Raw genomic sequence first — 576716 nt, 5'->3', positions numbered from 1 at the left:
AAAATTATGTTTAACCAAATGGAAAAGTGTAAGGAATGTGTGAAGTAGGATATGTGGGTTAACAGACATGTACTAAGACATATGAAATATATAATCACAAAATACCTATGGAATACCAAGAGAGGTCTATGCAACACTCTGTAATAACTTACATGGTAAAGAATCCAGAGATAAATGACAGATACATTGATATAATGAACCAGATTCTGTACACCTAGGAGAAACAAAATATTTTTTATCAAGTTTGCTCTGATAATTAATAAAAATTAAATTTATAAAACAAACAAGAAGTAAGGAGATATAAGCTCTTGGGGATGTGCCCTGGCACATTCCACTCTAATTTGCAGCCTACTAACACGATTTCCAGGAAGGCTCTGCTGCCCAAAAACCCAGAGTTGGAAATGAAGAAATTCTGCTGCCTTGTGGCCATTTTCCACAAGAGCAGCTTTAAGCCCACAGCTAATGGTCTCTTAACATTTACAAGGACTCAGGGCTGCAAAGGACACCTGTCCTAAACAACTGTGCTGAGGTAGGGAATGGACAATAAAATTCAAAACTGGCAAATTTTTCAAGACGATAGTATGAAGAGGTAAGTTTGACTCACTCTCTTTTTTTAAAAAAAGGAAAATGGGTGAAAGCTCAACCTCAGGAATTATTAGACTCATGCAAATCTAATCAACAAAAAGGTTTCAACTCACACCAGTCAACTGACCATCAGCAAAAGGTCTACGACCAATAAATTCTGAAGGGGTTTTAGAGAACTGTGTACCCTCTAGCTGCTGGTGAGATGTAAAGTGGTAACAGCCAATAATGAGAACAGAAAGGAGCTACGATTAAAAGTAAACATTGAGGTACCGTTCAATCCAGCAGTCACACCACTGGGCCTCTCACCTGAGAAGACCAGAGTCGAGAAGACCTGGGCTGCAAAAGCTGCACTGCAGCCTTATTCACAATAGCCAAGACAGTGAAGCAACCAAAATGTCCATCAACAGATGTATGGATGAAGAAGAAGTGGTCCACGTTCACAATAGAATATTAGCCATGGAAAACAATGAAACACTGCTATCTGAGGCGCCATAGATGAGCTTGGAGATAATCACAGAATATGAGGTAAGTCAGAAAGCAAAAGACCTATATCCTATGATATCACTTATAGGCGTTATCTAATAACTAACACAAATGAACATATTTCCACAGAGAAAGACACTCACAGACTTAGAAATTAAGTATGCTTATCTAAAAGGAAAGGTGGGCAGAATGGATAAATTAAGATTAGCGTTACCATACGTATACAAATACATATTATAAACATATATCAAAAAGATGGACCATAGAGCAAGGGAGGTCTACGGAACACTCTGTAACATTTTACATGGGAAGAGGATCTGAACATGAATAGACACATATATTGTACAAATGAACTAGATTGTGCACATCTGGACAAACAATATCTAATCATTACCCCGATTAAATAAATTTTAAAAACCAAGAAGAAGTAATGAGACATAAACTTATGGGCATTCCTCCTGGCACATTCCATTCTAACTTACAACCGAGGACCACGACTTCCAGAAAGGCTCTGCTGCCCTAGTACCCAGATTTGGGAAAGGACAAATGCTGCCTCCTTGTGGCCGTTTCCCACAACAGCAGCTTTAAACCCAGTGCTAATGGTCACTAAATATTCACCGAACTTGCAGTTCTGTAATGACATCTGCCCTCCAAAAAAATCCTGGGGTCGAATATCGACCAAAAATTCAAAAGAGGGCAACCTTCCAAGAAGACAGCTTCAAGAGATATATTGTACTCACACTTTATTTTTAACAGAAAGGAAAAAGGCATGGAAAATGATGAATTTTAGGGATTTTTAAAGGCATGCAAACCCAAATTACAAAAATCTATCAGGTCACAGCAGTCTGAATGGCCATTAGCAAAAATGCTGCAAACTATAAATGCTGAAGGGATTGTGGAGAAGTTCGTACCCTCGGTTCTAAGGGAGACACCGTAAGAGCCACTAATGAAAACACAGTGGAGGTGCTTTGAAAAGGTAAACATTGAGCTACTAGTCAATCAGTCACACCCACTGCTGGGCCTATCACCTGAGAAAATGAGAATCAAAATGTCACAGGCTGGCAATCTTGCACTCCAGCAATATTTAATATAGCCAACACTTGGAAGCAACGAAAATGTCCATCAACAGAGGAATGCACCAAGAAGTGGTCCATATACACAATGGAATATTACTCCAATAAAAACATAAATTAAATTAAAAAAACAAACAAAAGTAAGGAGACATCAGCTTTGGGGGGTTTATCCGGGCACATTCCACTCCAATTTACAACCGAGGAAGTCCACTGGCTGGAAGGTCTGTTTCCCTAGTACCAGCATGGGGAACAAAGAAAGGCTGCCGCAATCTGGCCATTACCTGCAAAAGCAGCTTTAAAGCTTGTGCTAATGGTCACTTCATGTGAACAAGTACTGCAGGGCTGTAAATGAAACCTGCCCTCAAAATGTTTTGAGGGAGGTAATGGCCAATAAATTTCAAAATGTAACACATACTTTAAGAAAACACTTTGAAGAGCTAAGCTGTAATCACAGTTTGAAAAATAAAAAGGACATGCCTTAAAGCTCAATTTCAAAGGACTATGAGTCATATGCAATTTCAACCACAAAGAGGTATCAGCTCACACCAGTCAGAATATCCATCAGCAAGAAAACTACAAACAATAAATGCTGAAGCCATAAAAAGAAACGAAATTGAGCTATTTGTAATGAGGTGGATAGACCTAGAGTCTGTCATACAGAGAGAAGTAAGTCAGAAAGAGAGAGACAAATACCGTATGCTAACACATATACATGGAATTTAAGAAAAAGAAAATGTCATGAAGAACCTAGGGGTAAAACAGGAATAAAGACACAGACCTACTAGAGAATGGACTTGAGGATATGGGGAGGGGGAAGGGTAAGCTGTGACAAAGGGAGAGAGAGGCATGGACATATATACACTACCAAACGTAAGGTAGATAGCTATTGGGAAGCAGCAGCATAGCACAGGCAGATCAGCTCGGTGCTTTGTGACCGCCTGGAGGGGTGGGATAGGGAGGGTGGGAGGGAGGGAGATGCAAGAGGGAAGTGATATGGGAACATATGTATATGTATAATTGATTCATTTTGTTGTAAAGCACAAGCTAGCACACCATTGTAAAGCAATTATACTCCAATAAAGATGTTAAAAATAAATAAATAAATGTTGAAGGTGTTGTGGAGAAATGCATACCCTCAACTTTAAGTGGGATGTAACCTGGAAAGAGCCACTAATGAGCACAGAATCATGGTGCATTTAAATGGTAAACCCTGAGATACCATATGATACAGGAGGCCCACTCCTGGGCCTATAACATAAGAAGACAGAATTGGAAAGACACAGGCAGGCAAATGTGCAGTGCAGCAGTATTACAATAGCCAAGACATGGAGGCAACCAAAAAGTCCATCAAGAGGTGAGTGGACAAAGAAGAACTGGTACATGTACAGATGCAATATTAGCTAGGGAAAAAAATGAAACAATGCCATTTGCAGCACCGTAGATGATTCTAGAGGTAATCAGGCAAATTGTACTAAGTCAGACAGCAAAAGACACATATCCTATAATATCACTTATAGGTGTTAGCTAAAAATTGATACCAATGAAGATATTTCCACAGAGAAAGGCATTCACAGACTCATTCAACAAAGTTATGGTTCACCAAATGGAAAGGTGTGAGGACTGGATACATTAGGATATTGGGGTTAACATAGATATAGAAACACGTGTGAAATATATAATCACCAAAGACCTACAGAATACCAAGAGAAGACTACTCAACATTGTGTCATAACCTACATGAGAAAACGATCTGAAGAAGTATAGATACATGTATATGTGTAAAAGAACTACATCTTACACACCTAGAACAAACAAAACATTTAAATCAAATTTGCTCTGATAAAAAATAAAAATTAAAAAAGAACAAGAAGAAAAAAGAGAGGAAAAAAAAGAACAAGAAGTAATGAGATATACACTTAAGGGGCTTTTTGTTGGCACATTGCATTCTAATTTACAACCAGAACACGACTTCCATTAAAGCTCTGTCATCACTAATATAGCAGTTTTATAAGCAATGTTGAATGTAGCTTAAAAGAAGTCTCACTAATTATTAACAGTAACAAGAAAACAAACAAAAGTAAAAATCTCACGGCAAAAAGTATACATAGAGTATTAAACTTCTGTAAAGAATAAAAGGCAACAGTAGTATTTTTTTTTTCCAAAAAAAGAGAGGGCCCAAATAAATCAGAAATGAAAGAGATGATGTTACAAGAGCCACCACAGAAATACAAAGTATCCTAAGATACACACAGGGTAACTCAGGGCTCAAACTGGACAGAGCCCACTCTCCATTCCCGTGTACATGACTTACAGGAGCCTCAGGAACTGAGGAGGGCGTCCCTGAGGAGAGGCACAAGACAGAAGATGTTAGGCATTAACATGACTGCATTCATCTTAAATGTGCCTGAACTACATTCACACGAGATGATTTTGTCCTGTATGTACATCAGCACCTCTAGTCGGAACTGCAGATCTTTGGCTTCACCACCTCTATGACAGCATTAGCTTCACCTGCTGTGGACCGTCTCCTATAGGATTTCTAGAACCACAAAGCATCAAAGCTTCACAGGACCCAGAGACTGTGCGACTCCACTCCGAGTCTCAGAGTCTCAACTGCACTCAGAGACTCAGAGTCTCAACAGAGACTCCACTCTTGGAGGACACACACAAAGTAGTGGGCACATCAGGACCCAGGGGAAGGAGCAGTCACCCCATAGGTGAGTGACCACACCTAACTGCTAGTGTTAGAGGGTCTCCTGCAGAGGCGGGGAGTGGCTGTGGATCACCATGGGGACAACAACACTGGCAGCAGAAGTTCTGGGAAATACTCCTTGGTGTGAACTCTCCCAGAGTCCGCCATTAGCCCCACCAAGAGCAAGGTAGGCTCCAGTGCTGGGTCGCCTCAGGCCAAACAACCAACAGGGAGGGAACTCAGCCCCATGCATCAGCAGACAAGCGGATTAAATTTTTTATTAAACTTTTATTTAATCCACAGACAAGCAGATTAAAGCTCTGCCCACCAGAGCAACACCCAGCTCTACCCACCACCAGTCCCTCCCATAAGGAAGCTTGCACAAGCCTCTAAGATAGACCCAATCACTGGAGAGCAGACAGCAGAAGCAAGAAGAACTACAATTCTGCAGCCTGTGGAAGGAAAACCACATTCACAGAAAGATAGAGAAAATGAAAAGGCAGAGGATTTTATACCAGATCAAGGAACAAGATAAATCCTCAGAAAAACAACGAAATGAGGTGGGGATAGGCAACCTTCCAGTAAAAGAATTCGGAATAATGATAGTGAAGATGATCCAAGACCTTAGAAAAAGAATGGAGGCAAAGATTGAGAAGATGCAAGAAATGCTTAACAAAGACCTAGAAGAATTAAGGAACAAACACCTAGAAGAATTAAAGAACAAACAAACAGAGATGAACAATACAATAACTGAAATGAAAAATACACTAGAAGGAGTCAGTAGCGGAATAAATGTGGCAGAAGAACGGATAAGTGACCTGGAAGACAGAAAGGTGGAAATCACTGCCGTGGAACAGAATAAAGGAAAAGAATGAAAATAAATGAAGACACCCTAAGAGACTTCTGGGACAACATTAAACGCAAGAACATTCGCATTATAGGGGTCCCAGATGGAGAACAGAGAGAGAAAGGACTCGAGAAAATATTTGAAGAGATTATAGTTGAAAACTTCCCTAGCATGGGAAAAGAAATAGCCACCGAAGTCCACGAAGCGCAGAGAGTCCCAGGCAGGATAAACCAAAGGAGAAAAATGCCGAGACACACAGTAATCAAATTGAAAAAATTAAAGACAAAGAAAAATTATTGAAAGCAACAAGGGAAAAGTGACAAATAACATACAACGGAACTCCCATAAGGTTAACAGCTGATTTCTCAGCAGAAAATCTACAAGCCAGAAGGCAGTGGCATGATAAATTTAAAGTGATGAAAGGGAAGAACCTACCACCAAGAGTACTCCACCCAGCAAGTATCTCATTCAGATTTGATGGAGAAATCAAAAGCTTTACAGACAAGCAAAAGCTAAGAGAATTCAGCACCACGAAACCAGCTCTACAACAAATGCTAAAGGAACTTCTCTAAGTGGGAAACACAAGAGAAGAAAAGGACCCACCAAGACAAACCCATAACAATTAAGAAAATAATAATAGGAACATACATATCGATAATTACCTTAAACGTGAATGGATTAAATGCTCCAACCAAATGACACAGGCTCACTGAATGGATACAAAAACAAGACCCATATATATGCTGTCTACAAGAGACCCATTTCAGACCTAGGGACACATACAGACTGAAAGTGAGGGGATGGAAAAATATATTCCATGCAAATGAAAATCAAAAGAAAGCTGGAGTAGCAATACTCATAACAGATAAAATAGATTTAAAATAAAGAATGTTACAAGAGACAAGGAAGGACACTACATAATGATCAAGGGATCAATCCAAGAAGATATAACAATTATAAATATATATGTACCCAACATAGGAACACCTCAATATATAAGGCAACTGCTAACAGCTATAAAAGAGGAAATCAACTGTAACACAATAATAGCAGGGGACATTAGCACCTCACTTACACCAATGGAGATCATCCAGACAGAAAATTAATAAGGAAACACAAGCTTTAAATGACACAATAGACCAGATAGATTTAATGGATATTTATAGGACATTCCATCCAAAAACAGCAGATTACACGTTCTTCTCAATGGCACATGGAACATTCTCTGGGATAGATCACATCTTGGGTCACAAATAAAGCCTCAGTAAATATAAGAAAAATGAAATCACATCAAGCAGCTGTTCCGACCACAATGCTATGAGATTAGAAATCAATTACAGGGAAAATAACGTAAAAAACACAAACACATGGAGGCTAAACAATACGTTTCTAAATAACCAAGAGATCACTGAAGAAATAAAAGAGGAAATCAAAAACTACCTAGAGACAAATGACAACAAGACCACGATGATCCAAAACCTATGGGATGCAGCAAAAACTGTTCTAAGAGGGAAGTTTATAGCAATAAAAGCCTACCTCAAGAAACCAGAAAAATCTCAAATAAACAATCTAACCGTACACCTAAAGGAACTAGAGAAAGAAGAATAAAACCCAAAGTTAATAGAAGGAAAGAAATCATAAAGATCAGAGCAGAAATAAATGAAATAAAAACAATAGCAAAGATCAATAAAACTAAAAGCTGGTTCTTTGAGAAGATAAACAAAAATGATAAACCTTTAGCCAGACTCAAGTAAAAGAGGGAGAGGACTCAAATCAATAAAATTGGAAATGAAAAAGGAGAAGTTGTAACAGACACCAGAGAAATACAAAGCATCCTAAGAGACCTCTACAAGCAACTCCATGCCAATAAAATGGACAACCTGGAAGAAATGGACAAATTCTGAGAAAGGTATAACCTTCCAAGACTGAACCAGGAAGAAATAGAAAATATGAACAGACCAATCACAAGTAACGAAATTGAAACTGTGATTAAAAATCTTCCAACAAACAAAAGTCCAGAACCAGATGGCATCAGACGTGAATTCTATCAAACATTTAGACAAGAGCTAACACCCAATCTTCTCAAACTCTTCAGAAATTTTCAGGGGAAGGAACACTCCCAAACTCATTATATGAGGCCACCATCACCCTGATACCAAAACCAGACAAAGATATTACAGAAAAAGAAAATTAGAGACCAATATCACTGATTAGTATAGATGTAAAAATCCTCAACAAAATACTAGGAAACAGAATTGAACAACACATTAAAAGGATCATGCACCATGATCAGGTGGGGTTTATCCCAGGGATGCAAGAATTCTTCAATATACACAAATCAATCAATGTGATACACCATATTAACAAACTGTAGAATAAAAATATGATCATCCCAATAGATGCAGGAAAAGCTTTCGACAAAATTCCACACCCATTTATGATTAAAAGTCTCCAAAAAGTGGGCATAGAGGGAATCTACCTCAACGTAATAAAGGCAGTATATGACAAACCCACAGCAAACGTCATTCTCAATAGTGAAAAACTAAAACATTTCCTCTAAGATCAGGAAAAAGACAAGGATGTCCATTCTCATCACTATTACTCAACATAGTTTTGGAAATCCTAGACACAGCAATCAGAGAAGAAAAAGAAATAAAAGGAATACAAATTGGAAAAGAAGAAGTAAAATTGTCACTGTTTGCAAATGACACGATACTACAAATAGTGAATCCTAAAGATGCCACCAGAAAACTACTAGAGCTAATCTTTGAATGTGGTAAACTTGCAGGATACAAAATGAATGCACAGAAATCTCTTGCATTCCTATAAACTAATGATGAAAAATGTGAAAGAGAAATTAAGGAAACAATCCCATTCGCCATTGCAACAAAAAGAATAAAATACGTAGGAATGAACCTACCTAAGGAGGTAAAAGACCTGTACTCAGAAAACTATAAGACACTGCTGAAAGAAATCAAAGATGATATAAACAGAGAGAGGTATAAACCATGTCCTTGGATTAGAAGAATCAATATTGTGAAAATGACTATACTACCCAAAGCAAGCTACAGATTCAATGCAATCCCTATCAAATTACCAGTGGCTTTTTCTACAGAACTAGAACAAAAAAATCTTAAAATTTGTTTGGAGACACAAAAGACCCCGAATAGCCAAAGCAGTCTTGAGGGAAATTAAAAGAGCTGGAGGAATCAGACTTCCTGACTTCAGACTATACTACAAAGCTACAGTAATCAAGACTATATGGTACTGGCACAAAAACAGAAATATAGATCAACTGAACAAGATAGAAAGCCCAGAGATAAACCTACATACCTATGGCTAACTCATCTATGACAAAGGAGGCAAAGATATACAATGGAGAAAAGACAGCCTCTTCAGTAAGTGGTGCTGGGAAAACTGGACAACTACACGTAAAAGAATGAAATTAGAACACTCCATAACACCATACACAAAAATAAACTCAAAATGGATTAGAGATCTAAATGTTAGACCAGACACTATAAAACTCTTAGAGGAAAACATAGGCAGAACACTCTATGACATAAATCACAACAACATCCTTTTTGACCCACCTCCTAGAGAAGTGGAAATAAAAACAAAAGTAAACAAATGGGACCTAATGAAACTTCAAAGCTTTTGCACAGCAGAGGAAAACATAAACAAGACGAAAAGACAACCCTCAGAATGGGAGAAACTGTTTTCAAATGAAGCAAATGACAAAGGATTAATCTCCAAAATTTACAAGCAGCTCGTGTAGCTCAATATCACAAACACAAACCCAATCCAAAAATGGGCAGAAGACCTAAATAGACATTTCTCCAAAGAAGATATACAGATTGCCAACAAACACATGAAAGGATGCTGAACATCACTAATCATTAGAAAAATGCAAATCAAAACTACATTGAGGTATCACCTCCCAGCAGTCAGAATGGCAATCATCAAAAAATCTACAAACAATAAATGCTGGAGAGACATTTACTGGAGAAAAGGGAACGCTCTTGCACTTGTTGCTTGGTATAGCCACTAGGGAAAACAGTATAGAGGTTCCTTAAAAAACTAAAAATAGAAGTACCATACGACCCAGCAATCCAACTACTGGGCATTTGCCCTGAGAAAACCATAATTCAAAAAGAGTTATATACAACAATGTTCATTGCAGCTCTACTTACAATAGCCAGGACATGGAAGCAACCTAAGTGTCCATCGACAGATGAATGGATAAAGAAGATCTGGCACATATATACAATGGAATATTACTCAGCCATAAAAAGAAACAAAACTGAGTTATTTGTAGTGAGGTGGATAGACTTAGAGTCTGTCCTACACAGTGAAGTAAGTCAGAAAGAGAAAAATAAATACCGTATGCTAACAGAGATATATGGAATCTAAAGAAAACAAAGTTTAAGAAGAACCTAGGGGCAGGACAGGATTAAGGACACAGACGTAGAGAAAGGACTTGAGGACACGGGGAGGGGGAAGGGTAAGCTGGGACGAAGTGAGAGAGTGCCATGGACATATATACATTACCAAATGTAACATCGATAGCTACTGGGAAGCAGCCACATAGCACAGGGAGATCAGCTCGGTGCTTTGTGACCACGTAAAGGGGTGGGATATGGAGGGTGGGAGGGAGATGCAAGAGGGAGGGGATATGGTGATATATGTATATGTATAATTGATTCCCTTTGTTATACAGCAGAAACTAACACTCCATTGTAAAGCAATTATACTCCAATAAAGGTGTAAAAGGAAAAAAAAAAAAAAGAAAGAAAGCCCAGAGATAAACCTACACACTTATGGTCAACTAATCTATGACAGAGTAGGCAAGACTATACAATGGAGAAAAGACAGTGTCTTCAATCAGTGGTGCTGGGAAAAATGGACAGTTACATGTAAAAGAATTAAATTAGAACACCCCCTAACACCATACAGAAAAATAAATTCAAAATGGATTAGAGACCTTAATGTAAGACCAGACAGTATAAAACTCTTAGAGGAAAACATAGGAAGAATACTCTAACATAAATCACAGCAAGATCTTTTTTGATCCACCTCCTAGAGTAATGCCATAAAAAAGAAAACTAAACAAATGAGACCTAATGAAACGTAAAAGCTTTTGCAAAGCAATGGAAACTACAAACAAGAGGAAAAGACAACCCTCAGAATGGGAGAAAATATTTGCAAACGAATCAATGGACAAAGGATTAATCTCCAATATATATAAGCAGCTCATGCAGCTCAATATTAAAAAAAACAAACAACCCAATACAAAAATGGGCAGAAGTTCTAAATAGACATTTCTTCCAAGAAGACATAGAGATGGCCAAGATGCACAGGAAAAGCTGCTCAACATCATTAATTATTAGAGAAATGCAAATCAAAACTACAATGAGGTATCACCTCACACCTGTTAGAATGGGCATCATCAGAAAATCTACAAACAACAAATGCTGGAGAGGGTGTGGAGAAAAGGAACCCTCTTCCACTATTGGTGGGAATGTAAATTGATACAGTCACTATGGAGAACAGTATGGAGGTTCCTTAAAAAACTAAAAATAGAATTACCATATGATCCAGCAATCCCACTCCTGGGCATATACCCAGAGAAAACCATAAATTAAAAAGACAGGGCTTCCCTGGTGGCGCAGTGGTTGAGAGTCCGTCTGCTAATGCAGGGGACAAGGGTTCGTGCCCCGGTCCGGGAGGATCCCACATGCCGCGGAGTGGCTGGGCCCATGAGCCATGGCCGCTGAGCCTGCGTGTCCAGAGCCTGTGCTCCGCAACAGGAGAGGCCACAACAGTGAGAGGACCGCATACCACACACACACACAAAAAAAAAAAAAAAAAAAAAAAAAAGACACACTCACCACAATGTTCATTGCAGCACTATTTACAATAGCCAGGTCATGGAAGCAACCTAAATGCCCACAGACAGACGAATGGATAAAGATGTGGTACATATATAAAATGGAATATTACTCAGCCATAAAAAGGAATGAAATTGGGTCATTTGTAGAGACGTCAATGGATCTAGAGACTGGCATACAGAGTGAAGTAAGTCAGAAAGAGAAAAACAAATATTGTATATTAATGCATATATGTGGAACCTAGAAAAATGGTACAGATGAACCGGTTTGCAGGGCAGAAATAGAGACACAGATGTAGAGAACAAATGTATGGTCACCAAGAGGGAAAAGCCGTGGGGGGGGGGGGTGGCGGTGGGAGGAGTTGGGAGATTGGGATTGACATGTATACATTTATATGTATAAAATAGATAACCAGTAAGAACCTGCTGTATAGAAAATAAATAAAATTAAGTTAAAAATTAAAAAATAAATAAGATTTTTTAAAAAACGGAAAAAAGTTATTCCCTTCACATACATGTATTTATATGAATGAATTATTTCCATGCTTATATCTATAAGTACAAAAGAGGAATAAAATCTACCTTGAACCAAAAAAGAACAAAAACACAGAACCCACCAGTTATACAGAGGAAAACCCTATCAGGGCACTTGCTCCACTGGTAAACAATTCTAAAGTTGGTCAGAGGTGGGAATCGTCTCGTATGCAGCCAGCAGCCCCCCACCCCGCAAGGAGCGTCCTCATTGCAAAGCTGGGGGACCGTGCCGAGGCGTCTGTGAGTAAACGTGAGCTGAGCCCCAGGCCAGCTGCTGCTAAACTGTTCCCATCCTTCTCAGGTAAAACATCTGAATATGTACAAGGACTTGAAAGCCTAGAGGAAGGGCCGTGGAGCCACACCAGCGACAGCACGCCATCCGACTTGGTGCCTGCAGGCCAGCCAGGATTGTCCTGGCCCCGGGCGCTCTTCTGGAAGCTTTCCATTTCCCTGCCTGAGATACCGCTCCTGTCCAGGCCCCCACTGCTTTTTTCCTTCCTCACCTCTTCCCAGGGAGAAATTCCAGCGTAAGGTATGGGTGACACATCCTCTTCTTTAGCAGGTGGCAGCCCAGCAACTCCTTCAGAAAGTCCAGCAGAGCCCACTCACACCGGGCCACCCACAAAGCCATGGCCCCTCACTCCCACCCACCAGCCCAGCCCCGAGACTGCTGACGGGGCAGAGAATATGGCGTCAGGCAGAGCTGCAGGGGCTCTTGCTGCCTGGAGCGGTGTTTATATTGACTTCAACCCAGGCACACCTGGGGAGGGCTGGCCCGCACGTCAGGCTGCCCAGGTCAGCCAATCGTCACCCCTTAGGGGCTCACAGGTGCAGAAAATGGAACTTGCTGAACCGGCCAGGTCCAAGGAACAGGTGTGGGCTCTTGAGAGTCAGGCTAGACAAGGGGCTGCAGCTCTGGCTTGTTTTCTAATCATTTTATCTGGCCCATGAGTGGGAGACAACTTCAAGAAAACCCTCTCCTAATGAGAGGAACCCAGGAGTCAGGGAGAGGAGGGGTGGTGGGTGGAGACAGAGGCCTGGTGCCCCAGCTGCAGTGGAAGTCTCTGGAAGACCAGGTGGAGGGAAGCCCCACAGAGTGACGCCCAGTGTCACAGACCTGTCGGAGCTGCTGTTTGTTAGCTCAGGTCCTGTTCTTAGGTGCTCTGTGTCAGCTCTGAGTGACAGGTGAGCTGGGGGTGCTCTGCACTGAGGGCTATGTGCCAGTTCCTGTGTGCCAAGCCCTGCCAGGGTACCTGCCCAGCGGAGCTCTGTATCCTGAGAGGGGCCTGACCACAAGAGTCCCATGGGCTGCTGGGTAGCTGCACAGGTGAGCTCCATATCCTCGGAGGGGCCTGACCACGAGAGCCCCGTGGGCTGCTGGGGACCTGGGAAAGGATGTCAGGACAGTCAGTGAAGCCACTGAGGATATACATCCAGTAGTTCCTAATCCCTACACCCTGCTGGTCATTCTACCATCCACCAGGACATGGTATTCTGTATTAGACTTCAATTATGCCTCATTCTGTATTCCATTAGTTCCAGAGTCACAAGAAATTTTGACTTCTGAGTGGCAGGACTCAACATACAACAAAAACAATACTGCTGCGCCGTCCTGCCCCAAGGGTTCAAAAATTCCCACACCATCTTTGGGGAAACGTTAGCTAAACACCTAAAAGTTCTACCTCTGGAAAAGGGAACCCTCCTTCAATATGCAGATGACATTCTGATCGCCAGCCCTACTAAGGAGGCCTCTGAACTACCTAGCCAATAAAGGATTGAAGGTGTCCAAGAAAAAGGCCCAAATATCACAGACTAAGGTGGCCTGCCTGGGCTCCATTCTCACGGAAGGTCGGAGAAGCCCATCCCAGGAAAGGGAAGAAGCCATTTGCAGCCTTACCCCCTTCTAAAACTAGAAGACAGCTTAGGGTTTCCTGGGGAGGCCCGGGGATTGCTGCATCTGGATCCCTAACTACAGTCTACTAGCTGGGCCTCTATATGAAACACTGAAAGGAAAAGATGATGATCCTTTCGAATAGAATCCAGAAGCGGCCTTTCAAGAATGCAAAGAGCAGTCAATTCAGACCCTTGCCCTGGAACTCCCTAATTTAGCTAAACCCTTTGAACTTTACATCCCCATAGAATGTGAATCGCCCTTGGAGTATTAGTGCAAAAACTGGGACCACTTGAAATGGAACAACGCAAGAATGCCCTCCAGGTAGGATAAACTACGGTCACCAATGGCTTGGCCCACCGCCCCATCCGGCCAGGGTACTGGGGGTATCTAAGAACATGGAAATCAGCAACCTGCAAGGCCAGCTCCCTCCTAAGGGAAAAGGACCCCACGTGGTGATCCTAACCACCCACCATGCCCTGAAGTTACAGGGGTCGCTCCGTGGGCACACTGACCTCGAGTGAGGAGGTCCTCCAACTCCAACCTCCAGACAGACAACCGGGGGTAATGGGTCCCCATGACAACTTGTGTGACCATCACTTGACCTGGAGTTTCTCTCAGAAAACAAGAAGAGTGTGCCCCAAAAGAGCAGACTACTGCTTGCAGGACTTACTTCAGCCAGAGGGGAGCTAATAAGCTTGGCGGGGGAACCGTATATCATGCTGTCACCATAGAAAAACCTACAGACACCGCGGTGACGGCGTCCAATAAGACCGGCTGGCCTCCTAGCTACTTCAAAGGCCGTTGACTCAGTGGCCGTCATGGTCCTGGATCACCACCGACCCTGGACTGTCTGGGAGTTGAGCGGGCAGGGCTCTGACACTTGGTGCTGTTTGTACGTTAACTCGGGGGCCTAATTGAAGAAAGCGCAGACTACTGGTCAGAGCATCTAGGCCGGCAGAAACAGTCAGCCTAAGGTGGCCGAACAAATGTGGGGCGGGGTAAAACCAGCCCCCCCAGCGTCTCTGCGCATCTCTTTCCTGGACCCTTAAAGGTCATTAGAATCTATAACACTTCCAATGCTGGTGCTCAGGAGGACGAGCAGTGAGGCAGGAGACCTGGGGACAATCAACCTCACCTGGAGGCTGCTGGGGAGAAGTTCTGCCCCTCCCCCCCGTGTATGAGGACTCCCAACTCAGCACGAAGCAGTTACAGAAGAGGGATCTGCACCCTCAGCGCCCCAAGAATGAGGAATAGGACAAATGGCAGAGGAGTGGTTTGTCACCGGCAAAGACCATGAAAAGTTCCTGGGAGACAAAAATAGAATCTGGGCAATAAAATAAAGTCTAACCTTTTTTTTCCTCTGTGCTTTGTCTAAGTTCACGTGCTCCTAGGGTTCCGCATGCAGAGGTCCCACACCCGGCACTTCAGACCCAATTTCCTAATGCAGAATGGCTGGGTTGACATTTCAGCTCCCGGGGCCCCATGCAGACTCCACGACATAGAGCCTGAGCTGCAGCCAACCCGCGCCTCGAGAGCTCCGCCCCTCCCTCCCACTGATGCTGCTGGGATCCCTACACAGCAGGTAAGCCCACAGCCCACGGGGTAGTGCACGCTCTCATCTCTCCGTTCTCTGAAGAAAATATAAAATTTCCCTTGCTTCTGAACCAAACTCAGTCTCGATCTGTTGGCTCCAATGACACTGGGCAAGGGGAGCCTTGTTGGGGCCCACTCTGGTGGATCAGTAACAGAAATTGACAACATTGTAATGTCAATGAACAGATGTGTGAGCAAAACTGTAATTAACATATAGCAGTGTATAAGCCTCGGGTAAAATAGGATGTTTCTAACACTTCCATTGGATATTTCCATCACTTTATATGGAGCACAGGGGCACTGCAATTCACCTGTTCTGTAACCCTAACCCTAACTCTAACCCTAATCCTAAACTAAACACTTTACCTAACCCTTACACTACACGGTACCCTAATCGTAATCCGTACACTAACAATAAAGCTTCACCTAACACGTACTCTAACCCTAACCCTGAAATGTACCCGATCCCTAACGCTAACCCTAACCCTGACCTTAAACCTAACCCTAACCCTAAACCTAATCCTAACCCGTACACTAACACTAACGCGTACAATAACAATAATGCATACCCTAACACTAACGCATACCCTAACACGTACGCTCACCCTAAACCGTTGTCGTACGCTAACCTGTACCCTAAACCCTCCCCGTTCCCTAAGCCTAACCCTAACACTATCCCTAACCTGAAGCCTTACCCTAAGCCATCACCTAATCCTAACCCATACACTAACACTAACCTGTACCCTAACAAGTACACTAACCCTAAACCGTTGTCGTATCCTAACCTGTAACCTAAACCGTCCCGATTCCCTAACCCTAACGCTCACCTGAAGCCTTACCCTAAACCGTCCCCTAATCCTACCCCGTACACAAACACTAACCCGTACCCTATCACGTACGCTAACCCTAAACTGTTGTCGTACCCTAATCTGTACCCTAAACCACCCCCGTTCCCTAACCCTAACCAGAAGCCTTACCCTAAGATGTCCCCTAATCCTAACCCGTACACTAACACTCATCCATACCATAGCACCTACGCTAAAGCTAAAACGTTGCTGTACCCTAACCTTTACCCTAAACCGTCCCCATACCATAACACTAACCATTACCCGAAGCCTTACCCTAACCTGTCCCTTAATACTAATCCATACACTAACACCAACCCATACCCTAACACATACGTGAAACCTAAACCGTTGCCATAAACTAACCTGTACCCTAAACCATCCCCATTCCCTAACACTAACACTAACCCTCACCTGAAGACTTGCCCTAAACCGTTCCCTAAACCTAACCCGTACACTAACACTAACATGTACCCAAACACGTACGCTCACCCTAAACCGCTGTCGTACCCTAACCTGTACCTTAAACCGTCCCCGTCCCTTAACCCTAACCCTAGCCCTAACCCCAACCCTAACCCTTACCCGGAGCCTTACCCTAACACGTCCCCTAATCCTAACCCGTACGCTAACACTAACCCGTACCCTAATATGTACGCTCACCCTAAACCGTTGTCGTACCCTAACCTGTACCCTAAACCGTCCCCATCCCCTAACCCTAACCCTAGCCCTAACACTAACCCTAACCCTTACCCGAAGCCTTACCCTAACATGTCCCCTAATCCTAACCCGTATGCTAACACCTACCTGTACCCTAACACGTACGCTCAACCTAAACTGTTGTCGTACCCTCAACTTTGTCCTAAACCGTCCCCGTCCCCTAACCCTAACCCTGGCCCTAACCCTAACCCTAACCCTTATCCAAAGACTTACCATAACCCGTCACCTAATCCTAAACCGTACGCTAACACTAACCCATACCCTAACACGTACGCTCACCCTAAACCATTGTCGTACCAAAACCTGTACCCTAAAACGTCCCTGTCCCCTAACCCTAACCCTTACCCGAAGCCTTACCCTAAGCGGTACCCTAATCCTAACCCGTACGCTAACACTAACCCCTACCTTAACATGTACGCTCAGCCTAAACCGTTGTCGTACCCTAACATGTACCCTAAACCGTCCCCGTCCCCTAACCCTAACCCTAGCCCTAACCCTAACCCTAGCCCTTAACCGAAGCTTTACACTAACCAGTCCCATAATCCTAACCCGTACGCTAACACTAAACCATACTCTGTCACGTACGCTCACCCTAAACCGTTGTCGTACCCTAACCTGTACCGTAAACCATCCCCGTCCCCTAAACCTAACCCTGGCCCTAACCCTAACACTTACCCGAAGCCTCAGCCTAACCAGTCCCCTAATCCTAACCCGTACGCTAACACTAACCCGTACCCTAACACGTAAGCTCACCCAAAACCGTTGTTGTACCCTAAGCTGTACCCTAAACCATCCCCGTCCACAAACACAAACCCTAGCCCTAACCCTAACCCTTACCAGAAGCCTTACCCTAACCCGTCCCCTAATCCTAACCCGTACGCGAACAATAACCCGTACCCTAACACATATGCTCACCCTAAACCGTTGTCGTACCGTAAGCTGTACTGTAAACCATCCCCGTTCCCTAACCCTCACACGAGCCCTAACCCTAACACTAACCCTTACCTGAAACCTTACCCTAATCCGTCCCCTAATCCTAACCCGTAAGCTAACACTAACCCATACCCTAACACATGCGCTCACCCTAAACCGCTGTCGTACCCTAAACTGTACCCTAAACTGTCCCCGTCCCCTATCCCTAAACCTAGCCCTAACCCTAACACTTACCTGAAGCCTTATCCTAAACCGTCCCCTGATCCTGACCCGTACGCTTATACTAAACCGTACACTAACACGTCCACTCATCCTAAACTGTTGTCGTACACTAACCTGTACCCTAAACCGTTCCCGTCCCCTAACCCTAAACCTAGACATAACCCTAACGCTAACCCTTACCCGAAGCCTGAGCCTAACCCGTCCCCTACTCCTAACCCGAATGCTAACACAAACCCGTACCCTAACACGTACGCTCACCCTAAAACTTTATCGTACCCTAACCTGTACCCTAAACCGTCCCCATCCCCTAACCCTAACCCTAGCCCTAACCCTAACCCTTACACCAAGCCTTACCCTAACCCGTCCTATAATCCTAACCCGAACGCTAACACAAACCTGTATCCTAACACGTACCATCACCCTAAACCATTGTAGTACCCTAACCTGTACCATAAACCGTCCCCGTCCCGTAACCCTAACCCTAGCCCTATCCATAACCCTTACCCTTACCTGAAGCCTTACCGTAACCCATCCCCTAATCCTAACCCGTACGCTAACACAACCTGTACCTTAACACATAATCTCACCCTAAACCGTTGTCATTCCCTAACCTGTACCCTAAACCGTCCCCGTCCGTTAACCCTAACCCTAGCACTAACCCTAACCCTAACCCTTACCAAAGCCTTGCCCTAACCCGTCCCCTAATCCTAACCCGTACGCTAACACTAAGCCGTACCCTAACACATAAGATCACCCTAAACCGCTGTAGTACACTAACCTGTACCCTGAACCATCCCCGTGCCCTAACCCTAACTATAGTCCTAAACCTAACCCAAAACCTTACCTGAAGCCTTACCCTAGTCCGTCCTCTAATCCTAACCTGTACGCTAACACTAACTCGTACCCTAACACGTACGCTCACCCTAAACCCTTGTCGTACACTAACCTGTACCTTAAACCGTCCCAGTCCCCTAACCCTAACCCTAGCCCTAAACCTAACCTGTACCTGAAGCATTACACTAACCCATCCCCTAATCCTAACCCGTACGCTAACAGTAACCCGTACCCTAACACGTACGCTCACCCTAAACCATTGTCGTACCCTAACCTGTACCCTAAACCGTCCCCATCCCCGTTCCCTAACCCTAACCCTTACCCTAACCCGTCCCCTAATCCTAACCCGTACGCTAACACTAACCCATACCCTAACACGTACACTCACCATAAACCGTGATCGTAACCTAACCTGTAGTCTAAATGGTCCCCGTCCCCTAATCCTAACCCTAGCCCTAACCCTAACCCTTACCCGAAGCCTGACCCTAACCCGACCCTAATCCTAACCCGTACGTTAACACTAACCCGTACCCTAACACGTATGCTCAACGTAAACAGTTGTTGTACCCTAACCAATACCCTAAACCACCCCCATCCCCTAATCCTAACCCTAGCCCTAACCCTAACACTAACCCTTACCCGAAACCTCAGCCTAACCCGTCCCCTAATCCTAACCCGTACGCTAACACTAACACGTACCCTAACACGTACATTCACGCTAAACCGTTGTCGTACCCTAACGTGTACCCTAAACCGTCCCCATCCCCTAATGCTAGCCCTAACCCTAACCCTAACCATTACCCAAAGTCTCAGCCTAACCCGTCCTCTAATCCTAACCCGTACGCTAACACTAACCCGTACCCTAACACGTACATTCACTCTAAAACGTTGTCGTACCCTATCCTGTACCCTAAACTGTCACCGTCACCTAACCCTAACTCTAGCCTTAACCCTAACCCTAATCCTTACCCAAAGCCTTACCCTATCACGTCCCCTAATCCCAACCGGTACGCTAACACTAACCCATACCCTAACACGTACGCTCACCCTAAACCGTTGTCGTACCCTAACCTGTACCCTAAACCGTTCTCGTCCCCTAACCCTAACCCTAACACTAAACCTAACCCTAACACTTACCCAAAGCCTTACCCTAACCCGTCCCCTAATCCTAACCCGTACGTTAACTCTAACCCATGCCCTAACAGGTACGCTCACCCTAAACCATTGTCGTACCCTAACCAGTACCCAAAATCATCCCCGTACCCTAACCCTAACCCTGGCCCTAACCCTAATCGTACCCCTTACCCGAAGCCTTACCCTAACCCGTTCCCTAATCCTAACCCGTACGCTAACACTAACCCATACCTTAACTTATACGCTCAAGCTAAACCGTTGTCGTACCCTAACATGTACCCTAAACTATCCCCATCCCCTAACCCTAACACTAGCCCTAACCCTAACCCTAACCCTTACCCAAAGCCTCAGCCTAACCCGTCTCCTAATCCTAACCCGTACGCTAACACTAACCCGTACCCTAACACGTACGCTCACCGTAAACCGTTGTCGTACCGTAACCTGTACCCTAAACAGTCCCCGATTCCATCCCCTAACCCTGGCCCTAACCCTAACCCGATACCTTACCCGAAGCCTTACCCTAACACGTCCCCTAATTCTAAACCGTACGCTAACACTAACCCGTACCCTAACACGTACGCTCACCCTAAACCGTTGTCGTACCCTAACCTGTACCCTAAAGCGTCCCCGTCCCCTAACCCTAGCCCTAACCCTAACCCTTACCCGAAGCCTTACCCTAACCCGTCCCCTAATCCTAACCCTTAAGCTAACACTAACCCATACCATAATACGTACACTCACCCTAATCCGTTGTCGTACCCTAACCTGTACCCTAAACCGTCCCCGTCCCCTAACCCTAACCCTAGCCCTAACCCTTACCCGAAGCCTTACCCTAACCCATCCCCTAATCCTAACGGGTACGCTAACACTAACCCGTACCCTAACACATACGCTCACCCTAAACCGCTGTCGTACCCTAACCTTTACCCTAAACCGTCCCCGTCCCCTAACCCTAACCCTAACCCTAAACCTAACCCTACCCCTTACCTGAAGCCTTACCCTAACCCGTCCCCTAATCCTAACCCGTACGCGAACACTAACCCGTACTCTAACACGTACGCTCACCCTAAACCGTTGTTGTACCCTAACCTGTACCCTAAACCGTCCCCTTCCCCTAACCCTAACCCTAGTCCTAACCCTAACCCTTACCCGAAGCCTTACCCTAACACGTCCCCTAACCCTAACCCGTACGCTAACACTAACCCGTATCCTAACACGTATGCTCACCCTAAACCGTTTTTTTACGCTAACCTGTACCCTAAACCGTACCCGTCCCTAACCCTAACCCTAGCCCTAACCCTAACCCTTACCCAAAGCCTCAGCTTAACCCGTCCTCTAATCCTAAACCGTACGCTAACACTAACCCGTACCCTAACACGTACATTCACTCTAAACCGTTGTCGTACCCTAACCTGTACCCTAAACCGTCACAGTCCCCTAACCCTAACTCTAGCCCTAAACCTAACCCTAACCCTTACCCGAAGCCTTACCCTAAACCGTCCCCTAATCCCAACCCGTACGCTAACACTAATCCGTACCCTAACATGTACGCTCACCCTAAACCATTGTCGTACCCTAACCTGTACCCCAAACCGTCCCCATCCCCTAACCCTAACCCTAATACTAACCCTAACACTTACCCGAAGCCTTACCCTAACCCGTCCCTTATCCTAACCCGTACGTTAACACTAACCCATGCCCTAACAGGTACGCTCACCCTAAACCATTGTCGAACCCTAACCAGTACCCTAAACCGTCCCTGTCCCCTAACCCTAATCCTAATCATAACCCTTACCCGAAGCCTTACCCTAACTCGTCCCCTAATCCTAACCCATACACTAACACTAATGCATAACCTAACACATACCCTAACTCTAACACGTTGTCGTATCCTAAACTGAACTCTAAACCATACCCGTTCCCTAACCCTAACCAAACCCTAACCCTAACCCTATCACCCAGCCTATAGCTTTCACTAACCTGTAGAATAATCCTAACACATATACTAACATTAACTCATACCCTAACACGTACCCGGACCCTAACCCTTTGTTTTACCCTAAGCTGTACCCTAAATCTTGCCCGAACCCAAACCCTAACACTAATCCTAACCCTAAGGCTTACCCTTAACCGTACCCTGATCCTAACCGGTACACTAGCACTAACCCATACCATAACACTTAATCTAACCCTAAGATGTTGTTGTAAAATAACCTGTACCCTAAACTGTACCTGTTTCCTAACCTAACCCTAACACTAACCCTTACCCAAAGCCTTATCCTATCTCGTACCCTAATCCTAAACCGTGCACTAACACTAACTCGTACGCTAACATGTATGCTAACCCTAAACCGTTGTCATACTGTAACCTGTATCCTATACCGTGTCCGTTTCCTAACCCTAACCCTTAACCTAAGCTTTACCCTAACCCGTCCCCTAATCCTAATCCGTACACTAACCCGTACTCCAACACGTACGGTAAAACTAAACCGTCGAACCCTAACCTGTACCCTAATCCATCCCCATTCCCTATCTCTAACGCTAACCCTTACCCGAAGCCTTACCCTAACCCGTACCCTAATCCTAACCTGTATTCTAACAATAATCCGTACTTTAACACGTACACTAACTGTAAATCGTTGTCGTACCTTAATCTGTACCCTACAACGTCCCCGTTCCCTAACCCGAACCCTAACCCTAAACCTAACCCTAACACTTACCCAAAGCCTTACCCTACCCCGTACCCTATTCCTAACCCATACACTAACACTAACCCGTACCCTAACACGTATGCTAAGCTTAAACTGTTGTTGTACCCTAACCTGTACCCTAAACCATACCCATTCCCTAACCCTAACCCTTAAGCGAAGCCTTACCCTAATCCATACCCTAATCCTAACCCTAACCCTAACACTCTGTCATACCCTAAACTGTACCTTAAGGTGTACGCGTTGCCTATCCCTAACCCTAACCCTTGCCCTAAGCCGTACCCTAATCCTAAACTCTACCTTAATGCTAAGCTGTACACTAACACTAACACATACCTTAACACATACCCTAACCCTAACCCGTTGCTGCACTATAACCTGTGCCCTAAACTGTACCCATTTCCTAACCCTAAGCCTAGCCCTTACCCTAAGCCTTACCCTAAGGTGTATCCTAATCGTAACCCGTACACTAACACTAACCAGTACCGTAACACGTACCCTAAACCTAACCAGTTGTTATACCCTAACCTGTACCATAAAGCGTACTCATTCCCTAACCCCAACCCTAACCCTTATGCTAAGCGTTACTCTAACCCATAACCTAATCCTAATCCATACACTAACACTAACCCATACCCTCACATGTACCCTAACCTCTACCCTATACCGTACACGTTCCCTAACCTTAACCCTAAGCCTAATCCTTACACTAAGACTTACCCTAAGCCGTACCCTAATCCTAACAAGTACCCTAACACTAACCCATACCCTAACACGTACCCTAACCCTAATATATTGTCCTAACCTAACCTGTAACCTAAACCGTACCCGTTCCCTAACCCTATCCCTAACCCTAACCCTTACCCTAAGCCTAACCCTAAGTGGTTCCCTAATCCTAACCTGTACCCTAACACTAACCCATATCCTAAATCGTACCCTAACCCTAACCCGTTGTCGTACCCTAACCTGTACCCTAAACCATACCCATTCCATAACCTTAACCCTAAAGCTATCCCTAATCCTTACCCTAACCCGTACCCTAAGCCTAACCCATACACTAACACTAAGCCGTACCCTAACACAAACCCTAACCCTAACCCGTTGTCTTATACTAACCTGTACCCTAAACCGTACCCGTTCCCTAACCCTAACACTTAGCCTTACCCTATGCTGTACCCTAAGTTATACCATTATCCTAACCCAAACACTAACACTAACACGTACCCTAACACGTACCCTAAACCTAAACTGTTGTTGTACACTATCCAGTACCCGAAACCATACCCATTACCTAACCCTAACCCTAACCCTTACCTTAAGCCTTACCGTAACCCATACCCTAATCCTAACCCATACACTAAAACTAACCCATACCCTAACACATATCCTAACTCTAACCATTTCTCGTACCCTAACCTGTGCCCTAAACCATACCCGTTCCCTAATCCTAACCCTAACCCAATCCCTTACCGTAAGATTTACACTAAATGGTACCATAATCCTAACCCGTACACTAACACTAAACCGTACCCTAACACGTACCCTAATCCTAACACACTGTCGTACCCTAAATTGTACCCTAAACCGTACATGTTCCCTAAACCTAACCCTAATCGTAACCCTTACGCGAAGCCTTACCCTAACCCATACTCTAATCCTAACCCATACACTAACACTAACCCATACCCTAAGACTTACCTTAACCCTAACCTGTTTTCATACAGTAACCTGTACCCTAAATCGTATCCTTTATCTAATCCTAATCCTAACCCTAACCCTTAACCTAACCCGTACCCTAATCCTAACCTGTAAACTAAAACTAAACCTTACCCTATAACATACCCTAACTCTAAGCTCTTGTCGTACCCTAACCTGTACCCTACACCGTACCCATTCCCTTACCCTAACCCTTAGAGGAAGACAGAGGAAGAACACTCTTGGACATAAATCACAGCAAGATCTTTTTGGATTCACCTCCTACAGTAATGGAAATGAAAACAAAACTAAGCAAATGGGGTCTAATGAAACTTCAAAGCTTTTGCACAGCAAAGGAAATCATAAATAAGATGAAAAGACAACCCTCAGAATGGGAGAAAATATTTGCCAATAAATCAACAAAGGATTAATCTCCAATATATATAGACAGCTCATGCAGCTCAATATTAAAGAAACTAACAACCCAATCCAAAAATGTGCAGAAGACCTAAATAGACATTTCTTTAGAGAACACATACAGATGGCCAACAAACACATGAAAGAATGCTCAACATCATTAATCATTAGAGAAATGCAAATCAAAACTACAATGAGCTATCACCTCACACCAGTTACAATGGGAATCATCAGAAAATCTACAAACAACAAATGCTGGAGAGGGTGTGGAGAAAAGGGAACTCTTTTGCACTGTTGGTGAGAATGTAAATTGATACAGCCACTATGGAGAACAGTATGGAGGTTCCTTAAAAGTCTAAAAATAGAATTACCATATGATCCAGCAATCCCACTAGTGGGCATATACCCAGAGGAAACCATAATTCAAACAGACACATGCACCCCAATGTTCATTGCAGCACTATTTACAATAGCCAGGTCATGGAAACAACCTATATGCCCACCAACAGACGAATGGGTAAAGAATATGTCGTATATATATACAATGGAATATTACTTAGCCATACAGAGGAACGAAATTGAGTCATCTGTTGCGACGTGGATGGATCTAGAGACTGTCATACAGGGTGAAGTCAGAAAGGGGAAAACAAATATCGTATATTAACGCAGATATGTGGAACCTGGAAAAATGGTGCAGAGGAACCAGTCTGCACCACCAATATTGACATACAAATGTAGAGAACGAACATATGGACACCAACAGGGAAAGTCACGGGGGGTTAGTTGTAGTGGCGTGCTGAATTGGGCGATTGGGATTGACATGTATACACTGATATGTATAAAACTGATGACTTATCAGAATCTGCTGTATAAAAAAATAAATAAAATTCAAAAAATACCTAATACTAAGCTTTCTTTCGGTTATTTGTATGGAAATATGTTAATATAAATGTTTCAGACATTACATGAAATTCATAAAAGTCTTATATGTTCTGGTATTATGTTTTAAGTCACAATTTTTGTTATTACTTTAAAATGTTTATCTCAAAAACAACTAAATTTCCTTGTCAATTGCATTATTATGAACTTTCATTAAACCTTTAACCATGGTCATTTTAAAATCTTTTGTCATTTATAGACAGTTCTGCGTGTATTCTGATGCTTTTGCAAAAATGTTCCTATATAAGGGTTTCATCTTCACAGAATTCATGGGAAAGACTCTGACAAGTACTGGTAACTGACTATACTGCTGAACTGAATGAATAAGCATTTTCAGAACTCTAATGGAAAACTGTTGAATTTATATAACTGCTATCAATAGATAAAGATAAAAAAATTAATTACATGGGACTGAGTGAACTGACAATGATTATAATTTTTGTGACTTTCAATTAAAAAAAACTGTGATGTAAATTTATGTAAAAAGAACTTAATGTAAAACAATGTCACTCTTCTCACATATTTTCTCTTCTTTGGGAAAATATAGATATTTTCTGTTAAAAACGTGATTTATGCTGACACGTAATAGGTTGATTATTGTTATTATAATTGAATTAATAAATTTTTTTATCAAAAAAAACCCCACAACAACAACAGGAGGCATGAGGGATGCCCAGAAGATGGCGGAGTAGAAGGGACAGAAGGACCTGAATTCTTTTTTTTTTTTAACATCTTTATTCGGGTATAATTGTTTACAATTGTGTGTTAGTTTCTGCTTTATAACAAAGTAAATCAGTTTTACATATACATATGTTCCCATATCTCTTCCCTCTTTCGACTCCCTCCCTCCCACCCTCCTTATCCCACCCCTCCAGGCGGTCACAAAGCACTGAGCTGATCTCCCTGTGCTATGCGGCTGCTTCCCACTAGCTATCTACCTTACGTTTGGTAGTGTATATATGTCCATGCCTCTCTCTCGCTTTGTCACAGCTCACCCTTCCCCCTCCCCATATCCTCAAGTCCGTTCTCTAGTAGGTCTGTGTCTTTATTCCTGTCTTACCTCTAGGTACTTCATGACATTTCTTTTCTTAAATTCCATATATATGTGTTAAAATACGGTATTTGTCTTTCTCTTTCTGACTTACTTCACTCTGTATAACAGATTCTACGTCTATCCACCTCATTACAAATAGCTCAATTTCGTTTCTTTTTATGGCTGAGTAATATTCCATTGTATATATGTGCCACATCTTCTTTATCCATTCATCCGATGATGGACACTTAAGTTGTTTCCATCTCCGGGCTATTGTAAATAGAGCTGCAATGAACATTTTGGTACATGACTCTTTGTGAATTATGGTTTTCTCAGGGTATATGCCTAGTAGTGGGATTGCTGGGTCATATGGTAGTTCTTTTTGTAGTTTTTTAAGGAACCTCCATACTGTTCTCCATAGTGGCTGTACCAATTCACATTCCCACCAGCAGTGCAAGAGGGTTGCATTTTCTCCACACCCTCTCCAGGATTTATTGTTTCTAGATTTTTTGATGATGGTCGTTCTGACTGCTGTGAGATGATATCTCATTGTAGTTTTGATTTGCATTTCTCTAATGATTAATGATGTTGAGCATTCTTTCATGTGTTTGTTGGCAGTCTGTATATCTTCTTTGGAGAAATGTCTATTTAGGTCTTCTGCCCATTTTTGGATTGGGTTTTTGGATTTTTTGTTATTGAGCTGCTTGTAAATTTTGGAAATTAATCCTTTGTCAGTTGCTTCATTTGCAAATATTTTCTCCCATTCTGAGGGTTGTCTTTTGGTCTTGTTTATGGTTTCCTTTGCTGTGCAAAAGCTTTGAAGTTTCATTAGGCCCCATTTCTTTATTTTTGTTTTTATTTCCATTTCTCTAGGAGGTGGGTCAAAAAGGATCTTGCTGTGATTTAGGTCATAGAGTGTTCTGCCTATGTTTTCCTCTAAGAGTTTGATAGTTTCTGGCCTTACATTTAGGTCTTTAATCCATTTTGAGCTTATTTTTGTGTATGGTGTTAGGGAGTGATCTAATCTCATACTTTTACATGTACCTGTCCAGTTTTCCCAGCACCACTTATTGAAGAGGCTGTCCTTTCTCCATTGTACATTCCTGCCTCCTTTATCAAAGGTAAGATGACCGTATGTGGGTGGGTTTATCTCTGGGCTTTCTATCCTGTTCCATTGATCTGTCTTTCTGTTTTTGTGCAGTGCCATATTGTCTTGATTACTGTAGCTTTGTAGTATTGTCTGAAGTCAGGGAGCCTGATTCCTCCAGCTCCGTTTTTCGTTCTCAAGATTGCTTTGGCTATTCGGGGTCTTTTGTGTTTCCATACAAATTGTGAAAGTTTTTGTTCTAGTTCTGTGGAAAATGCCAGTGGTAGTTGGATAGGGATTGCATTGAATCTGTACATTGCTTTGGGTAATAGAGTCATTTTCACAATGTTGATTCTTCCAATCCAAGAACATGGTATAGCTCTCCATCTATTTGTATCATCTTTAATTTCTTTCATCAGTGTCTTATAATTTTCTGCATACAGGTCTTTTGTCTCCTTAGGTAGGTTTATTACTAGATATTTTATTCTTTTTGTTGAAATGGTAAATGGGAGTGTTTTGTTGATTTCACTTTCAGATTTTTCATCATTAGTGTATAGGAATGCAAGAGATTGCTGTGCATTAATTTTGTATCCTGCTACTTTAAGATATTCATTGATTAGCTCTAGTAGTTTTCTGGTAGCATCTTTAGGATTCTCTATGTATATTATCATGTCATCTGCAAACGGTGACAGCTTTACTTCTTCTTTTCCAATGTGGGTCCCTTTTATTTCCTTTTCTTCTCTGATTGCTGTGGTTAAAACTTCCAAAACTATGTTGAATAAGAGTGGTGAGAGTGGGAAACCTTGTCTTGTTCCTGATCTTAGTGGAAATGCTTTCAGTTTTTCACCATTGAGGATGATGTTGGCTGTGAGTTTGTCATATATGGCCTTTATTATGTTGAGGAAAGTTCCCTCCATGCCTACTTTCTGCAGGGTTTTTATCATAAATGGGTGTTGAATTTTGTCAAAAGCTTTCTCTGCATCTATTGAGATGATCATATGGTTTTTCTCCTTCAATTTGTTAATATGGTTTATCACATTGATTGATTTGCGTATATTGAAGAATCTTTGCATTCCTGGAATAAACCCAACTTGATCCTTTTAGTGTGCTGTTGGATTCTGTTTGCTAGTAGTCTGTTGAGGATTTTGGCATCTATGTTCATTAGTGATATTGGCCTGTAGTTTTCTTTCTTTGTGACATCCTAGTCTGGTTTTAGTATCAAGGTGATGGTGGCCTCATAGAATGAATTTGGGAGTGTTCCTCCCTCTGCTATATTTTGGAAGAGTTTGAGAAGGATAGGTGTTAGCTCTTCTCTACATGTTTGACAGAATTTACCTGTGAAGCCATCTGGTCCTGGGCTTTTGTTTGTTGGAAGATTTTTAATCACAGTTTCCATTTCAGTGCTGTGATTGGTCTCTTCATTTTTTCTATTTCTTCCTGATTTAGTCGTTGCAGGTTGTGCATTTCTAAGAATTTGTCCATTTCTTCCAGGTTGTCCACTTTATTGGCATAGAGTTGCTTGTAGTAATCTCTCACGAACCTTTGTATTTCTGCAGTGTCAGTTGTTACTTCTCCTTTTTCATTTCTAATTCTATTGATTTGAGTCTTCCCCCTTTTTTTCTTGATGAGTCTCGCTAGTGGTTTATCTGTTTTGTTTATCTTCTCAAAGAACCAGCTTTTACTTTTACTGATCTTTGGTTTCGTTTCCTTCATTTCTTTTTCATTTATTTCTGACCTGATTTTTATGATTTCTTTCCTTCTACTAACTTTGGGGTTTTTTTGTTCTTCTTTCTCTAATTGCTTTAGGTGCAATGTTGGGTTGTTTATTCGAGATGTTTGCTGTTTTTTAAGGTGGACTTGTATTGGTATAAACTTCCCCCTTAGAACTGCTTTTGCTGCATCCCATAGGTTTGGGGTCATCTTGTCTCCATTGTCATTTGTTTCGAGGTATGTTTTTATTTCCTCTTTGATCTCTTCAGTGATCACTTTGCTTTTAAATAGTGTATTGTTTAGCCTCAATGTGTTTGTATTTTTTACAGATCTTTTCCTGTAATTGATATCTAGTCTCATAGCATTGTGGTTGGAAAAGATACTTGATACAATTTCAATTTTCTTAAATTAACCAAGGCTTGATTTGTGACCCAAGATATAATGTATCCTGGAGAATGTTCCATGAGCACTAGAGAAAAATGTGTATTCTGTTGTTTTTGGATGGAGTGTCCTATACATATCAATTAAGTCCATCTTCTTTAATGTAGCATTTAAAGCTTGTCCCTCCTTATTTATTTTCATTTTGGATGATCTGTCCATTGGTGAAAATGGGGTGTTAAAATTCCGTACTATGAATGTGTTACTGTCGATTTCCCCTTTTATGGCTGTTAGTATTTGCCTTATGTATTGAGGTGCTCCTATGTTGGGTGCATAAATATTTACAATTGTTATATCTTCTTCTTGGATCTATCCCTTTATCATTATGTAGTGTCCTTCTTTGTCTCTTCTAATAGTCTTTATTTTAAAGTCTATTTTGTCTGATATGAGAATTGCTACTCCAGCTTTCTTTTGGTTTCCATTTGCATGAAATATCTTTTTCCATCCCCTTACTTTCAGTCTGTATGTGTCTCTAGGTCTGAAGTGGGCCTCTTGTAGACAGCATATGTATGGGTCTTGTTTTTGTATCCATTCAGCCAATCTGTGTCTTTTGGTGGGAGCATTTAGTCCATTTACATTTAATTATCGATATGTATGTTCCTATTCCCATTTTCTTAATTGTTTTGGGTTCGTTATTGTAGGTCTTTTCCTTCTCTTGTGTTTCTTGCCTAGAGAAGTTCCTTTAGCAGTTGTTGTAAAGCTGGTTTGGTGGTGCTGAACTCTCTCAGCTTTTGCTTGTCTGTAAAGGTTTTAATTTCTCCATCAAATTTGAATGAGATCCTTGCTGGGTAGAGTAACCTTGATTGCAGGTTTTTCTCCTTCATCACTTTAAATATGTCCTGCCAGTCCCTTCTGGCTTGCAGAGTTTCTGCTGAAAGATCAGCTGTTAACCTTATGGGGATTCCCTTGTGTGTTATTTGTTGTTTTTACCTTGCTGCTTTTAATATGCTTTCTTTGTATTTAATTCTTGACAGTTTGATTAATATGTGTCTTGGCGTATTTCTCCTTGGATTTATCCTGTATGGGACTCTCTGTGCTTCCTGGACTTGATTAACTATTTCCTTTCCCATATTAGAGAAGTTTTCAACTATAATCTCTTCAAATATTTTCTCAGTCCCTTTTTTTTTCTCTTCTTCTCGAACCCCTATAATTCGAATGTTGGTGCGTTTAATGTTGTCCCAGAGGTCTCTGAGACTGTCCTCAGTTCTTTTCATTCTTTTTTCTTTATTCTGCCCTGCAGTAGTTATTTGCACTATTTTATCTTCCAGGTCACTTATCCGTTCTTCTGCCTCAGTTATTCTGCTATTGATCCCATCTAGAGTATTTTTCATTTCATTTATTGTGTTGTTCATTGCTGTTTGTTTCATCTTTAGTTCTTCTAGGTCCTTGTTAAATGTTTCTTGCATTTTCTCTATTCCATTTTAAAGATTTTGGATCATCTTTACTATCATTATTCTGAATTCTTTTTCAGGTAGACTGCCTATTTCCTCTTCATTTGTTAGGTCTGGTGGGTTTTTATCTTGCTCCTTCAACTGCTGTGTGTTTTTCTGTCTTCTCATTTTGCTTATCTTACTGTGTTTGGGGTCTCCTATTTGCAGGCTACAGGTTTGTAGTTCCTGTTGTTTTTGGTGTCTGTCTCCAGTGGCTAAGGTTGGTTCAGTGGGTTGTGTAAGCTTCCTGGTGGAGGGGACTAGTGCTTGTGTTCTGATGGATGAGGCTGGATCTTGTCTTTATGGTGGGCAGGTCCACGTCTGGTGGTGTGTTTTGGGGTGCCTGTGGACTTATTATGATTTTAGGCAGCCTCTCTGCTAATGGGTGGGGTTGTGTTCCTGTTTTGCTAGTGTTTTGGGATAGGGTGTCCAGCAGTGTAGCTTGCTGGTCGTTGAGTGAAGCTGGGTGCTGGCGTTGAGATGGATATCTCTGGGAGATTTTCGACATTTGATATTATGTGGAGCTGGGAGGTCTCTTGTTGACCAGTGTCCTGAAGTTGGCTCTCCCACCTCAGAGGCATAGCAGTGACTCCTGGCTCCTCAATTTGGGATGATTCTTTGTCTATTCATGTATTCCACAGATGCAGGGTACATCAAGTTGATTGTGGACCTTTAATCCGCTGCATCTGCGGCTGCTGGGAGAGATTTCCCTTTCTGTTCTTTGTTCTCACAGCTCCCAGGGGCTCAGCTTTGGATTTGGCCCCACCTCTGCGTGTAGGTCCAGAGGGCGTCTGTTTTTCACTCAGACTGGACGGGATTAAAGGAGCCACTGATTCGGGGGCTCTGGCTCACTCAGGCCAGGGGAGGGAGGGGCACTGAGTGCGGGGCGAGCCTCTGGTGGCAGAGGCCGGCATGACATTGCACCAGCCTGAGGCGCACCATGCGTTCTCCCAGGGAAGTTGTCCCTGTATCCCGGGAACCTGGCAGTGGCGGACTGCACAGGCTCCCCGGAAGGGAGGTGTGGATAGTGACCTGTGCTCGCACACTGGCTTCTTGGTGGCGGCAGCAGCAGCCTTAGCGTCTCATGCCCATCTCTGGGGTCCGCGCTTCTAGCCGCGTCTTGTGCCCGTCTCTGGAGCTCCTTTAAGCAGCGCTCTTAATCCCCTCTCCTCGCGCACCAGGAAACAAAGAGGGAAGAAAAAGTCTCTTGCCTCTTCGGCAGGTCCAGACCTTTTCCTGGACTCCCTCCCGGCTAGCCGTGGTGCACTAACCCCTTCAGGCTCTGTTCACGCCACCTACCCCAGTTCTCTCCCGGAGCTCTGGCCAAAGCCCGAGCCTCAGCTTCCAGCCCCGCCCATGCCGGCAGGTGAGCAGACAAGCCTCTCGGGCTGGTGAGTGCCCGTCTGCACCGGTCCTCTGTGTGGGAATCTCCCCACTTTGCCCTCCGCACCCCTGTTGCTGCGCTCTCTTCCGCGGCCCCAAAGCTCCCTCCGTCTGCCACCCACAGTCTCCACCCGCGAAGGGGCTTCTAGTGTGTGGAAACCTTTCCTCCTTCACAGCTCCCTCCCACTGGTGCAGGTCCTGTCCCTATTCTTTTGTCTCTTTTTTCTTTTGCCTTACCCAGGTACATGGGAAGTTTCTTGCCTTTTGGGAGGTCTGAGGACTTCTGCCAGCATTCAGTAGGTGTTCTGTAGGAGTTGTTCTACGTGTAGATGTATTTCTGGTGTATCTGTGGGGAGGAAGGTGATCTCCGTGTCTTACTCTTCCACCTTCTTCCCCTCGTCTGGACCTGTATTCTTGATGATACTGTTGAAAAAATAAACCATTTCTAGCCATTAAAAAAAAAAAGCACATGAAAGACTTTATATGAAAATATAATTTATATCTTTTGTAATCATTTTCTAAAGTAACACTTTCATAAAATAGTTGTGTTCATAGCGTAGGAAAAAAAGGATTTTGGAATCAGGGAAACTGGTTTCCTTGCTAAGCCTTGGTTTTCTCATCTGGAGAATATGGTGATAATGCAAATACACTCCCAAGGTCCTTTCCAAATCTTACTCCACTGCACAGGGCAAACGGAACAAAGGCTTTTGCTGCATGCTGCATATTTATGCACATATATATTTCCTGAATCACTGAACTAGAGATGACTTGCTAGAATTCCGCCCAGGTAGCGACTGTTAAGATGGTTTTCCCTCTTAGCATGGTGGCCATATGCTGCAGACATCAGAATTTCTCACTGGGTCCAAGACTGCCATAAATTGTTATAAGTGGGTATAGACATGACCTTTATTATCAGTGAGATAGAGTTGAGGATTGGGCCTCATTTAACCTAGGATGGAAAAGACGACGCTCTAGATCCAGATGTATAACTTTTATAACTTATTGAATTGCCTGTAAAAGTTGCCTTTATAAGTTCTTTGAAGTCAGGCCAAGTGAGCGACTTGCTGTTTCTCTCATTTGAGGTCCCAAAGCATTCCTCCTTGAGATTCCTGGAGACATTTGTTTCACATTATCAAGAGGTTTCAGTATTTTAAAATAAAATGTATATTTCATTTCAAAAATATATTAGCTAAAAGAGATATTCATATAGAGTGCAAATAAAAGAAATTAACTAAAACTAATGTGTCTTTCAAGATACACAAATGCCTGTGCATGTCTACTAGAAGACATGATGAAATATTCTCAGACGCTTAAACTTAATTAGTAAGTTTGAATTTAAGAGAAGGAAATCAAAAGCTATTCTGTATGTTGAAGAATAGAAGAAATGAAAATACGTGGATACCAGGAGGCATGAAAATAAAAATCTAGTCAAATGAGTTATAACACCAGACTTATTTGTATGTGATAAAAGGACCCAAATAATCTTAACTGAAATAGGAATAAAATGTCAAATCAAGATTACAGGCTGTCAAAGGGGAGAGAATGATCAGGTATGATATTCTTGCATAGAACCATTGGGCCCACGTGAAAGCCCAATGAAATTTTTAAAATCTGTGTGGAGTGCAGGGTTTTTATTTAATGAACAGAACTGTCCCATGCATAGCAAGATATTCCACATCCCTGGCACTCAACACCAGTAGATGTTAGAAGCCCTCGATTATAGAGACAAACTTAAACTCTATCAGATCTAATCTTCCTTTTATATAAGAAGTATTTTATAATGTCCCCATTGTACTCCCAGAACAAAAGTCATAGATTATATACACCTTCTTACACATATGAATTTCAAAAATTCAATATAGTATGAATGTCCAAAGCCTATTGTGAAGGACAAACAAAAGGAAAGTAATTTATAATAAAATATCACATATTTATATATGTGAATGCTTGATCATGGCTATATTGGTAGCCATCATGACGTAGTCTGATATTTTCTCGTGCCAATGTTGAGTAAGTTTGAATCCAAAAGGTCACTTGTAGGGAGAGTACAAAATATGAAAGAGCAAAGATAATGGTAGACACTCAAATAAAAACCTGTATTTGGGACTTCCTGGTGGTGCAGGGGTTAAGAATCCGCCTGCCAATGCAGGGAACACTGGTTCGAGCTGTGGTCCAGGAAGATCCCACATGCTGCGGAGCAATGAAGCCCATGTACCACAACTACTGAGCCTGTGCTCTAGAGCCCGTGAGACACAACTACTGAAGCCCCCGTGCCTAGAGCCCATGCTCCACAACAAGAGAAGAAACTGCAATGAGAAGACCCTGCACTGCAACAAAGAGTAGCCCCTACTCGCAGCAACTAGAGAAAGCCCATGCACAGCAATGAAGACCCAATGCAACAATAAATAAATAAATTTATTTTAAAAAATTCTGTATTAGGGTAAATAATAACAGAGTAGACTTATTTATATAGAAAAGAGAAAGAGGAAAACAATCAAAAAACAAGTCAATACAAACTATAGATTATCAAAGCAGAAAAGATGAGGTAGTATGGTATTCTCGTAGAGAAGCTGTACAACCTTTCTAATGCACTGGAGCATCAGAAAGTCATATAGTGTATATATGTCAACCCCAATATATACACTACTATGTATAAAATAGATAACTAATGAGAACCTGCTGTATAGCACAGGGAACTCTACTCAGTGGTGACCTAAATAGGAAGGAAATCTTAAAAAGAGGGGATATATGTATACATATAACTGATTCACTTGGTTGTACAGCAGAAACTAATACAACATTGTAAAGCAACTATACTCCCATAAAAAAAATTTTTTTAAAGCCATATAGACAAGGAGTTAATTCTTGGTTGTATGGAACCATCTCACACATTGCAATACATCTGTCATTCTTGGACCCAGACACTAAATGCTAGTAGCAATCCCCATTGTTGTGACAACCTAAAACACTCCCACAGATTTCCAAACGTCTGTGGTGAGAACCACTGACATAGTTAATGCCTATTATCCTCAGATTAAACGTCATTACTTGCTTCTTTAAGACTGGCTTAGATCCTGCCCCTTTCCCCACCCCACAGCGGTTAGGCTCACTTGACCTCCAGTCATTCTCACCCACAACACTTACATGAGTTGCAATTGGTTTTTCAAAGTCTTATTCTTAATTATAATGGAAGCTCTATGAGAAAAAGGACTAATTCTGTCTTGTTCACCGTGCCATATCAAACGCCTCGCATTGTATGTGTTTAATAAATTTTCTTGAATTAAATTCAGGTTATTTACTGCAACACTGCAGTTGAATTCCTTCTTGTTCTTCTTCAAGGCAAATTTAGATTATCTAATTAACTGAATATTTTAAATAATGCCAAAACAAGGGAAAACATTTTTTAAAAATGAGACTTACTGGCTGGAAAATATTTTTAAATGGAACACCAAGGATAGCTGGTGTCAGTCTGTTCGAACTTTTATAATAGAATTCCATAGACTGGATGGCTTATTAACAAAATTTATGTCTCACAGTTCTGGATGGTTGGAAGACCAAAATCAAGGTAGCAGCAGATTCAGTGTCTGGTAAGAAGCTGATTCCTTGTTCATAGACTACTGTCATCTCCCTGTGCCCTCACATGGTAGAAGGGGTAAGGGAGTTCTATGGAGTCTCTTTTATAAGGGTACTAATTCCATTCATGAGGCCTCCACCCTTATGACCTAATCTGTTCCCAAAGGCCCCACCTCCAAACACTATCACACTGGGGATTCACTTCCAACATATGAAATTGGGGGAGAACACAAAACATTCAACTTGTGTTTAACTTGCTAAAATATGGAACATAACTATAAAGAAAGCATAGGGTAAGCAAGTTACTAAAATGTTCACAAGTTTTTGAGAAGATCTGCTTTCATCCATTTTGCAAAAATTAAAATTTCATGAAAATGTTATCAAACTAGGAGATCATTATAATTTGTTTTAAATTATTTAGAACCAAAGAGAACAAACAGTCTTTTTTTTTTTTTTTTTTTTTTTGGTGCTGTAAGCACAGCATGTGGGAACTTAGTTCCCTGATCAGGGATTGAACCCCTGTCCCCTGTGGTAGAAGCACAGAGTTTTAACCACTGGACCACCAGGGAAGTCTTTAGGCTCATCTTGTATGTTCCTTTTCCAGCCCTAGAATTAGCCATTTCTCCAAGTAGCTCTTTTATTGGAGAACGGTATTGAAACCAAGGTCTGGGCACTAAGATTGTGCTTAAAACTAATGGGGTGTCATTGCCTCTAGGGCTTCTTAGCTGACTGAACAAGGAAGTAGATGTGGACCAAACCATGTATATACACATACCTATAAATACCTGTCCATATATATCTATAGTAAGCAAGACATGAGTTCACTCCGTGTCTCTAATTCTAACCAATTACCACCTGGATCATTCTAGCCTTTTTCCCATTGATTATCTGAGTTGTCTCCCACTCCAGCAGAGAGAAACCTCATACAGCTCAATATCAAAAAAACAAACAACCCAATCCAAAAATGGTCAGAAGACCTAAATAGACATTTCTCCAAAGAAGATATACAGATTGCTGACAAACACATGAAAGGATGCTCAACATCGCTGATCATTAGAGAAATGCAAATCACAACCACAATGATGTATCACCTCACACCAGTCAGAATGGCCATCATCAAAAAATCAACAAACAACAAATGCTGGAGAGGGCGTGGAGAAAAGGGAACACTCTTGCACTGTTGGTGGGAATGTAAATTGACACAGCCACTACGGATAACAGTATGGACAGTCCTTAAAAAACTAAAAAATAGAACTACCATATGACCCAGCAATCCCATTACTGGGCATATACTCTGAGAAAACCGTAATTCAAAAAGAGTCATGTACCACAATGTTCATTGCAGCACTACTTACAATAGCAAGGACATGGAAGCAACCTAAGTGTCCATCGACAGATGAATGGGTCAAGAAGATGTAGCACATATATACAATGGAATGTTACTCAGCCATAAAAAGAAATGAAATTCAGTTATTTGTTGTGAGTTTGATGGATCTATAGTCTGTCATACAGTGTGAAGTAAGTCAGAAAGAGAAAAACAAATACCATATGCTAACACATATACATGGAATTTTTAAAAAATGGCTCTGATGAACCTAGGGAAAGGACAGCAATGAAGACGCAAATGAAGAAAATGGACTTCAGGACATGGGAGGAGGGGGAGGGGAAGGTGGGATGAAGTGAGAGTAGCAATGATATATATACACTACCAAATGGAAACTAGATAGCTCGTGGGAAGCAGCTGCATAGCACAAGGAGATCAGCTCAGTGCTTTGTGACCACCTAGAGGGGTGGGATAGGGAGGGTGGGAGGGAGGCTCAAGCGGGAGGGTATATGGGGATATATGTACACATTTAGCTGATTCACTTTGTTATACAGCAGAAACTAACACAACATTGTAAAGCAAGTATACTCCAATAAAGATGTTAAAAAATATATTTAAAACTTTAATTTAAAAAAAATGTATTGATCAACAACAACAAAAAAGAATATATACTGTTGGCCACCAGGCACAAGAAAATATGCTCAATATCACTAATCATCAGGGAAATGCAAATCAAAACCACAATGAGATATCACCTAACACCTGTCAAAATGGCTATCATCAAAAAGACAACAAATAACAAGTGTTGGTGAGGATGTGGAGAAAAGGGAACACTTGGACACTGATGGTAGGATTATAAATTGGTACAGCCACTATGGAAAACGGTATGGAGATCTCTCAAAAAATTAAAATAGAACTACCATGATCCAGCATTTCCATTTCAAGGTATTTACCTGAAGAAAACAAAAACACTAATTTGAAAAGATATATGCACCCCTATGTTCATTGGTGCACTATTTACAATAGCCAAGGTATGAGAGCAACCTAAGTGTTCATCAATAGATGAATGGATAAAGAAGATGTGATATATATACATATATATATTTATATATATATGGTTAATTTTATGTGTCAGCTTGGCTGGGCTACCGTGCCCAGATATTTGGTGAAACATTATTTTGGATGTTTCTTTGAAGATACCTTCTGCATGAGATTAACATGTAAATTGGTGGCTTTGAGAAATGATTCCCTCAATGAGGATTGACAGTCATGTGAAATGGTGTCAACATCATCACCACAAATCAGTGTGATGTGTTTGGTGAAAGTTTTTGGTACACCTCAAAGACCAACCAGCTTCTGATTTAACACAAGTAGCAGTCGACAGAATGCTGGAGTATTAGGGTAAGCTAGCTATAAATAAATAAATAGATAGATAAATAATAAGTGGCTTTGAGTAAAGCAGATTACACCTCATAATGTGGGTGGGTCTCACCCAATCAGTTGAAGGTCTTGGTAGAACAAAGATTGATTTCCCCTAAGCAAGAAGAAATTCTGATAGCATATGGCCTTGGGATTTGACCTGCAACTCTTTCTTGGTCTCCAGCCTGCTGGTATTCCCTGCAGATTTTGGACTTAGCAAGCCTCCACAATCACATGAGCCAATTCCTGAAAACAAATCTTTATCTCTCTCTCTCTCTCTCTCCCTCCCTCACTCTGTGTCTCCCTCTCTATTCACATATCCTGTTGGTTCTATTTCTTTGAAGTACCCTGCCTAGTACAACCCAAAAGTGTGTTTCAATCTTTCTTATTTGTAAACACAGTATTATAATTTTTGAAGAAAATAACTTATACTACATATAAAAATTCAAATAATACAAAGAAGTAAAAGGAAAGTGTAAAAACCACCCCAAATATCATGAACCTGTGTGAACCACTGTTACTATTTTGATGAACATCTTTTTGGAGTGTTCTCTCTCTATCCACACTCTTTATAGCCTACTTTTTTTCAGTCAACAATTTGTCATGAGTGCCTTTCTATGACAATACATACAGTTAATTTTAAATAAAGCATAGCATTTCATGGACATGTAAGTTATTTCCAATTTTTGACAGTGTATGCATGTGGGCTGCGAAGAAATCCTACACGCTAAAATTACATTTTCCTCATACTTGGTTATCTCCTTATGCTGAAGTCTCTTAAGTGGGATTTCTGGATAAGTTTATTTTTGAAATGAGAAAACTCAGAGTCAGAAAGATTTTTCAGGTGTCACAAAAAGAGTATAAGTTTGGTTAGAACTCAAAGCCAAGGTCTGTCAAGTCTTTTGTCTAGACTACTAAGTAGTTTTTTCTTAATATATGTCTCACTGGAAAAGTTCCATTCACTGTAGCAAATTTATATCGTCTACTGAGGCCACAGCTTTGACAGGGCCTCAGATTTTATTTACTGTAATCACCTACTAGAAGAGAGAGGTAAATCTGTTGGTGGAGTGATTTCATATAGAATTTTATATTTCTATTAAAAGATGATAGAAATCAGAAGAGTTACTTGGGAGTCTCTTTTAGACTGAATGCATGTGGAGCCACTGGCTGGCTGCTTTTGATCATTTTAATGCAATTCATGTGCAGAAACATAGATCTGATTACGAGTGTTTGCTGTTGGGGAGGTAAAATTTGGGGAAACAATAACATTCATGTGGAGAAAGGCTGTAGTCTGTAAAGAGGACAATTGACATTTGTGGAACTCATGAACAAGTTTTCTGTCTTAATCAGGATTTTGATGATATTGAATAGAATATCTTGCATTTCATTTAACCAGATAACATGTTTTAAAATTTTAATCTTCCTAAGTACTTTTTCTCCTCTAAATAAAATGATCTGGGTACCCAACCATCAACTTACATACTCAGTGCCCAATAATATTAACTGAAAGAAACAAGAAATGAATGAATCTGGTAAGGCTGAGTTATTTATACTCATCTATATTATTAACACAGATATATTGATCTTTCTTGTAATTGAGAATTTGGTAGTAAGCATATGTTTATCTTTACTTTAGGAGATAAAACTAGAGTTAGTTTATAGGCCAGCACTCTTCAGTATGGTAGCCACTAGACACATGTGGCTATTTAAATTTAAGTTAATTAAATTTTAAAATTTAGCTTCTCAGTTACAACAGGTACATTTCAAGGGCTCAGTAACCCGGTAGGACTAGTGGCTACCATATTGGACAGAACAGATATCAGGTATTTCCATTACTGCAGAAAGTTCTATTGCACAAGCCTGTTTTAGGTTATGCTCAACTACTAAAAATTCCCTTATGTAGCAAATGAAAAGGAATCTTAATGAAGATATGGCAGCACAGTTAATCACTGAAAATAAGCTGCTTTTTTTGTACTGAAATATAGTTATATATTAAGTTAGTTTCAGGCATACAACATAGTGACTCCACATTTAAATACATTACAAAATGATCATCACAATAAGTCTAGTAACCATCTATCCCCATACAAAGCTATTAGATACCATTGATGATACTCTTTATGCTATACAATACCTTCCATGATTTATTTCTTTCATATCTGGCAGTTTTTACCTCTTAAATCCCTTCATTTATTTCACTCATTCCCCCACACCCTCCCATCTGGCAATGACACAGTTGTTCTCTGCATCTATGAGTCTTTTTTGGTTTTGTTTTTTAGATTCCTCAAAAAGCAAATCATACAATATTTATCTTTTTAAAGCTTTTAAATTTTAAACCCTACACTGTTACAGTGGGGTATAAATGTCAGAGTGATACAAAAATATTAATTGAAAATTTCACACAATCCCATTAATCATTAGGAGAAAGGTCAGTTTGAATTAGTGAAAAGTCTTATGCAGCCATTTCATTAAAGAAATATAAAACTGAATTTCCTACATCTCCTCTCCTTTCTCTCTTTTAACCTCCAATTCCACCCCCACCCCTAACCCCATCCTCTTTACTTTCAGAGGAAGCTCTTGCCAAATATTTCACAGAGAAAATGAAAATCATCAGACAGTGCACAGGCACACCTCAGAGACTGCTATTACAGACAACCGCAATAAAGAGAATATTGCAATAAAGTGACTCGTACAAATATTTTGGTTTCCCAGTGCATAAATATTTTGGTTTCCCAGTGCATAAAAGTGTGACACAGAGATGCAAAGTGAGCAAAAAATAGCAAAAAAGTCATTGAAAAAATAGCACCAACAGACTTGCTCAATTCAGGGTTGCCACAAACCTTCAATTTGTAAAAAACACAATATCCATGAAGCACAATAAAGTGAAGTACAATAAAACGAGGTATGGCTGTATTAGTTTGCTAGGGCTGCCATACCAATAGACCACAAATTGGCTGGCTTAACAACTGAAATTTATTGCCTCCCAGTTCAGGAGGACAGAGGTCTGTGATCAAGGTGTCAGAAGTCTGACATCAAGTTGGTTCCTTCTGAGGACTGTGAGAAAGTATCTGTTCCATACCTCTCTCCTCGTTTCTGGTGGTTTGCTAGCAATCTTTAGTGTTCCTTGGCTTACAGATATATCAATCCAATTTCTGCTTTTTTTTTTTTTTTTTTGCGGTACGCGGGCCTCTCACTGCTGTGGCCTCTCCCGTTGCGGAGCACAGGCTCCGGACGCGCAGGCTCAGCGGCCATGGCTCACGGGCCCAGCTGCTCCGCGGCATGTGGGATCTTCCCGGACCGGGGCACGAACCCGTGTCCCCTGCATCGGCAGGCCACTGCGCCACCAGGGAAGCCCCCAATTTCTGCTTTTATCATCACATGGCATTCTTCCTTTATGTCTCTGTGTCCAAAGGCCCCCTTTTTATAAGGACACAGTTGTATGAGATTAGGACCCACCCTAATCATTTCATCTTAATCATCTGCAAAGATCCTATGTCCAAATAAAGTCACATTCACAGGTACTGGGGATTAGGAATTCAACGTTTTGTATGGGGGATACAATTCTACCCATAAGAGACAGGCACTCCCTTAACCTAGAGTTATCATCTCCACTAGCATCCCTCTTTCAGCATCTATCCTTCCTTCCTGTCTTCTGTTTCAATGGAGGGTATGCCCAGCCTTCTATTAAAAGCTAATCTATCCAGATGTGCTCTTGATCCCACACCTCATCACTCAATTGATTAAACCTCCACTCTCCTATATTGTCAATACTTGCCTTTTTGTTGGATAATTTTCATCCACCTTCCCATTCATCTTGAGCTTACAAAAAAAGTTCACGCTTCCTGAATCCTACAGCCAGCCTTCCTATCTTTCTCCTACACTTCTCTGCCACCTTTCTTGACAATGTCTTCATACGATGCGCTTTTGCCTTCAAATCACATTTTCTCTTCATCTACTTCAATCTGCATTCTATTCCCATCCTTCCACCACTGAAACTACTCTTGCTAAGGTGATAGATGACAATGTTACTAAATCCAAAGAACAATTTTCTCTCAACTTACTTGATCACTGATAGTCTGTAGGCAGAAAATTTATCACTTGTAACTTTCAAGGCCACTCTCTTTACTTGCCTTCCATCTCTTGGTTCTAATCTTTGTAGATTTTAAAGAATAAACTTTATTTTTATAACAGTTTTAGATTTACAGAAAAGTTTCAAAGACAGTACAGAGATTTCCCATATATCACATAACCAATTTCCCTTACTTTTAATAGGATAGGTTTGTTACAATTAATAAACCAATATTGACACATTATTATTAACTAAAGTACATCCTTAATTCATATTTCCTTAGTTTTCACATAAGGTCTTTCTTCTGTTCCAGAATTTCATCCAGAATACCACATATGTTTAATCATCAAGTCTCCTTAGGCTCCTCTAGCTTGGGACAGTTTATCAGACTTTCCTTTTTCTTTTTTTATTTAATGATCTTGACAGTTTTGAGGAGCACTGATGAATATTTTTCAGAATGTCCCTCTGTTGGGACTTGCCTGATGTTTTCTCATGATCAGACTGAAGTATGTGTTTGGGGGGCAGAATACTACAGAATTAAAGTGACATTTTTATCACATCATATCAAATGTACATACTATCAACATGAATCATCACTGTTGATGTTGACCTTGATCACCTGGCTAAAGTAGTGTTTGTCAAGTTTCTCTATTGTAATATTGTTCTTTTTTCCCTCTTTCTAATCTTCCTTTGGAAGGAAAACACTATGCACAGCCCACACTGATGGGGTGGAGAATTGTGTTCTACATCTTTTATGGCAGAGTACCTACGTAAATTATCTGGAATTCTTCTGCACAAGAAAGTTGTCTCTTCTTCCCCATTTATTTATTCAATCATTTATTTATACTAGTATGGACTCACAGATATTTATTTTATACTTTGGGTTATAATCCAATACCACTGTATTTATTTGTTGTTCAAATTTCCAGCTTTGGCCACTGGGAGTCTTTCAATTGACTCTTGTGTACATTTGACATATTTCCATCATTTGGGTTTCTTTTCTTTTATCATATTCTTAATTTATGGCATTACAAAATACCCCAGATGTCCTTGTATATTTCCTGCATTTCATAGAAGCAGCCACTTCTTCAAGGTACTTCTCATTTTATACTCATTTACTTTTAGGTGCCACTTATCTTCAAATGTTACAGTTTGGGGGAAACTTTTCATAGGCTATCTTAACTTCTCATTCTAAATTCTCTTTCTCATTCTACATTCTCTTCCTCAGATGTCTCAACCACTCCTATGACTTCCACCTAAATGCTGATGAATTCCAATTGTATATCTTTATTTGAGACCTCTCTTCTGAACTCATCTTATGTGTCCAACTTCCTACTTAACTTCTGCATTAAGATATCCCATAGACATCTAGAACTAAACTTATGTCTTCATAACTGCTTCTACTGCCCCATGTCTATTTTTATTTTATTGCTTCCTGTCTTACCACCATCCATCCAGTTATTTCTACCAAAACCTAAAATTAATTTCTGACATATTTCTCATATAGTCACATGTAATCAATCACCCAGTCCTGTTTATTCTCACTCCCTGATTCCATCACTATTACCCAAATCCAAGACACCATCATCGACCTCAGAATACTGAAATGGTTTTCTAACTTTTTTCCAACTTCACTCTTTTATCCCTTTAATTCATTTCCCACATGGAAAACCTGAGTGTTCATTCAAGAACATAAATCAGATCATATGGGTTAGTCAGCTCTTGCTATGTTATGCTGCAGTAATAAACAATACAAAATTTCAGTGGCAACAACAAAGGTTCATTTTCGCTCATATGATATGTCACATGCAAGTCAGCTGCTTCTCTGATTCACGTCGTTTTTTTTTTTACTCTAAACGCTCCTAAACTCACATTCTACAGCTATGGAAAGTCTCACTGAAAAGAACTCAACATCAGTGGCGTGGGAAAGTATACAGCTCCCATAGAAGGTACCGCAAATCTGAGACACTACAAATTTCATGGCAAATGGTGGATATGTAAATTTCAAGGACATCAGCAAATATTTGGAGTCAGTAATACAACCTACAACAATCCATTATCTTACTTATAAATATTTGATGACTTCCTTTCAGCATCTAAAATATCAAGCTTTTCTCTAAGTCAAATATGCAAAAGTCCTAACCAGTCAAGATCTGAGGCATAAAGTTAAGAACTGCATGGTAATCTCAACATCAAATATAAATATAACTCCTCTTGATCCAGAAAAAGAACAAGTTATCTGTTGACCACATAACTAAAATACAATGGTGGGAAAAGGACAGTATAAAGGTAACAAATATTTCTCATCAAAAAAGAGAAGAATGCTAAAAATAGAACTACCATGTGATCTAGCAATTCCACTTCTAGCTATATATCCAAAGGAAATGAAATCACTATCTCAAAATGATATCTACACCCCCATGTTCACTGTAGCACTATTTACAATACTCAAAATACAGAAAAAAATCTAAATGTCTGCTGAAAGAATGGATAAAGAAAAAAAAACATTTTATACACACACACACACACACACAATGGAATATTATTCATCCATAAAGAAGGAGGAAATCCTGCCATTTGCCACAACATGAATGAAAGTTGAAGGCATTATACTTAGCTAAATAAGCCAGACAGAAAAAGACAAATACTGTATGTTCTCACTTATATGTGGAATCTAAAAAACAGAACTCATGGAAACAGAGTACACTGGTGGTTGGTGGGATGCGGGTGTTAAGGAAATAGATGAAGGAGGTCAAAGGGTACAAACTTTCAGTTATATGATGCACAAGTTCTGGAGCTCTTATATACAATATTGCTATAGTTAACAATACTGTACTGTATACTTGAAAGGTGCTAAGAGAGTAGATCTTCAAAGTTCTTACCACAAAGAAAAGGTAACTAAGTGAGGTAATGGGTGTGGTAACAGGTAACATTGTTAACCTTATTGTGATAATCATTTTGCAATAGATACATATATCAAATCATCACGTTGGACACCTTAAACTCATAATTGTATGTCAATTATATCTCAATAAAGCCAGAAAGAAAAATTTTCAAATCAAGTAAGTTTAAAAAAAAAAAAAAGAATGCAAGGCACACAGCAGTCTGTGGCCCACAACATTTCTGAAATCCTAGTGGGAAGATTTTTGTCATCAGGGAGCTTTCTCTGGGAGTAAAAGCCATTCCTATGAGGCCCTGGTTTTGCCACTACAATCTATGGTTCTCCATGTCTCTTAGCTCTATACCCTGATATGTCCTTCCAGTTCCATTTCTTCCTTTGACCACATCTGTAAAGGGCATTGAAAGGCTTCCTGCCTGTATAATGTTGGAGGCTAAAATGTTATTTTAAGCCTAGAATGGTCACACTCCTTCTAATACAAGATTTTCTGGAGGGGGGGCTGGGGGGATATACACATTCTATCAAAACTTAGCTTTTTTCAACTGTTGATTCCAGGTAGCTCAATTTGCCAAAAGACACATCCTCAATTCTTTTTGAAACTTGTTTCTTGCTCATCAGACTTAATTTTAAGTGCTTTGAGCTTATCAACCCTGTGTGGGAGAATTATACTCTTACCCTGTTTTCCTGAGCCATTTAATACACATGAAAGCATTTACTTGAAGTTGCCTTTATTAATTAAGGGTTTTAACAAAGAGCAAGATACCTGTCTTTCAAAGCATTTCTCAGTTTTGGATTTAAGAAATAGTTACATTTTTCAATGACCCAGAAGAAAGCAGAAAAATGAAGCAAAAAAAACAGATCACATATTTTTTAGTCATTTCCTTGTAGACCATGCCTAATATGCCCAAAATAATTTTTTCATTTTTAGACTTAACAAGGACTTACTCTTTCTGCAGGTGATTTTATACCAAACTTAGGCCAGTTTCTAGCTCCTCTCTTCTCTTCCCTGAAGCATTTTAAAGCCTGTCTTTGTTTGCCATGAAGCCTTGCAGCCTTGCAGGAGGGCAGGAACATAAGAGATCACCCACTGGGATTTGAGGTTTCTTTTTTTTTTTTTTTCATTTTTTCTTTTTACTTATAGTTATTTTGAAATTTGGGCATTCTCTGTCTTCAAGTTATTTTGAGTGATTTTCGTGTAGTTTTAGTTTTTTCTTGTTGTTCTGTGTTAGGGATGAAATTTGCAATACAGGAAATTAGGCAGCTGGAATTCTCTTCAGTTGCTCTCCTGTTACATTTAAATTTGTATGTGCATATATATTATTTCATCAAGTCTAAGAATCCAACAAATGTAAGAAGCATAACTATTCTAGGTACCATTGAGAAATAAAACACGTTGTCAATTAAACTACAACATGACATTGTTTGAGAGAAGCAAGCCCAGTTTCAGTAATGTCAAAATTAGGGGGCTGGGGGGAGCATGTCTTAGAATCAATGAACTATTGCATATACATTTTAGAAGTATATATCAATAGAAATTCATGGTAATATGTCAAGTAAATTAATTTCTTATCTATTGCCAAAAACCAAGATCTAAAGGGCATGTTGTCTCTGTTTTCTAATTATTTCTTTATATTCCTTTTGAGTTTCAATACCGCAAGATGGCGGATAACTTAGGTATTAGGTTCAACAGGTATTATGGATGTGGGATTTTTTGCAATTAGACAACAATAACCTGTCTCATCCTGAAATACCCTGAACTACAGACAAGTTTTTTCTGCTAATCTTACTGCTCCAAGTAACATAAAATGAAGATAATACTACAGGTTCACAGAGTCATTGTGAAGATTAAATAAAACAATGTAGAGAGACAGCATGATAATGTGGAAAGAGAATGAAATTTGGGGTTTAAAGTCTAAATTCTGGCTATGTCACTTACTAGCTCTTTGTACATAAAAAATTTACTTAAGCTCTCTGAAACTCAATTTTAATATCTATAAAATGGACTTAATGATTCTTCATTTGGAGGTTCTTTTATTTTTGTTGCGAACATCTTACCTTGTTAGATCAACTAGTTCATGAAACTAAAGTACTATTACTGAAAAAATAAAGGCAGTCTGATGAGTATTATCAAAATTTGTCCTCTTTTGTCATCAATGAGTTGGTCTTCTCGAGACTTTTAGTGTACACTATTGGGTTCTCTGACTACCCTCATTTCTCTGAAAGTTACCAGACCTTTCAAAACAGGGGATTCTCAGTAGACATATTTTTACTTTATGACCTTCCTCCACCCACAGTTGTTTAGGTCAAGGGAAGATATCTGACCCACTCTGGAATAATCTAACTTAAACTCTTTGGGATTTGGACTCTTGAACTGAGATCACTAAGAATTGCTGGCAGCAGTCACCAAAATGGCAAGAATCTGGAATAAAACCCTGAAATTGCCTTAGTTCCGGAGATGTCTTATTCAGATATTCCTTGGATTACATGAGATTCACCACTATTAATAATATAATATTTTTTGGCTTAAGATAGTGGTAATGTTGGTTTGAGTTGCATGCATTAGTCATGAACTTTATTTAATACAATAGGAAAGAAGCCAAGGAGGAGAAATCCCCTGTTTTTTATGTACCAACAGTATGAAAAACTGAACCAGTAAAGAATAAACACTTCATGGTAATGACAGGAGCAAAAAAACAATAAATAAACTATGAAAAGACTGAATCCTCCAACTCACTCAGAAGATCTCAAAAGCAATTTAACCTCATGAGCTTTTTATGAGAATTAAAATATGTACAAAGCATTATATTGAAGAAAAATACAATATTCTGAATATGGTAATTAGTAATTATTTCTTTCATAGTCATATACAATATGTTGAACAAACTTTCTGAAAAATATCTTTTATTTTCTACCATCATATAAAAATGACACGGAAATAGAGTAGCAGAAGAGTATAGATTAAGAATATAAAATTATTCATTAAGTATTTACTAAGTTCTTACTACATGACAGACACTCTGCTGTGCACAAGGGAACAGAGTACAGAGGATGTGGTCCTGGCCTTAGTGTGCTTACAGTCCAGATGAAAACAACATGCAATTTCAACACAGGATAATAGATGACTTGATAGGACACAAGTACAATGGGAGCAAAAAGAAGGGACAAGTAACTCCACATTTGAGGTATCATGGGCAATTTCTCAGAAAAGATGATGCTTCTGCTGAGACATGAAGGTGTTATAGCTGTAAGCCCAACTGCAGGTCAGGAAGAAATCTCTAGGAAAAAACATTCTCATCAGCCCTAAAGTCAATTAACAGTAATGGTGACTCTCCCCACTTTCTCACACAGGATACTGATCTTCCACAAAGTCCTCCCATATTTCTGAGCATATTCTCTTACTTGTGTTCATAAACACATGGAGTCCATTCCTTCACAGATTGTGAAATGAACTCTTTACTTTCAGACTCACACATTTGACTATATCTTTCCCTTTCCTCTACACGCCCCACTCCCGCTCCCACCCCTCTCTCTTTCTCCCACACACATTCACACACAAACACCACCACTCATCAACTACTGAGTCGTGAGTTCATTGTTGGCCAGTATTGAGAAGAATCTAAAGTCATCCCCTCCCCTCTAATGGCTAAAGCTTTCTGACTGTATCAGGTGTCTAGCTGGTAAATGGCTCCTCTGTCCTCTAGTAAGAGTTATCTATTTGCAGTCTTTATAGAGCCTAATAAAAATATAGTACCAGAAATTATTGACTGTCTCTTCTACACCCAACATTGTAAAACATGAGAAAGAGTGTAAGCTCCATGAAGGTAGGAATTTTTTTCTGTTTTGGTCACTGCTTTATTCCAAATGCCTAGGACAGTGTCTGGCACATAATAGGCACTCAGTTAATACTGACAGAATGAATGAATGAGTCAGGCAATCAATTAATCCACCAGTTTCCCAGTTATGCCAAGGTATGATTAAACTTGGCTTGAACTCAAGCTGGAACCTGTACGACACTAAGGCTCAAGTAACTCATAAGAATAAACAAGATATAGCCAATTAAGGTATTTGAAGTTAAAGAAAGACAGTCACTATAAATACAGAATTGCATTGATGTTATTACGTAAGAAATAATTAGGCAAAAATCTTATGTTCAAAAATATGGGTTGGTTGGCACATTTTAGTCTTACAAAGAAAATTACTATTTGTGACTTATCTGTAACAATTTTTAAAGGACACCATACGTGAATACATAATTTCACATTATACTCTCTGGAGAATTAATTTGGTTAAATTGTCGAAAGTGACTAATAAAGGACTGTGAATTAAATTGATCCTGTTGACTTGGTGAATTATTATGGGCGAAGAGACCACTAGCTCTGCTAATAAGGGAACAGGCCCCAAAGGTTCCTTCCAATCCAAGGAATCAAAGTACGTAGTGCATTTAATTGGTACAAAGGAACAGAGGTACTGAAGTCCAGTTTTAAAAAGTAAAACTGAAACATATGAACAAATGCAAAGGAAAAATCAGGACTAGTGTTCCTGAAAGCTATGACACGTTTTATTGAATACTTTTGTTTATATCTGCTGTCCTAGCGCTGCACAGAAGTACTATCCAATAGCTACCAATGCCTGTGAGCTGATCTCCCACATTAGGCTGAGTGCTTCTAGCAACCATGAGCAAAACACCAAGTCAACATGGGTTCCCAGAAAACATGTTTGGTTTTATTTTACAACATTCTGAAGCTCCCTGAAATAACTTTACACACAACTTCCAATTAAATTCTCCCAGTAATCCAGGTGTTCAGACACAAATTTTGTGCTGGCCTCTGCTGTCCTTCTAGTGGGCTTTTTGAATCTGAATGCTACTTCTTGCCACAGCATGTAAGAACTTCCACCATAATACATCTCAACATTGTATAATAGTTAAATCTTTCTGAAATACATCACAAATGGTACTCCTATGTTTCTGTATGTTTTTAATATATTGACAAGGTTCAATAAAAATTGGAAGAGTGTTGAGAGAGCAACCCAGCCTCACATAAAAAGACACAGGCTCTCACTCGTAAAATTGAGAGCAAAAAACATGATAATTCATTTGAAGAACAAAAGCCTAATATACAAAGTCCTGCAATAAGGTATTTCTAAATAAGCCTGAAATTTGAAACTTTTGGGAGGATCTTGATGTGGATCACTTCTTAAGGCTTTCCAGGAAAATCTAAGAGAGAAGGAGATTGCAGATAAGAGATAAGAGATGAGAATGCCTGGTTTAAATGAAGTTAGACTCTCTGTGGGCTTTTGATAAAGTCCTTCACGGACGACAAGTAAATTGGTGTGTTATTTCTGAATTTTCTGAATTTCTGTAACAAATTTAGCATTGGTTTAGAAGATTAAAAAGCACATCAGAAGTAAACTAATAAGTAACAGAAAAACTAAAATTCAGAAATAAGGCAAAATGTGTTAGAAGTTGAAGAATGTTTCTCCAAAAGTAACAAATTCATTTCAGTTAATTAGAGTAGGGGATCAAGATGAATTACTTTATTATGAATAATGGTGAATATTTTGACAAGCTTTCAGATAAATGCATATTCAATAAAAAATTTGAAGGAAGTAGGCACAACCTTTAGAACTGCACATGGTCCCTATCTGTAGGACTTATAGCCTGAAAAGCCAAACTGGGTAAAGTCACAATTGAGTAGCAGGGTCATAGACTAACACCCCAGATTAGAGTCCAGACTGACTAGCAATGTTCAGGACTATAGCAACATTGAGGCTAATGCCAACAGTGGGAAAATCATTCCAACGGGACCCAGGCCTATGCTAAAGCATAAAGGCTGACAGCCAAGAAGCTTCCATCAATGAATGGAAAACTCATTCATGACGGAGCAGGAAAGTTGTCCCCCATTATCCATTCTTCCCTTCTTTCTTTCTTTATAATAATATCATTATTAACAACATTTCTAAGACTCTATTATAGCTAGGTGAGGTCATGGAATTAATTATGACCAGTGGGCTTTCTGTACAGTAAAAAATAAATACTTGCTCGTTGTCCCAAATTCCTGGCACAGAGCTCCTAAAACACTTGAAATTTCCTGAATGATAGGAATGTTTTTTGTTCTTCTTTACAAGCCCCTTTTGACTATGTGAGCTTATGGTAATGGAGTGACTTAGGGTAGGGCCCCTGGAGAGCTTTAGGTTGGGGCTATTCTCCAGGAAACCAAATCTGTGATTAGAGTGTTGGAACTTGCAACATCTTTGAGACCTCCAGGGAGGGGGTGCAGATTGAGCCCTTATAAGACTGGGGAGCTTTGGGGTTTGTTAACCCAACCACTTTGGAAGATGGTGTGCCCCAACTCCATGAGGACAGAGGCTCCTGTATTCAAGACCCTTTCAGAGCTCACCCTATGTACCTCTTCAGATGGCTGATCATTTGTATCCTTTATAATAAACCACTAAATGTAAGTAAAGTGTTTTTCTGAGTCCTGTGAGTCACTCTAGCTAATTATCAAATCTGAGGAGGACTGTGAGAATCCCTGAATTTGTTGTCAGCCAAACAGAAGTGTGGGTAGCCTAGGCACACCATTTGCAGCTGGCCTGTGAAGTGCAGGCAGTCTTATGGGATATGACACTAACTCCAGGTAGATATTGTCAGAATTGAATTAAATTGTAAGACAGTGTCCAGTAATTGTGGAATCAGTATGCAAAGACACCATATATTTAGTGTCAGAAAGAAACTTAGAGGGCTGTAAAAGAAAACGTGTCATTTGAATCCTCCAGAAAGTATCCTGAAAGTGGGGAGGCATACTCTTCTCTCCCCTTTCCTCTTTCCTGATGGCAGGAAAGCAAATGTAATGGTTGGAGCTCCAGGAGTCATCAGGACCCTGTCCTTAGGAATGAAAGTTACACAGGGCAGAGTCACAGGATGAAAGGAACCTGGGTCCATAAACTACAAGCTGCCATACCAGCTCTGGACTGCCTATTTCCACACTCTATGTGAGACAGAAAGAGCTTTCTATTTTGCTTAAGCCAGTATTTGTATAAGATTTATTTCACACATAGAGCCAAATCTAAACCCAAATGATACAAGAAACTCTAGAATGTAAGCTTTGAGATCTCAATATGGGATTTTTTACTACCCATACTGTGTTCAAAGTATTCATAGAGAAAAAAAATACATGACTAAATTGTGTTGAACTAAGAAAATAAGGTCATAGCCCAGCGCGGTACCACATGCATATAATCCCAGATAACAGGATGGTTGAGGCAAGAGGTTCGCTTGAGCCCAAGCGTTCTGGGCTGTAGGGATCTATGCCGATCGGCTGTCCACGCTAAGTTCGGCATCAATACCGTGACCTCCCCAGGAGTGGGGACCACCAGGTTGCCTAAGGAGTGGTGAACCGGCCCAAGTCAGAAAAGTAGGTCATACATAGAATCTGCCTGAAACACTAGAGTAGCCTCAGTTTTTATTTGTGTTTGGCTTGGTTTTTGTTTCTTAATGTATTGACCCATTATTTTCATCTCTCCACTGTATTCTATCAGTTCAAGAGTCCCCAGAGCCTAACTCTCTCTTGGTCCTCAATCTTCTGTTATAGAAATCAAGAGAACAAAATCTAGCTTCAAAAAGGAAACATTGAAAAGCACAGATTTACACATTTTTAACATCTCATCCCCTAAACATGTTGTTCTTAAGGAAATACCCAGTGAGACTCCGGAGCCTAAGTAAATTTATCAATATTAATCATTGTGATTAACATGTATTAAGTGATGTCATGTGCCAAGCACTGTAGCAAATTCTTTATCTCCATTTTCTCATTTATTTCTCAAAACAACCTGGTGAAATCGGATATATTATCTCCAGATAGAGAGGAAGAAAATGAGAAATAGAAAATAGACAAAGGGAGACAGTTGTCCATATGATGTAGCTAGTAAGTGTTAGCACCTGGCTTAGAACTCCAGGCAGTTTACCGCCAGAGACCATGATAACTATTATACAATACTACCTCCCTAATAGGGCTGATATCATATGTTTTGTTTGTTTGTTTGTTTTATAATTTTATTTATTTATTTATGGTTGTGTTGGGTCTTCATTGCTGCACCCGGTTTTTCTCTAGTTGTGGCGAGTGGGGTCGTTGCGGTGTGTGGGCTTCTCATTGCAGTGGCTTCTCCTGTTTAAGAGCACTGACTCTAGGTGTGTGGGTTTCAGTAGTTGTGGCACGCGGCCTCAGTAGCTGTGGTTCCCAGGCTCTAGAGCATAGGCTCAGTAGTTGTGGCACATGGGCTTAGTTGCTCTGCAGCATGTGGGATCTTCCCAGACCAGGGCTTGAACCCGTGTCCCCTGCATTGGCAGGTGGATTCTTAACCACTGCACCACCAGGGAAGTCCCATACTATATGTTTTTAATTAGCACTTGTAATCAGGAGTTTTAGGGGTTTTAAAGATCACCCTCATTTTCTAGACAAATGTTTTCTCAAAATGATCCATGGAGCACTGGTGGTTCCAAGGGTCAAGCAGTCCTCAGGCAATTTATTTCAGAAACGAAAGCAATTGAACAATGTTGTTCACATTCACTTAACAAATTCCACAGTGTGGATAAAAGATGGCCATAACATGTTTGACATTTCTGCCACTGAGAAGAGACAGGATAATTCCTCTGCCCTTGAAGCCAGCCTGGTCTTAGTGATTTACTTCATCAATAGAATGTACAAGTGACTTTCTGGGACCTTCAAGTCTGTGTTACTAAAGACCTTAAATCTTCTAACAGCATTTCTTGAGACAGTCATTCTTGGATCCCTAAACCACTGTGTTGGAAACTCATCAACCCTATTTTACACACCACAGGGAAAGAGCCCTTGATTACCTGGACAGAGGCGGGCCCCAGCTGATCCCAGCCTTCCAGTCATTCACACTAAAGCACCAGGCATGTAAGTGAAGCATCCTGGAGCCCCCAGCAAGCCTAGCCATCATCACTGAACGCCACTGACCCATCCCAGTCAATGCCATGCAGAGCAGAAAAATCAACCAGCCAAGCCCTGACCAAATTCCAACCCACAGAACTGAGATGTAGCATGGTGTTGTTTTAAGGCAAAGAGTTTTGGGGTAGTTTGTTGCATAGCACTAGGTAACCAGAACAATAAAATTAGTAATGATTTTCACAGAATCCCTGTGAGATTCTTACTAATGATTAAGTCTGTAAAGGTCACAAAAGTACTTCAAAGACAACATAGGTCTGTTTACTTTGGCTGATGCTGATGGCATGCAGTCAGTCCAAGCCAATATATTTACACTTCTGTGTGATTGTTTAGAGTTGTTAAATTTATATTTTTGTGAGTATTACACTCTATCGTTATGCTACCAATCCCCCAAAATGGAACGATGGCTCTATTCTTGTACATGGATGAATAAATACATTTGAAAACTATAATGGAAAAAGTATAACCCATAAGAATGTCATAAACATATTTGAACTTAACTCCAGAAAGACCACAGAAAGCGAATCTTTACATGTGTAGTCAAGTGAATCTGTGAGTATGAAAATTTAGCATAAGCAGTCAAAACAGCAGAGTGGGAATACAAAGTACATTGATAATTATCTGAAAATTGGATTTTCCCAGACTGGTGATTTATTCTCCTGTGTGTTGTCTGTAATAAAATGTCAAAGAGTAACATGCAGCCATTTTAGCCATTTTCAAACAAAGCACAACCACCTTTCTGGCAAACCAATGAAGTTTGTCCAGAACAAGGGCTAAATGACTGTACTGATTATAGTGCTTGGTTTAAAGCAACTGAAACTAATTCTAGCTATAATAAGCAAATGGGGATTTATTTGAAGAAAAATTAAGGGCTTAATACAGAATCAGTGCAAGGCTGAAGAACCAGATTTAAAAGTGGGTAGAAACAAAAGCATCTCTGAGAGTTTTCCATTAGCACTAAGGCTGGAACAACACTCTCCTTCCCTACCTGAGTCAAAGACCTGGGGAACAAATTACCAGTTATTACTGGAAAAGCTATGTGTGGATGGTGGCTTTGGACCACGAAGTCTCCCTGAATTAGATTTATCACCCCTCTTATTCCATAGCTGGACAGTCACACGTCTCCCTGGACAGACACAGGAGCACAGCAGAGTGCAGCTCTCCTGTAGACAGGCTGACATAAAGAAGAACAGAAGATAGGGCTGAGCTGAGTATACCTACTTCCTTCTTCTGAGCTCACAAATCACAAGGTCTTCTCCTTCCCAACAGGACTTGGAGTAAGAGCAGCATAATTCAAAAGGTCAGGAAGATTTCTCCACATGGAACCATGAAATGTGGGTCAGAGTATTTCCTGTTACCAAGTTCACACTACAGAAGAGTCTGGGCTCTTGCTGATACTGCCACAGCTATGAATCTTACCATCCACCCAACATCACACCTTATGTCTCTATTTACTTGACTACCACAAGAAGCCCTGACTCCCAGGCCATCCCTCCTCACCTGGACCCTCACCTCCTTACAGCTCTGTACACTGCCTGATACAGACCAGCCACCTACCCCCACACACTAAAAACCCTTGATCTTCAGAGTAATCATCTGTCATTAGCAAAATTCCTTCCATCATAACCCTTCACTCCAAATATTTGCTTCTCCTTCTGGTTCCAAACAAAATCTTGCCGTCTCCTAAAGACCTTATTTAGTAGTTACTATTCTTTTTTTTAATAGATATTTATGGGCATATAATTGCTTCACAACACTGTGTTAGTTTCTGTTGCACAACAAAGCAAATCAGCCATATGCATATGCATGTCCCCATATCCCCTCCCTCTGGAGCCTCCCTCCCACCCTCCCTATCCCACCCCTCTAGGTCATTGCAAAGCACCAGGCAGATCTCCCTGTGCTATGCTGCTACTTCTCACCAGCCAACTCTTTCACATTCGGTTACTATTTTTGTCCAAACTCAAAGACATGGGTCCTCAAAGTTTCCTAAAATCTTCATAAGTCCTCCTAGAACTTCATGCCATCAGATCATAACACCATTGATCCTTCATTACTTCTATTAATGACAGAGCTCAGAGTCATCCTCCTTCATTCCCAGAAGATTTTAGCTCTTGGCTCTCACTCTCTCTACCACTGCTCCTGTCATCTTTCTGGATTATTTCAATATCCACATAAGTTGTCCTAATAATATCCTACCCTCTAAATTCATTGTCCTCCTATTTCAGTAATCTTGTCCACCACTCCACCTCAGTCACCTACTCTGTGAGTGTATCTTGAACCTTGTTATATTCATAACCAAATACCTTCCACAATCTCAATTTCAAAATCCCATATTGCAACTAGCTTCTCCTATCAATCCACTCACTCCCTCAAGGAGTGACTCCTCAAATTATTCACAGTGAGAATGACAATCTATTGATCCTACTATCTTTTCACTGTCCATCACCCCTTCAGGCCCACATTTTCCTCCTAAATTGGCTTAGATTCCATGGCCTATCATTATAATCATTCTTTGTGTATAACTTCGATGCCCATACCCTTCTCTCTGTTCATCCTACAAGACTGGCAAATCCCAGCTCTGGTTAAAGCCATTTCTCTGTATTCTTCATCCCTGTCCAAGGAGTTACACGTTACTTAAGAAAAACACACCACTAGAAAAGGGAACCCTCCCACACTGTTAGTGGGAATGTAAGTTGGCACAGCCACTATGGAGAACAGTATAGCAGTTCCTCAGAAATCTAAAAATAGAATTATCATATGATCCAGCAATCCTGCTCCTGGGAATATACTCTGATAAAACTATAGTTCAAAAAGATACATGCACCCCTATGTTCATAACAGCACTGTTCACAATAGCCAAAACATGGAAACAACCTAAATGTCCATGACAGATGATAAAGAAGATGTGGTACATATATGCAATGGAATACTACTCAGCCATAAAAAAGAATGAAATAATGCCATTTGCAGCACGATGGATGCAACTAGAGATTATCATACTAAGTGAAGTAAGTCAGAAAGAGAAATACAAATACCATATGATATCACTGTGTGGAATCTAAAATATGGCACAAATGAACCTATCTACAAAACAGAAACTGACTTATACACATAGAGAACAGACTTGTGATTGCCAAGGGGGAGAGGGGTAAAGGGATGGACTTGGAGTTAGGGGTTGGTAGATGCAAACTATTATATTTAGAATGGATAAACAACAAGGTCCTAATGTATAGCACAGGGAACTATATTCTATATCCTGTGATAAACTACAGTGGAAAAAAATATTTAAAAAGAAGGTATATATGTGTATAACAGAGTCATTTTGCTGTACAGCAGAGATTGGCAGAACACTGTAAATCAACTATACTTCAATAAAATGTTTTTAATAAATAAATTAATTAAATTTAAAAAGTAAGAAAAACACACCACTAAGTTGAATGGCCTTACCCTGAATTCGTGAACAGAAGCCAACAAGTCTCTGTGCTGCTAGTTTTCCTAGTCATTTCTCTTTCCCATCTTTCCTCCCCCTTCAAACTTTGATGCTCCTTTCCCTCTACTGACAACCTTGTCTCTTCAATAAGAAAAATAGAATTAAAAGAAAAATTCTAAGTTCTCATGACAAAATACGTCATCCTATCTGAATTCAGACCCATATTCTTGGCCTTCTTTCCAGTACAAAGGATGACCTATCCATCAGTCAAATTTGGTGCAGTGTCCCTCATATTTGTGTTCAAGCAAAATGTTACCCTGCTGGCTTTGAAATGAAGGAAAAGGCCACGAGCCAAGTGATGTAGTTCTAGAAGCTGGAAAGGATTCTCCCAGAGCCTCTGGAGGGAGCAAACTTCTTGTCAACACAATGATTTCAATCTGAAACTGATTTTGGAATTCTGTCCACTGTAAGAGAATAAATCTGTGTTGTTTTAATCCACCAAGTTTGTACTGTAGCCATAGGAACTTAATACAATATATATACAATGTGAGAACAAAATTATTATCACATGGGTACCCCATTGGACGTCTGAATTTAGAGCTGAACAAAACCACTGATGTTCAGAGTATGAATGTGCTGTTGACATAGGTGTAATACATACACAAGGGCGATGTGCCAGTAACATTTTGTATTAATGATAAAAATCCATGAGCTGGAATGTAGACTCAAGAAAGATACATTGGGACCAGTACTGATCAGCATTAGTTATGTATACAGCAAGCAAGAACATTAATAAAGGAATAGTTTTTCTTGAATGTCATTTCACACATGGCCTTTTCAAAGAACAGGTTGTGGTCAACAGTTCTTAATTAAGTGTTAAATGAAATAGCACAGAAACACATATGATCTAACTGAAGGCACTGAGCATATGACATTTCAGTGGGCTCTGGGAAAAATATGAGCATCAATACACAGCTCTGCTGATTAACACTGGATTATGCTGACTGTTGAGTGGAAAGACGCTTATATGTATTTTAAAATTAAAGAAAAGATAATATTACTTCATGACATTGATAACTAGATAAAGAATAATTCTATTATTTTATGTGACTTGATTAAGTAGAATACTTCAGTAATATATTCAGAATATTTAGTAGCTTGAATCTAAGAGTTCTAAAATATTAAGATTTTTTAATATGTTGAGAATAAGACACCAGCCTGTTTTAAAAAGACAAAACTGCAATATGAATGACTCAATCTAAGATAATTTTACCCTTTCCTAACATTTGATTTTCTTCACCCATTGAGGAAAGTAGATGATAATGCATTATTGCATATGTTTTTATGTAAAACCAAATATTTCAAAAGAATGTGAAATTTTCCAAAGCTGAAAGAAACCAAAGCTAAATACCATTCACCATTTATTCTAAGAAGCATTCGATTTTTCTGCTTTCAAGGGTGGTATACTCATTTGAGTATTTAACCAAAAGCTGAAATCTTTGCTGAAATATCTTCCCATAATTTCTAGACTTATACTCCATCCAAACACAATATGACAGTTGCCTTTTTCAATTATCTATAATAGTTTGTGCTTTCCAATGTACACACATAAAAGAAGTAAAAGAAGAAACCATCTGGGTATGAGATGTGATCTATGGCTTCAAATAGCTTTAATTTAATAATATATACAATATTCAAAGACTAATGATATCATCCCAGTAAGTGAATAAATCAAAATTATTTTTATTTTATAAATATTATGCTTGTATTTTTATTGCTATAAATCTGTTTTTAAATTTATCTAAAATTGGTAGTTTGGTTGTATATTAAAATGTACATTATGACCATTATATAGTCTGTGGATGGCAAAAATTTTAGAAATATTAGTCTATATTATAAGCCAATTTTATGATTCTGTCCAAACTGGTTAATTCCTTGTAGAATAAATCACTAGCATGACACTTTTCAGCATGGTGTAGTGATTGCTCAAAAAGTAAACTCCTAAAGAACACTGAATGTTTGAAAAAATTACTCCAGAATCTCCCATTTCCCTCACTTTTCTTTACTGTTTTTCATGATTTCCTGCCATACATTCTCACTGAGATATTAGTTCCATAACTTCTCATTCATTTGAAGTGCCAATTGGTTACTTGCACAGCCTCTTACCTTTGTCTTTGCTTTCTGAATTCCATACGGTCTTCTCTCCTGTATTTTTCTAAAATGACTATAGCAATATTTCTTGTCTCATGTGCTTTTGTAGAAGAATCTTGCTACTCCCCATCAAGAGCCATAGCCTATTTCTCCTCTCCTTAAACATGACTGGGACCTTTTTTACTACCTCATTGAATAAAATGTGTCATAAATAATGCTGCATGACTCCCAGGGCTAGGTCATAACAGATAATTTTATTTCTACCTGTCTTTTACATTGGGGATGCTTGCTTTTAGAACCCATGCACCATTCTCTGAGGAAGTCCAAACAAGCTCATGCAGAGATACCACACAAAGAGACCCACATGGGGAGGATCTGACACCCCAAGCAGTAGTTGTCATCCAACACTAGACATGTGACTGAGCAAACCTTTAGATGATTCCAGCCCATAGCTTTTGAGCTTCCCCAGCTAACATAAAGTGAAGCACAAATGAGCTATCTCCATTGAGCCTTGCATAAATTACAGTGGTTTGTTCTGCAGCCATAGTATCTAGAACACAACCAAGAAGTAACTTGAACTAAGAAATAGAGTAAATCCAAGACTTTAACAACCTACCATAGAGCTAACTGTTATTGCTGGTCCTGGAAAAGACAACACCCTGTGTAATAAGCAGAAAAATATATCTAACAACCACGCATAGTTAACATAAGAAAAAATAAGAATCAAAACTTTAAAGGTAATGAAATACTCCATGAATGACGATCAACACTGATCTTAGATTTGGTTTGAAAATAAGATTCACAGGATAAAATAGGTTTAGCCAAGCACTGAGTTTATCATGTAAACCATTGTTATTTTTATCAACAAGTCTTTGACTGGACCCCTGGATGGGCACAGCTGGTTGCAAGAGATAAGGCTGACATGAGTAGACAAGCTCCACATGAAAAATCTGACAACATTGTTCCTGTTTTTTTAAACAACTCTATTCATGTAGCACAGCAGGGTCTATGTGTCAATTCACAGTCTTGTCATTCCAGGTACACTCCATAAATCAGGTGTTTTACATTAAGCAAAAGCAATAACCAGGTAACCATGTCCTGATACTATTAACACTTTAAATATATATTAACTTGGTACAATTCCAGAGACAGTGTTGCAAGAAGTTAACCTAAGGTCTTCTGAGGCATTCCTGGATCTGCGGGAGGGGGGACAAGGGGGGCAGGGAGCAGAAATGATAAGACTAATCTTAACCAACTAACTAACACACACAACCCACAGGAAAACTTTCTCCAATATAAAGTAAATGTCAATAAACTAACTATTACATGTATGAAAAACACCACAATCCCAAATTTAGAAACTCAAAATAGTAGACAAAAACTAGACAGATATTTAAGAAGTGCTGATGAAACACCAGAAACAGATTGAAAAAAAAAAAAGACAAAGTCAGTTCAAAAATAAAAACTAAATTACAAAACTCCTGAGGGAGAATAGATAAACATTGAAGGTATGGTAAGAGACACAAAGGATAAAATGAAAAGAATTCCACAATTTTAAAAATAGCACAGGGCTTCCCTGGTGGCTCAGTGGTTGAGAGTCCGCCTGCCGATGCAGGGAACACAGGTTCGTGCCCCGCTCCGGGAAGATCCCAAGTGCCGCGGAGCGGCTGGGCCCGTGAGCCATGGCTGCTGAGCCTGCATGTCCGGAGCCTGTACTCCGCAACGGGAGAGGTCACAACAGTGAGAGGCCCATGTACCGCAAAAAAAAAAAAAAAGGCACAAAAACAGGGGCACAAATTTGTTCATCACTGCTAATTATTAGAGAAATGCAAATCGTAACTACAGTGAGGTACCACGTCACATTGGTCAGAATGGTTATCATTAAAAAGTCTACAGTACTTCCCTGGTGGCACAGTGGTTAAGAATCTGCCTACTAATCCAGGGGACATGAGTTCAAGCCCTGGTCCGGGAAGATCCCACATGCCACGGAGTAACTAAGCCCCATGTGCCACAACTACAGAGGCTGTGCTCTAGAGCCTGCAAGCCACAACTACTGAGCCCATGTGCAACAGCTACTGAAGCCCACGTGCCTAGAGCCCATGCTCCACAACATGAGAAGCCACCACAACGAGAAGCCCATGCACCGCAACAAAGAGTAGCCCCTGTTCGCTGCAACTAGAAAAAGCCCACACACAGCAATGAAGACTCAATGCAGCCAAAAATAAATGAACAAATAAATAGTTTTTTTAAAAAACGTCTACAAATAACAAATGCTGGAGAGGGTGTGGAGAAAAGGGAACCATCCTACACTGTTGGTGGGAATGTAAATTGGTGCAGTCACTGTGAAAAACACTATGGAGTTTCCTCAAAAAAACTAAGAATAGAGTTGTCATATGATCAAGCAGTCCCACTCCCTGGCATGTATCTGAATAAAACTATAATTCAAAAAGATACATGTACCCTTATGTTCATAGTAGCACTATTTACAATAGCCAAGACATGGAAACAACTTAAATGTGCATCACCAGATGAATGGATAAAGAAGATGTGGTATATATATTCAATGGAATACTACTCACCCATAAAAAAGAATGAAATAATGCCATTTGCAGCAACAAGGATGGACCTAGAGATTGCCATACTAAGTGAAGTAAGTCAGAAAGAGAAAGACAAATAACATATGATATGACTTATATGTGGAATCTAAAATTTGACACAAATAAACTTATCTACAAAACAGAAACAGGCTCACAGACACAGAGAACAGACTTGCAGTTGCCAAGGGAGAGGGGGAGTAGGAGAGAGATGGATTGGGAGTTTGGGACTAGTAGATGCAAACAATTATATATAGAATGGATAAACAACAAGTTCCTACTGTATAGCACAGGGAAATATATTCAATATCCTGTGATAAACCATAATGGAAAAGAATATGAAAAAGAATGTATATACATATATATACACATATATAAAACTGAATCACTTTGCTGTACAGCAGAAATTAACACAACATTGTAAATCAAATATACTTCAATAAAATAATTTTTTTTACAAAACAGAGGCAGAAAAAAAGGATCTGAAAGAGATAAATATTGAAGACAGGCAAGATGATCCAACATACATATAAGCTAGGTCTCAACGAAGAAAAACAAAGCAATAGAAGAGAATTACTATCTAAACCTATAGTCTAAGAAACCATTCCAGAAATAAAAGGTGACCTGAATTAATATAGTAAGAGTTCACTATATACCTGGGAAAATGAACAAGGATGGTCAATCCTAAAACATATCATACAGAAACTATTAGACTTTAAAGATTAATAAAAAATCTTCTGGGCTTCTAAGTACAATGATCATGTCACTTATGAATTTTAAAAATCATGCCACCAGCAACATGTTAAAAAAAGACAATAATGTAACAACATTTCCAAGAAACTCAAGGGATTGTGAGCCAAGGATTTTATATCAAACCAAGCTGTTGTTCAACTGTCAAAATTACAGAAAACTCATTAAACATACAATAACTCAAAGAAAATTGAATTCACAACCCCTCCCTGAAGAAACTTCTTGGAACAAGCTTCACTCAACCACAATATTACTGGGGACCGTTCTGCAAAACAATGGATGGAGAACATTTACAACATTTAATTGTAACTATAAGACCAAAACAAAGGTATGGATACAAGTAACAAAATACCATATAAATGATATAGGTTCAAACAAAGGTGAAATATAAAATCTAAGAGTAAAAGAGAAAAGAAGAATGCGCTAACTGATTGCAAAATGAGTAACAGGAGAAAGTAGAAGGAAATGATTTAAGGAAGCAAACCAATTAGTAGAACCCTAAAGAGAAAAAAGCACTAAAAACAATGTAAAAATATAAATATATAAAGAAAAGTCATATGTGAAAACTAGGTGCCATGTAAATATCAAAAACATACTAAAAAAGAATTAAAATATTTTGAAAAACAATTAAATATTATACAGAATAGTATAACAATTAAGACTCAAAATAGCAGTCATATTAATAAATGTAAATTATTTTCCTACGTAATGAGAAAGATTTTAGAATTTGTTCACAAATCAAAATTCAGCACTGTTCTATACATTAAAACATTCTAAACAATATGATATTGCAAAACTAAAAATAAAGGGATAAGCAAAAACATACCTGACAAACGGGAAAAAAACACAAAAACAGAGGTTGTAAGTTTATATTAAAGCAGAATTCTGTCCCAAAGGCAAGAAATAAGACAAAGAAGGAAACTATAATGCTAAATAACATAAAGGCCACAGTCCACAATGAAAACGTAACATGAATGAATATATAAGTATATATATAAATACACACACACACACACACACACACACACACATACACCAAATAAGGAACCACCTTTATAAAGCAAAAACCAAACTAGGTATAAGAAGACATAGAAACAGACTGATAATCAGACTCTAATACACCACTCATACTACAAGAAGGTCAAATAGAAAAATTATATCAATAACACAGATTCCATGGATATATATACATGAAATCTTACACCCAATAACAAAAATGCGTCCTCTTTTCAAGCATACATAAACATTAACCTCAGCAAATTCCCTATCACAGAAATAAAATAAATAATTTTATCTGATGACAGGGCAATAAAATTAAAAATTAATTAAAAATTTTTAAAAAGAGACCCTTTCATCTGAAATTCTAGAACTCTCTAATTATACAATGCTTGGGTGAAAAAGAAAATTCACTTTATAATTGCAGAATTTCTTTATTCTATGGGAAACAAAGCAATGATCAGATGAATATTCACAGTTTTAGATATTTACATCAATAAAAATCAAAGAATAAAAATACATGAATTAAATTCTCAACTGAAAAAAGACAGAAAAAAAACAAAGTAAATCAAAAACAGATGTTAATGAGGTAGAAAGAAAAATCAAAACAGATATTAATGAGGCAGAGAACAATTTAAAAGAATCAACAAAATAAGTGATCAGAAAACATAAATCAAAAAAAAGCATATATAAAGGACATTTTTAAATTATCGTAAAGGAGGAAATAACCATCAAACACAAAAAAATTATTTTTAATCATTAAATATACTTTGAACAACTCTAATGGAAATTAATCTGAAAACCTAGATGAAACTGATAATTCCTAAAAAATTATACTTTACCTCTTTGGCTCTAGTGGAGATAGAAAGTTTAAACAACAGTACTCTCAAAATATATCAAAAAAGAATATTTAGGGAGTTCCCTGGTTGTCTTAGTGGTTAGGATTCAGCACTTTCACTGCTGTGGCCCAGGTTCAATCCCTGGTGAGGGAACTAAGATTCCACACCGTGACCAAAAGAAAAAAGAAAGAAAATACTTATAGAACTAAAACAATAAATACATAAATCATAAATAGAAGTTTTTAACACATTTCCTAGAGGATTAATAGAACAAGCTGACAAAATATCAGTGAGAATACAGTGTGTTTGAATATTATTGAAATTGAGCTAATGGGCAAATATTGAACATTCCACCCCAAAGATTTCAAACACATTCTTTTCATGTACTTCTTAAAAACTTATAGAAACTAACTACATAATGACCAATAAAGCAATCTCAGAAAACATTAAAGAATTAAAATCTAAAAGAGGTTTTTTTTTACCACAGTGCACAATTTGAAGATAAAATAACAGAGAGATAAATAGAAATCCCTGTGTTTTGAAATAAAAGAAAAATGGGTCAAAGAAGAAAATAAAGAAAATGGAAAATATTCTGAACTGATTGGAACCAGTTCATAGGGGTCCCACCCCACAAAGCACGCTCTAGGCCACATGGGTCCTGGGGGCTCAGGGAGAACAGCAGAGGCAGGCAGGAGGGGCCCTCCAGGACTAGAGGAGCAGGAGAGGAGTGGAGGGTGTTAGCCCCACCCACTCAGGCCCAGGAAGCCTGCTGGGTTCCCAGGTGGGATCCCCCACCCTCTGAGACAAGAGGCACAAGGCATGCCTGGGCCCCAACTGTTTCATTAAGGCTAAACCCAAACCCCACCACCACCCATGGCGTTTCCCAGCCCTGTGGGTTCTAAGCATAGGCTCGCCCACTGCCAAAATCCCGCCCCTGCTTAGGTCCCCCCCTACCTACCAGCTGTTGTTTCATCTATATTTTATTTTAATATTCTTTCTAACATATCTATTAGTTTCCTAGTCTAATTTTACTTTTTACTCTTTGTTATTGTTCTTTTTTTTTCATTTTCTTTTTCTTTTTGCCACCCAGCACAGCTTGCAGGATCTTGATTCACAAGCCGGGGGTCAAGCCAAAGCTCCTGCAGTGGGAGCTCCAAGTCCAAACCACTGGACTAACAGAGAACCTCAGACCCCAGGGAATATTCAGCAGGGTGAAGTCTCCTGGAGGTCCTCATCTTGGCACCAAGACCCAGCTCTACTCAAAAACCTACAAACTGAAGTGTTGGAAGCCTCAGGCCAAACAACCAGTAAGACAGGAACACAATCCCACTCATCAAAAAAAAAAAAGAAAAAAAAATGAGATGGCAAAAAAATATGTCACAGATGAAGGAGCAAGGCAAAAACCTACAAGACCAAATAAATGAAGAGGAAATAGGCAATCTACCTGAAAAAGAATTCAGAGTAATGATAGTAAAGATAATCCAGAATCTCGGGAATAAAACGGAGGCATGGATTAAGAAAATACAAGAATTGTTTAGCAAATCCAGAAGAACTAAACAACAAAGAAACAGAAATGAGCAGCACAGTAACTGAAATGAAAAATACACCAGAAGGAATCAATAACAGAATAACTGAGGTAGAAGAACCAATAAATGAGCTGAAAGACAAAATGTTGGAAATAACTGCCAAGGAGCAGAACAAAGAAAAAAGAATGAAAAGAATTGAAGACAATCTCAGAGACCTCTGGGACAACACTAAATGTACCAACATTCGAATCATAGGGGTCCCAGAAGAAGAAGAGAAAAAGAAAGGGTCTGAGAAAATATTTGAAGAGATTATAGTGGAAAACTTCCCTAACATGGGAAAGGAAAGAGTAACCCAAATCCAGGAAGTGCAGAGAGTCTCATACAGGATAAACCCTAGGAGAAACACACCAACACATATATTAATCAAACTAACAAAAATTAAATTCAAGGAAAAATATTAAAAGCAGCAAGGGAAAAACAAAAAAAATAACATACAAAGGAATCCCCATAAGTTTCAGCTGATTTGCCAGTGGGAACTCTGCAGGCCAGAGGGAGTGGCAGGATATAACTAAAGTGATGAAAGAGAAAAACTCACAACCAAGATTACTCTACCCAGCAAGGATCTCATTCAGATTCAATGGGGACATAAACAGCTTTTCAGACAAGCAAAAGCTAAGAGAATTCAGCACCACCAAACCAGCTTTACAATAAATGCTAAAGAAACTTCTATAGGCGGGAAACACAAGAGAAGAAAAAGACCCACAAAAACAAACCCAGAACAATTAAGAAAATGGCAATAGGAACATACATGTTGATAATAAACTTGAATGTAAATGGATTAAATGTCCCAACCAAAAGATACAGATGGACTGAATGGATACAAAATCAAGACCCATATATATGCTGTCTACAAGAGACCTAGGGACAAATATAGACTGAAAGTGAAGGGATGGAAAGAAATATTCCATGAAAATAGAAATCAAAAGAAAGCTGGAGTAGTAATACTCATATCATATAAAATAGACTCTAAAATAAAGACTGTTACAACAGATAAGGAAGGACACTACAAAATGAAGAAGGGATCAATCCAAGAAGAGGATGAAACAATTGTAAATGTCTATACAGCCAACATAGGAGCACCTCAGTACATAAGGCAAATGCTAACAACCAAGAAAGGGGAAATCAACAATAACACAATAATAGTAGGGGACTTTAACACCCCACTTACACCAAAGGACAGATCATCCAAACAGAAAATAAGTAAGGAAACACAAGCTTTAAATGACACAACAGACCGGAGAGATTGAACTGATATTTATAGAATATTCCACCCAAAAGTGGCAGAATACACTTTCTTCTCAAGTGCACACAGAGCATGCTCCAGGATAGATCACACCCTGGGTGACAAATCAAGTTTCAGAAAATTTAAGAAAAATGAAACCGTATCAAGCATCTTTTCTGACCACTATGAGACTGGAAATCAATTACAGGAAAAAGACTGTAAAAAACCACAAATACATGGAAGCTAAACAGTGTACTACTAAATAACCAAGAGATCACTGAAGAAATCAAAGAAGAAATTTAAAAATACATAGAAAAAAATGACAATGAAAACACAACAACCCAAAACCTATGGGACACAGCAAAAGCAGTTCTAAGAGAGAAGTTTATAGCAACTCAATCTCACCTCAAGAAACAAGAAAAATCTTAAATAAACAATCTAACCCTACACATAAAGCAACTACAGACAGAAGAACAAAGAAAACCCAAAGTCAGTAGAAGGCAAGAAATCATAAACATGAGAGCAGAAATAAATGAAACAGAAATGAAGAAAACAATAGCAAAGATCAATAAAACTAAAAGCTGGCTCTTTGAGAAGATAAACAAAACTGATAAACCCTTACCCGGCTTCATCAAGAAAAAAAGGGAGAGGATGCAAATCAATAGAGTTAGATATGAAAAAGGAGAAATCACAACTGACACCACAGAAATACAAAGGATTATAAGAGACTACTACAAACAACTATATGCCATTAAAACGGACAACCACAAAGAAATGGACAAATTCTTAGAAAGGTACAAGTTTCCAAGACTGAAGCAGGAAGAATTACAAAATATAAACAGACCTATCACAAGTAATGAAATTGAAACTATAATTAAAAATCTTCCAACAAACAAAGTCCAGGACCAGAGGAGTTCACAGGTGAATTCTATCAAACATTTAGAGAAGAGCTCACACTGATGCTTCTCAAACTCTTCCAAAAAATTGCAGAGGAAGGAATACTCCCAAATTCGTTCTATGAAGCCACTGTCACCCTGATACCAAAATCAGAAAAAGATATCACAAAAAAAGAAAATTATAGACCAATATCACTGATGAACACAGATGCAAAAATCCTGAACAAAATACTAGCAAACAGAATCCAGCAACATATTGAAAAAATCATACACCATGATCAAGTGGGATTTATCCCAGGGATGCAAGGATTCTTCAATATGAACAAATCAATCAATGTGATACACCATATTAACAAATTGAAGGAGAAAATATATAGGATCATCTCAATAGATGCAGAGAAAGCTTTTGACAAAATTCAACACTGATTTACGATAAAAGCTCTCCAGGAAATGGGCATAGAGGGAACCTACCTCAACATAATAAAGGCCATATATGACAAACCCACAGCAAACATCATACTCAATGATGAAAACTGAAAGCATTTCCACTAAGATAAGGAACAAGATAAGGATGTCCTCCTCACCACTCGTACTCAACATAGTTTTGGAAGTCCTAGCCCAGCAATCAGAGAAGAAAAAGAAATAAGAGGAATACAAATTGGAAAAGAAGAAGTAACACTGTCACTGTTTGCACATGACATGATATTATACATAGAAAATCCTAAAGATGCCACCAGAAAACTACTAGAACTAATCAATGAATTTGGTAAGGTTGCAAGATACAAAATTGATGCACAGGAATCTCTTGCATTCTTATACACTAACAATGAAAAATCAGAAAGAGAAATTAAGGAAACAGTCCCATTTATACCTAGGAATAAACCTACTTAAGGAGGTGAGAGACTTTTACTCAGAAAACTATAAAACACTGATGAAAGAAATCAAAATTGACATAAACAGATGAAGAAATACACCATGTTCTTGGATTGGAAGAATCAATATTCTGAAAATAACTATACTACCCAAAGGAATCTACAGATTCAGTGCAATCCCTATCAAACTACCAATGGCATTCTTCACAGAATTAGAATGAAAAATTTTACAGTTCGTATGGAAACACAAAAGACCCCGAATAGTCAAATCAATCTTAAGAATAAAAAATGGAGCTGGAGGAATCAGGCTCCCTGACTTCAAACTATACTACAAAGCTACAGTAATCAAGACAGTATGGTACTGGCACAAAAACAGAAATACAGATCAATGGTACAGGATAGAAAACCCAGAGATAAACCCATGCACATATGGTCACCTAATTACAACAAAGGTGGCAAAAACATGCAATGGAGAAAAGACAGCCTCTTCAATAAGTGGTGCTGGGAAAACTGGGCAGCTACATGTAAAAGAATGAAATTAGAACACTTCCTAACACCATACACAAAAATAAACTCAAAACGGATTAAAGACCTAAATGTAAGACTGGACACTATAAAACTCTTAGAGGAAAACATAGGAAAAACACCCTTTGACATAAACCACAGCAAGATCTTTTTTGACCTACCTCCTAGAGTAATTAAAATAAAAACAAAAATAAACAAATGGGACCTAATTAAACTTAAAAGCTTTTGCACAGCAAAGGAAACCATAAACAAGACAAAAAGACAACCCTCAGAATGGGAGAAAATATTTGCAAATGAAACAATGGATGAAGGATTAATCTCCAGAATATACAAACAACTTATGCAGCTCAATATCAAAAAACCAAACAACCCAATCAAAAAATGGGACCTAAATAGACATTTCACCAAAGAAGACATTTCACCAAGAGACACATGAAAAGATGCTCAACATCACTAATTATTAGAGACATGCAAGTCAAATCTACAATGAGACATCACATCACACCAGTCAGAGTGGCCATTATCAAAAAATCTAGAAACAATAAATGTTGGTAAGGGTGTGGTGAAAAGGGAACCCTCTTGTACTGTTGGTGGGAATGTAAATTGATACAGTCACTATGAATAACAGTATGGAGGTTCCCTAAAAAACTAAAAATAGAACTACCATATGACCCAGCAATCCCACTACTGGGCATATACCCTGAGAAAACCATAATTCAAAAACACACATGCACCCCAGTGTTCACTGCAGCACTATTTACAATAGCCAGGACATGAAAGCAACCTAAGTGTCCATCGACAGATGAATGGATAAAGAAGATGTGTCACATATACACAGTGGAATATTACTCAGCCATAAAAAGAAACGAAATTGAGTTATTTGTAGCAAGGCAGATGGACCTAGAGTCTGTCATACAGAGTGAAGTAAGTCAGAAAGAGAAAAACAAATACTGTATGTTAACACATATATATGGAATCTAAAAAAAAAAATAGAAAAATGGTATTGATGAACCTGGTGGCAGAGAAGGAATAAAGGCGCAGACACAGAGAATGGACTTGAGGACACGGTGAGGGGGAGGGGGAAGCTGGGGCAAAATGAGAGTAGCATCAACATATATACACTACCAAATATAAAATAGCTAGTGGGAAGCAGCAGCATAGCACAGAGAGCTCAGCTCGGTGCTTTGTGACAACCTAGCGGGTGGGATAGGGAGGTTGGGAGGAAGGTTCAAGAGGGAGGGGATATGGGGATATATGTATGCATATGGCTGATTCACTTTGTTGTACAACAGAAACTAACACAGTACTGTGAAGCAGTTATACACCAATAAAGGTGTATTTTTAAAAAAAGACATATATTGGTTAAAAAAAGATAGAATTCAATGCGCTAAGCTTTCCCTCTAACAATAGAAGAATAATAGTACACCCGAAAAACTAGAAAGAAATATTGGGCTACAAATGGAAATTAATGAAATAGAACACAAAAATATTATAGAGAAAACAAAGCTGAAAGCTCTGTAAAGAGGCTAATAAAACTGGCAAACAACTGGCCAGATTTATCAAGTTAAAAGAAAAATAATATCAGTAATGAAAAAGGAAGCCTAACTACAGATAATACAAACGGACAAAATGTTATAAAATAACAACCACAGAAATTTCAAATGAAATGAAATAATTCCCATAAAAATTAACTTGTTAAAATTAATAAGGAATAGAAAATCTAAACAGTCAAAATATAAGTATTAAAGAAATTGACAAACCTCAAAACCATTATTGCTCTGTATAGTCCCTTTTATCTCTATTACTTAGTAGTTGGCCGGGGTGGGGGCAGGAGACAGAGAACGACCTAAGACAATAAGTGTTCTAAAATTTAGTATCCTACAGAATTCCCTTGGTAGAGATTAATTTTTTTTCTCTTTAAAAGTACTTATTCCGGGCTTCCCCAGTGGCGCAGTGGTTGGGAGTCCGCCTGCCGATGCAGGGGACACGGGTTCGTGCCCCGGTCCAGGAGGATCCCACGTGCCGCGGAGCGGCTGGGCCCATGAGCCATGGCCGCTGAGCCTGCGCGTCCGGAGCCTGTGCTCCAAAACAGGAGAGGCCACAACAGTGAGAGGCCCGCATACCGCAAAAAAAAAAAAAAGTACTTATTCCCTCCTATTTTAGCAGAAAACATCATCTGTATCCCTACAATAAAAATTCAATTCCAAGATGTCTGGACAAAAATTTTAAAGTTATTACCAAGGTCTCAAAAGAAATTACATTTTCTGACTTCTCTGCCAAATGGCATCCTTCTACTGTTTCCTCCCTTTCAGCTCAGTATATTTTCCTTATAAAAATGAATCTTCCTTTCCCAATACTTCCTTTCATGATACAGAAAATTCACAAGTTACCAAATATAGAAAAGAATAACGTGTGGGAAAAGGAAGGAATTTTTTGTAATACTATAGGATATTTTATTAAGTTGTTTACCAACACTGAAAGGTACAGATTTTAACTGAATAGTTCAGGCAGTTTTGAAAAATGTAAACATCTGTGTAACCCAAATTCTTTCAAAATATAGAATTCTTCAACCATCTGAGAAAACTCCCTAGTATACCCTCTCATTCAGCCCCTGTCCCTCTTCCGATTCCTTTCACCAATAGTTAAATTTGCCTGTCCTAAATGTCATACAGAATCATTAGTATGTAATCCTGTATATGCATTCTTTCAGCATGCTTTGAAATTCATCCACATTGTTGCATATATCAGTAGTACATTTATTTTTATTAGTCAGTAGAATTCATTATATTAATACACCAGATTAATTTACCTATCCTCCTGTTGACACTTTTGTCTCCAGTTTGGGGCTGTTTTTAATAAAGCTTCTAGATGTATTCTTTCTTTTTCAATGGCTTTATTGAGATATAAGTTACATACTAACCAATTCACCTATTTAATAGGAAACTTACACCCAGTATGCAATTCAATGGTTTTCAGTATATTCAGAGCTATGCAATCATCACAAAATCAATTTGGGAACATTTCATCATTCCAAAAAGAAAACCCATAGCCATTAACAGTCACTTCCCATTTCCCCCTCAACTATTCCACTCCCCACCCGACCCCACGCACCTACCTCACTACCTCAGCCCTAGGAAGGCACTAAATTTACTTTCTGTCTTTATAGCTTTACCTATTTTGTACATTTTATTTAAATGTAATCTTTGTGATTGCCTTCTTCCACTTAGATAAAATGTTCTCAAGTTTCATCCATTTTATAGCATACATCAGTACTTCATTCCTTTTTAATGGTCAAGTAATATTCCATTGAATGTATATACCACATTTTTATGTATTCATTCATCAGCTGATAGATATTTCTGGTTCTAATTTTTGGCTATTATGAACAATGCTGCTATGAAATTTATTTACAAGTTTTTGTGTGAACCTGTCTTTTCATTTCTCTTGAGAATATACCTAGTTGTAGAATTACTGGGTTATAGGGTAGCTCTAAGTTTAACATTTTGAGGAACTACTAAACTATTTTCCAAACTGGCTGCACCATTTTACATTCTCATCAGCAATGTATAATGGTTCCTGTTTCTCCACAGACTTGTTTTTTCTTTTTGATTATAGCCATTTTAGTGGGTATGAAGTTTTATTTCATTAAGGTTGTGATATGTACTTCCCTAATGACTAATAATATTGAGCATTTTTTCATGTGTTTGTTAGTCATCATATATGGTCTTTGAAGAAACGTCTATTCAGATCCTTTGCCCATTTTTATTTGGGTTGCGTGTTTTTTTATTATTATGTTGTAATAATTCTTTGTATATATTTTGTATGAAAGTCCCTTATCAGATACATAATTTGAAAATATTTTCTCCTATTCTCTGGGTTGTCTTTTCAGTTTCCTGTTAGCATCTGAATGCAAAAGTTTTTATTTTGATCAAGTCCAATTTATCTATTTTTCTTTTGCTGCTTGTGCCTTTGGTGTCATACCTAAGAAATTATTTCCTAACTGAAAGCCACAAATATTTACTCCTAGCTTTTCTTCTAAAAGTTTTATAGTTTAAACTGTTAAATTTAGGTTAGTGTCCATTTTGAGTTAATTTATATATATAGGATAGGAGGAAGGCAACTACATTATTTTGCATGTAGATATCCAGTTATTCTAGCATCATTTGTTGCAAAGACTATTCTTTCCCCATCAAATAGTCTTGACACCTTTGTTGAAATAACTGACTATAAGTGTAGGATTTATTTCTGGACTCTCAATTCTACTGCATTGCTCTATATGTCTATCTTAGATCATGGCACCACACTGTCTGATAGTACCATACTCATAATATCATACTGTGTTTATCACTTTTCATACCAAACCAAGCCAGCTATCAAATGTGAGCACAGAATAAAAAACATTTTCAATTATGAGAGGTTTTTGAAACTTTTTCTATGAATTATTTCTTGGGAAACTACTGAAGAATACATTCCATTCAAAAAAGTTGAATAAATCAATACAGATAAAAACATAGGGTCCAGGAAACAGGGATTCTAACTCAAGTTCAAGGCGAAGACGATTTCTAGGATAACAAATGACGATGGTGTATAGAAAGCCTAGAGAAAGCTCCAGGAAGAATGTGTACAAGAAAGAAGTTGTAACAGATAGATTTTCCCATGTTTCTGACCATAATAAAGGTGTTTTAGAGTCCTTTCCAGGAATTTATGTTGAAAGTATTGATGACTTTGTAGAAATCTAATCAAATAATTAAAAACTCAAGAAATAGAAATATATTGACTAACATAGGCATGATAAGTAGAGCTATAAAGATGAAACAACTACAATTGTGTAAGTAGTTACTTTTATGAAATTTGCCTTGAGAGAATTAGAATTCTACAATTATTTGAGTTGCAAACTATATACTGTAGTAACTTTTTTTTTCTTAATCCAAAAAAGAATTTATTGAGTCTTGTAACTAGAAATCCAGCATTATTTAGCTGCAGGTATGTCTGCATCTAGGATTTTTTTTTTAAGTCGCTTTTAGTCTCTTGGCTATGCTTTCTTCTTTTCTTTTTTTTTTTTTTTTGGCTTTAAAGTGCTTTTTTTTCACACACATACACACACTGTATTTTATTTTTACAAGAGATAAATAAACTGACACCAAGTATTGTAAATGGATGACCACAACAAAAGCAACAATGATTGCAATTACCAAACATGAAACACACTCATACTATGCCATAATATTGACATTCAGTCCAGTAATCATCTACTATAACAACTCCTTTACTTTGCAGTGAAAATTGATTTGTATATTTTCTGCCTCTTTTAAAAAGGACTATTAATGCATGTAATCTTCAAGGCTCATGTCCACTTCCTGAAATTTATCTTAGGGAAAAAAATCAAAGGCAAACACAAAAGTACACCTACAGCTATGTTCATTATAGCATTGTTTATTATAGTAGGAAACAGAAAATAAACAAAATGCCCAGAAATAGATTAGTTAGATATATGTCCTGATATATGTTATTGAATACCAGTACTAAATATGAAGCTGCAGATACTTTTCAATATTGAACATTTTCACAATATATTAATAAGTAAAAATGGTATGCACATGATCCTATCTTTTATAAATAAGAAAAAGACACATGGAAAAAGTTTGGTAGAAACTTAATGAATGAACAATGACATTAATCATCATGAATTCTGGGTGAAAGTACAGAGACTTCTTTTTTCAAGCCACTTTGTTTCTCTTTAACCTCACACTAAAAATATGGTAGTGGATTAGAAAAAGGGTAACAACGTTTTGCAGTTCCTCTTATCAAAAGATGAAGTCTATTTCCTCATCCCCTGAATCTAAGCTGGCCTTGTGACCTGCTTTCACCAATAGAATGTGGCAAAGGTACACTGTGTCAGTTCTGAATCTAGGCCTTGCTGGGAAGAAAATTCTTCCTCTACCAATTCAGGTGCTTGGGGGCCTGCAAATTAATTGACAACAAACAGATTAACAAGAGAATAATTTAATTCACAGGCATGCGGGATCATCCCATAAGGAACGGATCACCAAACAGCTAGGAGTAAAGGTTTATATACCAGCTTAATAGGGTAAGGAGGGAGAGAGAGCTTCTTTGAAAAAAATATAGGCTTCTAGGAGGAAAAAATGGAAGATATGGAAGCTTCTGATAAAATTTATTTAGGAATTTCTCATCCCGGTGCTAATGGTCAGTCTCCTTCCTGGCTGGAAACTCCCTCAGAGAGGGGATTTATAGCAGTTTCATTCTCAGAAAGCTTTGCCTTTAATCAGATAAGCAAGGCTCAGCAAAGGCTTCCTCCTGTATCTGCTGTATCTCAAACATCTTCAGTTTAAAGTAAAATCTCTATACCATTCTGGTGGATTTGAGTCCTTTCAGCCTCAAGACAATGTGCAGCTTCTGCTCTCCCATTCCTACTCTCTCATGCTTGCAAGCTGGTCCCCATGCAACAAGCCTGGTCGAGAATGACAGCACATGGAGAGAGCCCCTGCCATCCTAGCCATCCAAGCTGAGGTTCCCAAACCAGCTAGTCCCAGCTCCCCAATAGCTGAACTCAGACTCACCAGCCAGGCCAGCTGACCACAAACAAGGCCCAGACAAGAACCACCAGCTGAGTCCAGCCTAAATTGCCAACCTACAGGAACATCATTGCTTTAAGCTACTAAGTTTTGGGGTGGCTTGCTGTGTAGCAATAGACACCTAATAGAGAAATATATTGTTTTCAAGAAAATATGGCAATAAATGATTTACTAAAAACAACGAATGGTTGTTTAACCACAAAAGCTAAATAATTGGTGACATGAAAAAATTCATCTCAAAATGATGGACAAGAAATTTATTAAGATCTTTCCTGGTTGTCTGTCTCTATGAGAAGAATAATAGATGACATTAAAGCCAATAAAAGGAGACCTTTCCCTATATACAAGGCATAATAATTAATGTGAGGGCTTTACTTTACCCACTGGGAATTACAGCGTCAAACAGCTTAGCAGGGATCCCAGAAATACTGAACAGGATTTCAGTACAAATTTGAACAATGTATTTTATAGGTCAAAAGAAGCTAAATCATAAAAGTCCTTAGATACTGAAACAGGAAGCGATAGAGAAGAGATTGCCAACAGCATGCACTGAGTTTGCTCGCAGCTGCTATGACTCAAAGGGGTCATTACCGGGAAGAGCACTGTTTCGCAGCCTCGGGTTTCACACAGAGATTACTATCTTACTCTTTTATTTTTATTATTACCACTACATACCCCAGCCATTATTGTTATGTAGGATTGGACAACTTGGTGTACTGATGGGGTTTTAAGCCTTTCCTAGATACATCTGGCATTAAAAACCTCCAGTTGGGATAGGAAACTAGATGGGAAAGGAAAGCCATTTCTCCTCCCCTGTTGCACTTTGAATCACATTACTACTCAATCAAGATCCTAGGAACCACCTGACTGTTTTAAAAAAAAAAAAAGAGAGATAAAGTGAGTTTTCTTTTTCCTCATTTCTGCAACAGAGATTCCTAGAAGCATATTATGTATGCAAAACACACTGTGTTACAAAGTTGGTACTTCTGTTCCTTGGGAGAGCCATTTAGCATTATTTTGTTTTGTCATTTGTGTGTGTGTGAGAGAGATCCAGTTTTATTTTACAGGGATATATGGGATTAGTCCCAATCATTTCTGTTTCAATGCAGGGCAGTTGTTGAAAATCTAGATGGTCCTTGAAATGGCACAACCATCTTCTGTTGGTGAGGATGAGATACTTTTATTGATAAGGTTTCTTTCTAAGAAACTGTCACATAGTAACCAAAAATTATACTGAGTAACAGTATGAAATACAAAACTGTGTCTACCCTATAATTACATCATCTAAAGATTACATATGGGAGTGTACAAAAGCTGCAAATATTCTTAAAAATATAAATGTTGATCTATTAATGAATAACTTTATTTTAAATTCATTTTTGATAGTGTTGGTACAATACATATTTCCTTCAAAAAAATTTTAAGTAGCCAAATAACAGTGGTATGAAACCTCTCAAATATTTAAACACTTTATTGCAGATTCTGACTTAATGTATCAAATTACTGCTTTGAGGCATATTGAAAGTCTTAGGGCTAGTCTCGTTCTGAAATTCAAATGCTTTTATTCTATCCTGAAGCAAACAGATAAAGAACTCTTGAAAATCCAAGGGGCCTGAATATGTGCTACAATAAGTTTCTTTAAGTACTGCTTCATCTAAGTCTAGGAAAAGTAATGAATATTCAAGATTCAGGGAACAGGTATGTAAATTTTACAAATTAGATTAACAGCTTGATGAGGGCACCATTTTTTAAACTGCAAATTTCTGCTGCCTCAAGTCTATAATATTCCTTCTGGGGGCTGGCAGTAGCCTATAAAGCAATGATCAACAGAAAGGAATGACTTCTTATAAATGCACAGCTTTTATTATAGGAATCAAGAAGTTTTATAATTACTTCTATACATGTACTTTAACTAATGGTACTAATGATAAGCCTCACCTTAAACAGTTTTCATCTTCTTTCTTAATTATGTCATATTAAAGTTCCTGAGTCTTTCGCTCTGCATTACTTGCAAGGTCTGAAAGTATAATGTTGAGTACTGAGTCCCCAAGCTATCTCTTGTAAAAAATTCATGCTTACAGTAATAATAGCTACTATTATTGAGTGTGTAAAGTACTCTATCACACATGTTACATAAGTCTCACTACAACATTGTGAGATAGCTATTACTCCCATATAATAAACATGATGTACATGGAAATTCAACCTTAGAAAAGTTAAATAATTCACCCAAGAGCAAACAAGTAGCAAATGGTAAAATCCAAATTTAAGCCAAGTATAACTCTATATTAATTTTATTTTTTCACCTCCATTGGAAAACCTCTCATCTCTTCAAGCAAATCCACAGATACTGTATTAAACAGTTGAGAAAATCAGTTCACCCATGATCCCATGATTTGACCTCTACCCACAAGTAGAATGATACTTTGTCTTGGTTGCCTAGGACAGTCCCATATTATGCCTGTGGTCTCTCTGTAATTATTAGTTGTGGCTTATTTCACTCTCAGAGGTATCCCAGTTAGGGTAACAAACTTAACAGTCACCCTACTCATGAGAGCTACTTTTTTATATGTCAGTAACTGAGTGCATCTCAATAAAAATTAATTTCACAGTGATGTCGGTAAGGCTATATATGGAGGATTCTGTTTCATGTATCAAGGCAGACCAGATGTCCTGACTCACTTGATGGGGGAAAAAAAGCCAGATTAAAATAGTTTTAAAGTCTTTCTTCATAAAAGTTGGTCTTTGCCTTGAGGATATTAGTCAAACAAGGTGAACTTGGGTTTCCATGTTTCACAGAAAACAAAGGACACTAGACAAGGCCCAAGGTCTGCCAAAATAGAATTTAATGGAGCAAAACCTTCCCTAAAGCTGGGGAAACAAAGGGCTACCATTCAGTATTGAATAGAAATAAACTGCTCTACCAGAGTGTGAGGAAAACTTAAAAGAAACTTGATGCTGAGGATTTTATACCTCAAGGTGGTGTCCGCATGGGTTTCCAGCCTGAATTCATGCTACCTTAATTTAAAGTGGTCACAGAGTAGAGAAATGAGAGAAATCGTATAAATCTTCTTTAGAGAAACCCACCTCCAAAACAAACCTGAAAAGATTTCCACAAAGTTCTAAGAAACGTGAGATCAAAGTAAAAAATCCTAAAACATGCAAGAAAACAAGGCACCATGAGAGAACGTCAACAGAAACGACCACAGAATCAGACACAAAAGTCATCTAATATTATAATTATCAAATATAGAACATGAAATAAATATAGTTTGTTCTTAAAATGAAGAAAAATATAAACAATATCAAAAGACTAAAATAATGACTAGCAAACTTGAGAAAAATTTTTTAAAGAACTTCTAGAAATGATGTAACAGTTGAAATCTAAAAACTCAGACATATTACAAAGCTATAGTGATCAGCATAGTGTAACTGTAGCACAGAGTTTAAAAAATCAATAGGAACAGATTAGAGCACCCAAAATATATGGAATAGAGAGATCACACATATATGGGCACTTGATAAATGAAAAAGATGGCACTGAAAAGCAGTGGGGGAAAAAACAGATTTTTCTCCCAAAAATGATGGTAGGAAAATTAGGTATACACATAGAAAAAAGTAAACCTGACTCCTACTTTATACTATAATAAAAAAAAAATCTATTCCAACTGTTTTAAATACCTAAATGTAAAACGCAAACTGTAAAGATTGTGTAGGATAACATAGAAGACTATCTTTATGACCTCAAGATAAAGAAGGTGTATATACCAGGGATAGGGGAGGGGGTGAGGAGCCTGTGACTTCAAGGGTCCAGCTTACATTTCAACCAGAGGTCATGTCCTCTCAATGACGTCCTCCAACACTCCCATTATGAATGGCTCTTACAATCTTACATGCCTCCCTCTTTCACAATGTGCTGAGTGGTCAGCAAGGGGTTTCACTGTGGCTCTTTTGGCAGTTATCTGGCTGCACTGGAGGCAGATATCACAGCAACAGTATAGGCACATGCAAGAGAAAACACAGATTAAGATATTGATTCCCAAAATAAGTAACAATTTTTTCCACTAAGAGAGAGTCAGATAATTCAAGCCATCCACTCGTGTCCTCAAGTGATTTAATGAAAATGATACATTAGGAGACTCATCAGGTATGAAAATACAGTATCTATACAGGAGTTCATTTGGTAAGAAATTAATAAACAGAAACCTCAATTAAAGACAGTCGGGGCTTCCCTGGTGATGCAGTGGTTGAGAGTCCGCCTGCCGATGCAGGGGACACGGGTTTGTGCGCCAGTCTGGGAAGATCCCACATGCCATGGAGCGGCTGGGCCTGTGAGCCATGCCGCTGAGCCTGTGCTCCACAACGGGAGAGGCCACAGCAGTGAGAGGCCCACGTACCACAAAAAAAAAAAACAAAAATACAGTCAGTCAGGAGACCAAAAGGGGGAGCTCCCATGCCCTACAGTGATAGCAGAGCCCAATAGGAAGAAGAAAGACTTCTCTTCTTTCCTGGCAAGGACTTGGCTAATGAAAGGCCATGGACTCATTGTTTCCTATAGCCCTCCCAATTTCCTTTTCCTCTCTATAAAAACATTCTCCTTCCCTTGCTATGTAGAGGCTTCTGCATGGCTCACCATGGTTGTAGACCTTGAATTGCAATTCTCTGTTGATCCAAATAAACCCATCTTTAACTGGAGAAATACCTGGCAGTCTACATGTTTTAGGTCAACATTTTGATGGCCTTTATGGCATCAGAGATGACTCCTGAAACCTCCAGCGCTGGTGAGCAAGCAGTTGCAGTACCCACAATTGAACTCGAGCTAATACTCTGACCCTGGATTTTGGCGGCATGTCTTTCTCCTGGATACAAGCTCACGTTCTCTTTGCATTTGAAGCTCTCCAGGCTTTATTTGGGATCTATTTTAAGATTTCATCCTTTGTGGTTAAGGCCTTGTTCTGTATGCAAGTACTCATTTGGCACTTTGGCCTGATTCTGGGATCAGACTGTTTCAACGAAAGCTGGCTGAGACACCTTTAGCCCATTCCTTCGGGAAAGAGGGCTGCTTCACTGAAATGACTGGTTTTTCAGCCTTTGGCTCATTCCTTTGGATAGATGCTGTTCTATAGAAACTGGCTGAAAAGTCTCTGGCCTGGCTCCTCAGGGACCAAGCTGTTTCCTTAGAACTGGCTGGTATTAGCTTGCAGGCTATTTGAGTTGCAAGCTGTCTGAATTGATCTATTTGAGCTATAAGCTGTTCAAGCTGATTGAAAATTGTTCTTTTACTCAAGAGAAAAACCTCTGAGACATATTTAGATAACTGAGAACCAGTTATCTAAATATTTTGAGGGATCTCACCTACAGGGACTGGCTGTTTGTGTTTAAAAATCAAGGTCCTTCCTCATGTGCATTTCTAACTAATTGGACCTACTTGACCAAAGGAAATTTAGAATATCAATGGCCATTATGGGGAACTTTTGAAATCCCTAAACTTAATTTTCTTAAAACCAAATGGTTACAATAGCACAAAAATTTCCATAACTGAATGGTATGTCTATTTCAAATGGTGTTTTGAAGCTTAAAAACATTACTGGGAGTTTAAAATTGCCTTTCTGCGAAGTAAGACCTTAAGGTTAACTGAGGCAAACAAATAGGTAAGGAAAAATAAAACGGCTCCTGAAGCCTCATGCTCTTCTTCCTTGGCTTCTTTGTCTCAGGCTCCACCTTCAGTGCCAATTTATTTCTTTCTCTTGGCCCCTTGTAGTCAGGCTCTGCCTCTAGTGCCATCTTCCTCCTCCCCTTCTATACCACCTACACCTCTTCTATACCTTGAGTTCCCAATACTAATTCTCTCATTGAACTTTCCCTTTGCTCTGAAACTCTCCCTACTCCCTTTTCCTCTGAATTTGTCAGAACCTGTCCCTTTAAAATTAAGCCTTCTGAGGATCCAGAGGCTAAATCCTAATTTCTTACATTCCCTGACGTAAAGGTAAACTGTGAGCCATCGTCAAAGATTTCTCCAAATTAGCCAGAGACAGATAGTCATTCAGACTTGTCAACCTGATTTTTCTGACTTATATTAGCTAGTCTATATGCTTGTCAGTGAAGGGCAGGCTCAGCACTGTATAAGAACATCTAGTTGGGAAAATTCTTAAAGTTCTCTAGAATTACAGCTGGGAGATCAGCCAACTAGCTTATTAAATGCTCAGGCTCAAGCAATAACTAGGCAACTTCATCAGGTAATTCCTAGGGCTTCTCCAAAGCCTGCTAATTAAAATTCAGGCTTGTACACAAAAATCTGATGAACCTATTCATAACTACTATCATCAGCTTCTGTCATTGATGAAGTCCTACACAACTGTTTAATGCTGACAGATCACCTCCTGACTCCTCCTAATGATCCACAGGAAATTCCTCTGGGTAAGGCTGACTTCTCATGGCTCACTGACAGTTCTTATTTTAAAAGTGACAATGGCAGGGCTTCCCTGGTTGCTCAGTGGTTAAGAATCTGCCTGCCAATGCAGGGGACACAGGTTCGAGCCCTGGTCTGGGAAGATCCCACATGCAGTGGAGCAACTGAGCCCGTGCGCCACAACTACTGAGCCTGCCCTCTAGAGCCCGCAAGCCACAACTACTGAAGCCCACATGCCTAGAGCCCATACTCTGCAGCAAGAGAAGCCACCGCAGTGAGAAGCTCGCACACTGCAATAAAAAGTAGCCCCCTCTCACCACAGCTAGAGAAAGCCCTCACACAGCAACGAAGACCCAACACAGCCAAAAATAAATAAATTAAATTAAGAAAAAAAAAGTATCATAAAAAAAAGTGACAATGGCAAATATTGTGCTGGGTATGCTATTGCAACTCCTTCTGATGTTGTTGAAGCAGCATCTTTACCTATGGCTACTTTGGCCCAACAGGCTGGATTGAATTATACACTCTTACACTGGTTTGTACTTTAGCCAGGGACAAAACTGCCAATATTTATACTGATATTAAATATGTTTTCAGAGTAGCTCATGATTTTGGAATGCTGTGGAAGCAACGTGGCTTCCTTACTTCCAGTGGAAATAAAATTTTAAATGGTCCCTATGTTTAGAAATATTGGATGCAGTACTTTTACCTGCTACTTTAGATGTTATTAACATTCCAGGGCATTCTAAACTTGACTCTCTGGAAGGTAAGGGAAACCACTTTGCTAACATCTCTGCAAGGAATACTGTACTTAAAAGGCCTAACAGCAGCCAAACCTCTGTCACAGTACATAGGGATATTTCCCCAAATGATAATTTGGAAAAACCAGCTAGAGAAGCCCAACAATTGGCCTCAGAAAAGGAAAAAAAGAAAGATTGGAAATTTAACAGTTGTTGGTTTGATAAAAAGAGAAAGCCCTGGTTGGACCAAATGACAACCCAGTCCTGCTAGAGACTCTGATGTTACCACTCCTCACCACTACACATTCATTAAACCATTGGTCTACTGAAAAAATAATAGCATTCATGAAACAATATTGGTGGAAACATTAACAATGTTGCAAAAAGTGCCTAACTCACTTGTCTCATTTGCCCGAAGTACAACTGAGGGAAGCCTGTTCCTATGGCCCCCAGACATTATAAACTGCCTAATGGAGCATTCAAGTTCTGACAAATGGATTTCATACAACTTCTATCTCACTGATATAAATATGCTTTAGTCATGGTCTATATGTTTTCACACTGGACTGAAGCCTTCCCTTGCAGACAGGCTACTGCCTCTTTCTGTGGCTAACATCCTTTTGAAATAGATTATCCCAACCTAGGGAACTCTTCTTGAACTTCACAGTGATCAAGGAACCCATTTTACTGGCCAGGTACTTTTACAAGTCTGCACTGTTTCGCCGGTTTTACAACACTTCCACTGTACTTACCACCTTCAATCCTCTGGATTAGTAGAACATGCTAACGGCATTATTATTAAGCAAAAATAATATTAATTGGCAAAATTTGTGGAGGCCCTCCAAATGCCTTGGCCTAAAGCATTGTCATTTGTCCTTCTAAATCTTAGATATACCCCCTTTATAACTCATAAATTTTCACCTTTTGAGATAGTCAGAAAATGCCAATACCTTGGCTCCTGCTTCTTTTGAGCTACACCTTATAAAAGGAGAGATACTCCAGTATCGCAAAGGCCTAATAGCTTCTATTTAAAATAATCATGTTTTGAATGATCAATCTTTCCACAGTGCACTATCGGGAGATAAAGAACTTAGACATCACACCTTGCAACCTGGAGATTTTGTCTATTGGAAAAGACACCTCTAGAAGAGCTCTCTTCAACCTCACTGGAAAGGCCCCTATCAGGTACCACAAACCAACCACTGTGTCAACAAACTCCATGGAATAGACTCTTGTATTCACATGACACACCTAAAGAAAGCACCAAACCTGACTGGACCTGTATATCATCTGGTGACTAGAAAGTAAACCTCTTCCAGAATTGAAGCAGACAACATCTGATGAGACATCTTTCTCAAGATACCCAAACCAAGCCTGTTGGAAGTTTTTCACCAAAGCTTTGATGATGACATAATGCTTCAGATGCTCTCCAATAGTCTATGATCTTGACTGCACACAGACTTTAGATTAAAAGTACCTGAGAGTTCTCCTTCCTTCTCTCTTTGTTATTGGAACATGACCTGAATAGGTTTCCAATTTGTGCACTTTCCCTCCAACATGAGACACTACACCCAGGAAAGGTCCTTCCTGGCATTGAGAGACAAAAAACTGCTGAAACCAGAAAACCCAACCCTTGATCAGTGATGCTTTCAGAGAAAGATCCTGATTAAAATGGGGATATGTAAAAAATCAGTAAACAGAAAACTCAGTTAAATAGAGTCAGAAGACCAGAAAAGGGAGCTCTCATGCCCTGTAACAATAACAGGTACCAACAGGAAGAAGAAAGACTCCTCTTTTTTCCTGGCAAGGACTTGGTCAATGAAAAGTCATGGACTCTTTGAGTACTGTAGCCTCGCAACTTCGTTTTCTCCTCTATAAAAGCATTCTCCTTCCCTTGCTGTGGAGGGACTTTTGCGTGGCCTGCCATGGCTGCAGACCCGGAACTGCAATTCTCTGCTGATCCCAAATAAACCCATCTTTGCTGGAGAAATATCTGGCAGTCTATCTGTTTTGGGTCAACAATTTAAAAAACTGTCTGATGATTTTTGAGATTGAAAAATTGTGAAGGAACATAGCTCACATATGGTGCTTATTACAATCTGCCAGTATAACACCTTTCCAAGGAAAGTGATCAAGAAGCACAAGTCAAGAACACTTACTGACTTTATAATTCTATATAATGAAGGCAGAATATCTGACTTGTGCTAACTACCTTGTCTCTAGTGCCAAAGACCTGGACTGGTTATTTTTAACTCACAGTTCAACAGATAATATCATACTTGAGGGTTTGTTCTACTTTATTTTTTTAATTGGAATATAGTTGCTTTACACTGTTGTGGTAGTTTCTGCTGTATAACGAAGTGAATCAGCTATATGTATACTTATATCCCCTACTCTCTTGGACCTCCCTCCTACCCACCCCCCCATCCTAGGTCGTCACAGAGCACTGAGCTGAGCTCCCTGTGCTATACAGCAGGTTCCCACTAGCTATCTATTTTACACGTGGTAGTGTATTTATGTCAATCCTAATCTCCCAGTCCGTCCCACCCTCCCCTTCCCACCCTATGTCCACATGTCCGTTCTCTATGTCTGCATCTCTATTCCTGCCCTGCAAATAGGGTCATCTGTACCATTTTTCCCTCTTGTAATGTAGGTTGTTCTACTTTTGCATCCTGAGGAGTTTAGAGAATATTTTTAGAGTCCTTAACAAAGATGATTTCACTATGGCTCATCAATACACGACTGCAAAAGATAGTATAAACTGCTAAGAACCCTGGGAAACATGTGGTTTAAAGAGAATGAGCAACAAGGTTCACCAAGTCTCTCACTGTTTAACCTAGCAGTGAGTGTTCATCAAGAGAAGTCTGGGACTTCCCTGGTGGCGCAGTGGTTAAGAATCCACCTTCCAATTCAGGGGACACGGGTTCGAGCTCTGGTCCAGGAAGATCCCACATGCCGTGGAGCAACTAAGCCCACGTGCCACATCTACTGAGCCTGTGTTCTAGAGCCTGCAAGCCGCAACTACTGAAGCCCGCATGCTCTGCAACAAGAGAAGCCACCGCAATGAGAAGACCCTGTACCGCAACTAGAGAAAGCCCACGCGCAGCAACAAAGACCTAACACAGCCAAAACTAAGTAAACAAATTTATTTTTTTTAAAAAAGTGAAGTCTAGGGCTTCCCTGGTGGCGCAGCGGTTGAGAGTCTGCCCGCCGATTCAGGAGACACGGGTTCGTGCCCCCGTCCGGGAAGATCCCACATGCCGTGGAGCGGCTGGGCCCGTGAGCCATGGCCGCTGAGCCTGCGCGTCCGGAGCCTGTGCTCCCCAGCGGGAGAGGCCACAACAGTGAGAGGCCCGCGTACCACAAAAAAAAAAAAAAAAAAAAAAAGGGAAGTCTGTCTTGCTGAATTAGAAATAGAATGCTAACACTAGATCAAGAAACCTGAAGTCTCAGTTCACATAGCATTCTTGGTTTTCTCAAAGTCTAGCACAGTGCCTGGGAGGTATTCAATAAATACTTCTTGAATAAGTATATAAATAATGAGTGAATGGAAGACTTTCTTTCTTCCTTTATCATCTCCACTTAGACAATGAAAAGAAATAAAAAACCTGGAATACTTTGTAAAACACACACACACACATACACACACACTTAAAATCTTGAAAGTTCATATAGAAAAAAAAGAAGGGAGGGTCTATCTTTACCAGTTCCTTGATATTATACTACTTTTCCTGCATAATTTAGCACTTTCTAAAGTCCAATATGCTGTCTGATAAAACATTTCCAATCAAGGTCTAGAGTGAAGATAGGTTTGCAGGTTGAAAAGACTGACATTCCTTCTCCTTTGAACTAATTTTCAAACCTTAAGGGATAACTCCTCTATAATTATACAGAAATGATTTTCAACTACATGGCTTTGGGACTCACCAGAGTCTCAAAGAGAAGACAGACATTACTATCCCCTGATTGTCACTGCTGAAATAGAACAACTCCCTAGGTAAAAAACAGAGATAGCCATATATTATTTTTTAATAATTTTGATATATAATTTACATACTAAAAAATTCACCTATTTGAAGTATATGGATAAGTGGTTATTTAGTACACACACAGAGTTGTGCAACCATGGCAACAATCTAAATTTAGATCATTTCATCACCTGAAAAAATATCCCATGCCCATTTGCAATCATTTCCCATATTCCATCCCATCCCACTTCTGACAGACCCAGGCAACCATTAATCTACTTCATATCTCTGTAGGTTTGCCTACTCTGGGCATTTCATACGTGGAATCATACAATATATGGTCATCTGTGACAGACTTCTTTTAATTAACACAATGTTTGCAAGTTTCATCCATTTTGTGGCATGTTCCAAAAAAGGAACTTTCTTCCTTGTTATGGTTGAATAATATTCCACTGTATGAATATATTATGTTTTGTTTATCAATTCATCAGTTGATGGACAATTGGGTTGATTCCACTTTTTAATGACTATGAATAATACTGCTACAGACATTTTTCTACAAGTTTTTGTGTAGACATAAGTTTTCATTTCTCTTGAGAATGTACTTAGGAGTGGAACTGCTGGGACATAGGGTAACTATGTTTAAAATTTTCAAGGGCTGACAGCATGTCTTCCTGAGTGGCTGTACCATTTTATATTTCCAACAGCAATTTCTCCACATGCTTGCCAACACTTGTTATTTTTTTTCCTTTTGATTATAGCCATGCTAATAGATGTGAAGTGACATCTCATTATAGTTTTGATTTGCATTTCCCTAATGGCTAATGATGCTGATCACCTTTCATGTGCTTATTAGTCATTCATATATCTTTTTAAAGAACTGTCTATTCATATCCCTTACCCACTTTTAAGCTGAATTGTCTTTTTATTATTGAGCTATGTGTTCTTTATATATCCTGCATATAATTCTCTTATCAGATACATAATTTACAAGTATTTTCTCCCATTCTATGAATTGTCTTTTCACCTTCTTCATGATATTTTGTAGCACAGAAGTTTAATTTAAGGTACGCAATTTAACTATTTTTCCTTTGTTCCTTGTGCTTTTGGTGTCATATCTGAGAAACCATTGCTTCAACCAAGGTTACAAAGATATATTACTATGTGTTCATCGATAACTGTATTTTTTAGCTCTTATATTTAAGACTTTGATCCATCAGAGTTAATTTCTATATATGATGTAAGGTAGGGATCCAACTTTATCTTTTGCGTATGGATATCCAGTTTCCAGCACATTTTCTTGAGAGGTCTATTCTTTCTCCCACTGAATTATTTTGGCATCTTGTTGAAAATTAATTCACCAAAAATGTAAAGGTTTATTTCTGGACTCTCAATTCTATTTCATTGATCTATATGTCTACCCTTATTCTAGCACCACACTGTCTTAATTAACATAGCTTTGTGGCAAGTTTTGAAATCAGGAACTGTGAGTCCCCCAGCATAGATTTTCTTTTTCAAGATTTTCTTGGCTAGTCTGGGCCTCTTTTATGCCATATGAATTTTATGATCAGCTTGGAAATATCTACAAAAAATACAGCTGATATTTTCATAGAAATTTCATTGGATGTGTAGATCAATTTTATAAGCATTGCCATTTTAACAATACTAACTCTATCAATCCATGAACAAGAGATGTCTTTCCATTTAGATATTTTGAAACTTCTTTCAGCAATGTTTTGTAGCTTTCAGTGTACAAGTATTACCATTATTTTGTTAAATTTCTTCCTATTTTATTATTTTTTATACTATTGTAAATGTAATTACTTAATTTTTTCAGATTGTTCCTTGATAGTGTGTAGAAATAAAATTGATTTTGGTATATTTATTTTGTATTTTGCAAACTCACTGGATTTGTTGATCAGTTCAAACAGTTTTTAGTGGGTCCCTTGTGATTTTTCTATACACAAGATCATGTCACTTGCAAATAGAAGTAGTTTTACTTCTTTCTTTCCAATTTGGATGCTTTTTATTTCCTTTGTTGTAAATTTTCCTGGCTAGAATCCACGGTACAATACTGAATAGAAGCGGTGCAAGCAAATATCTTTGTTTTATTCCTAATCCTCGTGGGAAAGTACTTAGGCTTTCAACATGAAGCATGGTGTTAAATGTGGGTTTATTGTAGATAAGCTTTATAAGGATATACGTTAACTTCTATATCTAGTATAAGTTTTTTATCATGAAAAAATATTGTGTCAGCAAATACTTTTTCTCTGTCTAGTGAGATGACCATGTACTTTCTTTTTTTTTCTATTTATATGTTGATTTTTTTAATGTCAAACCAACCTTGCATTATTGGGATAAATCCCACTTGGTCATGGTGTATAATCCTTTTAAGTTTCCATAAGGATCTTGTTCATTTCAACTGAAACCACAGCCTTAGGCAGCTGTGATACTGCTAGGATATTGTTACTATTTTCAATAATATCCTGGGTGGAGGGCATTTCCACTGAACTGAGCTCTAAGTTAAATAAAACAGCCATATTATCCTGGAAATAGAGATTTTCCAGGAAGCTGCAAATTTGGGGAAAAAAAATTACTGTGCTCTGGAGATAGACTATTTAATAGAGCTCCAAAAGTTGTCAGTCCTCACTGGTCACAAGGCTACCAGCAACTACTATGCCACTGAGCTGGGAAAGGAGAGAGGACAGGAATAGCCCCAAGTTAAAACATTAAAGCCCATCTCATCTTACTTAATTTCAATAGTTTCTCTCAGATAGATGCCTTACAGTTTTTTGTGTTTTTGGTTAATTTCCAGAGTTTTGAAATCGTTGCTTTTGTTGTTTTTGCCATATTTTCTTTGTTTCTGTGGGAGACTGAGTTCACTAAGGTTCCAATTGGTTCACTCTCCACCAGTCCAGAAGATGTACTATTGCCTGGCTTAAGAGGATGGTGTGTGTACAACTAGACACATGATAGTTGTTTTGAGTCACTGCAATGACTTTGCATAATATGTTGCAGAAATTCAGAGTGGATCTGGACAGGGCCATTTTTCTTAACTCATTCAACAAATATTTATAATGTATCTACTAAAATTCAATGAATAAAGACTATCCCACCCTCAGCAAGTCTAGTTGGAGCAGAGAAACTAGCGGTTATTGAGCATGTACTATTTGCCACTACTATTAGTCATATCACTATCTTAGAAAGTGGAAAAAGAAAAAAAATGGTAGAATCTTACCTAAAAGGCAATACCTTAAGTTGAGTCATGAATGATGAATAGAATATTTCCAAGTGAACCCTGTGCTGGAGAACATCCCTTGGTAGAAAGAACATGGACTTCAGAGAATAAAAGATCACACTCAATAGGAGATTTGTGTTGAAGACCTGATGGTTCTTGCCTATTTAGTGTAACCCAACTCAACACAGTGAAAAACAACATTATTTTTTAAACTGAATAACTGAATCTTCACTTGACCAAGTTTTTAATCACTGATAACAAATACTTTAAAGGAAACAAAGATAAGTTTATCATTATTACATAAACCTAAGAATTTCACAGCAATTAGGAGATGACGACTAGCTATATAAGCTATGCTGTATTGCCATAGTCAACTTCAGAGTCTGTAATTAAGTATATGAGTACCTGTTTATTTCTGAGAAATCAAAAACTAAAACATATTAAACTCCTAAAAAATGATTAGATACAATTTTGCTTGAAAAATAATGTGGGAGTAAGAAAATCAGTTTGGTTTTGACCTTCCATCATACACAGTCTGAGCTGCTCTTGTTAATGAAGACATTACCCAATTGGAAAAATAGGTGACAGAAGCTCTTGACTTATTAGAGCTGGAGTGACTTCATGTGGGAGTTTCAAGGAAGATTTTGAAATGCCAAATGTATCCTTGCCATCAGCTCTCATGGCATGGTGTGCAGCTCAGGAAAGATAAGTGGATCCTGCAAACTGGCATTCGGACCAAAGCTGCCTTTGGTAAACATAAATCAGAACACAAGTTTCATAAGACTTGAAATTCATGTGGCAATATTTTCAATTGCTGCCAGTCCTACTACCTTCCCACCTCAAATGCATGAAACCAATTCCAAATGAAAACAACTTTCAAGGCATGCCAATAGCTGGTAGCAAAAAATGCTGTGCTATAATTTTGAATATGATAAATATCCACCTAGCTAAGGGTAAAAGTCCAGAGTCAAACAAAATGCTCACTATGCCAGCTAGAATGTCTATGGTGATAAATGACAAAATATATAACCATATAGGTCTTAAAGGATAAGGGCATTTATTATGTCACATAAAAAGAATCTGGAGAGAGATTGGTCCAGAGTTGGTTAATTTAGTGGCACAATGACATAATCAAAGACCTGAGTGCTCTCTCTCCATTTTGTCAGCCTCAAAGTGTTGCTTTCATCTGCAAGTTTGACACATCAACATAACAAGATGGCTACCATCACTCCAGGCATCAACCCAGCAAACAATCACATCCAAAGTCCAGAAGGTGAAGTTACTTTACACAAGCGTCTATCAGGGAGGGAAGACTAGAACAGCTGTATATGACTACACAGATGGTACCTCAGAACCCCAGAGGGACGGTCACGTAAACAGTAATGAGTATGGAGCCTGTAGAGATGACCATTTTTTTAACAGCCACAAAAATACTGTAAACAGCTCCAATAATATTTAATTATTTGAGGCTAAATTAATTCTGATACAATGTTAAGCCTGTATATATCTTTAAATATTTTAAAGGGACAAAAACTATGTGTGGAAGTTGTAGGTAGAAATATGTAGTAATTGGGACTTCCCTGGCTGTCCAGTGGTTAAGACTTCACCTTCCAGTGCAGCGAGTGCAGTTCAATCCCTGGTCGGGGAGCTAAGATCCCACATGCCTCATGGCCAAAAAACCAAAACATAAAACAGAAGCAATATTTTTGAGATCACTCTGCCTTAGTCTATTTGGGCTGTTTTAACAGAATACCAGACTAGGTGGCTTTTAAACAATAGAAATCTATTTCTCACAGTTTTGGAAGCTGTGAAGTCTGAAGATCATGGTGCTGGCAGATTTGCCATCTGGTGAGAGCCCACTTCCTGGTTTATAGATGGCTGTCTTCTCACTGTGTCCTCAGACAGCTAGATCTCTCTCATATCTCTTTTATAAGGGCACTAAGCTCATTCATGAGGGTTATACCCTTATGACCTCATCACCTCCCTAATACCCCACCTCCTAATACCATCACATTAGGGATTAGATTTCAACATACGAAGTTTAGGGGACACAAACAGTCTGTATACCAACTCTGTCTTGAACTTTGCAGTCAATCAGTTAAACTGGGATGAGACAATCATGAAAATACCTGGGAAAGGAGCACAAGTGAAAGATAAGGAGATTCTGTTAGAGGAAGTTAGAGATCTATTGCCTACCCTGGTTCCAGAGCTGCTCTAGCAGCCATCTTTGAAACTCTAATGCTAGTGTTCAGACCTGCTCATTGGGAATGCCACCCAGCTGGACAGCCTGGGAGACCAGGCCTGCACCCTGATGGCCACACCAAAAGTCTCTGAATGTCAGAAAATCCACTGGAGCAACCAGCCCTTCCCCAGCAATGAGGTTGCTTCTCTGGAAGCAACTATAACTTCAGAGAAGGAAAGTAATCCAACCCTAAAGAAAAAATTTATCATGAAACCTAAACATATGAGTCACAACAAGTATCTGACACAGTTCTGCAGACACAGATTCTTGCCACCACCAAAACCAGTAAACTGACAACGGTCATTTGACACTTAGAAGAAAAATCATTACGCAGCAAAATGCTCCCATTCCCAAAGAGGAATATCCATGCCAAAATAAAGTGCATGAAGAAAAAGTCAACTTACAAAGGACAGAGAGAGGAGGTATGAGAGACAGGCTTACAACCCTGAAAATGAGAGCAACAGCGTGGCCTTGGGGGGAGTTACGTCACATTTCAGGACGTGTTTCCCCTCTGTGCAGCAAGAAAGTCAGACTAGAAGGCCCCTCCTCCCTTCCCAGCTCCAGTACTCAGCAAGGCACAAGGAGAGGAAAGAAATAGGACAATAGGACCAATAAGATTCAGACTGACCAGATATATATTTGTGGCTTAAAAACAAACAAAACACACACACACACACACACACACCAAAAAAAAAAAAAAAAACAACACACCTCAAGACCTACTCTAGCTCAAAGGCAGAGGACAGCCAGATTGAAAGCACAAATGGGACATTGATCCAAAAAAGTCACAGACAAGCCATTCTGGATCTGGGCCCCAGATTCTGAGCCATGCACCAAGAAATTTAAGAAGATGGCTCCAAGAGCCAAATAGCTTTTAAACTAGCACCTCCACTTCAAACGGCAAAATAACTCCACCTGACCATTCCCTTTGTAGTGAGGGGTTATAGCTATAAACCCGCTAACAACCTGGCCTTGCTGGCATTTACACTGCAAGGTCACTGGCCTGTGAAATACATCCTGTAGTATAGGTGAAAACAAGGCAAACTAAAGAGGTCGTTGTGTGGGTCCAAGACACAAGGTCAGATCCCAGGGTCACACTCTCTCCCCGACACTCTGCCACTTCCTGCTCGCAGTTGAAGACAGTAATGTTTCATGGTTTGGAGTATTTTTTCTGCTCTTATTCTGAACGTTTTAAAGAATTAAATGGATTCTCCTTAGAAGGTTCTCAAATGAAAAAATAAGCATTGCTAAAACCTGTAAAGAAATGGTTCTCAAACTCCAGCATGTATCAAAACCACCTAGAGGGCTTTTTGAAGCACAGATTACTGGGCCCCACTTCCAGAGTTTCTAATTCAGTAGGACTGGGGTATAGCCCAAGAATTTTAGTATTGATGCTGCTGGTCTGGGGAACACACTTTGCGAATAACTGCTCTAAATAATTTTCTTTTCTTGGCTTGGATCAATTAAAATTCTTGAACAACCAATAATAATAATAGTTGACATTTAATGAAGGCTTACTCTGTGCTGGACACAAAGTGCTAAGTGATCTACTCACAGGAATCATGTTATTTACTCCTCATACCAACCCTTTGAGGTATTGTTTATTATTCCTATCTCACAAGTAAGGAAACTGAAGTTTAAGGCAATTATGAAGAAAATAGCAGAGGAGTACGCCAAGTGCCATGGTGATCTCTCGGGAAACTGAGGTAGCGAGTAGGATACCAAACGTGTTTGTATTTGCGATCTGAAAACTGCAACCGAGCAAGTGGAAATGAAAGAGACAAGGGAAAAATAGCAGTCCCTGTGAAAAATGCCTGGGTTTTAACAGGAAATGAGACAACAGACTCAACACCAAAAGCCATCACAATCTCTAGCTGCATTCCCAGTACCTAGGACAGAAGTCCCAAAGGCTCAGATAGGTGGTGGTGGGATTGTCATTGCTGCTGTTATTGCTAGAGTCAATAATATTATCATAATTAGACATCTGGTCGTCTCCAGATGATACTACTTCCCTTGAAGATCTCTTAAGTTTGTGCTTTTTTTTATTTCTTTTTTTCTCATACTCCATGTACTTTGGAACCTAGAGTACGTGTATTAGATTAAGTAATGCTAGGAACTTAACACAATAGAAGTTTCTTTCTTGTTCAGGTAAAGTCCAGCCTAGTGACTAAAAGCAGCAAATACTCAGGACCCCAGGATCCTTCCATTTAGTTTCTCATCATCCCCCAGGGTCTGAGAGGCCTCCAGGATCCTCTGCATCCATCAAGCAGACAAGGGAGAGAATGGAGCACTGCACATAGAAGGTTCCTATGGGACAGGCTTGGAAGCGCTGAGCATACTTCCATCCTCATTCTATGGACCAGAACTGTATCACTTAACCACACTTAATTACAGGGAAGGCTAAAAAAATATAGTTTGTATGCTCAGGAATAAGCACTAATGGGATTGGTGCATATCTAGGCAGTGTTTGCCACAGTATTTGCTGCCAGACCATTTGTCATCTTTCTTCCCTTACTCCAAAATACTTCAAGTCCTTAGCTTCAGACTTTCTCACAACCCTACAGACCTCTCAGGAACTCCCCTTCATTTACCAATGGATTTAAGACCTAGTTTACTGTCTTTCTCTCTACTTCTGTATCATTCTCGATGCTTTCAATAACTCCATGGATGAGCCATTCAACATCCTGGCCTCTCTGTTTCTTGACCTCCTCACCTCTAGTAAGTTATTTTTTCCTATTTCACCTCTACCTGCCTCCCCCGCCAATCCCATAATATATAATAGTGGGAATTCGCTTCCAAGAATTTCCAGTTCACGCCCGCTTACCACCATCTCCTATCCTTCCAGTGCACTATTATTATTCCTATTTCAAGACTGCCTGACTTCATCAAAAACACCAAGCTACTAACCCCAACAATGTTCATCACTCTCACCCCCTTACCTCCTCACTCTTTGGGTTACCCAGCTTAACGTCTAAATAATCACTCCTTTAAAAACACCATTAAGTCCCTTACCCTCATCCATTATACCCCATTAATGATCATCACCTTCCAAACTGGCTAACCTGTACCAGCTGCTTCTCCCATGCTTGCTCCCAATCAGCTAAACATGTTCTTCACAAATATCCCAGTTCTTCGCCCAGGAAGATGGTTTAATTACATTTCCCCAACCCCTTAAAGTTAGGCTAGGCCAGGGGGTAGCAAACTACAGCCCATATAAGCCAAATTCAGCTCAATGCCTGTTTATGGAAATAAAGTTTTTTTGAAGCACAGCTGCACTCACTGGTCAACAAAGTTTCTGTGGCTACTTTAGTGTTACAACAGCAGAGTTGAGTAGTTGTGATAGAGACCGTATGTCCCACAAAACATAAAATATTTACTGTCTGGCCCTTTACGGAAAAGCACTTACCAACTCCTTGTTTAGACTCTCATGTTCAGTGTCACCTGAGTTTTAATGGCCATAAAAAGTGCCATGCATTTTGAAAGATCTTTTTTTATTAAAGGGTGATAATTTTTTTATATTCTTTTTTGTTTTTTATTTAATTTTTATTGGAATATAGTTGATTTACAATGCTGTGTTAATTTCTGCTGTACAACAAAGTGAATCAGTTATACATATACATATATCCACTCTTTTTTTAGATTCTATTCCCATACAGGTCATTACAGAGTATTGAGTAGTGTTCCCTGTGCTATACAGTAGGTTAAAGGGTGGTGATTTTTAAAATGCTTGAATTCAAGCTATAATATTCAATTGTCTATAAAAAAAATTGATAAGAGCCCTGATGCCACAATATAATATGACTGTACATGTTTACTTATGCAGATTTAACTTACATTTTTTTGAGTACTTTAAATCATCATCCCATTGGAGCTTAGAATAGTCCTATAACGAGGGTGGAGCAGGTATTACTGGCTCAATTTTAATGATAAGAGGAGAAGCAAACTGAGGCATGGAGATTAAATGACAACCCACCAGATAACTGCACCTGGGCTGAGATGCCAACTCCAGAGTCTGGCTCCTTGCCAACAAGTGCTATCTCATTCAGTGCTGCTGCCTCTTGGAGAAGGTGCCTGCCCTTGTGGAAACACTGGGTCCTCTGTCCCCATTGTCATTCCTATTACAGGGCTCTATATCCAGAAGACGCTGGCCTCCCCCAGCCAGAGGTCAGCATGCTAACTCCTGGCACACTGCTCAGGGCCTGGGGTAAATGCCTACTCAAAACATCAGCGTGCAGACAGCACCACACCCAGGCTCAGCATCATTTTCTTCATGGGAAGGTAAAATGTAATTGTCAAGGAATAAAAAGCACCACCTTCTCTGAATAAAAACCCTGCCAACTACAAAAGTGAAGGGTAAACTGTTCTGTCACTTTCCCTAGATTTCTGAGTCCTCATCACACTTTCACATATACATCTTCCTCCAAAGTGGAATAAAAGCTGAACTTCTGGTGTATATATGGCTCACCTAGAACAACATCAACTTAAGACTTCTAGTTGCTTTGAAAGTGAGCAATGGAACTGGGATTATGTGATTATGTTTAACACATAAATCTTAAATTGAGAGACAAAACAAAAAAAATGACCCTGCATGACTTCCATGGAAGGTCATTTAGCCACAGCTAAATCTGGTTTCAGAGCCAGCCAGCCTCACCAAACACCCACTATGGCTCCTACCTTCTAAAACGAACAGTGCTCATGGTTCTTCCCATCCACAATCCACAGGGATTCATCCAGCCATGTGTGCTGCTCTGCATCTTTCAGCTCACTGATCCCAATCCAGTGTTCATGCACACTGCATGCATTTGAGACACTCCAGGGAGAGTCTCTGCCTGTGTAAATCAATGAACAGATGATTCTTAACCCCATGTCACTTTCCCATTATGACAAATGCACAATCTGAGCACAGCTCCCCACAAAACAGATCTCCCAGCCTGCCTCCCAGCCTTTGTCCCTGTACCTCTTCTTCCTCAAACCCCAATCCCTTCATCACTAACACCAACCTTCCCCTCAGGATGTCACAGAGGAAAGTGCTGGGCTAGATCAACCCTCCAACGTGTTCCTAAAACAACAGGGAGAGGAACTAAATACTCATTTCCTAGGACAAATTGGAATAGATGTGCAGTAAACCCTGACTCCAAACCAAAGTCAAATAAGCTAACTATATGAACATTTACCTCAATTACTTCTCTTATCTGCATCCTTCCATCCATCTTATCTAGGAGTCTAAGCTCTTGAAAGCAGGAACTATGTCTTACGTTTTGTAGTATCTCCAGCCCTAGCACAAGCCCCAACATTTAAGAAACTATACTAGTTTAATTAATATTGTTAAATTGCAGAGGGTTTGGAGTCTGTACTGTCTTTGGAGTCGCAGCTGAAGGTCACGTGCTGTATGACCTAAATGCAGCACTAGACAACGTCGATTCAACCTTGATGGATCATCCTGGCCAAAAGTCCAACTTGAAATAATACTTTTATCCTATCTTAAAGGCTACTAGCAGCAGCAAACATACTTAAAATGTTCCATGAAAAAATGTGTTGACAGCTTTTTAGTACTTTTTTCAGTGTGTGTTTTTTTTTTTTTTTTTTTTTTGAATACAGGACATAGCTGAAAATAGAGCACTTTTTATACTACAGAGCTGGATTCTCAGTCACCTAGACTGGCTGTCCTGTCATCCTATCAGGCAATTCTAATTGTTGTTCTCATGTCAAATCTAAGAGGACACAGTCATCACAAGCTTGACAGTGGCCAACTCAGGTCACAAGGCAGCTCACAGGCCAGTCTGCACATGGAAATGAGAATTCCAGTAGGTTTCCGTACTGAAAGGCAGTCTATTTCTATGATGTTCTTTATAGACTGCATTGCAGGGACACTACCTTTGTCCTTAAAGAAGTGGCTTTTCCCAAAAGCACCACTAGCAGTGCTGAGCTACATGAAAAACCCAAGGTGTCAGCTTCAGTAATACAGATCTTATAAATGTGCACATCTTATAAATGAACATTATGATTCAAACCACAGATTAAGCATTAATAACAATGCATAAATAAGTCCCAGAGGAGGACACACTAGCTAGACTGCCTCTTATAAAAGACAGACACACATTTATATTTTCCATGTATTCATTTTTTCTTTTTTAATAAGATTCCAAATCCCCCTAAGCACAAACACTTAATAGTAAATCAAAAAAAAAAAAAAGAATTACTGCACACAATTTCACATCCTTCATAAGATACAGGAGAGTGTTTCTGTCTGATTTGTCTTTATTATGTTATTCCTGGTCTACTTTAATAATAAAGTTTCAGTCTGATCTAATTCAAAAGCTACTTTGCACCCTCTCTCTCCCTACCTGCATTCATCCCTTTAATGACTAGGAGCTAGAAAACATGATGGAAAAGGGCTCTTTGAATAATCAGGGTTACCTGTTACTTCAAGTAATTAACGGCTTCCTTAAATGAACCTGGGCATATTTAATTCTCGCGACACTCCCAGAAAACTATTGTCTAAGGCAAAAAGTCACCTGTTTTATCATTAACACTAAACATTTCTGTGATGCTGTAGGAAAGAAAAAGCTAGAACTGAAAATGTTTCTGGAAATATCTTGAATCCTTGCAAGCATATGTTACATCCATTATAGATAAAACTCCTCCTGGGTCATGTCTCTGGCGATAAATGAGTGGCTTCTTGTGCATAAGCACATGCATAGAAGGCCAGCTGGTACAATGTCCTCCGTGGAACTTTTTAATAAAATCTTGCACAGAACCAGGGCTCCAGAGGTGATCTTATTTCTTCTCAAAGAAGAGAGGCAGCTCTATTGCAGTTAGTACCTCGAGCTCAGAAAACACTGGCACAAAAATCATATAGGCAAAAGGAAAAAAAATTTTAAGGTCTTTACCAATTCAATAAAAAAATGGAAGTAGGTAATTAAAAATTAAAAATACTCTGAAATCTTAATGTGGCAGTATAAACATGCCTCATGATACCATAGCAACATGCTCTCTTTCCTAATTAAATTGATTAATTAGCCTGTGAGCTTGCAAAATGTCAGAGCGAAAGGATTGAGAATGCCTCTCTCCACAGCTAACAGCTTACCTCACCTCTTCCTTCCTGAGCTTGTCAATTAGAAACACTAGAGGTCGATCTGTGGAAGAAATTTCCAACTACAGCTCTGTTTTAAATGCATGAAGAATGTGAAGGCTTAGATAGCATGCATTCCAAATCAGCTTTGAAAACCCAGAGATGAGAGTGTCTCAGATACATAAACTCAAATGAAGTACCGCACCATTGGACTGGGGCACTGGTGCACAGAGAGAATTAGGGAAGTAATTTTGCAAATTGAACCAGCTAGAAACAAATTTATGTGCGTGTCTGCATGTATGATATAGTTATGAAGTAAAGAGATCATTTCCACAATTCATACGTCAAAATTTCATGTTATAGTTATATTTCATATGTATATATAAATAGATGTAAATATATTAGCATATTTTTACATACACTATAAATTTCTAGGAGTTACTAAGCAGAGAAACAAAATGAAATGCTAGACTTTCCTGCTCCTTCAGGGTAAGGGAGGTCACATTCTTTTTTGGAAGCAGAAATAAGGACTTTCTTTGCTACCAGACCAAGCCTAGTTGGAATAAATATACAGATTGTTGGCCACCTCTTATTTTAGTATTACTGTCCCACTCAGATTAAAAAAAAAAGAAACACCTCTCTACTGCACAGGGGCTAGAAATTTCTGCCATTAGATCAGCACTATTTGCATTTTGGTCCAGATTATTCTTTGTTGCTGGAGATATTCCTGTGCATTGTAGACGTTTAGCCCATTCCTACAATGGCTTCTACCCACTCGATGCCAGTAGTATTCCCCAGTTGTGAAAACCCAAATTGTGTGCAGAGAATGCCAGATGTCCCTCATTCAGGGAGGTGGGTGAGGGGCAAAATCCCCCTCCACTGGAAACTGCTGCATTAGGATAATCAGTGAGTAAAACAAAAAAGAATAGAGTACCATCTCTTGTGGAAATCAACGCAGATCACCCAAATGAGAAAAAACAGAGGTTATTTATTCAGAGCTTGCTATAGCAAGGGAGTCGGGCACCATCCCTTGTGATTGGCAGAGACTCAAAGGCAGGCAGGGCAGTGGAAAGCTTTATAGAGAAAAAAAGAGGGAAGGCTTCAGGAGTGCTCTGGCGGGCAGCTATTGGCTTGGGGAAGATGGAGGCAGGACACCTTATGTGATCGTTTTGGAAGCGCATTTGGCTTTCTCTGTTGGTCCTGAGTTGGACGTGAGGGAAAAAACTAGGGAAGCTGGCAGTCATTGACCAGGTCGGTTTTTACCATAGGGCTCCCAGTACCCATCACTTCCCTGGAGACATTTGTATTAGTTTCCTTTTGCTGCTGTAACAAATTACCACAAACTTAATGGCTTAAAACAATGCATCTGTATTATCTAACAGTCTTGTAAGTTAGAAATCCGACTCGGATTTTAGTAGGCTGCAATCAAGGTGTTAGCAGGCCATGTTCCTTCTGGAGACTCTAGGTGAGAATCTATCTTCTTACCTTTTCCAGCTTCTAGAAGCTGCTCACATTTCTTGACTCACAGCCCCCTTCCTCCATCTTCAAAGCCAGCAACATTGCATCTCTTTGCCCGTTCTACAATAGTCACAACTCCCTCTGATTCTCCTCTTCTGTGTCTCTTACCATTTTAAGCACCCTTGTGATTATATTGGGCCCACCTGGATAATCCAGGCTACTCTCCCTATGTTCAGGTCAGTTCTTTAGCAATCTCACTCTACTGATCTACTGATCTATTAATTAATAAGTTAATTATAAATTAATTCTATTCAAAACCCTAATTCCCATTTTCTATCCAGCATAATATATTCATGGTTCCAAGGATTAGGACATGGACATCTCCGGGGGCCACTCTTCTTCCTACCGCATCATTCAGTGAGCAAAGTGCGGTCCCTGCCAGCAGCATTAGCATCACCTGGGAACTTATTAGAAATGCAAATTCTGAGGACCTGCCCCTGTTCTACTGATGCAAAAGCTCTGTGGGTGGGTCTCAGCAACCTGTTTTTCTATAGAATACTTTATTTTTAATAAATTTATTTATTTATTTATTTTTGGCTGCTTTGGGTCTTCGTTGCTGCACTTGGGCTTTCTCTAGTTGCAGCGACCGGGGGCTACTCTTTGGTGCGGTGCTCGGGCTTCTCATTGCGGTGGCTTCTCTTCTTGCGGAGCACGGGCTGTAGGCACGTGGGCTTCAGTAGTTGTGGCTCACCGGCTCTAGAGCGCAGGCTCAGTAGTTGTGGCACACAGTCTTAGTTGCTCCACGGCATGTGGGATCTTCCCGGACCAGGGCTCGAAGCTGTGTCCTCTGCGTTGGCAGGCGGATTCTTAACCACTGTGCCACCAGGGAAGCCCTCAGCAACCTGTTTTAACAAGCCCTCCAGGTGATGCACATTCAAGTCTGAGAAACACCGATCTATACTCCACATCCTCTTCCCCACTCTAAAATTCTGTGGTCATTATGTGAGACCTTTGGGAACAATTAAATTCCTTAGAAATATGCTATTTACCAGAGTACTCTTTACAAAATGTAAATTCTACTTACATCACTCCTCTACTAATAATCCTTAAATGCATCTCTCCCCAGTTCTCAATGGCTAAAATCCACACTCCTCAGCATGGCATGAGAGCTCCTTCTTCATCTCACCTCTGCACATTTCTCCACCTCCTCTCTCTCCTCTGCACTCCACCACCCTCACTAAGCTTCTTGAAGGTTTGGGATCTTTCCTATTTTTGATGCCTCACACATCCCGTTCCCTTCCCCTGGAAAGTTCAACCTCTTTCCTAGCAAACTCCACCTCCCCCCTACATAATGTCACCTCCTCCAAAAAACTTCCCTGATCTTCACAGGAAGTTAGGGGTTGCATCTTCTGTGGCCCATGGTCTCTTGCATAAACCTCTACATAGCACTTTCATGGAAATGATTTTACATGTTTGTCTCTTACCCCAGACTCTGAAGCTTTCATGTGTCAAGACATGATAACCCAGAAAAAAACAGAGGGCTGGGAATATAAAAGACGCTTTGTGGATGTTTAGGTGTATAATCAAACCATGACATTTAATGAAACATTCTTCCAGCCGAATACCTGGTGCTATGCTAAAAGCAACTATCATTATATAAATTTGTCCAGAAAAGGGTTTCCTGAAGATAGATTAATATTCAAGTGACTCTAGAAATAATCACCTTAATCTTCAATGAGAACAAATCCCTCAAGGGCAAGAAAATATTATTAAAACCCTCCTCCCACAACCCAAACTTATTTCTTCACACCTCCTACTACCTCCCTCTGAATAATCATCTGGAACCTGATCAAAAAGGCATGAAACAAATAACTGGAGCTGGGTTAGCTTGGCAAAGGGGTTCCACGGTTTCCCTTCCTTGTATACTCCATGCAAGCGGCCCCAACCTGGCCTGGTGGGGTGGGGAAGGAAGGGGGAGAAGTTAAGTCCTCAAATTGCAATAGAAGGAACACCTATCCTATGCAGATACCAAGAATTACCCCTAACTAGTCCACTGCAGAGACAGTGATGATTTCATAAGTTTTGTATTATAGGATAGTTTAGAGAGGACAGAAAGGCAGATTACACATGGGAAGTAGTTGGGCTGCACCCCGCAGACCTACAAGGCCTGCACTTGCCCAGCTTTAAGACCAAGGAAAGGGGCCAGAGTCAGCAACAGAGACATCAATGGCTTAATGGATGGGGGAGCTTACACGTCTGAAGCAAGGTCCCGGAGCAACACCCCACGGTGTGTGCAGACGGCAGGCACAACATAGTAGCACTCTTTATTTCCGGGGGCAGGAGGAGGTTGGAAGTTATAAGGGAATTGTTACCAGGTGGGCTCATTAGTTACCAGGGAAACCAGCAGAGGGGCACGCCCCTCACCACACCTTTGATAAGAACAATCACCAGCTGGGGCCTGGGGCAACTTCCCAGGAAGGTCAGTCATGTGACTAGGCTTTAGGTGAAGCAGGCACTTGTCAGGCAGGGGATGTACAGAGAACAAGGGAGTACAGAGAACAAGAGAGCAGCCATCTTGAGTGGCCTGACCACACAGAAGCAGCAGGATTTTCAGTTGGGCCTCTAAAGCAATGTTTTTCAGGTTGTGGTTGGTAACTAATTAGTGGGGCATTTAACAATTTACTGAGATGGCAACCTGCAATGTTTTTCATAAAGTAGAATATTTTTATAGAATAGAGTATTAAAAAATAGAATTGAAAGGCCAAAGTGCACAACACATAGAAAGGGTTAAGTATTATTTAGTGAACCTTCAGTTTCAGTGATTCACACCCATAAATGTGTATGGTTGTGATATCAAGTACTTTACTTACTATGACTCAAAGTCAATACAGTTTGAAAAACACTGCTCAAAGGGATGTCAGAGTGATACTGAACATTTCTTATGGACAACACTTATCTCCTTAGCTGGAAGGGATTCCATCCTAAAATGATTGCCTACTTTTCACAGTATAATTGGCACTCAGCACACATGGCTTGTGAGCCAATGCAAGTTTGCATATGTGTCCTAACTTCTCAATTGCACTCTCCACTCTCCGTGGATCAGGACAGCCTTCATTCCACTTCACAGTTTCCACCCAGCCTGGCCCAGGGTCTCGCACACAAAGTAAATTTTTTAATGAATATTGGTGGGTTGGCTGAATCTTACAAACCATCAACTTTATTAAGAGACTCAGGTGAAATGTTTAGAGGGGGAAAAAAAAAGAATTTCAAAGAAAGAGAAAAAAATCAAAATATGAACCTATTAAATATTCAGCATCCATCCTAATTGTCCAATTATGCTGCTATTTTGGGGTATACCTGACATGAAGCATTACAATAAAACCAGAAACAGGGCATGTGGCCAGGAAGACAGAGTAGGAAGACCCTTATCTCACCTCCCCGCACTGGCACACCCAAATTAAAACTATTTAGAGAACAACTTTCTGTGAGAACAACCTGAGGACCATCAGAAAGGATTTTCCACAGCTAAAGATATAAAGAAGGAACCACAACAAGATGGGTAGGAAGGGCAGAGATGTGGTATAGTCAAGACTCACATCCCTGGGTAGATGACCCACAGATGGGAGAAAAATCACAGTTGCAGAGGTTTTCCCAAGGAGCTAGGGGTCAAAGCTCCAATCAGGCTCCCAGCCCAGGGATCCTGCTCTGAGAAAACAAGCCACTAGAAGGGCTTGTATGGGAGAGCCGGAGGGCTGTAGAAAACAGGGAGTCGTATCTTAAAGAGCACTTGCAAAATCTCACAGGCTCCAAGTCCCAGCACAGAAGTCGTAATTTGAAAAAAGCATGGGTCAGGACCACTTGCTCAACTGGGATCCCCCTAGGGATCTGGCAGCAGCCATTTTTTGGAGCTCATTCTACCACAAGGACACTGGTGCTGGCAAGTGCCATGTTGGAGTGCTCTCTCTAGCCTACTAGCCCTGAGGGCTTACCCACCCACCAGCAGGCTGGCGCCAGCCCTGAGCACCCCTGAGCCCGGCAGCCAGTCACCCCAGAACCTGGACTTGCCTGCCATTGGACCAGCAACCACCGCATCAGGCAGGGCCTGGCAGTCAGCTGCGCTGGGGCCAACTCCACCTACCAGCACACCCACAGTAGGTGGTTCTGCCACAACAAAAGAGCTCACGCAGCTCACATAGGGAGCACCCCTAGAGCATATAAGCTGCTGGGCCCCTTAGGACTTCTCCTACATAAGGCCACTTCTCCGTAACCAACCTACCTAATACACAGAAATAAACACAAAGAATTAGGCAAAGTGAGGAATACACTCCAAATGAAGGAACAAGGCAAAGTCTCAGAAAAAAAAACTAAATGAAGTGGAGATAAGCAATCTGTCTAATAAAGAGTTCAAGGTAATGATCATAAAGATACTCAATGAACTCAGGAGAAGAATGGATGAACAGAGTGAGAATTTTAACAAAAAGTTAGAAAATACAAAGAAGAAGAACCAGACAGAGCTAAATATGATAACTGAAATAAAAATATACTAGAAGTTATCAATAATAGATTAAATGATACAGAGGAATGGATCCATGAATTAGAAGATAGAGTAGTGAAAAACACCCAAGCTGAACAAAAACAAGAAAAGATGAGAGGCAGGATGAAGTTGGCAGAGTAGGAAGACCCTGAGCTCACCTCGTTCTGAGAACACACAAACACTACAACTATATATAGAGCAACTCTCTCTGAGAATGAGCTGAAGACTAGCAGAACAGTTCTACAGCCAAGGATATAAAGAAAACACCACACTGAGTCTGCTCAGCCCCCGATCCAGCTCCTGCCCCATCCTCCACCAAAGCAGCAACCATCATCACACCCCAGAAGCAGTCATGGCTTGCACCAGGCTGTGGGTCCAGCTCATGTGGCTCCACCCCACCCTCTGGCCAAGGCAGCAACTGCCAGTATGCCCTGGGAAAAGCAGTGGCTCACACTGAGCTCTGGTTCTAGACTTCCTGGCTCCATTCTACCCCTGCCAGGGTGGCAGCCGCCTGTGCATCCCAGGAGAAGCCCAGCCAATGCCAAACTCCAGCTCTAGCCCCTTCCCTCTGTCTCAAGTCCACCCCTATAAGGCAATGCCCCAGCGCATCATGGAAAAAGCCAGCCCACATTCGCTTCAGATCCATCTCTCCCATCAAAGCCACTGGGCACACACAGACTACACAGGGACATGCCCATACAAGGACACACCTGCAAGACCAGGATAGGTAACTGTTTCATCTAATTTCATAGAGATAAACAGAGAAAGTCAAAAAAAAAATGAGAAGACAGAGGAATATGTCCCAAATGAAAGAACAAGATGAAACCCCAAGGAAAAACTCCTAATGAAATGGAAATAAGTAATTTACCTGACAAAGAGTTCAAAGCAATGGTCATAAAAATGCTCACTGAACTCAGCAAAAGAATGAAGGAACGCAATGAGAACCACAACAAAGAACTGGAAAATATAGAAAAGAACTACTCAGAACTGAAAAATACAAAAACTGCAATGAAAAATACACTAAAAGGAATTAACAGCAGATTAGAAACATACAATCTCCCAAGTCTGAATCAGGAAGAAATAGAAAATGTCACCAGACCAGTTACCAGTAATAAAATGGAATCAGTAATTTTAAAACTCCTACCCAAAGCAATCTACAGATTCAATGCAATCCCTATCAAATTACCAATGGCATTTTTTACAGAACTACAACAAAAAATCTTAAAATTGTTATGTAGACACAAAAGACCCTGAATAGCCGAAGCAGTCTTGAGGGGAAAAAAACAGAGCTGGAGGAATCAGACACCCTGACTTCAGACTATACTACAAAGCTACAGTAATCAAGACAATATGGTACTGGCACAAAATCAGAAACATAGATCAATGGAACAAGATAGAGAGCCCAGAGATAAACCCATGTACCTATGGTCAACTAATCTATGGCAAATGAGGCAAGGATATACAATGGAGAAAAGACAGTCTCTTCAATAAGTGGTGCTGGGAAAACTGGACAGCTACATGTAAAAGAATGAAATTAGAACACTCCCTAACACCATACACAAAAATAAACTCAAAATGGATTAGAGACCTAAATGTAAGACTGGACACTATAAAACTCAGAGGAAAACATAGGAAGAACACTCTTTGACATAAATCACAGAAAGATCTTTTTTGATCCACCTCCTAGAGTAATGGAAATAAAAACAATAATAAACAAATGGGACCTAATGAAACTTAAAAGCTTTTGCACAGCAAAGGAAACCATAAACAAGACCAAAATACAACCCTCAGAATGGGAGAAAATATTTGCAAATGAATCAATGGACAAAGGATTAATCTCCAAAATATATAAACAGCTCATGCAGCTCAATACTAATAAAACAAACAACCCAATCCAAAAATGGGGAGAAGACCTAAACAGACATTTCTCCGAAGAAAACATACAGATGGCCAAGAAGCACATGAAAAGCTGCTCAACATCACTAATTATTAGAGAAATGCAAATCAAAACTACAATAAGGTATCACCTCACACCAGTTAGAATGGGCTTCATCAGAAAATCTACAAACAACAAATGCCGGAGAGGGTGTGGAGAAAAGGGAACCCTCTTGCACTGTTGGTGGGAATGTAAATTGATACAGCCACTATGGAGAACAGTATGGAGGTTCTTTAAAAAACTAAAAATAGAATTACCGTATGATCCAGCAATCCCACTACTGGGCATATACCCAGAGAAAACCACAATTCAGAAAGACACATGCATCCCAATGTTCACTGCAGCACTATTTCCAATAGCCAGGTCATGGAAGCAACCTAAATGCCCATCGACAGACGAATGGATAAAGATGTGGTACATATATACAATGGAATATTGCTCAGTCATAAAAAGGAATGAAATTGGGTCATTTGTTGAGACGCGGATGGATCTAGAGACTGTGAAACAGAGTGAAGTAAGTCAGAAAGAGAAAAACAAGTATCGTATATTAACGCATATATGTGGAACCTAGAAAAATGGTACAGATGAACTGGTTTGCAGGGCAGAAATTGAGACACAGATGTAGAGAACAAACGTGTGGACACCAGGGGGGAAAGCCACGGGGGCAGTGGGGAAGGTGGTGTGATGAATTGGGCGATTGGGATTGACATGTATACACTGATGTGTATAAAATTGTTAACTAATAAGAACTTGCTGTATAAAAAAAATGGAGAAAACCTATTTATTAGGTTTATAGACATGTGTGCAATTTAAAAAAACAACAACACTACTGTTACCTTGAAAAGAAAAAAAAGACTATACATTTTCCTGTAAGCACAGCTTTAGTCACATCCAAGTTTTGGTATGTAATATTTTTATTATCATTCAGTTCAAATTATTTTCTAACTCCAATTGTGATTTGTTTTTCAGGGAGTTACTTAGAAGTAGTGTTTTTCATAACTTCTAGTTACTTTTTTGTTACTGATTTGCTGCTTAATTACAAGTCAAAAACACACTTTGTATAATTTTAATACTTTGAAATTTGTTGAAATTTGCCTTATAGCACAATACGGTCAGTTTTAAAAATATTCCAAGTGTGCTTGAAAATAATTTGTAATTTAAAGTTTTGGAGTATAGTGACTATATATCTGCTTGTTGAATCAAATTTGCTGCTCACGTTATTTAAGCTTTTTATATCCTTACTAATTTTTTTTTGGTGGGAGTCTACTGGTTCTGAAAGAGGTATCCTCTATCAGTGAATGACAGCAGTATGTTAAATCTCCTATTTTGATAGTGAATTTGTCTATTTTTTCCTTGTAGCTCTGTTGCTCTATAGAATTTGAAGTTCAGTGCATAAAAATTTAAAACTTCCTGGTAAATTGGACTTGTTGATATGAAGTGCCCTTGTGTATTTCTAGTAACGCTTTTGCTTTCAAGTCTACTGTATCTGTTATTATATAATTTCCTTTTGGTTTATATTTGCACAGTATATCTTTTCCAATTCTTTTACTTTCAACCTTTTTGTACCATTATATTTATGTTTTAAAAATAATAATAAATAATAAAAAATTAAATTAAATTAAATTAAAAACTCCTAACAAACAGAAGTCTAGGACCAGATGGCTTCACAGGGAAATCCTACCAAACATTTAAATGAGTTAATACTTATCTTTCTCAAACTATTCCAAAAAGTTGAAGAGGAAAGAACACTTCCAAATTCATACTATAAGGCCACCATTACCCTGATACCAAAACCAAAGACACTACAAAAAAAAGAAAAATACAGGCCAATATCCCTGATGAACATAGATACAAAAATCCTCAAAATATTAGGAAACTGAATTCGACAATACATTAAAAGGATAATATACTATGATCAAATGGGATTTATTCCAGGGATGCAAAGATGGTTCAGTATCTGCAAACCAATCAACATGATATACCACATTAACAAAAAGAAAGATAATCACATGATCATCTCAATAGATGCAGAAAAAACTTTTGACAAAATTCAAAATCTATTATGATTAAAACTTTCAACAAAGTGGGTATAGAGAGAATATAACTCAACGTAAAAGGACTAATGCCAACATCATAATAGTGCAAAGGTAAAAGCATTTTCTCTAAGATAGGGAACAAGACAAGGATGCCCACTCTCACCATTTTTATTCAACACAGCATTGCAAGCCCTAGCCACTGCAATCAAACAAGAAAAAGAAATCCAAATTGGAAAGGAAGTAAAACTGTCACTGCGTAGATGAATGATACTACATACAGAAAATCCTAAAAGCAACACCAAAAATACTATTAGAACTAATAAATGAATTCAGTAAAGTCAAAAGATACAAAATTAATATACAGAAATCTGTTGCATTTCTGTACTTTAACAACAAACTATCAGAAAGAGAAATTAAGAAAAAAAACCCATTTAAAATTGCATCAAAAAAAATACCTACGAATAAATCTAACCAAGGAGGTAAAAGACCTATACTCAGAAAACTATAAGACATCGATGAAAGAAACTAAAGATGGCACAAATAAATGCAAAGATATATCGTGCTCATGGATTGGAAGAATTGATATTGTTAAAATGACCATGCTACCCAAGACAATCTACAGATTCAATGTAATTCCTATCAAAATACCAATGGCATTTTCCACAAAACTAGAATAAATAATTCTAAAATTTGTATGGCAACACAAAAGACCCCAAATATCCAAAACTATCTTAAGAAACAAGAATAGAGCTGTAGGTATCATGCTCCCTGATTTCAAATTATACTACAAAGCTACAGTCATCAAAACAGTATGGTAGGGCCACAAAAACAGACACATGGATCAATGGAACAGAATAAAAAGCCCAAAAATAAAGCCACTCTGATATGGTCAATCTACAGCAAAGGAGGCAAGAATATACAATGGTGAAAAGATAGTCTATTTAATAAATGGTGTCAGGAAAACAGGACAGCTACATGCAAAAGAATCAAACTGGACTACTTTCTCAGACTATATACAAAAATAAACTCAAAGTTGATTAAAGACTTAAAATAAGACCAGAAATCATAAAACTTCTAGAAGAAAACATTGCTCTTAGCAATATTTTCTTGGATCTGTCGGTTCAGGTAAGGGAAACAAAAGTAAAAATAGTCAGGTGGAACTACATCAAACTAATAAGTTTTGCACAGTGAAGGAAACTATCAACAAAATGAAAAGGCCACCTACTGAATGGAAGAAGCTATTTGCAAACAATAATCCAATATGGGGTTAATATCCAACTAATAATAGCAGAGGACCTGAATAGATGTTTTTCCAAAGCAGACATACAGTTGCCTAACAGACACATGAAAAGATGCTTAACATCACTAATCATCACAGAAATGCAAATCAAAACCACAATGAGATATTACCTCGTACCTGTCAGAACGGCTACTATCAAATAGACAAGAAATAACAAGTGTTGCCAAACATGTGGAGAAAAGGGAACTCTTGTGCACTGTTAGTGGGATTGTAAATTTGGTGCAGCCACTATGGAAAACAGTATGGAGGTTCACAAAAAGTTAAAAATATAACTGTCATATGATCCAGCAATTTCACTTCTGAGTATTTACCCAAAGAAAGAATAACACTCATTCAAAAAGATATATGCATCCCAATGTCCACTGCATCATTCTTTATAACAGCCAAGATATGAAAGAAAGTGTCCATCTATACTTGAATGGATAAAGAAGATGTGATACACACACACACACACACACACACACACACACACAAAATGGAATATTACTCAGCCATAAAAAATGAAATCTTGCCAGTTGCAACAGCATGGATGGATCTAGGGATCTAGAGTGTATTTTGCTAAGTGAAGTAAGTCAGGCAGAGAAATACCAGTACCACATGATCTTACTTATATGTGGAATCTAAAATGCATAACAAGCAAGACAAAACAAAAACAGACTCATAGGTACAGAGAACAAATGGTGGTTGCCAGAAGGGAGGGGGGAGAGAGAGGTAGTTGAAACAGGTGAAGGAGATTAAGAGATACAAACCTCCAGTTATATAATAAACAAGCCACAATGATGCAATATACCACATAAAGAATGTTGTCAATAATATCATAATAACTTTGTATAGGGACAGATGGTTACTAGACTTATTATGATGATCATTTCATAATGTATTCAAATGTCAAATCATGTAGTACACCTGAAACTAACATAATATTGTAAATCAACTATATTTTAATTAAAAGAAAAAACAAACAGATGCCACACAGAAAACCACAAAACAAAAAGAACCACCAAAATAAGGCCCTGGTATGGACAGAGTTTCTTGCCTCAATGCATAATTTATATAGTCTGCAAAGCCAACACCTGGGAACTGCTAATTTAACTAGTTTGTACTGAACACGTAACTGTAGTAAGCCAAGACTTTAGACTAGTTTGATAGCTGTTTTCATTACTTCTAATTAATCTATGGCATTTGGTTCTCTTTGCCACCTTGCTTGGACTTCAGAGCCCGCTTAGCTTTATTTGGTCTGGTGAATCTGTTCCATCAGATGATATCATGTCGATGTTATACCCCCTTTATTTTCCCTAATTCTAACAATTTATGTGATAATAGCAGAGAGTGTTGCCTGCTTGAGGACACTCCATCTGCCTGCAATGGTCTCACTGGTCCTGCTCAAAGGACAAACCCCATGTGGGGCCAGTACCTCCCCAACAAGGTTTCCCTGACAGCACCGATTTTCACAAAGGCATTCATTTACTTATTCATTTACTTATTATTTGGCACACATTTGCTAAGTCACTTATGCCAGGCACTGCAGGAGGCAATGGAGTTAGGGGCGAAAAAAACCCAGTCTTTACTCCCAAGGAGTTCCAGCCTAGTGGAAAACACAGAAGGGAAACTAATAGTAAAACTTCACAGCAGGCTCCACCTTAATATTTGCAGGCCTGGGCAGAGGTCACAAATAGAGACCCTCATATCATATATCTGAATGTTGAAATGGTATATATCAAACTAGCAAACAGTTAAATGAAATATGTTCTCTACTGCTATCTTAATAAATTTAGCTTCAAAATGACCCAGAAGGTAAGTTCAAATTTAGAACTAGAAGAACGGAAAATCCAGCCCCCAACCTGTGGCTCACTGTCCTTCTCTTCCTTCCCTCAGCTCCATGCTATCTGGCAAGGGACCTGGTATACATGTATGTGGACACCTTCAAATGTCCATACTCATCCACAGCCGCCAAAAACAACTACTCCTTGATGGACCTGGGGGAGAGACCCACACAAGTTCTGGAAACAGACTCAGGGCAGAGAGTTTTAAAGCCTGGGGATGGAGGCACCCCATCAAGAGGACAGAGCAGAACATTTCAAAGCAGAATTTATCAAACATGAAGACCACCTGGAAAGCACATTAGAACATAGGTTCCCAGGCCCCACTCCAAGAGATGAGGCTTTAGTAAGTCTGGGATGGGGCCCAAGAATTTTTATTTCTAACAATCTCCATAAGATGCTGATGAAACAGAAGAGAACCCTGAGCCATCCCCGCCAAGTACAAAGGCCCCCTCCATGTCCCCTGCCTCTTGTTTGTAGAAAAGCTGAAGTCTCTCAACCCTCCCTGAGTCGCAAAGTATCAGGTTCAAATGGCTAATGATTAGGACAATAGTGTCAGAGACTCAGTGTCTGATGCACTTTCCTTCGTTGTTTTACAGATACTATAACTGCCACCAGAGAGAGAAAAGCTAACTGCATGATGACCAGATTGTAGCCATGACATAAGCTGCTCCATCTATGGCTAACACAGTCCCAAGTACTGGGCTCAAGAGAACGGGATTAACTTTACTACTCATAATAATCTGTATCTTTGGGGGCATCAAAATAATTGTAGCTTGCTCTGCCTGTATATAAGCAGGCAACTAAAATGGTCAGCAAAGAGATGCTACAGACACATGTCAACATCTTCCACTCTAAGAATACGACTCCCTATGTCAGCATGAAGTTACAGAAGACAGACTTTCATCCCTAATCCCATACAAATGGAATGATGTTTGACAAGTAGGAATTTGTCAGCAGCTCTTTTGCCCCTTTCCTGTTTGCCCATTTCTGTTCTGATCAAACCTTATAGAAATGAGATCACCGTGTAACAGTTAACCTAACTCCTGACTTATGCTCAAATAAATGCACACAATAGGGCTTCCGGGAAGATGGCGGAAGAGTGAGACGCGGAGATCACCTTCCTCCCCACAGATACACCAGAAATACATCTACACGTGGAACAACTCCTACAGAACATCTACTGAACGCTGGCAGAAGTCCTCAGACCTCCCAAAAGGCAAGAAACTCCCCACGTACCTGGGTAGGGCAAAAGAAAAAAGAATAAACAGAGACAAAAGAATAGGGACGCGACCTGAACCAGTGGGAGGGAGCTGTGAAGGAGGAAAAGTTTCCACACACTAGGAAGCCCCTTCGCGGGCGGAGACTGCGGGTGGCAGAGGGGGAAAGCTTCGGGGCCGCGGAGGAGAGCACAGCAACAGGGGTGCGGAGGGCAAAGCGGGGAGATTCCCGCACAGAGGGTCAGGGCCGACCGGCACTCACCAGCTCGAGAGGCTTTTCTGCTTACCCGCCATGGCGGGCGGGGTCTGGGAGCTGAGGCTCGGGCTTCGGTCGGAGCTCCGGGAGAGGACTGGGGTTGGCGGCGTGAACACAGCCTGCAGGGAGCTAGTGCGCCACGGCTGGCCGGGAGGGAGTCCGAGGAAAAGTCTGGACCTGCCGAAGAGGCAAGAGACTTTTTCTTCCCTCTTTGTTTCCTGGTGCGCGAGGAGAGGGGATTAAGAGCGCTGCTTAAAGGAGCTCCAGAGACGGGCGCGAGCCGCGGCTAAAAGCGCGGACCCCAGAGACGGGCATGAGACGCTAAGGCTGCTACTGCCGCCACCAAGAAGCCTGTGTGCGAGCACAGGTCACTATCCACACATCCCTTCCGGGGAGCCTGTGCAGCCCGCTACTGCCAGGGTCCCAGGATCCAGGGACAACTCCTCCGGGAGAACACACAGCGCGCCTCAGGCTGGTGCAACGTCACGCAGGCCTCTGTCGCCGCAGGCTCGCCCCGCATTCCATGCCCCTCCCTCCCCCGGCCTGAGTGAGCCAGAGCCCCCGAATCAGCGGCTCCTTTAACCCCGTCCTGTCTGAGCGAAGAACACACGCCCTCAAGCGACCTACACGCAGAGGTGCGGCCAAATCCAAAGCTGAGCCCCTGGGAGCTGTGAGAACAAAGAAGAGAAAGGGAAATCTCTCCCAGCAGCCTCAGAAGCAGTGGATTAAAGCTCCACAATCAACTTGATGTACCCTGCATCCGTGGAATACATGAATAGACAACGAATCATCCCAAAATAAGGAGGTGGACTTTGAGAGCAAGATTTATGATTTTTTCCCCTTTTCCTCTTTTTGTGAGTGTGTATATGTATGCTTCTGTGTGAGATTTTGTCTCTATAGCTTTGCTTCCACCATTTGTCCTACGGTTCAATCTGTCCGTTTTTTTTCTCTTATTTTTTTATTTTAATAACGTTATTATATTTTATCTTATTTTACTTTGTCTTCTTTCTTTCTTCTTTTCCTTCCTTCCCTCCTTCCTTCCTTCCTCCCTCCCTCCTTTCCTTTCTCTCTTTCTTTCTTTCTTTCTACTTTTACTAATTCTTTCTTTCTACTTTTTCTCCCTTTTATTCTGAGCTGTGTGGATGAATGGCTCTTGGTGCTGCAGCCAGGAGTCAGTGCTGTGCATCGGAGAGCCAACTTCAGGACACTGGTCCACAAGAGACCTCACAGCTCCACATAATATCAAACGGTGAAAATCTCCCAGAGATCTCCATATCAATACCAGCACCCAGCTTCACTCAACGACCAGCAAACTACAGTGCTGGACATCCTATGGCAAACAACTAGCAAGACAGGAACAGAACCCCACCCATTAGCAGAGAGGTTACCTAAAATCATAATAAGTCCACAGACACCCCAAAACACACCACCAGACGTGGACCTGCCCACCATAAAGACAAGATCCAGCCTCATCCATCAGAACACAGGCACTAGTCCCCTCCAAAAGCAAGCCTACACAACCCACTGAACTAACCTTAGCCAGTGGGGACAGACACCAAAAACAACAGGAACTACAAACCTGCAGCCTGCAAAAAGGAGACCCCAAACACAGTAAGATAAGCAAAATGAGAAGACAGAAAAACACACAGCAGTTGAAGGAGCAAGATAAAAACCCACCAGACCTAACAAATGAAGAGGAAATAGGCAGTCTACCTGAAAAAGAATTCAGAATAATGATAGTAAAGATGATCCCAAATCTTGGAAATAGAATAGAGAAAATGCAAGAAACATTTAACAAGGACCTAGAAGAACTAAAGATGAAACAAACAATGATGAACAACACAATAAATGAAATGAAAAATACTCTAGATGGGATCAATAGCAGAATAACTGAGGCAGAAGAATGGATAAGTGACCTGGAAGATAAAATAGTAGAAATAACTACTGCAGGGCAGAATAAAGAAAAAAGAATGAAAAGAACTGAGGACAGTCTCAGAGACCTCTGGGACAACATTAAACGCACCAACATTCGAATTTTAGGGGTTCCAGAAGAAGAAGAGAAAAAGAAAAGGACTGAGAAAATACTTGAAAAGATTATAGTTGAAAACATCTCTAATATGGGAAAGGAAATAGTTAATCAAGTCCAGGAAGCACAGAGAGTCCCATACAGGATAAATCCAAGGAGAAATACGCCAAGACACATATTAATCAAACTGTCAAAAATTAAATACAAAGAAAGCATATTAAAAGCAGCAAGGGAAAAACAACAAATAACACACAAGGGAATCCCCATAAGGTTAACAGCTGATCTTTCAGCAGAAACTCTGCAAGCCAGAAGGGACTGGCAGGACATATTTAAAGTGATGAAGGAGAAAAACCTGCAACCAAGGTTACTCTACCCAGCAAGGATCTCATTCAGATTTGATGGAGAAATTAAAACCTTTACAGACAAGCAAAAGCTGAGGGAGTTCAGCACCACCAAACCAGCTCTACAACAACCGCTATAGGAACTTCTCTAGGCAAGAAACACAAGAGAAGGAAAAGACCTACAATAACGAACCCAAAACAATTAAGAAAATGGGAATAAGAACATACATATCGATAATTACCTTAAATGTAAATGGACTAAATGCTCCCACCAAAAGACACAGATTGGCTGAATGGATACAAAAACAAGACCCATATATTTGCTGTCTACAAGAGACCCACTTCAGACTTAGAGACACATACAGACTGAAAGTAAGGGGATGGAAAAAGATATTTCATGCAAATGGAAACCAAAAGAAAGCTAGAGTAGCAATTCTCATATCAGACAAAATAGACTTTAAAATAAAGACTATAGAAGAGACAAAGAAGGACACTACATAATGATCAAGGGATCGATCCAAGAAGAAGATATAACAATTGTAAATATTTATGCACCCAACATAGGAGCACCTCAATACATAAGGCAAATACTAACAGCCATAAAAGGGGAAATCGACAGTAACACATTCATACTGGGGACTTTAAAACCCCACTTTCACCAATGGAGAGATCATCTAAAATGAAAATAAATAAGGAGGCACAAGCTTTAAATGATACATTAAAGAAGATGGACTTAATTGATATGTATAGGACATTCCATCCAAAAACAACTGAATACACATTTTTCTCTAGTGCTCATGGAATATTCTCCATGATAGATCATATCCTGGGTAACAAATCAAGCCTTGGTAAATTTAAGAAAATTGAAATTGTATCAAGTATCTTTTCTGACCACAATGCTATGAGACTAGATATCATTTACAGGAAAAGATCTGTAAAAAATACAAACACATGGAGGCTAAACAATACACTACTTAATAACGAAGTGATCACTGAAGAAATCAAAGAGGAAATAAAAAAATACCTAGAAACAAATGACAATGGAGACACAACAACCCAAAATCTATGGGATGCAGCAAAAGCAGTTCTAAGATGGAAGTTTATAGCAATACAATCCTACCTTATGAAACAGGAAACATCTCGAATAAACAACCTAACCTTGCACCTAAAGCAATTAGAGAGGGAAGAACAAAAAAACCCCCAAAGTTAGCAGAAGAAAAGAAATCATAAAAATCAGATCAGAAATAAATGAAAAACAAATGAAGGAAACGATAGCAAAGATCAATAAAAATAAAAGCTGGTTCTTTGAGAAGATAAACAAAATAGATAAACCATTAGCCAGACTCATCAAGAAAAAAGGGAGAAGACTCAAATCAAGAGAATTAGAAATGAAAAAGAAGTAACAACTGACACTGCAGAAATACAAAGGTTCATGAGAGATTACTACAAGCAACTCTATGCCAATAAAATGGACAACCTGGAAGAAATGGACAAATTCTTAGAAATGCACAACCTGCCTAGAGTGAATCAGGAAGAAATAGAAAATATGAACAGACCAATCAGAAGCACTGAAATTGAAACTGTGATTTAAAATCTTCCAACAAACAAAAGCCCAGGACCAGATGGCTTCACAGGCGAATTCTATCAAACATTTAGAGAAGAGCTAACACCTATCCTTCTCAAACTCTTCCAAAATATAGCAGAGGGAGGAGCACTCCCAAACTCATTCTACGAGGCCACCATCACCCTGATACCAAAACCAGACAAGGATGTCACAAAGAAAGAAAACTACAGGCCAATATCACTGATGAACATAGATGCAAAATTCCTCAACAAAATATTAGCAAACAGAATCCAACAGCACATTAAAAGGATCATACACCATGATCAAGTGGGGTTTATTCCAGGAATGCAAGGATTCTTCAATATATGCAAATCAATCAACGTGATACACCATATTAACAAATTGAAGGAGAAAAACCATATGATCATCTCAATAGATGCAGAGAAAGCTTTCAACGAAATTCAACACCCATTTATGATAAAAACCCTGCAGAAAGTAGGCATGGAGGGAACTTTCCTCATAATAAAGGCCATATATGACAAACCCACAGCCAACATCATCCTCAGTGGTGAAAAACTGAAAGCATTTCCACTAAGATCAGGAACAAGACAAGGTTGCCCACTGTCACCACTCTTATTCAACATAGCTTTGGAAGTTTTAGCCACAGCAATCAGAGAAGAAAAGGAAATAAAAGGAATCCAAATCAGAAAAGAAGATGTAAAGCTCTCACTGTTTGCAGATGACATGATACTATACAAAGAGAATCCTAAAGATGCTACCAGAAAACTACTAGAGCTAATCAATGAATTTCTTAAAGTAGCAGAATACAAAATTAATGCACAGAAATCTCTGGCATTCCTATACACTAATGATGAAAAATCTGAAAGTGAAATCAAGAAAACACTCTCATTTACCATTGCAACAAAAAGAATAAAATATCTAGGAATAACCCTACCTAAGGAGACAAAAAGACCTGTATGCAGAAAATTATAAGACACTGATGAAAGAAATTAAAGATGATACAAATAGATGGAGAGATATACCATGTTCTTGGATTGGAAGAATCAACATTGTGAAAATGACTCTACTACCCAAAGCAATCTACAGATTCAATGCAATCCCTGTCAAACTTCCACTGGCATTTTTCACAGAACTAGAACAAAAAGTTTCACAATTTGTATGGAAACAAAAAAGACCCCGAATAGCCAAAGCAATCTTGAGAATGAAAAATGGAGCTGGAGGAATCAGGCTCCCTGACTTCAGACTATACTACAAAGCTACAGTAATCAAGACAGTATGGTACTGGCACAAAAACAGAAAGATAGATCAATGGAACAGGATAGAAATCCCAGAGATAAACCCACGCACATATGGTCACCTTATCTTTGATAAAAGAGGCAGGAATGTATGTTGGAGAAAGGACAGCTTCTTCAATAAGTGGGGCTGGGAAAACTGGACAGGTACATGTAAAAGTATGAGATTAGATCACTCCCTAACACCATACACAAGAATAAGCTCAAAATGGATTAAAGACCTAAATGTAAGGCCAGAAACTATCAAACTCTTAGAGGAAAACATAGGCAGAACACTCTATGACATAAATCACAGCAAGATCCTTTTTGACCCACCTCCTAGAGAAATGAAAATAAAAACAAAAATAAACAAATGGGACCTAATGAAACTTAAAAGCTTTTGCACAGCAAAGGAAACCATAAACAAGACCAAAAGACAACCCTCAGAATGGGAGAAAATATTTGCAAATGAAGCAACTGACAAAGGATTAATCTCCAAAATTTATAAGCAGCTCATGCAGCTCAATAACAAAAAACCCAATCCAAAAATGGGCAGAAGATCTAAATAGACATTTCTCCAAAGAAGATATACAGACTGCCAACAAACACATGAAAGAATGCTCAACATCATTAATCATTAGAGAAATGCAAATCAAAACTACAATGAGATATCATCTCACACCAGTCAGAATGGCCATCATCAAAAAATCTAGAAACAATAAATGCTGGAGAGGGTGTGGAGAAAAGGGAACCTTCTTGCACTGCTGGTGGGAATGTAAATTGATACAGCCACTGTGAAGAACAGTATGGAGGTTTCTTAAAAAACTACAAATAGAACTACCATATGACCCAGCAATCCCACTACTGGGCATATACCCTGAGAAAACCATAATTCAAAAAGAGTCATGTACCAAAATGTTCATTGCAGCTCTATTTACAATAGCCCGGAGATGGAAACAACTTAAGTGTCCATCATCGGATGAATGGATAAAGAAGATGTGGCACATATATACAATGGAATAAAAAGAAACGAAATTGAGCTATTTGTAATGAGGTGGATAGACCTAGAGTCTGTCATACGGAGTGAAGTACATCAGAAAGAGAAAGACAAATACCGTATGCTAACACATATATATGGAATTTAAGAAAAATAATGTCATGAAGAACCTAGGGGTAAGACAGGAATAAAGACACAGACCTACTAGAGAATGGACTTGAGGATATGGGGTGAGGGAAGGGTGAGCTGTGACAAAGCGAGAGAGAGGCATGGACATATATACACTACCAAACGTAAGGTAGATAGCTAGTGGGACGCAGCCGCATAGCACAGGGAGATCAGCTCAGTGCTTTGTGACCGCCTGGAGGGGTGGGATACGGAGGGTGGGAGGGAGGGAGACGCAAGAGGGAAGAGATATGGGAACATATGTATATGTATAACTGATTCACTTTGTTATGAAGCAGAAACTAACACACCATTGTAAAGCAGTTATACTCCAATAAAGATGTAAAAAAAAAAAAAAAAGGAACGGAAGATGACACAGGTGACATAATAATACGGAAACCTAAAAGAATATATGTGATCTATTAGAATTAATAAGTGAATTTAGCAAAATCATTGAGATACCAAAACAAATTGTATTTTTACATATCATTCAAAAAGAATTTGAAAATGAAACTTTTTAACATGACACTATTTTTAAATGATACTTATACCTAGAAAAGTAATACAAAGAAATAAATCGAATGAAAGATGTTCAAAACTCAATATAGAAAGCACAAAAGCATTACTGAGAGAAACTAAAGATGTAGAGAGAAATTTCCTAATTAAGTAATGGAAGACTCAGTGTTGCAAAGATGTCAGTTTTCCTCCATATTGACCTATAGATCTCATACAATCCCATTCAAAGTTCTCCTGAAATTTTTTAATGAAAAATGACAAGGTGATTCTAAAATTGATATGAAAATTCAAGGGCTCTACAATAGTCACAGCAATCTTGAAGAACAATGACATTGGTAGAGTGATAGGAAAGTATGATCTTTACATTAAATATTTCTTGGGTGAATGAGACATCCATATTTTAAAAAATGAATCTTTATCACATAGGATACACACACACACACACACACACACACACACACACACACGTTAATTCCAGATAGAATAGATCCAAATTAGATCCTCATTCCTTCCCTTTCCACTCAGAAGGTAAAAATATAAGGTAAATAGATGATAGCATAAGGCATATCTTTATAACCTTTCTTTTTTCTTTTTTTTTCTTTGCGGTACACGGGCCTCTCACTGTTGTGGCCTCTCCCATTGCGGAGCACAGGCTCTGGACGTGCAGGCTCAGCGGCCATGGCTCACGGGCCCAGGCGCTCCGCGGCATGTGGGATCTTCCCAGACCGGGGCACGAACCCGTGTCCCCTGCATCGGCAGGCGGACTCTCAACCACTGCGCCACCAGGGAAGCCCTATAACCTTTCTTAAACAGAGCCTAAAGAGCAATAAGCCTAGAGGGAAAGATCATAAAGACTACATTATTCTGTTTATCAGAAGCCAACTTTAGGAGTGAAAAGTAGAAGATGTTTGCAAGCCATATATTAGACAAAGGACTTATATTTCAAATATATAAAGCACCACTGTAAATCAATAGGAAAAAACAGCAACCAGTTGTATTTTTTTATATCTTTATTGGAGTATAATTGCTTTACAATGTTGTGTTAGTTTCTGCTGTACAACAAATTGAATCAGCTATACGTATACATATATCCCCATATCCCCTCCCTCTTGCGTCTCCCTCCCACCCTCCCTATCCCACCCCTCTATGTCATCACAAAGCATCAAGCTGATCTCCCTGTGCTATAGCTTCCCACTAGCCATCCATTTTACATTCAGCAACCAGTTTTAAATAATTGACAAAAGGCATAAAAGAGGACATCCAAATAACTGATAAACTTACGAAATACTGTTGAGCCCTACATCAAGGACACACTGTATCAAGGACACAGGACAAAAATTCCAGAATTAACCAAGCCCCCACTGCAACTGTTGCCGTGGGCTCTCCTAATCTAAACCGGACAGCCCCCCGACTCCGTATTAAGCAAAATAATCACCATGTAGTAACCTCATAGCATCCTGACAAGAATGACCTAATGCCATCTTGCCAGCAGGAATTCTCTTTGTCCTAAGGCTATAAAAGTTGGCTACTAGCTCACAAAGAGGATCGGGAAGTCGGCCCACTGTATTTGCAGCACCCCTCACTAACTCTGTTCTTTGTTCTCAAGAAACTCACTCTTTTCTAAAATACTTCGTGTCTGGAAATTCTTCTTCCAACCCGCACTCAGACCACGATAAATACATTCAACATCATTAGTGATTAGGAAAATTCACTTTAAAATCACAGTGGTATATCATTACACACCATTATATTGGCTATTAGTTGCTGCTGTTCCAAAACAGAGAATAGCACGTATTTGTGGGGATATAGAATAATGAAAACTCTCCAGCATTGCTGGTATGGATGCAAACTGTGCAACCACTTTGGGAAATTTTGTCATTATCCACTCAGTCTGAAGTTATGCACATCCTTTGACCCAGCATTTTCACTTCAAGTTATACAGCTCACAGAAATACGTGCTTGTGAGCACCAGACACTTGCACAGATGCTCATGGCACATTATGTGAAATAGCCAGAAACTGAAAACAGTACATATGTCCCTCAACAGCAAACAGGATAAATAAATTGTGTTATATTCAGACTAAAAATGAATTAACTACAGCTATTCAAAACAACACATAAAAACCTTAAAAGCATAATGTTGAAAGACAGAATCCAGGCACAAAAGATTAAAAGCTCTATGAATCCACTAACATAAATCTTATATAAAGACAGAATAGGTTACCTTTTGGGAAAGGGTAACGACTGGGAGAGAGCAAGGGGGAAGTTTATAGGGTTGTAATAATGTAGTTTTTAACCTGAGTGATAGTAATATTGGTATGTTTATTTGGTAAAAATTCATCAAGCTTATATTATATATATATCTATGTGTGTATACATGTGTATATATGTGTATATATGTGTGTATATATGTTATAGTTCATAAATGATGTTTACAAATGCTGTAGGAAAGAAGATTAAATGTTTACTGAAGAATTTGTAGAGCTAACATTTTGTTGATTGGTTGGTCTGTGTCACAGTGGCCCTTTTACAGGACAGGGTAGAGTCAGTGAGATCGCCCACTGATCTAATTTCTATCAAAGGACGTACTGATAAGAACACTCAGATATGTTCCATTTGAGCACACTGTGCCTCCTTTGCAAAGAGCAGGGCAGGCATTGGCTGTTGTCTTTCCAGTGTTGGAAATGGATTCACACTGATTTATCTCTACTTTCTCATATTCCACCCCCACCCACTACCACCACCAATAATCATGGCCATTTATTTTGTAGTGCTCAGGCAAAGTTGGGGCTTCAGTCTTTGGCCCTGAAAATAACAAAGGTGACTTGTCCTGTGATGACTTGGGAACAGCTTTCCTGATCCCCAGTCCTATTCCACCATGCTTTAAAAGAGCATTCTGGACAAGAGGGAGATACAACCATGAAAGCCATGGACACATGGGTGAAGGATGGTTGTAAAGGCGTTCACACTGAGAGTGTGAGTGGGAAGGGGGGAGGAGATGGCTGAGGCTAGAACCCTGGATAGATAAATGCCAGCATTTAGAATGCGTACACATAGAGGTGCCAGGAAAAAACTACTGCAAAGGGGCAGTCAGAGAGGTGAAAGGACAGCGTGAAACCAGGAGAAGGCTGTTCTAACAGGTCTGCATAGTCTCTCCAGAAATATCCTGATTCTCTGACTACAAGCCCGAAGGAACACGAAGGAGTGGGAGAGAGGAGCAGACTCCACATCCCAGCCAGCCAGCAACAGATACTGAGAGGAGAGTTAAGCGCACTATGTTCCTGGGACCCATTTCAAAAACAAAATGACATTGTCCCCTCCTCCACAGCACAAGTTCAAACTGTCACTGAGCAGATCCTTCCCATGGGTCTCCCTTCAGAAGCCCTGAGGCAGAGAATGCCCCATCCATTATGAGCAGTTCTCAGTGCAACCCTGGGAGTGATAAAGAAGAGCTAGAAGTCAAGGGCTGGTGGCCCATTAGAACTAAATTAGGGTACACTAAATTACTGTACAAACATTTGTTTGTCATATAAAAGCAAGGCTTGATGTACCCACTGGGCACACAGACCCAATGAAATCCTCCCAAAGGGAGGTAGGGAAAGTGGCTCTTCCTACTTTGGCATTCAGGATACCTCTGTTTCTATTTCAGACCTTCCTCTCCCACACTGGTTTAACCTCAGAAAATTCATAACCATGTGACAAAGAGAAAATAAAATGAAATAAAGACAGTTCCAGCATTTCAACCTGCATTCCTATTCTCATGTTTCTAAACTTACATCTTACATTGAACATCTCTTCAAGCAAATGACTTGCTCTCCCAAAACACACCTCCAGACCTTCCCACCAGAGCATCTCCCTTGAACGCCCCTTTCATCTTGACATTAGCACCTTGTGATCTCCAACATCACTTGTGAACTCTCAGCTCTCTCCATGATCCAGCCTCTCCTTACCTGCTCACCTGTTCTCCCTGCTCTTAAGAGAGGTGACCCTTCTCTCACATCCATCTCCCCCATCCCCATTCACCTTTGCTTCATCCTCTCCTCATGCCTCATTCCTTCCCTTTCCACTCAGACACCTCCAGCCAAGTGAAGCTGTCTCTACCTCTCCTGCTGCTGACTTCCTTCTGGGGCCCTACAGCACCACATCTGCAGTACATAATTTTCATTCATTATCTCCCATAGAGCATGTGTGTAGTGTTTTAAAAGATGGCCAACTGTGGGTTCAGGGTTATCTCCAGGGAAACCAGCAGGCTGTCTCCTTAGAAGCCTCACAGGGTGACATTCTTTAGTTTAATGAATATTTCCAGGCCCAGGGTTTGAATACTGGACTTGCAGGCTCAGACACCAAATGTGCCATCACACCATGAGTAGACTGTTCTCTAAAAAGGACTTGCATAACCCAGGTTCGTAACACCCACTCGCTTATAGCCAGTATAGGAGAGTGGTTGTGAGCTGAGACACTGAGGCCAGTCTACCTAGATTCAAACTCCAGCTCCCCTACCTGCTGGCTGTGCTACCTTGGGCCAAGTACTGAACCTCTCTGGGCTATATTTCCTTGTGTGTAAAATGGAGATAGTAATAGTAACATCCTCAAAGATGGTCATGATGACTAAATGAGTCAATACATGCAAAGGGCTCAAAACAAAGCTTGGCACGTACTAAGCACTCAGTAAAGTTCAGCTATCATTTTTTAAAATTAAATCAGAAAAGGAATTTATTAATTTGTAATGACAAATACGTCTCAGCTAGCCTAGTCTGTGCTTGGTAAACAAAGAGCAAGACCAAGTAGAGTTTGTTACAGGACTCAAATAATATAAGCAGTAGAGCATGATGGTTAAGAACTTGGGCTTTCAATCCTGGCTCCAGCATTTATTAACTGTGTAACCTTGAGCGACTTCTCTAACTTCTCTAAGCCTAAATTCCTCCTCTATACAACAGGGATGATAGGATTTTCAACACAGGATTGTTGTTAAGATGAATGGAAAAAGTCTACGTGGGGCTTCACACTGTGCCCAGCACACAGAAACCACTCAATCTATAATAGCTCTTGTGGTTAATATTCAGCCCTAGCCCACTCTTCACTTTGCTCTACTTAACTACCTCTGGAAACAATCAGCCTCTCTTTCTCTCCATTCCTTGTTTTATTTTATTTAACAGCCAGATAGCATCTTCTAACATTATGATCCTTGTGCAAACTCATTTCTTCCATCTGGAGGGATCAACAATCAATATAGAAATGATTTGGAAAGTTTAAAGTACTATACAACGTTAACCACTAATGGTAATAATTTTTAAAAATGTACATGTACCCTAATTTGAAAAGAAACACATAGTTAAGGGAAACATACTAGACCCCAAAATAGAATATCTCAGATTCCCCATCCACAAATTAGGAACACTAATGACTTTTCTGTAGCATGGCCTGAAATGTGAAATGAGGGGTGTAAATCTTCTTAAAAGGATGGGTTCTATAGAAATGGCAAACAGAATGTAATCCTTATGTGGGAGGGATATTGAGGCACCTCACTTCTGGCAGCACAGAATCAAGATGAGCAATGAAGCACAAAATGAAACCAGAATTGGCTCCTTGAATATTACCTTGTCTCTTACCATCCATTACAACTGTCAACTCCTCAACTAAGGAGCGAGGACTGAAGCCCAAGTCTGGCAAGAGCCTCATTCTTATTTCCAATGTATCTGTACTGGGATCCATTAGAGATTTAGGACTGTGTTTTCTTCCATGCCTGTAAAAATATTGCATATGGCAGTTATCTGCAAGAGACGAACAATGAACATCAAGGAAAACAAACCAACTCTCGAAATAGATTCTGTCTACAAAGGGTGATCATAGAATATATGCCTCAGTCTTCAAAATCCAAAACACCTGGAATGTCTTACGGAATCCTAACTAAGCAGGTAGACCTCAGAAAGCCTCATAGTTCCAACAGTTATGCATTTTAGGGACTAGAGCTCCTGTTGCCCTAGGAACACTCATGCTGGCTGATAACCAACATTCTACTACTGATCTTCTGGTATGATGGATGTTAAAATGTAAATTGCCCCATGAAGACTGTTATGTTAAGATGCACAGACATTTGCATCTTAATAAGTATCAGATCATTTTGTGGGCATGAGTTAGCTTTTCAAGGAGGAAAAATACACATTGAATCAAAAAGTAGTGGACACCAGCCACTTTACAATTTTACCTAGGTCGGGTCTCAAGCTGTGGCTACTGATTCAATTGATTGAAAAGGACCACTTCATAAAAGTGGAACCACTTCCCTTATGAAAACCTTCTGTTTTATCTCCAAGAGGAATGGCATTGCAGTTTTGAATGTGACCATCTGGACAGGAGAAAATTGAATACATCAATTTATCTGAAAATCATACTTGGAAGGATAAAGAATTTCAGAGAAACTTTAGTGTTTCTTCAAAATGAAAGAACTTGTTATCTCTCAGAACACTGAGTAGATAAAAGAAAATTAGAAAAACCTAGAAATCTCTATTTATTTCCTTAATTGAAGCAGAATTGTTTTCCACAACCCAAGAAAATGCAGGTGACAATGAAATATAGTCTGAGGTACACAAAGTAGTTCTTTGATCAGGGAAAACAAAAGAGAAGCTATTTAAGGAGCTGAGGTTTTACCAAAGGTGAGAGCAACTGGAAAGTATCTCTAGGTGTAGGGCTGGCTGTGTTCCTCTTTGGAACGGGGCTTGATCTGGGGGCAGCAGAATCGGGCTGCCCAGAACTTTTTTTGAGCACTGGCTGGCCCAGGCCTGGAAGGAGCCTTGGTGATGATAGAGCCACAGCATTAGAAAAAAAAGATAAAACCTAGTTTTACCCACAAGACAGGGGAAACAGGGGCCTTGAGGATTCACATCTTGGGAGGCCACTTCTTAAGAAAACAAATATGACACAGTGTTCTTAGCAGCCTCAAGAGGCATAGAAACTGCTTGAGTCTGTAGCTCCCTCAGTCAGGAGTGTCAGTGACTACTTACCAAAGCTAGAAGGGTCATCTGAGTTTTGCATGGGAAAGAAGACAAACACTCAAGGCATTCCCATTCCTAGCAGGAAGCAAAACAAGTCCCCCTTCCTCCTTATAGCAGACTGGGCCCCCAGAACCCAGATTAGTGCTCTATAATACAGGGCAAAGGGCAAATTGAATTCCACCTCAGAACAACTGGCCAAAGAGCTATCCAAGGCTTGTCATTAAAATAAAATAAAGCCTCTCAGCTTGCACAATCAAATTTTAAGTGGACTTTTGATTTTCAAGATCGTAATTTGATTCCCTGAATTATATTCATGTTTGGCACCTGCCATCTTGGGTGAAACTTCCCAAACCTGACCAATAACCAGAATCGCAAGGGAGAGGGGGCATGGGGAGTGGGGGAGGCTTGAAAGAGAGGCTAAAGAACTACTGAATCACCATCCCTAGGGTGGGACTTGGAAACGAGTGCATATGTCCCCAAAAGATTCACAACCACTGTGTTTATAACGGCTCCATTCCCCATAGTTCCAAAGCAAAAACCACCCAAATTTTCAACTAGAGAATGGATAAACAAATTTCAGCAGAACAAAATAACACATAGCAGTAAAAAAGAAAAAAATCACTGATGCAACAATATGGATGAATTCTGAAAGCATTATATTGAGCAAAAGAAATCAGACTCAGAGCAGCACAAACTGAGTGATTCCATCCTTAAGAAGTTCAAGTAAAGGCGAAATTAATCTATGGTGATAGAAATCAGAATGGGAGTAACTTTTGACTGTAAAGAGGTTTGGACTATAAAAAAAAAAGAAGGAATTTTTTGGGGTGATGAATATATATAATTATTTATTTATGCAAAACATCCATCAAACTATATACTTCACATTAGTGCATTTTCCTATATATAAATTAATTTATTTATTTGTTTTTATTTTTGGCTGTGTTGGGTCTTCGTTGCTGCACGCGGGCTTTCTCTAGTGGCGAGCGTGGGCTACCCTTCGTTGCAGTGTGCAGGCTTCTCATTGCGGTGGCTTCTCTTGTTGTGGAGCATGGGCTCTAGGTGCACGGGCTTCAGTAGATGTGGCACTTGGGCTCAGTAGTTGTGGCTTGCGGGCTCTAGAGCGCAGGCTCAGTAGTTGTGGTGCACGGGCTTAGTTGCTCCATGGCACGTGGGATCGTCCCAGACCAGGGCTTGAACCCGTGTCCCCTGCATTGGCAGGCAGATTCTTAACCACTGTGCCACCAGGGAAGCCCTTTTTATTTATTTTTAAAGAAACTTTTTTAATAAGGTAGGAACTATCTGTTTTTCAAATGTTTGGTAAATCATTTCTGCTATACTAAATATTTTGCTTAAAAAAATGTTCAGCACATACACACACATACCAACTCATTCCCCACTCACTTACTTGTTGTAGTGTTGAATGCTGTTACTCTTGGATAACCTGCATCTTAACAAAATAAACTATGCATTTTTAAATCTGTCAAATTCACTAAATTGTTTTATTGCCTTGTTTTCATAATGTTAAAATTCCTAACAGGTATTTTATTATTTCTAACCTGGCCTTGTAATAAAAACAAGTGTCAGTATGTAACCAAATGCAGGCCAGTTCCAATCAGGAAAGTCATAAACTCCCTTTTAATTCTATTGTGAATTATTATATAAGACGCCATGTTTTAAGCTTTAGGAGTTACTTATTCAAATGTTTTAAAATATAGCTTTTTTTTTTAATTGTGGTGTAGTTTTTTTACAATGTTGTGTTAGTTTCTACTGTATAGAGAAGTGGAGTTCCCGGTGCTATACATCAGGTCTCATTAGTTATCTATTTTATACGTATTAGTTAGTGTATATACATCAATCCCAATTCTTTTAGTCTCCTAGAATTACTGCTAAAAATATTGAATGACCTGAAATTGTAAGTTGGTTGTACAACCAATCATCACAATGTTTCCATTTTATAATTATTAGGGCACTGCTGGTGTTTCTGAGGCTGCAGACTGGCCTCTGCTTATCCCATCAACTGCTCTTGTGTGTGTTCCAATTAGCGTAGACTCCTGTGTCTTCACTTCTCTCCTCCCTGCCCTACCCACCTACCCCAGCAAGGAGAGCTCATCTGAGTTCCCACAAGCTTCCTACATGTTTCTCAATGAACTGGTTTCTGGATCAAATTTTCCTTCCCCTTCCTCTTTCTCTGCTACTCACTCCCATCAATGCTGTTTGATTACAATTTTGAAGCGTTAAAAAAATAATAATAAAATGGCAATTACATAGTCTACAATAAATATTTTACTCCCCCCCAATTGTTACCTGAGGAGTAGGTCAGCGGAAATATGCACTTTCCATCTGTAAGGGGTCCCTTATGCATGTTGTAATTTAGTTTACATCTGGCTTTCAACTCATGCCTGCAATTCCAAATGAAACTCCTGAACAGATTAATGAGTGCTTTTATGAAATAAACAAGAAAGAAAATAACCTAGAAAATCTTCCAGCATCCAATAGAGTCCCGAAATATATAACTTTATTTCAGTGACAACTGTGGCCAAATATTAAATAGGGAATTTGAACACTGTTAAGTACTAAAGAGAAGGTGCTTGTATTTGTTAGAGCTGATGCTCATAGAACATATATGAATCTTCAAGTGTTCTCTTAGTTTCCTGAGACTCCTAGATTCACAAATCTGGAATTTAATGCAACTGGAACTTGCTTGCATCTCTGGTTAAGTAAATTCCTAATTTACTTAATTCCCATGACTCTAAGAGGACACCTGTTCAAGGTGGGACCAAATGCCTGTGTAATTCCTACCAGCCAAAGCCCTGCAATTGAATTTTCAGGCATGACTTTCAGAAGCAAAATGCCCAGGATAGTGGGGACACATCTAACCCTTCCATAATTTTAGATACAGGAGTAGTGGCAAGTAAAGAGTGAAAGAAAACATGTGTGTAAAACTGTCAGCCTATCAACTCTCAACAAATAAAAAGATTCTACTCATCTAAACTCTTGGTCTAATGACTGATAACTTGAACTGATGGTTCCTGTGCTTATCAAAATAGCATCTGTCAATCCTGGCAAGAAGATGTACTGTGTCTGTGTGTCCTCTCACAGTGCTAAAACTAATTATTAGGGTCTTTAAAATCCTTTTGATGGATTAAGAGTTCCTGGTGAGCGCAGTTAAACAAACCATTAGGTTGAGAAAAATTTTTTTCCACGCTGCAATGATCCACTAATGAGCTGACTGCTGCCATATTAATCAATTAGGAACTTGAACAAGAGAAAATCTGAACTATTTTTTTCTTTGTTTTCTTTTCCTCTTTTCAAACTGAGATGATTTCTTTTTTAACATCTTTATTGGGGTAAAATTGCTTTACAATGGTGTGTTAGTTTCTGCTTTATAACAAAGTGAATCAGTTATACATGTACATATGTTCCCATCTCTCTTCCCTCTTGCATCTCCCTCCCTCCCACCCTCCCTATCCCACCCCTCCAGGCGGTCACAAAGCACCGAGCCGATATCCCTGTGCCATGCGGCTGCTTCCCACTAGCTATCTACCTTACGTTTGTTAGTGTGTGTATGTCCATGACACTCGCCCTGTCACAGCTCTGAGGTGATTTTTATATATAACAAAACACAGATTTTTAAGAGTATACTTGATGAGTTTTGATACATGTATATATCCATGTAACCATAATGCTGGTTAAGATATAAAATATTTCCATCACCACAAAAAGGTCCCTCATGCCCTCTCCAGTGAATCCCACCACAAACACCCGGAGGCAACCCTGGTTCTAATTTCTATTACCATAGATTAGTCTTGCTTGTTCTAGAGCTTCATGTAAGTGGAATCAGACAGTATGTACTATTTCGTATCTGGCTTCTTTCACTCAATGTTTTCAAGGTTCATCCATGTCTGTATTTTATTGGTTATTATGTGAGTATATCACAGTTTGTTTTTTCACCCTCTTGGTAACGGACATTTGGGTCGTTTACAGTTTGAGGCCGTGATAAATAAGCTGCTCTGGACATATCTGTACAAGTGTTTTGGTAAACATATGCTTTATTTCTCCTAAGTAAATATCTAGAAGCAGACTTGCTGAGTCGCAGGATAGCTATAGGTTTTAACATTAAAAGAAATTGCTGAGCCTTTTTTTTTCATATGAAAATTTCCACCTCCTCTAATTTCTTCCGCTGATGCCCAGAGGCCAGACCCCAACCTCAGGCCCATTCTAAAGATAATGCATAATTTAAGATTTTTTGTTTCTTTTTTGCTTTCTGCTCTGGCAAGTAACTTTGGTTGTCATTGGCAAGACCAGTTTTAAGAACTCAATCCCAACCACTGAAAGTAAAAAGAATGTGCAAAAGAATTGTACCCAGACCAGGCCTTCAGAGGCTCTGCCAACAAGGGATGTTATGCTTTTTGTTACAAGGGCATCATTCCTGTGTTAGCCTCTGAGCTCAGGCAACTGGAAACTTTTTTTTTTTTCATAATACCACTTGGTTTTAGCAGTGAAGTCGCTGCTAAAAGGGAGGGCATTATGCAAATTAGTATTACAAGTAACTGCATGTTACTAAAGTAATCTTGGACAAGACTTTCCCTTTATTTCTGCTTTGGAGACTTAGGGTTTCCCAAATCCTCTTGGGCAGTGTTCAATGCCTGACATCAGCGTTAGGGGTAGAAAGCAGTTGTTCACATTAAGGCAGATCCAGTTTTGGCATGATCAGCAGCCATGCTCTTCACAGGATTAAGATTCATCCCTTTGATAATATGAAAAACAAGAAAACAAAAGGCACTGCTTGAAAATAATGATTTAGCACAGAACACATTTTGTTTTAGTCAAAACTTTTTTTTTTTTCCCCTAAGGAAAAAGTGTGTGGGCTTATCTGCTGAAAATGCCAGCATGACTGTGAACACTGGGGAAATTAAAAGACTGAATAGAACAGATTTCTTAGGAAAATCAGTGTGGTATGCAGAGGGTTGCATGGTTTATTTATTAAGTTGTGTGCTAGGGGAGGATTATCTGCCTGAGACTTATCTATTACTTTGTGGCAGTGGTTTTTAAATAGAGAGGTTTTCTTGCATTGCACAAAGCCAAGTTCAAGTGGAATCTAAAACTCAGTCACTTTGGCAGCTTTGGTTATGACGTGGAAATCATAAAATCAAAGGTATAAATATTGTCTCTACCACCATCCCTTGCCCAGAAAAAGGAACGGCTTTGAAAAACATTCTGTAGCCTTTTGACATAGCACCAGGTATTCTTTCTTAGAAGCAGAGGTCAGCAGAATGTTAATGAAGGTGTCAGGCTGACAGTCAGTACATCCCCATTTACCACTGTGGCCAAAACCACTGTGGCCAAAAAGGACCAAGATAAAGATGCCTCTGTTATGTGAGGAAGAGATTCATAATCTGGAATACACGTTACAGAAAAGGGAACAACTGGCAGGATTGTAAATATCAGTGCAGCTTCTAGCACGGTGGCTGGGAGCCTTAAGGTTACATGCTGCCAGCTAATAATACTATTCTTTATTAATAATGTTTTTTGTTTTTAAATTGAAAAGTGCTTTATAGTTATTAGTCAATTTTCAGAATATCCTGAAAATAAACGGGCTGAGTCAATCCTTTTATTCTGATTTTATCTGAGAAGGAGAAGACGACTAGGAATAGAAAAGTCACACAAAGAATAAAGACAAATATTGGTCCCCAAGAATGCCTCCGCCCACTCCTAACCAAATTTAGTACTTTTAACCAAAAATATTAGTCTCTACAAAGAGCCTATGAAATGCTCTGTGATAGCTCTTCAAAATGTCATTCTCCAGTGAGTGTCCATGTTGAACAACAAAAATATGGAATATGGAACGTTAAAAACAGGATGGATTTTGTCCTATTCGGGCCCCCACAGTTACTCCTGCATATGCAGCGTGATATCACTATTTCCCCCAAGGCAGCACTTGAAATTTCAGTGTCCTTGAAAGCAAACCTTTTGCCTCTTGGCAACAATCCAATTGGACCAGATATTTAATTAGAATTTCTTCCTAAATGCGTGGGGTACTTGCTTTTAGGAAATACTTGCTAATTAAAGAAAAGTTTGCACTTTCCATCAGAGAGAATGAATGACCTATTATTTCAAAGATGAAGCCTTTCTTCCACAGACACCACAGTCATTTGTTTTCTTTCAAGAATCATAGTTCCAACCTAGCACATTCTTACGAGTATTGTCATGACTGACAGACACAAGGAAGCACAAGTGTAACACGACTCATCCCATAACCAAATTCAGTATGAGGAGAGTGGATCTTAGAACTCAACCAGGTGGTTTGGCTCCTGTGACATAACAGTTTTGTCATCAGGCAGTAAAATGCATCAGAATGGCTCTCTGATGAGACTTGACAAGAAGTGGCTCATCTCCAGGATTCCCTGAGTGGTAGGTACTCTCAGTCACCTTGGGTCCTGGCTTCCATCACTTCTCAGTCATGGAATACAAATCCTGCTTCCTCTGAGATGACCTTGTGTTTCTTGAAAGGAGTTCATCTGGCCAGACTCAGATCATCAGGCTTCCCCTGAAACCATATCTGATTCCTGATTTCCATGATAGACAGGAAACAACAGGTTCATTGGGTAAAAGAGATTTGATTATTTGCTAATCTTCCTGTTTCAGAAGTCTAAAAACAACACACAAATTTTGGCTTTCAACACACAAATCCAATGAAAAGCCAAAGCCAAGAGTAGTTCAGAACCATTCGTTTTAACACACTTTTACTTAAGTTCTTTCCAAATTTAGAGAACCACATTGATTTAGCTACTGTCATTCAGGACTCTCTGACAATCTGCTTTGACAAGCCTCCATCCTGGGGTGAACAATTTGTCCTGGATTTCCTGGGACTTTCCTAAATTTCACACTCACTGAAAGTTCCACGTACCCAAAACTCCCTTAGTCCTGGGAAAACTGATATGGTTGGTCACATTATTTTAATAGCCAACAGCCCAAAATCTCTTTCTGGAATCTCTCTGAGGATCTAACAAATCTTATTAAAATGAATCTCCTTTCAGTATCTTTCCTACAAGTTCATGCCATACTTCTAAATGATGGAGAGCAACAGATATACCGGTTTCCTAGGGCTACCATAACAAATTACCACAAACTAGGTGTCTTAAAACGACAGGAATGTATTGTCTCACAGTTGTGGAGGAGGCCAGAAGTTTGAAATCTTCCCTCCAAAGGCTACAAGGAATAATCCTTTCTTGTGTCTTCTAGCTTCTGGTGTTGGCCGGAAATCCTTGGTATTCCTTGGTTTATGGCAGCATAACTCCAGTTTGTGCCTCTGTCTTCACATGATCATCTTTCCTGTGTGTCTATGTCTCCTTGTGGCTCTCCTCTTCTAATAAGGAAATCAGTCATATTGGATTTAGGGCCAACCCTAATCCAGTCTGACCTCATTTTAACTTAATAATTACATCTGAAGAATGGATAAAGATGTGGTCATGGGAATGTAAATTGATACAGCCACCATGCAGAACAGTATGGAGGTTCCTTAAAAAACTAAAAATAGAACTACCATACAACTCAGCAATCCCACTACTGAGCATATACCCTGAGAAAACCATAATTCAAAAAGAGTCATGTACCACAATGTTCATTGCAGCACTGTTTACAATAGCCAGGACATGGAAGCAACGTAAGTGTCCATCAACAGATGAAATGATAAAGAAGATGTGGCACATATATACAATGGAATATTACTCAGCCATAAAAAGAAATGAAATTGAGTTATTTGTAGTGAGGTGGATGGACCAAGAGTCTGTCATACAGAGTGAAGTCAGAAAGAGAAAAACAAATACCGTATGCTAACACATATATATGTGGAATCTAAAAAAAAAAAAAAAAATGGTTCTAAGGAACCTAGGGGCAGGACAGGAATAAAGACGCAGACATAGAGAATGGACTTGAGGATACGGGGAGGGGGAAGGGTAAGCTGGGACAAAGTGAGAGAGTGGCATGGACATATATACACTACCACATGTAAAATAGATAGCTAGGGGGAAGCAGCCACTTAGTACAGGGAGATCAGCTTGGTGCTTTGTGTCCACCTAGAGGGGTGGGAGGGAGAGGCAAGAGGGAGGGGGTATGGGAACATATGTATATGTATAGCTGATTCACTTTGTTATACAACAGAAACTAACACAACAGTGTAAAGCAATTATATTCCAATAAAGATGTTAAAAAGAAAAAGAAAAGACGTGGTATATATATACAATAGAATAGTACTCAGCCATAAAAAACAATGAAATAAGGCCATTTGCAGCAATATGGATGGACCTAGAGATTATTATAATAAGTGAAGCAAGTCAGAAAAAGACAAATACTATATGATATCACTTATGTGTCGAATCTAAAATATGACACAAATGAATTTATCTATGAAACAGAAACAGACTCGTAGATATAGAGAACAGACTTGTGGTTTCCAAGAGGGAGGGGGAATGGGGGAAGGATGGATTGGAAGTTTGGGAGTAGCAGATGCAACTATCATATATTGAATGGATAAACAACAAGGTCCTACTGTATAGCACAGGAAACTATATTTAATATTTAATAAACCATAATGGAAAAGAATATATATATGTATACATAAAACTGAATCACTTTGCTGTATAGCAGAAATTAATACATTGTAAATCTACTTCAATGAAATATATATATAAAATATATACGTATATATATAAACTACATCTGTAAAGACCCTATTTCCAAACAAGATCATATTCACAAATACCAGGAATTAGGACTTCCACAAATCTTTTGAGGGAACATAGTTTAATCCATAACAGCAGATCATCCCATCTTCATGATTCCAGTGGTTCTCAACTCTGAACACATTAGAATCACTTGGGGGAATGTTAAACATGCAGATACACACACACATACACACACACACACACACACACACACACACACACACACACACACGCTCGAATGCCCCTTCCATTTTCTCCATCACGATCAATTAAATTTGAATATCTGGGGGAAGGCTGGGCATTAGTACAGTTTAAAGTTCCCCAGGGAATTCTCATATGCATCCACTGTCCATAACCCTTCACAGCCTTGAAGAATAATATGTGTAGCTAAATATAAGAACTACTAAAATGGCTTTAAGTATGACCTCCTTTCTCCAAAATGTGTCCCTTCCAAACCAGCCTAAACTAATTTTAAGAGGTAACTCAAATTCTTATGTTTCCCTCAGTAAATTCTGAACCGACAGTAAAAATGTACATTTTAATAATACCAAGAAAGCTCCCAACAATTTATCTCACACAAGAGAAAATGTATCTGGCAATTTAATCTCCCAAAGTCAACATTTTTGATGTAAAGTTAATCTAGATATACATTTGACTCTTTTTACTGACCAGAAACTTTTCTTAGAGCAAAAGATTTCCATACTGTTCATTCCAGAGATACTAATAAATATTTCTAACCCAAGAAAATTGTGACCTTTCCAAGATGAGGGTCAACCAAGAACACAAAATTTTTCACAATAAATGATTTGGGGGAAAAATTCTTGGTTTCAGATATATGGGATTTTTTTTCTTCTGTACCTTCTCATTGCTTTGTGTTTCTTCCCTCTGTTTAAACAAACTGGAGTTAGGAAGCCATCTCTTGCTATTTGTTTTCCCACTCTTACCACCAGTTTTTTTTTTTTTTAATTTACATTTTCAAGAAATAGCATTTTCTGAAGAATACTCATGCAGAGATGACCAGCAGGGAGCCTACTGAGATCCTACTGGATGCTGAACAAGTCAAGAGGACCATGGAGAAATGAAACGAGTGTTCTTAATGTAAGCAAGTCAAAGCTACTCCATTGTGCACTCATCTTACTTCCTTTCTCTGGGCTCTGAACACTCATATGCCCGCAGTACATTCATCAAGGCACTTTTCTTTCCTGCCAGATCTGTAAGGGGAAAGATTCACTTCTCCTTCCCAAGGTGTCAAGCTTCATTGTTATTGATGACTACAAGACGGCAATTACCTGATGAAGCTAATGGGTAAAAGCACTCAAAAGGCTATGTTTTGTGGTTCCACTGTCATAATCCATGTAAAACAAAGCAGACCCAACACAGCCTGACAAGATTTCAGCCTATTATTATTGGGGTCTTATTTAAGGTACAAGTTTGATGAAATTTACAATTTAGCCATTGCACTTAGCATGCTTTCCTTTTCTTTGAAAACTAACCCCAAGAGAGACATTTACAAAATTCCTACCTCCAAGCTGTCAGATGAGAAAAATGTCAAGTGGCATGGGTGGCCAGAGGGAGGGGTTGGAAGTGTACTTAGAATAGTAAACAAATACGAATGGAATTTCACAGCTAACTACTTTTTACTGCTTTGTCAGTGGATACAGCATACATATTCATCCTTGTTTTAACTCTCCTGTTAATCCTGCCATAGCATTGGAGAAAGAATTGTGTAAAAAAAAAAAGTCCCCGTATCATCCCTCCTCCCTTTCTTATCCCTTCTTGATCAGATAAGCTCTTAACAAAGCATGAAGCTATTCCATTAAATTTTAATGTTTTAGCTCCGGAGTAAGGATACCACTTCAGATGTCTTCCTTTGGAAAAGAGCAGTACCACCTTGAGAGGTCAGCAACATATAAATACTCCTAAGACAAGTTAGTTATGTTTTACCCATTCAAAGTGGGCACCGTAAAGTGATAACTAATGTCACACATGCACAAATATTTTATTGCAACAAATGTGAAGGCATCTTGCAAGAAAATTAACTCTAACATAAGTGTAGTGCATAGTGAATTTGTTTATTCATCTATTCACACAGTAGTCACTGAGCACTGACCCTGGGCCAGACACTGTGCTGAGTGCTGGGGACGCATAGGCACAGCCTCAGTGATGAGCAGGGAAGACGAGCATGCACCTGATCATTACAAGAGATTCTGTTAAGTTCTGTAAGAAGACTGTGTACTTTGCTCAGAAAACCCAGAGAAAAGAGACACTGTATCTCTGCCTGGTTGGGAGGTGGCAGGGAGGTTACAAATGACTTGAAACAGGAGATGGTTTTGATGTGGATATGTAAGAATGAACTATTTACAAAATTAATCAGCCAGGGAAGGACAGTCCAACGAACAGCACATGCAAAAGCATGGGGCCAGAAAAGGTGAAAGTACGAAATGTAGCACTGAGCGGCTACAGAATGTCTAGAGAGAGGTAGGAAATGAAGCAAGAGGTGGCACAGGTAGATTCATGAAGAAGTTTATGTGTCAAGCAAAGTGGTCCGAGCTTCATCTTCTGAGCCAAAGGGCAAAATATGGTGGCTCCCAGACATTTTTAATTGACCCACACACTGTTTGTTTTTTAAAACATTGAGATAATATTTAAAATTGAGGAATTTCTCCCTTCCCCCCAAAAATCTGAAATCTGGAGTTTTTTTTTAATGTAGAACTGCTGGTGACAGTAGGCCTGTATACCCACATGGACTTAAATCAGTTGGATATGAGTAGCAGTCAGCTTCCCCACACAGAGCACTCACTTTTCAGTTGCCACAGTCCCTGAAATTCCCTACGGTCTTTCCAAGACCAAGATGAGTCTCAGCCGCCATTTGTCATTGAACCTGACCTTGTTTTTCATGTAGTTGAGAGAAATGTTTCTCTGAACCCATGTGTCTGTCACAGACAGAAGAACAAGAGATAGGGGGGAGACACATGATGGTTTGCTTTGTTCATTCATGTTACCTGCCTGGCTTCCAAAGGCTACAAATTTAGATTTGTAACCCCTTCTCTAGACAGAGAGAATCAAGGTAATAATAAGATGGCATAATAATAATTTGTAATATTAGTTATAATAATAAGCTGTAAGGCTTAGAAGGGCTTTGGAGTATTAGTAACTGTTACTTGACTAGAGGACTCAGGGTACCTGAATCCTGTTTTGGATTCTCTTCCATGGGATGTTCTTGATGGAGATAAACTCCCACGAGACAAGAGAAAATGGGAAACATGACCCATTTGATTAGTATGGGCTGGACTTGTGCTCCTCATTCCACTGCAGAGATTTTTATTAAACTGGGCTAAAGCACACAGTTTAGGCTTAACACAGGGCTGGCCTTTCCAGGTCTCTTCCAGCAAGGTAGGGACCAAGTGACACTGACAGCCCTGCAGAGACTTCAGAGGAAGAGAAACAGTAAGGTGGCTACGCCCAAACAGGGAAGGCAGCCTCCTGCTCAGCTCACCAGCTGGGACAGGACACAGGACCAAGGAGCATATTGGCAGGCATAGTCCTACCTATTGCTAATGTGAGCCAATCCATGTCCAGGAATTTGAGTGCTCCTCTGCCAGATCCTTCAGAAAGGCTACCCTGGTTATAGTAAACAGGATGGCTTGGGAAGGGGGAAATTGGTGACAAGGACATCAGTGAGTAGGCGAACATGACTGTCTATGCAAGAAATGACACCCACCATCAAGGTGGGATGGAAATAATTTGTGTTTAACAAATGATATAAATACAACAGTGGGACACCTAAACCCAGTGTCATCTCCCCAGTACACCTCCTCTGCAGTGTTAGGGTTATCTCGGCTCAACCAGTGCCCCAGGCTACGTAAAACAGAAAAGCTAACCAGGCAGGGTGAAAATGGTTCCCTGAAGGGTTTTAAGTCCTTAGTGAAACCAGACTTGGCAGATGTCTCGGGAAGCCCACCAGGAAGTGAGACCCTGGACAGGACACAGTTTAAGAAACACATACTGCTGTTGGTGAAAGTTCTGTGCTGCCTCTTGGTCATGACAGGGAGGAGAAGTAGGCCCACCTCTGGGAGCTGACTGCATACCACACAAAGAATCAGTTAACAGAGGCCAGACTGCACGTGCCCCCTGGAGATTCCAGTCAAACACTACAAGCAAATCGAGTTAGAATCTGGCACAATTTCCCTGAAACATGTGGCCAGAGGAGAACAAATACAACTGTCCCAGGGCCATTTGCGAATAACTGTGACAAGACTCTAAGTACCCAAACCTCCATCCCAGTAAGGCGCGTGCTCAGCCATAGGTAGCAGAAAATCCTGCTTTTTGGTGGCTTAAACAGAGGGTTTATTTCCCTCCCATCACAGGAAGTCCAGCGCGGGCAGTACAGGGCCAGTTCGGCAGCTGGACCAGGCTGCCAGGGATGCCTGCTCTCTGTTTTCCCTCCTCTGCCCTCCGCTCCTTGGCTTTATCTTCATGCTTGTCACTTCCTGGCTGCCAGCAAGAGCGTCTGGCTCCCACAGCATCCTGAGCCTCAGGTTCACATTCAAAGCAGGAAGCAGTCTACAGAGAGGAGGGAGAATGAAGCAGCTTCTCAAAAGCAAGTCGAGACGAAAGGAGGCACCTCCAGCACAGGCTCTCATCTTCCCAGATCTACCAAGTATTCAGCAACTAAATTCCTATCCATGCATTCCAGACAACAGCCAGTATCCTTATAATAAATGTGGCTCATTTTCTTTTGTCTTGTTTATAGTAGTTCATTTCTGTTACTTGCCAAAGGAAAAAAAAAAAGTCCAATCAAATGCATTCACGAGGTCAGATTCACCAGTTAATCATACAGAGACCTCAGAGTTTATGTGGCCTTTCATAAACTTTCATAAAGTTATGTTGGAGGTCCATTTCTAAACATTACGGTTAGTGGCTTACACAATCATAACTGGAATGGCAGCCACTATTTATCAAGCACATGCTACATTCCAGGCACTGTCTGGGGCATTCTATATGCATTCTTGTCATCCTCACATCCTGACAAGCAAATGTCCTTGTACATAAGAGTACTGATTCTCAGAGAAGTAACTTTCCTGAGACTGTTCAGCTAATAATGATTCAAAGACAGATCCATCTGACTCCAGAGCTCAGTCCACTCTATGGTTTTTTTTTGCTATTTTTTTGTTTGTTTTGCTATGGTTTTTTGAAGTGTGATCTGAGATTGCCAAATATTCAAATTCCTGAGTCCTTTTTAAACAGACTGATTTAGACTCTCTGGGGTTGGGACTGGAGTTTAGAGTTCAGGAATCTGCAGTTTAAACAAGTTTCTTGGCTAATTCGTCTCCAGGCTATTGATTCAAAACCATGGGAGCTTCCTGGTGAAATCTGGAACTGGTCCCTATACACAGAGGGCAAGGAAAGACCGTGGAAAGAGGCAGGCCTCTCCAGATTGGTAGGTAGCATGTTTAATAAGCAAGGGAACTTACAAGCAAGGTGCCACAAGACAAGTAGATCTCTGTACCTGCCTGCCAAAATCTTTTTCTCTCCTATTTTTTTAATTGAAATGTAGTTGATATACAATATTATATGAGTTACGGGTGTACAGTATAGTGATTCACAATTTTTAAAGGTTCTACTCCAGTTATAGTTATTATAAAATACTGGCTATATTCTCCATGTTGTACAATATATACTTATGGCTTATTTTATACCTAGTAGTTTGTACCTCTTAATCCCCTACCTCTTGCCTGTCCCCCCTTCCCTTTCCCCACTGGTAACCACTAGTTTGTTCTCTGTATCTGTGAGTCTGCTTCTTTTTTGTTATATTCACTAGTTTGTTGTATTTTTTAGATTCCACATGTAAGTGATATCATATAGTATTTGTCTTTTGCTAACTTATTTCACTTAGCATAATGCCCTCCAAGTCCATCCATGTTGCTGCAAATAGCAAAATTTTATTATTTTTTACGGCTTAGTATTCCATTGTATATATATATATATCCACATCTTCTTTATCCATTCATCTGTTGATGGACACTTAGGTTGCTTCCGTACCTTGGCTATTGTAAAGAATGCTACTATAAATATTGGGGTGCATTTATCTTTTTGAATTGGTGCTTTTGTTTCTTTCGGATATATACCCAGGAGTGGAATTGCTGGGTCATATTGTAGTTCTATGTTCAGTGTTTTGAGAAACCTCCATACTGTTTTCCACAGTGCTGCACCAATTTACTTTCCCACCAACAGTGTACTAGAGTTCCCTTTTCTCCATATACTCACTAACATTTGTTATTTATGTTCTTTTTGATGATAGCCATTCTGACAGGTGTGAGGTGATATCTCATTGTGGTTTTGATTGGCATTTCCCTGATGATTAGTGATGTTGAGCATCTTTTCATGTGCCCATTGGCCACCTGCATTTCCTTTTTGGAAAAATGTCTATTCAGTTCTTCTGCCCGTTTTTTAATTGGGTATTTGTTTTTTGATGTTGAGTTGCATAAGCTGTTTATCTATGTTGGATATTAAGCCCTTATCAGTCATATTATTTGCAAATATTTTCTCCCATTCAGTAGGTTGTCTTTTCATTTTGTCAATGGTTTGCTTTGTGAAAGCTTTTCAGTTTAATTAGGTCCCATTTATTTATTTTTGCTTTTATTTCCTTTGCTTTAGGAGATGCAATCTTAAAGGTATATATAAAGGCCTTAGGTGGGTTCAGTCACGTGTATAATCCAGGTGGTCTCAACATCACATTGCTCTCTGAAGGCTGCATGCTTGAAATAACTTCAGCTATGGAAATGGTGGGCAGAACATACAGTCCAACGAGGAAGGGGTGAGGAGCCTCCAACTGGCTGGGTCCAACTCACAGGTCCACAGGCAGTCATGCCCTCCTGATGGAGGACCAAGATATGCTAGAGCCTAGAAGGCACAGCTTCTCCTCTTGGAGGCTGTCCTGTGGTTAGTGTGGTCTGTTCTCCTGTGGCTAATGCCTGCTGGCATTTTTCACTGGAGTCAGTAGTAGTGTAAGAAGAAAAAAAATTTTTTAATAAGAGGCTGAATTCTTCCTGTAGAAAATAATAGAAGAGACTTCTCCTACCTCATTTTTCTCAGAGCATTCACTTTAGAAAACTTATAATTGTTAAGTACTTTCTCCTTCTGTGATGCATATAAATCCTTTTGAAAACTAGATAGGACATTTGTCAGCTCTAGGACCCAGGAATGTCTTTCTCAGAGGACCTGGGAGTCATCTCTTTGAAAGGTAAGTATCTAGGAAGGTAGCACCCCTCCCTCCCAGTTTCTGTGGGAAGGTCAGATGGGAAGGTCGGAGCCAAACCCCACTGGGGGACCTTCTCCAACTTGCAAAGCTACTTCCTGTCATAAAGACATGAAGTTTGTTTTCCTCTGGATCAAGCCAAGAAGCTAACACTGATGGTCGGCCCCAATTACCAGATAAAGTTAAGATGAACGACTTGTGACAACTGGCTCCGTCGAGTCCTCTTCCTTGAGGACTAGCTATTGTTTATCTTGGAACATGTATGGAGTGGGTAGTATCTACTTGGCTACGTAAGGGAGTGAAATTCCTTCCTGTCTTTGCAGTCTCTTAGTGGACTACCTGTAATACACATCACATCCTGGTCTAATGTTTATTCAATAATAAAACTGGGGGCTTCCCTGGCGGTGCAGTGGTTGAGAGCCCACCTACCGATGCAGGGGACACAGGTTCGTGCCCCAGTCTGGGAAGATCCCACATGCCACGGAGTGGCTAGGCCCGTGAGCCATGGCTGCTGAGCCTGCGCGTCTGGAGTCTGTGCTCCGCAACGAGAGAGGCCACAACAGTGAGAGGCCCGTATACCGCAAAAAAGAAAAAAAAAAAGAAAATTAAACACAAAGAAAAAACATTAAAAGCAGCAAGGGAAAAGCAATAAATAACATATAAGGGAATCCCCATAAGGTTAACAGCTGATCTTTCAACAGAAACTCTGAAAGCCAGAAGGAAGTGGCAGGACATATTTAAAGTGATGAAAGGGGAAAACCTACAACCAAGATTACCAAGCTAGGATCTCATTCAGATTCGAAGGAGAAATTAAAACCTATACAGACAAGCAAAAGCTAAGAGAATTCAGCACTACCAAACCAGCTTTACAACAAATGCTAAAGGAACTTCTCTAGGAAGGAAACACAAGAGAAGGAAAAGACCTACAATAACAGACCCAAAACAATTAAGAAATGGTAATTACCTTAAATGTAAATGGATTAAATGCTCCAACCAAAAGCCATAGACTGGCTGAATGGATACAAAAACGGGACCTGTATATATGCTGTCTACAAGAGACCCACTTCAGACCTAGGGACACATACAGACTGAAACTGAGGAGGTGGAAAAAGATATTCCATGCAAATGGAAATCAGAACAAAGCTGGACTAGCAATTCTCATATCAGAGAAAACAGACTTTAAAATAAAGACTGTTACAAGAGACAATGAAGAACACTACATAATGATCAAGGGATCAATCCAAGATGAAGATATAACAATTGTAAATATTTATACACCCAACATAGAAGCACCTGAACACATAAGGCAAATGCTAACAGCCATAAAAGGGGAAATCGAAAGTAACACAATCATAGTAGGGGACTTTAACATCCCACTTTCACCAATGGACAGATCATCCAAAATGAAAATAAATAAGGAAACACAAGCTTTAAATGATACATTAAACAAGATGGACATAATTGATATTTATAGAACAATCCATCCAAAAACAACAGAATACACTTTCTTCTCAAGTGCTCATGGAACATTCTCCAAAATAGATCATATCTTGGGTCACAAATCAAGCCTTGGTAAATTAAAAAAATTGAAATCATATCAAGTATCTTTTCTGACCACACTGCTATGAAACTGGATATCAATTACAGGAAAAAAACTGTAAAAAATACAAACACATGGAGGCTAAACAATACACTACTTAATAACCAAGAGATTACCATAGAAATCAAAGAGGAAATCAAAAAATACCTAGAAACAAATGACAATGAAACCATGACAACCCAAAACATATGGGATGCAGCAAAAGCACTTTAAGAGGGATGTTTATAGCAATACAATCCTACCTCAAGAAACAAGAAACATCTCAAATAAAAAACCTAGCCTTACATCTAAAGCAATTAGAGGAAGAAGAACAAAAAAAATCCCGAAGTTAGCAGAAGGAAAGAAATCATGAAGATCAGATCAGAAATAAATGAAACAGAAATAAACAATAGCAAACATCAATAAAACTAAAAGGTGGTTCTTTGAGAAGATAAACAAAATTGATAAACCATTAGCCAGACTCATCAAGAAAAAAAGGGAGAAGACTCAAATCAATAGAATTAGAAATGAAAACGGAGAAGTAACAACTGACACTGCAGAAATACAAAGGATCATGAGAGATTCCTACAAGCAACTAAATGCCAATAGAATGGACAACCTGGAAGAAATGGACAAATTCTTAGAAAAGCACAACCTTCCGAGACTGAACCAGGAACAAATCGAAAATATAAACAGACCAATCACAAGCACTGAAATTGAGGCTGTGATTAAAAATCTTCCAACAAAAAAAAGCCCAGGACCAGATGGCTTCACAGGCGAATTCTATCAATCATTTAGAGAAGAGCTGACACCTATCCTTCTCAAACTCTTCCAAAATATAGCAGAGTGAGGAAACTCTCAAACTTATTCTACGAGGCCACCATCACCCTGATACCAAAACCATGCACAGATGTCACAAAGAAAGAAAACTACAGGCCAGTATCACTGATGCACATACATGTAAGAATCCTCAACGAAATACTAGCAAACAGAATCCAACAGCACATTAAAAGGACCATACACCATGATCAAGTGGGGTTTATCCCAGGAATGCAAGGATTTTTCAGTATATGCAAATCAATCAATGTGATAAAGCATATTAACAAATGGAAGAAAAACCATATGATCATCTCAATAGATGCAGAGAAAGCTTTCGACAAAATTCAACACCCATTTAAGATAAAAACTCTCCAGAAAGTAGGCACAGAGGGAACTTACCTCAACATAATAAAGATCATATATGACAAACTCACAGCCAACTTCATTCTCAATGGTGAAAAACTGAAACCATTTCCACTAAGATCAGGAACAACACAAGGCTGTCCACTCTCACCATTATTATTCAACATAGTTCTGGAAGTTTTAGCCACAGCAATCAGAGACGAAAAAGAAATAAAAGTAATTCCAATCAGAAAAGGAGAAGTAAAGCTGTCACTGTTTGCAGATGACATGATACTATACATAGAGAATCCTAAAGATGCTATCAGAAAACTACTACAGCTAATCAATGAATTTGGTAAAGTAGCAGGATACAAAATTAATGCATAGAAATCTCATGCATTCTTATACTCTAATGATGACAAATCTGAACGAGAATTTAAGGAAACACTCCCATTTACCACTGCAACAAAAAGAATAAAATACCTAGGAATAAACCTACCTAAGGAGACAAAAGACCTGTATGCAGAAAACTATAAGACACTGATGCAAGAAATTAAAGATGATACAAATGGAGAGAGATACCATGTTTTTGGATTGGAAGAATCAACATTGTGAAAATGACTATACTACCCAAAGCAATCTACAGATTCAATGTAATCCCTATCAAACTACCAATGGCATTTTTCACAGAACTCGAACAAAAACTTTCACAATTTGTATGGAAACACAAAAGACCCCGAATAGCCAAAGCAATCTTGAGAAAGAAAAACGGAACTGGAGGAATCAGGCTCCCTGACTTCAGACTATACTACAAAGCTAGAGTAATCAAAACAGTATGGTACTGGCAAAAAACCAGAAATATAGATCAACGGAACAAGATAGAAAGCCCAGAGATAACACACGCACATATGGTCACCTTATCTTTGATAAAGCAGGCAAGAATATACAATGGAGAAAAGACAGCCTCTTCAATGAGTGATGCTGGAAAAACTGGACAGCTACATGTAAAAGAATAAAATTAGGGCTTCCCTGGTGGCGCAGTGGTTGGGAGTCTGCCTGCCGATGCAGGTGACACGGGTTCGTGCCCCGGTCCGGGAGGATCCCACGTGCCGCGGAGTGGCTGGGCCCGTGGGCCGTGGCCGCTGGGCCTGCGTGTCCGGAGCCTGTGCTCCGCGACGGGAGAGGCCACAACGGTGAGAGGCCCGCATACCGCAAAAAAAAAAAAAAAAAAAGAATAAAATTAGAACACTCCCTAACACCATACACAAAAATAAACTCAAAACTGATTGCAGACCTAAATGTAAGGCCAGACACTATAAAACTCTTAGAGGAAAACATAGGCAGAACACTCTATGACATAAATCACAGCAAGATCCTTTTTTACCCACTTCCTAGAGAAAGGGAAATAAAAACAAAAATAAATAAATGGGACCTAAGGAAACTTAAAAGCTTTTGTACAGCAAAGGAAACCATAAAAAAGATGAAAAGACAACCCTCTGAATGGGAAAAAATATTTGCAAACAAAGCAACTTAGTAAGGAATAATCTCTAAAATACACAAGCAGCTCATGCAGCTCAATATCCAAAAATCAAACAACCCAATCTAGAAATGGGCAGAAGACCTAAATAGACATTTCTCCAAAGAAGATATACAGATTGCTAACAAACACATGAAAGGATGCTCAACATCACTAATCATTAGAGAAATGCAAATCAAAACTACAATGAGGTATCACCTCACACCAGTCCGAATGGCCATCATTTAAAAATCTACAAACAATAAATGCTGGGGAGGGTGTAGGGAAAAGGGTACCCTCTTGCACTGTTAATGGTAATGTAAACTGATACCCCACTATGGAAAACTGTATGTAGGTTCCTTAAAAAACTCAAAATAGAACTACCATATGACCCTCTAATTCCACTACTGGGCATATGCCCTGAGACAACCATAATTCAAAAAGAGTCATGTACCACAATGTTCACTGCAGCTCTGTTTACAATAGCCAGGACATGGAAGCAACCTAAGTGTACATCAACAGATGAATGGATAAAGAAGATGTGGCACGTATATATACAATGGAATATTACTCAGCCACAAAAAGAAACTAAATTGAGTTATTTGTAGTGAGGTGGATGGACCTAGCGTCTGTCATACAGAGTGAAGTAAGTCAGAAAGAGTAAAACAAATACCGTATGCTAACACATATATATGGAATCTAAAGGTTCTCAAGACCTTAGAGGCAGGACAGGGATAAAGACGTAGACATAGAGAATGGACTTGAGGACATGGGGAGAGGGAAGGGTAAGCTGATACCAAGTGAGAGAGTGGCATGGACATATATACACCACCAAATGTAAAACAGATAGCTAGTGGGAAGCAGCCTCATAGCACAGGGAGATCAGCTCATGCTTTGTGCCCACCTAGAGGGGTGAGGTAGGGATGGTTGAAGGCAGACACAAGAGGGAGGGGATATATGTATACATATAGAGGATTCACTTTGTTATACAGCAGCAACTAGCACAACAGTGTAAAGCAATTATACTCCGATAAAGATGTTTTAAAAAATAGTAGTATCTCAATAAATAGGGAAAAGATGAATTTTCTAATAAATGTTGTTAGAATAACCTGACAGTTTCACAGAAATCATTAAAACTGGATCCAGGGACTTCCCTCGTGGCGCAGTGGTTAAGAATCCGCCTGCCAATGCAGGGGACACAGGTTCGAGCCCTGGTCCGGGAAGATCCCACATGCTGCCAAGCAACTAAGCCCGTGCGCCACAACTACTGAGCCTGCGCTCTAGAGCCCGCAAGCCACAACTACTGAGCCCGCATGCTGCAACTAGTTAAGCCCACGTGCCTAGAGCCCGTGCTCCACAACAAGAGAAGCCACCGAAGTGAGAAGCTCGAGCACCGCAATGAAGAATAGCCCCTGCTCACTGCAACTAGAGAAAGCCGTGCGTAGCAATGAAGACCCAATGCAGCCAAAACAAAAATTTTAAAAACTGGATCCATTCCTCCAATCAATATGAAAAGATGTTCCATTAGAGAAATGCAAACTGAAACTATACTGATACATATTTCTAACCTATGAGGTTGGCAAATACCCAAATGTTTGACAACTTTCTCTAATGGCAGTCTCATACATTACTGGTATATACTACCTACCTATGAAGGGGAATTTGGCAGTATCTAGCAAACTTGCATGTGCATTTACCTTTTGACACAGCAATTCCACTTCTAGGAATCTTCCAAAGTGAAACAGGCAAAAATACAAAGAGCACGAAGCTGTTCACTGCAGCACCCGTTGTAATAGCAAAAGACTGGAAATAATCCAAATGTCCGTCAATAGGGGGAAAGGCTGAATAAACCATGGTACATCAACATGGTTGCTGTGAAGAGAAATGAGGACTAGCTCTATATACTCTTATAGAATTATCTCCAGGATACATTAAGTGAAAAAGATACAGGAAAACCGTATACACTATTCTTTTATTTATCTAAGGGCGGGCTTTGAAAATATATATGCTTATGTTTAAAACAAACTTTAAAAAACTATTAAAAAAACTTCCCTTCTGAGAGCGAGAAAATAGGATGAACAGGGGACAGAAGCCAGATTTCTCTGAATATTTTTTTTAACATCTAACTTTGAATCATGTAAACACTCTGATAATTATAAAGCAAAATTAAAATTTAAAAATCCTTAGAAGACTGAAAATGAAACATGATCCTGTACATTCAAGTGACTTTAAAACATAGCAACTTGACTGTATAACCCTAGTGAAATAGATACCTAAATATACAAAAAGAACTGAGGGAGGAAAATTTTTAAACGTTTTTACTAATATTATTAATGGTAATGTAGAAATTGTTATTGTGAGACTACTGTGTGTGACTCTTGTATAAAACAAATGCGTTATAGTTAGCATCACTGAGAAGTAGGATTTTCAGCATATAATAAAGGAAATACACAAATGTAAGATCACTGAAGTTGAATTTTAAAAATGTAGTCCTAGATCTGAAGTATCAATTTCCAGAATATGATGAATGCAATTAACATATACTTACTTCTTAGCTCTGTTCACTGAACAAACAATGATCAAACGAGTAGAAATGAACAGCGCTAATGCCAAGATTACTCTCTATGTGTATTATAGTCTATATAATACCACTTCTGAAAAAGTAAACAAAGCTCTTTAGAAAAACGGCTAATTTCGGGTCTGAGGAAGGAAATATACACAATAAACCTGGAATATCTTACCATCAGAAAACCAAAGACTACTTAAATGCTAGTTTAAAATGAGACAATGGGGCTTCCCTGGTGGCGCAGTGGTTGAGAGTCCGCCTGCCGATGCAGGGAACACGGGTTCCTGCCCCGGTCTGGGAAGATCCCATGTGCCGCAGAGCGGCTAGGTCCGTGAGCCATGGCCGCTGAGCCTGCGCGTCCGGAGCCTGTGCTCCGTAACGGGAGAGGCCCGCGTACCACAAAAAAAAAAAAAAAAAAAAAAAAAAAGAGAGAGACAATGAGTATCAATAAGGGTAATAACTACAATGGATTACAATACATAAAAAAATCCATGTTTATGTTAATATTAAAAAAAAAACTTATCAATCATTTTTAAAAGACATTAGAGTGACTTCCCTGGTGGTCAAGTGGTAAAGAATCTGCCTTCCAATGCAGGGGACACGGGTTTGATCCCTGGTCAGGGAACTAAGATCCCACATGCCACGGGGCAACTAAGCCCGTGCTCCACAACTACGGAGCTCACTCGCCTCAACTAGAGAGCCTGCATGCTGCAAAATACAGAGCCCACGTGCCCTGAATCCTGTGCACCAGAACTAGAGAGAGAAAACCTGCATGCCACAACTAGAGAGAAGTCTGCACACCCCAGCAAAGAGCCCATGAGCCACAACAAAAGATCCTGCATGCCGCAACTAAGACCCGACACAGCCACAAATAAATAATAATAAATCAATCTTTAAAATAATAATAAATAAAAGACATTAGAGAATCAATTCATTATCCAAATGAACCAAGCGTTTTACTGTTTTTCCTGTATGTATTAGATGTCAGGGTAACCAAATACTTAAGGTAAGTTCTCTTTTTGAAAGTATTATGGCTAATAGATAAATAAATCTATAATTAATTAATAGATCTAGCTAATGATCACCAATGGCTGCCAACATCACCAGGAGAGATAAAGTACTCAGCATCTATCAAGTAGTACTGTAAGGAGAAAAAAAAGTGTATGAGAATCAAATGTGAATCTGATCAAGCCTCTACATCCAGGGTTGATTTCATCATCTGTGCAATCATCCAGGGCTCTGTACTCAGAAAGACCCCATCTTTGGTTTAATGTTCTGCTGTCCCCATCTTGAAATTTGAACAACGGCCCCATATTCTCATTTTGCACTGGGCTCTGCAAACTATGTAGCCAATCCTTGTCTACATTTGACTACCAATTTATATGAAATAAGTGTAGTGAAGAAAAACATGGCTACACCAAATGTAAGACCGAAAACCATAAAACTCCTAGAAGAAAAAGTCGGCAGAACACTCTTTGGCATACATCATAGCAATATTTTTGGGGATCTGTCTCCTAAGGCATAGGAAACAAAAGCAAAAAATAAACAATTGGGACCTAATTAAAGGAAACCATTGACAAAACAAAAAGACAACCTACTGAATGAGAGAAATTATTCGCAAATGATATGACTGACAAGACATGAGAATCCAAAATATAAAACAGCTCATACAACTCAATATCAAAAAAACAAACAACTCAAATAAAACACGGGCAGAAGACCTGAACAGACATTTTTCCAAAGAAGACTTAGAGATGGCCAACAGGCACATGAAAAGATACTCAACATCACTAATCATGAGAGAAATGTAAATCAAAACTACAATAAAGATATCCTCACACCTGTCAGAATGGCTATCATCAAAATGACCACAAATAACAAATGCTCGAGAGGATGTGGAGAAAGGGGAACCCTAGTACCCTGCTGGAGGAAATGTAAACTGGTTCAGCCAGGACGGAAAATGGTATGGAAATTGCTCAAAAGAACGAAAACAGAACTACCATATGATCAAGCAATTCCACTCCTGGGTACATATCCAAAGAAAATGAAAAGACTAATTCAAAAAGATACATGCACCCCGATGTTCTGCTCAGCATTATTTACAATAGCCAAGATATGGAAGCAGCCTAGGTGTCCATCAACAGATGAATGGATAAAGAAGATCTCACACACACACACACACACACACACACACACACACACACACACAGACTGGAATACTACTCAGCCATAAAAAAGAATGAAATTTTGCCATTTGCAACAACACTGATGGACCTGGAGGGTATTATTCCTAGAGAAATAAGTCAGACAAATATTATATGCTATCACTTATATGTGGAATCTAAAAAATAAATAAATGAATGAATATAACAGAAACAAACTTACACATACAGAGAACAAACTAATGGTTACCAGTGGGAAGAGGGAAGCAGGGGACGGCACAATAGGGGTAGGGGATAAAGAGGTACAAACTACTATGTATAAAATAAGTAAGTTACAATGATATACTGTACAGCACAGGGAATACAGCCAATATTTTATATTAACTTTAAATGTTGTATAAGCTATAAAAATACTATGTAGTACACCTTAAGCGAATATATTATTATAAATAACTTTACTTCAATAAAATAATTAATTAGAAGTTTAACTATTAAAAAAAAAGATGTCTACAAATTCTTTGATACTTCTCCCTTCAACAGGTGGAGACTAATTCCTCCACTGCAGTCCCAGCTTACAGTTTGAATGCAATCTCATGATAGACCCCTAGCCATAACCACTCAACAAGCCACTCTTGAATTCATTACCCACAGAAACTGTGTGAGGTAAAGTTAATTATTATTTTAAGCTGCTAAATTTGAGGCAACTTATTATACAGGAATATATAACTAAGACAAGAAAAAACAGAAGATATGTTAAATGACAGCATGGGTATGCAATCAGCAAAATTTCAACTGTGGGAAACTCTATAAGAAAATAACCTCATACCTTCAACCAAAAAATTTTAAATAAATAAAAGTTCACATCACAGTGATATTTTTGGATCCGGATTTAAGCAAACCATTAAAAAAGCTATAGAACAATTAAAATATGTAGATACTGATTGGATATTTGATATTAAGAAATTATTCATTTTTAAGGTGGTATAATGATGGTATTATCATTATGTTTTTTAAAAGGGAATCTGTGGGCTTCCCTGCTGGCGCAGTGGTTGGGGGTCCGCCTGCCGATGCAGGGGGCGCCTGTTCGTGCCCTGGTCCGGGAGGGTCCCGCGTGCCGCGGGGCGGCTGGGCCCGTGGGCCATGGCCGCTGGGCCTGCGCGTCCCGAGCCTGTGCTCCGCGACGGGGGTGGGGTGGGGGTGGCGCGTACCGCAATTAAAACAACAAAAAAAAGGGAATCTGTGACTTCTAAAGATATATACTAAAATATTTACCAATGTTATGTCTGGAATTCACTTCAAAATGCTATGGAAGAAAGGCAATTGGTGAGGAAAAGGAAATAAGAGTGGCCATGAGTTGATAATTATCAAAGCTGGGTGGTGGGAACATGGAAGTTCATTATAAAATTCTCTATTTTTTATAGGCTTAAAATTTTCCATAATAAAGTGATAAAAAAGTATGCACTTGCATCAACATGCATAAACAAATACCACACTATGACATTTAAGAGTGGGCTAATAAAACCAAATAATTACAAGCAAGATGAAGACCATAAGGATTTGAATGTTTTATTGTCTAAAATAAAGTAAATAATTTTTACGTGTCAAAACTAAAATCCAGACTACACATTACTAACTAATGCATCTATTTATGGAACTACTCTGGCTTGCAATTGATATCTTTGGCACATATTACTTGATCCAATATTCCAAAATAACCTCAAAAGTATTAGGCCTTCTTTTTAATTGTTTGATTCAAATCATAGTCATATTTAAACACCAGATGGACTTTCTTCTTCACCTATTCCATGTTAGAAAAAGAGTGTAAATTAACACCTTATAATGACTCACGATAGACTTTTATCATCCACATAGAAAAGCAGTGAAGAGAAGGTTATGCTAACCATTTGATGGTAAAAGAGACATAAACAGATGCTATTCACAAGTCTCAGTGTGCGAATGGCAATTACCACCTGTTCTGCTTCATCTATTAGTGCTATGCATGAAAAAGAAGCCAAGAGACAGAAAAATCATGCAGACACTAATTTTTTACTGCAACAATGGTATTTTAAATTCTTTCATTAAAAACATACACAATACATAGTTATAACAGGGTAACTACATAACTAACCTGGACTGAGACCAGATGACTAGCACAGTTCACAAAGGTCTCACCTCCATTCTCTTTTTTCCTGTACAAAAAGGAGGAAGGGGTTGTTTGCTTTATGCAGATGCCTTAGGAAAAGAATCAATCCAGAAATGCCTCATTATTTTTCATTCCTACCAACTCAAAATTTGTCATAACTCATGGCTTGAGCCTGGCTGGAGGTATCATTAACATGATAAAGAAAAGGCTTGATCAGGTACAAAATTGTAAAGGTGGGTTTGATTTTAGCTATGATAAAACAAAAACACTCCTCAAAGCTGTATACAGATTTTTAAAAACCTTAAGAGAAAGAAAATATTCCAACATATAACAGAAATACTGGGTCTGGATGATAGGACTATGGCTCCATCTCTCTTCCTCCCTTTTCTTGCTGAGTTTTAAGATCTTTAAAAAGAATTTTTAAAATCTTTAAAAGACAGACCGGGCTTCCCTGGTGGCGCAGTGGTTGAGAGTCCGCCTGCCGATGCAGGGAACACGGGTTCGTGCCCCGGTCCGGGAAGATCCCACATGCCGCGGAGCGGCTGGGCCCGTGAGCCATGGCCTCTGAGCCTGCACATCCGGAGCCTGTGCTCCGCAACGGGAGAGGCCACAACAGTGAGAGGCCCGTGTACCGCAAAAAAAATAAATAAATAAATAAATAAAATCTTTAAAAGACATATATTAGCAAAGGGACAAGTTAACAGATGCCCCTTACTTAAAATGTTTTATTCATTAAATCAACTGCAGAAACTATGTACTTAAAATCTGTGCCTAAAGTATATGTTTCCATAAAAAATATAATTCAGACTGGCCTCCTCTCAGTGTAAACTACTGACATGTTATTACAAATAAGACTATACATTTTTCTACCAATATGTCACAAAAATACTAAGCATAATCAGTTCCCTGTCTCAGGAAAACCACAGGTTTCTATTAACGCTAACAAAAAAAGAAAACAAGTTTACTTACTGCCAGGTATTATGTTTCAATGACCACTTGTCATTTAATAACAATAACAACAACAATAATAATAAATACAGATGAAGATAAACTAAGAGAAAAACAAACAATGGAAGAGAAAGCAAAACAAAAAATCTCAACAGTTGCACACAGGAATATTAAATTTTCCTTAAATGTTTTGTTAAAAAATGAAAAAGGATAAAAATCACCAGGTGTGTTTATAAAACTACTATGATAGTCTCTCAGTCTTCAAACATGGGCCATATTTATTTTACCTGAAGTCATAAACACCACCTTCTCCTAGAGAGACTGTGTAGGTATAAACTCAGAGATCCAGCATTAGCTCTAGATAATGCTCTAGATAGAATATAGCACTCCTTTCCTGATGAGGGGACACCCATCTTTCAGATAAACTACCCAGGTCATATAGAGTCATGAGTAATGAAATCTCTTGGTTTGGGCTCTTACCTACACATAGTCTTGACACCTCAGTTATGTGTGACTAGCTGCTTGGGAAAAGAGAGAAGGGAGGAGCCAAGTGCTCTAGCACAGGAAATTCAGGGGAATTAATAGTACCAAAGGTGTTTCTATTATGTTCCCAGCTCAAAGGTAAAGTTTTAGAGATCCCTTTGGCTTACAGATCCTCTTTATTTTTATTTATTTTATTTTATTTTTTGCGGTAGGTGGGCCTCTCACTGTTGTGGCCTCTCCCGTTGCGGAGCACAGGCCCCAGACACGCAGGCTCAGCGGCCATGGTTCACAGGCCCAGCCGCTCCGCGGCATGTGGGATCTTCCCGGACCAGGGCACGAACCCGTGTCCCCTGCATCGGCAGGCGGACTCTCAACCACTGCGCCACCAGGGAAGCCCCAGATCCTCTTTAAATTGAGTATTTGGATAGGCTAGCAGGCTGCGCTTCCATTTACTTTATACAGAGGATGAACCCATGAAATTGGAAGGCAGTGTGCAGTTTTACTGGTTATTCTCACAAATTGTTAGATCTAAAACACTTGATCATAAAACTGGAAATGGCTACATTACTAGCAACTTCACTAGCCCTTCAACCAACCATTCCCACTATTTAAAACCTTTCCACAATAGTACTAGGGACCTGCTAGCAATAATCGTACTGAGAGTGCTTCTTCAAACATATATTTCTATGACCAAACAAGAAATATAATTAGGGGAATATACCTCCAAGAATATAGAGGAGTATAAAAATGAAGGGCAAAGTTTTAGACAGATTTTCTCAACTTCTTTCTATACCCCTTGCTGATGGAACCAAGTCCACTGTTCCAGAGAAGATACATAATTATTTACATTCTTATCACAGTTTTTATGATAAGTTTTTGAGGACCAACAAAATACAGTAGAATTTTAGAGAGTAACCAATCAAAAATACTCAGAGGTCTTGAAACTGTACCTGGCACGATACTTGAAGATCTATAAAACATGATCTTCATACAGGTTTACAGATAGACAGATGGGAAGAACAGATCTAAAGTTAGAGATATCAACTGATCACGTGACATAAATGTGACACTTGGGCTGCCTCTCAAAGATTATGAATGTCATAGGTGGTCATGGGACAACAGAAGTGTATAACTGATCTGGGAAGTAGGGCCACCAGAAAGCTCTATATCAAGACACTTGCTACTTGGGCAAAAGGGAGAGGGAAATGAAAAAATGAAGTTCAATGACTATAACTATATACAATAACACAAATGAATCTGAAAATGTGCACAAAAGTAACAGGAAACAAAAGACAGCATAGTGGATGATTCCAGGAAAAACTGATTTTTGGTGCTAGAACCCAGAAGAGTAGTTACCCTTCTGGCAAGAGCACAGTGACTAGAAGGGCCACAAAGGGAACTCCTAGGATGTTAATAATTCTGTTTCTTGAACTGCATGCTGATTATGCAACGTTTTCACTTTGTAAAACTACAGTTGACCCTTCAACATGTTTGAACTGGTGCAGGTTTACTTATACACAGATTTTTTTTCAAAAGTAATACTAAAATACTACACAATCTGCAGTTGATTGGCTCCAGCGTTGGATGAATCCATGGATATAGACAGTTGACTATAAGTCATATGGAGATTTTCAACTGTGCAGAGGGTAGGCGCCTATAACTCCCACGTTGTTCAAGGGTCAACTGTAATCTGTCTGTATACTTATGATTTGTGTACTTTTTATATATGTGTTAAATGTCAATAAAAAGTTTACTTAAAAAAAAAAAGAAATGATGTCCAGATTACCACTATTACATCAAATGATCACAGAAAGATGTCCTATGACAGGAAGGATCAGCAGGAAATATACTTAAAGGACAACATCAGATCAAGGAAGGGTAAACTCTTGACAATTGTTATTAAAACCAATTCGCGTCCTGCTCTGGATATGTACCACCATTAGAAAACTACTGTATGGAGTTCTTCCTCAGGTTCACTGTGACCTTAAGAGTATTAAAGCACCATGGTGCATGTAGGTCAGAGCTTAAAGTTCACACTAACTGGATGTATCATTTTGATCAGAGGCTGTGACTATAATTCACCCACTTTCAGGTACTTTTAGATTAGACTTCTCACTGAGTCCTTGTTATTAGTCATAAAAATCATAAATATTATATTATAAAATAGTCTAAAAGAAAGATGCATTTATACAGTAAGTAAAATCATTTATGTTTTAAATACTAAGGGTTTTAATGTATCTGAAATATTTTGAGATTTTTAAGAATAAAAGCTCAGTAAGTTATTAGTTGAATTTATTACATATTTGAACATGAACAAAAACACATGAAAAGATTCACCCTCAAATGTAAACATTCTATGTACAATGGACCCTAACAAAAAACTGGTTATATAAAAATCAGAGACTTAGGGTTTGGAAAAATACAGACATTTAAAAAATATTACATAGTACATACTTTTTTAGAATTTAGTAACTATCAGAATTTCCACCTGTTTTTCCATATCCACCCTTATCTCTGCCTGTATAACTGCAGTCAAACTCCCCACCCCACAGGCAGCAACTACAGCCCTAATCTGTGCTGAATTTAGTCATCCCCCTGGACCCTAATGTCTCCATCATTTGGTACGCCATCATTACTGCTTTTACCAAATAGCAAGCGCCTATCAGAGATGAATCTGGCTAACCCACTCCCATCTATTTTAAGTCACAGCATCCCAATAGGACAGAATATTTGCCCTCCTTTGGATCCCATCTCTAGTTGTCTATCACAACATTAATGCACTCATAACCTTTTTCTCAAGACCATTGCCCACAGTCTCTTAACATAGCTCACCTGTTACGGTGTTCAGTCCTCTCTGACTCTAGATTCATATCGAGCAATTGCAAAACCAATGAGGCAGTGTCTCATTAACCTAGGATGTTAAGGTTTAAATTTCATGGACTATTTGATAATGTATCCAGATAGTAAAAAAGAAACCCACTATAACATTAATAGAACTAGCAATCATTGCTTCACAGGATCAAAGGTGCCCTCTGATTTGGAGGCTGAATGGAGCTTCAGTTTTATTTGATACTGAGCAACTCAGGAATACATACCTTTCTTTAAAGATGGTACCACAGAAATGCCTCTCCCAGTCTCCTAATTAATACTGTGTAAAATGCACATTTATCTCAATACCAACCTAATTCTTTTTTTTCAACTGAGCATATCTTTGAGTTTAGGTCTGTTCTTGCCTTTGCAGAAACAGGAATCTTTTTTAGCCAAAGAGAGTATCAAGGAACTGGAAAAAAAAAACAACAGCAAAATGATTCATTTTCTATAGTCTTTAAAGAAAGAATTCTCCCCTGAGTTTACCTGTGAAAAGCCAATGAATTTCAACTGAATTAAGAGATGAGAATAGAATATAAGATAGTTCTTTTATAAATATGAGAGATTTAACTCCACTGTGTATACACATCCAGTGAAGTTTTATGCATTCCCTTCTAAATACTAGCCCTAGGTAAACAAAGAATCATAGGTGGAAATACACCATGTTTAGCCACAGTTCATTAACAGAATAAAGCAGAAAATTGTTAGGTAATTTACAACATAAAGTGTACTGATGATAAAACTGCAATAAAGTAACACTAGTGAGGTTTATACTTTTTTACCAGGGAGCTTAGTTGTAAACATTTGCATTAAACTACTGCCCTCTAAAATCTAACCAACCACACAAAAATCATCTTTTGTGACAATAAAATCGTGAAGAATTTGTACTCCATGGCTCCTTATCTTGGTGGTTTTCAGAGTAAGACATGACCTGTGTTAAGTAGCTTCACTGATTTCTCCATCTTGAATAACTGCCAGTTCTGGAACTTCATTCATCCTCAAAACCTCTGCATAGAGCAAATAATCATGTAGGCTTCTGGGAAGTGGCAACTGACAGATAAAACTGTTAGATCGTAGGTGCTCTGGTTTTAGACTGGACCGAATTTCCAAACGACAAAGGTGGGTCAGGGATGGAATAGAGGCTGGAGAAACAAACAGAAAAAGGAAGATTAAAATGTTTGAACCAGAAAGATATAACAGTACATTAAGGTAAATGCCCTTTTTTCCCCACGTCTGCGTAGTAGAAGAGAAGTGATATGTTACTTAGACTTACTTTTGAAAATAGATTACTTGGGCCAGGATGACCAAAATAAACTTTATTTATTTATTCTTTTTTACAGCCTTCACTGGGTTCTTCTTCCTCCGATTTCTGGCCACAAATTCCAAAGTCAGTACCCAGGGCCATATAAAACTAAATGTTCAAATTCTAAATTTCTGCCAATACCAGTTCGGACTTAAGAAATGGGTGATCTAACTTTAGAAATGATAGAAGCACACAGTAGCAAACGTTACTTCCCTCTTACTCTCATTGCAAATAGTCTCCAGGCCTACCACATTCAAGTGAATAAAAATGTAGCTTACATAAGTTTTGCTCTTTTTATCCATGATACAGAATGAAATTTAAAAATTGACACAGAGAGAAAAGGACCATCTATCAAATGCCTACTATGCTGTATGCCGATACACATCCTCTTTTTATCTTCATTAACCCCCGTGAGGTAGATATTATCATGCTCTCACAGAGATAAGAAAACAGAGGTTTAAAAAGAGGTTTAGGGCTTCCCTGGTGGCGCAGTGGTTGAGAGTCTGCCTGCCGATGCAGGGGACACGGGTTCGTGCCCCGGTCCGGGAGGATTCCACATGCCGTGGAGCGGCTGGGCCCGTGAGCCATGGCCGCTGGGCCTGTGCATCCGGAGCCTGTGCTCCACAACGGGAGAGGCCACAGCAGTGAGAGGCCCGCGTACCGCAAACAAAACAAACAAACAAACAAAAAAACACACAAAAGAAGAGGTTTAAGTAACTTTCCAAAGGTCATACATCTAGTACGTGGTAGACCAGGATTCAAACTCAAGTGCATATGACCCCAAAATGTGCATGTGTACATACACATGCTAAAACCACTGCTGCCAAAAGCTAATAACCAATTAAAGGATAACCCACATATGCTTGATTAAGAATCGTAAGATACTGGTTTTGTTTTCCAAGATGAAAAGTGTTAACTAAAGAAGTTAATGTCCGTGAAAACCAAGAGCACTAAAAACAGCTAGTGGTTTTATGTGAATCAAATCTAATGCTTTTTATTAGTCCAAGAAATCTTTTGTAAATCCCTGTGAAATGTACCAATGATTAACAGGCCAGGATCAGAGCAGCAGAGACAAGCGCTATCAAGAGCCCAGCTGATATAAGACCAGCTGGTCTGACTCCAAGTCTAGGGTTCTTTAAACTATAATAACCCACAGGGCCTGAGACATGCTAATTCTCTAACATCTTCCAGACCACTGAAGTTAGTCCATCATCTTACATTTTAGTTTCAGCTTATTGGTTTAAGTTTAGTTTAGTTCACTCAGGGTTTGGGAAACTCCTCAATCCATAGTGTTTCAAAATGCCAAATAAGAAAAGCAGCAGAGTTACCTGATTTTGTACATAAAACCTGAGTCAAAGAAGAGTATTTCCTTAAACCATGAGTCACATAGACTCCCCATTATAAATAAGATTACAGCATCTACAATATATAGCACATTTACTTTCACTGTTTCCATATTTATATATTGTTTAAATTTTAACCTTTTCTGTAAACTTAAAGGAAGAATCATCATTCTCCCTTCTAAGATGAGAAAACACAGATAAAGGGAGCACTAGAGAGATTAGCAGGAAACCACATGGAAAGCATGCTCAAACTGCAAACCTCCACAGTTTTCCAAAGGAGTAGTAAGCAGGTTCAATTTCAACAAGTAGGTTGCCCATGTTCAACTATTACACTTAAGGAAACCTTCTCACCCACTGAGATCAGGAACAATAATTGGTCCTAATGTCACTGGGTATGCACAAATGTAATACAAGTTTTGGAAATGAGCATAACTGATTCTTGGTAAGCACACAACTCAGCTGGTAGGGCCAAAGTATGCTGGCATACTGGAAAGTGGTCTATCAGCTGCAAACCCTGAGCATGCCATAAGCATAGTCAAATGGGACTGACAGAGAAAATGACAAGACTAGATTGTGTGGATCACAGTGAGATTGGTGAAGAGAATTTTTACTCCTATTTGGTTAAGAGTTTAATATGCATCCTGTTAAATTGAAATCTCTTCATTCTGCACATTTTTGTTAATGTAGATACTTACCACACACCCAGAAGGAAGACAAAGGATGGCTGTGTAACCTGGAGCAGAGCTGCTCACTCGGAGGTAAGGAATCCTTAACACTTCTCCAGCTTCACCAACTTGACAGACTACACTGACTTACAACTCCTCAGGCTGACTGCGGAGTGTTCCTCTGGCTGTCCCACAGCCTCCTGCAGTGCAGACAAGCCTTTCTAAGAGGCAGTCTGACTACATCACTGCAGCCCTATCTTTTACAACTAAATAAACCATTTGTTTGTTTATGCTGACATGGGTGTGGAAGCTTAATCATCTGTGATCAAGCCAAACTGGACCAATACACATTTGTTATGGAAAGCTTAAGTGACTTGCCTGTGTTGACATCATACAGCAACAGAGCTGACACTAGATCCAAATGATTTGACCCCAAGTCTAGGGTTCTCTAAACTGTGATAAGCCTAAAATATTTCTCTAACAACTTCTAAACCACTGAAACTATCGTAAGTTTTGGAAGATCTTTCCATTTAATAATAAAAAAGGAAAGGGTATAGCTACTTCAGTTACGGGTTCCAATTTCAACTGCACCATTTTGGTTTTCGTCCTGTGAGCAAAATAAATCGCTGGCCTGATGAACAATTAGAGGTAAGAACTGTATTCATTTGAACTTGAGGGAGTCTTTTACCTATGGATTATTAACACAGACAGTAATATACCCATCAGTGCCATCTTAGTTTAATATGCCAGTAAATACTAAGGGAACTGTATAATCGTATATGCAATATTTCAAAGCATGCAAAATTCCTATGAAAGTTTTAGTGATGCATAGTATTTCCAGATGTGTTGTCACCAGGTTGAGAGAAGATCAAGTCATGCCTTGAATTTATAATATGGAAAAGCCCATGGGACCTCCCCTGGTGGCACAGTGGTTAAGAATACGCTTGCCAATGCAGGGGACACAGGCTCGAGCCCTAGTCCAGGAAGATCCCACATGTCGTGGAGCAACTAAGCCCATGTGCCACAACTATTTAGCCTGAGCTCTAGAGCCCATGAGCCACAACTACTGAGCCCGCGTGTCACAACTACTGAAGCCCACGTGCCACAACTACTGAAGCCCGCGCGCCTAGAGCCTGTGCTCTGCAACAAGAGAAGCCACCATAATGAGAAGCTCACACACTGCAGAAGAGTAGCCCCCACTCGCCACAACTAGAGAAAGCCTGCATGTGGCAACGAAGACCCAATGCAGCCAAAAATAAATAAATTAAATAAATTAAAAAAAATAGATTTAAAGAATCATACATTTTATATATATATATATATATATATATATAAAATATGGAATAGCCCAGAAGCTGTATGTAAAACATAACTTTCATGAAAACTTGTTAAAATCAGATTTTAATTTCTTAAATAAATCTCTTTTCCTACATTATGGCACTGATCATAGTCTAGAAAATGATGTCTGAAACCATGCTATACTTTTTTTTTTTCGGTACACGGGCCTCTCACCGTTGCGGCCTCTCCTGTTGCGGAGCACAGGCTCCAGACGCGCAGGCCCAGCGGCCATGGCTCATGGGCCCAGCCGCTCTGCGGCACGCGGGATCCTTGCGGACCGGGGCACAAACCCGTGTCCCCTGCATCGGCAGGCGGACTCTCAACCACTGCGCCACCAGGGAAGCCCATGCTATACTTTTAAGTCACTTTTCTGACCAATCAGTTTCAAATTAGTATGTTAAACCCAGTTATCTCTAGATCTGTTAGATAAGCAACTTTTAACTATTCATTTCTATATATATAAAGTCTTCAATTTTGTTAATTTTGTTGTACATACACAGAACAATCAAAATAGAAGGCCACATGTTTTATGGAATTGTACTAAAATCAAAACAATGATCAGACTAAACCCCACAATTCTTAATTCATTATTCTTGTTAATGCCAAGTTTACTATAGCACAGAACTACATGTACATCATACACACCCATTATCTATATTTCCTACAACCATTCAGCTCTAGCCTGCCCTCATGCCAATATTCAAATGATGTATCTGCCTAGACTTTATTTCTATGGTTCCTCTGCATGGTTTTCTACATCAAAGGTATTTATCTGACTTTTGGGCCATCTACTACAATGTGTATTATCATCATTAATATAATGTCTTTATGGTTCCATCCTTTTCTTCCCAGTCCTTCTTAATTTACTTGTACAGTCTCTCTCTTTCCCACTGACTACAACTAAAAACTTGGACAAAATTTAAAAAGCAACAACCTGAGGACTCTGAAGAACAAATAAGAGACAGATTAGGGCAGGAAATCAAAACTTAAAGAATGACCAGTAGAACAGCAATGAATGGAATGAATGGGAAAAGCACCACCCAGTAATAAGCCTGCAGTTGGAGTTGATGAGCCATTATTAACTAGTTGTGTGACCTGCAGCAAGTCATTTAAATGCTCTGACTTTCAGTTCCTTTTCTATGAAATGGGAATAATACCTCATCTATAAAATGAACATAACTGACACCCCTGTGCATCAAAAGGTTGTTGATAAGTTTCAAGTTAGAACACACTTGCAAAAGCATTTTATAAACTGTAAAATACCATACATATCCTAGGCACCATCTAATCTAGTGATCTCCAAATGTTGTTTGACTGCACACCCAATTAGTGAAAAGTCTTTGAGTACATAACCCCAATGTATGGATATTTACGTACATATAAATTATATATGTATACTACTAAATTAACATTATCTACACTAAGTACAAATAAAATACATAAAATTAGAAGAATAAGCTAAAATGAAATAAGGTACATATTTAAAATAACTTCATTTATCTATTAACGGTATAAAACCCTTTTTACTTTTGCTAAATATGTTAATAATAATATTTTAACAAAAGCAAGGTGACTAAGGTTCACTAATTTAATTTGTAGTGACGTGGCAAGTCCAAGATTTGGTTCTAGGTCCAATCTACTGATGTAGTTAAAAAAATATCTTACAAAAACCATGTAAATTCAAACAGGAGGAGTACCTTGTGGCTTAGCTGAACTAATCAGGATACTAACTTATCTCATCTAGCAATTATGCAAAACTTTTATCAAAATTCAACTGGTAAATTTCTATTTTTCCTGGTATCAATCAGTTTACAAGCTAATTACAAAGTTTCGTTTTTTCACATTTTTATTAAATGCATTCAAAATCTAAGGAAACTGTTTCCAAGTATTTTAAGTGTGTCAATACAAGAGTCTTTCTAGGTGATGCACATGGTTTTTGGCAAGAAAATCACATAACAATAGAAATATTTCCCAGCATCTGTTTTTGAAATCATCTCCCCATAGCAAAGTTTCTTTCAGAAAGTAGTTTGCTTTCTCACTCAGTTAAAATATCATTTTTACCTTAAATCAACAGAATTTTAGAAAATATGTACTAGGTTTCATACTATTCATAGCTATTTATTACCAAGAAAAAAAAAGGTTAAGAAAATTGGAACAGTATTATTTTTGCAAAAGAAAAGTACATAATTCATTGTTAAGTTCAAGGATTCTTTTTTATATTGTCACAAGATAAAGACCAAACCTCTGCATGTATAAACAATAATCATGGTCACTCCCATCTCATCATAAAGTACTACAAAGACTATATATATTTTATTTTCTTCTTTTTTTTGTCCTTCTGTAATGGTTTATTTCACTAAGCATATATATATTTTAAAGGTCATGTTTTTATAAAATTATTCACAACAGTATTACTTCATGCAATTCTGGTTTCAACTCCTTTCCTGTATTAGCCTGACTATTAATGATGCAATAAACTCCTTTCATGTGTGATGTTATCTCCATTTCCTCACATTTACAGAAAAGTAAGCCACTCCATCAGCAGTCTTACACAGCTTTTCCAAAAAACATTTTTCTATTAAATAAGTCATTACTGTTGCAAATATATTCTTTCTGGTGCATATTTCCTTTAGTGGCTCTCAGAAAAGTAACATTATTTATATTTTCTTACTGAAACATAATCTTAAAACAACCCTAAGCTGAAACATGTTATAAATATTATATACCTTCTTCCAATTTAGTATACCATCCTTCCTACTTGCAAGGTTATATTTTTATTCTTTTAACTCTTTAGCGATGTTTTCTATGCTCCTTTCGACAATATTTGCTAATAAGAAATGCATTTTACTTTGTCCCCATATTATTTCAGTCTGTTTTACTGTGGCAGCAAGAACATGCATTTCCCCAACAGTATGTAACTTTTTGTCTTTTCACTATTGAATAAGCAAATTTAAAAGGAGCTCTAAGCATCTGTCATTATGTTTAGTATACTTTATAAAAATAATGGACTGAGCAACATAAGACTTAAATATTGATGAAAAAATCACAGGGTTTGTCTTTATGTTCTGGATGCTTAGAGTGTCTTGCTGATTATGATATTTTCATTACCTAATATCTCAATGCATACTACATACTAACATCAAGGCTCACTGTTAACATTAGTGGAGGTGAACCATATTTTATTTTATTTTTTTAAGGTGAACCATATTTTAAATATTTTTCTTGATACTTTTGAACTTCTCGTCAGCTCAGATTGGGTGGTCAGCTTTTTTATCATATGACGTGACTATCTGATAAAAATAGGAGTGTAGGGCTTCCCTGGTGGTGCAGTGGTTAAGAATCCGCCTGCCAATGCAGGGGACATGGATTTGAGCCCTAGTCTGGGAAGATCCCACTTGCCGCGGAGTAACTAAGCCCATGCGCCACAACTACTGAGCCTGTGCTCTAGAGCACATGAGCCACAACTATTGAGCCCATGTGCCACAACTACTGAAGCCCGTGCACCCTAGAGCCCGTGCTCTGCAACAAGAGAAGCCACTGCAATGAGAAGCCAGTGCACTGTAACGAAGAGTAGCCCCCACTCACCACAGCTAGAGAAAGCGTGCATGCAGCAGTAAAGACCCAATGCAGCCAAAAATAAATAAATTAAATTAAAAAAAAAAAAAAGGGCTTCCCTGGTGGCGCAGTGGTTGAGAGTCTGCCTGCTGAAGCAGGGGACATGGGTTCGTGCCCTGGTCCTGGAAGATCCCCCATGCCGCAGAGTGGCTAGGCCCGTGAGCCATGGACGCTGAGCCTGCGCGTCCAGAGCCTGTGCTCCGCAACGGGAGAGGCCACAACAGTGAGAGGCCCATGTACCACAAAAAAAAAAAAAAAAAAAAAATAGGAGTGTAGCTCTATGATTATTTTGTTGGTTCACTTGTATTGGTACCTTTAGTATCATCCACATAACATGTTATTTTTGCAGAAATCTTTTTAAGCCGCTTGACCAATTTTTGAGAATTGGTTAGGTTAAAACTAGATGATGTAATCACAGGTCCACTGAACAGTCAAACATGAACTACAATTCATTAAGGTACACCAGAAGTATGGGTGCCAGGTCACCCACTTTGGGAAGTGCAAACCTAACCCATATAGCTATGTAGGTACAAGGCACTCGGCCATGTTTGCTAAGTGGAAAAAAAAAGATGAAAGCTCAATTTGTACAACTACCTCACTATTAGAGAAAAGATAAAGTGAAAGGGAACTTAATCAATGATAAGCAATTTCATCTTCCTCTCTCCCACCTTTAGGATGCCTCTCTCTGGAGCCTGGAATACTTGAAAATTAAGTAAAATCATCTAGCCTAAGCATTTTCCTGTGGTAATCAAATGAAAGAATGAATCATGGTCTCAGGATCTCTCAGAAAATAAAAATCCATTCTTCATTTCCCTAACTTGTTTAGGGAACTATAATATAACACAGCAGTCTGAGACAATAAGAAAAAATTAAGTTCAATATTATAAAGTAAATTTTAAGTCCCTCGAATACCTTTCCATAAAGTTCTCAGGAACCCCTATATTCTATCATAAACAAATCTGCCTTCATCTAGAACACTGTCCAGAACACTCTCTTCACCTCTTGTCCTCACAGAAGCCTGATCCTCCCCCCAAAATTACTTCCTTGACCAATTTCTAAGATATAATTTTCTCATTCTTCCACACCTTGTCACACTTATCATAAAGTCTAAGTGGCAATTTTAGCATTCTCACAGTTCTTCTGCACCACCTTCAGACCCACATTTTTCTGTCTTTAAATTCCAACATACACCACTTACTATCCTTCCAGAGTGTGCTCTCTCTTACTACCACTACACCTGATCGTTAATATCATTGAGACCTCGGGTCCCAACTCCTCCTGCCGTCTGGTTTATCAGGTCCCTTTCCTTTCTCATTTCTTTTCTTATTTGGTGTTCATGGGCCCATCACTGATGCTATTTTATTTTATCATCCTCAATTCTTCTGTACCTGCTCTGACAACCCCCAGATCAATCTAACCACTTTCCTTCTTTCCAATACAGAGAAAGTAAAGCAATGCTGGGAAAAAATTACCATATAACCATATGAATGAACTATACCACTTCCAACCTCCACTTGGGCCCTCAGTGTTGCTCAGCAAATCTCTTTCACTGGTTCCCAGTTTGCCACAACAAGCATTCTAAATCAAGTCTCTGCTACCAAACTCTCACTTCAGTTTCCTTTTTAGCAAGATTTTACCTCCTACTCCTAAGTAAAAATAGGAGATCTTCTAGGCTCTCTTTCTCTGAGTTCCTAATACTCAAACTATAAACTTATCTACATCCACCCCACCCTCATCTCTCTTATTCTCAAAAGAAGGGGCCTATTTGAGGCTAATCCTCCCTCCGGCTTATCTGAAATCTTATTATATAAACTATTGCTTTTATCTCCATATCTTTAATGTTTTCCTTAAACAAACTGAGACCCTTTAATTTATAAAACATGTTCAGGCCTCTCTCACCTTAAAAAGAAAAAGAAAATTCTGCCATAACCCTGCATCATTCCTTTTTAGCCATTGCACTAGAGAACTGTTTATTTTTCACTCACAGATTCTAAATCAGTATCTGATACATAGTTGACACATAATTAAAGAACCCACTTACTAAGGAATTAATGAATATAAACAGCTAGATTTGTAAATGCCCACCTACAGAAATATTTACATGATAGATTCTCTTCACTAACGACTTCTGCTTATGGTCCACATTTGGAACTAACTAAAATTACAGATGAGTGCTTAAAAGTTCTCAAATGAACAAGCTATCAAAAATTAAAGCTTCTGTCCTAACTGCCATATCTGTCCTAACTTTCCATATCCCTAAAATATATATCCCTAAAATAAATATTCCAAAGCTTCTGTCCTAACTTTCCATATCCCTAAAATAAATATTTGGGATATGGAAAATAATTTTCTTTTAATTAGGATATAGCTGTCCCAGGGGTCTGCCAGCACACATATCTAATGTACATATATGGGAAGAGTAAAATGGGCTTTCAAATAATATTGGTGACCCAATACCTAAGACACTTAAAAAAATTGTTTTAATTGCTCTAGAGCAACACTTTCTCCTCTCTTAGCTTATCAATAGATTGCTGACAAAATAAAAGTAGTTTTACCAGCAAAATGTCCCAGCAAATGTGGATACAACTCATTGGTACCTAGTTTAGCAAGGATTTCCCCACCACATACACAAACAAAAAATAAAATCCACCACTTGGATTTATAAGAGGCTGTGTGAAGCTAAAATTTTATAAATGGGAAGATGAAACCTTACTAAAATTTTAAGTTAACTATAAATTTCTCTTAAAAAAAAAAAAAGCTTGGCTCTTAAATCCAGTAATAAGGGCAGCCTGCAGAACACTGTTAATCAAGGCATGATTCGCTTAAGCCATAACATGGCTAGTATCTGGGAGGTCAAAGTTTCCTACTCTACAAATAGAAGGTCACATGCTCAATTTTTAAAGATGAAAGGTAATTACTAACGAGGTTCTTTTTTTTTTTTTTTGGCTGCGCTGGGTCTTTGTTGCTGTACGTAGGCATTCTCTAGTTGTGGCGAGCAGGGGCTACTCTTTGTTGCGGTGCACAGGCTTCTCATTGCGGTGGCTTCTCTTGTTGCAGAACACAGGATTTAGGCACGTGGGCTTCAGTAGTTGTGGCACACGGGCTCAGTAGTTGTGGCTCACAGGCTCTAGAGCGCAGGCTCAGTAGTTGTGTGGCACATGGGCTTAGTTGCTCCGCGGCATGAGGGATCTTCCCAGACCAGGGCTCAAACCCGTGTCCCCCGCATTGGCAGGCGGATTCTTAACCACTACACCACCAGGGAGCCCTTTACCTCTGCTTTTAAGATCAACTGTCTCGGGCTTCCCTGGTGGCGCAGTGGTTGGGAGTCCGCCTGCCGATGCAGGGGACACGGGTTCGTGGTCCGGGAGGATCCCACATGCCGCAGAGTGGCTGGGCCCATGAGCCATGGCCGCTGGGCCTGCGTGTCCAGAGCCTGTGCTCGGCAACGGGAGAGGCCACAACAGTGAGAGGCCCGCGTACCACAAAAAAAAAAAAGAGAGAGAGATCAACTGTCTCTTAAAAATGTGTTCTCAACTCAATCTGCAAGACAAAATAGCTACATTCTGATACTTCTTAGGTAGTCTAATTTTGAACTCACTGCTCACCACTGCTTATTAAAAATTGAGTGGAGTGTTACAATATTTAGAGAGAACTGCTCAAAAGTGCACACAGGTCATCCATCCCTCCAGATATTATAAATCTAGCCCTGGTCAAGTCAGAGCAACAGAGACCTGAGAACCAGGGCCCACTTAAGAACTACTTTTACTGAATTATACCTTGGTATGACAGCAACAGTCCACACTGAAGACTGGTAACATAAAATTCCAAGAAGCCATGGCTACCAAGATGTTGCCTAGGAAACTGTCCATCACAACATCCAAGAATATCTGTACTTCTGAGCAATGAGTTTTTTATCTTATGAACTCTGTAACCTAGTGTCAAGAACTAGAGAGTTCAGTCAGAGCCAAATTTGCAGAGTATCCATAGACAAGTTTCAGATTACCACGATAAGCTTTCCCTGACTCCGTATTTTTCTTCTGCTTCCACTTTTTTAAAAAAATATTTAATTAATTAATTATTTTTTTATTTTTGGCTGTGTCAGGTCTTTGTTGTGGCACATATGATCTTTTGTTGCAGCGCTCAGGCTCTTCAATGCAGCGTGCAGGCTTCTCTCTAGTTGTGGCATGCAGGTTTTTTCTCTCTCTAGTTGTTACGCACGGGCTCCAGAGCACGTGGGCTCTGTTGTTTGTGACACAAGGGCTCTCTAGTTGAGGCGTACGGGCTCAGCAGTTGTGGCACGTGGGCTTAGTTGCCCCGCGGCATGTGGGATCTTAGCTCCCCAACCAGGGTTAGAACCAGCGTCCCCTGCATTGGAAGGAGGATTCTTTACCACTGGACCACCAGGGAAGTCCCTGCTTTCACTTTTAACTTCTGTTTTACTGTTTTGTGATAATCTATATGTATAAACTGTTTTAAATCCTGTTTAGAACAAACCAGAGGAACACTGAAATGAATAGATCAAGAGAGTTTCAAGGAGCCATTACAGGATCCTTTGTACGATCCAGATACATGTAATTCTCTGGATAGAATTGTTCATATTTGATCATTAAAGGTTCAGGATAAACTAAAGCCAAGTGCTTTTATCCATAAGAACATAATTAATTACCTAGACTTGATCTTGGTCAGTTGGGCAGGGGCTGGCAAATTTTTTGATTAAGAAGTCTATTGCTATGTGCAGTTAAACTGATGTTTCTAAGAAGTATATATAGGCACGTGATCAAAAAATTGTTAACTGCAACCAGTCAGTAAATTTTACCTGGTATACATTTCCTTCCTAAAGCAAAAGAACTTTTGAAGACAAATCTGACTTAATGATTAAAAGATGAGCAGCAAGACTGGTTGTCTTTTTTATTTATAAGGGCAAGCTGCTATTCCCTTAAGGAGGAAAAGGGAGAGGAAAGCAGAATTTTGAGCGAGTATAAGGCATCTCCAAGACTTGAAAAGGGCTTAGGAAAAGAATGGAGAAAATCTTTCCCTTGGGATAGATAATGGTATACCTAAAGAAGCTAGGGAGCTGAAATTATCTAGGGGCTTACAAATAGTGGCAGAGCCACAAGAAGCATCTTTTCCAAAATATTTAAAGAAATATATTGAGGGCTTCCCTGGTGGCGCAGTGGTTGAGAGTCCGCCTGCCGATGCAGGGGGCGCGGGTTCGTGCCCTGGTCCGGGAGGATCCCACGTGCCGCGGAGCGGCTGGGCCCGTGAGCCATGGCCGCTGGGCCAGCGCGTCCGGAGCCTGTGCTCCGCGGCGGGAGGGGCCACAGCAGTGAGAGGCTCGCGTACCGCAAAAAAAAAAAAAAAAAAAAAAAAAGAAATATATTGATAAGGCAGTTTTTAATACCATGATAAGTTACTGGAGAAAGTGAGGTGAAAGCAAGACTGCCATACATGTAGAGAGGTAATCAAAGAATTGTTTTGCTGTGCTCACTTCCATTGGTATTAAAACCCTGGTCATGCTTCTGCTTACTAGAAATCCTCACCTCAAAATCCAAATAAAGGAGGGGAGAGTACAGATGACCAACACATGGAAACTGAATATCCTAAAAATTGAAGAAAAAAGGGGAGCTGGGTACCATCAAGACAGCCTTGAACTACAGAAAGGAAGAGAATCACAATCCCATTTGAAACTTGGGCAACTGAGTAGATGGGCATATCTTTTCTTTCCAGCCTTACTAAAATCTAGCATTGTAATGGCTCCCATTACCTGCAGAAGAGGAACCACTGAAGAATATTCTGAGAAACCTATATAACTAAGAGGAAGAACACAAGTGTTTCCTAAGTAGTTTGCAATAAGAACAGGGTTAAAAAGTCTTCCTGGTATAGGAATAAAAGGCCTTTGTAACACTGGACAACGCAAGAGTCAAGGTGGATCAGGGTTTCTCAACCTGGGCACTAGTGACATTCGGGCCAGATAACTCTTTGCTTTGGGGGGCTGTCGTGTGCACTGTAGCATATTTAGCAGAACTTCCCTGGCCTCTATCCCCTAGATGGCAATAGCACCCCTACCAATTGTGACAACCAAAATATCCCCTGTGGGGGGGCAAAATCACCCCTGTTGAAACCTCCACTATGGATGAAACAAATAACAAAGAGCTGCCAGGGATAACTCACTTTCTTGGTAAACAGCACTCCCAAACCACCTCACATCCTGAACCAGGAAACAGAAGGAACACCAGGATTTGTAGGAAAAATGATAAATTCAAATTTGGATATGTCAGAATGTGGGACACCAAGTGGAGATGTCCAAAAGTTAGTTGGATATATGGGACTGGAACCAAGAAAAGAGGCCTTGGCAAGAGAAATAGACCAGAAAAGCATTAGCTACATTAACACCTTTGAAAAAGGCTTTTGTCAGCCAAAATAAAATCCTCTTAAGAGATGATGATTATTATCCTACACAAGCTCTACCTAGTGCCTAATTAAACAAGAAGCCCTTGATGGATTTAGTCTACTGCAGAATAATGTACTCATGCACAATTCTTACCTTCATCTGGACAAACTTGCCATATGTTAGAGTCTTTAAGGTAAACTCTCACATATCTTTACTAATTGATAGGTTGCAATAATCTTCCCATTTGGTATATTCTCCTTCTTTCTGATTTTTTGTTCCCAAATCCATTGCCCCATATTCTATCAATTAAGAAATAGATACTTCCTGCCACTGCACATACATAATTAGCAAAAGCAGATGCAATTCTCACATGCATGTGAGTTTTCTAACGTTATCATTAAAGAAATTCTGTTCTGGAAGGCTCAGAGACTTCCAGATTATACTTCTTCTTCAACAAGAAACCTCACTGACAGTTTGAATACACCTCAGTTCAAAAGCATATTTTCCTGAATGTCTTTTTTTGATTGAGAATATTTACTTAAATGTAATCTTCCAAGAAATTAGAAGACATTTCTACATATGTGTAAGTTCACTTGTTAAAAACCTATTCAATATGTTTTACGAAGAGTCACATTTCATGTAAAAATAGCAGTGAAGAAATAATTTTCCCAACTTAAGACATAATTTGGTTAACAAAATAGATTAAAATAAATCTAAATAAGTAAATAGAAACTGTGCATATATTAAGTAAATAGAAACTGTGCATATATTAAGTTTAGTTTAATCTGGTTTCCTTGTGTAAAATCTTCTACTGTACCCTCTTTATTTTTTTTAACTAGCTTAAAAACTTTTCTTTAAAGCGAGGGTAAACTGATAATTTAAAATAGTAATTTAAAATATCAATCAATTCACAGAATTTCCACCCAGCTCACCTCCATAGTTATATCTTACCAACACACTGGCATACATTCAGTAAGAAAAGATAATGATAAAGAATGGTGATACTTCCTTTTAGAGATGATAAATACTATAGAGAACACAAATCAACACACACTCCAAAGAGGAAAATTCATTTAGCATTTTTCTAACCACAAATTAAATATTCACTAACAAGATTTTTAGGACTCAATTTTGTTTGCGTAACCCTTACTAAAAAATAAAAGGATATCATTAATATATCAGTAAACACCTGCTATTCTTTACATGCTCCTTAGGCTAAACTTATAAATCAAGATATGATTTGTGTTGAAGGAAATTACTATGACCTCCCTTACAGTCCCATCCTTTCCCCACATAAAGAAAATGCAGGGGACTTCCCTGGTGGCGCAGTGGTTAAGAATCCGCCTTCCAATGCAGGGGACACGCGTTCGAGCCCTGGTCTGGGAAGGTCCCACATGCCGCAGAGCAACTAAGCCCGTGTGCCACAACTATTGAGCCCGCGTGCCACAACTATTGAGCCCGCGTGCCACAACTACTGAAGCCTGAGCGCCTAGAGCCCATGCTCTGCAACAAGAGAAGCCACCACGATGAGAAGCCCACACACTACAGTGAAGAGTAGCCCCTGGGCTTCCCTGATGGCGCAGTGGTTGAGAGTCCGCCTGCCGATGCAGGGGACACGGGTTTGTGCCCTGGTCCGGGATGATCCCACATGCCGCGGAGCGGCTGGGCCCGTGAACCATGGCCGCTGCGCCTGCGCGTTCGGAGCCTGTGCTCCGCAACGCGAGAGGCCACAGCAGTGAGAGGCCCGCGTACTGCAAAAAAAAAAAAAAAAAAAAAGAGTAGCCCCTGCTCACCGCAACTAGAGAAAGCCTGTGTGTAGCAACGAAGACCCAACGCAGCCAAAAATAAATAGATTTTTTTTAAAAAAAGAAAATGCAAATGATGCCCAATTTAATATATGTTCTCCAATGACTCTTATCACTTAAAATTACAACATAGCTAAGGAAGGAAGAAAAGAAAAGGTAGTGAAGTGTATTTGAAAATAGTGCTTTCTTTTTTTTTTTGCGGTACGCAGGCCTCTCACTGCTGTGGCCTCTCCCGTTGCGGAGCAACAGGCTCCGGACACGCAGGCCCTGCGGCCATGGCTCACGGGCACAGCCGCTCCGCGGCATGTGGGATCTTCCCAGACCGGGGCACGAACCCGTGTCCCCTGCATCGGCAGGCAGACTCTCAACCACTGCGCCACCAGGGAAGCCCGAAAATTGTGCTTTCTTACCAATATGTTGCTGTAGAGTCCAAGAGGAGTTTGAGGCACGAGCAGAGAGCATCTTTTCAACAGCTGGAGGAAGCCTCCTCCAATTAGTAAACTCCAAAGTGAAGATAAGGATGTCATCGCTGATTGAGTCAATCCTATATTGGAAAGATATTAACACAAAATTAGACACAAAATACACCAAGGTTCACCCTGAAAACAAACACCACATAACCTATTCTTACAACATCTTGATATGGAAGGCAGACAAAGAACTGCAGCATAGAAAATATTCATGAAACTAGAGGCAAGTTCAGTGGACATGAAAAATCAGCTATAGTTGCTACAGGAAACTCAAGTGACTGTGCATGTTGTTGTCCAATGGATGACAAAAGGAGTTTCTACTCTTACAGAGGGTAGGAATTTTCCTTCCCATTCCCCAGCAGCAGTGGTAAGAAAAGACAGATTCAGTGTCACTGTCATTAGTGGATTTGCCATTATTTCCTCCCAAATGGACCATCTTGCCAAATCTAGATTGGTCATCCTCACAGACACATAATTTAACAGTTCTGAAAGGATAAAGCCCAAACACCCAAAGCTGTCCCTAAACTGAGTGCATGAGAGAGATGGCTTGTTTCTGACCAGCTCTCAGAGATGTACTACAACTGTTCTCCTGTAAGAACCTTTCCCATTATATTGTAGATACGGCTCTAAAGGACATATCAGAATAAGTTGTCTTTAAGAACTGAAAGAAGTTGTTGAAGACAAGAAGTTCTCCTTCTATTTTTTAAAAATAATGTCATATTTCCTACCAACCCACCCAAAAGAGACTTCCCAAATTTTATAAGCACTTGAATCCTAATAGAAAGAGCACTGACCCAAGAAAAGCTCTGATTTCTAACATCACCTAAGCCCTAGATCCTGGTCTCTAAAATGAGAATAACACTTAACCTACCTATTTTAGGGGACTATTCATGAAAATAATGGAGACAATATAGTAAACAGACTTTTAAAACTATAAAATGTTATATAAATATTTGATATTACTAGAACTGGTTTGAAATTTTCAGTATTACATTTTCAGTGGGCCTTATAACATTGTACACATGAAATTTAGTCAAAGCTTAAAGAGAACTCTAAATTCTAATAAGATACTTATTTTGTACTCAACTAGATACTCCCCTACCATCACATTGTTTGAAGAAAAATAAAATCATTAGGGTCTCTGGTGATTACTTCAAAAACAGAAATTCTTTTCAAGGTCACTTTTTTGGAGACATTACTGAGCAAGGACAAAATAAGGGAAAAATAGAAGTAAAGAAACTGAATAATACTCTAAACCTGTCATCTCAAAGACAACTTATTTCTCGTAATTCAGGGTCAAAGTATCCTTGAAATGACTGATTAGAGAGTATGAAAATTATTTCCTAAAATCTTAATTCTCTAATATGCAAACTTATATAAGGAAGAACTTAAACTGTAGCACAAATGCTTTGGGAAACATTTTACTTCTCAAAAAGCTCTCAGTGAAGTCACGATTTATCAGAAAATACTGAGAATAAGTGAAATGATAAAATATATTCAAATGCAAACAACCTCCTTCACTTTCTAGGAACCCCACACCAAAGGTTACTTGGTTCTGGTTGCTAGTTTCTTTTTTAATGGTTTCATTTTTCTACCTTAATGTGCTGTCTCACTGTGGCCAAAAACAAAGTCATTTTTGTGCAGTTATCTAAACACACACATAAGAAATAAATCTATTTACACAGCTTTAGTTAATATAATGTTGAGTTTATTTTACCAATGCTGATAATGGCACTGAAAATGTATTGTTACTGTACTACATTGACTGTTACGTTGTACAAAGCAGTTGTAAAATCATAAACCTGTGATAGTTAATCAACTAAATGCACAGATGACATTTACTTTCTATCATTCATCTACTGCATTGGGGGTGTGAGGGAAACCTAGTCTTGCATTTAAAGCTGAAAAAATATTTCAACTCTGCAGATTATATTGTGACAGGCAATTATTCAGCCAGATACATCTTTAAAGACTGTTTAAGACAACCAATACCTAGGAAAGACATTTATAATTTACATGACAAAGATTAAGCAACAGACTTATATGTTATATAAATAAGATATAACCAAAATCCACTTTAACAACATATTGACGTTTTTATGGGATAATTATTTTATAACAGCTCTTTGAATGTAAATTTGATCAAAGAAAGCAAAACATTCATCACATTCAGCGTAAACACTTGCGTTATTCATTCAATAAAAGATCAGTAAGCAAAAATTTGACCATGTTAAGCATTTTTATTGCTAAAGTGAAATTTTCCATCGTATTTTTTCTAATGAATATAAAGTGACTAAAGTTACTCCTTCAGAGTAAAACGTATGCAACTGGCGTTCTCAATTCAAATAGCTGAGGTTTTACAATTTACTACAAAATAATTTGTAGTTTACGGTTTATTAACTCTTTTCTATCCTAATACATCCAATAAATATAACACAAACCCAGTGGCTTATTACCACAAAAATTCTCAAATGGGCTAGTCACATGGGGGGAAGGGAACCCTGTATAAGAACTAGGGATGGGAGAGTATATTTTACAAAGCCTTTTGGGAGGATAAAGCAAATTCCCTTTCCTTCCAGCAGTCTATGTAGTTGTCTGAGGAGGAAAGGAAAAGAAGATACATTTAATTTTTTCCCTGAATAGGTTCTTCCTAATTTAGGAGTAGGAAAGAGCAAGAAAAGTTGGCCCAGATCCCCCTAGGTTAGGCAAGGGATTAAGTGAATCCCTAAAATTAAGTGATAAAAACTACCATATCCCTGGGGATACACAGGGCTAAGGCAGCATAGCACAGGGGTTACAAAGACAGACATGAGTTACACTATTAGACAGCCTGAGTCCAAACCTAAGCTCTCGCACTAACTAGCTGTGTGAGCTTGGGCAAGTATGTTAAATACTTTGTGCCTCAATTCCCTCCTCTATAAAATATGGATAATGGTATCTACTATGTTTTATATTAAATGAGCTAATAGTAAAAAATTTAAAATAGGACTTCCCTGGTGGCACAGTGGTTGAGAGTCCGCCTGCTGATGCAGGGGACATGGGTTCGTGCTCTGGTCTGGAAAGATCCCACATGACGCGGAGCAGCTGGGCCTGTGAGCCATGGCCGCTGAGCCTGCGCGTCCAGAGCCTGTGCTCCACAACGGGAGAGGCCACAACAGTGAGAGGCCCGCGTACCGCAAAAAAAAAAAAGAACTTAAAATAGTACCTACTGTGTATCAGGCAATATTTTAAGTGTTGGTTAAAGAAATAAACTAGAAACCAGAATGGAGCATGAAGGCTGAAAGTAATGGGCAAGTAATATGGAGTCGAGTTAGTATCTTCAGTAGAAAAACACAAGAAGCATGGCTGAGAAGAAAGTGGGTGCCTTGGGAATAAGCACTAAGTGAAGTGACAGAGGAAAGGAAGCACACTGTCAGAACTGCCCACAGCTATCTAACGTGTTGGTTGGATTTACAGTAGCATTTTGGGGAGTGAATCCTAGAACGGTGAGGGGTAACTGCTGTTAGCTTTCAGGAGCCCAGACACGACAATAAAATTCACTAAGTAAAAAGTTAAGGGTATTTAAATAGCTTTGTTAATAGCTAGATATAGCATTCATTAGTGAGTGTTTCTATCTCAGTACTGAGTGTATGTGTATGTGTGCACATGTAAAAGGGGATTTGTTAGGACAAGTAAACATGCACAAATAACTTTTAAAAATTAGATTTCTCAATGAATTGTCAATAATTTTTAAATCTCATTCAATTATCTAAAAAATACAATGGATTTTTATAAAATTTTATTGAAATGGTATAGAGGGAATTGCAACAGTGAGTGATTTGACAGATAACTATGTATTAATCAGCTGCTGGAGACAGAAGTAAATACAATCGGGTACTCAAACCACTGGAAACTATAAACAAAAAGTAAAGTGGAGATCAGAACATGTATCTAAACTTTGCTTTACTTCTATATTCCTCAAACCACCTACCAGAAAGCAGTTTTTCCTCACAAGCCACATATCTGAAACATTTAGTATCAGAAAGGGATGATAGTCCTAAGCATAAAACCTCTGCTTAGTGAAAATTCTTGAATTCTATATTATGGCAGACATAATAAAAAGGTGAGATACTGGGATCCTGCCAAACAAAGATATGTTCTTCACTTACAGATGGAGAAGCCACTAGGCAGAAGATGGAGTCCCAGAAATGCAAACAAAATGTACAAGTAGGAACCACTAGTGTTGCCTGCATGAATACCAAAGAGGACCTCTTTTGAAAAGCAAAATTTAAATAACAAAATATCAGAGCACTCTTCTGCTGAAATCCAAAATCTCAGTATTTGTCTAAACATTATTTTGGTAAATGGTAATTTTTGAAGCACAAAAAAGAAATCTTCTAGATGTTTCATTGAAATTTCATAAAATACATTTAATTTTTATGCTCTTTATATTCCTAGAGACTTTTATTCTATTTCCTCATTTGACTCGAATTATCAGGCCAAAAGAGTTCTCTCACCGCTACAATTACCTTCTTGGTCCATCTAGACACATAACTCTTGAAAAGGTTGGTAAAACAGTTTTTATCCTTTTGCCCTAGAAAATTTCTGACTCAACTTTCATATAATCACTCATAGGGGATGCTCTTCTGAGAAACCACTTGAGGTAAAGAGTTATTTACTCAGCTACTTCAGAAATCAGTATTTATTGAGGGAGACTAAGTTCAAGTAGACAAGTTGCTATAGGATAGGAGTATTCAATCTACTTGACTAAGGGATGCTAGAAATCTCCAAAGCAGCTACAACCATTCTGTCACAGACATTTTAAGAGCAGCGTGAAGGATGGCCTAAGTAGAAGAAATAACCCTCTCAGGAGGGTTCACTGGCACCCATTCCTTTCTACTCCCTTCCAGCCACCTCTGACCTTTTTCCAGGACTCTATCCTTACACTCAATCTCACCATTAGCAGCCCCCCCAATTCCTTCACCCCAACCCAACCATCACAGTCAAAACACACACAATAACAACCTCCTCCCAACATACGGATCTCAAGAAATTGGGGGAAATTAAAGGTAGTACACTCACGCAAAAAGAGTAAAGTCCACATGGTAGGATTTCTTACCAAGTACTGCAGAGGAGATTCAGTGGGTCAAATCCAGCAAGCAGCAGAGATGGCAACCATTCTTTATATTTTGTCTGTGCTTTAACTGCATGACTTATAAATTCAGATATGCGGCTCCATGATGTCAATGGGCAACATTTCTTCAAAAAGTAGCGAAATACTGAAAACCTCTCATACTTCAGGCAGTATGCCAAATGAAGTTCATTTAGCTGGGCTCCATATTTCAAAAGAATATTCACAATTCCAAAGAAGTCACAGCTCCACCACAAAAAAGAAAGAAAGGAAGGAAGGAAGGGAGGGAGGGAGGGAGGGAGGGAGGGAGGAAGGAAGGAAAGAGGAAGGGAGGGAGGAAGGTAAAAGAAGGGAAGGGAAGAGAAGAGAAGTTAGATTTTCACATTAAAAAAATAATTCTTACAAAGTTAACAGTAGTTACAACTGGAAAATAAGAATAGCAAATGGGATAGTGGATGATTTTTACATGTCTCGTGGATTGAGACTAGTGGACCAGAGGAAAGGGAGGGTTTTACTTTTTAATTTACACCATTCTGCATGGTTTTTAGTTTCCAACTATGAACAAGTCGTGTCCTTAGAATTTAAAACATTTATCTTAAATAAGTTAAGTTTTAAAATTATCATTGACAAGTAGAAAACTCTTTTCAAATTGTGATTTTTTTGCACAATTAAGTATCCATAGTACAAAATATTTGCTAAACAAAGTTAATAAAACAATGTGACTGGTCCCTAAAGACAGATGATTCAGTCTAGGAATCTCCAAGATACCACTTCTTCAACAATAGCTTAGTCAATCTCCCTCTTACTTTTAAATTTCTAATGGTAAAAAGCAATCATATAGAAAAGCTTTTTTTTAATGAACAAAAATTTAACTTACAGCTTTAGATTTTTTAATTAATCTTCTTTATAAAGTGTTTTACAGAATAAATGTGTTATCATTTTATACCTATTGAATTGGTTACTTTAAAAAAGAAAACATTATCATCCAATACTGCTAAGTTGTGGTTAAAATGATTGAAAATAAGTGTAACCCTTTTATGAGAGAGCTAATTGGCAAAATGCATCAAAAGAGGGCTTCCCTGGTGGCGCAGTGGTTGAGAGTCCACCTGCCGATACAGGGGACACGGGTTCGTGCCCCGGTCCGGGAAGATCCCACATGCCGCGGAGCGGCTGGGCCAGTGAGCTATGGCCCAGCGTCCGGAGCCTGTGCTCCGCAATGGGAGAGGCCACAACAGTGAGAGGCCCACGTACCGCCAAAGAAAAAAAAAAAAAAAAAAAGCATCAAAAGAGGTTTCATAGCAAAGTTATAAGGAGCACACAGACTGGAGCCAGAGTGCTCAGCCACTTACTAGCTGTGTGACTCTGAGCAAGTTATTTAAACTTTCTGGCACACAGAACTAGCATTATGTAAGTATTTGTAAAATAAAATGATATGTAAAGTAAAATACCACACAAATTAAAATACAATATAATGAACATAAATCCTGGGAATTTATCCAAGAGACAAAATAAAAAAGAAATTATATCCTATTTGCACAAATATATTAACCACAGTATTGTCTATAATTTTTTAAAAACAAATTTTTAAAAAACAGAAATTACCTAAATGTTTAACAGAGGAGCAGTAAGTGCAAAATATGAGTCATCAAAAACTACAATTCTGATGGTTGTGTGACCACATTTTAAAAACTGTTTATGATATAATTTTAACTGTAACAAAGCTCAATAAACATGTATGTTCATTACACACACAACTATGAAAGAAAATATGCAAGAATAAAATTAGTCTCCCTCTGAAACTGGCATTAATGCTATTTTAAATAACTAGAAATAAAAAAGAAATATTTCATTAATCATAGTATTATGGAACTCTACATAATGAAGTCATAAAAATAAGAGAAAATGAACATAAAACATTTAAACCATTGTCATGGGAGACCTCCTACTTCTGAGGACTTATGTATAGAACCTGAAATCAAGGTTTTAAGGCAGTTAAAACACTATATACATAAGTAAAATGTCACCTACCCCATGTAAATTTTTGTAAATCTATTTCATTTGTTCTCCAATTTGTGCTCTTTTCTTCAGTTAAAAGATTAAACGGTAATTCTCTTTATTATTAATAATATGCATAGCAATTAGAAAAGAAAAATCTATAATTCTTAAATTTCTTTATAAAAAGTAGTAAATTCATTGTCTGTCTACCATATATTGCTATTTGTTCCAGGAAACTCCCATCATTCATATCAGTGTTCTTGAAAAGAACCCTGTATGCATGTATTTTTTCTTCTGGCTCCTTTCAGATACAGGAAAGCTGAAAGAATTTGTTGCCAACAGTCCTGCACTACAAGAAATGCTAAAGGATATATTGATACTTCTGACCGATGGTTCTAAACAGTTATAACCAATATAATTGGTTTATTTCAACTACTTCGACCTCATTTAACTAGCTTCTCGTTATTACTACAGTTATTACTTGCTGATTCCACTACAGAACAATCAACACATGATATGGACTGTTGAACACATTCCAGTAAACATGTAGGTAAACAGTGGGAAAAGCTCAAGACATTGCCTCATTACAAATGTGATACATAATTCTCAAGAAGACTTAATTTTCAAGGCATCTGTGTTTACATGTACAATTCAGGGACTGGCTAAACTCTTCCCTCAAGCAATTTGAAACCATCAATGGCCTAACCATAGATACTTTAGCTCTTAAAGAGCAGTTTTTCTGCTATAGAATACAAAGGTAAACGGGAGCCCTAAATGCACCCTGTTAGATTAAGTGCTACAGATAGCTAGAGAGCCTTTTTTCTGTTTAGAATAAAACTACAAAACCAAGAGGCTTTCTTATTCAAGTTTCGAATATAGCAACGAGACGTGGCTCATGTTAAGAAAATTTTAAGGACAAGGCCACAGATAAACCAACCATCCATCTCTAAATGTGAGAGGAACATGTGCACATAATTCCCTATAATAACAAACTTTATTGAGTATGTATTCTGTACCAGAATAAATGGTATGTTAAATGTGTTACACCGAAGATTTGCCTTAATCTTCACAATCACCCTAAAAAGTAAGTTTTATTATCATCTCCACTCTAGATGTAAAAACTGGAGCTTAGTCAAGCTAGTAATTGGTAGAATTGGGATAATAATATCAAACCAAAATCTAACAGTGAATATGATAGATACAGCAAATATCTGAAATATCTCTCCTGCATTATAAAAACCAAACACTTCATGAAACAGTCAAATTGAGAATTATTTTAAGGCCAGACCTATGTTTCCCAAAGTATGTTCCATGGAACACTAGTCCCTGAAAAATGATATATGAGAAAAAGCCTCCATAATGAAAATATTTGAGAAACACTTTATAATATACACTAGTCCATGAAAGGACAAATACAGGATGAACTTAAATTTTCAACTTATATGGTCAAGTGTTTTTCTTCAACCTCCAGACACCTTTCAGAAGAAGTACCCTTAGAATTAAAGCAATGGATCCAATAGTTAATCTGAAAACAGCCTAATAAAGAGAGTATAAAATGCCCCAAAAGTCTGTAAACACAGGAACAATAGTGTATTTATTGTAAAGTTCATCCCATTTTTCCAAATTTTTCAAACTTTTGTAGATTCATTCCCCCTTAGGAATTCATAAAACACAACACCATAAGAAAAATTGTTAGAAGCCCTCCAGGAAAGAAATCTAATTACCATTGCTTAACCCTGTGTTTCCCAAACTTAATTAACTAAGGAACCCTTTTAATCCTGTGTATTATCTATTAACAATGTATAGAATGAGTACTCTATAAAACACACTTTGGAAAACCCCACTCTAAATTTCTTCCAATTATCACATTGCCTTGTGTTAGAAAGGACAAGCGCATACTCCTAAAAGGCTTATGAAACTGCCTACTGCTACACTATAAACCCTTTTCCAACAAAACTACCATTTATATGGTGAATAATAAAAAAATAAACTGGAGGATCATAAAACTTTCTCAGCATACCCTGAGCTTCTGCAAAGGATATTAAGAAGGTCTCAGATACATGTACAAGCTCCAGAAACTCAAGCAACTTCGGTGCTCTATGATGACCTTGATTATTATATGTCATTGAGCAAGAAGAGTAGACCCTAAGGCTTAGATAAAACTTTGGTTACAATGTAAACTACATGGACATATGCATGTATTTCTCTTAACACTTAATACAAATTCTCTTTCAAGCCCTGATGGAGAATTGGAAAAACTCATCAAGTCCTAGAGTAGTCCCTCCCATTTAACATAAATATCAAGAACAAATTGTGACACATTAAGAGATTCCACATTATATAACAGTGAAAATCATAAGACACGGAGAAAGAGGAGAAGTTTAAAAACTAAAAATGCGATGTCTAGACCTTATCTGGAGGCATGTACACTTTCCATCATACTGCTCTTTGAAGTTCAAAAATGTGCACAGAAACAGGCCCAGATAAAAAAACACCTTAAAAGGAAATTCAACATGCTAACAAGGTTTCTTTTAAACATATAGAAATGGGCAAATATCTTGAGACTTTTAGTTTCAATTACCCAACAAAATATCCAACTAACTTAACAGCTGAATCATCAAAAGGCCATATAATAAGTTTTACTGAATGACTTTCAGCCGTCAGCTGAAAATAAAATAAAAACATTAGGTTGTGTCAGGTGTATCCATGTGTGATATGATGACAAGAATGGACACAATTATTTTTACAAAACTAATGGGATAACAATGATTAGTATCAATTAGAAAGACAGACAAAATCAGGTCAGTTAAGCCAGGATCTCTTTCTACATTCATATAGAAAAGGCATTAATATTTATTCAAACTGTCCTGAAATTCTCAACTTCCCTCCTCTTCCACCCATTCCAGTTAAAGGAGTCTTTTTCTTCTATTTTCTCATTTGAGTTGAATTACTCAGCTATGCCCTTGAAAGACTGGCTTCATGTCACTAAAGCTGTTAACTTGTTAGCCCCAAAGGACAAAGAATGCTTTTGTATGATGGTGGAGGAGACAAGACATCTTTCTATCATGCTTTGGAGTGTGAGAAGAGCTAAGGGTCACTGCTTCAAATGGAAGCTTATCCTCTCCAAGGGATACCCAGTAAAAATGTTTCAGAATGCTAATCCTGAGCTAAAAAGTTAAATCAGCTGAATAAAATAATAAAGAAGGGAAAACTTAAAACCCAGAGCCATTATTTATATTTATTATTTTCATCACCTTTTGATATTAATTATACTATTTGTAAAAGCAGATATGTTTACTAGAACATAACAGGCCAACAGTGCAAGGAGGGTCACAAGTATTAAATTTCTAGATCTCTGAGAAATACCAGAAAACATACAAATTAAGAAAACAAAAGTTTTTGACTCATTAATACCTGGAGTCAGTTAAGTGCTGATTAAATCTTTCTACAACAATCTTACGCCAAACTAACATTATTGTAACAACACACCATTGCTATAAAAATGAAATTTCAAAACTTATACCACTAAACTTATCTCATTGTCTATTACCAACTCTGAAAATCTGAATATCTAATAATTAATTTTGGAAAATGGAGTCTTCCAAGTTCCCTGGTATCATTACTGTGACTAAAACGCAAATTCTTATTCATAATTGGTAAATGTAATATAGGAAATTCAAACATCATTTGTTAAGGAGAAACAGCACAAAAAAGTTACTTTTAAATGAAAATTTTAGTCCACGGTCCTTTTTTTTAAAATAGTAATTGTAATTAATTTAATTAATTTTAGGTATGCAACCATAGAGAATCCAAATTTTCAGATGCATACTTAATGAAAGAAATTAAAAATTAATGAATTTTTCAACTTCGATATTTTTCCGCAGACACTGGCTATATTACCCTCTGATATACTAAAACAAAACCTACTGGGAGAATGACAGTTTTCTTGCTTGATCAGCTTTACACCGAGTCCCAAAATAATCAAATGATTTTCACATTACATGTACAGTGATGACATGCAAACTAAGAGCCAGACGTTAGCTTAATAATATAGAGACTAAGAATTTAATTGATGCTCTTTTTTAGATAAATGGAGGATGGCAAAATGACTTTCTTCTCCAGAAATGAAGAGAATTAACCTTGATATTTTTCTGTGTGCCAAAAATTGTGCAATGTACTATATTTTTATACACATTAAATGTGAGCATATGTGATTATGATGCTACCATTGCTTAGATTTATTCCTTTGGGAAATGTTTCCCTGTCAATTAAATTCCCCGCAGAGTAGGTAATAACAGCAAAGATATATCAAAATTAAGCCTACTGCCATGGGCCCAGGCAAACAAAAAGTCAGCTGGAAAGACTAGGAGAATGTACCCTCATAAAACAGATATTCTGACATTTTGACTTTTTTCCTTTAGACTAACAAATAGTATTTTCCAGTGACTTTTGTTACTGAAAACCTACCTTACTAATTAAAAATACATTTGGTCCAATTACAAGTTCCCACATGAAAGAAAATATCTGACAAGCCCTTTTAAAGCCACCAAAACAGATTTTAGTTATGCTCTACAGGGCCATTTTACAGAGCAAAATTGCCAAGAGTAGCAAAAAACAAAGTTTGTTACTCATGTCTGTGACCAAAGACCACCATACGCCACACTGTTGCTTCTTTACTTTTAGTTTTCAGCAGTTTGATTATTGGTGAGCATGCTTTTCTTTGGGTTTATCCTATTTTGGTTTGCTGAGCTTCTTAAATCTATAAAACTTACATCTTTATCCAATGTTGGGAAGTTTTCGTCCATTATCAGTTCACAACCTCTTTCTCTTCCCTTCTGGACCCTAATGACATGAATGTCAACCCCAGTCATACTGTCTCTCAGGTCCCTGAGGCTCTGTTCCTTTTTGTCCCCCAAGTCGTCATCTTCTCTGTTCTTCTGTCTGGATAATTTATATTGGTCTATCTTCAAGTTGACTCTTTCCTATCAATTCCATTCTGCTATGGAGCTCATATAGTTAATTTTTCATTTCAGATTTTATATTTCTCAGTTTTAAAAAGTCCATTTGGCTCCAGTTTTTATTTCTCAGCTGAAAATATCTACCTTTCCATTTATTTCAAGTGTTTTTACTTCATTAAGCACCATTATAATAGCTGTTTTCAATTATTTAATATTTCCAACATCTAGATCATCTCAGGGTTGACACCTGTTAATTGTCTTTTCCCTCTAAAACTGGTCATATTTTCTGGTTCTTCATATGTCAAGTCATTTTAGACTGTATCCTGGACATTACAAACAGTAACGCTGTGTGTAAACTCTAGGCCTGGGTCCTGTTATAATCTTTTGAATATAATACTGATTGTGTTTGTTTATTTTAGCAGGCATATAACCTAGTTAGGTTTAGACTACAATTTCTTTTTCACCTCTACAGACTGCTGGTTCAGTTCTCAAGCCTTTGCTATGCTGCTTTGCGTCTGGCCCCATGAAATGTACCATTCAGGGGCCTGAGACTTGGGTGATAGTTCAAATCTTTTCAATGTCTGTCCTGTGCATTCAAAGCTTGGATGGGCTCTGGACATATGCAGGTTTGTACACAGAATTAAGAGAACCCCTTCTCCAGCTCTCTCTTCTCCAGGACTCCCCTCATACGCCCTGTTCCACAGGGTTCTATTTACCTGATTTCTCAGGCCAGAAAAACATTAATTTTAAGGTGTTTCGGGGTTAACAGGGGTACTGCTATGGTTTAATATGTTTAATTTAAATTACACTTATAAGATGATGAGGCATGAGCTTAGGTGCTGTGATCAGGACCAAAAATATTCCTCCAAAAGTAAGATGAACACTAAAACAGATCATTGTTATATTGGACACATAGACATACAACTATACAAAACTATACAAAACCATTACATTCTGATCAAATAAAAAAATGTTCAGGGGCTTCCCTGGTGGCGCAGTGGTTAAGAATCCGCCTGGCAATGCAGGGGACACGGGTTCGATCCCTGGCTGGGGACGATCCCACATGCTGTGGAGCAACTAAGCCCGTGCGCCACAACTACTGAGCCTGCGCTCTAGAGCCTGCGAGCCACAACTACTGAGCCCACGCGCCAAAACCATTGAAGCCTGCGCCACAACCACTGAAGCTCGCGCGCCTAAAGCCTGTGCTCCACAACAAGAGAAGCCATTGCAATGAGAAGCCTGCACACCTCAACGAAGAGTAGCCCCCGCTCGCCACAGCTAGAGAAAGCCCGCACACTTCAACGGAGACCCAAGGCAACCAAAAATAAATAAAATAAATAAATTTATTAAAAAAATATTCAATTCTGATCTAATAATAAAATACAATGGAGATAGATATGTACAGAGAAAGGTAAATGAATCAACTAAAGTCATCAGTACAGCCCCAGTGAGGTAAACTAAAATAATTAGGGCTCCTCTGTTTATAAAGACAAAACCTAAGGAGGTATACCATGAAATCATGAAAGATATGCATAGAGTGGATCCCAGATATTCAGATTAACCAAAACCCCAGATACTCAGATTAACCAAAACCCCAAATACTCAGAGTACAGTGTATACATAGAAGCTTAAATTCAGAACAAATGAAATGAACTACTATTTTACATAGCAAATATTACAAGATGGTAGAGACTGAAAAGCTTAGCAAATAAGTTTTTGATAAATTAAGTCATAGCTAGCAATCCATAATAGTGAATTCAGGAAAGCCAATGAAATTTGAGGTAAGCTTGCAAACTCTTTTGCGTCATTAAAAAACAACAGCAACTACCTGCACAACTTAGTCCATTATTGCATGGACAGATTTTACTCAATATGGCTTTTCTTACACATAGCCTTATTCTTACCGTCTATTTAAAAACCTTAGGAGTCTTATAGACAAGTCATGGCCAGAATCTAATCAATAATCTATCAGTAATTCTTCATTTATTCTACTCACAGCATCATGGCAGATAAGCAAAAGAAATATTTAAAAAAATTTTAGGGCTTCCCTGGTGGCACAGTGGTTGAGAGTCCGCCTGCTGATGCAGGGGACACGGATTCGTGCCCCGGTCCGGGAGGATCCCACATGCCACGGAGCGGCTAGGCCCGTGAGTCATGGCCGCTGAGCCTGCGCGTCCGGAGCCTGTGCTCCGCAACGGGAGAGGCCACAACAATGAGAGGCCCGCGTACCGCAAAAAAAAAAAAAAAAATTTTAAACTGAGTGTGACCTACAGAAATAAACGCTACATACCAAATACATTAAAAATGCAGGAATATCTAGAAAACTAAAGTTTTATTTTAGGTTCATAACAAGTCTTGTAAATATAAATTTCAAATGATAAATAGCCTGACACAGGGTCAATATCATACTTGACAAAGATATTTTTAACTTTTTTATCTTTTTGCCTCCCAGCTTTACTGAGGTATAACTGACAAATAACATTGTAAGATAGTTAAAGTATATAATGTGGTGATTTGACATACACATACATTGTGAAAACATTCATCACCTCAAATATTTACCTCTTTTTTTTAAGAGCATTTAAGTTGTACTCTTAGCAAATTTCAATTATATGATACAGTCACATTATAACTACAGTCACCACATTATACATTAAATCTTCAGCCCTTATTCATTGTGCAACTTAAAGTTTGTTTTAATTCTTAAATTGTTTTGAAGACCAAGGATATCAGAGAATTCCTGCATTTACTTTAATATATTGAAAGTATGCTCTAAAATTGCTACACCAAAAATATAATCCAGAGCCAAAGAAAGAAGGAAAAAAATCTGACATTATCACCTAATTTTTATTATAGTTTGACTTAACAAGGTGCATCACAGAAGGCTTTTGTTTTTGTCTGGTTTTTGTTTTTAAGTTAAAAATTTAGGTCTAAGACATACCGCTTCACAAAAGAAAGTCATTTGGAAATACATCTCCATATAGCAAAAAAGAATAAAAATACAGCAAATATACATACTCCTTTTGGAAAGCCATACACATGGGAGAACTGAATCCGAAGACGAGGCACATCTGGGCATCTGGGCGGTAGCCAGACTGGAGCAACATTTCTAGGCACTCTTCATGCCCTCCAAACACTGCTGAGTACACAGGACTCACTTTGTTTGGCCCAGTGTCACAGACCCGGTTAGTAAGTGGTATTAACAAGTCCAAGATTCTGCAAATACACAAATTCAGGGGTATATAATGCTTTTATATGTACATAAGTGCAGACATTTCTACAGCACATATTTTGAGTCACCCACTGATTGATTTTAAAAAGTCTTTCTGTCTTCAGTGTACTTTCTATCTACAGTAAATTATTACAAGCTACATACTCTGAAATGTTACACTCATTATTGTTGCTTAATAGAAAGATCCTTAAAGGTATCTGAAGCAGAGCTAAATAACATTCCCATAAAAGTAAACAGATAACACACAGTCCTTTATTTTTCACGAATTATTTACCTTCCCACCAACAACCACCTTCCTCCCCAAAATTCAAATTTTATATTAGATATTTTAGGATCTAATAAATTTTTTAAAACTTCATTATACTAAATATAAACTTGTTATCAAGAAAACAAGTTATTTTCCTCCATAGAGTAGCAACCAAAGTTTTATTTTTCTAATCAGTAAGAATTTTTTGGGAGGGAGGGAGACGCAAGAGGGAAGAGATATGGGAACATATGTATAACTGATTCACTTTGTTATAAAGCAGAAACTAACACACCATTGTAAAGCAATTATACCCCAATAAAGATGTTAAAAAAAAAAAAGAATTTTTTAAGATGGTGAGTGACATGAAATGAATAGTATTGTCATGAGGAAGAAGTCAGAAATTCTGCTAAAATATTGTATTCTCAGAAAAGAAGATGAGCTCTTTAAATATTAAGGCAGATTTATTTAAAAATTAAGAATAAATTAAGAATTGATAACATTCTTTCTCTTTGCTACTTTTCCTTAGGTAAGGTAGGACTAAGATAATATTTAAGGAGAACTTATATTTCACCATGAAGGAAATCATCAGTGACAAACAGAATTCTCAAAATTGAGAACAAATGAGGACAAATTCTCAAGAGGGTTTTGGTATCAATTTAAAGCTCAGAGTATAATTGTACCTAAGATTTATGATTAAATAAACAATCAACAGTTAAGAAAAACATCAAATTTTTAAGCCTAAGTACTTTGTTAAAATAAAGAATCTGTTTAGTGTCTCTCATATGTAATAAATGTGCTAAATTTTTTTAAATGAGTTGGAAAAATTATACTCTTCAACAGGGCACAAACATGATTACAAATATCTTTAAGGAAATAGTAAAATACCATGCCACCTAGTGGCATAATAACCCAATTACAGCATCTGTTTTCCTACTATGTATACATACTAAAGACGAGACCATTTCATTATTACTTTTTAAATTAAATAATACTAACAAGAGCTATAAAATTATTATTGTAGTAGTATAACTCTAAAAACTTTAAATATATATTTAAAAAAACTGTACCAATCTATGTTAAGACAGGCTGCCATATTCTCACAGGTATAACCAGGTTTAATAATTTCTGAGATTCCTGGAACCCCCAATTTCAGGGAGTTCCAACTTTCGTTAAGTCTCTCTCTCTTCAGACAATACCAAAAATTTCATTGGAATTTCTGGCTAAGGAAGAAGAGTAATAGAAGCAGGGGAAAGTACCAAGTTGAATTTGAAATAAGACAAAGAGAAGTCCAGTCAAAGGGTTCAAGATGTGGAGGACTACCCAGTCCACACAGAAGAGATCACAAACTCAAAACATTCCTGGGGCCAAGGAGGTAACAAAAATAAGTTGAATAAAGCCATCAGATCAATACCTAAAGATGCCTGGGACAAAACTGGAAAGGAGTGGGAGAGTACAGCCACAGCTTAAGAAGTCAGAGAGAAGACTTACCCTGAGAAAGCCCCTGGGGCCACCCTGCCTCACACTAGGAAAGGGCAAGACTACGAGTTGCTGGGATTGCAAGGGGGACAAATGTGGGGGGTGGATCTAGTCACCCAGCAGATCAGTAGGGAAGGCAATACCAAGGGTTATGCCTGGAGGTAAAGGGTCTGGCCCAGAAGATCTATTTCTATTACCTTTGAATTATGAGACCATTTTTATTTTCCATTTTTAACACTTACTTTGTATGGCCCATTTGTGCGGCTGCATGAATAGGTAACTGCCAATTGTCCTCATTACAGTAAAGATCAGGATCTGCCCCACTGGAAAGCAAAAGCTCCACACATTCTGTGTGGCCCTCTTGAGCAGCAATGAACAAGGGAGTAGCTTTGTCCAAGGCTTGACAATTGACATTTGCACCTAAAATAAACATTTAACATATAACCCTCCTTAATGCAAAAAATAATAATAATAATTAACAAAAATTTCAAAGCAGTTGCCTTAAAAGGGTTTCACAGTACAATAGCTTTTCTTCCTTAGTGGATACTGTTGTTAAAACATATTAATTTTTATAACTTATTGGTAATCATTTACATTGTTTTTACTTTTATGTCAGCATGAAAACAAGTGATTAATATTTTAGAATTCATTTTTAAGCTAAAATAAGAAACTTATTCAATGAAGGATTCATTTCATTCCAACAAGCACTCTGAAGGTCCAGTAAGCAATCATTTAAAAAAGGAAAAATGCAAACCATCAAATATGGATAACATTTCTGATCATTACTGGAAGGATAAGAAAAAAATCTAAATTATGAGACTTTACAGATGCCACTAATTGATTCAGGCTAAGATTTGTGAAAAAAAAATTCCAGTAGATATGATATACATGGGGGCTATGCCTTTAAACTAATGTTGACTATACTCTTCATTATATCACTTTTCTTCATGACCAGTGCATGATAAACAGAGCCCACATTAAAAGGAAAAAGGTCTATTTAAATGGGTTTCTAAGCTGATCTTTTTAAGCATAAATCTAATCAATTATTTAGACCCAAGTGTACAAAGATGTGAAAAAGTTTAGTGACCTCAATTTTTGTGAAGGTTTCAAAAATAGCAGACTTCCTCAAACTTTTCTCATTGACAAATAATGTGTTAAGTATGCTAAGTATGGTGTTAATACATGACCATGAGAATTTTTAAATTTCTGGAATACAGCTCAGTGAAAAATCATCATCATCAAGGGGGAAAAGACTCCTTTTTTATTTAAACGGATGTTCCATAAATATACCTTGAATAAACCGAAGCCCTGAAATTGGTAAAAACAATGCAAAACACAAATGGTAACTTAGAGTTTATGGAACTGTCAGAAATTCCAACTGGATATTCAACATGTCTAGATACACAGAATATTCCTGATTTGTACAAGGTGGCTTCACCTACTGTCAGCCTCAGAAAGAAATGAACACTATAACTGAGAAAATACTAAGTCAAAAAAGAAACCTACTTACTTTCTCTTTTAAGCAATGTTTTGTTTTGATTGACAATTTCAATGTATAAGGAAGAATAAGGAACTAGACCTTGTAAGATTACAGGTAGAAAAGTTGGGAAAATGAGAGATAATTCACTGAAAGGAAAGTCACTTTAAAGAGTTAGAAACATGTATAGTTACATTATAAACATACCTACATACCTTTTCAACTTGCCATTCATAACTATTCAGAGAGGAGAAGAAAAAAAGAACAAAGGAAAACAAAACAGGTGCTTAGTGTTCCAGGAGACAGGCTCAGCACGAGGAGTCATTAGCTGCAGTTTAACCTATTTCATTCTAAATATTACCTACACACTAATAACTGGAACTTACAGACTGGAAGTCGCAGAATACATCATGACAGTCCTTGGGAAGGTACAACATAGAAGAAGGAAGATGAGAAATCACAAGTCCTGGATCCAAGTCCTGATTCTGCCAGGGAATACTTTCTAGATCTTTGGCAAGGCACTTAAATGCTCAGAGCCTGGGATTCTTTTTTTTTTTTAATTAATTAATTAATTAATTAATTTGGCTGTGTCAGGTCTTAGTTGCAGCATGCAGGTTCTTCTTTAGTTGTGGCATGTGGGCTCCAGAGCACACTGGCTCAGTAGTTGCAGCATGCAGCCTCTCTAGTTGTGGTGCATGGGCTCTGCAGTTGTGGCACACGGGCCCAGATGCCCTGTGGCATGTGGGATCCTAGCTCCTCGACCAGGGATCGAACCCATGTCCCCTGCATTAGAAGGCGGATTCCTAACCACTGGACCACCAGGGGAGTCCCCAAGCCTGGGATTCTTTTTTTTTTTTTTTTTTTTTGCGGTACGCGGGCCTCTCACTGTTGTGACCTCTCCTGTTGCGGAGCACAGGCTCTGGACGTGCAGGCTCAGCGGCCATGGCTCACAGGCCCAGCCGCTCCGCGGCACGTGGGATCTTCCCGGACCGGGGCACGAACCTGCGTCCCCTGCATCGGCAGGCGGATGCTCAACCACTGCACCACCAGGGAAGCCCCTGGGATTCTTAATACAAAAAAAAAAAAAAAAAAAGCTTGAACAAATGATTTGGGGGATTCTCTCAACTTTAAACTTTGTTTTGGTAATTTATTAAAAGTTTAGGTATTACAGAAGATATGTGAAAAGTCTAAGTATTAAAAAAAAATTGCGTGGTGGCAAATCTGGTGTATTTCCCATCGCTCCTGACTATCCATGCTTCGTCAGGTTAGCAGTGTGAGTGCACACGCAGTGTCTGGAAGAACTGAAAAGCTCTTACATAACAAAAGTTTCTGGTCACAGAAATGTCACACAGAGTAAGAATGCCACCTCAACACCATCCTCTCTGACAATGCTGAATGTGTAATCATTGTCACTGAGAATCCTTTAACAGGCTTCTGTTGCTATTTATTAACATAATAAAGTATAAACATGCTTTGAAATAAATCCATTTAAATATCACACAATTGATCAAAACATACAACTCAAAGGGTTAATATACAAAATAACTATCTAAAAAATTAATTAAGCCTATACTAGTCTTTTTTTTTCTTGTACCCTAGAAAGTTGGAATTGCTCAGGTCCCTATAATAAAGGACAGCACCATCATTTAACTTGCCGATAAACCTGCTTTAATGATAGATCATTATGGTCCTACTCAGATAAATTAATAGTTGCGCAATGTATTATGTTAGTAATAGAGACTTAGTAACCAGGCTTATAAATGAACTTGTATGTACTCTTATTTACCACTAACATAAAAGACCATAAATTCCAGAACCTGATTTATATCTGGTCAAGAATTACTCTTCCTAAGAAGATACAAAGTTAAAACTCATGATCTTAACAGTGTAAAGGCTAATGGATTAGTCTTACCCAATGAATTAGTCTTACCCGATGATATAAGTATGCTCAAGCTTTCTAGCTTGCCATACTGAGCAGCCACAAATAGAGGTGTGATTCCAAAGTCATCCTGGCATTCCTTGTTTGCTCCTTTTTTAAGAAGCAATTTTATGATCTCAGCATTTTCCTAAGGCACAGATTCATATTTTAAATAAGAGAAAACAAAGAAAATAGAAGATATCTTTTTTATTGTTGTGTGTGTGTGTATTTTTTATCCTCACTAAAGGAAAAAAGTGTATTGGTGGATGGGAAGAAAGTGTTAAACAATCAGATTATTCTGTACCTTTAGCTAGAACATTAAACATAAACAGATAAAACACTGGGAATCTCTAGGAATTATAATCCTTATAAAATCCTGCAAAATTAGTTTGCAAGTACAAGCACTAAGATGTCATCACAGTTTCTAAACACAGTGCTATAAATAAAATAAGCCATTGCTATCAATTTATATCCCAAATATTCTGATGGTCTCTTAACTATGCTATCAACATTTGAAAAACTTAGATAATCCCTGCAGCCCAAAGCTACTAGAACTACTAGAGCAGTTGGCTTATTCAGAATGACGTTAGCATTTAGACTGCCTTTTCTGTACTGCACTAACCATCATAAATCACAGGCAAGCAGGAAGCAAAAACTGTATTGAACTGTCATTTTAAAAGGGTAAAACACACAATTTACATGGAAATGAAATAATAAATTCAGAGTTTACCTGAAAAGTAGCCTGGTGCAAGGTGTTCCATCCACACATAGAATGGGATCCATTAACATTTGCTCCATATCGAAGTAGCAGCCTTAACACATCTATCTGTCCATTTTCAACAGCTGCAATACAACAGTCAAAAAAATTATTGTCAGTAAAAAGCCATGTTTGTAGGACTGGGCACTTCGGTGATGTTACCATCACTTATTCAGCTTCGAACTCACAATACTGTGATCATTCCTATCAACAAATCAAAACATATATGTACTCCTTATGCAATTCCAAAACATTTATCACAATTGTCTTACCCCAAACCCATTAATATATACATTCTTTTGGTACACATATAAAATTATTTTCAATTGTATCTTAAAAGATACAAAGGAAATGGAAGCAGGAGGCAAACATATTCTCTTTGATAATGGAGATAATATGTGTTTCTATTTTGTTAAAAATGCAATTGGGAGGGGGATGGGATAAATGGGTCAGAAGAAACAGCAGCAGTGTGGAGAAACAGTCTCAAAAGAATTGAAAGGTTGGCTATTACCATCTGATCACAAATGACAATAGTAAATGACAAGCAAACTGAAAGCACAATACTGCAAGTCTGCATCTTAGATATTTTTACCATAATAAACAACAATCATTGTTAAAATGATGTTCTTATATCAACCAATGAAAATTTAGTAGAATCTGTTTCACATCCAATTCATACATCATTATCAGTGACTGCTGGCAAAAATCACTCCATAGCCAAAAGCCTGAGTTGAAGATTATCAGGTTGTCAGTGGTGATATATGAAACAGAGTTTAGATAAGTTTGTTTCCATTAATTAGGGAGACCTTCTAAAAATGAAAGTCGAAAAAATTTGTTTTGATTATTAAATACGCTATAGAAATCAGACAGAGAGAAAATTTTTAATATCATAAATACATTAAGATATCTGATGTCTGCATCTCTAGTGAAAAAAATTTCTCAATGGCAAAATGGCATTTTTACAGCTCTTGCTAATTATTTCAAAATAAGGCAAATGGTTAAGTAATGGTTAATCGTTAAGAAATAGTGGTTTAGGGACTTCCCTGGTGGCACAGTGGTTAAGAATCCACCTGCAAATGCAGGGGACACAGGTCCAAGCCCTGGTCCAGGAAGATCCCACATGCTGCGGAGCAACTAAGCCCATGCGGCACAACTACTGAGCCTGCGCTCTACAGCCACAACTACTGAGCCTGTGTGCCACAACTACTGAAGCCCGCGCACCTATAACCCGTGCTCCGCAATAGGAGAAGCCACTGTAATGAGAAGCCCACACACCACAACGAAGAGTTGCCCCCGCTCACCACAACTAGAGAAAGCCTGCGCACAGCAACAAAGACCCAACACAGCCAAAAATAAAATATTAAATAAATAAATAAACCTTTAAAAAAAAAGAAATAGTGGTTTAGAAAAGTGTATTTACAGCTTACATCCTACTACCAAAGCCTCTCCTTTGGAAGAGTTGGGTTAACTTCTTTGTCCTTATATAATAAGTTACCAAATTGGAGACAGAGTGGGAACCATACTGTGACCAAGTATATTATACTTCAATGAAAGTTATATTAAAAAAAAACCCAGACTCGAACTTACTATTTGTTTGCCTCCTTATCATTAGTAAAGTACGCTTGAGGAGAGAAACTGTGTTCCGTTCCCCTTACGTGCCCAGTGCCAATCGCAAACAGAAGACAGGCAATAAATAAGCACTGACTCAGGAAATGAAAAATAAATGTCTAAAATAAAATATGATTTTCTTTTTAAGAATTCATTCCTCTCCAAACAGAACAGCCTTCAGAACTATACTTCTGGATATGACAAAATAACTGGTACTAAACTAGCCATCATAAGAGTGGGAAATATACATAAAGCAACTTTTTCTAGCATTAAACCATGGGTAAAAGACTGGTTCCTAAGGAAAGGGAAACACATGAGGTGAGCCTCATGATCACCCCAGCTTTCTGCCTGGGGACATTTCTGGATTATGGTGCAATGAGCTGAAGTCCAAGCACAGTAAGGATAAGGTTGAAGAAAGAATACTCCAAGCAGAGGAAATGGTCCAAGCAGAGTGAAGCAGTCCGCTGAGCTAAGGAGGAAAATATCAGAGTTTAAGCAGTTGAAATCGGTGGGGCAAACCCCAAGAGAAAAGAGAACTGTGTGGAGGGGAGGCCCCACTGTGGAAGTTCTCCAAGAATCCTTGCCTGAGGTCTGGGCTACACATGTACAAGGCAAGATGAAGCTTACCAGAGAACTGCTAAAGGGTTAAGAATGGAACAGAGGTAAGCAGAAGACAGTGCTGAGGGGCAATGGAACTCCTAGGAGTTCTGGCCCAGTCAGAGTGGTGAAACCACACTGATACTTTGATAGCTTGTTAACACTCTGGGCATCCAACTGAGACACCCAAAAGGCAGAGCCCTAGGAATAAAGACCACATCTGAGACTAAGGCCTACTCTAGACCTGCTCTAAGGAAGCCTAAAATAAGCCCTGATCAGGAAGGAGGCAGAGGCTGGGAACTGAGTCCTCCTGGGAGTTAGATCTGGGAAATACCTTATGCTCTCAACAAAGCATAAAACCAAACCTAAACAAGTTCAAGGTCATAAGCCAGCAAATAATCTACCTATTATTTAAAAAACAGAAAAAACTCACTATTCTCAGAGGATAAGAGAATTCAAGCCTGTGACATCCTATTCACAATGCCCAGTATACAAGTCAGAAAGCAGTGAGCAGAAACTGATCCCAAGATGGCCCAGACATTGGATTTAACAGATTAACTAATGTAGCTACTATAAATATGCTTTAAAAGTTTAAGGAAAATATGTTCAACGATTTTACTTTTTTTGTTTGTTTGTTTTTTTGCAGTACGCAGGCCTCTCACTGTTGTGGCCTCTCCTGCTGCGGAGCACAGGCTCCGGACGCGCAGACTCAGCGGCCATGGCCCACGGGACCAGCCGCGCCGCGGCATGTGGATCTTCCCGGACCGGGACACAAACCCGTGTCTGCTGCATCAGCAGGCTGACTCTCAACCACTGCGCCACCAGGGAAGCCCCAAAGATTTTACTTTTAATATCTATGGTATACACACAGCATACACAGAGAATCTGAGTAATGAAACTTTTTTAAAAAAAAGAACCAACTGGAAATTCCAGAACTGAAAAAAGAAATGGATGGGCTTAAAAGAAGATCAGAGATGGTAGAAGAGTGGATGAACTTGAAGACATCAATATAAATCAACCAGGGACTTCCCTGGCGGTCCAGTGGTTAAGACTCCACGCTACCACTTCAGGGGGCATGGGTTCGATCCCTGGTTGGGGAACTAAGATCCTGCATGCCACACAGCATGGCCAAAAAAAGAAAGAAGGAAAATAAAACAAAAAACAAAAACATATATATATGTATATCATCCTATCTGAAGAACTGAGAGAGGAAAAAAAAAGACTACAGGAAAATCAACTGTACACATCAAACAGTCCAGCATACATTAATTGGAGACCCAGAAGGAGAAGAGAGTAAAAACTGGGCAGCAAAAAATACATTTGAAGAGAAAAAAATGCCTGAAATTTTCCAAAATTTGATTTAAAAAACAAAAACAAAAGCCACATTGACTTACAAATCCCAGAAATTCAGTAAACCACAGTGCTTTGGAAGAAGTCAGTATACTTATGACTTCACATTCTATGTAAATTAAGGATGATTATATAAACATACCTGACAGCTCTGTGGAAGAATTTAAATCATTATAAAAGCAGCTGCAAACAACAAGCCATTGAAATCAACTTAGCTATAATAATAGTTTAAATTTTTTTCCAGGGCTCTTATTTGCATTTGAAATAAAATCTACCATTTTACCAAGTCCTTTAAGACTCTGCAATAGTTAAATAATTAATCCAATCATTCAACAGTGCCAGGGACTGTACTAAGCACAAGGGGCATAGCAAGCAACCAGACTTACAAAGTAGTTGCCTTCGTGGAACTTCCATTCTCGTGGGAGAGACAGATAATAAACAAGTACACAGATAAAGGAAATAAGTTCTGATAAAAGAAACTGTGAAATTGTTTTTTGTGGGGAAAAAAGTGAAAGAAATTAACAAGGTAAAGTAAAGAGCAGTGACCGAGTATGAGAGTGCTATGTTAGAAAAGAGGATAGAGGTCATCTCTTTGAAACAGAGACCTCTGAACAGAGAAATGAGAGATAAGCAGTAAGCCATGCAAAGAGGTGGAAGAAGAGTACTCCAAACAGGAAATAAGAAGTGTAAAGGCAGTGAAGTACAAAAGAGCTGAGTATGTTTGGAATAGCCAAGATGGCCAGTGTGACTGAAGTGAAGTCAAGGAAAGGAAATAAAGCAAGAGAGGTAGAAAGAAGCCAAATTTTGTAAGCCTTGGCAAAAAGTTAGCTTTTTTTTTTTTTTAAAGGAAAAAATGAATTTGTAGTTGGAGCTACTCCTAGAAGCACAGCTCATCACCTGCTCGTTCAGGACATAAATCCTGAGGAGCGGAGTGATCTGCCCAAAGTCACAGAGCCAGAGCCCAGGCTTCCTAGTTAGTCAGGACTCCCTCAACTATACCTGGTAATATTAACAAGAATAGGAGTCAGCAAACTGTTTCTGTAAAGGGCCAGAAAATACAGACAGTCCCCAACTTAAGATGGTCTGACAACAATTTTTCGACTTTACAGCAGTGCAAAAGGGATACACATTCGGGAGAAACTGTACTTCAAATTTTGATATTTTCCTGGGCTAGCAATATGTGGTATGATCATCTCTCACAACGCTGGGCAGTGGCAGCAAGCTGCAGCTCCCAGTCAGCCACAAAATCATGAGGATAAACAGCTGATATACTCACAACCATTCTATACCCATACAACCATTCTGTTTTTCACTTTCAATATAGTTTCAATAAATTACACGAGATATTCAACACTTTATTTTAAAATAAGCTTTGTGTTAGATGACTGTGCCTAACGTAAGGCACAATGTAGGCTAATGTAAGTGTTCTGAGCACATATAAGGTAGGCTAGACTAAACGATGATGTTTGGTAGGCTAGGTGTATTAAGTGCATTCTTGACTTACAACATTTTCAGCTTACAATGGGCTTATTGGGATGTAACCCCATCCTAAGTTGAGGAAAATCTGTACTCTATTACATCTAGTTTCTCTGGTTCAACATTATGCTTGTAAAATTTATCAATATTGTTGCCTCTAGCTGCAGATCATTCCTCTTCATTGCTGTGTAGTAATCCATTGTGTAAATAGAACACAATTTATTTACCTGTTCTATTGCTGGCAGATGCTCTTTGGATAGCTTCCTGTTTGGGGCTGTAATAGAGTGCTACAACAAGACTATTATAGTACTTCTTTTTTTTTTTTTTTTTTTTTGTCGTACGCGGGCCTCTCACTGTTGTGGCCTCTCCCGTTGCGGAGCACAGGCTCCGGACGCACAGGCTCAGCGGCCATGGCTCACGGACCCAGCCACGCCACGGCATGTGGGATCTTCCCGGACTGGGGCACGAACCCGTGTCCCTGCATCAGCAGGCGGACTCTCGACCACTGTGCCACCAGGGAAGCCCTCTAGTACGTCTTTTACTGAACACTGATACACATTACTGTTGACTATATGCCTAGGAATGGAATTGCTGGGACAGAGAGTATGTATATACTCAGCTTTAGTAAGTTCTTCCAAACCGTTTTTCAAAGTGGCTATACCAACTTCACACTCCCATCAGTAATCTATCTTCTGGTTGCTTCACATCCTCATAAACACTTGGCACTTTCAATCTTTTTCTTTTTAGCCGTTCTGGTAGGTGTGTAGTGTTTACTCTTACCTTAATCATCAGTCACTTCAAATTCTCTTTGGAAGTAGTTGAGATACGAATAAATAAACAAAATATAACATTGTCTTTATCCTGAGCTCCTTTGGGACTCACTAGCCTGGGAGTACAAGTGAAGTTATGTTAAACTGTAAACTAAAATTTCAAATCCTGACATTGGGGTTACAGAAGAAACAAGCTGATAACAGCTATAGCTGGCTGACGGTACAAAGGAGCTCACTATATTATGTTCTCTACTTTTGTATATATTTTAAATGTTTCACAATAAAAGTTTTTAGTATTTTTCACCAGTTCATGGCCCCACTTGCATAATATGGAAGCTATATCTCCTGACAAATTCTACCCCACTAAGGACTTCTGATCTCCTAAATAATCCTGTCATCTTCTCTGAGACACCTTCCTGATGTCCACAGTTGTAAAGGCCACTAGAAGGTTATAACTGGCACAGTGTCAATGAGAATGATGTCACCCAAGCCATAGGTGCCATTTATTTCCCAATTCTGAATATGCAAGATGCCAAAGTGATGCTGGTTTCCCTGCAGTGCCCACTGTATAGGCAACATGCTACATCTGAGCAGCAGCGGAGAAGATGCCCTGTTCCCAACCTAACCCACAACATGCTCTGTCACCGAGCTTCCTACAGAGCAGGGCTGCTCATATCCCTGCGCCTCTCAGAGGTGCTCATGGAAACGGATCCTTCACCTTCCGCCTTCAGCTCCTCTCACTACAGGGCTCAAATATGAATCCCGGAAGCTGGAAAACCAGGCTGTTCTTCCACCCTTGTCTCCCAGAAGCCCCTCTACCACCCAGTTACTCAAATAAAAATCTCCTCCTGAAAACCATTCATTTTGCTCCTGAATTTGCCACCTACTTATTCATGACACAAGTGCTCAGGCATCTCAGACATATCTGAATTATAATTTAGGATCACAAGATGATGCCCTAACTCTAGTGGAAAGAACACAGATAGTGTAGTCAGGCACTCTGTCCAGCTGTGAGCAAGTTAGTCTCTCAACCTCATTACACATATAAAATAAGGATAATCTACTTACCTATGGGCTTTTAGTTGATTGAATAATTAATATAAGTGAATATAGTAGGTGCTCAATAAATGTTCCTTCTTTCTCTCCCTCAGTCTCCCTTACCCCTTTCCTGATATATAACTGGTCAACTTCTTTTCCTAATAAACTCCACAAATAGGATACTCAGAAGGTTAGCTTTTCAATCATGAGGAGTTAGGCCATAATTACAGTTCCCTCAATACTAATACAACTCTCTGACTAAACTCATATTGGTCACCTTCACTCCATGCACCCAAAGGACTGCCTCTTCCCTTTGCAGGATCAATCCTTTTGTCCAACAACCCGATTAACTGCAACCATCATTCAGCACTACAAGAAGTGCATATCCAGGTTCCCTCCTAAGTGAGAGTGTAGACCCTCAGGTTTACCCAATTTATTGTCCAATTTACTTCCTCCATGATAATTACCCACAAACCAGTCTTATTAGTTTAAATAAATGTTTATGTTTATCTTTCCTCCTCCACAGCCATACTGATCTTGTCTTACAAACATATACACTATTTCCCATCCTCAAAAAAGGAATCCAAAGCCCATAATCCTCTATCTTTCCATGGCCACCACCTGTATTCACTTGCCAGATTTTTCTCTCTTCCAAAAAACAGAACTAGGTCTATAGGCAGATGCTGCTTATACAGAACTTTTATGCTCTTTCTTTTCCTTCCACTTCTTGTCCAAGTTTGCAGAGACCTAAAGACATTTCCTTAGACTGGAGCGTGAGTCTGATAATCACCTAATCAACCATGGATAATGAGGGAAATTCAGCTGCAATTTCTACCATCCCACTGATAAGCAAGCTGATTGGCTAAGCTGGTGTTTCTTTGCTCCCTCACCTCTCTACATGGGACCCATCTAGTACCGCACGCTACAGCAAAGGAGGCCAACATTTCAAGGATAGAAGAGGACTACAGCTCAGTTAAGGGTATACAAAGAGCTGTGCTCTCTGATACAGAAGCCAGTAGCCATATGTGGCTATTTAAATCTAATTAATTAAAATTAAATTAAATGAAAATTTGAGTACCTCAATCAAACTAGCTTCATTTGAAGTGCTCAAGAGCCACACTTGGCTAGTGACTGGACGGTACAGATTTAGGACACTTCCAAATTCTATTGGACGGCTCTGGTCTAGAGTTTAGAATTTAACTAAATTGGAATTTAACCTAGAATACTAGGCATATCTATCTCCAAGATACACGCCTGGCAATGAGGACAGGGAGCCAGGCCATTAGTTGTGACTCCTATGGTTTGGGGCAGGTGTTCAAGGACAGAAAGGAAATGAGTAATTCTGGAACCTGGAAAAGTACTGTGGATTCCCAGAGAGAAAAAGAAAGCAGAATCATAGGATCTGGTATTACACTGGCATTGAACAGAGACCAGAGCCCAAGGATAAAGAATAAACATGAAATAAAACACCCCATTTGGAAGACAGAGCTCAAAGTGTCTGGGGTACACACAAAGATGGGAGAAAGGCTTTCCTCCCTTCAATCCAAACAGGTATTGTCTGTAAGACTCTAGCTGAGACAGCAGAAAAGAAAAAACAGAAGCTCTGATGGCAGGGACACTGCCCCTCCCACAACAGGTCAGGTTATTGTGCTGAAGAAACCTGTAACATCAGAAGTCTAACAAAGTAAAAATGATATGAGAACATCATTACCTGCAATAATTTCTAGGGAGACATTTATATTTTTGAAGAAACACATCTTTCCATTTCCTATATTTAAGAGGGAAAAAGAAGTAATCTGGGATAACATAACCTGAATAACAAAATATTGTTGAAAAGGAGAAATCAAGGAAGTAGAAGCAGCTGCTGACCCACATATAACTTCTAACCAAAATCAAAACTCAGTTGAGGCATGTAGCACACTGAGTGCAGTCACAAGCCCCACATGAAGATTTCATGAAGACATGGACTTAACATAGGATTCTCATCTGGGAGAAATATGGCAGAGCTATACATACATGTAAGTAATAAATCTAACTAGGATTACTAAACTCTAACTAAAAATAGTAAATAATGATCATTATTTAATGCAGCACTCATTAAACAATAAATTTCTAAAGGAGGGATTTTTTAAAACGTAATTATCCTATTGAATACTCTTTTGGAAAAATGCCTAATGTGACTATGTGTTTTAGGGAATTACCGTAGACAAGTTCTGTACCAAATGCAAATTGCAGTGAGCTGAGTTTTACATCTATAAGCTAGAATATACTCTTTCATCTTGAGGCTCAGATTGTGACAGTAGTTCTACTGAGAAACATCACAGTCAGCAAGGCTGTAATGAACAGTTTAACCACAGGCTGTCCATCTCCTCTAGTTATAGCAACAGGTTGGTGATTTCTGAGGGCCTCAGAGATCACCTACGTATTCTATTAGTACATTTGATTTATATATGAATTTTTAACTGTATCTATGCTTCTTAAATTCTACATGTACTCTATTCTCCATTATGCACTTCATTTTCCTCTACAATTCACTGAAAATAATCTTTCCATTGTATATCTAATTTGAATAAAACTTTTTTCCCTACCTCTTTCACAAAGCAAAAAAGAATGTTCGTAGCCATTTTATCTACTGTGTATTTCTTTGGTCCTGTGGTTACACTGACACCTGGTGGCACTAGAAAAGAAACTAGACTGCAATGACAAGTGATTTTTTTTTCTAGTGTTTTGAATTTATTCTATGTCACCTCAGATTTTATGTTTTTCTAAGACTACCTATACCCAGGACAGGAGAACTATTAAAGTACTATACTAACTCCACTGACAGCATATGTTAGTTTCAACTTTTTACTCCGACAAAGTGACTGGCAAGGATGGAGAATTATTTCAAGAATGTCACTGGGTAAGTAGGACTACCCACAGTTATTTATTTCATAATTAAATTTTATAATCAGAATGGTTATAAAGTAAGGCTTTCCCATCAAAGACATATATCATAATTTCAAACCACTCTCCCTATATATACAGATATATTTCTATAATGTGTCTTGGCCATGAATCCTTAGTCTGAAATGTAGTATTTGATTGCTACTTAGAAAAATTTTTTCTAAAACTGTAATGAAAAGTTACACTTCTTTCTTACAAAGGACCTCGTGTCTGCTCAACGACTAACAATCTTAAAGATGTATACTGATGGTAAAAACCATGACCAAATGGACAAAATTCATTATGTTAGGAATATAACAGAAAGATTGTGGTCAGTACCCCAATCTAATTCTACATGTTGCCAATGACATGTCTCTGTTTCTGACAGAAAGAAGTCAAATGGGCAATAAGCCATCAGAGATCATATCCAGAAAAACACATCTTTCAATCACATGAAAGTCTTAGAAGACAAAAACCTTATCATTTTTCCATATGTCTCCCCACCAACAGAGTCAAGAGAAACGTTTGATTTAGATAGCTGAGCTAGAAAAGTGAATTCTACCACTTTCTGTAATTATCCAATTCACGTTTTTGAAGTACTCATATAGCAGTAGTTTCCTTATAGGAGCCACCTCTGTATGATCTCCACAGTATGGCTTAGAGAAACAGATCATTACACTGCGGAGTCCCTATCAAAGAAAAAGTATGTGGCAAAACATCCCTCATCCCAAGGACCACTCCAGTGTTTAGGACCCTGCACTCTCACTGCCAAGGGCCTGGGTTCAATCCATAGTTGAGGAACTAAGATACCACAAGCTGCAGCGTGGCACGGCCAAAAAGTAAATTAATTCATTAATTTAATTTAATTAATTATTCAATTATGAACATGCAAGAACTCAAGGAACATTATTCCCATGGGTCCTTTCAGAGGACTCTGTTAAAGGAAGAATTTAGTTAACCAAACAAGACTGGAAAAACCATGGCAAAATAACTGATGATAAACTTCTAAGCTACTGAACCACATAACTATAAGAATAAAATAAAATGAAGGTATTAAGATGCCAGAATAGGATACAAAATGTTATTTCCACTGACAACGTTAATACAATATAACTAACAAAATTTGGCAAAGGACAGAAAAAAGAAAAAGAGTTACACAGGAGAATACAGGGATATTGATTTCTTCATTTTTAAAAGCCAGAAGTTTAATTCTATCAATCAAACGTGACTAATAAAATGACAGATAGCGTAAATACATTTAATTATACGAAGGTAACACAAGAAAGATAATAAATATACTAGCTTCAAACTGCTTATCTTAAGGAATGAAAAGATACAGTCTTAAAGCACTGAAGAGTATGATATAAAATAATAAAAAGTTACATCAAGAAAGTAAATAGAACATGAAATTAACATTTTTAAAATGTAACTTTTTAGTGAACAGCCATACTTCAGACCTGAGAAAACTCAAACTCCTATTTTCAAGAACATGTCCTCAAATAAAAATGCTTAAGTTATAATCCTTAAGGAAGATGATTAATCTTTCCATTGAAAGATCTAAAAATAACTCCAAAGATTAAGTTTAATTAATATAATACATATTAAATATACGAATGCTACACCTCAAAGTTCATAGCACCTCAAAAAATAACTCTATGAATGATCACTAATCCATGAAAATACTAGTGAAAAGTGAAATACAAGTTGGTTTGTTCAACTCTGGAATATATCAACAGTCAGAGTTAAAGGATAGGCCACACGAGCTAAAGTATGACATATTTTACAATTCAATATTGAAATAGGCGGCCTCACATAACACTGCTTATAAAAAACTTTGTTCCTAATAAACATTATAGCTATGTTTAACGTTGAAGTTTACACAGACCAAGCAGAGACTCAGAAGAACAAAAAATGAAAAATAATCCATCAAAAGCCAAAACAGCATGCTGTGCAGTTCTCATAGAAATTGTTCTGTGAGGTCGCACTGGGTTGGATTTGCGCCTCCAATTTATCAGTGCTGTTTTAAATACAGCAAAATAAAAAGAAAATCTATTTCCTATATAATCAGCTATATTTTCACTTAAATCTACTATATTTATAAATAATGGTATTCATATTTCCAAAGCAGTTTTTACAAATCTATCCTTAGAATATTTACTGTGTATGCATTTATAAGGCAAGGGAAGGGGAGTGGAGAGAGAAGACAACAGTAAAGAAAGGAAATAAGAGGTAGACTCCTTGTTAAACATAAACTTTAAATTGCATGTTAGCAAATGATGTTCTATAAGAACAATTTTCACGTGGAAAGATACGGAGGAGAAGTTTCCTGAATTTGTGGGATTTTCTCATTTTAATTCTTACTGTCATTGAACTGAAAAGCTTCCTTCTAAACTCCATTTTATGAAAATCTTGGTGAGTTCTGCGTAGGAAAGATATTCCCATTATAAACAGTGGAGTAGTAAAATTTCTTACTGTCTGCATTTAGCCTTTAGTTCAATCATAATGACACACCACTGATGTTGATGACTTTTGCAGTCACCTGAAAGTTTCCATAGTTCTGTATTCATTTTCTATCCCTTCATCCCCCAGTTTAGGTGTTAACTGGGCCACAGGATAGGTACTACAACATGCAAGGGAATATAGCTTCCCTAGCGGGGAGGGGTAACATACTCCAAAGTTTCAGCAATGAACAGTTTGGAAAGATAAAGCTACAGATGGGGAAGGAAGCTATACTAGACAGGCAGTCCCCCTTTCTCACTTTAAGTCCAGGTGGTCCAACCACTCTTCCTTACCTAGAGATTATCATCTATAGCTTGGTGCAAACCTTGAAGTGTTCTGGATTTTGTTTTAATAAAAAAACCTCTTCCATTATAGATGGAAACACAGATCACTATGGTTATTTAAAAGAGGGAGAAATATACAGGTAAGTAAAGCACATTGCTAAAGTTTGTCATATTATTTATGGGTCAGAGCAGACACTAGAGCCCACAACACCTAACTAAACAAAACACCTAACTGAAGAGTCACATATCCATTCTTTGTCACTATGTTTTTGAAAAAGCTCAGCCTGCACTTTTCCTTTTCTCTTCCTTTTTAAAAAGTACTCTACTTCCGGGCTTCACTGGTGGTACAGTGGTTGAGAATCTGCCTGCCAATGCAGGGGACACGGGTTCGAGCCCTGGTCTGGGAAGATCCCACATGCCGCAGAGCAACTAGGCCCGTGAGCCACAACTACTGAGCCTGCGCGTCTGGAGCTTGTGCTCCGCAACAAGAGAGGCCACGACAGTGAGAGGCCCGCCCACCGCAACTAGAGAAAGCCCTCGCACAGAAACTAAGACCAAACACAGCCAAAAATAAATAAATAAATAAATAAATAAACAAAAAAACCCTCTACTTCCAAACAAGGACCTAATACAATTGATACAGTACTTGAGCATGCTGAGTACTCTATGTACTATATATCCTTGGGCTTAAACTCTCTGCTTGAGTCAAAATATTTTTTGTATTAGCCAATACAAAACATAATTAGGATGGCAGTTTGCTGCCAAAGAAACTAAATAAATCCTATTACTAAAAATAAGTGATTTAAACTTTTTCACTGGTGTGAATTATCCTGGCAACTCTTCCTTCATTAACATAAAAAACAGCAAGTATATCCTGAAATATAAATCACTAAAAACTCTGCATCTCTAATTTTCTCCAAATAGTTATATAATAAGTAAGCACGATGCTGAATTTAGTAAATGGGACTATTATATTTTGAAACTGTAAACTAAGTGATCAAGCTAGCATTTCTCAAATAGTCCCATGGAATATTAATGTTTTTTGAGATAGTCCCCCTAAGTGTTCCACAAATAAAAATAATATTAAGGTCAAATACATTTCAAAATGCTGGATTAAAGTTAACATAAGTGATATTTAAAAAAAATAAGTGATATTTTATAAGAAGCTATTTCAGAGACCTTCATTCTTTCATTCAACAAATAATTTACTGCATGCCTACCATATACCAGACACTGATCTGAGTTTGGGAGTTACAACAGTGAACAAGATAAATAAAATCCCTGCTCTCATGGAACATTCTTTCTAGTGAGAGGAGTCAATAAACAAAGTAGCAAATAAATAAAATAATTGCAGCCACTGATAAGAACTATGAAAATACTAAAACAGGATAACATAGAGTACAGAGGATACTGCAGACTAGGTGGACACATAAAGCTGCATGGCTACTAATTTTTGTTTTTCTACACTGGGGAATACAGAACATAGCATTTCCCAAACATATGTTGATCAGGAATACTTCTGTCAATGAACATCTATTAATAGCTCACTGAATCAATTCAGGAAATGCTATTCTAACCAATACACAGACAGTAGAAAGATCAAAACTTAAATACAGAACTTCTGATCCTAAATACAGTGTTTTCACACTTCCTCATCTGTGATAGTAGAAATAATAATAGTACATATGTCATAGAATCATGGTGAAAATTAAACAAGGTAATTCATGTAAAACATCTGACACAGGGTTTGGTACACATTCTCTGCTTAATAAATTTTGCTGTTACTATTAATACAGTACTCTGCACATGATATCTTCCTCTGTCATCCCAGGGTGACTTATTTTTCCCTCTTTTAATACATTGAACACGTTATTTCTAACTCTTTTACAGGACTTAATTCCTTTTGTTCACGCCTCTATGTTAGATTCCTTGAAGATAACAACTAGAATAGAGATTGCACTTAGCACGGCTTCAGTGAAAGCTTAAGCTTACTATGTAGTTGTACAGAATATCTGAAGTGGGTTAAATGTGGATGTGGTACAAAAAAAAGAAACTTTACATAAAAAGTAATCTCCCCTCTAGGAAACTCAAACCATATTACAGCAAGGCTTCCATGAAACATCTTCATAATAGTATATATCACATATTTAAAACACTTTTATAAATTAACATCACCAGTAATGGATCATTTTCTTCCTGATAAGATGCACTAAGATACCATTTCACTTCTGTGGTATTCCTGGAGAAATGTATAACCTGTACTTTATCAAGAAAAAACATCGAACAAACCCAAATTGAAAGACATTCTACAAAATAAATGGCCTGAACTCTTCAAAAATGCTAAAATCATAACAGATAAAGACTGAAAAACTGTTCCAAATTACGGGAGGCTAAAGAGACATAACATCTAAATATAATAAATAATCCTGGACTGATCCTGAACCAATTAAAAAATTTTTTTTTTATTTGCTAAAAAGGACATTAGTGGAGCAACTAGCAAACCTGAATAAAATCTGTAGATTAAACAACAGTACTGTATCAGTGTTAACTTCCTGATTTTGATTATTTTATGGCAGTTACATAAAAGAATTTCATTGCTTCTAGGAAGTTCACACAGAAGTATTTATGGGTAAAGAAGCTTTATGTCTACAATTTAATCTCAAAGGGTTCCAAAAAAATAATACATGGATAAATATATAGGGAGAAAAAATGATATAGTGAACAGGGCAAAAGAACAGACTTTGGGTGAAAGGTACACAAGAATCCTTTGTACTGTTATTTCCATAAGTCTGAAATTATTTCAAAACAAAACACTTGTCTAAGAACAGAAAAAAAAGGAAAGATGGCAAATAATCATATGAAAAGATGGTCAACATCATTAGCAATCAGGAAAAATACAAATTAAAATCACAATGAGATACCACTAAATCCCTATTAAAATGACTAAAATGTAAAAAAAGAAAAAAAGAAAAATTTGTCAATACCAAGTGATACGGTGAGGATGTGCGACAACTGAAACTCTCAAACATTACTGGAGGGGATGCAAAATGGGAGAGTCACTATATAAGAAACTTACAAATTGTTTTCCAAAATTAAACATACACTTACCACACTAACCAACAATCCTAAATATTAATTCAAGAGAAATGAAAACTTATATTCAAACAAAACCTGTGTGCAAAAGTTTGTGGCAATTTATTCATAATCACCAAACACTGAAAACTGAGATGTCTGTCAACTGGTAAATAGATAAATTGTGGTGCATTCATACAATGGAATACTACTTAGAAAGAAAGGAATGAATTACTGATACATGCAACAACATGTATGAATCTCAATAGCATTATGCTAAGTGAAAGAAGTCAGTCTCAAAGGTTACATGTTGTATTGTTTCATATATATTTATGACATTCTGTAAAAAAAACAAACTACAGGGGAGTTCCCTGGTGGCCCAGGATTCTGGGCTTCCACTGCTGTGGCCCAGGTTCAATCCCTGGTCAAGGAACTGAGATCCCACAAGCTGCAAGGCACAGCCAAAAAAGAAAAAAGCAAACTACAGGCATGAAAACAGAAAACAGATCAGTGGTTATCAGGGGTGAGGTAGGGGGAAAAGGGTGATTAAAAATAGGCAGCATGATGGAATTTTGCAAGGTGATGGAACTGTTCTGTGTCTTGACTGTCATTGTCATTACACATTTTTATGCATACATCAAAACTCGTAAAACTGTACACTAAAAAGAATGAATTCTACTGCACATAACTTTAAGAATATATATTCTTAAGTTTACAAGGAAAAAATTATTTTCATAGATATTTTATTCTCAGCCCAATAAAGACTAGGTAGGTACTATTACTCTCATTTTATAAGTGAGGAAACTGAAGCATACAGTAAATAAATGAACATATGAATTACATGTGGCAGGACCAAAACTATAATCCAAATACACTGATTCTGTACAAATGTTTTATTCTCTTAACTTTCTCATGTTCCACTAAACTTTATGGGCCACAATGTCCCCAAAGACAAACAGGATGAAAGGGAGGGAGGAAGCTAAAAAGACAGGTATTAGAAGTATGCCCTTCAGAATTTGGCCTTTGTTTTTTTTTTTTAATATTTACTTATTTGTTTGTTTGTTTATTATTTATTTTGGCTGCGCCGGGTCTTACTTGCAGAACACGGACTCTTAGTTGCGGCATGTGGACTTCTTAGTTGCAGCACGTGAACTCTTAGTTACTGCATGCGGATTTCTTACCTGCAGTATGCAGGATCTAGTTCCCCAACCAGGAATCGAACCCAGGCCCCCTGCATTGGGAACACAGAGTCTTACCCACTGGACCACCAGGGAAGTCCCTGGCCTTTGTTCTTAATGAATTAAAAAACGACCATAGGGCTTCCCTGGTGGCGCAGTGGTTGAGAGTCCACCTGCTGATGCAGGGGACACGGGTTCGTGCCCCGGTCCGGGAAGATCCAACATGCCACGGAGCGGCTAGGCCCGTGAGCCATGGCCACAGAGCCTGCGCGTCCGGAGCCTGTGCTCCGCGACGGGAGAGGCCACAACAGTGAGAGGCCCAAGTACCGCAAAAAAAAAAACAAAAAAAGAAAACCAGACCATAACTGAAGAAGTCTGAATAGTGATCCATATAGGCAACAAATTAACTAGCGTTAAAGGTTTAGCTCATGATTTCTTCCATAAAACATTCTTAATTTCTTAATGCTAAGAAAAAGCAAAAGCAAACATAAAACATTCACAGGTAACCCTGTAACTAATGCTACAATTTAAACTCTACCTGGTCTTCAGAACAACATTGAGAACAATGATAATGACTACAATTCAGAACAGGTTTTACAACTTTAAGTAAATATTTAAAAGATATTCTCAAATGCTATCACCCAAGGGTAGAAAACAAAAAAGAACCTTTAAAAATACCTTTTGGTTTCAAAATCAAAGAAGTGACAGTATAATATTTGCCAGAGAACATACTATAAATACAACAGCTTTAGGGAAAATTAAGCTTAGTTTCTTTAGCAAAAAATAAAAAATTGTATCTGTACCACAAATAATATACTTCACCTAAAAACAGTGGTGTGGTTTCCTCTAAAGTAGTGGCATTAGGATCTGCCCCAGCTTCTAAAAGAATCTGTATGATCTTCCAATGTCCTTGACTTGCAGCAAGATGTAATGCACAGAAACCCTCAAAAGTCTTTGTCTTAATGTAGTTTTTAGATGAATCTATGAAAGAATAAAAAACTATCAATTAGAAGGTATCACTTCTATTTCTTGGATTAAAAAGCAAAGATTCCAAGAAGAATTTAACAAACTATTAAAAGATAATTATAAATGGGAGGTCTCATAGTTTAAAACTCTCTAGAAAATCAAGAAAAAGTTCTACAAGGGTCACAGTATAAACAGCTTCCCAGTAGTCTTAATACAAATTCTGCCCACACACTCATTTTCTCTTCTCTAATTTTTGGTAAGTGGGGGAAGGAGAGCAGCAGGAATTGAAAAGTAATAACACAAAAGCAAGATCCAAAATTTACTGAAATATTAATAAATTTGATTCTTTTATTTCTAAATTTCCATGAGGAAAATGGTCTCACCTGTAGCATTACTTCCTTGTACTCAACTAATAAGATGAAGGTATTTCAAATACTCCTTTTCTAACCTAAAACTACATTCTAATCATTAATGAAGCCTACATTTCTAAAATAATAAAATGCACTCCAAAGAAACTGAACAATGGCATACGATTTATAAGGAACTTATGAGTTGACTTAAGTTTTCTGGGTTTGTTATGAAAATCTCAAAGTTTTGGTAACATTCAAATTATGTAAACAATGTCCACATTAAATTTTTTGTAAGTCCACAGCAAAAGATAATATTAAGTGACTTTCTTACCTTTGCTTCCAAAACAATAAAATTCTAAACCCACAATAGAACGGTGGGTTGAATGGGGGAGGCATTTCTGAGACCATTGATAAACAAAAACAAAAAATAAACAAGTAAAAAAAGCTTTAAATAATATTTTCTTGAAATACCAGAATTAAAACTAACGCTCCTGACTACAATAATCATCTGTTTTAAGTAATTCCTGCAATCATAACTGCTGAAACTGTCAGTCTAAGCCATAATAATATTCAACTAACAGCTTGTAAGCATAAATAAACAGCCTCCAACTTTACCAGATACACAACTAAATGGCAAGATAGGGTAGTTATGTTTTAAAAGTTCCTATCACGAAAACAGTGTTCCCAGATTAGTCAGAAGCTGACATATATTCAGATATCCACAAAACTATAAGGTTAAGACATGAAAAACTAGGAACACACAGATATATATAGATACAGATATGTAAATAGCTCCCAAATAGAAAATTTCAACATTATAAAGAAGCTGATTCTTCCCAAAATAATAATAAATTTATTATAATTCTAATCAAAATGTCAACAGAGCTGGGTATTAGTTCATTGATTGGTTTTATACTTGTAAAGTGACTCAAGTTGATGGGGTTACGGAGGGCAGGTAAGTATAACAAAGAATTTAGAAAAATAAAAGAAGGAATATATTGGGGGGAAGCTAGACTTACTATTAAACCATGTGTTAAAGTTAGAATAAGTAAAATAACATGGTCCATCTGAACACAACACTTGATCACTACACTACACTGCCTTATTTATCTAAGGATTTCCAATATCTGTTATCATGCCCAGTATAACAGTGTAATATTTTCTTAACATGAACTAATAAAAAGTACTATGAATTATTAGATCATATATTGGCCACATAAAAGTACTTGTTCACAGTACGTTATAATTAATTGCAAGAGTTTAAGTGACCTTTCGTCAGCAAATGGTTTAATATAGAATGGCATGATTAACTGTCACTGAAGATCATTATTGTTCTTCAAGATTTAATAAACTTCATGAAATCTCAGTACCTATTACACTAAACTGCCAATACAGAAGAACAGCAAATTTGTTATTTGTGCTAATACTTTATACAGAAAGCTAAAGTGAAATATATATACATATATATATATGCATATTAAATTTCTAAGTAATCCATACTTCAGTGTTCTTCTCCAACTTGAATGAAAAGGCCATGTATGATTTCTAGGCTAGATTCTGGATCTAAAATGAAGACAGTAAAGCAAAGCCTTTCTAACCTTTTAAGACTCTTCCATCCTTTTTGTCTAGGCCTGAGCACCTTCATACTTTAGTACACTAATAAAAAGTATGTTTCAGGAATCTCTGGCAGTTAACTAATATTAGATGAATTTAAGGAGGCAGAAATTATATAATAAAAGACAATTTTATGTATACCAGCTGAGCTACAAGGGACAAGAGAATTATGAATCATATAAAACACAGGTATAGCAAGTATAAAGAATGACAGAAATGTCAAACTTGCTTTTGAAACTTTTAAGATTAACCCATAATAACAAGTTAACTGGTTACAGATATGAAGATGCTACTGTCATCATTAAACGGAAGAGACCTCACTTCACTCTTCAAGACTAGAAATGTTTGTACGTCACCAGCACTTTAAAATACCTCCCTACATGAAGCTGTATGTTAGCTAGACATTTTACAAAGTAGTCAGCTACCATTCCCCACTGGTAAATATTTATGAACTTGAACTAACCAGAAAAGTTTAAATTATAATCTTTTTTAGAAGGCAGTGGATCTGAGTTAAGTATGGACTTTAATTTACAAAAGAAGGGATGAGCCAGGGGAATATAGAAAACATTTTTGAAAGTGACCAATAGGCTATATAGCCCTTTTGCTTCATTTTAGTTTGATTTTTCTAGTGAATCAAGTAACCAAATCTGACAGAATTTTGGACATTAGTTCCAACTACACAGAACAACCAAACTCATGGAAAACTGAGACCAAAAATGTCACCACCTCCTAGAATAAGTCATATAGCTGCTTCCTACCCTCTGCAAACCCTATTTCCTATCTCCCTACCCCTACCCTAATCTTTGTGTATGTACTGCACATAAATTAGATTTATCCAAAATTTATTTCATAATAGTGAACTCTAATACAAATTGTGAGAAATTTTTATTTGACCATTTATATCAACTATTCACACAGTTAACTATGAGTGACTTACCCTCCAAAAACATCAAGCCTAAAAAAGAATAGTCATTAACAATGAAGGTGACACTTTTAACTTCTAAAAGAAAACATAGATGACTTAAATAGCCAGTTCAAACACATTAAGTCAAAAGCCTGCCTAATTTTATTCAGCAGCTAAAAGGAAAAAAAATTATAACATAAAACTGATGTGGGAAGAGATAACAGTATATCTGGAATGAACTTTTTGACTAGAAACAAATATTCAAATTCATGCCTTTGGGGACTTCCCTGGTGGCGCAGTGGTTAAGAATCTGCCTGCCAATGCAGGGGACACGGGTTTGAGCCCTGGTCCGGGAAGATCCCACATGCCGGGGAGCAACTAAGCCCATGTGCCACAGCTACTGAAGCCCGTGCGCCTAGAGACCGTGCTCTGCAACAACAGAAGCCACTGCAATGAGAAGCCCACGTGCTGCAATGAAGACCCAACACAGCCAAAAATAAATAAATAAAATAAATATATAACAACAACAAAAAATCCATGCCTTTGTCACTAGAGATAGTTTGGGAATTCAAGCTATAGAATCAACTTCAAACAAATTCTGAAAACATGTATTTTTACATTTGAGGCATAAACTCTATCTTTCCAATGTCTTTAAACATTCAACTATAATAGACTCTAGAACACGTGATTTAAAAAGCATTCATGATAAACTTCCTGTATTATGATTTGGAGAATTTAGCCTTGTCATCTCTCATCCCTTAAAACAAAACAAACAAAAAGCCACACCAAAAACATTTTGAGGATTACTTTCTTTCCCATCCATGAAGTAACGAGTTAGTAATTTTGATGAGCTATGGTCCCAAAAGTCTACCTTCTAAGTGACTGGTGATGGTAAGTACACAGGGGAGAAAAATATGAATGTCCATGATTAATGAAATGTAAATGGTGCACTGAGTGTCATAACATGGAGTGTTATATTCAAACTCAGTTTAAATTAACTGAATGTTAAAAATGTTTACTTTGATTAAACGCTGGAAACATACTACAGTGGAAAAGCATGGGCTTTAGAGTCAGAGAGAAATGGGTTCAAATCAAATATCCTGGTTTATTACATAACTTTTGACAAGTCAATTTCTCTGAGCCTTGGTCTTTTCAATAAAATGGGGGTAACATGTTCTCAATAGCAGTTTTGCATATTTAGATAAATAATGTAAATCAAGCATCTAGTACAATGACTGCTACAAAGCAGTGCTCAATCACCATTAATTCTCTTCCCACACCCCGCTTCCTGAGGGTCACACTGTCTCATTTAGTCTCATTTACTGAGCCCCTCACTCAGTTGTGTGCTGGCTGTGTAACTGGCTCTGAGGGAGTGAAAAAAGAAAAAAGAAAAGTTTATAGAATTGGTTTGTAACACTGGCTGATTTCTATGGTGTAACTACTCCCACATGGCTGATCTCAACCTACCAGCTTTGAAGTCTACCCAATACAGAGCTGGAAAGAGATGTACATGATTACTCTCTGTCCCATTACTCTGTTTTATTTTTTCCACAACACTTTTACCTTTTGAAATTACCTTGTTTAACTGTTTAGGTATTTATTCTGTTCCCACCCCTACCCCCAAAGGGAATAAAAACACTATGGCAGGGACCTTGTCTGTCCTGTTCTCTTCTGTGTCCTCAGCAAGTACAAAATCAAACTAATTGGTAAAAGTCCCCAAATTCAGGAAACTGAAAAGTATTAAAAAAAAAAAAAAAGACTAATTCAAGGAAAACACTCATACCCTCAATTTCGGCAGCACTGTTCTTTTTCTTTGGAGAAGGAATAAAAAATAAACATGACCAGTAAGTACGAAATGCTTAAATTAAAACAGCAGATTACTTCTGCCACATCACCTAGCTTAGCAATAAAAATCGGCCAGGCATAAGCACTTCCATATAAAGGGCAACATTTCTAAATGTCCAGCTGGAACACCATACTTATATAATTCAAGGTAGGCAATCTTACCATTCTTAATAACACAGAAGCAGTTACTGTATGGTTATACAAAGGTAAACAAATACTACTGTTAATAAGTCATGTATTACCATTTTTTTTCTTTTATTAATCCAGCTTGCAAGCCCAGCCTCCCACACCCCGAATTTACTTTACCTGCACGAATTAACATCCGCAAACATTCTATAGAGTTGTGATAAGCTGCTTCATGAATTGGCATCCATCCCCTGTTATCAGCAACATCAACACTACGTCCGTTTTTGAGTAGTTTTCTTAAGACTTTAACATTGCCTTCCCTGGCAGCAAGTCCAACCGTGGAGCATGTGTCAGAGTAAGCCTCTGTAAAATCCATTCTTTTGACCAGTCTACAAAACAAGGCAGAAAGAAAACACTATCGTCAATAAAACAACACTGCACTCCTAGATATTAGCAGATCACTGTGGATCTGTCTAGCATCTCTCACATAACTGCTGGGGAACAGCCTGAGGTGGAGATAGCAACCTGTCAGGCCATAGCCTCTGCCAGTCTAAACCAGGAAGTCTCTCTGTTTGGGGGACTGGGCCTCCTTAGAATCCTCTTATTAAAGATATCAAGGGAGTTTTAAGTGTTCTATCACTCCTTGTCTGAGCAGCTCCTTCCTGCAGGCTTCTGCTCCCATTCATACTCCAACAAAATGCACTCACTGGAACACTGTTGATGAGAGAGTGAAATTCCTTCAGTTAATCCCAAATGTATATAGTCTACTGTGCAGAGATGGCCATTTAACGACCAGCAACACTCAGCCTCAAGAACTAATTTTATAGCCCTCTACAGGGAAAAGCTAAACCCAAAAAAGCCAGAAAGGAGTGAAGGACATTTTTTTAAAAGAACAAAAATAAGTAGTAATTCTAGTTTTTATGTCCCTGGTGGTTCTTTCCAGAAGGAGCAAAACACTTGGGTTTTCTTTCCTTGATGAAACAGTCCCACTGACTGAATATACTAAAATGAACAAAGACCATCATAGATGGGTCCAGCTTTCCTACACTAGCCCAGAAAGTTTTTCACAGCATTATTAGCCTCTTCCTCACAATCTCCCTTCAAAGTTCAAGTTCCCCTGGAGTCAGTGTCCAGTATAGCTCAGCATATGACTCTTACAAAGTCAATTTCTTGTTAGTCACACTATGAGGCAGGTTGGGATAAGACCCAGGATTCTCAGGGCAACAGTTATCTCTCAAAAGGCAGTCCCTCTCAGTAACATTTCAGTTCCATTCTTCCTTTTAGTTTTTCTAAATATCTTACGAGGTAGGTCAGGAAATACCAACAACATGTCTAGTCCAATACAGGTAAAAAACTTTCTAGAGTGATATTCTAAATAATTTAATCAGAACGGGAGGTTTGAGGGAAGAGGTTAAAAGTCAGCACACAGCAGTTCCTGTAGTAAGTTTAAACTTATCTATGGTCATGTTTAAATATAAAGCTGTATCTGCAGAACCTGATTCTACAGAGAGCTAATATTAGCTATGAATTAATCTGATTAAATCAACCAGTCCATTACTAAGGAAGCGAAGATATTTATTACAGAACATTTAATTATTCAGTTAATAATTATTTACTGAGTACCAATTAAATGATCAGCAATGTGGAGGATATAAAGATGACACAGAAGTTGCAAGGAGGGGGAATGAAAAAGACACTGAAGGAGACCTTCAACATGGTGGAGGAGTAAGACGCAGAGATCACCTTCCTCCATACAGATACATCAGAAATACATCTACACGTGGAACAACTCCTACAGAACACCTACTGAACGGTGGCAGAAGACCTCAGACTTCCCAAAAGGCAAGAAACTCCCCACGTACCTGGGCAGGGCAAAAGAAAAAAGAAACAACAGAGACAAAAGAAAAAACAGAGGCAAAAGAATAGGGACAGGACCTGCACCTCTGGGAGGGACCTGTGAAGGAGGAGAAGTTTCCACACACTAGGAAGCCCCTTCACTGGCGGAGATGGGGGGTGGCAGAGGGGAAGCTTCAGAGCCACGGAGGAGAGCACAGCAACAGGGCTGCAGAGGGCAAAGCGAAGAGATTCCCACACAGGGGATCCGTGCCGAACAGCACTCACCAGCCTGAGAGGCTTGTCTGCTCACCCGCCGGGGTGGGTGGTGGCTGAGAGCTGAGGCTCGGGCTTTGGAGGTCAGATCCCAGGGAGAGAACTGGAGTTGGCTGCGGGAACACAGCCTTAAGGGGGCTAGTGAGCCACAGCTAGCCGGGAGGGAGTCTGGGAAAAAGTCTGGAACTGCCGAAGAGGCAAGAGACCATTGTTGCGTGGTGCGCGAGGAGACGGGATTCAGAGCACCGCCTAAACAAGCTCCAGAGTTGGGCGCGAGGCGCGGCTACCAGCGCAGACACCAGAGACGGGCATGAGATGCTAAGGCTGCCACTGCAGCCACCAAGAAGCCTGTGTGCAAGCACAGGTCACTATCCACACCGCCCCTCCCGGGGGCCTGTGCAGCCCGCCACTTCCAGGGTCCCATGATCCAGGGACAACTTTCCTGGGAGAAGACACAGCGCACCTGAGGCTGTTACAACGTCACTATGGCCTCTGCCGCCGCAGGCTCGCCCCACATTCCGTACTCCTCCCTCCCCCGGGCCTGAGTGAGCCAGAGCCCCCGAATCAGCTGCTCCTTTAACCCCGTCCTGTCTGAGCAGAGAACAGACGCCCTCAGGCGACCTACACGCAGAGGCGCGGCCAAATCCAAAGCTGAACCCCAGGAGCTGTGCGAACAAAGAAGAGAAAGGGAAATTTCTCCCAGCAGCCTCAGGAGCAGCGGATTAAATCTCCACAATCAACTTGATGTACCCTGCATATGTGGAATACTTGAACAGACAACGAGTCATCCCAAAATTGAGGAAGAGGACTTTGGGAGCAACTGTAGACTTGGAGTTTCCTTTTAATTTGTTTCAGGTTTTATGTTTACCTTAGTTTAGTATTTAGAGTTTATTATCATTGGTAGATTTGTTTATTGATTTGGTTGCTCTTTTTTAATATATATATATGTTTTTCCTTTTTCTCTTTTCGTGAGTGTGTATGTGTATGCTTCTTTGTCTGATTTTGTCTGTAGAGCTTTGCTTTTACCATTTGTTCTAAAGTTCTATCCGTTTTTCGTTTTTTCCTTTTTTTTAAGTATAGTTTTTAGTGCTTGTTATCATGGGTAGATTTGTTTTTTGATTTGGTTGCTCTCTTCTTTCTTTCTTTTTTATTAGTTTTTAATTTTTAATATTTTTTTATTTTAATAACTTTATTTTATTTTTTTCTTACTTTCTTTCTTTTTTTCTCCCTCTTCTTCTGAGCCATGTGGCTGACAGGGTCCTGGTGCTTCTGCGGGGTGTCAGGCCTGTGCCTCTGAGGTGGGAGAGCCAAGTTCAGGACACTGGTCCACCAGAGACCTCCTGGCTCCAAGTAATATCAAACAGTGAAAGCTCTCCCAGAGATCTCCATCTCAACACTAACACCCAGCTCCACTCAACGACCAGCAAGCTACAGTGCTGGACACCCTATGCAAAACAACTAGAAAGACAGGAACACAACCCCACCCATTAGCAGAGAGGCTACGTAAAATCATAATAAGGTCACAGACAACCCAAAACAAACCACCGGACTTGGTCCTGCCCACCAGAAAGACAAGATCCAACCTCATCCACCAGAACACAGGCACTAGTCCCCTGCACCAGGAAGCCTACACAACCCACTGAATCAACGTTAGCCACTGGGGGCAGATACAAAAACAACAGGAACTACGAACCTGCAGCCAGCGAAAAAGAGAACCCAAACACAGTAAGCAAAATGAGAAGACAGAGAAAGACACAGCAGATGAAGGAGCAAGGTAAAAGCCCATCAGACCAAAAAAATGAAGAGGAAATAGGCAGTCTACCTGAAAAAGAATTCAGAGTAATGATAGTAGAGATGATCCAAAATCTTGGAAATAGAATGGAGAAAATACAAGAAACATTTAACAAGGACCTAGAAGAACTAAAGAGCAAAGAAACAATGATGAACAACACAATAAATGAAATTAAAAATTCTCTAGAAGGAATCAATAGCAGAATGACTGAGGGAGAAAAACAGATAAGTGACCTGAAAGATAAAATAGTGGAAATAACTACCACAGAGCAGAATAAAGAATGAAAAGAATTGAGGACAGCCTCAGAGACCTCTGGGACAATATTAAATGCACCAACATTCGAATTATAGGGGTTCCAGAAAACAACAGAAAAAGAAAGTGACTGAGAAAATTTTTGAAGAGATTATGGTTGAAACTTCCCTAATATGGGAAAGGAAATAGTCAATCAAGTCCAGGAAGCACAGAGAGTCCCATACAGGATAAATCCAAGGAGAAATACGCCAAGACACATATTAATCAAACGATCAAAAATTAAATACAAAGAAAAAATATTAAAAGCAGCAAGGGAAAAACAACAAATAACATACAACAGAATCCCCATAAGGTTAACAGCTTATCTTTCAACAGAAACTCTGCAAGCCAGAAGGGAGTGGCAGGACATATTTAAAGTGATGATGAAAGGGGAACACCTACAACCAAGATTACTCTACCCAGCTAGGATCTCATTCAGATTCGACAGAGAAATTAAAATCTTTACCAACAAGCAAAAGCTAAGAGAATTCAGCACCACCAAACCAGCTTCACAACAAATGCTAAAGGAACATCTCTAGGCAGGAAACACAAGAGAAGGAAAAGACCTACAATAACAAACCCAAAACAATTAAGAAAATGGTCATAGGAACACACATATTGACAATTACCTTAAATGTAAATGGATTAAATGCTCCAACCAAAAGACACAGACTGGCTGAATGGATAGAAAAACAAGACCCATTTATATGCTGTCTACAGAGACCCACTTCAGACCTAGGGACACATACAGACTGAAAGTGAGGGGATGGAAAAAGATATTCCATGCGAATGGAAATCAAAAGAAAGCAGGAGTAACAATTCTCATATCAGACAAAATAGACTTTAAAATAAAGACTGTTAAAGAGACAAAGGAGGTCACTACATAATGATTAAGGGATCAATCCAATAAGAAGGTATAACAGCTGTAAATATTTATGCACCCAACATAGGAGCACCTCAATACATAAGGCAAATGCTAACACCCATTAAAAGGGGAAATCGACAGTAACACCATCACAATAGGGGACTTTAACACCCCACTTTCACCAATGGAGAGATCAACCAAAATGAAAATAAATAAGGAAACACAAGCTTTAAATGACACATTAAACAAGATGGACCTAACTGATATTTATAGGATATTCCATCCAAAAACAACAGAATACACTTTCTTCTCAAGTGCTCATAGAACATTCTCCAAAACAGATCATATCTTGGGTCACAAATCAAGCCTTGGCAAATTTAAGAAAACTAAAATCGTATCAAGTATCTTTTCCGACCACAATGCTATTAGACTAGATATCAATTACAGGAAAAAAACCGTAAAAAAGACAGACACATGGAGGGTACACAATACACTACTTAATAACCAAGAGATCACTGAAGAAATCAAAAAGGAAATCAATAAATACCTAGAAACAAATGACAATGAAAACATAACGACCCAAAACCTATGGGATGCAGCATAAGCACTTCTAAGAGGGACGTTTATAGCAATACAATTCTACCTCAAGGAACAAGAAACATCTCAAATAAACAACCTAACCTTACATCTAAAGCAATTAGAGAAAGAATTAAAAAACCCCAAAGTTAGCAGAAGAAAAGAAATCAAAAAGATCAGATCAGAAATAAATGAAAAATATATGAAGGAAATAGCAAAGATCAATAAAACTAAAAGCTGGTTCTTTGAGAAGATAAACAAAATTGATAAACCATTAGCCAGACTCATCAAGAAAAAAAGGGATAAGACTCAAATCAAAAGAATTAGAAATAAAAACGGAGAAGTAACAACTGACACTGCAGAAATACAAAGGATCATGAGAGATTACTACAAGCAACTCTATGCCAATAAAATGGACAACCTGGAAGAAATGGACAAATTCTTAGAAAAGCACAACCTTCCAAGACTGAACCAGGAAGAAATAGAAAATATAAACAGACCAATCACAAGCACTGAAATTAAGACTGTGATTAAAAATCTTCCAACAAACAACAGTCCTGGACTAGATGGCTTCACAGGCGAATTCTATCAAACATTTAGAGAAGAGCTAACACCTATCCTTTTCAAACTCTTCCAAAATATAGTAGAGGGAAGAACACACTCAAACTCATTCTACAAGGCAACATCATCACCCTGATAACAAAACCAGACAAAGATGTCACCAAGAAAGACAACTACAGGCCAATATCACTGATGAACATAGATGCAAAAATCCTCAATAAAATACTAGCAAACAGAATCCAACAGAACATTAAAAGGATCATACACCATAATCAAATGGGGTTTATCCCAAGAATACAAAGATTCTTCAATATATGCAAATCAATCAATGTGATACTCCATATTAACAAACTGAAGGAGTAAACCATATGATCATCTCAAATGATGCAGACAAAGCTTTTGACAAAATTCAACACCCATTTATGATAAAAACCCTCCAGAAAGTAGGCATAGAGGGAACTTACCTCAACATAATAAAGGCCATATATGACAAACTCACAGCCAACATCGTTCTCAATGGTGAAAAACTGAAAGCATTTCTTCTAAGATCAGGAACAAGACAAGGCTGTCCACTCCCACCACTAGTATTCAACATAGATTTGGAAGTTTTAGTCACAGCAATCAGAGATGAAAAGAAATAAAGGGAATCCAAATCAGTAAAGAAAAAGTAAAGCTGTCACTGTTTGCAGATGACATGATACTATACAAAGAGAATGCTAAAGATGCTGCCAGAAAACTACTACAGCTGATCAATGAATTTGTTAAAGTAGAAGGATACAAAATTAATGCTCAGAAATCTCTGGCATTCCTATACTCTAATGATGAAAAATCTGAAAGAGAAATTAAGGGAACACTCCCATTTACCACTGCAACGAAAAGAATAAAATACCTAGGAATAAATCTACCTAAGGAGACAAAAGACCTGTATGCAGAAAACTATAAGACACTCATGAAAGAAATTAAAGATGATACAAACAGATGGAGAGATATACCACGTTCTTGGACTGGAAGAATCAACATTGTGAAAATGACTATACAACCCGAAGCAAACTACAGATTCAATGCAATCCCTATCAAACTACCACTAGCATTTTTCACAGAACTAGAACAAAAAATTTCACAATTTGTATGGAAACACAAGACCCCAAGTAGCCAAAGCAATTGAGAGAAAAACGGAGCTGGAGGAATCAGGCTCCCAGACTTCAGACTATACTATAAAGCGATAGTAATCAAGCAGTATGGTACTGGCAAAATAACAGAAATATAGATCAATGTAACAGGACAGAAAGCCCAGAGATAAACCCACGCACATATGGTCACCTTATTTTTGATAAAGGAGTCAAGAATATACAATGGAGAAAAGACAGCCTCTTCAATAAGTGGGGCTGGGCAAACTGGACAGCTACATGTAAAAGAATAAAATTAGAATACTCCCTAACACCATATACAAAAATAAACTCAAAATGGATTAAAGACCTAAATGTAAGGCCAGACACTATAAAACTCTTAGAGGCAAACATAGGCAGAACACTCTATGACATAAATCACAGCAAGATCCTTTTTGACCCACCTCCTACAGAAATGGAAATAAAAACAAAAATAAACAAATGGGACCTAATGAAACGTAAATGCTTTTGCACAGCAAAGGAAGCCATAAACAAGACGAAAAAACAACCCTCAGAATGGGAAAAAATATTTGCAAATGAAGCAACTGACAAAGGATTAATTTCCAAAATTTACAAGCAGCTCATGCAGCTCAATATCCAAAAAACAAACAACCCAATCCAAAAATGGGCAGAAGACCTACATAGACATTTCTCCAAAGAAGACATACAGATTGCCAATAAACACATGAAAGGATGCTCAACATCACTAAGCATTAGAGAAATGCAAATCAAAACTACAATGAGGTATCACCTCACACCAGTCAGAATGGCCATCATCAAAAAAATGTACAAACAATAAATGCTGGAAAGAGTGTGGAGAAAAGGGAACCCTCTTGCACTGTTGGTGGGAATGTATATTGATACAGCCACTATGGAGAACAGTATGGAGGTTCCCTAAACAACTACAAATAGAACTACCATATGACCCAGCTATCCCACTACTGGGCATATACCCTGAGAAAACCATAATTCAAAAAAAGGCATGTTCCACAATGTTCATCGCAGCATTATGTACAATAGCCAGGACATGGAAGCAACCTAAGTGTCCATCAACAGATGAATGGATAAAGAAGATGTGGTACATATATACAATGGAATATTACTCAGTCATAAAAAGAAACGAAATTGAGTTATTTGTAGTGAAGTGGATGGACCTAAAGTCTGTCATACAGAGTGAAGTAAGTCAGAAAGAGAAAAACAAATACCATATGCTAACACATATATATGGAACCTTAAAAATAAGTGGTTCTGAGGAACCTAGGGGCAGGACAGGAATAAAGATACAGACGTAGAGAACGGACTTGAGGACGTGGGGAGGGGGAAGAGTAAGCTGGGACGAAGTGAGAGAGTGGCATAGACTTATATATACTACCAAATGTAAAACAGCTAGCTAGTGGGAAGCAGCTGCAAAGCACAGGGAGATCAGCGCCTGCTTTGTGACCACCTAGAGGGGTGGGATAGGGAGGGTGGGAGGGAGACACAAGCGGGAGGAGATATGGGGATGTATGTATATGTATAGCTGATTCACTTTGTTATAAAGCAGAAAGTAACACACCATTGTGAAGCAACTGTACTCTAATAAAGATGGTAAAATAAATAAATAAAATTTTTTGGATGTCTTAAAAAAAAAGAGATGACATAGACACAGATTCTATCTCAAGTTATGTACTGTCTCACAGAAATGATAAATATACGTGATTCAAAATAGCATAAAGTGCCATAAGAGAAGTACAGATAAAGAGCCATGAGTAATCAAAGAAGGGGAAAACTACTTCAACTTGGTGGGGGATATGAGCTGTGCCTAAAAGATAAGGGAGGCTGTGACAATGAGATAACATGTAAAATAGCATTTCTTGGGCAGAAGAAAAAATATAACCAAAATTATGGAAATGAACAAGCAAGGGTGAGTAAGGTTCAGTGAATAATGGAAACAATTTACTTTGGAAGGAGGATTAGGTTAAAAAAAAGAATAGTAGAAAAATGAGGTTACAGACATAGCCAAACTATGGAGAATCTTGAATGGTAAACTGTATGTTTTTAAATATATTACTTCTAGCCAAGGCCATTACATCCAAATTTCACAAAAAAGAACAAATCACACATTTTAGGTCTATTTATAAGCATATTCATCTAATAGAAGAAAACTTTTTTCATACATAGGAAAACCACACACAAACACACATATAAGAATACTATTCCAAAGACATGAAAAACAACTTCAAGTAAAAACAGATAAGAATCCCCTTCTAAATTTACTGGGTTTTCTCACAGTTACAAATAATGTTAACAGATCCAGATTAATACACAATAATCTGAAAAAATTAACAGAACTGGATAATATCTTTCTGCTTAAGGGTAAGAGAAGCCAAAAGACATGTACTATAATAGCAGGATCGTTCTCTTCAACCTTTAATACCAACTAGTCAACAAGAATAAACTGTTAAGATCTCCCTTAATAAAACCTCCCTATGTTCTAGACTAAAATAGAGAGTACAGACTCAAACAACAAAATACATACAATGTAATAACAAATATGTATGATACATAAACATCACCTAGACCTGAACTGGTAAACAAAATATCAGCTACAAAAATAAATTTTCAGGCAATTAAGGTAATTTGAAGATGGAATAGATATTTGATGATGTAATTATCGTTAGTATTCTTAGATGTGATAATGGCATTATGGTTATCAGGAAAATGTCCTTATTCTTATAAGTATTTAGCAGTGAAGTCACAACACATGCAGCTTATTTCAAAGGTTTTATTTATTTTTTCTTTTTTTGGTGGTATGCGGGCCTCTCACTGTTGTGGCCTCTCCCGTTGCAGAGCACAGGCTCCGGACGCGCAGGCTCAGCGGCCATGGCTCACGGGCCCAGCCGCTCCGCGGCATGCGGGATCCTCCCGGACCGGGGCACGAACCCGTGTCCCCTGCATCAACAGGCGGACTCTCAACCACTGCGCCACCAGGGAAGCCCAAAAGGTTTTAGATTTAAAAGTATATAAAGAGAAAAAGAGTAAAGCAACTATGGCATAATGTTAATTATCGGACCCATGTGGAGAGTATATAAATGGTCACCATATTCTTTTTTTCTAACTTTTCTGTATGTTTGAAATTTTTCGAAAAATTTGGGGGGGAACTAACCATTCCAGGCAATGTGAAACCACAGCTTGGAGAAAATTAAAAGACCTGGTTATTCTTTTTTTTATATATAAATTTATTTATTTTATTTTTGGCTGCGTGGGTCTTCGTTGCTGTGCACAGGCTTTTCTTCAGCTGTGGGGAGCGGGGGCTACTCTTCATTGCAGGTTCGCGGGGCTTCACATAGCACTGGCTTCTCTTGTTGCGAAGCATGGGCTCTAGGCGCACGGGCTTCAGTAGTTGTGGCACGTGGGCTCAGTAGTTGTGGTTCGCAGGCTTTAGAGCGTAGGCTCAGTAGTTGTGACTCACGAGCTTAGTTGCTCCGCAGTACATGGGATCTTCCCGGACCAGGGCTCGAACCCGTGTTCCCTGCATTAGCAGGCGGATTCTTAACCACTGCGTTACCAGGGAAGCCCAGACCTGATTATTCCTAAATTAAGTTTTTCTTTGTGACATTTTCCTGCTGATTTCTTAGGAGCATAAATAATACTCCTTGAACCTGGATGTTCTAGCATTCTTTTATAAAGCTAAAGACTACCAAACAGAAATCCTCAAGAAAGAATAATCATTTGTTAAGGTTTCTGCTTTCACATACAGAAACACTGCACTGATGGTCCAAGTGAGCTTCCTAAACAGTATTTTGGAGCAGTAGCTCTAGCCTTCAGATCAAAACATTTTTTAGGATACTTGACCTGTTGGATAAACTCATGAAAGCTATTAAATTTCTCCCCAGAAAAATGTACACAGATCCCAAATCTTGTATACAACTTCAGGAGGTCTCACATATGGCTTCCAAAGCCTATACACGAGCTAAAAACCTTTGCCTACTCTTTTCTGAGTGACTCCTGAGAAAACTAAAGATGAATAAGGTCGTTTCACGCAGAAAATTTAAATATGCAAGCAATTTTTGTTGAAATAATATTCAACAGCTCTTCTACAGGCACAAAACTCCTGTAGTAAACTTTCTGCTTTTATTCGACAGGTAGAAAGATTTTTTTTAATGTAAAAATAGATTACACTCCCTGCAAATCCAGTTTTCAAACCATAACAAAATGTCTTTCTACGTACCAACTGCGGTACCAATAAACAGCTCGCCTCCGTATCTAGACCACACCAGCCACGATTCCCACCCTCTCTCTTCTTCCTCTCTGCATTTGAAAAACAGAAGACAGTTCCAATCTTAGAACCACAAAACCCATAAAAGGATTGTGGGTAATGTAGTCCTCTGACCACGCGCACCTCAGGAAAAATAGGGTGATTTACAGAGGCTGCTGAAAAAATCCATTGCTTAGTTCAGAGGAAGTCAATGCTTCCGGATACCCTAAGCAAGCAAAAAAATAATAATAATAACTGACTGAGCTGGAGTAAGAAAACATTCTTCGAACTGCAAGTCCCAGTGTGCTTTGCGTCCCCAAGCAGGGAGTGCAGACTTTGCGCCTGCGCAGCCGGTTTCTTGCGTCCGGAAAGCTGTAGTCCCTGCCTGCAGTTCAGAGACCACGCCGAGGGGACAGCCGCCGCCACCACCAAGGAGGAAGAGCAAGGGAAGGATGTGGGTTTTTGGTTACGGGTCCCTCATCTGGAAGGTGGACTTCCCCTATCAGGACAAGGTGGTTGGATATATCTCAGGCTACAGCAGGCGCTTCTGGCAGGGCAGCATCGACCACCGCGGGGTTCCCGGCAAGGTGAGGCGCTAACCAGTCCCCCACACTTACTGACCCCGGCTCACTGCTCCCCATCTCCTGGCCCAGCTCTGTGGGACTTAACACCCCAACGGCCGAGTAAACTCATGAAATAGTTTATAATGCTTCTACCTCTCTCTGTGTACCTTCCTCGGCCACCTGCCCCCGACTCCCTCTCAAACCAAAGGCAGTCCTTCCGAAGCCACTTGACATGCTTGGTGGTAGGTAGTTCTTGAAGAGGAAGAAGCGTGGGCGTAAACTCGCACAAGGCTAACGTGCTGGGAGGGGACCCCATCTCTTGGCAACTACTGCCCCCCCCCCAAAAGGTGGGAAGATAAACCTTCCTGTCACCACGGAGTTGAAATACTAAAATCAACTAGCAAATTCAGCTTTTTTGCAATTAAGTTTATTGGCATTTCTGCATTCTGCCAGGCTTTGACTGGTCTGAGGTTAAACGTGCATGTTATTTCTGGGGTTTTTTAGTATCTTTCCAAAGGTTTTATTTTATGACACCTAAGGTCACAGAAGAACTAGTTTCCAAAATTACCTTACTTTGATCACGTTGGTTGTCCGGTACTTCCCAAGTTAAGTGAGTCCCGCTTTGTTACCTAAATAGCAAAGTACCAATACTATGTCCAGCATTATTTTAATGTTTTTTTCTCAGTGGTTCTCCTCTAAATTATAAATGCAAAATGTAAGTTCTTTGATCCATTTTTCAGTCAGCCATGCAGAGACATTTATCTTAATATATGTGAAAAGAGAGTAAGAGCTCACTGCTTATGCAAATCAGCCTCATTTTGGCTGCAAAACAACTAATCCATAAGGAAAACTAAATTTTGAGTAACTGATAATTTGGATAAGTTGAACACTTCTTATAGTTAACCTCCTAACTTTTAGAAGAGTACAAAGTGTTTAATTGCTTACATATTCTCTAAAATACTCTGAGAGTTATATGAGCTTGATTACCACTTTTTTAAAAAAGAAATTAATATTGCCTCAAAAGCACAATATCTAAAATGCTAGAAATCAGATGTAGCAAGAGATTGAGGTTAATTCCAAAGAAATACCTGTAGCCTTGCATCATGGAAAAGGGAAGAGAGGAAGGCTGTAGTTTGCACCTGCTCATCAATGAGCCATAGGATGGAAATCACAAAAAGTTAAAAGCTGTTCTACCTCAACTAGAGTTGGTGAATTAAGAATTTGGCTTTAAGGTAGACAGATGACTTGAAAACAGAGGGCTGATTTACCACAAATGCACATTTACAGGCCAACAGAAACTTCATGGCCAAGGTATCTCCAAGAGCGTTATAAAATAATATTTAAGACTTCAAAGAACTAAGTTAAATAAAATGCCTTTTGAGTTGTCAGATATGGGCACTTAAAACTGCCATTCTGAAGAAGAATGCCTTAACCCAGGCTTCAATTTCAATGACCAAGTATTAATTACTTACGAGCACGGTTATATAGCATATTTTACTACTCTAGTCTCAACCAAAATGTTTGTTTGGTACACAGCATAATGAGTTATGTACACCGTCAAAACAAACTGATGATAAGAAACTGTCATGCCAATACAACAGTTCATGAGTCTTTAAAAAAGAAGAAGGTAGCTATAAAAGCCAATATCTCTCTTTTTACTTAAATATACTAAAATATAGGGCAGGAAATTTGGGGAAAAAAACTGCAGTGGCTAGTAGTTTGATACCTACTTTTATTTAAAGAATCCATCCTAGCATATTAAAGGAAAGCCTAAGGCACTAAACATTTTCTAAATATAATGTTCTATTAAGAAAACTGGAAAGAACATTATCTTACTTCACATTTTTTATTATAATGGATCACCAGCCTTTTATAAATATTAACTGTCTGACAAACAAGAATATAAAAGGCTACAGAAATATCTAGCAAATTAGAATAACGTAAATGCTATATAGGACTATGTTTTTACAGCAACATATGCTTCTAGTGAGCATATGATCATTACATATGAAACGTGATATTATTAAACAAATGTTGGACTCATTTCCACATAGTGCAATGTGACATTTGTAGGAAAAATACCAAACTTACTTTCTTTACTAAATTATGCTTTCTTTTTAGCTTCATTTAACTTTAGTATCTTCCTAAGTTTAATTAAGCATCTCATTTATTTCTAACAAAACTGGCCAGTTCTCATCAAATTAAGGATTTATTTAAATGTGAAAAAATTTTCATATCAGAAAGAATATATTTCAATTTCAAAAAGAGAAAACATTTTAACACAAGAGATAATCATGAATATTTACTAAATCCCTCACTTTTCTAGATGTAGATCAGAAACATTACTCATTACCCAATGAAAGCACCCATCATGACTCATATTTCACAGCATACTCCAATCCCATTCAGCTTCCAAGACCCCTTCTTCAGTTTCAATACCCCCAAAACACATTTAAGTGCATTTACAAATTTACATTGTTTCCCAATAATATATTTTATTTTAGGGACAAACAGCTTAAATTTTAGAAAATATTTCTGAGTCAATATATCAGTAGTGCCAAGAGTCAATGTCTGTTTCATCCATAAGCAGTCACAGGGACAAATCTATTTTCCCTTAATGACTCCCTATATATGCTCTTTGTTTTCTGTTTCAATTGCCACCACCTACATCGAGGACTTTACTACCTCTCCTCCTTTCAACAATTACTACTGAGTACTCACATGTAAGTGGGAGACACCTATGCAAACAACAATACCTGATAAGTGCTATAAGGGAAATGAATAAAAGGAGCAATGAGAGTTTAGAAGGAGCTGCTGCAAAGTCATCTGGGCAGACAGCCAAGCCTTTATGGAGAGAGTGGTGGGAGGATATCCAAGGGATTCTAAAGAAGGAAAGGCATTCCACACTGGGAACTAGTAAATCCAAAGATGTGAGTGTCTGTAAAAGTTATAAATAATTCATTACAGCTTGAGAGGGAAAGTGGTTAAGAAATGAGGTTTGTAGTTAACTCATGCAAAATAATTATTTTATCCTGTAGAATATTACAACCCTGAAAAATTCAAAGCACAGAAGTGAGTGGCCCAATTTTTGCACCAGAAAGTCAATCTAGGGCCAAGTAGAGAACAGTCTGGAGGCAGGCAGCGAAATCCCTAAGGAGACAACTGAAGGATGAAGAGAAACCAGATTCAGAAGATAATCAGAAGATAGAGCTACCAAAAATTGGTGACTAGTCTGGTGAAAGGGGAAGGAAAGAAAAGGTGGAATGCAGAACTTGTCCCCTCCACCACTAACATTTCTTACGCACAGTCCACCTCCTTCGCACTTGAACGTGCATACTATATACTTTACCACACCATCTTCCCAAAGCACTTCTTTTATCATGCCAGTCACCTACTACTCAAGTGCTACAGTAGCTCTTCATTTCCTTTTTCTCCCAAATTTCAGTGGCTTCTTCTTTTCCATTGACCCCCAGTTTCAACTCCAATCTCAAATCTGACTCTATCCTATTTCTCCAGTTATGTTTCTGAGTCATCTTCCATACATGGAGGACCCTCTGCTAAAGTCAGACACTTGGCCTGGTATAATCTTGCTTCTAGACCCTCACTCATCAATCATGAGTCACAGTGCCCTTTTGCCAGAATTTTGTCCTTCTTTCTGACCACCCAAGACTCAGAATTCTTACTGCACTTAATAAATAGTATACATCATAGCCCTTAAGTATTCTCTACCTATTTCACATGTTAAGTTCATATTCCAGAATTACAATATAAGCTCTTGAAAGCAGGAATCAAGGTTTTATCTTCTCTACAGCACAGAATGGGTATTCAATAAATAGCTCCATATTCACTTTGACATTGAAGGTAACATGGCAATAACTACATGACCCACACCAATATATGTATCTTCACTTTAGCATTATCTTAAATAGAAAATAAGTCAAATATAAATGTCCAACAATACAAGAATGTTTAAATTATAGTTGACAGTAGAATATTATGCAACTATTAAAATGGATGAGAAGACAAACAGTAAAATATAATTAAATAAAAAACATAATCCAAAATTCTATGTGTTCCGTGATTATGAATTATCTATACAAATGGACAAAGACTAGAAGGAAATAGCAACAAGGATGACACAAATATCTGAATGATGTAAGTTCGCTATGTGCCACACAATAGGCATACAAGTAGGTAAAATTGTGGCTTACAACTCAACTTTCTCACTAATGATAACATGTCAGTAGACACAGACTTTGGCACCAGGTAGGAATTGTATTTGAAAAAAAAAAAATGCAAATTCTTAGACTGCTCCATACCTACAGAATCAGGAACTACCTCCAGGTAATTCTGATCTACACTTAAGTTTGAGAACCACTTCCCAATAGGAAAGCACCCTGGAATGTCATGTTTTCTTCCTCAGTGAAACTATAGCAATCTTTTTTTCCTGAAGAGAAAAAAGTGATCACAACATTTATTTATAATTGCTTCTTCCTTTTGCTTTTCATTTTAGATGAGCCTTAGTTAGTCACATGTGTGTGTTTTTTAATATATCCATTCTAAGTGAACATAATATACCTGTTATATACAAATTAAAGAGAATCTTTTAGAAAGGCCAAGATAATTTGGATAAGGTAGACTCTCTTAATTCATTTTAAAATTTATCATAAAAAATAAGTACTTTTGAAAAAGTGTTTAGTATGAGCAAACAAAGTTAAAATATTCCATGTCAACAGTAAGTTGCTAATGCTCAGTTATTGAACTTTAATTCGGGAAAAAAAATATTTTTTTTTTTTACTTTTTTAAAACAGCCCGGAAGAGTTGTGACTCTTGTTGAAGATCCTGCGGTATGGTATAATTATTCTTTTTTGTATAGTCTTTAATCATAAAATGTTAAGATGTTTCTCAGTTTTAATAATCAATGAAATTTTATTAGCAGTCATCACAGACAATTTGAACTACACTGGGTCTAGAATTCCTCTCTGTATTTGTTGTATTTCTTTTCATCTGTTGGGAAAAGCTGAAATACAGAATTCAAGGTAGACAACAAAAAAAAAATGGCATATAGTCTCATTTTTCCTTTCTTGATGAGTTTATTGACTGAGAATTTTGTGGTTTCCTTTGAAATTAATGGAGCCTGCCCTCAGACAGACTACCACTAAGAATCAAATGAAACCCTAAAGCTTTCCTCACATTTGCTAGGATTCTAATATTTCAGCAAAAATCCCAGTCATGAACTATCACTTTCTTTACTGCCTAATTTTATCAAGAGCACAAGAGGTTTTTTAAAGTTTAGAGCACTAGAAAACTTTTATTTACCTGGTAGTTCTCTGTTTCTTAAATATTTTCAATCATTTTACTGAGATCCAAATTTTATATTATGAAGTTAAATATTTAACTTTAGAAAGGACTCTGATATATAAAATCAAGCAGCTAGCAACAGCAGATGAATGGTGAAATTATGAAACGCTTTCATAACTTACATTAGGAAAAGCATCTATAAAAATGGCTTCAAACTGGTAAAACTCCTAATTAGAGTTAATAAAACCACTTTGTTTCTATAGAATGTTAATTTATTCAAGATGCTTAGCAACCTAAAGTTTAATAATCAAGTTAATAATTAAAGGTTGTCAAGAAACTAGAAAATCTGTGTTACAAACTATAAATCTTGCTTATATCACAGATATTTTATTAATACTACAAAGAATCTTTGCAGCTGAAGTACACTGCTTTTACTGACACTGTTCATGGGCTCTCTTGACAAAGAGGTTGCCATTTAGTATTCTGGATGGAGTAATTTACAAAGGATATTTGAAAGTTTAGGCAGTGAAGAAATGAACAGATAAATGAACCTATCGCCTTAATAGTTGATTACTTTATTACAGAGCTTTTAAAATACAGAACACTTTCTGCAAATAAGGGAACACCAAATATATAAGTGATACTCACCTCCAGCTGAAGGGGGTTGGGGGTCAAACCCCTCCCAGCCAGCACGCCAACACTTATATCCAGAAGCCCTGAAGTAGGCTTCAGGGTGGCTACAACACTCCCTGAAGCAGTTTGGAAACTGCTGCCCCTATACCATTAGTGAAATGTTTATGGATTTAAAGCTTTAGAACTATATTTAATGACTAAATGAAGACCTGGTATTTTAATTTCAGTCCCATTAGTTAAAAGACAAAATTTGAAATACTTAAACAAAGATAAATATCCTGGTATACAAGGAAATCATTTATTCAGATTGAAGAATGTAAAATGCTGATTTCCTTTACTGTTTAGTATATACCTGTTTGGTGCACATTAAGTGAGGCAAAACTGCACTGATTTCTAAGAATATACAAGATATTTTCTTACATCATAATATATCTTCACCTATTTTAGCCTTGTAAAAACTAAATAATATATTCTTTTCATTTTTCAACAGGGTTGTGTATGGGGTGTTGCTTACAAACTGCCAGTAGGAAAGGAAGAAGAAGTAAAAGCATACCTTGACTTCAGAGAGAAAGGAGGCTACAGGACCACAACAGTCAATTTTTATCCAAAAGATTCCACAACAGAACCATTCACTGTGTTGCTATATATTGGAACATGTGATAATCCTAATTATCTTGGTCCTGCACCTCTGGAAGACATTGCTGAACAAATTTTTAATGCAGCTGGTCCAAGTGGAAAAAATACAGAATATCTTTTTGAACTTGCAAATTCCATTAGAAGCCTTGTGCCAGAAGATGCAGATGAGCATCTTTTCTCTTTGGAAAAATTAGTAAAGGAACGTTTAGAAGGAAAACAGAACTTCAATTGCTTAAAAAGACCTAACTGACTTTTCCCAACAAGCAGAGCTTTTAGTCCTCAGAGAACAGCACAATGGCATTATGATTTGTAAACGTGTTTACTTGAAAATCTTAGTTGTGTTTAATGTTGTAGTCAAGATATCATCTAAATTTATAGTTTAATTGCAAGTGGCCTGAAACACATACATATTCAAGATATTGGGGTATAGTTAAAGAAAAAATTTGTTTCAATAATATAATGATTTTCCAGCTATGTGATATTAAATACTTGCTCATGAGAAGTGAGTTCTTTAGAAAAATATGATGAAGGACTCAGTTCAGAACTTGTTTTTACCTGAGTAAATATAATTCTGTTATTTCATACCACAGTACTATTTTGAAGTTATAGAGAATTAAACCAAAAGACCAGTAAACATAATAAGGTTATACCTTCAATATATTCCCATACATCAACTCTGTAATCATGGTTTAAAATAAATAAGCTTAAAATAACATGTAATTAGAAACGTATGGTAATATAGATAAGATTTGGGCCTTGAATGTGAATCTCCTTATGTAGGTATTAAATGAAATCCTTTCCAATTTAAGCCAAAATATGCATTTTAATATAAAAATTTCCTTGGAATTATAATGTACTATACCTCTCCATTTTTGAATAAATGTATTTTACTACATGGAAAAAACCCTTTCAGCAAGAAAAGCACAAATTATACAAATCATGTCTACTAACAATGTAGTCTAGTCTGTCACTCACTTTGTATTAATCTTATACTGAAACTTAAAAAAAAAAAGATGGGCTATCTGATATTACAAATTAACAGAAACATATAATGAAAGTTTGCTGTTTGAAATGGTGTTTAGAATTGTAATATTTTAAAGAAGTGGTATTACCTGATCATTTGCTACACAGCTTTTTTTTTTCCTTCTTACATCTTGTCACCTAAAGGTATCCACTAAGTAGTGTTGATGATGCCACTCAAGTAGGAAACATATATGTGCATTATTAACTCATGTAAAAGTAACTTTGATTCAAACTAATCAGATTATTTCTTATTATAGGTGATATCCTTCTCAACAGGACATATAGTCTCTGTTATACAGTCAACATGAAAAGAATTTCAGTATCACATTAAGTCTAATGTGAAACTAATAATTAGTACAGAAGTTTTTCATGTAAAATAAAATAAAGCTGTCCTACATAGTAGGAACAGTAGTCCTTTTCAGGTTTTTTTAAATCTGTTAACACATTACTTGATAATTTACTCAGCTACATGACTATTTTAAATATTTTCCAACATGTTCAATATTAGTTTTCTAGAAGGCATTTCACTTGTCCTGTACAACAGGAAGAATACTAACATTCATTAATGAATACCTCATAAGGATGTACTAGGCACTATACATACAGAATCATCCTCTGAGCATGTTTCCATAGTAACTTGCACACAATTAACACATCTAGTAAGCAGCAGAAGTCCATGTCTCTGCTAAAGCACAAGATCTTTCTACAATATATTTAAAAATCCACTTGAATTTAACTGTCTTTACTAACCTGCATCTCTTTTTCAAGAGGTAAACAAGATTTAACTTTTTGTGTAACGACATAGTACGTGACTTGTTACATAGAGATGTTAATTTTGATAGATGCATACAGATTTCCACAAATATAATGAGCCTATCCAAGATTCACATGCCATAGCTCAGAATCACATAGGTGTATTCAGAGATCCAGCCTTAGTGACTCTTCTACCATTTAATGTATAACTATATTATGAAATATCAAGGGAGAGGGATTACTTTGGGTTCCCCATTTATGTGTCTTTCTAGACTCTCAGTTAGAAGTTAATTAGAAAATACACATGTGGTATACCATCAATATTTATAGGGAAGCCATGATCCAAATAGCCCAGGGACAGGGACCTTTCATTTTCAGTGGGATGGAGAGAAACATGACTCAAATGGAGAAGATAAACAATACTGAATTAGAGAGAAGCTAGGGTTTGGAGCCCACAAGCTAGTAAGAATCATAAAGGTACTAAGTTATCTAGAGCATAACATTTTTGTTAGCAAAACTGCAAGTCTCTTTATAGCCCTTGGAGGTCACTTTCAAAACAGTCTCTCTAATTCTGCCCTCATCACACACACATAACTCAGACTCTCATTCCTCAGAGAATAAATCTTATTAGCTAGGTGTTCAGTTTTAGGAATTCAAGAAAAGTATGAATGTAAACCCTACATAGAGAAAGTAAACCTTTAATGTAAATCTCTAATGGAGTAGATTTTTTAAAGTAGGTCTTTCTACTCCTACTCCAGGCCACTATTATATTTCCTTTCCCCACTCCCAAACAAATAACACATTCACTCTTCAGTCTACCAAGAACTGTAAGCACAGTCTAGATACCACCTGCATACATAAAAAGTTATCACTTAGGGAAACGAAGGTTGCTGTGATGTCAACTCTGAATATTTGAAAGCATGAAGGTGATCTATTCCTTCAAGACTGATTTTAAAACATTTTATAGTCAACATTTTATTCTATTATATTAGATTCCTCTTTTCCATAAAAACGTATCTTTTTTATTTTTTATTTATTTTTTTTATTTATTTATTTTTTTTTGGCGGTACGCGGGCCTCTCAACGTTGTGGCCTCTCCCGTTGCGGAGCACAGGCTCTGGACGCGCAGGCTCAGCGGCCATGGCTCACGGGCCCAGCCGCTCCGTGGCATGTGGGATCTTCCCGGACCGGGGCACGAACCTGTGTCCCCTGCATCGGCAGGTGGACTCTCAACCACTGCGCCACCAGGGAAGCCCAACATATCTTTTTAAAATTATAACTTTGGAAGAGTTGTGAATATAAATGTAAGCATCATCCTCCTATAATTTACATCCCTGATTCTAAGTCAGTTATATGATAAATGTGCTTAAAATTCCCTCTCATCATATCACATCGAAATCTACGTATCAAACAGGGTATTCCAATTATGCCTATCTTTTTCAACAAAAATACTGTGACTATATTTTCTATGAATTTATTCAGCTTTTAACAATCTATTTTTATGAATTTCTAAAACTTTAAAATAAACTCACCCTAGGCACACATTAAAAATTCAACGAGGGGGCTTCCCTGGTGGCACAGTGGTTGAGAGTCCACCTGCCGGTGCAGGGGACACGGGTTCGTGCCCCGGTCTGGGAAGATCCCACATGCCGTAGCCTGCGCATCCGGAGCCTGTGTTCCGCAACGGGACAGGCCACAACAGTGAGAGCCCCGCATACCGCAAAAAAAAAAAAAAAAAAAAAAAAAATTTCAACGATTAGCAAATGATTTTTTAATCCTGTGGCTACTCTTCAAAGAATTTGAACTCCTGAAAAAGTACTAAAATTATTCTTCTAAATGTCAAATTTATATGATGAAAATTAGCTTTACTGAATTTCAGGGTTGTTTAATTCTTCTTAATGTTCATTTTACCTTTTTAAAATATTATATAGTTCAGTACCAACTTCTGGGGAGTTTTATTTAACTGTACTGAACCTCCCTGTCTTTATAAGTGGTTAGCCAATGCACATACATCTGGAAAAACCACCACTTAACCCTACAATTTCTTTCACTCTTCTAGCTTTCCTATCCTTTGCAGGAATTCTTAAACTACAGTGTTCTATTTCCTTATCAACTCATTTCAGTGTCCCTCCAATCTAATTTTACTCTGCTGTACTCTACCCAATCAGTGTAGTCTCAGGTCTCCAATGACCCCTTTCTGATTCAACCCAAAGATCTCAGTCCTTCATTCTTCTTTACAACTCTGACACATCAGACACTAGTGACTGTATCACTAAGGCCAAAAAAGCAGAACATTTCACTGCATTTCTATTTACATCTTTGACTACTGTTTATCAGATGCACAAACTCATCGAACCCTAGGCTTCAATTACCATCTTTATTTAGAAAACTTCCAATCTCTAGCCTACTCCCTCAAACTCTTTACAAATCTATACGTCTTATATGTAAGGTACCTCTAGTTGAGCTATATAAACAGCTGAAACTTAGTGTATTAAAAACATAATTCATCTCCTTTCCCAAAGAAAACTGTTGTCCCACATTACTTCCCTGTACATGACACACATTAAATGTTGAACAATGGACAGACCAGAAAATACAACAAACAAGTTTAAAATATCACCAATTCACAGGCTTTTGCAGAAAATATTTTCACAATTTTTACAAAATGTAGTTGTGTTCCTTGTTTATAATAAATTTTAGCATTTTATTTAAAATTTTATATAACTCAAAGCAAAGTGAGCAGGGAAGCCCTGAAGCCTATCTGTGATACGACTTAAAAGTTATGTGTTGGTAAGACCTATCCTTCAAGTATGAGCTGCAACGTTTCTCAACTAAAATAAGAACCTTATAATACGGCAAGAGCCAAGAGTTTCTTACACCTTCTGCTTGCCTCCAATCTTATTTCTTCTTTCCAGCACATATTCTTCTCTGTACTCAGAATTATCTTTCTAAAATATGAAACTAATCTAGTCAGTAATCAAAATGCCTCTCAGGGCATACAAAATAAAGTTCAAATTCTTTAATCTGGTATTCAGCTACATACAACCTGGTGTCAGCATATTTGTCACATTTCACTTCCCACTAGTGCACATCCCCCATGTTCCAGTCACACCATCATCCTCAACCATTAAGACCTAGCAAAAAAGAGGGACTAATGATAGGTGGCAAGCAATCACTATGCAGCAAGACTACTAAGATAAAAAAGATAGCTCCCAGCTATCAAGAACCACATTTGGTGGAGAGACACACAAGCAAGCAAATCAATGTTACTTACCAGAAAGGCTGGGACATAAGATCAGAGAAAGCTTCACAGAAAAAAATAAACTGTTGCTCATGTATCAAAGAATAGTAGTTAACACTTATGGAGCACTTACTATAAATGCCAAAATCTATTCCTAGTACTTTACACATATTATTCCCCAATGAGAGACAAAAAGAGTTTAACTTAAACAAACATTAATAATAACTATCACTGAATACTTACAACATGCCAGGCACTGTGCTAAGCACTAAAAAGGAACAAAATGGAATTAAGGTCTTTAATTTTGGGGAAAGAAAAAAAAAACAGTGAGAGATGGCAGGTTTTTCATTTTGTACCTCCACTGTTAAGTTTTAACCCCAATGAGATTCTTTCCTGAAACAGGACAAAGTTAAAAGAATTTTTTAAAAAGATTCATTTAATTACCCGTATTCTAAAGTCATAATTTTTTAAAATTTAAACAGATGTGTTTTGCCCAATATTCTCAACAACATTGATTGATTTATTCAACATATACCTATCAATTACCTACTTTGTGTAAGACAAACTAAGCATATGCATTTTCTTCCACTTCCTAGCAAAATCCCACTGAAGTGCATTCATGCATTCTAGAAGGAGAGCAGATGGGATTATATTGAGGATTAAGCCAGTGCAGAGAAAACCACAGTCTAGAACAAACATGCAGGTGCACCTATATGCATGTGTACACACAAGAAAGCTGCAGCCATGCAGAAGCCTTTCCTGCCAGCAGAGTCTGAAGAAATACCAAACCTAGATACAGCAGAAAGGGGCTGTAGGACAAAAATCAGGATTCTTATAATATGTATATTAGATAGCCAAGCCAAACCTTTTATCTTACTCCTTTACACACAGAATGTCTAGGAGCAACAATGCTGGTTTTCAGCTAAAACCACAACTTTTTTTTTTTTTTTTTAATTTAACAATCTACCCTGAAAGCATTAGAACATCTTCATGCTCCACAACAAAGCCTTCCTTACTTGGGCACAGGGTGGAGGGAGAAGAGGAAGAGGCAGCTGTTTTCCTGCGTTTCACCCATGGACTCTAAAGTGAGGCACAACAGTTGATACCCTGCTCACTTACAAAGAGTTCAAGAATCCTTTGTTTGTTTTTTTAATTTTTGAGGAAGAGGAAAAGCAAAAGCACAAAAGGGTGAAAATAATCAACTCACCTTAAGGAAGCAGAGCTTTTAAACTTATAGATGTTTAAAGTTTGTAAGTGCTATCCTCAAAGAAATTCATGAAGACATTGCATCTATTAAAAATGAGCAACTGGAAACTATGGAAACAGGAAAAAAAAGAAACACTGACGAAAGATATTCAAAAAGGAGAACTGATAGTCAAAGGAAATAGATCTCTTGAATTGATCTTCCACATTACCTAATTTTTTTTGTCCTTTTTCTCTCTGTTTGGAAGAATCTATCTAAATGGTATTCTGAATAGAAAAGAGAAAATGAAGGAGAACAAAATTTAATAAGTGAACAAATGGGACTCATGGAGTGCAATGAAGGATAAATGAAAAAAGATCCACATCTAGAAAGAAATACTCTCATAAAGTATGATAAAACCAATGATAAAGAAAAAGAGTCTAATAAAACATTCCAGAGGAAAAAGTATATTACTTGCAAAAAAGAAGCAGAATCAACTGGCTTTAGTATTCTCGTCAGATATACTAGATGGTAAAAGGCAAAGGAATGATGTCTTCAAAGTTTCAAGCAAAACGAAATGATTGAACTATGAATTCTATTCACAAACTATTAACTGAGAAGGCAAGATAAATACATTTGCATATTATAGGCCTGTGAAAATTAAATTACCTGCTTTATATCTTTTCCCAAAAAAATTACTTCTAATTAGGTATACCCCAACAAGCTGGGAGGGAAATGTGAGACAAGGAGGACACGGAATAACATAAAACAGTAGATTTAACCCAGGAGAGTTACCCCAAAAAAACAAACATAGATAGATGGATAGACCCAATATAGATAGGTAGATATGCAACAGACTTGGAAAGCAACTAGTGTAAATTAGAACAAAGTGTTTGAGAGCTCAAAATATATCTTCAAGGGCTTCCCTGGTGGCGCAGTGGTTGAGAATCTGCCTGCCAATGCAGGGGACACGGGTTCGAGCCCTGGTCTGGGAAGATCCCACATGCCGCAGAGCAACTGAGCCCGTGAGCCACAATTACTGAGCCTGCGCGTCTGGAGCCTGTGCTCCGCAACAAGAGAGGCCGCGACAGTGAGAGGCCCGCGCATCGGGATGAAGAGTGGCCCCGCTTGCCACAACTAGAGAAAGCCCTCGCACAGAAACGAAGACCCAACACAGCCATAAATAAATAAATTAATTAAAAAAAAATTAAAAATATATATATCTTCAAGAACAAAATGGATTCATTTTAGCAAATATAGTACTAATTTTAGGGAGCTAAAAGGACACTTTAAGTGGCAGAGGATTAATACAATTACATTTCTTTCTCTGCAGTTCCAATTACACCTCTTGATTTTATACTGACTTGTACTTGCATAAGTACAATATTGTAAAGTTTATAGGTTTTCAATGCTTGAGAATCAACCTATAAACAAAGCACAGAAAAACTGAATAAAGTCACAGAACGTAGATGTTATAAACATATAGTAGTAGCCAATTGCAGAAGCAGTGAAAATGATAATAAAAGCTAACACATATTACATATTTAATACGTAATTAAAGCACTATGCTGAAAAAGCCTTACATGCAATAACTCATTGATTACAAAATGGCAACACTGAGAAGTGGCCAAAAGAATGTATTCAGGAGCAAGACTGTTTGGGTTTGATATCCAGTTCCACTGCTTACCAGTGTTATGACCTTGGGCAAGTTGCCATATTTTGTCAATATATTTATTTCATTTTAAGACTTCTGAAATTGAGATGAGTCTTACACTAGATGGCATGTCATAAATGTAACTGGTAGTGGTTATTTTCTTTGTTAGTAGTACAAAAAAAAAATAGTGAGCCCTAGAATCAATGGCAAAGGGGAACTGCTATAGTTTTAAACAGACTTTAAATTGGGATTGACATATATATACTATATATAAAATAGAAAACTAATAAGGACCTACTGTACAGCACAGGGAACTCTACTCAATACTCTGTAATGGCCTATATGGGAAAAGAATCTGAAAAAGAGTGGATATATGCATAACTGATTCACTTTGCTGTACACCTGAAACTAAAACAACATTGTAAATCAACTATACTCCAATAAACTTCTTTTAAAAATAAAAATAAAACAGCCTTTATGACAACAATTAAATGCAAGGCATGACCCCTGATTGGATCCTGAATGGGGGGAAAAAGGCCAATAAATGGTGAAAGTTGAAATCATTGTTATTTTTCTAAGATGTGATAGTAGTATACATCTTTGGTTATAGAGGAATCTTTTTATTCGTAGTCATTGATTTTTTTCAAGGTTCAGGACAGCTGTCTTGTAGAATGAGCCACATTTTTTGTTTGATAATTTTCTTATACCCAGGCTTGACAAGAATACTACACAGGTATGGTTATATATAGGTGTTGTACACATGAAGTTTTAAAAACTCATTCTTATACAAAATTCTTAACAGAAAATCCTTAGGAAAAACCATAAACAAAAATATAAAGCATAGGATTAAAAAAAGAAACATTCTAGCTTGATTTGAAATCAAATTTCCAATCTCCTTTCTTTTTCCTTGTACCTAAGAAATGAGTATGTACAATATTCACATTTGCACCTGGATATTTGCTAGCATTCTGTCACCTGTGAACATGATGTATTTTAACCAAAAATCTCTGAAGGCCAAAACTTTTCTCCTCATTTATTTTTCCCAAAATGTGTATCCCAGTCCTCTTAAGTCTTCTTGTTACCACAGAGTAAATTATATTTAAAGGAGTGATTGGAGGGGAAAAAAGATCAATATTGGAAATTAACAGAAATGGTCAATTACTATCTTAGGCAGCCTCTGGAGTAATTAGTGTTAAACAACCTCATTGCATACCAGCTGTTAATTTGAACAAATGTCTTTATTTTTATCGGTTTTTGCCCTTTATATCTCTAAATGAGAAAGTATTATAGAGATATGGGATAACTTTTAACTCAAAGCCCAAGTGGTTGGTTCTCATTTCTGTCTCAGAAAAATTTCAACTAGAAAAATAATTTAAAGTTTTATTCAACCATATTTTATAACATGGCACAGATATACAATTTTATACCTGTGTGTGAATTATATTAGAACATATTAACCTCTCTTGCGTTTCAGTTTCCTAATCAGTAAAATGAGGAAACAATAAAATTTAACTTCTGAGGTTATTACAAGGAATAAATCAATTATATAAATTTGTATCTATAAAGCGCTTAAAATAGTGCCTGGACACATCTATTAAATGAATGAAATACATAATAAATCTCAATCTTCATAATAGTTCTTACATCTCATATTTGTTATTTTCTCCATTTTAAAGGTAAGAAAACTGAGCTCTAAAGAGGTTAAGTAACGTGCCCAAGGTCACACATGTAGTAGGTAGGAACAGAATCTCACTAGCCTAACTCTTGAGCCCCTGCTCCTAACCACCTCACTATTCAGTTGTACAGAGTTTGCATATAGTTATTCAGCCATTGCCTTATTATTAGAAAATCAGATATCCAGTGTTTTTTTTTGCCATTACAGCTAATGCCACAATGAATTATCTTTATACATACATCCTTATGTGTCAGGGCTTTTGTATTTAAAGGAGAAAGTCCAAAAAGTAAAATCACTAGGCCAAAAGGTTTGCGTATTTTTAACTTTAAAAATTACTAATTTTGGGCTTCCCTGGTGGCGCAGTGGTTGAGAGTCCGCCTGCCAATGCAGGGGACACGGGTTCGTGCCCCGGTCCGGGAAGATCCCACATGCCGCAGAGCGGCTGGGCCCGTGAGCCATGGCCGCTAAGCCTGTGCGTCCGGAGCCTGTGCTCCGCAACAGGACAGGCCACAACAGTGAGAGGCCCGCGTACCGCAAAAAAAAAAAAAAAAAAAATTGCGAACTTAAAAAAGTTTATTATAGCAGGTCTGTCTTTCCTTTTACAGTATCTGGATTTCCTGTCTTACTAAAAAATACCATCCCTACTCCAATTATATGAATATTCTCCTAATTGCTTCACAGGGAAATATCTTTAACTCATTTACAATTTATTTGCTTTTTTTTGGCAGCGCTGCCTGGCTTACAGTCCCCGACCAGGGATCGAACACGGGCCCTCAGCAGTGAAAGCGTGGAGTCCTGACCACTGGACCACCAGGGAATTCTCACAATTTACTTTTTATATAATTTATGATAAGGTGATCTAGTTGGTTTTCCTATAGATGAATAGCAAATTCCACTATCAGCATTTATTGATTAAAACATCCTTTTCCCACAAAAGTGAAATAACACCCTTGTCACATATTAAATTCCTTATGTCATTCTCATACTCAAACCAAATTATTTTTGATCTCTATGTCTTGGGTTCATGCTCCTTCATCCCTTAGAATAGGCCTCACCCAGCTCTGTAAATCCGATTCCTACCATCCATTAAGGTCCTATACAAATGCCAAGACTATTTTATTGGTTTCCACGCTTCCTTCTTCTCATCCCTTGCTAGAGGTAATCACCCCCTCCTTTGAATGTCTGCAATACTTTATCTGCACAGTACTTCTCTAACAACGCTTCTCACTTTTAATATAATTAGTTATTTACAAGTCCTGTCTCCCTTCTTAGGTGGTAATATTTTGGTGGACTTGATCTATATCTAAGTCATTTTTTTAATATCTAAGTCATTTTTATAGCACCCTTAGTACTTTGGACAGTGCTTCCAAACCACATTTATTAGATGAATAACTGCACAACTTTCTTGATCTCTCCCCAGATCTGTAGTTCTGCAGCTAATTGAAAACTGCCACATTAAGATTAACTCCCTTGTGTACAGAAAAGCGTAGTTTTGCCAAATAAAGGGGAATTTTTCTGGAATCCATGAAGCAGAAATTTAAAATAAACAAAATTTAAGATTGTGTATTCTGTACCATATTTACATGAGAAAAAATCAAGAGACTATTAAATGAAGTAATTGACTATTTTTTCAAAATAATTTCTAGGCAATGATGGTGTTAATACAGATTCAGGACAATCTTCTACATAGTTACATTCAAAATTCTCTATGATGATAACTGCATAATGATGACATCAGTGCGAGGTAAGATTAAGTGCCTTATGGAATCATCAAAAGATACAACACAAACAGGAATCATAGGCAAAGTAGGTGTTCACTACACTGCAAAATTTTTAGAGTTCTAGAAACGTCCCCTGCTTGCCTCTAAATATCTTCCCACTCAGTGAGCTAATGCCTAAAACTTTACCATCAATATTCAAGCCTCTCATTTAAAAGTCTAAACCAGTGATTCTCAACCATGGGCCATTTTGCCTGCCAAGGGACATTTGGCAATGTGTGCAGACATTTCTGGTTGTCACAACTTGGCTGGGGGTGGGGGGAGGGCGGGGTTGCTATTAGCATCTAGTGGACACAAGCCAGGTATGCTCCTAAACGTTATACGACACACAAGATAGCCCCTCACAACAAGGATTTTCCTGGCCCAACATGTCAACATTGCCAAGGTTTTGAGAAACTGGTGTATATTCTGCTGAAATGCAAAAACATAATGTCTTTAATTTAACATACACATAAAAAAGCCTCCACTTCAATCCAATCAAGCCTTTCTTCCCCTCTGCTCCTCCTCCATGCTGTCAAATCCAGTGGTTACCTGCTTATCCTCATCTTCCACAACTCCTCAGCAGCATTTACTTGACTCAGCTAGCTGGTCATTCCCATGGTACACTTCTTTCTCTTGACTTCCTTGATATCTCAGTTTTCTGATTTTCTTTCTGCTTTACTGGGCACACCTCCCCAGTCCATTTCGTTAATTCTTCAATGCTGTTCAGTATCTAATGTTGCAATGACTCATCTTCCCTTTGTTATCCTCATTTTTTCCCTAAATGATGTCAGCCAGAACCAGTAAATCTATATGCTAATAACGCCAAAATTTATAACTCCAGCTCTGACCTCCTTACCTGAGCTTCAGGTTTATTTAACCAACATGTTAGCTGCAGTTGGATGTCTAACTGATATCTACAACTTAACATGTCCAGTAAATAAACTATACTCCAATAAAAATTTAAAAAAATAATAAAACTTAACATGTCCAAAACAGAACCCTTGATTCAGAAATTACTCTTATTGTAATCAAACCACATATGTAAGATGTTAACAACTGGGGAAATCTAGGTTTGATTCTTGCAACTATTATATAAGTTTGAAATCACTTCAAAATAAAAAGTAAAACAGACAAAAACACAGGGCTCCCATCAGTCCACATTCTTCTCTTCCCTTTTTCAGTAAACTGCACCACCAGTTCCTCATAAAACATATCTAGACATCATCATTAATTCATCTCTGTAAGAACATGTCACATCTAATCCACCAGCAAATTCAAGATGCTGTAGCTGAAAAATATATCCAAATTAGGCCACTTCTCCCCACCTCTGCTGCTACCAGCTTCCTAACTGGTCTCCCTGTTGCCATACTTGCCCCTCCATTAGTTTCCTAGGGCTGCCATACAACTAAGCCCACATGCTGAGGGCTTAGTTGCTCCACGGCGTGTGGCATCTTCCGAGACCCAGGCTCGAACCCATGTCCCCTGCATTGGCAGACAGATTCTTAACCACTGTGCCACCAGGAAAGTCCCAGGTCTGGGGGTTAGAAGTCTGAAATCAAGGTGTCAGCAGAGCCACGATCTCTATGAAACCTCTATGGGAGGATTTGTCCTTACCTCTTGCTAACTTCTGGTGGTTGCTGGCAAACTTTAGCGTTCCTTGGTTTGTAGACACATCACTTCAATCTCTGCCTCCATCCTCACAGAGCATTCTCTCTGTATATCTGTCTGTGTCCAAATATCCCTCTTCTTATAAAGACACTAGTCATTGTATTAGGGCCCACCCGAGTTCAATGATCTTAACTTTCCATCTGCAAAGACCCTATTTCCAAATAAGTTCACACTCACAGGTTCCAGGAGTTAGGACTTCAGCATATCCTTTTGGGGAACACAGTTCAGCCAATAACATTCTCTATAATCGGTTTTCCACACAGCAACCATAATGATCTTCACGAATGTACATCAGGCCACATTACTCTCCTACTTACAGATCTGTGTCCAGCTGGCCATCTCCTACCACTTTGCTCTTACACTCCAGCAACATTAGCCTTCTTTCTGTCCCTCCAACACACCAAGCTTTTCCTGCTGGAAATTGCTGTGTGGCTTCCTCTTCACCATTTCAAGTCACAACTCAAATGTCACTTCCTCACACAAGTCTGACCATCTACCTGAGCAGCATGTCCCAGAAGCATTCTCTTTCACACAACCCTAGTTTCTAAGCAGCAGTGACCATTACCAGAAATTATCTTACTTGTTTTTTATCTGTTACTTGAACATAAGCTCTATTGAGGCAGCTTCCATCACTATAGACCCAGAGACTAAACCAGGGCAGACAAATATTTTTCATTTTTATTTAGTCAAATACATCTCTTTTCCTTCATGACTTCAGGATTTCCTATCTTACACACCAAGATCATTGAATTATTCTCCTAAGTTTTCTTCTATTGTTTTCTTTTTGTTGTTCATTTAAATACCTAATCCATTTGGAATTAATCTTGAACTGAATGAACTGAATTAATCTGAACTGACTGCCTCTGTTCCTCTAAGAGAGCACTAATCTCCTGCTGTTGATTCCATCCCACACTATCTGCTGACTACACCGAAAAGCCCTAACGGACCATCTAGAAGGATGGTGCTGGAAATGCACTTCCCCACCTGCCTGATGAACTCCTATAAATCCTTAAAACCTCAATTCTAATGTCACCTCTCCTGGGAAGCCTTTCCTGTCCAATCTCTGCCCTTCTTTATATCTTCACTCTAACATCTCTCTACTGTATAATCTATAGTACCTGCCTCATAACATATATAAAGTACTTACACTAGTGCACGGAAGAAAGGCTATATAAATGTTAACTACTTTATTATATCACAATAGCTTACCATTATTTGTCTGTGTAATCTCCCTTGTTAGACCATGAGAGAAAGAGGACAGAGACCCATTTATTTGCCATTTAACAATCCCAGTGTTTGCACACGTATTAAGCATTAATAAGTAAATAAATTAATGAACAACACCTCAATTCTGGAAAAAAGTAATTTTCTTTGATGCTAAGGATTCCTTTTGTTTTAAAAAAGGAAATTTTTAAAACAAAAAATAGAAAAACAGACTGTTCTTCCTGCTTTTTGATTTGGCTCAAATTGCGCGGGGGGTGGGAGGGACGACGACACACAAGGGGCGACACAGTCTTTAGCAGATCTAGCACGGAGGTCTAGCTTTTCCCACCTCCAGAAAGACACAGACAGGTGCTATAGAACTAACACTGTATAACCCACTATATTAGAGATGAAAACAACGGCTTTTTTTTTAAGATGGGGAGGGGAATCCAAAACTTTTTGTGTTTTGAATAAAGTCAGAGATATCTGAACCTCATGTGAGTTCATAACCTCACATTCACCTGGCCCTGAACCCCACATAAAGCAACTTATCGGCTTCCTTAAAAAAACAGCAACCCCCCCCCCAAAAAAAAAAAACAGCAACCCAACACTTCAACTCTGGGATGAAAGAGACTCCCGTAAAGCAAAATATGTAGGGGCTGAGCTATCTAGCTGCCCTTCCCACAAGGAGATTCTCCGTCTAGGCCATCCTCGGAGAATTGCAGTATTCTTATACGAGGGGACGACAGGTTTCCTCGGCTCGGGTATCCCCGAAACCATGGCTGCGGAGACTGAGCCAACCCCCGCCCTGCGTTAGTCAGGAGCTGGAAGTAGTGAGGTGACCGCGGCCCACAGCAAAAGAGGCGGAGAGAAACTTCCAGCGGGAAAGATGAAGTGTACAGAAGCTACGTGCGAAGAAAAGGAAAAGCAGCGAGAGAGTAGAGCAGTCAGGAACACCGCCACTTCTCACTTCTCCTCGCCACCTCGAATTTTCTCATCTGAAGACCAGCACCCGCCCCGCTCACACTCTCCTGTAGCTGCTCCACGAGCGCCAAGCCGCTGCCCAGCCGGTGGAGAGCCGCGCGGGTGGCGGAAGGGAACAGCCGCCGCCTCCCGGACTCACCAGCTCTCCGTGCCGCCACTTCGCCGCCGCCGAAAGGGCTGGTCCGAGGCCCGTTCTTTGCGCGTCCGCTCCCGGGAAGCCGCTGCCTTCGCTCCCAGCCACGAGACTGCGGTTGCGCGCGACAAGGTAAGCCCGGCCGGCGTCCCGGCTTCCGTAGGCGGACGGCTCGGCGGCCCCGGATGTTGATATACCGCCTGCCCCGGAAACGGTGGCGGGAAGTCCAAGGGGGCGGGGGTGGTGTTGCTGGGCTCTCCGGAAGGAGACGTGGCGGCTGTTGGGGCCCGGGTTGCCTGGGCGCTTGGTAGTCCCGCCGCCTCCTCCTCCTCCTCCTCCTCCTTCCCCCTCTCCTCTCCACTGTGGGCCGAGGGGGTTGTGGCGGCGGCTGGAGAGCTCGGCGGCGGAGGATGGAGGAAGGAGGCGGCGGCGCGCGGAGTCTGGTCCCAGGCGGGCCGCTGTTACTGGTACTCTGCGGTCTCCTAGAGGCGTCCGGCGGCGGCCGAGCGCTCCCCCAGCTCAGCGATGACATCCCTTTCCGCGTCAACTGGCCCGGCACCGAGTTCTCTCTGGTCAGTGCCCTCGCGAACTCGGTAGCCATCTCTCTTCCTCCTGGCACTTAAGGGTTCGGCCCCTTCCCTCAGTATTCTGCGTTTTTTCCCCCTAGAACCTCCTCTGCGGGCGCATGCCTCCTTCCCCAATCCAAAGCTTCATCGACCCCGCGTTCATTCATTCAAACGGCAAGTGTTATCAGACACGTTCTGTGGATGTGCCCTCCATGCTACGCATTCCGGGATCCAGCGGTCACTTGCTCTCCCCTTTAAAAATCTGTCGCACTATACCTTAGCAACACTCCCACCCTGTGGAAGAAGCTTTTCTAGAACCACGTCAGGCGCACACATTTGTCTTCTTTGGAAAGTCCTCTGCAGCTCTTAACTCCACCAGCAGCCTTCTGTCCTTCAAGGAGTATTACACACCCTACCTACACAACCAGTTGTACTGCGGATATGAGTTCCCTCTCTCATATTCGTTCTTTCTCCCTTGTATACACACACAGTACATAACATATACGCACAGCTCTTTTTCCTTCAGAGTTGTTTCTGAGAGGGCTGTTTGGCCTGTGAGATGTTAACGACGCTCTATGCAGAATATCCTTTACAGTTCTGATGTATTACGGCTGTTATTTAAGACCCCAAAACATGAGATTTTATGACCGGTTTTCCTACATTGAAAAACATTTATAATCTCAAAGTAATGAATATTTGCAGTCCTTCTTCCTTTGGGGAGTGCACTGCTGAGAAGTCTTGCTATCCACGGGAGGCCAGTAGAAATTGGGCTCTTGTGATACTTACCGTATGGTAATTAATTCATTTATTTCAAATGGAAGTCGGGGAAAATGCAACAGTTCCCCCCACCCCGCTCCGCCCTGCAGAATTTTTTTAAAATTCTTATTCCAGTTACCTGCAGTCGTTCTACTTGGAAGACTGTTTTAGTATATTGTTCTATTACTATTTCACTGAAACGTGAATACGTGATACTAGGATGTCTGCACAGAATGTCCCAGGATAACGGATGTCATCAGTACCACAACAGACTTCTATTTGCAGATGTTAGTTTTTGCTAATATTTCACACCTGGTTTGTTTCTCCACCTGTCTTCAGTTCTTCCATTCTGGTAGTTCAGTGGTTCTTAAGTATTTCTCTGGGAAGCCAGATTAATCTTTGCATTAATGCCAAGAAATATTTTTAAAATTAACTTTTATTGGAGCATAGTTGGTTTACAATGTTGTGTTAGTTTCTGCTTTACAGCAAAGTGAATCAGTTATACATATATACACTTTTTTTAAGATTCTATTCCCATATAGGTCATTACGGAGTATTGAGTAGTGTTCCCTGTGCTATACAATTGGTTCTTATTCAGGAAATATTGATATATTAAAATACTTATATGAAAGTTTGTTACAAGTCAGATATAACTAAGAGGCTTGGGATAAGAATATTTTAGTCCAGCCTCTGTTATTATTTCCAAAGAGCACACTTGGCATGAACTTGGCAAATGTTTAAAGAATGTGGTCATTAAAATTTTTTACTCTTGCCCCTGTGTTTTGCTTTTTTTTTTAATTTAAAAAGGCATGCTGATATGTGGCCCTAAAAATTTACTGACCTATACGTAGATGACTAAAACTAGCCTTTTTAGAAGTTACTACTAAATTGTTCAGTTTTCTTTCTGGCACTGGTGTTTGCTGGCTAAAAAGAGGTTATGGTAGAAGATCTCGGTCTTAACGTATGCTGTACCAACCTTTTCTATATCTAACAATTTTATTTTGACATTTTGTTTTTAATTACTTTTCTTTGACAATGAAGCGTAATCTAAGATGGACACATTTGAAAATTTGGAGAGAAATTCTTTTTCTTTTCTTTTTTTAAGTTTGAGTTATTTTGAGAAAAATCTAGAAACATTTTCCTATAAGTTGGCAAAAGATCTGTGGCCCTTACACAAAAATAAGCCCCAAGAGTGATTATCATTGATCTTTGGTTTTTTTTTTTTTTTTTTTTTTAGTATTTTTCTAATCTCAGGGCTTCCCTTCCCTACTTTGTGTAATTGAAACTACAGCCCTCCACACCTGGCACTGTCATTTTGTTTTATAGGCCAGTTGGATGGACATTTGTGTGTAACTAAGCAGCTGTATGAACTAGGATAAAGGTCTTTATCTCTCTCCCACCTGAAATTGGAAGGGACTTGATTAGAAGATTTGAATTTTCTTTATCTTTAAAATTCTTCTGTGCTTTAAATCATCTTCCCCTTCATGTATATCAAAATAATACATAATCTTTCAAATTTGCTTAGAAAAGTATTAAGCACCAAAATTGTGTACATTTTTAAATGTTTACAATAATTAATGATTATGATATTCTTTCTTTACTGGTTTTTAGAAGTCAGTTTTGTTTTTGTGTATATTTTCCTTCTGAAATAACATCTCTGTGTCATTAAAATGTTCGATTATTCATTACTTCACAGAGTTTATGAATTTCACCGAAGGAAAACCACAAAATAAGTCTCATTTTCTTTCTACTTCTTTTGTAAGTATAGAAATGTATTCCCACTCAAAAACTTTCCCCAGACACTACTCTTGGGAAAAATGGTGACCAACTCCATGGTTTGAAGCATGTTATATATATTAACAAGTAGTGCCATTGAGTTTATTTTACAGCCTCTCCAAGGATAGTTTTCTCTCTCATCCTGTATCTTAATTCTTCCAGACTCATGTCAAACATTAGGAATTTCTCCCCTGCCAAGATACTTTTTAAATTCCTTAATCTTAAAGACCACACCCCCCTTGATTAGTTTCATTATATTAAAATCTGATTTTTATCAAATCACTAATCTTACACTAGAAATACTTTAAGGTATTAAGTTATATAGAACAAGTTTTTTTACACTATCTGTGATTCTGTGCATTCAGAATTATATTTTTTTAAGTAAAAACATGTTTTACAAAATCAGAAGGAAGCATTTTAGTAGTAGATCAAAAAAAATTTTTAACTTAGAAAATCACAAAAGGTTAACTTTTCCCCTGTAATTTCTATTATTAAAAATTAGGGTAAAGTTTGTTAAAATTTTTACTTCATGATCCCAATAAGTGATGCACTATTTCAGCAAAGAGTTTTCAGATAGAAGAGTTGCCACTTGGTCTGTTTTATCAAAGAAGAAAGTAGCCCTTCCTAAACTAATGAAAAATGAATCTTTGCAGCAACAACAAATCTTCAAATAAGAATAGTGATGGTTTCTACTTCTGTTACCTTTTACCTAAACCTTAAAAGCGATAGGCAGAGGAATGAATTTCTTCACATAGACGTAAAACCCAAGATTAGTTTTAATTACAAAGAAAGAATTGTCTTCCTTTCTTTGCCGTTGCTCTAGACAAGCAGTTTCTTTCCATTGTTAGCATTGTGGTAAATATTTTAGTAAATGAGTCAATATTGCTGTAGAATCCAGTTCTGAATATTAAGTTGCAGGTACTTCACAAATAGAGAGAGGATTAGATTTAAGTCATATGCTACTGTCCACCTTCCCTACAGTACAGGAATGATTTGACAAGACTAAGACTTCAAGGCCATCCATTGCTAGCTAAATGAATGTAAGTCATGCTTTGTACAACTCACTATCATATGTTCTGAATATATCCAGAAAACACCGAGAGACATTATAAGTGCTTTGTCTTACAGCAGTTTGTTGGCTCAACTGAATAAATGTTTCTAAGGATCCCTTTATCACAAATTTGGCTTTACAACTCTGACTTTCAAATCTCTTTGATTTCTCTCTTCACTTGTGATGATCTTTTAAATAAGGATCTTTGGCCATAGTCCAGGAGTCTATATAGTAATCTAAGAAAATGTTAACAAAAGTTAGTTCAAACATGTTAAAACAGTTAAGAGCACATAGAATATGGAATCAGTCTGCTAGGGTTCATGTCTGGGCTGTGCTACTTACTGGCTATATTACCTTGGACAAATTATTTAAGCCCTGGGCTTCAGTTTCCTTTTCGGTGAGATGGGTACAATGCTTGCTTCGAGCATCAATCAGACAATAAATGTAAAGAACTTAATTTGGTAGTGTCATATAGCTAATACAGCTAGTATTTACTGCTCTGTTTTGTTTTGTTTTATTGTCTTGGGAAAACATCTCCTAATTTGTATTTGTGTTTAAGATAACATCAGTTTCAAGTAGTACTGGTTTTATTATAGTTAGGAATTGTTTTTATTAAACTGAGAAAAGAGCAGAGATATGTAATAAGGGTGGTTCTTTCCTTGCCAGGGATAGCCAAATAGTATAGTGGGTTTACAATGCTGTAAGAAGAGAAAAGTTAAGAGAGAATTGAATTGTCAGAGAACACCTCTCATAGACTTTGAAAACTTCTGCCTTAGTAGTTAGTGACATATTTGCTATCACAAAGCAGAGATTTCTTTTTAGTTAAATAATATCAGTTATATTAATTGAAATGTTCATTTGAATTACATTGGTTCATTTTGATTTGTGAATTTGTTTGGTTTTATACTGTAGACCGCTTTAAGGATAGTTTTGTTGATATATACCATGAATCCGCAAACTATACCTTTGGGCTGGCCCACTCCAAACTTTATTTTTGTAAAGCTGTTTGTTTTCTCAGAATACAACCATGCTTTTTCATTTACATATTGCCTGTGCACTTACTTCCTACAGTGCAGAATTGAGTAGTTGCAGTAAAGACCATATGTTATCCAAATATGAAAACTACTACATTATATTATGTTCAGGTGTCCCATCCAACAGAATTGAGAGTATGTTTATAAAGTGCTGTAAATTCTCATATATAGGTGGTAACTGTTAGTCGGAGTAATAAGTATTCAGTGATGATGTATCCATGAACATTGACACCTCTTACTGCTTTTTAATCTGTATTATAACTTCAGTCTGTTGCATTACTACTTTTTTCTTTTTACTCCAAACTTTATTTTTGTTCCTTATTTTTCTGTTACATTGTAACACCAGGATAAAGTTTGTCATCTTCATTTTGTCATTAAAAAATATGTAGAATCTTTTCCCTGCCTTTGCAAGTATGTTTAAAAATCCTGTTGAAGTGATGAATTAGTTTAACCTGGGACTGTAAGTTAGTATAGTTCAGTTTAATCAGCTAAAGTAATGTACATTTTTTTGTTCTGTTTCTAGCCTACAACTGGAGTTCTGTATAAAGAAGATAATTATGTCATCATGACAACTACACATAAAGAAAAATATAAATGCATTCTTCCCCTTGTGACAAGTGGTGATGAGGTAAGTTTTTATAAATACATTGATAATCCCTGTCACCAAAGATATTTATTTAAAACATTGCAACTCCATACCTTAAAATAAAATTGAGTGACAGATTTCTCAATTATTCTGTCTTACTAAAAATATAGTAATCACTTTTTTATTGAAGTATAGTGATTTACAATGTTAGTAATCCTTATTATTCCTGAATTCTTTGAGTTTTACAGTTCAACTTGGAAAAACTAGCAACCAGTTATTAATGTTTTAGATGAAAATCTAACTCCATGGATGTTTTCTTTTATAGAAATGAAGGTTTTGAAACAAGATAAAATTTTAAATGTGTATGTGACATTTTTTATAAAGAATTGCTAATAAGTAAATCTATAGGTACCTTGTGCTTTCTTACTACCTTAGCTCATGCCCGTTTCTTCCACCTAAAATGCCCTAACTGCCTCTTATCCATCCTTCAAGGCAATTACTTCTTTCAAGATGAAACACGAGAGGCAGCATGGTAAAATGGAAAGGACACCAGCCTAGGAGCCAGGAGGCTGAGGTATAGGCTATAGTTAGCTGTGGAGCCTTGAACAAATTTGAAACTCAATTCCTCCACTCAATACGTTTATTGAGCTAATTACATAATATTTTCACAATCTGTAAAATGGAAGTATTAAACTCAGTGAGTTTAGGTTTCTTAGGTTTTGTTCAGACTTAAAATCTGTGAAAGACAGCTATCTTGTTTTAAACCACCTTAAGACACAAATACACACATATGCAATTACACACGTATTTATGGCATTCAAGTCTGAAATGTAAAAATATATGGAAAACTGAGAAGTATATTAAAACTTTCCAGTGTATTCTATAAGATTCAACTATTCTGAGGCTTTCATAGATAGAATTTGTTTGGATACAAGCATTTAATAATTCTGAAGTAGGTTTATAAGAATTGTTCAGGAAACTGATACTTAACCTTTTTCTAAGAGAAGAAAGAATGGAAGATTATTCTATGGCTCCATATTTTATACTTCAATTCTTTTTCTTTTGGATTATAGTTGATTTACAATGTTGTGTTAGTTTCAGGTGTACAGCAAAGTGAATCAGTTATACATATACATACAGATATATGTATATATGTATGTATATATATATGTATATATACATGTATATATACATACAGATATATGTATACAGATATACATATCTACTCTTTTTCAGATTCCTTTCCCATATAGGTCATTACAGAGTATTGAGTAGAGTTCCCTATGCTATATAGTAGGTCCTTATTAGTTATCTATTTTATATATAGTAATGTGTATATGTCAATTCCAATCCCCCAATTTATCCCTCACCCCACCGCTTTCCTCCTGGTAGCCATAAATTTATTTTCTACATATGTGACTATTTTGTTTTGTAAATAAGTTCATGTGTACCATTTTTTTTTTAGATTCCGCATATAAGTGATATTATATGATAGTTGTCTTTCTCTGTCTGACTTACTTCACTCAGTACGAAAATCTCTAGGTCCATCCATGTTGCTGCATATACTTCAATTCTTTTGAAAGAAGTGGCATGCCATAGGATCTTATTAAAGGTTTTGACTTTTTTCACCCTTTTATTTCCAAGCATTTGTGGTTTGACCAATGAGTTAATACCTAAACAGCAGAGTTGGGTGAAGTTCCAGAATAATTGTATTAAACTCTAATTCTTTCATAGGAAGAAGAAAAGGATTATAAAGGCCCAAATCCAAGAGAGCTATTGGAGCCACTATTTAAACAGAGCAGTTGTTCCTACAGAGTATGTATTTTATGTTCACTTGATAACTAGAAAATAAATTTCCAGCAGCCAATAGGCCCTTGAAAATAATTCTCTGTTTCTTTTTACTTTATTATGTTGTATCACATTTTAAGTTAGTTGTAAAACTAAACTGTTGCTTAATAGTATTTTGTTCATTTAAATTCCTGTATAGTATATGCAGCAAACACCCAATAATATCAATTATCAAATAATATCACCAAACTGCTTTGAATGTTTTTCAGATCAAAAGAAAGTTTCTTTATATACAATTTTAATAAAAACTGCTCATGGTTATTTTTTTAGGCTGTGTAAAAAATGATCCCTTGGCCAGGTGTTTATTGTAGACCCCAGGTATATTTAGACCTATTTCCTTCATAGAATTTTCACATTTAGCTAATTAGTGAAAACAATGAATAAGCTTCAGTAATTTCATGTTTTCTGAGGCATAATAATAACTTTCATTTAATGAAAGCTTGCTGTAAATCTTCAGAGAAATCTTCAGTTGCTTAAAATATCAAAAAGGAATTCAGTTGAGTTGTGTGGCTTTTGTACATAAATACATCCATCTGTCTTAGATTGAGTCTTATTGGACTTACGAAGTATGTCACGGAAAACACATTCGGCAGTACCATGAAGAGAAAGAAAGTGGTCAGGTATTTTTTTCTTCAAAATATGAAATGTAGAACATTATAAAATGAAAACTTTAATAATGAGGTGGATGGTTTTAAACTGTATTCTTTAAAAATGTATTTGCCAAATACTTACTATATTTTTATTTTATTTTTAAATATAGAAAGTAAATATTCACGAGTACTACCTTGGGAATATGTTGGCCAAGAATCTTCTATCCGAAAAAGGTTTGTTTCTACAGAGTGATTTAGTAGTAATGCTGGTATTTGGTTTAAAGTATATGTTCAAATTGGAATTTAAAAGATTTTCTTGGAGACTGTATGAATTTTAAAACACTAAAATAAACTTCTGAACAATCCCATAGAAAACTTTTTCAAAGAGATCTTTTCATTACTTTCTGTTTTAGCAAACATTATGCTTTTTTTCTACCTATTAATAAATTTTTAAAATCTGGTGAGCCATACATATCAGTGTTATATTTATATAGTGTTAGTCTTTTGCTTGGTTTAAACAACTTTTTATATATGGAAATAGACATGTAGATGTATCCCTCAAATTATGAAATATTTTTATTCATCTATATTATTCAAATTGGTCAACTCATTTAAGATTAAACCTTTCACTGAGATAAAAACACTTCAGAAGAAAACTGTCGTGGCCAGTTCTTATGCCTCAAATAGAGTATTTCCTAAATAAAGATGTAATGATTAAATATGACCTTTCAAAAGAAACCATTTCAAGGAATCTAGCTAAAAGTATGTGTATGTTTTGGGTCTTATTTTTATTTAATTTAATTTATTTATTTATTGGCTGTGTTGGGTCTTTGTTGCTGTGCGCAGACTTTTCTCTAGTTGCGGTGAGCGGGAGCTACTCTTCATTGCGGGGCTCAAGCTTCTCATTGCGGTGGCTTCTCTTGTTGCGGAGCACGGGCTCTAGGCACGCAGGCTCAGTAGTTGTGGCTCACGGGCTCTAGAGCACAGGCTCAGTAGTTGTGGCACACGAGCTTAGTTGCTCCACGGCATGTGGGATCTTCCCAGACCAGGGACCAGACCCGTGTCCCCTGCACTGGCAGGTGGATTCTTAACCACTGCACCACCAGGGAAGTCCAGGTTTTCTTTAGAAAGAAGTTTAAGATTACAAAGTTGATGAAAACTTAGTCATTTATATCTTGTATATAAGTCACTGGTCATTATTTAACTTACTTTTGTATTAATCCACAGAACAAGAAGCGGAAGAAAAGGAAAAATCAAAAGAGGCAAGTGATAATTGGTGATTTTCAGTCTTAACATCTATTGTTAGACATGAATTTATAAAACTTAATTGACAGAAAATAGCCATGTGTTCTTTATCTCTCAACTACCTCAAAGGATTTAGTCAAAGAAAATTTGCAATATGTTAGATTTTTATGAGAAAAGTTATGCTATAATACTTTTATTTACTTTAAGATCATACAAAAATAAATGAATTTATCAAAGATGTGTCTGGGAAAGTTTCTATAACAGCATTATATCACTTCTGTGCTTCGCAGTGGTTCTTTCCCTCTGTTCAACATTGGAGCTTTTGCATTTTTTCTGTTGTTTGGACCCTATTTCCTATGGGTAAAACAGATAAATCATAAATGTAAATAACAAGCTACCAGACTGCAAGCATCTTAAAAGCAGGGACTGTCTTTTTTCTCTTTACCCCACAGTGCAAAGCAGAGTGCCAGACATAATGTAGGCCCTTCATGAATGCTTATTGAATGTGAATGCATAATTGATGACTGAAAAATAGGATTGTTTAAAAAGAACTATTCCTTAGGGTGACCAGTTACAGTTTTTAAATGCCCCTGTGGTTCAAGGAATGCTTTATGAATCCTAAGAATTTCCATAAAGTTAAATAACTTATTGGTAGAGGATATTTCTATAAATGGTTTCATACCATAATGATTCTTTTATTAGAAGTAAAGTTAAACGGCAAAAGGCCTTAAAGATTACTTAAAAGGGATGCCCATAACTTAAAAGGGTGGCTTTGGGGGAGTTGGTAAGCTATGCATAGACACACACAGCATTGCTATTTTAAAAGGTTTTAATTTTACAGACTACCTTTGAGATAAAATATTTATCTCAAAATATTTTTGGCTCTGGAGGATAGCAAGATGGAATTCAAAGTGTGAAATGATCAAGGAAGAGGAAGAAAAGGGTAAGGGAAGAAAACTAACATTTATTGAGCCCCAATTCATAAGCCAGATGCTGTGCCAGGCATGTAACAAAGGGTAATGCTTAATTCTCTCTACAGCCTTTGAGTATATATTATTATTCTACTTTTATGAATGACAAAAACTGAAATTTGGTCAAAGTCATAAGGCTAGTGAATGCAAAGCTTGGATTTTAACCCAGGATTTTCTAATTCTAGACACTAGGATGAAACTAGCATACAAGAAATCTCAAAATACTTTCCCCTGGAAACATTTATTTATTGCCTGTTTTGGGACCGAAGTGATACAAGATGAGCTCCCTGCCTCCAAAGAGCTTGCTTGGAGATGATATTAACAATATCTTTTAAAGCCCTTCCATTTAATTCTTCTTGTGTTTATGTCGATAAAAGTATGGGAGCTAACTCCTTAATAATCCTTGTCTTCTGGGGTGATCTCCTTTATTCCCCCATTCCGTGAAAATTTCTTCATCTGTCTTTTGCTGGCCATGAATGGATTTGTACAGGAGTTTATATGCTGAGAAGTATGTCTGTTAATAACAGGGAAGAAGAGTAAGCAGATCAGTGAACCAGCACAATATTTAGATTCCTGTTTTAGAACATAGTGTTAACTCTGTAGCCCTACTTTTTGACAAATCAGACTTCAAATCTCTAGAATCTAAATTCTAACATAGGCATTCACTTGAGAGTTTAGTGAAGAAAGCTCTGACCAGCCCAAGTATAGTAAGTTTCTATATTTTATCTTAGTCACTTTATTTAGAACTTTTGAAAATAATTCATATTAATTATGTTATTATAGCCTTTTTTATGTAAGTGTACATCTTAATTTTAGCACCAAATAAAAATTTTCTTTTATTCTGTATTAAATTAGCTCTGAAAATATGTATTTGCTCAAATAAGAATATGAATGAAAAGAATAGTAGAGGGAGAGCTTATAGAAAGTACAGAAATGTTACCTTTATAAATGTTAGTTTATGAATAAAATGTAGTTTTCTTCCTTTCAGAATAAGTGCTTCTCCATCCTCACCCCACCTCTATTTCTAATGAAAAGTCTGTCTTATACTCTTTTTTTAAGATTCCCACTAAAAATATCGAAGGTCAGATGACACCCTACTATCCAGTGGGAATGGGAAATGGTACACCTTGTAGTTTGAAACAGAACCGGCCCAGATCAAGTACTGTGATGTACATATGTCATCCTGAATCTAAGCATGAAATTCTTTCAGTAGCTGAAGTTACAACTTGTGAATATGAAGTTGTCATTTTGACACCACTCTTGTGCAGTCATCCTAAATATAGGTAGGATGTGGATTTAATATTTTAAACATGAAATGCACACATGCTTTAAAGTGTCGTTTGCTTAGGTTTAATGCTTTGTTCTCACTGAATAGATTCAGAGCATCTCCTGTGAATGACATATTTTGCCAGTCACTACCAGGATCACCATTTAAACCCCTCACCCTGAGACAGTTGGAACAGCAGGAAGAAATACTGAGGGTGCCTTTTAGGAGAAATAAAGAGGTATGAGAATTATCTAACAGTATTTCTTTCAGTGCTTCCTTTTCCAAATTTCAGAGCATATATCAGTATTTTAATGATTTCTGTAGTATAGTAGTAGTCATTTATTTTCCTGACTCAAAATTGTCAATTCCAATTCTTCTGATTTTAATTCTTTTCCTTATTCTAATACTTCTCAGAAACTATTTTAGCATTCTCTTACACTCATGATTCCATAATTTTCTTTTTTATTAATTTGGCTGCATTGGGTCTTAGTTGCAGCACGCGGGATCTTCACTGCGGCTTGCGGGATCTTTCATTGCAGAGCATGGGCTTCTCTCTAGTTGTGGCACATGGGCTCCAGAGCGCACGGGCTCAATAGTTGCGGTACGTGGGCTCAGTATTTTGGCATGCAGGCTTTGTTATCCCATGGCATGTGGGATCTTAGTTCCCCAAGCAGGGACTGAACCCATGTCCCCTGCATTGGAAGGCAGATTCTTAACCACTGGACCACCAAGAAAGTCCCCCATGATTCCATAGTATTTTAAAGTTTGCCATCCTGTTCATTTCAGTTAAGTTTAATTTTTAGCTAGTTAACTGGATTTACCAGCTAAGCCTCTTGAAAAAATAGACTGCAGCCCATCTCCTAATGCTTTATTTATTCTTCAGCTCATTGCTATTTATTATCAAACCATATTTCTATCATTCTTCTTAAACTGTTCTTATTAAGGTCAACAGCAATCTTTTGCTTCTAAATTTGCTGAACATATGCATAACTTGATCTTAGCTGAGCGTTAGAAGCTTGAACTTTTTCTCCTTTCTTTACTACAGGTCATTATCTCTGGTTCTCTCTGGTTCTGATCTCTTGTGTACTAGTTCTTTCTCTGATTCCTGCTCCTTAAAATGTTGAACTTCCCCTGGTTCTGTCCATAGCTGCTTTCTCTCCTTATTGTACATAGTCTCCTTAAGTAAGCTCATCCATGAGTTATAAATATACATCTGCAACACTGATCTTTCTCCTGAACTCAAATCACAATCAAATAATTAACATGTATTGAGTCTTTACAACTATTATCTAATCCTTATAATAGCGTATAAGATTTACTATTATCCACCTTAACAGGTTAAGGAACTGAGGTTCAGAGAGGGGAAGTGACAAGTGATGGGTTAGAGATTAGAATCAAAGTAGTCTGATTCTAGAACCTGTCCTCTTAACCACCTCTCTCTGCTGCTTCTCCCTTTTGATATGCTATCTTCCCTTTTCATCTGCATATTGGATGTATATACATTTTCAGTAATCTCAAACTTAACCATTTTTTTCTCTTTCACACTGACCCTTTTGTAGTCTTCCCCATTGCTTTCAAAGCAGTGTTCTCTACCCAGTTGTCCAAGTCAGAAACGTGAGTCATTTTTCTTACCCATCTCTTAATTCATCTCTAACTCTAATCATTTACTCAGTGCTATCAGTGTTATCCACTGACTGCTTTTCAACTCTGTCCTGTCATTAGTTCAGAACCCCATCATTTTCTAAGACCAGAAACTAATGTCCTCATGCATCTTCTTTCTAATTCCTCCCACACAGCTGATAAAATGTTCTTTCTGAAGTGAACATTTGATTATTTATTTAATCTTTTGGTAGTTAACATGATCTATACCTCAGGATAAAATCATTGCTCATACAATGATATTATCAAAGGAGAGTCAAGGCCATTTGTGGGGACTTCCCTGGCAGTCCAGTGGTCAAGACTCCGCGCTGCCAATGCAGGGGGCACAGGTCAATCCCTGGTCAGGGAAGTAAGGTCTCACATGCCATGTGGCATGGCCAAAAGATTAAAAAAAAAAAAAAAAAGACCACTTGTGATCTACCTTCAGCTTCATCTCTCATCACCATTCCCTTGATCCCAGCTATTTTGAACAACTTAAGAGTTTCAGAAAAGTACCACATTCTTTCCAACCTCCTTGCCTTAGAATATACTGTTTTGCCTCTTCCTCTGTTGTCTTCTCCCCTCCCTCCCTATATCTGATGAACTAATAGAAGGTCAACACGTGTATGCTTGAAGATATGCTTCCAGTGTCACTTCCTTTGCAAATGAGCCATGACTTCTAATGGATTACCCACAGAAGAGATCAGTGTTTCCTCTTCTGTGGTCTTGTGTTTTATTCAGTCCTCCATTATAGCACTTTTATGGCTAAAATTTGTTCTTTTTCCTATGGTTCTTCATTTAAACGGAGGGAAAATAAACTATGCTTTTGTTACTTGGGGTTTCCATCTCCTTGCGTGATACCTAGTGTGCTGTTAGTACTTTATAGTGGGTTAATTAACATTTAACTGCAAAGCCTTCTTCTCCCCTTCCTCTTGGATACTTACTGCGAAAGTATTGCCAGACTCTTTGTGGATGTTGTGAACCCTGCCATTCTGAGAGGAGGAAAAATTTATCTTAAACTTAATCTGCATTTTATTTGAAGTGATGTATTGAAAGATTAGAGATGGAATTCAGTTCTCATCTTCTTCTTGATAGTAGTTTAAGTACTGACAGGTACTTAAAGTCAGCTTGATCAAAATGATTCACAAGTCCAACTTTAACTATTCTTCAAGGTAGAAGTACCAGTTTATTTTTCTTTAATTAATGTGTTTAATCTGCAAGTTGAGAAAAATTATTTTTAAAAAGCTACATATGGAGCGCTACCCACCACCAGTCCCTCCCATCAGGAAACTTGCACAAGCCTCATAGATAGCCACATCAACCAGAGGGCAGACAGCAGAAGCAAGAAGAACTACAGTCCTGCAGCTGGTGGAACAAAAACCACATTCACAGAAAGAGAGACAAGATGAAAAGGCAGAGGGCTATGTACCAGATGAAGGAACAAGATAAAGCCCCAGAAAAACAACTAAATGAAGTGGAGATAGGAAACCTTCCAGAAAAAGAATTCAGAATAATGATAGTGAAGATGATCCAGGACCTCGGAAAAAGAATGGAGGCAAAGATCGAGAAGATGCAAGAAATGTTTAACAAAGACCTAGAAGAATTAAAGAACAAACAGAGATGAACAATACAATAACTGAAATGAAAACTACACTAGAAGCAATCAATAGCAGAATAACTGAGGCAGAAGAACGGATAAGTGACCTGGAAGACAGAATGGTGAAATTCACTGCTGCAGAACAGAGAAGACAAAAAAGAATGAAAATAAATGAAGACAGCCTAACAGACCTCTGGGACAACATTAAACGCAACAACATTTGCATTATAGGGGTCCCAGAAGGAGAAGAGAGAGAGAAAGGACCAGAGGAAATATTTAAAGAGATTATAGTTAAAAACTTCCCTAACATGGGAAAGGAAATAGCCACCCAAGTCCAGGAAGCACAGGGAGTCCCATACAGGATAAACCCAAGGAGAAACACGCCGAGACACATAGTAATCAAATTGGCAAAAATTAAAGACAAAGAAAAATTACTGAAAGCAGCAAGGGAAAAACGACAAATAATATACAAGGGAACTCCCATAAGGTTAACAGCTGATTTCTCAGCAGAAACTCTACAAGCCAGAAGGGAGTGGCATGATATACTTAAAGTGGTGAAAGGGAAGAACCTACAACCAAGATTACTCTACCCGGCAAGGATCTCATTCAGGTTCAGTGGAGGAATCAAAAGCTTTACAGACAAGCAAAAGCTAAGAGAAATCAGCACCACCAAACCAGCTTTACAACAACCGCTATAGGAACTTCTCTAAGTGGGAAACACAAGAGAAGAAAAGCACCTACAAAAACAAACCCAAAACAATTAAGAAAATGGTAATAGGAACATACATATCGATAATTACCTTAAACGTGAATGGATGAAATGCTCCAACCAAAAGACACAGGCTCATTGAATGGATACAAAAAGAAGACCCATATATATGCTGTCTACAAGGGACCCACTTCAGACCTAGGGACACATACAGACTGAAAGTGAGGGGATGGAAAAAGATATTCTGTGCAAATGGAAATCAAAAGAAAGCTGGAGCAGCAATACTCATATCACATAAAATAGATTTTAAAATAAAGAATGTTACAAGAGACAAGGAAGGACACTACATAATGATCAAGGGATCAATCCAAGAAGAAGATATAACAATTATAAATATATATGCACCCAACATAGCACCACAATACATAGGGCATCTGCTAACAGCTATAAAAGAGGAAATCGACAGTAACACAATAATAGTGGGGGACTTTAACACCTAACACCAATGGAAAGATCATCCAAAATGAAAATAAATAAGGAAGCAGAAGCTTTAAATGACACAATAGACCAGATAGATTTAATTGATATTTATAGGACATTCCATCCAAAAACAGAAGATTACACTTTCTTCTCAAGTGTGCACGGAACATTCTCCAGGACAGATCACATCTTGGGTCACAAATCAAGCCTCAGTAAATTTAAGAAAATTGAAATCATATCAAGCATGTTTTCTGACCACAACGCTATGAGATTACAAATGAATTACAGGGAAAAAAACGTAAAAAACACAAACACATGCAGGCTAAACAATACATTACTAAATAACCAAGAGATCACTGAAGAAACCAAAGAGGAAGTCAGAAAATTCCTAGAGAAAAATGACACTGAAAACACGACTATCCAAAACCTATGGGATGCAGCAAAAGCAGTTCTAAGAGGGAAGTTTATAGCTATACAAGCCTACCTCAAGAAACAAGAAAAACCTCAAAAAAATCTAATGTTACACCTAAAGGAACTAGAGAAAGAAGAACAAACAAAACCTAAAGTAAGCAGAAGGAAAGAAATCATAAAGATCAGAGCAGAAATAAATGAAATAGAAACAAAGAAAACAATAGCAAAGATCAATAAAACCAAAAGCTGGTTCTTTGAGAAGATGAACTTGATAAACCATTAGCCAGATTCAAGAAAAAGAGGGAGAGGATGCAAATCAATAAAATTAGAAATGAAAAAGGAGAAGTTTTAACAGACACAGCTGAAATACAAAGCATCCTAAGAGACTACTACAAGCAACTCTATGCCAATAAAATGGACAACCTGGAAGAAATGGACAAATTCTTAGAAAGGTATAAGCTTCTAAGACTGAACCAGGAAGAAACAGAAATATGAACAGACCAATCACAAGTAATGAAATTGAAACTGTGATTAAAAATCTTCCAACACACAACAGTCCAAGACCAGATTGCTTCACAGGTGAATTCTATCAAACATGTAGAGAAGAGCTAACACCCATCCTTCTCAAACTCTTCCAAAACATTGCAGAGGAAGGAACATTCCCAAACTCATTCTATGAGGCCACCATCACTCTGATACCAAAACCAGACAAAGATACTACAAAAAAAGAAAATTAGAGGCCAATATCACTGATGAATATAGATGCAAAAATCCTCAACAAATACTAGCAAACAGAATCCAACAACACATGAAAAGGATCATACACCATGATCAAGAGGGATTTATCCCAGGGATGCAAGGATTCTTCAATATATGCAAATCAATCAGTGTGATCCAAATGCCAATTTGTGATATTAACAAATTGAAGAAGAAAAACCATATGATCATCTCAATACATACAGAAAAAGCTTTCGACAAAATTCAACACCCATTTATGATAAAAACTCTCCAGAAAGTGTGCAGAGAGGGAACCTACCTTAACATAATAAAGGCAATATACAACAAACCCACAGCAAACATCATTCTCAATGGTGAAAAACTGAAAGCATTTCCTCTAAGATCACGAACAAGACAAGGATGTCCACTCTCACCACTATTATTCAACATAGTTTTGGAAGTCCTAGCCACAGCAATCAGAGAAGAAAAAGAAATAAAAGGAATACAAATTGGAAAAGAAGAAGTATAACCGTCACTGTTTGCAGATGACATGATACTATATATAGAGAACCCTAAAGATGTTAGCAGAAAACTACTAGAGCTAATCAATGAATTTGGTAAAGTTGCAGGACACAAAATTAATGCGCAGAAATCTCTTGGATTCCTATACACTAATGATGAAACATCTGGAAGAGAAATTAAGGAAACACTTGCATTTACCATTGCAACAAAAAGAGTAAAATACCTAGGGAGACAAAAGACCTGTGTGCAGAAAATTATAAGACACTGATGAAAGAAATTAAAAACGATATAAACAGATGGAGAGATATACCATGTTCTTGGATTGGAAGAATCAATATTGTGAAAATGACTATAGTACCCAAAGCAATCTACAGATTCAATGCAATCCCCATCAAATTACCAATGGCATATTTTACAGAACTAGAACAAAAAATCTTCAAATCTGTATGGAGACACAAAAGACCCCAATAGCCAAAGCAGTCTTACGGGAAAAAAACTGAGCTGGAGGAGTCAGACTCCCTGACTTCAGACTATACTACAAAGCTACAGTAATCAAGACAATATGGTACTGGCACAGAAACAGGAACATAGATCAATGGAACAAGATGGAAAGCCCAGAGGTAAACCTACGCACCTATAGTCAACTAATCTATGACTGTGACAAAGGAGGCAAAGATATACAATAGTGAAAAGACAGTCTCTTCAATACGTGGTGCTGGGAAAACTGGACGGCTACATGTAAAAGAATGAAATTAGAAAACTCCCTAACACCATACACAAAAATAAACTCAAAATGGATTAGAGACCTAAATGTAAGACCGGACACTATAAAACTCTTAGAGGAAAACATAGGAAGAACACTCTTTGACATAAATCACAGCAAGATCTTTTTTGATCCACCTCCTAGAGTAATGGAAATAAAAACAAAAACAAATGAGACCTAATGAAACTTCAGAGCTTTTGCACAGCAAAGGAAACCATAAACAAGACAAAAAGACAACCCTCAGAATGGGAGAAAATATTTGCAAACGAAGCAACGGACAAAGGATTAATCTCTAAAATATATAAACAGCTCCTGCAGCTCAATATTAAAAAAACAAACAACCCAACCTAAAAATGGGCAGAAGACCTAAATAGACATTTCTCCAAAAAAGACATACAGATGGCCAAGAAGCACATGAAAAGCTGCTCAACATCACTAATTATTAGGGAAATGCAAATCTAAACTACAATCACCTCATACCAGTTAGAATGGGCATCATCAGAAAATCTACAAGCAACAAATGCTGGAGAGGGTGTGGACAAAAGGGAACCCTCTTGCACTGTTGGTGGGAATGTTAGTTGATACAGCCACTATGGAGAACAGTATGGAAGTTCCTTAAAAACTAAAAATAAAATTACCATATGATCCAGCAATCCCACTACTGGGCATATACCCAGAGAAAACTATAATTCAAAAAGACACATGCACCCCAATGTTCATTGCAGCACTATTTTCAATAGCCAGGTCATGGAAGCAACCTAAATGCCCATCGATAGACGAATGGATAAAGAAGATGTGGTACATATATACAATGGAATATTACTCAGCCATAAAAAGGAACGATATTTGATCATTTGTTGAGACGCGGATGGATCTAGAGACTGTCATACAGAATGAAGTAAGTCAGAAAGAGAAAAATAAATATCGTATATTAACGCATATGTGTGGAACCTAGAAAAATGGTACAGATGAACTGGTTTGCAGGGCAGAAATAGAGATACAGATGTAGAGAACAAACATATAGACACCAAGAGGGGAAAGCGGCGGGGGGGAGTTGGGGGTGGTGGTGTGATGAATTGGGCGATTGGGATTGACATGTATACACTGATGAGTATAAAATTGATGACTAATAAGCACCTGCTGTATAAAACAAATTTTAGAAAAAAGAAAAAAAGAGCTACAGATGATGTGCTTCCCTGGTGTTGCAGTGGTTAAGAATCCGCCTGCCAGTGTGGGGGACACGGGTGTGAGCCCTGGTCTGGGAAGATCCCACATGCCACAGAGCAACTAAGCCCGTGTGCCACAACTACTGAGCCCTCTTGCCACAACTACTGAAGCTTGCACGCCTAGAGCCCATGCTCCGCAATAGGAGAAGCCACCGCAATGAGAAGCCTGCACACTGCAATGAATAGTAGCCCCCACTCAACACAACTAGAGAAAGCCCACGCACAGCAATGAAGACCCAATGCAGCCAAATAAATAAATTTATTAAAAATAAAGCCACTGATGATAATGCTTTCTAAATACTTAGCATCTTTAGAGTACATGAAAATCTTAGCTAATACTGTAGGATGAGTGATTACTTAAAACTGATCATCCTTCAGAATAATTTTTTAGAAACTTAGTTTATTACACATAACTTTAAAAATGTTGATATTTGGCATATGGTTTGCCTTTTAAGTGTGAATCAAGCTTTACCATAAAGGATTTTTTTTCTTTTTTAAACACAATACATATATGGCTATTAGAATTTTGGTTTGATGTTCCACCTGTGTTATTACATTAAATTAATTTGGAAATTACTGGATTTATTAAAAATCTATTTTATGAATTTCCAAACCCTGCTACAAAAACTACTATCATCTTGCTTTTATTGGAGTAGTTTTCCTTAAAAATGAAAGTAGATGTTCTGTCCACAAGAAGGAATAATAAATTGTCATTCTTCTTTTCTTCCTACCTCTTCCCCTTTTCTCATCTGCAGGTTTCACTATGCGTTATTATTCTTTTGTTCACTAACCTTACTATAGGTCTCATATATTGTAAGTAATTACTTTAGTCTAGTGAACCTTAGCTCCTTATGAGTAGTAACTATGTCTGCTGCTTTTTTTTTTTTTTTTTGCTTTAGATGATCATTTTTATGGGTATCAGTGTCCCAGTGGTCAAGTACTACATTACAAAATACATCTTCTACTAGAAGATTTATAGCTGATTCACAAAGTTACTTAAAATTGATCTCAGGACTGTTGCTGTTGTAATTGTTGAAGACCCCGTAAGTTTGATGTAAGATTCTTGGGTAGAGCAAAAGAAAAAAACAGAAAAATAGGGTCGGTACTTCATTTTTAATACTCCATACTTAAAATACTGTCAGGAGCATAGTAGTAGGCTCTGAATATAGAAAGAGTTATATGTAAAATTCAAGGTTCTTTCAAAAAACAAGAGGCCATCTTGCCAATCTTTGTTCTTAGTATTGGAGGAGAGAGAGGATAAGGTCATTGGTTTCCAGAGTAACCACCCAGTAAATCCTACAAGCTGAAAAAGAAGAAAAGGACCACAATTGGTCAATGGCAACTACAGCGGGTGAAAAAGGAGTCTATACATTTTACTGTTTAATTTTTTTAAATTATTTTATTCAGTTAGTTGGTACACCCACTTCTTCAGTTCTGGTCTGGATTCATTTCCTCTCTGCTTACTGTGTCACTCCCTTATGTTAGATTCACTTTGTCTGTGGCCTGGGTAATTGCAGCTCCTAACTTGACTCTCCACCTCCAGATTTGTTCTTACCATTCCTTCTTCCCTGCCCATGCTAAAGTAATTACTTAAAAATCTGATCATACCATATCTTTGCCTAAAACCTAAAAGATAATGTCCAAACTACTTAGCATTACATAGTTTTCAATCTGTAGTGCCTGCTTCTCTCTGGTTTTAAATATCATACCATACCACACATCTTTGCTCTTACCTCTTCTTCAGGTTCACATGCATATGCACGCACACAAAACACATACACAGACATTCACGTAAGTCACAAATTATTAATGTTTCATGAATTAATCAAGGACTTTCTCTTTGTGAAGTCTTCGTGTTTCAGTTCTTTGTCAAAGTCTACTTGAATCACCCCTACCTCTGTGAAACTGCTTTTCCCTCTACCCTTTCTTTATTAAACTGCAGTTTCCTCCAGGGCAACAACCAGGTCCTGCTACATTTGAGTAATTATAACTAATATTCATATTTGTCCCACTCAGCTCTTTATTAGCCTGCTTGTTATCCTTTCTTTACCCATAGTAATCACATTTCCAACACTAAATGTAGAAACACAAAATCTGACATGTAGCAAAGTACTTAATAAAAATATGAGACAAAATATGTGAAATGGAAATTATCCCTCTTTGGGTCACTGTGCCCCTAACTGGTAAATGGAACTAACATTTGCCTAGAGCTTTCTCTATGCTATTAAGTGTTGCAAAATTCATTTTCTTAAAACACATTAAAAATGAGTGGACAGGGACTTACCTGGTGGTGCAGTGGTTAAGAATCCACCTGCCAATGCAGGGGACAGGGTTCAAGCCCTGGTCCAGGAAGATCCCACATGCCGTAGAGCAACTAAGACCACGTGCCACAACTACTAAGGCCGTGCGCCTAGAGCCCGTGCTCCACAACAAGAGAAGCCACCATAGTGAGAAGCCCGCGTGCCACAACAAAGAGTAGCCCCCGATCGCCACAACTAGCGAAAGCCCATGTGCAGCAACAAAGACCTGATGCAGCCAAAACTAAATTAATTAATTAAAAAAAAATGAGTGGACATTTTTTCCAAATTTTCTGAAGTTTAAAAATAATAATTTAAGTCATACTGAAAAAAATGGTGTGGCAAAGAAGCCCTTAAACATATGTTTATTTAATTTTAGGAAGATATGCAATCAACTAAGGAAGAGAGATTTCCAGCAATCCACAAACCCATTGCTGTTGGTTCTCAGCCAATGCTCACAGTTGGAACAACCCACATATCCAAACTGACAGATGACCAACTCATAAAAGAGTTCCTTAGTGGTTCCTACTGCTTTCACGGGGTGAGAAGTGAACCATCAGTTTAAGTATTTATTCTTACAGCTTTCACTTGTGTGTTATTTATCAAGGGGCATTAGTAGCACTGAAAAAGATTTTTTGTCTATAGAGAAATGGCAGGATTCTGGAAGCTTCCCAATGGACATTTTCTCTCTGCATCTCATTATAATCCAATGCATAGCCATTATATTCTCTTTACTCACAGGCTAAAACTTGATGTTTACTTGACAAAAATATATATACTTAAGTACTTCATATGTGATTCTGGCTAATTGCTGGAATGGGCATCAATGATTGTATAGCCAACATTTTGGTTATGTAGCAATCACATTTAAAATTTGAGCTAATATCTACAAAGTTTAAATTTTGCCCCTAAGAACTCCAGTGGGAAATACACTTATAAGTGGAATTTTCATTTTACTTTATTTTACCAGGGTGGTACAGCAATTATTCTCTAGTAATGTCTATTTTTTAAAGTTTATCAGTAATTTTTAATTTTGATTTTCAACCATATTATTGCTAGTACAGTTTTTTTTAATTATATGTATGTCAATCACTATCATGCGGCAGTATTGAGACAGACCCCAATATGCCTTTCTCTGTACTATAACTTGATCTGTTTCCTTTCCTGTAGGGTGTTGGTTGGTGGAAATATGAATTCTGCTATGGCAAACATGTACATCAATACCATGAGGTATAGAACAGCGTTTATATCACTCTACCACTAGGCGGATTAAAGTTTCAAAAATCTTTTGTGGAAAAAAAAGGGGTGGGGGTTGGTGTTACTTTTAATTATAAGATGATTTTAATATGGAAATATTCATCAAAGTGTCTCTAAATTCTGGAAAATGGAAAACTTGGTGTCAGTTAAGACTAAGTCAATCATCTTAAAGTAACGTTATTTATTAACTACTCAGATTCTTGTATTACTGTGAGCCTGGAGGAATAATAAACTACAGTGACTAACGTCTTTAGCTTTGACCAAGAAATTAGTCATTGTTATAACTCATCGTTAAATTAAGTGAATGGTAAGATAGTATATCACTAGAGTTAGTAAAATAGGATAAATACAGCAGGTTTCTCAACTAAAAGAAGGTACCATATCATCTAAGCTTAAAATAAGTTTTAAGATTAAATGCACTGGCTCTTTATTCATAATTTCATAAATCAGTATTCTCCTACACTTGAGCCAAAGCTGCTTAAATTCTGAAATTCAAGCCCCAGTAGTTTTGGCATTGTTGTAGTTTGTTTATTAGTAAGGTAAACTACTAGACATGGAAAACAAACATTAATATTGATCTGTTTTAAAAGGCTCTTTTTATTCCCCCAAATAAATAACAATGGGTAATTAGAAAATACTGTATTTGCCTTCTTGAGATGTTTTGAGCTGATCTTAAATTTCAAGATGGATCATAATGGGAAAGATCAACTCACTTTCCACAAGTAAATCACTCCGAATTTATGAGGTGTCTGTAAACTAGAACATTTTATTCTTCACTTAAGCCTGAGATATTCCATTTTACTATGCTTTCCATTTATTCTTGCTGCTTGGATGTTTTACTTAATTTTTTTATTAATACAAAAAAAAAGTGTCATCTAAGTACAGCCCAGATAATACCCAGTGGCTTTTTTTCATATAATTAAAGGAATATATGCCAGAAATATAGAATGAAAATAAAATTTTCCTCCACTGTTGTCCCATTTTTCAAAAGTAACAGCTGGGGCTTCCCTGGTGGCACAGTGCTTAATAATCTGCCTGCCAGTGCAGGGGACTCTGGTTCGAGCCCTGCTCCGGGAAGATCCTACGTGCCACAGAGCAACTAAGCCTGTGCACCACAGCTAATGAGCCTGAGCTCTAGAGCCTACAAGCCACAACTACTGAGCTGGCATGCCACAACTTCTGAAGCCCACGTGCCTAGAGCCTGTGCTCCACAACAAAAGAAGCCACCGCAGTGAGAAACCCGGGCACCACAACAAAGAGTAGCCACCACTCGCCGCAACTAGAGAAACCCCGTGTGCAGCAACAAAGACACAACACAGCCAAAAATAAAAACAAACTGAAGGAGAAAAACCATATGATCATCTCAATAGATGCAGAAAAAGCTTTCGACAAAATCCAACACCCATTTATGATAAAAACGCTTCAGAAAGTAGGCACAGAGGGAACTTGCTATATATGACAAACCCACAGCCAACATCATTCTCAATGGTGAAAAATTGAAACCATTTCCACTAAGATCAGGAACAAGACAAGGTTGCCCACTCTCACCACTATTATTCAACATAGTTTTGGAAGGTTCAGCCACAGCAATCAGAGATGAAAAAGAAATAAAAGGAATCCACTTCAGAAAAGAAGTAAAACTGTCACTGTATGCAGATGACATGATACGATACATAGAGAATCCTAAAGATGCTACCAGAAAACTACTAGAGCTCATCAATGAATTTGGTAAAGTAGCAGGATACAACATTAATGTACAGAAATCTCTTGCATTCCTATACACTAATGATGAAAAATCTGAAAGAGAAATTAAGGAAACACTCCCATTTACCACTGCAATGAAAAGAGTAAAATACCTAGGGATAAATCTACCTAAGGAGACAAAAGACCTGTATGCAGAAAACTATAAGACACTGATGAAAGAAATTAAAGATGATACCAACAGATGGAGAGATATACCATGTTCTTGGATTGGAAGATCAACATTGTGGAAATGACTATACTACCCAAAGCAATCTACAGATTCAGTGCAATCCCTATCAAACTACCAATGGCATTTTTCACAGAACTAGAACAAAAAATTTGACAATTTGTATGGAAACACAAAAGACTCTGAATAGCCAAAGCAATCTTGAGAAAGAAAAACAGAGCTGGAGGAATCAGGCTCCCTGACTTCAGACTATACTACAAAGCTACAGTAATCAAGACAATATGGTACTGGCACAAAAACAGAAATGTATCAGTGGAACAGGATAGAAAGCCTAGAGGTAAACCCACGTACCTATGGTCAACTAATCTATGACAAAGGAGGCAAGGATATACAATGCAGAAAAGACAGTTTCTTCATAAGTAGTGCTGGGAAAACTGGACAGCTACATGTAAAAGAATGAAATTAGAAAACTCCCTAACACCATACACAAAAATAAACTCAAAATGGATTAGAGACCTAAATGTAAGACCGGACACTGTAAAACTCTTAGAGGAAAACAGGAAGAACACTCTTTGACATAAATCACAGCAAGATCTTTTTTGATCCACCTCCTAGAGTAATGGAAATAAAAACAAAAATAAACAAATGGGACCTAATGAAACTTCAAAGCTTTTGCACAGCAAAGGAAACCATAAACAAGACAAAAAGACAACCCTCAGAATGGGAGAAAATATTTGCAAACGAATCAACGGGCAAAGGATTAATCTCCAAAATATATAAACAGCTCCTGCAGCTCAATATTAAAAAAACAAACAACCCAACCTAAAAATGGGCAGAAGACCTAAATAGACATTTCTCCAAAAAAGACATACAGATGGCCAAGAAGCACATGAAAAGCTGCTCAACATCACTAATTATTAGAGAAATGCAAATCAAAACTACAATGAGGTATCACCTCACACCAGTTAGAATGGGCACCATCACAAAATCTAAAAACAATAAATGCTGGAGAGGGTGTGGAGAAAAGGGAACCCTCTTGCACTGTTGGTGGGAATATAAATTGATACAGCCACTATGGAGAACAGTATGGAGGTTCCTTAAAAAGCTAAGAATTACCATATGATCCAGCAATCCCACTACTGGGCATATACCCAGAGAAAACCATAATTCAAACAGACACATGCACCCCAATGTTCATTGCAGCACTATGTAGAATAACCAGGTCATGGAAGCAACCTAAGTGCCCACCGACAGACGAATGGATAAAGAAGATGTACATATATACAATGGAATATTACTCAGCCATAAAAAGGAACGAAATTGCGTCATTTGTAGAGATGTGGATGGATCTAGAGACTGTCATACAGAGTGAAGTAAGTCAGAAAGAGAAAAGTATCGTATATTAACGCATATATGTGGGACCTAGAAAAATGTTACAGATGAACTGGTTTGCAGGGCAGAAATTGAGACACAGATGTATAGAACAAATTTATGGACACCAAGGGGGTAAAGTGGCAGGGGTGGTGGTGATGAATTGGGCTATTGGGATTGACATGTATACACTCTTGTGTATAAAATGGATAACTAATAAGGACCTGCTGCATAAAAAAATAAAATTCAAAAAAGAAAAAAAAAGGAGCAGCTGATTCGGGGACTCTGGCTCACTCAGGCCGGGGGGAGGGAGGGGGTTCAGAAAATAAATAAATAAGTAATAATAAATTTTAAAAAATAAATGTTTTAAAAAAGTAACAGCTGTTAACTTTTTCTTAGCTAACCCACCAGAAGGGAACAAAATGCCTATATGTAAATGTTGATGTAACCCTTTTATTTATACAGAAGGGATATACTAAATGCACTGCTCAGCACTTTTTCTTTTCACCTAGTATCTTGGAGATCTTTCCATGCCAGCAACAACTGATCTTATTTTTTTCAGCAGGTTCAGAGGATTATGTCTCTACCCACAGTATATTTAGCCAGACGTGTATTGATGAGCCTTTGAGTTGTTTCCAGTTTTTGCTGTGACAGCATCTTAGTGAGCATTTTTAAATAGTTGTGTTTGTGAACTTTTGCAAGTATATTCATAGGGCACATTTCTAGAAATGTACTTGCTAGGTCAAAATGTATGCATACTGAACAATTGCTTTCCAAAGGGTTGGACCAGTTTACATTTCCATTAACAATGGCTGTTTTCGTATACACTTGCGAACACTAGGTTTTATCAAACTTATTTTAGTCAAGGTCATGTAACCTAGAACTTTTTTTTTCTTTTTCTTTTTGTTTAAATTTATTTGGTTGCGCCGGGTTTTAGTTGCAGCATGCGGGATCTTCATTGCTGCATGTGGGATCTTTAGTTGCAGGATGCGGGCTCTTAGTTGTAGCATGTGGGATCTAGTTCCCTGACCAGGGGTCGAACAGGGGCCCCCTGCATTGGGAGCACTTGACCACTGGACCACCAGGGAAGTCCCTAGAACTTCTTGAAGAACTCTGGTAGGAGCTTTGGGAGACAGAAAAATAATAGTAGCTAACAAATATAGTGCTTACTGTATACCAGGCATTGTTCTAAGTACTTTACAAATATCAACTCATTTAATGCTCGTAACAGTTGTAAGAGATGAGTATTGTTACTCCAAGATGAGGAAACTGAAGCAAAGATTTAGTAACTTGCCTAAAATCACATAGGTAGTAAATGGTGAAACTAAAATTCAAACCCAGGCACTCTTGTTCCATATCCAACCTCTTGATTCACTGTGCAGCTCTAATCCCTGTCTCTCTAGAAATTTACAGTGTAGTTGCTAAAAGAATGTTTAATGGCTCTCCCACTAGGCAATAAGCTCCACTGTAGCAGTGGCTGTGGCTGTTTCCTTTGCCTCTAAGTGTTTTTAGTTCTACTAATCATATGTATACTCGTGCCCAGCATGGTCCCTGGCATAAAATATAAAGAAGAAAAGGAAGGAAAAGGAACGGAAGGAAAATGAGAGAGAAGGAATTCCACATACAGGACAATATATAGTGCATCGTGTCAAATGAGTAGTGTGAAAACTAGTATAACTTGAAGGTTTGCATTTTAAAGAGTAGCATGAAGATAGGTTCAGTGTGGCTACAGGGTAAGAGATAGAGGCCAAATATTTAAATAAGAATCACAGTAGTATGTGGTTGTATTATCTAGGTATGAGAGATTAAACTCTTAGTTGGGGGTGAGATGTTGGCAATGGACATGTAGAGAAAGAGTGAAGCCAAGAACATTTCCAGGAAAATAATTGACAGGACTGATAAATGTAGAAGAGAAAGGAAATAGAAGAGTCAAAAATAACTACATCAGGGGCTTCCCTGGTGGCACAGTGGTTGAGAGTCCGCCTGCCGATGCAGGGGATACGGGTTCGTGCCCCGGTCTGGGAAGATCCCACATGCCGTGGAGCGGCTGGGCCCGTGAGCCATGGCCGCTGAGCCTGCGCGACCGGAGCCTGTGCTCCGCGACGGGAGAGGCCACAACAGTGACAGGCCCGCATACCGCAAAAAAAAACAAAAACAAAAAACGACATCAGGACCTAACCTGACTAGAAAGTACTTGTTTCATAATTCAGAGAAACAAGGAGTAAAGAATAATGAGCTCAAATTTCTACTAATTGAGAAGTTTGACTAACATTATCACGTCTAAACATAGATATCCAGTGTGCAGATGAGGATAAGATCTGTAGCTTGTAAGCCATCAGCATAAATGTCACCTTGATGTCAAGCATGCATTGTCACAAATATTTTTTTATATATTAGGACAAGGATAGTGGGAAAACCTCTGTGGTTGTGGGGACATGGAACCAAGAAGAACATATTGAATGGGCTAAGAAGAATACTGCTAGAGCCTATCACCTTCAAGACGATGGTACCCAGACAGTCAGGTAAATATTAAATTTATTTGCCTTTAGATCTTAGAATATTTAAAACTCAGGATATTGAAAAACATAAATTTAAAGTAAAATATCTGGTCAGCTTTTCTCAGGGACATTTTTTAAGTTAGTTTTCTTTTCTACAGGGAACAACATAGTGTAATAGTTAAGAGCACAGTTTCTGAAGTCAGATACCCTGTATTCAAATACTGGCGATTCACTTACTACCTTGGGCAAATTATGTAATCTTCATAAGCCTCACTTTTCTTGTCTAGTAGTATTTGCCTCAGAGAATTGTCTAGTAGTATTTGCCTCAGAGAATTGTTATGACATTTAAATGAGGTAATTCATGTAAAGTGTAGTGCCTGGCAATTGCATGAAATAAACTTTGGCTGCTGCCTTTGACAGTGGTGGTGGTGTATAGTAATGAGAGTGGTGGTGGTGCTAGTAACACTGGTACAATTCCAGGTATTAGGTCTAAGGCTGTTATAAACATTTTCCCCCTTCATGTGTAATCGCTACCACTTTAAGCTACTTAACTCTATTTAAATATACTCCAGCATTTCCCTTTGTTACTTAAAGTGGGGTAATGGTTGAAAATTGTTAAACAATGGTTTTTTGAAGAACTACCTCACATCTCTTTTGGGCTATTAGGTTTATCTTGTTATAGCAGAAGTAAATTAATCTCTTCTTTTCCAAGAATAACTAAACTTTAGCTTTTCTTATAGTCCATTACCCAGTGAATTTTAAATTATTCATTCTTTTTCCTTCTCAGATGTTAACTTTGTCCTTCCTAGCATAGATGGTATTGAGAGAGTCTGTTTTCAGAATGTGCCGACTTATTGGACTGACCAAAATCAAAATTAGCAAAATTAAGAGATAGGTATTTAAGTATTAATATACTAAACGGATCAGTTTTTTAAATGTTTATATGTTTCAAGTGAAAATAGCTCATGGTATCATGTGCAACAAATATTGAAGCACAGGAGTGTGAGGCTAGCAAAATTAAAACTTGTCTTTGGTTCCTGCTCTTTGGAATTTATAGCTTAGCTTAGGCTTTACCTTTGTATACCTGCATTACAGTATTTTAATGAGTGGAGCTGAATGGAGGATGGGAAGACAGGGAAACTGTTCCACAAAGGAAACAATATACAGGGCTGGGGAAATGGTTAGCTTTAAAAGAAAACTTTTAAAAGCAATTTAACCTTAACTATTTGTATACAAATAAATTATGTGCAAGTTAAAGATCATTCTTATTAATTAAACCACTAAGAGGTATCTCAACTTTGTATTATTTATAGAAGCTGAAAGACTTTCTCTGTGACATAACCTTAAAAATATGTATTTTTAAGGAGTATTTTATAGTCAGATTTTTTTTTAACTAATGCAAAACTGATCCCTGTAACCATCTTCTCACCCTACCCATTACAATTACTCTGAATGAGTGAAGTTTTAGTTTAATAAAGCTTGTGTGTTTTTCTGATTCAGGATGGTGTCACATTTTTATGGGAATGGAGATATTTGTGATATAACTGACAAACCAAGACAGGTGACTGTAAAACTAAAGTAAGTTAGACCATCAAATCATGCTTTATGCCTTTCTCTTTAGTCTGCTTCCTATGGACAAAAGATTATATAAATATATAATTATGGATAATTATATTTATTCATAATAATTTATGGATTTGTCATAAAATACTGTTTTATTATAAAATAGTAAAATCATAATTGTTATTTATTTATAAGTTATTATCAAATTAAATTATTTCAATTATTTATTAAATTATACAGAACCACTTACAAGGCATTTTTATCCTTGAGAGGAAAACAATTTAAAATAATTTTGTATTGTTTGGACAGTGCCTTAAAGTACTCTCTGTTTTAGGTGTAAAGAATCAGATTCTCCTCATGCTGTTACTGTATATATGCTAGAGCCTCACTCCTGTCAGTATATCCTTGGGGTAAGTGAAAAACTGATACTCAGGAATTCAGTTTGGGGCCACATTTTAATTTTTAGCATTAAGTCTAGAAAGGACCTTCAGTAGTATCCAAAGTTTAATATAACCCTCATACTACTTGTAAAAATTGACATTTTTTAATTGAGGTATAATTTACATAAAGTAAAATGCAAAGTTCTTAAGTGTTGAGTCTGATGGGTTTTGACAGTTTTATATACCCATTTAACTATTACCCAAAACAAGGTATCTATCACTGCAGAAAATTTTCTTATACCCCTTTCCTGTCAATACCCCTCAATTCCCAAAGATACTCCTTTCTATTTTCTGATACCATAGATCAGTTTTACCTCTTTTTTGATTCCATATGAATGGGATCATATAGTCTATAATGTTTTATGCCTGGCCTCTTTGACAAAGCATGTCTCTTAGACTCAGCCTTTGTTTTCATCATTTTACTCCTGCCAGCAATATATGAGAGTCCAATTGCTCCACATCCTTACCAATATTTGGTGTTGTCAGTCTTTTTTATTTTAGCCATTTTAGTGATTTTAATTTGCATTTCCCATATGAAAAGTGTTGTTGAAACCTTTTCATGTGATTATTCATCTGTATACCTTCTTTGGTGAAGTGTCTGGCCAAGTCTTTTTAAAGAAAAAATTATTCTGATACAAAAACAGTAAGGAAGACTTTATTCAGGACTGTTGCCACAAGTGTCAAGACTATCATAATAGGGGAGAGAGAGTCAGCTCATCTCCAAATACAGCAAAGACAGCCAGGGATACATAGTCAACAAGCAGCAATGGGGTGTTGGGGAGTAGTCATTGTATGGCAAATTACTAAAAGGAGACATGGGGGTAGGGGATTCTTGCTAAACTGACTTAACAGAATTATTGCTGAAGGCTGGCCAGGAAGATCAGATATCAAAAGTGAGAGAGGAGGAATTTGATCAGATATGGAGGGTGATTAGATATTCAGAGTGAGGGATTCTCTCTAAACTGACTTATCAGAATTACTGCTGCAACTGGACTTGGCAGGCCCAGGAACAAAAAGAGGCCTAGTCAAAAAGAGGGCTCAGGGGAGCCTTACTATTTGGCCAAGGAGAGAGTCTTTCTCAGTCTTTTACCCATTTTTGTTGGTGTTGTCTGTCTTATTATTATTTATTTCTAGGAGTTCAAATATATAATGGACATGAGTTTTTTTCTATTTTAATTGCAGATTTTTCCCCTGATGTCTTGACTATTCTTTTTTCTTACTGTCTTTTGATGAGCAAAAGTTTATTTGATGAAGTTCATTTTATCTATTTTTTTCCCATTTTATTGCTAATGATTTTTTTGTTTTAAGAAATTTTGCCACCCCAAAGTCATGAAGGTATTATCTTCTACTTCCTTCTAGAAATATGGTTCTACCTTTGGTTATGCGATGCGTAAGGGTGGTTTTCCTTGTTATTTATCCTGGTTGGAGTTCACTGAGCTTCTCAGGTTTGTAGGTTGATATAATTCATTAGGTTTGGAAAAATTTTGGCCATCATCTTTTCAAAGATTTCTTCTGCCCCACCTTTTTTCTATTTCTGGGACTCTGATTAAACATGTTAGTTTGAAGTTGTCCCCAAATCTCAGGCCCTTTATTTTATTCTTACCTTCTTTGTTTCAATTTAGGTCATGTCATTTCTATTGAATTGTCTTCAAGTTCATTGATTCTTTCCTCTGCTGTGTCCTGTCCACCTCTTTGAATGAATTTGTATCTGATGTATTTTTCATTTCTAATATTTCCATTTGGTTCTTTTTTATGGCTTCATTTCTGCTAAAATCCCCCATCTATTCACACATGTTGTCTACCTTTTCCACTATTTCCTTCATTATATTTATTATAGTTATCTTAAATCTGATCATTTTAACACCTGGCCCATTTTTGGATTGTATTTTTTTTTTACCTTTTCCTGAATTGTACAACTTATTATGTTGCCATATTCTGCTACTTTTTTGTTATATAAGACCTAGCTATGTATTTCTCTCTCATTCTTGTCCTGTACTTCTTTTCTCATCTCTTTTACTTAAAGATAAAAATACCTTCTCTACCTATCTGGTATTTTATTTGGATGACTAAATGTTTTCTAAAAAGCTCAATTTGTAGAAATAACATTGTATGGTTTATCCAAAACAAGGACTCGTATACATTTATCAAATTTATAGGTATTCATTCAGCAGAAAAATACTGAATAAAGTATTCAGCTTAGCAGCTTTTTAATGGTTTTATTGTTGTTGTTCTTTAGGTTGAATCTCCAGTGATCTGTAAAATCTTAGATACAGCAGACGAAAATGGACTTCTTTCTCTCCCCAACTAAAGGGTAACAAAGTTCAGGGGAAAAAAAAGATCATTGGAAGTCATGATGATTTGTCTGACCATATGTCCCATTATAGAGCTCTCAGTCATTGGACTGCATCTAAAGGATTGTATAAAAGGACTCTCAACCACTTTGTGAATATGTATGTGTACATAAGAGGTTATTGATAAACTTCTAAGGCAGACGTTTTGTTTCACCTTTTTCATTTTTGTTGTGTCTTATGAACTGATTGTGTGTTTTTCTTTGCTTGGATAATGTGATTCCAAAATAAATCCTGTCCAAGCAATTTAGAGTCCATCCTAATGAAATGTCATAATCATTGTACCTATTGAAAGTTTTTAAATAATAGATTTATTATGTAAATTATAGTATATACACTAGCTAATAAAGTAAGGCTAATGAAGAAAGAAATTGACAGGAGGTTGTTTAAATGAGAGACTGTGTTAAATATGTAATTTCTAGTGCCTGAAATCCTTTCAACAAATTTCTATTTAGCAACCGCTCTCTACCAGGTATTAAACTAGAAACTGGACACACAGTAAAGCCTCACATATAAGTTTTCTTCTCCTCTGTTAATCTCAAGAAACTCTTATTTACAATAGATTGCTTCTCTCTCAGAACTTTTATCTGTTTCTTTCTCCTTGATATGAGTGTGTTTCCCCAAAAAATATGTACCTGGTATAGACAGTCGGTGATTCTTCTCTTTCGATTTAGAATGATTTATCTTAACAAAACACACTGTGCTGGCTATCCTTTGTACTTGCCTACTATATACTACAGATTTTAGTTCCGGACAGTTTTATAGCACAATATTTATTTTAAAGTGAATAAAATGTCCACAAGCAGTGTTGTCATGTAGTCAATGGCACATTATACAGTTTCTTTATTTTCTCCATTACTCTGTTTCACACAACATCATCCTGTTGTATTTTGGACATACATGTCTAAATAAGGGCAGAAGAGTACCCATAAGATACTTTCCTTTTCCTCCTTCTCAGCAGTTCTGGTCAAAGATATTTTAGTTTGAGAAAAGGTTAATATAATTGACTATTGGAAGGCTATCTATAGATTTTAGTAGGAAGCAGCACATGTAGAAGTAGCATGCACTTCGAATTCGAACCTAAATCCAGATACTCTCTTTAACGTACTAGCTGTGTGATCCTAGACAGCAGTTAACCACTTCGAGCCTCACTTCCTCTATTGTAGAGAGACTACTTATTACTTCATAAGGTGGTTGTATCAGTGCATTAATTTTCTCTGTATATAAAAAGCCTAGCAAGTTCCCAATAAATGTTAGTTTATTTCCTAATATCTCCCTTGTCTCCTATTAACATAATAAGATCAGATACCAAAGCCATTAAAATTTAATTCTTTAATAAAGTATAGAATTATATTTACTATATCAATTAATTAAGACAAACAGGTTTACTTTCACATTTAGATTATAGGTATAGGAGAGGAGAGAGAACTGTGAAAGCTTAGTGCCAAAAAAATACTTGGGGAATATTTAGGCCAAACTCTTTCTTTTGTAAGAGAGGGGGGAAAAATCTGAAAAACTGTATTAGAATAGTTTACTACAGAAGATTCTTAAAAATAGAAGTCATAATAAAAACTAAGTCAGCCTTCTGTCTTGGCTAACAGCTTAAACTTCTTTGAGAGGAAGGCTAGGCCAGGTATCTCTCTATAGCCCTTCTAAATCTTGGGTCCCCTATCACTAATCTATGAAGTTTTTTGATCTCTAAATTGTTTGTTGCTACCTAGATTGTGCAGCCATTCTTCTATATTAGTAGGCAGGAAAAAGGGCTCAGCTACAATATGCCTAATGTACTTTGAGAAGTCTTTCTCAAAGTGGAATCTCTGTTAAGGTGGGTGCTAAATCAGATTCTTTAGCCCAGAGCCTAAGACTCTACATTTGAATATGTTTCCTGAGTGATTCTCTTTATTTTAAATAAATTCTCCAGTGATCGAGGATCACTGTGACTCAGGCACTTCACTTTTAACAATTTCACACATACTAACCCTCCTGACTAGGGTTTCAGGGAAATAACTAGTAGCTCATTTTACAGGAAGATTGTGACATGGAGACTTTTTTTTTCCCCCCTTTTTTCAGCTTTACCTGCTTTTTTTCAAGATACCACTAGATGGGGCCTTGTTTATATCCTTGTATCCTTGATTAAAGGGACTTCGGCAACAAAGGGCAACAAATTATCTCAGCTAAACTGAATAGTAAGCTTTGTGTACAGTCTTGGTGAACTATCCTTTTCAGTCAGTCTGATATACAAAAAGGCCTGACCTGATTTGTGACAAAGCTTAAACTTCATAGTACATAATCAGGCCAAATTATTGACCCAGTAGCACCAAATAGCTAACATAAAAGGTCAATCTAAAAAGGAAAGTAAGAATCAAGATTTGAATTTTGAATAAATAGTATTTGCAATCAGAGTTTCAAATGAAAATAAATATCAGCTATACTAGAAAGTGATTTTAAACTTTCTTACTAGTGTTGGGTAATTTTACTTACCAGGGCTTACATTTCCATTTGAACATACAAATAGAACTATTTTCATATGTGTGTATGTTATATGTTATGATGAGCTGTTGAGGCAAAAGTTTTCAAAATATATTGCCATGGTGACATGGCTTAAAAGAAAATCCATTTCTCCATTTCTTTTTTTCAGTTGTTTGACAGGGGTGGTAGAGAAACCATGGACCACTACGTACCAAAAGCATGCTTTATTTCAGTTGCCAGTAGTCTCAAAAGTAGGTTGTACAAGCAGGCGAGATGATCCAGTGGATTATGGGAAGAAAATACTAGAAATTCTACTAATTTTTCATCTGCAAAAGAGGAATTAAGCTTCACTAATATTTAATATGTGGACTGACACTGGTGCACACAGTCATTCATGAATCAGGTTTCATGTAATAAAACACAAAAGATCCTGAGGGGAAGAGTGGGTGTTACATGTGTAGAGGAGTTGGTGGGGATACAATTACTCTTCACTTTTACCATATTACAGCATTGTAGAGTAACTAAATTAATACCTCCATCACCTTTCAGAAAATTGAATTGTCACTTAAAATATTAGCATCGAGACCACACAGGTATATAACCAATCAGAATTAAGGTGAGAGGTTAACAGGTTACTTTCATCAGTCATGGCTTCAATCACTGTGATCCTGGTATCTTACAAGTCTTCTCTATTAGTAATAACACAGTATACTAATGCTTTTTTGCAGTGTTTAGGAAGAATGAGCATGTTTTCCTCACTTGCTTTCGAAAGAACTACAGTCTGAAGAATAGAATTCCACTCTTTAACACCTAAAGAAAATAAAGGCAGGCCTGACAGTCTCAAAACTTATAAAATGCAAAGAAGAAAGTCAGAATTACTAACAAATGGAATATAGGGCTTGTAGTGTTTTGCATCCACACATATTTGTAAACTTTTAAGAATTTTATAATTTTTTATATTTGAAACAAAAAGTGTGCATCAAAAGCAAGTGAATCAAGCAGAAGTTCTGGAAATGGTAATCATCTCAACTATGGAAGATGCTTGTGAGACTATGAAATAATGCTAAACATCTCACATCTAATCATATACTACATTATATATTTCAAATATGTTAAACTGCTTTCCAGCACCTTTCAATAGAATAAATTATGCTCTGCCTGAATTTAAGAAAAAATATCGCTTTCTGTATATTTGCCCGAAGCACAAACATAATTTTCATTTTGTAAATATATAATACTAAAAATCAAACGTCCTTGAAAGTCCAGCAAAGTAGATTGTAAAACCCAGTAAGTCAAATCTGCTTTACTATCTAAATTCACTCAGTAATACAGCCAAAAATAGTGAACTTTGTTGGGTTCTAAAAGCTTCTGTGTCCTCAATAAAATACTAGTTTGCCAATTAATCACCAGTGGTCTTTAATAGCAGTAAAAACCAATTTACTCATTTAAGAATTCTATCAGAGGTCCAAATATTATCCCATAGATTAGAAAAATATTAATAATTGGTCAAGGAGATTGGAAGTTGTTTTTCCCCTAGATTAGTTTTCCATACTTATAGTTATTAATATTTTTAAGCCATCTTGTACTTCCCTGGTGGTCCAGTGGCTAAGACTCCATGCTCCCAGTGCAGGGGGCCCAGGTTCGATCCCTGGTCAGGGAACTAGATCCCACATGCCGCAACTAAGAGTTCACATGCCGCAACTAAAGATCCCACGTGCCATGACTAAGACCTGGTGCTGCCAAATAAATAAGTATTAAAAAAATATATATATATTCCTAAGCCATCTTGAGAAATCATTTGTTGGAAAAACTTTCATTAACCACCTCCAAGAAAGGGTTTCACCCCCAAAAAGCCAGTTGTGAACAATCTCGTGTCATTATTCTTTGAATTTCAGATAACAGGCTATCCCAGACTCTTCTTTTATAAAAATAAAAATGACAGCTGTCACTTCTTGAACATTTATTAAATAGTAGGCACTATGCTAAACCCTTCACATACCCTATGTTCACAATCCTGTGAGGTAGGTTTACTATCGTTAACTCACAGATAAGGAAAATGAGGCTACAAGAACTGAACTAAACTACAGTTGGCTGAGCCAACAGTTCAATCAGTTTAAATTCTAGAGTCCGTGTTTGTAAATAATATGCCATAGTGCTTTCTATTCACAGAGCATCTGCCCCATTAACCACTCTCGGTTATCATCTTCCACCAGAGAGAACACACCGAGGGACTCAGCAAAATGTCCTGTAAGATGAGGGAAATGACTGATTTTGTCCTGGTAACGTATGACACCCATTTTTTTCCATATATTATTTTTATCATGGAACTCCACTAACTTTTCTTAAGCTAATGCCACCCACAAATCGGGCAAATGAAAGTTCACTAACAAGATTAAAGTGTTACCTTGGAGATTCTGGCTTGGTTAAATGCCATCAAACCCTACCTTCTTTGATAATCCTCCTGTGATGGTAAATGATGCAAGTGCAGTGACGATTTATCTAGATCCAGATTGCATTTATGATTAAATGATAAAAAGAATTCCTTTTTCTTTTATTTGTTGGAGTAAAGAATATGTCTTAATTTTGTTTCTTCTCAGACCTTGCATAAAATTGACACTCAACAAATATTTGCTGAATAAATGATTGAACCTTCATCCTCTCTTCCCCAACTACTCCAATTCCCATGGGTTTCCTAACAGTCCTTATTATTCAGTGTTTGGTGCTTGGAGGAAAAAAATGTTTTCCTCAGTTTTACAATGGTTGGGAAAGAAAAAGGAGTAGAATTATTGATTTGTTCCATCTGTATTCCTTTTCACTCAGGTTCCCCCCAACATTGTTTAATTTTTTGCTGCTTTACACTGCTTTCCCACGGTCCCATATGTTGCTTCTTCTTCCTAACAGGAGTACAATGTCTTTGCCTCCTTATTGTGTTTCATTTCTCCCACTAGTGGGCAGTGATTGAGTAAAGTTCCTGATCTCAAAGGTTAAGAAAATTAATTTTTTTTTTTTTTTGGCCATGCAGCTTGCAGGATCTTAGTTCCCCAACCAGGGATCAAACCTGGGACCCTACAGTGAAAGCGCCAAGTCCTAACTACTGGACCACCTGGGAATTCCCAAGAAAATTCAATTTTCAGTCTCCAACTCCATGTACTGAAAACATGCCAGTTCTGAGGTACTCTGAACTCCTCAAAGAAAGTGTCTAACATTATGGTTCTCTGTGAAGAATACAATTCCCAGTCATATCTTTCCTCAGAGTAATATAAATAAAATCAGTTCTTACAATTTCTTTGACATACGTTGTTGCTAAACCCAAGCAAATGAGCAAGAAACTTTCATAAGCCCTTCCTAACGTCAGATATGAAATGTATTGAACCTGAAGCATTTATACAGGTTACAAAACCTATCCTAGTACCACGGCCCCAGAAGACAGGCATAAAGCACCCTCTGTGACTCGCTCTGCTTTTTAAGGCCTATCTGGCATCTGAACAAAGTACATTTTGCAAAAATCAGGCTTTGCATGAAAATCAAGGTTCCCACAGTTGAAAGATCTCCCACTCATCAGCATGCTACAAGCAGCTGAAGGTTTGGAAAAGTGTCAAAAAAACAAACCTTCACAGAAATGGAACTCAGAGAAACAAACTGAACCAGCTAAGTGTATTTATTTATTTTTTATCAGAATTATCTCTTTATTGGGGTAAAGGAGTGAAAATTCAGTAATTTGTCCATAAACAATAAAGTTATATTTTTACTTTGGTAAAATTAATCTCAAAGGCACTGTACCTAAACAGATTGCCTGTTAACTATCTCTTATGGAAAGCAGAATTTCACTAAATCTGCACCTTTATTGAAATTGTCATCTGCTTTAAAGTAACTGGTATCGTCCCTTCTGTCCCGCCAAGAACCAGTTACCCCTTTTCTCCTTAACTCCTTTGTGGTTGCTGAAGAGTTTGCTTTTATCCTCAGAGTCCTCAGGCTGCATTATGAGCCAAGAAATTCGAATGAGAATGAATGCAGGTTGTCTGGCAGCTCCTGGGCAGCCAGGGTGGTCACCTGGGAAAAGATGCCCTTAGAGATGGTCTCCTGAGTAAACAGAAATGCTTTGTAGTCCTCCTAAATCAAGACCCATATCCCCTTTCATTAGAGTCCTGCTGATAGTCATCCTGGGAATATAGAGAGGGATACAGAAAGTAACAAACATGGGGAAATTGTAAGCCAGCCAGATAGATATCTGGGTGGACATCACTTTCAGGCTTTATCCGTTCAGTCATTTATTATATGATTCATTTATTCAACAGTCATCACTGGAAGCCCACCAGGGCCAAGGACTAATAGTTACTAGGGATATGGTGCTGATCAAAATAGACAGTCTTTGCCTTATTACAGCGTTTTTCTAATGGAGACAGCCAGTAAACAATTATATGTAACTATTATGAACTGAAGTGTGCCCCCCAGCCCCCAAAATTCATGTTTGAAGCTATAACCCACAATGTGACTGTATCTGGAGATAAGGCATTTAAGGAGGGAATTAAGGTTAAATTAGGTCACAAGGGTGGGGCCCTAATCTGATAGGACTGGTGTCCTTAGAAGGGGAAGAGACACCAGAGACCCCTAAACTTCTCCCTCCATGCACATACAGAGAAGAGGCCACATGAGGACACAATGAGAAGGCAGCCTTCCACAAGCCAGGAAAAGAGACCTCACAAGAAACCAATCCTGATGGCATTTTGACCTTGAACTTCTAGCCTCCAGAATTGTGAGAAAATTAATTTCTGTTATTTAAGCCAGTTAGTCTGTGGTATTTTGTTATGGAAGCCCGAGCAGGCTAATACAGTAGCATAATGTTGGGTAATGATAAGAATCATGAAGAAAATAAAGTATGGCAGAAGGATATATAGTGATGGGGTGGAAAGCTATGTTGAACATGGAAACTAGGAAAGGCCCTGGGGGAAGATCATTCCAGGCTGAAGTATTCCTGGGGGAATTAATTCCCTGACATGAGAACAAAATGGAGGCGTGCGAGAAATAGCCAAAAAGGCTGTGTAGCCCAAGCACATTAGGCAGAGTACACATGAAAGGAAATGAGGACAAAGAGGAAACCAGGGGCCAGATTATTAGGGCCATGTAGGCCATAGCAAGGACTTCAGATTTTGTTCTAAGTGGGATGGAAAGCTGCTGGAAGGTTTTAAGCAAGAGAGTGACAAATATGATTTACTTTAAAAGGGTCACAGACACAGAGGAAGGAGACTGTGGGAGAGAAAGACTGGAAGGTGGGAGAATGGTTATGAGGCTAGTTTAACAGTCCAGGTGAGAGATGGTGGGGGTATGGGCTAGAAGGGATGGGGTTGAAGGAGGTGAGAAAGAGTTGGATTCAGAGTATATTTTCAAGATAATTGAGGATTGCTCTATCAATTAGATGTGGCATGCAAGAGAAAGAAAAGAATCAAGGGCCCTGACTGAGCTGTGCACTGGTCATTGCGGTGCTGTTTACTGAGATGATAAAACAGCAGGAGGCACAAGTTTGTGGGGAGCGGGTTTGAATCAAGAGTTCAGTTTTGTACATGTCTATTAGACATCCAAGTGGAGACACTGAATAGACAATTGGATAGACCAGCATGGAGTTCAGGGAGGGTTAGGATTAGAGAGATAAAATGAGTGTCATCAGCATTTAAGTGGTATTGAAAGACTGAATATCGTTAATCACTGCCAGCACCTGCTTCTCAATTTACAGATCCATATTTAGGGGTGGGAGAGGAAGTAGGGAGCTATTTTCCTATCTTTCTGCTCCTCCTTTCCCTTCTTCATCCCCTCAAAAATTACAACATCTGGCTTCAAGCCCTCACTTCAAGAAGACTTCACACTTGGGCCGGTGTTGCTGACTGATATACACTGAAGCACATTCCCCAGTCACCTGCTGAGGCAGAGTCCTCTCACTGGTGGAGCTTGGCTGCTTTGGCTGTGGTTCTAAGCTCAGTCTAGGCCTGCCCTCTCTAAAGCCTGGATCCCTGGAGGAGGTGAGCCTTTTTCCCTGACCGCCAACCTGCCTCTCCTCACCATTCCACAGACCTGGTGTCTTCACTGACTCTCGGCCTTCCTTCAACTCCAGTAGGGAGGCAGTGAGAGCAAATCTCTTTTACGGGACCATAGACTTCTTTCAGTAATGAAGAAGAAAAACAACTGCTTTAAGTGAATAAGGGAGAGAACGCCTACTTCTGGGAGTCAAAAGTCCCACTGTAGTTTCCATGTATCATTGCCACTAAACTGAGTGAAGAGAACGACCTTGAAAGGGGAGCCTCCATAATCTGGCCTGGCTAGGTTATGGAGAATTACTCAAGAATGAGCCCAAAGTCAGATCTGGTGGGAACCTGAACCTGCCAGCACCCAGGAGTGCTACTGGTGGCCAAGTGTAGAGATCTTCAGACTGGGGTGCAAGTACCTTGAGCATGAAAAAGGGATCCAGTTTATAGATGCTCATTTTCAGGTCCCTACAACTGAGCTGTCTGAGAAGGCTACTGTGCCTTACTCTTTTAAGACCTCATGCTGCCCTTTCATTACTGCCCCTTCCCACTTTAGAAAAGAATTCCCACCTGGAATCTTATGAGGCCACTGCTTCTGGAAGTAAAGAGTTCCTAACCAAGGAACTATTTAAAATCTTAGTTTTAAAGAAAGATCCTTAAAGTATTTATCAAGGGACCATAATTTTGTGTTTTCCCCTAGCTTATACTAAACACCATATATCACCAATTCTAAGATAAGCATTTTTTCACATTGTAACCTCTCTGAAATTGGTGTATCTTACCGTCATGTAAGCCCAATGGTTGCTGTTATTACCTGCACTTGTGCATTTTCACAATCAAAACTTGTAGAATGCATATTGGACATATAATGGAGCACTTTTTTATCACCTAAGAAGCAGAGCTGTGGGGCGAAAGTGGACAGTGGGTGGTGAATCAAATGAGGTTAACAATATTCCTAAAGCAGAAGACAAATTCTTTTGTCTAGAAAAACTCTCTAGGTCAAGTAGATGAGTTTCTAAATTTAAACCTATCACCCAGAGATACATTCCTTGTTGCCAATTTTGACAACTTAAAAACTTCTGTAAGGGAAGTCTGTAAGGAAACGCTCTATTCCCAGCTCTCTTATTTGCTAGGTTGACTGAAGGCAATTTTCCTCTACATTACTTTCCTTGAACAGATACAGGTTTATGAGTAATTTCAACAGTATTCATAAAATGAATCTGCTCTTCAGAAGTTTGATGATATGATCATTTCAACAGAAAAAAATAGAAGGTAAAACATGTACATTCTGGTTACAACTATGTACAAATGCATGCGTATATAGTAATAAAGTTCTGAAGTGAATTTTGAGTAATATCTAAAATCTAATTTATTGAATTTTAAAAATAACACTCCCATAGAAACTCCTAACTGACCTCCACTTTAACAACCCAGCAAGTAACAAGTTCTCTCTTCCCTCTATAAACTATTCTGCAGGGTACCCATGCACACCACATGCTAGTAGTCTACTCTCTGTGTATAAGCACTTTTGCTGCCATCTCTCTCCAGATCAAACAAACAAACAAACGCAATCAGTAAGAATATAGATTTGAACTATACAATCAATAGGCTTGAACTAATGGACCTGTAGAAAACATTTTACCCAACAAAAAATATACATTCTTGGGACTTCCCTGGTGGCGCAATGGTTAAGAATCCGCCTGCCAATGCAGGGGACACAGGTTCGATCCCTGGTCCGGGAAGATCCCACATGCCATGGAGCAACTAAGCCCGTGCGCCACAACTACTGAGCCTGTGCTCTAGAGCCCGCGAGCCACAACTACTGAAGTCCGTGCTCCACAACTACTAAAGCCCGCGCGCCTAGATCCCATGCTCCGCAACGAGAAGCCACCGCAATGAGAAGCCCACACACCACAATGAAGAGTAGACCCCACGCGCCACAACTAGGGAAAGCCCATGCACAGCAATGAAGACCCAACGCAGACAAAAATAAATAAATAAACTTATTTTAAAAAAATACACGTTCTTTTCGAGTATACTCAGATCGTTTACATAAACTGTCCATCTACGGGAGCATAAAGCAAATTTCAATTTTCAAGGGTTGGAATCGTATATATCTCATTTGCCACAAGGTCGTTAAGTTAAAAAATCAATAATTGAAATATCATTATTGGAAAATTAAGAGAATCACTTCTAAATAATTTGTGGACCCAAAGAAAAATAATAATGGAAATTAGAGCATATTTAGAACTAAATGATAATGAAAATAATACTGTAGTAAATTGTATTATTGTCCCAAATAGTTTCTAACTTCCCTGTATAAAATTAACATCCCTGACACTTTCTCTGCCTTTACTGTTTTATTTTTCTTCATAGAACATATCACCACATAAAAATTACATATTTGTTTACCTGTTTATCTTCCTTAGCCTAATATAATTGTCATGGGAATAGAAACTTCTCTCGTGTTCACCAGTGTATCTCAAGTTCCTGGCACATAGTATTCAATAAATATCCATTGAATGAATGAATTCTGTTATTACTTTATATTTGGGGGTTCTCTTTATCAATGTTAGTTCTCTTCTTTAGTTCTCCGATATTAATGTTGCCATTCCCTTTTTCTTTTTCTTCATGTAAGCTTAATCTACTTTTGCCTCTTAATTTTTACATCAGTTTATCTTATGTTTATCTATTCCAAGCAGCAAATTTTGCATATCTTTTTTTTTTGGCGGCGCTGTGCAGCTTGTAGGATCCTAGTTCCCCAACAAGGGACTGAACCTGGGTCTTTGGCAATGAAAGTGCAGTCCCAACCACTGGACTGACAGGGAATTCCCTGCATATCATTTTTAAAAAATAGTTAGTTAGTTAGTTGCACCAGTTCTTAATTGCAGCAGGTGGGCTCCTTTATTGAAACTTGTGGGCTCCTTAGTTGTGGCATGCAAACTCTTAGTTGAAGCATGTGAACTCTTAGTTTCGGCATGCATGTGGGATCTAGTTCCCTGACCAGGGATCAAACCCGGGCCCCCTGCATTGGGAGCACGGAGTGTTAACCACGGGGCCACCAGGTAAGTCCCCTATTTTTTTTTTTTTGGCGGTACACGGGCCTCTCACTGTTGTGGCCTCTCCCGTTGCGGAGCACAGGCTCTGGACGCACAGGCTCAGCGGCCATGGCTCACAGGCCCAGCCGCTCTGCGGTATGTAGGATCTTCCCAGACCGGGGCACGAACCCGCGTCCCCTGCATCGGCAGGCGGACTCTCAACCACTGCGCCACCAGGGAAGCCCCTTACATATTTTTAATTCAAGGATTTTTGTCTTTTATAAACGACAGTAAGCATTTACATTTATTTTCTTGCTGTTTTAATTTCTGTAATCCTGCTTTATACTCCCTAAATTTTGTTTTCTTAGTATTTCCTTCCCTCCACTATTTTATAAAAGTTATATATTTTCTCAGACTGTGCAATATGCTAGCGGAGGGCAAAGGGATAGGAAGCAGGGAGTAGTGGAAGTTACAAAATACCAACCACAACTTCCTGATCAGAAGCAAGTAAGGCCTATATTAGCACCCATATTTTCTCCCTTATGAAACATTTCAACCTATTTCTTGTTCTTACCCTGTTTTCTCTGCTACTTTCTATAAGATGTGTTTGTTGGTGGTTATTGGGCTGCACCCCACAGGCCTACAAGGCCTGTGCTTGCCCAGCTTCAAGACTGAAGAAAGAGCCTGGAGTCAGCAACAGAGACATCAGTGTGAGACAGGCTGGGACCTGGGACCCTTTGCTGCAGTGCTGCAACGCTTGCGCCTGGACTAACATCTCCTGGAGCAAGAAAATACTGATACAAAGAAAACTATAAGGGACTAAAAGTAGCTGCTGTCCATGCACAGTTCCGGCAAATTCTAGACAAAAGATACAAAAAGACCAAAAATCCCCAAATGCCACTTCTGACGAGCTGGAAGTAAAAACAGGGTGTCGGGAGCAAAAGCAGGGTACTGCACATGCCCCCAGCACTCAATACCAACAAAGGGGTGGGCAAAACACCTAAGCCACCCCTCTGGCCCGACCCCTGGTCACACCCCTACCCTCAACCCCATATAAGGAACCAGCTCCCTCCACCTTGGGGAGTGAGCAAGGGAACTTGTTACTTGTTTTCGCTACCCTCCTGCTGCAACAGAGGCGCCAATAAAGCCTTGCCTGAATTTCTTGACTGGCCTCTTATCAATTTCTATTGACTGGGGAAGGCCTAGAACCCTGGTATCAAATGGTTTAATGGATGGGGGAGCTTACATGTCTGAAGCAAGGTCCTGGAGCGACAGCCCACTGTGTGTGGTGGACGACGGGCAGGACACGGCAGCAGTCTTCGCTCCCTGTGGGGGGAATTACCAGTTATAGGGGAATTGACATCAGGTGGGCTCATTAGTTACCAGGGAAACCAACAGGGGCATGCCTCTTATCAAGCCTCTCACTGCCCCTTTGATAAGAACAATCACCAGCTGGGGCAAGTTCACAGGAAGGTCAGTCATGTGAACAGGGTGCAGGTGAAGCAGGCACTGGTTGGGCAGGGGATGTACAGAGAACAAGAGAACAGTCATCTTAAGTGGCCTGACCATACAGTGGTAAACTTTACAATTTCATCCTTAGGTTACAGAATATAAAGTTGAGATTTTTGACTGAACCAGAAGAGTAACATTACCGAGGAATAGAATAGTTGATCGGACTTTGCATCTTTCCTCTGGAAGAGAGGAGGCATGTTTTTGTTTAAATGAGAGAAGTTGCATTATTTCAAATGGGAGAGTTGGTGTTCTTTGGAAATATGGCTAAAGGAGCAGCTATAAATGTTGAGCATCAAAAAGATGGACCATTGTGGACGGAGTGGATTGGAACTCAGTATCTGTTCTGAACCTCCTTTTAGTTTACCTTTTTAGTGTAACTACACTTTCCAGATTCACAGAAACTAGGGTTAAATGTAAATTGGGTTCTGCCAACTAAATGCCTGGTGCCAAATTTCTTTCTGCGGCACTGCTTTGATGTTTAGCATTTGCTTTGGAGGTGTCAAGAGGGTTAGTTGTAGAGGTTGTGGCAGTGCAGCAGCTTCCTGATCTCTCTGGATGTCTACTTCAACAGGTATCCTTGAAGTCCAAGGTCCAAGGAGGCCTCCTCACTCCTTCCCTTCCTGGCTGTAGCGGAAAAAGCATCTCTGCTGGCTAGTCAGACTGGTACTGTTTATTCTGGAATGTTTCCTGCAGACATGTCATCATAGAGCCTTGACCTTTTAATGATTGAGAAGACATCTGATTTCCGATATTCAGTTCTTTTCTGCTTAAATTAATGTTTTCTGATTCTTAAAACCATGATTGATAAACTGAAATACCCAGAATTCCGTATCTTTTTCCAGATTCATTTCATTTTAAAGAAGTTTTTGAAATGGTTAGGAGTTTTCCCGCTGGGTGATAAACTTAGTTTAGTAAATAATTAACCTTTGGAACTAATTATTCTTGATTGTTCTGAGCACAAATGCATGCTACACAATGTGGTCAAACAAGTTATTTGTCTTTTAAGGAAAAGAACACTCTCTGAGTTTCAACACTGCTATTCTCCGATGGTTTTTAAATGATTGACAGGAAAGTAAAAGTATTGCAGTCTGATGTTCAGAAATGTTAGGTTTTTCATTATTTTTATTTTCCAAACATTAGTTTAAAAGAACATTAAAAGCATCAGAAATACAAATCTGACCTAATGGTTAACATCAGAACAATTTGCATCACAGTAAAGCATCAAGAGAAATAATTAATATACCCTGCTAATTAGTCATATTCAACTGAATTCTCATTACTTTTATAAAAGTTCTCATTTTAGCCCTTATGGAAAAGTTATATATGTCTATTTATATCTTTATCTCCATATAGACATAGATATAGATAGACATATATAACTTATGAAGAGACAAGTTACATATATCTATCTCTGTATCTGTATCTACATATATCTACACATAGACATAGATACAGAGATATAAATATACAGGAAGGCTAAGAATCTAGCCTGCTGTGTATTTCATGCAAGTTAAATCAATAATTTCTTGATGAGCATAAAGAGACCGAACACCTCATATGCACATGCTTATTGTCTTTATGCTATGATTTTTACCTCCCAAAGATGGGTCAGATCATCTCAGACTCAGAGGTCACAAAGGAAACCTGTCATTTTTAGTTTTACAAGTAGAAATTACTTTTTAAAAAATCTTTTATTGAGTCACATTTGAAATGCCTGGCCAAAAAAGAGAGTCATACCTTAAAAAGTATGAAATAGCTTCTTGATTGCAATGTTATTACTTATAAAGCTGTTTGGCTTATTGACTTAAATACGAGGTTCTGAATTTAGACAAAAGTTTCATTCCTAATTTGCCACAATTCTTCAAATGATCTTGGGAGAGGATATTCTATTTCTTAATTCTTTGTTAAAAAGAGGTAATATACGAACCTACCTCATGGAAGTATTAATAAATGAAAATAGTGTTGTATTAAAAATATAAAAGCACAGTTGAAATAGGTCGTAGTGACTTCCAAAAATAGCATTCAATTACCAAAGGAAAAAAAGAAGAGTGTATATTTCATCTTCTGTTATAAAATTTAACAGCAAAAATAAAAGGACGAGAGAGAGAAGGACAGAAGGGAGAGAGTCCTAAAAGGTGAATTTAACAGCAAAATAAAATCCATATCTCATACTTAAGCCTCGGAAATAGAAATGACTGGTTGATCCTGGAAGGTAAGAGTTATTAGATGAGACTGAGCAGAGTTCTAGCTGAGTACCAGCTGTCTTCTCCATGCGTCTCATGACCTCTGTATTTGGGAACAGCATGGGAGAGGATGCTATAAACTGAACACCTTTCATCCAAGGGACAAAGTACCTTCCAATCTGCAATAACTGTTCTTGAATATAACAATTTATAAAGATAGGTTTTGTATCTTGATGCTCATCTTGTCTAGAAGTTATAGTTCCAAAATTGTATTGAGTTCAAATGCCAACTGTATAATGAAAACATTTTTACATAAAAATATAAGTTTACAGTAGTTACGCTAGGAATCACAGAGTATATAATAAAATTAGTTTAAGTGTAGAAATACTTAATCTATTTTGCCTTATTGCCCATTTCCAGTTTAAGATTCATGGGAGAGAAATAACACAATTAGTTTGAAAACAGATCATCTTAAGAATTTTTCTACCATGGTAATATATAAACAAAGACCAAAAAATTTTTCTAAATAGTTACTTAAGATAGTCTTCGTCAGGTTGTTAACAAGTCATTCTCACACAGAAGGAAAGCATAGATCGAAACACCCCCATCTCATCCTTATGCCTTCTTGTACATACAAGAGTCTACACACAACAGTCTAGCCTGCTTCCCACATAACAGCACCCTGATGAGATGACCACCGTTAGTGCCTACTACCCCAGGGAGAGCACCCCTCTACTACAGATGCAGTCCTCCTCACTAGGTTTCTTGGGTAAGATCATTCTGAAATAGAATAATTCATTTTTAGCAAGAAAAAACAGACTTCTGCGGTACGCAAGCCTCTCACTGCTGTGGCCTCTCCCATCGCGGAGCACAGGCTCCGGACGCGCAGGCTCAGCGGCCATGGCCCACGGGCCCAACTGCCCCACGGCATGTGGGATCCTCCCGGACCGGGGCACGAACCCGCGTCCCCTGCATCGGCAGGCGGACTCTCAACCACTGCGCCACCAGGGAAGTCCCAGACTTCTTTTTAAAAGAACTATACAGCTACTCAGCTGACACAAAATAATAATGTCTACAATTACAAATGGTAATAATCTTAATACCCTATTCTTAGTTGGCTGTCTTATGAAAAGAAAGTAACTAATGCTTGTGTATTTTTGGTAAAAATAGTTATAGATAATACATTTCTGATTTTCTGCTTTAACAATGTGTTATTTATTCCAGTAAGCCTGCAACCAAAAAAAGTATATTGATCCCAATTCAACACTTCAAAGAGTCAAAATTTATAATTCAGTTAATAAAAATAATGCCTCAGTAAAGATGATACCTTCACGTTCTTTAAAAATTCCAGCTCATACTTACTTCAAAGAACCATAACATTGACTCAAATGACCATAATCAGTTCATTCCCTACTTTAATACAGTAGCATGATCATTCCCTGGCATCTATTTAAAAGTTTAGTACAAAAGATTGGAGCACAGGTCAGGTGTAAAATAATAAACTTTTACATCAACGCTTAAAACGTCAAGAAACTGCAAAGCAAACGAATAGATGCTAATACTTCAGACAAAAGGGAGTCATTAGTGTCAACTGTCTAGGTCTTTAAGTTTTGATGTACCTCTGGTCTCACAGAATTTAAAAAAATCAATTAGTATCAGAAACAAAAACATTTACATAAGATTCTCTAGCCCCCATGACTAAACAGAGGGGACTGGAATCTGCTTGGCTGAAGTGCTATCATACTCTTGCATTAAATCATTAGTGGTGTGATAATGCATGGCAATATATGAACTGGCAAATCCAAAAGAATTTACTGGCTGTAAGTTATGTGGGATGCTCTCTTCCTGGGACGGGCTGCTGTTATAGATACTGTAGTACGGCTCAATCCGAGTGTTGATGGGGGTTGAGCTGCTCTGACCATAGTGTTGATGTCCAGCAGACATCTTGGGACTGACCACACTTTCCTTCGAATGACTTGGGCCACAGGCCTGGTCCACAAATTTCTTCTGGGGCTTTGGAGACAACATGTAGGCAGAGTTTGTTTCATGATGGGAGGATTTGTTTCTGTTGACTTCGAGGTTTCCCTTTCCCATGGCTCGAAGTCGAGTCTTCTGTTTGCAGCAGAAAAAACCCAGGCCTATGTACTGCAGACACCACAGTACTTTCCTTCTCAGCCCTGAACTGTTCCGAGAATATATAAAAGGGTTTAATCCTGACTTGAAAAATACAAGCGTAAAACCAAACAGTTCAAACTGGTAAAGGATGAAGCTCCCATTGCTGGACAGAACCACCTGCACCAAGGAGATTCCCAGTGGAAGGCAGCACACCAGGACCGACAGCACAATGATCACACAGGTGACCACCGCCTTGGAATCCTTAGCCGTGGAGAGATTGACAGCCGACACCAGCTGGAGCCGGCTGGCCGCAGGGGTTGCCAGCTGGTTGGGACTCTTGGTGTATCCGTGGGTCTGAACGTGCTGCAGTTTATTGTAATTCTGGTTCCTGTAAAGAGCTGGCATGGTACACTGGATAGGATCTCCACCTCCCTTCACAGGGGCCCCCATGAAAGGCTGTGGTCTGGAAGCATCAACTGTGATCACAGGGGGGCACTTTCTGACTTGAGCATTTTTCCGCAAGGTCTGAGCAATCATGATGTAAGACACAGAGACCACAGCAACACAAAAGGTGAAATCGACCACATAGAGAGACAGGATGGCTTTCCCTTCTCGGGCAATCAGACTGGACATGGGAAGGCAGAGGTGGGACTTGCTGGTTTTCAGGGTGGCCAAGGTGGCGAGTGTGAAACTGGTGGCCCAGAGGAGCAGAGTGAGGAGCAAAGTGCAGAGAAAGGAGGCCGTGCGGTTTGGCTGCTTCCCCAACACCATGCGGAGCCGGTGCAGGGCAATCACCGCCACTGTCTTGAGGGACATGATGATGAAGCCGGAGCTGGTGAGGTGGAAGGTGAAGCAGAAAGCATCTGGTATGCCGCTGGCTGAACTGAAGAACAACACGAAGGTGAACATGGGGGCCGTCACGCCACAAATGAAAAGGTCACAGAAGGACAGGTTCAGGACCATGAAATCAAAGTTGGTTCTGAATTTCCTGAAGGCCGGATCAAAGAAGGACAAGAAGACAATGAAGTTGCCGTAAGAGCCCAGGCAGAAGATGATTGCGAGCAGAAAGGTACAGCTCACCAAGGTGGCCGTGTGGATGAGGTCCTGGAGGTCTTCCTGGACAGCAGTGCTGTTTTCTCCCTGGGAGTGAGGCACATGTAGCAGGGTAGTGTTGGGAGCATCCTGAGGGAGGTCTGTTGAGTTCATCTTCAGAGAGAGATGACTTCCTTCTGTGTGAAGGGAGTCAGGGCCTCAACTCACAGATGAGCGATATTTGACAAAAGAGGCCCAAGGCAGAAAAGCCTGTGCACAAAAATGCATACCCAGAAACAGAAAGGAATTAATGGAGAAAGAAGAGTGACCTCATGATCTTTTACAAAAGCACTAGACTTTTTCAGCTCTGACCCAGTGCCTAGAAAGCATTTCTCCTTGCAAAGCCCCACACAGGAAAGACACAAAGACCTCAAAATACATTCATCCAGCTGATTTCAGGTTTTATGACACAGTGGTTTTCAAACTAGGTTAAGCATCATCTGGAGAGTGGGTTAAACAAAAAACAGATTCCTGGGCCTCACCCCTTGAGATTGTGATTGAAGGATGGGTGTGCAGATGTTACCTTCGGAAACTCTGCAGTGCCAGACACTGTGAAGACACGAGAACATGATCTCTCCACGAAAGAGATCACAATCTAGTTGGAGGAGATCAACCTATGAAATTGCAGCCAAATGTGGCAAATCAGCTGATGGCAGCACACTGTGGGAGGAAAAGAAGGGGGACATAATCCAGCCCGGGGTGAAGGCTGACAGAGGGTAAAGCAGCTCTCGATAAGGAGGAGCTAGTTGGGTGGAAGGCGAGGGGCAGGGAGTGGGGTCAGACAGGCTGGCAGAAGGCGAGTAGGTCTTTGCAGCAGAAGGACTGAGGCAAGAAACAGCACGTGCTGTGCTTGATGCATAAGCAAGAGGCTACTTTTGAAGTGTATACTGTGGCCTTTTACGTAACTCCCACACATCACTAACAAATCCGACTCCTCTTCCTAGGAAGAATCCTTTATTTTCCGTTATTTATATTTTCTTCTCCCTATTTGTGATTTTTTGGCCAACTCCACACTCTCCTTTGGAAAAGAACTTTGTGTAGGACTATATTTGAGAGGGAAAAAATGGAAGTAATGAAGGGTGTCAGAATTATATCTGAGATTTACAAGGGGCGAAGCACCACTTTGCAAACTCTATATAAATGTGAGTTGTCATTATCCCAGCAGGAATATCTTCGTGGAGAAGCAGGAGGCATGCACCCATTCATGCATGCATTCACCCAGTTTATATCTACCGTGTGCATACTCTCCTCCAGCTTTACGCTAGGTACCGTGGGTACAGAGATGAATAAGACACAGCCTCTACTTTTAAAGAACAACTTCTTTTTTTCTTGGTCCTTTACTTTCTTAACATTTTTTTCCATTTTGCAATGAGATTTAAAATACACTCACATAATGTTCTGTTGTCCCAAATCCCAAAGCCCTGTGTGGCCTGGTGCCCATCCCGCTCCCAAAGATGCTTCCAGTGGTACAGCTTAAGTTGTTCCTTGGAGACTGGTGCAATGCTCTTGGCAACCAAAAATAACTTGCTTTAATCCAGTATTTTAGGAATAACCAGTGGTATTGGGGAGGTCCATGGGTGATGTTCAGAATATTTAACCACCAGCTCAAGCTGAGTCCCAGAGGCCTCCAGCTGTCCTAGGATTAACCCTTTAGTTGCTGAATCATGGGGTACAGAGGAAGGGGCCTGGTTAGTGAGGTATTACTGGGGCCTCCAAGCAGGAGCTATGGACCACCCAATACAGAAGTCACCCAGCATTCAATAATAGGTACAGCTGTGCCAGTGAGTATCAGACAAATTTCATTCCTGGGGAGATCCATAAAACTAACTGGTGTCCTTCATGAAGGAAGAAGATAACCTCTTCTACATTCTCAATGGTCAAAAGTACAGATCATAACAATATAATGAATTTCTCCACTGAGAAGTAGGACCAACTTTTCTGTACTTTCCTGATATAAAAGAGATAGAAAAAATAATCCTGACCTTTTGTTTCTTGATGATTAGAATTAAAAAATAATAATAATGGATAGCTTATTATTTTCACTTAAAAGAGTATGTGCCTGTTTCTGAACCCTTTTTGATACCTGTGTAGTGAAAAAAAAAACCTTTTACTGTTAATTTTTTAATTGTTAATTGGAGGATTGGGGTTAACTGATGAAAAAAGAAGTAGAAGAGAAAATCCAATTTGTGGAAGCAAGAAGAGCAGAAAGGTGATACTACTGTTTATAGCAAATTCCCCTGACCCCGAAGAGAGAAGCAGAAATTTGGCTTGGGGAAATTAGAATGATGAAGAGTCTGGAATTAGGATGCTAAGAAAAATATCGAGTAAGTGGGTAATAAAAAAGAAGTGGATGATGGAAGTTATGAAGACCCCAGGCTGGAAGAAATTTGGAAAGGGGAAAATGGAATGATGAGGCACCAACATTAGTCAAAGATAAGAGGCAGAAGGAAAAAAAAAGGATTTGGAGGAGTTGAGGGGCAACTTTCACTTTCTATCCAATTATAATTGCTTCAATAAACTTAAATTTTTTCAATACATTAAAAAATAAAGTAGACTTCTGGGTCAGGAATATAATGATCAGTCCTATCATTAGTATGTTCACTTTACTAAGTGCTTGTGATGTGCCAGGCACTGCTCTCAGTGCTCCACACTATTAATATATTGAATCGTCAAAACAACCCTGAGATAGTATAACTTACCTCTATTTTACAGATGAGGAAACTGAGTCAGAGAAAGAGAGCACCTATCTTAAAGGGGTACAGTATGGATTTGAACCTAAGCAGTTGCTCTCTAAAGGCAGCACTCCACCACCAAGCTAAACAGAATAGCAAAGCAATCAAGGCAGGGAGTCCCAGTCAGAAGACAGTTACAGCAGCTATAGTTTACTAGGTGGTTATTATATGCCAGGCACTTCTACTGGAAGCTTTACATAGGTTATCAAACTTTATTTCATTCTCATTATAATCCTGCGAAGTAGGTATTGCAATCCCTTCCCAACTCAAAGTTCCTGGAGCCCAAAATTTGAATACAGACACACACACACATACTTCCATGTACCTTTTTGGCAAGGTTGAAAAATTATGGTTCTGGTATAAAGTAACTATAAATCATTCTGATTTGGGATAATTAGAAAAAAAAGGAAGGAATCAGAGGCTGGAAAGAGAAAAGGGAGAAAAAGCAGAAGACAGAACAGAAGTAAAGGTTTGGGCAGAGAAACTTTAGAAGCAGTAAGGAAATGGAGGGAAAGTAAACCCAGGTCTTAGGACTAACTTCTGAGACTTTAAGAAAGAGGAGGCTGAGATGACAATTTGGGGAAAAGCTATGATAGAAGAACTATAAAACTCACTTATTTGGGGGAGAGAGGCGGTAAATGAATACCTATCTGCTACTTACTCCTAAATATTAAATAAAGGTTACCAACATTCTTTTCAATGCAAGCATACAAGTTACTCTTTATCTCTGGGACCATAAACAAGTTCTGGAAGAAGATGTAATTGAAGTAATAAAATCAGAGAAATTTTAAGTTGGAACACCAGTCTTAAGAAGAAAACATATTAAGCACAGTAAGAAGGAATGAATTCATATCATATGCATCTTATTACAACTAAGAAAGAGAGAGCCTAAAGTAAGCAAGAAATAATAAGTGAAAATTGTCCAGCAATTTCTCATTAGGATGTGTGTGAAGAGCCTCTTGATAATCTAGTGTGCTGTCTTAATATTTTAGTACATATTAAAACATTTTATATGAGCTTTTACAAGTCAACTCATGACCTGGATTCTTCCAACTCTTGTTTTCTCATTATATCCTCAGTTCCTCGAGGGCAGGCATTCTCAGTCTAACCAACCCTCACAAGAAAACAAGGTTCTGTACTATTATTATTATTATTCCCACTGTATTTGTATTGATCAGGAAAACATCAGGGAAGTTAGATGACTTGTCCAAGGTCACTAAGATTCAAGCCAGATTTATCTGATTTCAGAGGCCATGCTCTTTCTCCCCAGTGGAACTACCTTTCGAAGCCCAGAGCAGCTGATAGGGTCGGGTCTGTCAGTGGATGAGGGAGAGGGGAGGCTGTGGAGCACCTCCAGTGTGAGGATGTTGTGGGAGACTTCTGGGAGGGCACAGCGACCCAGACCAGGGACTTGAGATGGGTAGGGGCTCCCCTGGCTGGGGAAGGTTATGGTAAGGAGGGCCTAGGTCGGTCCAGGGAAGCTTGTAAAAGATGCAGCAGAGGGTTGGTGAGGTGGGGAGGGCTCAGGCAGGGCATGGGCGGCGGGGGAGGGGTTCCACGGGTCCCGCGGAGCCGGGGAACCGACAGGGCAGGCGCGAGATGGTTTCCCCGCAGGCCGCGCCAGGAGCGCCGGTGCACGGCGGCCGGGCCTGGACCTGTGCGGCCGCCTCCTCGCTCACCCGGCGGCTTCTCAGGGCCCGGCCCTCCCGGTCCCCGCGGGGTCGTCCTCCTCCAGGGGCCCGTGGTCTCTCACCTGCCCGGTGGCCGCAGCGCCGCCCCTCCTCCTCCATATCGCAGCTCGGACCCCAGCTCCGCCCGCCGCCCGGGAGGATGCAGGGCTAGAGACATCATCGCCATCGCCGCCGCCTCCGCGCATCCCGGGAGCCGCGGCAAGCCGGGGCGCGGAGGCGCAGTCACGGAGACGCCGAGGGCGCCGCCCCCCACCCCCACGCCGGACACTCCGGCTCGGCGCCCCGCCTGCCCCCGCGCCCTCGACGACTCGCGGGCCTCCCGTTGCCCCGGGGCCCGACCGCTCCCGCCGCCCCGACCTCCGTCCTCCGCGCCGCGCGAGGTCTCAGGCGCGTCGTTTTGCCGCTCGGGCAGTGGCGGCTCCCCGAGGCTGTTACGAGCTGACATACCGAGGAAGAGGGGGAGCGGACTAGGTGGAGAGGAGGGCAAAGGTGGGGGCACCGACGGACACAGCGCGACCCATGGGGACCTTGACCCTTAGAGGGTGGAGACCGTGGACAGCGAGGCGTGGCCAGGCTTCACGTCGGTCTTGGCGGGATCTGGGGGCTTCCCAGGCTTCTGGTCGGCCCGCCACCCACCTCTCCCCATTCCTGGCGCTTCCTAGTCCGCCTTCCTAGCTCCATTCTACGCTGTAGCTAATACTTCTTCTCCTAGATTAAACTGGCGTTGTCGTCCAGTTTGGTACTTTGAGACACAGAATCTGTAAATCAAGTCATTGCAACAGACTTTAAATCAAACCAACTATAACGTAATTTTTTCTCCTCTCAGCTCTCTGAAAATATTAATGAATTTATTGAGGGAACTCAGCAAAGGGCATAACTACTAGGAAACAAATGAAAAGAGCAAAAAAACTACCCATGCAAATGAAATAACCAAGCCAAGAAATCAGCGACGTTACTCAATGCTGTGTTCAATGTAAATCAACTTGAAAAGCAATGGTGCAATGTATGCAGCTAATTTTAGCAAGCAAGGACACAAAACAAAAAATTTACCAGCCTCTCATTCTAAAGTGCACAGTATGTCCAAAATAATGAACTCATAAAAGTGGGTTTTAGTCTCAAGAGTTAACAAGTAGCATTCCCAAGTATGTTTGTTACTCTGGGGACAAAAGAAAGCCAGTTAAACTCTTTACTACTTCAGTGTCCCAACCTGGGTAACTAGGATCTTACTACTTTTCTGACCTTCTCAGAGGGTACCACTTGGAAACACAGAGTGCTATTTGAGCGTTCTTTCCTTCACCGAGTGCCAGAAAACCAGAAAGTTCCATTTAAGTGAAGTACTTAGGACACTGCTATTGAAACACCTATTTTGGCCGATAGTTCATCTTCTAAAACAGAACAGTTCAGCACCAACAAGTACCAAATAATTGGATTTACACATATATTTTTCCCAGCCACCCCCACCACTCTGCTTTCATCAAGAGAAAATCAAGAGGGCTGGATAATTTATGAGGTAGATACCCAGTCCAGGTGTTGACTATGCTATCAGAATTCAGAAATAACTTCAAAAAAAAAATTTCACAAGTTGTAAAGGATTCTAGAGAGCTAGAAGAGGAAATCTGGAACCATCCAAGTTCCAGAACTAGTAAGCACGATCAACAAGATGAAAGCTACTATGATCATGTCTACAAAACGTACCAGCAGTGTGTCAAATTGGAAAGAACATTGGTTTAGTAGTCACAAAATGGAAATCTACAAATAAACAAGCAGGGCTGACTCGAAGTATGTTAAGATATGATTAGGCTGTCAATTGGCAGGGAAACCAACATTCTAATACACACTATCATTGACAATGCAAATTGACACATGCACTTTGAGGAAAGAACATGAGAGCCATTAAAATGCTTAGATTCACGACCTAAAAATCTCACTCCTCGGAATTTATCCTAAGGAAATACCTGAATAAAAGAAACAAGTTTTAAGTATGAAGGGATGAAAATGTTCACTGCAGTGTGAGCTATAGTAGAGAAAACTGAAAACCTTGATGTTCAACAATGAGGGAATACCCAAAACAGTGACAGTAACAAGGCAAATGGCCCTTGGCCGCAAAAATAACTACAAAGTCTGTAGAAAGTTTTTTTCCAGTAAGACAAAATTCCTCACTGGTTTTCTCTGGCCCCATTACTAATCATTAACATTAAGAAAATAGGTAGGTAAAATTTCCTCCCAAATTTTGAAACACAATTTGCAAATTCTTTTTTAAAGGATTCATTCAGAAACTAAAGATTATTTATTGGCTCATACAACATTAAAGATACAGGCTTTCTCCTCCCCTTACTTCCTATCACTCCCCCACCACCACCCATCCCCACCTGAAACCTGCCTTAGCTCAGTCTTCCAGGCCCAATCAGCAGTGACTTCTAAACACTGGTCTGCCTACACACACCACCCCCCAAACCCATAACACTTGCGTTCCCTTAACACTGTTCCTGCTAGCGTTCTCCATTCTTTTGAATGCAAAATCCATTTAAGAATTTAGACAATAGTGGCCATTCATCCCTTTTCTCTCCCTCCTCCTTTTCATTCTTGAGGCCCCCGATAGAAAATTTAGGAATTAAATAATTCACAATATAACCAGTTAGGGTATCAAAGTAATAAGCAACTTCTAAGCCTGGTATCAGAATCACATTGGGCATGTGATTAAGGTGCCCCGCTTTTAGGCCTAGAGTGGGCCTTAGGAGTCGTCACCAGTGGTTCTCAATCCTGGCTGCACAACTGAAGCATTTACGGAGCTTTTAAAAGACTTTTAAAGCTTTTAAAAGACGTTGATGCCTGAGTCCCAACCACAGAAATTCTGACTGAGGAACACAGTGGGTGCCCAGTATCTTATATTTTTTAAATTCCCCACTTTAGGAACCTTGCCTATGGCAGTGTATGTTCATACAGCTTGGCTATGAAAAATTGAAGTGGTCAATACAACATAAAACCTCACTGCTCAAACTGTGGTTTCAGGACCAGGCATCAATATCATGAGCCGGGGGCATGAATTAAAATTCACATTCTAGGCCCATCAATTTGAGAATCAATCATTTAGACCAGTGTTGTCCAACAGAACTTTCTGTGATGATGAAAACATTCACCTGCCTATTTAACAGGGTAACCACTAGCCAAAAGTAGCTAATGAGAACTTGAAATGTGGCTATTGAGACTGAGGAATTTTTTATTTAATTTAAATGTAAATAGTCACACATGGCTATGACCTATTGTGCTGGACAGGTCTGATCTAGATAATTCACTCTGGTCGGAGGGCATGAATTTACGGATCCAGATCTATGAATGCAAAAGGAATCCATGAGGGTCACTGGCTACAGAACTGTCTTCTCCTTGTAATGAAGACAAAAGCCAGGTGTTAAAAACAATCCATTTATTGGGTTTTAAACTAGTTACACAATTGGAATAATCAGTTTGGCACTACACTATACAGGGATTACGCCTGTGTATGCTGACACTTAAATACTGTACCAGGACCTCTGCTGTGCTTAGGTCTGTATCGAGTCATTCAGCAAGTAGATACTAAAAAATATACCGTAGTGTTCCTTTAAGGAAGACTGTACAGGGCGGGCTGCAAGATGACATTCACCAACTTGTGAATTACTTGAACCTAGAAGATACCTTGAGTTCTATAAACTGGTCATAGGCAAACATGTGGTGTTCGCATTTAGAGATGCGCACAAAAAGTTACATAAAAGTTCAGACATTCTAACGATAAATAAACTCAAAAAACCCACACCTCAGCTTTTGTAACATGAAAAGATAAAGAAAATAATTTTAAAACACAAAAAAAATGGCATTCAATTGGTACAAAAGCCAAAAAAATCACTATAATAAAGAGCTATATGTGTATCTTTACAAATTAATTACACAATGGTGTTGTGTAAGAGGTTGCATCTGTACAAAGTCTTGCCAATGCTATCTCTACAGTTTATACAGTCTTTTACATCTATGTAACACTTATTAAACAAGTCAAATAAATATTAAGACTTATTAGTCTCAACGATTCTGCAGGCAAAAAAAAAAGAAAAAAAAAGGAAAAGGAAAAAAATTAAAAAGAGAAAAAAAATTACAGAATTTCCACAAACACAGCAGACTTCCATTAGTCAAGTGTAACAGTTTTCAAAGAGGGTCAAACAATATTTGCAAAGAATACAGGTAAAAATCAACCAGTCAGGGTTTTTATTGTTGTTGCTGTTTATTTGCAAAATCACACATTGTATACATATATATCAATCAAAAATTTATTCACCAAACCCCTAGTTTTTCAGCAACTGCTCTTCTATTCAGCACCAAAAACTCCAGTCTGTGGGAAACACGTGGACACAGACTTCACTTCTGTGTCTTGGTCGAGCAATCCATCAAGTCCTTGGCTGGGTTCAAGACTTGCCCTCTTTTCCTTCCCTCTTCATGGCTCTCCAGACCCAAGCCTCTCAAGGCTTCAGATTTATGGCCCACAGGCCTACTACCATCTAAACCCACGGCCATTTGGAAAGAATTCAAAATAATTTGAGATGAATGAAATGACAGGATCTGTTATTACAGATGGGCCTTCTCCATTCCAAGTAAACTGTTACGTAATGAGTTCCTAGACTCTGTCTGGTCTTGGATGCCATGATCATACTGGGTAATTATCTCTAGTCTGAGACATTATGGCTTTGTCTGATGCCTCAAAGAAAAAGTGATTAATATTCCGGAAATACTTCTGGACAAGTTAGGAAATCAAATGGCAGCTGAGAACCTGTGGAACGCAGACTAATGAGACCAAACACAGAAACCACCAAAATGATGAGAGCTCAACAGAGGCAGGGTTTTAAAACCTGCAGAAAGCCACCACAGATGGTACCTGAGGATCTGGAATTTTTGATGAAAAGAGCTCGAAGTGAGGACTACTCATCTGTATCAAGGAGGAAAAAAATTTCAGTTAGACAACAGGACATCCAACTCTAAGAGCCCAGTAAATGAAATCTTCATTCATCCTATCTCAGTAGAAAGGTTTCTGGGTCCTCCCTCTTTAATACAGAATGGATGATAAATACTTAAGAATCCAGATGAAATGTTTTCACAACTGTAGAACCTAGAATCCCTACGACAACCCAAAATGGCCAGGCCCCACTCAGGAGGCAATTAAGAGTAAAATCTCTTTTCTTTTATCTAACCATAAGCCCACTCATGTATATAGGCCCAAAAGCAGTCACATCAATTCTCTGCTTAATACCTAAAGCAGAGAAGAAAGGATAAAATGCTCTGGGAACTTAACTTCCACTGGCCATAGTAAAAGTCATGAAAGAAAAAACTTAGGAATACCTGCTTCTCAGTTATCAAACCAATGACATTTGAGGATGTCAGACTTCTTTAAACTTTGCTGCCTCACCTTTCTATGCATAATAGCAGGGTGACACGAGGAGATCGGTGAGAACAAGCAGCTGGTCATCAGTGAATTGCTGTTTGTGTTCTTGCCAGTTGTCATGGTGCGTCCTTCGGAAATTGGATAAGGTCTTTTTTACAGTCATCTGTAGAGTAGGCAACCCACATACATTTTATTTTAACCTCGCCAGGGTTATATTTAGGATACCTTTAGCTAAATAACAATCCTTCTAGACTTCAGATCTTACACTTCACCAAGAGCTACAAAACCAATAAACCAATCTTACGTCAAAGAGCCACCAAGCTTACTTCTTTAGAATTAGTACTAGCTGCAATTCAGGACAAGCGACCAGAACTCGTACCACATTATTAAACCAGTTTCAATATATACTTACATCTATTTATCAAAGTGAAAAGAACAAGGTCATTGGTCTTCCAAGTTGTTTAATGTAGGAACACAGGTGTTCACTAAATAATACCATCACATTTTCCTGTTTAATATGAGCTCCCAGTTATATACTTCCTAGATATAAAATGCTAGTGAAATAGAAGCATAAAATTTATTCTGACAACACTGACAACATCTTACTTCCACTGGACTTGGAGGGACAGAAGCTATGGTAATTTCCTTGTTACCAAAATATCTCAAATATACAGGCAGCAGGGTCTCTGCAAGATTTTAATAATTATTGATGAGTAACTTGGATCTGGCAGAGGTAGGAGTAGTAGCTTTATCAAAGCAGAAGATCCAGAGTATAGAGATTAGTATAAATGGTTTCTTACAAAATATCACTGATAATATATGTGCAAAGAAACTAACAAGGGAGAATTTTACCTCAATAGGCTGAGGATCATTCAGGTGTGCACTGAGATTCATAAGGAGCTGGGGCATCCAGGTGGGAACATCGTAAGGACTAGAAAGAACACATGCACCAAGTCCCAGCACCCCAGCATGGCGTTTGACCAACTCTGCAAAGAAAACAGTAATATATGTGCAAATATTTACAGGACTCTATTGCACTTGCTACAGTGAAATAAATTAGTTTTCGATCATACTAGTTGTTTCCAATGTTTGAATTTCTGCATTTAAAAATGACTCTGTATGCACACATATCAAAAACATGATTTTAAGGCTAAACTAAAAACATCCTATAGCCATCCCTCAATGACAGCATAATTATATTTAGGTCCAGAAATGTGTCATGTATTTGGTAAAACTAACATAGTAATGGCTTTTTCTGAGCAATTCATATCATACGTGAAAGTGCAATCCCTGATCCTAAAAAAATCGCCAGTCAAAATTAGATCCCACTTTTCTGGATGTGACCACCTCCTACAGACTGCATCAATTCATTAGGTAAACACACCGTGAATGTGGAATGTCTGTATTCCGCAAAACAGAACTGCTATGTGTCTGTATTCTACAGGGCCTCTATTCTTCCTTTTTAGTGACAGAAATTACATTAAAGTGCTTTCAAATTCTCATTGTTTTTTAATAAAGATGTGTGCATGTATGTGTTTGTAAGTCTATTATATGTGTATACATGAAACGCCGTGGATAGGGAGTTGAAATTAAGAAAAAAGGGAATTTGGAGTAGTTATAAACAATGCCATTTGGTTATAACAAAAACCTAAAACTACTTTGGTACTTCATTATTGAAAACACAGTTTTCAAGCAAAAAAACTAGAATATATACTGGTATTTTATTGGAAATTGCTATTAGGTAATAGCAAAAATCAAAACCCTGGTAGACACAGAGAACAGACTTGTGGTTGCGGGGCGGAGGGGTAGGCGGGAAGGACTGGGAGTGTGGGGTCAGCAGAGGCAAACTATTAAATACAAGATGGATAAACAGCAAGGTCCTACCGTAGAGCACAGGGAACTATACTCTGTACCCTGTGACAAACCAGAATGGGAAAGAACATGAAAAAGAATGTATACATGTATAACAGTCACTATGCCGTACAGAAATTAACACAACACTGTAAATCAACTATACTTCAATGAAATTAAAAACAAAATTAAAACCTTGCTATAATCAGTACTTAAGAGCTTCATATTCCAAGCATTTTCTGCAAATTCAGTCAGCTTCCCACTTACTAATAGCCTATGTTTTCCATTCTTGTGACTATTTGTAGATAACAGTGGCAAGATCGGATGCTTCTTTGCAATCACATTTAAATTTCTCTTTAAACATGACACAGTCATCAGATCTCATTCTCTTGTTTACCTTCATGCTCAATTAGAGTGGAAGGTCCTGTAGAATAATGAGTGCTCTCACCCTCTATCAAACGCCTAGGGAAGTAATGATTTTCCTCTCTCCAAATGAAAGCAAGGCTTGTTTTGTTTACTTATTTTTTTTCTCTTAGTACATTTACACATAAGTTATAAATTCTAAAAACAAATATTTTAGATCCTCCAAAATAATTCTGGATACCTCTCTTTATAAAGAGATTTCAGGTGGGTGGGTACAGGCTTGATTTACTACAATAGTTGTATGCAGCCATGTACACATTCCTTTGTACCTCTCTCAATTTCAGCTTTTACACCCCAGGTCTTGCCTTCTATATGCAAAGCTTCTCAAAAGCAGGGTCAGCTATTCCCGGTACCTAGCATAGACCTAGGCACATACAAGCATTCGATAAATATTTGTTGAGTTAAGCCTGGTTAATTCCCAAAAGGTGTTTTCCATCAGTCTTGTTACCTGCAGAAGGAATCGTATTCGGATCTCCTACAAAACCAGGGTCTCGTTTCCTTTTCTTCGGTAGTTTTGTTTTGCAAAGTTGCTCAAAATGAATCTGCATAGGACTGTCCATGGTAAGGAAGTTACACTGTAACAGACCACTTAAGGTGGTAGCAGCCATTTCTCGAACCTATATAAGACAATCACTTCCATTAGAGCCAAGATCCTAAGCCTGGGGAGGTGAAGAGAGTGGTAAGGGAACTGGGGTGGGGATTTTCCCTGATATTTGTATACAAATTGTGTAAATACTCTTTTGCAGTTTCTTAATAGAGATTTCATCAGATTCTCAAAGGGTCTGTGGCCTCAAGATGGATGAGTCACTACACCAGGTTCACAGAAAGTTTAATGGTTAACCATGCTATACAAAATTAAATTTCTCCATACATTAATTATTTTCTCACTGACTGATAGTTCTTATCTGGGGTGTAACTGTAAAAGCAGTGCCAGAGCCTAACATTAAAATACAATTTTCCTAGACTCTACATCTCTTAAAACAACTGCTGTTGTTGTTTTCACTGGTAATAAAGATACAGGATAATTTCTATAATTGGCATACATAGTAGAGATTTATATCCATTTTAACTCATGAATTTCACAGGCTGTTGTCAGACTATAAATACAGTTTATAGAAGTACTAAATGAAGAGTGATTAACAGTCCATTTCAAATTGAAATGGGAACTCAAGTTTTGGGAAGACAAAAAAGCTGTAAAAAGTTATCTCAAATATATCACAAAAATTTCTGCTAAATAGTCGTAAGGAAAGGCAATAATAATTCGAAAAAAAACACTCAAATGCTTTGCTACTTATTCATTCAAAAGACTTTCTTAAATTTTTCAATGTGACAGTTTGGGGGTTCTTAACATATTCTTTGCTACTTTTATTACATTATTATATGAAATACATTATAAAATGTTTTATTACTTCATACTTGGTTGCATTATTTCCTTTCATACCATGATTTATTTTTATACTCAACTATTGACTAGAATGCTTTCAACTTCTCACTACTATGCTACAAAACACTTAATTTATATAATTTTTCCATATTGCAATGTATTTTCTTAGGACATGGCTAATTCTAAGAATTGGGATTACTAAATTTCAATGTATCTCCAATTTAGTACTATTAATTTTGTGGCTACTGGTTGCTTTTCAAAAAGCCAGTGCTAACATATACTATGATACAAAACTAATGGGAATACTAGGTTTTAACTTACCAACACTGGTTATTATTATTACACATTTTTGTCTTTGGTGGGTGGAGGACATGAAACTAAGAGTCTCATTGTTTTAAGTTTGTATTTCTCTGGTCATTAAGAGAGGTTTGACTTTTGTTTACTGCTTATATTGTTTTCACCCATACATGTATGATACCACCACCACCATCTACTCCTCAAGGTCTTAATGGTCTTATGTTTTTCTCTAGTTTGATGCTTGACCAATTAAACTGATAAGTTTCTAATATTCTTGTGGTCAGATCTGTCCATCTCTGGATCTGTGAAATCTATTGACTTAAATACTTAGGATGTCATTCTCGGCTCACAGTTCACATAAATATCCAAATTCATTTCTCCTACTTTCTCTAAGTAAAAAGTATGTGCTGGGGTGGGGGTGGGGGTGTATCTATACTATATCTGGAATACACTTCAGTGTGAGATGTTCTAATCTATTTTTTTTTCTCCAAACTGCTATCAAATTACCCAAACACCTCTAACTGAATTGTTCTCTTTCCCAGTAGTGGCATCTACTTTTGTGATATTTTGTTCCAAGGGTCAGTCTGTACATGTCTATAATAATTAACTTTACAAGGTAAGCAGAAAAGGTATTTAGCTTTTTATCTATAAAAAATTTCCCAACATTTCTAAAAATTTTCCTTTAAATCTAATAAAGTTTTCTTTAAACATTTCTCATTTAGATTACCACAAAGTTTTTTTTCCCCAATATTATCATGAATACTTCTGGCTAATTATTACTGATATTCAGTACCACATGTTTTAAAACGGATAGTTTTAATAAATGTAATGCTTATGTTTATAGTAACAGCTAAGTTTAAGCCTACTACATGGAATAAAATACAAGAATAATCTATAAAAATGTTCTAAAACATGGTCCAGAAAACAGTCCGTTTAGCTATAATATTTAAAGGTAGGAAACACTGACTTTTGAGATTTCCACCTTTCCATTTCCATTCCTTTAAGTTTAATGAAGAAAAAATAAGAATAGTCTAAAAAAATTTACAGATAGCTGCAAATATTTTAATCAAAGGCTGTCAGAGTTATAACCACTGGGTGAGTACCCTAGGAACTGGACATATCTGCTCCCAGAACACAAGAAAGCTGGAATGCAGAATGCATAGATTCATAAGGGAGGTGGAGAAATTTCCATTCTCAGTTTCCTAGGGATACAAATCTATTTTCAGTGCTCTCAAATAAAATACAGATAATTACTGGGAGTGCTCCACTATATGGAAAACCCATAAAGTCCATAAAATAAAATAAGCAAACATTTCACAAAATTTTCAATTACATTTTCTTTACCTAAGGCCAATTTAGACAGTTATATCTTATTTAATGCTACTTCAGCAAAAAAGCTGACTTTAATTTCTCTACCAAGGAAAATAAAAAGGGACAACAATCTTATCTTAAATCTACTGAATAATAGCACCTATGTGTAGATTTTCATTCTCTTGAAACTGCTCTCATACACATTCCTATTAGCCCTTTAAAAATCAGTAAGGTAAGTAGAGTATTATCACCTGCAATTTCATAGATTAAGAAAATTTTGGTTCATAAATGTTATCTGCCCAATTGCAAAGAGAAGCCAGAACAAGAACGTGTCCAATGTTTGTTTCCATCTGTACTACAGGAAATGATTGGGGTATCAAAACTAATCACATAGGGCTATGTTAAAATTAAAGTTACTTTTACTTTACATATCAGTGTGTAAATACTTCTTAAAAGAGGTGCCATAATGCTTTCTTTAAATTTATTAAATTTCGGTTTGCTATAGCCTAAATTTTACCTCTAGCTGTTCATCCTCCAAAAGACTTATAACCAGCCACCTGATGTCTTTAACTGCATCTTCATTGTTTAGGAAAATAAAGAGGTTATAAAATACCATGGTCTGGAGGTAGGTCAGTACTGTATATCTAGCATGCCAAGAACTGCTTCTTGCTGTCTGTGGATGAGAAATTAGTAGAAATAATGAAAACAGTGCTGACAAGAACATGAGATGACAGTGAAATGACAAATAATATAGACTTCCAATATAACTCTACTTTTACAGGTATAGCTAGAGCAAGCTCATCTTATACTTCCTTCTAAACAAAAGGTTGCACAAGCTATTTCAGGTAAAAGTTAGTTATTCTGAATGTATGAATGAATGGTTGAGAGTAAAGGGAAAGGAACACAGATAAAAGTCAATTTTAGAAGAATTATTTATAATTAATTACTCTTAAATCCTCCAACGCTTGCACATTATTTTATTTTACTTTTGACAGTAGCTGGTAGGGTAATGAAAGCAAACAAAATTGAGAACTACTAAATTCTACTGCAAAAAAATACCATTTGAGGCTGTTAAAAAATATCTTTCAGGGGAAACCATGGGAACATGTCCATTTTTTATATTATATAACACATGTGTAACCTACATAAAGCTGAGCACATAGTACACTAAAAATGCAGCCACAGGACTTCCCTGGTGGTCCAGTGGTTAAGACTCCATGCTTCCACTGCAGGGGGCACAGATTCAATCCTTGGTCGAGGAACTAAGATCCCACAGATCCCACATGCTTTGTGGCACGGCCAAAAATAAATTAAATAAATAAATAAAAATGCAGCCAGAAAGTATATACTCACTTAGGTCTTTCTACCACAGATCAGAAAATACAAGTGAATAAAATAAAGGGGAAATGGTAAAAGAGAATGCCCACCCCCTCCCTCATAAGCACTTTGTATCCAAGGTGCTTCAATAATTAGCTCTTTACGTATATAGAAAATTTAGGGTTGAGTGACCTGCCCAGTGTCAAAGAAGTCGGTGGCAGAGCCAGGTACAGATTCTAAATCTGTTTCTTTGGTCAACATATGTCTCCTCTCAAACTAAAAGAAGATTCAAAATGAATGCAGGTGTTGTGTGTACCTCAGCTGACTTTGTGAAATTCTTAGAATTGTAAACCAAAGATATAAGTGTTTGATATACACTCTTACTTGTTTTAGCACCCGAAGTACCAAAGGCACTTGATGAGGGTAAAGCAACCCCTGAGACATTAGTGATAAACATAACTTTGCATCTCTTTTCAGTTCATCATAGCTATTGTCATTTTCCACTGGGGCAATCTAGAGAACAACAAAAAAAACCCAGACATAAAGTGAAAAACAGCCAATAAGTACAAAGGCATCCTTACATAAAAGAAATTACATTTTTAATTTTAACAACTTCTACAGAAAAATCCAAACATACATAAAACTAGAGAATAGTATAATGAATCCCCATGAATCAATCACTTCTTCAACAATGACAAATTCATGGCTAATCCTTTCATTTTTTTGCTCCCCTGTAGTTCCCCATCCCCCAATTAAATTATTTGAAGCAAATCCCAGACATATTTCATCCATAAATATTTTATTTTCGGGAATTCCCTGGCAGTCCAGTTGTTAGGGCTCTGTGCTTCCAGTGTAGGGGGCACAGGTTCAGCCCCTGGTCAGGGAACTAAGATCCCACAAGCCACACAGCATGCCCCACCCCCAAAAAAGTTATTTTTATCTCTGAAAGATAAAGTCTCTTATTTTAAAAACCTGTAATGACATCATACATAAAAATTCATTACAGTTAAAATATATTCAGTAGTGCTCACATTTCCCCAACTATTTGATGCCTGCATATACCAGATCCCACTTACCATGAAGGCCTAAAGGAGATTCTCAACCTCAATATTTGTATATTCAGGTTAACTGTTAGGCCCGTCACTAGCAAATTATGCAGTACAGCAATCTAATGATACACATTTTTCTGCAAATTTCAAGTGGATTCAAATAAATCATCCTATCAACCTCATTCTCATATACTATTTGCTTTCTGACTTTTTTCTGAGTGAAGAAAAAGGGTGGAACTCCAGCTATCCCAACATTCATTGCACATTACCCATTTACGAACATATGAGACCATGTTCCATACCACTGTGTATGTGGTAGTGGAAAAAAGTTTAAGCACCACTGCCCTAAAGACAAACCATATCTACACCAAGGACCTACAAGTAACAAAGACCTATCTATACACTAATGGCTACTGTCCCCTTTTATATCCCAAAAGATCCCAAAGGTATCCATGGGTATCAGGCCCTACAGAGCACTTTAAAAAGTATTTTAGTAGTGAATCCTTTGAAAATTTCCATAAGTGTTATCTTTTTGAAATTTCCTAAAGACAAAATACACCATGGCAGATGAAAAGTTTAGCATGCCATTTGCAAATAAACAGCAACAAGGGCCCTCTATCTTAAATAATAACTGTATTGACCAATAATTGTCAAGTAGTGGTGCTGTTTGTGCCAAGCCTTCCCAATTTGCAATAAGACCAGACTGTTTTCCTAACCACAACCAACCACAGCCATCACTACCAACTATAATTTTGGAAACTACTATATAATCTTAGTTTACTAGCTTTATCCACTGGCTGGAGAGATGAATAATTAAAACCACCTCAGGTTATATCTTGCATCAAATAATACTTCAATATGATTACCAGACACAAGTTATTTCCTGCAAATATTTGTTAGAACCAACTATATATAGTGCCATTTAGCAATGTAAAATAAATACAATATACTGAACATTTTGATTTTCAAATTTATTATACATTGAATTAAAAAGTCAGAAATAGCTATATTCAAAAATGTCATTGTGGCTTTTTATTTTTAAAGCTATCAATATTTTCCTAAACTATTACTTGAAAACTGGCTCTCACTGAAACAATGTTCTGTCTTTAGACTTTTCATGTAACTGTCAAGAACCTACTCTTACCTAATATTAGAAAGATTATTTCAACAAATATTTAACCACTAACACCTAATGATTTTCCTGTGACTATTCTACCTTTCAGAGATGAAAACAAATCATACACAGTCTGAAAACCTATCAACCATCTGATGATAATTATAAATTCCTTTTGAAGGTCAAAAGGGGATGCATTTTTAATTTCAGACATAAACTTACCTTAAAAAACAAAGGTAGAAGCTGAAGTTGTTCAGTGACTGCTGTAGAGAAGGATCTTCCCGCACTTGCCATCAGCCATTTCAATACTTTATGGAAACAAACACAAAGAGTCAGTCTTTGCTATCCAGTTAGAGACTACAAAGTAGAGTGATTCTATGCTAGTGTCAGCCACTCTGATAGCTCTTCAATGTAAAGAAAGAGGTCTGTGTTACTTCACAAATTAGATCAGCAGTGTGACAGGATCCATAACAAATGGTATCAACTAATCTAGGGGACTGAAGCCACCCTCAAAGAATGAATCAGCAAATTATTAATGGTCTACAAACACTCACACAAAGTAAAAATTAAAACTAGCCTTCAAAAATCCTAACAAAGCAAAACTGATGACTAAGTTAGTTGTTTATACTTAGAATCCTTGAAAAAGTTTTAGATATACAAACAACAGGGAACCCCCAATAATCAAGACAATTTTGAAAAAGAAAAGTTGGAGGACTCACAATTGCAGATTTCAAAACTTAATACAAAGCTATATTAATCAAAACAGTGTGGTACTGACATAAGAACAGACATAGAGACCAACTGAATAGGCCAGAGAGCACAGAAATAAATGCTCACACATATGGCCAGTCAATTTTCAACAAGAGTGCCAAGACTATTCAATGAAAAAAACGACAGTCTTTTTAACCAACGATGCTGGGAAACTGGGTATCACAAGCAAAAGAAAGAAGCTGGATCCTTATCTTATATCATGGACAAAAATTACCTCAAAGTAGACTGAAGACTGAAATGTAAGTGCTAAAACTATAAAACTCTTAGAAGAAAACTTAAGAGACAAACTTCATGACACTGGATTTGTCAACAATTTCTTAGACACGACACCAAAAGCAAAGGCAACAAAAGAAAGAAGAGGTAAATCAGACTTCATTAAAATTAAAACTTTTGTGCATCAAAGGACACTATCAAGAGAGTCAAAATGGGAGAAAATATTTGCAAATCATTTTCAGATAAGGGACTGATAACCAGAATATAGAAAGAACTACAACTCAATGACAACAAAACAACCTAATTCAAAATGGGCAAAGAACTTGACATTTCTCCAGAGAAGAAACAAAAATGGAAAATAAGCCAATGAAAAGATATTCAACCACTAGTCATAAGGGAAATGCAAATTAAAACCGCAAGATACCTTCTTCACACCTATAAGGAGAGCTATAGTCATAAAAGGTGTTGGCAAAAATGTGGAAAAGTTGGAACCCCTCTGCACTGCTGGTTGGAATGTAAAATGGTGCGGCCACTGTGGAAAATAGCTTGGTGGCTCCTCAAAAAATTAAACATAGAATTACCGCATGGTCTAGCAATTCTGCTTTCAATACCCAAAAGAACTGAAAGCAGAGACTCAAACATACTTCTACATTAATACTCATAGAAATATTATTCACAATAGTCAAAAGGTGTAAACAACCTGCATGTCCATGAACAGATGAATGGATAAACACTGAAAGCATTACACAAAGTGAAAAAAGCCAGACATAAAAGGACAAATATTGTATGATTCTCCTTATATGAGATACCTAGAATAGACAAATTACAGAGGCAAAGTAGAATGGTGGTTGCCAGGGGCTGAGGGAGGGGAGAATGAGGAGTTATTGTTTAAGGTACAGAATTTCCATTTTGCAAGATGAAAAGAGTATAAAGATGGATGAAAGTGATGGCTGTATAACAGTGTAAATATATTTGATGCCACTCAGCTATAAATTTTATATTATGTACATTTTACCATAATAAAAAGGGGAGGGGGGAGAAGTCAATAGGATAATCTAAAATATCTGTTTTTAGAGGGAGTTTCTACTAAGTTTAGCCACTCACTAGTTTTTAAGAGTTTAATGCCCTGGGTTCGTTCATCTTCTTCACCAATTCCATTTTCTTCCATAACATGGTTCTGAATTTCTTCATCTACATCCATGAGGGGTTTCAATTTATCTAGAATTCGAGCAGTAAACTCAGGGACACGAGGGGATGCTGTTGGTGCAGTGTTTGGCAAAGAAACATCTATCATGAATATATAGGTCAGCACACTGTAAAATAAAATACATATAATAAGAAGAGATCCCACATTATCAATAAAACTAAGGTTCAAAAGTATAACCCAACCAAAGTAAATTTTCCCAAGACAATCCCTAGAGAGGGTCTTGTGCCTGTGCACACAATTCTGAGGTTTTAAAAACTACAGTGTGGCGACTACTCCCCACTGGCTTGTGAGCAGACTACCATTCTATTTTACATTCAGAGACTCTTGTCTAATGTCCCACAATACAATATAAAACAAAATCTGAAGAAGAGGTTATCATGAAACTTAACAGTAACATAACCAGTATGTATTACTAGACATTTAAATTTGATAAAAAGAACTCAAGAGGTATACCACACCACAGAGAAAATAATACCTACCTCCCTATTCTTTCCCTGACATTTTTGTAAACCTGGGTGAGTTTGGGTTCCAAGTACTTCAGTAGTCTATGCAATAGCTCAGGTACTCTCCACTCCTGCTGGGCAAGGCCACCTTGTAAGACATAGAGTCGACTAAAAGTAAAGCACAGTAGAGTTGTGTTAGTGCCCCTCTCTGCCTTTACATGTTTTTTTTTTTTTTTTCTGTGGCATGTGGGATCTTAGTTCCCTGACAAGGGATCAAACCCGTGTCCCCTGCAGTGGAAGTGCAGTCTTAACCACTGGACCGCCAGGGAAGTCCTGCTTTTACATGTTGACAGTATAGATTAATGATGTTTGTATTCCACTTAAAATTGTTTCATTTCCAAACTAACAATCTAGAATAGCACCTTTAGGAAGATTTTATTAATTTTTCTACATCATTTTCTCTGTATCTCATTTCATATCCACTGCTATAAAATCAAAGGAAACACTGACTTTAGAATACTCATTGAGTTAATTTCTAAGCATCAGAAGTTTCCTCACTAATTAATAATAATAATAAAAAAATGATTCTTCTTGTTACAGGATTATCTAGATTTTGTTCTCTTGTTCAGTAATTTTTGTAGCTCCTTATGCCCAAGTATATTTTTCCTTAAAAGGATTACTATCTTCTTTCCTAATAGGAAACAGTGAAAAATTAGAACATGTGATAAAGAAGTTAGTAATACTGTCATGGTACAAAAAAGCAGTCCTGATATAAAAGATGTGACAGCAGAGTAGGCTGGACCTACTTTATGTTTGAATTGCTCAGGCTGCCTCCAATTCTCCTACTTGTTCTCAATTGAGAAATAACTGTATTTAGACTCATATGTTGTATTGAATTGAACTATGGTCATCTCCCAGAAGACAGTGTTACATTATGTAGCCTTTAGGAGTACAGACATTTCACTTCTACTTATACATAAAGAACAAAGATGTTATCTTTTGTTGTAAAATCTTTTGTTAACCTCATCAGCTTCCTTATTTACCATGCATCTACAAAGGATCCTCCTTCACCACTCAGTGGTGATTCCAACAGTAGCTCAAAAAGCCAGTGAAGTTTCCGGGGATCTCTGCTTTCCTGTGTTGAAAAGATAAAGCAGCAGCAATTAAAACAGAGGTCATACAATTTTTCAAATAAATCAGACATCATTATTTTAGAAATATAAATAAATATAAGTATAGAGGAAGAAAATCAAACTAAAACTCATAGGCAAGTCAAATCCAAATGTATTCTTATAGCTCATGTTAGAAAGACTAACAGTGAGAAAATTGTTAGCTAAATGGACTCTCTTAAATCAAAGTATAACTGCCCTGGACATAAAAGGTGTCAAAAATAATACCTATAACCTTGTTTCATCTGGCTTTTACTGTATGTAAGTTACACTTCTAGATATAGGATTTGACTTGTCATTTAATCTAAAAATGCAATTACCATGGCAGAGAAGGTATAACAATCACTTAAGAGTTATCACTCAAGTCTTATGTAAAAAGCTAAACAGAACCATCTCCAGTCATGTAAGATGATAAAATTTCAGGATTCAAGAGGTATAATGAGATTTTACACATTTTGAGACATGGTATGAAACAGTTTGAATAGATCAGTGAGACACAAAAATGAACTTACACAGGACGTTGCTATACAAGTTCCCCAGTCATTGTAAGTTTCTACTGTAATGTTGGACAATGCTGTTCGAAGCAGAGGACACAAAAGCTCCGAAAGCTTCTCTACCTACTCAAAACAAAATACACAGGAAAAAGTTAATGATACTCAGAACATTTTTCTTCAACTATCCCTTTCTGCAAACACACACATACAAATACACAACCTGATACTTCCTTTATTTCTTAGAAGACCCAAATAATCCAAGAAAGTAACTTCACCATGTTACCATGATACATATCCAGGTAATAAGGCCATCTTTTTCCAAAAAAATAAAACAAAAATCAGAAAAGAGGAGACACTTTATATGGTTTCTTACAAAATCTCTCATACTGTTAAAAAGTTCTCTCTTTAAATGTTGGACTGACATAGTACACTGAGCTGAAACAAAACCTCAATCATCTCTGTATTTTGCATGCTTATGGAGGTCACTTGATTGAATCCTAATATAGGAAGCAATGACTTTTCAATACAATTTAGTATTAGCCTGAAGTATAACCTTTAAATTCCAAGTTTGGATGACTATAAATAGCATTTTAAAAGTGTTCAGTTATACAGAGACTGTGAATATATATATATGTGTCTAAACACTAAACTGCTTCTCACAGTTTAGTGAGAACACAAATCACCTTGAGATCCTGATAAAACGCAGATTCTGATTCATTAGATCAGGGTGGGACCTGGGATCCTACTTTTCTAATAAGCTCCCAAGTGATGCCCAAGCTGCAAGTCCATGGACTATACTTTAGTCAAAAGGACCTATGTAGGACAAACGGGGAGAGAGGGCTTGGGATAAAATTTCCAGTGGTAGCACTAGGCACTGAATACAAAGAAAAAAACAAGCTATATCTTAAATAACTTATACGGAAAGGAGACGTGTTCTAGAAATGAGGTAACTCAAAAATGACAGAGACAGGATGACAAGGATATGTATGGACACGTTTAAATAAAATTGTTTCATATGTGAGCAGGAAAATGGCAATATTACAAACTAACGAATACTTTAATACATGATTCGAATATGTATAACTAAATTAATATATTAAAAAGTGTTGATAATCCTCCTAAAAAGTATGTGTAATTAAGTTTACCAGAAACAATATTTGCATCTTTTCTTTGAAAAATAGCAGCCTACCTTTTACTCAGGCATTCTGGACATTTTACCAGGTTATTTTCAGTCTAGTGCATCTTGCTAAGAAACTAACCTTAAGGTGGATATGTAAAATTTAATCTTACAATTAAAAACACGGATACTCAAAACAAGGCTATCAAACTCAAACCATCTACGAGACCAAATGAGTAATGTAAATTAGCACAGAGGCTAAGAGAAAAGATTTAATGAGAGGCTAGAGAGTGCCTCAGGAAGGGAGAAACCCACGCACAGCCCCAGCCAACTGATACAGTGCAGCAATGCGGGGCCAGTATTCCACAATCTTCCCATTTCTCAAGAGAAACTAAAATCCTTTTTACAGGATAGAAAATAATTCAGATTTTAAAAGACATTCAATGCCACCTACAGACCACGACTTTGTGACCTATACTCAAAAGCAATATAAAGTTAAACATTTCATATTTTAGGTGTTAACATCTTTTTCTTTTTTTAAAAGATGTGTGTGCCCTCGACGCAGCCGTGAATATGTTCTGATAAACACACAACCTGCTGTCCACCTTAGAGCTCACAGCACCACGGGCTAACCCCATGGAGACGAGACAAGCAGATAGGACCACTGTCCGCCCCGCCGCTGCCCCCATCAGCCGCCCGCCCGGCCACCTGTCGCCTTGCTCCCTCCTGAGGACCGCCAGCCCGAGGTGGCACCGGAATGCTGGCAGAGGGACAGTGGTGGCGGAGGCTGATGGACTGAGCTAGGTGTTAATACCTAACGCGTTGGGAATTGTTGCATAAATGGATAATGCAGCTTTAAGAGGGAATGCACTATACAAATTACATCACCTTTTCAAATGTCCAATGTTTAGAGCCTCTGATTAAACCAGCTATAATTTCTGCAACACATCGCTGCGTGCTCTCATGTGAATCTGAAACCAAACGTTCTAAATGGGGCCTCAGAACTGGCAGGAAGGCATCATCAAAATTTCTGAATATACCCTACGCAAATAAAAATAAGAAAGTTCTTTAGTACTCAAACGAATAGCATCTCCAGTATCACATGCTTATATTTGTTTGCTGTTATTACTACTGTGCTTAAAAAACTCCATATTCTCCCCTATAGAACTTAACTGTTTTAACAATATCTGTAAGTTAAAATGGTAAAAACACTGTCATTTGCCACATTATATTAAAATATGATCAGTGAAAGAAAAATTAATTTCTAACCTTAAAAATATCACACACACCTCAAAAAAAATCAAATAAACATGAAATGCACATAGTCTTGTGGGTTTTGGTCTTTTGCTTCTACTGGTAATTACAAATATTAGAGATAAATACTAAAAAGCTTGTTTTTTTGAGTCCTAGACTTTAAGCCAAGATGAATATGATAGGCATTACTTCCAGAGTCATTTTAGATAAAGATAACAGATGACTAAACTCAAACTTTGAACAAATACTTTAAAACTTATGAACCTACAAATTGACAGTCACTAAGCTTTATGAAAAGGGTATGTAAATAACATAGTTACCTTAAAGAGGCAAAAACGTCGAGGATTAAATTTATCTTTTCCTTTTCTGTCTTCTAAAGATAGAAAAGTAATTAACTGTTCCACAAATTTAGGATCAGAAAAATGATCAAATATAATCTGTTCTGCCTGTAAAGTTAAAAAAAAGAACAACATTCAGGGATTAAAATCTATTTAAAAACATGATTCTAAAAACATTAAAATTCAACCATAAAGATTTGAAACTCAACAGTAAGTTTTTATTTTTGTTCTATTCTAAAGAATTTTTAGTTCTCATAGAGCCTTTCTGGAACCAAAATAATATTGCCTCCTAAAAATGCTAAATCCTAAGAATAGCTAAAAGTTTTCCTTCAGCTCTTCAAGTTTGGATTCCACTTCTCAAACTGAGAAATAAAACCAAAAATGTTCTGCTTGAGAAATGAAGACTTAATGCTATTGTGCCAATTTTTGTGCAAATTAGGAAAATCCTCCAAACTGCAAACCAAACCCCAGCAAATTATTTCCATATTTATAAAATATCAGCAGTTAAAAGGTAAACTTTGCTCAGAATTAGAAAATAAAAGCTACAACATTAACTTAATTAAGGAAGACATAAACCTAAAAGCCCTTCATCAACTTCCAAAATGATAAAGAAGTTCTACAAAGACTAAGAAGTTCCAATTTAAATTTACAAACATCTATTTACTGAGTATCCATCATTTATACGCAATAAAAAAATTAAAGCCAGTACCCGAGTGCTAAGTAGGTAGTAACTTGGGAGTGACCTTAGATATAGAAGACTTGTGCTAACTGGTCCTAACAGAACGCGGGACGGTTGGGGGGAATAAGGGAGCGCACATTTACCAATACTTATTATGCTGCAATACACAAATTGGGGGAAAAAAAACCATGAACTTAGTTTGAAATATAAATCAGGGGCCAAAAGTAAGATGCATCTGAACCAGGTAAGTGTTTACACGTGGTGAAATTAAATGCTTACCTCTGTCAAATCCTCCCTGCTTCTGCCCAGCTTAGGCTGCTCTTCCACACCAGCATAAACAACCATATTCCTACACAGTAAGAGTTTATATTTGTAATACACATAGGAAACAACATTAGAGCTTCTTGGATAGAAAGCATTAGAAGGCACTTCTAATGAACTCTAATGAGATGCTAAGTTGTGGGTTATGAGCATATCATTCAGTCTTCCACCTTAAAAATCTTAGGTCATTGCATCCTAATGACATACATTATTGGTGTCAATAAGAGACAAATAAGTATTTCTTGGGGCTGGTTTAGACATGTGTAGTATTAATAGGTAGGAATATAACTTAGAGCAACTATTAACAAACTCCTTAGATGTATAATGGTGGACTAAGGAAGTCTAAGGGTTTCAGTGGAAAGACAAGGAAAGAGGCAGGATGAGGCATAGCACTGGCAAGAACAAAGAAAAAGAGGAAGAGGGAAGACGGAAAAAGCTAGAGATTGTGTATCTCTGGTGACAAAGTACCTCTAACTGCTTCAACTGCCTCAGAACCTCCCTAGAAATCCAGATGATAAAACAAATTATATCAAAGATAAGTTGTTTAATAATAAGGTGCATGGCAAGTTGCAACTTACTGTGGCCAGGTGTAGTATCCCCAGTGAGTTTTTTCCACAAAGCAACTTGACTCCCATTCTTTTTTAGTTCTTGGTATACTTTTGCTATCATAATGCAACCAATGATTATCGGGTCTATCACCAGCAACAATTTGGGTGGGTTTAGGATATCCACCTAAGGAAAAGACAATTACATTTCATGAATTTCAAAATAACTGTGCAATAATTATTCTCAAATAGTGCTAGTGTGAGTTTATCTTCATAACAAGACTCTGTTAAAATTCGCTCAAGGCAAAAGCACATACATATGAGGCATTTCACATCAGAGAAGGAAAGATGGGATTATCCACTAAATGGTGTTGGGATAGTTATTTGAGGGGAGAAAGTCAAGTTTGATCCATACTTCATCCCTTTTACCAAAATTAAAAGGATTAATTTTGTTCAAACTTTTTAGGTTTGAATTAATTAATTACAGAACTCAACAAATTCCCATATACTCTCTTCAACCAGATGCCCCCAATTTTAACATTTCACCATGTGTACACTTTGACATTCTCTCTCTTTACACACACACACACACACACACACACTCACACACACGTACACATGCACCTACACACACTTGTTTTTTGGGACCATTAAATATTCATTTAATATGAGACCTACAAACATGTGTTTCAAGTGAGGGTAAAACAAGATTAGTAGTAGAGAGTATAATGAAATGAAAGTCTTTCCCACATTTAGTTAACACCATTTTATAGTGTTCCAAAATAAAGGTGGTAGTTGGTGCACAGCTACACTCCCTCCCAAAATGGGGCTGCGGGTAAACTGAAGACAGCTGTTTGAATATCTCAGGAGTTATCAGAGATAAAAAAAAATGATAGCCAAAGTAATAAAAATGATGTTTTTCTCCCTCCAAAATCAAATTAATCTTGCCCCTAATCCTACTACTGAGGAAGAAACACTTAATATATTGATGAATTAAATGGTAATGGTATTTTAAGCCTTTGAAATACAGTTTGATAAATAACTAGTATAATTGCTTAGCTGACGAGATAAGTAAGTAGATGACATGTGTACCCAGAGTGTGTAAAAACTACACATTTTATGTATTATAAAGACATAAAGCTACACATTTTATGTATTATAAAGACATAAACAGCCATCTATTTTTATAAATACTTGCTATCACTAGTTTTTACTAGGTCAACTGTTTTCCCTTTATAATATTATTTCACACTTCGTATTAAAATCTTCCTATACTTCTATACTTTGTATAGAAAAATACTTGACATCAAGAACTGTAATTTATACATTTCAAAGAAACTTTCCAAGTTTGACTGAGAAGCACCGCTCATTACGTTTGATAGCACTTACTGATTTCATACGGATTGATGATCAGCTTTTTGTGGGTTCTTTTTAGCTGCTTAAGAATACCAGCAACAGCTGATATTGCCATCTAAAAAAGAAGCAGGTAAGGTACATATATCAAAATTTTAAATGTCTCAAATGGTTGCTCCCTTGATCAAAAGCAGAAGCTGGGTTCTGTTTCTTTCCAAAGCAGAGAAATACCTCACCCACTGACATCTGCCAGCACAGCCACATGAGGGCTAACTCTGACTTGGACTGAGTCAGTTGCAGTTCTTACTCTTAAACCTTCATCCATGCTAGTCTCTACCTAAAACACTTTTATCATTTCTTTGTTAAACCAATTCCTGCTCATTCTTCCTATCTCAGCCTAAACATTTCTTCCTAAGGGTCTTTTCTCAATGTGCCAGGTCAGGTCAGCCCCGTCTTGTACCCTACCTCTAACAGTTTTCAAGTTAAAACCAACTAGTTGTATCACTCAGATACCTTTCCCTTCCTGTAACATGTTATAACTGTAATTAATTTTTTAAAGTCAATCTTTCCAATTAACCTATAAACATGTTCCCCGCTACATCTCCAGTGTTGAAATGCACAGTACCTGAACACCTCCTCATATATTTGTTGGATGAATTACTATCATCTCGGAACCAATAGAGGTAGATTTCAAATCAATACACTTCAAGATATCAGGTGAGGCAAGAATTTTCAAACCCAAGATTATAGCTAAAATAAAGTATCTACCTTTCGAACTACAATTGCATCGTGGTTGAGATTCTCAACAAAAAAACGTATGGCACGAAGCGGTAACACTCGGTCATCTCTCAAAAGTAGAGACAAAAGCCCAATGCCTATATGTTCAAATTTCCAGGGCCTGAAAAGGGGCGGAGGGGGGAAATCACAAAACACATCATTCATAAAATCACTTTAAAAAAACAACCCTGTATTTGAAACATTATAATTTTAAGTTTCCCAAGAATCAAAATAGGTATATTGAAAAATACTGCTCCTATCATCAGCCCCATACTTTCTAAACTCATGAATCAGACTACAACTTTTTCTGACAGTCATTCATGGCCTTCAGGGTAGAAACCTCCTATAATACTGAAGATAAAAGTTTGAGAATTAAAAAAATATATTTTTGCACTTACAAATTTCTCTGCTCCACACCATCTAGCAAAGTGTTTATCAAATTTTCATAGTTCCTTAAAAAAAAAAAAAATTCAGGTAAGGTATTGTTTTAATACAATACTAAGATGGGGCTCCCCTTGTGGCACAGTGGTTGAGAGTCCACCTGTCGATGCAGGGGACACGGATTCGTGCCCCGGTCTGGGAAGATCCCACATGCCGTGGAGCTGCTAGGCCCATGAACCATAGCCGCTGAGCCTGCGCGTCCGGAGCCTGTGCTCCGCAACGGGAGAAGCCCCAAGAGTGAGAGGCCCGCACACCACAAAAACAAAACAAAACAAAACAAAACTAAGATGAACATCAAATAATGTAATATAAATTCAAATTCCGGCCAAATTCACCCTCCTCTTCTCATCACCAGACTATAAAGGGTCTGATGAGAAGAAAGCCAGAGTGAAAGCAGATGCATAACCCTGGGAAAAGAAAATGAAAGGCAGAGGAAAAAAAAAAAAGTGCTAAGTACACTGAGCAACTCAACCATTCCTGAGTGGACATTCAAAAGTAAATTTGTGAGTAGTAATCAACTGGTTAGGAGTGGTCTACCTATATAACAACCCAGGTATACATGAGGTAGGCTATAAAGTTTATTATTTATATAGAACTGTTAGAAAAAAATTAATAAGCATATTCATAAGGCAAAGAAAAAAATAAAGTTAGGAAGGCTCCTGCTTCAGTGTTACCATTGAAGTGTTTTGGTCCCAAAAATCTAAAGGCAGTTTACTAATATCCTAGTAACAAATTTGTATAAATGTTATCGATCAATAAGTTATTATAAGAGATATGAAGAGACAAACGTGTTGAACTTGAATTTAAGATTTAATGAGTGGGATATGTGTACTACAAGAAAAATCAATTCATGTTGAAAAAAACATATGATATTAAGATAACTTTAGGGACTTCTCTGGTGGTGCAGTGGATAAGACTCCGTGCTCCCAATGCAGGGGGCCCAGGTTTGATCCCTGGTCAGGGAACTAGATCCCACATGCATACTGCGACTAAGAGTTCGCATGCCACAACTAAGGAGCCCGTGTGCTGCAACTAAGGGGCCCTTGAGCTGCAACTAAGGAGCCCACCTGCCACAACTAAGACCCAGTGCAACCAAATAAAATAAATAAATAAATAAAAAAGATAACTTTATTGTGAGATGGTGTTTTCTACCTCCATAGCTGTAAGTGACAATCAGAGATCTTCACAATAATTACCTCTTAACATTTTGGTATCTCTTCAGAATCAATGTGTAAATTTCATTAGGTAGTTACAGTGCATCTATATTTTAGAGATATTTAAAACCTACTATCTATAAAGTTATATGTCACGATAAGTAGGCATTCATAATTACCTTAGGGCATCAGCATTCCTTTCTTGTTGGCGTCTAAGTCCTTCTTTAATTTCTTCTGAGCTAAGCATTATCTGTTTGATAGACGGGTTTTTTGATTGTTGAAGTAATTCTGCTATTCCGACACATGACTTTGGAATCTTATTAAAAAGAAAAGCCAGGGAGGAAAATGAAGTACTGAAATACCACGGATGAATCTTCACAACAATATACTGAGTGACAGAAGCCAGATACCAAAGGCCACAAACTGTATAATTCCATTTAGATGAAATGTCCATAATAGGCAAATTCACAGAGAAAAAAGGTAGATTAGTGGTTTCCAGGGGCTAGGGGTATGGGGGAATGAATGGGAAGCAATTATTATTGGATACAGGTAAAGCAATTATACTCCAATAGAAACTAATTTAAAAAAATTATTGGGTACAGGGTTTCTTTTTCTGAGTAATTACAGTGTTCTAGAATTAGAGTAGTGATGGTTGTACAACCCTGAGAATATACTATTGTGAATATATATATATATATATTCACAATAGTACATAACAGCACACAACTGTTGTGTTAAAAAGGTGAATTTTTTGGTATGTGAATTACATGTCAATTTTTAAAAAATTTTAAAGAAGAAAGCATAATCTAACAACAGTTACAAATAGCAAGAGTATGTTTTGCAGAAAAGGAATACATTTAGAGCAGTGGTTTTTAAAACTGAGTATGGGGCTTCCCTGGTGGCGCAGTGGTTTTTAAAACTGAGTATGGGGATTCCCTGGTGGCGCAGTGGTTGAGAGTCCGCCTGCCGATGCAGGGGACACGGGTTCATGCCCTGGTCCGGGAGGATCCCACATGCCTCGGAGCGGCTGGGCCCGTGGGCCATGGCTGCTGGGCCTGCGAGTTCGGAGCCTGTGCTCCACAACGGGAGGGGCCACGGTGGTGAGAGGCCCGCGTACCGCAAAAAAACAAAAAACAACAACAAAAAAAACAACTGAGTATGGACGTCAAAAATAATACTGCAGAAAAGAGGGGGATTCAACCACACTCACACGTCTTCTACCCATCTCCAATTCTGATGGGTGTGTAAATAGGAGTTTGAAAATTCTTGGATGATGATCTGCTATCTCTCCCCATTTGAGCTCCACTGAACCTGATATTTACCTTTTCATTTGTCAAATCATCCAATTTTAATCTTCACTATAAATTATGGAACCCTGTGGTCAATCTTCTGTGACTTTGACTAGTAGAACTGACCTCCTAAAATATAACCAACTCTTTGAAAAATGAGGCTGCAGACATACAGGGGATAATGGTAAATGCAACAATGTAATAACACTTTGTGGCCTCTTGGTAGAAAACCACCTAGTTCTCTCCTGGCCATGCTCCAGCTTCCTACTCTACCCTGCCATCTATAGTAATGATCACTAAAGCAGTAAAAGGAAACAGAATACAAATGCTTTAAAAAAAAAATTAGAATCAAATGCCAAGAATATGATTACTAAAAAAACACAAGAAAATAATAGCATTTTGACAAGGCAGTGTTTGCACTAAAATTTGAATTAAAAAAATGATTTTGCTTACTGTGAAGTCCAAACCAATTGTTTCATATTGCCGATGAATCTTTTCTGCAAGATCATCAAACAGCCTCACTATTGATGGCTTTTCCAGGGACATTGCTTTGCTAAGCCCAGAAGAAACAATTGCTGGCCAAGTCTGTACAATACAGTCCCAATCATGAAGGTTTGCCAAGCATACACCGCTGTGATTTCCAAGGAGACAATACAAGGCACCCTGCAGGAAAAAATGATCAATATGGGAAACAAGAGGCACTGTTTAGTTGTAGCCAACTCACTTACATGTTGTTTTCAAATTTACTAAACACTGATTATTTAAATGCCTGGTACTGGTTATAAAATAGGTCCCCACATTCAACACGTTACTTTCAGAAACCTGAATTTGACACTTAAGTGCAATCCAGTAATATTTTCTCTAAGTCATCTAACAGAGGGTTAGCTCAAAGAATGGCTATTAATGAGGTAATATAGAAATGTGAAGATATTGCTTTTACGGACATAGCTTCCATTCTGATTCTCCTCTACTACATTTATAAAGGCTGTGAAATGTGTCACTCTTAGCATTTTAGGGTATAACATACAAAATAATTTAAAAAATTGTGGTTAAATCTGGTTGCCAAGTATTTCTCTAAGTATATAAAAACTAGGTTACTTAATTATACTGTGTACTTTTTACTCACAGGAGCTCAATCAATCAGAATGATTCTGATGACAGTAGGTACCTCTTTCTAAGGTACCCCATTTTAATGAAAAGAGCTATTAGTACCAAAACATTTTATTTCCTGAACATTCACCTGAACAATTCCAATCTGACTTCCTAACCACCCTGGGCTCTAATCCTCTTTACAGTTCTTATAAGATCACTGTAACTTCAATTTTACTGACCTAATAGACAGTTTCCAATTTTAAGCTTACTTGACTTGTCTGATTTTGTCCATTTAAACTGCTCTCCACAAGGTCGACAACATATCACCCAATGAGTTAGATCCTCTACAACATTCTTGAATTACATATCTGCCTTGGGGGTCAGCAATTCCATTACTGTGAAATTCTTTCAACTTTTCTCTACGTTTGAAAAATTTCGTAGTAAAACAAAACAAAAAACCCTATACCTTGAACTGCTGTTGCGTGACATCTTGCCTATCAGGCCGTAAGAACTCCAAAACCAGGGGAATGATATCTCTGCAACAGAAGTTATATGCTCCCAAGGCAGCAAAAAATGTTTGCTGGGCCTTATTTCTGACCTAAAGAAACAGTTATTAACAGATGACTTTTATTAAATGGTAGACAAACTACAAAAAAATTTCTAAATGAATCATTAAAACAAAGCAGTGGTAATTTAAATGTTTTCGTAATAACAGAAAAATATAACAAAGCACATAACTTAACAAAAATGAGTAAATGATAATCTTTTTATCAGAAGGAAAGCAAATTACCACCAACCATATCCATGGTTTAAGCTACACTGGTTCAGGGACTTCCCTAGTGGCGCAGTGGTTAAGAATCCTCCTGCCAATGCAGGGGACACGGGTTCGATCCCTGGTCTGGGAAAATGCCACATGCCGTGGAGCAACTAAGCCCATGTGCCACAACTACTGAACCCACGTGCCACAACTACTGAGGCCTGCACATCTAGAGCCCATGCTCTGCAACAAGAGCCACTGCAACGAGAAGCCCGCACACCCCAACAAAGAGTAGCCCCCACTCGCTGCAACTAGAGAAAGCCCGCGAGCAACAACAAAGCCAAAAAAAAAAAAAAAAAAGTTACACTGGTTCAAATATCCTTTTGATAAAGGAGAGACTGAATGGAACTGATATGCATTTGTTCAGTAACATAATCAGCAGACTTAAACTTTTTATTCTGAGTTACTCTTAATGAGAAGGGTCAGATTTTCTCTTGTGTCTACACAAGGAAAATCAAAGACTTTCCAAAACACAGAACAACTTAACCTTTTCAATGCAAGCCTCAAGTATAGGCCACATATTTTTTTTTTTGCAGTACGAGGGCCTCTCACTGTTGTGGCCTCTCCCGTTGCGGAGTACAGGCTCCGGACGTGCAGGTTCAGCGGCCATGGCTCACGGGCCCAGACGCTCCGCGGCATGTGGGATCTTCCCGGACCAGGGCACGAACCCGTGTCCCCTGCATCGGCAGGTGGACTCTCAACCACTGCGCCACCAGGGAAGCCCTAGGCCACATATTTTTAACCCAAGCAAAAGATTCAGTATAAATTTATAATCCATGAACTAGTTAAATAGTAATGAATAAAAGCAATACACTGTACATATTTCAAACTTTTTAAAATAATACTTTAGGCAAAATCTCTGGGTTAGATTTGTTTCCTAATTTACACTATTTTATAAAGACAGAATCATTGGCTGTACATGAATCTCTTTACTTTTCCCAGTTCTCTGTGTTTAGAGATAAATTTTTGGTCTTATGCTACCTGAAAGGAGGGACCCCACAATTCACATGGTATCAGCTTCCTGAACTCAAGCAGAATGCCTAGGAAGAATTATATGGCCGTCACAGACAGGCCTTCATAATGTGATTTAATTTAAGTGGCATCAACATTACACTAGCACTATCTACCAACGTTAGTTATATATTTTTAAAAAAAATTTGAGAAGCAATTACAAACAGCAAAAATAAACATTATTTTAAAAAGAGAAGCAAGATTAGTTTGAATGTATGTCATTTAAAATGTAAATTTTCTTTGCCAATAAATTATTTAAATTCCCTTGTTAAAATGGGGATACTTTAGATTGCGTGTTACAAAATGGGTGAGAGGGGGCATGCCCAGACTGTTTGGACTAGCCTTACCTGACTGTATGAACTTGTAGATAAACGAAGAAGATCTCTAATCATATCCTGATGTACCTTTTTGTATTCACAACCCTCAACAGTTAGTGTTCGTAGCTACAAAAAAAAAAAAAAAAAGTGTAAATCAAATCTCAAAGTTTTTTACTAAAAGTTCATTTAATTATGAAGTAACACCAATAATTAAATATTTATTTGAAAAACTGTCATTTAAAAAAGTCACTGTGGGGAGTTCCCTGGTGGCTAGTGGTTAGGATTCCGGGCTTTCACTGCTGTGGCCTGGGTTTAATCCCTGGTTGGGGACCTGAGATCCCGCAAGCTGTGCAGCACGGCAAGACAAAAAAAAAGGCATCATGATTTTAAAAAGCTATTTACCTCATGCTGCAACATTACTCTGTCAATCAATAGCGCTCTGATGTGTTGCTTTTTCCCATGGAGCTGAAAAACAGTAGCAAACACTTCAACATTTTCCCTAAATGACTTCAACAATGGTTCCCCTGAACCCCTTAACAAAAAATTAGTTCAAAGAAGGTACAGGATGGGCTGATGGGTACTGAAGGTATTTCATTTATTCTAAAATCATCAGACTTTTATTCAGTCAAATACTAAAAATACAAAAACAGCCCACTAAGAAAACTGCTTTACTCTATTAAATTTATAAACAGCCTTTCTGGGTAGTTGTGTATGTTTACTACAGAATATAACATTTTTTATTTTTGTAAAAATTATCTTTTAAGCTCTCCCCCACCCCCAATGTTCTACCCAGTCACTAAAGGCAGATGTCTGGAACTCAGACTGTTCCTCTTTCACACCTGTATCTCATTAGTCATCAAGTCCCCACAATTCCATCTTCTTTTAAAAACACCTTATCTCCACCCCAATGCCAGTGACTGGATTCAGGCTGTGCTTTCCCATCTGAACTATTATAATAGTTTAACTAAAGCCTCCCGGCTTCCAGTCTCAATCGCCTACTGCTTATTGTTCACAGCGATGGCAGAGCTTTTCAAAATTCACTGAATTGAATACTGATCTTTCCAACATTTACATCAGATCTACTTAAGAACTTCTAATGACTCCCCCGTTGCTGAATGTAAAACTGAAGCATTTTCTTGGGCAAAACTAGAAATGACCTAGTTTACCTCCTGCCACTCTTCCCTACAAACACTGTTTGCTAAAGCATGCCATGTTTGTACATCTCCCTGCCCTGTCACATGCCATTCCCTTTGTCTAAAATATGTAGCACCCTGTGCCTAAACAATGAACTCATATAACCTTTTCAGACTCAATTTCAACAAAAGTCTCCTATAGAAGAACACTGCTATGAACATCAAATGGCTGACTTAAGTATACTTTCTTCCAGGCTCCCAGGGAAGCTTGTATTGACTTCTCTTGGAGACCAAATATAACATAAGATTACATAAAATGCAATGCTTTAAAGTCATGCCTGTGGACAACCTATTTTTACTCCTTCAGTTTCTTACATGGTAAGAAAGCTGTTGCCAAGTTATCAGACCTGAAATTGCCATTGAGAGTCCAGAGACTACCATGGAAATCGACAGAAGAGTTTGTCTCAGGGAAGTACATTTTTTCTAGGATCCTTTTGATTATACCATCATATAATATTTGAAAATCTACTATTTTTACTTATAGGGAACTTCCTCTGTATGGCAAATAATTGCTAAATCAGGTGGTTATATCAATATTATACACCTTTAAAAAAAAATTCAGCTTTAGGTGAAAATACTGACCCGATTTTCCATTGATTTCTTTACTAGGTTAAAGCTTTTCCAACGAGAGTCAAATTCATGCTTGTGAGATCCTTGGAATTGCAAAAGGTCTCCAGTAATCTGCATCAAAGAATTGCAAATTTTATATTTATGAGTCGTCAAGTCAAACCCGGTCATATTAACAATTATGCAACTGTTAAATGACAACTGTACCTTTATGATAAGAAACAAGGACTTGGTATCATCTTCTGAATTATTAAGTATGTGGTCTATAATAGGAGGAAAAGAATTTTGGTTAAAATATTTTAAATTACTATAGGACTCCTGATATACTAGTTAAGGAAGAAGAGCAAAAAACAAACGAACCAAAAAAAACCACTGCCTGATATTCTCACCATTTAGAATTTTAAAATGGTTAAGTAAAAGCACACATGCTATAAAATAAAATTTCTAAATATTTATTAATAAACATAAATTAAATACATATTTGTACTTACTAAGAAGTTTCCTTATGACCCTAGCAATTGTTTCTCGGTGGTTCTCTCTGGATAGATCTATTTTTAAAAAAATGAGAGAAAGCATTTTACACACTGAATGCTGACCAGAGCTTTGAAGTTTACATCAAAACAGTTATATCAAGAAGAGATAACGTATCCAGGAAAAAAACAAATGGGTCTGTATATGGGAAAAGAATCTAAAAAAGAGTGGAGACATATTTATATGTATAACAGATTCACTTTGCTGTACACCTGAAACTAACACAACATTGTAAATCAACTATACCCCCAATAAAAATTAAAACAAAATAAATAAACAAACAAAAAAAAAACAAAGAAAAACCAAATGGGTCTGTCTTTATCATAGTTGGTTAGTAGCTTGGCATGATACAGAATAACTTTTAAAACCTTCACATTTATAAGAACCTGCTTACAAAACTTTATTAGGCAGGCAAGGAGGAGGGAGATAAAACTATCTCTGCCAATATTTCAAAGGCTCTATCCTCTAATTAGAGGCCATAAATGCATAGGATTCTCTAATTAGTTGTGGTGACCCAAATCAAACAAACAAACAAACTACACCTAATTAATGTATGCAATGAACTCCGATGTTAATCCAGCAATAAAGAAGTGTGCTAAATTTCTATTAATGTTAGATTCAGAACATTAAATTAACACAAAATGTTGTACATAAGTATTTATATAAAATTTAACTCACTATGATAGAAAGATACTATAAAGATAGTTAGAATATGTAAGGGTTTACATCAAGTATAATACAACAGTTCTATAACAATTCTAACCATAAATGAGCATTACAATATATGAAAAGTCTGCCTTTGCACATAGAAAGCATCTATCTTTTACTGGCTATTCTTTATATAATAATTACACACTTTCTCCAGAAAAATCAAAGATAATATTAAGTAATTAATATTCATTCTACATATAAAAAAGAGACTAGAAAAACTGTAACTACAAAATTATCCCATTTTAACCCTTGTACAGTAACTGATGAAAACAGTCCATACAGATTTACTCAGATTAGGATTCACATACCATATTCAAGTCCAGTATACAACTTTGTCTCTTCCAAGGACACCATACTCGGTACCCTGTATAAAAACAAGAATGCTTGTATTTATTAATAATACCAATAAGGAGGCTTAAAGGGAAAAGTGTCATTGCTAGAATGTTTAAATGATGATCTTTAACAAACACAGATCTCTCATCTTCAGTACTTCAATTCTTTACTCTAGCTTTCTGAAGATTAATGCTCTATCTGTTTCAGTAAGGACAGTGTTATTCATCTTTAAAAAAAATGTTAATTAAATGTAATGACTTTGGGGGGGGAAATTTACTGCCCAAATGAACATAACACTGATATTCAATACTCAAATGTAAAAGCTTAAATCTGATGTTAAACATTTATACAAGGAAAAGTCAGCTTTACAATGTTATAATAAAGGTTAAAACTAGACACCAAAAAAAATCACCATCAAATTTTACTGTAGAATATACAGCAGACACGCTTCTTTAGATAATCATTACCCCTCCTCTTAAAACCAGCTAAACTGATCTCTCCTGACATCTGCAGTAAAATGCCACTACTTTTGAAGATGTTCAGATGTAAAAATACTACATTAAAAGTCATTTTTTAGGTATGTATGGACAGATTCTGCTGGGGAATATGAACCTTTATATCTGAAATCTAAATTTTCTTTAATGAAAAATAAATAGACTTTATTTCAAAATATGAGATTCAATTCAATAACTTTTTACAAACAAAGCGATAATACTTTCTAAGAAAAGGAAGACAGGCACAAATGCCAAGGAAACATGGGGTAAGCGTATCCTATACAAGGCTAATTAGTAATAAATAGAAAATTTATAATTATTGCTCATAATTCATGACCTACACAACACTTGTAATGAAGAAAACACTATTTTGAAATCAACATACCCCTCCCCCGTACTGTATTTTTTTAAGTTGAATTAATTAAGTTATCTCTACCCTAATATTTGGTTGTTATGAATTCTGGAATTTATCTAAATGGGTAATAACATTAAGATGACTAAAATGCCAATTATTTAACTATGTTCCTTGCCATAATGTGGATGGCAACAGTACTGTCCCAAGTTTCAAAACCAAGCCTACAGAATATAAACAAAGAATGGTAATATTTCATAATATAAAATGCTAATTTGCTTTTCAGAGAATTTCAAGAATTTCAAATTCAAATTCTTCTTAAAATCTGGTTTTCATTCCATAAAGTTTCAACTTTCGGCAACAGCTTGCAAACTTGAACATTCTGTAAAATTATGTATGATTGAAAAATATGTATGTATCCAGAGTCCAGTCATTAAAAAATAAAATCAGATTCTTTCACACTGAATTTCAAGGGAAGTCCAATAACTTTACTGAAATCAGATTTGACCAAGAAAGAGAAAAGGCTGTGCTCACATAGTAACAAGCGTTAGGCGAAAGACTGTTACCCACCCCCCTCCACCTTCCCTGGTAAAGCATGGGGAAGTACTTGGCCACAAGCTATCACATGAGAGTACATGTCCCCTCACTGCTGCTATAAATGTAAGTTGTTTCCTAAAGTAGGAATACAACTGTACCTCACCCCGTCCATACCTAGTACCACACAGTACTGAACCAAGCATGCATTTTAATTATTGTCACAAAATTACTCTTAACAAATGACATTTTAAAAAGCAATCACTATAGTAAGCTATCCCGAAAATTTTTTTACTATATCAAACAAACCAACAAGCAAACAAAAGGCTATCAGTTGGGAATTTGAAATGTTTTTCTTATATGCCTTTCTGACTCTAATAACACCAATCACACTATAACTACAATTTAATAACAAATCTCATCTAAGAACCATGATGCTAATTCTAAAAATCCATGTGTCACTCTGAATTGTTTCCCTATCAGAAAAGTTGATGAAGTACTATCACTTATTACAATTATTTAGAAACATATCAACCTGTGTGGGCTTTTAAAATATTAAGTAATAGATTTAAATTAAAATGGCTTAGGCTTTTACTTTTAAAACCTGAACTAAAACACATCTTACACATCTCAAGAGTATAGAAGGCATCTGTTTAGACATATAGTTCAGCTTTACTTTATTTGTTCTTATCCATCTCAAGTTTCTTTTATGCTTATTTATCTAAGATTCAGCTTTAATTGATCTCTTCTTATCTAACAAATTAATTAAACTCTGATTGTATTGACACCTTTTACACCAAATGCTTCTCATTGAGTATAAATACATATTTATAACTAAATATTTCTTCTGATCTTTAGAAGAATAATTTTCTAAAAGAAATGTCTATCCATTACCCAAGTAAGACTTTATGATTGTATCTCTTTGTGGTCACATTTTAAGTCTACGTGTGCTGGGCTGTACTCTCTGATGCTTAAATCTGCTCTTGTAACTTTTAGTTATGTACATAATCTTAGCTGAGTAGACTTAAAGTGCTATCAACAATTACAGATCTGCATTCTGATTAAACACTATAGTAGCAATATATACAATTTAAACAAAATATCATCACTCCCCCACCCCGAGTGAAATTCATTCTACTCATCACTGGTTCATTTTACAAACAGTAATATAAAAATAAAAGTATGACAAATAATTTCAACACAACATATTACAAATAATACCATGTATACAATAATAATCAAGTTAAATCAGGTTCATAGCAACTACATAGGACCACCAAGCCACCTAATTTATAACAAAATGTGTTTAATATCTGTACCACTTTAAAAACAAAACAAAACAAAAAACTTGTACGTTTTCTACATCTATGCTATTTGTACCACTAGATGGCAATCTTCTTTAGATTTGATTAGAGTAGAACGATGAAAATAATCACTGGTGGGAAAGAAAGGATGGTGAAAAAGGAAGAAATGACCAGTAACATAAAAACAAAATATACAATACAAATCAAATATGCAAATGAAGGCTAGGTGAACTGTCATGGAACAACTGCAAACAATAATTCTCCCTTTCTGTAAGTGGAAGAACAACCTACCCTGCTCCAAATCCCTCCCCTCCCAAATGAAAACAAACATAAAAGGTATAAAAACCAAGCCACTAACAGATTTTGTTTTCCCTCAAGGTAACAAGTGTTTCACAACAGACAACTGGCCTATTTCTGTGTTCTGTTATCCAGTTGAATCCTGGGCATAAACAATAGCTATAAACACAAATTAAAGGCTGGCTCTGACTCTACCATGTGAACAAAAGGTTGCCAAGTAAAGAGAATCTTACATACCGCTAGGTTTAAAATTAACTCGGAGCATAAGAACTATTTCCATGTCTGACACACAAGTTTTTTTAAAAATCAATGAAAACAGTCAGAAGGTGAAATAAGGAGAAAACAGGGTTACTCACCGTGGAGTAGTAACTGTTTCCTTTTCTGTGTGCAGCTCCCCCAGCAGAGCTGGGTAGTTTCCTGGAGGTGCCAAGAGAGGTTAGCTAGCCCTGCCCCTCATCGCATAACAACACATCCTTTCACATATTCATGAAATGGTCTCAACTCTTAGACCTTAAGTATGAATTTTTTTTTTTTTTTGAGTGAAAAGTTAGTAAAAGCTGAGCTCCTAAGAATGATTTAACTAAGAATGACTTAACAGATCTATTGGAGGAAAGGGGGCACAAAGTAAAGAAGAAATATTTGAGATGAAAAATGATGACTCCTCTACCTTGAGTAACCCTGTTTTTATAGATGTTAGTTTTTTGCATCCTGTGATAGCTGGTTAGACCTAAAAGATTCTAAAGAAATGGACTGCAAAAGGAGAAATTAATGACAATTTGAGGATTAAAGGCAAGTGTCCAAAATTCCTACATGACCCTGGAAAGACATAATCCAACTTCCACATCTATAAAGGTAGAACTATGAGTATAAATTATAGCACAAATGTTTCTATGAAATCATTAACTAAAGGTTCCAAGAGCAAAATAGAGAGGTTTAAGATTAATTCAGTAACCTTGGTATCTGACAAAACTGTTAAATTTCAAACTGAACTAAACTAAAAAAATTTACCCAATTAAGGGTAAATTAAACCCTCAAGGGACCTTATTTCATCCATCCTTTGAAACAGTAAAATTTAAAATATGTACAAGATACTTAGTAACCCTACGTTGCTAAAGGCCAAAAAGTACAATGTAGATATCATTAGATATATAATTTACTTTATACTTAGGACAATCAACTCATCTCATCTAAGCTTTTTATTTTTTGTCAGTCTCTAATCACATAGCATAGAAAATTGTTTTTCACATGTGGTAGCCATTTCCCTGAACAATGGGATCCCATATACTCTATTAGCAATTAAGATTTTCTTACAGGAAAATTCAGAACTGAAATAAGCTTCTGGTTTTTTACTGCTGCAATTTGCCAGAAGACTAATACTACTAATACATGCACAAGGCAAACTTAATAATAAGTGATTCGACAAAAAATAATTAAAGCAGCTAGAATATTTTCCCTAATTGAGATTTATATAAGAAAAATGTAAGTTTAAATTTAAAAAAAGAATTGAGCTGCTAGGTGCTTCCAAAAACTGGTCTGGTATTTCAGAAAATGCAAAATGTCCCACAATACCACAGCCAAACTCCACCGGATATCTTAGGCATTACACTAAAGCATTGGTCACCATTATGCGTTTCCTTTTCTCCCCAACTTGGCACATTTTACTCTATCTCTTTTGGAATAACTCATGTCCAAAATAAAAGAGTTCTTTTCATCTTCTAGTTTCAAATTGACTTGCTACTGATAATCTCCAAGAATTATGCTACAGATCTTCTTTCTTCAAACTAGGCAGTATGATTCACTATTACAGAACAATGGCACCATCAATTGAAATTATTTGATTAGTTCTTTCAAATCAATTTACACTTAGAAGATTTTAATAATTATTGACCTATATTAGAATAAGCATTTTAGAAATTTAAAAGGCTAACTTTATTTTATTTTACTTTAGTGAAAACTAACTTGCTATCTGCAAAAAAAAGTCATGTTATATAAAGTCAATGTAAAAAGTCACATATTGCCAAAATAAATTAAAATTTCAGGTGAAGGTGATACCAGTTAGAAATTGGTTTTTTAAAAAAGGATTCTGTTAAGAACTAATTAAAAGCCCAGGGAAGACTTTACAAACTCTCTCTTTTGACAATTCAAAGGCAAAGTGATGCCCATTCATCTCTAACTGTACTTTGTATAATCATTACACTGAGTAGATGTACATAACTATAAAAAAATTCTAAAAATGTGTACTGTTCAGTGATTAAAATGATTGAAGTTTTCCTCGTTGTATATTTTATTTCATTATGTACTATTATATATACAAGAAAATATATTTTATAATTAAAATATATAAACACATTTATATTAAACATAATTTTGTATTACTTCGTTAGGTTTTATTATGTCAAATTTTCATCAAGTGAAAATTCTAAACACAACACTTTTAAATCTAAATCATCTTTCCTTTTCAACTTTTCTGAAAAAAAACCTATAAAGGGATATTCATTTCAATTTTATAGCTTATAATGTATAGTAAAATGGGCTAACAATCTGCTTAATTATCTTTTGTGGCATTAATAAGGTTTTAATAATATGGTATTGTTTTCCTTACTGAAAATGCATTTCATTATATACATATCTAACTGGCTTTATAATAACCAAATGGAACATTTGTCCTAATGCACATTTATTTCAAAGGATAAAGACTTTGCTTCAATGGCTCCATGCTGAAATGAACTGCAACGGAAACCTCTAAGCCTCCTGAGTGTATTGTAATCATCACTCAATACTAAAATAATCTAATTATATACACAGAAGATAAATGCTTTTGCTCTTAGATAAATTATTGGATTAAAGGACCACACTTCAACACATTCAAGCAGAACTAAGTTTACTGATATAATCAATTTGTTACGTATGAAATAGCTTTTTGGCATGCCGTAAGAGTTAAGTTCTTACTAATTACATACTGTTAAAGATCATTAGGGAAATCAAAACCATTTCTGTAGGTCTCTCATTTAAAAATATTGTTTAACATCTCTCTTGACAAAAATGAATTTTGGTAAAATTGCTCTTATATCAAACTATAAAACTGATGAAAAACAAAAGTTCTTTAAAAGAATTCAGTAAATTCCTAGGCAAACTTAAAACAGATTTCCTTACCTGAAACGACCCTACTTCTCCCTCTTAAATCTAATGAGTAATCTAAAAAGTTCAATGCCTAGAAACAGTTTTTAGATAAGTGAAATAAGTGGGAATTATGAAAATGTATGACTCCAAACAACTGATTATGCAGAATATGGAAAGACAAGCAAGCCACATTTTAAAACCATTCCTTGAAACATTTTAAGATTTTTGTTGCAAAATCAACAAATAATTCTCCCCTTCTGCTTTTCTGAGGGGCAAGGTTTCCTTACTCATTTTTGTGTTATTTTCATTAACTTATTCAGCAATGAGATGTTGGTGTTCAGAGAAAATAATCTAACATGGTATACTGAAACTAGCATCTATGTACTTGATAAGTGAGCTAAAGTTATATACAGCTGATTTCATTTAAATTCAATTGTTTTCAACTTAAATGGTAACACTGACAATGGACTAAATCAAGACATTCATTCGAAATAATAATACTCTGAAAAGCACTTAAATTTGTAAAAGCAACTTGGTGGATCTCAAAAGTTCAAAATCATAATGAATAACATAGAACAAATTTTTATTAAAAAACACCCCAGGTTTTTTGCTAGAAAATCCTTACCATTGATTGCAGACCAAAAAAAAGGTGTTTTCCTTTCTTTTTTTAAAGAATTTATCTTAATTAACTCAGTAAACTAACAGATGAACTTAATATCTCTAAGTTGATATTTTAAAACTGATTAGCATTGAAAGTTATTCTATCCTGGTACCATATGAAAAATCTGAATAAAGCCCTAAAATTTATAGATCTAAACTGTGCCTCAGGTGTTTTTGGCCTAACAATGACAAAAAGGTTAAAGTGATACAGAAACAACACCAATAACAAAACCAGTGACTCATTATGTGACTAAGTCTTAAAATATATGCCAAATGGCAAAACAGCAAAATATGTAAAGTAGTTATTTTTACTTACAAGTTAGTAACTGGCTCTCCTTTCAAGGGAGGTAGGAGGTTTCCTGAGCCAATTAAACAGTTGTGTACTATAGTCAGACTCTGTAGAACATCATCTCTAGAAAAAATAAAAAGCATTTTCATATTTGAGAAGACTCCAAATCCCTATTTAAGAAAAAGCCTTGTAGAGTTTAAGGTGAAGTAAAAAACTTTATCAAGTGAGAATATACAAAATTAAGGCATAGAAATGATGAATGTTTTCAGTTTACCCTCTTAATAGTACAAGGTAATTAAACAGATATTTACTGATAATATTAGACCTGCTTACATTTAAACAGGCTCTAAATAATCACAAGTAACAACAACTGATTGCCCTTTGTGAAGCAATTCTGAATTTAATTCCCTATTTACCCAAAGATCACAACCACTAACAAAAAGGGAAAACAATATTACAGAAGATTCTCCACTACAGTCTGTCTTTTATAATGCGCTAGCTAGGGACTTCCCTGGCGGTCCAGTGGTTAGGATGCAGCGCTTTCACCGCCAAGGGCCCAGGTTCAATCCCTGGTTGGGGAACTAAGATCCCACAAGCCATGCAGCGTGGCCAAAAAAAAAAAAAAGACTAGCTAAACATTTACTCCAAAAAGCAGTTCAGAGTACCACACAGCCAACGTAAGTCAATCATACTTCTTCCTCCTCCAAGCCCATTCCTACTGGGTTTGTTTATCAGAATTTCCTGTTATTTGACACATAGTAATTTTCTTACTATGATTTTAGGAACTTTCAAAGATTCAAACTATAAAAGTCTAGTGGTCTCAAATAATTGTTTCGTGCTAAAGCTCTTTGGGGGAGAAACAATATCTTAGAGATATTTCTCTAAGTAATATTAATATCAATAGTATGAATTACTGAAAAGAAACAAGCCAATAAAATCTAAGGCGAATCTAGAAAAACAGGCACTTCCTTACAAAGGGGGCATATTTACACACACTTCCCAAAAGATGCACAAGTGACACTGTCACTAAAAGCAAACTAGAAAAACTAGAAAAAAACTGAGTTTTTCTATTTAAGATGTTTAAATATTATGACAAAATTTCTGTTATTAAACTATAAAATGGTTTTATATTATATAGTTTTATATTATAGTAATGTGATTAGAAAACCACTTAAATGTATTAAATGGTTTTCTGATCACATTTATGGCAGATATTCAAAACACACATTGAAAATGAATACATCAGGGACCTCCCTGGTGGCGCAGTGGTTAAGAATCCACCTGCCAGTGCAGGGGAGATGGGTTCGAGCCCTGGTCCAGGAAGATCCCACATGTCGGGGAGCAACTAAGCTCATGCACCACAACTACTGAGCCTGCACTCCAGAGCCCGCGAGCCACTACAGAAGCCCGTGTGCCTACAGCACGTGCTCCACAACAAGAGAAGCCACCACGGTGAGAAGTCCGTGCACTGCAACTAGAGAAAGCCCACGTTCAGCAACGAAGACCCAACACAGCCAAAAATAAATTAATTTTTAAAAAAAAGAAAATGAGTACATCAGATATGCCATCGAGAGAGGGAGAGGCACAAAAAGAATTTTTTAGTCTACAACCATATAACACTAACTGATTATAAAAGAAAACTAACCTAGACATTTCAAGTTCTCCATCCCCACAGTGCTGGAGTTTGATGAGCTCAGGCTGAAGAAAAGAGTCCAACAGATAGAAGGCAAAAGCCACTTCTTCAGAAGAAGGAACATGCCACTGGATCCCCAAATTCCACAAGTCCCCTGGTTTACCCCAGTCCTAGAAAATAGCATTTAATTAGCAAGTTGAGAAGTTAGGGAAAAAAACAACATACAAACATATTTTAAAAGGCTTAAAAGAAACTGTATAGGTAATCCAAACCTAAGGCAGCAAGTGCACAAAATAAAGGTATGAAGACATCATAGGAGTCTTTCATTATCACCCCTGAAAAGGGTCTCCCTGAAGAGCCACTCAAATATCAGTTTACTATAAGAGTAACAGTAAGTTTATGTAAGGCTATTGCATTCCACCCCCAAGCTATATGGAACTATGGAGGTTAAATATGGCATTAAAAAGTCATTTCACATACAAACAGAAAAGAAGAAAACTAGAGCTAGATGAGAGCTACATCATACTTCCCAACTTTAAAACATTCCAATAATAGTTTTAGTAATCTATGTTAAAAATAAAGAAGTGACACCTTAATACACAACAAAGAAAAAACCCGCACTTTGAATCCCTTAGAAAAATAACCCAATATATCCTGGAGTCCTAAATTATTGAAAATGCTTGCCTTGATAGGAAAGTATTCAGAAGGAGGCTTGTCAAAGCCGCCTGGCACACTGCAGTATTCTGTAGGGTAGATAAGTGTAGTAGAACGAAGAAGGTGATGCAAAAGGTTACAAGACAGAGTGTAACCCTGCTTACAGGTTAAATGTAGGGTTCTTTGGAGAATCTTTACAAGGTGCTCCCTATAAAGAAGCAACTTCTTCCCATCCACTCGAGTAATCTAAAAAGAAAACAGTTAAAGATATTTTGGTTAAAAGATCAAGAATCAACAATTAAAGTTAACTATGTCTGGCCATTACAATTAAAGTTAACTATGTTTGGCCATTAAAGTAGTCTAAAATAGTAACAGTGTGTTTCTTTCTTTTTTTTTTTTTTTTTGCGGTAGTTGGGCCTCTCACTGTTGTGGTCTCTCCCGTTGCGGAGCACAGGCTCCGGATGTGCAGCCCAGCGGCCGTGGCTCACGGGCCCAGCCACTCCGCAGCATGTGGGATCTTCCCGGACCGGGGCACGAACCCGTGTCCCCTGCATCGGCAGGTGGACTCTCAACTACTGCGCCACCAGAGAAGCCCGTAATAGTGTTTCTTAAAATGACTTTAATTCATTTTAGGATTATCATTTTAATTATATTCTAACAATGAATTCTTCCTTAAGATCAAAACACATTTTCTGAGTTTAGGCTCTGAAGTGTCATAGTAACATCCTTTTCAAGAGGCTGTCTCCTTAAAGAGACAAAACTTATTTAAATGGATTTCTCTGTTCTTTGGTTTCTGAACTAACCCCTATAGGAAATGAAGTTTGACTGATGGCCAAATTTGGCATGAGGTGGGGGTGGGGGGGGGAAGATGCCAAATCTGATACACTTTTCAGTCAGAGTTACCCACAGTAGAATTAATCAGTAAAAAGTCAGGTAGAGCATTGACCGCGAAGTAGTCAACAGTTACCATACTCCTTTTATAATAAGAAAATGAGATTATCTGACTTTTTGTTGTCCCATAAAGACATTTTTCAAACTTATGACTTTACATGTTTTTTTTTTTTTTTTTTGCGGTACGCGGGTCTCTCACTGTTGTGGCCTCTCCCGTTGCGGAGCACAGGCTCCGGACATGTAGGCTCAGTGGCCATGCCTCACAGGCCCAGCCACTCCGCGGCATGTGGGATCTTCCCGGACCGGGGCACGAACCCGTGTCCCCTGCATCGGCAGGCGGACTCTCAACCACTGCGCCACCAGGGAAGCCCGACTTTACATGTTTTAAAGTTAACTTTTCAAAACAGGATAAATCTTCAGAGCAAGTCAACATTTTCACAGAAATATTTTCTTATTCCAAAGATTTACAATACCTCAGACAAAAGTTGAAGATTCCATAGTAACTCCTTATCTAGCTCTTCTTCATTTAATACATCATCATCTAAAAATAGCAAAATAGTATCAGAAGAAAAAAACAAATATCCAACTAAATGCATCATTTAAAAGTATTTATATTTAATATTTCTAATAGCTGAGAAAAGTCTCTTTTAGGACTTTTTCTTTCTTTCTTCGTTAAGCTGGACTTGCTCCAGAGGAGGTAGAAGCTCAATTTTCAAGAAAATAAACACACCAACCAGGATGTCTGCCCCTACACATCTCACAAAATAACAGATATTATAGCAACAGCTGAATGCTTCTTGTATGTATGAAAACATTAATGTAATAGAGTTAAAATTTCTAAGCTACCTGTCAACCCTGGATGATACCTTGTTTTGAGCAATTTTACCCCAAACTGTAAAATTAAAATACTGCATGGCTTAGAGAATCTGTTTCCATCAACAGAGTTGTAGAAACCAAGAAAAAAATTTGCTAAAGTTACAAATACAGAATAATAACCTTAAGACTTACTCATTGTAAGCTGAGTTATAACACTGCAGCAGTGGGGAACAAATAGCTTCAAAGATTCCTCCGGGCAGCACTGAAAACATATTTGTATAAATAAGTTTTTTTGAAAGGCACAAGTATTGAACAGTCACAAAGTATACACTAGCTCTATTTTCAGTGGCAAATAAGGGCTATAAGCAGCTACTGAAAGAAATGTGTATTTTAAGAATGACAAGCATGTCTAAAATAATTAACCACATAAAACTCATGGCTATTGATTCATTAATTCATCAGTCCAGAAAACCCCAACTCACCTTCACTGCAGCACGGCACATGTCTGCCACCATGCGGCCTGCAACTCTTGTTTCAAATATATGTGAAATTGAAAAATTAAAAACCTTCTGAAGGGCCACCTATTAAAAGATAATGTAACAAATGAAAATGTCTAACCAGCACGTTTAAGAAAATTAAACATCTTTTGAAACACCAAAGAAAATGATACTCAGACTATACTAAAAATAACCAAGTAGGAAAAATTTAACCATCTGAATACATAAAGATTTGCTTAATAATGCTACATTCAGGTTTATGAATAACCTTTGCACAAAACCCTAATGTGAACAAAACATTTGCGGCACAAGATTTTATTTGCTGCAGAAATGCTAAACACAAAACCAGAGCTGCTGGAAGCAAATGCAATTTAATTATCTTGCTGGCCAATCCAATATAACAGAGGAAATTTGGGGTAATATCTAATATTTACAGTTTGTCATTCTGACAACTACAAACTATATTTTTCTCTCCTCTAAAAGACTTGAAGCATTCTATTTAATTTTACAATCAAGTCACAGAATTTTAATTTCATTTCTGAATTAAAGAATTAGCTCTAGACATGGATTGACAATGCTGCAAATTATAAACAACTCCTTTCAAAAGATTTTGGTTAAATAAGAGATTATTTATGTTAATTTCTTTATACTAACATAATCTTAGTAAATATTTCATGCAGGTGTAAGGCAGTTTAGCTTTTAACCAGGATAAACACTGAACAATGATAATCTCAGCGAAAGAAGAAACAGAAATGGAAAGAGAGTAGTGGAATAGAAAATATGAAATAAATACCATATTGTATACAATAGGTATCGACTAATACTGAATAAGTGAATGTTCACAGAATGCCTTATGAGGACAAACTATTTCTCATTCATCATAGTTTGCCAGATCTTTATATTTGGGATTTAATTTCTATTATGTGATGGCATAAACAATTTTCAAAACTTTTCTCCCAAGTAGTATTTTACTGTAAATTTTAAACATACAGTCAATTCTTGTTATTTGCAGTAGTTATGCTCTGTAAAATCACTGTGGGCACTGAATTAGCAAATACTGAACCACAGTTCTTAGGGGAAATACAGGATTAAGTTCCCATAAACCTCTGGTTACATTTTCATCAACTGATGGATATATGGATATATAATTTTGTTTATGTGTGGTTCTCTTTGAAGACACTTTAATGTCTTTAATACACTGTTGATTTTTGCATTTTTGCAACAATTGCACTGTTGACACTTTAATACATTGTTGATTCATTAACCTTGAACTCATAGCCAAAAGCACTATAACTCATTTCTGAACGAAGCTTACCTAAAACATGTTAATATTTTCTATGTTAGGTCCATCACAACTATCTTTTGCTTAGAACACTAGACAGTGAGTGCATCAGCATTACTCTTGGGGGCCATTTTAAAATGCAAAATCACCAAAAAGCACAAAAATGTGAACGATCTGTCCTTAAATAGATGAAAAAAGGACACCTGTTTACATTACAGTATAAGAGCTAAAACAAGATGGCAGAGTGTCACCTTATTCGATTTCAGCTGTAAACACGCACAACTCAAAAATTTTTGCCACTTTCAAAAGTCTGCACAAAAGCACTGCGAGTACCAATTTTGCGGTTACAAATAAATTTTAGCAAGTACACTATGTTGAATTTGCAAATACAGAATCTGCAAATAATGAGGATCAACTGTGTATCTTTTCCAAATTTTATTTTATTATCATTTTTTTTGGCCTCGCCACGCCATGAGGCACGCAGGATCTTAGCTCCCCACCAGGGATTGAACTCGTTCCTCCTGCAGTGGAAGCGCGGAGTACTAATTACTGGACTGCAAAAGAATTCCCCATCTCTTTCAAATTTTAGTATGGAAAGAAAGGATAAGCTGGCATGATATGCATACAAAGTAACTTGAAGTTCAATTTTTAAAACATCAAATAAAACTACAAGTTGGAATTTAATTCTTTGCAGCAATGCACTCTTACCATAAATATTTCTTTGGAACATTGTGTGAGGATTGTACTAAACGTAGAAGACAGACCTAATTCGACCAAACTCTCCAAGTGAGTCATTTTCTCAGTTTCTGTCTCTTCTCTTGTTTGCTCCAATGTGCTACTTTCTATAAGTCCAAAGCATCTAAATAACCCAAAGAAAGTAAAATTTTAGCAACTAAAAACTGGCTTAACATTTTTTGTTGCTGATTAGATAAATCCATTGTCATGACTATGCAAGTGATAGCTACTTAATTTGTACATGGATCACAAACCAACTGTCCTTTTGTAACTTGAGAAGAAGCACCAGCCTTGCACAGTACTGGGTTGGCCAAAAAGTGCCTTCGGTTTTTAAGTAAAAATAAAAGACACATTTTTCATTTTCACCAAGAACTTTACTGAACAACGTATTCACCCTTTTGTTCCACTACCTGCTGCCATTTTTCAGGCAAATTCATAATTCCATCCTCCCAAAACTTTTTATCTTTTTGAGCAAAGAACTGTTCCAGATGCCTTTTACAGTCTTCCAGGGAATTGAAATTTTTTTCCACGAAGAGAATTTTGTAAAGACCGAAATAAATGGAAATCCAAAGGTACTATGTCTGGTGAATACAGCGGATGAATCAGGACTTCCCAGCCAGGGACTTCCCTGGTGGTCCAGTGGCTAAGACTCTGCGCTCCCAATGCAGGGAGCTCAGGTTCAATCCCTGGTCAGGGAACTAGATCCCACATGCCACAACTAAGAGTTTGCATACAGCAACTAAGAGTTCACATGCCACAACTAAAGATCCTGCATGCCACAACTAAGACCCAGTGCAGACAAATAAATAAATAAATATTTTTTTAAAAAAGAACTTCCCAGCCAAGCTGTAACAGTTTTTTTGTTTGTTGGTTTATTTTTTTAATTTTTGGCTGCATTGGGTCTTCATTGCTGCGTGCGGGTTTTCTCTAGTTGTGGCAAGCGGGGGCTACCCTTCGTTGCGGTGCGCGGGCTTCTCATCGTGGTGGCTTCTCTTGTTGCAGAGCACGGGCTCCAGGTGCACGGGCTTCAGTAGTTGTGACCCGCGGGCTCTAGAGCTCAGGCTCAGCAGTTGTGGTGCACGGGCTTAGCTGCTCTGTGGCATGTGGGATCCTCCTGGACCAGGGCTCAAACCCGTGTCCCCTGCATTGGCAGGCGGATTCTTAATCACTGCGCCACCAGGGAAGTCCCTGTAACAGTTTTTGCCTGGCCATCAAAGAAACATGAAGTCTTGTGTTATCCTGTTGGAAGATTATGCATTTTCTTTTGACTATTTCTGGATACTTTTTGTCGAGTGCTGCTTTCAGTTGGTCTAATTGGGAGCAGTACTTGTTGGAATTAATCATTTCGTTTTCTGGAAGGAGCTCATAATAGAGGACTCTCTTCCAATCCCACCATATACACAACATCACCTTCTCTGGATGAAGACCAGCCTTTGGTGTGGTTGGTGGTGGTTCATTTCACTTGCCCCACAGTCTCTTTTGTTCCACATTATTGTACAGTATCCTTTCATCGTCCATCACAATTTGTTTTAAAAGTGGAACGTTTTGGGCTTCCCTGGTGGCACAGTGGTTGAGAGTCCGCCTGCCAAGGCAGGGGACGCGGGTTCGTGCCCCAGTCCGGGAAGATCCCACATGCCGCGGAGCGGCTGGGCCCGTGAGCCATGGCCGCTGAGCCTGCGCGTCAGGAGCCTGTGCTCCACAACGGGAGAGGCCACAACAGTGAGAGGCCCGCGAAAAAAAAATAAATAAAAAAAATAAAAGTGGAACGTTTTCATTACATTTAAGTAGAGAATTGCATGTGGAAATATGGTCAAGAAGGTTTTTTTCACTTAACTTATGTGGAACCCAAACATCAAAGTGATGAACACAACCGAGCTAATGCAAATGATTTTCAACACTTGATTTGGATATTTTGAGTATGTCGGCTGTCCCCCGCGTGGTATAACGTTGACTGTTCTCAATTAATGTTTTGATTTGACTGCTATCAACTTCAACTGGTCTACCCAACCATGGAGCACTGTCCAGAGAGAAATCTCCAGCAACTTCGCAAACCACTTTTTTTCAAAAATTTTTTTAAATTGGAGTATAATTGCTTTACAATGTTGTGTTAGTTTCTGCTGTACAATGAAGTGAATCAGCTATTATATCCTCATATCCCCTCCCTTTTGGGCCTCCCCCCAGCCCACATCCCACCCATCTAGGTCATCACAGAGCACCAAGCTGAGCTCAGCATGTTCCCACTAGCTATCTATTTTCCTGTGGTAATGTATATATGTCAATCCTAATCTCCCAATTCGTCCCACCGTCCCCTTCCTGCCCTGTGTCCACCTGTTCGTTCTCTACATCTGCGTCTCTATTCCTGCCCTGCAAATAAGTTCATCTGTACCATTTTTCTAGATTTCACATATATGCGTTAGTATACAATATTTGTTTTTCTCTTTCTGGCTTACTTCACTCTAGACTCTAGGTCCATCCACATCTCTACAAATGACCCAATTTCGTTCCTTTTTATGGCTGAGTAATATTCCACTGTATATATGTGCCACATCTTCTTTATCCATTCATCTGTCATTGGACATTTAGGTTGTTTCCATGTCCTAGCTATTGCAAATAGTGCTGCAATGAACATTGGGGAACATGTGTCCCTTTGAATTATAGTTTTCTCAGGGTACATGCCCAGTAGTGGGATTGCTGGGTCATAAGGTAGTTCTATTTTTAGTTTTTTAAGGAACCGCCATACAGTTCTCCACAGTGGCTGTAACTATTTACATTCCCACCAACAGTGCAAGAGGGTTCCACTTTCTCCACACCCTCTCCAGCATTTATTGTTTGATGATGGCCATTCTGACTGGTGTGAGGTGATACCTCATTATAGTTTTGATTTGCATTTCTCTAATAATTGGAGATGTTGAGCTTCCTTTCATGTGCCCCTTGGCCATCTGTATGTCCTCCTTGGAAAGGTGTCTATTTAGGTCTTCCACCCATTTTCTGATTGGGTTGTAATTGTTTTTTTGATATTGAGCTCTATGAGCTGTTTATATATTTTGGAGATTAATCCTTTGTCTGTTCCTTCGTTTGCAAAGATTTTCTCCCATTCTGAGGGCTGTCTTTTTGTCTTTGCAAACTACTTTTGACATGTTCGATCAGTCACAGCACCTTCTCCATACACTGCACAAATCTTTTTTTTGCATTTCAGTTGCGTTTTTACCTTTCTTGAAATAATAAAGCATAATATGCCAAAAATGTTGCTTTTTTCTTCCACCTTCAAGATGAAAATGGCTACACAAAAATTCACCAATTTTTGATAAGTCTTTTTCTAAATGCACCCCAATATGACAGCTGTCACATACAATCTAACAAAATTGTTTCGAATGAAGTTAAAGACAACTAAGTATTACTAGAGCCATCTTATGGAAATAAACAAACGAACCTTTTGGCCAACCCAATAATTAAATACAGGTTGCAATGCAAAACGAGGCTAAAGTTGCTGGGACAGGACATCACTATTTTTGAATGTCAGATAAAGGAGATATCTGGGGTACTTGCTCACCTGTCCATAAACTGTAAGACGAAATCCTCAAATTCAGCTGTGGCAGAACAAAGTTCTCGCTCCACCTGTAACATGTCAATGTGGAGAAAATTTTAAAATAGTCTTTGATTTTTTTCTCTGAACAAAACTCAATTGTAGTCTACAAAATGTTTCTAACACTTCATTATTACATTGAGCACTGAGAAACAGCACCATAATCCCGTATCAATTTAGAATAACTCATCTACTTTCCAGGAACCAAAATAAGAAGTAATTAACATATTTTGTAAGGGCCCAAAACAGAAGTCAGGCAGCCATTTTTTAAAAAATCAATAACAGTTTTCAAACTGCTAGTGTATGTGTAAAGGATTATCTCTCACTACTTAAACATCTAAATGCCAAAAGTCAGGTAGTAAAATACTTGTAATAAAGAAAATTGTTCTGAAAAAAATCCAGACAGTAATGAAGAAAATTTCTCTTCATTAAATGCCAATCCCCTTAACAGATTTATTCCTAACATAAGATGGAAAAACAAAATGCCACCACCTTTGCTTAACAAAACATTAAAAAGTGACAAAACACTGAAATACACCTTTACATGTCACTTGTTTACTAAAATAGCCTATTTTTGACCACCCCCTTTGGTGGGTGCTCTGCAGATTATTTTATCAATGATGACCTCCATTTATATCGTTCTGGTCACAAAACAGTGGTCACAAAACAGTAATTTTAACTTATGAGCACCTCTGCAAAGTTGCTTTTAAACTATCAAATATTACTATGCCTATACAGTAAGAATCAGAACTCAGCTAACCAATCCTTTTACAACCAGAAAGGATCCTTACTTCTGTGAGGTCATTTCTTTCTTGTAGTACAGATGAACAATCTACTAAAGGCACCAGGGTGGAAAATGTTGCTATAAATTGGAATGTGATCTATGGGAAGATACAAAAGATCTAATATTAATTACATAACTCTAGTTCCAAAATACATGTATACCATAAGCTACAATAAAGTACCAAATAAATTATTCTGAGGGAAATTCCACAACAATTTTTCTGAAAGTTTATTTGGTTTAAGCACAAAGTTCTGCAATCTTTTGTCATTGAGAAGTTACTGTGCCTCCCACCAAAAATATAACATTAGCTAAGAGTAAATAGAAAATGCTAATGCAGAAGCTAGAGACCAGGGAAGAGGGAAAGTGAACGATATTGTAAGTCAGAAGGTGTGTGTATAAGGGGAATCTGGCATTTCACACCCAGTAATTTTTATTATGTTCCTTGTGACAAGTGCAGACAAACGGAAGCACAAGTGATCATATGCTATCATTTTTAATGTATCTGCTTAAGGAAGACAGGAGATACGTAATGAGCTTTAAAACACCATATGATCATAAATGCACACGTTATGGGAAATTACTAAGGAAGACCTTACATAGATCAACTAACTGTCCACAGACCTAAACTTGAGCATCTACAGATATAACTCTGCTACCATTAACAAATTTTACACTTTACTATGTTCTAAAGAATATTTGAAGAAAAAGTAATAAGATATCCATTTACATAATTGTAACTTAGATACAAAACAGAATCATAAACATGCTCACCATGCATTTACTAAAGTCATTTGGATCCACCCCAGGCAATGCTCTCATCAACAGAGGTAGCATGTGTGTTGGACCTTCAGGAAACCACTTGCCCCCTGATACCAAACTGCGGGCTACTCCAATTACACAACTTAATGTAGCTGTGAGCTGGTGAGGTTCTGTTAAAGTCTCTAGTGCAGGATATGTTCTATAGTTTGAAAACAGAATTTAAAAAATTTTCCATCACAGATAAACATACATACACATTAAACATACTAAATTCATAAACTGCATTTTGGATTAAAGGTTTGTAGCTGGCACAGTATTTTGAGTGAATATTTGCTCTCAACGTGAACAGAATCACACAAATAAAGGAAAGGTACATGTTTCTCCAACTCCCTGCCACCTTACCACCTTCCTCCATGCCAATTCCACACTGAAAAGTAATATTAGCTGGTAGATTTTTGCATTCTTTCAGCATCTTAATCCATTTCCACATTCCAATAGGACTGCATCTAATCTAACAGTCAGTGATTATTAGAATTCAGGAATAACAAGTTACAACTACTCCACTCTTCCCTTTTACGGGAAAAAATAATCTTACTAAAATGCTGAAGGGTCTATTTTATACTTTTAAAAAGACTGTATTTTAAAGTTGGAAATCAGCTATCAGAAACATAAGAGAATATGCCTGAGACTAGAGTGAATAAAACAGGGGGAATAAGACAAACGCAATCTTTGATCACGAGCCAAGAACACTCACTCTATGGCTCAGTGATTTCACTTTGAGAATCTATCCTATAGGGGGAAAAAAAATCCAAAATACAGTCAGTTTAAATTCCTCTTATACAGAAAAGATAAGTAATAAGGAAATTTAATTATAAATAAGTAGGAAAAAGAAGGATTTCTAACTAGGATTAAAAAAAAAAATCAAACCTATGCTTATTTTAAAAGATGAATGAAACAAACCAAAAACTCCAGCAGAGGCTGTCTTCAGGAGATGCAAAACTAAGTGCCTAAAATTTTTTTTCTACGTTTTTACTTTTAAGAGACTTTTGCTTGGGGACTTCCCTGGTGGTCCAGCAATTAAGACTCTGCGCTCCCAATGCAGAGGGCCCGGCTTTGATCCCTGGTCAGGGAACTAGATCCTGCATGTCTCAACTAAGAGCCCGCATGCCGCAACGAAGATACCGTGTGCTGCAACTAAAAAGACCCCACGTGGCCAAATAAATATATATTTTTTAAAAAAGACTTTTGCTTGGAAATTCCCTGGCAGTCCAATGGTTAGGACTCGGCACTTTCACTGCCATGACCCAGGTTCAATCCCCGATCGGGGAACTAAGATCCTGCAAGCCGTGCACTGCGGCCAAAAAAAAAAAAAAAAAGAGAGAAGAAGAAAAAGAAAACAAAAAACAAAAACCCGTCAAAAAAAAGGTAGCAATGCCACTTCTAAACAGGACAAAATTACAAATGAGTCTCAAAAAATGTCATTGTATTGACATTTTTGTTAATTAAATATTTATCTTGGCCAAGCATACAAACAGAATATGCTGGTATTAAATTTGTCCAAAATTTGAGAACTAAAGAAAAATGTGATGGATAATTGTATTTGTATTTATAAGCTTTGTTCGTTCTACTAAATACTTATCTCACCAGTCATAATTCATCAGCTGGAAAACATTAAAATAAGGCAAAACAAAGGGAAAGTAAAGAAACACCAACACCTCAGAGTTCAAAATTTTGACTATGCAAACAACTGAAGTCCCCCCTTAGAGGCAAGTCTCTCCTCTCCAAAGAGCATCAAGGGACTTGCCACTGACTGATAGCTTCTGCTACCATGTGGAGGTCAAGTAGCAAAGAACACTGAAGGCTGAAGACAGAGTAGAAACTGCCTAACTTCCCCATTCCATTTCCTAATTAAGTTGTACATGCTGGAAGTTTCAAGGCCCCAAGATGTATACATAAAAAAACAGGGGAGGCTGGGAAAGTGAAGTACAACTTAAATAGTTATGGCAAAGAGACAGGGCAAGATAGTACAAGCAACTCAAATTACAAATAATGGAGCCCCATTTTGGTGAAGATCTTTAACAGGATACCCTTTGCCAAGTAAATGTCACCAATTTTCTTGTCTCAACAGTTAGAAAATAAGCTGTCATCTGTATTCTGCCAGTAAGGACCTTGGGCAAATCTGAGTTTTAAGAAACTCAAACTGTTAGATCCTTCTGGACTCCAAAATCTAACATTCTTCTTCTACTTTTGACAAAGCCATTTAGAGAGGAATCATAAAGCTGAAGTTCAGGGAGCAAAGGAATGAATAACAGACAGCTTAAGCAATCTGCTCCTGAACACTCAAGACAACTGAGAGTGGCTCTCTCCTACGAAGCACACCAGGTCTACACTGTGACAGTGATGAGGCAAATGGAGAACTACTTTTGTTACTATTTCAACATACAAAACAACGAATGCAGTAAAATCAACACTGTGGAAATACACACAAGGTTATACAATATATGAAAATAATACAGGCAACCAAATTTTCTTGTCTATCGTTGAGCCTGAGAAATAGAAATGCAAAATCACATTCACCGCCATGTTCTCAATATTTAGTGACACTCACATTTTGTGAAAGAACAGCCAGAGCTTTATTTATGAGCAAAAACTTGAGTAGCTAAAATGTGCAAATAATTCAAAATATTTTATTTTATCCGTTTCATATCAATTTTCTTTTCTCTCCAATAAACCTTTATCAAGTTACCAATCATTAGGTTAAAATGTCTTGTCTCCTCTAGGAACAGGAATAAGCACAAAGATAGCAAAACAGAAGCCACAGAAAAGAAAAGAAAGCCAAGCACAAGAGTATAGAGAATAACAGTAGCCACAGCTGAGGCTTCAACGAAACAAGTAAAGCTATACTTACCTTTCAAGTACAGGGGGTATTACTAACTCCGGTCTCATGAGTGCAAGATTCTGCAGAGCCTGGGCTGCTTCTAAACTACCAGTTTTGCTAAACATAGCCAAGAGGACAGGTTGAATAATGCATTGTACAAAGTCTGTAACATCTTGATCAGTAAGCTTATGGCTATCAGGCACAGGAGTTAACCAAGAAGGCTTCTTGTATCTTTCACGATGTAATCTTCTAACAACACTGTTTGGCAACCGCTGAAGTAGTTTCATTAACTTGTTCTGGGGACACAGAAGCAGAAGGTCCTAGGTAGGTTCTAGTTCCCCTATAGATATTCATAGTTCCTCTCTACCCTCCCAAGTAAAGATTTTTTAAAATAACAGCTTGTATAATCATTCTTTTTTTGACTACAACCTTTTTATTTTTAAAATTTTATTGAAGTATAGTTGATTTACAACTATACTGTGTTGATTTACAACACAGTGTGGTGTGTTAATTTCTGCTGTATAGCAAAGTGACTCAGTTATACATATATATATTCTTTTTCACATTCTTTTCACATACATTGTGGTTTTCACAGGACATTGAATATAGTTCCCTGTGCTATACAGTAGGACCTTGCTGTTTAACAGCTTGTATAATCTTATTACAAAGACCTGTATGGCCTAACTAGATAGAATAAAATACTCTTATCAATTAATCATTGATAATAATTAATAAAGATGTGTTCAAATTTCAGTTTTAATTTCTAGCACCACATGAATCTTCCATTACGTGAAAAGCCATTTTAACCAGGCAACTTAAAAACAAACAAATAAACAAACAAAAAACACTAACATGATAAAACTGAAGAGATGATTCCATGGGTTTGTGGTAACATACCAGTTACCACACTAGTATTATCTTTATTTCTACATGTTCTGTGAACACGGTAACTTAATGTAAACTTGATCATTGACATATAGCCAAATCTTAGACAAAGGACAGAAAATGTATCATAGGTTAAACAATAGGCAATAGTTACATGTGACCATATCTTAAAAAATTCCAAACCCTAAGAGTAAAAAAATGAACATTACTCACCAGCCAGCGGCCATTATTTGAAGGATGGTAAAAAGATGTGATGCTGTTAAACAAACCAGCCAAATGTTTTTGCACTAGCTTACTTGGTCCACCCTGTTCAGATAAAAGAGCAAAAATATCAGTACCCACGTTATCTGTAAAACTGAAGGGGTTAACAGGCCCAGGCCTATATACAGATCTCTTAACGTGGCTTATATTCATCCTGCTGGCAAAAATCAATTCTACCTCTAAATAAAAGTCAAAAACAATTCCCGGATGAACTTCATACAAATCAATCCAAGACAGTCTACTAAAAATAAGGGCAAATAAATTAATTAATTAATTAAATTAAAATAAAAAATAAGGGCAACTTACTGAAACCAAATCAGAAAATGGAAAAGGTACCTTTCAATTTAGAATAACAATATCTTTTACTCTTTGCAGTTAAATAATTTTTCTCACTAAGATTACCATCTTAAAATAACCAACTGTGGCAACAGTAAGCATAAAAAGCATTCCTTAAAAGATTCAAGAAGTGAAGAAGTTCTCACAGCAGGAAATAAGGAGGTGAGAGTTACGTAAGTGCATTCAAATATTTTATTATTACTTCTAAATGTTTCAAGTGATTAGACCTGTTATATGTGACTATATTGTGATTCAAAAAAGAAAAAAAAATTTTTCCCTTAATCTGTTACCAAAACAGCCAACCAAACAACCACAGAACCTGGGCTGCAGGATGGGGGTTGGGGAGGGGGTGGCGGGGGAGGGGGGGCCAGGGGGAGGGGGGCGGCGGCAATGAGGAAAAGGCTGGCAATCATCTTATCAAGTTGAACCACCCTGGGAATAAAGGACTACAACTTGGCCTTGAAACCTCCTATCTGTCTCAAGATGATCTTCTTTCAAGAAACAGCACAGATTTATAATGCATGCAAATGTCAAATCACTGTGTCGTATACCCAAAACTAACATAGTATTATATGTCAATTATATTTCAAGTAAAAAAAGAATCAGCACAAACCTAAGGCAGAATATCGAGTTACATAAGGAACATGTCTTTCTGCTGAAATAAAATCCACATTCACGTTTCCCAATTTAGTACAGGGCAACTACTGAGACCGTAATTCCATAGCAAAATACCAATAAAATTTTCAAAATTCTAACATAATAATTAGCACTGTTGATTTTTAAATTATATTAAATATTCATATTTAACACAAAATGAAACTGCCAATGAGAACAATTGTGTGAGAAACAGCAACATTAAAATAAGGCTGATACCAATCACGATCTAATTCTGTGGCTCCTAAAAAACAAGTTCTAACTCATTGCTTACGTAAAATACTAAATATCTGTATGTTTTTGCTGTTGTTGAATATCAGAAAGAAAATGGGATTTTCCCTCTGTTTAATAAAATAACAACAACAAAAAAAAAGAGGAGGTTGAGATTTTCTTTTCTTTTAATCTTACAATGAAATTTAAGAGCTAAACTTCTCACAACCATTCTGTCTTTTTGACAGAAACAGCCAACCGAGCAGTATAACCTGGGAGAAAATAGCAAACACAGAACAATATCAAATATCAAATGCAGAATAATTCAAAAAGGAGATAACTGTAGAAGCAACATGAATGACAATTCAGAAAATTACAGTATATATTTGGAAGATGACAGTCAGTAAAATAATCCTGCATACTTCTCCCTTCACTAAGATTACTTGGTCAATAAGCTTTGTGTTCAATATGATGTTTTATGTGAACACTGACAATAAATGCATTAATATTGAGCATATGCAGAACCCTGAGTTTAAATCTACCTTTATCATTATCAATTTGACTTGGGAAAGTTCTTTTACCCATGACTCTGGCTCTTGGTCTGTAAAACTATTACAGACATTCTGAATCTCTTAAAACTCTAACTGCTTCCCCACCCCCCCAAATTAAACTATAATTGACCTATAGCACTGTTAGTTCCAGTGTATTACATAGTGGTTCCATATTTCTATATATTACAAAATGATCACAATAATCAAAACTCTGAACTTTTGACCCTTACTTTCAAGGTCCATTACTTAAGGAGATTTATAAATGGTACATTATGACTACATTCTGAGTCTGAGAAACATAAGCTTACTCCATCAGAAATATCCAAGAATCAAGTGACCAAATAAGCCACTAATCTAGAATTATGTGATTATGTAGAATTTTTATGTGGTTAACACAAAATTTACATAAACTATATAAACCAAAGATAATGTATTACAAACCATCATGGCAGTGATCCATATTACAGCATGTCCTATATCATAAGCATTTGTTAAAAATCTTGGGACTAACACTTGACTGCTTCCCACTGGGAGGTTCAGGCTTCTCAGAATTCTTGTAAATATCTTTTAAAAGAAAAAAAGAAGAATTAATAAATATTTACAGATATCAAATAACTCATTAACCTAAGTGTTACACATTAGTGTTACTATATTGAATATATATTCTCATTTGATTGGTTTTTAAGCAAAATGACATACTGTTTAGTAATTTGCTTTATTCCTTAGGAATTTCATATAAGTGTCTGTACACTTTCTTTAATGACACTCTGAGGTCACAGGCATGTGACAATGAAGCACCCATATCCATGTACTCCAAAATTGGCAAATGAGACTTAGTTAAACATAAAAAGGCAAAATGTAGATAACTGTAGTTCAATGTGAAATATTTTGACTACTTTCTGCCTCCCTAAATGCACATAAAATTATTTTTCCCATGCTCTCATTCCAAGCCAAGGATGCACAAAACACAAATATCTTCTGGCCGATTACTCTCCCTCTCAAAATTTTACCATTGACTTTATCCCCTAAGAATCTGCATTTTAATCTGTCATTTAATAACTGTATTTTAATACAATTAGATTTATTTTTTAAATCTGTCGTTAAATATGTCAGATATGGCAGGGCTAAAGACTGGGGAAATTTACTTTTCCTTCTTAGTTTCTATTGGCCAGCAACAGAGAAAGACAGCACAAGCAAAGGCAATCAGAGCATATGCCTTCTGCTGCTCCCCAGCTCTGCTCTACTGTCAGTGTGCACATCAGAACCACCCGGATGCCCCGTAACAGCCTTCTTGAAGCTCGATGATTCTACAGCAGGTGAAACAATACCAAATATGCAATAATGCACCTAGAGACATTTTCTAGCTTTACTTACTCTAGGAAAGTATACAATGTGATTTTAAAAGTGGGGAACACTCTAGAAGAACAATCAAATACAATACACAAAATTCGTTGGAAGGGATGAATGTATGACACCCTGAATAATAGTTTTAGTACTTTCTAAATTACTTACTCTGAAACTTATAGTTCATGTCCTGCACAGGTAAGACAAAATAATCAAACATTTATGATAACTTGATATGATCCAATTACTTTTTGAAAATAAACGATCTATCCTTTAAATTACTTATGTTTTTACTAACAGTCAAAAAATATTTTATGTGGTGCTAGAAAAAAGAATACAAAACACACTTCTTAAAGACATAAAGATGATGTCAGTACTATTGTATATGTTCAAATGTTCTTAATTACCTTTGGTACATAAGGATCCCAATCTATGTACCCTATATTATCTGTAGCCAATCGAGCAAAGAGATTTACTAGTTGCTGAAAGTAAACAAAAAAAAAGACAGTTAATACATTTGTTGTTTCTAAGGGTCACAGTCACACCCCTTATCCATTTATTCTTTTCAGAACAATCACTATGGGCACAACTGAATTTGATTTATGACTCAGTTTTTTCAAATCTCCAAATTTAAGTTCTGATTCTCGTCACCCATTTAAAAATCAATTGCACTTGAAATGCTTATTAAAAAAGGGAAATGACAAAGCATCAGCCACAATGCAAAGAGAAAAATAAGTTTTAATCAAACACACATGTAGAAAACATCCACCAGGTGTCCAGCGCCATGCAAGTAAGGGTACAAAAGGAAATAAACAACAGGGTTTTACTCTTCATGCATTTCACAGTACATGTATATACTTTCAGATATTGATAAAACCAAAATAAAGAATATTTTGAAAATAAAGAATATAACCAAAATGAATATCCTAGTTCTCTTAGAATACAGCAAATAAAATTCTAAAAAACTGACTACAACACTGCTAATAGCCAATTCTAAAGAACTGAAGTTACTTATCAAATGATCCGATATAGTTACTTCCAAACTAAAAAGTATATTAAGAAAAAATGGGATACTCACCCCCTCCCACTGTGGGAGATTTTGCACTGAAACCCAAAGGCCAATTAATTCATCAAACCAAAGTCTGAAGAAGAAAAGTGTTGTTAGGAATAGCAAGTGATTTATAGCAAGTGGTTCAAAGCCAGGTATCCTTTGTATTTTTTTAATCTATTATTCTTACTGATAACTACACAACCTAGGAAAAAAACACTGAAAGTTACAAACTTAATGGAAAAAGAACTACTTTTGTCTGAATATTCCCCTTTCAATTTATTTATGCTAAAAAGAATAATCTCATCAAATTTCTACTTCATTGTTAAATAATTGTCTACCCCTATCTAACACTGTTTACAAGTTTCTCCTTCCTCTCCCTACCTTTTTGCTTTAATGCTTTCCCGTTACTACCTGTTCCTGCAACTCTCCCTTACTCTCTTTTAACATGCCAACTAGTAATTACACCATTAACTAGCACTATGGTAAATGCTCCATAAAAGAAATGAGCCACAAAGTGTTAGGAGTAATTAAATTATAGTGGTGGAAACTCTCAAATTAAAGAAACATTGGATTGGCCAAAAAGTAACATCTTACAGAAAAACCCGAATGAACTTTTTGGCCAATCCAACAGAAGCGACTATAGGGGCAAGAAAACATCTGAATATTATTAACCAATCTTTACAAATGTCAAAGAAATTACAAGTTTTTAATTAAAATTAAAATTTCACAAACATACAGCTAGATACAAAATTTCTGATTTGACTGAAATAAAAGATTTGACATCTAGCTACAGAAAACATGCTAGGGGAGTGGGAGGGCTAAGCATGAACCCATAATATACTGATAATTACTATGATCCTTCCAGTCTTTTCCTCATACCTTTTACTTTTTTCATAAAAGTACAACCTAAATATTTTCATTCTTGGGTTTATGATATACCTGTAGTCATCCAAGAAAAAAACAGTTCTTAAAAACAGTGAAAAGACTAGAACAAGTTAAAAAAAAAAAAAAAGACCAAAGAAAAACTATGCTACACATGATGAGGGTTAAAACCAAGGTTTAGAAAAACACTTTTCCCTTCCCTAAACTCTATGCAATTTAACATTTCCACCACTGCCTATTTATTGAAATTTTCAACCCCTTTTTGTACTTATTATTCTTTCTCTCCCAATATCTTAAATTAAAGCCCACATCTTACTTGGCTTGACATACAAGTGTTATTTTCTCTTTATTTGCAATCCTATATTTAACTGTTTTAGCCTTCACATACACACTTCAAGTATAAGAAACGTAGTGGCTGAGTTGGTAAATTTTTTACCTATTATTGCTTTAATAGTTTGTAATGTATATACATACATACATATATATGTGTATATATATATGTATGTATTCCCTACTATATTCTAGAATTTGTCAAGATATACATATATACTTACTTAAAACCTTTATGATGAAGTTCTGGAGAAAGGGAGGTAGGAAGAAATATTTCAAAATAAGTGATGGCCTTTTGCATCGTTACATCAAAAGGGCACATTAATGGCCGCCATTCTTCTAGCATCTCAGCTGTGGCATCTGCTGGAAAATAACTAATAAAGAAGGTTTTCATGTATCTGATCATTGGCTAAATGCTCTACATCATTATATGCCTGACAAAAAAGGAGGAGAAGGTGAAGATACTCATGAGATAATATCACACACTATCAATGTGTGTGATATTACCTACAAGAAACACACATTTTTACAACTCTAAAATAAACAGCCTATCACACTTAGATAAGATAAATTTTCTTGTCTGTGGACTTGGGAAAATGTTATTGAGTTGGCCAAAGAGTTCGTTTGGGTTTTTCTGTAAGATGGCTGAACAAACTTTCTGGCCAACCCAACATAAAGTTGATAAACCTCAGATAAAATAAAAAGTCATTCAAATCACCTACAAACTTAAACATGATTGTTGTATTTTTTCATCCTATGTGCTGTGCAATAGCAATAGAGAAAAAAAATCTTGTCATAGGGAATCCAGTCTATATAAGAAATGTATAGTCAGCAAAGTGAGAAAGAGAACATCAGCCCAGGAACCTCTAGGCACCTTAGGAACAAACCATTTACCCTCACTGGACCAGAGGTTCCTAGGTTGATGTTCTCTTTCTCACTTTGCTGATTATACATTTCTTCCTATATACAAGAGAGGACTGGGCTAGATGATCGAGTCCTATAGGCTCTAACATTGTAAAATTCTATGAAATGGGCAGGAGCATCCCTGGGGTAGAAAAGATTTAGAAAAATAAAATCTGAAGTGTGCAGACACACACAAAATGAAGGTAAATGGATAAGGAGGACCCACTATCCATTTGGGTATGGAATGGAAACCCAAATGGGTAGGCAACTGAGGTTTAAAATAATGAAAAGCATATGAAAATTTATGATTTGGGTATGGCCCAAAAAGTTAGTAAACCCTTTCAGATACACTTGGAGGTTTGGCCTATACATCATATTATTAATCTTATTATATCTTTATACATCTGTGTTATTAGAATCACACTTCATTCCTTTATGTGAAAAATACAATTACATTTCTAGTTATTCTTCTGTTGAGTTCATCAAGCATTTATGTACCAGATCGTTGTGCAACAGGTTAGAATTTAAAAAATTTTTAAAGGCAGAATATATTCATATATTCTACCTTCAAAGATCTCATACATTGATTCCCCTTCCTAATTTTTCAGAATCAACTGTTAGCCTAGTAATCCAAAACAGAAGCTTGGGCATTCTATGAATTATCAAAGAACCTAAAAACCAGTAAGTACCTCAGTGATGATCAAGTTTCACAAAATGACACTGCTCCTTGGTGGCTTATTGAATGACTCAGGTTAGATCTTAAGCCTCTTAAAAGAAGACATTTTATATATTGAAAATACATTTGCCCGAGACTGAGTAGTATAGGAGGTCAGCAACAAATATCTGATCTATAAAATAACTTTAACTCATATTACAAGCATATGATAAATATACGAATTTCCATTCAAAAGAATTCACTGCATTCATAGCAGAAGTATGTCTTAGAACAGCCTGATAAACAAGAATGAAAAAATAGTTCAAGTCCACACAACTGGACTTTAATTAAACTAAATTCTATCCATATTCATCTTTAAACATAAGAATATGGGATGTTCAAAGTCAAATATTCTACTGAAACAGACCACAGTAGAAAAAAACTTATGCGCCATCTTATTATTATTCATTTTAATATAAGACCTACAAGGCTCATTTTGGAAAATATTTTTGATCTGAGTAACAATACTCTAGGAAAATCTTTCAGATGAAGCCAGTTATACGTACATTATTGCATTCTTACTTTATAATGGGTGACTGACACCCACACCAATTAAAAATTTCTAAATTTATAAATGAAATCTGAAAAGTTCAGTTGAAGAGCTGGAGATGATATGTTGTGCTCAGTGACTAACATCACAATATCAGAGACTAGTTATACCTCTAAATTCCTCTTCAAAGCATACTAAATATGGGGAAAAGCCCACAGAAACAATAAGAGGCTTTATAAATTGAGAAGCTACTTACGGTCGGCAGCTTTTCACGAGTGTTTTGAGAACATTTTCTACAGAACTGGGGAGAAAAAGCCATTTGATAAATTAGGTTGGTGTATTTTAAGAACACATTTTTAATAAATATCTCTAAGATACACTCATACATTTAGATATTATCTGTGTATATGGAATGACTAATCCTTCTCTTTCATACAGACAAAACTCTAACAATTAACTACCTAAACTCTGTAATCTACTCTTCCCTTTGCCTTCATTTTTCTCATTCTATGCAGTGAAAAAAAGGGAAGAAAACTAGAAAAAGGGCAAATCATCTTCGATCTTTACAAAGTGGGCAGCAATGACCATATACCTATCAATATATCAAGAAGTATGTTCAGTGGCTTCAAATACTAATTTTAAATTTTTATTAAAGTGCTTTTACATCAAAAAACAAACAGTAAAGTCCGGTGTGCCTCTGTCAGCAACTACCAGAAACCAGTTTTCTGTAACCTACTGATGAGAGTTTTATAACCCTCCAAGGCACTTTATTGCCAGCAACGATCATCAAAATAATAAGCAACTGCCACCTTTCTGACCAGCTACTTAAAAAGTTAGCTGAGGAACATTAAAAGCTGTAACTTATTTTCCAACTTGTAGGTGGTTCAAGTGAATTTAGGAAAACAACATAAATATTTGTATATGAACTTATAATAAACACTTCTACTTTAATGAAAAGGCTAGTGTGTACTGGTTTAAACACACATCACCAGAATGGATGTTTAAAATTCTAAGTAGACCACAGTCAAAAGAGGTCAAATGCAAATTAACAAAACAAAGGGTAATTTTGAACTGGAATTTTAAAATAAATGTGTGACTACTTACAATACAATGTATAAAAGTAAAAAATAAAACAAGTCCCCAAATCTCAAGCGAAAAAATTATGGGGGAAAGGGGTAACGTTCAGGCAGTGCTTCCACCTGACACTTTCTCATTAAGCTGCTTGAAATTCTTAAGTCCAGAAGTCTATCCAACTTCTCTGAAAGCTTAAGAACTAATTTGCAAAGAAATTCCAAGGAATAACACAAACCAAACTCAACACAAGTAATCAATGTATATAACCAAGAGAGAAAACTATAATTTCATTACTTGAAGCAGTAAGAATCCTCTTTTTTTTTTTTTTTTTTTTTTTTGCGGTACGCGGGCCTCTCACTGTTGTGGCCTCTCCCATTGGGGAGCACAGGCTCCGGACGCGCAGGCTCAGCGGCCATGGCTCACGGGCCCAGCTGCTCCGCGGCATGTGGGATCTTCCCGGGCTGGGGCACGAACCCGTGTCCCCTGCATCGGCAGGCCGACTCTCAACCACTGCGCCACCAGGGAAGCCCCAGTAAGAATCCTCTTTAATTTCAAAAGTACTCAGAAAAAAATTAACTGAAGAGGAAACCGGGCTACAACTCATGAGATAATTCTAAAATAAAAAAGATGACCATATGGCCAGAGAGCCATCATGGAGCATTTTCTCTGATTATCAAAGAGAGATGTTACCTTCTCTCACAAAAAAAATTCATCAATTCAGAAACAGAGTTTAATTGAGGGAACATCTAAGTTTGCCTAGTTAAAAAAAAAAAAAAGGAGGGGGAGGGGAGCAAACTTCTCTCCAACTACATTTACAACTCCCTGAAGACCACGACTATGATTTTTTACTTCTGGGCATTTCCAAAGTGCTTATAACAAGGTTGTGTTCATTTACATATATACATATATTATAAATATATTTATTTATTTACAATGCTCTATAAACATTTTCTATCAGGACAACAAAGAACATCGATCTCTGGATCTTCTTTTAGTTTGGACCAAAGAACCAACTTAGAAACAAATTTTAGAATTCATAGGTAAGGTCTGAAGGTTCATCTAGTTCCAAATGAAATAAGAGATTAACTTAAATGCAGATTTTAAAAAAGATAATTCTAAAATGGTAAACTTATGGTCCAAGGAAATAAGCAGAAGATCTATAATTCTACCAGTTCCTAATGTTTGTGTTCATGTTAACTTTACATTTACTTTTAACTGTTTCTGTGGCAGCTGGTTTGAGAGTACAACACAGAAAACCTGCTATTTTCACTGGTAATTTTTCTTTTCTACCAACAAACTTCCTATAATGTCAAAAATGATTCTAGGAAGCAAGTCATAAAAGGCTGCATAGCTACATGTTTTCTCCAGTTCCCTTCACTCTTCAGAATAGAAGGTTAATTGTAAGACTTGATAGCTGTCACTTCACTCATTAGAGGAATAGGGTGTGTGGGAATGTGATTTAGTTCATTTAAATAAAGTCTGTTTTAACCCCTCCTTAATAAGGCCTGTGCCATTGGACTTATACTCTTTAGCCAGAAAAGGGTACAATCTCTCTAACCTGTGATATCTGTATAGTGACCTTTTGTGATTCTTGTAATCTCTCAAGATGAAGGGAACAATGTTTCTGTTTAAAAATAAAATAAAAGGTTATGGCTAGATGCTACTAGATTATATTTCACTAATTTTTAGAGGGAGTGAATAATCACTAAAAACTTTTCCAATTGTTGGAATTCTAATACTAAAGTGACAACAATTCAAAACACTTTTTTTTTTTTTTTTTTTTTTAATCAAAAGGGATCTACAGAGGGACAAAGTTTTGGGTGGGTTTTCTCGTACCCTATTTCCTCTTAGTAAACGCATGTTAGCTTGAAAAGAAAGCCACAGTATATCATGTAATAAATGGTTCACAGCCTGGGCTTAGAGTCAGACAGATCTGAATTTGAATACCTGTCCTGCTACTTACTAGTAGCGCAGTATTATAGCCTCATATCTATATAAGAGCTGTTACAAAAATTAAATAAGATAATGTAAAGAATGCAGTTATCTAGCCCAGAATTAAGCACAATAAATGTTACCTACAATTATTATTTCATATCTGGCCAAAATAAATTATATTTTCAACCTCCTTAAGAATGAAAATTTGTACTCATTTTGCTTTTACATTTATTCTACTGCCTGAGAAGCTATTAATTTACATTTAGGAAATTGCATCAAAATAGGAAAGTCCTTCCCCAACTGCCACCCTATTTATCAGGGCAGAAAGTAAGTTCTTGTCCCAGTTCTTGAGCTCTTGTCCCAGTTTCAACAAATGACTCTGTGTGAATTTTCCTCTCTGGGATGCAATTTCCTTATGATGACGTACTTTATGATTGCTTATGTTAATAAAGTATGCCAAATAAATACTTAGGTACTTAAGTATGCCTTAAGTTAATAAATGCCAAATATGTAGCAGAGAAGCCTGAGTAAAGCCAAAAGCTTAGCCTCCAGTTACTGAGACAGTGGACTTATATAAATCTCGAGGTTTATGATTCCTACCTCCTTAGCCTTACCTAACTGTCAGGACAATATTCACTTCTAAACCAGAGAAATGTACAGCAAATAACAAATTCAAGATGAGAGTAGTGTGGACTGCCCACGGCCAGAACTACGTTCAGCTTCACTTCACAATTCTTGAACTAAAATTTAACTTCAGAGTAATCATATTTGCTTTTTTATAAATGAATTGGGAAACTATAACCCTGGTATATTCTACATACCTCTGCCTCAACCTCCTTGTAACTTAATATATCAGTTTTTTCCTGCTTTTCCTAAATCCAAACAAATCCACCATCAGTTAGTCAAACACTATCCACCGCATATCTAATCTTACAAAATCTAATACTGCTTAGTTAAATCAGCAGTCATTTTTCACAGCCACTTCACACAAAATTAGGTTCAAGATAATTTTACCTGAGGACAGTCTAAACATATAACATCTTCATCACTGATGTAGCATTAACATGGGTTTTTCAATACAATTACTTCAAGAAAAAAGTATGCCTCTACGGCAAGTAAATGTTAAGAAATTGTAATAATTCTGACCACTCATGTAAAAAGAGTGTGTATAATTGCTACAAGTGATGACAAGCCTGATCAATGTGAACTGAGTATTTTTTAAATTGCTTTAAAAAGAGCAGTTTCTAGAGAAAGATCATTGTAGCACAACTTTTGAAAGAAGCACTATCAAAGTCATTAATAAAAATTAATAAAATCAACCAATTATTCTTTAATTTCCAAATAAAAATAGAATTTTTTAAAAAGCAAATAGAATGTTCCTCAAATACCATGTTAAAAAAATCACTGCAAATGCCATATTAATAATCATTGTTTATTAACAAAATAACTGTAAACTATTTTAAATTTCAACAGGTTCTCAGACAAATTACTTTCATATTTCATTATCATGTTAAATTCTGTAGCTAAAGATCATTCTTGAGTTGCTGGTAGTAACTTAAGCTTAGAAATGTGGCTACACATATCAAGAAACCCCAACAGAGGTTAAGAAATGTCATTTTCATGTGTTGATGGGGGAACAAAGGATTTAACTGTATCTTAAGGATAAGAGTACCAATTCAAATGGTCCTTTTAGATTTAACAGAGAAAGAAGAAATCAACAACAAGTACCAGAAAAGGGAAATATCAAATTTCTCCAGAGGCAGATTAATATGAAAAATGAAATAGTTTAATACTGTATGATCCACCTTAGAATAATATAAAAGAAAAATAGATATTTAAATATTTTTTAAAATGTAAATGAGTTATCTAGGCCCAAGCTACTCATGATGCAAATATGTAAACCTTTAAAACACCAAACAACCCACAAAAACTGAACTGATAGTAATAAGACTAAATAAATCTCTATATATACACATAGCAATTCAAACATGAATTATCTATGTTCATTTGTAAAAACTGATCTATGCATAATTCCCCCACATTTTGTTAGTAGCAATACCTTTCTTTACCGTGCTGCCTACATTTGTAACCTGTAATATGTTATTCCAATTAAGTGTGTGGGACACTGTTTTATGACATAAAATCATGCCCAAAAGATTCAGATGCTTCTTTTACAAAGTAAACAATAAGCAGCTCTTAAGTTGCTAGTATCGAGTTCACAACTACCTAGGTTTTTTCCAATTTTTATTTTTCTTTTGAATAAAAAAACCCTACAAATTGTTTCTCCAGTAGAAAGTAAAAACAGATGAAAGTAAAAAGGGTCTTTTGCCACTGAGGCAAAAAGACAGAAAGGAGGAGGGAAGGAGGAGAGGAAGTAAAAAAGAAGGAGGAGGAGGGGACAGAGAAGAAAATAGGGGAAAGGAGAAGGAAGTTTAATAATCCTTGCTTCAAACAATGGAATCAGCTTTTAAAATCATGTTGAAATGCATGGCATTCTAAGCAGTGGTTTCAATAAAGACAAACACATAAGGCACATGAGTTTAAGACTTGAAAGGCAAACAGTTAACAAATGAAAAAAGCTTTCACTTTTGATTATAAAAATGGTATTCTAAAAATAGTTATGAATACATGCAGTCAGCTGACAAAACTGTTTCAAAATGTCTCAGAATACATTTAAGATGAAAATACTCGAAACAAAATACTAACTCCCAAAGCATGCCATATTAAAGGGCTCCTTAAGGAATTTTCTGAAATAAAATGTTTGTAAAAAGTCACACTTCTATCCCTGGGCTATAAACACTTGCTATACTAGTGTACTAAATAGTACCTTTTTTTTTTTTTTTTTTGCGGTACGCGGGCCTCTCACTGTTGTGGCCTCTCCCGTTGCAGAGCACAGGCTCCAGACGCGCAGGCTCAGCGGCCATGGTTCACGGGCCTAGCGCTCTGCAGCATGTGGGATCTTCCCGGACCGGGGCACGAACCCGTGTCCCCTGCATCGGCAGGCGGACTCCCAACCACCGCGCCACCAGGGAAGCCCCAATAGTATCTTAAGTAGAAAAGTAAATTTTAAAATGTTTTAAATGATCCCATCTTAGAAATTCACTGGACAGAGACTAGCTGTGAGGAACAAAAAGTGAAAGTACTGTTGTATGGCTCTCCAACTAGTGTCTCTAACACATCAGATTCCTCCAATATTAAAATCAAGGCAAGTGTGATGAAACAGTCCAAGAACCAAAGAATCTGAAAATCTTTCAAAGTTAATTGTTGTAACTATATACAGTGTGACCTGAATGGAAATATGGTACAGGTACTCCTTTCAAAAGGAGAGGTAGGGCTTCCGTGGTGGCGCAGTGGTTGAGAGTCCACCTGCCGATGCAGGGGACACGGGTTCGTGCCCCGGTCCGGGAAGATCCCACATGCCGTGGAGCAGCTGGGCCCGTGAGCCGTGGCCGCTGGGCCTGCACGTCCGAAGCCTGTGCTCCACAGCGGGGGAGGCCACTACAGTGAGAGGCCCGCATACCGCAAAAAAAAAAAAAAGAGAGGTAAAATATGATAATAACAGTAAAAAGATTAAAGCAAATTAGAAAAAATGAATAAATAATTAATTACAATTCTGAAAAACTGCTTTTTTTTTTTAACAGAAGAGACATTAAGTTTCAAATTTTGTCCTACAGTGCTGCCTCTCACTAAGAAAGTGCCCCCTCAAAAGTAGTTCCAGATGCCCAGTATTCTTTCTGATCACTTCAAACTGGAACAACACATCATCATTTTTAAAAACAGGATGCATCAACAGAGCTGCACTTCACAATGTGTGCTCCTTTTAGTGGACACACACAGCCCTGTGTGTAAGTGCTCCAAGCCACTAGGCCAATAGAGTTCATCTTCTTGGAGCATCAACTTTAGTCAAGAGATACATGTGGAAGAAATTTTTACTTATGAAAGCATTACTTAATATGCCTAATAAAGATATGAATGTTTAAGATAAAATGTAAAAATTCCAAGAAATTTCTCACACCACACCTCTTAAGAAACATCTTTGGGGAAGGGGAAGGAGGTATTAAATGGACAATCTGAGAAGCACTGGAACAGGAAAAAGAATACTGGTTTGGAAACTAAAAGACCTGGATCTTACAGAATTAAAAACAGAAAAAAAGAAAGCAAAAAGTGCTGGACCAATGGTAAGAAAACAGGAGAGACTGATTAATGAGGCAGCAAACTTTAACTTGCATGGATGCAGGCTAAGAGGACAGCAAATCCATAAGCCTCTAACCACATGCAGGGCGCATTCTGGAAATGTAAGGGACATTTTTAACTACCACAATTGTGGGGAGGACTCACTGAACCTTTAGTGATTAAAAGCCAGGTATATTAGATATCCTGCAATTCATGGACTAGCCAGACTCAACAAAAAATTATTACTTCAAGACTTTCAAATGTCCCAATGCACGGTTATACAGGTTAAAAATTCTTGAACTAAAAGTTAACTGCTTTAAACATTAACTATTTTTCACACAGTTTTAATAGACATCGAATCTCTAGGAATACAACTAACATGTAAATTGAAGGAAGGCTGTACTTTGGCTGAAAATTTTACCTACGGTTATTAATGATTCCTGAAAGAAAAAAAAAATTACAGCATAATGGCAATTCCAGTTGCCCCACTTGATTTGCCAAAACTAAATCCCTGTGCATGTGTAGTTTTCATACAAATATGTAACTAAGATTGAAGATTGCTTTAACAGTCTTAGAACCAAGTGTCACTACACTTGCAATTATCAGATACACAAAGAATGAGGATGTCAGAGAATTTCATTAATAATTTTGTTGTTAAAATGTTTCATGTTTTTCTGGAATGTCATCCTTATTTTGGTAGGACACAAAAGACAATTTATGTTGTGAAAATTACACACTGACATTGTTTATTTTGGCAAAAGTCTGCTGCACAAATTCTCTATGGCTTCATATATTAATGTTTCTTTTCCTAATTCATCCTTTGCCTGTTTCACATGTGATAATGTTTAAAAATAATGTCTTGTAATACTAAGTAACTACACCATCCCACATAATTACATAAAGAATCATTGTGAGACTATGTTATAAATAAGGCCAGCTCACCTGCAACAGTATCTTACTTCTTTTTTTTCCCAGTCAGTAGTCTGAAATTAAAGTTATTTCTCTCTCTCTCTCATCATATTTAAGTAAGTGTGGCCTGTTATTCTGTATCCTAGCACTAGTTTTTATTTCAATGTCCACTAACAATGCTGCTATGCTGTATCTTACATTTTCTTGTACTTCTGATACAGAATGTGTTTTGATCTTTTTACTTTTAAATCCAAACTTACTCATTAAAAGTAGATGCAAAATCTGAATACCATACTGTTTTGTTTTTTAAATATTTATTTATTTATTTTTGGCTGCGTCAGGTCTTGTGGCAAGCGGAATCTTTCCTTGTGGTGCACAGGCTTCTCTCTAGTTGTGGCACGTGGGTTCAGTAGTTATGGCGTGTGGGCTTAGTTGCCCCATGGCATGTGGGATCTTAGCTCCCCGACCAGGAATCAAACCCACGTCCCCTGCACTGAAAGGTGGATTCTTAACCACTGGACCACCAGAGAAGTCTCCTATACTGCGTTTTTTAGTATAATAGTGCATGCATGTTTGAAATATATATTGCTTTATAATAAACTACTTTCCCATTATTTCTTTTACGGTTAAAACATTATTTATATTTGAGTGTAGAAAGGTCATGCTATTTATGAATTTCATTTTGGAATAGTTATCTACAGAATACAAAAGTCTATTAGAGTTAAGAGTCACACTGTAAACCAAGTAAAGATTTCATCAAAGACTTGATGTCTCTTCAAAAGACCAAGAACAGCCAAGGTGAAACTTTTAAGGAAGGTTTCCATAACAGCAAGGATGATGTGAAGCTTCAGGAAATGACATGGTAATTAGTATCAAGATGCAGGAGGGAACTATAAACAATGATTGACACTAACAGTAATAAGCGTTAACAAAATTTCCTGGAAAACAATGGCATCGCTGAAGAGGAAAGCCATAGATATTTATTAATAACGCATAGTACTTAAAAAAAAAAAGTGGCTGCTTTTGCAAAGTTACACCTGTCAGGGCAGGAAGTGTGACACTTGGTTATAGAGAAGTAAAAGAAATGCTGAAGAAGGAGAAATTACTGAAGGAATAGCTTTCCCTCCCCCATGATTTACCAAAGACTTTCAAAGGCAGTCAAAAAATGAGCCAGGAAAATTTTAGAAAGATAACTGATTTTGAACTCCATTTAAAGGTCCCTGAAATATATGAAATGGTGATTCTAGTCAAAAGTTCAATGGGCTCAGGACTTCCCTGGTGGCCCAGTGGTTGAGAATCCGTCTGCCCATGCAGGGTACACGGGTTCAATCCCTGGTCCAGGAAGATCCCACATGCCGCGGAGCAACTAAGTCTGTGCACCACAACTACTGAGCTTGCGCTCTAGAGCCCGTGAGCCACAACTACTGAGCCTGCATGCTGCAACTACTGAAGCCTGTGCACCTAGAGCCTGTGCTCCAAAACAAGAGAAGCCACCGCAATGAGAAGCCCGCGCACCTCAACAAAGAGTAGCCCCCGCTCACCGCAACTCGAGAAAGCCCGCGCACAGCAACAAAGACCCAACACAGCCAAAAAAAATAATAATAAAATAAAATAAACAGCTGTAAAAAAAAAAAGTTCAATAGGCTCAGATCTTGAGGTCTAGTCAATCCAGTCTGTTCCATGCTCCCTCCGACAGAAATAAAACTCAAAAGTAATCTTTCATGTTAAATTTGGGGTTTTCATAATAAATATTAGTAAAAACACACTTGAACATTGCACCCTTTAGTTTCATGATGAATTCTGCCACTTTTATGGTTGAAATGGGTTTCCTTGTTTTAACACATGAAATCTTCAAGAAATAAATACCTTCTGACCATGTGACTGACTGAAATACCTTCTGAGAGTATTTGTGACTACTGTCCAAAAAACAATTAGGGCCTAAGTTCACAATTACCTATAGTTTGTTTTTTTTTTTACTCTTTCCATTTACATCATTTCACTCTTTACCTATGACCTAAAAGTCTTTAAAGTCTGTCATCAGCAGTCATTTTCAAAAAAATTCACTTACGACTGCTGACTTAAGTGAGGCCTGAGGATTAATCATGGATTAAATGAACTAAACTGGGTAGATATGTAAACATGTCTAGGATTGAGAGAAAAACCACAGAAATAAATGTTCAAAGACTTCATTTATAAAAGAGAAAAAGGAAAATAATACAGGCATATAAAATGGTGTTCTTCAGAAAATGAGTGCATATGTATATGAGAAACAACTCTAGATAATAAGAGGAAACAGCTATTAAAAGTTTAAAAAAAGATTTCCTAAAAATAAACCTCAATCACAAATTTAAGAGTATTTTAAGCCAAACACGCTAAGACTGAGAAAATTAAGAGCTAGATCACAACTGGACAAACCCTTGTTAACAGGGAAAAATGACACTTTGCAGTCAAGCCTGAAATCACTATTAATCAAAAAGGACAGATGATTATACTGTACTCTGTAAAGGTTCAGAATTAAATACAAAATGTACCAAAATTAGAGATCTGGAAGAGTCAGGATGTGTGTACAAGAAGCCATAAACAGCCAGAGATTTATAGTCTTATTATGTCTAAACATTACTAGAAAATAACATAAACCAAAGACCGTGCATTTGAATAATTTGTACTATAACACAGTCAATCACTGAAACTGATGCTCCTTTAACTGGGAGTGTGTGTGCTCTGGGATGTGGGTGCCCCCTGTAATACGCAAAGCTCCTCCTTTTGAAGCATTCATTTTAGTTGAAGAATTAAAACATATGTGGATATACTATGAAGAATGCCAAATGTGCATGACAAAATATTAGATTTCAAACAAAAATCTCTTGTTTTCTTTGGCCAGTATGGTGATGTTAGCTGTTAGAGATATGGTGGTGGGAAATTCTTAAGTGCAGCTTCAGATATAGCTTAAAGAGGGCAATAAATTGTTTTAGGAGTCAAAATACATAAAAATGAGCACATTAAAATGTGTATTTGCTTGCTTATCTCAAGTAACCCAACATTTCTCTATTATGATCAAACCCCTAAGAGTCCCCAAAAGTGCTCCCCAAAAGTACTTTAAATGGAAATACTTACTTAGGAAACCAATTTAATCCCAGGTGCTCTGTCTTGGAGTATAATATTCTTTCCACCATGTCATAAAGTGGTCTCCAAGGTAACTCCAAGTCATCTCTTGAAAGAAGTTCCTTTTTCCTAATTAAAGAAAGAGTAAATACATGTGTGTATGCTTGCTCAGGGTGTGTATACTACACATACTACACTGGGAGAACAGTTGTTAAATGCTGCTGTCATCACAGTGGGTTTTGCTTTTCCCCATCCTCAGCCACTCACTGGCAAAACATGGTAGGAGGAAGAACAGTGCACCAGGACTTTTGCTGCTGTCCAAACCTCAAGGGGCACCAGGTAAAAAGAGGCATTAAAATTTGTGCCACCATTATTGTAGATGAGTTTCATACTTTCCCACACTATCTATGGAGTACTTAAGTGTTTCCCGAATTGTGCTGGGTGCCTGGGATAAGCAAAAGAATAAATGATCCCTGTCTTCACAAGGATCTTACAGTCTACATAAGGGAAGGTAATTAGTATAAACGAAACAAATAGACAACATATAGTTCAGTATATGCTAGAGAAGAGAAGACTTCATGGAGAAAAAGGAATCTTAATTAAAAGGTTAATTAACACATGGGGTTTAAACTTATGATAAAGTTTTCTGCAATCTTTTTCCAAAATGGTAATTTGGGACTTGGTCTTCTTACCAAAGAACACTTAGCTCTCCTCATTCCCTAAAACCTTGAAGAAAAAAAAAAAAATCTTAGCAGAAATCACAGGACATTGACTTACTTTAACAAGTTGATTAAGAGACGTGCAAATCCCTGCATCATGCTGATTTCCAGTTTTGGAATTGATACCAGTTCATATAATAATTTGATAAAAAGAACATGATCTTCTTTGCTAAATTTTCTCCCATAAAGTCGAATATATCTGCAAGAGAAAAATCGATACAGCCTTTAAAGATAGATATCGTGATACATTCATGTTCATTGCAGCATTATTCACATAGCCAAAGTGTGGAAGTAACATAAATGTCCACCAACAGACAAATGGATAAAGAAAATGTTTTTTATATATATACACACACACACACACACACACACACACACACACACACACACATATACACAATGGAATATTATTCAGCCTTTAAGAAGAAAGCTGTCATATGCTAAAACACAGATGGACCTTGAGGACATTATGCTAAGTGAAATAAGACAATCAAAAAAAGTCAAATCCTGCATGATTCCACTTATATGCAGTATCTAAAGTAATCAAACTCATAGAAACAGAATGGTGGTTGCCAGGGGTTGGGAAGGCAGACAGGGAGCTACTGTACAATGGGTATAGGGTTTCAGTCATACAAGATGAAAAATTCTAGAGATCTGTTGTATAACAATGTACACACAGTTAACAATACCATACTGTACACTTAAAAATTGTTAAGAGGGTAAATTTAAGAGTTTGCCACAATAAAAAAAAATATGTATTGTTACACTTTAATTTCAAAAGTCTTTGATGTCAAACATTTTATCACACTGCACACTCATCACTGTGCAGGAAAGACTTACTCTATATTTTAATTAAGAGATTACCAAATAAGTACTTTATTGACAAAAAACTTATAATTCAGTTATAATAACTGAATTCACATCAACATTTAATGACCAATTATAACACTGCTCTTTTCTTTTTGCATGGTTTTAACTGGCCTTTGGACACGGTAACCTGAAAAGAATCCCTCTGCACCCTTTCCTTTATTAAGCAAGTGCTCATTCAGAATGACAATCTACCTAATGACTTGCTGAAACTACTTAAAAACATCATATCACAACATTATAAAACAGAACAAAAGAGTACAGACATAGAAGTTTACTGTTTTAACCACAAGAATCTTTGATGAACGCTTACTGAGAATCCTGAAACAATACAGCGTTACCTAACTTGTACTATTTGTTTCTAGGCATTAACTCATAACTATAATAAAATTATGTTGCTACCAAAAAAGCACAGTATTTTATCTCAGAATTATATGTTTTCAATTTTTTAACTTTAGGGACTCAATGTAAACAAAAGCGTCAACTATAAGCAATTTAAGGAAAAGGTGTCCCAAAAAGCAAGAATGACTAAGCATGGCATAGTTAAGGATTCAGAAGTAACTAAAACTTAAGGAACAAAAACTTACTTAGAACAAATTACTGGATACTTAAAATCATAAACTCCTTTGAGGAGTTTGAGGAAGACCATTTTATAGACAAATACATAATTCAACAGAAGACACAGCATTAACATTCCTTATATGATCTTTAGCACTTCCCCAACAACTAAGATCAAATTAAACTTGCGTTTAACTTCTAAAATTAGAATACCTGTTTTTCTTTTTCCAGAAAATCCTCAATATTCTTGGTCCAATAAGAGCACTCTTTTTTTAATTTTCTCAGGCTGCTGCATATTTATTCAGCTCTTGTCTGTCTGAACTTTCAAGGTATAATCCCATGATTTCACCTTAGTACTAGGCGATCAAACAGTATTGGGGCGGGGGTGGGGGCGGTGAGGGGAGACAGCAATGAGACCTGAGATATTGTTTTGCCTCTGTCAGTAATTACCGTGAAAGTTTCTTAACCACCTAGGCCTGATAAAGGAAATGGGCTAATGAAGACAATACATAGAGACCCTAAGCCCAGGGCTGCCAGAGATACTTCAGGCTGCTGAATGAACATGGTACAGACTCCTGAAGCCTCCCTCAATTGCACTCTAAATTTAGGAGTAAAAGCTAGAATCATTTAAACACTACTTTCAAGTGAAAACAAACCATATCCCCTAAGAAACAGCACATATTTTAAAGATAAAACAGAAGAGTCCAATGAAACATTTCTTGTTCCCAGTGGCTACCTCAGGCCTTGACAGGGCTCCAAGTGCCCCTGCGGTTATGCACTTACTCTCCCTTGTGGCTAAAAGACTTCTGTGGAAAAATTGAAGAAACACTGCTCTAAGCAACTGAAATAATTTACCTACAAGCCTTTTTACTATAGTATAAATTGTGTAAACATTAGGGACATAAAATTCATAGAGTCCAAAATTTAATACTATGAAAAGAAGAGACAAACCCAGGGATTCTTAGAGGAGCTAGAACTGCTGACAAAACTAGAGATTTTAGGGGGATTACTCAGAAACCTATTTGCCCTGTCAACAGCAAATAGTTCTTGCCAAGCAGAAAGTGATTCCTGCCTCAGCATTTCTCAAAACACAGACCAAGGGCTTCCCTGGTGGCGCAGTGGTTGAGAGTTCGCCTGCTGATGCAGGGGACATGGGTTCGTGCCCCGGTCCGGGAAGATCCCACATGCTGCGGAGCAGCTAGGCCTGTGAGCCATGGCCGCTGAGCCTGCGCGTCCGCAACAGGAGAGGCCACAACAGTGAGAGGCCCGCGTACCGCAAAAAAAAAAAAAAAACAAAAGGCCAAGACTTCTTCTGAAGAACACAAAAAGTACTAAAAGAAGAAAATTAATAACTGGTCTTCATTAAAATCAGGAACTTCTATTCACAATAAAACACCACTGAAAATAAAAAAGCCCAGTCAGATATTTGGAATACATATTACCATCTGACAAAGTACTCCCCCAAACTACTTAAGAACTCCTTCAAATCAATAATAAACACAACCAAATAAACAATGGGCAAAAGACTCAGGAAGGCACTTCTCAAAAGACAACATCCACATGACTGATAAGCATATGAAAAGATACTCAACATCATTGTTCATCACTAAAATCAAATTAAAACCACAATAGGGGACGGGAACCAAGATGGCGGAGTAGAAGGACGTGCCCTCACTCCCTCTTGTGAGAACACCAGAATCACAACTAGCTGCTGGACAATCATCGACACCAAAACTCACCAAAAAAGATACCCCATATCCAAAGACAAGGGAGCAGCCACAATGAGATGGTAGGAGGGGCACAATCACAGTAAAATCAAGTCCCATAACTGCTGGGTGGGTGACTCACAGACTGGAGAACACTTATACCACAGAAGTCCAGCCACTGGAGTGAAGGTTCTAAGCCCCACGTCAGGCTTCACAACCTGGGGGTCCAGCAATGGGAGGAGGAATTCCTAGAGAATCAGACTTTGAAGGCTAGTGGGATTTGATTGCAGGACTTCGACAGGACTGGGGGAAACAGAGACTCCACTCTTGGAGGACACACACAAAGTAGTGTGCGCATAAGGACCCAGGAGAAGGAAAAGTGACCCCAGGGGAGACTGAAGCAGACCTACCTGATAGTGTTAGAGGGTCACCTGCAGAAGCAGGGGGTGGCTGTGGCTCACCATGCGGACAAGGACACTGGTGGCAGAAGTTCTGGGAAGTACTCCTTGGCACGAGCCCTCCCAGAGTCTGTCATTAGCCCCACCAAAGAGCCCAGGAAGGCTCCAGTGTTGGGTTCCCTCAGGCCAAACAACCAACAGGGAGGGAACCCAGCCCCACCCATCAGCAGTCAAGCGGATTAAAGTTTTACTGAGCTCTGCCCACCAGAGCAACAGTCAGCTCTACCCATCACCAGTCCCTCCCATCAGGAAACTTACACAAGCCACATAGATAGCCTCCACACAGATCCACAGATCTGTGGATCTCCACACAGATCCACACGGATCCTACAGAGGGCAGACAGCAGTAGCAAGAAGAACTAGAGTCCTGCAGCCTGTGGAACAGAAACCACATTCACAGAAAGATAGACAAGATGAAAAGGCAGAGGGCTATGTACCAGATGAAGGAACAAGATAAAACCCCAGAAAAACAACTAAATGAAGTGGAGATAGGCAACCTTCCAGAAAAACAATTTAGAATAATGATAGTGAAGACGATCCAGGACCTCGGAAAAAGAGTGGAGGCAAAGATGGAGAAGATGCAAGAAACATTTAACAAAGACCTAGAAGATTTAAAGAAGAAACAAACAGAGATGAACAATACAATAACTGAAATGAAAACTACACTAGAAGGAATCAATAGCAGAATAACTGAGGCAGAAGAACGGATAAGTGACCTGGAAGACAGAATGGTGGAATTCACTGCTGTGGAACAGAATAAAAAATAAAGAATGAAAAGAAATGAAGACAGCCTAAGAGACCTCTGGGACAACATTAAATGCAAGAACATTGGTATTATAGGGGTCCCAGAAGGAAAAGAGAGCGCGAAAGGACCAGAGAAAATATTTGAAGAGATTATAGTCGAAAACTTTACTAGCATGGGAAAGGAAACAGCCACCAAAGTCCAGGAAGCGCAGAGATTCCCATACAGGATAAACCCAAGGAGAAACACGCCAAGACACATAGTGATCAAATTGGCAAAAATTAAAGACAAAGAAAAATTACTGAAAGCAGCAATGGAAAAATGACAAATAACATACAAGGGAACTCCCATAAGGTTAACAGATGATTTCTCAGCAGACACACTACAAGCCAGGAGGGAGTGGATTGATATACTTAAAGTGATGAAAGGGAAGAACCTACAACCAAGATTACTCTACCTGGCAAGGACCTCATTCAGATTCGATGGAGAAATCAAGAGCGCTACAGAGAAGCAAAAGGTAAGAGAATTCAGCGCCACCAAACCAGCTCTACAACAAATGCTAAAGGAACTTCTCTAAGTGAGAAACACAAGAGAAGAAAAGGACTTACAAAAACAAACCCAAAACGATTAAGAAAATGGTAATAGGAACATACATACCGATAATTACCTTAAACGTGAATGGATTAAATGCTCCAACCAAAAGACACAGGCTCGCTGAATGGATACAAAAGCAAGACCAATATATATGCTGTCTACAAGAGACCCACTTCAGACCTAGGCACACATACAGACTGAAAGTGAGGGGATGGAAAAAGATATTCCATGCAAATGGAAATCAAAGAGTAGCAATACTCATATCAGATAAAGTAGACTTTAAAATAAAGAATGTTACAACAGACAAGGAAGGACACTACATAATGATCAAGGGATCAATCCAAAAAGAAGATATAACAATTATAAATATATATGCACCCAACACAGGAGCACCTCAATACATAAGACAACTGCTAACAGCTATAAAAGAGGAAATCGACAGTAACACAATAATAGTGGGGGATTTTAACACCTCACTTACACTAAAGGACAGATCATCCAAAATGAAAATAAAGAAAGAAACAGAAGCTTTAAATGACACAATAGACCAGATAGATTTAATTGATATTTATAGGACATTCCACCCAAAAACAGCAGATTACACTTTCTTCTCAAGTGCGCATGGAACATTCTCCAAGATAGATCACATCATGGGTCACAAACCAAGCCTCAGTAAAGTTAAGAAAACTGAAACCATGTCAAGCATCTTTTCTGTCCACAATGCTATGAGATTAGAAATCAATTACAGGGGAAAAAACGTAAAAAGCAACAAACACATGGAGGCTAAACAATACGTTACTAAATAACCAAGAGATCACTGAAGAAATCAAAAAATACCTAGAGAAAAATGACAATGAATACATGATGATCCAAAACCTATCGGATGCAGCAAAAGCAGTTCTAAGAGGGAAGTTTATAGCTATACAAGCCTACCTCAAGAAACAAGAAACATCTCGAATAAACAATCTAACCTTACACCTAAAGGAACCAGAGAAAGAAGAACAAACAAAACCCAAAGTAAGCAGAAGGAAAGAAATCATAAAGATCAGAGCAGAAATAAATGAAATAGAAACAAAGAAAACAATAGCAAATATCAATAAAACTAAAAGCTGGTTCTTTGAGAAGATAAACAAAATTGATAAACCATTAGCCATACTCATCAAGAAAATAGGGAGAGGACTCAAATCCATAAAATTAGAAATGAAAAAGGAGAAGTTACAACAGACACTGCAGAAATACAAAGCATCCTAAGAGACTACTACAAGCAACTCTATGCCAATAAAATGGACAACCTAGAAGAAATGGACAAACTCTTAGAAAGGTATAAGCTTCCAAGACTGAACCAGAAAGTAATAGAAAATATGAACAGACCAATCACAAGTAATGAAATTGAAACTGTGATTAAAAATCTTCCAATGAACAAAAGTCCAGGACCAGATTGCTTCACAGGTGAATTCTATCAAACTTTTAGAGAAGAGCTAACACCATCCTTCTCAAACTCTTCCAAAAAACTGCAGAGGAAGGAACACTCCCAAACTCATTCTCTGAGGCCACCATCACCCTGATACCAAAAACCAGACAAAGATCCTACAAAAAAAGAAAATTACAGACCAATATCACTGATGAATATAGATGCAAAAATCCTCAACAAAATACTAGCAAACAGAATCCAACAACACATGAAAAGGATCATACACCATGATCAAGTGGGATTTTTCCCAGGGATGCAAGGATTCTTCAATATACGCAAATCAATCAATGGGATACACCATGTAACAAACTGAAGAATAAAAACCATATGATCATCTCAACAGATGGAGAAAAAGCTTTTGACAAAATTCAACACCCAATTATGATAAAAAACTCTCCAGAAAGTGGGCATAGAGGGAAACTACTACCTCAACGTAATAAAGGTAGTATACGACAAACCCACAGCAAACATCATTCTCAATGGTGAAAAACTGAAAGCATTTCCTCTAAGATCAGGAACGGACAAGGATGTCCACTCTCACCACTATTATTCAACATAGTTTTGGAAGTCCTAGCCACGGCAATCAGAGAAGAAAAAGAAATAAAAGGAATACAAATTGGAAAAGAAGAAGTAAAACTGTCACTGTTTACAGATGACATGATACTATACATAGAGAATCCTAAAGATGCCACCAGGAAACTACTAGAGCTAATCTTTGAATGTGGTAAACTTGCAGGATACAAAATGAATGCACAGAAATCTCTTGCATTCCTATAAACTAATGATGAAAAATGTGAAAGAGAAATTAAGGAAACACTCCCATTTGCCATTGCAACAAAAAGAATAAAATACCTAGGAATAAACCTACCAAGGGAGACAAAAGACCTATATGCAGAAAACTATAAGTGATGAAAAAATTAAAGATGATACCAACAGATGGAGAGATATTCCATGTTCTTGGATTGGAAGAATCAATATTGTGAAAATGACTATACTACCCAAAGCAATCTACAGATTCAATGCAATCCCTATCAAATTACCAATGGCATTTTTTACAGAACTAGAACAAAAAATCTTAAAATTTGTATGGAGACACAAAGAACCCGAATAGCCAAAGCAGTCTTGAAGGAAAAAAAGGAGCTGAAGGAATCAGACTCCCTGACTTCAGACTATACTACAAAGCTACAGTAATCAAGACAATATGGTACTGGCACAAAAACAGTAACATAGATCAATGGAACAAGATAGAAAGCCCAGAGATAAACCCATGTACCTATCGTTAACTAATCTAGGACAAAGGAGGCAAGGATATACAATGGAGAAAAGACAGTCTCTTCAATAAGTGGTGCTGGTTAAACTGGACAGCTACATTTAATAGAATGAAATTAGAACACTCCCTAACACCATACACAAAAATAAATTCAAAATGGATTAGAGACCTAAATGTAAGACCAGACACTATAAAAGTCTTAGAGGAAAACATAGGAAGAACACTCTTTGACATAAATCACAGCAAGATCTTTTTTGATCCACCTCCTAGAGTAATGGAAATAAAAACAAAAATAAACAAATGGGACCTAATGAAACTTAAAAGCTTTTGCACAGCAAAGGAAACCATGAGCAAGATGAAAAGACAACCCTCAGAATGAGAGAATATATTTGCAAGCGAATCAACGGACAAAGGATTAATCTCCAAAATATATAAACAGCTCATGCAGCTCGATTTTAAAAAAACAACCCAATCCAAAAATGGGCACAAGACCTAAACAGACATTTCTCCAAAGCAGACATACAGATGGTCAAGAAGCACATCAAAAGCTGCTCAACATCACTAATTATTAGAGAAATGCAAATCGAAACTACAATGAGGTACCACCTCACACCAGTTAGAATGGGCATCGTCAGAAAATGTACAAACAACAAATGCTGGAGAGGGTGTGGAGAAAAGGGAACCCTCTTGCACTGTTGGTGGGAATGTAAATTGATACAGCCAGTATGGAGAACAGTATGGGGGTTCCTTAAAAAACTAAAAATAGGTTGAAGCAGCCTTTACCATTGAGCCAACCCTTGGAAGAGTCTCCCAGACCCAGCGCCAACATCAGGTGAATGAAAAATAAACGTATGTGTTTTAAAGATTAAAAAAAAAAACTAAAAATAGAATTACCATATGATCCAGCAATCCCACTACTGGGCATATACCCAGAGAAAACCATAATTCAAAAAGACACATGCACCCCAATGTTCATTACAGCACTATTTTCAATAGCCAGGTCATGGAAGCAACCTAAATGCCCACTGACAGACAAATGGATAAAGAAGATGTGGTACATATATACAATGGAATATTACTCAGCCATAAAAAGGAACGAAATGGGGTCATTTGTTGAGACGTGGATGAATCTAGAGACTGTCATACAGAGCTAAGTAAGTCAGAAAGAAAAAAACAAATATCGTATATTAAGGCATGTATGTGGAAACTAGAACAATGGTACAGATGAACCAGTATGCAGGGCAGAAGTTGAGACACAGATGCAGAGAACAAATGTACGGACACCAAGGGGGGAAAGCCATGCGGGGGTGGGGATGGTGGTGATGAATTGGGCGATTAGGATTGACTTGTATATACTGATGTGTATAAAATTGATGAGTAATAAGAACCTGCTGTATATAAAAAAAAATTGAATTAAATTTAAAAATTTAAAAGAAAAAAAAAAGGAAAAACTAACCACAATAGGGTACCACTTCATACCACCAGACTGGCTAAAATTAAAAAGCCCAACAATACCCAGTTTTGGTGAGAACATGGAGGAACCAGACCTTTCATAGGCTACTGATGTGTGTATAAAGTGGTATAACCACTCTGGAAAAACTGCTTGACATTACCTAGTAAATGTCTATTAGACATTAGACTGTTTAAAATGCACATTCCTAGGCTCCATCTTAAATCTAGTCCATCGAAAATACTGGGAGTGTTAAATGCAGCAAAGTTGTTTCTTTAAAAAAAAAGGAAATTTTAAAAAATATTGAGAATGGAGGCTGAGAGTCTCCATTTTACAAAAACGACTCCAGTTTTTTCTATATATTTATGCTCAAGAATTCTGCTTTACACCATATTTAGAGACAGTCCATTCTCTTTTTCCAATTAATTTGCACATTACATTTTACGACTAAAAATTTCTATTAAAATACTTGAAAACCTCGGTAACACTCAGGATTGAACTTCTGAATAGGATATTTTCTTAAACTATCCAGAATATATAGATGACAAGTCATTATGTTCCATCCTCCCGTAGGGGTAAAAAAAAACAGTAAAAGATAATACAAAAGCATTTTTCAACTGCTTCCTCCTCACAACCCTACAGTGAATTAATCAAGTGTATTAATCAAATGCTTTAATTTTTTTAAAAAATTTTATTTATTTATTTATTTTTGGCTGCATCAGGTCTTCATTGCTGTGCGCGGGCTTTTCTCTAGTTGTGGTGAGCGGGGGCTACTCTTCGTTGCGGTGCACGGGCTTCTCTTGTTGTGAAGCACGGGCTCTAGGTGTGAGGGCTTCAGTAGTTGTGGCACGTGGGCTCAGTAGTTGTGGCGCACAGACTTAGTTGCTCCGCAGCATGTGGGATCTTCCCGGGGCTCGAACCCGTGTCCCCTGCATTGGCAGGCGGATTCTTAACCACTACGCCACCAGGGAAGTCCCAAATACTTTAACTTTTAATTGCAAGTAAAGAAAGACAGTGGCATGCCAGGAACAGCAATTAGTTAACGAAATGTACAATGCTGTCAAGGTTCTTTCTACTATATATCCTGAAGACAAGTTTATTATATATCGAAGGAAATTTAAGTAAAGTATAAAATTATACAGCACTATTGAAATGAACTAAGAATTGGATCTTGGCTAGAGGCTAAAAATATTGGTTTTCAATACAAGTTCTGTCATTCATCAGTTAGTTTTCTTCAAGGCAGTCACTGGGTTTCTAAGGTTCTATATCCATCAGTAAAGTAAAATTAACATCATTTCAGAGCAACATTAAGACTATTTGTTATTATAAAACATATATAACATTTGCAATGAAATTTAACCTTAAGTGTTTTATTTTGAGTAGTCCTACTTACAAGGCAAAAAAATGAAACTTTAGCTTGAAATTTTAAAAACCAGAATTTAAATATTGTCATTGAAAGTACTTAAAAGTATTTATGGATGATTTTTTCTTTCAATGTCACATCTAGCAATATGTCTTAAATAAAAATTCAGAATATCAAAATCAAAATACCAAAAAGCTTTTCAAGTGCACATTTGCAATTAATAAAAATTTCCTGAAAAAACCCTAGAAGTCTGATATAAGAGAATGGTTTGTTAAATTGTGGTTTATGCCTTTAGACTACAATGTAGTCATTTAAAATTGTTTTCAAAGAATTTTTATGGATGTGAAATGTAATATATAAAAAATCAGGATACAAAACATTCACAATATGTAACTAAATAAAAAAGAAACAATCATGCATTAAAATTAAAAAATAGGGGCTTCCCTGGTGGCGCAGTGGTTGAGAGTCCGCCTGCCGATGCAGGGGACACGGGTTCGTGCCCCGGTCCGGGAAGATCCACATGCCGTGGAGCGGCTGGGCCTGTAAGTCATGGCCGCTGAGCCTGTGCGTCCGGAGCCTGTGCTCCGCAACAGGAGAGGCCACAACAGTGAGAGGCCTGCGTACCGCAAAAAATAAATAAAAATAAACACTATAAAGTGTTACCTTTTTTCTTTGTTTTTGGTTTTACAGATTTATTTTCAAAGAGCAAAAAAACACAAGATAATTTAAGTACAAGTCTAAACAGAGTTACTCTGTCAGTCAGCAATGATGCAGAAATGCATTCTCACTTTCAGACACTCGCCAGCATCTTCTGAGTCTTCTCTCAGTGAAGAAAAAGGGTCTGATATTTTATTCATATACCTCCTCCTTATCTGCAATGTAATCTACAATTTCTTGTGAGCACATTAACTTCCCCACATCTAGATCAGGAATTTCAAACCCAAATTCGTCTTCCATGGTCATGATAATCTCCACTTGGTCCAAACTGTCTAAGCCGAGGTCCTTCATAAAATGGGAATTTACTAAGAGCTTTTCTGGGTCAGTCTTGTCATAGAGTTTCAAGACCTAAAGAACATGGTCCTTGATTCCCTCTAATGTCAAAGGGGGTGCGTCCCTATACTGGTGGCACAGCTGTGTAACTTCACCTGGAACCTGTGCAAGTACAAAGGCCGGCTGCGGAGCCCCAGGCCTCGTCCGGGCCCCCGAGGGGAACAGGGTGGTGCTGAGCGGCAGGGCCGCGGCCAGCGTGGGGAGCCTGGGCAGCGGCGCGAAGGCCGCAGGCAGTCGAAGGACACAGGCGCAAAGGACACGAGCCGCAATGGCTACGCCGACCCAGGATGCACGGCGCTAAAGTGTTACCTCTTGATGGTCAAACTACTTCATGTTCTTCTATATACCTCTGTTCATTCAAACTCTTCTAAAGTAAACGGGCATAATTTATTATAATTAAAATTAACATGTAAAAACATTTCATATCAACCTCTGTTGTATGTTTAAAATCAAGTAATCAATATTTCTGCATTTCTACTATTATCTTAATTTAAAAATCTACTAAACTCCTACTTAAAAGAGCACAGAAGGGATCCCCTGGCAGTGCAGTGGCTAGGACTCTGGTGCTTTCACTGCTGTGACCCGGGTTCAATTCCTGGTGGGGGAACTAAGATTCCACAAGCTGTGCAGTGGCCAAAAAAAATAAAAAATAAAGAGCATAGGAGTCAAGTTGTATAGGTCTCACCAGCCAAAAATGAAACCATGAATCACGATAATTAACTACAATGTATGTTTAAATTCACTAAGTTCATGAAGAATAAAAGGTATCACCATTTTGCAATATCTAACAGATGTAGGACAGTTACTAACATCACAAAAAGAGAAAATCAGGGATTACGCATCTCCTGATAAAATTATACAATACTATTATATAGTCTTGAAAAAGAAAATGAAACTTTATGTCCTGTATAGCAGCAACAAAATCAATTACTGTGTCTTTACCACTTCAATCTGACTTCCACTAAAGGTAATTAGAATTATGTAATTAATAAAGCTGACTTTAGAAGATACAAATAAAAATTGTGAGCTTACAGAAACTATGCCCTCTTTTGAATTTTTTGTGGGACACCTATAAAAACTGGTTGTAAAATAGGCCACAAAGAAAACCTTACTTAATTCTAACATGTGAATATTATACTAGCCAAGTAGTCTGATTATAATAAAATGTAAATTAGAAAATATTAAACAAGTATAATAAAAAGAAACCAAATCATTTAAAAGCATGCATATGGGGATTTCCCTGGTGGCGCAGTGGTTAAGAATCCGCCTGCCAATTCAGGGGACACGGGTTCCAGCCCTGGTCCACGAGGATCCCACATGCCACAGAGTAACAAAGCCTGTGCATCACAACCACAGAGCCTAAGCTCTAGAGCCTGCAAGCCACAACTACTGAGCCTGAGTGCCACAACTACTGAAGCCCACACGCCTAGTGCTCCACAAGAGAAGCCACCGCAATGAGAAGCCCGAGTACCACAACGAAGAGTAGCCCCCGCTCGCCGCAACTAGAGAAAGCCCGCACGCAGCAACGAAGACCCAACGCAGCCAAAAAAAGTTTTTTTAATTAAAAAAAAAAAATGCCAATACAGCTTCTCACTGCTAGAAACAGTAAGTGAACAGATTAAATGCAGGGTTTTCTCATAAGCCCACCTCTCCTCTTTATACTCAATTACCTATTGATTCAAAAAGCATTTCTAGAGCAAATGACATGTACAGCACAAGAGTATGATCCAAATAGTTCCTTTAGGCTGAGAACTCACAATCAGATGTGAGGAGACATGTACTCAGAAAACTAGGTAATATACTGAAGGAGGGGAATAAATGCAGTTTTATCAGAGTTTTGTGATTTTTTTTTTAACCAAAGTTTCATCATACCTAAGTGATTATTGAACCGAATCTTGAAAGAATAGAGATATCATGACTCTGAATAGGAAACTCAAGGTTAAGATAATCTGAGCATTTGGGGAAAGAGGCGGCAAGAGGCACAAAAAACAGCTCTAGGTAGAGGAACACAGAGAGAACAGCAAACTTCTGTGACAAGAAGACACAGCCAAAAGAACACTGCTTGTTCTATTTCCCCTCTAAAAAGTCAAACTGAGGATGAAAAAAGGGGATAGACCAACACAATGGGATTTCCCTGGCGGTCCAGTGGTTAAGACTCCACCCTTCCAATATGCGGGGGTTGGATCCCTGGTCGGGGAACTAAGATCCCACTTGCCGCACAGTGGGGCCAAAACAACAACAAACAAACAAACATGGCTGCTGGTTGGAACGATGGGAACAAAGGTGTTATATAAAGTGGAGGATGTCTTATGTTTCCATGCTAACTTGTTTTGCAATTCCCAACATTATAATCAACTCTGGATAGACAGAATATTTATGAATTTCAACACAGTAGCCAAGCAAGCAGGAACAGCATGGTTCTACAAGTTTGCTGAGAATTCAAACTGCTCTATGTCAGTCCCTTGGGCAAGTCATTTAACCTCCCAGGCATTTGTAAAACCTGGGTTTTCTCACAAGGCTATGGTGATGGATAATTGATGAATGTGCATGAAAGACATTCTGATTTAATTGTTCTAGAATGGGCTTCCACGTACCAGTTGTTTTTTATAACTTTCCCAGATGTCTCACTATGTTTGAGAACCACTGCACCTTAGCAGACTGACTAGAGCACAATATATGCTTTTTAAACTCTGTTAAAATCATTAAAAATATAATACTAATACAGTCTGTTTCAATTTATGTTCTTTAATTACATATGAGGCTAAATACACCTTAAGATATTTGCCTTTAAAAAAATGGTCAACCCAGAGGATAAACAATGAGTTAAGTGATGGATAATAAGACAATGTTCCTTCAGTATCTGTATCTAGCCATGCTGGAAATCTGTGGATGGTCCCATAAACCTATACATTTTCTTTTTTATTTTTTTTAAACCAACTATAAGTTGCATCCTTGAGACTTGAGAGGAAAATATTATTGGGGGGGGGAGATTATTATTATTTTATCAGGAAAGCAATATATACTTATTTAAATGGTTCAAACAGTACACCAAGCATACAAATTTGAAACTGTTGTCTACAACTGTTAACAGCCTGCATGGTATCCTTCTAGACTTTATTTATATACAAATGTACATATGTATATACTTTATAAAAACATAAATGCGGGGCTTCCCTGGTGGCGCAGTGGTTGAGAATCTGCCTGCTAATGCAGGGGACACGGGTTCGAGCCCTGGTCTGGGAGGATCCCACATGCCGCGGAGCAACTAGGCCCGTGAGCCACAACTACTGAGCCTGCGCATCTGGAGCCTGTGCTCCGCAACAAGAGAGGCCGCGATAGTGAGAGGCCCATGCACCGCGATGAAGAGTGGCCCCCACTTGGCACAACTAGAGAAAGCCCTCGCACAGAAATGAAAACTCAACACAGCAAAAATAAATTAATTAATTAACTCCTACCCCCAACATCTTCTTTAAAAAAAAAAAGAAAAAAAACCATAAATTCAACGATACTATAGATATTATTTACCACTTAGTTTTTTCACTTAATAGAAAAGTCAAGACGCTGTTCAATGCCTATAAATATGGATTGGCCATATTCTTTTTAATAGCTATCTAATATTCCATTATAAAAATAATGATTTCCTCAATCTTCTCTTTTTAGGCATTTATGTTATTCCTGTTATTTTTTAAAATTACAAATAATATTTAGTAGGTATCTTTGTATTTACATGTTTACACAAGTGTACAAGCATACTGAACAATGAATTCCTAGCTCAAATTGTTTGACATATTGGTGGGGAATATAAAAAACAGAAAATAAGACTTATGTTAAAATTCATTACAGAAATTAATCTCATCCTGAAGCACTGAGTATAAAATGGAATTGGAATGGTATTTTTGCCTGCCTGAGAGGAAAATACTCTTGATGTCCCAATCAAAAGTGCTATCTTTGTCCTCTCTGCCCCTTACAGCTCATACCAAACTTGAGTATTTTTCACATTCTATCTCATACTATAGTTATGTATGTAATACATTATTCTATTTCTTTAGGTGACTGAAATCTACATGGTGGCAGGGACCATGCCTCTGTACCTATTTAACCTTTGGCTCTAACCAGAGATGAAACAAGGTGAACACTGAGAAACATTTTCTCAACTGATTAAATGTATAAGTATACCTTGAGAAATACAGTGATGTAAGTAATTACAAACAGCTCATCAGGGCTAGTTCTATTTAAAAAACAAAACAAAACAAAACAAAACTCTCCAAACTAACAATAAATATTTGACCAAATTAAACAAATTGACTTTAAAACATTGAGAGGTTTCCAAAACACTGAAAACCAGATGTATCATCTTTACCAAGTGTAGTTACTTCTGATGGAAGGCACTAAACAGAGAGATCTGAGGTCTATGCTTCTCTTTACCCCCATCCACCACAGGCTGAACAACACAAGAGTTCCAGCATATTCTATGTCAGTTATATCCTTTATGACTTACTAAAATTGACAGGACAATTTCTAGAGTAATAAAGTCATTCAATATTAACACCTAATGATGCCTCTGTTCTTTTCCCACTTGCTTCTCTGCTGAGGCATGGATAAGGGGCATTCATTTCTTGAAATGCTTTACTGAGTATCAATTAAGGGCCAGACATGGCAACAGGCAATGGAAACATAAAATAAGTAACAAATGGCCCTAGAGCATGCAGCCTAGAAACGGAGACAGACAACTGATTATTTCAATAAGTTAAAGTCTGAGTAGAGACTTTTAACACTTGTGCTCAATTTGCTCCATCTCTGTTCCCACACATTAAATGGCTTTCTCCAAATTCCTCCGTACCTAACCAAATCCTATCTCAAAGCTCAGCTGCCGTTTCTCCTTCACTGGTAGTCTTCCCAGGCAACACAGCCCAAGGAGCTTTCCTCATTTTGGACACATGGTTAAGAGCAACAGCCCCTGTGTTCAGCAGGGAAATAGGCTGTTACATAACCTCACTAAGACTCATTTCTTCAATGGTAAAATTGGGATAATAAACGTACCTACAGTTAAATGTTTGTGAAAATCAAATGAAATAATGAATATAAAGCCCTTCGCATAGTGCTGGCACATTCTGAGCCCTCAACAAATGGTAGGTAGTATCTATACCACTCATTTAACAATCTATGAATGCTCTCTTGTAAAATCCCTCTGGTTACTGATATTTTTAAACTGTTGCAACTTTTTGTTTCCATCTCTTGTATCTTTATAGCTCAATAAGTAGATGTGGATTATATATCTGTAGTACTGAAAGAAACCTGTAAAATCAGTAGCTTTCAAATTTTTTTGGCCACAACCCACAGTAATAAATACATAATACACTATACACAAACACATATGTATAACTGAAACAAAGGTCATGATCGTTCACCCTTATTACTTCCAAATTCACTCTAATAATGTTAGTCTCATTCAACAAATCAAACCAAACAAAACCACACCCAAACTGGTCAAGACCTACTAAACTGATTTCACAACACTTTGGTCATAACTGAAAACTTGGAAAATTCTCTATAAACACTTATAAATGAACATACAGATAAAATATTATGAGACACTCCAGACAAACAAAAACAAACAAAACACAAAGTGAAAAGGTCTTGGATATTTGTCGGTTAAATTTTGAGTGCTTTTTTTTTTTAAATCACACTTTTTTTTTAAGTCTTTATTGAATTTGTTACAATATTGCTTGTTTTATTATATTTTGGTTTTTTGGCTGCAAGGCATATAGGATCTTAGCTCCCCCTCCAAGGAGCAAAACTGTACCCTGTGCATTGGAGGTGAAGTCTTAACCACTGGATTGCCAGCAAAGTCCCTAAATCACACTTCTAAAGCATTACCAAACTGTTAAATACCAACTTTTCTCCTGCCATTCACAAATTAGGGACCTCTGTTTGTTATATGTTGACAGAAATTTGACAACATTTTATTAACTAGGATCTCTGGAAGTAACCTACCTTCCCTTAGAACACAAGCTATGCCAACTAAGCTCTTCAGGAATCTGTCCAAAATATAAGCACTCACATGCATTCATAAAATTTCTTGCTCTAAAAGCTTCTACTTCATCCTTGGCTTAAAAAAGAAAACTGTCATATAGAGAACAAAGTAGTGGTTACCAGTGGGGAAAGGGAAGGGGGAAGGGCAACATACAGGTAGGAGGAGATTAACAGGCACAAACTATTATTTATAAAGTAGGCTATAAGGACATATTGAACAACACAGGGAATATAGCCAACTATATATAAATAAGCAAGATCTTTTTTGACCCACCTCCTAGAGTAATGGAAATAAAAACAATAATAAACAAATGGGACATAATGAAACTTAAAAGCTTTTGCAAAGCAAAGGAAACTACAAACAAGATGAAAAGACAACCCTTAGAATGGGAGAAAATATATGCAAACGAAGCAATGGAAAAAGGATTAATCTCTAAAATATATAAACAGCTCATGCAGCTCAATATTAAAAAAACAAACAACCCAATCAAAAAATGGGCACAAGACCTAAATAGACATTTCTCCAAAGCAGACATACAGATGGCCAAGAAGCACATGAAAAGCTGGTCAACGTCACTAATTATTACAGAAATACAAATCAAAACTACAATGAGGTATCACCTCACACCAGTTAGGATGGGCATTGTCAGAAAATCTACAAACAACAAATGCTGGAGAGGGTGTGGAGAAAAGGGAACACTCTTGCACTGTTGGTGGGAATGTAAATTGATACAGCCACTATGGAGTACAGTATGGAGGTTCCTTAAAAAAGTAAAAATAGAATTACCATATGACCCAGCAATCCCACTACTGGGCATATACCCAGAGAAAACCATAATTCAAAAAGACACATGCACCCCAATGTTCTTTGCAGCACTATTTACAATAGCCAAGTCATGGAAGCAACCTAAATGCCCATCGATAGACGAATGGATAAAGAAGATGTGGTACATATATACAATGGAATATTACTCAGCCATAAAAAGGAACGAAATTGGGTCATTTGTAGAGATGTGGATGGATCTAGAGACTGTCATACGGAGTGAAGTAAGTCAGAAAGGGAAAAACAAATAGCGTATATTAACGCATATATGTGGAACCTAGAAAAATGGTACAGATGTACTGGTTTGCAGGGCAGAAGTAGAGACACAGACGTAGAGAATAAACATATGGACACCAAGGGGGGGGAAGTGGCCGGGGGGGTGGGGGTGGGGGTGTGATGAATTGGGCGATTGGGATTGACATGTATACACTGTTGTGTATAAAATGGATAACTAATAACAACCTGCTGTATAAAAAAATAAATTAAAAAAGTCTATGTGTTGGAAAAAAAGATTATAAAGCATTTTTAATAATATTTTAAGCAACCTCCAACTTACTTGAACTAAAATACTACTCTCAAACTCATTTCACAGCTGCAATGGTGTTAAGTTTTTTCTTAGAAAGGGAAAAAGCCTTTATTATATTTTTTAACTCTAAAATTTAGGGTCTGGGTGCTATGAATAAAGCCAAATTAGCATAAAAAGGTAATGACCACTACCAAAATTTTATGGTTCGTCTATCAGAAAATTGTAGTAATGATACTCTACATTTTTAAACACTAAATATTTAACAATAACAATGACAGATTTATTTTTAAATGAAAATTTCAAACTCCCTGATGCAACCCAAATAATCTGCTCTTTTCTCTAATTAACTTTGTTAAACCCCACTCCCCATACCCTCTCTCTTTGGGTTATGAAACACACCATTCTCTTCCTCAACCAAGTTGCTCCTTCCCTCTTCTTTGGTTAAATATACACTTTCTTTTGAACCCAGTATTAAAACAGATCTCACCCCAAATTCGTTTTCTCCATTTTGACTGTAAAAGTAACAATTCATCAGAAACTGCATAATGCTTTAGTTTACAAGGAACAAAAAAGTTAATTCTAATATTACTGAGTACCTATGAATGTATATACTGCTGCACTAAATGCTGTGGGTGCAGGGAAGGAGAAGTAAATATGGAAGACTCTGACCCCAAGAAAGCTCACAGTAGAGAGAAGATAGGTACACAAAGAATACAAAAGCATGAATAAGGGATCAAGAAAGTGCACTAAAAGGGAAGAAATGCTAAGCAAGGGCCGAATATGGAAGTAGGCAACTTCAGGATTCCAAAGGGGAATATTTATAGTATGTGCTGCTTTTAACATTCCAGTGGCCAGTATCAATGAATACAGAGGATTTTTGTTGTTTTTTTGCTTGCTGTTGCTTTTATTACAATGTCTCAGCTTGCTTTTCACACAGTACAAATGAGATGTTGGTCTAAATTCTCTACAAACGTTAGAGGAAACACATATTTGAATTTTATATTAAAAAATGTGGGAGGTGGGGAGGGAGATTCACTAGAAATGAGTCTCACTTAATAGATAAATAAAGATAACTCCCAGGTTCTACAATGAGAGCAACTGGTTTAGAAGTTGTGTACTTATTTACTAATAAAGGTCCCTTAAAAAACATTAGTGATTTGCCTCTGTTTCACTTCAATTAAGAACACACACTTCAAAGACAATTTGATTTTATAAACACTTCATCAAGAAATTGTTTTTAAGTAATACATTCAGATCTCAAAAGAAAAACACATGGTACTGTTTTACTGTTTTCTAACTGCCTTTCTCGGTGCCTCAATCTATGGCATTAAAACACACCAGTCAGATTGAGAATTTTTTTTAAGTAATGCGCTTAGCATTCATATTTCCTTCCCCCAAATTTCTTGATGGAGTTACGTCTTGCTTGCTCTGTCCTAAATGAACAAAAATGTGCACTAAGAGAAAAAGAACACGCTGGAACTTCCCTGGAGGGCAGAATTCTTTCACTGACATATCCCAAGTGACACAAACAGTGCCCATCCCATACAAGGCACTCACAAAATAATTTGTTCAAAGAAGACTCCTGTCTCTACTACTTTGCATCAAGCTATGTATTAACCTATGAACCTCAGTGTCTTCATTTTTAAAATAGAGATAATTCAAGGGAGTCCTCGTTATCCCAGGATTGATTCTATGTTTCCAAAGTTAAGAGGGGAAGAAAAAGATGTCATAATATGAAAATATTCATTAATGAGCTATTTCTTTTATCTCTGTCCATGAGGTCTGTTTATAGTGAACCTCAGACAAAACAATGCAAATGAAATGGAAACTCAGGAGTAAAATTACAAATTCTGCAAAGAAGCCAACTTCATGAGGTTGATCAAAGTAAGTGTTACTCTTTTAGGTTTGATAATGATATTGGTATTGACTTTTTGTTTAATTCCTTTTCCCTTAAAGATATATACTGGAAATATTTATGAATGAAGAATATGCTTCAAAAAAAAAATGGTTGAAGGGGGTGGTGGTAGGAGACACCTAATTGGCCATGAGTTGGTAACTGTTGAACATGGGTGATGGGTACACCCAGGTTCATTATATTATTCTTTCCTCTCCTGTATATGTTTGACATTTTCCATAATAAAAAAATATTTAAAGCAAAGAAAAAAAGTTAGAAAACTATTCACATCAGAATCACACATATAGTCAATGACAAATGAGACTCAGGCAGAAATAGCCAGTTAACTAGTAAAGAGAAAACTGACAAGGTGTTTTAAAAGAAAGAGAAAGAGACATCCCTGGAAAATGGGAAGAGCCTCAAATATTTAAAAAAATATATGTTTGACATTGCTATGAAAAATCAAACGTGTGTATGTGTAGGGGCAGGGGGTATATGAGAACTCTTTGTACTTTTTGCTCAATTTTGCTCTGAACCTAAACCTACTCTAAAAATTAGTATGTTAGTTAAAAAAAAAAAAAAACAGAAAAAAGAGTGAAAGATAACTTACTGTGCTGTTATACAACTTTATCAGAAAATTTGTCTCTCCAAAATCAATCAATTCATGCATTTTGTTTTTTCCTATGGAAAATCAACTTTCTCCCTACAAAATTTTGGGTCCTGTTTTGAGTGTGGCCACTTAAATAACAGAGACAAACCTTTTCTACTACTTTCTCCAACTGGCTCTCACTGATGAATGTGGCAATTTGTCAAGATTTTGAGATTCTTTTACAAATAAAAAGCTTATCTTTATTGTGTACTTCACAATTTCAATACTCAAATATTACTCTATTAAGTACATCATGTTAATAGACAATATTAACACTGAGATTTAGTGGTTAGCATTTTCTTCTTTCTTCTCTAACATAGAAATGATATGGATTTGGGTGCTCCTGTGGTCACATATTGCTCTCCACAAAGGAGGTTAGTGTATTTGATAATGTATATTTTGACTAAACAAGTTTCCAGTGGTTGTATAATCTAATTAAATACATTATGTGGTTTAATCCAATTCCTATCAAGTAAGGCCACGTAATATTCTTAATAATAATTAAACAAGGGAGCTACAGTTTAATTAGCAAATTAATCATTAGCAAATGATTCCTCAGTATAACACAATCATTTCATTACACATTATAATACAATCATTTCATTCACAGCAGAAAATATAACATTTTCACTGAAACAAAGCATCTAAATTTGCTTCATAATAATCCAAACTCACACACTTCACTAAAATCAAAATTCTGCTTTAAAAAAAAAAAACACAAAAGAAAGAAATGATCTAATTTTGTGTTTAAGATTTTGCTTTTATGAAACAATTCGCTGCTAAGTTTTAGGTTTGAAAAACCATGCGTAGTCTACACTCCCACTCTCCAAAAGAGGACTCTAAAGCTAAGAGAGGTTAAGCAAGACCAAGATGATAAGAGTGGCAACACCAGGTACAGATAAACTTCTTCTGACTAGACCTCACTGCCTCTCATGAAAGGCCCAGAAGGACAAGGGAGAAAAAGCGAGCTTCAAGATTACCTTTCTTCAACTCCTTTCATTCTCTACAGAGGCCATACCAGTTACTTACAGATGCCTTTCACTCAGGGTCCAAGAGCTGTCTTAACTGCTGTTTTTCAAAGACCATTTAGTTTGTGCCTCTCTTCTCTAATTTGTTTCCTTGCTTCTTAAAAACTAGTTTCGTGACGTATGATGTCACAAAATCTCACTTCAACAGGCAGTACTAATACTTTAAGCTCTCTGTACAAGAGAGCTTGTATTATATCACAGGGCCAATTTTTAAAGTACACAGAAATAACCCTTCTTCACAGAGATCTGCTAAACAGACCTGCAAGTCTTGAGATAGATTAAAAGATAAGTATAACCATCAAAATGAGATAAAAAGTTAAAAAAAAAAGGGGGGGTGGTTTCTTGAGTATCTCCTAAACCAGAACTCTACCCAGTCCTGTGACACCCAGATTAGGGATGTATATACTTCTGGTCGGGGATCCAGTCCCAGTGTCTCTGAACAGCATTTACACTCTGGTCTTCTTTAGGAATGCACTGGATCTGTGCAACTATTTCTAGTAGTTTACAAACTTATCAAACAGTCGTTGGAGAAAGATACACACTGGCTTATTTGAGGCTCTACAGGATAAAAAATAAAATCATAAAATACCAGAGCAGGAGTGTTTCTCAGGAATTATTTACTCCAACTCCCTCATTTCTCTCACAAGTATACTGAAACACATGATTAAAGTAACTTGCCCACAGTCACAGAGCTAGTGGGAGAAATTAGATTTTATTTTCATTACTACTTTCCATTCTTCTACAAAGCACTAAGTATTATCACTACTAAGGTAACTGAGAGCTATCATCACATGTTTTGGCATCATTTAGATGTAAACTTGTGCAACACACACAAGGCTTAAAAACAACAAGCACAACTATAAACAGGTCACCTTAGCATGACTTAGGAGAAAAAATACACCCAAGATCACAACATGTCCCACCAAGTTCAAAATGTCTCATAGCATAATCCCAAGAATCAGCTTGCAGCATTTAACCACCGTTCCAAAATAAAATTCTATCTGATAGCATTTCTTGCTGGTTACTTAGATATAAATGGTTTGACGTTCGTAGGTTATAAAGCTGTGTAACTGCAATATTGCCCTAAACACCAAGGACTGTCTCCACTGTATTTTTAGCCCTTTCTAGGTACAGATACTTATACCTAAAAGCCAAAAATAATAAATAAACCTCCAGGTGTTAATTTGCCAAGCTTAGTTACAATAAAAATGTCAGAAAACAGTGCTTAACTATGCCTGTGTAGATTCTCCATTAATAAATCCAAACCACATATGCATTCACACACTGGTTTATTTATACACTGTGCATCTAAAAGGAGCTGTTTGTGTCCCCCAAAAAGGTTATTTTCTGAAAAATCTGATCTCGGTGATTAAAATGAGGAATTACTGGAACTGACAAAGTAACTTTATTTTTACTGTGCCCAAGTAACATAAAAACCGAGGAGGCTCACCTGAAAAAACTGTGAATTTTAATAATTTATAAAACATTCTTCTGTTTTAACCAAAAGTGGTTCTTCTCCCTGTTGCACTTTTTTTTTCCCAAGTCTCCTATGGATCCTAACACCACAAACTTCTTCAAGCTCTAATCGAGAGGGGAGCTGTTAACCTTGACATAAATTTGGTCACTCTTTGAAAAGGGGAAATTAAGCATTTGAGTTTTGCTCTTTAATTAAAAAGGTAATTAGTGCTACCACCAGCGACAACTGGAGATGAGAAATTTGTTAGAGGCTCCCTAATAATTGGCAGATAAGAATCATCCTGTGAGGAAATGTAGAAAAGACGACTGCATTACAAAACCCTGAGTCATCACCCAGTTCACTCAGCAGATTTGGGTAAACATTAGATAAGTGATTTATGTCTTGTGTGTTCAGCCACCCATACCGACATGCATGAACATACAATGTTACCAGATTTTATGTATAGCCAACCAAACAAGATACAGCAAAATTCTCTTTTAAAAAAGTTCTTCTGACACAGTGAAGATGCCCATCTAGCAAATATGTCTCTAACCTTTCCCCCAACTGTACTCAGTTTCCCCTAATTTCAGTGGCACTGTAGTTTGCAGCCAGTTCATACCAAAAAAAAAAAAAAGGTAACAAAAGAAGAATAGAACAACTGAGATTGATTTAGGTAATCTATATTCATCTGAGCAGCTCAAAAATTAACACCAGCCCGATACTAATAACGCCCAGGACAACTTGACAGCTTCCTTCTCTATTTTCCTTAGTATGGCACATTTCCAAAGGAAATGTCATAAAAGGAGCAACATACACTTTCCCGAGGTTGTAAGACTCAACATTCTCAACATTAACGTCTAGTACACAGCCCAAGAATGCGCTGAGGGCTGATTTTAAAACAGTCTTTTCAATCAAACCCACAAAGACTGAGAAGGCCCAAAAAAAAGCAGAACCTAGAAGTTCCCTACGGCCTCCTTCCCATTCAGAAAGTTACTAGACGCGAACTGAGGGATAGGAAGAGGCAGGGACCGTAAGGTAAGAAAAAACTGGAGTCAACACCAGGAAAAGTCGAGTTGTTCGCCCAAAGACGAATCCTCTCTGCTCCCTCCCGCCACCGGCAAAGGTCCAAGGAGGACCCCTGGGGGACCGCTCCTCTCTTTCCCTGCAGGTCCAGTGCCCTCACGCTCCCCCGGGCCCCGAATGTCGGAAGACAACAACCCGAAACCTTGGGGACAAGCAGCTGCGAAGGACATAGAGGGCTGGTGAGAACCAGGGAGATCCCGTAAGAAAGTGGCAGGGAGGAAGCTTGAGTGCTTCCCAGGCTTCGGTCGCGACCCTGGGATGACTGCACAGAAACGATCCGCCCGAACCGGGGCAGAGTTGAGGGTCCAGCGGTCCGGTGCGGACAAAGAGCCTCCCCCCCACCCCCCGCGGACGCCTTCACACCCAAGCCTTTGCCTCCGGCCCATCCTGCAGGCCCCGGCACACTTACGTGGAGAGTTTCCTGGTCCAGAAGAGGCCCCCGGGCCACAGCTCTTGGAGCTGCACTGCCCGGCCCAGGTTGCTTTTGATCTGGGCCAGCTGCAAGTCGGACTCGGCGTCCAGCCGCTCGGCGTAGGGCAGCAGCTTGTTGTAGACGATCTCCTTCTGCGGGACGAAGCCTCGCGGGTCTGGACCGGGGCGCCCGCCCGGCTCCAAGGGGTCCCCGCCGCCCGCCCTTTCGGCCGGCTCCATGAGACCAGGACACCCCCCCCAACCCCCTCCCACCCTAACCCTCCCCGGCCCCCACCCCTCTCCGGGCTCCGCCTCCTCCGCGTCGTCGTCGCCCTCGGCCCTATCGCTGGGCCCCCTCCCCTGGCCGGCGCGCTGCTTGCCCCGCGCGGTTCCCGGTTCGTTGGCGGCTGCAGCGGCCGCTCCGCCCGCCCCGCACCAGCTCGGCTGGTGACGCTGCAGCCGCCGGGCCCGGAGGTTCCGGACGAGCCTCAAGTCACTTCCGGGGCGGGGCGGGGCGACGACGTCGGAGGAGACGGCGACGGCGACAGCGACCGTAGGTGCAGCGCCTTCTTGCTGTGGGCCGGGTCGGAGCCCCCATCCCCAGGTCCCACGGGTCGAGCTCGAGGCTGTCCCACCGGAAACTCGAGGCCGAATTCCAAGCTATTGTCCTTCCTCGCGTGGGGTCGCGCGCTACCTGCGTCTGCCCTCGGGAGCGTGTGGTCGCCGTGGCCTCGGACCAGGCGCTCCACGTAGTCCCCCATGCCACGTTCATGGAAAAACCTAGGTACTCTGTCCATCCCACTTGTTGCTGATAGATTTTTTACTGTGTGCCCTTTAAGCCCCCGTCTTTCTGGCATTCTCCTGGCCGCCCTCATTCCAAAGAAAGGGATTCAACAAATTCATTCAACAAATATTAATTGAACTACTGTCTGTCAGACACTCCTTTTAGGCCCTTGAGATGGAAAATTTAAGAGCACCTGGTTTCTGACCTCCTTGGACTTAACAGCCACATGGAGCTATTGACTAGGGAATAAGCAATTACAAGACAATACTGCTCTTAATTGCTAGATAAGTACAGGATGCTTTGGGAACACCTAAAGAGGACTTCAAACTGGAGGGGTGTCAGGTAGTTTCCTAGAAATGATGCATAAAGTTGAGCTTAAGGATTGAGTGCAAATTTTGTTAGGAAAACAAGAGAGGGGAAGGTATATTTCAGCTGGGGGAGAGCTCAGGCTGCAAGCATGCACTCTAGGAATTCAAAGTTTATAATGACTGAAGATTGCTTGCAGAGAGGGGAGTGAAGAATTGAGACTGAGAAGGACATGCTAGGAAGTTTTTAGAGCTTTATCTTAAAGGCAACAGGAAGCGGAAAAATTAAGCATAGCAGTGGCATGATATAATTTACATTTCTGAAGAATCACTCTGGCTTTGTGTGGAGAATGGATTAGAATGGATTAGAACAGACAGAATTGGAAACTGGCAGACCCCTTAAGGAGATGTGACATAATGGTGGGCTGCATGTCAGTTGAAATGATTCGAGAGCTGTTTCAGCAAGAATGGCCTGAGCTTGGTAGTTGATTGGATGTGAAGTGTGAAACAGAGAAGTCAGGATGTCAGATTTCTGGCTTGGGAAACAGAGAGAGAACACAGCAGAAACAGCTATGGAGGCAGAATGCCTAAGGGATGGGAAAATATTTTCTTGTATGGATCAGGAGGGCCATCTAAAAATGGATACGGATTAGCATATAGATGGATTGGAGGGAATGAGATATAGAGTATCATTAAAAGATAAATGGAGGCATATTAAAAATTTTAAGAGTTTATCTGAGCAAAAATTGATTGGAATTGGGCAGCACCAAACCAGAAGTGGTTAGGAGCACCAATAGGAGGCAGGGGAAAGACTTAAAGAAGGTGCAGAAGCAAAGAAAGGAAATTATTTAATTGGCTACAGCTTAAAGCCTAGTTAGCTGTTTGTGATTGGTTGTCCTTAGTGTTTAGATTTCATAATCTTGAGGCATTTACACACTTAGACTTTGGTTTGCTTAAGTAGGCCACCAAAGCATTAGAGCCACCTTAGTCTAATGGCCTCCTTGTTTAATTAGTTTAACTGTATGAAAAGAATAGGGCCCTGAACCAAACTCTAAAAGAACTCCATATTTAGGGATGGATAAAGAAAGAGAGAGACCACAAAGAATACTCACAAGAAGCAGTCTGAGAGGTAGGCGTTCTAGAAAAGTGGGCTTTTTAAAAAAGAGTTTTCAGATGGAGGAATTGATTAACTATACCAAAGGTGACTGAGCGGTCAAATGAGATAAGACCTAAGAATGGTTTATTGGAGTTATTGATAAAGCAGATAAGAACAGTTTCAGTGGAGTGTAGGGATGGAAACCAGATTACAGTGACAAAGGATGAGTGGGAAATAAATAGAGACAGCGAAGGTGGACAACATTTTTTGATAGTTTGAGTGGGAAGAACAAGAGAAAAATGTTAGCTGAAATGAAAAGAGGAATTTTTGAAGGTGGGATATGTTATTTATTTATTTATTTATTTATGGCTGTTTTGGGTCTTTGCTGCGCACGGGCTTTCTGTAGTTGCGGTGAGTGGGGGCTCCTCTTCATGTGGTGCACGGGCTTCTCATTGTGGTGGCTTCTCTTGTTGTAGAGCACGGGCTCTAGGCGCACGGGCTTCAGTAGTTGTGTGAAGCTGGGATATGTTTAAATATTGATGAGAAGGCACCAGTGGAGAGACAGGTTGAAGATACGTGGATGAAGATGACAGAGTAGGAGAGAATATGGAGTCATTGGCCCTTAGCAGTAAACCGTACTCTCCTTCCGTTGTCAGAGGAGGAAAGCAGGGGAGAAGAGATGCAAAAGCACAAAGGTTTGGGCTTCCCTGGTGGCGCAGTGGTTGAGAGTCCGCCTGCCGATGCAGGGGACACGGGTTCGTGACCCGGTCCGGGAAGGTTCCACATGACGCGGAGTGGCTGGGCCCATGAGCCATGGCCACTGAGCCTGCGCGTCCGGAGCCTGTGCTCCGCAGCGGGAGAGGCCGCAACAGTGAGAGGCCTGCATACCGCAAAAAAAAAAAAAAAAAAAAGCACAAAGGTTTGCAGATTAAGTGCCTGGAAGTTGAAGTTCTTTCTCCTGGTTTCTTCTTTTCCTGTGAAGCAAGAAAATGAGAATGGTGCGAGGACATGGTGGATAGGAGATTTGAGGAGATTGGAGAAGGTTTAGAATAGTCTCAAAATTCAGAAAACTGATTAGAGAAACAGAATTGGTTGGCAGTTAAGGCCAGAAGCATGAATTTACCACCATCTGTCTGTACAACTTAGTGACTTTCTCCAGTAATGTTTACCAGCCCAGGACTGTATGATGTACAGGCTGATATGATAGACTGACAAATAAGCAAGAGAATGTTATGTATGTTAGTGGTAGTGATGGTAGTGGTTTTAGCTGCCATTTCTTGAGCACTTCTCTCGGCCTGTGCTTTATCTACATTATCTCATTGAACAAGTAGAGATCGTGGAGTTGAGAGTATTTGAAAGAGAATGGTTAACATCTAAATTGGTTGAAGTCTAAGAAGAGAGAAGAGGGCTGATAGAGAGTAGAGAGGTCAGGGGACTCAGATCCTGATGAGGTACAAGAACAACATGAAAGGATTAGCCTAAGCAAAGGATATGGAACAACAGGAATGTTTAGATTTAAGATTTCAAAGCAGTTCCAGGTGATCTCAGTTTCCCTGCGAATGGATGTCCGAACTGGAAAAATCGAAAGAATTGTTGGAGCAAAAGGGATGAAGTCTCTTTCTGTTATTCTATATGAAGTTTAATAGCAAACACTATTCATACCTCTTCAGGGGAGAAAGGTGGGAGACCTTAAATTTCTCTGGAAGACCTAGGCTACTTATCATTAGAGACAGTACCCAAAGTCTGGGGTTAATTTTCTCAGACCAACTCCCAAGCATTTTTTTAATCTCTTAGTGCTCAGGATACTCTGCCAAAGAATAACAACCCAGTATGCTTTCGGTCAGACCCTGAGGGAGACATTGACTTCTTATCAGACTCCTCTAGGAAACAGCCTATAATCACTTTTCTTGGAAGCCCCAGAAAGTGCAGTAGCCCTTCATGGAAAATGTTCTGAAGAGAGAGGTTTCTCCTCAAGCTGGAGGCATTGGCAGAGATAATTATCAATCAAATATTTATGTCATTGATATACTTATTGGCCCACTACTTGATAAACCACTTACTAGCAGTGAACAAAAATGACAGGTTGTTAGTTTCGTGCCTTCCTCTGCCTTAGTTTTTTCTGTATATGATGTATTTGGGATGGGGGCAGGGTGGGGTGGGGGAGCAGGGAGGTATATTGACAAGTAGATGAATCTCTGTTGCCAGAGCATAATATTTGGAAGTATTTGAATTAGATTAGAATGACTCTAATATAATCAAATATCTAAACTCCTGTTGTGCTGCAGTTATTGAAATCACAAGAATATTGGATCTGAGAAATGAGGATTTTTTTCCCTAGTTCCTATATGATTTTTTAAAAAATAAATTTGTTTATGTTCGCGTTCGGTCTTCGTTGCTGTGCGCGGGCTTTCTCTAGTTGCCGTGAGCGGGGCAGGGGCCTATTCTTCGTTGCGGTATGTGGGCTTCTCATTGCGGTGGCTTCTCTTGTTGCGGAGCATGGGCTTTAGGCATACAGGCTTCAGTAGTTGTGGCTCGCAGGCTCTAGAGCGCAGGCTCAGTAGTTGTGGCGCACGGGCTTAGTTGCTCCGCGGCATGTGGGACCTTCCCGGACCAGCGCTCGAACCCATGTCCCCTGCACTGGCAGGCAGATTCTTAACCACTGCGCCACCAGGGAAGCCCCCCTGTATGATTTTTAAGTTTTGAATTTTCAGCCAAAAACCCTTCTCATCCAGCCGTAGTATCCACTTCACCAATTAAACTGGAGTATATTTAGAGCTCAATTTTTAATAAGAAGGAAATCACAGCTAATGGAATGAATTTTTCTGTGATTATTTTACACTTTTTCCCTTTCTTGGGCATTTTGCCATTTCAGTACAATGCAGCCAGGTGTAGGCTTGTTTTTATTTATCTTGCAGTGGATTTGTGTTTCTTAAATCGAAGATTCATATCATTCATCAGTCATGCAAAATTTTCAACTATTTTCACAATTTTTTTTATTCCTCTTCTCTCCTTGTAGAATTCCCAATAGACATATGTTGTACTTTCTCATTCTAGTCTAGATATTTCTTGATATTTTGCAAGTGTTTGTCTCTCTACCTCATTCCAGATAACTTCACCATATCTATTTCTAATTCTTAGAATTCTTAGTTCATTTGTATTGATCTGCTGTTTAACTTGTCCATTGAGCTTCTAATTCCAATGATTATGTTTTTAAGTTTGGAAGTTCTACTAAGTTTTTTTCAAATATCCCTATTCTATTTTTCATTGAGTTTTTTTCTTTACGGTCCCAATGACTTCTTTAATCATTTTAGACATACTTATTTAATTATTTTAGACAATCATGTTCTATTATTTCAAATAATGTGCTGTGTGTTTGTTGACTTTTGTTCATGATGGATCATTGTGTTTTATAACTTTTTATATTGTGAGATCATGTTCACATGGCTTTTTTTTCCCTGTGGGCATCCCATGTGACCCAGAGCAATGTCTTTGTTTGCTTGCACGAGATCCACAGAAAGATCATAGGTATAGTACTAACCAATATTTATGTTCATTTTTCAGCTAGTGTAAACTTGGATTTCTATCCTATGCAAGTTACAGGCCTGGGAATTCAACCTATGGAGAGTTGTGTTTTTATGCAATATTTTATCAATACTTCCAACTCCCTTAGGTCCAGGGTTTCAACTTCTATCCTGGAGTAGATATTAAAGCCCAATTTACTTGCTGTTTCCAGATCAAATAACACTACCACAAAGCTGATGCAGAATTAACTAACACGCTTATCACTCTGGCTTTCCTTTCCTCTTTGTTTCTAGGAGATATTCCTTTTCTGTGTGTGAGCTCATCTATGGTTATCTCTTGCTTTTATGTTTAATGTAGCATTCCTGTGTAAAAGGGTTTCTGCATTAACTCAGTCTGCCATGCTACTGGAACTGGAGACCTTTAAGGAATAAACTTCTAACTCTAAAATATTAGACATCATGGGAGCAAAAGGGAGTGATTATGGGTAATTAAGAGCTTTTTTAGAATCCTCATATCACATAAGTGGCCATTGATGATGTCTATTCATCAAGCTGTAAAAATGATTGATGATGATTAAAAATAATTTACTTTTTATTATTTGTAAAACACCTATTTGATATTTAAAAGCAGAAGGGGTTTTTCAACACAACTGAAGCTCACTCTTTTTGACAAGCTGTGAATAATGTAGGAGGTCACAGCTTCCCTCATAATCAAATATAGTAAAGAGATGTATTTTTTAGCAGTAGTTGAAGAAATTAACAATAGAGTCATTGGAGAGATAATAACTGATGAACAAAGGGGATGTACACTGTTTCCACCTACCCTCAGTTTTTATATGTATAAATAGAACAGGCCTTGTTCACAGGCAGAGAATGGAATTGTCTGCATGAATAATATGAATACCAGCAAGACACTCACATGTTATCAGGTACTTGAAATGCTACCCTTTTCAGTCTTTTACTTTGTACTAAGGAGAATCACTTTTGAAATTTACACACTCATAAGAAGGATAATATATCAGATCCCTAATTCTCCATAGTGAATTATATATTCATTAATTCAACAAATATTTATTGAGTGCCTCCTGAGTGCCAAGTGTGAATCATAAGATGGATGACGCAGTACTTGTCCTTAAGGGGTTCACTGTCTAGTAGGGTGACAGACAAGTAAACAGTTAAAATTGTAACCAAATGTCATCTGTGGTCTTTCTACATCTTAAGATCTATAGAAAAAAGTAATTTAAACTTCTTTCCATAGACTGTGAGAAGTCCAATGCCTCATCCAGTAGTTCTGTCAATTTTGGAGGATGGGGGCTTATATTTTTATGGTCACTTCCAGCTCTAAACTTTCCTTCTGCTAAACTAGTTCTGTTTACAAGGCTTCTGTTGTCCCTGTTCCAGTACCACTTTAACCCAAACATGGAACCTGGCTTTTTTCCTTACTTTCCACCATTTCCATAAAATAAACCATTCACACAAGGCTGTGTGTGTGTGTGTGTGTGTGTGTGTGTGTGTGTGTGTTGTTTGTGTCAATAAAATGGAAATAGCTTCCAGGAGACCAAGGGATTTATATGCTACAAATACAAACAACTTAAAATTTAACATAAAATATTTCCCTAGAAGATCTATTTCTGTGTGGTCCATGACATTATCGAGCTCACTATCTAATGGGGCAGTCAGACATTAAACAACTCATTCTGTAGGTATTTAATTATACTTTTCTTAGATGCTTTAGTAGAATAAAGGATGCTCTGATTGTATAAAACAGAGGGACCTAGCCTAGACTGGGAGGCCTAGAAAGATTACTTTGAGGAAGTAGTATTAGATGAACGAAGAGTTGGGGAGAAGGATAATAGAAATGATCTGGCTAGGAAAACATTATGAATGGAGGCTTGAGGTGGGGGAAGAACTTGGCTTGTGAAGCTCAGAAAAGACCAGTGTGCTCAGGGAGAGAAAGTAAGAGTGGCAGATGTGGCTGAGAAGGCAAGCAGAGTTAGATCATGTAGTGCCTTGTAAGCTGGGTTAAGAATTCTGGAGTTTATCCTAAAAGCTATTTCAGATATACAAATACAGTGCTTCAGGCAGTAACCAAATACTTGGGGGAGCTGAAGGGGTGCTATTAGGGTCTTGAAGTCAACTGGATAGGTATACCCCAGGCAGAAACATCAGTATGTGGAAAGCTGTGGAGTTTTCAGTGGGCCCAGTTAGGCCAGGGAGCATTCAGTACAATGAGGTAGGAGCACAGAAAGTGTGGATAATGGCAAGAGAAGAGGCAAGACAGAGAATAGGTAACAAATAGTCATGTATCTATGTATGGTGGTATTGATGGTAGTAGTGTTAGCTCGTACCTACCCATAGAGAGTGGGCTGCCTTTCTGGACTCAGAACCTAGTTCATTTTTTCAGTTGTTGCTTTGTTTTGTAAATTAATCTTTTTTTTTTTTTTTTTTTTTTTGGTGCACAGTGCGGCTTGCAGGATCTTAGTTCCCCGACCAAGGATGGAACCCTGGCCCCTGGCAGTGAGAACGCTGAGTCCTAACCACTGGTCTGCCCTGGAATTCCTGTAAATTAATCTTTTTATTTTGAGATAATTGTAGATTCACATGTAGTTGTAGAAATAATACAGAGAGATCCCTTATACTCTTTACCCAGTTACCCAAAATTGGTATTATTTGTAGTCCAATATCACAATCAGGACATTTACATTGATACAGTCAAGCAAGATAAGAACATTTCCATCACCACAAGGGTCCCTCCTGTTGCCCTTTATGGTCACATTCACTTTCCTGACCCCTCCCATGTCCCTAATACCTGGAAAATTACTAATCTGTTCTTTATATAATTTTATCATTTCAAGACGGTTATATAAATGGAGTCATACAGGATGTAACTTTGTGGGATTGGCTTTTTTCTCTCACCATAATTCCATAAAGATTCATCCAAGTTGTTGCGTGTACCAATAGTTTGTTCCCTTTTATTGCTGAATAGCCTTCCATGGTATAGATGTACAATAGTTTGTTTAGCCATTCACCGTTGAAGGACATCTGGGTTGTTTTTGCTTATTCCAAATAAAGCTGCTATGAACTTTCATCTACATGTTTTTGTGTGAACATAAGTTTAAATTTCTCTGGGATAAATGCCCAGGAGTGCAATTGCTAGGTCATGCTGTGTTGCATGTTTAGTTTTAAAACTAAAAAACTACCCAACTGTTTTCCAGAATGGCTGTACCATATTACATTCTCACCAGCAATATATGAGTAAACCAGTTTCTCTGCATCCTTTCCAACATTTGGTGTTGTTACTGTTTATTTTAACCATTCTGATTAGTGTGAATGATATCTCATTGTGGATTTAGTTTGCATTTTCCTTATGGCTAATGTTGTTAATCATGTTTTCATGTGCTCATGTGCTTATGAGCTACCTGCATGCCTTCTTTAGTGAAATCTCTGCTCATGTTTTTTGCCTGCTTTCTAATTGGATTGCTTGGTTTTTTACTGTTGAGTTTTGAGCATTCTTTATGAATTCATGAATTCCAGTTGCTACTCCTTCGTAAGATATGTGGCTGGCAAATATTTTCTCCTTGTTTGTAGCTTGTCTTTTCATCCTCTTAATAGGGTCTTTTGCAGAGTAAAAGTTTTTAATTTTGATGAGGTCCAATTTGTCAATTTTTCCTGTCATGGGTCAAACTTCTGGTGTCAAATCTAAGAACTCTGCCTAGTCGTAGAGTCAAAGATATTTTTTCTAAAAGTTTTATAGTTTTATGTTTTGCATTTAAGTCCATGATCCATTTTGAATTAACTTTTGTGTGAGGTGTGACATTTAGGTCAAAGTTAATATTTTTGCCTATGAATGTCCAATTAATTCAGTTTTAAATAACACCACTTGAAGGCCACCAAGAACCCAGTCATTTCATTTCATAGTCTTTACTCAAACATGCTGTGGAAAGGCACATACTGGCACCATCCACTCTTGTGATCCACTGTGAGCCAATACTTGTATGAAAAGACATATCTCTCAAGAAAAAAGAGAAAATTTTATGGACAGTTCTTTTTTTTTTTTAATTTATTTTTGTCTGCGTTGGGTCTTTGTTGCTGCGCACGGACTTTCTCTAGTTGCGGCGAGTGGGGGCTACTCTTCGTTGCGGTGCACAGACTTCTCATTGCAGTGGCTTCTCTTCTTGTGGAGCACGGGCTCTAGGCATGCGGGCTTCAGTAGTTGTGGCACTTGGGCTCAGTAGTTGTCACTCATGGGCTCTAGAGCACAGGCTCAGTAGTTGTGGCACACAGACTCAGTAGTTGTGCCTCGCGGGCTTAGTTGCTCCGCAGCACGTGGGATCTTCCCAGACCAGGGCTCGAACCCGTGTCACCTGTATTGGCAGGTGGATTCTTAACCACTGTGCCACCAGGGAAATATGGACAGTTCTTAAGTCCATAATTAGTAATACAAAGAATACGTTTGACTAATTCTGCTAGCATATGGTCCTGCTAAAAATACACCGAATTTACTTTATTCAGAGCACTTCAAGTAGTGGGCATTTGTAATTGTCTTTGACTGCTCAGCATCTGAACCCAGTTGCTAGATTTGGGAAATCCCCCATTGTGTAGGTCTGGGTAAGAAGTAAGCTCCTACCTCTAACTTCAGAAGCCTAAGGAGTCACCCTCTAATCACTTCCCTGACAATCTTGTGATCCAGGTTTGGTCACTAGGTACTTTGAATCTTGAGCAAGTAGTGCCAAGATGAGGGGATGATGGATGATATTGGATCTGTGGTAGCTATGGCATAGGCAGTCTGGCATTCGTGGCTGTGTTATCAGGAGCAGTGGTTTCCTACAGTGACTACTGTGTCAAATAGAAGATACGGCATACATTGGTGGTGGCAGCAGCATCTTAATCAGACTGTTTCGCTACCCTGACTCCCTTGATTCTAACCTCTTGTCTGATAATGTTTCTTATCATTTCTCATCAAGTCTGTGAGTTACTTGATACTTTCCAATAAATTTACCTTCAATTTAAGTTAGCCAGAGGTGGTCACTGACAATAAAGAACCCTCACTGATACTTTTAGCAAATGAGACTAAGGCAGTGGTCTCCCACCCCCAGAATTTCTGATTCAGTAGGTGTAAAGTGGGGCCTGAGAATTTGCACTCTAACAAATTCCCAGATGATGCTGATGGTCAAATGACCACACAATCTTCATCAAGTTTGGTGTGATTTTATTTTTCTCTCAAACACCTGCTGATTAGTGTTTCATTGTTTGAATATACTGCAATGTTCTTATCCATTCATCTGATGATGGACATTTAAGTTATTTCCAGTTTCTGGCTATTACAAATAAAGCTGCTGTGAATGTTAATATACAAGTCTTTGTATGGACATATATTTCCTTTCCTTTGGGGTAAATACCTGGGAGTTGAATGGCTAGATCATATGGAAGGTATATGTATAACTTTTTAAGAAACTGCAAGCTTTTTTCCAATGTAGTTATGCCATTTTACATTTTTGCCAACAGTGTATGATCAGTCTTTTTAACTTTAGCCTTTCTAGTAGGTATGTAATAATGTCTCATTGTGCTTCCAGTTTGCATTTTCCTAATGACTAATAATGATGAGCATCTTTCTGAGTGCTAATTTAGCATCCATATATCTTTTTTGGTGAAGCATCTATTAAAATATTTTGTCCCCTTTTGGGGGCCTTGTTTTCTCATTATTGAGTTTTGAGAGTTCTCTATATATTCTGCGGATAAATCCTGTACCATATATGTGATTTGCAAATCTTTTCTCCCAGTCTGTGGCCCTTTTTATCCTTCATTCTCTTCATAGGCAGAGAGTCATTTTTGCAAAAATTATCAACAACCTCATCAATTTTCCTAATGACCTCCCTTAACTGTTTGATATTCAAATGATTCCTTCTGGAAACACATTCCTTTTCTATTTTCTCTGCTTCTACTGTTAACTGGTATGATTACAGAGCCTCAGTTGCCAACAGCATTGTATGTGGTTTGAAGAATTCTCTAATATCACTTTCATAAACTTCATGAAATCTTGTACCTGTTGCAAAATCTGTGGTTAAATTCTTTTTGATTCATATGATTTGGATTTGTTTGGTAGATATTTTTGGATGTTTACCATAATCTCAAAGTTCAAACCAATGAGGATGTCAACTGAAGGGCCACTGAATGAGACAGTGTGGGGAAAATAAGCACTAGTGTTTTGTATGGGAAAATATTTAAGTAGGGGCTCATTTTATAAATGATCAAGTTCATTAGAGAACATTTTAGTGTTATATGACTTTTGCTTCCATATACCAGCACAGATTTGTGTAACAAATACTCAAAAACAAGGCCCTGAAAGAAAAGACCCCTTCCTCTCTTAATATTTTATCTCATATCTTGATCCCCTCTTCCCCCCTCATTCTGCTCCAGGTTCTCTGTCCTTCTCTCAGTTCCTTGATCAAGCCAAGCTTTTTCACAATGCAAGAGCACCTACTCTTTCTTCTAATCTAATAAGTGGGCCAAGAATTTAGATTTACTCTAAGTGCAGTAGAAATCAATAGACAAGTTTTTAATCAGGAAAATAACATCATTTGATTTAAACTTTCCAAGGATGTCTCTGACTCTGAATAGAGTCAGATTATTCACAGATAAGAATGGGAATAAGGAGATGAATTAGGAGCCTATTTCAGCAGTCCAGTGAGAGATGATGATGGCTTGTATCAGGGAGAGAAAATGAGAAATGGTCAGATTTGAGAAATATCAATATTTTGGAGGTAGAACTAATGAGATTTGGTGATAGAATGTGGTGTGAGAGAAAGGAAAGAGTCACAGATGACTCCAAAATTTCTGCCTTTGGTAATAGCATGTGTGGTAGTGTCATTCATTAAGATGGGAAAAACAGAGGATAGGACCAGGTTTGAGAAAAATCAATCATGAGTTCCATGCTGGCCATTTAAGTTTGCCTCCAAGATCCTATATGAAGATTCAAGCAGGCTTTTGGATATCAGTTTCTAGAGTTAGTGGCAGGAACTAGGCTGGAGATATAAATTTGGAAGTAGTTAGCATATACATGATATTATATTTAATGTTAAGAGACCAAATAAGATCACCTAGAAAATAGTATAGATAGAAAAGAGAGTAAAACCTTGTGGCTCCAAGTGGGAAAAAGCAAGAGAAACCAGTTGAGCCTGAGAAAAGGAAAAACCCATGTGTGATATTTCTGCCCAGGAAAGCCCATTAGAGAGTCAGTATCCAAGCTTTTTATTGGGGTCTGGTCATATAGGCACCCTCTACTCCAGATTCCCAGAAAGAAAGCAGGTGTTCAGCATAAACGACGTTGTTTATACAGTGTAGGCACAGTGAGCCATCATTTTTCACTTAGAGAACAATGGGAACACTCCTCAAAATGAAGCTCCCAATTGCTAGCAAAGGGCCAACCTTGCAAGCCTGTTCAAAAGCTAGCAGTCTCAGAGCTGCTATGTTAACTTTTTTCTGTACAGAACGGCATCACAGAAGCTAAGAGAGGAGAATGTTTCTAGGGAGAGATGCTGCTAAAGACTCCAGTAAGATAAGGACCAAAGTGGCCAGTGGCGCTGGCAATATAGAGGTCATTTTTGACCTTGACACGCACAATTTCGGAGGCATGCTAGGACAGGGAAGCTGGAGGGGGGGAGGATTCAAGTGTGACTTTGGTGAAGGAGTGGAAACAGCATGTAGAGACAAGATATTTCAAAAAGTTTTCCGTGAGGGGAAGCAAAAGAAAGAAAGCTAGCTTAAAGAAGACACAAGTTGGGCTTCCCTGGTGGCGCAGTGGTTGAGAGTCCGCCTGCCGATGCAGGGAATGCGGGTTCGTGCCCCGATCCGTGAAAATCCCACATGCCACGGAGCAGTTAGGCCCATGAGCCATGGCCGCTGAGCCTGCGCGTCTGGAGCCTGTGCTCAGCAACGGGAGAGGCCACAACAATGAGAGGACCAAGTCCGCAAAAAAAAAGGTACTCGTACATGTTTGTTTGGGATCAAAATAATTCATTAGAAAGGGAGAGATGATGATATGGAGAGAGAGAGATTAGGTCCAGAGCAGGAGTGAAATGATGGGAGGAGATCCTTCAGTGAAACGGGAGGGAAGCAGGAGAAAATTTTATACAGGTGCAGGTAGAATAATAGATTGAGAATCAGAAGATGAGCAGCTTCTGATGGCTTCTATTTTCTCAGAGAAGTATGAGGCAATGTCCTCATTTGAAAGTACAGGCTTGTGGAAAAGATATGAAAGGTGTGAGGTTAAAGTAGAAAGTTGGGGATTTGTAGAGGAAGGAGGAAACAATTTGGGAAAGAATGTAGAAGTTGGAAATCTGGCAGGAGAGAGGTCATGCTAGGGGTTAAGGAGGACTCTAGAATTATATTTTAAATGTTTTATTAATGAAAAGCAATAAATTGAATTTATATCACTGAAATGTTTCAATCTCTACCAAGATCTACTTCAAAAGGAAACTATTGTATTAGGTGGCAGTTAAAAATAAGAATGAAATGATCAGGCCTTCAACCAAATAGTTCTTATTTATTAGGCTAAAACTACTTTAGTGTAAGTTTCATTCCTAAATTACCAGTGAACAACTAAAACTCAATAACTAACTAATCTCCCCCAGGCTCACACAAAGTATACCTCTAACATAATGCTCTATGACTTCCCCTATCAAACAAAACAGGAAGAATGGTTATGTTTAGCTGATAGTGTTAGATGGTCTGTCATGTAGAGTTTCCATTACATTCTGAATATCAAGTTGGTGAATTATGTGGAAGTTATTTTTATATATATATATATATATATATGTATTTTTCAACACTGCCATTACAGGAGTGTCTTTTCACTTTCACAGAAGTGTGTCATGAACACAAGACAAAGTATATTCATAAGAAGCTTCAAGAGGATTGACATATACACACTACTATATATAAAATAGATAACTAATAAGAATCTACTGTATAGCACAGGGAACTCTACTCTGTACTCTGTAATGACCTATATGGGAATAGAATCTAAAAGAGAGTGGATATATGTATATGTATAACTGATTTACTTTGCTGTAGAGCAGAAACTAACACAACGTTGTAAATCAACTATACTCCGATAAAAATTAAAAAAAAGAAGTTTCAAGAATCTTTGCTATAATATGTCCTTTTAAGGACATGTTATAGTGCATATACTGACTCTCATATTTGCTGAACCCCAGCTGCTGCACTTGTCTCAGAGAACTACTCTGCTCCTCCCATTTATCCTATTGTTACTTACAGTTGTGAGATGAAAATTTTCTCTTTAAAATAAATTGGCTTCTCTAAATAAAGAAATGTCCAAATAGCTACTTTAGTCACTCATTTAATCTCAGGTTAAATCAGAAAAAAGATTTCAGTATGTAAAAAACTCATTTAAGCCTGCAGTGACCTTGGTATTTTTCTCAATACATAAATCATTATTATCACGTTTCTCATTTTTATAGCTCATAAAATAATTAAACTCAGAATCTGCCTTTCCTAGACACAATTAATTCAGGGCTATAATTTTTACTTGTATGAATTTTATAATGTGTAACTCTGCATTTATTTCCAAAGTATTTTTATATTAATTGGGGAGTGGGGTGTAACACTTTGAGAGATAAAGGGGGAAGGAGAATTGAGTAGGGAAAGCCATCAGAGCTGGATGCTGATCTGACACTTTTGAAAGAAAAGTGGGGAGGAAACAGCGTTGGACAGGGAGAGCAACAGACTTTGATGCAGATCTAGCAAAGTCTCAGTCAACCCAATGGGGAGCTCCAGAGCAAAGATCGCCTGATAGAGAAGTTCTGCACTTGGTAGAAATGGCGAGGTCTAGTAACACTGCTATGCTCAGTCATTGGTGGGTTGCTGCACTGAGAAGATGATGACCTCAGCTTGAATGTTGCTGTGGTAGGTCCCAAAGGTGCTGCAGCTGAAAGCTATTAGCTAACTGCTTTCTTCCAGCTGAAGAGAGATCCAAGCAATGCATCTTCATGCCTGCTACACCAGCTGCACCCCTTTTGCTAATGTTGCTCTCCTCAGACAGTTCAGTTCTATAGTTCAAAAGCTCAGATCATGGGTTGTTGCACAGTCTCCAACTCTCCTCCTTTTGGCCAGTCCCTCATCTCTCAATTAAGCACTCTTAGCAGATTAATCTTCCTAAGAGACCATTTTTATCCTATCAGTCTTTTGCTCAAAAATATTCAGTGTCTCTCTATTTTTAACAAAACTAAGCCCAGACTCTTTAGCCTGGTACTCAAGGCTAACACAGGATTGGCCCCAACCTACCATTCTGTTTTTATCTAACTTTGTGTCCTCTCTAGTCATTCCATGTGGAGCCTACTTGTGATCTCCCCAGAATTTCACTTGTATTTACATATTTCTTGTTGCTCACATAATACTTTCTATTCCATTTGACACACCATTCTCCCTTCTATCTGCCTATCAAAACCCAGCTCATCTTTCAAGGCCCAGTTTACACCTCCTGTCCAACAGAAAGCAGTGTCTGACCCTTCCTTGGAAACAGTTCAATATGTCTCCCACTTATTCATATTCTTCCTTATTTTATTACTTATGTTTTAATGTTAGTATGTCTCTTTCCACCTATATTGTCATTTCCTTTGGGATAAGAGGAGCATAATGTTGTTTTTTACTCTGCAAGTAGTTCGTGATTGAATGAAGAGAGAGACGAATGAGGGAATATAGATAAATGGTAAGAAGCCACTACAGAAATGCGAACAATAGAGGTGAGACAGAACTTTAGAGTGATATAGAAAAATACACTGGCAAGTGAAAGAATACTCTGTGTGACTGTTTTGTGGGAATGGAGGACCCTCTTTCTTAGGTATAAACCGGGGCAGAATTCTTTACCCAAGATACAGAGATCTTTAGGCTATTGTGGAAGGGCTTTGGGGGAGCTTGCTGATCAAAAACTCTGAAATTTATAAAAATTTGTATACATGTGTATGTAACTTTTCTGGGAGTAGGATCCACAGCTTTTATCTGATTTGATTTTCAAAGGGGTCATGAAAAGATTTAAAACCACTTGACTAGGGTTTGGGGCCATGGTAGGAGAGAGGTCAAACAGGATTGAGTGTGATTTGGCAAGTAGATCATTGGTAATCTTAAAAAAAAGTTTCTAAAGAGTGAAGAAGGCAAAAGCCAGATTCCCTGGAATTAAGGAGTGAGTGAGTGGTGAGCAAGTGGAGGTAGCATACATAGCTTTTCCTTACAGAAATATATCAGCGAATGAGAAGGGAGATCTATGATAATTTGAGGGACAGGAGGATCAGGGGAAGGTGTTTTTGAAAGGGATAGGAGATACTTGAGCATATCTACAGAGGAAGAGGTGAAAAGGGAATAAATATTAGAGCAAGTAGGTGGGGAAGTGTCTTGGTAGTCTGGGTTTATGCTGTGGCAGTAGTCCCAAAAGAATAGTTACTCAAAACATAAAAGTTTATTTCTTGCTAATGCAAACTCTACTGTAGGTTGCTGTCCTCTATGCCGAGACCCACTGATCCAGGTTGCTTCAATCTTTGGGCTGCATGCCCATGACCAGAGGAGAAGAGAAAGGCAAGAGAGTGATACAGAGGGATCTCGCTACCACTACTGCGAAGTGACACCTGTTACTTCTACTCATGTTTCACTAGCCGGAACTAGTCGCATGGTCACACGTAATGCTGGGGGCCGGCGGGGCGGGGGGGCGGGCGGGAATGTAGAAGAAATATGAAAAGAGATTTGGTGGGCATATAATTATCTTTGCTACATGAAGGGATCAAGAAAAAAGCAAATGGAATTCTGGGAAGTTGGAAATGGCATAGCTTTTTAATATCCCCATATCTTCCTACAAAAACAGGCCAAGTTGGGTAGCAAAACTTAAACCCCAGTTTATGTAGCAAAAACATAAACCCCAGTTTATGTAGCAAAAAGCTATAAGCTCCCGCATATACACGTCATGATAGCAACAAGATTCACATGAGGGAGGAAGCAGAAGGAGCCAAAACGAAACAAAACATCAAATTACCAAAAGATGCCCTGAAAGAAGGAGTCCCACTTGGTGTATAAAGCTTAGAGAGTTCATTTGAGGGTAGAAGTCAAAATTGATGAGAAGCTTTGTGGACTCCATTTCTCAGGTGACAAAGGGAACCATGAGAAGATCAGATGGTGCTAGAATGGTCTAGGCCCTATGGGATGGTACGAGAATGGTCTAGGCTATACACACTCAAAACCAAACTGAGCTTCCTTCCAGGACCAAGACCTGCATGAGAGAGAAGCTGCTAGGACAGGACTTAAAACAGGCCACATTTTATAACTACCACAAATAGTATTAATTATAGAAACTCCAAATCTGAAAATTCATCCCTTCATCTATTTCCATACCAATTATATTCAGTAATATTATCCAGTCTTACATATAAGAGGGCTTGCAATGAGATACATGGTACCATTAAGATACTTCAATAATAAAATGCAGTCATCACAGCGACCCTCCAAATTTGATCATAAATTCTCTCCCATTATCAAATGTCCAGGAAAAATTAAAGTCTGAAGATGAAAATTCCTTACACATTAAAGCCTGAAGAAATGAATGCCGGAAGTCAAATTCTCTTGCCTTTGAGATTTAAACTTCAAAGAAATTAATGTCCAGAATTCATTCTTTTCACTTCATATTTTACTCAGTCTTAATTAGAAGAGTACTTAAGGCTTAAACAGGTTTGGAATTTTTTGTAAGCAGTTGTAGCTTGTACAGAAATTGTATTAGTTTAACATTGTCTTACACTGAGTTTCCAGAGAGTCAAAAAAGTCAGTGAGACACAAAATTATTACAGCACAGGCCCAACACCCATCAAATTTAAAAAGAGCTATTCCTCAGTCTCTGGTGTAGTTATTCCAGGCAAATTTGTATTCCCAAAGCCTCAGTGTTGTCAAATACCAGGTCAGAGGGGTCAAGGATGAGAGGAAGAGAAATTCTGACTTTTAGCTTTACCAAGATGGTTGATCTGATATAAGTTTCTGGAATCCATGTCCTGTGAACATAAACTGAATTTGGAGATGTTAAATTTGGCACTTGGAATTTTCCATTTCTAGGGGGATAATTTGCTATCCATATTAACTCTTCTTTCAGAGAGTAATATTTGAGATTGATATTGTTGTCTTCTTGTGAAGCTTAGGAATTTGTATAGCTTGAAGACTGTATTAGTCATGATAGGCTGGATTATGCTGCAATGACAAAGAAGCTCAAAATTTTAGTGGCTTGAGACAACAGTTTATTTTTCACTCATACTATGTGTCCATCATGAATTGGCAGGGAGTTCTGTTCACATTGTATTCACTTAAGGGACTAGGATGACACAATCGCCACAAGTTTTTCCATGATCTCCACAACAGGGACAAGGAAATGTGACAAATCGTTGTTCCCTGGCTCTTAAAATTCCTGCCCAGAAGTAGCACACATCTTTCTGACTCAGTCTTCCATTCACATATCATTGGCCAAAGCATATTGGAACATGGAAGGATAATCTTGCCTTTGAACTCCAAGTTCTTGCCCCTTCATTGCCACATTGAGAGTGAACTCTGTTTACTAATACTCCTTGTGAGCCGAAAAGTTAAGTCCTTGGCCATCAGTTGCTGTGACTGCTTCCAACTATAGAATAGTTTAAACCAATGTTTCCCAAACTTGTCTGACCAAAATAATCACCTGGGTGCTTATAATTATTTAATAACTGGGTATAGTTATTAAAAATACTGATTCCTATGTCCTATTCCTGCAGAAATGGTTCAGTAGATTTGGAATGAAGCCTAAGAATTTTAAAAAATACCCTCTGTTAGGCAAGGAAACCTTCTTCCTAGCATAGGTGCTTTTAATAGATTTTATTTTTGGAGTAGTTTTAAGTTCACAGAAAAATTGAGTGGAAAGTACAGAGAGTTACCATATACCCCCTAACCCCACACACGCACAACTTGCCCCACTGTCAACATCCTACACCAGAGTGATACATTCGTTATAATGCATGAACTCATGCTGACACTTCATTCCCACCCAAAGTCCGTAGTTTACCTTAGGGTTCACTTTTGAGTGTTGTACATTGTATAGGTTTATCCACCATTATAGTATCATACAGAATTGTTTCACTTCTCTAAAAATCCTCCGTGCTCTGCCTATTCTTTCCTTTCTTCTCCCTAACTCCCAGCAACCATTGATCTTTTAGTTGTCTCTGTAGTTTTGCCTCTTCCAGAATGTCATAGTTGGAATCATACAATATGTACCCTTTTTAGATGTGCTTCTTTCACTTAGTTTTATGCATTTAAGATACCTATATGTCTTTTCATGGCTTAATAACATTTATTTTTAGTGCTGAATAATATTCCATTGACCGGACCATAGTTTGTTTATCCATTCACCTACTGAAGGATATCCTGCTTGCTTTCAAGTTTTGGTAATTATGAATAAAGTTGCTCTAAACATCTGTGTACAGGTTTTTGTGTGAACATAAAGCTTTCAACTCCTTTGGGTAAATACTAATACCAAGTATGACTGCTGGATCATATAATAAGAGTATGCTTAGTTTTGTAAGAAACTACCAAATAGTCTTCCAAAATGGAGAGATCATCTTGCATTCCCAACAGCAATGAAAGAGGTTTCTGTTGCTCCACATCCTTGCCAGCATTTTGTGTTGTCAGTGTCCTAGATTTTGGCCTTTCTAATAGGTGTGTAGTGGATGTCATTGTTGTTTTAATTTATAGTACCCTAATGATGTATTATGTTGAACGGTTTTTCATAAGCTTTTTTGCCATCTGTATATTTTCTTTGCGAGGTGTCCTTTCAGGTCCTTTACCTATTTTTTTTTTTTTTTGGCTGCATAGTGCGTCTTGTGGGATCTTATTTCCCCAACCAGGGATTGAATCCGCGCCCTCAGCAGTGAAAGTGCAGAGTCCTAACCACTGGACGCCAGGGAATTCACTCTTTTACCCTTTTTTTTTTTTTTGCGATACGCGGGCCTCTCACTGCTGTGGCCTCTCCCGTTGCGGAGCACAGGCTCCGGACGCGCAGGCTCAGTGGCCATGGCTCACGGGCCCAGCCGCTCTGTGGCATGTGGGATCTTCCTGGACTGGGGCACGAACCCGTGTCCCCTGCATCGACAGGCGGACCCTCAACCACTGCGCCACCAGGGAAGCCCACCCATTTTTAATCAGGTTGTTTACTTTCTTATTTTTGAGTTTTTAGAGTTCTTTGTATATTTTGGATACTGATCTTTTATCAGAGGTGTCTTTTGCAAGTATTTTCTCCCGGTCTGGGGCTTGCCTTCTCATTCTCTTACAATGTCTTTCATAGAGTAGAAGTTTTTAATTTTAATGAGGTACAGCTTATCAATTATTTCTTTCATGGATCATGCCTTTGATACTGTATCTAAGACGTCATCACCATATCCAAGGTCACCTAGGTTTTCCCCTAGGTTATCTTCTAGGAGTTTTATAATTTTATATTTTACATTTAAGTTTATAATCCATTTTGAGTTAATTTTTGTGAGAGGTGTAAAATCTGTGTCTAGATTCACTGTTTTAGATGTGGCTATTAAGTTGTTCCAGCACCATTTGTTGAAAAGGCTATCTTTTCTCTATTGTGTTGTCTTTGCCCTTTTGTCAAAGATCAATTGACTTTATTTATGTGGTCTATTTCTGTTTTCTCTATTCTGTTTCATTGATCTGTTTTTAAAATTCTTTCGCCATTACCACACTGTCTTTTTTTCCTTCTAGTTTTGTTGAGATATAATTGACATATAACCTGGGACTTCCCTGGTGGTCCAGTGGTTAAGACTGCGCTTCCAATGCAGGGAGTGCGGATTCGATCCCTGGTCAGGGAACTAAGATCCCACATGCTGTGCAGGGCAGCCAAAAAAATTTTTTTAATTGACATATAACCACACTGTCTTGATTATTCTAGCTTTATAGTAAGTCTTGAAATCAGGTAGTATCAGTCCTCTGACTTTGTTCTTCTCCTTCAATATTGAATTGGCTATTCTGGGTCTTTTGCCTCCATATGAACTCCAGAATCAGCTTGTCAATATCCACAAAATAACTTGCTGGGGTTTTCATTAGGACTGTGTTGAATATATAAATCAAGTAGGGAAGAACTGATGTCTTGACAATATTGAGTCTTCCTACCTATGATCATGGTATATCTCATTTATTTCTTTGTTTTATTTCATCAGAATTCTGTAGTTTTACTTACACAGGTATTGTACATATTTTGTTAGGTTTATATAAATATTTTATATCTTTTGGATGTTAATGTAAATAATATTGTATTTTTAATGTCAAATTTCACTTTTTCTTTGCTGGTAAATAGGAAAGCAATTGACTTTTATATATTAACCTTGTATCCTACAACCTTGCTATAATTGCTTATCAGTTCTAGGACCTATTTTATTGACTCTTTTGGATTTTCTACATAGATAATCATGTCATTTGTGAACCAAGAATATTTTATTTCTTCCTTCCCAATCTGTATACTTTTTATTTCCTTTTCTTGTTTTATTACATTAGCTAGGACTTCCAGTATGATGTTGAAAAGGAGTAGTAAGAAGGCACATCCTTGACTTGCTCCTAATCTTAGTGGGAAAGCTTCTAGTTTCTCACTTTTATTTTATTTTTTAAAATTATTTATTTTTATTTTATTACTTATTCTTTGGCTGCATCATGTCTTAGTTGCAGCATGTGGGATCTTTAGCTGTGGTGTGCAGGCTTTGTTGCCCTGCAGCACGTGGGATCTTAGTTCCCTGACCAGGGATTGAACCCACGTCCCTGCATTGGAAGGTGGATTTTTAACCATTGGACCACCAGGGAAGTCCCTAGTTTCTCACTTTTAAGTATGATGTTACCTGTAGGTTTTTTGTAGATGTTCTTTATCAAGTTGAGGAAGTTCACCTCTATTCATAGTTTGCTGAGAGTAGCATAGGTTTTTGTCTTATTCAGTTGAATAATCAGCAATAGTAGACTCCAAAATTGCTGTTCATGTTTCTAAAACCTGTACCCCTAGGACTCTAGACTCTAGTGAGGATCAATACCTTTGCCAGGTGCTCTGTGAGACACTCTGTTTCTTCTGTTTTTGAATTTCATAAACTTGTCAGGTGTGTTCCCACCAGGCACAGAAATTCCTGCATGCCCATCTATACCTACCAAGTTGCCAGTAATTCTTTTGTATTTTCTACTCCTGAGTGTGGACAAGCCAAGTTCATAAAGTTTAGTCCCTTTAATTTTGTCCTTTGCCCTGAATGCCACTAACAACTGAAAGTTAGAACTTGTTTTGTTCTCTGAAGGGCATCCAGAACTTGGCTTATATCAATAGTTTAAAAAACAACAAAAGCCTAAAAGGATCTAATCCTGCCACCATCTAGCATTTGCAAGTTCACAGTGTTTACCTGTGTGGCCTCACCTTTCAGAGGGTGCAGAGACCACTTACAGATCATGTGCCCAAGACAAGGGTCTTGAGGTTCTGAAACCGTGGAACTCAGATTGAGACTTGAACCCACATGCTGGGACTCAAACCCAGCCAAAACCCAAATTGGGACTTGAACCCACGGTCTTTTAACTGAGATCACACACCTGGTCTCAGGACTTAATGAAGCTCAGGTTCTTGATGTCTCATCACAGAAAGGATTCAGTGGAGACAAAGTGGATTTATTTAGAGAGAAACACACTCCACAGACACAGCGTGGGCCATCTCAGAAGGCAAGAGTGGCACCAGGGTATGGGGTTGTCAGTTTTTATAGGGGTGGATAATTTCATAGGCTAATGAATGGGAGGAATATTACAGCTATTTTGGGGAAGGGATGGGGATTTCCAGGAACTGGGCCACTGCCCACTTTTTGACCTTTATGGTCGGCCTTGGAACTGTCATGGTACCTGTGGGTGTGTCATTTAGCTTGCTGATGTGTTACAATGAACATATACTGAGGCTCAAGGTCTAGTGGAAGTCGACTCTTGGACCTATTTGGTTCTAATCATTTTATGTCATGTCCTCGGGCTATGTCATTCTTTTAAAGGTTGTGTCCTGCCTGAGCCTTTGCTCAGGCCTGCCTTTAAAAAAGTACCCACTGGGTTGGACTTCCCTGGCGGCGCAGTGTTGAGAATCTGCCTGCCAATGAAGGGGACATGGGTTCAAGCCCTGGTCTGGGAAGATCCCACATGCTGCAGAGCAACTAAGCCCTTGTACCACAACTACTGACCCTGCGCTCTAGAGCCTGTGAGCCACAACTACTGAGCCCACATACCACAACTATTGAAGCCTGCATGCCTAGAGCCCATGCTCCGCAACAAGAGAAGTCCCTACTCACCACAACTAGAGAAAGTCCACGTGCAGCAAGGAAGACCCAACGCAGTCAAAAATAAATAAATTTATAAAAAATAAACTAATAAAAAAAATACCCACTTGGGGACACACGGTTTTCAAGGGCAGGAGCCCTCTGTCTCCCCCTTTGCCTGGCAAAGAAATAAAGCTATTCTTTTCTACTTCACCCCCCCAATAAAATAAAATAAATAAAAAATTTTAAATACAAAAATACCCACTCACCTATGGACCAAGCCTCCATAAACTACAGTCCCTTCCTATGGTTAGAGTACTACATGCTCTGAGACTTACAGCCTCTTTCCCAGACTACAGCTGTTAACAGCTCATACAACCGCCAAGGTCAAAACAGTCTGCCCACACACTAAAGTCCACTCATACCACTAACTTTATATAGCTCTTCTTTATTCCCAGTTTGGGTCTTGATTTTTCAGTATTCCTCAACATCTGTCTGATTGGAGGTCTCAAACTTTAGGGTTATACTCCCTTTTAAACTGCAGATTTGCCCAAGCCCTACAGGCATAGAGCTGATCTCCTGAGCACCTTGTATCCAGGGAGAGAGCAATTGGTTCAGGCCGTGTGGGCTGGCTGGCTACCTAGTGATCTAAAGGCTGGTTAGAGAATGCTGGTTTATTTTGCGCAAATTTGCCAATCAGCTAAGTCATTGCACTTTCCCTAAGATAGAGTGAGTTCAGAGGCAGAGAAGCCAAGAGTTAGATTCTTTGGGTTCTCTCTGCATGGGAAGAAACAAAAGTATAGGAGAAGCATTTTCTGCTGAAAGGGTGGCCTCTTTCTTCTCAGTGAATTAGGAGACAGCCTCATGTCATAAAAATATTTCAGGCAGGGGACGATATGGGGACTTGAGGAAAGTAGGGGTGGTTTAGAATAACTATTGTGAGGAGTGGAATAAGGACTCAGGAGAGATTAATTATTTAAAAAATTCCTGAGTATCCCTGATGGTCCAACAAGATCCCAGAAGTAATCAAAGTTTGAATCAAGGAACTGAGATGAAAAAAGGTGAATAATGGAGGAGAGATAGCCAGGGTGACTATGGTGACCAGGCTCTACAGAGGACAGTGAAGCCAAATGAAATACTGATACTACTGGTTAATGTTCATCACGTATTTAATATGTGCCAGGTTTATGTGGATTATCTCATTTAACCTTCACAGGAATACTGTGAGAAATTTAGGGCATAGAGGGATTAAGTAATTCATCCCTTATCACTCAAGTAGTGAACGGCAGAGTCAGGATTTAAACGTAGGCAGTTTGACTCTAAAATCTGTAGCCTTGAATATAAATAAAAATAATAAACAAACAAATTAATTAAATCTATAGACATAACCACAACTACTAGTTGAGGGTTGATGGAACATATGTTACTCTGATTACAAATACCAGGTTCAATAGAATGGGAGAAGTAACAAGGCAAGAGGTGATGGCTGGGGATGGGCATTTCAGTTTAAAATCTTGGAGGCTGAGCAGATTCCATATCCAAGGAAGGTAGGGGGAAAGAAGTCAATAAGGCTGAGAAAATGTGAGGTCAGGCTGTGAAAAAGTCAGGGACAGAAATGTTGAAGTTGTCAAGGATGATATCATTGAAGAGAAAGAGGGAAGTTTCTAAAGCTATCGAGGAACATAAGGCATAGCCCCAAGGCTGGTAAACAAATTTGACAGGGAAGAGGGTACATAAACATTTCAAAGGAAAGTATGTAACGTATTGTTCATTCTCTCTCTCAGTCTCTCTTTCTCCCTCTCAAATTGGGGAGGAAACCCCCTTTATTTTACTTTGGAGAAAAGTGAGGAACAAACAAAGGCTAAAAGATGTGTTGCATTGCTAATAATTATGGTTAGTTGATGACAAAGTCAAATATAAGATCTCGATAAATTGTTAAATCTTTGTTGTTTGGCTTGTCTCATTTTAACATTGAGAATCAAGCTATTAAATACCTAAGTAGTCATTTATTATGAGAATATACAGAGTATAACATTTTATTCCCAGAATAGAAATATAACACTTTTATTCCCACAAGCTGCTTTTCTGTTTTTCATTAAAATTTTTGGATGTATCTGACACAAGTGCCATTTAAATGTAATTTTTATTTCCTTGGATATTCTTTTTTTTTTTTGGCCAAGCTGCGTGCCATGTGGGATCTTAGTTCCCCCACCAGGGACCAAACCGGTGCCCCCTGCAGTGGGAGCGCAGAGTCTTACCCACTGGACCACCAGGGAAGTCCCTGCTTGGATATTTTTGAATAAAACATTCTTGTGCTGTTCCCTGGCAGAAATAATATTCATTGGCACTGTTGGATGACATTTCAAAAATGTCTCCTTCTTTTCCATTCTCAGATTTGTATAATCTTATCCTTCATGAATACATAGCATTTTTTGTAGTTTCCCTCTGGCATGCTCTCTCTCTCTCTCTCATAGTAATAATAATAATAATAATGGGAAGACCTCTGCTATGAAGTTCTTAATCTCTTTTAAAGTCACAAACGTTTAATGCTGTAGTTTGCTTTTCTGTGTCCCTCTTTATTTCTGCTGATTCTCCTTTTCTCATTGGAAATGGTCTGTGTCATTTAACAATGAGCTAGCTTATGAGCTTTTATACTTTTGGTACTAGATCTTTATTGGAAACATCAGATGATAATCTGACACATTGTGACATCTAGCTGTATTTTCAGTTCTTTTCTGTGTGTATCTGCTTTGATGTGTGTGTGTGTGTTTTTTTTTAATCTAGTCTCTAAATTCTGGGGCATTTTCTCTTTGAGTAAGATACTGTGTCAAATTTGTAAACACTTTCAGAGAATTTGATCTGAGTTTTAAATGCTTTCAAGGCTCTTCTGGTTTTCAGAATATCTACTCCTGAAAGTTTTTGTACTTAAAAAGTACATAAAGGCTTTACTGATTTAAAATACTCCTGAAATAAATAGTCCAATTCCCCTTAATAGATTAGTTTGTTGAATTTAAATTTGTTTTGCATTTGCCTTTCTGTTTTTCCTATGCCAAATTAAAGCATAACACTGTACCTCTTACTATAGTATTCAGAGAGTTTTCAGAATCTGGTTACTCCTCCTATTCTCATGTTACCCTAAAACTGGGTTGGTCTCTTGGTGGGGTTGAGCCAAAGGACATAACCAAGCCAAAGATCAGGAGAAGGAAGGATTTATTACTTGCGGCAAGTAAGGAGAACACCAGGAATCTTTCCTAAAGCAGTATCTCCCCAAACTGCAAAATTGGGGAAGTTTTAAGCTAAGGGTACATGCATATTTATGAAGGGGCTTGGGAAGTCAGACAGAGTCCAAGCTTTAGTTGATTGAAGTCTGGAGAGTCAGAAAAGATCAACATCATTATCCCTAGGTTCCAATGGATCTGGTTGTTGAGTGCTTCAGGCTAATCTTTACCATTGAAACAGAACTGGGAGTCTTTACAACTTGGTATTTTATCTTTGCTGTTGTTAGTTCTCTTGCCTGATAACGGTCATTTGTTTCTGTATTCTTTTGTTCCCTTAGGATCATTAATTACTGAGACCTGTTCAAGGGCAAGCACTGTGGCCAGGCTTAGATCACAAATTAGCTTAGGTCAGAAATGGTTTCTGTTATGTCAAGAAAGCCATGCCCGTTTCTCTTTCTCCGGGGACCCCCTACCCTATCTGCTTACACTCATTTCCTCTGCTGCCACCCTGACCCACAGTCCGTGTGTTGCAGGAATGGGGACCCCCTCCAGGGCCCAAGAGTGGGCTCTTGTCTAACACTCGGAAATGAAAAGTCCGAGGAGACATATGTGCTGACAAAGCAAGAGACTTTATTGGCAAGGGGCGCCCCGGTGGAGAGCAGCAGGGTAATGGAACCCAGGAGAACTGCTCTGCCTCGTGGCTTGCATTCTCAGGTTTTATGGTAAATGGGTTGATTTCCGGGTTGTCTCTGGCCAATCACTCTGACTCAGGGTCTTCCCTGGTGGTGCGAGCATCACTCAGCCAAGATGGATTCCAGCGAGAAGGATTCTGGGAGGTTGATTGGACATATGGACTGGCATCTCCTCTCTCCTTTTGACCTTTCCCGAATTCTTCCGGTTGGTGGTAGCTTGTTAGTTCCTCATTCCTTACCAAGACCTCCTGTTTAAGACAACTCATGAAAGTGGTTACTATGGTGCCTGGCCAGGGCAGGCGGTTTCAGTCATGGTTCCTCTAACATTTGCCTCCATCATCTCTGGCCTGGACTGTTTCAAGAGCCTCCCAGCTAGTAGACTGCCCTGGCACTCCATCCCTTATCATCTTTCTTAACCAGCAGCCAGAATGATCCTGTTGAAATATGTCAGGTCATGTCACACCTTGGGCCTTGAATGGCTTCCCATCTCATTCAGAGTAAAAGCCAAAGTCCTCACAGTAGCCTACAAGGCCTGAAGTGATCTGGTCCTTCTTCCCTCTCAGACCTCACCTCTCTCTTTCTCCCTCTGCTCCAGCTACATTAACTCCTTACTGTCCCTTGACTATGTCAAGTTGCTCCTACCTCAAGACTTGTGCTGTCTTTGGAAAGCTTTCCCCAAATATGTCTGCATGGCATGGGCCCTCAACTCCTTCACATCTTTGCTCGAAATGTCACTTTTAGGAGGCCTTCTCTGACCCCCTATTTTATTTCTTTTGTTAAATTTCTTTTTTTTTTTTTGGCCGCACTGCGCAGCTTGCAGGATCTTAGAACCCATGCCCCCTGCAGTGGAAGCACGGAGTCCTAATCACTGGACCACCAGGGAATTCCCTGACCCCTTATTTTAAATCCCCCCCAAGCACTCTCTGTTCCTTTCCCCTGCAATTGTTTTGTTAATATAACATTTACCATCATCTGATATATTTTAATGGATATATTATTTATTACCTGCACTGCCACATGCTCAAATATAAGTTTCATGAGGAGTTTGAGTTTATTGATTGAACAGTGCCAGACACAGGGAAGGCTCTACAAGAAAAAAAAAAGAATGAATTAATTTAGCAGTTAACATGAGAAATGAGAATTGTTTACTAAACAAAGTAACATCTGAGACACTGGATAAGAATCTGTGGTTGTGCTTACAGTGGAACCTTTAAGAAGCTTAGTGGAATCCAGGCAGGTGGGACACGCTGGGGAACGCAAACCTTTGGTTTGTGTGGCTGGCTTCCCTCCTCAGCTTTTGGACTCCTTTGTTGAAGATAAGGGTGGGGCTGGTGTCATGTTCATCTTTACTTAGTTTAGCTTAGGTAAATTGAGGCTATAGGTATTGCATTTTACATGATTATATCAAAGTATGTGATACTATTCAGCTAGCTTCTCCATCATCCAGTCTGTCATAAACTTTCAGTAAGAAATCTTGTGTGGCTTTTACGGAAGTGAGAATATTTATATCTCTCCCTCACCTCCTGTCATTTTTTCTTGATTCATATTCCCTTCCCTAAAGATCTAATTCATTGGAGCATCTAAAGAGCTTTTTGTTGGGTTTTATACTCCGAATGAAGCACAGTTTTATCTTAAGAAAAGAATAGAAGTTGAAAAATGAACAAATGTTTAACTCCAAGTTCTGTTTTTAGGCTGCTAGACTGTTCTCCAGTTAATCAGTGCCTGGAATCTGCAGCCATCATTTGGATGACATGATTTTACAAGTGTAGTTGTTTCAAAGAACATGTTGTACTTAGTAGGGTGCAGGCAGGACCCTTCCCCCCAATCCTCCATTTAAACCAGCTCTGAAGATTCACCCTTCTTCATACCTTGGGTCCCATACCTTTCAGGTAATTCTTGATAGTAAAAAGTCTAGTCCATATTAGAGATTCACATTTGGATAGCATTACTCTTAAAAGGGGTGGGAATCTTTTAAATATAGGGCAGTTTCCTCCTGCAGGATCCCACTTTGTTCAAGTCCCACTCCCCGCTCCACATCAGTATGAATGTAGTTTACTCCTGGGACTGCATCTCTCTCCTTCTGTCCTTCCCTCCCTTCCTCTGCTCTGCCATCTCTAGATGATACAGCCACAGTCTTTCACTTTTAGACTTTCCAAAGTGCAACTGCAATTCCCATGTACCCCCAAATTCTAGGAGACACAAGTCAAGTTCTCCAAATGAGTCTCTGGAAAGCTCCCTCATTTAAGGGGTAGGAACTCCCCTCTCCAGTCTCTTGTAGGGAGGGTTGGGGGAGGAATGCACAGATGCTGGGAACAGAAAAACATTCTGCTTATGCAGCCTCAGTGAATTTTTCACCACCTGCTTATTCAGCCTCAGTGAATTTTTCACCAACTCATGTAGTCTGGAGGTGGGTCATAACTTAAGGCTGATAAGACTGGTTTTTCAATGTTTTTAACATGTTCAGAAAAACATGGAAAATACTTGACATCTTGTGCAAACAATAGAGGCCTCAGCTGAACCCGAGATTCTCTCCCCCCAGTCATTTTAGATCTGTTGATCAATTTGCCTGCCATCCCCAACTCTCCCTCTTCATTTCACTCACAGTCCCTGATATATTACATGAAAGACTCTCTCTCTGTCCAGGTAACAGATGACTGAACTAGAGACAGACTCCTAACCCTGGGACCAATCCAAAGACTGGTCCAATCTGGTCCTCTCCTGAGAATATATACTGAGATTTAAGAGCCTGCAGTAAGATGGTGTTGCATGCTTGAACTTAAAGTTATTTAGAGTCAGGACTGAGAGTCCTAATGGGCAAACTGCTGAGTAAGCAGGAGAAGGAAGCAGAAGGAGACAGGAAAGCATATAGCCAGAGACATGGAGAGAGCAGTGTCTATTCCCTTTCCATTTCCTGGAGACATTCTACCATACTGTCTGCATTTGTTTCTATGAATTTCTCCTATGTTCTTTTTTTATAGTCTCCCTTTTTACGTCAGCTGGTTGAGTGAGAAATGACTGCTCCTTGCAAACAAATTGAACAGACTAGAATAATAAACTTGTAAAAAATTATTTTTTTCTTTATGGCATGCTTTCTCTCCCTATTTCAATATTATGCCTCAATGGATATCTTGAATTTAAAACCATATCATGATCCCCCACTACTCAAAGTACTGTCTGAGGACCAGCCGTCTAGGCATCACTAGGAGTGTGTTAGAAATGCAGGATCTCAGCCTTCCCAGACCTACTGAATCAGAGGATCCCAGGTGATTTCATATTCATTTGATAGCTTGAGAAGCCCAACTGTAATTTACTCTACACATTTAGTCAAACCAGTCTTCCTAAAATACTGCTTTCATCATGTCCCTAGAATTTTAAATGGTTCCCCATTGCTCTCAGAAAAGTCAGGTGCCCCGGCCTGACACTTAAGGCCACAGTAAAATGGACCTAATCTATCTCTCCAATCTTTCTTATATGGATGTCCCACTCCAGCTAAATCAGTCTATTCAATTATTCTCCAAATGTGCCAAGTGTATTCAAGGTCTTTGCTCATGGCATTTGCCTGTCTGGAATTTTCATTCCCATCTCCCTACACATCCCTCCTTCAAAGACCAGTTCAGTTTCTACATCTCAGCTCAGCTCACACTGTTGTTTCATCCTCTGAATATCTAAATCTACAGTGGCTATTCTAGGGTTGTGGGGTTTTTTGTTTTTGCTTTTTTAATTTATAGCCTCTCCTCATCAGTGCTTATCACAGTGCAGTGCATATAGCAGCGTTTTGATTCGTTGGTTACATCTTTATTATTTAAAGTGGTTTTTAATTGGGAAGAGACTTGTTACTTTATACAGCTCTAATTTTTCTAATTTCTTTGACCAAGCAGGGGTTAAGTCCAAACAGAAAGCAACTGAAAGCAGTGTGCCCATGTGCTTCAGTATTTGTAGGTGAATTTTCATCACACTCTGAGAGTGCACTTATTTCCGTGACATTTTATTCCCCATCATTATACAAAGACGTGTTCTATTGATATATAAGCAAATGTTCTATAAGTGAAGGTTCTAATGGATCTCTTTTTTAAATATATTCAAGATATTATTGCAACTGATATTATACATACACATAGTTTAGGAGTCAATTGCTCTGTAATTCTTGTGAAAAATAGTAGCCCTCTCCATCCTCATCCTGCAATACCAGTCCTTGAGCTTTAGCTGAGTGAGGACTACATGAGTAGGTGCCTCATGTGCTACTACGTTAAGTCTACATATGGGTTAGGCAGTTGGTCGTGAGCCGGAGGAGTAGCAGATATGAGTGGTTATAGGATTCCATTTGCAAGCCATTTTCACTCTTCCCTCCTTTAGATCTAAACTAGTGGAACATGGAAAAGCTGAGGAGACTTGAGATGGACCTGTACTCGGATCCAACAACCGAGAGTATGGTTCTCAAACCTTTGTGTGCATCAATACCACTTGGAAAGTTGTTACTGGGCCCTAACCCCAGTGATTCTGATTCAGGAGGTCTTGAGGTAAGGTCCCCAAATTTGCCTTTCTTTCTTCCTTCCTTCCTTCCTTCCTTCCTTCCTTTCTTTCTTTCTTAGCTAAGTTTTTCATTTGTTCATTTCTTGCATTTGGAGTACTCCTCAATGGCATCCTTAGCCTGAGACTCTTTGCCATAGTCCTTAACCAACATACAACTTCAACCAACCACTTTATTAGGTTTTCCCTCTCAGTGAGTTTTACAGAGGCCTACTCATTCCTCTAGTTTCTTGTTGTCATCTACCTCAATTAAGTTGGTTTGGTGTTAAGCACAAAGGGCCTCCACCAACTTGACACACATAGGCTCATCACAGTTGGATGCAAGCACACAGAGATGGACTTGGCACTTGTCTAAGGCTTTGGCAGCTTTGTGAGTTCCATGTGCTAGGCCATCGTGGATGTAGATGGTCTTCAACACCTCTTGTAAAGCAGTATTAATGTCCATTACACCTCCAGCAGCAATGCCTTCCTTGACCATGGTGGTGGGTTATGGGTGCTGCCAATCTTGAATGCACCCGAGCCTCTGCCTCCACAGTGGTGTCAGGGAAACAAGCAAGCGTTTTCCTTTCTAACAGAATCCTAGATGATTCCTAGCTGATGCTACTGCATCAGGAATCACTAGGACTGCATTTGAGACTGCATTTGAGAATGCAGGACTGCAAATGCAAGACTGCATTTGAGAATCACTAGTGTAGTGGGGAGAAAAATACCAAAGAGGAAAAAGAGCCAAATTAGTATGATTTGTTAGTCCAGGTCCCTCTTGATATCTATTTTTTGAAGGTGTGAAAATTGTAACATTAATTCAAATAACAGCATTTAATTTAACAAAGAGAAAAGGCATAGTTTGTTTAAATAGAGCTAGTTATGGTTTTTGCTCTTTATATCAAACATTTGCAAACATCATTCTCTATCTGAAAAAAGATTTTAGTTTTATTTATTAAAATTTGTGTATGTGAAGGAAATATGTTTTGATTTCATATGACAGTGAAATTAGTAAACAATGATATAAGTAGTCTGCAGATTGCTTTCATCTTGTGTTATTTATTTATTTATTTTTGGCTGTGTTGGGTCTTCATTACTGTGCGAGGGCTTTCTCTAGTTGCGGCAAGTGGGGGCCACTCTTCATCGCGGTGCGCGGGCCTTTCACTATTATGGCCTCTCTTGTTGCGGAGCACAGGCTCCAGACGCGCAGGCTCAGTAATTGTGGCTCACGGGCCTAGCCGCTCCGCGGCATGTGGGATCTTCCCAAACCAGGGCTTGAACCCGTGTCCCCTGCATTGGCAGGCAGATTCTCAACCACTGTGCCACCAGGGAAGCCTCTTGTGTTCTCCCGGATGTTTTGGATAAACTGATTTTTTACCCACTAATTATTGGTCATGTTATCATTCTGCCATTGAATTTTTTGTGCTTGCTGTGTTTTATCTTTACTGTTTTTTTTTTCCTTTTTACAAAGATTATATTGATACTAAGTGAGTTGCCCTCAGATTACTTCCTGAAGAATGGAATCTACAACAATGCTCTTAGAGCAGTGGGATGATGCATTGTGTTTTATTTTTAATGATCATCTTAAAAATCAAAATACAGCTCCTGATGATTAATGATAAAACTGTACTTGTTTTGTGATTGCTTCCCCTCTGGGAGAGGAAATATCAATGCAATACTTTCCTCAAATACAGTTTAAAAATATTGCTTTTATTTTTTTTCTTTCCAGTTTTATAGAGATATAATTGACATATAGCACTGTATAAGCTTAAGGTATTCAGCATAATGATTTGATTTACATATAATACATCATGAAGTTATTATCGCAGTAAGTTTAGTGAACATCCATCATCTCATATAGGTACAAAATTTTAAAAATAGAAAAAATTTTTTTTCTCATGATGAGAACTCAGGATTTAGTTTTTAACAATTTTCATATGTAAGAGGCAGCAGTGTTAATTATCATTGTACATTACATCCCTAGTACTTATTTGTCTTATAACTGGAATTTTGTACCTTTTGACTGCCTTCCTTCCTTCATCCAATTCCGCCTTCCCCACCCTCCACCTCTGCTAACCATAAATCTGATCTCCTTTTTTATGAGTTTGTTAGTTAATTTTTGAAATATGATTGACCTACAACACTATATTAGTTCCTGTTATGCAACAGAATGATTAGATATTTCTACATTTCAAACTCATCACCACAATGTCTAGTTACAATATGTTACTGTACAAAGATATTACATAGTTATTGACTATATTCCCCACACTGTACATTTCATACCCATTACTCATTTATTTTGCAACTGGAAGTTTGTACCTGATAATCTCCCTCACATATTTCTTTTCTGACCCTCCCCTTTGGCAAACACCTGTTTGTTCTCTGTATCTGTAACTCTGTTTATATTTTGTTATGTTTGTTCATTTGTTTTGTTTTTTGAGATTCCACACATAAGTGAAGTCATATGGTATTTGTCTTTGTCTGACTTATCTCACTTAGCATAATAACCCTCTGGCTCCCTCCATGATGTCAAAAATGGCAAGATTTAATTCTTTTTTGTGGCTGAGTAACATTCCATTGTATACACACACACCCCACACACACACACGGACACACACACACACAGATCTTTATCAGTTCACCTATTTATGGGCACCTGTTGACGTTGCTTCCATGTTTTGGCTATTGTAAATAACGCTTCAATGAACATAGGGGTGTATATATCTTTTTTAATTAGTATTTTTGTTTTCTTCAGGTAAATACCCAGGAGTGGTATTGCTGGATTGTATGATAGTTCTATTTTTAATGTTTTGAGGAATCTCCATACTGTTTTCCATAGGGACTGCACCAATTTACATTCCCACCAACAGTGTACAAGGATTCCCTTTTCTCCATATCCTTGCCAATATTTGTTATTTGTGGTCTTTTTGATGATAGCCTTTCTCACAGGAGTGAGATGATATCTCATTATGATTTTTAATTTGCATTTCTCTGATGATTAACAATGTTGAGTGTCTTTTCATGTGCCTGTTGGCCATTTGTATGTCTTCTTTGGAAACGTGTATTCAGATCTTTTGCCCACTTTTAAATAAGGTTGTTTTTTTTACATTGAATTGCATGAGCTATTTATATATTTTGGATATTAACTCCTTATTGGTCATATCATTTGCAAATATTTTCTCCCATTCAGTAGGTTGTCTTTTTGTTTTGTTGATGGTTTCCTTTGCTGTGCCAAAGCTTTAAAGTTTAATTAGGTCCCATTTGTTTATTTTTGCTTTTGTTTCCTTTGCCTTAGGAAACAGATCTGAAAAAATATTGCTATGATTTATGTCAAAGAGTGTTCTGCCTATGTTTTCTTATAGGAATTTTATGGTTTAAGGTCTTACATTTAACTCTTTAATCTATTTTAAATTTATTTTTATGCATGGTGTGAGACAGTAGTCCAGTTTGATTCTTTTCCATGTAGCTATCCAGTTTTACCAGCACCATTTGTTGTTGAAGAGGTTGTCTTTTCTCCATTGTATATTCTTGCCTCCTTTGTCATAGATTAATTGACCATAAGGGTGTTGGTTTATTTCTGGGTTCTTTATTCTGTTCCACTGATCTATGTGTCTGTTTTTGTGCCAATACCACACTGTTCTGATGACTGTAGCTTTGTAGTATACCCTGAAGTCAGACAGTGTAATCCCTCCAGCTCTGTTCTTCCTTCGCAAGATTGTTTTGGCTATTTGGGATCTTTTGTGGCTCCATACAAATTTTGGAATTATTTGTTCTAGTTCTGTGAAAAATGCCATTAGTATTTTGATAGGAATTGCATTGAATCTGTAGATTGCCTTGGATAGTATGGTCATTTTAACAATATTAATTCTTACAATCCATGAGCATAGTATATCTTTCCATTTGTTTGTGTTGTCTTCAGTTTCTTTCATCAGTGCCTTATAGTTTTCTGAGTACATGCCTTTTATATCCTTTGTTAGATTTATTCCTGCGTATTTTATTCTTTTTGATGTGATGGTAAATAAAAATATTGCTTTTAAACAAGATTTTAAAATACCTTACTAGTGACTATAAAACAGTAGGTGAAAAAAAATTTTAAGCCAAAAACTATATATCCCAGTAATTGCCATCAATTTAGAAGGCAATATAATTATTTCGGTTATTCTGTCATTACCTAAAACCAAGATCAACAAACTAGGGCCTGTGGACCAAATGTGTTCCACCAACTGTTTTTGTAAATAAACTTTATTGTGATACAGGTAAGTTCATTCATTTTAGTAGTTGTTTACTATCTGAACCTTTACAGAAAATGTTTACCAACTCCTGGCCTACCATGTAGTTTTGGAGCCCTTATTTTGTTTTTTATTTTAGAGACATGGAAAGTTTTTTTGAATAGCATTTATGATGGCAATTTTTGATTTGTTAAGGTAGACTTGATATTTCAAAAATACCATTAGTCATTTGAGTTAAAGAAAGGCAAATAACTTGAGTGATCACATGTTCTGATGCCATTTTGTCCAAAATATAATGAGGATATATTTAAAATAACCACACTGATTTCATTAGCAGGTTTGTAAGTAGGCTCTGAAGAACCAAAGTGGGATTCCTAGAATGTTTGAACAACAGTAGCATTATTGGAATAAACAATAGGTTCCCAAGGGGATTATCCTTTTAAATTAAAAATTAGTTGGCTTATCTTTATTGCCTATTTTGCTTTCTTTTTAAAAAATCAATCCTGAATAAAAATGTCTACATGATTCCAAAACAACTGGACAAATAAGTTGCACATTATCTAGAGTACAAAAGTTGTAGTATGGAACTTTTTATTTTACATCTGGGTTGTACTGGTGTTAAGCATATAACCCTAAATTTAGTTGAACCATCTGAGCAAATTTTAATAAACAGTTCACAGTTTAATAAACAGTTCGTGGTTCACAGACTATTCTGCGAAGACAGTCACATTTTAAGTGCTCAGGCTACATAAATACTTTGGCTAGTCTTTAGCCAGTGAGCAAAGTAAAAAATAACAATTGACCCCTAGAGAAATTCCTATCATCTTACCAGTGCTATTACTGAGTTTGCTTTTCCCCACAACTTTTTATTCTGAAAAATTTCAAATCTATAGAAAAGTTACAAGAATAACAGGACTCATATACTCTTTTTCTTGATTCATCAATTTTTAATATTTTGTCAATTTGCTTCTCTCTCTCCTTTCCTTCCTTCCTTCCTCCCTTCCTTTTTTCTTTTGCTGAATCATTTGAGAATAAGATGCAGACATAACATTTTACCCTTAAATATTTTAGCATGCATAACCTAAGTATATAAACCTATGGTTATTTCAAAAAAGTTTTCATGAATTTCCAAGTGATTATCCTTTTTTGTTGTGTTGTTATTTTTGTGGTTGATGATATCATTTTACATCTTATGTATGTAGGTGTGAATATGTATTTTATTATTCTTGAGTAAATATCTAGGAGTGGAATTGCTGGATCTAGTGAAAAGTGTATTTAACTTTACAAAAAATCACCACACTTTTTTAAAGATTAACTATCATTTTTGCATTCCCATAACAATGTTGGAGAATTTCAGTTGCTCTGTATCCACAAGAACACTTGATTTTGCCAGTCTTTTGCATTTTAACTCTTCTAATGTGTTTGTAGTGGTATTGCATTATGAGAATTTGCATTTTTCTTATGACTAAACATGTTGAATTTTTTCATATTGCATTTATACACCATTTTGGGGGCATATGGTGTCTATTTAAACATTTTGCCCATTAAAAGAAATAAACTTTTAATTTTAGAACAGTTTTAGATTTACAGAAAAATTGCAAAGATTGTACCAAGAGTTCCCATATGCTCTGTGCCCAGTTCCCTCTATTATTAACATCTTACATTAGCATGGTAACATTTGTTACAATGAATGAATCAATATTTATACATTATTATTAATGAATGTACATACATTATTCATATTTCCTTAGGTTTTACCTTTTTCTGTTTCAGAATCCGATCTAGGATATCAGATTACATTAGTCATCATGTCCTTTAGGTTCTTCTTGGCTATGACAGTTTCTCAGACTTTCCTTGTTTTTGATGACCTTAATAATTTTGAGGAGTACTCATTAGGTATTTTGTAGAATGTGGAATGCCCCTCCATTGGGATTTGTCTCATATTTTTCTTTTGATTAGACTGGGATTATGGTTTTGCGTAGGAATACTGCAGAGGTAAAGTGCCATTTTTATCACAATGTAACAAGGATACATACTATCAACATGACATTACTGTTGATGTTGACCTTAACAACCTGGCTGAGGTGACGTTTGTCAGGTTTCTTACATTTTTTTTCTCAAAATGTGTTTTGTAATTTTCATTTTTATACATTTCCAAAATAATAGCTGACCATAATACTCCCAACCTCATTATTTCTTTCTCCAAAGTGTCCTTCAGTATAAACATGACAGTTCAGCTAATTTAGTCTTCGATGCTCTCCAACTTCCTTTTCCTCTAACAAGTCTAACAAGCTGTAACAGCGACCACAACACAGTCTGTGCCCCCAAGAAACTCGTTGTTCAGGGAGTGGCTAGAGAAGTAAAGAAATCATTGCAATGCTATGGGACTGACATGTGCTATAATAGAGGAAATTTCGGGATGCTGTGGAGGATGCCATGTCTCATTGGTGTATCAAGCAGAGGCTTTATGGAGGAAATTATTTCTAGGCAGAGACCTGAATGAGAAGGAATTAGCCAGATAAAGCTGGAGTGAGGATGAGGAAGAGTTCCAGTTAGAGAAAGTGGCTTCTACAGACCAGTAAGCTACATAGACCATTGTGTGTATTGGATATTCAGGTAGTTTATGAGGATTAAAGTCCAAGGCAAACTGACCAGTGACAGTATTGACTGGAGAGTGAGGAGAGTCCAGAATGCAAATACTTTACAAATCACATTAAAGAGCTTAGACCAGCAGGGGTGGGGGATAGGAGGAGGGCAGTACTGTCTCCACTCCCCCGCAATTTATAGAATTTCTTGCTTCTAAAGTAATCATGGCCAAGCATTTAAAAATTGAACTAATGTTGCTTATGTTAATTATTTTTATTTCCTCTTTATATTAAAGTTAGAGTGTTAGATTAAAATTATTTTAAAATTGTGTATATAGATAGGTTACTTTCTCTATGAGTTTCCTTTCAGGATAGTAAGGGGAGGGATAGTAAATTTGATGAAAATTATGTGTTATATAAAATTTTTCCTAATAGGTTGAGAGCCACTGGTATAGACCATGCTGAAGACAATGAAGAGTCCCTGAAAGGGTTTAAGTAGGGGAATGACATGATCAGATGTACATTTGGGTAAGATCATTCTGGCTATAATGAGGAGAACAGATTGGAAGGGGCCATTTTGGGAGAGTGTAGGCCAGTGGGATGGCTATTGTGGTATCCAGGTGAGAGACGATGGTGGCCTGAAATAAGGTCTTGGTCATGGAGATAGAAAGAACATGATGATGTTCTCGCATGGATTCCCTAAAGGGTTATCTTTACTTTTGCCATTATATTTGCTTTCAAGACCAAAAGAATATTTGAAATTTCAGGTATTTTAAAAAATAATGGGGGCTTCCCTGGTGGCGCAGTGGTTGAGAGTCCACCTGCCGATGCAGGGGACACGGGTTCGTGCCCCGGTCCGGGAAGATCCCACATGCCACAGAGCGGCTGAGCCCGTGAGCCATGGCCGCTGAGTCTGCGCGTCCGGAGCCTGTGCTCCGCAACGGGAGAGGCCACAACAGTGAGAGGCCCGCGTACCGCAAAAAAAAAAAAAAAATGGGGAAATACTTTGCAGCAGAGATATTCCTCAAATTTCTTGAATCATATCAATAGTGTAATAATTTGGAGTCAGACTCTGGTTAAGAAGTCTGAGTCCTCACTGTTACATTGAATAGCCTTAGCCTTGGGCAAATTGCTTAACTTCTCTAGGCCTCAGTTTCTTCGTCAGCAAAATGGGGATATTAATTATGCCTGCCATGTTGTAATTCCATGAGCATCAGTATTCACTTCACCTACTTATTAGACCAGCCCTGACTCTAGCTAAAAAGAATTTCAGAGGCAAACTGCATAGTTATCTTTCAAGCAGTTGTATTGGACTTAACTATCTACATGGTCACATTTTTGTTCCATATTGGAACAAATTTCAGACAATTCTAAGATTGGAATGGCTGACCATGATTAGCAGCCATGAGAGAGTGAAACTTGTCTGTTGGCACCAGGCTTTAACCCAATGCCAGATGTTTCCCCTTTATAATTTTCTATCATCCTTTGGGGACATGGAGAAGTATCTTCTAAGGACTTGTAAAAGAGGAAATAAAACTGCCCTCTGAGAATAAACTGTAGGATCATGGCAGAAAAACATATAATTACCTGAAAGAGACACACTTGGGCCAGCTCTCAATAAAACGTCAATAACCTAATTGAAGATATTTTAATATATCTAAAGATATCAGTCAATAAAGGATTGATTAGCCTTCAATCTCTAGATTTAAAAAAAACAGACAGGCAAAACTGTCAGTACCCATCCAAGCTCAGATTAGGAAAGGAAATCTGAGCTTGCATGTTTATGGTTCTGATTAGAAGTGGATGTAAGGATTACAGCTAATGGATTATTGAGGACTTTGATTCTTTTTGTAATATAATCTCAACTGAGATTGATGCTATAGTAGGTATTGTAAGTTGTCATTATTTCTTTTCCTCTTTTTCATTAGGAATAGGACCCTTTATTTTTCAATGAGCACAAAGTCACCCAGATTAAGGACCATACTTCCAGCTTTCTTTGAAACTAGGTGTGGCTATATGACGAATTGTTTGTCTATGGGATGCAAGCTGACATGGTGTGTGCAACTTTCAGTAAGTTTCCATAAGAAAAGGGCATGCTTTCCTTTACCTTTTCCTTCTTCCTCCTGGTTAGAATGTGTATATGATGGCTGGAGATTAAGCAGCTACCTTGAACCATGAAGTTGAAACCTTGTGTTGAGTATAGCAGAGCAGCAAGATAGAGGGAGCCTGGGAACCTGGTAATGGTGGATCTGCTATATCAGTCTTGGACTGTTTAATCTGGACTTTATTTTTATGAGAGTTCATAACTTGTTCAAGCGTACTTTGTTCAAGCTACTTATATTAATATTTGGGGATTTCTACTACTCACAGCTGAATCTAATCATAACTAATACAGATGCCTCAGAGTCAGTATTAGTTTCCTTTTGCTGAATGAATTACCACAACCTAATGGCTTAAAATAATACATATTTATTCTATCATAACTCTGCAGGTCAGGAATCTAAAATGAGTCTCACTAAGCTAAAATCAAAGTGACAGCAGTGCTGCATTCCTTCTTGGAGACTTCAAGGGGAAATCATTTCCTTGCCTTTGTAAGCTTCTTGAAGCTGCCTGTATTCTTTGGCTTATAGCCCCCTCCTGGCATCACCCCAAGCTGTCGTTTCCATAGTCACATCTCTTCCTACTGCCTTTGACCTTCTTTTCTCTCTCTCATAAGGGTGCTTACAATTATACTGGGCCTACCTCAATAATCAAGGATAATCCTCCCATCACAAGATCCTTCATGTAATCACACCTGCAAAATCCTTTTGCTGTGTAAGGTAACATATTCACAGGTTCTGAGTATTAGGTTGTAGACATCTTTGGGGAGGGGCCCAAAGATGTCTACATCCTATTCTGTCTGCCACAGAGTCTTTTAGTCTAGTTCCATATGTTTACCTATCTTTATTCTTATCACTGAGCAACATTTTGATTATGATTTGACTTCCCACTTAGGCTATCCCTAGGGATAAAATATACAGATCATACAGACACTGAGGTTTCTGTCCCTCTGCAGAGATTTCTCATGAAAAATTAGTAAAGTACCTTCTGAGTACTTTACTTCAAGGAGAAAATGCACTAATTATCCAATGAGAGCATTCTGGTCCATGTGAGAGTTTAATTTCTCACTGCAGATGAATAAACTGGCATTTTGATGTCTACCTCTATCTCTTGTGCATGAGTCAACCTCTTGGGGCCTGTTCCCAGGACACAGCCAGGAGTGAGTTTCTGGGTCAGATCCTGAAAACTGGCCAGATCTAATTGTGGTGCTTCGATGAATCCTGCCCAGATCCTGCTGCCTTCCCTGGATGACCCTTTGACCGACCACTTCCCTTTAATGTCCTTCTCCACTGATTTCTAGATCATTCAGTTAAAAGGAGTTAGTCAAAGGTGTGTGAAGTAATGTTGTCCTTATATAATGTTTTTTAATATAGAAAAAATATTAGAAAATATTTTAATGGACATTTGGTTTGTTTTTTTTTTTAAAAGTACTATTAGCTAGTATTGCTGACAATGTAACAATAAAAACATACTTTTAGTTAACTAATAAAATAAATGAATAAAGCATATGGAAAAATTGAAATTCATTAAACAAATGAATTCTAATGTAACATTTTAAAGTAAAACGGTTATCAGTGATCATATCAGCAGATAAGATATTATAAATACCAATCAACTATAAGAAACTTGAAGATTCTTTCAAGAATATTAATGTGACTTAGAACTAGCAGATTCTTTTCACCCAGTGCATCAGATTGGGATAAACATTTCCCAAGAGTGTAACAATCTCTAAAACTTTCTCTCCTACACAGTGAAATGACTATAATTTAATATTCACCGTTACCAACACCTTCGCTTACATAATAAGGAAATTAAAGAGTAAAGTAGGAAAAACAAGCTGGATTTATTGAGACAACTCCAGATCATCACTTCCTGGAAGGTGGGAGGACAGAGTTATTCTTATCTCTGAGCCTCCTGATTTAAACACATCTGTGTCCTTAGCCTGGAATGCCCTTCTTGTTGGTCTAGTAAACAGTTCTTCAGTCTCCAAGATTCACATTAAATATTACCTTCTCTGTGAAGGTTTCCTTGTGTCTAAGGGGAAATTGACCCTTCCCATCTTTGGTGCTACCACTATATACTCTGTACTTTAGGCAGATATGTGTATATATACATATAATTTAGTTTACTTAGTATAGCACTTACTATAATACTATAGGTGGCCCACTAGGCATTCTTACAAGCACTGCATATTCAGTCATTTAATCCCCATAACAGTCCCATGAGGTATATTATCTATCTATTCAATATCTATCTACTTATCTATCTATCTATCATTACATATATATATGATTTATTATAAGGAATTGGCTCATGTGATTATGGAGGCTGAGAAGGGGGCCCATAGCAGGGCTGAGAAGTCCCAGGATCTGCAGTTGGCAAGCTGGAGACCTAGCAAAGCCAGTAGTGTGGTTCCAGTCCTAGTCTGAAAGCCAGCATAATGTTTGACCAAATGTCTGGGCATCCCATGGCCGAGTCAAGTTGACACATACAATGAGCCATCACAGACGCGTAAACAGAGAAGGGCTCAGGGCTTCCCTGGTGGTCCAGTGGGTAAGTCTCTGTGCTCCCAATGCAGGGGACCCAGGTTTGATCCTTGGTCAGGGAACTAGATCCTGCACGCATGCTGCAACTAAGAAGTCCTCAAGCTGCAACGAAGACCTGGTGCAACCAAAATAAATAAATAAAAATAAATAAATGTTAAAAAATAAAACAGAGAAGGGCTCAATGAGAAGGTGACTTCTGAGGGAAGGAGGTGAGTGAGTGAGTCATGTCTTGGGGAAGAACATCCAGGATCAGCAAGTACAAGGGTCTTGAGGTGCCTGTAAATTTTAAGGAATGGCAAAGCGTAGAGAGAGTCCTACTAGAATGGAACATGCAAGGGAGAAGGAAGCAGGGGATGAAGGTGGAGAAGCAATGGGCCAGGGCAGAGCATGAAGGGCTTTATAGGAATTTTAGGAGTTGAGCTTTTACTAAAAATGTCATTGGAAGGTTTTTGAGCAGAAGGGTGACCCTCTCTGATTTATGTTTTATCAGCATCACTCTGACTTGTGTGTTGAGAAGAGCCTGAATGGTGTGAAAGATGGAAGATGGGAAGCTAGTTGGGAGGCTCCTGCAGTGATTTAGGTGAGAGACAGTGGTAGTGATAGTGGAAGTGATGAGAAGTGGTCAGATTCTGGACATATGTTGATGGTTAAGCTGACAAGTAAGATGTGGGGAATGAGAGGAAGAAAAGCATCAGGGATGACTTTCAGGTTTTGGCTTGAGCAACTGGGGAAAAGTAGAAGAGGCACAGGGTTTGGCAGTAGGGAGGTAGAAAGAGGAGGTCAGGGTTCAGTTTTGGACTTGTTAAATTGAGATGTCTATTAGTCATCCAAGTGGAGATTTAAGGAGGCAGCTGGATATGTGAGTCTGGAGTTCAGGGGAGAAATGCAGGCTGGACACAACATATATTGGATCATATTAAAGACCATAAGACTAGATGAAATCATGAAATAAGCAAGTGAAGAAAATAAAGAGAAGAGGTCCAAGGAATGAATTTTGGAATACCCCAAGTTTTGGAGGTCAGAGACTTGAAGAGAACCAACAAAGAAGACCGAGGAGGAACCAGAGATATAAGCGGAAGACCGGCCATAGTAAAGAAGCCCAGGACTTGGGCACTGATGCAGGTGGTGGGTGTTTTTGGGAGCTCTCTTCTGACTCTATTTCCTCAGTGAAATAGGAAGCAAGGTCATCAACAGAGAATGAAAATGGGTGGTGAGTAGGTATTTGAGGTTTGAGGACAGAGGTTAAGGTATGATATACTACCCGAGAGAGAGGGATAATAAAAGGATTTGGGAAATATAGTATGATTGCTGGCAGGATTAAGGGCCACCTCAAGGTTTATGATCATAAATTTAAAGTGGGATCTCTGCATGGTTTGGTTCTTCACCAGGCGCATTTAGCTGCACAGGTGTAAGCATGGACTACAGGGAGCCTTGCCTTTAACAAGGATCATTGTTTAGTCAAGCGAACTTCTCAGTGTCAGAAGGGGCAAGGGAGCTAAGGGTACCTGCAATGTATTATAAGTGAAATTAAGCTGGGAAAGGAAACAAATGAATGTATGCATGAATGAATGAATGGTTTCCTTAGTTGGAACACATTTTTTTCTCTCCCATGGATTGATTCAAACCCAATTTCTTCTAAATGGCCCATGTAAGAACTATACCACCCAGAAATCATGCTTGTGGTTAAGCATGCTCTTGGATGAGCATAATCTAAGAGGGGCAAATGTTATATCATGGGTCATGGTGTAGAGGGATTTTGCTGTGTAAGTTTTCCCTTAGGTTGTTTAGAATTTTTCTTCCATTCAAATATTAGCTTGTTCTGGCAGCAAAACACTGAACTCTGGTAAATGCTAGAGGGTGACTCACAGAAGTTTCCACAGACATTCAATTTTTTTTCCTTTTTCTTTTTGGCCATATCTCAGTATCTTTCTAAGTGTCTGGTGAATGATATTTGGATTGATCCTAATTAGGGGTGTATGTCAAGGGGCATGAGGGTGAAGGGACTCTTATTCCCTTTGGGTCCCTGTTTGGCTTCAATTTTGTATTCAGCAGGCAGAGAGACAGCCTTTGTTTACAATCCAAGGTAAGTGTCAGAGAGGACCAAGAAACAAGGTACAAGGCCAACCAGCATATTACATCGACACACCCATCAATTCCACCTCCCTAAGTTTTAAATATGGCACAAAATAAATGCTCTTTCTACTTCACTCTACATAACCATTAGTCTATACATAGCATGGCCACTCCCTAACCAAAGCATCATCACTCTTCGTGGTCAGAGACCTTGGTGAATGTGGCGTGTGTGTGTGTGTACTATTTTAAAACTGGTGTCCTAAAAATAGTTGTGTACAAATAGAAAATGCATGCTTGTTGAGTTCAGGCTTGTTAAACCCTGGATCTCTTAGCCTGGGAGTATGGCAAGTATATCTTGTTCTATTATGTAGAAATCCTAACCAAGGGAGAATCCAATACACAGGCACTCCTACTTAGACCAGTGGTTCTCAACAGGGGCAGTACCACCTTTAGGATGTGTTAGAGGAAATGTGGGTGCGTTTTTGGTTATTACAGTGATTGAAGACATGCTAACTGGTATTTGGTGGCTGAGGGCCAGGATTGACAGATGTTTGGAACAGTTCCATAGGATATAGAAATTGTCCTGCCCAACTATCAAATGTCCTTTAAGGCATTGATGTGGGTGAAAAACCTATTTATAATTATCTGAACATAACCCTAACTCTAATTTTTTATTTCTCCTTTATATCACACTTGGAGCATTATGTTAATTGTAAAAAGTTTTTTTTTTTTCTGTGTGTTGGTAGGTTATATCATCTATGAATTCCCTTTCAAGACAATGAAGGGATATTTCATTATAAAAAGGGTATAGTGGGTCTGATACAATTGAGAACTACTCTTTTAGATATTTTCTTGTGCCTTATTCTTTCTATGCAGAATTTATAAGTTATCTATAATCTCATTCAGCTTTATCCATGAGAGGTAGGGAGGCACCAATTTCAGGAGCCCATATTTAAATTCTAAAGTATGAAGAGTCTCAGGTGGGGGCTGCCTGTGATTCTTCCGTTCTTACCCCATATTAGGAAGAAAGAAAGATAGGAATAGTCAAAATTTCTTGTAGAGGGACTTTCCTGGTGGCGCAGTGGTTAAGAAGCCGCCTGCCAATGCAGCGGAAACGGGTTCAAGCCCTGGTCTGGGAAGATCCCACATGCTGCGGTGCAACTATGCCTGTGCACCACAACCGCTGAGCCTGTGCTCTGGAGCTCGTGAGCCACAACTACTGAAGCCCGCATGCCACACTACTGATGTCTGCGTGCTTAGAGCCCGTGCTCCGCAACAAGAGAAGCCACCGCAGTGAGAAGCCCACGCACTGCAACAAAGAGTAGACCCCTCTCGTCGCAACTAGAGAAAGCCCACGCACTGCAACAAAGAGTAGACCCCTCTCGTCGCAACTAGAGAAAGCCCGCACACAGCAATGAAGACCCAACGCAACCAAAAATAAATGAATAAAAATAAATAAATTAATTAATTTAAAAAAATTTCTTGTAGAAAAAGAAATCACAGTAAAAAGGTGTGTGAGGATGGGGTAGTCTGGGGCTAGGCGTCAGATTAGGTGGAAAGCCCCACCAGGGGCAGAGATTATGCCTTCTCTGTCTTGTAGTCCTCAGGCTCCAAACTCTCCTCCACCACAGATATCCACACACAACCAGTTCATTTCCCTAGAAATGTAACTTGCATGTCCCAATTACTCTATAAACTCTGCAAACAGATTTCCTTTGTTCTCGAGATATGTGTTGGACGGTAAAAGGTTTACACTAAAACATGCCATCCACCAAGCTCCAGACATTCCATTTGAATGAAGGTGCCAAGTGAAAGGTTTGGAAAGATCTTCAATAGGAGATCCAGAGAGGCAAAGAGCTCATTAATCAGGACCCTACAATTATGAGGATCTGAGGCCTTTTCCCATCATTAGGGTGAAGCAGCTGCAAATAATCACAGTGGGAAGGAGCAGTACATGACACTGTGATATTATATGCTTAAAATTGCAGTGGAAATGGCTAAGTTACTTATTTATTTTTTAAAACAGGGAAGCAGACTAATTAAAAAGGAGGTGTTAGCTATGGAGAACAGTATGGAGGTTCCTTAAAAAACTAAAAATAGAACTACCGTATGATCCAGCAATCACACTATTGGGCATATACCCTAAGAAAACCATAACTCAAAAAGAGACATGTACCACAATGTTCATTGCAGCACTATTTACAATAGCCAGGTCATGGAAGCAACATAAGTGTCCATCGTCAGATGAATGGATAAAGAAGATGTGGCACATATATACAATGAAATATTACTCAGCCATAAAAAGAAACGAAACTGAGTTATTTGTGGTGAGGTGGATGGACCTAGAGACTGTCATACAGAGTGAAGTAAGTCAGAAGGAGAAAAACAAATACTGTATGCTATGGAATCTAAAAAAAATGGTTCTGATGAACCTAGGGGTAGGACAGGAATAAAGACGCAGACATAGAGAATGGATTGAGGACATGGGGTTGAGGGGAAGGGGAAGCTGGGACGAAGTGAGAGAGTAGCATTGACGTATATACACTACCAAGTGTAAAATTGATAGCTAGTGGGAAGCAGCTGAATAGCACAAGGAGATCAGCTTGGTGCTTTGTGACCACCTAGAGGGGTGGGATAGGGAGGGTGGGAGGGAAGGGATATGGGGATATATGTGTGCATATAGCTGATTCACTTTGTTATACAGCAGAAACTAACACAACATTGTAAAGCAACTATACTCCAGTAAAGGTGTAAAATAAAAATATTTTTTAAAAACGGGAGGTGTTAGGGACCAACCAAAGAGAAGGTTGATATTCAAAACTCATAAAATTATGGGATACTTTCTGCTGTTGAGCATAATGTGAAATCTCAGCAAATAAAAGGATTGACTGAGAAATAAATGTTTGTCTCCAGACTGGACATGTGTCTCTTAGGAATCCATGCAGGACCTGCAGCACCTCTTACAGTGGAGTTGTGGGTTGGACAAAATATTTGCTGAATTTGGTTGAGGCATGGGGATGAAGGACACGGTGGAAGGAAGTGATATGCTTAAGAGCACTGCCAGCTCATGGGTGTATAACATGTGAAATCACACAGGGCCCTGTGCTTATTAATAATTTTTGAACAGGGCTCCCCACATTTTCATTTTGTACTGGGCTTTTCAAATTATGTAACTAGTCCCGATCAAAAGAGTGAACCTCTGAGTCAGAGAGATCTGGGTTCAAATCCAAGCTCTACCACTGGCTAAGAGTATGATCTTGGGCAACTTATTTAATCTCTCTTCATCTGTAAAATAGGAACCGTCATAGTATCTACCTCATAGGGCTGTTCTGATGACTACAAGAAACAACATAACAGTATTTAGTAAATATTATTAATGTTATTATTAGTGACAAAAATTTAGATGACATGGCAAAGGCACCAAGACACCAGCCATTGCTGGAGTAGACTGTTTTCTAAACTCATTTTTGCTCATATTTATGCTCTGGATGTGTATATTGATGTCACCATCCTTGTGGCAAGACAGGCTATTATAACTTTCTTAATTGCAGGCTTCACCGACCCATTTTGTGCCAGAACCGAAGGAGAGTAGGTGTTATTTCAAATCTGTGAATCATCATATGCACTCATGCATCACATATTTCTTATAGATTTAAAAGTGTTGAACTCTAACCAAGATAATGGAGACATAATTTTAGAATGTAGAAAGATGCCCATATAAAGGCAACTTGCTATTGAGAATACTCCCTTCTCTGCGTGGGCCTGCCGAGTCATTTTATTTGCCATACAGTTATTTAAGGCAATATTCCCAAACAAAGAATGTGCAAATCAAAAAACTCACCAGGCCCATTTTGCTAGGACTAAATACTAATGATCACCTTGTCATGATTAAACTGATTGTATTGTATTAGAAGATGGTTTGGGCTAAGTGAGGAATGAAATGTGGAAATAAGGCTGAGTGGAAGCATTTTCTTCCATTTTAACTGAATACCCCCATTAGTTCCTTGCTTATTACTATAATTAAAAGTAGTCTTTGGCAGTCATTTTACAATTATTTCTGAAGTTGAGAATAAATTTTTAAAATGTGAAATGGATTTCTTAAAAAAGGTTTTAATATATTAAATATGTCATGACCATTCTACTTAGTGGAAATACCTCAGCTACCATACCATGATAAGGAACTCTCCCCCAAAGAGTTGAGTCATAGTTCTAGAAGAAAACTCTTCAACTGTTAGGAAGACAAAATTACCCCTGTGATGTGGGAAGTGACTTCTTTCTTTCCAACCAAGGCTAGTTCCATAGTTGCAAGTGAGGGAAAAATTGGACTTCCACCTTTCTAAACATTTTAACCTTGGGGTTCACTCCATCACTAAAGATAATCTGATAAATACAATGCCGTAGATTTAGGAACGACTCTCCTTTATTTCATTTCGTTTTGTTTCATTTCATTTTATGTTTTGGCCATGTGCCTCACAGCTTGCAGGATTTTAGTTCCCCGACCAGGGATTGAACCCCTGCCCTTAAGGGCAGTGAAAACGTGGAGTCCTAACCACTGGACCAGCAGGGAATTCCCTCTCCCTGATTTTATATCTCACTTAAAAAAACCTTTTTATTGTGGTAAAACCTATATAACATAAAATTTACCATTGCAACCATTTTTAAGTGTACAGTTCAGTGGCATTAAGTATATTCACATATCTTGCTTTTCTTTAAAAGAACCTGTGTCCAGAGGGTTGTTTCTGCTTTCCTGGCAACTCTGGGCCATGTCTGGCCTAGGCAATTTCTCTGCATCAAGTGGGCTTTAACCATACCTTCTTCAGCAAACTTTGAAGTTTGATCTCCTCCAGGTTCCTCGTTTTTAGTTCTTTCCCTCAGTTCTTCAGCACCCTTTAGAGCTCTCATTCCATCTTTATAGTTACTCGCCTATCATTGCTCAATAATTCTTTATAGTGAGCTCCCCCTGTTTAAATTACTCTGTGGTTTCTGCTCTTGATTTGACTGTGGCTAATTAAAGTCTACTCTCATAGGGAGAGGGCAGAGGTGTTCTTGCTCTTTTGTTAAATCTCATTTCAAGAGAGAGAAAAAAGCAATTTCCTGTCAGGAAACTTGGTCATGATACTGGCCCAGGCTCTCTAAGTAGAGGATCAAGTCAATATAGAAATCCTAACCAATAACTCAGGCCCCAGACCTTAGATCCTAGCCCGTAGCTCAAGGTTGAGTTCTGAGAAAGGGATTTACCTATATGACGAAGGGACTGCTACTGAGTGCATGTTATAGCCTGGAACTGGTAAAGATTCAAAATGTTTTTTAGACTTTTGCCTACAGTGGAATAAGATGAATTATTCTGGGAACAGTATACTGAGATGTAAAAGTCAGCTTCTTTACTTTGAACTTGGCACTTAAAAATGACATAATAGCCACATAGCGTCTAGATTAGGCATGTATTAACTTAAAAAAAAAAAGTTTCTTCTTTGCTTCTTTCTAATTCCTGCCAACAATGCATTTCTAAGTTTCTCTTTTAAAGAAAATTTCCTGGGTCTGAAAAGGAAGCTTGAAGTGCTTTTTTTTTTTTTTTTTCCTGTACGCGGGCCTCTCACTGTTGTGACTGTTGTGGCCTCTCCCGTTGCAAAGCACAGGCTCCGGACGTGCAGGCTCAGCGGCCATGGCTCACGGGCCCAGCCGCCCCGCGGCATGTGGGATCCTCCCGGACCGGGGCACGAACCCGTGTCCCCTGCATCGGCAGGCGGACCCTCAACCACTGCGCCACCAGGGAAGCCCAGAAGTTTGAAATTCTTAAGAAATTCTGCTGACAGACTGATCTTACTTTAAATTTCTTGAATGTTCTATTTCTCTTATTCAGCAGATAATGGGTCATTTTAGTTTCTGGATTTTACTTGGCTGTGGTTTGAACAGTCTTCTTAACATAACAGTACTATTTTGGTTTTTTTGAGCAAGAAACTTCCTTTTAATGACGAAACTCAAAAATAAGCACACAACACTTTCCTTTACACCCATTGGTCACAATCTAGTCACATGATCACACTTAGGGTGTCCTGGTGCTCAGCGAAAACTTGAGCATTCCATTACTAAAAGGAAGAAGTGGAGAATTGATTAGCATTAGTTTTAGACACAATGCTATGTTGTTTCACTAAGCAATTGAGTGGGAGGGGGTGGTGGTGTTGGGTGGAATTGGTGAGGCTAGAAAGGTAGCCTGGGTTAGAATATAAAGGAGGCTCTTTTGCAGGTCAAGGAATTCTGGCTTTCTTTGGGGGTGGTGGAGGGGCCATTGTTTTCATCAGCCGTGTAACTTGTCTGATGGAGTTAATTTTTTAAACAGAGCCCTCTGTTGACAGCAAGGAGTTGGGTTGATCAGGAAGGACTGGAGATTAGGTGAGCAGGTGGCTGACTTTTGCTGGTATCTAGCTGAGAGCCAGTGGGGGCCTGACCTGGGGCATTGGCATTGGAGACGGAGATGAAGTGACTAATTCAAGATATGTTTAATCAGTATTGAGATGAGAGTTCAGGAAAGAGTTGAGGATGACTCTCCAGTTTCAAGCTAGACTCCTGGGTTTTGTATTCAGAGGTCCAGGACACTGTGGAACTCTTCCAGCTCAGCCTAGAGGCAGTTTCTACACAAGAGAATGTATAACAGTACTATCTGTTAACCACACTCTAATTAAAGAGTGAAGCTGAGGCCCTCGAATGTTTCCTAAAGATTTCCTTGGTTAGCTCTGCCACATCTATAAATCTCTGATGGTTATATCTGTAGCAGTTTTGCTCATAAAACAAGGTGAGATGATTGTCCACATACCTAAAGAAAGAAGGAACAAATAACTCATCTGAATACAGGAGACTTTTGTTTAAAGGATTTGACATCTCTACCATTGTTTTCCTTTCTTTTTTTTAAATAAATTTATTTATTTTATTTTATTTTTATTTTTACCTGCGTTGGGTCTTCGTTGTTGTGCATGGGCTTTCTCTAGTTGTGGCGAGTGGGGACTACTCTTCGTTGCAGTGTGTGGGCTTATTGCAGTGCCTTCTCTTGTTGCAGAGCACAGTCTCTAGGCATGCAGGCTTAGTAGTTGTGGCACACGGGCTTAATTGCTCTGCAGCATGTGGGATCTTCCCAGACCAGGGATTGAACCCATGTCCCCTGCATTGGCAGGAGGATTCTTAACCACTGCGCCACCAGAGAAGTCCTCCCATTGTTTTTCTATATGTGTCCTCATAGTAATCTAGTGAGGCAGGAATTCTCTAGAGATAAGAAAACCAAGCTAAATAAATTAGGGAAAGAAATTGTTAGTGTTAGCCCTCAGACTAGAAGAAGTCAAGTAGAAAAGGAGTGGCACAAACTAAAATTGAATATGTATTCTACAGCATGTATTGTGAGAAGCACACAGGCTTATAATGTAGATATAGTACCCTCAAGATATAGTACCATATATATATAATATAGATATTATTATTTCTCTCACTTTCTAGACATAGAAACTGAAGCTCAAGGGAGTTAAGTAAATTACCTAAATCTAGATCCCTCTGATTCCAAAATGTGTGCTCTTTCTGGATTAACATAATTGAACTCAAGAGAGAAATCCATTTGTCAATGTTCTTCAGAGAACAGGGAAAAGAGTTGGCCTTCTACCAGCTTGACCACAAAATGAGGCCCTCCTTTGAAAAGGATTAGTGTATTATTAGATAGTGGAACCAACATATTAGTAGAGAGTTCCACTGGTTGAACTAGTCATCTGTAAAACTGATAGGCAGCAAAGAAGACATCACTACTCATGGCCTGGTGACACGGGCAATGCTTCTGAGTTCTTTACCCATGGTCAAGGATACCCTTCAAATAAAATCATACATTCTCTTCACAGGTTTGTCAACATCAGTAGAACAATTTAGGTTTGATCATATCCATTAGCAAGGGCATATGTTCATTGATTTTAACAGAAGCATAATTGCCTGTACTACTTAGATTTTTATTTCTCTTTTTTAAAAAAAAAATTTGCTGAGAATATGCAGTTGAATTCTAAATGGATAAATGAGTATTGAATGGACCCTCACTGTATACTTTGATTGAATGGTGTCTCTCCCTGTGTTTATAATGATGTGTACTTCCAGTGACACATTTTGGATTTTCTGGGACAGTTTTTGGTTTCAAGTTATTTATTATTTTCCTCCCAAAGCATTTCTGCTTATCTGGGTCTAGATTTTTTTTTTTTTTTTTTTTGCAGTACGCGGGCCTCTCACTGTTGTGGCCTCTCCCGTTGCAGAGCACAGCCTCCGGACGCACAGGCTCAGCAGCCATGGCTCACGGACCTAGCCGCTCTGCGGCATGTGGGATCTTCCTGGACTGGGGCACGAACCCGTGTCCCCTGCATCGGCAGGAGGACTCTCAACCACTGCGCCACCAGGGAAGCCCTGGGTCTAGATTTTTTATTCAGAAAATAGTAAGTATGTTGCATGTTGTGCCTGAAGGCATTTTAGTTGCCATCTGTCACCTGTACTTTGTTTTCTACTATATTACCTGTTGATTCCTACATTAAGAATACACGGGAGTGGGTTTTTTGTTTTTTTTTTTTTTTTGGCAGTGCTGTGAGGTTTATGGGATCTTAGTTCCCTGACCAGGGATTGAACCCAGACCCCAGGAGTGAAAGTGCCGAGTCCTAACCACTGGACCACCAGGGAATTCCCTAGAATATTTTTAAAAATTAAAAAAAAAGAATATTGAGTCTATGTTTGATTAATTCAATTCTATGATAGTTATTTACTGTCACATAGACTTCAGAAAAATACATTTTATTATGCTAAAAGTGTATTTACTCTAGATTGTTAATAGGTTCTGAATTTATAAACTTCTTTACTGTAATACATGTATATTTGTTGTTAGCAAAAATATGCACAATACTGTTGTTTATAGAACACTGAATGTTTGGCAATTTTTAAGGTGAAATGTAGTAATTACATAAATTAGGAGTTACAGCAGAGAAGACCCTAAATGATGTAATGGAGTCATGACCTTAGAGGGGATTGAAGGAGAACCAGGCTAACGCAAAGCAGAGTAAGGGAGGCTTTCATTTGGTTATCAAATTCCATGCAGAGGTGATGTAGTAAATATGAAGAATAAATGAACATTCAGAGAACAAATATTTTTAAATCATATTTCATGCTTTGGGATAGTCACTAATCACACACAGGAACTAGAAGAGAAATTTTTTTATCCACTGTAATTCAAATATTGAATTACTTCAATAGTTGAAGTAATTCAAATATTAAGTACTTCAATATTTGAAGTATTTCAAATACAATCTTTGAAAATTCAAATATTGGTCGCTGAGGGAGACAGGACATATGGAGCAATGAGCTTTTTTTAAATTCAGCAAATGTTGGATCTCCAAAGAGAATTTGAACCAAGTAGAGTGTTGGCATTAATGCATGGTACAAGCTAAAATATGAATACTCTCTGGATTTATTCTCATTGCTTCTTTTCTTAGGGGGCAGTATAAATATTTTAAAAATCAAAATTATACAAAATGTTAAATAATACTACAAAGTTTATATTAAAAATTTTAAAAAGCAGTGCTTTCTCTCTCCCCTGAGCTGAGGCTTTTAAATCGTTGGCAGTTTTTCCTGATATAATATGCCTATAGCTATACTGCTGTTTCTTGATTTATAAATTTTAGACTTTATTAACGCCACACCCGCATATACTTCCCTTTCCCTATCCTCTTAATATAATCCTAAGCTAATTTCTAGTTAATTCAGTATTTAGTATTTACATTATTATGTAAGTATTGGTCATCAGTAAACCAATTAAGCATACTTTCATTACTTTTCCGTCATTGTACAGCTGTTCGTTTTCTTTGGCGGTAAGAACTGCCTAGCTTTTCATCTTACCAGTTTTCTGTTACTCTAACCAAATGTTTAATTAGACTTTCAGAAGCTTATCAACACTACATTTACCATTTCAGATAGTCTATTGATTATCTCTGTCCTCCTGCTCCTGTCTGGATTGGTTGCTACCTGGATTTTCGTCCCAGGACCGAAGTCCCTCTAGTAGTTTTATGTATGACATTCCTTGTTTCCCAGCTTTCATGTTTTCTTCTTTTTTGTTAGGTCCCTCATTTTACTGGGACCCATCTTCAGTAGTTTTCTGAGAAAGGGTGCACAGATGTCCTTCCATATTTACCCTCATAGTTGATTGTTACTTAATTCTAGGATGAAAATATCTTCTGCTCCAAACCAGAAAGGCTTTGCTTCATTGTTTTGTGAACTCCATCGCTATCAAGAAGTTTGATGCCTATTCTGATTACTGATACGTTTTGTGTAATTATCTCCTCCTCCAATCCCTTAGAAGTTTTAAGTTTATTCTTAGTACGGTAAGTCCCTTACATACAAACCTTCAAGTTGCAAACTTTCAAAGATACGAACGTGCATTTGCATGTCCAATCATGTAAGTTCATGTGTCTGGCATACATTGGCATGTGCGTGCATCCTCTACAAATGGTTGTGCTTTTGTGTACTTCACAGAGTACAGTAGTACAGTATCTTTATTTCAAGCCCAGGATGCCCAGAAGCAAGTCTAAAAACAGCAGTGATGTAGCTGGTACTGCTAAGAAGTACTAAGCGATAACGATGGAAACAAAAGTGAACATAATTGAGAGTGGAGCAGGGCAAAAAGATGGTAGATGTCACTTGTTCTTATTATATGAATTGTTCAACCATCAGCACGATTCTAAAGAACAAGGACAAGAGCATGGAACATGTGAAGTCTGCTGTGCTAATGATGTTGATAATAATATTGAAGAAATGTGGAAAAGTGATGGAGGAGATGGAGAAATTTCTCAGTGTGTGGATGCAGGATCAGCATCAGCGTCAAGTCCTGCTCAGCTTAATGCTAATTCAAGAGGAAGCTAAAAGCCTTTATGAAGACTTGAAGAAGAAACACGGTGAAGAATCAGAGGGCGCATCTTTTAATGCCAGCCATGGCTGGTTTCATCAGTTCAAGGCTAGAGCCAACCTTCACAACGTAAAAGTAAGTGGCGAGGCAGTGAGTACAGATACAGTAGCTGCCTGGGAATTTCGTGAAACACTTTGAGAAATTATTGATGAAGGCACGTATTTACCCGAGCAGGTTTTTACTGTGGATGAGACAGGACTGTACTGGAGGAGGATGCCAGACCAAAGTTATATCAGTAAGGAGGAGAACTTGATGCCAGCCTATAAAGCAGCAAAGGATAGGTTAACTCTAGTTTGGTGGCAATGCTTCCGGCGATATGAAGCTGAAGCCTCAGTTTATCATTCAGAGAACCCAAGAGCCCTTAGAAACATAGCCAAGAGCTCTCTTCCTGTTATGTGGAAAGTAACCCCAAAGCCTGGGTTACACAGGCCATTTTCCAGGACTGGTTTTTCCACCACCTTATGCCAGAGGTAGAGAAATATTGCTTGGAGAAGGATGTCCCATTCAACAATTTTTGCTGCTTGACAGTGCTTCGGGCCACCCACATTCATGGACAACGTTCATCCCAATGTCAAAATAGTGCACCTGCCACCAAATACTACGTCGCTCATGCAACCTATAGACTAGGGAGTTATAGCGACTTTCAAGAAATATTATTTACGTTACACTTTTCGTCAGGCAGTAAAGGCAAGTGACAAATCAGGAACAACCTTGTGACAATTTTGGAAGGATTGTAATATCTACAAGGCCATAAAAGCATTGACTCTGCTTGGCATGAGGTTACAGTCGTCACCATGAATGGGGTTTGGAAGAACATTTGCCTGAAGTTTGTTCACGATTTTTGTGGATTTGAGAAGGTGGATGAAGAGTCCAAAGAGGTCTTCAGCAACTTAGTGACCCTCAGCAAGAAGCTGGAGCTAGATCTGCAAGAGGATGGCTTTGTTGAACTCCATGCTGTGTAACATGAGGAGCTTACTAATGAAGACCTGATGGAATTGGAGGCCCAGATAAGGGACGAAGATAGACAAGAGGAAGAAGTAACTGAAGAATCGAAGAGAGTCACGACACGGGAAATGGCAAGGGGATTTTCTTTATTTGAGGAGGCACTGTTAGTCTTTGAGGCCCAGGACCCGAGTGTGGAACGGTACACAAAAGTTGCAGCAGCCGTTCAGAATGCAATCCAGTGCTACAGTGTCATCTATGATGGGAAAAAAAAGAGCTACTACCCAGACATCACTGGATCATTTTTTCAAGAGGGTAGATAGAATTGAATCCAGCAAGGAACCAGAACCTGTGCCATCAACGTCAGGTGTGAGTGAAATTGCTTTCCATCTCCATTGCTGACAATCCTTCAGCTCTACCATCTCCCACCTCCTCTCTCTCTTCCAGTCAGTAACGCTTCTTGCCTGTTCACTTGAATGCAAGCCCCTGTATGCCAGCTGTTGTACGGTACTACTGTAATTTTCAAGGTACTGTACTGTAAGATTAAAAATGTTTTCTTTATTCTTTTGATTGTTTTTATGTATTATTTGTGTGAAAAGTATTATAAACCTATTACAATACAGCACTATATAGCCGATTGTGTTAGTTGGGTACCTAGGCTAACTTTGTGGACTTACGAACAAACTGGACTTACAAAGGTGCGCTTGGAATGGAACTCATTCGTATGTAGGGGACTTACTGTATCCTGAAATTTCATTCTGTGACTTGGTGTCTTTTTTTTATTCATTGGGCTGGCATTTAGTGGGCTTTTAGATCTGAGATTGCATGTCTAAATTGCATGTTTTTTAGTCCTGAGATATTTTCTTTGATTTATTTCCTGATTTCTTTCCATCCTTTTTTTTTTTTTTTTTTCTGTTTCCTTTTTCTGGAAATCCTATCAGTCAGATGTTGGACATTCTGTAATGATTCTTTAAGTGTCTTATTTTTCCCCTCTTATTGTCCATCTTTTTATCTTTTGATTTTACTTTTTATTTTTTAAATTTATTTTTTACTAGATCTTTATTGAAGTATAATTGCTTCACAATACTGTGTTAGTTTCTGTTGCACAACAAATCGAATCAGTCGTATGCATACCCATGTCTCCATACCCCTCCCTCTTGAGCCTCCCTCCCATTCTCCCTATCCCACCCCTCTAGGTCATCGCAAAGCATTGAGGCGATCTCCCTGTGCTATGCTGCTTCTTCCCAGCATATTTTACATTCGGTAGTGTGTATATGTCGATGCTATTCTCACTTCGCCTCAGCTTCGCCCTAGCTTCGCCCTCCTACCCCATGTCCTCAAGTCCACTTTCTACGTCTACCTTTTATTTATTTATTTATTTATTTATTTATGGCTGCATTGGGTCTTCGTTGCTACACGTGGGCTTTCTTTAGTTGTGGTGAGCCGGGGCTACTCTACTTTGTGGTGCATGGGCTTCTCATTGCGGTGACTTCTTTTTTATGGAGAATGGGCCCTAGAGTGCTTGGGCTTCAGTAGTTGTGGCACACAGGCTCAGTAGTTGTGGCTCGTAGGGTCTAGAGCGCAGGCTCAGTAGTTGTGGCTCATGGGCTTAGTTGCTCTGTGGCATGTGGGATCTTTCCGGACCATGGCTCGAACCCACGTCCCCTGCATTGGCAGGCGGATTCTTAACCACTGTGCCACCAGGGAAGTCCCATATGTCTACCTCTTTATTCCTGCCCTGGAACTAGGTTCATCAGTACCATTTTTTTTTTAAGATTCCATATATATGCGTTAGCATACTGTATTTGTTTTTCTCTTTCTCACTTACTTCACTCTGTATGACAGTCTCTAGGTCCATACACCTCATTACAAATAACTCAGTTTCGTTTCTTTTTATGGCTGAGTAATGTTCCATTGTATATATGTGCCACATCTTCTTCTTTTTTTAACATCTTTATTGGGGTATAATTGCTTTACAATGGTGTGTTAGTATCTGCTTTATAACAAAGTGAATCAGTTATACATACACATATGTTCCCATATCTCTTCCCTCTTGCATCTCCTTCACTTCCACCCTCCCTATCCCACCCCTCCAGGCGGTCACAAAGCACCGAGCCGATATCCCTGTGCCATGCGGCTGCTTCCCACTAGCTATCTACCTTACGTTTGTTAGTGTATATATGTCCATGCCTCTCTCTCGCCCTATCACAGCTCACCCTTCCCCCTCCCCATATCCTCAAGTCCATTCTCTAGTAGGTCTGTGTCTTTATTCCTGTCTTACCCCTAGGTTCTTCATGACATTTTTTTTTCCTTAAATTCCATAGATATGTGTTAGCATACGGTATTTATCTTTCTCTTTCTGACTTACTTCACTCTGTATGACAGACTCTAGGTCTATCCACCTCATTACAAATAGCTCAATTTCGTTTCTTTTTATGGCTGAGTAATATGCCATTGTATATATGTGCCACATCTTCTTTACCCATTCATCTGATGATGGACACTTAGGTTGTTTCCATCTCTGGGCTATTGTAAATAGAGCTGCAATGAACATTTTGGTACATGACTCTTTCTGAATTTTGGTTTTCTCAGGGTATATGCCCAGTAGTGGGATTGCTGGGTCACATGGTAGTTCCATTTGTAGTTTTTTAAGGAACCTCCATACTGTTCTCCATAGTGCCTGAACCAATTCACAGTCCCACCAGCAGTGCAAGAGTGTTCCCTTTCCTCCACACCCTCTCCAGCATTTATTGTTTCTAGATTTATTGATGATGGTCATTCTGACTGGTATGAGATGATATCTCATTGTAGTTTTGATTTGCATTTCTCTAATGATTAATGATGTTGAGCATTCTTTCATGTGTTTGTTGGCAGTCTGCGTATCTTCTTTGGAAAACTGTCTATTTAGGTCTTCTGCCCATGTTTGGATTGGGTTGTTTGTTTTTTTGTTATTGAGCTGCATGAGCTGCTTGTAAATTTTGGAGATTAATCCTTTGTCAGTTGCTTCATTTGCAAATATTTTCTCCCATTCTGAGGGTTGTCTTTTGGTCTTGTTTATGGTTTCCTTTGCTGTGCAAAAGCTTTGAAGTTTCATTAGGTCTCATTTGTTTATTTTTATTTCCATTTCTCTAGGAGGTGGGTCAAAAATGATCTTGCTGTGATTTATGTCATAGAGTGTTCTGCCTATGTTTTCCTCTAAGAGTTTGATAGTTTCTGGCCTTACATTTAGGTCTTTAATCCATTTTGAGCTTATTTTTGTGTATGGTGTTAGGGAGAGATCTAATCTCATACTTTTACACGTACCTTCCAGTTTTCCCAGCACCAGTTATTGAAGAGGCTGTCCTTTCTCCACTGTACATTCCTGCAACCTTTATCAAAGATAAGGTGTCCATATGTGTGTGGGTTTATCTCTGGGCTTTGTATCCTGTACCATTGATCTATCTTTCTGTTTTTGTGCCAGTACCATACTGTCTTGATTACTGTAGCTTTGTGGTATAGTCTGAAGTCAGGGAGCCTGATTCCTCCAGCTCCGTTTTTCGTTCTCAAGATTGCTTTGGCTATTTGGGGTCTTTTGTGTTTCCATACAAATTGTGAAATTTTTTGTTCTAGTTCTGTGAAAAATGCCAGTGGTAGTTTGATAGGGATTGCATTGAATCTATAGATTGCTTTGGATAGTAGAGTCATTTTCACAATGTTGATTCTTCCAATCCAAGAACATGGTATATCTCTCCATCTATTTGTATCATCTTTAATTTCTTTCATCAATGTCTTATAATTTTCTGCATACAGGTCTTTTGTCTCCTTAGGCAGGTCTATTCCTAGATATTTTATTCTTTGTGTTGCAATGGTAAATGGGAGTATTTTCTTGATTTCACTTTCAGATTTTTCATCATGAGTATATAGGAATGCCAGAGATTTCTGTGCATTAATTTTGTATCCTGCTACTTTACCAAATTCATTGATTAGCTCTAGTAGTTTTCTGGTAGCATCTTTAGGATTCTCTATGTATAGTATCATGTCATCTGCAAACAGTGACAGCTTTACTTCTTCTTTTCTGATTTGGATTCCTTTTATTTCCTTTTCTTCTCTGATTGCTGTGGCTAAAACTTCCAAAACTAAGTTGAATAAGAGTGGTGAGAGTAGGCAACCTTGTCTTGTTCCTGATCTTAGTGGAAATGCTTTCAGTTTTTCACCATTGAGGATGAAATTTGCTGTGGGCTTGTCATATATGGCCTTTATTATGTTGAGGAAAGTTCCCTCTATGCCTAGTTTCTGCAGGGTTTTTATCATAAATGGGTGTTGAATTTTGTCAAAAGCTTTCTCTGCGTCTATTGAGATGATCATATGGTTTTTCTCCTTCAATTTCTTAATACGGTGTATCATGTTGATTGATTTGCATATATTGAAGAATCCTTGCATTCCTGGAATAAACCCCACTTGATCATGGTGTATGATCCTTTTAATGTGCTGTTCGATTCTGTTTGCTAGTATTTTGTTGAGGATTTTTGCATCTATGTTCATCAGTGATATTGGCCTGTAGTTTTCTTTCTTTGTGACATCCTTGTCTGGTTTTGGTATCAAGGTGATGGTGACTTCATAGAAGGAATTTGGGAGTGTTCCTCCCTCTGCTATATTTTGGAAGAGTTTGAGAAGGATAGGTTTTAACTCCTCTCTAAATGTTTGATAGAATTCGCCTGTGAAGCCATCTGGTCCTGGGCTTTTGTTTGTTGGAAGATTTTTAATCACAGTTTCAATTTCAGTGCTTGTGATTGGTCTGTTCATATTTTCTATTTCTTCCTGATTCAGTCTTGGCAGGTTGTACATTTCTAAGAATTTGTCCACTTCTTCCAGGTTGTCCATTTTATTGGCATAGAGTGGCTTGTAGTAATCTCTCATGATCTTTTGTATTTCTTCAGTGTCAGTTGTTACTTCTCCTTTTTCATTTCTAATTCTATTGATTTGAGTCTTCTCTCTTTTTTTCTTGATGAGTCTGGCTAATGGTTTATCTATTTTGTTTATCTTCTCAAAGAACCAGCTTTTAGTTTTATTGATCTTTGCTTTTGTTTCCTTCATTTCTTTTTCATTTATTTCTGATCTGAACTTTATGATTTCTTTCCTTCTGCTAACTTTGGGGTTTTTTTGTTCTTCTTTCTCTAATTGCTTGAGGTGCAAGGTTAGGTTGTTTATTCGAGATGTTTCCTGCTTCTTAAGGTGGGCTTGTATTGCTATAAACTTCCCTCTTAGAACTGCTTTTGCTGCATCCCATAGGTTTTGGGTCGTTGTGTCTCCATTGTCATTTGTTTCTAGGTATTTTTTGATTTCCTCTTTGATTTCTTCAGTGATCACTTCATTATTAAGTAGTGTATTGTTTAGCCTCCATGTGTTTGTATTTTTTACAGATCTTTTCCTGTAATTGATATCTAGTGTCATGGCGTTGTGGTCGGAAAAGATACTTGACACAATTTCAATTTTCTTAAATTTACCAAGGCTTGATTTGTGACCCAAGATATGATCTATCCTGGAGAATGTTCCATGAGCACTTGGGAAAAATGTGTATTCTGTTGTTTTTGGATGGAGTGTCCTACACGTATCAATTAAGTCCATCTTGTTTAATGTATCATTTAAAGCTTGTGTTTCCTTATTTATTTTTATTTTGGATGATCTGTCCATTGGTGAAAGTGGGGTGTTAAAGTCCCCTACTATGAATGTGTTACTGTCGATTTCCCCTTTTATGGCTGTTAGTTTTTGCCTTATGTATTGAGGTGCTCCTATGTTTGGTGCATAAATATTTACAATTGTTATATCTTCTTCTTGGATCGATCCCTTGATCATTATGTAGTGTCCTTCTTTGTCTCTTCTAATAGTCTTTATTTTAAAGTCTATTTTGTCTGATATGAGAATTGCTACCTCAGCTTTCTTTTGGTTTCCATTTGCATGGAATATCTTTTTCCATCCCTTTACTTTCAGTCTGTATGTGTCTCTAGGTCTGAAGTGGGTCTCTTGTAGACAGCATATGTATGGGTCTTGTTTTTGTATCCATTCAGCCAATCTGTGTCTTTTGGTGGGAGCATTTAGTCCATTTACATTTAAGGTAATTATCGATATGTATGTTCCTATTCCCATTTTCTAAATTATTTTGGGTTCGTTATTGTAGGTCTTTTCCATCTCTTGTGTTTCTTGCCTAGAGAAGTTCCTTTAGCATTTGTTGTAGAGCTGGTTTGGTGGTGCTGAACTCTCTCAGCTTTTGCTTGTCTGTAAATGTTTTAATTTCACCATCAAATCTGAATGAGATCCTTGCTGGGTAGAGTAATCTTGGTTGCAGGTTTTTCTCCTTCATCACTTTCAGTATGTCCTGCCACTCCCTTCTGGCTTGCAGAGTTTCTGCTGAGAGATCAGCTGTTAACCTTAATGGGATTCCCTTGTGTGTTATTTGTTGTTTTTCCCTTGCTGCTTTTAATATGCTTTCTTTGTATTTAATTTTTGACAGTTTGATTAATATGTGTCTTGGCGTATTTCTCCTTGGATTTATCCTGTATGGGACTCTCTGTGCTTCCTGGACTTGATTAACTATTTCCTTTCCCATATTAGGGAAGTTTTCAACTCTAATCTCTTCAAAAATTTTCTCAGTCCCTTTCTTTTCCTCTTCTTCTTCTGGAACCCCTATAATTCGAATGTTGGTGCGTTTAATGTTGTCCCAGAGGTCTCTGAGACTGTCCTCAGTTCTTTTCATTCTTTTTTCTTTATTCTACCCTGCAGTAGTTATTTGCACTATTTTATCTTCCAGGTCACTTATCCGTTCTTCTGCCTCAGTTATTCTGCTATTGATCCCATCTAGAGTATTTTTCATTTCATTTATTGTGTTGTTCATCATTGTTTGTTTCATCTTTATTTCTTCTAGGTCCTTGTTAAACGTTTCTGGTATTTTCTCCATTCTATTTCCAAGATTTTGGATCATCTTTACTATCATTATTCTGAATTCTTTTTCAGGTAGACTGTCTATTTCCTCTTCATTTGTTAGGTCTGGTGCATTTTTATCTTGCTCCTCATCTGCTGTGTGTTTTTCTGTCTTCTCATTTTGCTTATCTTACTGTGTTTGGGGTCTCCTTTTTGCAGGCTGCAGGTTCGTAGTTCCCGTTGTTTTTGATTCTGTCTCCAGTGGCTAAGGTTGGTTCAGTGGGTTGTGTAGGCTTCCTGGTGGAGGGGACTAGTGCCTGTGTTGTGGTGGATGAGGCTGGATCTTGTCTCTCTAGTGGGCAGGTCCACGTCTGGTGGTGTGTTTTGGGGTGTCTGAGGACTTACTATGATTTTAGGCAGCCTCTCTGCTAATGGGTAGGGTTGTGTTCCTGTTTTGCTAGTTGTTTGGCATAGGTTGTCCAGCACTGTGGCTTGCTGGTCGTTGAGTGAAGCTGGGTGCTGGTGTTAAGATGGAGGTCTCTGGGAGATTTTCGCCATTTGATATTATGTGGAGCTGGGAGGTCTCTTGTTGACCAGTGTCCTGAAGTTGGCTCTCCCACCTCAGAGGCAGAGCCCTGACTCCTGGCTGGAGCACCAAGAGCCTTTCATCCACACGGCTGAGAATAAAATGGAGAAAAAGTAGAGAGAATTAGTAGAAGTAGGAAGAAAGAAAGAAAGAAAGAAAGAAAGAAAGAAAGAAAGAAAGAAAGGAGGGAAGGAAGGAAGGAAGGAAGGAAGGAAGGAAGGAGGGAAGGAAGGAAAAAAGACAGAAGATACCGTAAAATAAAATAAAGTATAATAAAGTTATTGAATTAAAAAATAATTATTTAGAAAAAAAAAAGGGACGGATAGAACCTTAGGACAAATGGTGGAAGCAAAGCTATACACACAAAATCTTACACAGAAGCATACACATACACCCTCACAAAAAGAGGTAAAGGGGAAAAAATCATAAATCTTGCTCTCAAAGTCCACCTCCTCAATTTGGGATGATTCATTTTCTAAAGGAGGGAAGGAAGGAACGAAGGAAGGAAAGAAAGAAAGAAAGAAAGAAAGAAAGAAAGAAAGAAAGAAAGAAAGAAAGAAAGAAAGAAAGAAAGAAGGTAAAGTATAATAGAGTTATTAAAATTATAATTATTAAGAAAAAAAATTAAAAAAAAAAACAACAATGGACGGATAGAACCCTAGGACAAATGGTGGAAGCAAAGCTATACAGACAAGATCTCACACAGAAGCATACACATACACATTCACAAAAAGAAGAAAAGGGGAAAAAATCCTAGATCTTGCTCTCGAAGTCCACCTCCTCAATTTGGGATGATTCGTTGTCTATTCATGTATTCCACAGATGCAGGTCCATCAAGTTGATTGTGGAGCTTTAATCCACTGCTTCTGAGGCTGCTGGGAGAGATTTCCCTTTCTCTTCTTTGTTCTCACAGCTCACAGGGGCTCAGCTTTGGATTTGGCCCCGCCTCTCCGTGTAGGTCGCTGGAGGGCGTCTGTTTTTTGCTCAGACAGGACGGGGTTAAAAGAGCCGCTGATTCGGGGGCTCTGGCGCACTCAGGCCGGCGGGGAGGGAGGGGCACGGCGTGCGGGGCGGGCCTGCGGCGGCAGAGGCCAGCGTGACGTTGCACCAGCCTGAGGCCCGCCGTGCGTTCTCCCGGGGAAGTTGTCCCTGGATCCCGGGGATCTGGCAGTGGCGGGCTGCACAGGCTCCCCAGAAGAGGGGTATGGATAGTGACCTGTGCTCGCACACAGGCTCCTTGGTGGCGGCAGCAGCAGCCTTAGCATCTCCCACCCGTCTCTGGGGTCTGTGCTTTTAGCCGCGGCTTGCGCCCGTCTCTGGGGTCCATGCTTTTAGCCGCGGCTCGCGCCCGTCTCTGGAGTTCCTGTAAGCCGCGCTCTTAAACCCCTCTCCTCGCGCACCAGGAAACAAAGAGGGAAGAAAAAGTCTCTTTTGTCTTCGGCAGGTGCAGACTTTTCCCCGGACTCCCTCCCGGCTAGCCGTGGTGCACTAACCCCTTCAGGCTGTGTTCAAGCCGCCAACCCCAGTCCTCTCCCTGCGCTCCGACCGAAGCCCGAGCCGCAGCTCACAGCCCTGCCTGCCCCGGCGTGTGAGCAGACAAGCCTCTCGGGCTGGTGAGTGCCGGTCGGCACTGATCCTCTGTGCGGGAATCTCCCCGCCTTGCCCTCCGCACCCCTGTTGCTGGGCTCTCCTCCGCGGCCCCGAAGCTCCCCCCTCCGGCCCCCGCCGTCTCCGCCCGTGAAGGGGCTTCCTAGTGTGTGGAAACCTTTCCTCCTTTACAGATCCCTCCCACTGGTGCTGGTGCCGTCCCTATTCTTTTGTGGGGAGTTTCTTGCCTTTTGGGAGGTCTGAGGTCTTCTGCCAGCATTCAGTAGGTGTTCTGTAGGAGTTGTTCCACGTGTAGATGTATTTCTGGTGTATCTGTGGGGAGGAAGGTGATCTCCGCGTCTTACTCTTCCGCCATCTTCCCAGCACCCCCTTCTTCTTCTTTCTTTAATCTTCTTGATCTATTCATCTGTCAATTGACATTTAGGTTGGTTCCATGTCCTGGCTATTGTAAATAGTGCTGCAATGCACACTGTGGTACATGACTTTTTTGAATTATGGTTTTCTCAGGGTATATGTCCCGTAGTGGGATTGCTAGGTCATATGGTAGTTCTATTTTTAGTTTTTTAAGGAACCTCCATACTGTTTTCCATAGTGGTGTCAATTTACATTCCCACCAACAGTGCAGGAGGGTTCCCTTTTCTCCATACCCTCTCCAGCATTTATTGTTTGTAGATTTTTTAAAATTTATTTTTATTTATTTATTTTTGGCTGTGTTGGGTCTTTGTTTCTGTGTGAGGGCTTTCTCTAGTTGCGGTGAGTGAGGGCCACTCTTCATTGCGGTGCTTGGGCCTCTCACTGTCATGGCCTCTCTTGTTGTGGAGCACAGGCTCCAGATGTGCAGGCTCAGTAGTTGTGGCTCACGGGCCCAGTTGCTCCGTGCCATGTGGGATCTTCCCAGACCAGGGCTCGAACCCGTGTCCCCTGCATTGGCAGGCAGATTCTCAACCACTGTGCCACCAGAGAAGCCCTGTAGATTTTTTGATGATGGCCATTCTGACCAGTGTGAGGTGATACCTCACTGTAGTTTTGATTTGCATTTCTCTAATGATTAGTGATGTTGAGCATCCTTTCATGTGTTTGTTGGCAATCTGTATATCTTCTTTGGAGAAATGTCTATTTAGGTCTTCTGCCCATTTTTTGACTAGGTTGTTTTTTTTTTTTAAAAAAATATTTATTTATTTATGGCTGTGTTGGGTCTTCGTTTCTGTGCGAGGGTTTTCTCTAATTGTGGCAAGCGGGGGCACTCTTCATCGCGGTGCGCGGGCCTCTCACTGTCACGGCCTCTCTTGTTGCGGAGCACAAGCTCCAGACGCGCAGGCTCAGTAGTTGTAGCTCACGGGCCTAGTTGCTCCGCGGCATGTGGGATCCTCCCAGACCAGGGCCCGAACCCGTGTTCCCTGCATTGGCAGGCAGATTCTCAACCACTGCGCCACCAGGGAAGCCCGGTTGTTTGTTTTTTTGATATTGAGCTCCATGAGCTGTTTGTATATTTTGGAGATTAATCCTTTGTCTGTTGTTTCATTTGCAAATATATTATCCCATTCTGAGGGTTGTCTTTTCATCTTGTTCACAGTTTCCTTTGCTGTGCAAAAGCTTTTAAGTTTAATTAAGTCCCATTTGTTTATTTTTGTTTTTATTTCTGTTACTCTAGGAGGTCGGTCAAAAAAGATCTTGCTGTGGTTTATGTCAAAGAGTGTTTTCCTCTAAGAGTTTTATAGTGTCCAGTCTTACATTTAGGTCTTTAATCCATTTGGAGTTTATTTTTGTGTATGGTGTTAGGTAGTTTTCTAATTTCATTCTTTTACATGTAGCTGTCCAGTTTTCCCAGCACCACTTATTGAAGAGGCTGTGTTTTCTCCATTGTATGTTCTTGCCTCCTTTGTTGTAAATTAGGTGCCCATATGTGCATGGGTTTATCTCTGGGCTTTCTATCCTGTTCCATTTATCTATATTTCTGTTTTTGTACCAGTACAAAACATTGATCTATATTTGATTGATCTATATTTCTGTTTTTGTACCAGTACCATAGTGTCTTGATTACTGTGGCTTTGTGGTATATCTTGAAGTCAGGGATCCTGATTCTTCCAACTCCGTTTTTCTTTCTCAAGATTGCTATGGCTATTCGGGGTCTTTTGTGTTTCCATACGAATTGTAAAATTTTTTGTTCTAATTCTGTGAAGAATGCCATTGGTAGTTTGATAGGATTACATTGAATCTGTAGATTGCTTTGGGTAGTATAGTCATTTTCACAATATTGATTCTTCCAATCCAAGAACATGGTATATTTCTCCATCTGTTTATGTTATCTTTGATTTCTTTCATCAGTATTTTATAGTTTTCTGAGTACAAGTTTTTCACCTCCTTAGGCAGGTTTATTCCTAGGTATTTTATTATTTTTGTTGCAAGGGTAAATGGGAGTGTTTCTTCAATTTCTCTTTCTGATTTTTTATTGTTGGTTTATAGGAATGCCAGAGATTTCTGTGCATTAATTTTGTATCCTGCAACCTTAGCAAATTCATTGATTAGTTCTAGTAGTTTTCTGGTGGCATGTTTAGGATTTTCTATGTATAGTATCATGTCATTGGCAAACAGTTTTACTTCTTCTTTTCCAATATGTATTCCTTTTATTTCTGTTTCTTTTCTGATTGCTGTGGCTAGGACTTCCAAAACTATGTTGAATAAGAGAGGTGAGAGTGGACCTCCTTGTATTTTTCCTGAGCTTAGTGGAAATGCTTTCAGTTTTTCACCATTAAGTATGATGCTTGCTGTGGGTTTGTCATATATGGCCTTTATTATGTTGAGGTAGGTTCCCTCTATGCCCATTTTCTGGAGAGTTTTTATCATAAATGGGTGTTGAGTTTTGTCAAAAGTGTTTTCTGCATCTATTGAGATGATCATATGGTTTTTATTCCTTAATTTGTTAATGTGGTGTATCACATTGACTGCTTTGCGTATATTGAAGAATCTTTGCATCCCTGGGATAAATCCCACTTGATCATGGTGTATGATCCTTTTAATGTGCTGTTGGATTCTGTTTGCTAGTATTTTGTTGAGGATTTTTGCATCTATGTTCATCAGTGTTATTGGTCTATAATTTTCCTTTTTCATGATATCTTTTCCTGGTTTTGGTATCAGGGTGATAGTGACTTCATAGGACGAACTTGGGACTGTTTCTCTCTCTGCAACGTTTTGGAAGAGCTTGAGAAGGATGGGTGTTAGCTTTTCTCTAAATGTTTGATAGAATTCGCCTGTGAAGCCATCTGGTCCTGGACTTTTGTTTGTTGGAAGATTTTAGATTATGGTTTCAATTTCATTACTTGGGATAGGTCTGTTTGTCTTTTCTAATTCTTCTGGTTCAGTCTTGGAAAATTGTACCTTTCCAAGAATTTGTCCATTTCTTCGTGGTTGTCCATTTTATTGGCATATACTTCTTTGTAGTAGTCTCTTATAATCTTTTGTATTTCTGCAGCGTCAGTTGTAATTTCTCATTTCTAATTTTATTGGTTTGCGGCTTCTCCATTTTTTTCTTGATGAGTCTGGCTAAGGGTTATCAATTTTGTTTATCTTCTCAAAGAACCAGCTTTTAGTTTTATTGATCTTTGCTATTGTTTTCTTTGTTTCTATTTCATTTATTTCTGCTCTGATCTTTATGATTTCTTTCCTTCTACTAACTTTGTGTTTTCTTTGTTCTTCTTTCTCTAGTTGTTTTAAGTGTAGGGTTAGATTGTTTATTTGAGATTTTTCTTGTTTCTTGAGGTGAGATTGTATTGCTATAAACTTCCCTCTTAGAACTGCTTTTGCTGCATCCCATAGGTTTTGGGTCATCGTGTTTTCATTGTCATTTGTTTCTATGTATTTTTTTATTTCTTCTTTGATTTCTTCAGTGATCTCTTGGTTATTTAGTAGCACATTTTTTAACCTCCATGTATTTGTGTTTTTCACAGTGTTTTTCCTGTAACTGATATCCAATCTCATAGCGTTGTGGTCAGAAAAGATGCTTGATAAAATTTCATTTTTCCTAAATTTTCGAAGGCTTGATTTGTGACCCAAGATGTGATCTGTCCTGGAGAATGTTCCATATACACTTGAGAAGAAAGTGTATTCTGCCACTTTTGGGTGGAATGTTCTATAAATATCAATTAGATTTATCTGGTCTATTGTGTCATTTAAAGCTTCTGTTTCCTTATTTATTTTCTCTTTGGATGATCTGTCCATTGGTATGAGTGGGGTGTTAAAGTCCCCTACTATTATTGTGTTACTGTCGATTTCTCCTTTCACAGTTGTTAGCATTTGCCTTATATATTGAGGTGCTCCTATGTTGGGTGCATAAATATTTATAATTGTTATATCTTCTTCTTGGATTGATTCTTTGATCATTATGTAGTGTCCCTCCTTATCTCTTGTAACAGTCTTTATTTTGATAAAGACTGATACAAATATTGCTACCCCAGCTTTCTTTTGACTTCCATTTGTATGGAATATCTTTTTCCATCCCTTCACTTTCAGTCTGTATGTGTCCCTAGGTCTGAAGTGGGTCTCTTGTAGATATCATATATATGGCTCTTTTTTTTGTATCCATTCAGCCAGTCTGTGTCTTTTGGTTGGGGCATTTAATCCATTTACATTCAAGGTTATTATCAATATGTTAATATGATATTAACATATTGATATGTTATTCATTTTTTTGTTTGTTTGTTTGTCCTATTACCATTTTCTTAATTGTTTTGGGTTTGTTTTTGTGGATCTTTTTCTTCTCATGTGTTTCCTGCTTAGAGAAGTTTCTTTAGCATTTGTTGTAGAGCTGGTTTGGTGGTGCTGAATTCTCTTAGCTTTTGCTTGTCTGAAAAGCTTTTGACTTCTCCATTGAATCTGAATTAGATGCTTGCTGCATAGAGTAATCTTGTTTGTACCTTTTTCTCTTTCATCACCTTAAGTATATCCTGCCACCCCCTTCTGGCCTGCAGAGTTTCCACTGAAAAATCAGCTGATAACCTTATGGGGATTCCTTTGTATGTTATTTTTTGTTTTTCCCTTGCTGCTTTTAATATTTTTTCTTTGAATTTAATTTTTACTAGTTTGATTAATATGTGTCTTGGTGTGTTTTTCCTAGGGTTTATCATGTATGGAACTCTCTGTGCTTCCTGGACTTTGGTGGCTATTTACTTTCCCACGTTAGTGTAGTTTTCCACTATAATCTCTTCACATATTTTCTCAGACCCTTTCTTTTTCTCTTCTTGTTCTGGGACCCCTATAATTCGAATGGTGGTGCATTTAGTGTTGTTCCAGAGGTCTCTGAGATTGTCTTCAATTCTTTTCATTCTTTATTCTTTATTCTGCTCCTCGGCTCTTTTTTTTACCATTTTGTCTTCCAGCTCACTTATTCGTTCTTCTGCCTCAGTTATTCTGTTATTGATTCCTTCTAGTGTATTTTTCTTTTCAGTTATTGTGCTGTTCATCTCTGTTTGTTTGTTCTTTAGTACTTCTAGATCTTTGTTAAACATTTCTTGTATTTTCTCAATCCGTGCCTCCATTCTATTTTCGAGATTCTGGATCATCTTTACTATCATTACTCTGATTTCTTTTTCAGGTAGATTGCCTACTTCCTCTTCATTTGTTTGGTCTTATAGGTTTTTACCTTGCTCCTTCATCTGTGACATATATTTTTGCCATCTCAGGTTTTGTTTGTTTGTTTGTTTGTTTGTTTATGAGTGGGATTGTGTTCCTGTCTTACTGATTGTTTGGCCTGAGGCTTCCAGCACTGGAATTTGTAGGCTATTGGGTAGAGCTGGGTATTGGTGCTGAGATGAGGAACTCTGTGAGACTGCACTCTGATGAATATTCCCTGGGTCTGAGGTTCTCTGTTAGTCCAGTGGTTTGGACTCAGAGTTCCCACTGCAGGAGCTTTGGCCCCACCCCGGGCTCGTGAACCAAGATAACGCAAGCTGCCTGGGGTGGCAAAAAAAAAAAACAATAACAAAGTAACAAATAAAATTAGACTAAGAAACTAACAGATATGTTAGGAAGAATATAAAAATAAAAATATAGATGAATCAACCACAGGAAGGTACATCAGTACCACAACAGTAAAAGAGAGGATGAGGGAAAAGAAAAAAAAAGGGGGGGGAGGCCTTGGCTGTGGAGGGCGGGGCCTAAGCAAGGGTGAGGTTTGGGCAGTGGGCAGGACCAATGCTCAGGACCCACAGGGCTGGAAAAGGTCCTGGGGGCTGTTGGGGGTGAGGCTTAGGCTCAAGGAACAGAAGAGGCCCAGGCATGCTCCCCACCCCTGGTCTCAGAGGGCAGGGGACCTCCCCTGGGAGCCCAGAAATCTTCTTGGGCTCGAGTGGGCAGGGCAAATGCCCTCCTCTCCTCTCCTGCTCCTTGGATCTGGGAAACCCCCTCCCACCTGCCTTTCCTGATCTCCCTGGCCTCTCTCCTGTGCCCCCAAGGACCCATGCAGCATGGAGGGGTTTTTGCAGGGCAGGGGATTGGCCTGGGAGCTCAGCAGCCTCCCTGGGTGGAGTGGGCAGGACAATCGCCCTCTGCTCCTCTCCTGCTCCTCCTGGATGGCTCCTTCTGCCTGCCTCTCCTGATCTCCCTGGCCTCCCTCCTATGCCCCCAGGACCCACACAGCCTGGATGGAGCTTTGGAGGGGAGGTGTACCAGCTTGGGAGCTCAGCAGGCTCCCTGGCCCAAGTGAGCCAGGCGATTGCCCTCCGCTCTTCTCCAGCTCTTCCCCGACAGTCCCTCCCTCCTGCCTCTCCTGATCTCCCCGGCCTCAGGAGCACCGATCCTGTCTGGCCTCCACTTTTCCCCCCCTCAGTTCCCCTACATTCTACCTGTTCACCTTGGGGTTCCTCCCATCTCCTTGGGTGTCAGAGTCCCCCACCAGTGGCTGGCAGGCATCCTAATTGTGGGGAGATGCTAACTCCATGTCTTCCCACACTGGCATCTTGACTCCACCTCCTGATTTTACTTTTTAGAAGATTTCCTGCTTTTATCTTCTAACCTTTTAATGGAGCATTTTTGTTTATTTCACAGCCATATATATATATATTTTTTTCTTTTTTTTCCTGCTGCATTTGGTCTTCCTTGATGCACACAAGCTTTCTCTTGTTGTGGTGAGTCTGAGTTGTGGCTTCTTTTGTTGTGGAGCACGGGATCTAGGCACTCGGGCTCCAGTAGTTGCAGCATACGGGCTCTGTAGTTGTGGCTTGCGGGCTCTAGAGTGCAGGCTCAGTAGTGGTGGTGCATGGGATTAGTTGCTCCAAGTCATGTGAGATCTTCCTGGGCCAGGACTCAAACCCATGTCCCCTGAATTGGTAGGCAGATTCTTAACCACTGCATCACCAGGGAAGTCCTTCACAGCCATATTTTCAATTTCTATAAACTTATTCTTATTCTGATAATTTCTTTGTTAAAACAATCATCCTCCTCTTGTTTCATGAATATAATACATTCTTTTATCTCTCTGGTGATATCAATTACAGTTTTTAATAAAGCTTTGTTCTGTTCCTTGCATTACCTTTGTCTCCTCTGTGATTTGTTGTTGATATTGGAGATTTTCCTCAAATATCTTGTAGTCATTGGTTAAATATTTATATTTTTAATAATCTAACAATTTTTTCCAGAGATGAGTAGAGTATACGAATTTATTTGTTCAAATATCTTTTATATTTACATGACAGAAATTTGTCAAATTCTCTATACACCCACATTGAATAATGAGGCACAAAATGCTTATTTTTATGCACAGGAAGCACTCATGCTTCTCAGCCCTTAGCCTTTCTGAATGTCTGCAGGGTAAACTGTATGCTTTTTGGTGTCTATTTTTTGGATACTTAGGCTTTACCCTCCTTTGCTTAGCAATGTCTTTACCATTCTTCCGTCTGTTTCCTAGCTTTAAAAAATGTGTTGTTTTTTGTCTGCTGATGTTCACTACCTATTTGCTCTTAAGATTTGTACCATTTTTGGGTGGAATTTCAGAAAAGAGACAAATACATGTAATTAATCTGCCATATTTAACTGGATGTTTTTTATTGGTTTTTGATTTTAGCAATTTAATTTACTGGATATGAAGATGTCTTTTATGTCTCTGAAATATTAAACTAATAAAATATGTTGGTTTTTAAAACAATTAGAGAAAGAAGAACAAAAAAACCCCAAAGTTAGCAGAAGAAAAGAAATCATAAAGATCAGATCAGAAATAAATGAAAAAGAAATGAAGGAAACGATAGCAAAGATCAATAAAACTAAAAGCTGGTTCTTTGAGAAGATAAACAAAATTGATAAACCATTAGCCAGACTCATCAAGAAAAAAAGGAAGAAGACTCAAATCAATAGAATTAGTAATGAAAAAGGAGAAGTAACAACTGACACTGATGAAATACAAAAGATCATGAGAGATTACTACAAGCAACTCTATGCCAATAAAATGGACAGCCTGGAAGAAATGGACAAATTCATAGAAATACACAACCTGCCAAGGCTGAATCAGGAAGAAATAGAAAATATGAACAGACCAATCACAAGGACTGAAATTGAAACTGTGATTAAAAATCTTCCAACAAACAAAAGCCCAGGACCAGATGGCTTCACAGGCGAATTCTATCAAACATTTAGAGAAGAGCTAACACCTATCCTTCTCAAACTCTTCCAAAATATAGCACAGGGAGGAGCACTCCCAAACTCATTCTACAAGGCCACCATCACCCTGATAGCAAAACCAGACAAGGATGTCACAAAGAAAGAAAACTACAGGCCAATATCACTGATGAACATAGATGCAAAAATCCTCAACAAAATACTAGCAAACAGAATCCAACATCACATTAAAAGGATCATACACCATGATCAAGTGGGGTTTATTCCAGGAATGCAAGGATTCTTCAATATATGCAAATCAATCAACATGATACACCGTATTAAGAAATTGAAGGAGAAAAACCATATGATCATCTCAATAGACGCAGAGAAAGCTTTTGACAAAATTCAACACCCATTTATGATAAAAACCCTGCAGAAAGTAGGTATAGAGGGAACTTTCCTCAACATAATAAAGGCCATATACGACAAGCCCACAGCCAACATCATCCTCAATGGTGAAAAACTGAAAGCATTTCCACTAAGATCAGAAAAAAGACAAGGTTGCCTACTCTCACCACTCTTATTCAACATAGTTTTGGAAGTTTTAGCCACAGCAATCAGAGAAGAAAAGGAAATAAAAGGAATCCAAATCAGAAAAGAAGAAGTAAAGCTGTCACTGTTTGCAGATGGCATGATACTATACATAGAGAATCCTAAAGATGCTACCAGAAAACTACTAGAGCTAATCAATGAATTTAGTAAAGTAGCAGGATACAAAATTAATGCACAGAAATCTCTGGCATTCCTATACACTAATGATGAAAAATCTGAAAGTGAAATCAAGAAAACACTCCCATTTACCATTGCAACACAAAGAATAAAATATCTAGGATAAATCTACCTAAGGAGACAAAAGACCTGTATGCAGAAAATTATAAGACACTGATGAAAGAAATTAAAGGTGATACAAATAGATGGAGAGATATACCATGTTCTTGGATTGGAAGAATCAACATTGTGAAAGTGACTCTACTACCCAAAGCAATCTACAGATTCAATGCAATCCCTATCAAACTACCACTGGCATTTTTCACAGAACTAGAACAAAAAATTTCACAATTTGTATGGAAACACAAAAGACCCCGAATAGCCAAAGCAATCTGAGAATGAAAAACGGAGCTGGAGGAATCAGGCTCCCTGACTTCAGGCTACACTCCAAAGCTACAGTAATCGAGACTGTATGGTACTGGTACAAAAACAGAAATATAGATCAATGGAACAGGATACAAAGCCCAGATATAAACCCATGCACATATGGTCACGTTATCTTTGATAAAGGTTGCAGGAATGTACAGTGGAGAAAGGACAGCCTCTTCAATAAGTGGTGCTGGGAAAACTGGAAGGTACGTGTAAAAGTATGAGATTAGATCTCTCCCTAACACCATACACAAAAATAAGCTCAAAATGGATTAAAGACCTAAATGTAAGGCCAGAAACTATCAAACTCTTAGAGGAAAACATAGGCAGAACACTCTATGACATAAATCACAGCAAGATCCTTTTTGACCCACCTCCTAGAGAAATGGAAATAAAAACAAAAATAAACAAATGGGACCTAATGAAACTTCAAAGCTTTTGCACAGCAAAGGAAACCATAAACAAGACCAAAAGACAACCCTCAGAATGGGAGAAAATATTTGCAAATGAAGCAACTGACAAAGGATTAATCTCCAAAATATATAAGCAGCTCATGCAGCTCAATAACAAAAAAACAAACAACCCAATCCAAACATGGGCCGAAGACCTAAATAAACATTTCTCCAAAGAAGATACACAGACTGCCAACAAACACAGGAAAGAATGCCCAACATCATTAATCATTAGAGAAATGCAAATCAAAACTACAATGAGATATCATCTCACACCAGTCAGAATGACCATCATCAAAAAATCTAGAAACAATAAATGCTGGAGAGGGTGTGGAGGAAAGGGAACACTCTTGCACTGCTGGTGGGAATGTGAATTGGTACAGCCACTATGGAGAACAGTATGAAGGTTCCTTAGAAAACTACAAATGGAACTACCATATGACCCAGCAATCCCACTACTGGGCATATACCCTGAGAAAACCATAATTCAGAAAGAGTCATGTACCAAAATGTTCATTGCAGCTCTATTTACAATAGCCCAGAGATGGAAACAACCTAAGTGTCCATCATCGGATGAATGGAAAAAGAAGATGTGGCACATATATACAATGGCATATTACTCGGCCATAAAAAGAAACGAAATTGAGCTATTTGTAATGAGATGGATGGACCTAAAGTCTGTCATACAGAGTGAAGTAAGTCAGAAAGAGAAAGAAAAATACCATATGCTAACACATATATATGGAATTTAAGGGGAAAAAATGTCATGAAGAACCTAGGGGTAAGACAGGAATAAAGACACAGACCTCTAGAGAATGGACTTGAGGATATGACGAGGGGGAAATGTAAGCTGTGACAAAGCGAGAGAGTGGCATGGACATATATACACTACCAAACGTAAAATAGATAGCTAGTGGGAAGCAGCTGCATAGCACAGGGAGATCAGGTCAGTGCTTTGTGACCACCTAGAGGGGTGGGAGGGAGGGAGATGGAAGAGGGAAGAGATATGGGAACATATGTATATGTATAACTTATTCACTTTGTTATAAAGCAGAAACTAACACACTACTGTAAAGCAATTATACTCCAATAAAGATGTTAAAAAAAACATTAAAAAAAAATGTTGGTTTTGGCTGGCCAGTGTTATTTTCCTCCTTCCTCTGGTAAAAACAGTTGCCTCATTACTTTGAGTGAATCCCCAACCCAAGTGGTTCTGGTGGGGCTTTTAATCATAGGTCCTTCACCCCCTGACTACAGGGATGGATGGGCATGTGATCTAATCTGGAAAATTGGTTTTGCTCTCTTGGGAATATGACTCCTGAGAACAGGAAAGTAGAAACAGCATGCCGATATTGCTGAGTTTTCTTATTGGTGACCCCTAGAGGAATGGTCTCTGATTGTATACGAGCCTGAGTCCTTTGCTGGGCAGAGTAGAAACCGACTCTGATTAGCTTCAGCAGGGAAGGGTTTTAATGAGAGTGTATTGGGTAGTTTGTGAAGTTTATGAGAAGTTTTCGAACCTGATTTAGAGCCTGATCAGAAAATAATCAGTTACCAAGTGTATTAGTTTCCTCCTGCTGCTGTAACAAATTACCACAAATGTAGTGGTTTAAAACAACACACATTTATTTTCTTATAGTTCTGGATGTTGAAAGTGTAAAATCAAGGTCTGTGCTTTCTGGAGTCTTCGGGAAATAATCTGTTTTCTTGCCTTTTTCCAGCTTCTAGGGGCTGTCTTTCTTCGCATCCCTCTAACCTCCTGCTTTTGTCGACATGTTTCCTCTCTCTCTGATCTCCTGCCTCCCTCTTATGAGGATTCTTGAAATTACATTAGGCCCACTCAGATAATCCTGAATACTCTGCATTTCAAGAACCTTAATTTAAGGTTCTCTCTTCAAATTTCCTTGTACAATGGAAGGTAATGTATTCATAGGTCCCAGGGAGTAGGACATGGCGATTATTCAGCCCACCACACCAAGGAAGACTAAACAGCCAAGAACACATCTGTATTACAGCACAGCCCAGTCATAAATCCTCACTGCTACCAACACTGAATATACACACACAGGGCTGTCCGCTGAAACCCCAGAGCTGCCCTGATTCCTCTTCTCCCCAAGCGGGGCACTGATTATTATTAGTTTATCATCCAGTGTCCATTCTCGTCTATTCATCAGTAATAGAATTTTCATCTGGTCACGTAACCACCCAGAATAAACACTTTCTCAGTCTTCCTGCAGCTCGGAATGGCCACGTGACTAAGTTTTGGACAATGAAGTGTAAGTGAAATTGTCTTCCGGCAGCTTCTGAGAACCTTCCTTAGGAGATAGTTGGGATTTGCCTGGCTCTTCATTCGTTCTTGCATTCTGCTGCCACCTGAGAACCAGGGCCACACCCTAAGGATGGCAGAGAGTGAATAGAATGAGCCTGGGTCTCTGGGGACTTCACGGAGCAGAGCTGCTGTACCAACGCTGGACTCCTTGTCTCCAGGCTCAGTTTATGTGAGAGAGAATTAAAATTTTATCTGTTTAAACCACTGTTATTTGGGGTTTTCTATTATGTTTAGTGGAACTTAATTTTAAATGATACACTGAGGCTTTCTTATTCAGCTCTTCCTTCTACTGGGTGAGCTGCTCCAGTATCTTGCTCACAAACTTTTTTGCCTTAAGTTAGAAGGATTTTATTTCTGGGCCTGCTGGAAGGAATTGTACCAGCCAAAGGAAGGTTTAGAATGTCACATACTGATAGCATCACAGTGATACTATCATAGTCAGAAAACTTATTACTGAATCCTCTAGCCCAGTAAGTCTCTAACAGAGGAGATACTATATACCCGTATGGCATTTTGGAAACTTGTAGACCCATTTTGGCTTATTAAAATGATTGGAGGATGCACTGGCATTTCGTGGGCTGGGGCCAGAGGTATTTTGCAATGTAAACGACTAACCCATACATCGAAAAATTGTTCCGTGAATTGAATGAGACTTCAAATGTTCTATAGAACTTTCATGTAAGTATAAAACTTATTTACAAGTATCTGTGCCTAGAACTCAACTCCATTTTATATAAAGTTCTAAGTAGCTTTTACATATTTTTAAGATCGCTGAATTTTCCAGGAATGTAACTACTCTGTAAGCCAAGAGAAAATTGTTCATTGTTTACTGGGGAACTTTACCAAGAGGCATTCACTATTTTGAAAATACACGTGTGACAACAATGCCGCTCATGGCATTTGAGTCCAGTAGAACATGAAATGCATTTGTGCTTGTTGCATTCACAGTGATTCTACCCATAGGTGTAAGTCTCTGAGTGCCTAAGAGTTTACATTCTGAGATATATATTACTTTATTATAAATATATTTTATTTATCCTTTATTTTATAGTTAGAGCATTACATTGGTTTAAAAAATGTTTTGTATAAATAATATTACATATGAGTTCATTTCAGGATAGCAGAGGCAGCATTATAAATCTTTGTTATAAAAAGGGAGCATTTGGTCTAGTAGAGCTCCGGGCAATAAAAACAAGCACAATCCATTAGTGGAAGCAATGTCTGGGGGATGCTGAGTCTGTTTCCCAAAGGTTGGCATGAGTTCTTCGGACCTGGGAAAGAGCTGAGACTTGAAGGACTCCCTCGATAAGGCTCAGGGCCTTCTCTAAACGTCTCTTACTAGCCCTCAACATTACCTTGACTCTGACCGCCAAATCATGTATTATTCCTTTCTTCCTCCAGTGGATTACTTTGTAACTGACCTTTGAACACCAGCCATCTCTGTTCAGCCTCCATATCATTTCCTCTGTGACACTGGAAATCAGTATTTTCAGTTGCTGGATCCAGATAAACCTATACAGAGAAAGTAAATCTGGTTCCACTTTTACTTCCTGTACAGGATATAATTAGCATATTTTCCATATGAATAGGGACTGTCGGGAACCATATGTTATTTACCATATGTCATTATGCCTGTTTCAAGGCACATTTTAATATAGCACAAAGGCAAAAAGGTTTAAATTGAAATGCTTGCTGTGCATTGTGGTTTAAAGTTTTTGATTATTGTGAAGCCTGAGTAAGTTAGCTCTCTTCATCTATTTCATAGAATGAGCTCTCAATAAATTACTTAGAAAAGTTAACCGAGCAGGAGAAACTTTGGGCAAAATAAAAGTAAATTATTAGCCTTTTAGCTCAATTTAAGGCAGGACTTCATAGATTTTGTGATTACATGACATTTTATGAGGTGGACAAAGAAGAAACTGGGAAAGAGTCTGATTGACAAGGAAGAAGGAAGGCATGATTTCCCTATTCATGTTATTAAAGGCTCAAGAATTAGGCTATTTCCCATATTAACGGTACTTTCAATATATCCCATATTGAAGATACTTTCTTTAATTCAAGAAATATTGGGACTTCCCTGATGACACAGTGGTTAAGAATCCGCCTGCCAATGCAGGGGACATGGGTTCGAGCCCTGGTCTGGGAAGATCCCACATGCTGCAGAGCAACTAAGGCCATGCACTACAACTACTGAGCCTGTGTTCTAGAGCCCGCAAGCCACAACTACTGAGCCCACATGCCACAACTACTGAAGCCAGTGCGCCTAGAGCCCTTTTGTTGCTCTGCAATAAGAGAAGCCATCACAATGAGGAGCCTGCACACCATAATGAAGAATAGCTCCTGGTCGCCACAACTAGAGAAAGACTGCAGGTAGCAATGAAGACCCAATGCAGCCAAAAATAAATAAATTTATTTTTTTAAAAAAAGAAATATTTATTGAGGCCCTTTTTTTGTTTTAGGTACTATGCTAGTTTCTGAGGAAACAGTGGTGAGCAAAGACAGACACGATCCCTGACCTCAAGGAATTTAAAATTGTTACTAATACCTATTAATAATAATTTAAAAACCTCTTATATAGTTACACATAGAGGTAAATACTGTTAAGGACTTTGTAACATATACAAATATCCAATCATGTTGTACAGCTGAAACCAATAAAAGGTTATCTGTCAATTATACTGCAATAAAATTGTTTTTTTTTAAGTACTGTTAAGAAAAGGAACCTAAAGCAGGACACTGACTACCCTGGATTTTTTTCCACTAGCCCTTCCGAATCCAAACTCCATCTTTCTTGACCCTGCCCTGTGTTCCAGGAGATTGCCTTGGTGGCCTCCAACAACAGGCGACTTCTCCCTCTGGCCTCAGTTTGGGTTTGGCCAATAAGAGGCATCAGCAGGAGGTTAGAGAGTGGGAGCAGAGTGAAATCAGGCTATTAACTCCCCCTCCCTGCCAGTATAAATTGACTTCGTTTCTTTGTTGGAGGCCACAGCTATTCGTGCTGGTTCCAGGAACACCCACCTCATCCCTTACCCCTGTAACTGAGGGGTGATAGGGCTTCCTACTATTGCTAGGCAAGGATGCTTTACTACAGCTGGTCTGGCTGGCTTCCCTTAACAGGGCCCACATCTTTATAAATGACCTCATTGAACTCACCTGTGAGTGTGCCATCGTTTTCCGAACAGTACCCGAACCTATACACTAGCCTGGACCAGAGTGAGGTAGGACTGCTGATAGGTAAGGGAGCATTCCAGGCAGAGGGAAGAGCCATATGGGAGAAATGTTTGAAGGAAGGACAGTGTAGCTGGAGCACAGAGAGAGAGGGGGTGAGATGGTGCTCGAGGGGGAGACAAAGCCAAATCATAGGCCATAGGTTGTAGTGGACGTTACTCTTTCTTTCTTTCTCTTTATTTTGACCACTCAGCATTTGAAACTCCTTCTTGTGTTTGGGGAATTCCCCACTTAATGGTAGGTAGGACCGACTTCCTGCTACAGAAACTCAGCTCCAGGTGGCTCGGTGTGGTCACATGACCTAGCCTCAGCCAATCAAGTGCACCCACTCAGTATTTGGGTCAGGAGCCAGATGCAAAACAGTGAAGAATTCCCTTCTTGTTTTGGTAAGTGTGGCAGTGGCTCCAGCGATGGTTTCCAGGATATTGGCAGTACAAGCTGTGGCACCCATTTCCTCAGCTTGGCCCCAGCCTATGGGTGGCTCACATTTCCTTATAAGTTTCTCTCTTGTCTGAGTCAATTTCTTCCTAGTGGCAATATCCTTTTAATAAATTTCTTTGCTCTTTAAATCAGCCAGAGATAACTTCTGTTGTTGGTAACTAAGGTACACTGTGGTAACTAAGAACATTATACTTTAATGACCACGACAAGTGTTTTGACCTTTATCATAGGAACAAAGGGAAGCTATTGAAGCAGTAGGAATGGAGTGGTGGCAGTGACAGGATCAAGTTCACATTTTGGAGAAATCTGTCGGACTGCATCCAAGAAGATCTAACTTAAATGTAGGGAGACCAAGAAATGGGTGCTGTTGGCTTAGACTAATAGGGGTTGCAGTGGAGACAGAAGTCCATGGATGTAAGGGTAATTTAGCAGGTGAACTTGCTGTGATTGGATGTGGGGAGGTTAAGGAAAGGTGAGGCATCAAGGTTAGTCCTCCATTTTCTGATCCCTGAACTTGTGTTGACTGACTACATGAATTCAACTACTTTGTTTAAAGCCTTGATTGCTACCCAGGACTTAATGGCGAATTAAAATGATTTTTCCATCCTTTTATGCTTTATGTACACACATAAACTTGTTGGAGTTGGATGCCAAATTGCATATAAATTGTCTTCAGATCCAGACTCTGAATTCAGACCATGTTTCAAAGCTTGGTTATCACCAATGAGGAGAAACACAGTCTGAGTCACACTGTGAAGTAGTATTTTGTGCTGAAGATTCATCTGCAACACTTGAATCAACACATCCTTGGGCTCTTATGAGTAGGAGGAAAACCATTTAGAGAATCCAGAATTGGGCTGCCATCTGTTGTTCATGGGCTTTGCTTCTTGTGCCTAACTGGGGAATAAAACATTTAGCAGGCGGTATCTAGAAAGTGATGTACAGCAACTCCATTCATGAGAAAACTCTAAATTGTGTTTTCTGTTTAAGGACATTGTTTAAATGTCCTTCTGGGCTTGTGTATGCATCCTCAGTTGAATGAATTATTGCCCGAAGTCCAGTATTATCAACATGTACACCATGACCTAATATCCAGAAATTGTGAAACTAATATTTGTTGCTTACTGGTATTCACAGCCTCTTCAATGTGAGTCAAACCATGTTTAAGACCTCTTCCAAACTTGACTTATTTACAACTTTCCCCAACCAAGGCATAAAATTTCCATTTATTGTACACTTATTTTGTACCAATTACTCTGCCAACCACTAGTAAATATATATTTATACACCCTCACACACACCATGTATTTATTTAACTCTCACTCTAACCATGTGAAGTAGGTATTATTGACCATATTTTACACATAAGGGAATTGAGGTCCACATTTTGAAATCCTGATTTGAACCCAGATATGTATTACTGGGCCCATGCCAAATCACTGGGCCACAAAATCATCTGACTTATCATTTGTTACTCTCCTTTATTCTGTGTTCCCTCAGCTGGTGTCAATCCCGAATATATTATATTATTTTGCAATTGAAGACATCATGTAATGCATGTAATGCGTTCTAACAGAGATAAAAGCATAGACAAATAAATTAATGGAGAAGTAAGGTGAGAAGATATATGCACCCCAATGTTCATTGCAGCATTATTTAAAATAGCCAAGATATGGGAGCAACCTAAGTACTCATCAGTAGATGAGTGGATGAAGAAGATGTGGTGTGTGTATATATACACACACATATATATACACAATGGAATATTACTCAGCCATAAAAAGCATGGAATCTTGCCATTTGCAACAATGTGGGTGGACCTAGATTGTACTATGCTACGTGAAATAAGTCAGAGAAAGACAAATACCATATGATTTCATTTATATGTGGAATCTAAGAAAACAAAAACAAATGAACAAATATAACTAAATAGAAACAGAGTCATAGATACAGAGAACAAACAGGTGGTTTCCAGAGGGGAGGTGGGGTGGGGGGGAGGAGAGAAATAGGTGAAGGAGATTATGAGGTACATAATCTATTAAAATAATTATTTTATTTAAGTTTAAATTAAAAATAAACCTAAAGTAATTTATTTTAAGTTACAAAATAAATGAGTCATGGGTATGAAATGTACAGTGTGGGGAATATAATCAACAATTATGTAATTTTTATATGCTGATGGTTGTAACTAGATTTATTATGGTGATCATTTTGAAAAGTATTGAAATAGTGAGTCACTGTGTTGTACACTGACATAGTTTTGTAGGTCAATTATACTTCAAAAACAAATAAACAAACAAATAAACATACTCAGAAAAAGAGATCAGATTTCAGTTGTCAGAGGCAGGAGGGCGAATTGGATGAAGGTGATCAAAAGGTACAAACTTCCAGTTGTAAGATAAATAAGTACTAGGGATGTAATATAAAACATGATAGGTATAATTAACATTGCTATATGCTATACATGAAAGTTTTAAATGAAGTAAATCCTAAGAGTTCTCATCACAAGGGAAAACACTTTTTTCTATTCCTTTAATTTTGTATCTATATGAGATGATGGATGTTCACTAAACTTGCTGTGGTGATTATTTCATGATGTATGTAAGTCAAATCATTATACAGTACAACTTAAACTTATACGGTGCTGTATATCAGTTGTATCGCAATAAAACTGGAAGAAGGAAAAAAGTAAGTAGGGTGAGGAGTTAAAGAAGTAGTTAAAAGAATTGAACATTTAAGTAGTTAAAAGAAGTCATCAGGATCTCTGACCAGTCCAGGAAAATTAGTGGAACACTTTTCAATTGATTCCTCCGTATGACACCTATGTTATAAGTTAAGGTGAGAAATAGAATCAGAAGATTTTTTAAAAACATCAGACAAGCTCCACTACAATAAAGGGAAAATACTAGACCTAGAGTCAAAAGACAGGGTTTGAATTCCAGCTTTGAATTCTAGGTTTACTACCAGTTGTGTGAACTTGGGTAAATCACTTGACCTCTCAGAGTCTCTGTCTCCTCGGATGATAACACCTCTATTATGCAACATTTGTGAGGATTAAATGTTGCTCATTTCTGAAATTATTTATAAACTATAAAGCATTATACAAATGCAGATATTATTGTTAACCTACTTCAGGCCTTAAAAGTTAAATTTCTGGAAGTCAAGTCAAGGGCAAATGATGTCCGTGTTTCTGTAAGCAGGGCAACATCACTAGCAGCAATACCAACCATCATGGCAATGCTTATACTTGCTCAATTTTCACATTTTACTTTCTTCCTACAACAGCACTGTGAAGCATTGCAGTGTTATAAAATTTACAGAACAGGAAGCTGAAATATGAAGACCTCCAGCGTCAGAGAGAGAATAAGAAATAAAATTAGGATTTAATTCTACCTTACACTGTATTTCCCCTCTTTAGAATACCTTTGCTTAACACCATTTATGGAAAAAATTGTCACTATGCATCTGTGATTAAATTTAGCAGATACTGTTGAAAGGTGAAACTAAGAAAGCCTACTTAATATGAACTGTTATCTGCTAGGAAAAAAAAATGGGTTTCAGGTATTCCTTGAGCTCAGTCTAGCAAATTATTCATCATTAAGGGGGGAAATCTGTGATAACTGTACCTACAATTCTTTTTTCAACATCTCAACTTTGAATTTATACCTGAAAGTGATTTATTTTTTCCTATGCAAGATGTCCCATACTTACTATGGCCATGTAGTGGACTGGCAAACCTTCAGAGGAAAATAAAACTTAACAAAACAATAGATAGTTATCAGTTCAGTGACTCTTTATAGTTAATATTTAAGTTATTTGCCTTTTCCAGATAGAAGCTGTAGGCACAAACTGTTTCATTATTATCCTGAGTGCTTTGGTTATCTTTAGCATGAAGTATTTTTAACTCTGTTTGTATAAACCATAGGATTTAAGTAAAACATTGAGGAAAGGAGACTGAACTCACATTGTTCAGTGTGACGTTTCATTTTATAGGTTTATTTTGGCATGGAAGTTGTCTGGTTGAATGTTTCACTGATAGGCTGGCTTAGCTTCTTCTTACACTGTAACTGATATTTCTATGTGGAGGGACATTGATTTTTTTTTTTTTTTAATAATATTGGGCCTTTCTCTGCTCCATTAGTCACTTCATTCCAGGAGAGGAGGGATGACATTGTTTTGTTGAATTTGAGAGAGGAACGGGGTTTGCATAGTCTTATCCATTTGCAGTATACACTATTTGGTATGTCTTCCTAGCTTACAAAGAACACTCAGTACTTCCTTGCTTCCAGGGATGGACTGCACACAGCAGGATGATCACCTCCAGCCACAGGTGCAGGTGGGTGAATTTGGGCCAATGAGATTTCCTCTCTAGGGACTGATTAAAGAGAGTCAGTCAGTTTGGCCATGATACACATGTAAACTCAGGAGTTTGAGCGTGGCCATTGCTTTCCTCTGTAAAAATTGATAAAGGGAAACCTCACTAAAATGGAGTCAGGAACCCAGAAGGGGGAGCTCTCACTCCCATACCACTCTTCAGTACAGGTCCCAACAGAAAGGGATGTACAACACTTTGCATCTCCAGCAGAAAGTGGCCCTAATTTACCACTGCCAGCTGGAGGAGGAAAGAATTCTCCTTGCCTGGCAACAGCTAAGCCAATGAGAGACTGTTGCACCTCAGCCAGTGAAAAGCCACTATACTTCAAACTCCCAGTTTCACCCAGTGGACTTTTTGTTTATAATAGCCCCTCCCAACTTTCTCTTCTCCTCTATAAAAGAGCTTCCTTTCTTTCGTTTTACCAGACTTGCATGTGGTTCACTATAGCTGCATGTCTCAAATTGCAATTCTTTCTGTTCCCAAATAAAACCATTTTGTTGGTAAAGTAACTGGCTGTTTTGTTTTAGGTTAACACGTCCTATGTGGATGGAGAAGCAAAAGCTACTCTGCTGAAAAAGGAAAATAAACTAGGTCCAAAGAAGAGAACTGCTTGGGTTCTGATGGCTTTTTAGTTCTTACTTCCAGTTCTTTTCTGGGGCCTGGTTGAATTCCTGACGTGGGTTCTATGAGATGCCTGTACACTTATAATTATAAAATCCTCTTTTTGCTTTTGCTAAAGGTAGCACTAGTTGTTTTCTGTTACATGTACCCAAAGTATCTTAATAAATACATTATTTAGTTGTGGTTAATAAATAATCATATACAGGCTGTTTGAGGAAGAGGCTCTACATGTATTTATTGGTACAGCCATTCTAGGTGGTGTAATGAAATTTTATTCTAACTATCCTTGTTTAGTTTAATTTATTAAACATTATAATATGTAAAGAGAGCATAAAATACAGTCTTGTGAATGGGACACTTTTAAATAAACCTGGCTAGTTTTAGAAAGTAGGAATATATTTCTAACTAAAGAGAGTTTTGTTGTTGTTTTGTTTTGTGGAAGAAAACAATTGGGTTAGAACAATTGACCAAATAGTAAACTTCTTTTTAAAAATATATTTATTTATTTATTTTTGACTGCATTGGGTCTTTATTGCTGTGCATGGGCTTTTCTCTAGTGGAGGAGAGCAGGGGCTGCTCTTTGTTGCAGCACACGGGCTTCTCATTGCGGTGGCTTCTCTTGTTGTGAAGCATGGGGTCTAGGTGCGCAGGCTCAGTAGTTGTGGCTCGTGGGCTGTAGAGTGCAGGCACAGTAGTTGTGGTGCATGGGCTTAGTTGTTCTGCAGTATGTGGAATCTTCCCAGAGCAGGGCTTGAACCCGTGTCTGCTGCATTGGCAGGCAGATTCTTAACCACTGCACCACCAGGGAGGTCCTCAACAAATATTGTTGAGGGGATCAGAAGTAATCTGTTCAACCTTGTCAGGAATATCTATGAAATACTTAAAGTAAGGAAAATAAGAAAATAAATGTGGTATTTAATAATGGTTTTTCTTATTAGCTACAGAATTATACAAAATGGCAATTCTTATTGAGTCAATAATATAATTCATTTTATGTTATAAACAAATAGGTGATCTTTGTCTCTTCATTCATTAACATGAGTTGTATTTGTCCAGGGGATATAGGGGTCGTGAAGATGTAGTCCCTGCTCCGGAGTCACATGGAGATTCAGAAGTTGCAAATCAGCTAAATTCTGACTTGGGATTCCATTTAGCTCTATTTGCCATTGCCAGCCTATAGATCCTTGATAGTAAATGGTCAGCCTCAAAATGTGCCCAGTGACAGTAACCAGAGGGATGAAATATTTATATAACCCAACCGGAAGATAATGTGATTCAGCTTTTCCATACATGGGGATAATTTGCCTGATATCCCCCACCTCCATTTCCCCAAGAACTTGCATAAATATCTCCCACTGCCCAAATGAAGCAAAAAATAGAATTAATAGTAGTTTGTATTTCTTAATCCTCTACCCCTATCCTGCCCCTCCTTCCTTCCCTCTCTGATTTGTTATAATCATTTGTTTGTTTTATTTTTGAGAGTCCACATATAAGAGATAATGTACAGTATTTGTCTTTCTCTGTCTGACTTATTTCACTAAACATAATACCCTCCAGGTTCATCTATGTTGTTGCAAATGGCAAAATTTCATTCTTCTTTATGGCTGAGTAGTTTTCCATGCATATATATACCACATCTTCTTTATCCATTCATCTGTTGATGGACACTTAGGTTGCTTCCGTATCTTAGCTATTGTAAATAATGCTACTATGAACATTTTGGGTACATGCATCTTTTCAAATTAGCGTTTTCATTGTCTTCTATACCCAGGAGTGGAATTGCTGGATCACGTGGTAGTTCTAGTTTTAATTTTTTGAGGAACCTACGTGCAGTTTTCCATAGGGGCTGCACCAATTTACATTCCCACTAACAGTTTACAAGTTTACAAGTTAACAGTTTACAAGTTAACAAGTTAACAAGTTTACAAGTTAACAGTTTACAAGTTTACAGTTACCTTTTCTCCACATCCTCACCAACATTTGTAATTTGTGGTCTTTTTGAAAATATATATATATATATTTTTAAAAAATATTATTTATTTATTTTGGTTGTGCCCGGTCTTAGTTGTGGCATGCAGGATCTTTGTTGCAGCATGTGGACTCTTAGTTGTGGCATGCATTCAGGATCTAGTTCCCCAATCAGGGATCGAACCTGGGCCCACTGCACTGGGAGTGCGGAGTCCTACCCACAGGACCACCATGGAAGTCCCATAATTTGTGGTCTTTTTGATGATAGCCACTCTGACAGGGGTGAGGTGATGTCTCATCACAGTTTTGATTTGCATTTCTCTGATGATTAGCAATGTTGAGAATCTTTTCATGTGCCTGTTGGCTATCTGTATGTCTTCTTTGGAAAAATGTCTACTCAGGTTTTCTATGCATTTTTAAAAAAAATTTTTGGCTGTGTTGGGTCTCGGTTGCTGTGCGAGGGCTTTCTCTAGTTGCAGTGAGTGGGGGCTACTCTTTATTGTGGTGTGTGGACTTCTCATTGCGGTGTCTTCTCTTGTTGTGAAGCACGGGCTCTAGGCACGTGGGCTTCAGTAGTTGTGGCACATGGGCTCAGTAGTTTTGGCTCACGGGTTCTAGAGTGCAGGCTCTGTAGTTGTGGTGCACAGGTTTAGTTGCTCTGCAACATGGGATCTTCCCGGACCAGGGCTCGAATGAACCCGTGTCCCCTGCATTGGCAGGTGAATTCTTCACCACTGCGCCACCAGGGAAGTCCCTCTGTGCATTTTTTAATTGGGGATTTTTTTTTTTTTTGAGACTGAGTTGTATGAATTGTTTATATATTTTAGATATTAACCCTTAATCAGGCATATCATTTGCAAATATTTTCTCCCATTCTGTCTTTTCGTTTTGTTGATGGTTTCCTTTGCTGTGCAAAAGCTCTTAAGTTTAATTAGGTCCAATCTGTTTATTTTTGCTTTTGTTTCCTTTGCCTTAAGAGACAGATCCTAAAACATTGCTACACCTTATGTCAAAGAGTGTTTTACCTATATTATCTTCTAGGAACTTGATGGTTTCCAGTATTACATTTAGGACTTTAATCCGTTTTGAGTTTATTTTTGTATATGGTGTGAGAAAATGCTCTAATTTCATTCTTTTACATGCAGTTGTCCAGTTTTTCCAGCACTGTTATTGAAGAGACTATCTTTTCCCTTGTATGTTCTTGCCTCTTTTGTCATAGATTAATTGACCATAAGTGTGTTGGTTTATTTCTGGATTCTCTATTCTGTTCCATTGATCTCTGTGTCTGTTTTTGTGTCAATACTATACTGATTTGATTACTGTAACTTTGTAGTATACTCTAAAGTCAGGGAGTGTGATACCTCCAGCTCTGTTCTTTCTCAAGATTGTTTTGGCTATTTGGGATCTTTAGTGTTTCCATACAAATTTAAAAGTTATTTGTTCTAGTTCTGCGGCAAATGCCATTGGTATTTTGATAGGGATTGCACTGAATCTGTAGATTGCCTTGGGTAGTATGGTCATTTTAACAATGTTAATTCTTTCAATCCATGATGGTAATCTTACCATCTGTTTTTGTATCATCTTCAGTTTCTTTCATCAGTGTCAGTGTCTTACAGTTTTCTGAGTACAGGTCTTTTACCTCCTTGGTTAAGTTTATTCCTAGGTATTTTATTCTTTTAGATGTGATTGTAAATGGGATTGTTTCCTTTATTTCTCTTTTTGACAGTTCATTGTTATTGTATAGGAATGCAACAGATATTTCTGTATCTTAATTTTGCATCCTGCCACTCTACTGAATTCACTGATGAACTCTAGTAGTTTTTTGGTGGCGTCTTTAGGATCTTCTATGTATAGTATTATGACATCTGCAAACAGTGACAGTTTTACTTCTTCCTTTACAATTTGGATTCCTTATATTTCTTTTTCTTGTCTGATTTCTGTGTTTAGGACTTCCAATACTATGTTGAATAAAAGCACTGTGTGGGCATTCTTGTCTTGTTCCAGATCTTAGAGGAAATGCTTTCAGCTTTTCACTCTGAGTATGATGTTAGCTTGGGGCTTACCATATATGGCCTTTATTATGTTGAGGTATGTTCCCTCTATACCCACTTTGTGGAGAATTTTTTTCATAAATTGAAGTTGAATTCTGTCAAAAGCTTTTCTCCATTTATTGAGATGATCATATGATTTTTATTCTTCAGTTTGTTAATGTGTTATATCACATTGATCAATTTGTGGATACTAGACCATACTTGCCTACCTGGGATGAATCCCACTTAATCATGGTTTATGACCCTTTAAATGTATTGTTGGATTCAGATTGCTAATATTTTATTGAGGATTTTTGCATCTATGTTCATCAGTGATATTGGCCTGTGGTTTTCTTTTTTTGAAGTATCTTTGTCTGATTTTGTTATCAGGGTGATGCTGGCCTCATAGAATGAGTTTGGAAGTATTCCTTCCTCTGCAAATTTTTGGAATAGTTTGAGAAGGATAGATGTTAACTCTTCTCTAAATGTTTGGCAGAATTCACCTATAAATTCACCTGGTCCTGGACTTTTCTTTGGTAGGTTTTTTTAAAATTACTGATTAAATTTTATTACTGGTAATCGGTCTGTTCATATTTTTTATTCCTGGAGCAGTCTTGGGAGATTGTATGTTTCTAGGAATTTTTCCATTTCTTCTAGATTGTCCATTTTATTCACATATCATTGTTCTTAGTAATCTCTTATGATTCTTTGTATTTCTGTGGTGTCAGTAATAACTTCTTCTCTTTCATTTCTGATTTTATTGATTTGTGCCCTCTCCCTTTTTCTCTTGATGAGTCTGGCTAAAGGTTTATCAATTTTGTTTATCTTTTCAAAGAAGCAGCTATTAGTTTCATTGATCTTTTCTACTGTTTTTTTTTTTAGTCTTTATTTCATTTATTTCTGTTCTAATCTTTATGATTTCTTTCCTTCTACTACCTTTGGGCTTTGTTCGTTCTTCTTTTCCCAGTTCCTTTAGGTGTATGGTTAGGTTGTTTATTTGAGATTTTTCTTGTTTCCTGAGGTAGGCTTGTATCACTATAAACTTCCTTCTTAGAATTAGAACCGATTTTGCTGTGTCCCATTGATTGTGAAACATTGTGTTTTCATTTTCATTTGTCCCCAGGTATTTTTTATTACTTCTTTGATTTCTTTAGTGATCCATTGGTTGTTTAGTAGCATATAGTTTAGTCTCTATGTGTTTGAGTTTTTTACATTTTTTTCCCTTATAGCTAATTTCTAGTCTCATAGTGTTGTGGTCAGAAAATATGCTTGATATGATTTTGATTTTCTTAAATTTACTGAGACTTTGTTTTATGGCCTAGCATATGATCTGTCCTGGAGAATGTTCCAAGTGCACTTGATGAGAATGTGCATTCTGCTGCTTTTGGATAGAATATTCTCTCTCTCTCTCTCTCTCTCTCTATATATATATATATCTCTCTCTCTCTCTCTCTCTCTCTCTATATATATATATATATAGAGAGAGAGAGAGAGAGAGAGAGAGAGAGAGAGGGAGAGTCCATCTGGTCTAATGTGTCTTTTCCAGTGTTTTCTAATTGATTTTCAATCTGGATGATATAAGTGGGGTGTTAAAGTCCCCTGCTATTACTGTGTTACTGTCAATTTTGCACTTTATGTCTGCTAGTATTTGCTTTATATATTTAGGTGCTCCTATGTTGGGTGCATATAATTGTTATATCTTCTTCTTGGATTTATCCCCTAACTGTTATGTAATGTTATTTGTTGTCTCTTTTTACAATTTTTTTGTCTAAGTATTGCCACACTAGCTTTATTCCATTTGCATGGAATAACTTTTTTCATCCCCTCACTTTCAGTCTGTGTGTATCTTTACATCTGAAGTGAGTCTTTTGTAGGCAGCTTATATATGGGTCTTGTTTTGTATCCACTCAGCCAGTCTGTGTCTTTTGATTGGAGCATTTAGTCCATTTACATTTAAAGTAATTATAGAATTAACACAATATTGTAAGTCAACTATACTTCAATAAAAAATAATTTTTGATAGGTCTGCATTTACTGCCATTTTGTTAGCTGTTTTGGGGCTTGTTTCTATAATTCTTTTTTGTTCCTTTCTTCTTCTTTTGCTTTCTTCCAGTGTGACTTGATGACTATCTCTAGTGTTTGGATTACTTTATCTTTTTTGTGTGTGTCTATCTATTATGGATTTTTGGTTACCATGAGGTTAATATATAGTAATCTCTATATATACACGATTTTTTTTATACATCAGGTTCTTATTAGTTATCCATTTTATACATATTAGTGTATACATGTCAATCCCAATCTCCCAATGCATCACACACACACACACACACACACACACACACACACACACATTGCCGCTTTTCCCCCTTGGTGTCCATATGTTTGTTCTCTACATCTATGTCTCATTTTCTGCCCTGCAAGCAGGTTCATCTGTACCATTTTTCTAGGTTCCACATATATGCGTTAATATACAATATTTGTTTTTCTCTTTCTGACTTCACTCTGTATGAGAGTCTCTAGGTTCATCCATGTCTCTACAAATGACCCAATTTCTTTCCTTTTTATGGCTGAGTAATATTCCATTGTGTATATATATATATATATATATACCAAAACTTCCTTATCCATTCATCTGTCGACGGGCATTTAGGTTGCTTCCATGACCTGGCTATTGTAAATAGTGCTACAATGAATATTGGGGTGCATGTGTCTTTTTTTTTTTTTTTTTTTGCATGTGTCTTTTTGAATTATGGTTTTCTCTGGGTATATGCCCAGTAGTGGGATTACTGTGTCATATGGTACTTCTATTTTTAGTTTTTTAAGGAACCCCCATACTGTTCTCCATAGTGGCTGTATCAATTTACATTCCCACCAACAGTGCAAGAGGGTTCCCTTTTCTCGACACCTTCTCCAGCATTTGTTGTTTGTAGATTTTCTGATGATGCCCATTTTAACTGGTGTGAGGTGATACCTCATTGTAGTTTTGTATTTCTCTTATAATTAGTGATGCTGAGGAGCTTTTCATGTGCTTCTTTGCCATCTGTATGTCTTCTTTGGAGAAATGTCCATTTAGGTCTTCTGCCCATTTTTGGATTGGGTTGTTTGTTTTCTTAATATTGAGCTGCATGAGCGGTTTATATATTTTGGAGATTAATCCTTTGTCCATTGATTCATTTGCAAATATTTTCTCCGATTCAGAGGGTTGTCTTATCATCTTGTTTGTAGTTGCCTTTGCTTTGCAAAAGGTTTTAAGCTTCATTAGGTCCCATTTGTTTATTTTTGTTTTTATTTCCATTACTCTAGGAGGTGGATCAAAAAAGATCTTGATGTGACTTATGTCGAAGAGTGTTCTTCCTATGTTTTCCTCTAAGGGTTTTATAGTGCCTGGTCTCACATTTAGGTCTCTAATCCATTTTGAGTTTATTTTTGTGTATGGTGTTAGGAAGCATTCTAATTTCATTCTTTTTCATGTAGCTGCCCAGTTTTCCCAGCACCACTTACTGAAGAGGCTGTCTTTTCTCCATTATATATCTTTGTTTCCTTTGGCATAGATTAGTTGACCATAGGTGTGTGGTTTTATCTCTGGGCTTTCTATCCTGTTCCATTGATCTATGTTTCTGTTTTTGTGCCAGTACCATATTGTCTTGATTACTATAGCTTTGTAGTATAGTCTGAAGTCAGGGAGTTGATTCCTCCAGCTCCGTTTTTTTCCCTCAAGACCGTTTTGGCTATTCGGGGTCTTTTGTGTCTCCATACAAATTTTAAGATTTTTTTGTTCTAGTTCTGTAAAAGATGCCATTGGTAATTTGATAGGGATTTCATTGAATCTCTAGATTGCTTTGGGTAGTATAGTCATTTTCACAATATTGATTATTCCAATCCAAGAACATGGTATATCTCTCCATCTCTTTGTGTCACTTGTGATTTCTTTCATCAGTGTCCTATAGTTTTCTGAGTACCGGTCTTTTACCTCTTTAGGTAGGTTTATTCCTAGGTATTTTATTCTTTTTGTTGCAAAATAGGAGTGTTTCCTTAATTTCATTTTCAGATTTTTCATCATTAGTGTATAGAAATGCAAGAGATTTCTGTGCATTAATTTTGTGTCCTGCAACTTTACCAAATTCATTGATTAGCTCTAGTAGTTTTCTGGTGGCATCTTTAGGACTCTCTGTGTATAGTATCATGTCATCTGCAAACAGTGACCTTTTTACTTCTTCTTTTCCAATTTGTATTCCTTTTATTTCTTTTTCTTCTCTGATTGCCGTGGCTAGGACTTCCAAAACTATGTTGAATAAGAGTGGCAAGAGTGGACATCCTTGTCTGTTCCTGATCTTAGAGGAAATGCTTTCAGTTTTTCACCATTGAGAATAATGTTTCCTGTGGGTTTATCATATATGGCCTTTATTATGTTAAGGTAGATGCCCTCTATGCCTACTTTCTGGAGAGTTTTTCTCATAAATGGGTGTTGAATTTTGTCAAAAGCTTTGTCTGCATCTATTGAGATGATCATATAGTTTTTCTTCTTCAGTTTGTTAATATGGTGTATCACATTGATTGATTTGCATATATTGAAGAATCCTCCCATCCCTGGGATAAATCCCACTTGATCATGGTGTATGATCCTTTTAATGTGTTGTTGGATATTGTTTGCTAGTATTTTGTTGAGAATTTTTACATCTATGTTCATCAGTGATATTGATCTGTAATTTTCTTTTTTTGTGGTATCTCTGTTTGGTTTTGGTATCAGGGTGATGGTGGCCTCAGAGAATGAGTTTGGGAGTGTTCCTTCCTCTGCAATTTTTGGAAGATATTGAGAAGAATGTGTGTTAGCTCTTCAGAATTCACCTGTGAAGCAATCTGGTCCTGGACTTTTTTTTGTTGGAAGATTTTTAATCACAGTTTCAATTTCATTACTTGTGATTGGTCCTCTCCCTCTTTTTCTTGTTGAGTTTGGCTAATGGTTCATCAATTTTGTTTATCTTCTCAAAGAACAAGCTTTTAGTTTTATTGATCTTTGCTATTGTTTTCTTTGTTTCTATTTCATTTATTTCTGCTCTGATCTTTATGATTTCTTTCCTTCTGCTAACTTTGTGTTTTGTTTGTTTTTCTTTCTCTACTTCCTTTAGGTGTAAGGTTAGATTGTTTGAGATTTTTCTTGTTTCTTGATGTAGGTTTGTATTGCTATAAACTTCCCACTTAGAACTGCTTTTGTTGCATCCCATAGGTTTTGGATCGTCGTGTTTTCATTGTCATTTGTCTCTAGGTATTTTTTGATTTCCTCTTTGATTTCTTCAGTGATCTCTTGGTTATTTAGCAACGTATTGTTTAGCCTCCATGTGTTTCTGTTTTTTATGTTTTTGTTCCTGTAATGGATTTCTAATCTCATAGCTTTGTGGTCAGAAAAGATACTTGGTATGATTTCAATTTTTTAAAATTTACTGAGGCTTGATTTGTGACCCAAGAAGTGATCTATCCTGGAGAATGTTCTATGTGCACTTGAGAAGAAAGTGTAATCTGCTGTTTGTTTATGGAATGTCCTATAAATATCAATTTAGTCTATCTGGTCTATTGTGTCATTTAAATCGTGTGTTTCCTTATTTATTTTCTGTTTGGATGATCTGTCGATTGGTGTAAGTGAGGTTTTAAAGTCCCCAACTATTACTGTGTTACTGTCGATTTCCTCTTTTATAGCTGTTAACAGTTGCCTTATGTATTGAGGTGCTCCTATGTTGGGTGCACATATATTTACAATTGTTATATCTTCTTCTTGGATTGATCCCCTGATCATTATGTAGTGACCTTCCTTGTCTCTTGTAACATTCTTTATTTTTAAAGTCTATTTTATCTGATACGAGTATTGCTACTCCAGGTTTCTTTTGATTTCCATTTGCATGGAATATCTTTTTCCATCCCCTCACTTTCAGTCTGTATGTGTCCCTAGGTCTGATGTGGGTCTCTTGTAGACAGCATATATATGGGTCTTGTTTTTGTATCCATTCAGCGAGCCTGTGTCTTTTGGTTGGAGCATTTAATCCATTTACATTTAAGGTAGTTATCGATATGTATGTTCCTATTACCATTTTGTTAATTGTTTGGGGTTTGTTTTTGTCAGTCCTTTTCTTCCCTTGTGTTTCCCACTTAGAGAAGTTCCTTTAGCATTTGTTGTAGAGCTGGTTTGGTGGTGCTGAATCCTCTTAGTTTTTGCTTGTCTATAAAGCTTTTGATTTCTCCATCGAATCTGAATGAGATCCTTGCCGAGTAGAGTAATCTTGGTTGTAGGTTCTTCCCTTTCATCACTTTAAATTTGTCATGCCACTCCTTTCTGGCTTGTAGAGTTTCTGCTGAGAAATCAGCTGTTAACCTTATGGGAGTTCCCTTGTATGTTATTTGTTGTATTTCCCTTGCTGCTTTCAATAATTTTTCTTTGTCTTTAATTTTTGCCAATTTGATTACTATGTGTCTCAGTGTGTTTCTCCTTGGGTTTATCCTGTATGGGACTCTCTGCGCTTCCTTGACTTGGGTGACTATTTCCTTTCTCATGTTAGTGAAGTTTTCGACTATAATCTTTTCAGATATTTTCTCGGGTCCTTTCTCTCTCTCTTCTCCTTCTAGGACCTCTATAATGTGAATGTTATTGCATTTAATGTTGTCCCAGAGGTCCCTTATGCTGTCTTCATTTATTTTCATTCGTTTTTCTTTATTCTGTTCACAGCAGTGAACTCCACCATTCTGTCTTCCAGCTCACTTATCCATACTTCTGCCTCAGTTATTCTGCTATTGCTTCCTTCTAGTGTAGTTTTCATTTCAGTTATTGTATTGTTCATCTCTGTTTGTTTGTTCTTTAATTTTTCTAGGTGTTTGTTAAATATTTCTTGCATCTTCTCCATCTTTACCTCCATTCTTTTTCCGAGGTCCTGCACCATCTTCACTATCATTATTCTGAATTCTTTTTCTGGAAGGTTGCCTATCTCCACTTCATTTAGTTGTTTTTCTGGGGTTTTATCTTGTTCCTTCATCTGGTACATAGCCCTCTGCCTTTTCATCTTGTCTATCTTTCTGTGAATGTGGTTTTTGCTCCACTGGCTACAGGATTGTAGTTCTTCTTGCTTCTGCTGTCTGCCCTCTGGTGGATGAGGCTATCTAAGAGGCTTGTGCAAGTTTCCTGATGGGAGGGACTGGTGGTGGGTCTATGTACACGATTTTTTTTTTTTTTTTGCGGTATGCAGGCCTCTCACTGTTGTGGCCTCTCCCGTTGCAGAGCACAGGCTCCGGATGCGCAGGCTCGGCGGCCATGGCTCACGGGCCCAGCTGCTCTGTGGCATGTGGGATCTTCCCGGACTGGGGCACGAACCCGTGTCCCCTGCATCGGCAGGCAGACTCTCAACCACTGCGCCACCAGGGAAGCCCCAATGTGTACACGAATACACGAATTTTAAAGCTGCTGATATCTTAATTACAAGTGCATTTTAACAACCCTGCATTTTTTAACTCCCCTGCCACCATGATTACTCATTTTTGACATCATACTTTACATCTTTTTCTTTTGTGTATCCATTAACTACTTACTGTGGATAAAGTTGTATGTGGTTGTATGTGGTTTACTTACTACTTCTACTGGACATTTGCCTTTACCAGTGAGAAATAAAAAGAAGGAAGAAGTAAAACTGTCTGTTTACAGATGACATGATCTTGTATGTAGATAATCCAAAGGAATCTATAAATAACTGTTAGAGCTAATTAACAAGTTCAGCAAGTTTGTAGGATACAAATGTAATATACAGAAATCAACTATATTTCTGTACACTAGCAATGAGCAATCAAAAAGTAATTTTAGAAAAATAAATCCATTTACAATAAAATCAAAAAAGAATACTTAGGAATGGAAATAACAAAAGAAGCACAAAATTTGTACTCTGAAAACTATAAAACATTGTTGAAAAGAATTAAAGAAGACCTAAATACATGAAAAGACATCCATGTTCATAGATCAGAAGATTTAATATTGTTAAAATGGCAGTACTTTACAAATGGATCTAGAAATCCAATCCAATCCCTTTCAAAATCCCTGCTGTTTGTTAAAAATGATAATTGAAGTTGATCCTAAAATTCATGTAGTAATGCAATGGATCAAAACAATCTTGAAAAAGGACAAAGTTGAAGCATTCACATTTTCTGGTTTCTAGACTTACTACAAAGCTACATTAATCAAGAGAGTGGGGTACTGGCAAAAGGCTAGACATATAGATCAATGGAATGAAATTGAGATTTTATAAATAAACTCTTACATTTATGGTTGATTGAATTTTAAAAATTAATTAATTAATTAATTTTGGCTGTTCCGGGTCTTAGTTGTGGCATGTGGGACGTTCTTTGTCGCATGCAGGATCTTTAGTTGTGGCATGCAGACTTCTTAGTTGTGGCATGCAGACTCTTAGTTGTCACATGTAGGGTTCTTAGTTGTGACATGCATGCAGGATCTAGTTCCCTGACCAGGGGTCGAACTCAGACCCCCTGCATTAGGAGCGTGGAGTCTTACCCACTGGACCACCTGGGAAGTCCCTAAGGTTGGTTGAATTTTGAGAAGTCTCCCAAGATAATTCCATGGAGAAAGAATATTCTTTTTAACAAATGATGCTGGGACAATTAGATATTGACATACCTCACACCATATACACAAATTAATCCAAAATGGATCAAAGACCTAACTATCACAGCAAAAAGTATAAAACTCTTAGAATAAAATAAACAAGTGTGAAAATTTATGACATTGGAATAGTCAGTGGTTTCTTAGATATGACAACAAAAGCATAAGCAAGAAATTTTAAAGAATACATTGGATTTCATAAAAATTAAAAACATTTGTGCTTCAAAAGACTACATCAAGAAATTGTAAAGACAACTTTTGGATTGGGAGAAAAATTTTGTAAACCTTATGTCTGATAAGGAATTTGTATTTAGTATATGTAAAGAACTTTTACAACTCAAAAATAAAAAGAAAAATAACCCAAATAAAAGTGGGCAAAAGATCATAATAGACATTTGTGTAAAGTAGTTGTACAGATGGCCAATAAACACATGAAAAGCTGCTTGATGTCTTTAGCTATCAAGAAAACGAAAATCAAAACCACAGTGGGATCCAATTTAACACCCACTAGGATGACTATAATCAAAATGACTGTCAATAACAATTGCTGGTGTGGATGTGGAGAAATTGGAACCCTCATACATAGCCAGTGGGAATGTAAAATGGTACAACTATATCTATATCTGTATTAGTCAGGATTTTCCAAAGAAACAGAACCAGTGGAATGTGTATATCTCTCTATATTTATTATTAAGAATTGGCTCACATGATTACAGAGTCTGGAAAATCCAAAACCTACAGGGATGGGCAGAAATTGCTGTCCAAGTCTGAAGGTCTCTGCTATATAATTCCCTCTTGTTTGGAGAGGTCAGTCTTTTGTTCCACCCAGGCCTTCAACTGACTGGATGAGGCCCACCCACATTATGGAGGGTAATCTGCTTTACTCAAAGTCCATCAATTTAAATTTGAATCTCATCGAAAAAATACCCCCATAGAAACATCCAGAGTAATATTTGACCATATATTTCAGCATCATGGCTCAGTCAAGTTGACACATAAATGTTTCACAAAGGCCTATTTTTTCCCAGTTTCTCCTTGGTCCAAGAGACTGGATAACTTTAGGGAATGGCATTATTAATTTGCCTAAAAAGCAGTTCTATATATAGCTTGCTGTGCACAATAAAAGTACCATGGACAGTATGAGCCTGACAGACTAATTAGGCTATTAATAGAGTTAATAATGGGGTGAAAAAAATAATTCCTAGTAACAAACTGACATAATATCTACCTCTAGAAGTTTTCTTTTTCCTAAACTTCTAACACAACTATAGGTTTTAAAATGTTATTCATGTTGACATTTCTTTTTAGTAACATTTATATTTTGTGAGTTCCTTGTAGCAGATAGTGTGAGTTTTACACTTTTAAAAGTGTTTTGATTTTAGATTTAACATTGCTTCTTCAACATTCACTAGAACCCAGAAATGAAAATGTTCCCATCTGCAAAATTATACCTTTGAACACAAGTTAAAGAGAGGACTAGAAGCTAGGTCTCCTGGCGCTCAGTCCCATGCTCTATTTAAATGATCTACCTAACCAGTAGTGTACTAAAAAGATCAAAAATGACTTTCATACCTCAGAGATATCATGGGTTTGGTTCCAGACAACTGTATTAAAGTGAATATTGCAATAAAGCAAGTCACACAAATTTTTTGGTTTCCTAATGGATATAAAAGTTATGTTTACACTATATTGTAGTATATTAAGTGTACAATAGACATGCCTAAAAAAATACATGCATTAAATAAAAAATACATTATTGCTAAAAAATGCTAACTATCATCTAAGCCTTCAGCAAGTTGTAGTAGTAACATCGAAGATTGTTGATCACAGATCACTGTAACAAATATAATAATAATGAAAAAGTTAGAAATATTGTGAGAATTACCAAAATGTGACACAAAGAAATGAAGTGAGCACATGCTGTTGGAAAAATGGTGCCAATAGATTTACTCAATTCAGGGCTGCCACCAACCTTCAATTTGCAAAAAAAATTCATTATCTGAAAAGTGCTATAAAATGAGGTGTGCCTTATATTGAATATAGAAAATATTAACTAGTCAAGAAATTTAGTAGATTTTTAGGTAGAAACTCAATTGGAGGATTTAAATTAAATTAAATTTTATTTATTATTTAAAAAAATTTTACAATATTATTTTATTTCTAAATTATACAATATTTCATTAATTTTATTAAGATTGTATTGTTTTATAAACATACCTAAATTTTATTTTTTATAATTTACAACAGATCCCTAGTAGCAGCACCCCATGCTTGTCTTTTGTAAAGCAATTTCCCAATTTTTTTTTTTTTTTGCGGTACGTGGGCCTCTCACTGTTGTGGCCTCTGCCGTTTCGGAGCACAGGCTCTGGACGCGCAGATTCAGCGGCCATGGCTCACGGGCCCAGCCGCTCCGCGGCATGTGGGATCTTCCCAGACCGGGGCACGAACCCATGTCCCCTGCATCGGCAGGCGAACTCTCAACCACTGTGCCACCAGGGAAGCCGCAATTTCCCAATTTTTGAGTTCTTAATGTTAATTTGTACTACAGGGAACTGAAATATGTATTCAGGTATCTTTTTTCCAGGATGGTTATCATGCAATATATTTTTGACACCTTGTATTTCAGAGAATATCAATATGAAGATTTCAAATACATTTAATTTAATTTTTCAGAGCCAGCAGGAAAAAGACCAGATTTCCTTGGAGAAGGGACTTTGAAGAACTGGTGGGCCTGGAGATGGGCAAGGAGAGAGAGAAAGAGGGTACATCAGGCATCTGGCTAGGCCTGGAGTGGAGGTGGGGCACAGACCAGGATCCCTTACAAGTGATCAAATATGGCTTCCATGAAGTGTGAGTAAGTAAGCAGAGGGTAAGTAAGATAGTGCTTAGCAGTTGCCTATACTGAGTCTTGAAATTTCTCTTAGTAATTTCACCTTTGTGAGCATGAAGATTTAACTATTTCTGATTAACTCTAAACCTGAACCTTCATTTTCACGGTCTTCAATTTAAGTGTTATTTGCAAATAAAACAGTATTTGAAGACACACTGACTAAAAGTGAAGGGATGGAAAAAGATGTTCCATGCAAATGGAAACCAAAAGTAAGCTAGGGTAGTTATACTCATATCAGACAAAATAGACTTTATTTATTTATTTTAAAATACATTTATTTATATATTTTAAAATAAATTTATTATTTATTTATTTCAAATAAGTCTATTCATTTATTTAAATTTTATTTATTTATTTATTTTTGGCTGCATTGAGTCTTCGTTGCGGTGCATGGGCTCCTCATTGTGGTGGCTTCTCTTGTTTGTGGAGCATGGGCTCTAGGCTTGTGGGCTTCAGTAGTTGCAGCTTGTAGGCTCAGTAGTTGTGGCTCATGGGCTCTAGAGCGCAGGCTCAGTAGTTGTGGCGCATGGGCTTAGTTGCTCCGTGGCATGTGGGATCTTCCTGGACCAGGGCTCGAACCCGTGTCCCCTGCATTGGCAGGTGGATTCTTAACCACTGTGCCACCAGGGAAGCCCCTATTTATTTATTTTTAAACAAATCTATTTATTTATTTTTAAATAAATCTATTTATTTTTAAATAAATCTATCTATTTTTAAATAAATTTATTTGTTTATTTATTTTTGGCTTTATTGGGTCTTCATTGCTGTGCGTGGGCTTTCTCTAGCTGTGGTGAGTGGGGAGCTACTCTTCATTGTGGTGTGCGGGCTTCTCATTGCGGTGGCTTCTCTTGTTGCGGAGCATGGGCTCTAGGCACATGGGCTTCAGTAGCTGTGGCACACGGGCTCAGTAGTTGTGGTTTACAGGCTCTAGGGAGCCCGCTCAGTAGTTGCGGTGCATGGGCTTAGTTGCTCTGTGGCATGTTGGATCTTCCCAGACCAGAGCTAAAACCTGTGTCCCCTGCATTGGCAGGTGGATTCTTAACCACTGCGCCACCAGATAAGTCCCAAAATAGACTTTAAAACAAAGACTGTAATAAGAAAAAAGAGCATTACATAATCGTAAAGGGATCAATTCAATAAGAGGATGTAACATTTGTAAATATTTTTGCACCCAATATGGTAGCTCTAAATATATAAAGCAAATATTAACAAACCTAAAGGGAGAAATAGATAGCAATAGAATAATAGTAGGGAACTTTAATATCCCACTCATATCAATAGATACATCATCTAGACAGAATAGCAATAGGAAACATCAGCCTTAAACAACTCACTAGATCATATGAACTTAACAGATATGTACAGAACATTCCATCCAAAAGCAACAGAATAAACATTTTTCTCATGTGCATGGAACATTCAGGAGATCATATTTTGGCCTCAAAACAAGTCTTAACAAATTTATGTAGACTGAAATCATATGAAGCATCTTTTCTTATCACTATAATATGAAACTAGAAATCAACTACAAGAAGAAAACTAGAAAATTCACAAATATGTGGGGATTAAACAGCATGCTACTGAATAACCAATGGGTCAATAAAGAAATCAAAAGAGAAATTTAAAATTACCTTGGGACAAATGAAAATGGAAGGACAACATACCAAAGTTCATGGGATGCAGCAAAAGCAGTTCTAAGAGGGAAGTTCACAGCAATAAACACCTACATCAAGAAATAAGAAAGTTCTCTGAACAACCTAACTTTATACCCAAGGAACTAGAAAAAGAAGAACAAATGAAGTCCAAAGTTAGAGGAAGGAAGGAAATAACAAAAATCAGATCAGAAATAAATGAAATACAAGAAGTCCCCTACATACGAACCTGCAAGGTGCAAACTTTCAAAGATGTAAACATGTGTTTGCATGTACAATCATGTAAGTTAGTTTGAGTGTCTGGTGTACATTGTCATGTGTGTTCATCCTCTACAAATGGTTGTGTTTTTGTGTACTTTACACAGTACTGTAGTACAGTATCTTTATTTCAAGCCCAGATGTCCAGAAGCAAGCGTAAATGCAGCAGTGATGTAGCTGGTACTGCTAAGAAGCGCCAAGCAATAACAATTGAAAGAAAAGTGAATATAACTGAGAGAGTGGAGCAAGGTGAAAAGATGGTAGACATCGCTTGTTCTTATAAAGTGAATCTTTCAACCATTGGCACGATTCTAAAGAACAAGGACAAAGATCATGGAACATGTGAAGTCTCCTGTGCCAATGATGTAGACAATAATATTGAAGAAGCCTGGAAAAGTGATGGAGGAGATGGAGAAATTTCTCAGGTTTTGGATGAGGATGAGGATCAGCATCAGCATCAAGACCTGCTCAGCTTAATGCTGACTCAAGAGAAAGCTAAAAGGCTTTATGAAGACTTAAATAAGAAACATGGCGAAAAATCAGAGGGCGCATCTTTTAATGCCATCCGTGGCTGGTTTCATTGGTTCCAGGCTAGAGCCAACCTTCACAACGTAAAAGTAAGTGGTGAGGCAGTGAGTGCAGATACAGTAGCTGCCTGGGAATTTCGTGAAACACTTTGAGAAATTATTGATGAAGGCACGTATTTACCCGAGCAGGTTTTTACTGTGGATGAGACAGGACTGTACTGGAGGAGGATGCCAGACCAAAGTTATATCAGTAAGGAGGAGAACTTGATGCCAGCCTATAAAGCAGCAAAGGATAGGCTAACTCTGTAGTTTGGTGGCAATGCTTCCGGCGATATGAAGCTGAAGCCTCAGTTTATCATTCAGAGAACCCAAGAGCCCTTAGAAACATAGTCAAGAGCTCTTTTCCTGAAAGTAACCCCAAAGCCTGGGTTACACAGGCCATTTTCCAGGACTGTTTTTTCCACCACTTTATCCCGGAGGTAGAGAAATATTGCTTGGAGAGGGACATCCCATTCAACATTCTTTTGCTGTTCGACAGTACTCCAGGCCACCCCCATTCATGGACGACTTTCATCCCAACACCAAAATGGTGCATCTGTCACCAAAACTACATCGCTCATGCAACCTATGGACTAGGGAGTTATAGCGACTTTGAAGAAATATTATTTTTTTAACATCTTTATTGGAGTATAATTGCTTCACAATGGTGTGTTAGTTTCTGCTGTATGACAAAGTGAATCAGATATATGTGTCTAAATATCCCCATATCTCCTACCTCTTGTGTCACCCTCCCACCCTCCCTATCCCATCCCTCTAGGTGGTCACAAAGCACCGAGCTGACCTCTGTGCTATGAGGCTGCTTCCCACTAGCTATCTATTTTACATTTGATACAGTATATATGTCCATGACACTCTCTCACTTCGTCCCAGCTTACCCTTCCCCCTCCCCATGTTCTTAAGTTCACTCTCTACGTCTGCATCTTTATTCCTGTCCTGCCCCTAGGCTCTTCAGAACAATTTTTTTTCTTTTTTAAGATTCCATATATATGTGTTCGCATTCGGTATTTGTTTTTCTCTTTCTGACTTACTTCACTCTGTATGACAGACTCTAGGTCCATCCACCTTACTACAAATAATTCAATTTCGTTTCATTTTATGGCTTAGTAATATTCCATTGTATATATGTGCCACGTCTTCTTTATCCATTCATCTGTCGATGGACACTTAGGTTTCTTCCATGTACTGGCTAGTGTAAATAGGACTGCAGTGAATGTTGTGGTACATGACTGTTATTGAATTATGGTTTCCTCAGGGTATATGCCCAGTAGTGGGATTGCTGGGTCGTATGGTAGTTCTAGTTTTAGTTTTTTAAGGAACCTCCATACTATTCTCCATAGTGGCTTTATCAATTTACATTCCCACCAACAGTGCAAGAGGGTTCCCTTTTCTACACACCCTCTCCAGCATTTTTTGTTTGTAGATTTTTTGATGATGGCCATTCTGACTGGTGTGAGGTGATACCTCATTGTAGTTTTCATTTGCATTTCTCTAATGATTAGTGACATTGAGCATCCTTTCATGTGTTTATTGGCAATCTGTATATCTTCTTTGGAGAAATGTCTATTTAGGTCTTCTGCCCATTTTGGGGTTGGGTTGCTTGTTTTTTCGATAGTGAGCTGCATGAGCTGCTTGTATATTTTGGAGATTAATCCTTCGTCAGTTGCTTCATTTGCAAATATTGTCTCCCATTCTGAGCATTGTCTTTTGGTCTTGTTTATGCTTTCCTTTGCTGTGCAAAAGCTTTGAAGTTTCATTAGGTCCAATTTGTTTATTTTTGCTTTTATTTCCCTTTCTCTAGGAGGTGGGTCAAAAAGGATCTTGCTGTGATTTATGTAATAGAGTGTTCTGCCTATGTTTTCCTCGAAGAGGTTTATAGTGTCTGGCCTTACATTTATGTCTTTAATCCACTTTGAGTTTTTTCTTGTGTATGGTGTTAGGGAGTGTTCTAATTTCATTCTTTTACATGTAGCTGTCCAGTTTTCCCAGCACCACTTATTGAAGAGGCTGTCTTTTCTCCATTGTATATTCTTGCCTCCTTTGTCAAAGATAAGGTGACCATATGTACATGTGTTTATCTCTGGGCTTTCCGTTTTTCTTTCTCAAGATTGCTTTGGCTATTCAGGGTCTTTTGTGTTTCCATACAAATTGTGAGATTTTTTGTTCGAACTCTGTGAAAAATGCCACTGGTAGTTTGATAGGGATTGCATTGAATCTGTAGATTGCTTTGGGTAGTATAGTCATTTCCACAATGTTGATGCTTCCAATCCAAGAACATGGTATATCTCTCCATCTATTTGTATCATCTTTAATTTCTTTCATCAGTGTCTTATAGTTTTCTGCATACAGGTGTTTTGTCTCCCTAGTAGGTTAGTAGGTTTATTCCTAGGTATTTTATTCTTTTTATTGCAGTGGTAAATGGGAATGTTTCCTTAATTTCTCTTCCAGATTTTTCATCATTAGTGTATAGAAATGCAAGAGATTTCTGTGCATTAATTTTATATCCTGCAACTTTAGCACATTCATTGATTAGCTCTAGTAGTTTTCTGGTGGCATCTTTAGGATTCTCTATGTGTAGTATCATGTCATCTGAAAACAGAGACAGTTTTACTTCTTCTTTTCCAATTAGGATTCCTTTATTTCTTTTTATTCTCTGATTGTTGTGGCTAAAACTTCCAAAAATATGTTGAATAACAGTGGTGAGAGTGGGCAACGTTGTCTTTTTCCTGATTTTAGTGGAAATGGTTTCAGTTTTTCACAATTGATAATGATGTTGGCTGTGGGTTTGTCATATATGGCCTTTATTATGTTGAGGAAAGTTCCTTCTATGCCTTCTTTCTGGAGGGTTTTTATAATAAATGTGTGTTGAATTTTGTCAGAAGCTTTTTCTGCATCTATTGAGATGATCATATGTTTTTTCTCCAATTTGTTTATATTGTTTATCACATTGACTGATTTGTGTATATTGAACAATACTTTATCCTGGGATAAACGCCAGTTGATCATGGTGTATGATCCTTTTAATGTGCTGTTGGATTCTGTTTGCTAGCATTTCATTGAGGATTTTTGCATCTATGTTCATCAGTGATATTGGCCTGTAGTTTTCTTTTTTTGTGACATCTTTGTCTGCTTTTGGTATCAGGGTGATGGTGGCCTCATAAAATGAGTTTGGGCGTGTTCGTCCCTGTGCTATATTTTGGAAGAGTTTGAGAAGAATAGGTGTTAGATCTTCTCTAAATGTTTGATAGAATTCGCCTGTGAAGCCCTCTGGTCTTGGGCTTTTTTTTTTGGGAGATTTTTAATCACAGTTTCAATTTTGGTGCTTGTGATTGGTCTGTTTATATTTTCTATTTCTTCCTGGTTCGGTCTCGGAAGGTTGTGCTTTTCTAAGAATTTGTCCATTTCTTCCAGGTTGCCCAGTTTATTGGCATATAGTTGCTTGTAGTAATCTCCCATGATCCTTTGTATTTCTGCAGTGTCAGTTGTTACTTCTCCTTTTTCGTTTCTAATTCTATTGATTTGAGTCTTCTCCCTTTTTTCTTGATGAGTCTGGCTAAAGGTTTACCAATTTTGTTTATCTTCTCAAAGAACCACCTTTTAGTTTTATTGATCTTTGCTATCGTTTCCTTCATTTCTTTTTCATTTATTTCTGATCTGAACTTTATGATTTCTTTCCTTCTGCTAACTTTGGGGTTTTTTTGTTCTTCTTTCTCTAATTGCTTTAGGTGTAGGTTTAGGTTGTTTATTTGAGATTTTTCTTGTTTCTTGAGGTAGGATTGGGTTGCTATAAATTTCTCTCTTAGAACTGCTTTTGCTGCATCCTGTAGGTTTTGGGTTGTCATGTTTTCATTGTCATTTGTTTCTAGGTATTTTCTGATTTCCTCTTTGATTTCTTCAGTGATCTCTTGATTATTTAGTAGTGTATTGTTTAGCCTCCATGTGTTTGTACTTTTTACAGATTTTTTCCTGTAATTGATACCTAGTCTTATAGCATTGTGGTCAGAAAAGATACTTGATATGATTTCAATTTTCTTAGACTTACCAAGGCTTGATTTGTGACCCAAGTTATGATCTATCCTGGAGAATGTTCCATGAGCACTTAAGAAGGAAGTGTATTCTGTTGTTTTTGAATGGAATGTCCTATAAACATCAATTTAGTCCATCTTGTTTAATTTATCATTTAAAGATTGTGTTTCCTTATTTATTTTCATTTTGCCTGCTCTGTTCACTGGTGAAAGTGGGGTGTTAAAGTCCTCTACTATTGTTGTGTTACTGTCGATTTCTGCTTTCATGGCTGTTAGCATTTGCCCTATGTATTGAGGTGCTCCTATGTTGGGTGCATAAGTATTTACAATTGTTATATCTTCTTCTTGAATTGATCCCTTGATCTTTATGTAGTGTCCTTCTTTGTCTCTTGTAACAGTCTTTATTTTAAAGTCTATTTTGTCTGATATGAGAATTGCTACTCCAGCTTTCTTTTGATTTCCATTTGCATGGAATATCTTTTTCCATCCCCTCACTTTCAGTCTGTATATGTCCCTAGGTCTGAAGTGGGTTTCTTGTAGACAGCATATATATGGGTCTTGTTTTTGTATCCATTCAGCCAGTCTATGTCTTTTGGTTGGATGATTAATCCATTTACATTTAAGGTAATTATCGATATGTATGTTCCTATTACCATTTTCTTAATTGTTTTGGGTTTGTTATTGTAGGTCTTTTCCTTCTCTTGTGTTTCCTGCCTTTAGCATTTGTTGTAAAGCTGGTTTGGTGGTGCCGGATTCTCTTAGCTTTTGCTTGTCTGTAAAGATTTTAATATCTCCATCAAATCTGAATGAGATCCTTGCTGGGTAGGGTAATCTTGGTTGTAGGTTTTTCCCTTTCATCACTTTAAATTTGTTCTGCCACTCCCTTTGCCTTGCAGAGTTTCTGCTGAGAAATCAGCTGTTAACCTTATGGTGATTCCCTTGTGTGTTATTTGTTGCTTTCCCTTGCTCCTTTTAATATTTTTTCTCTGTATTTAATTTTTGATAGTTTGATTAATATGTGTCTTGGTGTGTTTCTCCTTGGATTTGTCCTGGCTGGGACTCTCTGCGCTTCCTGGAGTTGTTTGACTATTTCCTTTCCTTAGGGAAGTTTTCAACTATAATCTCTTCAAATATTTTCTCTGACCCTTTCTTTTTCTCTTCTTCTTCGGGGACCCCTATAATTCAAATGTTGGTGCATTGAACGTTGTTCCAGAGGTCTCTGAGACTGTCCTCAATTCTTCGCATTCCTTTTTCTTTATTCTGCTCTGTGGTAGTTATTCCCACTATTTTATCTTCCAGGTCACTTATCCATTCTTCTGCCTCAGTTATTCTGCTATATTCCTTCTAGAGAATTTTTAATTTCATTTATTGTGTTGTTCATCATTGTTTGTTTGCTCTTTAGTTCTTCTAGGTCCTTGTTAAATGTTTCTTGTATTTTCTCCATTCTATTTCCAAAATTTTGGATCATCTTTGCTATCATTACTCTGAATTCTTTTTCAGGTAGACTGCCTATTTCCTCATCACTTGTTTAGTCTGGCGGATTTTTACCTTACTCCTTCATCTGCTGTGTATTTCTCTGTCTTCTCATTTTGCTTAAGTTACTGTGTTTGGGGTCTTAGTTTCCCAGGCTGCTGTTCATAGTTCCTGTTATTTTTGGTGTCTGCCCCCAGTGGGTAAGGTTGGTTCAGTGCATTGTGTAGTCTTCCCCCTGGAGGGAACTGGTGCCTGTGTTCTGGTGGATGATGCTGTATCTTGTCTTTCTGGTGGGCAAGACTGTGTCCTGTGGTGTGTTTTGGGGTGTCTGTGAACTTATTATGATTTTTGGCACCTCTCTGCTAATGGGTGGGGTTGTGTTCCTGTCTTGCTAGTTGTTTGGTATGAGGTGTCCAGCACTGTAGCTTGCTGGTCGTTGAGTGGAGCTGGGTCTCAGCATTTAGAGGGAGATCTCTGGGAGACCTTTTGCCATTTGATATTACAGGGGCCGGGAGGTCTCTGGTGGTCCAATGTCCTGAATTCAGCTCTCCCACCTAAGAGGTTCAGGCCTGACACCCGGCCAGAATACCAAGACCCTGTTAACCACATGGCTCAGAAGAAAAGAGGGAAAAATTAAAAAGAAAGAAAAATAAATAAATAAAATAAAGTTATTAAAATAAAAAACATTATTAAAAAATTAAAAGTAATAAAAAATAAAGGAAAAGAAAGAGAGAAGAGAGCAACCAAACCAATAAACAAATCCACCTATTATAACAAGCAGTAAAAACTGTACTGGAAAACAAAACAAAACAAAGAAGTGGACAGAAAGAACCCTAGGACAGATGGTAAAAGCAAAGCTTTTGGGAAGTCTGAGGTCTTCTGCCAACTTTCAGTAAGTGTTCTGTAGGAGTTGTTCCACTTGTAGATGTATTTTTGAAATATTTTGGGGGAAGAAGGTGATCTCCACATCTTACTCCTCCACCATCTTGAAGGTCCTCCAAGAAATATTATTTACATCACACTTTTTGTCAGGCAGTAAAGGCGAGTGACAAATCAGGAACAGCCTTGTGACAATTTTGGAAGGACTGTAATATCTACAAGGCCATAAAAACATTGATTCTGCTTGCAGTGAGGTTACAGCCATCACCATGAATGGGGTTTGGAAGAAACTTTTCCTGAAGTTTGTTCACGATTTTTGTGGATTTGAGAAGGTGGATGAAGAGTCCAAAGAGGTCTTCAGCAACTTAGTGACCCTCAGCAAGAAGCTGGGACTAGGTCTGCAAGAGGATGGCTTTATTGAACTCCATGCTGTGTAACATGAGGAGCTTACTAATGAAGACCTGATGGAATTGGAGGCCCAGAGAAAGGACAAAGAGAGTGAAGAAGAAGAAGAAGTAACTGAAGAACCGAAGAGAGTCACGACACAGGAAATGGCAAGGGAATTTTCTTTATTTGAGGAGGCACTGTTAGTCTTTGAGGCCCAGTACCTGAATGTGGAATGGTACACAAAGGTTGCAGCAGCCATTCAGAATGCAATCCAGTGCTACCATGTCATCTATGATGGGAAAAAAAGAGCTACTACCCAGACATCACTGGATCATTTTTTCAAGAAGGTAAACAGAATTGAATCCAGCAAGGAACCAGAACCTGTGCCATCAACTTTAGGTGTGAGTGAAATTGCAGCTTGCCTTCCATCTCCCATTGCTGACAATCCTTCAGCTCTACCATCTCCCAAGTCCTCTCCCTCTTTTAGTCAGTAAGTCTTCTTGCCTGTTCACTCAAATGCCAACCCCTGTATGCCAGCTCCTGTACTGTACCACTGTACTTTTCAATGTACTGTACTGTAAGATTAAAAATATTTTCTTTATTTTTTGGTTTGTTTTTTTATGTATTATTTGTGTGAAAAGTATGATAAACCTATTACAGTACAGTACTATATAGCCAGTTATCTTAGTTGGGTACCTAGGCTAATTTTGTTGGACTTACAAAGAAATTGGACTTACAAATGCACCTTTGGAATGAAACACGTTCATTTATAGGCGACTTACTGTAGAGACTGAAAAGACAATAGAAAAGATTAATGAAAGCAACAGCTGGTTCTTTGAAAAGATAAACAAAATTGACAAGCCTTTAGCTAGACTCATCAAGAAAAAAGAGAGAGGACTCAAATAAATAAAATCAGAAGTGAAAGATGAGACATTACAACTGGTAACAAAGAAATACAAAGTATTATAAGTGACTACTATGAACAAATATACACCAACAAATTCGACAACCTAGAAGAAGTGGATAAATTTCTAGAAACATACAACCTTCCAAGACTGAATCATGAAGAAATAGTAAATCTGAATAGCTTGATTACTAGGATGATTTTGAATCAGTAATCAAAAACTTCCCAAAAAACAAAAGTCCAGGACCAGACAGCTTAACAGATGAATTCTACGAAACATTCAAAGAAGAATTAATACCAATCCTTCTCAAACTCTTCCAAAACACAGAAGATGAGGGAACTCTTCCAAACTCATTTTATGAGACCAGCATTGCCTTAATACCAAAACCAGACAAGGACACCACAAGAAAAGGAAAATACAGGCCAATATCCCTGATGAACATAGATGCGAAAATTCTCAACAAAATTTTAGCAAACCAAATTCAGCAATACATTAAAAGGATCATACACCATAATCAAGTGAAATTTATTCCATGGATGCAAGGATGGTCTAGTATCCATAAATCAATTAATGTGATACACCACATTAATAAAAGGAAGGATAAAAATGATCATCAATATATTCAGAAAAAGCATTTAACAAAATTCAACATCGATGTATGATAAAAACTCTCAACAAACTGGTTATAGAGGCAACGTATAGAGGCAACACAATATAGGCCATATATGGTAAGCCCACAGATAACATCATACTCAACAGTGAAAAGCTGAAAGCTTTTCCTCTAAGATCAGGAACAAGACAAGGATGCCCACCTTGCACTTCCATTCAACATAGTGTTGGAAGTCTGAGCCACAGCACTGAGGAGGAAAAAGTTATAAAAAGCATTCAAATTGGAAGGGAAGAAGTAAAACTGTCACTATTTGCAAATGACTTGATATTATATATAAAAAACCATAAAGACTACACCAAAAACCTGTGGGAACAAATGAAGGAATTCAGTAAAGTTGCAGGATACAAAATCAGTATAAAAAATCAGTTTTGCTTCTATACATTAATAATGAACTATTAGAAAAAGGAATTAAGAAAACAATTTTATTTACAATTGCATCAAAACAGAATAAAATACCTAGAGATAAATTTAACCAGGGGTATGAAAAACCTGCACACTGAAAACTATGACATTGATGAAAGAAATAGAACCAACAATCCTAAAATTTGTATGGTACCACAAAAGATCTTGAATAACTAAAGCAATCTTGAGAAAGGAGAACAAACCTGGAGGCATGATGCTACTTTATTTCAAACTATATTACAAAGCTATAGTAATCAAAACAGATATTACTGGTATCAAAAACAGACACATAGATCAATAAAACAGAATAGAGAACCCAAAAATAAACCATGCATATATGGTCAATTGATTTACAAAAAAGGAACCAAGAATATACAGTGGGGAAAGGACAGCCTCTTCAAGAAATGGTGTTGGGAAAACTGGACAACCACATGCAAAAGAATGAAAGTAGACTACTATATGACACCATACACAAAAATTAACTCTTACAGACTTGAACGTAAGACATAAAACTCTTAAAAGAAAACATAAGCAGTAAGTTCCTTGACATCAGTATTGGTGATGATTTTTTGGATCTGACTTCAAAAGCAAAGGCAACAAAGCAAAAATAAACAAGTGGGAGTACATCAAACTGAAAAGCTTCTACACAGCAAAGGAAATCATTAATAAAATGAAAAGGCAACCTATGGAATGAGAGAAAATATTTGCAAATCATATATCTGATAAGGGTTAATATCCAAAATATATAAAGAACTCATACAACTCAACATCAACAAAACAAAACAAAACAAAAACAATATGAGTAAAAAAATGGGCAGAGGATCTGAGCAGACATTTTTCCAAAGAAGACATACCAACAAGTATATGAAAAATGCTCACAACATCATTAATCGTCAAAGACATGCAAAGCAAAACCACAATGAGATATCACCTCATACCTGTTAGAATGGCTATTATCAAAAAGACAAGGAATAACAGGTGTTGGTGAGGATGTGGAGAAAAAGGAACAGTTGCACCCTATTGGTGGGAACGTGAATTGGTGCAGCCATTATGGAAAACACTATGGAGGTTCCTCATGACCCAGCAATTTCATTTCCGGGTATTTGTCCGAAGAAAACAAAACTACTAATTTGAAAAGATAGGTGCACTCCAGTGTTCATTGTAGCATTTACAACAGCCAAGATACAGAAGCAACCTAAGTGTCCATTGATAGATGAATGGATAAAGAAAATGTGGTTTATATATACAATTGAATACTATTCAGATGTAAAGAAAGAATGAAATCTCGCCATTTACGACAACATGGATGAATCTAGACGGTATTATGCTAAGTGAAATAAGTCAGACAGCAAAAGACAAATACTATATGATCTCACTTATATGCGGAATATAAAACAAACAAACAAGCTCATAGGTACAGAGAACAGATTGGTGGTTGCCTGAAGCAGGAAGTGCGGAATGGGTAAAATGGGTGAAAAGGGGGTGGTCAGAGGGTACAAACTTCCAGTTATAAAATACATGTCATGGGGATTTAATGTACAATATGATGCCTATAGTTAATAATATTGTATTGCATGTTTGAAAGTTGCTAAGAGAGTAGATGTTTAAAAGCCCTCATCAGAAGAAGAAAAACAAATTTTTAACTATGTATGGGGACAGATGTTAATTGGACTTATTGTAGTGATCATTTTGTGATATATACTAATATCATCTCATTATGTTACATACCTGAAACTAATATAATGTTATATGTTAATCAGACCTCAATCAAAACAAAACAAAACAAACCTGTATTTAATTTTATTAAGCACACACACATATATATAAATTAAGTTTTCAATAACACAACCTATCCTCACTTGCAGTTACATCTTTTTTTTGGCCGCCCAATGAGTATCTGTGCAATGAATGAATACAGAGGCTAAATGCAAAGCTAGGGATGGAGAATAAACCATTCTCAGTGCATGGAGCATGACTGATGGAAGTGGGCAAATAGTTACCAACAATTGCAAAACCAACCAATACAAGGAAGAGGGCTTCTGAGTAGAGGAAATGGCAGTTACACAGAGAAATGGCTTGTGAACTGAGTGTCAGAGTGTCCAGCAAAATGATCCTACAAGGCAAGCAGCCCTTTAAGGCACCTACAAAGTATAGAACAGGGGAATGATCGGAATAGAAAATTGGTTTATGTTCTGAGTAAACTAAGGCTCAGAAAGATTATGACTTGCCCAGTGTGTCAGGTAAATTAGCAGAGTTGGGAATAGAAACCAAGTCTTCTATCTCCTGGACTAATGTTCTTTCCATTGTACCACTTTACCTTCTTTAGAGACTAAGAGACGAAGTCATGAAATGCTAGACTCGGACTGTGTTCTATGCAAATCCCTCTTAGCCTACTGAAGTAGCAACTGTTGTGTTTTCTGTCTGATCTCTGACTTGGGGAAGTATGATCTCGACAAGAGAGCTGAATGCTGATAGTAACACAGCAGGTCAAAGTGCATGCTTGTATCTGCTTCCTATTTATCACCTAGCTTGGAAGTAATCACTAATAACAATCCCTGGTTGAAAGTGAAAATTCAAGTATATACTTTAGGCCAATGCCTGTCATCTACTTTCTCAGTAAGAATTAATAGCTTCCTTAAATATATATATATATATCCATACATAAATTTTTTTAACTTCTGTAGCTTTATTACCATCTGTACCAATCATCAGAAGCTATTCTCATACTATCTTGGATCATTTCTTCTGTTGCCATCTTGAACAGATATTTATTTATTTTAGCTATTTAAACATTTTCTACTTTAAAATTTTCATTAGTTTAAGAAATCTCAACAAGTGTTTTAAGTCATGATGTCAGAAACTGCATTTTGTGTCCCACTCCATGATGAGTATGCAGTTAGGCATGTGTTGTGTGTTTATTGAATAAGCGGAGACTTAAAAGTGGAATTTATTGAAGTTTCTAAATTCATTTTGTAGTAGTATTAGAATCAGATATCCCAAATCCAACTTTTTTAAATGAAGAGTCTGCTTCAATTAAGAGGATCCAGGAAGTATCTATTTCTTATTCATCTTTGTCATCCTGATATCTGACACTTGACACAGAATTGAGTCCATGGTATGTTCTAGGGAGATGGTTGTTGAATAAATGAATAAGCATCTTACCCTTCTCATGTCTTCTCTCCACTGGACATGTATCATCTCCTCAGCATCATTTTTACCTTCACTGTGCACCAGCCAGAAGTTTTTGACAGGGGATTGACCCCGTTGCTATAATTCCATCCACCTTACTACACTGAGTTGTTCAGGTAATCCAATCCTAAGCCAATTTGATTCAGGAAGGGGCAAGTAACCAATTCAGGCTAATGAATGGGGGCCTCTGTTTCAGAAGGTTTCTCATTCTTTTGAGAGAACAGTGGAAAGTCAGCTGTCACTTTCCTTCTGAATAGAGTAGAATACAGAGGAAGCTTGGAACTCCTACAGCCATGTCATCACCATGAAGGAAGCAAGCATTAAGATGAAGCTGACATCATAGATGTCAAAGCAGAGGGATGGAATAAAAGAAAATCCTTGATGACATTGTTGAGTCTATATCAAGTGATACCCATCAAACTATCCTTGTATCTGGACCAGGCAGATCCAGGTCTAGGTTTGGAGTGGCTTGAAGCTTATACAATTTTGAGAGTTCTCTTGAAGAAAAGGAATACAAGATTACACATGCAGAATTAGGTACAAATGTGAATATTTAATTAGAATGAGAAAAGAAATCACACCAATCACAAATGTTGAAAAGCTGACAAATATCACAAATATTCCCAAATCTAAAAGAACAATATTTTTGTCTTATTACCTGTCTGACACACCTCTATGGAACTTTTTCCTCCTACTTTTTAGGATCCACTTTCTTTGATATCCTTTTCATAAGACAATGTGCTCTTCCTAAGACAATTGCATTAGAGATATTTTGTAATCTTGGGGAGAATCCAGTGTTGATCAAAATTGGTTTTGTTTTGTTTCAATAACTTAAAAGAGTTTATTTTGGTTTTATACCATATATATATTTTTGGCCATGCCCAGCTTGCGGGATCTCAGTTCCCTGACCAGGGATTGAACCTGGACCATGGCAGTGAACGTCCAAAATCCTAACCACTAGGCCACCAGGGAACTCCCTATACCATATTTGTAATGACACACAAATTGTGCAGGTTTGTCAAATTTGGGAATCTCTCTATCACATTTCATACATGATAAGATTTCAGGACATTGCAAGTTTTCTTGAGCAATGATACTCTTAAATTGTAAATCTCAAAGTGTAAAACTTAGTGCACTTTGAGTTGATCACATATAATTTCCAGTTGTCGTCAATGTCCTCTTTGTAGTGGCAGATTATGAATTTTATCTTATCCTCATTGATATCAGAATCTTGGGGGGCTTGCATATGTGTGGCTTCCCTCACTTCTGTTTATAGTACTGCTCTGGTTTGGGCCCTGTAAGCACAGGGATTCTGATCAATTCTTTCTCAAATGATTCCCATCAAAAAGAAAAAAAAAAGCCTGGCATGGCACCTTTTAAATTATATATGCTGCATCATCAAGTATATACCTGACAGGAGAGAGTTTCTGTCTTGACTAGGTATCTGCTTACGCTTTCATTCCTCTGATTGTCTCATCAACGAGGTGGTTCCCCTGTCATGAGTCAGCTCAGTTGTTCATTCATCAGTGCTGGATTGACTGGCCACTCACTGTCTGCTGACTGGTGGTTGCCTGCTATCAGCTGGGGCAACAGGGATGATTTGGACCGTGTCTGTCATCTTCCAGGAAGCTTGCTTGGGCTTCTTCATGGGGCAGTCTCATTTCCAAGAGCCATAAGAGAGAGCAAGCTCTAATGCACAAGCAGTTTTCAAGTCTGCTTTCTTCTCGGATAGGACCACAAGAGCCTCACAAACCCTTTCCAATACTTGAGCCCTGCTCTGCTGCAGCCTGAAGCTGTTCTCCCTGAGTCCTAACCCCAATCCAAAAGGTGCATTACAGTAACTAGGTGGAGGGATATGAATTTAAAGGATCTCTAATGATGGAGCCAAAGTTGCAAATATAAATCAGTTTTCAGTCAGAATACATGATTTACACACATATACATTTTTTTTTACAAATTTATTTATTTATGGCTTCATTGGGTCTTCGTTGCTGCATGTGGGCTTCTCATTGGTGACTTCTCTTGTTGCGAAGCATGGGCTCTAGGTGTGCAGGCTTCAGTAGTTGTGGCACGTGGGCTCAGTAGTTGTGGCTCGCGGACTCTAGAGCTCGGGCTCAGTAGTTGTGGCTCACGGGCTTAGTTGCTCCGTGGCATGTGGGATCGTCCCGGACCAGGGCTCGAACCTGTGTCCCCTGCATTGGCAGGCAGATTCTTAACCACTATCCCACCAAGGAAGCCCTACACTTCTTTATTTAAACCATTTTTCAAATTGAAGTTTAGTTAATTTACAGTGTTGATTTAGTTTCAGGTGTACAGCAAAGTGATTCAGTTATACATATATATATTCTTTTTCAGATTCTTTTCCATTATAAATTACTATAATATATTGAATATATTTCCCATGCTATATAGTAGGTCCTTGTTGTTTATCTGTTTTGTACATAGTAATGTGTATGTGTTAATCTCAAACTCCTTATTTATCTACCTCCTCTCTCCCGCTATCTATCCTCTTTGGTAACCATAGTTTGTTTTCTATGTCTGTGAGTCTATTTCTGTTTTGTAAATAAGTTCATTTGTATCATTCTTTTAGATTCCACATTTAAGTGATATCGTATAATATTTGTCTTTCTCCATCTGACTTACTTCACTTAGTATGATAATCTCTAGGTCCATCCATGTTGCTGCAAATGGCATTACTTTGTTCTTTTTTATGGCTGAGTAATATTCCATTATATATATATATATATATATATATATATATATACACACACACACCACATCTTCTTTATGCATTCATATGTTGATGGGCATTTAGGTTGCTTCCATCTCTTGGCTATTGTAAATAGTGCTGCTATGAACATTGGGGTGCATGTATCTTTTCAAATTAGAGTTTTCTCTGGATATACACCCAGGAGTAGGATTGCAGGATCATATGGTAACTCTATTTTTGGTTTTTAAGGAAACTTCATACTGTTCTCCATAGTGCTGAACCAATTTACATTCCCACCAACAGTTTAGGAGGGTTCCCTTTACTCCTCACCCTCTCCAGCATTTATCATTTGTAGAGGTTTTTTTTTTTTTTAATTAATTAAGTTATTTTTTGGCTGCATTGGGTTTTTGTTGCTGTGCATTGGCATTCCCTAGTTGTGGCAAGCAGGGGCTACTCTTCAATGCGGTGCACAGGCTTCTCATTGCGGTGGCTTCTCTTGTTGTGGAGCACAAGCTTTAGATGCACAGGCTTCAGTAGTTGTGGCTCGTGGGCTCTAGAGCACAGGCTCAGTAGTTGTGGCACATGGGCTTAGTTGTTCCACGGCATGTGGGATTTTCCCGGACCAGGGCTCGAACCCATAATCCCTGCACTGGCAGGTGGATTCTTAACCACTGCACCATCAGAAAAGTCCTGTTTGTAGAGTTTTTAATGATGGCCATTCTGACTGGTGTGAGGTGATATCTCATTGTAGTTTTATTTACATTTCTCTAATAATTAGTGATATTGAGCATTGTTTCATGTGCTTGTTGGCCATCAGTATGTCTTATTTGGAAAAAATTCTATTTAGATCTTCTGCCCATTTTTTGATTGGGTTGTTTACTTTTTTGATATTAAGCTATATGGGCTGTTTGTATATTTTGGAAATTAATCCCTTGTTGGAAGCATTGTTGGCAAATATTTTCTCCTAGTGCGTAGGTTGTCTTTTTATTTTATTTAATTTATTTTTTTATGTTTTTGCGGTATGCGGACCTCTCACTGTTGTGGCCTCTCCCGTTGCAGAGCACAGGCTCCAGATGTGCAGGCTCAGTGGCCATGGCTCACGGGCCCAGCTGCTCTGTGGCATGTGGGATCTTCCTGGACCGGGGCACGAACCCGTGTCCCCTGCACCAGCAGGCAGACTCTCCACTGCACCACCAGGGAAGCCCTGTCTTTTTATTTTGTTTATGGTTTCCTTTGCTGTACAAAAGCTTTTAAACTTAATTAGGTCCCATTTGTTTATTTTTGTTTTTATTTCCATTCCTTTAGGAGGGAGATCCAAAAAAAAAATATTGCTGCAATTTATGTCAATGAGTGTTCTGCCTATATTTTCCTCTAGGAGTTTTATAGTATCTGGTCTTACATTTAGATCTTTAATCCATTTTGAGTTTATTTTTGTGTGTGGTGTTAGAGAATATTCTAATTTCATTCTTTTACATGTAGCTGTCCAGTTTTCCCAGCACCACTTATTGAAGGAGCTGTCTTTCTTTTCTCCATTGTATATTCTTGCCTCCTTTGTTGTAGATTAATTGACCACAAGTGTGTGGGTTTATTTCTGGGCTTTCTATTCTATTCCACTGATCTATATGCCTGTTTTTGTGCCAGCACCATACTATTTTGATTATGGTAGCCTTGTAGTAAAGCCTAAAGTCAGAGAATGTGATTCCTCCAGCTTTGTTCTTCTTTCTCAAGATTGTTTTGGCAGTTATGGGTCTTTTGCATTTCCATACAAATTTTACAAATTTTTGTTCTAGTTCTATGGAAAATGCCATTGGTAATTTGATAAGGATTGCACTGAATTGGTAGATTGCCTTGGGTAGTATGGTCACTTTAACAATATCGATTCTCCCAATCCAAGAATACAATATATCTTTTCATCTGTTTGTGTTGTCTTCAGTTTCTTTCATCAATGTCTTATACGTTTTAGAGTACAGGTATTTTGCCTCCTTAGGTAGGTTTATTCCTAGATATTTTATTCTTTTTGATGCGATGGTAAATGGGATTGTTTCTTTCATTTCTCTTTCTGATCTTTCATTTTTAGTGTATATAAATGCAAGATTTCTCTGTATTAATTTTGTATACAGCAACTTTACCAAATTCACTGGTAAATTCAGTCATTTACCGAGGAGCTCTAGTAATTTTTTGGTAGCATCTTCAGGATTTTTCTATGTATAGCATCATGTCATCTTCAAACAGTGACAGTTATACTTCTTCTTTTCCAATTTGGATTACTTTTATTTCTTTTTCTTCTCTGATTGCTGTGGCTAGGACTTCCAGAACTATGTTGAATAAAAGTGGTGAGAGTGGGCATTCTTTTTTTTTTCTTCTTATTTATTTATTTTTAATTTTTGAATTTTATTTTACATACTTTTTTATACAGAGTGGCCATTCTTGTTCCAGATCTTAGAGGAAATACTTTCAGCTTTTCACCATTGAGTATGATGTTAGCTGTGGGTTTGTCATATATAGCCTTTATTATGTTGAGGTATGTTCCCTATATGCCCACTTTCTGTAGAGTTTTTATCATAAATGGATGTTGAATTTTATCAAAGGCTTTTTCTGTATTTATTGAGATAATCTTATGGTTTTTATTCTTCAATTTGTTAATGTGGTGTATCACCTTGATTGATTTGCAGATATTGAAAAATCCTTGCACCCCTGGAATAAATCCCATTTGATCATGGTGTATGATCCTTTTAATGTATTGTTGGAATCAGTTTGCTAGTATCTTGTTGAGGATTTTTGTATCTATGTTCATCAGTGATATTGGGCTGTAGTTCTCTTTTTTTGTGACATCGTTTTCTGGCTTTCATATCAGGGTGATGGTGGCCTCTTAGAATGAGTTTGGAAGTGTTCCTTCCTCTGCAACTATTTGGAATAGTTTGAGAAGGATAGGTGTTAACTGTTCTCTGAATGTTTGATAGAATTCACCTGTGAAGTCATCTGGTCCTGGACTTTTGTTTGTTGGAAATTTTTAAATTACTGATTCAATTTCAGTACTGGTAATTGGTCTGTTCGTATTTTCTATTGCTTCCTGGTTCAGTCTTGGGAGATTATACCTTTTTAGGAATTTGTCCATTTCTTCTAGGTTGTCCATTTTATTGGCGTATAGTTGCTCATAGTAGTCTCTTATGATCCTTTGTATTTCTGTGGTGTCAGTTGTAACTTCTCCTTTTTTATTCCTGATTTTATTGATTTGGGCCCTCTCCCTTTTTGATGAGTCTAGCTAAAGGTTTATCAATTTTGTTTATCTTTTCAAAGAAGCAGCTGTTAGTTTCATTGATCTTTTCTATTGTTTTTTAGTCTCTATTTCATTTATTTCTGTTCTGATCTTTATGATTTATTTCCTTCTACTAACTTTGGGTTTTGTTTGTTCTTTCTCTAGTTGCTTTAGGTGTAAGATTAGGTTGTTTATTTGAGATTTTTCTGTTTCCTGAGATAAACTCTTATCACTATGAACTTCCCTCGTTTTTATTTTTTGGCTGTGCTGCGTGGCTTGTGGGATCTCAGTTCCCTGACCAGAGATTGAACCTGGGCCCTCAGCGGTGAAAGCACAGAGTCCTAACCACTGGACTGCCAGGGAATTCCCTATAAGCTTCCCTCTTAGAACTCCTTTAGCTGTGTCCCATAGGTTTTGGATTGTCATGTTTTCATTTTCATTTGTCTCTAGGTATTTTTTAATTTCCTGTTGATTTCTTCAGTTATCCATTGGTTGTTTAGTAGCATATTGTTTCACCTTTCTAGGTGAAATGTGCACTTGATGAATAAAACTCTGCTACTGTGAAAAATACAAGAATTGTTTATATGCCAGCATCCTTAAAAGCCTGGAGAATATATCCATTTAAGGACTATCTATCCAAGGATTAGATCAAATCTTAATATTTGGTTTAGCTCTAATTTTATAAATAATGCAGATTTGACTTCCTTCTTATGGGTTGCTGGAAGTACAAGTAACAGTCACAATCATTTAAGAGAGAAGATTAATTACTCCTAACCATTTAATTGTATTAATTCCTAGGAAAGTAATACTACAAGAGTCAGCCAAAATGGGCTTCAGCTTCCAGGGCCTTCGCCACAGAGTCAGTTGCTTGCATTGCACTGCCCTCTTCCTGTCATCTCTGTATACCTTGAGGGGTGGTATTCAGAGAATCCCTCATTGAGAAAATTTAAATATAGACAGTATATTTGATGATACTATTAAATTTATGTCAGTTTTCTTAGATGTGATAATGCTATTGTGATTATGTAAGTGAATGTTCTTATTCTTAGATGAGGCATGGGGAATATTTAGGGGTGAAATTTTCTGATGTGTGCAACTTGCTTTCAAAAAAACATAAATGGAGGGGGGCGGGGAAGAGAGAGAGAATGGCAGGGGGCAGGGGAGACAGGCAAATGCCGGAAAAGTTAACAATGATTTGATCTCAGTGAAGAATGCATGGCTATTAATTGTACTACTCTTTGCATTTTTTGGACAGTTTGAAAAATTTCAAAATAAGTGTTGTGAAAAAAATTATAAAAAGAATATGTAGTCCCTGACCTCTGGTGACTCTAGAAGTTTCTTTGAATTACTTCTCTATATTCTTCAGAACTGGAAGACTGACACCCATAAAGGCCTTTACACCAGGCATCTAGTGATCCAGCATTAGTTAGTTCAGGCATTGTACTTCTAAAAACTGGAAAATAAAGGGGCAAGAGAGTCAGCGATAGACAGGACTCTGGGTAGCAGAGGGGGATCCTGGGAAGGCTTTCATAGGTTCACTGGTCTCACAGGTGGACGTGGGAGGTGATGTTTAAGCACAAAGAATTATCCAAAGACGTAAGCTGTTTAGGAGGTTAATATATTTCTCTTTTCTATATTTTGCTTCATCATTAATTATCACTTTGGTCTGAGAACCCAATCTGTCTTCCTGGTTTCAAAGAGCAACTTGTCACATCTAAAAGCAGGAAGTGCCATCCTAGGAGTTTCTGATAGGAGAGACAGGGAGTGTGTGTGTGTGCATGCACGTGCGTACATGTGTGCACATGCATGAACATTTGTCAGACATTTGAAACAAGTGGACACTGCTTCAAGGGAGTGGGTGAAATCACTGTTTCCTAAACTATGTTTCCATTTTTTTTAAAAAGGATTTTTTGATCAAATAAGTTTGGAAACACTGCATATTATATTATCTTTTTCAGATTCAAAGCGCATTAGTTTATTAAAGATTCTAAGAAGAATTTAGTACAAGATTTTCCAAACTCACCAGGATATCTATATAACATTATGCTACAGGCACAATTATGCAAGTAGGAGAGCAACTGAAAACAATAATACAGTAATGTTTTCTAAGAAATTCTATTCTTTTAAATAAAAATCTAGAAATAATCATCTTCTTAGAAGCAGGCTTTGTACAGACTACATTATGTAAAGTACAGAAAGGAATGGCCATTTAGAGTTCTGGGAGCCAATGCGACTCTTCAACGAAAGTGAGGCATTTAAAAATAATGATATATCTGACTTAAGAATGCACACTTGTGCACATTTCAAGACACACATATTTTAGAAGTCAAAGTATATCTCTTTTATTTTCCATTGCTAAATATTCCTAATCTTACTGGCATTGACATGTTAATTTCATTCTTTAACACTTTTCTTTCTGCTATTTTCTCCCACTCCGTTATTGCTCCCAACTTTCCCTTTTTCAATGTAAGAATTTAATCTTACTAGTAATGTCACTTTAATATGTTCATGAAATCACCTAATAATTCAGCGTTTTTTTCCCACTGAATTGAACTATCAAATGTTTGTACATCCATTCATCATTGCTTATTAACCTTGAATAGAACCACGTGATGGGAAATGTCAGGAATTTTCTTGGCATTCAAACCTATTTACGGTCTGCTCTCACCTTGCTTTGCCCCCATATTTCCTGCTATTCTTCTCCATGAACCTCTTTTGCACTCAAACTGGGCTACTTGGCATTCTTAAAAATGCAGTATTTTCTCCCTTTCTGCCTTTGCTAATGCAATTTTCTCCTGTTTGGAGTGTTCTTCCTCTTCCTCTTTGCCCTTTGCCCTTTGCCCTACCTACTCTTGCATCTTAAGGATCTTTCTCAACCTCCGCCATCTCCTCTTCTGTGTTGTCCTGGACCAGCCCAGTGTGCAAGTACTTCTTCCTCTGACTCTTGTGGAATCTACCAGCCTGTATCACTCAGGAGACATTCACTTGTTAACTTTTTGTGTGTATTTGCATGATTTCACCATCTAGATTTCGATATTTTGAAGGTAGGAGTTCTATTTTAGACATCTTGGTCTCCCTAACATTGCCTTGGACATAATGAGCACTGACATAATTTGCTGATTAATTTTAAATTGATTTTTATATTTTAAAATAGGCAGGCAAATTGTACTAATGTTTCTCAAAAGGTAACACCCAGAAGAGGCTGTCTGGAATTACTGAAAATACAAGTGTTATCATATACCCTGATTAAAATTTTCTAAGTAATTCAAAGGCATATTTATTGGATGAATGAATGAAAAAAGCAAACACTGAATATTGATTTAGTACATTTGTAATAGAACTATATTGGAGGATGGGGGAAAGAATGTGTGCATCAGTGTGGGGGACACAGAAAGAAAGCAGTATCTTTATCCTCCATAGTAGTGGGAAGTTAATGTATAATTTCTAAAGTGCAAAAATGTCAACAAAATAGCAGTGTAAATATATTATTTACGATAATGAAGGTAAATAACAGAAGAGATAAAAAAGTGCACAAAATGATTGCCTCTGTAGACCCTTATCTTTTTCCTTTAAGCCTCCCTGGGAGTACATTTCAGGCTCCTGGTTTTAAATAGATACATTTCCAATTCTGGATCTCTTAGTTTTTCTTTCTTTCTATACCTTTAGGATGTGTCCAGCTTAAAACTTAAGTGTAAACAGCTTACAAGTTAATGATTTAAAAACTGAGCTCACCTCTCTCCCTTCTGTCATCCTGACAGTCTCCTACAGCTTCTGTATCACTCCCAAGGGCATCATTTGTTGTTCCTTTCCCATCTATCTCTAGTCATTCAACATATATTTATTGAATGCCTACCATATTTCAGCCACTGTGCTAGACCTTGGACAGTAAGTAGTAGATGAGTGAGCCCTCGTTGACTGCATGATTCTTTCTCCAGTGTTCCTTCAGTGTGCCTGTTTTGTTTCAATTTTTGCGTCTCTTCCCTAAAACAGATTCACAGCTATTGATTCATTGTTCAGGAAGAACATTTAGAATTGTGCATTCTCAGGCTATGAACATAAAATCTTGGCAGTTATCTTGAGGTCAGGCTAGGGAATATGGGTCAGTCAGCACACATCAGTTAACACTATTGGGAAACAATGCGAAGTATATGCTCAGCCACTGATGGTGGGTCAGATGCATCATGCCCTGAACAACATTTGTATATTTCATTCATTCATTTGACAATTTTTGATTATCTACTGTTTCTAAGAACTGTGAAAGTAATACAATGCATTGGGATCACAACCGAATATAGTACAAAACCATTGCAATTTAAAAAATATATTTCAGCCAGTTGTGTGTGTAAAGCAAATAAGCAAACATAATGTCATAAGAGTCTTAATAAAGGTATGGAAGAATTGCAGTGTGACCATGGGGCGAGAAGCAGCCAATCCTACCTATCAGGAAGGGTCAAAGGTGGAGTGAAGTAAATCTCCAAAGAGAAGTAGAGTCTGCCAGGAGACACGCGGGACAAGAGGTAGAATGGGCAAAGGCATGAGGCATGAAGGGAGCTTGTTACCTTTGAGCAGCTACAAGTGACGAGCTGGTGCAGAGGGGAATGGAAGAGGAGTGAGTGGAGAAGTAGGAAAGAGCCAATTTGTGAAAAACCTTTACACTGAAAGAGTTTTAAGCAGGGAAATGGCATACTTCTTAAAAGATGTGGTGTAATGTGGATGGGAGGAGTGTGGGGGAGATTGGAGAAAGGAAGAGCAATTGGGAGGTTTTTGTAATAGTCCAGGTGAGAAATGATGAGCCCCTGAATAAGGATAGCGACTGTAGGGAGGGAGAATGAGGGTGAATTTAGAAGCTATTTAGGCGGTAGAATTTACAGAACTTGGTAGATTTAGAGGGTGAAGGAGGTAGAAGACCCGGAGATGAACCTAGTTTCCAGCACAGGAGCTTGATAGATGAAGGACAAAGAACGTGTGTATGAATGAAGCAAAAAAATCAGTTTAGTTTTGAAGATGTTGAACTTGCTGTGCTGAGGAATAGTGGGTTAGAGCTGTCTTACAGGCACTTGTTAAGTATGTGAGATGTGAAGGAGAGAAGAGTAGGGAAAGGAACCACATCCCGGCAGGATTAATGGATGCCGATCATCAGGAGAGGATGAGATCTCAGCTTCGTTGTGGGGCAGAGAAGAGTATGTTTGGTACCCAGCTTATCTATCAGAGCATCTCTTCTTTCTCACCTGCCCAATTTTGACGGTAAGTGGACAAGGTAGCCAACCTAACCTGAGGAGGGCTTGGTAACCACAGACTTAGACTCCTCAGCAATGGAGATTAGGGTTTCCCCCACCCCCACCCCAGCTAAGCCACCTAGACCAGCAGATGTGCTAGTTGAGGGTGAAGGGAATCTGAAATTGGTAGTAGAGGAGGGAAATAGTGAGTCTCAGATGTAGATTTGAGAGCATGTGCAGAGCAAGGGCTGTAATTTGGCTCACCAATGTTATTGTAAGGTTCTCCAAACAAAGGAACCAAACAGAAATCTGGGGGGTTAATTCCAAATAGGGTGAATCTACTGTAAGAAGTAAGTGGATCTGAGCCATGTAGGGGGTGACCTGTGATGGATGCCGTGGTGCTCTCCTCAGATTCCCATGCCAGGACTGACGCTCATTCTCCACATGTCAGAAGTATTGGCTGCTGGCAACTTATCTCCAAGTCCTTTTTCTGGAATTGATCTCAGCTGAGGAGAAGTACCTTGTTTAATTTTATGTTCCCCAACTTGTGTCCAATGACAGGTTGATTGTCAATGGTGGGGTACAAAGGCCCAGCCCTCTTGTCTCAATTCATGACAACTATGAAGGGCTTTCCCAGCCACAGAGCTCTGGGGATGGGCTGAGGCTTCTGTTGCAATTGCACAGGAGGTCACCTCCTCCTGCAGCTCAATCCTGCTGCTTTCACTCCTCCAGGGTTGTCCCCAAAGCCCCTGCCAACAAATCTCTGTCTCAGAGTCAAGTGTCCTAACCTAAGACATTAGGGCAATTCAGATGGCTAAGTCCTCCGCTTTTATGGGAGACAGCAGAGAACACCTAAAGGTGATAAGATCGATGCATGGAGGTGTAAACGTATTATCTAGAGTTACACAAAACAACCACCAGAAGAGCTAAAAATGAAAATGATGAAAAAGTATTGTCCTTATAAAGTGACTGGGGATTGATTAGGTGGGAGACTTTCTTTTCCTCCTAAGATTTTCTGAAGTACCTGATTTAATATCATTTGCTAAGAGTACTTTGATTCAAATCTAATTTTAACATAGAAGAAGACTCTTAGAAACAACTAACTATGGAGAGGTAGTGGAGGTAACGTTTGTATTTGGAGAATGTGACCTAGAGTTCAGACGCTGTCTGATGTAGGTCACTTATTCTTTCAGATCCCTAGCTTTCTCATCTGGTAAGTGGAAATAATAATGATATTGAAATAAAAAAACACTCAAGTGGTGACCTGGATGGGAGGGAAATCCAAAAGGGAGGGGATATATGTATCCATAGGGCTGGTTCACTTTGCTGTGCAGCAGGAGCTAGCACAACATTGTAAAGCAACTATACCCCAATAAAAAATAAAAATAAATAAATAAAAACCACTCAAGGTTATTGTAAATATGAATAAAATAATGAAAGTAAAAATGTTTAGTAAAGCTATAAAGAGCCATATTATATGAAGACAATAAAATGCATGTTAGAGTTACTAGAGATGTACAAGAAAACACAAAAAAAGCAGCTAATTCTAGCTGTGGATGAAGAAGACCTCATGAAAGCTGATCACTTGAAGCTGGCCTGAAGAATAAAGGAGAATTTTGATAGGTAGGGAAGGAGGGAGATTTTTGTTTTAATTTTTAAAGTAATCTCTTTCAATTCTTTTTATCAAAGTAATCCATGGGTATAATTAAACAACCACAATTCAGAAGGGTTTATAATCTTCACCTTTTCCAAGTCTGTTCAAATGTTAAATTTTCAATGAGACCTTTCTGACCCTGTTATTTAAAACTGCAGTGCAGCCCTGGCCCCACTCCTGGTCCTTCTTACCCTGCTTTATTCTTTCCTCATAGCACTAATTCACTTCTAACATATCAAAATTTATTTATTATGTCTATGTCTATGTTTTATTGTCTCTTTTCCCTGACTGGAATGTGAGCCCCACTAAAAAAGAAATTTTGATCTGTTCTGTTCATATCCCCAAAGTACCTAAACAGTGCCTCACATTGTAGGGACTCAACAAATATTCATTAAATAAATGAAAAATATAAAACAGTCTTGACAGCACCACTGCTCCCCAAGCCCCATGCCACAATGCAGAGGCATCTGCTGTTTTAAAAAAATAAAACAAAAACAAAACAGTCTATTTTTTAAAATTTTTCAAACATACATAAAAGAAAGTATGGTACAGTGAACCCCATGAACCCAGCTTTTACAATTATCACCCTTTGGCCAGTCTTGTTTCTCTATTCTCCCTATATTTTAAGGGTAGGATGGATAGGCACTAAAGTATTTTAAAAGCAAATCCCAAACATCACGTCATTTTACCTAGAAACACTTCACTATGCTTCTAACTGCAAAAGATATTTTAAAATCTAATGTACATGCCAGTATCATACGTAACAAAATTAACAGTTTCTTATATCATCGTTTTCTATCCAGCTGATAATCAAATTTTTCTGATTGTTTCAAAAGTGTCCTAATAGGGATCCCAAATGAAGTCTCTACATTGAAGTCGATTGTTTTGTTTCCTAAGTGTGATTTACTCTGTAACTAACGTTTTCCCCCATGCCATTGATTTATTAGAGAATCTAGGTCAGCCATCTCGTAGAATGTCCTATATTCTGGACCTGACTGATTGCTTCCTCGTGGTGTCCTTTTAACTTGTTCTCCAGAGGTAACTACTTTTAGCAGTTTCTGTTTTTAGTTCTTTTTGTGATTACCTTGATATCTCTACACGTGTTGTTTCTTTTTTTTTTTTCTTCTTTCTTTTTTTTTTGCGGTACGCGGGCCTCTCACTGTTGTGGCCTCTCCCGTTGCGGAGCACAGGCTCCGGACACGCAGGCTCAGCGGCCATGGCTCACGGGCCCAGCTGCTCCGCGGCATGTGGGATCTTCCTGGACCGGTGCACGAACTCGTGTCCCCTGCATCGGCAGGTGGACTCTCAACCACTGCGCCACCAGGGAAGCCCAACACGTGTTGTTTCTTGATGTAGCTGTCTCGATGGGTGCGAATTTATCTCACTTGCCTTGGCTCCCTCCTCCGCCGTCTCCCTCCTCCAAACATAATTTTGTCACGAATCTCTGCTTCCTCCACCAGTCACCTCTTAGATTTCAGACAATATCCTTGAACCTCTATCTGCTCTTCCTTCAACCAAGAGAGCATCTTTTGTTGAGGACGTTTGTGCTTGGATGTTCCCCTTCATCTGCTCTTCTCCCTTTTTACTTCCCAAACTCTGCCAGCTGCAAATTTAAGTTTTCCAAGTGAATAACGTATTCTTTTCTGTAATAACAATTTAGTCTTCTGTGATTTGTCTGTGAGTTTATTCTAAAATTGTAAAAAATGATATATGAAGATTTACATTATTGTGGCTTTTCAAATTTAGTTCACTGTAGAACCAAAAAATACCCTTTGGTTTTCTCTTTATGGGGTCAATGTTAGAACCCCTGTTCCAGTCAGAGGAGAATGCCTCTAGTGTCACATTAAAATTTTTAACACTCCTCCAATTGTACAAAATCATGCCACATTTTAACTTTCTTTATATTTGGTCCATGCCAGGAATGCTATTCGAAACTGTGGTTTGAATTGACCATTCCATCATCACACTATTCATAAGAGACTATATTTTTGAACAGTGACCGAGTAAAGTACCTAGTATTAAAAAAAATAGTCCCCTTTGAGTGAGAAATGAGGCTGGAACAATCAACTCAAACCACATAATAGGAGGCCTTGAATACCATGCCAAGAAGTTTAGACTTTGTAGGTCCTAGGAGGTGCTCGAGGGTTTTTAAGGAGTGCAAGGTATTTAGACTTAAGCCTTTTTGGAAAGAATTTCCCAAAGAGGGTGACCTGCAGGGCCAGGGGATTCCAGGGTCCCACTGGTTATGCCTGTAGTGCTCACCATGTCTGGGAGCTATGTGGTCAGAAGGCCCCATAGGGCATCCAAGGAACCCACAGATGGCTCCCATGAGAGACCCAGCATTTGAACCCCTGAAGCTCATCCCTGGACCCTAGGTAAGAAGCCCCAATCAACATCACCATTCTCAAAGACTGCATATGAATCATTATTTATTTAACCTTTTTTTTGAAAACGGATGGATATTTGAGTAGATTCCAGTTCTAATTTTTTACTATAACAAACAACCTTGTCATGACAATTGTTTTATTTATATTCTTTGCATCCTTGCCCATTTTCTTCCCTTGGGAGAAATTTATAATTGCAGAACTGCTGGATAAACCATGTGTATTCCCCCCTTCCTTCCTCCCTCCCTCCCTCTCTCCCTCCCTTTCTCTCTTTCTTTTTTTTTTTTTTTCTTTTTTTTTTTTGCGGTACGCGGGCCTCTCACTGTTGTGGCCTCTCCCATTGCGGAGCACAGGCTCCGGACGCGCAGGCTCAGTGGCCATGGCTCACGGGCCCAGCCGCTCTGCGGCATGTGGGATCTTCCCGGACCGGGGCACGAACCCGTGTCCCCTGCATCGACAGGCGGACTCTCAACCACTGCGCCACCAGGGAAGCCCTCTTTCTTTCTTTCTTTCTTCCTTTCTTTCTTTTTCATTAATAAACTTTATTTCTCAGAGCAGTTTTAGGTCAACAGAAAAGGTGAGAAAGTATAGAGAGCTCCCATCCACACCTCTGCGCCCACACAGCTTCTCCTATTATTAATGTCTTACACTGGTGTGGTACCTTTGTGGTTACAATAGATTAATGAATATTGATACATTATTATTAACTAAAGTCCATAGTTTATATCAGGGTTCACTCTTTGTATTATACAGGTCTATGGGTTTTGACAAATGTATAATGTCATGTTTTCACCATTATAGCATTATACAGAATAGTTCATTGCCGTAAAAATACCTTAGTTTCTACTTATTCATCTCTTTCTCCCTCCTCCAACTATGTGTAATTTTTAAGGCTTTTCAGGTCTATAGTCAAATTACTCTACAAAATGTTTGTATTCAAACACTAGCAGTGTGTGAGAATCCCTATTTTGGCAGATTATCAATAAAATTGGGTATTACTATTTTCAATTTTAGGGTAATTGATATCTCATTTTTTTAGGGCAAATACAAGTAAGATATCATTGTGTTAGGATTCTTGCCTACAATGACAGAGAATTAATACAAGCGGGCTTAAGCAAAATACGAGATTTATTGCCTCATTCATCAGGATGTTGGCCTCAGGGTTGACTTGATTCAGGAACTCAGTTGATGTCAGAGAATGTGCCATCCTCATTGCTCTCCTATTACACACGGGCTCTCCTATTACACACGGGCTTTTTCTAAAGAGTGAGATGTTGTTACAGGCAGCTCTGGGCTTACATCATTTCAGTCCAGGAGGTCTGGAGGAAAGAGAAATCTTTGTTCTCTTTGATTTAATTTTACAATAATCAGAGCTTATTTGATCTCCTTGATAGAAACCCAGCTTAAGTTGATTAAAGCAAAACATGTGAATATGTTGCCTCATGTAACTGAAAAGTCTAGGAAAGAGTGCTGCTTTCAGGAACAACTAGATCCAGGGACTCAGGCAATGCCATTAGGACTTGCTGTTTATCTCTCATCCCACTCTCTTTGTTGGCTTCATTCTCAGCAAACTTTCTCTGCCTGTTGAAAAAATGGTTCAGGCTTAAATGACTCAGAAGTCTCATGACTCTCAAAGACAGTACAGGTGTCCCTTGGTATCCAAGGAGGATTAGTTCCAGGACTCCCTGCAGGTAGCAAAATTGACGATATTCAAGTCCCTTATATAAAATAGTGCAGTATCGGCATATAATCTATGTGCCTCCTCCGGTGTATTTAAATCATCTCTAGATTACTTACAATACCTATTATAATGTAAATGCTGTGTAAATAGTTGCCTGCCTGCAGGAAATTCAAGTTTTGCTTTTTGGAACATCCTGGAATTTTTTTCTCCCAAATATCTTTGATCCACAGTTGGTTGAATCCCTGGGTGTGGAACTCAGTTACTGAGGGCCGACTGTAGGCCGACTGTACCTCATGTTTGATGTTTGAAGCAAAGATTCTAATGAAGACTTTGGTTGGCCTAGCTTGGATATTGTGTTCGTCCCTGAGCCAATCATGGTGATGGGGGACGAGATAATCCGATCAGTTAGGACTGAGTCGTGTGTCACCCAGGCACAAGAACAGAGGAAGATATTAGCTCCAACAACAAAACCACAAGGACTCACAGGGGAGGCAGAGGATTTGTAAAAGAGAAAAAGGGAGGGTGGATGATACACCAACAGAAAGAACAGATGTCTATTACACGTGTCATCAGCTCTCCCAGAACCACAGAGTTGGGATTTAGGAGAATGATGTTTCATATCAAAAAAGGGGAGAAGGAATAATGCATAGATAAAAAGTGACAGATATCCACCAAATCATAGTTTTAAATTTGTATTCACTAATAAACTTTAGTTCATATATTTGTTGGCCATTTGTACTTGTTCTTTTATGAGTTTCCTGACCGTTTTGCTGTGAAGGCAGCACTTTTATCTCACTGATTTGCAGGAGTTCCTAACATACTGATGTTAAGCCTTTCCATTTATACATGCTGTGAATATTTCCCCCAGTTCATCATTTGTTTCTTAATTCTGTTATGTACCTTTTTACACAAATAAACAATTAAAAATTGCATATGGATCCACGCAATTGTTATTGTACTTTTTATTCATCCTAATTCCAGCACTAAATAGTTCTGTGACTTACTCTGATTTAGCTTCTGTGGCCCAGTTTCCTCATCTGTAAAATGAGCACTAACTTTTCTTCCTTTACTTATAACACTGTATGACTATCAAATAGCATTAATTTATTTCAAAGTATAGATCTCAACATAGTGGATATGAAATATAAGAGAACAACCCTCTGAGTCTATGCTGGCAGAGGATATTTAATGGTATCCCATAGGAAGTACCACGAGTGGTCCACTTACAGCTTGAAGTTACTCCTCTTGCCAGATAGAGCAGAATAAACTCTCTCCCCTTTCCCTAGCCAGCCAGGGCATGCAGCAGGCAGAGGAAGTGCTTTCAGCTACAGAGAACACAGATGCCAGAGCCTGCAGGTTAGAGAGAGAGTTACAGGGCTACAGGGCTAAGCTGAACAGACCAAGGCTGGCTCCAGATGGAACAAGAAAGCAGGTAGCAAGTCTTTCCTGAGTATAACTGTGGGGACAGTCCCTATTTGTGGTAAAGACTTGGCAGTAAAAATGAACTTTGAGCAGTTCCAAACATACAGATTAAGAACTCTCTGCAAGTAGAATTAGGATTCTGATACAAGATGCATCCTCACCCAGTCTGCTGTGGGACAAGAGTAGCTTGATGCATGGATGAGGATCAGCAGAGTCTTGGAGAACAGAATCAGGACTTGATGGGAAAGAAACTATTCCTTTGATCATAATGACCAAGAGTTTTCATACATTCCTTCATGAGGAAGAACTGGAAATTGTTATCAGATTCCCCTACTATGTACCTTTGGTAGTTTATCACATATCTTTATTTTTAAATTAATGTATAGTAAAATGTAGATGCCACAAAAGGTGAGCTTAGTGCATGCATGTTCCATAAGTTTTTTTGTCATCTTTGTATAGAACTTTTCCATATATTGTCATAGAGAGATTTCTGAAGTGGTAGATTCTGGGGCCTGAGTGACAAACCAGAGAAACAGTTTCCTGTGCAGGCCACTGTGGCTTATTTTAGTTTGAGTATGTTGCACTTTATGAAAATCACTTTGAAAAGGAGAAACATTACATAAACATCATTTATCACAATCCCTTAGATCTGTGGTTCACAACCCTGGCTAAACATGAGAACTGTCTGTGGGGTTTTTAAGAAAATGCTGAAGTCTGGCCCAACCCCACATTAATTAAATTAAAATCTCTGGAGGTGGTAAAAAAACATTCCTCAAGTGATTATAACGTGCAGCTAGATTAAAAGGGCTGATAGGGCATTGCATAAAATGTGAGCTCTTAAAGTCAGGTGTTAGAGAATATTTGCATACACAGTGTAATACGCCAAACTGAGGCATAATTCAAGCATTCCCTTCCGAAATAATTCAATGATTATTTCAGTGAACAATTCAAGCATTCCCTTCTGAAACCACACAATTCTTGGTATATTATCTAGTTGTCTCTGGAAGAATGTTTTTTTCTCTATTCAGATATTTTTGAACGTTATTTTTTAAAATTCAGATATCTTGCAGGTGTTGAGATGGTCTGAATTGACAATGGGGGTGAATAGAGGGCATTTTATAAGAGGGAAAAGTCATATGGAACTTGGATATATCCAATGAGATTTTATACTTTTTTTATTTTTTCTTATTTTCCCCAGGTTTGCGTTAAATTTATAATTATGCTCCTTTGCCTCTCCCTCTCTCTGTTGTACTTAACTGGCAAAACTCCAACTCTGAAATATTTATTTATGCCTGCACCTGTACATGTGAGAGCTTAAGTTTTGATTCTCTCAGAAGCAGACATTGAAATGAGGATTTGGGTTAAAAGAGTTTATTTGGGAAGTATAGATTATACTAGTTGAGAAATGGGGAAGTAACAAAGGAGGGAACACATCCAGTAGAAGATGTACTATTAAGCCAGCTACCCCAGTAGTTTCCATGGGGAAACTCTGGGGAACAGTGCAAAACACACACCTCAGAATTGTCTTACTTTGGCCTTCATTCAGCATCTCCTGAGAATCATTATTTGAAGCACTTTGGGCCTGTTGTGAGCCCAAGCAGTAGAGGTTTTGAAAGTTCTGGAATAAATAATTCTTAAGCACAGGGTTAGAGATTCTAACTGTTAGGAGTAGGCTAAGGCATATTGAAAGTCCAAGGGATAGGATGGCATTGTTGGTGGGGGGTGGGAGGAATCACACTGCTGAGCAGATTGGCATCAACAGAAATTCATCATTTTCCAACCTCAGATAAACATTTCACATAGCTGGTAATCCCACAATATTTTTCTCATAAGCTATACTCCTACTTAAAAAAAATCAATGTCTGATAACTGCCATATCTGGATTACTTGTGGGTCTGTTTCTATTGTCAGTTTTTCTCTTGCTTTTCTGTCTTTTGGTCCTATTTCCTGATGATGAAATAAAATTTATATTTTAAGACAGGACAAGAAAATTCAAACATAAAGTTCTCTCTGTCTGTCTGTTTGGACCTCCTTCCTCTCTCCCTAGTGTGCAATGTGTATCTGAATTATACAGTAACCAAACCTCCTCAAAGATGGGAGTTCCTGGGCTTCCCTGGTGGCGCAGTGGTTGAGAGTCCGCCTGCCGATGCAGGGGACACGGGTTCGTGCTCCCGTCCGGGAAGATCCCGCATGCCATGGAGCGGCTGGGCCCGTGCACCATGGCCGCTGAGCCTGCGCATCCGGAGCCTGTGCTCCGCAATGGGAGAGGCCACAACAGTGAGAGGCCCGCATACCGCAAAAAAAAAAAAAAAAAAAAAAAAAGATGGGAGTTCCTGCTCGACCATAAAGATACATTTTTTTCCCCCTTTCTTCTGACACTAGCAATGTAACTTCTTAAAAGATTGATTCTTTCCCAAGTCTGTAGGGGTCATGGTGGCTTGCTGCTCTCTTTTTTTGTGCTTACCTGGACTATATATCTTTGGTGAACTTTAAGTAAAAGGTCAGTATGTCATTTTGATGTTTGAGCCTTTGTCTCAAAAATGTGTATGACCGTGCCTTCGATTTCTAATAGCTGGAACAGTTATCAGAGCTGAGAGTCTGTCTCCTGGGTTATAATCCTCAGTTTTGCTCAAATAAAATCTTTTTTTATTCTTAACTTGATGGTTAATCAAATTTTCACCAAGACTAGCATGCCTGGTATTATTTTTAACTCCGATTTTTAAAAATTTGTTTGTTTATTTATTTATTTACTTATTTATATAGAGTCTGGTTGATGCTATCTTCCCCTAAAAGGATTTAACTTCCGTTTTGTCAGCAGTTAGAGTGGGGCCAGATCATATTGATGCTCTTGGGGATGGAGATAACTTTAGGCTGTTACAGGCTTTGTGAGAGTTGGTCTACTTTTACTTGCCCTTATTCCTAGAGTGTCTTAAGGAGTAGCCACAGAAATCTGGAGAGTTTATCAAGGCCCGTCTTCCTTGGTGGGCCGTAAACTATAATTTTTCTCTGCTCAGTACATGAAATCACCAAAAGCTCTGCTCATCATTTTAGCAGATGATTTCTGCTTGGTTTCTTGCCTTCTCACCATTGCACAGCTTGAGACCTGGTAAATGGCCTAAGGGCAAAAGCCACATCAAATGTAGGGCTCACTTCTCAAGTGTTGTCTGCGTTTGTTTCCCTGAAGTCTAATTTTTGTTTTCCTGGATCTGTGGGACTGCTGAGAGCTCTACTTTGCCATATCTGCTACAAGCTAGCAGTGGTTTTCATGGATTTTATTTTTTCCTTGAGGAGTTAGGCAAGGTCATCAGCTTAGAGAAGGAAGGACAATAAAGGAGGTGAGAGTGTTGAGGTAACTGAAGACAATGAAATACAGGCACTTGTTTATTGCACTTCACCTTATCTCACTTTGCAAATACTGTGTTTTTACAAATTGAAGTTTTGTGGCACCCAGGTGTTGAGCAAGTCTACTGGTGCCATTTTTCCAACACCATTACTATTTTTTTCTTCCAGTTTTATTGTGATACAATTGACATGCAGCACTGTATAAGTTTAAGGTGTACAGCATAATGATTTGACTTACGACTTGCACAATGAAATGATTACCGCAGTAAGTTTAGTGAACATCCATTATCTCATGTAGATACAACATGAAAAACATAGAGGGCTTCCCTGGTGGTGCAGTGGTTAAGAATCCACCTGCCAATGCAGGGGACATGGGTTCGAGACCTGGTCTGGGAAGATCCTACATGCTGCGGAGCAACTAAACCCATGCGCCACAACTACTAAGCCTGCACTCTAGAGCCTACAAGCCACAACTACTGAAGTCTGCACTCTACAGCCTGTGAGCCACAACTATTGAGCCCATGTGACACAACTACTGAAGCCCACATGCCTAGAGCCCGTTGCTCTGCAACAAGAGAAGCCACCACAATGAGAAGCCTGCACACCACAACTAGAGATAGCCCTCGCGCAGCAATGAAGACCCAATGCAGCCAAAAATAAATAAATTAATTAATTAATTTAAAAAAAACATTTTTTCCTTGTGATGAGAACTCCTAGTATTTACTCTCTTAATAATTTTCATATATAATGCATAGCAGTGTTAATTATATTTATCATGTTGTACATTACATCCCTAGTACTTATCCTATAACTGGAAGTTTATACCTTTTGACTACTTGCTTCCAATTCCCCTCTCCCCACCCCCCACCTCTGGTAACCACAAATCTGATCTCTTTTTCTATGAGTTTGTTTGTTTGTTTGTTTTTGAAGTATAACTGACCTACCACACTATGTTAGTTCCTGGTACACAGCATAGTGATTCAATATTTCTATACATTTCAAAATGATCACCATGGTAAGTCTAGTTACCATCTGTTACCACACAATGATATTACTTAAGTTTTGAATATATTCCCCACACTGCGCATTTCATACCTGTAATTCATTTATCTTGTAACTGAAAGGTTGTACCTCATAATCTCCCTCACCTATTTTTCTCCTCCCCTGCCCCCAGCAAACCACCTGTTTGTTCTCTGTACCTGTGATTTTGTTTCTGTTTAGTTATATTTGTCCATTTGTTTTGTTTCTTAGATTCTACATATAAGTGAAATCATAAAGTATTTGCCTTTGCCTGACATTTCACTTAACATAATACTCCCTAGGTCCATCCATGTTGTTGCAAATGTCAAGATTTTGTTCTTTTTTATGGCTGAGTAATATTCCATTGTATATTTATACCAGATCTTCTTTATCCATTCATCTGTTGATGGGCACTTAGGTTGCTTCCATATCTTGGCTGTTGTAAATAGTGCTGCAATGAACACAGGAGTGCATATATCTTTTTGAATCAGTGTTTTCATTTTCTTTGAATAAATACCCAGGGGTGGAATTGCTGGATTGTATGGTAGTTCTATTTTTAATTTTTCAAGGAGTCCATTTACATTTAAAGTAATATTTGATAGGTATTTATTCCGTTCTTCTTCTTTTGCTCTCTTCCCTTGTGATTTGATGACTATCTTTAGTGTTATGTTTGGATTCTTCTCTCTTTTTTGTGTGTGTATCTATTATTTTTGGTTTGTGGTTACCACAAGGTTTATATATAGCAATCTATATACATATGTGATTATTTTAAGTTGCTGATCTCTTAAATTCAAATGTATTTTAACAACCCTGAATTTTTACTACCCCCCACCATGATTACTGTTTTTAACATCATATTTTACATTCTTTTGTTTTGTGTATCCCTTAACTCTTTATTGTGGATATAGATAATTTTACTACTTTTGTCTTTTAACCTTCCTACTAGCTTTATTAAGTGGTTAATCTACTGCCTTTGTTGTATATTTGCCTTTAAAAATGAGATTTTACCTTTTGTAATTTTCGTATTTCTAGTTGTGACCTTTTCTTTTTCACATAGAGAAATCTGTTTAACATTTCTTGTAAAGCTGGTTTTGTGGTGCTAAACTCTTTTAGCTTTTGCTTGTCTGTAAAACTTGTGATCTCTCCTTCAAATCTCAATGAAAGCCTTGCCAGGTAGCATAATCTTGGTTGTAGGTTGTTTCCCTTTCATCATTTTAAATGTTTCATGCCACTCTCTTTTGTCTTGCAGAGTTTCTGCTGGTTGATCACTTTATGGGAGTTCCTTTGGGCATAGCCTTTTGCTTTTCCCTTGCTGCTTTTAATATTCTCTCTTTATCTTTAATGTTTGCCTTCTTAATTACAATGTGTCTTGATGTGGTCCTCTTTGGGTTGATCCTGTTTAGGACTCTCTTGCTTCCTGCGCCTGGATGTCTGTTTCCTTTCTCAGGTTAGGGAAGGTTTTCAGCTATTATGTATTCAGATATGTTCTCTGCCCCTTTCTCTCTCTTTTCTCCTTTTGAGACCTCTATAATGTAAACATTAGTGTGCTTGATGTTTGTCCCAAAGTTCTCTTAAACTGACTTTATTTTTTTTTAATTCTTTTTTCTGGTCAGCTTGAGTGATTTCCACTACTCTGTCTTCCAGTTCACTGAGAGATTCCTCTGTATCACCTAATCTACTGTTGAGTCCTTCTAGTTTTTATTATTATTATTATTATTATTTTTTGTGGTACGCGGGCCTCTCACTGTTGTGGCCTCTCCTGTTGCGGAGCACAGGCTCCGGACGCGCAGGCTCAGCGGCCATGGCTCACAGGCCCAGCTGCTCCGCGGCATGTGGGATCTTCCCGGACCGGGACACGAACCTGTGTCCCCTGCATCGGCAGGCGGACTCTCAACCACTGCACCACCAGGGAAGCCCAAAGCATATATATATATATATATATATATATATATATTTATTTATTTATTTATTTGTATACTCTGGGAAACCAAAAAATTTGTGTGACTCAGTTTATTGCGATATTCACCTTACTGCAGTAGTCTGGAGTCCACACTATCTCTGAGGTATGCCTGTAGTCTTCAGAGAAAGTGAGAGAAGACTTTTGCTTCAGGTTAGCTTGTATCAGACCAAACACCAGCTGAGGATAGCTACCAAAACTGGGTAAAAGCCAAACCAAAGCAAATATCCAGATATTTGAAGAATTGGAAAGGAGCTAAAGCATCCAGGACTTTATGACAAGATCTTGGGAGAGAATGGAAATGCACTGAAGTGAGCCAAACAGTTTACGCTGATGTTTCCCACTTTGGGAAATTTTCTGACTTGTAGTATGGGGCATAGAGCCTGAGCACCCTTCCCTGGCTTCCCACTATACTCAGAACAGAGACCAGCCTCTTTACCATGGCTTACGTAGCCCGGCACATATGGTTTATCCTTGCCTGGACTGACAGCGCTATTTAATGCCACCTTCCCCCTTTTTAATAATACTTCACCACAATGGCCTTTCAATTCTTCCTACTTGGGAAGCTCAGGCATTCTCCATCGTATCCCCTCTGCCTGGATTAAATTCTCCCACTTCCTTCCTAGCTCATTCCTTATACATTTTTCAGGTATTGCTTCTTCAGAGACCTTCCATGACAATCTCTCTATGCCCTATCCCACCCTGTCTCTGAATTAGAGACCACCTTCTCCCCAGCACCAACACATAGCACACAGTAAGCACTTGAGAGATACTTATTGAATGAGTGAATGAAAGACTACTTGAATGTAGTGTGGCATAGTGGAAACAACTCTGAATTTTACCTCAGAAGGTCAGATTCTAGATGGGGTCTCTTCCTGGGTGATCTTGGGCAGTCCCTTCAATGTTCTGAGGCTATTTCCTTGCCTCTGAAATACAGATGGCACCTGGCCTACATAATTCACAGGATTACTGTAAACATCAAACTGGAGTTCGTATAATTGTAAAATGCTACTGCAAATGTGAGTTAGTATACTATTCAGGAAATCACATATATTCAATCAGCAAAATATGTTTTAATTGCTGAATTATTGACACTTTACTACATTCATCATCATTATCAACCTTTTTAAGACAAGATTTTATAAATGGTAGTGAAAAGTAAATAATTCTATATATTTATATAACAAGATGTCTCTGAAACACGTGATTTTTAAACAAGGTTAACTTTAAAGGATGCAGTAGATGAGTATACTGTAAACCATAACACTTAGTAGGAGTTCAACCAGCATTTACTGGATGACTTTTCTTGTAACTTTTGCTTTTCCTATACTATCCATATCTGATAGTAATTCACGGTCAAGATACTTTCATACTTAAGTAATCTGTTGAGTGAAGAGCCCTAACAAAACTTAAAAGGCTTATTATTTAAGGGTTTAGCACACACCTCAAAGGATTCTAGAAATGTGACACTGAAATGAAAGAGAACTTAGGTGGCACTAACAACACTCCTGGAAGATTGGAATAGCAGTCACATCCACATGACCTGCATTGCCTTGGATAGTTGGTAGGTGGCAGCAACAGACCAGAAATTATAGTTCATTTAACCAATCAGGGCATTGGAAGGTTTTTTTTTAAAATTAATTAATTAACTTATTTATTTATTTTTGGCTGCGTTGGGTCTTCATTGCTGCGCGCCGGCTTTCTCTAGTTGCGGCAAGCGTGGTCTACTCTTTGTTGCAGTGCGTGGTCTTCTCATTGCCATGGCTTCTCTTGTTGCGGAGCACAGGCTCTAGGTGCACGGGCTTCAGTAATTGTGGCTTGCAGGCTCAGCAGTTGTGGCTCACGGGCTTCAGTAGTTGTGGTTCACGGCTCTAGAGTGCAAGCTCAGTAGTTGTGGCACACGGGCTTAGTCACTCTGCGGCATGTGGGATCTTCCCGGACCAGGGCTCGAACCCCTGTCCCCTGCATTGGCAGGCAGATTCTTAACCACTGTGCCACAAGGGAAGTCCCTTGGCTTGCTTTTTCTTACAGTCTTTATTCCTTCTGTTTGTAAGCACTGAAAAAAAATATTTTTTTTTGGCTGCACATTGCAGCTTGAGGGATCTTAGTTCCCCGACCAGGGATTGAACCTGGGCCTACAGCAGTCAAAGTGCGGAGTCCTAGCCACTGGACTGCCAGGGAATTCCCAGCACTGAAAATTTTAATGCTTCTTTATTGACAAGAGGAGGATGGCATATTTGAACTTTCATTCTGCTTAAACTTTGACCTACCCCTATTGTGAAGATTTTGCTCCCAGACATTGCATTTGGTCAAGGTTCAGTTACAAAAAAAACCCACCACCACCAACAACAAAAAAAACCCTTCTGGACAGTTAAAACAGAAATAGATTTAACACTGGGTATTAAATAGCTTATGGAGTTGTTGGGAGGACTAGTGAAAGAAAGAATCTCTGGGTCAGTGGTTCTCAACCTTAGCTTTGTGTCCCAAGCATCTGGGTTGTTCTTAAGAATATAGATTCTGGGGCTTCCCTGGTGGCGCAGTGGTTGAGAGTCCACCTGCCGATGCAGGGGACGCGGGTTCGTGCCCCGGTCCGGGAGGATCCCACATGCCGCGGAGCGGCTGGGCCCATGAGCCATGGCTGCTGAGCCTGCGCGTCCGGAGCCTGTGCTCCGCAACGGGAGAGGCCACAACAGTGAGAGGCCCGCGTACCGCTAAATAAATAAAAAAGAATATAGATTCTGGAATCCACTGCAGACATATTGAATCAAAACCTCAGGGCATGTGTATGTGTAGAATTAATAAGGTCCCCTGGTGATTTTAATATGTAGCCAGTGTTGAGAACCACTTTGAGGCTGAGGTTTCAGGATCAATTTCAAGCAGAACTGGGCTACCAAGGGAGCTAATGATTCTTCTGCAATCAGGAAACCATGTACTGAATTGGGAAACTGCTGGCTTTAAAACTATGTCTTTCCTGCCACCGTCAGGAAGCTGCCATGTTCTGGAAACTGCCACATCCTGGACGCTGCTACTCCAGAACCCGGTACATGACACTAATTAGTAAAATGCACGTCCTGCACCCTGCCTCTCAGTGCCAAGAGGCCGCAGTCATAGTGACCTCAGTTAATGCCACAGAAAAACTAAGCTCCTCCATTGTGCCTGTCATGGAACCAGCAGCAGAGGGCTCCGGCCTCAGTCACGCCCTCCCTCCACATTTACCATGGTGTTTCTGATGGTGGATCCTCTATAACAGAAGGAATCCTAATTGCAAGGATGTAGCTTTAAACTTTCCAGCTCTACAGAATAGGAAAGCAAGCTAGAAGGAGATTGGAATGGATGTTGTATACCCATTCTGTGATCTAGCAAAGGCATCATGAAGTAGATGAGTTGTTTTAAATACTGGAGAAGCCTTGATGTCACACAAGCCCAGATCTAAGGGTAAATGTAATTCATACCTTTCAGGGAATAAGTGTGTGCGTGTGCATGTGCGTGTGCATGTGTGTAGGTATGTACACTAAGGAGGAATCGGAAGGGATGTCTTCCCCTGACAGGCTCCTTGCTTCCATAGGAAAAGCAGACCTGAGACTGGCTCAACTCTGTAAGTCTGTGCTTGGGAGGGGTTAGGAGGGGAAGGGCATACGTTGCCTAATTTTTTGAGTTAGCGTCTGTTCCTTTCTCCTCTTCTCTATGTTGGAGCTATAGCACAGAGCCTGGGCACATTCTGTTTAAAACTTGGCTTTGCTATTTGTTGCCTTTGTGATGTGTCCAAGCAGCAGTATCTCTCATTTTGTCCCCTCTTTAGCTAATCTTAACTTTATCCTTCCCTCATCAAGACCTCTAGATGCATATTTCATGTTTTCTAAAGCACACAGTGCTAAGCATAATATTTTCCCATAGTTTCCTCGCTTCTGGATGTATTGTCATTCATTTTATATATTTTCTTCTTTTGGAAATGAACTATGTTTCCATAACACATTCTTTTCATTAATTGAGGTATAATTATATTTAATTATTTATTTGTGCTTCTTTATCCAGTTAAGATTTGCTTTAATGCTTTGAAAATCAACTGTTTAATCCTCTCTTAATGTGAGCATGACTTACAAGTTCACTAAAAATTTAAATCATGTCCCATATACTGAAATAGTTTAAAAATATTTTAAAATTAATAATGCTGTTCATGCACTACAGTGAGAAATTATTTTGAAATGTTATTATGTGAATATATAACAGGATATTAAAATGGACTTTTGAAAAGTAAACTTTTTATTTTAGGACAGTTTTAAATTTATGAAAGAATTATGAGGGACTTCCCTCGTGGTCCAGTGGGTAAGACTCCACATGCCCAATGCAGGGGGCCCAGGTTCAATCCCTGGTGGGGGAACTAGATCCCACATGCGTGCCGCAACTAAGAGCCTGTATGCTGCAACAAAAGATCTTACATGCTGCAACTAAAACATGCCGCAACTATTATGAAGCTAGTACAGAGAGTTTCTGTATATCCTACACTCAGTTTCCCCTATTATTAATGTCTTACATTAGTATGGTACATCATTTGTCACAGTTAATGAACGAGCACTGAAACCTTACTATTAACTAAAGTTCATACTTTATTCAGATTTCATCAGTTTTTACCTAGTCCTTTTTCTGTTCCAGAATCCCATCCAGAATACACATTACATTTGGTCATCATGTCTCCTTTGGCTCCTCTTGGTTGTTTCTCAGGACATCCTTGTTTTTCTTGACCTTAATAGTTTTGAGTATTATTGGTCACATATTTTGCTGAATGAAATGGACCCTTTCATTTTAAATTTTATTTTAAAACTTTACATAAAAATTTCAAACATACACAAAATTAGAGAATAGTATAATGAATCCCCACGTACCCCTGATGCAGCTTCAATAACTATCTCCAATTTACTAAGCTTGTTCTATCTACACTGTCGTACTCCCAACCCTGAGGGTTTTAAAGCAAGTCCCAAATATAACTTCATAGCATATAACTTCATAGCATAGCACACATATATTTCAGTATATACCTCTAACAGGTAAGGCCATTTTAAAAAATACACCCCCAATGAATAATCACACAACAAATTTAAAGATAATTCTGTAATATTTAATAGTCAACCTGTGGTCAAATTTCCCCAGTGGTCTCACAAATGTCTTGAACTTATAAATTCAAATCAGGATCCAAATGAGGTTTATATTGAATTCTGTTGATTTGAAAAATGGGACTTCTGTCTCAGTTTTAGCTGAGACCTGAGACTCAAAACAAATCAATAGTTATACCCACATTACAATCTGGGACGCTAAACTAGCTATGTTGTCCAAAACGGGTGTTTAAAACTGGTTTTAAAATCCTGAGCCCAACACCCTCCTCAGGCTCAAGAGGATTTCTTTGGGGAAAGTTGAGGGGAGCTGTGGCTTTTCCCTCTTTGCCCCTCTCCCACCATGGGAGAGAGAAACAGGGTGTTTTCCCTTCACTGCATGCCTAGTGAGAGGGTCTTTAAAAGAACCACTTTGGGAGCTTGGCTTTTACTCCTTGAAGCTAGAAGGGACTGGTATTTGACCCAGACCCACGGCAAGTAAAAAGGACAGGCTGTGGCTGGAGATACCTGAATAAAGTCTACCAAGTGGAGCAGAAAGACGTGGCTGAATTCAGAGCAAACTGTGACTTCTATCAGTGGTAGGGCAGAAATATGAGTACCAACAATTAGATGTGATGGGAAGGAGGGATCTCGTCTTGTGGTCATTTTAAAAGAAATCCCTCCCATGCAGCCTTCTACCTGGGGGCTAGTCTCTCAGAGGAAACAGGTTTTTAATTTCAACCAGCAGTAACACAAAGCCAAAGTTATTGCTCAGGTTTCAAAATTAAAATTTTCACCTAATTTAATCATGTATGTGAAGAGCTTGCTTACATCTGTTTGCATCAAAAGCCAAATAATCATATACTTATACAGTGTTGGTAATTACATGTTTAAATTGGTACAGCCCTTGGAAAAATGATTTGGTAATGTGTATCAGAAACAATACACACTTGTACCCTTTGATTTGGTATTCTAAATTCTACCCTAAATGATTTTTAAATATGGGAAAGAAGCTATATGAAGGAATATTTCCTTCACAATATTTTTTATGGTAGTGAAAAATTAGAGGCGACCTGAGTATGTAACAACAGGGACTTATTAGTAGGTAAACTTATGGTTATACCTACTTAATAGAGTATCATGAAATTACTAAAATATTCATTACAAAAAACTATAACATGGAAAAAGAAAGAATAAAAGTTGAATTTATACAACGATATTAACTACTTAAAACATATATATAAGAGAATACACAAAAAAGATAAAAGTTGTGTTAGGGTTATGGATTCTTTTCTTCTATTTTTAAAAATTTCTCTAATTATGCACAAATGTTTTTGTTTAAAATTAGCTGAAGCATTAGCAACAACTGCTTAAAATTTTTAGTCTTAGAATCACATATATTGGCAATTCATGCTGAAATGGTACATAAAAATTTGTTTGCTAATTTCAGCTGTTGGCAGACACAGTCAATTTTTTAGCTAAGCAAATGTCAACTGTTGCCATTGCGCTTCTAAAATTACAATAAAGCTACATAATAACTGGCAGGAGTACTCTTGGGTAAATGTGGAGAAAAATCAAAGATTGATTAAAAAAAGGAAAATGTCAACCTTCCCAGTCAGTGACAAGATCTTTGATAGGCAGGGACAGGACCCAGTTTGAGATCTTACTTCTTGGAAGGCACAGTACTAGTGGGGAAGACAGTAAATAATTAGGATGAAATCTGGTAAGCACTTGCACAGGCAACTGAACAGGATATGGGAAGATCTGGGAACTGGAATAGGTATTCCAGATAAAGTAGATCCAAGAGCAAAGATTTTTTTAAAGTCAGGGTGTGTTCAGAGAGCTGAATAACTCAAAGTGTCTTGACAATAGGTTACCTATAACCTATAGGATGGGTAGAAGCAGGTAATAAGAGGTTAGTGGAGGTTGAAGACCCTCAGTTTTATTTGGAATGCAGTGTAGAGACTTTGAAGTCACTGAAAAGAATGACATAAGATCTATGTTGATTCTAGGGTCTGCATGCAGTGAACTGGAAGGGAGATGAGAGGAAGATGTAAGTTGTGAGGATTCTGCAATAAACCAGGATCTTCATTACATAAAATTACCGGATTAGCGCTTCCAGAATATATTTTACTGTAAATGATTTAACCACATTCCAAGCAAGTTTTAGATGATTTTTGGTGCTAATAGAATTGGCACATAATATTGAATCAGATTGCAGAGGATTATTTTAATTATATGGCCAGATGCAGAGAAATATGTAAAGATCTCGAAGCCAACAAATATGTTGAGAAAGGCAAATTCTCACAAGTAAAAGGATTTCGATTTCTAGAAGGCAGCAGGTTATCAATAGCTGTATACAGATTCTCTGGAGTTGTGGGTTGCTTTAACACTTCATAACAGCTCACCAGGAAGTAATATTTTCTAAAGTATAAACTGCTTTAACCTTCTAGGCAATTGGGGGCATTGCTGAACAATGATCAAGATAATAAAAAAGCTATACGAGTTCACAGCAGACAAGATTTTTTGTTTCCATTAAAGTTTCTTGTTCCAGAATATATCACAATCCATTTAGAATATGGATTCAGGCCTAAAGCTTTTCTGACTCAATAGAAAAGAGGATGCAGATGTCACCTTAAGAACGGCTCAAAATCGCCTGACAGATTTGGCAGTTACCTAAACGTTTAATAAAAATTTACTCACTAACCAAATACTCTCAGTCACCGAGCTAGCAGGTCTTTCATTTCAAAAGAATCATTTTGGGGGTACCAAACTATTGACATCTGGGCCAAGCCTCCGCTTTTATTTAAATACAAACACTGGCAAAGAAGCGCAGCGGTTCGTTAAATCGCAGGGACTCGTAGCTGGCATCCCTCCCGGGAAGCGAGTCTGGTTCCACCACGGGGGAGGGGCAGGGAAAGGAGACCTCGGGCGCCAGGGACCTAGCGGGCTCTTTCTTCCAGGCGTCCCGGGCTGCCCTCACTACCAGTCCCCGCCGTCTCATTTGCCGCCTTCCGACGCGTGACCCCGGCGCGCTCGCGTCCCCGGCCGGTGACAGGCGCGAGGTGCGCCGAGCGGTCCCATGTGCGCCCTCCCTCTCGCGGCCGCTGCAGTCACCGCGCCCCGAATCCAGCTCCAGCTCCTCTGCCGAGGCCTCGTCGCCGCCATGTCTACCGCCAGGCCACTCAAATCCGTGGACTACGAAGTGTTCGGGAGAGTGCAGGGTAGGGGACCCCCTAACAGTGGGAGATCAAAGAGGTGTTGGGGAGGAAGAGTAGAAAGCTTCGACAATCACACCCCATCTTAAGGACGCCCTGCCCCGTAGCGGCTAGGACTTCCGCTCGGCCATGACACAGCAGCCATGGGTGGGAAGGAGGCGAAGGGCGCATGCGCAGAAGAGCTGGGGTGGGCGGGATGGGGGCGAGGGAGGAGAGCGGAGCCGGGGAAAGACTGGGAGAAGGAGGAACAGCCGGGCGCAGGGAGTGGGCCACTTAAGGGGGTCCGGGGAGTGCAGACTGAGAGGACAAAATGAAGTGGGGGAAGGAAAGAAGAGAGGGTCTTTGAACTAGTGGTCCCCGTTACTCACCACTGAACTACTGCGCTTGACTTGAGTTTAGGATGGACACCTAAGATGGTGTTTGAGGGTTCTCTTTGTAGGAGATTATACTTTTTTTTTTCCTGTATAGCTCCTGAAAGAATTATTAAGTTGTTATCTAATTTTTGTCTCATTATAAGTTTAAATCGTTGTAGAGGATGTCATGTCTGGCTTATTGTAACTATCGTTATTTCTAACTTAAAATGTTAAATCACTGAAATTTATCCAGTGGAATATAAATATGGTAGTGATTTACTATTTGCCATCATTCATTCAAAGCAAAGCTTTTTAACAGTGGGAAATTTTGCATCATACCTTTTCCTCTTTGAATTTGATTTCCATTCCATTTTCCCCACAGAATTTTATCCTATTGTTATGCTTGAGCAGTTTCTAATTGGTCACCTACCAAACTTCTCTGCAATATGTATGTGCATATGTATGTGTATATATATACACACATACATATATTTTCTTAATTTCCTTTGACCATAAAGCTCTATTTATTTGTTTTTCTTTTGGCTTGAGTTACTATTGTGACTATTATTAGAATACACTTGATGAAAATAATATAAATACATTTAAAAGTGTGATAAACATTATTAAAATTTAAAAGGTAAATTTGTTTTGGAAATTTATTTCTTACAGGGAAAGCTGGAGGTTTCATGGAACATTGATTAAAGGGTTGAGTTATCTTTGTATTTTGGTATTCTAGAGGTTTTTACACTTTGGGGCAGTGTACCAGGATAAGAAAAAGGATGGGTGAGTGTATGCCTTTTGTAAAGAAATAGCTCTTTCTTTCAAAGGGTAACTGTGGGAAGGGAGGTAGGAAAGGAGAATCATGGCGTATTACAGGTGTCTCCTCAGACAAGTCAGTTTTAGGGGAAAAAAAAATATGGAAGTTCTAGATACAGAAATTGATTACTTAAAATTATTCATGCTTTGTACCCTTTAGAATGTCTTCGGTACACCCAGGGGTATGGTATTCTAGATTGAAAACTACCCCCAAAAGTCATTGAAACATGTATATAAAAATGAAAATGGTGGCAAAGATCATTTGACAAACTATTTGGTCTACTGGACAGAGACGGGAGTAGTTAAGGAGCGTGTGTGTGCACATGTGTGACGTTTACTGAGGGTGTACCATGTGCTGAGCATCCTACTATTATTTACTTAATCTTCATCACAATTTTGTAAGATATATGTCTTAGTACTGTTTTAACAATGATAAAATAGGTAGAGTGTCAGTAACTTGGACAAGCCGTTAGTCGACAAATGGGATTTGATCCTGCATCTCTCTAACTCTAAAACCTGCACTTTCCCATTAGATGAGGTTTTCTGATAACACATAATGTATTTCTATTAATTTTAGCTATGTAATTGCACTTTGTCCATATGGTGGTCACATGGTGTATGAAGATCAATTTGGGGCAACAGTATACATAATAGGAAAGAGAAATGTACGCTATATAAACAGTGGGGTTTAAAAATCAGCTTTAGGGGAATAACTGTTGTTTACAGTATGTTAAATGGAAGAAAGTACATGCATACTATTGATTTATCAAGGCCTAGTATGTGGGACAAATTCACAATCACATATTTGCACACATATACATCAACATTTGCTGAGAATCTAGGATGTGCCAAACTCTGTACTCATTTAATCGTCAACCCTATGACCTCAACCATTTTCCTCATTTAACAAATGGAGAATTTAAGGCATAGTGAAGTAACTTTCCCGTTACAGAGTGAGTTAAGTGGTGGCGCTGGGATTTGAACCTTGACAGTTTTATACCAGGGCCCATGCTCTTAATCAGTATATCCTACTGATCCTCCTCTCAATACCTTTTCCACCTTTATTTTGCCTTCCTCCGAACCTATGAACCGAACACATACATACACTGATGCAGGGCATTTGGACCTGGCCATCTATACACCATTCCAGATGATTCTGAGGATGTTTTTATGGTCTTTTAGGCTCCAAGGAAGTTTGACCTTGTCAGTAGGCAGTCAGCACATTCAAAACTGCAGCCTCTGACTCTCCCTCTGTTGCTTGCTGGCACTATCACCGTTGCTGTATATCAGTCTGCGTCTCTCTGTGTCTCACAGAACTGCTCACAATTTTTTAGTGGATTACCTAAGAAATAAATACAAACCACTAGCTTTTTGTCTGAGTCATAATGATAGTGTAGAAATAATTAACAATAAATGATAAAAAATTTTAATTTTATTTTAATAATGTAAAATGGAGAATAATTAAAGGGATCTTTAAAAGTGTGGAATAATAAAATCTTAGTGAATACTCACTTGTTAGAAATAACGGCTATGAAGGTAAATTTACAATGGAGGAAGCTATAATTAGGAACATTGAATATGGACAAGATATAGATTGATAAATAAAATTGTCATTAAAATATTTAAATGAAAAATATTCTTAATGAAAATTGCTTCAATGATATAAAAATTAATTTGGAAAATGATTTAACTGTCTTGTTCTGATGGAAAATTGATCAGTGAATTGAATTAGCTTGACGGAGCTTATGACAGAAAATATTTTCTAACCAAAAAACGGGGTATGCTGTTATATTTGTATTTAGAATGTTTGAATTTAAATCATCCTTGGTGCCATAATGGTAGTCAAAATGTTCTAAGGGTCAAATATACTCTGCCTTGTTCTCCAATACACACACCCTAATTTGCAAACAGATTGCATTTCAAGAACTAGTTTATAAATTGGTTGTTTGGAATTCAGGAAAATGCATTTATAGAAATAATATTACAAATAGTGGATTTATTTCTCAGACCCTTCTGCAAAGTCCACTCATAGAGCTATAGGCTTGTTGACAGAAATAATCAATAAACAATCTATAATTGGAATAGAAAAGAGTTTTATTTCAGCCAAACTGAGGACTGTAGCTGGGGAGACAGTCTCTCAGGTAATTCTGAGGAACTGCTCTGGAGAAGCATGGTTTCCAGCACAGTTTTATATCTTCTCAGAACAAAGAACATCTAACAAATCAGCGATTCATTCCTTCAAGGTTTCAAAAAAACAGATCAGCATGTACACAGGGAGCCAGTATGTCCTTGGCACCTGGGAAGAGAGTCCTATCATCAAAGAAGTACCAGCATTGGCATCCCAGAAAGGGAGGCATTTAATCTTTATTTTTAACATGGACATTCTTTACTTCTGATTAAGGTGCCCTTTTCTTTAACAGTTAAAGCAGATGTACAGTGTTTGATAAGCCACAAACAGGCTGTTTTAGTTAGGATAAAAGTCAAGTTAATTCCTGGATAAGCCAGAATGACTTTCCCATCCCTCAATATGTGAACATTTCTTCCATCAGGCTGCTGCTGCTCTCCATTGCTGCTTCCTTCCCTCTGTTTTTTTTTAATAATTTTTTTGTTTGTTTTAGTACAGTTTTAGAATTATAGAAAAGTTAGAAAGATACTATAGAGAGTTCCTGTATACTCCACATCCGGTTTCCCCTACTGTAAACATCTTACATTAGTATGGTACATTTGTCACAACTGGTGAGCCAATATTGATACATTATTTTTAACTAAAGTCCATACTTTATTCAGATTTCCTTAGTTTTTACCTAAAGTCCTCTTCTGTTCAGGATTCGTCTAGGCTATCATATTACATTGAGTCATCTTGTCCCCTTAGGCTCCTTTACACTGTGATAGTTTCTCAAACTTGCCTTGTTTTCCATGACCTTGGCAGTTTGGAGGAGTACTTTGATGCTAGATACCTTGTAGAATGCTCCCATACTGGTATTTGTCTGGTATTTTTGTTGTAAGACTGAGGTTGTGGGTTATCAGGAAGAAGACCACAGAGGTACAGTGCCATTCCCACCAGCATATCAAGGGTACATGACTTATCACTGTTGAGGTTAACCTTGATCACCTGGCTGAGATAGTGTTTGTCCACTGTTAAGTTACTCTTTTTTTCCCCTCCCTTTCCATCCTCTACTTTATCTCCATATTCTCAAGAAGCTCCATGTTTTTTTTTCCCACCAACTTCTGTTACATTACGGGCTTTGGGATGAGGGATAGGGGAGTAGGGGACTGACCTCCTGGGTTTTTAGAGCATTTGTAACTATGGCATGGCTTATAATGTTCCTATAAATGTTTAATTACAATTACATCAAGAATAATCTGAAATTTTGAAAGAGAAATTGATTAAGCTGTGTATAGATGCTCTACCAACTCTCAGGTAAATACTGACGACACTTGTAGAAATGGACTGTGGCAATCTGTTGGTTTACCTGTGCGTTAGAAATTTAACAGTTTGTTTTTGATGGGATTGACTCAGATTTAGAATGGGAGTAACTTATTAGACTACAGAAATAAATAGCGATTTTCTTTAAGATTGCTTAAAATGAAAATTAGGATAATTACTAAATAGCTTTGTCAGACACCACATAATTTAGGTGTATACATTTTTCCTTACATAGACAGGTAAGTGGAAAAGTTATGTATTAGAGGTTGAAAATTTTAGTACATTAAAGTCAAGAAATACGATTAACTCTAATTCCCTTTCTCATCTTTCTTCCTATAGCATTTCATTTGTAGTTCTGTTCTACTTCTTGTTTTTACTTCTCCAAATCCATCCTCCCTTTTTAAAAAAAATATTTATTTATTTATTTGGTTATACCGGGTCTCAGTTGTGGCACGTGGGATCTTTAGTTGTGGCATGTGGGATCTTTAGTTGTGGCATGTGGGATCTAGTTCCCTGGCCAGAGATCGAACCTGGGCCCCCTGCATTGGAAGCATGGAGTCTTGCCCACTGGACCACCAGGGAAGTCCCTCTCCTTTCAAATATAGTTATTTGTGTACACCTATCTGTGTCTCTCACTAGACAATAAGGACAGTATTGGGTGGGCCAAAAATGCCTTCGGTTTTTTAAGTAAAAATAAAAGACACATTTTTAAAATTTTTCACCAAGAACTTTATTGAACAAAGTATTCACCCTTTTGTTCCACTACCTTCTGCCATTTTTCAGGCAACTTCATGATTCCATCTTCCTAAAACTTTTTATCTTTTTGAGCAAAGAACTATTCCAGGTACCTTTTACAGTCTTCCAGGGAATTGAAAGTTTTTCCATTAAGAGAATTTTATAAAGACTGAAATAAAGGGAAATCTGAAAGTGCAATGTCTGGTGAATACGGTGGATGAATCAGAACTTCCCAGCCAAGCTGTAAAGTTTTTGCTTGGTCGTCAAAGAAACATGCGGTCTTGCATTATCCTGATGGAAGATTATGCGTTTTCTGTTATAATTCTGGACACTTTTCGTCAGGTGCCACTTTCAGTTGGTCTAATTGGGAGCAGTACTTGTTGGAATTAATCATTTCGTTTTCCAGAAGGAGCTCATGTTAGAGGACTCCCTTCCAATCCCACCATATACACAACATCACCTTCTTTGGATGAAGACCGGCCTTTGGTGTGGTTGGTGGTGGTTCATTTCGCTTGCCCCACGATCTCTTCCATTCCACATTGTTGTACAGTATCCACTTTTCATCGCCTGTCACAATTTGTTTTAAAAATGGAATGTTTTCATTACATTTAAGTAGAGAATCGCATGTGATTCTCAAGAAGGTTTTGAGGTTTGCCAGGTTTGCCTGCCATGTCAAGAAGGTTTTTTTCGCTTAACTTATGTGGAACCCAAACATCAAAGCGAATCACATAACCAAGCTGGGGCAAATGATTTTCAGTGCTTGATTTGGATATTTTGAGTGTGTCGGCTATCTCCCGCGTGGTATAACATTGATTGTTCTCAATTATTGTTTCAATTTGATCGCTATCAACTTCAACTGGTCTACAGGACTGTGGAGCATCGTCCTGCGAGAAATCTCCAGCACGAAACTTCGCAAACCACTTTTGACACGTTCGATCTGTCACAGCACCTTCTCCACACACCACACAAATCTTTTTCGGCATTTCAGTTGCGTTTTTACCTTTCTTGAAATAATAAAGCATAATATGCTAAAAATGTTGCTTTTTTTCTTTCATCTCCAATATTAAAATGGGTACACAAAAATTCACCAATTTTGATGTCTTTTTTTAAATGCTCACTGATATGACAAATGTCACATACAATCTAACAAAATTGTTTTGAATGAAGTTAAAGACAACTAAGTGCTACTAGAGCCATCTTATGCAAAAAACTGAACTAACCTTTTGGCCCACCCAATATTTTAAAGGTTAAGCTAGCTTGTTTTTATATCCCCTACAGGCTGTGCTTCTGGTGGGAACTTCCAAAGTATCTCAAATTAAATTCAAGTGTTTGGGATAGTTGGCTTAGAGAAGAAACAGTAGTATATTTGCTGTTTCGACTATTTGAAAGATGCCATGGTGTGTGGCTCCAGGGGACAGATCCTGGATGGATGTTGGAAGGTTAAAGTGAGGCAGAATTTTATTCCATAGAAGGAAGGACTTTCTAACAATTAACGATGTTTAAAGTCATTAAGGGCTGCTTTGTAAGGTAGTGACTTGATGACTTCCTGCATTCAAAATTGACACATGCAGTTTGATCCCAGGATGAAGGATTACAGGTTAATATGAAAATTTGATTTTACATGAAAGGATCCTGATGTTTAGAATTCATCATATGGTTTCTTTAAACATCAATACTTCTTTGTAGATTTAAAGTATGATTTGCTTTGCAAATATTCACCTCAGAGTTTCTCCCTGACACATCTTTTCACAAAGCAAGGTCCAGTTGCAGCTGACTGAGCCTTGATTGAGTGGCATATTTTGTTTGAGTCTCTCATAACTGAAGCGGCTGATGTCTGTCCCAGTTTCCAGAGCAGTGTGTCTGTAAAAAAAACTGCATGTGTCATATCAGCTTCCCTTCTCTTTAGCAAGCAGGGTGAAAGCAGTGTAGAGAGGCCACGGAAGCCCATGGAAGCAACTTCTCCAGTACAGGCCCTGTCCTGAGAGTGCTCAGTTCCAGTCAGTGCTATTCAACTGCAGAAAATCTGTGTTCACATTCACTTTGTTTGCTATATGGACCTCCCTCTGTTGCACAGAATGCTTCAGACTAGGGATGGGGACTCTCAGAAAGACTGAGAAAATTCCAGAGCTTTGAACAGTTAATTCCTGCATGGTTCACTGCGTCACAAAGTTAATGGGCTGGAGGTCCTGACAACTCTTGATACACATTCCTTCTAAGGCTTTAAAATATGGGTTGTGGTTGAGGGACCCAGTAAACAACACCCGTCTTCATTATGTGAGTTATTGACAAGTAAGACAATGAGTAAAGCAGAGTTTGGGGGATGTGTCTCAATCTTCAGGTAAGTAGGCTTCGTAATAATCTGTACTGCAGAATTAAACACACCAACCCAGGCACCAGCAGGGCTCCCTCAACAGAACAGAAGGGATGATTCCTTTGAATAACTAGTTCCCAGAAGGAAGAAGAGGAAGCACCTGGACTGTGTATGTTTCTCCTCCCAAACTTAACCATTAGATAAGTCACTGCATGTCCCCAAGGAGTTAGGAACAGGTAGAGAGTGGCCAGGAGTGACACACTAGTGGATATTTCTCCCCGTTAAAGGAACTATCACATGGGCAAAGAAACTTTCTCTCCCAGAAATAAACAGTGACATCTAGAGGGAGCTCAACTATTTAGTTCTGGTTGTAGTACTTCAAGATGATCTGCAGAGCAGAGTTTTTTGGTGTGGAATGATAGGAGAAGTCAGGGATGTTGTATGGAGAGCAAATTGGGGAATGACTGTCCTTGTTCTACAGACAGAGAGAGGAAGGATGACGTCACAGTCCTGTTTCCTTTTTTGTGTGTGTGACATAAAAAAAAATTGAGATCTAATTCACATAGTATTAAATTCACTCTTGTAACGTATTCAAACATACTAAATATAGTGTTTTTTACTGTATTCACAATGTTTTGCAGCTATCATCACTAATTTAGAATATTTCCATCACCCCAAAAAGAATCCCTGCCCCACAGTTCCCTTTATCAGTCATTCCCCATCCCCTACTTCCCCCATCCCTCAGGGATGTTGCTGCCAAGGTCTCTGTGATTTCCTTGGACTTTCCTTCATGGTTTCAAGATGGCTGCTATCGCTCCAATCATTACATTCACCCTACAGTCAGGAAGAGAGAGGGAACAAGGAGGAAACCCCTGGCTGAGACAGCCCCTGTCAAAGAGCTTTCTTGAAAGCTTCAACCAGTGATTTGGCTGAACCACTTGACATGGACCACCCCTTATAAGGAAGATCGATAAATATAGAAGAGCATGTTGCTGCCTCAAGTAAAATCAGAATTCTGTTAGAAAAGCAGAAGGGGAAAATGGATTTTGTGTAGGCAACTAACAGTGTCTGTCACAGATATTCATATGTTAAATACATTTAACAGCATAGTAATTACATTTGGTAGTCTTTCCCAAGTAGTGATGCAAAAGGACATACTACAGAAAGACTTTGATCTCCCTGATCTCAGTCTCAAAATATTTGGTTTATAGCCAAGACAACCTAAATTTCTGTTAAGTACATATTGAATCTTTCACATATGATTTATCTCAGTCTTATTTTTTTTTCCATTTATCACTGCTTAAAGCAATGGGCAACACTTGTATTATCTACCCAATTTGTCAAGCAGTATGAACTTAGCCTAAAATTAAGTCTCTTAAACTTAAAGGACAATCCTTTAGTTGTACTGTTTTAAGATCTGTTTAATAAATGTGTGTGTGCCCTTACCATTCATAGTTGCAAATACAGCCGCCATGTCCTGCTCTAGTCTTCTATCCCAAGTCCTCTAAGTTCTGTAAGACAACCAGTTTAACCATTTCTTTTTTCAGTTCTTATGGTTGTTAAGCCACTATTTATAAACAACATGCTCATATTAATATTTCCTGACTTGTCAACTTAGGCATTATGTAGTGACTTCTTGCTACCCTTTTTAGTATATGGTATATTATATATAAACACACACACACATACACACATCAAACTATATATTATCATTTAGATAAAGCAGTAAAGTTCTGCTAGAATCAACACAGAAGTCTTATGATTCTTTCCAGCTTTGAGTGCAGTAAATTTATCATCATCACTTTGAAATTAAACTTAAACTCTAATCAGTATGGTTGCATGTATATTTACAATGTTAATAATGAATTACTACAGGACAGTAAAACAGTTCACTTAAATACTTATCAGCTGGTTTTTCCTTCACTCATTTATTCAACAACTATGTGCCAAGCTCTGGTCTAGGTGCTGCGGACACAGTGTTGAACAAGACAGAAAAAAAAAACACAAATAAATACCTAGTAATATCATATGGTAATCGGTTATGCATATCCAGGAAACATATAAGGATGCAGTGCTGTTTTAGATAAATTGGTCAGGGACTATTTCTCTATGGAGATGACATTGGTGCAGAGACATGAATGATGAGAAGGAGCCAGCAATGAGAAGATCAGGGGGAAGAGCAGTTCAGACAGAGGGAATAGTAAATGCAAAGGCCATGAGGCAGGAATATGCTTGGCATGTTGAGGGACACAAAGGAGAAAAATTTGGCTGGAATGGAATGAGCAGACAGGAGTCCTAAGAGATGAGACAGAGCATTAGAAAGGGGCCTGGAGGCTGTGGTAACCAGAACGTATTTTATTTTGAGTGTGATAGGGAGCCACCAGAGGGTTTTAAGCTGGGAAAGGAAGTGATTTGATTTTACTTAAGGAAAGAAAACCACCTTGGCTGCTTTATGGAGACTAGACTGTAGGAGGGCAGAACTAGACATAGGGAGACTAGTGAAGGGGGCCATTGCTGTGGATTAGTTGAGAGATTATGATAACTTGGACTAGGGTGTAAAAACATTTTTACCCATTTTTCTAGAAACAGTTGAAATAGAATTAAACTATTTTTTAGCAAGTCTTGAAAATGAAGTTTGGGGCTAGAAATAATTGGTAAAATGAGTGCAATGACATGGTTTTGAATATTTAACTATGCGTGGTATCCAAATAGGTCATGATCCTGATTTGGGGACTTTGCACATGCTCTTCCATCTTTAATGTTATTCCATTCTCATCATACTAATTTTTGCTCATCATTGAAGTATCAATGTCCCGTTTTCAATAAGCCTGCCCTAAAATTACCCAAGACTGGGTGGGTCATTTGTTTGTCCTGTGAACTCCCACTTGCATCCTGGTTTATACATCTTTCAACTCATAATTGTTCTATGTTTTATTTATTTTTAAAGTTTTATTTATTATTCTTTTTTCTTTTTTCCCCAGTTTTATTGAGATATAATTGCCATACAGTACTATATAAGTTTAAGGTGTACAGCATGATTTGACTTACATCATGAAATGATTATCACAATAAGTTTAGTGACTATCCATCATCTCATATAGATACAAAATAAAAGAAAAAGGAATAAATATTTTTCCTTGTGATGAGAACTCTTATGAGTTACTCTCTTCACAACTTTCATATGTAACATAAGCATAAGTTAATTTTATTTATCATGTTGCACATCACATCCCTAGTACTTATTGATCTTATAACTGGAAGTTTGTACCTGTTGTCTTCTACATTTTAATTGCCATTTTACTTGTCTATCTTCCTCACTATACTGTAAGCTCCTAGATGGCAGGACTGTCTTATTTACTCATCTCATTCTCTGCAGAATTAGACAATGAATATTTGTTAAGTGAATAATCAGAATGTCTAAAAGTGTGCTTATTTTTTTAAAAAATATTTATTTATATATTTGGTTGCACCAGGCCTTAGTTGCAGCATGTGGGCTCCTTAGTTGTGGCATGCGAACTCTTAGTTGCTGCATGCATGTGGGACCTAGTTCACTGACCAGGGATTGAACCCAGGCCCCCTGCATAGGGAGCGCAGAGTCTTATCCACTGCACCACCAGGGAAGTCCCTAGTGTGCTTATTAAATATATGAATTGTGAGGCTTCCCTGTTGGCACAGTGGTTGAGAGTCCGCCTGCCGATGCAGGGCACACGGGTTCGTGCCCCGGTCCGGGAAGATAGCACATGCCGTGGAGCGGCTGGGCCCGTGAGCCATGGCCGCTGAGCCTGCGCGGCCGGAGCCTGTGCTCCGCATCGGGAGAGGCCACAGCA

General features: G+C 38.2%; 7 protein-coding genes, 1 long non-coding RNA gene and 2 pseudogenes across 23 annotated transcripts in view; 4 read left to right on the top strand and 6 right to left on the bottom strand.

The window, feature by feature from the left end:
• Positions 1-140715: 140715 nt before the first annotated feature.
• LOC137206242 (uncharacterized) lies at positions 140716-155380 on the bottom strand. Its single transcript, XR_010934559.1, has 2 exons — positions 146350-155380; positions 140716-145652 (listed from the first exon to the last, which is right to left on the bottom strand). It is a non-coding gene; the product is annotated as an uncharacterized lncRNA (long non-coding RNA).
• A 5381-nt stretch (positions 155381-160761) lies between these two features.
• ASB3 (ankyrin repeat and SOCS box containing 3) lies at positions 160762-312552 on the bottom strand. 5 transcript variants are annotated; one of them, XM_067705061.1, is made up of 11 exons: positions 312420-312552; positions 302279-302358; positions 222229-222437; positions 217066-217224; positions 199420-199532; positions 198702-198837; positions 195537-195714; positions 193358-193555; positions 183375-183632; positions 178217-178350; positions 160762-162488 (listed from the first exon to the last, which is right to left on the bottom strand). In XM_067705061.1, exons 1-11 carry the CDS (start codon positions 312540-312542, stop codon positions 162283-162285), a joined length of 1794 nt encoding a protein of 597 aa, XP_067561162.1. In that variant the 5' UTR covers positions 312543-312552; the 3' UTR covers positions 160762-162282. The 5 variants fall into 5 exon arrangements, with proteins under 5 accessions (XP_067561162.1, XP_067561167.1, XP_067561163.1 ...); XM_067705066.1 differs by lacking the exons at positions 302279-302358; positions 312420-312552 and adding exons at positions 244086-244224; positions 256061-256235; XM_067705062.1 differs by lacking the exon at positions 217066-217224.
• Positions 233980-241493, top strand: CHAC2 (ChaC glutathione specific gamma-glutamylcyclotransferase 2). Of its 2 annotated transcripts, XM_067705076.1 has the most exons (3): positions 233983-234232; positions 239020-239055; positions 240633-241493. In XM_067705076.1, exons 1-3 carry the CDS (start codon positions 234098-234100, stop codon positions 241026-241028), a joined length of 567 nt encoding a protein of 188 aa, XP_067561177.1. In that variant the 5' UTR covers positions 233983-234097; the 3' UTR covers positions 241029-241493. The 2 variants fall into 2 exon arrangements, with proteins under 2 accessions (XP_067561178.1, XP_067561177.1); XM_067705077.1 differs by lacking the exon at positions 239020-239055 and having other exon boundaries at positions 233980-234232.
• On the top strand, positions 256274-295266 carry ERLEC1 (endoplasmic reticulum lectin 1). Of its 10 annotated transcripts, none has more exons than XR_010934556.1 (17): positions 256274-256626; positions 261761-261865; positions 263558-263638; positions 264214-264291; positions 264432-264495; positions 265489-265523; positions 267537-267760; positions 267853-267982; positions 278484-278645; positions 279275-279334; positions 285060-285184; positions 286661-286738; positions 287058-287133; positions 288523-288608; positions 289400-289474; positions 294194-294259; positions 295003-295266. XR_010934556.1 is itself a non-coding variant. In XM_067705068.1 (15 exons), the coding sequence occupies exons 1-15, from the start codon at positions 256465-256467 to the stop codon at positions 289413-289415; spliced, it is 1482 nt and encodes a 493-aa protein (XP_067561169.1). In that variant the 5' UTR covers positions 256274-256464; the 3' UTR covers positions 289416-293383. The 10 variants fall into 10 exon arrangements, 7 of the variants coding, with proteins under 7 accessions (XP_067561169.1, XP_067561172.1, XP_067561174.1 ...); XR_010934558.1 differs by lacking the exon at positions 288523-288608 and adding an exon at positions 288346-288498 and having other exon boundaries at positions 256275-256626; XR_010934557.1 differs by lacking the exon at positions 288523-288608 and having other exon boundaries at positions 256275-256626.
• Positions 303649-312557, bottom strand: GPR75 (G protein-coupled receptor 75). The gene is made up of 2 exons (XM_067705067.1): positions 312420-312557; positions 303649-308144 (listed from the first exon to the last, which is right to left on the bottom strand). Exon 2 carries the CDS (start codon positions 308046-308048, stop codon positions 306426-306428), a length of 1623 nt encoding a protein of 540 aa, XP_067561168.1. The 5' UTR covers positions 308049-308144; positions 312420-312557; the 3' UTR covers positions 303649-306425.
• A 3204-nt stretch (positions 312558-315761) lies between these two features.
• Positions 315762-414415, bottom strand: PSME4 (proteasome activator subunit 4). The gene is made up of 47 exons (XM_067705060.1): positions 414155-414415; positions 388783-388923; positions 388018-388134; positions 377069-377113; positions 374929-375078; positions 373520-373583; positions 372849-372923; positions 371539-371661; positions 369299-369391; positions 368231-368496; positions 365335-365521; positions 364571-364660; positions 363747-363811; positions 360170-360320; positions 358165-358263; positions 357875-357944; positions 357340-357407; positions 356006-356221; positions 355334-355491; positions 353716-353811; positions 346614-346669; positions 345555-345611; positions 345271-345326; positions 345079-345177; positions 343706-343768; positions 343334-343429; positions 341625-341756; positions 340520-340729; positions 338957-339093; positions 337581-337634; positions 337174-337303; positions 336442-336523; positions 335086-335239; positions 334466-334535; positions 333490-333615; positions 332804-332956; positions 330817-330921; positions 330179-330270; positions 329172-329303; positions 328590-328798; positions 326724-326809; positions 324723-324851; positions 323539-323694; positions 320478-320646; positions 318608-318741; positions 317780-317918; positions 315762-317302 (listed from the first exon to the last, which is right to left on the bottom strand). The coding sequence occupies exons 1-46, from the start codon at positions 414394-414396 to the stop codon at positions 317784-317786; spliced, it is 5538 nt and encodes a 1845-aa protein (XP_067561161.1). The 5' UTR covers positions 414397-414415; the 3' UTR covers positions 315762-317302; positions 317780-317783.
• LOC137205758 (acyl carrier protein, mitochondrial pseudogene) lies at positions 399924-413092 on the bottom strand (annotated as a pseudogene).
• A 32277-nt stretch (positions 414416-446692) lies between the features above and the next one.
• Positions 446693-447108, bottom strand: LOC137205664 (small ribosomal subunit protein eS12-like; annotated as a pseudogene).
• Positions 447109-519929: 72821 nt separating this feature from the next.
• Positions 519930-520469, top strand: LOC137205538 (putative CENPB DNA-binding domain-containing protein 1). The gene has a single exon (XM_067703853.1). It carries the CDS (start codon positions 519930-519932, stop codon positions 520467-520469), a length of 540 nt encoding a protein of 179 aa, XP_067559954.1.
• A 44382-nt stretch (positions 520470-564851) lies between these two features.
• ACYP2 (acylphosphatase 2) overlaps positions 564852-576716 on the top strand; it is a 175214-nt gene continuing 163349 nt past the window's right edge. Inside the window, exon 1 of one of the 2 annotated variants that reach the window (XM_067705058.1) lies at positions 564852-565253. In XM_067705058.1, coding sequence (XP_067561159.1) covers positions 565112-565253 — 142 coding nt within the window. In that variant the 5' untranslated portion in view covers positions 564852-565111. The remainder of the gene's footprint in view (positions 565254-576716) is intronic. The other variant, XM_067705059.1, reaches the window with a different exon arrangement.

This window comes from Pseudorca crassidens, chromosome 14, assembly GCF_039906515.1.
Source record: "Pseudorca crassidens isolate mPseCra1 chromosome 14, mPseCra1.hap1, whole genome shotgun sequence".
NCBI lineage: Eukaryota > Metazoa > Chordata > Mammalia > Artiodactyla > Delphinidae > Pseudorca > Pseudorca crassidens.
The sequence above is the reverse complement of the archived record's forward strand: the minus strand, read 5'-3'. Positions and strand labels throughout refer to the sequence as shown.

Excerpts from the sequence above, each read along its gene's own strand:
- CHAC2 (XM_067705076.1), top strand. The coding sequence starts at position 234,098 with ATGTGGGTTTTTGGTTACGGGTCCCTCATCTGGAAGGTGGACTTCCCC. Across the intron at positions 234,233-239,019 it reads ACCGCGGGGTTCCCGGCAAG|CCCGGAAGAGTTGTGACTCT; the intron begins GTGAGGCGCTAA and ends TTTTTAAAACAG. Across the intron at positions 239,056-240,632 it reads CTCTTGTTGAAGATCCTGCG|GGTTGTGTATGGGGTGTTGC; the intron begins GTATGGTATAAT and ends ATTTTTCAACAG.
- ERLEC1 (XM_067705068.1), top strand. The coding sequence starts at position 256,465 with ATGGAGGAAGGAGGCGGCGGCGCGCGGAGTCTGGTCCCAGGCGGGCCG. Across the intron at positions 278,646-279,274 it reads GTTCCTACTGCTTTCACGGG|GGTGTTGGTTGGTGGAAATA; the intron begins GTGAGAAGTGAA and ends CCTTTCCTGTAG. Across the intron at positions 285,185-286,660 it reads GATGGTACCCAGACAGTCAG|GATGGTGTCACATTTTTATG; the intron begins GTAAATATTAAA and ends TTTCTGATTCAG.
- GPR75 (XM_067705067.1), bottom strand. The coding sequence starts at position 308,048 with ATGAACTCAACAGACCTCCCTCAGGATGCTCCCAACACTACCCTGCTA.
- ASB3 (XM_067705061.1), bottom strand. The coding sequence starts at position 312,542 with ATGCGCGGAGGCGGCGGCGATGGCGATGATGTCTCTAGCCCTGCATCC. Across the intron at positions 222,438-302,278 it reads CAGGACCTTGCTTCAGACAT|ACTGGTCAAAAGAATGGATT; the intron begins GTAAGCTCCCCC and ends CTTGTTTTGTAG. Across the intron at positions 198,838-199,419 it reads TGCACCAGGCTACTTTTCAG|GAAAATGCTGAGATCATAAA; the intron begins GTAAACTCTGAA and ends TCTGTGCCTTAG.
- PSME4 (XM_067705060.1), bottom strand. The coding sequence starts at position 414,396 with ATGGAGCCGGCCGAAAGGGCGGGCGGCGGGGACCCCTTGGAGCCGGGC. Across the intron at positions 355,492-356,005 it reads CTGAATACTTTCCTATCAAG|GACTGGGGTAAACCAGGGGA; the intron begins GCAAGCATTTTC and ends GCTATTTTCTAG. Across the intron at positions 332,957-333,489 it reads GACGTTTTTGCCTCTTTAAG|GGTATATTCAGAAATTTTGA; the intron begins GTAACTATGTTA and ends TTATTTGCGTAG.
- LOC137205538 (XM_067703853.1), top strand. The coding sequence starts at position 519,930 with ATGTCCAGAAGCAAGCGTAAATGCAGCAGTGATGTAGCTGGTACTGCT.